At 39.3% G+C, this 576,716-nt stretch overlaps 1 protein-coding gene across 15 annotated transcripts; it reads right to left on the reverse strand.

The window, feature by feature from the left end:
* Window positions 1–34,300: 34,300 nt before the first annotated feature.
* Window positions 34,301–385,729, reverse strand: Tcf4 (transcription factor 4). 15 transcript variants are annotated; one of them, XM_042675259.1, is made up of 20 exons: window positions 385,712–385,729; window positions 383,141–383,232; window positions 381,436–381,508; window positions 262,363–262,424; window positions 258,094–258,190; window positions 206,425–206,489; window positions 161,215–161,344; window positions 160,660–160,709; window positions 88,341–88,446; window positions 84,455–84,588; window positions 78,675–78,807; window positions 70,905–70,972; window positions 69,827–69,905; window positions 67,071–67,147; window positions 64,421–64,624; window positions 44,950–45,085; window positions 43,187–43,349; window positions 40,127–40,356; window positions 39,339–39,479; window positions 34,301–39,076 (listed from the first exon to the last, which is right to left on the reverse strand). In XM_042675259.1, exons 2-19 carry the CDS (start codon window positions 383,210–383,212, stop codon window positions 39,343–39,345), a joined length of 2,016 nt encoding a protein of 671 aa, XP_042531193.1. In that variant the 5' UTR covers window positions 383,213–383,232; window positions 385,712–385,729; the 3' UTR covers window positions 34,301–39,076; window positions 39,339–39,342. The 15 variants fall into 15 exon arrangements, with proteins under 15 accessions (XP_042531193.1, XP_042531206.1, XP_042531197.1 ...); XM_042675272.1 differs by lacking the exon at window positions 385,712–385,729 and adding an exon at window positions 384,262–384,346 and having other exon boundaries at window positions 67,071–67,144; window positions 161,215–161,341; XM_042675263.1 differs by lacking the exon at window positions 385,712–385,729 and adding an exon at window positions 384,262–384,346 and having other exon boundaries at window positions 43,199–43,349; window positions 161,215–161,341.
* Window positions 385,730–576,716: the final 190,987 nt, after the last annotated feature.

The following is a 576,716-nucleotide window of genomic DNA, read 5'->3' on the forward strand; positions in this document are numbered from 1 at the left end:
AGGTGCAAATCGGTGATGGCGCAGGGAACAGGCAACGGAATGTAATAAGCAAGCTGCGTCTCTGCACGTTGGGGCTGCTTCTTGGAACTCCTCTTTTGACTTGAATTCATTTGCATTTCCTCAGCAGAAGATGTACATCATGGAAGACTCTTTATGTATTCTACCAGGCTCATCGGTCCACAACAGGAATTTTGTCTTCAGCTAAGTCTAAGTAACACTTTCATACATGGGTGTAGCTGTGTGCAAGAGCAGACAGATCGGGAACTAAGGGAAGAGATGTCACAGAGGGGCATCACTACTGTGATGTGGGTCTTCTCCCATAAGAACTGCTTGTTAGAAAACTCTGTCAACACTCAGAAGTCTGGATGTATTCCAGAACTCTAGGGCCACACACAGACCAAGATGCAGAGTCAAAAGGGTAGAGGGTGGGAATGGGAGCTTCAGATCTCAAATAGGCTGGATCCACATTCCTTGCTCAGGCTGGAGTTACATAGCAGGTTATCCTCATCAGCATTTCTTCTTTCTTTCTCCCACGAGAATTGTGTTTTTCTCCCTTTCTCCTTCTCCCAAGAATATTACAAGAAGTTTGCTTAGTTGGAGAGGTAGCCTAAATAGAACTAAATGGAATTGAGCCCAGGTATCATGCCCATAACCCAAGCTACTCAGGAGGCTGAGATCTGAGGATTGCAGTTCAAAGGCCAGCTCAGGCAAGAAAATCTGTGAGACTCTCATCTCCAGTTAACCACCAAAAAGCCATAAATGGAGCTATGCTTCAATTTCTGAATTTCTATTTTGTCTCCAACTCAAATCTGGACCAAGTGTAGTACTTTCTGTAATGTTGAACATCAAAACGTAGTCTATTTCAGCTCTACTTCCCCCCCTCCCCCAGTTCTGGGGCTTGAACTCAGGGCCTTGGCACTGTCCTTGAGTTTCACTTGCTATAGGCTAGCACTCTACCACTTGAGCTACGGAGCCAGTTCCAGCTTTTTCTGTGTATGTGGCACTGAGGAATCAAACCCAGGGCTTCATGCTTGAGGCAAGCACTCTACCACTAAGCCATATCCCCAGCCCTCAGCTCTGCTTCTATAGAGCATACCATGATACTGTGCCTAGGTAGTGTGCTGACTCTTCTGGAATGTAGCTGCTAGCTGCTGGGAAGGCCAGAACAAGCCTACAAACTTCCTCACCAGAATTAGAAAATGTATCTTATTTCACATTGTACTAGAAACACAAATCCAACTGAATTCCATGCAAACATAATAGAAAGAGTGTATGTTTCCTATTGCTGCTGTAACCCATTGTCTTATTCAGGTGACATTAAACGATTTAAATTGATTCTTTTTCCACAATAAATGTCAGAAGTTCAAAATGGCACCTGCAGGATTAAAGGGTATATCCCTCTGGAGAGTTTAGGGATGATTCAGTTTCCTTCCTTTGTCTGGCTTTCTGGAGGCTACCTGTATTCCTTGGCTCAAGGCTACTTCTTTTATTTCAAAACAAGCAAGAGGCCCTGCCTCTCCTTGTGCCTTCTTCTACTTTAGAGGATCGTTTGAGACTGTGTACTGCTCTCACTCTACTAAACACAGAACTCGCTCTATTTTAAATTCAATAGTTAGGCCACCTTAATACTATCTGCAAACTTAATTCTTCTTTACATGTACTGTATTCACAGGTCCTGAGGATCAGGAACTGGACATCTTTAGGGAGGGGTGCTTTATTCTGCCTGCTACAGAAGAAAAGATAACTCAGAATTATAAACCTGAAAATGGAAATATGCCAAAAAGTAAAAAAAAAAAAAAACTAAACAGAAAAACCACAAACTGATATCTCAAATCAAGCTAAGGAAATGAAGATCAAAAGCATGAAGTGAAATAATAAACGATGTTAGAGGTGTTTATGAAGGCGTGTAATCTCAGGCAAAAGAAAGGAGGATTTTCAAGTTCAAGGTCAGTCAACTTGGTGCAATCTAAAAAATAAAATAAGAACCAAAGGGCTGGGAGCAGAGCCTAGCAAAAGTTCAAGGTCCTGAGTTCAAAACTTAGTACCCAACCCCCTCCCAAAAGATGTACATTGGAATTAGGAAAGACTCAGAAGCAAGATGACTAAGCAACTGTGAGGCATGGGGGGAAAAGGGCTTTCAGAGCCCAAAAACAAATTAGAAAGAAAATGAAACCAGAAAGCAAGTTCCCTATGGAAAACAAAATGTCTTCCCAGAAGAGGAAGCTCACTCTGCCTGGTGTTGCTGACAGCTGAACTCACAGCTAAGCATAAGGGACTGCTTTATAGGGCACAGCTCCAGGCCTTCCTCTCGGCCATGGGTCCCATGCATCACACACAGGTCAGTGCAGGCTCATTATGTACTGAATGCAAGGGCATTATTAGCAGTATGCAGTTCTATGTTACTGCTTTGCTTCTTAGATAGCCTGAGGCCTGACCTCTGAGAGTGTCAATGACCTCTGTGACATTGAGACGCCTGACTATCTGAAGTTCAAGACACATGCTCTGGAAATCAGCGACCAGAAGAACGAGGGTGGAAACTACCTGTCCATCAAGGCTGTGTAGGGAGATAAATGGAGTCTCTAACTAGAGACGAGTTTCCCTCACTATGAAGTCTGCATTTTGGCTTTCCTATATCTGCAGCAGGCCAGGCTCTCTGCTGCCCAGCCCGCTTCTCAGCTGCCCTGCGGTAGGTGCCAGCCCATGGTTGGGTTGTGAGGAACCTAATAGACAGGGGGAGGGGAAGCTCCTCCCACACTGCTCAGAGCTCACCTGGGTGGTAGCTGCCTTCGTCCAATTAGGAAGCTTCAGACAAAGGCACTGAAATTGTGTGATGAAATTTTCAGTCATGAAAGCACTTCACGGAGCTCCAGCGGTGTGCAAATCTCAGTGATAAGCCAGAAGGACAAGCAGGTGGGGTAAAGAAGTAAGGTAGAGTAAGTAGACAGGCTTTCTTTTTTTTCTTTCTTTCTTTAATTTATTCATTGGTTTTATCAGATAGGGTGTCATTGTCCCAAGCTATCCTTGAACTCTTGATCTTCCTTAACTCTGCCTCCCAAGTGTTGGGATTACATGTGTGCACCACTATGTCTGGTCCTAAAGCAGACATTCTTTTCCCCCCTTTAGATTTTATCTTTTTAATTATCTTTAAAAGAGTTGCACAAAGGGGCTTCAATTTAACATGTCAGTTTTGCAGTTTTTTAGTTGTTTTAAAGTGATGTACAGAAGGGTTGTAGTTACATGAGTCAGTTAATGAGTATATTTCTTTTTTTCTTTTTTCTTTTTATTTTTGGGTCCGGTCATGAGGCCAAACTCTGGGCCTGGGCGCTGTCCCTCAGCTCTTCAGCTCAAGGCTAGCACTCTACCACTTGAGCCACAGTGCCACTTCCAGCTTTTTTCTTTTTTGCTTATGTGGTGCTGAGGAGTCGAACCCAGGGCCTCAGGCATGCAAGACAAGCGCTCTACCACTGAGCCACCTTCCCAGCCCGAGTATATTTCTTTTTAGACAATGTCACCCCTTTCCTAAGTTTCTCCCAGTTTTTCCCTCCTGTCCCCACCCACAACTTGTACAGTTCATTTTCCACATAGTGTCTACTGAGTTTTACTGCTGCATTTGTTCACCCTTCCAACTTTCTCCTCCATTTCTCCCAATCCCCACCCAGCCCTTCCAACTTTCTCCTCCATTTCTCCCAATCCCCACCCAGCCCTTCAATTTACCTTGTTCCATTTTTACATATATACATTGAATATGATTGTGCAGTCACATCTTTCCCCCTCTATGAAGGTAGCTCTTGGGCAGCATGGGGGAATTCAGGAGAGAAATTCTGAAGAGGAAGAAGAAAAATACCCACAGAAGAGAAAGCAACAAAAGTATGTAGAGAGCGAGAGGGGTCTAGATGGAAAAGCACACAGGAGTAAGATTGCTTTGGAGGAGTACTAGCGATAGTTCTTGAAAGATCTGATGGAATTCAACAGTGGGTCCAGATGGCCCTGGGCTTTTCTTTGTTGGAACATGATTACTGCTTCAATTGCATCACTTGGTCTAGGTCTGTTTAGGTCATTTATACTTTCGTGGTTCAATTTTGATAAGCCAACCTGCCTGAGCTGGCTTTGAACCGCAATCCTCAGATTCAGCCTCCTGAGTTGCTAGGATTACAGGCATTAGCTACCAGTGCCTGGCTTCATCAAGCTATTTGAGAGCCTTTTGTTTTTGTTTTGCCAGTCCTGGGGCTTGAGTTCAAGGCCTTGGCACTGTCCCTCAACTGTTGTACTCAAGGCTAACACTCCTACCACTTGCTGAAAATTCTGCTGGTATTCTAACATCACATATGATTAGTTTCTTCTCCTTTGCAGGGTCCAATAGTGTGCATATTTAGTAGTTTAAATATAATTTATACTGATTGTTTATTGTTTACAGTGTTTATATATCAATGTTTATATACATTAGTATATTAACAATATTTTATAGCAATTTTTATTGTGATTAAGTGATTACATAAATTTCACAGTATTGTGGGATAGTGATACTTAAAGTCATTCTACTTAAACACATTCTAACCTTCATGGGGCAAATTGTCTTTATTGTGGTCTATAAAGTTTATGAGTTCTATGAGCTTTGACAATGCAGTTATTTCTTCCACATTGGGTGATATGCACATTTCTTTCCTTTTTAAAGCAGACATTCTTACTTAGCATTGTTTAAATTTGGGGTAAAAATGTCTAGAAAAATAAGGTGACAGGGCTGGGAAGGTGACTCGGTGGTAGAATGTTGCCATGTATGCATGAACCACATAAGCAGAAAAAACTGGAAGTAGTACTGTGGCTCAAATGATAGAGCGCTAGCCTTGAGCTGAAGAGCTGAGGGACAGCGCCCAGGCCTAGAGTTCAGGCTCCATGACCAACAAAGAAAAAAGTGACAAGTGCATCAGTTCTAATTTTTTGAATGTAGTGATTCAATTTTAGAAATATACCCCACAGAAATAAGTTATCTAAAGACAATGAGCAATAAGTGAAGATCTTCATTTCTGCATCATGTAGAATATTGAAAACTTTATCTTGTAAGAGCTAACCTCAGCCAAATAGCACTAACCTTCTCTGATAGCACACTAATAACTGATCAAATTTCTGGGAATTCCATATGTGAAATTTTGTAGATTTAACTTGTATTTTTTAAGAATATTAATAATTTTGTAAGTGAATTGATTTTTTAAAAAATTCAGCTGGGTGCCGGTAACTCATGCCTGTAATCCTAGCTACACAGGAGGCTGAGATCTGATGATCACGATTCAAAGCCAGCCCGGGCAGGAAAGTACATGAGACTTTTATCTCCAATTAACCACCAGAAAACCAGAAGTGGTGCTGTGACTTAAGTAGTAGGTAGACTGCTCGCTTTGAGCTTAAAAGCTCAGGGACAACTCTCAGGCCCAGAGTTCAAGCCCCACGACCAACCAAAACAAAATATTCAAACCTTCAAATACATTATTCAGGCTTAGGGTGTTACTCAGTGGGAGATTTCATGCCTTGTCTGAAATCACCCCCTCCACACACACTAACCAAGCCTTGCTTTTATATATTTTATTTCTAGAATAAGCCATATTATATCAAAAGTATAAGACTTATAATCTCACAGTATTGGAATGCTGGATTCTCTTTTGGAACTTCTTATTTCATTTCGGTGTATTTTCTTGATTCCACAATTTTATACTTTCACAATTTTTTTTCTAAAGTGGCTAGGTGATGAAGGAAAAACTTCCATTATATTAAGATTATGTCTGAAAAGTCAAATATATATAGTCAAAAGAACAAAATGTTTTCAAAAACCTAAATTTTTACCAACTGTGATAATTAAAGGAAATCTCTCCCTAACATACCAAACTTCCAAAACCTGGTGGCCTAAGAAAGAACAGTATGTTTGCGAACAACAACAACAAAAATTGCAGAGTTTCCATCCTAAGTTGACCCTACTCTTCAGCACCTGATGTTGTAGTAATATGAAACATTTTGCTACTAGCCATCCTCCATGTTTAAAAAAGTAGCAATCATTGAGAATAGCACTAAGTTATGTTTTCTATATGTCTCCTATGTTTTCTCCATTTCTGTTGCTGAAGGAAAGAACTGAAGGACTAAAGAAAAAAGAAGAGAAGGGCTCTCGGCAGTGGGAAGTGAAATCCCTCAGGACTTGTTTTGAACTAGGAGATAAATGCAGACGTGAGAACGCTTACCTGTGTGAATGGGAGAGCTCACAGATAGAGATAAAATGAACCTTTGTATGATACTTCTGAAGACAACCTCAGAGTAAAGAACAAATCCAAGGGTTCTTTAAAAAAGAAAATATGCCTGCATCTATACTGGCATTTATTCAGGCTGCACCAAAGAGAGGAAAGTAAGACACATGCAAGCCTCAGCTTAGAGGGAAGAAACACCAGAGAGGTAGAGTTACGTCATTCACACAGTAGGAAAGCACATAGATGTTCAGTAAAGATGTGCCCATACATCCACAATATCAAGACCATTATCACTAGCACAAAAATCAAAACTAAGGCAGAAGGTAAAATATGTATGAAGTATACAACCTAGAAGATGAGGAAAACAAGAAATGGCTTGAGAGCAACTTTCTGGCAACATGAATTCAATGAAACAAGACCCAAGTAGAAAGAAATGAAAGGAGAGATTACAGAGCTAAGGAAATAAATTCCGGCTTTGAAGAATACCAAACGGAAACAAACAGCAAAATGAAGTGAATACCACTGAAAAATATACTGATAATATAAAATAAAATGCTTCAGATCATCACAGTGAATGCAGCCTATGACAAAAATGGAAAAGATTAGAGATATTGCAAACATTTAATGAACATACCTAAAAAATAATTAGTATCACTGGGTGCCAGCATGTCATGCCTGTAATCCTAGCTACTCAGGAAGCTGAGATCTGAAGATTGTGGCTGAAAACCAACCCAGGCAAGAAAGTCCTTGAGGCTCTTACCTCAAATTAACCACTAAAAATCTGGAAGTGGAGCTGTGGCTTATGTGATAGAGCACTAGTCTTGAGCAAAAAAGCTCAAGGACAATACTTGGCCCCTGAGTTCAAGCCCCGGGACCTGCAAAATAGTACTACTACTACTACTACTACTACTACAACTACTAATCTCTAAAGCATAAAATCCAACAATTTTAAAGAAGATGATGTGACTATGTCATTATCATACCAGGGGAAGATGATGTCACCATGATTTATTACTGATAAATTCAGCCCAAGTATTATGGTTATGGTATTATCTGGACCCAACTATACTTCCATATTTCCTTGGCAAATCCAAATGTAAAAATTAAAATTTTTCACACTTGGATAAACCAAGACAGGATGTGCACATGCACACACACACACACACACACACACACACACACACACACACACACACACAAACATAAAAAGAAAAGTTCATGAATTAGGTGATTTCATCAAATGTAAAAGCAGCACTTTCTAAAATTCACCATTTAGAAAATTAAAAAACAAGCCAAAGATTGAGAGAAAATAATTGCCATATGTATATGTAAGAAAGGACAGTGATACATACAATTTGGGAGTGGATAGGACTTTCACCAATCAATAATAAGATAAATAACCATTTTTAATAAGTTTTTATTGTGAAATACTGTACAGAGGGGTTACAATCACGTGAGCAAGGTAATGAGTACATTTCTAATCAAGTATTGCTGCCTCCTCCTTTGGTTTTCCCCTACCATCCCTTCCCACCCAACTCCACAACTACACTCCCCCCACCAAAATTGTGAAGTTTGTTTTTCAACATAACATCTTATATATCTCATTGTTGCAATGGGTCAACCTGTATCCCTATTTAAACAATTTTTTTTACCTTCTGCTCCCCAAATTATACCAACATGAAATACAGTGAAAACAGGGGTTATACCATGGGGGAGGGACATACAAAGCAATAAAAAAATCATGTGGTACCTTATAAATACAGATAAATAACAATTTTTAAAACAGAAAAAAAAGATTTCAACAATTTCTTCCAAAAAATATGCACACAAAGGCCATAAGTGTAGCACATACATACAACATCATGAAAATCCCACAATGAACTATTCCTACTGAGTGCATTTGACTAAAGACAGACATGTTACATGTTAGCATGGATGTAAATGAATGAGGCCACCCATGCATTCCTGATGGAAATGACAAACAGCTTGGCTGTTCCTTAGAAACGCATGCTTATTCTAGGAATGAATTCTCACCCAGTTACTTACCCAAGAGAAATAAAATCATACATTCCACAAAGACTTGTTCAAAAAATGCTTTCGCTGTTTTATTCATCATTTCACCAACCTAGAAATGGCACCCATTCACCAAAAGCTGGGTAGATTAAAAATGCAAAGATACATCTATATGAAGGAATCCTATTTCATAACAAATAGGAACAAACTCGAAACTATACTTAGTCAAAGATGCTAGACATAGAAAGCACATATCATACGCATCCACTGATATAAGTGGACTCTAATAAACATAGTGACAGAACGGAGTACACTGAACATCTGGGACCTGGATTAGACAGTGGAGAAACTACGTGGAGAATTAAAAGCATTGTATGGATGACAGACATGTGATGTTTCATGAGCATGTTAGAGGTAATATGGATTTACGCACTTGTCAAGGCGTATCATAGTCACACTTTGAGTGGTTGCAAATAGAGTGTAGAAAACCTATTTTGTTTCGTGACATATATTTTTAAAACAAAATCAGTCTTTTTTTTCAGCAAGACATCTCACCTATTACTACAAGGAAGCAGCCATGGAAGCAAAGTCCAGGCCTTGAATATCTAATGCAGATTTTAGTGTCCTGTCCAGGCCTTGAACTGTGATCCTCAGATCTCAGCTTCCTGGGAAGCGAGGATTACATGCATGAGCCTCCAGCACTGGTGATAATATTGTTTTTAATAAAGACATATTAAAGTAGGTTCAGATGAAGAATCAAGATTTGGGACAAAATTTCTTTGTGCAAGTGATTCTTGAACTTGTAAATGCAATGGAAGAAGCCATCTAGAATGAGGGTGTTCAATGAGCAATGTTAATATTATTCCATATAGTGTCTCCTTCTCTGGAGAGATACCAGAGAAATAAAAGTTTCTGCTCTCAATAAACTCATCAAAAGTGGGCTGACATGTTCAACTTATAGGGAGGATGCACAAACATCCATGGGCGTTCAGAATACTTCTTGTTCCCATTAGTGTGTTCAAAATTTTAAATATAAAGCACAAATAGTGACCATGAAGAGTTTAAAGTCCAGTTGGCAAGACATAACTTGTACACATGAAACAATTTAAAAGCAATGTAAGACACCATGTTCCCAAATGCCAAAATTTGTGGTCTGAACTAAAAATGTAATAGGAATTCTTAGGAGGAAGAGATCAATGTCGGATGATGGCGCTGGGAATTGGGGCTTGTGACACATTAAAACAAGCTCAGAACTTGATCATGGTGCAAGAACAACCACATGTGTGCGGAGGAAATTCACTAGTGGAAAGTATGTGGTTAGAGTCAGGTTTTATTAATCAGAAGAGCTTTCATGGGAGAATTTGGAGCCAAATTTGAATGAAGATGAAAATTATAGGAATCACTAAATATACATTAGAGAGGAAGTCGCCCCCAGAGAACATCTTTCAAGTTTCATATTTTTATGAGTGAAAACCATCAGGCTGGGAGATGACTATAAGAAAAAAGGAGATTTGAACAATTTCAAGAAGCTAGATAAGAATCTAGAGACCTATTGGATTTCAGCACATCCATCAGTATTTTAAAATCTTCAGTGTATGGCAGATGAGGTATCTTCCGTCAAGATAAAGCTTCTGTTCCGCTTTGAATTTGGGGTCCCCTAAGTAACTTGCTGGCCAAGAGCACCATGTAAATGATGTGGAAATTGTAGATCCCAGTCACTAAGACACATGTCCTTAAAAACCTAATCTTCCAAGTAAAACGTTCAGCTTTCCAGAGGACACCTCATGTGAGGAGCTCAAACCCCATGGAGAGACCTTAGAGAATAAGAGATGCCTGCCCAGAAGAAAGGCCAGGAAACACCGAGGCACCAGAGGCAGGAGTAAGGAAATCCTCTCAGAAGGGACTCTTCTAGCTCTCGCTGCCCCAACCATGTCCTTCCGGAATTCCTGAGCTTCATCGGCAAACAAAGCAAACTGGTGATTTTTAATTATCGAGTGTTAGGAGTGATTTGCAATGATGAAAAAAAAATATTGGTTTCAATATTCCTTACCACCCTACATTTTTTTGCTTTTATCACATTTCACAAGTAAGCCATTTGCTGATTTTTGCTTGTAACAGGGCAGCAACTAGCACATAACAAGTTGGTTTGAGTTGAGGGGTACTTTGCAGTAGGAATAATCGGAACCCTCTGTGGGAAATCAAAGGTGGCCAAAAACGATCATTTACGTCATCTTGTATTATATCTTATGGAATAAGAATCTGGAATCTTATTTCTGATCAGCAAAAATACATCCCACCCTGCCTCCTTTTTAGTCCTGCAATAGACACTTCTCTTTGAGCCCAAATGTCCTTTTCTATAAGATGTGAATGATAACACCGGTTCTTCTGACATTATAGTATCTGTGATAAACAATATGTCCACCTCATGATAGTTTCTAGTTCTCTACCTACCAGGTACAGGTGAGACTGCACTTCCTGTCCCTTTGTGGTTGAGTGGGCCACATCATTAATTATAACTTATGAATTATAAGTAGGGCCACTGGGAAACTAAAGGATTCAAGAGCCGGTGTAATCCTCCTTTCACACAGGCACAGCAGGCAGCGCTTGAGATAGTACCAGTTTTACCATCCTGAGTCCCTTAGTAAATCAGCTCATCGAAGACCCCTACCACCCGGAATGGACATGATGGGTTTCCATACTAAGAGGTTCAGTACTAAGTTGTTCCAATTTCCTTCCAATCATTGGGTCTCTACTGAGAAAGAAAAACATTGAATGCTATGGTAAAGAAAAGCGAGGGCCTTCTCTATTAAATTCATATAGGTTGCAGCAAATGTTCTGAACACATAAGATGCTTGCTTTCACTGGAGTTTTAAAGGGAAGCCAAAACCAGCTGAGAGAGCTCTGGGCCCCAGTCATCTGCAGCCCATGTGTAGAGATGTGCGTGCATCCTAGTGTCCTTCTAGGATGGCACAGACATTAATTGCTTAATATGGAAGAGGCAGGAGATGGGAATAATAATCCTCAATTCCAAAGTCAGCTTGATTTTACCTTCATGGGATCTGCCACCCTCCCCGCCCAGCATGGTAATATCCACAGGCCTCTGGGGGCTTAAAAGCACCAATAGGAGCTTCATCTCCACACAGGGCACATGAGGGATGGCATTGAGGCCACAGCACCAGTCTGATTGAGTACATGTGAGAAACTTGAAGGGTGAAGATGTTCAAAATATCCTTGGCCCCACCCCAAATTTTGGGTGGCCCCAAATGCCAAAGCCAGCCTGGAACTAGCACTTGCCTGCAGAGATCTTAAATTAGAGTACGTCAAATTCATTTCACAGTGTTGCCAGCGGCTCCAAGACAGTAAGACATTTGGAAGATGTTTGTGGAAGAGTACCAGAGAGGCTCATATTGATGCAATTCCTGATGGGTTGTCATGGAATTCTGCACAACGGAGTCTCTAACGCAAGCATTCTCTTCTCTTTGACGACAATTCTTGCTCCCACTTTGTCAAAGCTCTGCTTCCTCTTCAGATACTTCCTTCCCCTTCTATCTTTCTATCCCTTTCTATCTTTTTTCTTATGCTTCCGAGCTTTCTACTCTGTAATAGCTCAAGGAAATGAAATCTTCTGCTTCCTATTCCACGTCTGGGTCTACAGCTCCTCCATTTCTGTTTGTCCTGTTTCCCTCAGTTAGCTCCATAGAGTCAAGATCCCATCATTTGCCTTGACTTCCTGAATATCAACAGACCCTCTTCTCACCTATCCAGATAACTAATGCTGACAAGGGAATGTGCCAGGCACTGGGCAAAGCAAGAAATCATGGAGACATCATCCCTTGCCTTACTAACTCACATTCTAGCCATGCTCTAGGAGCCTCATCCTCTTATTCCTCTCTCTCTCATCTGCTTCTCCTTAATGAGAGATAAACCCCTTTTGGAAGAAACAGCTAAACCTCCATCCATTTCTGCTCTAAGAAAAGAATATTCTGCATGCATTGATATTAGATTTGGCTTTCTGACTTGTTTTAGCTAGTAGACTACAGCAAAGTGATCACTGAAATTAGATCGATGTGAACAGTCAAAGCTATACTCACATCCTCTCATCCCCTAGCAAGCTAGCTTTGGCTTTTACAAATCACATACCATCATTTCATAGAAGCAAGTGTGGGAAGAAACAACAGCATACTTTACACTATATATGTGACTCATTGACAATGCAGAGTAAAGAGATTTGACTCAGACAAAGTGAGCCCAGTCAAGTCCAGAACTACCATGTTGACCCAAAGACTCGTAAGTACAACAGTAAGATATACATACCTATCAGGTAAGTATTTCATTCACTTAAGAGCATAATTGTAAGAGGCCTTGCACATGATTGTAAATGATGCTAGATAATGAAGCTGCAACCAATCTGGCATATCTTTTGCTGTGTGTTCATGCCTTGTATCAGCTAGCTAGTGCTATGTAACAAATCATCCCAACAATCAATAGTGTACAAAAGCACAGTGACAATTTTTTTAAAAATAGCAGTTAGATTGGATAGGCCTCTGGAAGATTAGCTATTGTCTCCAATGAATGGAGATAATTTCGTTAGCATAGGCAGGGAAAGGCTTGTGGAAGAAATCTCAATTGAGTTCCGAGTTCTCTGACAAGAAGGAAACAATCATGTCTCTATGTGAAGGAATTTAATTCCAAACAAAAGAGACACTGAAATAAATGGATGGACGTTGGAGCAGAGATGTCATACTGAAGCAGCTCAGGGACATACCGATTCGGAGGCATAGAAAAAGCTGAGAGAGCCAGCTGGGCAAGTAATTGTTGGGGCCATTTTCTATGGCAAGTAGAGAAACGATTGTGGAAGGGAGGCAAGCTGATAGATGAGCTTATTTGTCAACTAGACAGTGGCAGACGTGCCGATGACAGTACATCATAGGGAAAGCAGATGAGCAAAATGCAGTAATGGAGACTAATTGCCCCAGCTGAGAGCCAGATAACCCCTGGTAGCTGACAGTGAGGAGAAGATTCTGATGACAAAGCCCCAGTATTCCAAAGGGAAATTAGGATGAGAAGAAGACGCTGTGAACTTTATTTGACTATGAGAGAAATCCATGAAATAAGGAGGTCCAGGTGGTCACTGGATCCTGGAGGGGAAGAAAAGAAAACACACTTCCGAAAGGAATCACCGGCAGCTCATGTCAGCTACCAATGGGAATTTAAGGACTATGAAGATGGAGGAGTTAGGTATTCAGCTTTAGAAGATGTAGGTAATGCGATAAGTGATATCAATTGTTGGGTGTTGGCCAGGGCATAGAGCTAAATTTATTTTAATTCGTTGGTAAAAGAAAGAGAGATGAGAAGGGAAGAAAAGTGAGGTAAGGAGACTTCTTTTTCTTTATAAAAATGATATTAAGACAAGTTTATATGGAAATAAATCAAGAGAGAGAAGGAAATTAATGATGTAACTTAGAAATGAAATAATTTTTAGAAAGGAGTCTTCGATAAGGAGATAGAATCTTGAGCTCTGATAATAGCATTGTCCTTGGAGAAGAAAATGACCTTTCTTTCACTACGACCTGTGCAAGTGAAAATACAGGTGGATAGAATTGGAATGGATGTAATAATTCTTGCTTGATCGTGTCTATTTTCTTTTCAAAGTCGAGGCAAAAATCATGAATTGAAAGGTGAAACCACAGAATGAATTTACCTGAGAAAATGAACAATGCATTTATTTAGGAAGTTTGATCAGTTTCCTGTCCAATACTGAGCACTCTGTTTAGATCTGTTAGTGTAAGTGAGAAGTGATTTTGTTCAGCAAGGTTTTTGACTGAGTGCAAGAATATACAATAGGCCAGTGGACTTGTAAATTAAGTGGATAGATGAGGTAAAGCAAAGGTGAGCTTTTACTAAGGAGACAAGGGTATGTGCACAGAGTTGGTATAGTGATCGTCTCAGAAGTTGCAGTTGCATCAGAAGAGGTGAAAGGGCTTATAAATAGAGACGGAACGTCTCAGGGTGAATGGATGAATACCTTGACAGAACCAAAACTTGTTATAGTTAGCATAGGGGAGTAATTGCACTGGAAAGATAGAAAAGTAGAGACAAAGAAGTGGGTTTGAAATTGCGATTTCTAAGGTTATGCAGTCAGTGATTATTTAGTCTCTGGTTTTATCACTTAGATGACAGTTTCATTATATGGAAGAAAAAAATGTCAGGAAACTTAGAAGCTGCAGACTAACGTACAAAACCTATTCTTGCTGGGCATGGCATAGAATCTGAGATTTTGCTCTATGTACCACTAGCATCAGAACAAGGGACAGTTTTGTAAATGCATACAGACAAAAAGAAAATAAAAAAGCAAAACAAAATAATGCTTCTGCCTTCACTTTGGATTTCACAGTCTCCAAAACTTTGAGAAATAACTCTGTTGTTTATTTAGCTACTTGGTAATGACATTTCTCATAGGAATAAACCACTGGGTTTTTAAGGTGAACATATTTCTCTTATATATTTTTTAGAGCAAAAGCCAAATAATTTCTGTAGGTTGATGTTTTTAAGCCACAACCTGGGGAGCTCTTATCCTTCCTTCCTTCCTTCCTTCCTTCCTTCCTTCCTTCCTTCCTTCCTTCCTTCCTTCCTTCCTTCCTTCCTTCCTTCCTTCCTTCCCTTTTCTTTTCTTTCCTTTGTGTGTGGGTAGTAGGTAGAGTCCCTCACCACACCATCAGAACTCACATCAGAGCAGAAGGAAGCCTCAGCCCTGCTCACGACTTCATGTCTCTGCTCTCACTGCTCTCTGGAGAAATGCACTCTGTGCTGAGCTCTAGCAATAAGTTTAGACTTACACATTACATTTTATTTATCATTATGACATGGTAAATGTGCTGAGATGAGCGGGTGTAACAAATCATGAACTTCAAGTGTTGCTTTGAATGGAAGTCAACAAGTACTTTTCAAGAATCAGGAAGAAAAGCGATTGGGGATAGCAGCAAATAGAGAAGGATGCAAGAGTAGATTTTGATTGTGTTTTGTTGTTCTATCAGGGGAAATGTTGGCAGCACACATATTAAAAAGGTAGAGACCCGGGAATGTGATTGGCTTAGGGTAACTTCTCAGACTTCGACATGTATGTGAATCACCTGGGATCTTATTAAACTGTCGACTCTGATTGAGAAGGCCTGGCTGAGGCCTGAGACGAGACATTTCTAACAAGCTCTCCAGTGATTCTGCTACTGCTGGTTCCTGGGCCCCACCTTGAGTCATAAGGGCTTACGGCAAAGATCAGGTAGGAAGAAAGGCTAGACACCTCCTGTACGGTTAGTAATGCAGAACCACTGCCGAGACACGTAAGTAGAATTTAATGGGGAAGAATTTACAACCTGCCAGAGGACCAGAACGCTCCCTGCCGGGAAGCGAACACAGAGGCAGTGGTTTCCTCCTGTCTGATGCAGCCTCCTGGCTGTTAGACTTCCAAGAACACAGCATCAACTAAAGCCTGAAGAAAGCGAAGTGACTCAGGCAGATTTTTGCCAAGAGAATAGAATGACATCTCAACCCCAAATGCATCTGCATCCTAGTGTTCTAAGGCAGCTGTTTTGGAGTATGTTCAAAAGTTTTACTGACCTTGACCTGGTAAGAACCAGGGAAAAGGGAGTCAGTATGTGCCAAAGGTAGGGATATCTTCCCTCTCAAGATGTCAGGAGTTCAGCAAGGTCAAGGTCAGTAGGATTTCACCCCCTAGGAGTTCAGAAGACTTTTCAAAGAGAGATTTCTATCTTGTTTATTTTTCATAGCAACTGGGAGGAATCCAGATTTACAAGGAGAGGCTAGGATATTTGTAGCCTGTTTTAAAATGTTTTGAGAGCCAATAAATTATATTGCTTTTTCTTTAAAATAGATTTCCCTTACTATTTGAAAGTGAGAAACAATCAGGAGTTGAAGAGCAAAAGCAAGCAAGCAAACAAACCTATTCCTCTTACCAGTATTTAAAATGAGAATGAAGAAATGAGAAATCAGGTTCGCACAAAATCCAATGCAGCCACATTCAGCTGATGGCAGTTTTACAGTGCCAAATTGGAAACAACTGATGTGCCCCTCAGGTGGCAAATGATTGAGGGACCGATCTACCCAAGGATACCATTCAGTGAGAACAAGGAGTGAACTGTTGACATGCACGGAGATTTGGATGGACTTCACCAGTTTCCCAAGGTTGCAGGCTGTACAATTCCATTACATGTGTTCTTGAAATGATGTGACTGTGGACGGAGAATGAATCAGTAGTTTCCAACATTGGTTGGTGGCTATGGCTAGAAGAGGTGGCTGGAGGAACCCTCAGGGCAAGGAGATGGTTCTGGATCTGGAATGCGTGGTAGTGGTCGGTCCTACCTTGTGGACCCATCACTGAGCTGTACATAAACACAGCATACGCATAACACTACTGAAGTCCAAGGACAGTGGCCATCATGCTAATAGTTCTAAAGGTCATTACCACTGAGAAGGCCAGGCAAGTGTGCAAAGGGCCTCCCCGTCCACACTGTTTGAGGGCTTCTCATGAATCTTTAATTTTTTTAGTATAAGATTTTAAGTTAAAAACTTAAGTAAAAGAACAACAACAAAAACAAAAAACTATAAACCAAGTTGGGTGCCTTCATGCCTATTTTCCTAGCTTCTCAGGAGGCTGATATCACAGTTTGAAGCCAGACCAGGCAGAAAAGTCCAATTAACCAGCAAAAAGCCAGAAGTAGAGCTGTGGTTCAAGTGGGAGAGCACCAGCCTTGAACCAAAAAGCTCAAGGGACAATGCCCAGCCCCTGCGTTCAAGTCCCAGGACTAGCACCAAAAAAAAAAAAAAAAAAAAAAAAAGAAGGAAGGAAATAAAAAGGAAAAACAAACAAAAGGGAAAAACAAGTAAAAACTATCAAATTCTTTCATTAAAAATATCAGACAGAAAACTCCAACACCAAAAGACATGTGAATTTAGCCAGGTGCCGGTGGTTCACACCCATCTTCCTGGCTACTCAGAGGCTGATACCTAAAGGAGAGCTGTTTAAAACCATCCTCAGCAGAACAGTCTGTGTGACTGTACCTACAATAAACCAGCAAAATGCTGGACTAGAAGCATAACTCAAGTAGTAGAGCACCAGCCATGAATGAAAAAGGCAAGTACGACTGTAAGCCCCTGAATTCAAGCTCCAGTATTTGCAGGAAAAAAAAGAAAGGAAAAAGAAGGAAAGAAAGGAAAGGAAAAGAAGGAAAGGAAAGGCAAGGAAAGGGTATGCTCAATATATGAGGAAGCAATTTCACAAAATTAAAAATTAAATGCTCTCGGGGTTGGGAAGGTGGCTCAGTGGTAGAGCGCTTGCCTTGCATGCATGAGGCCCTGGGTTCGATTCCTCAGCACCACATAAGCAGAAAAAAGCCAGAAGTGGTGCTGTGGTTCAAGTGGTAGAGCGCTAACCTTGAGCTGAAGAGCTGAGGGACAGCGCCCAGGCCCAGAGTTCAAGGCCCATGACTGGCAAAAAAAAAAAAAAAAATTAAATGCTCTACAGATGTTCTATTTATTTATTTATTTATTTTTGTCGGTCATGGGGCCTGAACTCTGGGCCTGGGCGCTGTCCCTCAGCTCTTCAGCTCCAGGCTAGTGCTCTACCACTTGAGCCACAGCGCCACTTCTGAGACATTCTAAATAATTTAACACTATGTTGAAAAACTAATTTTACAATTTAGGCGAGGGTGGAGAGCGGGGTAGAGGTGGTATAGCTAAGGAGGGAAGGGTTGGTAGGGGAAAAACAAAGGAGGAGGCAACAAGGCTGGATAAGAAATGTACTCATTACCTTGCTCATGTAACTGTAACCCCTCTGCACAGTATTTTCACAATAAAAAACTTAATTAAAAAAGAGCTATCAATAAAAAGAGTGAAGTATTATTTGCAACTTCTAAAATCAGATGATTTTATATTGATATTACATTAGAATGCAAGTGCCAACATGAATACCTGCATAAAAGCTTTTGACATTGTATCTGAGAGAGGCGAGAAAAGTTTTTGGAAAGAGAAAGAACTGAGAAGGGAAGGAAAAGGAGCTGGGGTCATGGTAATATCTGTACCTTTTAGTCTCTCCCCGAGAGTGGGGGACAGGGAGAGAGGAGAGGGAATAAGGAAGGGGGGGAGAGACAGGGAGAGGGAGAGAGGGTGGGGAGAGAGGGAAAGAGAGGGTGAGAGAGAGAGAGAGAGCACAAGCTTGAGAAGTAGAAAATAGAACTTCACAGAGAGATCTGAAATGGGCTCAGTGTCAGCAGAACTGCTTTGCGTGTCTGGTCTTTGGCAAGCGATCCCTGCCCAGATCATCCTTTTTGTGCTCTAAGCAATGGAAACTTTTTGAAGCACCTTGATCCAGAAACTAGAATGAGCCTCTTTTGAGGTTCTACTGAGGGAAGTGACTGGGAAGAATATTTTTCAAGTGAGTGGTAGGCAGCAGTGATGAACAATTCAGTGCTCAGGGAATTAGAAGCAGGCAAACCTTGAGAGTATAAAAAAAAAAAAAAACATACAGCAGACAGCAGTCCTTGCTGTACGTATCCACATGACCTTTGATGTCTAGTCTTTGACCACACACCTTCATTCTCCAGGAGTCTGCTGCCTCCTGTAGATCTTTAAAGCTTTCTAAAAGACCCTTCAACTTTTCAATGGAAAGTATGTTTACATCCTAAGATACTTTCAACCAACTCCTCAGAATTTTCACCTTTCTGTTCTCACCAAATCCTAGACCATTACATCTTGATCCTTATTCCATGCCAATTAAGCTCTCCATAGAAAGGCCCACCTGAACTTGAACTTCCCAGTTCTCATTACAATTCTGACCTTACCTTTTCCTTTCTGAGATATTCCAAAGCTTCAGAAGTGGCTATTTCTCTCACTTTGGTCAGCAACAAATTCTACTTTGTCTTATCAGAAGGCTATGTTGTTGATGCTTGGAAAACCAATACTGGAAAGAACAGATGAAGTATGTAGAGTAGATACCACTGCTACATAGTACCTACTACATAGGTACCTACCACTCAGTAACTCCTAGGAATGCTGAGAGTCCATTATTTTGGGATTAGGACTTTATTTGTACAACTACAAAGATGGAACTCTCAGAATATAATCGGTGATCTTTTTCCATGTGGCTCTACATTGCCTTGGCATTATAAATCCAAATGTTGAATTTAACTTACCTGACACTCTCTCAAAGTCTCATTTCCCAGAGAGTTGCTGGATTCTAGGGATCCCTACACAGTTGATGACCCTACTTTTCCCAGTGAATCCGTTTGCATATAATGTAACCACAGTCCTAAACCAAAAAGGAATTCCAGATTTTGACAGCCTGTGTGTATCACTGAACTCACCTGCTTCCTCATCTATAAAATGACACTGAAAATTTCCTAAGAAAATGAACAGAGAGACATTGCAGGGGTCATACTTTTAATGCCTATCATGAAGCAAATTCTTGGGAAATTGTGGTTATAAATTTTGGTTACAATTTCTAACACGTAGAATAATTCTTGTTTATAGCTTCAATCCTTGACTTTACAACAAGGCCTGGCACATAATAAACAGTAAAATATGTTTTAAATACACCAGTGTATTATTATAACTGTCGTTTTAACTTCACTTACACAAACACGTACTCTGTAAGTAAGTTCATATTTGCACATTTTGTGGGGGTCCCGTCATGGGGCCTGAACTCTGGGCCTGGGCACTGTCCCTCAGCTCTTCATCTCAAGGCTAGCGATCTACCACTTGAGCCACAGTGCCACTTCTGGCTTTTTTTTTCTCTTTGCTTATGTGGTGCTGAGGAATTGAACCCAGGGCCTCATGCATGCAAGGCAAGTGCTCTACCACTGAGCCACCTTCCTAGCCCCTATTTGCACATTTTGTAACTGAGTTTCCTTTGAGCAAGACATTCTCTATCATCCAATGCCTGACCTTCTGTCTCTGGGTTTGATCTCTGGCTCTTCTACACAACTAATGCTTACTGTATTTCCGTGTTTCCAATTAACCACAACTTTTAGGAAACCTTCTGTGAGAACCAGCAGACTGGCTGGTTCAGGCTGACAGAGGTGCTGTCATGGCCACCTGCCACTTCTGCACTCATTCAGTACTTCATAGAGTATTTAATATCAGGTCATTTCCATGGGTGTTAAACTCTAAGACTGTAGTAACTGGGCCCCTTCAAAATGTTATTTACAGAGCCTCGCATATTCAGGCACTCAAATCCACATACGGCCTTTCATCACATCACAGCATAAATGTATCTTGGGATTGTGCTTGGAGAGGATTTCCTGCTAGTACTTACACAATCCAAGGTGGCTACAGCATCTCTAGGTGATCTAATCTCATGTATGTGCTCTGTCTCTGATCTAAATGCCACTGTACAGCACGTGACTATATTTTAAAGAGCAGAAAGACATACTTTCAATTAGTTATTGTTCATTAAACTCCTCCAGCTTTGTTGGATATGTGTGTGTGTGTGTGTGTGTGTGTGTGTGTGTGTGTGTGTGTGTGTGTGTGTGTGTGTGTGTGTGTGCATGTGTGTGCCAGTCCTGGATCTTAAATTCAGTGTCTGTGTGCTGTCCCTGAGCTTTTATGCTCAAGGCTAGTGCTCTACCACTTGAGCCACAGCTCTTTCTGATTAATTAGATTGATTACAGGTGTGAGTTAACTTGTGTCCAGCCTCTGTTGGATGTTTTAACCAACTCCCACTTTACCTGCATCTTGCTTTAGCACAGGGACCAGCTCTTCTCATATCAAAAATTCTAGAAACAAGTCAGGTGCTGGTTGCTCACACCTGTAATCCTAACTACTCAGGAGGCTGAGATCTGAAGATCGTGGTTCAAAGCCAGCCAGGGCAGGAAACTCTGTGAGACTCTTATCTCCAAACAACCGCTAGAAAACCAGAATGGCATTGTGGCTCAAGCGGTAGAGGGCTTGTCTTGAGCTGAAGAGCGTAGGGACAGTGTCCAAGCCCAGAGTTCAAGCCCCATGAAATTCTAGAAACAATATATTTTCTCCAAGCTAAGTTTTTTTTTAAGACATATAATTTGAAAAATGATTTTTATCTTTGGCATTTGTTCCTAATCCCTTCTTGTCTAGCATGATCCTTACCAATTTGTCCTGGCGACATTACACTGAAATCTGATTAGCACCAGATTACAGTATGGCAGCTTTTTTTTTTTAAGTCTTATAAACCCAATCCTAGGCAGTAGTTCAACTGATCTCCTAAGGGGGCTTCTTAGGAAAGCCAGTGCATTGGGATGCTGAGGTGGCAGGCAGAGGAGTTAACTTGTGCAAAGACTTGCCCAAGCCTGGCAAGCCGAGCATCTGCTTCTTGGCCTCACAAGTGAAACAATCCAATAATTACAGTCCTTGGTGCTTTTTTTTCTACCTCAGGAAACATTTTGCAACTAACTAGCAATTTCCAAAAATATGGCTCAAGCAACACATTTCCTTATCTCTTCGTGTAGGAGAGGGTGTGAACTGCTAGGAGACAGGGGCTCCTTATTTATCGCATGGGGTTCTGGCAAGGTCCTCCTGAGGACAGCTTTTAATTGGCTAAGTTTGTGATATGTAGGGCTGGGGCTTTGAAACTAACCTTCAGAAGAAGCTGAGGCCCTGTTTCCAAGTCCTCTCATTAAGAACAAATCAAAATAGATCTGATGTGGGCAGGGAGAGGGATCCGCAGGGAAGGAGGGCAAATAAATAATTTCACATTTCCATCTCCCTCCCTCCCCCCCCCTCCCCGTACCTCCCACCCCCTCTGGAGGCTGAGGAGTATGCTTTCCATTTTTCAGCGATCCCAGGTTTTTGGAACTTAATCAGCAAGAAAGATGAGGATTCCAGGTGATCAACCCACTCATCCCTATAAAAAGTAGCAGGTGGCCAGGTGTGGGAACTATAAATGCGATCATCAGTATCAGCCCCCAGTGTTTGTATAATGATGGTACCTACCCAACAAGATTGCTGAAACCACCACTTTGCTTACACCAAAGAGAAAAATAATATTAAAATAAAATCAGACTAAACTCTATTGAGGGGTCAGTCACCCCCCTCCCCAAACATGAGTTGGGGCCCAAGTTTGAGCCATATGGAAGCTGGATGCTTCCCTAGCATCAGCCAGCCCTATCTTCTCAATTCCAAGGCTTCCTAGCCATAGAAATTGTTGTCAAGTGTCAGTGAGTATGAAAAGCACCTTTGAGCTTGTTCGGAGGATAGCTTATCGGTTTTAAGTTGACAGCTGCCTATTCCAAGCAGTCTTCCCTGGTTTCCATGTCCTGTCCCATGATTCCCTTGATGACTGAAAGCAAGTAGCCTCATCTGTCTTCTCACTTCTCTTGAGATCACTATCCCCAACCGATAAAATTCATCCTAAGACAAATTTGGCAGAATTACTCTGTAAACGGCAAAAGTGCATGGAAACTGCTGGAGTATTTTTCAAATCACTGTTTCACCTGGGATGGCTCTGTTTCCCCAGCTCTTGAAGGAACATTGAACTGCAGATCCATGCTAAGTCTCCTCTGGGTCAATAGTCCCAGAAACCCAAAACGCAGGAAAATAAGGTAGAATCAAGAGTAGGACACTGAAATGTAGTGGTTTATGAGGGTAAGCCAAGGGAGTGTTAGAATTAAACCTTGACAGTTCATAGCAACTCATCTTTCTTTTAAGAAACAAAAATTAAGAGATGGTTACCATTGGGGATTATGGTGATTGAAAAAAAATAGTGAGGAGAGTTTTTTCCCATTGTTTTTTTTTAATTAAAGTAAGTTCAATTTGGCTGCTGAGATCTTTTATTTTTCTTTATGAAGATGTAGACTTTGTCATTTCAAAGTTACATTCAAAGCATTGGAGAAACAAAATACTTAAATCACATAAAAATATGAGTATGTTTTAATCAACAAGGTTGTATTGGTTAAGGCATATGGAAATGAGCAGCATTTCCATTCTTGACTCATGTAGTTGAATAAATAAGGTGCTTTAAGTGCCACAGTAACAGGTGTAATTACTGAGGGTTGTTTGATAAGACTTGGTAAAGCCTTTTTTGATATACTTCCCAGAAGCTAGAAAAATGAATGACTCTAATGACTGGGTAGAAAAGCCTTTGACTAGTCAGGTGGTTTCTAATTCTGTGCTTTTTATCAGCACTGAAGAGGACGTAATCGAATTGTCAGCTGAGAGATCATTACACGTAATTTTTGATGATAGATCCCACATAACCTCAAAGGGACTTAGAGAATCGAGGGTTACTGTGATAACAGAATTCTTTCTGTTCCCACCTACATATTTATGTGAATGAGGTTTCTCAGTGCATCTGATAGTAAAAAGACAGCCAGAACTGAACTTACGCTGAAAATTTTGTACTAAATCAATGAGCAGTTTCTATCTATGAGCACCAAAAATATTGAACAGCTCGATTCTTTTACAGGTTCAATCCGGTTCCATCTGGCTCAAACTGGCTCGATCCTGTTGAAACTGGTTGGATCCAGTTCAAACCAGTCAAGACTAGGTTCAATCCTCTTAGATCCCGCTCGAGCTAGTTCATAGCAGTTCAATCCTGTTCAAATGGGATCCACCGGATCGAGCTGGTTCAAATCAGGTCCAGCTCGATCCGGTTCAAACCTGTTCCGTCCAACCCCATATCACTTTGACCCGGGTCAAACCGGTTCGATCTGGTTCACTTCTATTTGGCACAAGATGCTTTTCTCCATAGATTTTGCTTTTGGCTAAGGATTCTGATCAATCCTTATACTGTATTTGCTACTTAGGTTATTTTGCTTAGTTCTGTATTAGTAGAAACTACAATAATTCAATTGGGAATAGTTTTATTAAAGTGTTAGAGCATCCCAGTGACATACAATAAAAAAATAAGCCTATTTCATACGTGTTTTTGATACACATGTGTTTGTTAGTGTGATAAAGGCATTTAATATAGGAATATACTACATTAGAACAAGTGATTCACTAGAAGTTGAATGGAAATACAACTTTTGGGAGAAGTCTGATATAGAATTACCTTCCATTTAATTCAAGTTTCTTGGGTATATTTTATAAAGGGATTATGATGGATATCAAATTGTAATTTATTAAATTGCAATAAATGTAAAGGAATTAAGAAGTTGCTTCACTTCAAAATATCTGCACTTCCAAAATGTCAGAAATTGTATATGCTTGAACTTCAAACGAGCTTTAAACTTCCAGTGTAAAATTACAGATGTGACATTAGAAATATGCAGTGTGCAAGAGGGTACCTAGTTGTTGCACACATGCATGTGCACTGGATATAGGGCTTGAAATCAGGGCCTAACCGGAACTTCTTTTGCTAAGGCTAGCACTCGTGAGCCACAAGTCCACCTCTGGCTTTTTTTGTGTGGTGGTTAACTGGAGATAAGGAACTTTCTTGCCTGGGCTGGCTTTGAACACAGTTATCAGATCTTAGCCTCCCGAGAAGCTAGAATTATAAGCATGAATCACCAGTGCCTGAAAGTTACTAATTCTTATATAATAATGCTCTTCTCGAAACTTTGTGATTTAACACGATTCTTTAACTTGCTTCTGACTCTGGTTAGCTGGAAGTTTCTTCTATATGCTTTGTACTTCCTAAAGCAAGAAGTACAAATGTCTAGAAGTGATGCAGTCCAAGATGGCTCCATTGCTATGTCTAGAAGTTGATGCTGACCATGGGCTGTTCAACATGGCCTGTCATGGTCCAGCAGATTAGACCTCACTTCTTTCGCATGTACTTAGAGAAAGCCTAGAGATCAATTGAAGTTTAGTCTCTATGTTTCACATCTTTGCTTCCATTCTATTATTTTAAAAGATAATGCTGCTGAAAATTGAACTCAGGGCTCTATACATGTTGGACACTGGTCTGCCACTAAGTTAAAAACCCAGCTGTCTTTATTCTAATATTTTATTTACTTTATTCTAATATTTGTGTGGGGGGGGGCTATGAAATAGACCTCAGATCATGATTGGAGGCAATGGTGTCATGTGGTTGAGGAGCGAGAATACAGCAATGGGGCCTTCCTTTGGCATTTCAACTTCACTTGCAGTGGACAAACTTTGGGTTCATATACAAGCAAATTTGGAATCTCTGCCTGGTCAGCGAGCCCTACGTGATCAGACAAACTGCAGCGGCCACTCTCCCATGTACTCCCAAGTTTTCCATCAGTGGAACTTAGAAAAAATTAATCATGTTTTGGTGTGTGGTCTCATCTTGAGATGAGGGGCCTGTGCAACTTGAGTCTGGATGGATATGCAGAAGCAAGAAATGAAGGGTAGGGTTGGATACAGGATCTGTGGACCAACAGTGCCTTGCACGTTAACTTCCTTAAGGTGCCTAAGGAAGTTCTTCAAGAAGGAAAAAATACCACTCCCACTGCCAAGTTTGGCAGGCTTGGGAGTTCTATATATCTAGCTCTACTAGAATGTTGTCATCTGAATATTCAGGGTCCTTTTCCTTCCTGATTATATTTTCCTTCTTTTTTTTTCAGCACTATTCAAAATAGCCGAGACATGGAATCAGGCCAGATGCTCCTCAATGGGCGAATGGATCAAGAAAAAGAAAATGTGGTATATATATCTATGACATGGAATTTCATGCATTCATCAGAAAGAATGATATTATACCATTCATAAGGAAATGAAAGAATTCTATTAGGTGACATAAGATAGACCTAGAGAAACAAATCTTGCATGGTTTCCCTCATTTGTGGTAGCTAGAATGCACCTAGAAATCTGTAAACATGTTGGATGGTATGCAAGTGATTTCAAATGAATTAACTGAAGTATAATAGACTCTATGGGGAGCTCTAATAGTGCAATTTTAGAAAGTCAAAGTCCAGAAAAAATAAGCACCAAGAAGTAGGTACTTGAAACAGGGGGCCAAAGGGTATACAAATGAAGGGGAAAGGGACAGGGGTAGAATACAGTCAAGAATTCATTGTATATATCACAAAATTAATAAAAGTAGGGAAGGGGTGGGCTGAGGAGGTGAACATGTTGAAGGAGCGACACTGATCAATATACGTTATATTCCAATGGTACTTCCTTTGTACAAGTACTTAAAGATAATAAAATGTTTACAAAATATCTTTAAGTTGTGACATGAACAGTTTCCAATTCAACATGTCAGTGTATGAGTACAATGCTTCGTGATCAGTGTCACCTCTTTCATCAGTCTCTCCCATCGCACCCAATCCCATACCATACTCATATTGAATATCATCACTGTATACTTTAACAAAGGAGACCCCTGCCTTAGAGTTGGAGATTCAGTTTGCCTTATAATTCAGCCATCTGTTGGATAAGGCATTTTCTCCCTCCCTCCCTCCCTCCCTGCCTTCCTTCTTTCCTTCTTTCAAAGGAAATTGCTGCTGCAGGATTAAAACAAGTATTTTTCTTGGTGACAGCTTTCAGATCTTTTAAGGGGATTTTGAACTGGGAATTTAAAACCCCATGTTTATTGCATTCTTTCCCCACATTCTCTAGCACAATTAGCAATAACCCATCATCCCCATTGTATTTCTCATTTGGAATCAGCTGTTCTATATGAATATCTCCTTGCCTTCCATTAGAGCCTGGTTATAGTCATCTACAAGAAAATATTGAATAAATGTTCTCCTGGGGTGTGCCACGCAGCTAGTAAGACATGTTTATTAATATCTTTAAGCCTAAGCACATCAGAAATGGTACCCCTTCCAGAAAAGCTAGAACCAATTCAGAAAACTCATCCAGTTTAGAGAACAACATCCTATTGTACAAATGCATTCTCAAGGCAGCTGGTTAAGCCATTTTCAACAAATCTACTGTCCTTGATACCCAGGCTGTAGCCAGCAGAAGAACCATGGGATCTTTTCCTGACTTAGAGATCTGGAGAGATGGATCCTGGATGGTGTGGACATTCTGCTCTGAGTCCTGCTCATAGAGCTCGTATGTGGAAAGGAGCACAGGGAAGGGAGCATCAGCATGCAGATACAGCCATGCCTGGGCCATGAGTCCTCAGTAGTTCTCCACTGTCCATGTGACAGTCCAGACTGACTGGTACCCAAATGGTTGTCCTCCATTTGTTGCCCCTTCGTTTTACGCACCTGCTGCTGGTGGTTAGGCCACCTGGAACTGCTGCTTTGGTGTTCTACTGCACCTGTGATTGTCTGCCTGCCTTTTCCTCTGCAGGAATTTTTATTTTACTTTTTATTTTTGTTGGTCATGGGGTTTGAACTCTGGGCCTGGGCGCTGTCCCTCAGCTCTTCAGCTCAAGGCGAGTGCTCTACTACTTGAGCCACAGCACCACTTCCAGTTTTCTGAGTGGTTTATTGGAGATACGGAGTTTCTTCCCCAGGCTGGATTTGAACTGTGATCCTCAGATCTAGGCTTCCTGAGTAGGTAGGATTATAGGCTTGAGCCACTGGTGTCTGGCTGTCTGCAGGAATTTTATTCTCCCTCCTCAAGGTTCACTTCAATGTCAATCACTGATCTCATTGTGAAGTCTCTTCTAACTCTGCTCTTTCCCCAGTGCTTACCCATTGATGGTACAGCTTTCCCTTCTCAGAGCACCCTGGCCACATCTTCATTGGAACACAGTCCCCTTTTCCTCCACCATCAACTTCCCCCTCTCCCCCGCCCCCCAGGACTGTGTTCCTCCTACTCCACCCTAACCTGGGTGCCAAGACTGTGCCCCTCCCTCTTCCTTTCCTGAAGACAGAATCCTTCCCACCCCACCCCTCCCAAGACTGTCAGCTTCTAAGGGAGGGAGCTTCTAATGTTCGGATCATTGTTCTATTGGCCATACCACTGGACAGGTTTTCAACAGAAGCCTGAAGGATGAGTAACAATTTGATCAGTCCAGTAGGCCTTGTAAAGTGGGTCAGTAAAGGAGCACCAAATCCAATTCTTTTCTAGGAAAAGAATTCTAGAAAAAGGACAAGCTGAGAAGAGACCAACTTTTCCTCCAGGCTGGGTCATTAAGCTGTGTGGCCTGAGAAATTCACAAAGAGGAACTTCCAAAGTGTTTTAAGTGTTGAGTTGGGGGGTTATTAGCTGGCTTTTGTGTGTTGGCTGTATCAGAGAATTAATGTCTCAAGATCTTTTCTCAAAGGTGATATCCTTCTTGGGCCAACACTTGAGATACATGTGCTGTTGCATTAACTTTGGTTTCAACCATCCCTCTGAAAGATAGTGTGTTAGGTAGACAATTCCTTGTCAGCCTTTTCTGTATTTAAATCTTATCTTGATCACTTACTGGACACATTCTCTTGAAAACCTGGGCTAAGATCCCTGGGTTTTATGTTTCTCTGTAAATGTCATCATATTCTTGTGAAATAAAAGCTGCTTATTAATTTCAGCTTTCACATTATGCAGCAAAATTTTAGCTCCCTCCTTTTTAATTGCTTTTATTAATTTCAGAATCAAGGGTGCAATGTCCTAGATTCTAGCTTTTCCTCTGCTGTTGGTCTAACAATTTCTCTAAATCTTATTGTTTCCATCTATGATGTAGACATAGGCTCCAGATTACAGAATTATGTGGATTAAATAAAAATAATGTGCAGGGGCTGGGGGTTTAGCCCAGCGGAAGGGCACCCGCCCAGCGTGCACAAGGCCCTGGGTTCGGTCCTCAGCCCTGGAAAAAAAAAAGAATGTGCAATCCAAGTGTGGAAGAGGAAAAAAATACTATGTTTTAAATAATGATTTGGTACCATGAGATATATATTTTGATGTATGTCTAAAATAAGTGCTCAAAAAGTCCCAGTGTGTCTTTCACTTTTACTTGTTTGTATTTATTTCTGCAGATTTTAGGCTTCTTTTGATCATAAATTTGCCTTCTTCCTTATAACACAGTGGCCTTTTGTGTCTAGGATCACCAGATCTGAGGGTCCTGGTTTTTGTTCTTCATTGGATGGTATGATCTTGCAGAAGCCAGACGGTGGAAAAGATATTTCTGAATTAAAGAGAAGGCAGCCTGACGTTGTGAAGGCTTAGAAGCAGGCTTTGGGGCATTGGATTGTCTGGTTGGAAGGAAGCCTGCAGAAGCTGGTAGAGCAGGGGAGGAACTCATTAGCAAGGGTGGTGGCAAGCCTACAATCCCAAAACTGGAGCCATATTTTGAATAAGAAGGACATGTTTTAACTCAAGCCAGTGACGTCATCCTCTGAATTTCAGACACCACCAACAGTGTCAGCATCATGCTGACACATCCATTGGGCGAAGGTTGGCCTGATTGGCTTTGTTTCTGGCTACTTGCACGGCTCTAGCCCTTAGGGTTTTGCTTGGTGTCTAAGGTAGGAAGGGTCACATTGAGTTCTTAGATTTAACAGGATAATCCATGGAAACTGAACCTGAAAGAGATTAAGCCTCTGTCTGAACTCCTTACACCATGGATGTTTGTTTCTAGATTTTTTTCCCCTGACATTGGGCAAGTGGGAGTTTTGTTACATGCAAGAGCAAAACATGAAATGTCAGCAACTTCTGGAGGATGCACAGATTAGTCTGGGTGATTTTTACTGCATGAGGGAAGAATGGGAGAGGTGGCCAAGATTTATGAATAGAGGCCAAGTTTACAATCCTATCATTGGGGCTTGTAAGTTAGACAGGTCACCCAAGTGCTACTGAATCACCGGCATTTCGTGAGCCAACTGGAAATGACCAGCACCACCTCATCCAGTTTACTCCCTGGTGTTCGGACTATGAATCCCACTTCACAGATGAGGACAATGGTGGGTCAGGAATCTTGCTCAGAAGTGTGTATCTTAATGACCTATGTGGTGGCAATAACCCTGTATAATCTTATGCTTGTGACATGGTTAGGAAAGAAAGCTTCACTCCCCTTTCTGCTGGTAATGGCTGTCAGTGTGAACTTGAATACCTTTTGAAACAGTGATTGGTAAAAGCATATACAATCATGAGGGAAATGGATTTTTTTTCATCCAGGTGTCCTGTGTTCATGATGCTTTGTAGATTTCAGAGGCTTATCCCTCCCATCATCCAGAATGTTCTCTATGTCCTATTGACTCATAACCTTTTCCTACTGCTGTTCACCTCCTGCATGGCTTCCCACATGAATCCTTCTGCGGTCACAGTGGCTACCACAGGCCATGTTGCCTCCAGCATGTTTGTTACAACTGGTGTGCTGCCCAGGGTTCCGGGCGAGCAGAATGTCAAGAGCTCAGTCATGAGTTGGGTTCTCTGGACCTCATGGGTCTTTTGCTATAGAATGTGCCTGTTGGCTTAGATTCTCCTTCAGATCCAAGTGGGAGCACAAAGATACTTCTGTTCCAGGAAACAGAAAGCCACCATTAGTGCTAAAGAGGCCAGGCAAGGCTTTCTGATATTGTTGCTTGGGGAAATAATGAAAATGTGAAAAATGTATCATGGTGAAAATTATGCTACCATTGCCTTCCCATAAACTTATGTCTTAATTTTGCAGAAATATATGAGTGTTTTTTTTTAATCAATCATCTGTCCTGCCTGCTGAGTATGCCTTACACTGGAGTCAGCTTTGCTAATGTATTGTCTTCCCTGGAATCTACCTCACAGCTGTGCTCCAGTATTGTTTGCTCCTGTCTCATGGCCATCATTGCTGGTCATCTAGACATGTCTGTCCTTCCCACACCAGCCATCCTACAGGCAAGGGTCTCTTAATGCCCACAGTGCCTTTGACCTAATCAGAATCCAGGAATAAAATTGTGGCTGATTCATTTACTCAGCAGAGCTTCTTCCCCTTTCTTTTCCTGCTTATTATCTCTTTACTCTAAAAAATATCCTTCATTAAAGAGGGATAGACATTTGAGAAATACAATGAAAGGGAGGACTTGTAAGCATCTAGTCTATTTTTGGAACATTTGGTCTGGCAGTGCGTGGATATGGCTTGCAAAGACACAGACCAAACCTGCTAACCAGACTGTACTTGAACTACCTAGTTGCAGTGTGGCCCTACAACAGGAAAACAGGAGGAAATAAAAGTACCAGTGTTGATGTTCTAACTGGCAAATATACCATGGCTATGTGACTTGTTGCCTTTGGTGGAAGCTGGGTGAGGCATTCCTAGAAATTTTATGCATTACCTTTACAATGCTCTGTAATAAAAAAAAAATCCCAAAGAGTGATTTTTTTCTTCTAAAAGGTGGGCCAGAATGAAAATCTGACTTTGCTAAGCACTCTAGTAGTTCTATCAGCCATCTGTAGAATAAGGTAGAAAACCAGAAGTGCAGGGATTCAAAGAAACTCTGCTGAAAAAGACACCCATGACAATGGAGCCGCAAGGGCAGAAAGTGAACAGGAGATTGCATCTGCACGCAGCTAGTGGGAGGAGCATGTTTAAATGGGGAGCCCAACTGGCCCTTTGGAAGGCAGAGGAGTGGCCATGGAGCCCAATGTCCAGTCTCCCACTCCTGGTACCAGAACCACAGACCTGAGCTTGCCACATCGCCTTCACGTTCTCACGTTTATGATGGCTTCATCCACACTCACAAAGACAGGCAAAAGAAAACATGTATGTGTGTGTATCTCCTAATATTTCCTATTGTTCTGTCTTTTCTTCAAAGTTGCTCCCTTCCCCGCCACCCCCCCCCCCCCCAAGAACAAGTGTTTTTCACCCAGGGGCTGCTTATGGTCGGAAACCTCAAGCCTCCTGGCTTGATTCTGCTGAGCACTTTGCCTCTGCACTTGGCACGTTTCTGTTTCCTCCTAGAATGTTCCTGCCAACACCAAAGCTATTTGACTTCTAAATATAGTGTAACAGATGTGAATGGAGACTGTATTATTTTCTGTGTTACACAAAGGGTCTTTCTTTTACCCAGAAAAGCCAGACATCAGACCAGTTCTGCTGAGGCTCAGCCACCTCAATGGCATTGGCTCAACCCCTTTTTTAAGCATTGGTTACTTTACATTCTTAACAGAGGGCCCTGAACAAGGGTGTAGACCCTAGAAACACAAATCCATTTTAAAAAGCTGAATGTGCTAACATGTATACATGTGGGTTTTTTCCCCTCTAGTGTGACTTTATTGACAAAGCATCCACAATTCAAACATAAGTTTGACAGAGATGTTTTTTCCACAGTACAATGCCTAATTTATGGATACTTGTTCTATTTGGGTATAGATTCAGTAGTACTTCAAATATCTGTACAGAGGCAGGTAATCTGAATTAACCTGTCCCCTCTATGGTACCTGGCAGTTCCCTACAGCTGTACCAGTGCATACAAGCCACTGGGTAGTGACATGTAATCTGCTTTTTTTGAACACTTAATTGTGTTGTTCTTCAATACTCATTTTAAATGGTCTCTCAGAAATACGTAGGTGACTGGCTCCACTTACTCTCCTAGGCCTCTCAAAACTGGCCATGCTTCTTTCTATCTGTGAGAATGTGGATCTAAAGCTGGCCAGAAGGAGAAGCATGCTTAACAGAATGAGCTCTTCTGGCCAGAAAAGCCAACACATCCCTTACATGCAATGTAAGGGAGGGACCTTGGGCTGGTTCCAACCTAAGCACCCTGCTTACATCTTGCTTTCAAGCTCTCCCTTCAAGAGAATTATACAGGAGGTTTCCTAGGTTGGCAGTCAAGTGAAAAGTAACCTACAATCAAGTGCTAGAGCATAAATTTCACTTGGTTTTAAGAGAATGGATCAGATCATGAGATTACATGAGTCTCTAACTTCAACTTCTGTGGTTACTCTCTTCCTTCTTCATATCTAAGATTTGGACCTTGTAAACTTTTGGCTAATATTTTAATTTCTCCAGAAAGTCAAATTTATCCCTGAGAATGAAATAAAGCCAGAATTCATGTACTTTAACTTGTCACGTGGTCCTTTAAAATAAAACACATTAATAGATTATATGAAACATTAAAAGTTACCCAAGCTCATTTCCCCTTTCAGTAGTAGGTGTAGGATCAAATATAATAACTAAAAGACTAAGTGCTTGTGGCTCTTCTGTATATATTTAAAACACACAATAAGAACATAAGAACATGTCAAATCATTTAGAAGGTAAAAGGGGTTTTCAATCAAAATCTTTGGAAAATTCATAAAATTTAAGTATCTGCAAAACAATCCAAACCAAAAAATAAAAAAAAAACCCAAACTCCCCAAATTTGACTATGGTGATGAACCAAATGACATTATAACACTTTTTTTCTTCAGGTCACTAACTCCTTTTAGAAAGAATACGAGAACAATACCGGAGACATCCCAAAATACCACACACCCCATTAAGAACATTCTTTTCTCATCTACCATAGGCTTTCTTTTACATTGCAGACATCATTTTATATTTTACAGTGCAATGTTGAAACAGCCTCCAAGTTTTAGGAAGTAGATCAGTGTCCATTCTATAAAAATAGTAACTTACAGTACATAACACTGAGTAATTTTAATTTGTACATTATTCCCCCTCCTGGAGGTGACATATGCTTGTACAAGACAAAAAGAAAAGCAAAATCAAACCCAAGCCACTGGTTGTTTACATCTGGATCTAAGAGCTAACAGTCAACCAGAAGTTGGGGGAGGGAGTGAGGAATTAAGGGTAGTTTTTAGGAAATATAAATACAGTGTAATATTATTGTAGTTAACAGTATTCAGCTTTTAACAGTGATACAAAATAAATGATTTTAGGGTTTTTATTGAAAAGATCTAGCTGAGAATGTTCTGTCCAACCGCCAACCAACTGATCCAAGAGATCATGGCTGACGACAGGCCTCTGTAACCTGTAGCACAACCAACACACTGGCACAGCTCACAGCTCTTCAAATGTCATGGCTCAGGTTGCGCACACATGAACTGTATTCCTTTGATTTGTTAATCCTCTATGGACAGTTTTCTTTTTGTTTTGCATGCATACCATTCCACTTTCATTAAGAGCATTTCTTCCTTGATTAACCATGAGCTTTGCCCTCCAATTTGTTTTGTGATTTTCTTTTTTTTGTGATAATGTTTTGTTTGTTGTCAATAATTCCAACACTTGGAAAATGAACTAGTGATGCAGTCTTTTAGAAGAAAACCCAGCTCTATGTAGACCATGTAAAATGAAATGAAACAAGTGTCAGAAACAGTTTATAAAAATGGCACATTTATTGCTACAGAACGGTCATGTACATGACTTCATCGAATAACTACAGATGAGAAACAGGTAATGGCCTAGACCAAGCTGGGTTTGTTTTTGTCTCGAAGGAACTCCAGCACATAACCTGTTTGGACACTTCTACAAATCAGAAATACACCAAAAACATGGAAAAAATCGAGGCACTCAGCCACACATTGAAAACAAGGTGTAACTGTTTATCTTTTTTTTTTGAAATGTTTTCCCTTTTTTTTTCTTTTTTAACTTTTTTTTTTTTTAGTTTTTAATGCTGCAGCTATGTGTACAGTCGGAAGAAATTTCCCGCTGCGACCTACAACTAAAAAAACAAAAACAAAAACAAAAAACAAAAAAAAGCTACCATACAGTTTCATCTTGGTAACACATGGTAAAATAACATCTTTTAAATAGTAAAATAAAGTAACAAACTTTACTCATAATGATTCCAAAAATCTACAAAGAAGAAATATTCAGAATCTGACAATTTTTTTGTAATATTCATGGTATAAAAGGATTGCTCCTGCGAAAAATAAGCCAAATATATTTTTTATTTTTAAATTTAGTTTTTTTTTCCTACTAGGGTGTACTACAGTCTATTTTTATAGCAAAAAGAGCACTAGACAAACAAAGCTTTATAACAAAAAGCCAGGCACTGATACATGGTAAATCTCTGCTTTTTTTTTTTTCTTATCTTCACTTAATTGCATCACAAGTAACAAGAATGAAAAAGGCCACAGTTCATATATTTTCACCATTACATATGTCTATAATACTTGAAATGAGTATGGCAAAACCAGCACTGCACATAGATGAATCCACTTCTAGTCCCATTAGAAAGAGCATGTCTCTAAATGAAAACCAACAAAACCAAAGCAAAATAAAGAAGATAGGCCTTGTGGCCTTGGTGCCCCATTGTGTTGGAATTCATCATATTCCATCTTGATTTTTTTTCTTCCAGTCAGCCAGCAGACTAAATTTTTGTGCTTGTTTATGCTGAAATGGTTTCATTCCTGACTCAAGTTTAGTTTTGGACACAGATCATATTCTGCCTGTTGGATGCAAAGACGAACATTCTCTTCATTCCCCAAGTCCCTGTTCTATTCCCTCCCCACTCCCCCCAACCCCTCAACAAAATAAAAATTAAGAACGACAAAAAAATTCTTTTGTAAGTCAAGAGATAGGAAGAAGTGTAAAACAAACAAAAAGCAATCGGAAGACTGAATCGGCATTAGCTGCACCGCTGGGTGCACTGACAGATATATAAACATTAGTGTTTCTTGCAGCTACACAGAAGACAAATGGTTAAAAAAAATGCCTAGATGAATAGATCCCTATTCTGCATATTCATAAATTATTTGAATGTGGAGGTGGATCAATTGTTCTGAGTTGCTTTCAAAGTCCAAGTTTCTAAAATCGATCCCCAGCCTAAGTATCACTGTGTATAAATATCTACATTGTGTAGCATGGACCTTTATGAAATGTGTTGTATAATACTTCAATCCTGTCTTCTGCTAAATTTGACTTCAAAGTCCAGTGCAGGGTACCAATATCTTACCTGGGTCTGATAATTACAAACAACAAAAAAGAAAAGAAAAACACAAGAAGGCTACAATCCCTTTCTTTCTTTCTCTCTCTCTCTTTATAAACTGGGGATACATCCCACTTAATATGAATAGGTGCAGATCATGTTTCTCCACCAAACAAACAAACAAACAAACAAAAAGCAAGCAACAACTTTGGGTGACTGTTAGGAAGTTTTCCCGCTTCTTTCCAAAGGGAATTCCACAATCGAGGTGCTGCATTACTGAGTAATGAATACATCAAAGCTGGTGAAGGAGAAAGTTCATCTTTTACTGTTTGAGTGAGAACAAAATAGAAAGCACCAATTTAAAAAGAAAAAAAATCAAATGACTACAATTGGCTTTTTTTGCGTTGTTTTGTTTACAGTTTGAAAATCTTTAATTCAGCTCTAGCAAGCACCTTTCTGATAATAAGTTATCAAAAGTGCCATTCTTAACATTACATCAATACAAGGAGTATTTCCAGTTCCCTAGAGAGTAAACACCATTTCTTCTTCTGTACACACTCATCCTGAATGTCATCAGAGGAGACCTGCTTCCTATATAACATTGTTCCTAGGGATACCCGCCTTGGTAGACTATACAAAAAAGAATGTAGAATATGCTACTACAAGGAAATCTTTAACATACCAAGGGAACAAGTACACATGGTTTCCATTATTCAGGGAGGAGGGGAGAGACACATTATTGTCTTCTACGTTCTTCTTTGAGACTCTTTTGTTTATATACTTCACAGGAAAGCCTCATATCACTTTTCGTGAAGTTTGAATTTCTGCTATTCCCCTACAGTTTCAATCCACCTCCACATTTTAGGAACTTATCAACAAATCAAAGCATTTAATTTTATCACTACTGAACATATTTACAGTTTTCAACATGTGCGCACGCACACACGGGCACACGCACACGCACACACACACACAGACACACAATGTTTCTGGGTTTGTAAAAGATGACCACGTGGTAACTATCTTATTTGTTCTTACATTGTTTTTTTTTTCAGAAATGAACATAAAATTCAGATTCTTGTAGCTCACTATTTCATTTAAATGAGACTTCATTTGTTTTTTTTTAAAAACCACACAGTTTAGAAAAACAAAAACTGATACAATGTATTAAAACACATAATAACAAGAGTCTACATGTAAAAATATAACTTTTACATACACGATTTCAAAATAATGATACGTTCGCCGTTTTGTTGCATAAAATTTACAAATGTATTTCATTACTATATAACTGGTAAAACAGGAGAACAGATGGACCGCTTAGACCATTTCGATGTTATGGCATTTACTCAGTGCTGATAGGTGGAAAAACTACTTGAACAGGGATTTTTTTTCCTTAATACATGCCAAGATTGTGTGGCTGTAAAAATAGAAACAAGTTATAGACAAAAGGATGCTGACAAATACTTAACTAGGAGCACTATCTGCTTACTGCATTATACACCAAAGTCAATCATTATAAAGATTTACGGTGGAAATTGTGCCCAGACATCAAAGCTAGCTATCTGATGAGTCGCTGTGCCATAGCTTGATCTATGTTCCTATCAGATATGATAAGTATAAACTTCATTCATACTGGCCAGAGAAATACTACACTACCTCTCCTCAAAAAAAAAAAAAAGGTGCAACTTAATGCTTTAGGACTTAATAAGGCTGGTCATATGCTGCATGAGGGTTGAATATTGTCATTTTTCAGACCAAGGAGGAGGCAGGTAAGTCACCTACATTATAGTAATAACTCATTTTGAAAAAAAAAGTCAAGAAAGCAACAAAATCAATCAGCTCTGTCATACTACTTGCAATTTTCTCATTGACGGGTTGGGAATTTTATTTTTTTTAATATTTTTGTTTGTTTTTTATTTTTTGTTTTTTTGTTTTTTTTTTTCCAAAAATCTGACCATGTATTCAGAAACGCCTCACTGCACACTACTTCAGCTACACAGGTAGGTAACACTTTAATCTTTTTTTTTTTTGTTAAATCACAGCCACTTTGATTATGTTATGTTTCCGATGATATAAACATTGGAAGGCACAGTGGTAACATTGTAGCATTCTAACCTTGTACCTTGGAAAAATCCCAGAATAGGGTCACAAGAGCAGCAGCCCAAGCCAGACAAACTCTCTCTCTCTCTCTTTTTTTTTCGCCAGGTCTTGGTGATGCTGCTTGCATTATCTACACATGATGTGACTTTTAAGTCCTGTGTTCCCAAAAAGACTGGAGAAACAACTTTCTACTTATTTATGAATGAGAATCAACATCAGCGTCTGCAAGTCTTCCTGCATTACCGCTCCGGAAGCAGAATTGGCACTGCAGGTTACGATAACAAACCAGGAAATAGGGACAGAAATAAGACCCCCTCCCCCACCAAAAAAGAAAGAGAAAAGAAAAAAAATTCCATATTTACAGTAAAATTCTTTCTTTTAAAAAAGTTAATCAGTACTATTTTTTTACAGGAGGAAAAAAGTCTGAAACAAATGAACAAAAGCTTACCATAGTCACTAAATTTTTAATATATATTTATATATATATTTATATATATATTTGTCATAGGTCTATAAGATCCATCTGTTCCTCCTACCCTAAGGAATGGCTAAGGTCATCATTTTGTTCTCAGGACGTTTGCTGGTTTTGTAGCTAGGGTAGCTGAGTTCCCCTTTTATTTCAGTATCCAGGAATTATAAACACTAGCTGACTTGAATACCAACAAAAACGTTCATGGAGTTTTCTTCAGAAGTACACTTTTTTTCATTATTGCAAGTTTACAATTTTTTTAAATTAAATATTTTTTTTCAGACTTACAAATTAATTATATTTTTTTTTTCTCCAAAAGAAGTTTAGGCACAAATGCATTGTTCCACAGTGTGGAAAGATTGCCACTCAGTCTCTGGGCTGCGTCTCAGCCTGTACATCCTGCTTTGCACATTCTGAGTGATATGTTAAAGAAAGTCGTCCCTCCAGTTGCACTTTTTCTTTCTTTTTTTTTCTGTTTTTTGATAATTGGGAATGCTGAAACCTCTTGCGTCTGCGATTCGTAACTACTCAGACTTGTCTTATATTACAAAAAAAAGGGGGTTAAGGAGAAGTGTTTATGTGGGTTTAAGATAATACACCTGTTAAGGAAGTGGTCTCTTGATTTAATGAAGCAATGTTGCAACTTGGACCTGAGAAAGGGGGGGAAAAGAGGAAAATTAATTAATACATTTAGTGAAGAGAAAGTGTTCTCTCTTTTTTTTTTAAACTTCTAAGAAAGCGAGAAAACTATTGTGAATTTGGGTATAGCTGGCTTGATGGCTTACAGGCAGGTGAGGGTTATGATTGGAGAGGAATGGCAGCAGACGTGCATGTGGGAGTTATGAATGCAGATGAACGATGGAAAACTTGTGCATGAGATTATTAAGTGGAGAAGAATGGCATGAAACTTGCCCTTTCACATCTGCCCCATGTGATTCGATGCATCTCCCATTCCAGGGTGCGGGCCAGCTAAGGAAAGAGGGGGAGGCTCCGAGGACACCTTCTCTTCCTCCCTTCTTTTCAGACATGCAGCTTTCGGGTTCAGATTCCTTTCTGTGGAGAACGGGAATATAGGCCGTTTAGTCAATACCGAGGCTCTTCAGAGGGCAAGGATACATTCCTGGACATGGATCCTACCTTCAGGTTCAGTTTTCATGTGACATGGTAAAAGGAACACTTGGGAAAGTGCTCAGTGTTCATACATGTGGTTAATCACTCACAAAGGTGAAGGTGCATGGAATTTGTGCCACCTCATTCCAGCATGGAGAAGCTCTGACTGACAGTACAGTGGGAATGGTAGGTGACACTTAGTTGTAAGAGGATCTTGTAACTTCTAAAACTCTTGTTAGCATCACTTAATTGTACAAAGGGTTGTTACTGTGATATTTACAGCATGCACAAAATCCACTCCATCAATAGTACTGTTTCTTACCCCTTTCCTCTCCTCTTTTCTCCTTTTTACAAGTTTCTTAAAGGTTTCATTGTGCTAATTATGTTATGTATTTCTATATAATTATGGGAGACAAGAATACCACTTTCTGGAATTAGACATAGTCTATATTTGAATAGTTATTCTGAGGGAGTTTTAAGAGTTTGTACAATTACTATATGTTGATTTTAAAATAAAAAAACCTAAATAGATTTGTAAACGAAATGAATCTCATTAAAAAGCGTCTGTGCTGCTATTTCAGCCCACTGACCTCGGACTTGCTGCTCCAGGCTGAGGATGACCGCCACAGCCTGGTGGAGGATTAGAAGCTTGGTCTGAGGCTTGTCACTCTTGAGGTGCAGCTGTACCATGCGGCCAAGCTCCTTGAAAGCCTCGTTGATGTCCCGGACCCGCAGGCGCTCACGAGCATTGTTGGCCATCCTCCGCTCCTTCTCTCGTTCTGCCTTCTGTTCCGGGGTCAGGTCCTCGTCATCGTTATTGCTGCAGGATAACAAGGGATGGGACATTTTCTAACAGTGTGGGGAAAAGTAAGTCATCAAAATTACTTTGTTTTTCTTCTGGAATTGCCGAGGAGCATTATGTGTTCCATCTCGATCCTAGGTGGAATAAGTGTGTGTGTGTGTGTGTGTGTGTGTGTGTGTGTGTGTGTGTGTGTGTGAGAGAGAGAGAGAGAGAGACAGACAGACAGACAGACAGAGACAGAGATACAGTGTGTGTGTATGTATATGTGTGTGTCTGTATGTCCCAATTTTTCCATGTAATATACATACATACACACACATATGAATGAATGAAAATTGGGGAAAACAGGCCTTTCTTATTGCATCTAATTTTATGAATGTTTATAGTCTCCAAAATAAGTTGGGGAAACCCAAACTGACATCAGCAATATAGAACAATACAAAATCTAAACACCTGTCCTTATAAATGACCATGACTTCACTGTGAGTCAAAAATGAAGCCAAACAGGATTCTCTGTAAAACCAAAATATCCGATGATTCATCTGAAAGGCAGGTTTCCTCCCCCCTCCCCCGCATAGATAAGATCAGTTCTGACCACATCTGGGTGTCACAATGTCCAATTACTCCTTTTATGGAAGGGAGCTAGGACGATGAACACTTTGAAAGCCTATCACACTAGGACCCTCTTATGGCAGTAGGTTTCAAATATTTCAGGGGCTATCATGTAGAAAAGAGGGAAGGGGATGTTTTGTCTCAAGAACACAGAACAAAACTAAGAACTCCAGATGACCTATGTGAACTCTCATGAGTAAATGAACTCTCATGAGAGGCAGAAAAACTAGAGGCAGGAAAACTAAAGTCAACATCACCAAAAAGCAGAGACTCTTGTGGCAAGAACGAACATGTCAGTGACTATTTATAAGGCTGTCAGCTTAGGGATGGCTGCAACGGGCTCAGGAACCATGAAGGTTAGATACTGCTTTAAAATGACAGAAGTCTCAGTTTTTAATTGTGATCATTCGTTACAACATTTCCGAATGGGAAGATGATGGTGTTAATCTAGCAAATTCAATGTACACTTAATGTAAACCAGCTTGACAAGTCATAGCTCTACTTTGAAAAATTCTCAATAAGACTCCAACCTGCAGAAGGCAGCAGTATGGTGGGGAAGATCTAATCAACCCATAAAAGAATTGGTATTCTTCTGTTGTAAATACACGTAGCACATGGCAAGATATGGATGTCAACCAAATATATCATACATCAAGGGAGGAGGGAAAGCTAAAGGGGAGGAGGAAGATGCTGAAAGTGATACTTCTCTCCCATAAACTAGACTCCTTTCAAAATCACACAGTCTGTGCAGGAGTAAGAGGATGAACACATAGCTTGGGACCCCATTGAGCAACCCTCTTTTCTGTACTTCTTAATCTTCCTTCCTTGTCCTTCCTCTCCCTTCACCTATGACCTCTCATGGTACCAACAAAATCCAGGCTGCTCTGGCCTCACTCCTGTATCTCACTCTGAAGTCAGCTATAATAAGCAAGAGTGAACAGGAGTGATTCCCATACTGGAGCTAAAAATTCAGGCAATATTTTTATTCAGTAGACGTGTGCCGTACCTCAACATGGGAACTTGTCTTCCAGTGGCTTTCAGGCTAACAGCTACTTAGAATTACTTACTCACTTACAAATAAATTGGTCATGCAAATACATTAGATTGAAAAAAAATGCTGAACAATACAGTCTTGGAAAGATGTATGAGTTAATGTCACAAGAATGGTGTTAAGGTTGTCAGCAGCAAGTTAAAATGGCCAATTTCAAAGATCCTATTCTATGTGTAAATATGACCACTGATTAAATTACCAAGAATTGACAGGGCTAAAAAGAAGCTGTTAATGAGGAGAAATCCCTAACCCAGGATTTCTTGCCAATATGGCCTAGAAGGAAGGAAGGAACTGCTGGTAAAGAAGGTAAAGAAGGGGGAAGCTAGAAGCATTTACCATTTCTGGAACTTGTGGCAAGACACATAAGAGAATAGTTATAAAGACAGTATGAGAAGGCAGCGTGAACTTAATTCACCAATAACATTAGTGGTGACCTTGACAACCACAGCCTTTAAAAGAAGAAGCTGTCATCTAGTACAACTGGTTTAACTTGCAAAGGGACTTGCCAACAAACCAAAGACATTACAAAGTACATGGATGTCCCGGTATTCAAAAGCCATCTGATTTACCAGGCTCAAGTACAAAGACGCAGATCTAATTTGAAGACATCAGATACTTAAAAACATCAACCAGAAACTATTCTCCTGCAGCTATATTTTCTGTAGAAACGAATATTAGTGAGGAGGAAAAAAAATCAGCAAGTTAGGTGTTACTCGTATAGACATCAACACATTTAGAATAAAATTGGGGAAAAAAACCCATGATTTTCTTATTTTAGAGGTAAGAAAAAATTGCAATTGCATATATATGATGTCAACTGACATTTTAACATGGCTAAATCTTTTTTTGGAAAGAATTTAGAGAACTTTTCTGACCAAATTTATACAATTAAGGATCATTTTTTAAAATAAACCACTGTACTTGCGATCAGTTACAAATCAATTTCAGTGTGTGTGATTTGCACTGGGTCCAAATTGATCAATGCCAAGACATGGTAGGCCTAACTAGAGTACAGGTATCGTAAATGATACTTTTGAGTACTTCTAAAATAGGCCTTGAGATGTCTTTTCATCTGTGGATTTATTTACCTGCCAGGAAAAAACTGAGTAGTTTCTTCCTGTTCTGTTCACTTCATCAAAGTCCAATAAAGGAATTAAATGAAGCGACAGTATTATATACTGTTACCTAGATCTTGACCTAGTAATTGATTTGATATCCTTCTTGTCGTCATCTAATTTCTTGTCCTCGGAAGATTTGGCGTCCTGCAGGTTCTCGTCGCCCTCATCGTCAGACTTGATCTCGGAGCTGCCTGAGGAGACACTCTGCCCCTGCAGTCCTGGTGGCATGCCTACAGAAAAACAAACCAGGTGACGCTACCAACTCGCTGCCCCAACACAACACAGACTGTAAGGCTGCCTGCCAGACAATCCACACGGCTGAACTCTGATCCTTCTGTCACTTTTCCTGCTAGCTGGTGAAGTTTCCAAAACGCACCTGCGGAAACAAGATTTTCCCTGCATTGGCTCTGAGGTTAAATTCTATTTTGCAATCTTTTGGAGTAGATGGTAATTTCACTGTCTACAAAACATCAACTTAATTGCAATGAAAATCATAATCATGAAAATCACACACCTCAATGTTCTGATTAAGAACCCAAGTAAATATCAGCTATTATATTGAGTTTCTTCCATATGCAATGATTTAATAGAAAAATGTCCTTAAAATATAATTCCCAGAGAGTACGCTAAATATGTGTAGTCAAGACTTCAATAGATACCCTAATGATATTCTGAAATTAGGCTTCTCTTATCCTCAAAGAGTAATCAGCATTTAAAAATGGTATATATAGAAGGCAGCTTGCTGCTCGCAGAAGAAATTTCTAGCTTTATCATTGCTAAACTTCTTAGGATCACACTACATTTTGAAACATGACCTTAACATAATTTGTTTCTCAGGTGGATACATGCCTATCAAGCATTCCCTTCTTACTTTCATCTGTGTATTCTGGAACATTATCTCTAAAACTTTGGATCATGGGCCAAGGAGCAACCCTACCACCTGGGAGCCACGAGAGGTGATGAATCGCACTGCTGCTACAGCAGAGTCTGAGTCACATGTGTAAATGCTACAATGTGGGAAGTACATGTAGTAAGACAGAGCAAAAGCAATGGTGCTTTAAAAGTATACATGCTGATGAACTGCTCAGATAAACAGGAACCACCCTACTCAGATGTATATTGAATACTCTCAAGTATAAAATGGTAGGCAAGGGAAAAGAAGGGTCATGTGTATTCCTAAGCTAGTGATATCTGTTCATGTTAAATATGAGGGGAGCCAGAAGATGGTATTCAAGTGAGTGCCATCCAGCTGGCCAATGAGTAGCACAGGAGGCCTAGATTCAGGATCCAGGTCCCCTACTTGTAGCACAACTCTCTGGGGACAAGAAAAGACCTTGAAGTCAGGAGGGGGAAGGAGGAAGGCATTATACAGGGCTAGATGGCTCCAGAACAAAAGCCACCCAACCAAGTTCCATTTTTAAAATGTACCTACATTTCCTTCCATCTTAAACAACAAAACCAATTTCCTTCCTTCCTATTCATTTGGAAAGATCATTTCAGGGCCCAACTAACCATATTAGAGGGACCTGAATGAGCAACATGTGGAAATAGCTAAAATAAAATTTCCTCTCATCAATCTGTTGTCTCATTGCCCACTGAGATGGGAGTGAGATTTCAGAGGATGTCTGAGGAAAACAGCCACTGAGGAAACCTGATTAGCAGGCTAGTTCTAGCCCTTGCCCAAGCTGCTGCACCATTTTTGGACCACATTTACTTCTTGGTTTGTAACAAGTGCTTCCTGAATTCAGGCTGGCCTCCAAGTATGTTCAGCATCAACACTAAGTCTACTGATTACTGGAGGTCAGAAGTGCCCTTCGGATGCAGACTTACCTCTGTAGGGATCCTGGGGTGGGTTCAAGTCAGGGGAAGTTGCAGACTGGACAGGAAGCTGTGGAACCGGAACCTGGTTTGGCAGAAGAGAATGGCTGCCTCTCAGGGCTACGCCATCTTCGCGATGGGCCCCAACCTGAAAGGGTAAGAGGAACCAGTGCTGAGTGGGAACTGGCAGAGGCCACAGCTTCATTTCCAGGGACAGCTCAGATGCAGGAAGGCTGGCCTGAAAAGCCATCCTCCCTGGATGCATCTCACTAGAGGGCGCTGGAGGACCGCACATGTACCTATAGTTCTCCGGAAAAAAAAAAGAAAACACTTCACACTCAGTAAGATGCCGTGCTGTACATCCAGTGACAAATATGGCAGAGTAGCTCAGGCAGGTAAAACGTCAAATTGTCTCCCAGGGTGCTGCAGTGGAGCGCACTGATTCGTACCCATCTGTCTTCCATCATGTCCGCCAACAGATCTGACAATTATCTTAATGCCCATATGCTTAATTGTGGGCTTCTCAATTCCCCCATTGCTATCGGAAATCCTACAGGAATTTCAATTTGGCATTCGACTTTCATTTCAGGGGATAAGATTCTCAGGCCTGCCATTTTTTTTTTTCCATAATGCCAGCTAAGCCTCTGACAGCGGAAGCTACAGCAGTATGGGACATAGCCCCTGCTCGGTACAAATATAATAAAATGTCACCTGGCTTTCCAAAACTGGCAGCCCATTCCAAATTAATGTTTACTGTATTTCATCAGCTGCTGAGTTCTAAATCCAAAGGGGGACCATTTCTGCCAATGCCACCACACCGGAAAATGTACCAATAAAGGTTTTATTAAACACACCAGTAATGCCATCATTGCCATGCAAGGATGCTTGGACATTTTTCCATCTCCTCCCCCCCCCCCCCCACTACTCTAATCCTAGAAAGGCACCATATTGTAAACACTCTTTATGCGTCCAAGAATAAAATTATAGAGTACAGCATGATTACTTGATTTGAAAAAAAAATACTGCTGAGCTTTTTATTAACTACCACCACCTACTCTGGGGTGCAGAGACATTGAATTTGTGGCACTGAGACACCAGTTGCTGACTTTATAGCATATGCCTTCAAGCAAAACCATTAAGCATTTGTAAACTAAGATGAGCACAAGGAGCTCATCTAGGTCTTATTTTTCCAAGGAGTTACTTTCTTAGCCTATTGCTAATGTATTTATTTATACAAGTCAGTGGATCTAAAAGTAAAAAAAAAATTACTCATGAATTTATACTGTTATACTATTATGAATCATGGCTTGCTTTTGTAATCCAAAAATACAGATCCACAAAGCAGAGTCTCTACTCTTTTGCTATTACGATATTTCAAATGAGTATGTCCAAAAACTTCAACAACAGTAAGATACCGAACCAACAACAATCGAATTCCCAGGACTAAAGAATGCTACCTGAAGAAGGAAATAAGCATCACCTTTAAAAACTAATGGCTTCCAAACAATAGGAGAGGAAATGATTGTCAGAGCGGTGAGAAAGAGCAAAACACGAAATGATTGTCAGAGCGGTGAGAAAGAGCAAAACACAACGATGTTCAGATTCAACACAAAGCAAGAACAGGAAAGAATCTCAAGGTTTGTAAGCACTGGAAGTATAAAGGAATGTTTTAACTGGCAGATTTTGTGGAGTCCAGTTCTGTCTGTAACTGGCTATTTTTGTCACAATATGAACTTGGTGGTTGCTACTTATGCTTCCTGTGTGCCTACTCCAAATGTAGAGGCTCTGGGTAGATCCCACTGGCTGATCCTGAATTCCACTGTGGGCCTCCATGGAGTTCAAGCCTCTTCCATGTGTTTAACTTTGTTTCCATGACCCTTTTCTTTCCTCTGTAACTCAGGCTTGTTCTCTTACGGCTATACCATGCCCACTCTGTTCCTTCAGCCATGTCTAACCCACTCTATCCACTTGATATTTTTATTTATTTTTTCTGACATTTTTATTTTTCTTTGGAACAACAGAGTGTAGACACTTTCCATCCAGTTTATGATCTGTCATGCTTAGATCTGTGCATTTAGAAAGACAGAGTCAATCAACAATTTCCCTTTCAAGTCTAAGATCTCAGCATTTATCCAATGATAGTTCTTTACGTTTGCCAGGCAATGTGAACTTAAAATAACTACCCTAGTACTGGTTTGTACTTTCTAGTATTCCTAATGGATTTGACTTCTTGAATATCCATAAAGGAAGATTTTAAGTCAGAACCACTTTCGGTGACTATAGTTTGGGGCTTAATGGAGACTTAAGCTCCTTCCATTTCAGAATCATTCTATGAAGGCTCTTAAGCCTTCTTTGTAGGCATTTGTAGTTGTTTTTCATCTAAGCATTCAGTTACTGATCTTGAATTTCCCGCTCTCCTCAATGTCACATCTAGATGAGTTTTCACAGGAGGAAACAAAGGAACCCATATGACTGCCTTTCAATTCTGTTTGCCTTAGCTGATAATGAAAGTCAAGGCTCTGGGTGTGGGAGTACAGTAGAGAGACAGCAATGTGCAGCTCTGGTAGTAAAGGTTTATTTGCTAGCTATGCTATGTAGTCATAAGGAGCTTAGAGGCAAATAAAGAAAATAATATCAAAAGTTATAGGGAGTAAGTCTCAAGTTTAACCACTTAGAGTACCACTAATATATGCGAAACTAGTGCCTCACTAGTTAGATAGTTAACTAACTATCCTTGCATAATACATAAAACAAATAGTTTTATGTGAACATTAAGAGCTCTCAAAACTCAAGCTACTTTCACTTTTGTCATCTTTGTGCTCAATATGCCTCTTTTGTTCACATCCATTTTATCGTAAAACGTTTCCTATGTAATGACAGCAAAATCTTAAGCTTTATAAAAATATTTGAGAATAAAGTTGTTCTAAGTACATTTTTCTTTAGATTTTTAAGCTTATGCTACCTAAAGTTGTCTATTTTCTATAGATCACCTAGAAAAATATCAGTCAGCTCTTTTCATACAGGAAGGTAGAGGTAAAGTAGTCCTTCGTTTTTTAGTCTTCCTTATAGCTATGTATTTTGGGTCACATGAAATGAGCATGTCTATATGACGAGATGGTTCTATAGATCTTGCTTCTCTAGGACCCATGCATTTCCTTGCTTGTCTCCTGTCCTATAGATAACATGTTATAACCCTATACACCTTTCTTTTGCAAACATTACCTCTGTTCACATAGAAAATAAGACAGAATGGCCACTGATGGTCAGCACAAATCCACCATAAAGATAATTCAGAAATAGGAGCTAGTACTTTCATATAGATATGTATATTCACACATGTATACATACACATATATGTATATGTACATTCTCTATATATGGAAGTATTGACTACTTATATATAGGTTATATAGGCTATATATCTATGTATCACATACACACAGGGCATAATAAATATATACTAATTCAACTAGGAATAAGCTCCATCTTTCAACATATATACCAATTCTGTACACGGGATATATGTCCTTAGAAAAATTAATCTCTTAGTAAAGCCCTGTTCTGATAAACTTTAACAGTAGATCATCATAAAGATGAAAGCCAGCTATGAAAAACTAATTCCATTAATATTGAGTGTAATTTTTTTGAATCTAAGAATCCTCTTATAGTCATCTATGATGTACTCTCAGATATCAATGTGCTGAAAGCAAAACTTTATACATTTTGGTGGTAACTACTGAGTCATCAGAAAGAGCATTTTTAACCCAGTGGACATTTGCTAGGCTGGTCCAGGCCCATGGCAGCAAGCGAGGAGGGCAGAATGAGGAATACATCTGACACGACCCAGTTCAGTTATAACCATCCTTTGTATTATTTCTGACCACTTCAGCATGCTGGTTTTAACAGAAAGAGAGAAAGGTAGACTTGTGTGGAAGAAGACCCTCCATCACAACAGCCTCTGTAAATAGATTTTGGACCCAGAGGTCTCTGAGGACCTATGGTGACTCATGCCTCGGGGACACTCCTGCTTCTCTTGGGCAGAAGGGAAGCAGAATTCGTGAGTCCATGGAGTCTCCATCCAAGAGCTTCCCTTTTAAACCATGTCTATGTGTGCTATATGTACATATACATTCACCTATATATGAATATGGTCCGTGCATATATAGACCAATAATTATATGGAGCTAGAGACTGCTTTAGTTTTCTACCTCTCCACCTACAGCTGAGATTCTTCCTTCATACAGGTCATCTGGTACATTCTGTTCCTGCTGTGAAGTAGTCCCTCTTGGTCATGGTATTTCTAAGTCCTGACTGAAAGATCATCTCACTGTCCAGACCCTCACTACGGAGACTCAGGTTGTTCTGTGATTAGGCCACCCAAGGCCCTGCTCTGAGTTCATCGTGGTCTGACGAACTACACAAGAACAAGGCAAGAACATGGGCCAGGCAGCCTGCGCCTTCTTCATATCTGGTAAATCATAGCCAGTGCACAGAAATGGGAATATGTAACTTACATTTGATCTTAGGTCAAGTTATGTTCAAATTCTAGTTCTCCTTGTGAATCTGTCATGGGGAATAATGGTTACATTTTATATGCAGATCATCTCCTTCCCCACTCTCTTCTACTTTTTTTTGGCAGTACAGGGGATTTTTAACTTGAGGTCATGTGCCTAGCACTTGAGCCCTATCCTCAGCCCCTCCCTTTTTGCTTTTAGCTATCTTTTCAGATAGCGTCTCACACTTTTTTGCCCAGGCTGACCTTGGACTGGAATCCTCCTACCTACAGCTACTGAGCAGCTGGGATCACAGGAGTGTGCTACTGCATTATAAATATATACATAAAGGAGGGAAGCAGAATTCATAAGTGAATGGGATTTACTTCTACGAGCTTTTGTTTTAAAACTATGTATGCATACGCATGATATACATACATATACCTCCACCAACATATGAACATGCTACATGCGTATGTACACAAATAATTATATAAATCTATAGATTACTTCAGTTTTCTTGATTATAGGGGAAAAAACCTTCATGGTTTATCGACTCAGGCCAAGGCCAAGATATCTAACTAAATTATACAATTTAATATTTGCCACAACTCCTCCAACAGAAACAGATTTAAAAGACATGCAGTTTCAAATCAGGTGGCTGATGCCAGGCTGCTCGTACACAGGGATGCGCACAGCATCTTGGTAAATATCCTTGTCCTTATCCTCCAGCTAGCAAATACCACAAACAAAAAAGACATTCAATGCCTTTGCTCTCTTTGTTTCCAGGGAGTATTGTGAAAGTAATTATTCTGTTGTATTTAAGAGGCCTATTTCATGGATGGGAAAATGTATTAAATTTCATTTGGCAGTTATTCAATCCTAGTTAATGTTATCTCCAGAGATAACTGCTTCAAAACAGGCTTTCAGACCCCAGTTACTTCCATTCTACCATAATCCTTCTAAAAGAGCGTAGGACAGAAACTTGATGTAATATGTCATCAATTTTGAGACCCAGGTAATAATAAATGACACAAAATCAAATATGCTATTTGAACATCCTGATATAGCAAACACTGAAGTTAGTTATCAATGGCATATGGATTCAAAATTTTCCTATTGACCTAGGTGCTATCTATCTATCCATCTCTGTGTGTGTGTGTGTGTTTGTGTGCTGGTGCTTGAACTTAGGGCCTTTGTGTATTCTCACTTATTTATTTATTTTTGCTGAAGGCCGGCACCCTACCACTTGAGCCACACCTTCGTTTCTGGCTTTTCAGTGGTTAATTCATGATACAAGTCTCATGGACTTTTCTGCCTAGGCCGGCTTCCGTTCACAATCCTCAGATCTCAGGCTCCTGAGTAGCGAAGGGTGACAGATGTGAGCCACTAGTATACAGGAGAAGTGCTTTTTAGAAAGAAGAAAACTAGAGGGAAAACTGAACCCCCCCAAAAAAAAGTTTTGATACATTTTACTCTCATTTTTCCAAAAACAAGAAAGAAGAGTTGATGGGCTTTCACCGTAATTAGAACCTATTGACACCGCCAACAGTTCTGGTGTGGAACAGCAATCTCCCTGTGAAGTGTCAGCTACGCACTGACAGTTGTAGAGGATGTGATTTCAGTTTCAATTACCTTGCCAGATCTCTGTCATGTTAAGAAAAAAAAAATAAAGCAAACTTACTTTCCCACATGTGCAAAAAAAACAACAACCCACTGTTTAGCTGAAGAATGCATCTTTTTTAAAGGTGGGAAATGCGCATGAGCAGATAGTACTCAAAGTTCGTGACAGCAGCCCATGGACATGGCGAAGAGTGAGGCCAGGATCACCAAAACGTGCAGAAAACAAGATGTAACTCTAAAAAGACAACCCTTGGGGGAGAAAGGCCTAACATCTGGGATGCTCTTCAACCACAGATACAATTTCCGTATCCCTTAGTTAAAAAAATGAACATTTTTTTTTATTATTATCTGAGTAACTAAACATTTAAAGGACTTTTCGCTGAAGGTGGATCTGGATCCAATTCTTTCATTTCGATTCTCATTCAATTTTTCAAATGTTTATTGGGAGAAGATTTCATAAATGTCAGGAGAACACCTAATTTTTTTTCCCTGAAAAATCTCACAGCTTCGTGTATTGCTTTGTCTGAAGTTTTATGCACTCTTTAAAGTGCAATTCGTTGAGATTTATCCAATGCTTGTTCTCCAGAAAATAAAATTAAATTTTCAGGAGGATTTAAATATGACCTGAATGGTTCCAACCTTGGCTGTGTTTATTTGTCATAATCAGCTCAGGTTGAAATTCCCCTTGATTCCCCACCCAAAATAGTTATAATCATGAATGACTCTATGGCAGCATAGTTAAAGAGATGCAAATGGGCACAAGCTGAGTTCAGTTCACCTTTCCTTTTCTAACTCATTGGTTCCATTTATTAAAACTTTCATTTCTGTCTTCTGCCTCCTCACCTCTCACACAGCCCCCGCCATTTTCCAGCCATAGCTCGATGCAACAGACCAGGTCGGGATGGCAGCAGAAGCTGACAGTGTCTCTCCTATCTCTTCCTTGTTCCAGGTGGGAGGCTAGCATTAAGTAGGTTATTTGCAAACAAAGATAGGCCATCACTGAACCAAGCCCACCTAGCATAGTGACCACGGTGAAACTTGGCAGTTACTTGTAGGCAGCTTGTTTTGTTTGGAGCAAAGGAAAAGTCCACTGAACATATACCATATGCGTGGATTTTGAATTCCTGAAGTGTAGCATACTTGGGTGAGTGTGTAATCTTCCTGCTGACTTCTATACAAAGCACTGGTCACCAGCACTGGCAAGACCCTCATTAGGCATTTATCACTTTGCTTCACCTTTATCTTGAAAAGGCTTTTCTTATTAGCTATGTCTTCCATGCTTACTGTGAAGTATTTGGAAATGGAACAGAAAGCATTCTATTCTCTCTCTAGCTCTTGGTCCCTTGCCTACTGAAGTTAGCCTGGATTTCCACTGCTCTGTGGACTGAGTACAAAACCGCTATTGCTTGTGGCTGTATCCTTTTACCTGAATCCTCTGGCTTTCTCCTATTTTTGTAAATTGTGTAGCCTCAATCTTCAGATATCTGTTCATGGCCGCCAACTAAACTGCATTCACTCCCATATCCGCATAGACTGTGCTGCGCTGTGCTGGCTTCTTATGATTCGCAGTACTCCTTGTCTTTCACCAGATCCACAGATGTCCTGCCTCTGGCCCCTAGAAGGCTGTGCTGAGTGTAAGAAGACTGTACTTTCCCATTGCCTTCCTTGTCCTGAGCAGGAGAGGGCTTTTCCCTGGTGAGTCCTAACAGCCATCACCCTCCAAACACATTCAAGGTACACTGTCCCAACAGCACAGGATGTACACTTTAATGAGTTGTTCTTGCAACCACTAATCACAAAGCCAACAGGTGCCTTTGGATTCTGAGTGTCCCTCAGGTGTAGGCCACCAAAGAGCACTGTAGTATAACAATGTATATACATGTCATACATATGGCATGGATTTGTGTTTGTATATCTGACATCGAGACCTTTGATATTGTCAGATATACATTTAATGTGCTTCTAGTAAACAAACATTCCATTTACGCCAACAAATGCCTTTTGGGTGTGTCCATATGCAAGGCACTCTTCAGGTATCTGCAGGGAAAGAAATGATAAAAGACAGACATATCTATTATTCTACAGGCATTTAGGCCTTAATGGTGGGGTAATATTGTTACCATAAAAGGCAAAATAAAATGAATGCCATGAGAGAGTATGAGGTCATACAGGGTATTAAATGTGATGAAGTCCTCTCTGTTAGGGAAAGCAGGTTGCTTAAACAACAGTAGAGCAGTTTAGGCAGGTTTTGAAGGATAATGCAGACTTTCTAAATATACTTTTACAGCACTAATATTTGACATACACGCCAACTGTAAATACAATGCTTATTTTTATCTGAATGAATATTATTCAGACATGTATGTGTGTGTGTGTGTGTGTGTGTGTGTGTGTGTATCAGTAGAGACAGCTAAGGATTGTGTGTTAACATGTGTTTTCATACCCTCGGATTGCATATTTCAGACAAAAAGCAGATTTTTGTAAAGATTGTTACAAAACTCAACAGCTATGCTACAAAGTGAACTCACACAAGGCATTTTGGCCACAAATGGTACCTCACTGTATGTGTGTATTATTGGCCCCAATGATTCACTCTTATTTAACTGCAATGAAGTCTTTCATCTCTGAGCTATACAGTAATAGTTTCCATATGACCAGTGGCTGTGCTATAAATAAGATCAAAAGCAAAAGAAAGGATTTAATAAAAGAAAAGGACATTAAGAGTAGCATTAAATCAGGAGAAAAATATCAATATCCAATTCTTTGTTTTGGGAGAATAAAGCATCACAAATCACTAAGCTCCCTCAATATCTTACAAAAAGTCATCTATAAACAGCAGACATATGCAAAATCCATTTGAGAATACCTTAGCGTGGCAAGAGATTAAGCTGGAGGGCTTAATGTGATGGCTGGGGGCCGGATGTCCATTTAGATCTGGCCAGAGAACAGGTAACAGAGCTTTAGCTACACTCACATTATTCAGACAGAATGTGTCAATCGCAACCATCTACCCGTTCCCTTTGCCCTTTTTCTGTCCTATTTCATGGAGATGGGCCTTTTGGTAATCAGAGCTTCTCAGAGAATCATAACATTGCTCAACTCTGGTGCATGTGTTCTGAGAAAGGAAGTTTTTTTTGGCACAGAGTGACTTGATATGAAGAGCCAACTTCCCAAACAAATTTTCTTCTAGTTCTTAAAAAAAAAATTTTTTTTTTACAATGTTAATCTCTATTCCCGACTGGATAAACAGCTGCTAATAACCACCCATTCCCAGGGGAGGAGGCGTATTTCCTTTTATCTTCAGACTCGGGGATACCTGATGTGCACTGGGCTTTAGTGTTTCCTCATGTTTCTTATTTTCGTTTGTTCAAAACTGTTTTAGTATAGGTCTTGCCAGGTCAGGTTTCTTTTCTTCCTTTCCCTTCAACTACCTCCCAAACTTTGGAAGACCCACAGCAGTCACGGTATTACTTATTTAAAATAGTAGTTCGTTTACTGTTGGGCTTTCAGAGGAAATCCAAGCCCTTCAAATCTCTAACGGAGAGTGCAGCCTGGGACCCTTGCATAAGAAACTCTGTGAGGGAAATGGGCCATTTTGCCATTTTCTCCCTTTAAGTGCATACTGAGCTAATTATTCATTCAAGCACTGGCTGTGCTCACAGTTACTCAATTTCTAATAGCATTGTTAATGTGATTACTTAGCAATACTCAGTATTTGTGCCTCAAATAAAGGAGCAAGCTTCAACACATTTTTCCCCCTTTTGCAGAAAGTGCTCTGCAGAAGTTTGCCGCACCAACCAGTCCCTTGTGTCTTTCTCACTTGTTCCCGAGCACCTGCTTTAATGGTGACCTCAGTTCTATATCTCAAGATTCAGACATTTTGCAAAACAGCTTTTTTAAACAAAACCCAGCTGTTTCCCATCTAGACTACAGGGGGAAAATTTTGGGCAGCTTGCAGAAACATTACCCAGAGACTACCATTCTCTGACAACTTCCACGCACGTTTGAGAGCTGCCAGCATGCAGAAGCTGGGGGGAAGGCAGGATTAAAAGGTGGAAACCCCATTCTGTGAGTTTTGAAATGGCCAATCAACTGCTTTAAAGTGAATGTGGCTATTGGATCAGGACAATGCTTTCCCCAAAGATGTCCTTTTGACTCAGACAGATCTTTTGGTTTAACTCAGCTTTATAGTTCCTAGATGATTTATGGATAGAGAGGAAGCCATAATTATGCCCAACTGTGAATGTCAACCAATTAGGTAGGACTCTCAGATTACAGAAAATGCAGGCCCATGCATTTCAGATTTCCCGCTTTGTCTGAACCCACTCATCTTTTGCACCTATTTTACACTTCTGTTCTTTAAGCAACTAGGATACTTCTGATTTGAAAAAATTTACAGCCACAATAAAAGTTAACATAACACAACGGCCACGGAATTTGAGAAAACAGAAAATGGCCAAGGCCTCGGTCTTGGCTTTTAAACAGTACCAAGTTGCGCCAGTATTTTCTGGGTTGGGATGAATGACATAACTGAATTACTTCATGAACTGCTACTTTAATTCCCAAGGGTGGAAAATTCCATGAGTTAATTTAATTTGGATGTAAAAAAATATACATGAAAACTCACTCTTCCTGTGGACTCTCATGTGAAATGTTTGAGCCAATTGCTGGAGGGCCCAGCAGAGGAGGAGGGCTTTCTTCAGTCCTCCTGCCAGCCGCAAGGGTGGGCCATTAGGCAATTTCCTCACTGCAGCTTGAGCATCTAAGTCTTTATATCCCACCCACCCCCCCCCCCCTTGCCAGTCCTGAAGCTTGAACTCAGGGACTGGGCACTGTCCCTGTGCTTTTTTTGCTCAAGGCTAGCACTCTACCACTTGAGCCACAGTGCCACTTCTGGCTTTTTCTGTTTATGTGGTACCAAGGAACGGAACTTAGGGCTTGATGCATGTTGGGAACCACTACGTCACATTCCCAGCTCCAATTTTAAGTTTTTATCAGCAAGTTTATTCTATAGCTTAGCAAAGACTGTTCTGTCTTGTCTCTAACTGCTGAAATTCTACATTGATCTTAGCTTAAGGACATCCATTCAGGAAGCTTTTGCTAGGTAGCTGATCACTTCCTGGGTCACAGAGTAATTCTACCTTAAATTGATATGAGATGTATACCTGTATTATTGCCCTGCCAAGCTGAAAAGCTTATGAGATTGGTGACAGCCTCTTACCCTGATCAACATCCCTATTGCATCTGAGCCAAACATACAGAATAAACATGTGAACATTTTAAAACACATACAATGTATTTATCTTCCTCCAGAAAATATGCTTCCTGGAGAAAACAAGGGTATTACTACATTCTTTGCAATGCCAAGGTCCTTCCTTTTCCAAATTATGAATGGTTTTGTATAGTGTGCCCCTGCACTTAATAAAGTTTCTGCCTGCTTTTTTTTCCTCCATCACTCAAAAGAGACTCACATAAGAATATGATGCTGTTAGTGTCTGTTTTAAATGTCTCCATCTTTTTTTTAATATTCCAAAGTGAAAAAGGAAGGTTTTTAAGATTTATTTTATTTAAAGTTCATGACTACAAGATGCTAAACACAAATATTATAGAAAAACATTAGAGACACCAAGCACTTGTTGCCTGAGGAATTCAGACAATGTCTTCCATTTTGATCTAAACGTCCAGTGTAGTCCAATGGGCTGTTTGCTTCTACGTTATTGGGCCCAAATTTACTAACCATGTTAAATGGGTGTGGAGGAAAGCAGTGAATGCACTTCCCAAGACCACTGCAGGGAGATCTGGGGAGGTCTAGCATCTGCACCCTCTTTGTCAAGGGGTAGCTGCGTTCAGGTGAAACGGCCTTGCAACTTCAACTTTTCTTTAACTTGATGAAGAACACCGTGTGTGCTTAAGGATTCTGAAACTATTATTGGATTAATCTTTATGGTTAGAATTTCTGTAAACCTCATTCTTGTTTTGTTGTCCTTAAAATAAAGTACAATATTGATACAGATAATAAAAGCTTTCAGTTGAGGCTGCTAATTTGCCCTCAGATATAGTCAATAATTGAGGAGATGAGGAGAGCTAGTAGAATACTAGCGACAGTCAAATACCTAATTTTAAGCCATCTGTTAATGGAGTAGCTATTGGAGGCTGATGTTGGTGATTAAGATCCTGTGTGAAGTTCTATCATGGATGCTTAAAGGACAGTCTTGCAATTCTCTGAAAAAAGAGTAGTAGCCGCTCAAACTCAGCTTTGGTTTCACTAAGAACAAGTCTTACTGGACAAACTCCATTTCCTCACTCACAGGAGCCATGCACATCTGGTTGCTCATGACAGTGCTGGGGCCCAAGGGATGAAGAGTAAAATCAGTGGACAGAACTGACGCAGACAGTAAATTCCAAGAAGCGGGGCCCTGTGAGTGCAGGGAGAAGACTGTGGTCCCCAGCCTCAGAGCTTTTTGGTCCATGTCCTCCCTTGGCCAACATTTTTATTAGTCACTTTGATGTGGGCTTTAATGACACCCCATCACATCTGCCAACAATAGAGCTGGCAAAGTACGTGACCAAATACGGACCTAAAAGTAGACCTATAGACTGGAAACAGATGGAAGGCTGCTATATGAAATTGAAATTGGGTTATAGGAAGTTTTGCCCAGGTAAAATGAAAAGTGCACAAGGATAGTTGGAAAATGTGGCTTGTGGATCTCAAGTGATCGATGACAAGTTCAATACATGTCAGCAGGATGATGGAAGTATCAATAATAGTGCAAACAGAATTTTGTTAGGCGGCACTCGTGAAGATGGAAGAGAGGAGTGATGTATCTATACCAGTCTATTGAGTAATAACTTGAGCACCGTGTTCAGTTTGAGATTTTTACATACTAAAGGTCCTTGGACAGGGAGGACACGTAGTAAGCTAGGGAGGAGAATCCACCCGAAAGTTCTCGGAGTTGTGTAGAGAAAGCCAACCATTTTGTTTTTAGCCTATATATTTAAAAATACAGATGTCTAATTTAAAATAATAAAAAAATTAAAATAGACGACTTTCTTCAAATGATTGAGTTTCTCAAGCACTTGTAACGGATTTGGGGTCAGGAGCCAGTGTGGACTGGACATAGGAAGCTCTCTCACACATTTGACAGAAATGGGCTTTGTGGAACTAGTTGACCTTGGAGGAAAGAGATGATCCTCCATGCTCTGAGGCTCTATCGCCCTGACTGCTTAGATCTGAAGTATGCACTCACATGTACGTGCAGCTTGAGAGAACCAAACCTATGGAAACCCAAAGATTAGAAGTGGCAGTTTTCTGAATATAATTCTCTGTTATTCATTAGACATTCATACTCATTGATGAGGCTGAAAGTTTTTTGAATGATCTTAACTGAACAAAAACAAAACCTACATCAAAGATGTCTTCTTGTGATCCTGTAAGTGTCTTCCTTATATGTACAAGACAATGTCTTGTTGATCATAACCCTTGTAGAACAGCAAGAGAATTTCTTCCTGGACTGCTATGATGACCTAGGAAATACTAGATACCCAAGACAGCAACACAATGCCCCAAGAGCACTCTTGGCTCTAAGCTAAAATGACTAGCAGAGCTGCACAGCTACTTGCTGTAAGGAGCCAGGAGGCAATGAAGGACTTTTCTTAAGCTCATTAATTAAAGTCGGAGGAACTCAATGATTTTTAATAACAGCTACAGTTTTGAAATTGTTATGCTATTAGGTCAAGAGCAGAAGTCTACTGTGAGATTGTGAGATACATTACAGTGAGTGCTGGCCTAGTTAGTGGCTTGTCTGATTTTGAATCCTAGTTCAGCTCCATATAACTAGCAAGCACTGTGGTTGGATCACTTCCCCTTTCTAGGCCTTAGTCTTCAGCAGCAAAGCAAGGACAATGGGTTGACTTCAGAGGTGCTTTTAGAACCCACAATTTTAAACAGGTCTTAGCACAACTATGGGAGCAGAAACTAATCGGTCTAAGTTGTCACATGTTGAGTGCCAGTTAAATTGCAAGGTATTTGTTACGCTAACACATGAACTTTGGGTAACTTCTATATAATCTGAAAAAGAAAATCTACAAATGCTCTTGAAAAGAGGAAAACAGAGTCAAAATTGGATTGTACCAGAGGTTTTAGAACTGCATTCTATACCCCTCCCCTGGCAAGTCTGGGGGAAGTCTTGGGAAATGCCTCGGAGAACTGAGGTAGAGGATGACCTTCTGGGCTCCTCCATCCCTAAGGCAAGTAGAATTATTTCTCTTAAGAGGTCACTACAACTAGAGCAAGTAACTGTGCATCGTTCCCTCCAGCGTAAGACAGCCCTGTTCTCTTGTGGGAGCTGGTGAACTGTTACATAGCCAGTCAGTCGCAACCTGTTGAGGGCAGATACCACGCCTTGTAGAAGGCCTGCCACTTATAACCACCCCAAACTTGTTTTTGAGATGAACAGGCAGAATTCAAACAAAGAAAGGGGATCACACTAAAAACAGATGTTTCATCTCAGTGGTCTCATCGTGGCTGACTCTACCCACACAGGACCAAGAATTACACACAGAGCCCCATGAGAACACAGTTGATGTGGGTTTTCTTTTTAGTCTCTTACAAGAAGAGGTCAGGTCACCTGAAAGGCTTTTTTCAGGCCTCATCTGTAGGTGTGAATGCCAAGATGAATAATGGAGAGAATTGTATTTGGGAAATTGCCATTTTAATAATTTATAAGAAATCTAGCGATTTAATATCCAGGTTAATCACGGAGATAGCAGAGGTACAGAGAAACTATAGCCCGTAAGAGTTCCCAACTAGATTGGTAAGTATCAAGCTTACGAGCTGCTTATTCCCTCATGCAGCGATCCTATTAGGAAGTTGGTGGTTATGGTAAGAAAACAACTTCATAACTTAAAATTTACAACTTCAAAGATCCTAGTAGGACGAGCTCTGGCCATCCAGAAGGAAAATACTGATTTAACAGAGACTAGACATGGCCATGAAACGCCCAGAACTTTCTTCTGCAACCAATATCCATTAAGATCTGTAAAAATCACAAGTTCTGAAAAGCATGAAACTAGTTCTGAAAAAGGTAGGGGCTGGGAAGGTGGCTCAGAGGTAGAGTGCTTGCCTTGTATGCATAAGACCCTGGGTTCGATTCCTCAGCACCACATAAGCAGAAAAAAGCTAGAAGGGCGCTGTAGCTCAAGTGGTAGAGCCCTAGCCTTGAGCTGGAATGCTGAGGAACAGCACCCAGGCCCAGGGTTCAGGCCCCATGACTGACAAAGAAAAAAATAAAAGAAGAAGAAGAAAAAGGTACTATAGTGTCTGGGTCTCCCCAGGAACAAAGAACGGGGATTTCTGGAGTCATTGCCTCTGAGCTTAAACCTATCACCTCCCACCTTCTGAGGCTCAGTCCACCAAGGTCTCCTGGCTATCAGGAGCACCCTGGCTGCGGTGTCTACACGAAGGTACAGAACAGAAGGGCTGGTAACGCCTCAGGCACTCAGCACGTTCGTTTCTCTTCTGCCCTTTTGAGTGCTGATTCCACTGGAAGGGGGACAACATGTAAAAAGTGGTACTTAAGTAATTTACAAGTCAGTAAGGCAAAAGACGTATTTATAAAAAGCCATAACTACAAAAGATGCCTCGTTGTGTATAGTTGGGTAAGATAAGTATATAGAAATGGTATGACTCATAACACTATGAGACTGGAGCAGAAAATAACTATCATGGCAGGGGTAAGCAAGGGAAAACCCTTGTGGAAGAGGAATTGGAGTCAAACTATTGAGAATGGGTGGGAATTAGAGGGAGAGGGGAGAAACACAGAGTGGAGCCATGTTAGACAGGTCGAAAAGAAACACTTGCCAAAAAGTACTATGGACACAGACTTGCCTTCCTGAGAAGCATTTTGCATATTGCAATAGCTAATGGCTTTGGGTAAAATGGTCATGGGTCCTGCGTATTGGCCCACAGAAGTGGTTCTTATGTTGCAGACAATGAAAAGCCAGTAAGGAGGAAGAGAGCATGGCCAAATAATACCATCCAGAGAGCGTCCTACACCCCGCTCACTCCACCAAGTTATGAGCCACTGTGGAAAGAAAAATCCTTTTCATTATACTAATACTTAGTAAATCACTGAGGACCTACTTCAGAACTCCAAGGAAAACATTTTGTGAATCAAAAGCGAAGGACAATATGTTAGCAATTAAATGAGATAACAGAAGAGCCGAGGCAGAACCACAGTTTTCCCCCCACCATGAGAATTCAAGCTGCACACAGAAAGAACTGCTTACATCATCTTCCAAGTTATCAAGCCATTCTGTTTTGATTTTCAGGAGGCGAGGAGGGAGGAAACTAGAAGAGCTCAGGAGGTCAAGAGGATTCAAAGCTGTCCATTCTTTAATCAGGAGGCATTATTAAGGAGAGTTAGGAAGGAGATTTGCTCCAAACAAAACCAGCCCTGGGATGAGTCTCAAGTTTCTGCACCTTGCTCCCAGTGCAGAACAACAAAAGAAGGTGTGTGTGTAGCTGGGGGCTAGCCTCTCACCAGCCCTCTCTGCCCCATTTCCGGTGCATACCTCCCACGGCTACTTTATTTACTGCAGCTGGCCAACGTTTTATAGCCTGTTTCATGTATTAAAATTCGAATGTGGAAAACATTACCGGTATCCTCCTTGAGGTTTTTTTTTGGGGGGGGGAAGGGGGGAGGAGGGCATTTTTTTTTTTTTGCATCCTCTTCAACTTCCTTTTCATTGTGGAATGTATCCAATGGTCAGAGGCTAACTTCAGGCTGACTAAATTCAAAAGCTATTTCCTTTGTTCTTATGTTTTTGGTTTAAAATTCATACTAGTTTGCGCAAGGAAAGATATGCCCCCCCGCTTTCGTGCACCCTTCAGATGGAAGAGCTCAGCTTTTGCAGACACGCTGGTATTCAAAGAAGGAGAAGGCAACAAGGCCCTCATTCAGTTCAAAGGGCAGCAGGTGAACAGGCTAATTTTGGAATTCTGCCATCATGTGGCTGGCTCCATGGTTGTCTGTGATTATTAAATATCTTCACAAGAGTGAAAAGAGGCTTCTCCTGAGCAAAACTGGCAACTTCACTGCTTCTCTCTCTCTTTCTCTTTTTTTTTTTCCCTGCCAAAATCAAATCAAAGGAGGTGTCTAAACAATTTTAGAGAATTGTTTAATTATTTCCTTTTCTTTCATTACTCTGTTTTATCTCCTCGGTTCTCCTTCACTGGTGATAGTACAGTTTTCCATCTCCAAAAATAATTCTAGGCTTTTCCTCCTAAACCATCTCTGAATCAGAGTCAAAAAGGAGGCAATTCAAAGGTCAAACTGTTTCAAAGAGCATCTATGTATAGCTTAATATGTTAAAGAACCACTTAACCTACATCTGGTATTTAAGAACAAACTACATATTTATGGAAAAGACATTCTCTGAAGCCATGCCCTGAGTACATGTAGCATCCGGTTAACATATGCAAAACGAACACAGCTACAGAAATTAAACTATTTTTCTCTTGATTGAGAGCAGATATACAGAAATGGTTATAAGTCACAGATCTGGCTTTTAATAAAGCCAGATTTCTTAATTAAAAGCAGTATTGTTTAAATACTGTCATTGGAAAAAAAAAGCTGTACAAATGAAAATCTCGTATTATATGAATCCCAAGTGTATTTAATACGTTACCTGAGGCCAAGCTAAATTAAAATCCAGACTTTCCTTTTGTGAACTCTCAGCAATTGTCATGAACAGACAAGCACGTTTTATTCAATGATAAATTTTAGGGCAGAGGTCAAGGAAAAGAGAAGAGAAAAAGAAAAGAGGAAAAAAAAAGATTTAGCTTTGGCATTCAAAAGTATCTTTCCACGTTTTAGAAGTGAGTTCATTGCTGCTATTTATAAAACAGTATTTTGGGTTACAAATTGGTTGCAGGTTTCAAAATTACGCTGCTCAGGATGGTATTCTTAATTTTAGTTTTTATTAAGAGAAATTGAAAGAGACAGAATATCAGTAAGAACTTGAAGAACCTGTACACAAGAATTTGTACTTAAATATTATAGCACAAACGGAAAACAGACTTTCATCCAAGCAATTTTTCAAAACCTACAAGGGACAAAATAGGATACAATAAACCTTACTGACCAGGCAGGAGTCTATAAGAACTAGAATTGTACAGAATCACTACTAATCTCCACTCATTAACTCTTACCACTTCATAGTGTGTTTAAAAGATTCTTTAAGAAAGTTGCTTTTCAAGTCATTTCAAAAGCAATGACTCCCTATCTAAGAAAGTCTAACAAATTTGCTTGAAGAATATTAAAAGAAAAACATATTCACAAATTAGTGGCAAAACTATTCTATACATTACACAGGCCCACACAATGTATTCACAGAAACAAATATTCATCTATTTCTAATTCCCTTACTGGACACCATTTTGGCTTCTTAATTCTTTTGAAGTTATTTTTTGAAATATAAGCAATGTAACAAAAATTTAAGTTGCTCCCTTTGATTAAAGTCACCAAGAAGGTATTTTAAAATACCAGCAATGCCCTAGCAATTCACTGGTAAATACTTACGTGAAATGGAAGTGTGACACAAGCTTATAAGAGCATTTGACGCAAACCAACTATATCCCTCGCTTGGTAAGCAGACAAATACAATGCGGTCTACCCTCACGATGGATTATTTGATAATTAAAAAAGAAAACAAATGAAGCTCTCATGTATGGTTAACATAGAGATAAACCTTGAAAAAAATCTATTTTTAAAATGCTAGTCAGAAAAGACCAATAAATATCTTGTATCATTTCATTTATGTGCCACATTTAGAATAGGTAAATGGTAGAAAGAGAAAGCAGACAGATGAGGATGGAGTGAGAGAGGATGGCAGTGGGTTGGGGGGAGGGAAGGGTTGGAGTATGACTGTGTGATGGATATGTGCTTTTCTATTTCTTTTTACAAGGGGCAAATATGTTCTAAAACTGAGATGCTATGGCTGTGCAGTATTGTGAATATTCTAAGGCACCCTGAAGTGCATACCACTGTTAGGGAAACTGTTAAGTGAACAATTATTTCAATAAAGCTGTTTAAAAGAGATAGCTGGTAGCTGGTGGCTCATGACTGTAATACTAACTGCTCAGGATGCTGAGATCTGAGCATCACAGTTCAAGCCAGCTCAGGCAGGAAACTCTGTGAGACTCTTATATCCAATTAACCAACAGAAAACCAGACGTGGAGCTGAACCTTAAGCAAAAGAGCTCAGGAAAGGCCAGAGTTCAAGCTCCATGACATATAAAAAAAAAGTAGTAGTATTTACACCTGAAATAGGTAGCAACTACAGAGCCTACAAATTATATCACTTACCATGAGTGAATGTCTGTTGGCTGAAAGCAGGCCAGTTCCATACCCTGAGCCCAGACCACCCATTGCTCCGTTATGAGAAGGTCCGATGATTCCATGCATGTCTCCGTGACCTCCAGGCACTGCCGTGGACGGGCCCACTGCGTGATTCCGGAGAACATGAATTGCATCATCCAGTCTTTCTAAACGATCTTCAATTCGGCTTTGCTGTTGGGGAATAAATGATGTGAAATTTAATTTGGTTTGAAATGCATGCATAGGTTATATAAGTAAAGGAGTTGACAGAGGGCACACTTTGGGTTTCTGAATATGTTTCCAATAAAGTTTATTTCCGTAGAACAATAATAAAAATAAATAATGTCCTTCCTAGAAAACTGATGGAAAATGTTAATGTTAAAATTATAGTGTTTTTTTATGAACAAAATAAATTCAGTAAGACTTCGAGGACATTATTATGTACATATGCTGTACTCAACTGCATTAGCTTGAAAGAGAATTCAGATTTACTTTAGAAAAACATCCAGCGAATTAAGGAACACTCTGGCAGGAATTAGTTACAAGAGTTCAAAATATTACCAGTGGATTGATGACCTATTTATGGTTTTCCAATTAATTTCTTCAAGTCAAGCACAGGAAGAAACACACATATTTTGATTTTTTCTTCAGTTTTTATGATTTATAACCAGTTTGTATGTGTATATATGTAAGAACATCAAAAATGTTACAAAAATATTCCATCACCTAACATGATACAAATCTTTAAGACAGAAGAATCATGTGAAATTCATTTCAAAATCTCTTAATTTCCTACTTCATGCAATTAAAAGCCAACCATTTTTCATCCTGGCCATTAGGATCCTCAACAAGTTATTCACAGTGCTAGCTACAGTTTTCCATGAAAAGAAGAACATGTAGCTGTACTTTTTTTTTTTTCTGTGATAATAGTATCAAGCTTACTCTCCTGCTACACTTTAGGGCATACCATCTCACCCACCCTCAACCCACCCAAGTTCTTCAGTCAAGGAAGATATTAATATCCCTTCCATATAGACATGAAAATGAGGCAAAAGAGAAGTTGAGTGTGTCACTATGCTAGGAAATGGTAGTTAGGGTTGGAATCTAGATTTTTTTTAAACTTAAAACTAGTGCTGCTTTGTAGAGGATCATGCACTGGTGGACTTTGATTTTTAATGTGCTGTGCAAACAGATGTACCAGCTGTACGGAGGAGAAAAACGATTTCTAATTATTCTATACCAACAGGAAGAATGTGTGTCTAATTGAGTTAGTCTATGGTACAGAGCATTTTGATTTGGTGGCTTTAGGAGTTATATGACCTCCCCTAGACTGCCAGCTCTGCTACTTATGTGACCTAGGAAAAGCTACTAAACTTCTCTGAGTCTATGAGTTTTAACTCACAAAGAATGATACTATTTACTTCTAACTGTCCATGTGTAAAAAATAAATCGTACATGTATCTATCTTCCTTCCTTTGCTCACAGTGTACTGGTAAACAGGAGTTTCTTTTTATGAGTCTTCTTTACAAATGCTCAGAATCCATTAAAAAAAAAAAAAAAGCAGAACTGTGGACCACAGCAATCAACCGCCCTCTACAGTTCTGTAAGACAAAGTCTGGTTTTGATGGATAGGCACTGGAGAACAGCTCATGGGGATAAACACTTAAAACAACTGCATCGTTTAGATGCAGTCCACAGGTTGGAGGCTGGCTGGGTAGTGCATGTTTTCTCTCTGTGTAGTTGACTTTATTGGCTACAATGTACAGCTGAGTGATTCACTAACTACAGTGCAAGAAAGCACGAGGAGGAAGAGAAATCATTCTGTATTTTCATTAAGATTTTCCTGAAAAAGGAATGCTACAGAAATCAAAGGCTCCTTCCAGATTTCTTCTTCAAAATACATAGGAAGAAAGAAGAACTCAAGCTTCTGCCCACCCTTTCCCCCTTGCTACCAATCCTTACACTGTCACTCAGGTGCAGATTTAAGTACTGCATGGTCCCTGGTTGCTTCCCAGATGTTTTATCAGGCCTAACCATCAGGAGTGGAGGCAGAGAAAAGTGTCAGACACTGAATTATCATGTGAATATTTAAAATATGAATTAGGCTCATGTAAATATTCTGCCATTCCTTGTTGAAAGAGGAGGCATTCCTTTACTAGCAGAGGTATTCCTCAATTCCTTGATAACTGCAGTGAGTGAGGACACAAAAAAATAGGCCTCCTGTAGCAAAGTGAAGAGGAAAGTACCCATAAACCCATTAATCTGGGAGTGAAACAGAGCCAGACTGCATAGTTGTAGCTATGTAGCTGGGCAGGAGTTCCTGTGGTGTCAGGGAAGTTATTTAATCACTGGCAGAGATTTTTTTTTTCTCAAAGAGGGGTGAATTTTTCCTTCTGGGATTTCCAATCTTGTATCTGGTCCTAGATATTTAGAAGCCTGGGCCTTCCATTCCAGTAGCATCCCAGTCACTATCTACAAATACAAATGGACACAGTCCAATTAACTCTCGTTCCAACAAGCTGCTTCATGTTGATTTTAAGTTATGATTAGCAAAAATACGGGTTTGGAGAGTGACTGTTGGACGAACAAGGAAAAAACGAGATCTGAAAATAGCCACAGATGAGCAGATGAGACATACCAAAGAATGTAAGGGTCCTTCATAACTGGGAGATGATGAAGCCTGTCCTCCATTTCTAGACCAAACAGCTGTGCCTGCTGATATTAAAATGAGAATTACAGTTAGATCTACATAAAGTTAAACTCACCAATACTTAACAGCAACTACAACAACAAAACATTCTTTAAGAAACAGTAGTGATGGTTTTCATTTAAACAATAAGGCAACTAACATGTTAACTTCCTAGACCAGGATTTTGAGGCAAGGAAAGCACTTGAAATATCAAATCTGTAGAATTTTCATGGCCTTGTGTTTATTCAGATTTCTTCCTAAAAGGAAAGCATTTAGCTGAGTCTGGATTTCCACTTGTAGAACTCTTGGTGGAAGAAATCTGAAGTCAAGGTATTTATAAGGGACAGAAAAAGAGGGATGGTTATCTAGTTCATGTTCAACCCAAATTCCCTCAACAATGGACAACAGATTTGCTACTTTTGTTTTAAAAATAATCTACAGAACGAGATAAATCTTTAGAAGCATTTATTTTTCCCAGGTGCTACTATTAACCCCAAGGCCTTTGTCCCTACCATTGACCCCTTTAGAAACTTTCTTTTTTTTTTTTTTTTTTAAATTTTATTTTATTTTATTTGAGAACATACTGTACAGAGGGGTTACAATTACATGGGCAGGATAATGCATACATTTCTTACCAAGCATTGCAGCCTCCTTTAGAAACTTTCTAAGGGAATAATATTAGTTAGCACCAACCCCCTACACCAAGAACTTTAAAACTTGATATAACAATAACAACTCTGAAGTTTCTTCCAAAGAAATTAACTCTTTTTAATGATGTACTAAACCTGATACTAAAAGAAAGATTCCTTTTGAGAATATGTATCTTATGTCTAACCGACAATACGAAAACCAACTTTAAATTGAAACCAATTTTAAAATTTCACATTTAGTGCAGAAAACTTAGAAAATCCATAATTCAAACAAAGGGGAAAAAATAATGGCCCGATTATCACCAACTCTCATTCCACGATGCTGTTAGCACTTTCAAAATCCATTCTTCCTGTCTTTTCTGGGTATGCCTGTGTATTTTTATGCCGAATAAAAATAGAATATTTTTGTTCAATTACTTTTCTTGACAGAATTTGGACAGAGTCGTCGGTGTGAAAATAGCAATCTGTCCCCTTATTTATGTCTTCATCAAAGTTCTTTCTTCCTAACACGTGGTATTCCAGAATACATTACACCGAGACCCAAAAAGTGGCATCTCTAAGCCTCATTTCTGAGCTGTTCCCTGGTGCAGGTTGCCGATGGTGATGTAGGTTTTTTACACTGTTTTCCTGAACTGTCCTTTCCTGTCCTACCAGTGGAACAATGGAGTGTGGAGAGCTAGATTCACATCCAAGCTGTGATATGGCCACTGCAGCCATCTCTGCAAGCAGCTGCCTACTCTTTTTTAGGCCTCAGTACATGTATCTGTGAATTCAGGCCATCAGATTCCATTAGTTGTTTTCACACTTTAAGACCACAGAAGGAGCTGCTGTTTGAAATGGGGAGTGTGGAACGCCACCTGCTCAGATGCTCTCTACTCCTGCGGTCTCAAGCCTTTAACCCAGTTCTTCTCTTGTTGTGGTCACTGGCACTTGAGACCATTTTGTCAGAGTCTAAGAATCTGGTGGTGAACCAGGGGAGCACACAAGAACGGAACTTCACTTTCTGTGTGGGATCATGTTTCATGATCTTTAAAAAATAAAACAAATCAAAAAAAACCCCAGCTCTATTTCTTCCCAGTTTCAACTAGGTATCTCTGGACACCTGGACTTGAGGAGTCAGCCCCCTTTCCCTTTTGCTGTTCTGCGACCCTCCCACAGTGTGGGGGCTTCGGAAAGGCTGGTGCAAAATCCCTGTGAACTCATGGCCATGGCGTCTGACATTCTGCAGTAATCTGAAACCTCCCATTTTCCACCAGGCAACCTAGTTGGTAATGAGCCTTGGTGAGGACTAGATGCGGGGAGTAACACAGAATTCAAGGACACAATGTTTAGTTAAGTTTCTCCACTATAAATTATAATAAGATTAGTTCCCAGTCAGATACACATGTGATATTATAATTTTATTTGTAAGCCAGCTGCTTTTCATTCCCAAAAGCAGGCTTTCTGGAAGCTTTTATAGAAAAGGACAATACACTTCTGTAAAGTGAAATGATCTACTGATCAAATTCTACAACTTAAAATTCTTCAAATTTTCCAATGGTGAGGGACTTGTAAAGACAGTATTTACAGCGGCTGAAATGTCTGCAGGAAATGGCCTACATCGCATATATTCCATAAGTAGGTCTTGTCACTGTTCTTGAGACAGGGTTTTGCTATGTACCTCAGTTGGCTTCGACCTTGAGATCCTCCCACCTCCAGTCTCCTGAGTCCTGGGATTACAAGGTGTACATCAACATTTCTAGTAATTGAGATATTTTACCAGAATATATTATTTTATTTTTGGCTGTCTTTTGCAGAGCTAGGAATAGTTTCCGAAATAAAGATTTTCATGTGCCTGTGCAGTCTAAAAAGATCATCTGAGTTTTTTGAGAAAAATTTGGGCTGTAAATGAATGTACAGTCATGTTGTAGTCTGTTTCTTTCTCTCACTATCTTAGTCTTTATGTAAGAATCCTGTTTTGGGATTCTGAGACAGAGTGGGATGAGCTGGGAGCATAAAAGGGGACTCACTCTTACAAACTGTTACTATAACAAATTGGGATTGAGGATACAGTACCTGAGAGAGAAGGAGGAGAGCCAACAGGAGTTGAAGGGTTTGATGAGAAGCTGTTGTTAGTGTGATCTGGAGAATAGATCTTAACACAGTAAGGAGAAAAAAAAAATCCCTCATTTAGTAAGAATAAACAGGTAACAATTTTTAAACTAGAAAGTTACTGATGCAATTCATTTACAACTTACAGGTTATAAGATGATACAGCTGGTTCAACCTGAGTACCAACATTTTAAAATGAAAAACTTAAAACTCGGTGAGCAGGCTTCGGGTTTCATTCGTTTCCCGCCAATAAGGAAGGGACTGTGTGGCCAAGAGTGCCCAACTTCCTTTGCCTTCTCTACAAAATGAGAAGCCACGCGGTATCATTTCTAAGGTTCTTCCCCAAGTCCCCACTCCTATGCCCTTATTGGGGCATTAGATTCACGGTAGAAGATGAAATAAGTACTTTTCTTTAGAACAGAAGCAAACTGAATTTATTATATGTTCCCAATGCTAAGTGAAAGTAATTGAAGATACACATCTTAGAGACGTATCTCAACTAGATCACAAGTTTAGCTTTTGAAAAATAATACCAGGTATTTTCAAACATAGATGGTATGTCGTTTGGTGGCCAGGGAGCATATAGGAAATATTTAAGCCCAGCTGCATGGCAGGAGTGGGAAGAACAGAAAAGTTTTGGCCCTCCAGGTGACAGTGACACGACATTTCCTCAAGGGCCTGGATTATTATCATCTCCCACCACCCCAAATGTTTGCAATGAATTCTTGCAAAAGTCAGTCCTATCTGATTCATCAGCATCCACATTACTCCAAAACACACAAAGCCAAAGGCAAGGACACTACCCCTAGATAGATGGGTTAGTATCACTGTAGCAACACATGGAACAGGGCAGCCATACACTTGTAAGAAATGAGCATCCTCTGAACTTCCCAGTGACTACTATGCCAGAAAAGCTAGTCTTTTAAAAAGAAAATTCAAAGCGATTTGTCATTCACTTTCTAAAATTCCACATGTCCGTGTCTGATTAAAGTTCACCCAGCTACAAGGAAGCCCGTGGTGCCCAAAGTCAATATTTCCTCACCGAGGCAAGTGCTTTCCCCAGAGCGTCTCCAGTCTGGGAGCTGCCTGCTGCCCCGCTTCCTCTATTTGCTGCAAAAACAAAAGGCAAAATATGAAAACCAGGCAGTGAAATGTCTAACAAATTTCTATTCCTGGTCCATTTACTCACAATTTAATTGCATTTTTAATGCTAATTACAACACATTAATCTTTAATTAGCATTAATTTGTTTGCTGAGGTAGATGTCAACTATATTCATGTTACTTTTTTTACAGATAGAACATAAACCTGACACCTTGCTTTAAAGACAAAGTGTTTTACTTGCTATTACTTTCTCCCTAGTTGCTTTTGAGTCCTTATTGGTAGCTAACAAGCCAGCCCGTGGTGGTCACATCCCTAAGAAGTCCGTAGGCTTGCAGGGCTTAGACACCCCTCCAAGGCTAGCTTTTCTCTAGACTCTTGTATCAGACTGACTTATCATCGTGAATAATTTAAATTAGTTTTCAAGAAAAACAAATGACAGAAAAGTGGGACATTCCAGAAAAATCTGTAACTGGCCTAATACCAAGGGAAAATACTTTTAATATTTGAAGTAACATATTTTCCACACATTTAGGCCTGTATCCACACTCAAATAATATGAATTTATGTCACTAAACATCAGTATGGTCTCAAATTGTAGAAATCAAACAAATCTATATGGCAAGAAATCAACTGGTATTTAATCTCACTGGTACTTTTATCAATAAAAAGGACAAAGGTAAGTATTAGTAAAAGGTATATATTCTAGGGTACAACGAAGTCAACTCTTATTTACCAAAGATCTTTTGAAGGTAACTTGCCTTTAGAACCATAAATTGGTATACATGGTAAAATAGTATACAGAGAACCAGTGTTCTTCTGAGCCCTTTAGTATTAAAACGATGCCTAGAACCTGGAGGAACGATGCATTTATTAAGGTTTCATTGCTAGCCAATAGACACAGTGCTCAAATTAGACTTACTGCAGTTCTCAGGGAAAATTTCTTTACCATTTTGTCAAATAAGAAAAGAAAATCTTAAATCCACTGATGGAACTAGACCGAACTTCACTGCACACTTCCACAACCAAAATAAAAGTTCCCTATCCTATTCTTGAGAAGGGTCTGTTCCTTGGACACCTGTACAACACCTTGTCAGGTCTGTCACCTCTAAGGTGGCCAAAGCCTTTGCTTTCCTAAGACCCAATGTCACCTACCTGACTTCTATTTAGCATACTTGAACTATGAGTGCTATTTTTGTAAATTTAGGTGCTAGACACATCAATTAGACATCATTGGCTATCTACTTTACTTGCTTAGCAACACCCATATACATCTTCACATGTTAATTACTAAAATACTGCAAGAACACTGGTAGATGATAAAACACGATATAATTACTTTTTGAGAACATACATAAAGTTGTGAAACTTTAAATTATAACTTTAAATTACGAGAGATTTTACAACTGAAGATTCGAGGAATTATAAACTCTTTAAAATTGGGGTATAATACCATAGAAATGGGTTAGAAGAAACAACTTGGAAAGATATCAAACATATTAACCACCTGAGATTGTACTGTGAAAACAAGGAGAGATTCTGTGCTAAAGAGTTTAAAAACTTAAGAGGATATAATGAGAATTTGAAGATAAGGACAGCATACACACTTTTTTTCAACATGCATTATCATGGTATCTAGGGGATAATTTATCTTTGTATTTCTAGAAGCAATGCTATCATTTCATTATTGTACACTTAAAAATTAGAGTTGGCAGTCAAAATAACTTGTGACCTCTGACTGATCTGAATATAGATCTCTATTAAATGAAAATTCTGAGTCCCTGGGGAGAAAGGGGGGGGGGCACCTTATCTACCAAAATAAAAAAAAATAGAAAGAAAAAAGAGAACAAGATGATGTTCCAATTATAGATAAAAATTTACTACAGTAGCAAGTTTCAGAAGATTAATTCTCCCTTTGAACAATTTTAAAATGAAGATTATGAATTTTAAAATACATATTTTTTCATGAAACCAAACAGAAAGAATTGAAAATCAATCAAGATATTTTAAGAACATTCGCAAATTATGTGTCACATAATTTCCATGTACATGTTTATTATCTTTTGGGTTTTTTCCCTCTTTTAACAGTACACATTCCTAACAAGGATTTCTATTAGTATCTTTTTCATACAGGAGTTATTAAAAACTCAGGAAACAGCATCAAAAAGAGAATCAATTCCTTAACTCATCTTGCTATGAAAATGTTTCAGGTAACTACAAAGGATACTCATGGAAGACAATGATAAGAACAGACTTTTTTTTTTTTTTTTTTTAACATGAAGCCATTTTACCTTACAACAGCTGGCCAGCCAAACCCAAAGGCTTAAATTTCAAAGCAGTTCAGTGGCTCGGTGTACCCTTTCACTCGGAATGTCTTTTGTTCTGTTCCAGGAAACACTGGAGGGGACACATTTTCAAGATTCCCTGAACAAGTTAAGTGAGATGGTCTCCTATCTTGAAGATGTCTCTTTTTATTTGTGGGACTGATATATCAAAGGGCATACAGAAATAGAGATATATTTTTAATTCCCAAATGGCAAATGCATATATATATAATTATTTTACATTGAAAAATGGGTCATGTTTTGCAAAACACACATCATATCCACCCTTTCAGATTAATATATCAGGGCTTGATTGCTATTCTTGGCTCAAGTTTGGGTCAACTTGTATTATTAGAACTAACCCAGATGCCCATGTAACAGAAATAAAGATGCAAACGTTGCCTTCATCTGGCAAAGAACTGGATCAACTTCTTGGGTTATTTTGGTTCAAATCAATTTCTCTCAAGGGGGAAAAAGTAATCAGCCTCTAAGTAGAGCTGTAACATAAATATGAATGGAAGATGAGCAGTTAGTAAGAGGAACTGTAATTTCGTAGGAGGATTTGACACTGCCACCACCAAGTATTGTTCTGAGGGCCTCAACACAGGTGCTGTTGCTGGCTGGGAGATGAAGCAGAAGGAAGGGTTTCATATCCAGGCATAAACGCTGGACCACCCTGAGTTAGTCTTCCCTTTGGGGATGGAGTGATTCCCATCAGGCCACACCCATAATAAAACGCCAGGATGAGTGGTACCTGGGGATCAGCCTTGAAAATCAGATTTGGAAAAATGTTTCTCCTTCACTGCACACCCGTAACCTGGGTCAGAATATCAAAGGAATAGAAGTACAGTGCCTATTGCTTGAGAAGGGAGGGCTGCTGTAAGAGGTTTCTCTGAGTTGAGTACGAGTAATCCTCACATTGCTAAACTATAGGAAGAAGCTTAACAGTGCCATATAATAAAGACAATAAAGGAGAAAAAAAAGACAAGCTGTCTAGCACTTCATTATAATGCTGTTAGACTAAAATGTAACTCAAATATAGGCTGCAACCCACTAGTGCTTAGCAGGAAGGATTCCAAGACACTGGGACACCAGTTGGATCTCCTGAATATATGCAAGGAATAGTGGCAGAAACACTATACTCGTTTACTGCTGTCTGTTGCTGGTCTTTACAACTAAGATGCCCTGACTCTGAAATCATACTCTTAGGCTTTGTGACTGGTCATCATACCCAAATGTATCTGAAGGCTTAAGATCACTGTAAAAGACCAAGCAACGAGTTTGTGATTATCTCTAATGATAAAATTATCAGGAAAGCAAGTTCTCAAGGGAAAAGGAACAAAGTTTTCTTATTGAGAAAGGCACATCTTTCCATGTACCATGAATACAAGTATGCCATCAGAATTCAGGATTTTAAGCCAGATTATTTCAGGAATCACATAGATATACTGGACTAATCTTTAGCACATGGTATATTCATCAATCTTGGTAGGCTGTTCCTTCAACACTACTTGGTTTGAGGTTTAGAAACATGAGAAATATAATGCCTTAGAAAGCTGGCCAGTTAAACTCTAATAAAACAATAGTAGTTATTATAACCACTATGTCAGTTATATGCCTAGTTCCCTCTGAAGGGAGGGTGTGTAGCCACAAACCACAAGTATATGCTCTGTGAACATATACATATGGCAAGTCCCAGTGGTGGCTGGAGAGAAAGCTAGGATGCTTCTCAGCCTTGAGTAGACTCCCGGGTCTTTGCTATGGTAGAGGATCTTTTTAACTCTTTATGATCAGTAAGGGCTATTGGCCTTTATTACTGAAGTAGAAAGGAAATATACACACAGTAAAACATAATAGTTGTTGTCCTTTGGATATCTTTATTTTCTCTAGCTTGTTTCTAATGACTTACTACTCTTCCTCCTCTGTATGCATGCTTAGATGCAAAGGGAATGAATTGTCCTGCTTTTGAGTCCCACTAGCTCCATGACTTAGAACGGTTTTTGGAATCAAGCTAGCGGGTTCTGATTCTGATAAACCTTCAGATTTCTGACAGCTTCTCTCCCTAACTAGGTGCTGTTAATTGGAAAGACTGTCAATCCATGCTGTGTCTAAATTTATTGACTTCATATAAACTTATACACTGCTTAAGATGCCTTGACAATTCAGAAATGGCTAACATTATCTGCAGAGATTTGAATCACATTCGAGATAAAAGTAGTGGATCATATGTCATAAATAAAGTATTTTAGCAAGAGTCATTTAAAGGAATCCTTTCAGAATTTAATCTAAGTTGCACCCTTTCTAAAGGTATCTTGAAAAGAAAAAAGGTTAAAAAAAAAGACATTGGTCATTAAAGGACAAAAGAAGCCCAAACAAGAAACAATGGTCACTTCTCTAGGCATTTAGTAAACCACCTCAAGCCTTAGGTAGCACATTCCATCTTTCAAACCCAGAAGGCAGGAAACAGCCAAGTGAAACTCCAGAGAGGTTACTCTGGATGGCTGCAGAACTTACATCTCCCTCCACAGGCACTGGGTTGTTCTGTCATCGGTTCAGGACAATGGCTAACCAGTAAGAAGACATATTATCACACAAAATTGAGACACGGCACAGTGGTCTTCTAAATAGGAAAACAGCTTTCTCAGCCATCAATGCCATATATGAGCAGAATGCACTGCCTTGACACTCTCCACCAAGCAAAAACTTGAAAAATGTGATGTCCATGTGTTAGTGCTTGAACGCCATTCTTACGGCATTAGTACTGCTTACAGTTATTTTCTACAAAAATCATGTGTATAATCTCGACCATGTGTTAGGCTATGTGTTCCCTATTTACCAATTATTTAATTAGCTCTGTTTGTTCTTTGAGATACAGGCAACGTAATATTTCTTTATTCCCTGCATTTCAGAATGAGTGAGTATATGCCAAGTATTTTCAAAAGTCTACATATGTATTCTATTACTCCATACTGTGTGTGAGGAAAGTATCACTAACATCAGAAGAGAAAGCTTCTCTTCTTGTTATATAGACATGCTGCCATTACTGCCTTCTTCCACAATCCAAAGACCAAACCAAAGCCTAAGAGGATTTATGTGTGAAGACACATGAGCCACTGGGACACCACGTATAACTGAGATGGCTTATGAATTTTCCTCTGAATTTGTATTTAAGGAATTGGAGAAGCTCTTGCAGGTAAAGGAGAACATTCTCAGTTGTTCTAGAATGTTCTCCCTTAAAGTAATGCCTGCACTTATGCAAATGAACAAATGTCTGTTGCTCTAAAAGGCAAAAATGACCATGTGAACTTACTTCTTGAAGAGTCATGAAGCCCTTTCATATTCTGTTAATGGGTCATGACAAGTATACTTGACTAATATGAAATAATTTGCATAGCAAATGCCCTCTTCTGGGTTCCAAAAATATCTTTTTAAATTAAAAATTAAAAATATCTTTTTAAATTGTGGTCTTTGGTTATTGTCTAGAACTTCAAGCAGCAACTGGAGACCTAGAGAAAATTAAATCCACCCTTTGCGGGAAGCTGAGCATTTACCTTTCAGAAGTAATCCATTGCCCAACTCTATCCAGACTCACTGAGTGGATGGTCTTGTTCACCCACAAACTAATGATGACAGGGTCAGCTTAAAGTAAGCAAATCTTAGTCCCACTGAGACTCGTGGCAAAGATGTGTAGAGCTCATGGAGGATAATTTTTACCATAGCATTCTTTTATTCCATGGCCCACTGCTTTTCTCCTAGGAAGATTTCAAATCAATGTTTTTCAAAGAATGTCTAAATATATTTTCCCCAGCTCCATGGTCTGCTCTACCTTCATACCTTCCTTGAGAAGAAAATTACTCAAACCAAAAGTAGACAGGAAATGTGCCATGTAAGAGGATGACGGACTGGTCATCTTCTTTATAACCCAACCACATGACTGAGAAAAAGGGGCTTTCCATTTGTCAAACCACACTGAAGTGAAATATGCTTTTCTCACTCTTTCAGTTCTGCACTTTTCTTTCTTTCTTCTTGTTTCTGCCCAAACTGTATTGACAGCTCTCAAAAGTTCCCCCCACGTGACCTCTGTCCTTAGCTCTCCAAGGTCAAACTGGTGCAAACACTTGCAGCGGCCTTATTATGCAAAGTTACAGAAATGGAAAATGTTTCCTAAATTTGCTTCTCAGTGAAACATGCTAGGGCAGGCTGCTAGGTGGCTCATCTCAAGTGTGAAATACATTGTTGAATAAGCAGTGAAGGTATTATTTAGGCAGAAAGTGTATATTCGCAACATTTCTAAACACATCTCCCCCCATCAAGAGCTCTTCCCACAGAAGTGATTCATAGCACTTTGAAAGTTCAAAAAGGAAAAAAATGACAAAAAGCTAAGAGGGAATCAACAGGAGTATTGTTCTCTTACATGATAGTCTCTCAAAAACAACACTAAGTCAGGGATCCTCCAAGAATGATGGATGGCTAAGCCACGTGTGGACTTGAACACAGCAAGTTACAACCAGAAGTTCTTGAGGTTTTATGAAGACACTTGAGTATCAAGATGTGCTACTCACTCCAATGGGAAGGTGTCAGGGCAAATTCACAAGAGGACAGTTGCTTCCTCACCAACCTTCATCCCAGAGGTAGCTGGACATTCTGCCTAGCTTTCCTCTCAGGAAGAGAGCACTACAAGGAACCATCTGCCTTAGGAGAAGACCACAGTCAGCATCTTGGAAGGTGAGTGGAGGAGGGCCCAGTTCATTTAGCAACAACACATTTTTCCAGCCTTCATTCATTAGAAATCTGCTTATGAGACAGCAGCTAGTAATTTCTGGCCCATTAATGTTCAGAGATCTATTCTCTGTAAGTGAGCAAAGTCTTGCTACTCAAGGGTTCCATAATGCCACATATTCTTAGTTGGTCATAGTTATCTAGCTATTAATCGTCACTTGAGGATTTCACATCACTAGTCTATAAAAGGCAGTGACATATCAGGTAAAGACCTCAGCAGAGCAGCTGACATTTGAGAAATAGTTAATAACTATTAAGAGCTATGCTGCCTGCATCTCACCAGTCTTCTATAAGAAGCCTTGTCTTATGAAAAGTTCACTTTGTTCACTGAAAATGTGAGAAATACAAGAGAGTTTTGGTCTTTGAAAACTCTTGTTTTGTTAAGGATTCATGGACAAAGTAGTCACATTTCAGTTTCTTGGGACTTAAAAGTGATGATGATCAAGCTAGCAGCTAGTCTGTTATCCATTGTTTGGTTGATCCGTTTGTTCGGTCACTCAATTATATGACAAATAGTGCTTGCCTAGTTGCTATTTAGTTATGAGGCTCTTCATAAGCAATCCCTGCCACGGATTGCTGGTGTGAGAGCTGGTATGTGTGTAACTCACCCATTATACTGTCTGTCCCGTTGGCAGGAGGCGTGCAGGAAGAGGTGCTGTAATGGTTTGTGCCACTGCGATGGAAAGTGGACATCGGCGGAAGACTGGAATTGATGTCTGCTGAGGAGTGTGATGGATAGCTCTATAGCAAGAGGCAGAAAAAGGAGGCCGTATTCAATCACAACATAGTTAGTGAATTCATTTCCTAATACTGCTTTCAGAACTCTATATTCTGCAAGGGAGACAGCTTTTAGAATTTCAAAAGAGCCCAAGAATACATCTTGTTTAGATCTGACAACTTTCATTTTCCAAATAATAAAATACATAGTTGGTCTGGGTTTGCATCAAATATCAAAGAATATAATGGCAATGTAGGACACTGAGAAATGATCACAGTCCCCAGATCTACACATTACTGCTTAAAAATCATCTCTAAGATTTCAGGAACATAGAAAACAGCCACAACTATTATTTCTGTACGGCTCAGTATTAGGTGAAAAAGATTCTAATACACAAGGACTACAATAATACAAAGAACCCTTCGGGACACAAGATATTTCACTGCGACCTCTTGGATATTAAATAACAAAGTGTAGCCCATTCACATCTTCTTCCTTCCAAACTCTGTCATCTTTCTGAACCTCTGAGGTATGAATGAAATGGTAAATGGAAAAAAAAAATTTAAATCACTAATGATTAATTTTTTTCTAAAGCATCAACATACAAAGGCTAAAAATCAGTAGCTATAGTAAATTAAATGTGAACCAAAAAACCCGACAGTTTATTTTTACATTTTTTTCCTTACATGTCTTTTCTATAGAGTGGACTGTGATAAAGACTATTTTTAGATCATTTGGCTTTGAGTTTATTCATAATCAGTTGCCCAAATCAGCTACATCCTTGAGGACATACCACAAATTATAAGGTAGAAAATCAGTTGCTATCTATCCATCCCATTCAGAAATGAGTAGTTCACTAAGGGGACGTGGTAATTTATAAGGATATCCTAAGCTATTTTCCTTTTCAAGAAAGAAGTAGCTAGGCATTGGTAGCTCATGCCTGTAATCCTAACAACTCAGAGGACAGAGATCCAAGGATTGTGGTTCAAAGCTAGCCTGGGCAAGAAAGCCCATGACACTCCTATCTCCAATAAACTACTCAGAAAAGGCTGGAAAGTGGTGCTGTGGCTCAAGTGGTAAGAGCACTAGCCTTGAGCACAGAAAAGGCTCAGGGTCAGCGCCTGGGCTCTGAGTTCAAGCTGCAGGACAGCCAAAAAGAAGGGGAAGAAGTAGCCTGAAAAGTTGTGCATGTAGGTATTAAACATGGTGCAGATACATAAAAGCATAACATTTAAAATGAAACTTTCTTCATTGGTGATATCAATAATGACGTAATAAATCCAATATTGGAGATAGTCTTCATATTGATGAATTTCAAATTACAGATGCAATGTGATGATTATATGAAGGGGCATTGAACAACCAAATATTTATTCACAGGAGCAAAAGTGGTTTCTTGCTGCTTTCTTATTGGTTTAGCGATAACCACATCGAGTTCTGTGTCTTCCTGGAAGACACCCTTCCATGATCTCTTCTCCAAGTGCCTAGTGCATGTTCATCCGCATTACGCTATTTTTAATACTCCGTTATGTTTTTGCCTATCACTGCTGGGTCTTTCGAGACCATTTCCATCTGGACTTATGATTTCTTCCCTGGGACGGAATGAAGCTGACTTCTGTATGTCACAACCTGTGGTGAGTAGTGACACAATGATGCTATATGCTCAACGAATAGCTCGTAATCAGAGCTTAATAGGCATTGGACTGAAATATGAATCATCTGACAGACAATTGAATGGTTTAGAGAATGAATTTACATGTCAGAGTTGGGTCAGCCCAGGACATATGCCTGCCTTTAAAATGCCTCTAAAGCCCTACAGCAGTCCAATTAAAACCCTTCATTGAAAAAGCAACAATCTCACACTTTAACCTTTTAAAGTTCATGAAAATGCCTTCCATACTTTTAAAGTATTAATATTTTTGTAGAATGTACAAATTACACATCAATTAGCAGTACATAAAAATCACAAAGAGGAACAGAATTATGCAAAAATATTAAATAAGTATACTAACCAGAAGATGAGACAGGAAAAAGATAATCAACCATAAGGCATTTTGGACCCTTTCAACTTTATGTAAAATGAGCAATAATTTAGGAGATAGCATATGAAAGATTAACTGTGTAGGAAATACAAGAAAAATTAATCCATACAGATTTTAATGAGGACCTGCTGCAATCTACATTAAATCAGATTTTAGAGATTCATAGAAAATTAGATGCTGAAGGAAATTAGTAAGATTATAACTAGATTACTTTCCAGAGAAAAGTATCTTGAAAACTATGGCCACACAGACATAACAAATACACCTCAGAGAACATTTGTGATATGCAAATGATGCATCTTTTGGAGGATTTAGGGATCAGCACTAAGAGGTCGTATTAGTCTCTTCCTCCAATGGTCACAGTCTGCCCTGCTTGCTACACAAAGTCCCAAAGAGAACATTATCAAATAAGTGTCCTGGCTTTCCATGCCCACTTTTCGTTTATTTTTATGGGTGAGACTCAATAGTGTCTTCAGTCTATAGACGGGGCAAGTAAGTGTTGCACATGTTTGCATGGGTGACTTGTTTTGACCTATGATTTGAACATTTAATGATTAATATTCGGAAGCTCAAACTAAGAATAAAATCCTTTATACAAGCAAGATTTTACAATCTTGACATGACTGCGTGTTGTGTGAGACACTTCTTTGCACAGGGACTCTTACTGTAGTAGAGAATGTCTGCCCGTATCTCTCTGGCCTTCCCACCAGATCCAGTAGCATCTACCTGTTTATCATTACAAAAATGCCTCCAGACACTGCCAGTAAGTATCAGTTGAGAAGTACGGTGGTAACAAAAGAAAAGATCACAGGACTTCCTTTATATTAAATTTTCAGCTACTTAGGAATATTTTACTCTGTAGTGAAAAGACCATGCCTAATCATGCCAGACAGTGAGGACTCTATCCTACTTTTCAAAGGAACTCTGCCAAGTCATTCCAAACCTAAATCTTCCACAACAACCCATTCCAAAGCTTAACCACAAACTCTGAGTGATTTTGTGTGTGTATCTCCAATAAGCAGTGATTAGCAGACGGATTCTGCTGTAGAGGCTGAAATGCAAAGGGGATTTAAAGATTTAAACTTGTGGCTTGACCATGCTATTGAAATATGTGGATTTTAAGCTTTATAATTATGTGCCCTATTATTAACAATAACATACACTGATAAGGTGATGATGTTTCCAAAATACTTTTACCTTTAGAGATAATACCAACATGGTCAAATTATACCCAAAATAATCCATGGAAAGATCTTTGCTTTCTCTTAAACCACTTCTTCATTAAGTAAAGGCCAATCCAAATACTATGGATTAACTTATAAGGAACTTCCATAATTTCAAGTAAAAGATCCTACCGCTACTGTAATGTTGACATTATTCTCAATCAGTGCCATATTCTTCAAAGTCACTTCAGTGAGATATTTTCAAATGGCTAAATTACAATAACTAGATGTACTAATTCAACAGCTTGGCTCTCAGTAGGAAAACTTATTAGGATACTTATTTATTTACCCTTTAAAACAGAACCCTAGTCTCTGAAATTTGCCTCTTTATCATGTTAGAATAGGCGAAGATGGATATACAGCTCCTCATGTAGCTTACTGTGGTAATTTCCTCAAAAATGATCTTTTTCACTAGTTGGTAATGGGGTTTATTCAAACTTTTTCTAGAAGGAATGTAGTTAGGTTCCTTTGAAACTATACTTTTTGTGCATTTGACACATTTTACAGATTTCCTTACCCATGGGATGGATTTGTGATACAAATCAAATCACGTAATGTGAAATTCTAGAGCATGTAGGAAAAAAACTGTAAATATAGGACAGAAGAAAAACAAACATGTCTTGGAATAGTGAGCTGCACTTCAAAGTACTTAAATTCCAACATATTAATTAGTATATCTCCTCAATTTTCATTTGTAATTGATCCCCAAGTTATGATCATGAGTTACTAGACAAGTGGAAAACAATGGCATAGAAGCAAAATGTTGCCCAGAAGATAATTCAGTATACTGAAAGCTGATATTCTTCCAAGCTTAGAGGGGGTAGGAGAAAGGTACACTTAAAAACCAGGCATTTGCTATTGCCGGCAAATGTGCTAAATTTAGAGGAAGTTTATGACTGATTCACATACTTCACTTTGGAAGATCATACAAAAAGGTCAATTCATCTCCACCAGCTGCCTCTCAGGAATGGAGGTGAACTGACCAAATATGGTCTTTATCAGCAGGACCAGTCAAGTAGGTATTATCAAGGATACCAAAAATCTCAGTATATGGAATCTTTTTGGTTTTCACAGTTATGACATAGACCCTCTTCCTACGTCTGATACATTTGAGCAAAAGAGAAGAAAGGACATAGAAAGCCGGGAAACATTATTTCTTTCATCAGAACAGACAAAGAATCAAATATGGATATGAGAAGAAACAGACGACTCTAAGATTTCATGATCTAGACTTTTCCCTCCAGTCAACGACACACCTAAATTCACGAGTGGATTCTGGATTGTATCGATTTTTAAATCAAAACTGAGTTGCTTTTATCACAACAAAGAAATAGAGTAGGATGAATGAAAACTGGGAAAACCTTTACCAATGAAAGGCAACATTTTTAGAGCCCATCAGTTTTTACAGTATAAGTAGCAGATTGGGATAAGTGGAGTTAAAGTTAAACTACAAAAAGAAAGAAAAAGAAAGGAAGAAAGGAAGAAAGAAAGAAAGGAAGAAAGAAAGGAAGAAAAGAAAGGAAGAAAGGAAGAAAGAAAGAAAGAAAGAAAGAAAGAAAGAAAGAAAGAAAGAAAGAAAGAGAAAGAAAGAAAGAAAGAAAGAAAGAAAGAAAGAAAGAAAGAAAGAAAGAAAGAAAGAAAGAGGAAAACCAGAGGAACACAGGGTAAATGAGCACAGCAATGGTATTCACTGGAAACTGTGTTGAAAATGAACTATACAACTTGTGGGTGGAATGGAAGGGAAAAACTGGGAGAGAATGAGAGAAGGGGTGACACTGTCCAAAAGGAAATGTACTCTTTGTCTGACTTAGGTAACTGTAACCTCTCTGTTTTGAACATTTTCAAATAAAAACAGTAATAAAAAATAGGATCAATGGGGAAACCTCAGGATGGACAGCTGTTACTACTAAGAGTGTATAGAAAGCATGAACGCTTTTCAAGTGTGTTCCAGCAGATCCCACTGTCATAGAAATACTCATGTGTGATGCATATAACCGTCTCTCCAAGCCTCCTATCACGGCTCTCTGAAGTGTATCCTTTAATAATTCAGATAAAAAAGGGGGGTGGAGAAACCTCACAGAACAAAGAACTGCCATACCTAAAATCCTGCAACTCAAACACTGTGTGTTTATCCACGAAAGGAAGCTGACATCATGAGAAAGAAAAGAACAGACCCAAACACAATAAACACAAAAGAACAATCACCAAAAAGTTCTAGAAGGTTTACAAGGATGATCTGACTCATCTGTGTCTTTGATCACAGAAATAACACAACTCCAAGAGTAACGGGCGAGTCCTATTTTTATACTCGTTACACAGTCCTTGTGTCTGGGCAATGGAGGACAGATAAGAGATTTCCTAAGTTAGGCATGCTCATATCCATTCTCATGTTAGGTCTGACTTACCAAACGTTCATGTGGATGCAGGCTACAGTAGCTGCTAGACTGTGGAATGTGAGAAGAATTGCCCAACATTCCCCCGTAGCCAGGCTGATTCATCCCACTGGAGGAGCTCCAAGGGTCACTGCTGTGATGGCCATCTGCAAAGGACAAAGACAACCACGACTGCTCTGAGCTTATAAAATAGTGGGCTTTTCATATACATAAAAGTAACTGCTTGTTGTAAATCCATCTTTGTGTTGGCTAGCTCATTACATCAGAAGACAGTCATCATTACTTTTTTCCCAAGTGACCTCTTGTATTGTTAAACAAATGGAAATATTTCATAAGGTCAGTGTTCTTAGTAAAAACGCAACAGATCGTGCTGCTTTGTGCAATGATACCCTATGGCACCAAGGTAATTCCTAGGAAATGAAACCTTTCTTACAAGTCCTGGACCCCTCCCTACTTTTATGAAAACCAACTAAAAATGTAAGTGGTTCTCAAGATTTGGGGTAAAAACAAAACATGCTCAGACATTACAGAGTTGGCAAGTTTGCAGGATGGAAAAGCATATAGCAAAATAAATAATGGGAAAAAACCAACTCAGATTTCATAGGTTTCATTTTTATCACATGCACAATAGATGGAATTAATGTTGGAATTACGGTATGCAGGCAAGAGGGATTGCAAAAAAAAAATCAAGAAAGCAAAGTCATGTCTGCGAGTCTGACAGCATCAGAGTTCTATGTAAGACATGGAAAATAAAGTTAAAAAGAGGAAATCATAGTTTAAAATATGCTCCAGTCAGTTTCCAAATCCCTCCTGTAACTGAATATTCTTTCAAGAATCAAATTCCCTGGGCATGAGGCATGCCCTACCGAAGGACACTGTGACAGAGGGATGTCGCTGTACCTGTGTTTATCATGTGGAACTCAGGATTATTACATTTTCTTTTTTGTAGCACTGAGGTATAGCCTCAGAGCCTCCTGTGTGCTAGACAGATGCTCTCCCAAGTGAAGAAAGGAACAGACCCAGGCCCTGGTCCTTTAGTGCTTTATTTATTTTTTGGATAGGTCTCATTTTTGCCCCAGTTACTTTGGGACTATAATCCCTACCCACAAGTCTTGTGTAGCTGGGAACACAGATATGTGGCACTACACCTAACTTGTTTGGTAAGATAGGATCTTGCTAACTTTTTGTTTATTCTGATCTTACACTGCAACCCTCCTTATCTTCAGGTCCTGAGTAGCTGGGATTACAAGCATGAATGAGCACATCCAGCACACAGAATCTTTAAAGGGTTATTACGTTTCATACTGAAGATTTAGAATTCAAGTTAAAGAAGTATCACCTTAAATTCAAATATGACGTTCAAGAATACTAACTTTAAATACACAGCACATCTGACAAGGTAAGAAAATATATCATCACATAGAGACTCCTGAAGCATGTAGACTACATGATACACAGAGGGCCAAAATATTTAGGATTGTTAATGCAGCACATGCCGCTTTGATGCAGACTCATAAAAATATGTATTTTACATAAATTATGCTTTTCACAATAAATTAGTATTTACCACATCCCATGATCTAAACACAATGTTGTTTTGAAAGAATAGAATTAGGTGTGTGCAAATTAATTGTGCTCATCATAAATGTCAACTCAAATTTTCCCTTTTTGTGTATTCATCTGCAGCAATATTCTCTTTATTCTGATCTGCTACTGTTTTCGTCTACATGGCCTCCCATATACCCTGGACAGTTCAAGTCAGCCACCTTTTCTTAAGAAGATAGAATAAACAAAACAAAACTGCCGGGCACTGGTGGCTCACGCCTGTAATCCTAGCTACTCAGGAGGCTGTTTGAGGATTGTGGTTCAAAGCTAGCTCAGGCAAAAATGTCTGCGAGACTCTTACCTCTAATAAACCACTAGAAAACCGGAGGTGGCACTGTGGCTCGAGTGGTAGAGTGCTAGCCTTGAGCTTAAGAGCTCAGGGACAGCGCCCAGGCCCATAGTTCAAGCCCCATAACCAACAGAAAACAAAACAAAACAAAAAAAAGCCCCCAAAATAAAAAACACTACCATCCAGTTCTTGATAAAAACCTGGTTTGAGTGATGAAATCTTGAGTTGACAGCATTTCTAAGTTTCATCCACTACTCAAGAAAGAGGGTAGCTAACACCAAGAAAACTACTATTCCTCTTTAAACATTCTATTGTTTTATTGTGTGTTAAGTAGTTGTGCGAAGGGGTTTCAATTCAACTCGTCAACTTATCCTCATACACTGACAATACATCTTGGTCAATGTCCCTCCTTCTATCTACTGGTCATAGCTGAAGATGGTAAGTCTGTTCATGGCATAGACTCAGTCAAGTGACTAGCCACTGTGTCCCTGGACAGTTCCACCTAAGACAGCTGCAATGACACAGGATCAATACGAACGTGGACTCCATTATGTGTGGAACAAAAGCTCTCTATTCCTGTGGCACCCATTGACTTGATTTTATAGATTTTTTTTTCCTGTGGAATTTTACATGTCAACTAGCAACCTGAGAGAGAGCTAACATTTGAAAGGGAAAGAAGATAAATTCATTTGTATCAGAATAATTTTGAGTACATCTACTGGACTCTGAGATACCAGGTTGCTCCTTGGTGTTTCTGCACCAGATACGCCCTTCTTTCTTAAGAGTTACATGAGGCAGGAGGTCCCGTGACACTCAAATAAGGTTTGCGCACTCAAGCACAAAGAGCTACGGGCTCTGCAGAGAGGAGTAAACTCTTGGTAAACTGCACATCTACATTCCTGGTAGCTTGTCAACAAGATCATCATATTTTGAAAATTAGGGTCATAGACATAGCAGTCAGGGAACTCTCAGCTGTATGCTGGCAACAGTCCATTTTTTCAAGTAGCTGCTGTGATTGTGAACACTGGATTTTCTCCAGGCAGTGGAAAGGAGCTAGCTGTCACTAGTGGCTATTATCTATCAATTCTTAGGACACCTATCTGCTTTTAATGGACAATTACAGGAATATATATAATGTATATGTATATATACATACATATACATTATCCAACATAAAGATGAAAATTTTCAGTATTTCCCTCACTTTCAAAAGAGAACAAAAGCAAAAACAGAACTAAACTAAACAACAACAACAACAAAACATTTGGGCCTTTGATCTATCAGTTACAATGCTGGGAGTAAGTTTTCGCTGTGAAATATTCTAATGTCATATGAAAAAGTGCCCATGTTCTTACTGATTAGTAAGTGGCTGGAAATTTTACATAAAGCTAGGCCTAAGGATCACACATTCCCTCATAGGTAAATCAGGCATATTCAACACATACTGAAGGATGAGGAACAAATGCCAATCTTGGAAGTCCGACAGCAATGTCAGGTGCACATGAAACAGATGGAGTTAATCATGTTTGTTGTTGTTGCTGTTGTTTGTGTTTTGCCTTTTTGGTACTGGAGCTTGAACTTATGAGTCTTGTGCTCGTTGGGCTTATTTGTTCATAACTGGTGGTGTATCACTTGAGTCATACTTCTAAGCTTTGCTTTTTTGTTGGTTATTTTAGAGATGGAGTCTGGTGAACTTTTCTGCCCAGGCTGCCTTTCAAACCATGATCCTGTTGGTCTCAGCCTCCTAAGTGGCTAGGATTACAAGTGTAAGTTATTGGCGCCTGACAATTTAATTTTTAACTCATCACTGCACAATGGGCTTGGATTTCAAAGAAAGAAGTCTTAGTAAAGTTTAAGTAAATTAACTAATTTCTAAAGAATTTAATTCCTAAGAATCGCAAACCCTTCATGATCTGCATACCTGTCTACTAGTCCATTCCTTTTGTCCCATGTATGACCTGAGAAGATGCCACAGACTTCCCTGTAAGCAATGCAATGCCTTACCTTGCATGAAGAAGGAGCTAGGGAAAGTGCTGGCTGCTGGTTTGGAGGAAGGGTAGCCTGGCGAGTCCCTATTGTAGTCGGCAGTGCTTGCTGAAGGAGCATAAACCTGAAGAAAAAGAACTGCATGAGTTTTGCTTTCTGTATTGACCAAAGCCCCTCAACATCCATTAAAGAGCACAACCTTTTCTCCCCTATCCAGTTTAAATCCAACCAAACCACAGAAACACTGCCCCTTTGGAATGTAGCAAAATGAAAAACTTCAGTATTTGTGTGAACAGAAAATAACCAGGTATGAGATTTTCCAGTCACAGGCAAGAAATACTGCAAATCATGTCTAGGTGTAAATATGCGATGTAATACCCACAGGGTAATCCTGAGTCTAAGCACTCCTTTTATTTTTTAAACACAGATGGCCCACAAGCATGGACAAGGTAAAAGCAGAAAGACACACACTAAGCTTTTCCCAAAAGGCAGTCAAAACTCAAGCTTCCAATTAAAATTTTCACTTTCAGGGAGAAAGGGGGAGAGAGAATGAGAGTGGAAGAGAGAGAAGGAAGAAGAGAGGAAAAGTATGAAAAACAGAAACACAAATGAACCACCCAGACCACAGAAAAGTGATAAATATATCTCAATTATTAAATTCCCAGAGTGTTGGCAGAGAGGTCTGAAAAAGGCCATTAAAAGCCCGCATCCACAAGACCACCAACAGCCATTGTATACACAGGAACAGGGGAGGGGGGTCTCTCTTTTTTATTTTTTAGTGCTTATTATATTTGTGTGTACAATAAACTTAAAAAGTGTGCCAAAAATCTAATTTACTTACATTTGTTTACTAATACTCCTAAGACTTAGGGAATCATGTCCTTGTAAAAATAGCCTGTATGTGTATTTTTTTGTTTATGTTGCCTTGGAATAGGACAGCCTACTAGAAAAGCATAAATTCATAAGGTATAGTTTAACTTTAATTGGTTTTCCCCCTTGCTTCTTCTGCTAAATACAATCTTTTTTTTTTTAATCCCCATTTTCTTTTGCTCTAAAAGTTCCTCTCTCCAGATGGTTGGAAAGACTGAAACCCTCATCCTCCTGATGAAAATGGATACCTTCCTGCCTCCATTTTGCAGCCGGCAGCAGCTCCCAAAATTGGCAGCAAGCCTACAGTGATATTCACAGGTCACAGCAAAAGAAAAAGAAAACTCGCCAATAAAAAGGCAAAGGCAAGGTTTCCAGAAAAATAACTCCCATTAATTTTTGTATAGCACATCGAAAATATACCTTAAGAAAAATTATATCATCACCCTCCGAACCCCATGAATCACAAACTAAACATTACTATAAGGTTTAGGATTTCACAAAGGATAGGTCCATGGAGACAGATGTGGGAAAATAGGCACACACATCCATACATCAAGTAAACGCTGCATATGCCCTTGAAAATGGGGGATCCTGAAGATGAAGCAGATGAAAACGAATCTGAAAGGCCCCTTCAACACTTTGGAAAACAAGCCCCTCCCTGTTCTTGCAGAGATTTCTTTTTTAAGTCTTATATTTCATAGAATTTTATTTTGTAATTCTCTTTACATCTTGAATATATAAACAGCCATTTTGCTTCTATTTCTAAGGGTTTACAACTAGCAAGTGAGGGGAGGGGGGACTTTTTTTTTTTTTTTGGTCAGTCCTGGGGCCTGAACTCTGGGCCTGGGCGCTGTCCCTCAGCTCTTCAGCTCAAGACTAGTGCTCTACCACTTCAGCCACAATGCCACTTCTGGCTTCTTTTTTTCTGCTTTTGTGGTGCTAAGGAATCGAACCTAGGGTTTTATGCATGCAAGGCATTACTGAGCCACCTTCCCAGCCTGGGACATTTTTTATTTATCATCCAAAAACAAAAGAATAAAATGTTAGGGCAGGAATCAAAAACCAAATAAACAATTAACTTCATGTCAAGAAAAATTTCAGTATTTTCTTGAGAACTGTACAATGAAAAAAAATGGTTGGAAATGACTACTAAATATTTAGGGAGTCTTGAGAGAAGGCTACAAAGATGAATATAACATCACCTTCTAGGAAAAGGAGAGACAGAAAAGCAGACTACTACCTCAATCTAATGACAGAATGAGCATAATATGGCGATAACACAGGCACATGCAATTTGCTGGGGGATGCATCTGGCCAGCTCGTTTAACACAAGCCAAGTGTACTAGATGTATATTTTCTCCACATTCCAGGAATTTCCTTATGCTACTAAGTTACCTTATGTTTTAAAATAAATGAAATCAATTTCTTTAAGAGACTGGTTAATTTTAATTAAGTATCCACCTTAAATATTATATTGAACATTCTACTCAAATATATTCAAATATGCATAGTACTATGCTAACATCATTAAGTGATATATAATAACGTTCATTCTTTTTCTATTTTTTGGTAGAATTACTTGACAGTTTTGGGGTGAGACAAGAAAAATTTTTGGACTCTTTGAGAATTATGAATTATGATTCAAGAATTATGAACTGAAATGTCTAGGGATAAAATCATTTCTCCCAAATCTACAATTATTAACTACATGGAAAGAAATATTTACAGGGTTAAAAGTTTTTAGGATATCCTACACTAAGCAATTTGCTTCCAGGTGTTGTAGCCAATCAAAGATCCATTATGTAAAGATAAAAAGTATTGCCAATGGGAAGCTGACCACCATTCATAGTTCTTTTAAAAGGAAATTACAGTATCGCTTATGCATTTGTTTAGATAGCAATTCACATATCATAGACAATATTACCCATTTTCCCTTTGTATGCTTCATTTTTCTCACCTCAAAGATTGTTTTCAAGGCAATCTCTTTATAGTTTTGTTGTTATAAATAAATATTGCACAGAACTACACTTTATAAAAGTAGAAGGAAGCAATGAAATGATTTAGGTCTCTCCTACCTGCTCACTAGTTGACTGGTTGTGTAGTAAAGGGTGTTGATATGCAGGGCCTCACATAAGCCACACTACCCACTACCACTGAGCTGTAACCCTGCTTACCCCTCAACATTTTAATGAAGATTTAAAAATCATGAAAGCTCAGGGCACACAACCTGCTTAAAATATATAACTATCCCTTGTTCTTTAATTTCCTTTATTTGGTATTTTCTTTCAATCTGTCAGTGGAAGGATCATTAAGACAACAGTGATTGCAATGTTCTTAATTCTTCAGTCTACCTTTAGTGCTTTAATTTTTTTTTTTGGAGGGGGGGTCCGGTTGTGGGGCCTGAACTCTGGGCCTGGGCACTGTCCCTCAGCATTTCAGCTCAAGGCTACTGCTCTACCACTTGAGCCACAGCACCACCACCAGCTTTTTTTCTTTTTGCTTATGTGGTGCTGAGGAATCGAACCCAGGGCCTCAGACATGCAAGGTGAGCACTCTACCACTGAGCCACCTTCCCAGCCCCTTTTTAATAACCAGGATGACCAGGAAGCTACTTTATGATTTCTACTTCAATTATTTTGACAATTTCTCAGTCAAAAGGCTTCGAAGTACAGGTTTCAATACATTTTTAATAATGACATTAAATCTAATAAGAAAATCTTGCATCAATTCAATTTCCATCATTATTATCCTAGGTATATAGAAAAATTACAAATACAATTGGAATTGTTTTTAATTAACTAACACCAGAAAATCGGTCTCATCTGAAATGAAATAAAAATCCCAAACTACAGGACAAGTATTGAAGAGACCACCGCCCCCCCCCCCCCAGAACAAAACATGAGGAAAATGTAATGGCAAACAAAAAATCCACCCTTAAATTCTTTTCTAGTAAGGCGGCTTAGATCAAGGTGACTACTGGCTTTCCCATTTTTCCCCCAAGAGTAACTAAAGAAGTATGAAATTTTGTTGCCAAATTGGCAATGAGGAATGTTGGCTGAGGTTCCCAGGTCAGAGTTCTTTTATCAAATTGCTTGTTGAGCAAAGTTAGCACTACTGTATGATACATAAATTACAGTTTAACAAAGCTCTCTAGATAACACTAAGATTTTGAGCTAATAAAAGTTAAAAAAAAGTTTTCATTTCACAGATTTATCATGTAATTTGAAATGATTACTATGGTCCAGTAGCTGTTTCATATGACCTTCTCAAAAATCCTGTCTATGGTCTTTAAGGAAGCGACATTACTGTAAGTTCTTATGTGCCCCCCCAACCCTGAACATTCTTTAGTTTTCGTGATCTTGGCCTCTCAGTTTCACTTACAGATGTTGAAATAATGTCATGTCAGGATCTCCTATAGAACCGTTTTTGTGCTTGAAATTGCCCATACACGATTTCTAATCTTCATAATGATCATACAAGATGGTATTATTAAGTAGTACCATCCTTTATTCATAAGGGAGAAGTATGATAGAAAAGTGAAACTCATTGGCTCAAACCAGCTTGGGTCTGTGAGTTCCATCATGACTTGCATCTATTACTTTTATCTTCCCTGGTCTTCAGATTCCTAACCGAGAAATGGGAATGACAAGGCGTGCTATGCAAAGTACATTTATAAAGCAACAAGAATGGAACTCTGGTACAGATTAAGCATTACAAAACCACCACACATTAACATGTCCTGCTTGCTACTGCTGTTTCTATTAACTGGGTAAATATAACTCTGAAAGGTGAAGCCATCTTTCTATGTTAAAAATATTTTGAGTAATAATGCAAAGACATCCAAACTGGTCATCAAAGTCTAGACTCTTTCTACTCAAAAATAATTATGTGCAAAGGCAAACAAAAAGAGAGAGAGTAAAGATAATATATTCTTTTTTTGGGGGGGGTCCGGTGTTGGGGCCTGAACTCTGGGCCTGGGCACTGTCCCTCAGCTCTTCAGCTCAAGGCTAGCACTCTACCACTTGAGCCACAGCGCCACTTCCGGCTTTTTTTATGCTTACGTGGTGCTGAGGAATTGAACCCAGGGCTTCAAACATGCAAGGCAAGCGCTCTACCACTGAGCCACCTTCCCAGCCCAGATAATATATTCTTAACTATCATCAATAAGAGGCAATAGTTAAGGGAAAGTTTATGAAAATCATCTTGCAAGATTGATGATTACTTTTGAAGAGAGCAGTATTTCCTAAGGTATGCTACGAGTGGACAAAGTACATGTAAAAGTAATGCATTTTGTGATGGGAAAAGGGACCAAGAGGGACAGCAAGGAGTAACTGCATTAGAGGTGTCCTCCATATGGTGAATGTGGACCAGCCACTGGATTGTATAGTAGATCTTTTCTATTCCTTCATGCTACTAGCCCGACATACTGCCAGTCCCATCTGAATATGTAATTCGCAAAGAGAGTCAAGAGTAAGTAAAGCAATGTAACTGGGGCTTAGGGCCCTAACAGTCACGGTGTGCTCCACAATGAATAGAATATGGCAAACTGGAATTGTGCCACAGAAGCCCCAAGTTCGGGGTGAAGCTTATCCAGTGAGTCAGATCTTGGGAGAGTCAGAAGCTATACCACTGAGCCATACTCCGGGCCTTTCATCATTTATTTTATTTTTTGTCGGTCATGGGACTTGAACTCTGGGTCTGGGCGCTGTCCCTCAGCACTTCAGCTCAAGGCGAGTGCCACAGCGCCCCTTCCGGTTTTCTGGTGATTTATTGGAGATAAGAGTCTCATGGACTTAGCTGCCCAGACAGGCTTTGAACCATGATCCTCAGATCTCAGCCTCCTGAGTTGCTAGGATTACAGGTGTGCGCCACCAGCATTTTTTGAAGGCCGTGAGTCTGTTTTGAAGGCTGTTTTGAATGGAGAGACCACTGCTCAAGGAAAGTGATAACTCTACACTGAGAATTGCTGAGATGTACTTTGTCACTGTGGTACATAATCAAGTTAAAGTTAAAATGCTGGCTGACCCACAAAGCAAGCAGCAAGTTGTTCATGAAGGATCAGTGTCTGGACTGAACTTAAGTAGATTTGGCAGAAGAAACCCAGCACTATAGCCAGATCCAAACCAACTCTCACAATTCATTATGGGACCTAAAAAGTACAGTATCTCAGAATCTCAGTTTCTTTATCTGTCGCATGGAATTCCTTTCCAGTCCCTCAGATACGATACCCTTGTTTCATAGGAAGGATCATCACAGCTAATGAGACAATACTTACCACGTGGACTCTTCTGCTTGGCAGTCCTAATATGGAGTCACACTTGCCTACGAGGAATCTTACCAGCTATGCTAACTGCCCATTGTTACAACATCTGTCATAGTAATGCTAGCTCATTTAAGTCCTACTTTCAGGAAAGCAGGAATTCCTTTGGTGGGTTACTAGGAGAGGAAAACTCCACATATCCTAGCACTTGGCATGTGCAAAATTTTTGCTCTTTAGACATGGCAGAATATTGTGTCTGGTTTTATTCATTAATTTTAAATTCCTATGTGCTATTACCTATTTCTTAAATTCCCTTTTTGTTAAATAACTATCTGTGACACTGTTTCTATGCTATGCTGAGTGATACTTTTTTTTTTTTTTTTAATAATGCATCACTGTGATCCAGCTTCTGGGCTATGCAGGAAGGTAAGAAATTCTTCCATCGCAACATTGTTCTTAGCCTCTATCCATTCTCACATACAATTTACAGCTAAACATGGCATAATCAGTTTTCTTAGATAATGAAAGCTGCACAGGCTAACATGAAAAGACATTAGCAAGTATTAAAATCAGTAAGAATCATTACAGAAGATTCTGTACTTCTTTTATTTTTATTATTTTTCTCCCCTCTTTGTTTTTGATTCTTTTATGAAAGTCTCATTTATTCTTTTTGTTTTTTTGGCTGGTTTTGGGGGCTTGAACAATATCCCTGAGCTTTTACACTTAAGGCCACAGCCACTTCTGGTTTTCTGGTAGTTCATTGGAGATAGAGTCTCACTTTCCTGCCTACGCTGGCTTTGAACAGCAATCCTCAGATCTCAGCCTCCTGAGTAGCTAAGACTACGGGTGTGAGTCACAAGCATCCGGCTAGCTATAAAAGTCTTTTTATGCCACAGTTACTGTGGATGCTTCTTTCTCTTTTCATGTCACTGCTACTCTACAGGCCACACTCTGCTCTGTCTCCCTTTGAAGTTCAAATGAGTCCAAACTCGTCTTACCAATGAGTAAAAGAATTTTCAAAGAGTGCAACTCCTGACTTCTCAACCAGTCCTCTCCAAATTCTCCCTTCTAGCATCTTCTCTGATGTCCTAACTTAAGGATTCTAATGAGCAGCAGAATGGCAAGGAAGGTTAATGCATAGATTCAAGTAACACAGCTGAGTAGTATAGAACAATTCAGTTACCCTCAGACTGGGAGTGCAAAATTCCCCAAATAAAAAAAGAAAGGCACGGAAGTGGCGCTGTGGCTCAAGTGGTAGAGCGCTCGCCTTGAGCTGAAGAGCTGAAGGACAGCGCCCAGGCCCAGAGTTCAAGCCCCACGACCGACAAAAAAAAAAAGAAAAAGAAAGGCAGCTCCAAGAATAAAGATCATTGTCAGTACATATGATTAAGTCGAGGTATATTTCTTAATGAAGCAAGACTCTTCCTTCACTCCCAAGAGACAGACAAAGGCCAATCTGCTATCTGCCACATACACAGGAATTATGATTGTGTTATGCAAATGCCTACAGTATATTGACATATCAGGGGATATGTATTATATAAATAGATACTTTCAAATGCATAAGCTGATGAAACTGTGAAGCTTTTATTTCACATAAACCACTTGAAAAAATTTAAAGGAATTAATCAAATAGTTCTCAGTGCCCTAAAACTTTATAATACGAAGAATCATTGTCCCTAAACTATTATTAACATTCTGAAAACAAAGATTACATCACAACTATCCAAAATTTGTGTAAAATGTACCATTTTAATATTCATATACATGATATTTTTGCTGTATTTTTATTAACCAAACAATATTCTGTTTGTAATCTACTATTCTGAATCACAAAAATATACAAAAACGAATATGTACACATTTCCCCCACCCCAAAAGGAACTCCTTGAATACGTTTGCAAATTGCTGCCAGCAGAAATCCCCACACTCTGTTATAAACACCACACAACATCATTTTTCTCCCTCCTAAATAACAGGTGAGTCTTGATTATCTATTCATGAGTGTAAAAAATAAAAAACAAAAAAACCAGCTACATCCTGTAACTGAATTTCAGCCAGAAAATTTTTCTTCTTACTAACCAATTTCCGTTCCTGTGCTAAGAAGTAGTAAAATTATAAGATTTCAATCTCCCTCTTTATTTGTGTCTTTATTGATGAAATGGCTGAATTGGAAAATATCAAGAGAACCTAAAAGAAGGAAGCGGCAGGAGAAACAGGCTGGGAAGTGAGCAGGGGAGAAAGGGGGTGGGTGGGGAGACAGTAGCCTATATTTCTTTCTTAGAGCATTCAGTCAGCTGCAGCCCTGACAACCACATAGAAAACACTGAGCCATGTCAGTTGTATCAGGTCTGGTGTGTAACTTTCCATGGTGGGTAAGGCACACCATGAACTAGGAAAAAAAAACCCAAAAAACAAAAATCAACAACCAAACCCCTAAATCCCCAACGAATAAAACACAAACTAACCTAAGACAGAACTGCTACTATGACTAACTTAGCAGGACTATTGCAACTTAGCTCTGTATGAGGCCCACAGATTTAAAAGCTTTTCCCAAGTGTTGTCACTCCAACCCTGAGGTACAGAATTGCCAGGAGAGATGTGATTGTGGCTCACTCTGCTATGAGAGCATACACATTTGGCATCACAGATAGAAAGCACCTGGGATTTTAAGCTGTGTTCTGATAGCCATCTTGGGGAGGAAGACAATTATCAATGAGACATTTTTTTAAAAAAGCAATTTATTATAGCAGTGCAGCTTAACACACTCTATAATCACAACACACACACACAAAAGAAACAACAACAACCACCTGTTCCAAGTGCTTACTATGCCCCAAGTCCTTGTCATAGTTGACAGGACAAAATGACAGCAATGAAGAGAATAGCTAACATCTTAGTTTTGTAATGCCACACACTCAGCCAAACTATCCAGTACTCATTCTGTCTTTCCATGAACGTTATAGTTTCATTGTCACTCAGTTTTACAACGAACGTCTCTGAGTACACAGGCAGTAAGGAGCATAACTGCTCAGTCACGTAGCTAATGAAATGGCAAAACAGAGATTCAAAATCCTGCAGCAGTCTTGTTTGAGTTGAGAACTCCCAGCCTTTACAACCATCTTTTGGTAGCTGTGAATTCTCCAGGTTCTTGCTATCAAAGCTTATCAAAGCCTGCCTTGCAGAGTCCTGGGTCCTATCTGGCCATTTAGGAACCAGGGGCCTGAAAATGAAGGAGGTGTTCTACCCAAAGAGAAGAGCACGTGAGGATCCCACTGAGAAGACATTAGAAAGGGTCCGTGTGGGCTTCCACAAGAAGCAGAATCAGGCCTCTGCTTGCAGATACAAAGCAGTGGCAGAAATTCATGCATTTGATTAGGACTGCCAGAAACAGAGAGAGGCAAAACAGCCTGCTGAGGGTTACACTGGGACTCCATGGTGGAATCGGTCCCATGGCTGAACACCAGGGCACAAAACCCATCGAAACCAACCACCTTACCGCCTAGAGCATCAAAGTGGAGTGTGTGTCGGCTCGCCCGGGCATCCTAGCCTCTGGCTTCAAATTCTTCTTTATATGTTGACACCTGCAGTTTTCTTGTTCTTGGCATGAACTTGAGTACAAATGGTATGTCTGCGATTACATTCAACTCCACATGGGTATCACAGGAATGCCCACTGACAACATCATGAGTACCTTGACCCTAGCTGAAAGTGCCATAAACTGATCAGGTTACACCTGGCTAACGACCTCTTGAAACATTATTTGTGCAAAATGTGGTCCAGGCGAAACCTGCCTGCTTCCTGTTCCATCCCTTTTGTTGCTCATTCCCATGGGAGTTGGCTTCCTGAACAGACTGAGGACTGGCACGGATAAGAGACTGTGGATGCTAAGAATATCACAACTCTTTAATATGTTCAAAACACCTACGTTGTTGCCCAACTTTTATTTACTGAATTCTCATTACAAAGTAAAAGGCAATGCTAAGAAGAACCTATATTCATTCTACCAATTATCAGCACTCTGATCATCTTAAATCTTAAATACATTGCTTCCATCTTACTTTACACTTATATCACACTCATGATCTTCACGCATGCATGTCATATCTAACACCCTTTCTAACTGTCAGCCAATAATGTTTTGCTTTTGGAGATGGTAACTATTGTTTCACTTGGATGGACTGGAGCATCAAAACAGGTTGGTTCTATAAGGCAATAAAAATACCTTTGTGGCCTCCAAGGATGCTGTCTTGTCAATTAAGGACGGTATACCTTCCTGATCAAAACAATTTCCCTGACAATAACACTAAAGACTAATTTTAGGCTGATTCCAATGTTGATTATTGCTTCTTCAATTCTTCAGCAAACAACAAGAAGGTTTGGCTATGGCTATCCAATCATAAAAAAAAAAAACGTCAAAAAAGGCTTATGAAAAAATGTGCACGGGGCTGGAAAGGCGGCTCAGTGGTAGAGCGCTTGCCTTGCATGCATGAAGCCCTGGGTTCGATTCCTCAGCACCACATAAGCAGAAAAAAAAAAGCTGGAAGTGGCACTGTGGCTCAAGTGGTAGAGTGCTAGCCTTGAGCTGAAGAGCTGAGGGACAGCACCCAGGCCCAGAGTTCATGCCCTTGACTGGAAACCACCCCCCAAAAATGTGCACAAGTGAATTTTGGTATGTGTGTGTATGTTTGTATGAGTGTCTATATATATATATATATATATATATACATATACATATATATATGCATACATATATTCTGCCTAGTACAAAGGCCAAAACAGATTACAATGCATTTCACTTCACAATGTGCAAAGGGCTGGGCTTTCTTTAGAAGGCGGAGGCATTTACCTCTAATGGTCCACATTCCAGGATTCTAAGTGTACCATCCCCACACTTTCCCTTTGAACCCCAGTGTATATAAGATTGAAGCCTGAATAGGAGGGACATTTAAATGGCTTGTAAGCTCAGAGAAGTTTGGGCACCACTGGATAAACACATTCACTGAATTGTTGCAGACATTAGTCAGGGTACCTGGCTAGGAAGGGCAAAAGGCTGCAGTGTAAGAAAAATTGCCATGCCACAAAGCCACACCAACTCATCTCTCACCACCCTCATCATTGGGAAGTGCTGTTATAGTCTGGTGGCAGTTATTATCCCAGTGTGATAAGGTCTCAGATCAGGTCCCCAAAATCAATTTATAGAAAGGATGAAAGTGAAGGAGGAAGGTATGAGGGTTCGAACAGGATGTTCTAAGAAAAGAAAGCAGTGAAAAAGAAAAATGTCAACTGCTTTATATAGTCTGACCTTAGGAGCCTCCGAAATGAGCTACTCCTACCTTCCCAATCCCAATCTAGTCAGTGCTGTTTGTACACAGAAAGGACCGGTAGCCAGGGAGTCACCATTCTTACAAACTCAGTCTTTTCCAGGGAGCATGAGGGATGGTAAAGAAAGCTGTATCACAGATACAAGCAGAAAGCTACATTTTCAAAAGCAGAGGCTGAAGTAAGAAAGAAAATAACTTGAGAGTAAGGGCCTAAGAGAAATTGCAAAGAGAACACTGATGCAGCAGTCACAAAAGGGAGGGGGTGTGGATTTCTTTAGACACAGTCCTAGGAACTTGAACTTAGTTGTATAAAAGGACATGAGATTAAAAAAAACTCTGTCATGATTAGTATAAAAGCTTGAACTAATGAAGGCATAGCTTTTTAAACAAAAATCATTTTGAGCCAAGAGGTGGTGACTCATACCTGTAATCCTACCTACTCAGCAGGCTGAGGATTAGAGTTCAAAGCAAGACAAAACAAGACAATCCATGAGACTCTTATCTCCAATTAAGCACCAAAAAAGCTGGAAGTGGTGCTGGAGTTAAAGTGGTAGAGTGCTAGCCTTGAGCAAAAGGGCTCCAAGACAGTGCCTAAGCCCTCAGTTCAAGACCTACAACACAAACACACAGCTTATTTTGAAGGAGATTATCTCAGTGGTAGATTATCAACCATATCTTTTAACTTGTTGTAGCTGGAGAATTTCCCCTGGTTCTAGTCAGAAGACTGACTGCAGGAGACCAGAAGTGGTGGGTTCTATCACAGGTGCTTTCACTCCAAACCCCAGATCGGAGATGTTAGCCCTTGTAGCCCTGAATGTCTTCTCAAATCGTCCATGGCTTATGGAATCTAGGGGTCAGTTTTTCATAATGGTGTTATTTATTATCAGAGTTCTAAATGAGTGAAGTTGAGCTTTAGAGCATCCAACTTCACTTGGTGCTTCAAACAGATGCCTTCATCTTCTGCTTACCAAAAGACTTGTTATGAACACTGAGTTTCCAATCTGGTAGAGTTCTGAATAGGAATTACTGCCATGGTACACTGCAGAATTATTACCCCATTTTCCCTTTCACAAAGCTGAAAAAAAGTACGAATTATCTTTTTTTTTTCTGTCAAAACATATGGCTCTAACTACTTTCAACTGAAAACAAAGGCATGAAATAATTACCAAATGTATGATTCTGTGGCACAGATTGAAATGAAAAGAAAAAGTATGTAAATTGACAACATCTATGTCCAATCAGCTACCTGCCTTTCGGCTGCTTATTCTAATGGCCATCCCTCCTTCACTTCCAGGGTGTATTTTTAAGTACAATCAGCCAGTCATATTACCCTGATTTAACTTAGAGAAGAGCTTTTAACTAACATAATGACTGGTGCGTTAGTATATTAACTACAAAAAAAAAGTCAAAACGTGAGAATTTTTACTTAAGTTGAGAAATTTAAGACATATAATAAGCAAAGAGAAATATGCTTTCAAGTGAATAGTATTTTGTGAAAGTAAGAAATGTAAAGAGAATTATCCCACAGAAAGACATTTTCAGGGCTGGGAAGGTGGCTCAGTGGTAGAGCGCTTGCCTTGCATGCCTGAGGCCCTGGGTTCGATTTCTCAGCACCACATAAGCAAAAAGAAAAAAGCTGGAAGTGGTGCTGTGGCTCAAGTGGTAGAGCACTAGCCTTGAGCTGAAGAGCTGAGGGACAGCGCCCAGGCCCAGAGTTAGGCCCCACGACCGGACCAAAAAAAAAAAAAAAAAAAAGACATTTTCAGAGGAGGTAAAAGATCAATTAAGGACTATAATATTCTAGAAATGAGACTATATAGTTAAAAAAAAAAAGGTGATTGATCATTTTAAGTTCATATCATTAGGCACACTTAAAATATAGTTTATGGGGTTGGGAATGTGGCTTAGTGGTAGAGTGCTTGCCTTGTATGCATGAAGCCCTGAGTTTGATTACTCAGTATCACATAAACAGAAAAAGCCAGAAGTGGAGCTGTGGCTCAAGTGGTAGAGTACAGAGTACAGCTAGCCTTGAGTACAGAGAGGCTCAGGGACAGTGCCCAGGCTCTGAGTTCAAGCCCCAAGACTAGCAATATATATATATACACACACACATACATATATACATATATATATATATACATAATTTACTTGGCTTCCTTTAATATTTAAATGTCTGGCATTTTTTTCATTAGATCTAGTCTTTTCCTACTTTTAGAGATACATAGTTAAAATCTACAACAAGTGATTTTTCTGGAACCAGGAAGATATAAATCAGTGTAAACAATAGTAATTTCATTACGGCTTCTTTGATCTCTCTCCAAGAAAAGTAACTTTTTAATATCCAAATTACAAAAATGTAAAATCCAGATGGTTATTTCATAGTAAGATAAGAGGAACATCAAAATTCTCAATGCTCTTGAAATGAATGAGAAATATTTTCACCAACACAGGAACACAGGCTCAGAAATGGTCTTGTCTTTTTTTTAAAAAAGTAAATTGGTATCCTGTGAGAGTGCAGGACAAATACACACAAGACAAGGAAGGGTTGCTTCCTTCTGTCTCTCCCGGTGGAGAAACATCCATAAAAACAGATCGTTCTTTGCTTACATAATTAGAAAATACCAAGTCCCATGTCTGGAATTTCCTAATCAATAAATAGATAATACTAGTAACACAGAGAACATGTCTACATGTGCGTGTAGTGTGTGTATCTATGTGTCTGAGTTAATAGTAAAGGTTTATGAAACATGTGGTTGGAGCATAGAGAAAAGAACTGCTTCATGGGTAGGAAGTTTCCTTTTGGAGTCTTGAAAACGTTTTGGAATTCGACAGATGTGTTTGATAGGTGCTCATCATTGTGTGACTGCACCCAAACAAAACAAAACAAAACTCTGACTTTGTTCATTTCATGATTGTTAAATTTTAGTCTACTTAAGTTTCAACACAACTAGAAACCCAAAACAGTACTTATTAGGAGACCTAGAATGTTAAATGTTGTCCACAGAAAAAATATGAAGTGAGGACCATCTACAGAGTTTGTATTCTAGCAGACTGCAGGGAGGACAGATGATAGGCCATAGGCTTGGTCTGCGGCTGCTAAAGGGACAATTTACAATGGAAAATTTATGTAAGTAATGTAGCTATGGACCAGCAATGGATGCTGGCCACTCATGTATACTACAAAGTAAGAGACTTTGTTTCTACATTTGGTTCTATCAAAAAGAACTGGCCATGGTTTAATGACCCCCCCCACCCCCATGTCTTACAAGATTTACTGGGAAAATATAGATTGCTAATACATACCAGTGGCAGAAGATAAATGGCTAAGAAAACATCTCAAGAAAGTATACGCATTAGGGAATCTTCTTTGAACAGACTGTCTAGAACCACAATAAGGTTGAAAATAATTCTTGATAGTGATGAATTTCAGTTTTTGTAAATGATACAAAGAAACCACTGATATGTTCATAATCTTCTTGGCTCTTTCCTTTGAAAAGTCCGAACAGGAATGTAGACTAGTAGTATACTATTAAGAGGAATGTGGACAGTAACGCTCAAGACAGGTTAAGTTAAATAAAGTTTATATTTCATCTTCTAAACATTCCCAGCACTTTTCTTGTATGAATTTATGGTTCTTATCTTCCATAGTGTACCATGGGCTATTTAGAGGCAGGGAGGGTGAATTTAAGCATATCCAATGCAATAGTTTGCACATGGTAGGTATCCAATAAAAATCTATTAAATAAAGGAAACCACCAAAGTAAAACAGAACCAATTTTCTTCATTCACTTACAGAGTTTATGCGCAGATTCCTAGCTTTGGAACCAAGGCTTTCTTTGCAAAAGCTTTTCTCTGAATCAGGAATGACCTCCTTCGAGAAGTGCATATGGGGATGAAATGCTGGCCTTACACCAGGAAGACAATGTCACGTACAGATAACACAGATGTGAAAGAGATTAGGCATCAATTCCATAGCTGCTCACCAGTGGATGGGATGTGTACAACATTTCTCAGGGAGCTCATCCATGTAGGACTTGTGAATATCTATATTTGCAATAACTGTCACTTAGATGCTCTGGACAGATTTTTATGATAAAACTTTGCAGGGAAAGAACAACAAACAACAAGCTTCTCTATGGTGTTCCTGCCAGTTCCACCTCTATATTCAGCAATTTAAAACAGAAGCCACAAACAAATTAAGGCCACATATCACCTTTGGTTGGGCCGCCAATGATTTCTGTTTGCTTGGGACTCAGCACCTCAAGCTTCGCTCACCACTTTAAGGATATGCTGCCTTCCCTCTGCCTAGTTCCTCTTTTTATGCTTTCATAGATCTGTCCCGGTCCCTTTGCATCTCATTGACTTGTGCACCTCATCTTGCACTTTACATGTGTTCTACTTGCCCTGGTATTCGTGCCTGGTCTTCTTGCCAAATATAAGACAATCCTGTGAGGGTGGGGAGGGGCTCTTTCTTTTTTTTTCTTTTTTTGCTTATGTGGTGCTGAGGAATCGAACCCAGGGCCTCAGGCATGCAAGGCAAGCGCTCTACCACTGAGCCACCTTCCCAGCCCGGGAGGGGCTCTTTCTATCACTCCCCATACCTGGTATTTGAAATACCTGATATTCTTGTTTCAGTGGTGACTTTACAATCATCTTGCGGTGCCTGCTCTCCATTCCTTTACCTTTCTTCCACAAACGCTATTTTAGTAAGACTGCCCAAGAGTTCCTAGACCTGCAGCTGAAAGCCACTTTCATCTCTCAGTATCTGACACTGTGGACTATTTCCTCCTAGTCAGCTCTGCTTTCCTTGGCTTAGGTGTCTCTAAGTTGTCCTGGTCCTCCTATTCCTCAGGACTTGGAAATTTCATTCTCTTTGGGACAGCTACATTTTGGGCTCCTCATTATATTCATGACAAAATCTGCACTCATTAAGGGCACATACGGCGCGTTTTTGATGTGGTCATTGTTTACCTTTCAGTCTCATCATTATATCACTATTTCAATGCCCTAGGCTCTAGCCATCCCAAACTACACTGGGGTTATCCTACCAATGGGAGGACCATGTTTTCCCTGTCCTCCAATTACTGTCCTTGCATTTACCAGCTTAATTTCCATTCATCCTTAGACCTTGTCCCCTCCAAGGAGAACTTGTCTACAGCCAGGAGCCTGAACTCCTGAATCAATCCATTATACACCTACATTATAATTAGGTGTTTATTTGACTATCTCACCTCTGTCCTTAGCACTTGGCTCATAGTAGGCATTCAATAAGTACGAGCTAAAACTTTTAACTATCCTGATAGGCGCTGTTGACTCAAGACTATAATCCTAGCTGAGGTCTGAGGATAGCAGTTCAAAGCCAGCCCATGTTAGGAATGTCCATGAGATGAGACTCTTATGTCCAATTAAACACACAACACACAGTCTCACACACAGTCTCTCTCTCTCTCTCTCTCTCTCTCTCACACACACACACACACACACACAGAGCTCCAAGTAAAACTGTGGTTCAAATGGCACAGCATCAGTGTTGAGTGAAAGAGATGAGGGACAGTGTCCAGGTCCTGAGTTCAAGCTCCAGCACGAGCACCAAAAAAGAAAGAAAGAAAAACAGAAAGGAAGGAAGGAAGGAAGGAAGGAAGGAAGGAAGGAAGGAAGGAAGGAAGGAAGGAAGGAAGGAAGGAAGGAAGGAGGGAAACAAAACAGCAACAACAACAAAACCCAGTCCTATCCTGTCAAGCCTTTAGTCACCATCAGAGTAGAAGACTTGAGAAAGATATATTAAAAAGCATATTTTTTCAAAACAACGTAAATAACTCCTCCGTGAAGAAGAAAGATGTAGTCTATCTCCACTCTCTAACTTCAAACCAGTAATCTCAGGTGACAGTAGAGTCCAAAGAGCAGAAGCAGGATTTCATCCAAAAGCATTGTCAGTGACTTAGCATTAGGGGAAGAAGCCTGTGTCTCTGGCTTTTTTTTTTTAATCCCTAACTTCCCTGTGTTCTGCTTCTGTTCTTAAAGACAGATGCTGAGGAATATGTATCAAGAAGAGGACGTGGGGGCTCTAAGCACTGTGCCACTGTCCCAGGATTTAGAAACCCAAATGTCAGGGATTCTACATGGAAAGTCATGTGGGAGAAAGAGCATGAGCTTTGGCTGTATGTCTATACTCAGGGCTCAGGACTCACAGACAGCAGAGGCTCTCAAGCCACGATCTGCGCTTGATAGTGTATGACTATCTTCATCCTGTTTTCACCTGCAGTGGTTTTTGGCTTTAGTAACCATACTGGATTTGGGGCTAATTTCTCAATAATGATGCTTTTCTTCTGTTACAAGCCAACTAACACCAAAAGGGGTCACATCAGTATGACTGTTCTTTCTTAAAGAGAAATGATCAGGGGTAGTTTCTAAAACAGTACGATGCGAACACCCCCAACTGGGTAAGAAGATGCTAAGATTTTCATTTCCCTGAAATGTGATGCTATTTTTGAGCTTCTAATTGAGACAAATTTAAACTGCTAGTAATTAAGTGTGGGGGAGCACACAGAAGGTGGCTCCTATTTAGGCACATGGTAAACTGATTTGCCATGGAACTGGGAGGCTAATATCAGGAATGGATGAGCCACAACCATGCTTTGTGTTTGTTCAATGTCTCATACTATTTTTCAAATGTCATGGGCTCAGCAAAACCCAAAACACATTTTCTCAGCACTTCTCTCTTTTTCAACCCATATGTATTTCGAGAGAAGTTTAATTCATATGTTTCTGATTTATTTACATGCAAGTCATCAGAATGTTGTTTTCTATGAGCTATTTGATGTCCTGGAAGCCTGTTGAGCCTTTTCTTTGAGGTTTTTTTTTTTTTTTCTTCCTTAGGATCAGGAAGCCATGATTTGCAAATAGTGAAGGGAAAAAAAGCAGGGGGAAGCTCATCAGAACCCTCAATACTTTTTTTCCTTAAGAGTTCATATTTTGTTCAAAAGTTTGGCTGCATAAAGTCAGGAGTGTAATTCTAACAATAGTTGTTTTTATATTTTCTTGGTCCTTAATTGACTCTGCCCGTTCGGAAGCTAGTAATCTCTTCCTTGTGGACTTCAAAGTGTGTATTTGCAATATATATGGATAATAAGGATTCCAAGGAGCGGTGATGAGCACTTCGAAGATGAAGTGAATGTGTTCTGTAACATGGTGGGGAAGGTCTCTGGGCCTCCACAAAGAGTGAAGAAAGAAGTTAGCGTGTCTCCCAAAGCGTCATATGAAAATAGCACTCTCCCTCCCTGGCTTCCTTCTTTCCCTCCTCCCGTCCTTCCTTTTTTCCCTCCCTCCCTTCCTCCTCTGGCAGTATTTGAACTTCAACTCAGGGACGATTCTTGGTAGGCAGATACTCTAACACTTAAGTCATAACTTTAGCTCTTCCTCAGTTTACAAAAGAAATGTTCTGACTCAAGCATGGTCTTATGGTTGCTTATGCACAACCAAAAAAAAATCTGTAGCATAACTTTATAAATAGTTTTCAACGGTTAACAACTATAAACTGAAAGCAACAGCACAACCACAAATACAAGTAATTTTCACTTCAGAACTTGCCATGGCAGTTTAGGGTCCCTCTATTTAGCTATTTTCTTGTATGAAGGTACTATGCACGAAGCCCAAACAGGAAACTTTTATCTTTTAGCTACACCAATGTCTCCATAAATGTCATCATTCTAAAGAAACAATGAAGTTATAGTTTTAAAGATAGAATCAGACTTTAAGAGTAGTGGGCAGATAGTGTTTTTTTAAAGACTGTTATGTCAAGCCCATCAGTAAATTTTCCTAAATTGCAGTTGGAAAACAAAATTAATATTGGGGAAAAAACACATAGGTAGTATCCATAGGTGGTATCCAGTGCTATCTGTGTCTCTGTAGTATGTTGGTACAAATACAGGTTCACATTTTCCATCAGACTTTGTGCCATGTGGTGGGGAAGGAGCAGGAGAATGCTGGTTCATCTAAACCAGAAATGAAAAGATTTCTACCCTATAACACTTTCAAGGCTGGGCTATCTCTCATCCTTAAAACTCTTTTCCATTTTTTCTCATTTCAGAACTAGAATGATGTTAGGAGATTTACCAAGTTTTCTCCGATAAAAACATCCCTCCAGAATACCTGCTAAGTGACTTGACATGTTCCAACACAGGCTAATAGCCCATATGAGGTCTTTTCGCAGCAATGAGCCACTGAAACAATACTACACATTTCAGGAAAGCACTATGTTTTAAAAAAAAATCACCGAATTAGTTTTTCTCAACCCAACACTCCCCCAAAGCAGCTCATAGTGGTATGTGAAACAAAGAAGAAAGATTAAGTATTTATATATGTGTGTGCATTAAATATCAGTCAGATGACCTAAGTAGCAACTACTAAGAATCTATTAAAATGGCTAATTATTCCAAGTTCAAACATATCCTAAAGGAATCTTGCAGCAAGATTATGAAATGCCAAAACAATTTTATCATTATTTTATCATATTTTTTAAAAATCCTATAATCATTTAGCAAACCAAAACTCAGACTTGGCCAAGAAGTAACTTTAAATCATTATCTGTAAACAGTAACTACTGGGTTTCTCTACAGTCTAACATACTGTATATAAATAGATCTCCTTACAAGTTAAGTTTTTTATTCTTATTGCATTTCGATAAAGATCAGTTCTAATATGGAAATGAATACGAAAAAGAAATGTGTCTTTTATTTTTATTATGTTTCAATATCTGTCCTGAAGAATTCATTACATCTCATTTTAAAAAAAGTGTGTGTGGATTCTTTTTTTTGGGGGGGAGGGGCCCAGTCGTGGGCCTGAATTCTGGTTTTTTTTTTTTTGGGGGGGGGGGCCCGGTTGTGGGCCGGAATTCTGGGCCTGGGTGCTGTCCCTCAGTTCTTCAGCTCAAGGCTAGTGCTCTACCACTGGAGCCACAGTGCCACTTCCGGCTTTTTTTTTTTTTTCCGCTTATGTGGTGCTGAGGAATTGAACCCAGGGCCTCATGCATGCAAGGCAAGTGCTTTACCACTGAGCCACCTTCCCAGCCCTGTGTGTGGATTCTTTAAGAGCATTCTGGTTTGCTGGTTTAAAAAAGAAGGTATTAATAGCAATTATGTACTCACAAGATAATCACTTTACCTTCTTAAATGATATAACTTTTAATTTTATTATTATTATTGTGCTGGTATTGGGGTTTAAACTCAGGTTCTGAGCACTATAACTTCTTAGCTTTTTCACTCAAGGCTAGCACATTACCACTTGAGCCACAGTTCCACTTCTGGCTTTTTGGTGGTTAAATGGAGAGGAACCTCACCAACTTGCCTGCTGGACTGGCTCTGAAGTATGATCCTTGGATCTCAGCATCCTGAGTAGCTAAGATTACTATATATATATATATATATATATATATATATATATATATATATATATATATGTATATATGTATATATGTATATATACATATGTATATATGTATATATACATATGTATCTTTGTATATATACACATACATTGCAATATATGACTAAATAATAATATAATTAGGCACATAGCTAAGTTATATTATTTTGAAAATAATATCTGAAGTGATGAACATTACAACTTAGTGGACAGGACATAGGACAAGAGATAAGAATTTGAAAGAACTACTGGCAAATGTTAATTGGCAGCCAAAAAATAATATATCACAGACAACATGAAATGTATCTGTAATGCTCTTCTCTCCTCAATGTCTGCTTTTTGCTCCCCTAATCCTAGACCCTCCCCTGGTATACCACAGATGCAGTCCCCGCTGAGCAGCAGTGATGAGGAGCCTCTTCCTGGGTACCCCCTATGGTGGCAAATTGAGTACAAGAGAAGCCACTGGGTATGGGAGATGGGTCTCTACTATCTCTCTTCTGCAGGAAAATGTTCACAGAGACATACTTGGCATTTGCTTTTCCCCGCTTATGCCTGAGATGTATAAAAAGACAATGCCCCCAGTGAATTCCTATACAGCATCCACCTGGCCCCCATGCAGCACATGTGCAAAACACCTCCAGGAGGTGTATTTTTACATGACACACACTCACACTCACACCTATTACTTCCCTGCCTCCCTTGCAACTCACTCACTCACTTGTTAATCTCGATTGCTACTATTTTTCAGCATCATTTCCATGTTTAGCAACCTGAACTAATAGCCACTTAAAAGAATGTCTTGAGCTTCTGAGGGGGGAGAGGGAGGAGGTAAGACAACCCTCCCCCCCAAGCCCCATTTGATTTTAACTTTAGTATGTATCAAGATGAACTGACCTGCCCTGGGATTCTCAAAGGCAAGTGGATTTTTTTTTTAATTGAAGGTCCTTAATCTGGGCCACATGTCTGTGGTGGTGACTGGGACACAAGGAGGAGGAGGCCGGGACAAGGAATGCGAAATGGTCTGGAGGTGAGGAGGGGTGGTGGGAGGGAAGGGGAGAGGAGGGGCAGGATGATGATGAAAAGACCAGTTCCACAAGTGAAGCACATTAGCAACCCAGAGTGGAAAGGGCCGGAAGGAAAACCCACCCACTTCACCCTTGTGCTCGTTCTATCAACCTGCAATTGCTGCGATCAAAACCATATGTCGGTTCTTCCAGATCTTTCTCACAGGACAAACATGCAAAAAGGCCTCAGGCCTGGCGTTGCCATCAAATGGTAATTGATACCATATGAGCCACAAAATAGAAAAGCACATGCAAACAGCAACCTCTTGCGCTGTAACCCCCCCTTCCTACCCCCCCTTCCCCTCCCGGCCCCTTGAGAGGGATGAAATTGCAGGTCTTGCTGGGCTGCTAAGTGCATGGTACATCGTGAAAAACAAGTGTACATGGCTCGAGCAACCACCTGTAAATCAGAGAAAGCAGGGTCCACTAGCCAAGAGACTGGCCATACGAAGGTGAAAGGTCTCTCTGGGTTAATACCAGGTCATTGATCACGAGGGAAAATGAACACAGGTGTGAAGCAGATCAGGAGCAGGGAATGGCACCCCCCTCCCCCCCTCCCCACCCCGTACATCCGCCTTGGCAAAAGCTCATTCCTGCTCAGCCACATCTGTCTTTCTCTACCCCTGCCAGTGAGATAGTGGGAAAGTGGAAACCACTCCCCAATTACAAGGCAATTAGAAGAAAAGTGACCCTGATCCCATATCTGTTGCTCAGTCTGAGGCTCTTTTTGCATCCCATTGTTCTCACGGAGGAAGAAGGAAAAGAAAAAAAAAAATCAAGCAAACCAGGGAGCTGGAGGTCCTGGCAGTAGGCTGGCTGCATGTAATACAGTAGGTAAAATCCATCTCTTATTTCCACCCGCACTGACAGAACTGCAAGTAGCAACGCTCTCGCCTCTGCATGTATATATTTTCCTATTAACTCGATCAGGCAGAAATTTGCAGAGATTTGTTTGGATTTGGAAGTCACAACAGAATGTCAGTTTTACAAACCAAGGCTCATTCTGTGGTGAAATGTACAGCTCTGGACCAAACCATTCACCACACACAGCTATTTGTTCCAATTCCTCTCGAAGCCACTTCTGAATAAACAACTGACTGACTCTAGACACATGCAATGGGTCTAAGCTTTCTTCCTTCTGCCTATCCTATTATATGTGATATTTTTGTCTTATAGATCTTATGAAGTTTAAATATTTTCCAGATGGGACGAGGCAGTACAGAACCCTATAAACACTCGAACATATAAAAGGGCCAACTCAATACTGAAAACAGAAGGGGATGACGATCACATTGTTCTTCTGCCAGCGGGAACCTAGGAAGTTAACCACACTGGCAACTCTAGGAAGAGGGACACAGACCCTCTCTTTTTCTTACCCCAATTCTAAAGGGCTGGCTGATTCCTTTTCATTTAGGTCAGATCTATTTATATCATCTCTAAGTAAGCCAGATTCCACCCCCCCCCCCAAAGATGATTTAAGCTCAATTTACAATTCAGTGCATCTCAGTGGTAAGAAAGAATCCATGGATGCAACTTACAGATTAATCACATTGTCCCACAGAGAGAAAATTCGTAAGGCCTTTTAATTCCATACGTATTCCCTGATTCCCAGCAACCCTGCCTTCTACAATGTATGGTCACCGAAGGCCTGAGAAAGGACACCACAGCCTCGAGGCAATGCGGGAACACTGGTAATGACAGCCCCATGCCAGGAAATAAGGAAGTGAATGCATGAACAGAGAGGAGTGACAAGAGCAGCAGATGAAAGCAACAGTTCTGGTGAGTGAGTGGCAGGGGAGCAGAAATATGGCAAAGCAGATGACCACATACAAGTCAAAGCAGGACAGCGAAGCTCAGGAGGCGTCAAGCCAGGCAGACTGGGAATAGACCATGTTGGGGAGACTCTGACCTTACCTCTGCTCTCCCTTCGTGGTCCAGGCAACATAACCCTGTATCTGAGCATCTGCATTGTTTAAATTTCATCCTGTAGTGTTGTTTGCTGATTGGTCAGACATGGCTGACAGCATCAGAATTGCAATCTGACAGACAAGAAGCACGTAGGACCACAGCCCAGAATTCATAATGGGAGGCAGAAAGGCAACCTCATGCTGGATATATGCAACTCAGACCCACAGATGTTTGCTGCTAGGCCTGGGGCCGGCCTGGTGGTGGGAGGGCCTAAGGAGGCTGGGAGGAGAACATGAGGAACAGGAGGTGGGACAAGCCCAGACATCCAAATGTCCAAGCGCCAGGCTGTTCTCTGGCCTGAGCTGCATCTGGACTATGTTTACTAGCCACTCCCTGTCCGGTTACCTCCTGGGATGAGATGATCTCCCCAAACTCCTTTTTTTACAGAGTCAAAGTGTTGGAGTTTCTAGTTTGGGACACTGCACAGTTGTCCGTTCAGGTATTTATGGCTCAAACATAGTTACATTTTCCTAAGGATACAGAAACTACTGAAGAGATTCTACTTGGCAAAAGCTTTCCTTTTCCATTTTTACCATGGAAAGCAGTATTCTCACCTCCAATTAAGGATCAATTTTGGTCTATCTGAATGCTTGCTTTCATGTTCTTATTACCACCAGGTCCATGACTGTACAACTCTGGGGAAAAATAATTAGTAGGATTTAAAGCAAACCTCCCTCATGTTCAGCAAAGGACATTACTTGCCAATTTTTTTTCTCCCCCAACATTTCTTGTTTGTAGAATTTGGGGGGAAGGTATCCGGGATTTAATAATTATAGAAGAAAAGATACAAGGTGAAATGAGGATAATAGAGCAATTTTAAAAAAGAGAGATGGAGAAAAGTAGCAGGAAATTGAGGATAAAATAAAAGCCTGAGAGACCAGGTTATTAAAACCAACATGTTAAATGGGAAGATAAAAACGAATAAGATGCTTTGGCTGAAGAGAAGGTTAACACAACATGAAAATCGAGATTTAATAAAAATTAATCCTTGTAAAACATCACCAGTGATCTAACTGCAATTTGGATAACTGAAATGGCAGGAGAGGATAAAATTAAACCATCTGTTTTTAAAAAAAATACACAACTCTACCATGATCTTCATCCTCTACACCCCTCTCCCAAAAGGAATGAAAACCTCATTTTTCTTTCACTGCATAAACACAGGTTACATAGGCTATTTTTATTTTTAAAGACAGATATGTTGCTGAAGCTTGAGACTCAAGGTAGAGTGCTGGCATAAAGGAAATGGATATGAAGAAGCAAAAAGGTAGCCAGATAATTAGTTATCAAACTAGAAGGTTTGCGCGAACAGAGGAAGTGGTGGGCAGGAAGAGAATCTCAGGGAAGAAGGAGTGGCCAAGGTCTGTATTCATTCAAAGAAAAAGATATTGTGAAAGAAACATACAAGGCCAGCATACAGAGAAATGACTGAGCGACAGAAAACAGAAGAGTACAGGGATGGGATGTAAAGCAGGAGGCATACACACAATGTTAAGAGAGAGCGAGGAGAATTTGGACAAAGTAGAAGACAATGCATCAGAAGCATGAAGATAGCTCCTTACAACTTATAGATCTCTAAAGTTTGCTAAAAAGTATGCTTTAAAAACCATTATAAACTCAGAACATGTAGGAAAATAATCTCATGCATCTTTTAAACTCATTTTCTAACTTAAAAAATTCCATTATCTTCCAGGGTGGCTCACTTTACCACTTCAGGAGACAATAATACATATAAGGGCCTAAAGTGCCACACAGAATTCCTTACAGAAATGAGCTTAGGTATTGCAATTGGTGTTTCTGTGGTACCCTTCATTACCCACAACACTCAACATACAACATTTCTCTTAAAGGAATAATCATGTAATAAGTATATTGGTCAAGACCAAGAGAAATCTTAGAGTCTTCATTCAAAAAATACTGAAACTACCCTAGAATCTATGAGAACTTGGAAGAATCAGTCAAGGAAATGTCATTTGAGAAGAGAGTATTCTCAGTGTTAGTCCTGAGGGCCTGGACAGATTTTCAAGCTCCTGGCCTGGTTTTTAACTCAGGAGTGGATCAAGTTGGTTTCAGTGATAAACCAATAATTGCATATTTGGTGGAAAAGTCTACAGCTCTGTCAACAGCAGAGGAAGCGGGGTGACAGCAATTTCAGGTGCTGGGACACAATAAAAACAATGAGGAAAGAAAATGTTTGCTTTTTCTGTCAACTGAGATGTCACTACCCATTAATAAATCTATCTGCTAAATCTACTCTTATTCATGTGGGACATCACCAATTTAAAGTAAAATAAATTATCTTTAATTAAATGGAATTGTCGTCTTCCTCCCGCTATCATCCCCAATTATTCTCCGTAATCAGCCCTTTAGGGAGAACGCAAGATAGAATGCTGAAAGGCACATTGACTATAAACAATTTCTCTTTCTGTCAAGAGATGAAAATTTTAATTTGTATCATAGTTTACAAGAGTAATTTTTGGAAATAAGGCAAAGTAAAAAAAGTCTTGTTATTTACAGGGGAGGAAAGTGGTACATGGCTACTTCTAAAATTTCCTGTTCTTTGAAAATTTCTTCACAGTTCCTAAAAAGGTATTTAGGGACCCAGCAAATTGTCTATTTCAGTCTAATCTATTACTTTTATTTCCAATATAAAAGTGCGGGTTTTAATAAATAACCACTTAAAATACATGGCACTAACTTAATGCCATCTATGGTACTTTTAGACTGTTAACAGCCTTTAAAACCTGGAATTACTGAATTGTATCAATTCATGTTTAGACAGGAACATCATCTATACCTTAAATATTAAGACAGGACACTGGATAAAAGGAAGAGATTGATCTAAGTATACTTAGTGACTTCCTCTTTTCCATTTCCTTGCCTGCCCAGCTCCCTATTTGTTTTGTGACTGCACCCAAATTCTTGAAAAAGCACTGTTCTTTAACCAAGTGGATGTGCGTACAGAATATACCATTTTCAGCCCTTATGTCTATGCAGCAATGCCTTGAAAATAAATTATAAAATCAACAAGTAAATTAAGTTGGGTCTCACTCCCCTCCCAAAGACAGTGGGGATGAAATATTGTTCCCAGGAGCAACAAAGCGTTGGCTTAGGGGTAATTGGGGACCATTTCTGTTAGTGGTGGCCCGCCCCTCCATTCCCAACACACAGGTTGGTTTCTGTTTGTTTCACTTTTTGTTGTAAATGCAGACTCCTTTTAACCATAAGGTAACAGAAACCAGGAGATTGATGATTAATTATGTATAGATAAATTTATCTTCTGTCTAACATACACGGAAAGGGGTACTGACTATTTTCTGAACACTTAGTGTTACTTTTTTAAAAATGTATTTTTTTAGGGTGTAGTACTGTTTTCACTTAGCATGCCTTTGAATTGCCGCCTGCAGAAGTAAAAAAAGAAACCACAGCTATACAAGCCTGCTGACTTTCTTATAAAAGAACCAGTTTTAAACTTGTTTATACTACTGATTCCAAATGAATTCAAGATGGTGGCTAGTTAAAGAAAGAGAACCCATGCCAGGGAGTTTGATCAAAGAACTTCAATTCAGCAATGTTCAGTTTTAATTGACCACTAATTAAGCTACATTAGTCCAAGAAAGGTCTGTATCACTTTGAGTAATAAAGAAAAGAATTAATTTAACCCTGTGTCAGTCAGCTTTAGTAAATTCATCTGAAAGCAACTTCTCAAACGACAGGCATGAAAGAGGTGTCTAGTGTTAAATGCCAAAAGTGGTCTACAGAATTCAGAGAAGACCAGGGATTCAGCTTTCAAGTTCATTTGTCACTTCGCTAGTGATGTCACCTTGCAGGTATAATTATCTTCATTACAGATACAAAGATGTCAGCTTTACTCCCTGGGTTGCAAAGGGTTGCTTTAAAATTGGATTCAAAACATGGCATCATACCAGCCAGTTTTAACTTTCCTGTATTCTCGACAAAAATAGAGTGGATTTGCAAAATCATGAGAATTTTCAAAGGCTTGGAACTCTCTTTCTGGGAAAAGTGAGCTAAAGGGGGGGAGGGGGAGGGAGACAACGGCAGTAACAACACCAAAAAAGCTCATTATAATTAGGAACAACAGCTATGACAACCATGGCGGCAGAATTCAAGGTCTAGGTGTTAACGTAGTGCATTTCTGATAATCCAGTTGCAAATTTTTAATTTTCTCATACATTGCCTCAGCCAATTTTTTTTTTTAAATTTTTTTTTCACAATTCTCATGAAAAATTTCAGGGAGGAAAAAAATCACAGAGCAGAAAAAAAACCTCACTTCAAAATATAATATCAAAATACAAGTTTTAACAAGACATTTCTTTATATTTCAGTGTTCATCATTGTTGAAGTCCTTCAGTGTTAATTCAGTTAACATCCTATGATTTTATGATGCTCATGCCCCCAAAGTAAAATACATTTTAAGTTCTCAAAGAGTGTCAATTGTATGCTGGCTTCCATTTTTATATTAATTAACGCCATTCTCCATGCCTGCATGAATAGCGTTGATTCTTGTGGTTCCAAATACGACAAGGGTCACACAGTCCTTGTGGCCTCGATACACATTTTATTTTGTTTTAATGACTTTTGGCAATCAACGACTCTATTTTCTACAATAGTATTTAATGAATAACCTTTTTTCTTAAAAAAATCATTCTGCCAGTACTCATTAAAACGCACTTGTTTGTGAAATGCAATAGCTAGCTATATGAAACCAAAATATTAATGCAAATTGGCATTTCTAAGTTTAAAGTGGTATTTGCATAACAGGAACTAAACATGGTACAAGCTGCAAGAGTGCACAAAACATAAATGCCTTTTAACACCATAATTATTAGGTAGAGAAACCATGGCTTTTGTATACCATTAGAAGCCCAAAGAGAAAGCACCTGCCACTATGTACAACTGATGAGTCCTAGAGATTGTAAGACCTGGTGTGCACCACCAGGAGGAGGATGCTAAAAAAGTTCCACAATCATTTCATCTATTCGATGAGAGTAGTACAAGGCACAAACAACACCAGGATTCCCAGTGCTCACCCACATCCTATGGCCAGACCATCTACAGCCACTTACAGTTATCAATGAATAGTTAGTATAATTTTTAGTGCCCAGGTAAGAATGGAAATGCTATCTGGTGCCACAATAATTAACCAGGCAATACACCAATAAACTCAGGGTTGTAAGGACTGACAGGATACTACATCTGCACATTTGTAGTTAAGTAATCTCTTATTCTAAGGAGTAAAAGATGTGAGGAAGAGATCCTTTGAGGAAGAGAACCCTTGAGAAACATAGTACTAAAAGTAGTCATATTCATTGCTTCATTAACAAATACTTCTGGGCATCTCTACATGTATAATGTTGTACTACTCCTTTGATGAGAAATGGTTAATGGCCTTCTCTAAATGTTTGCCAGCTTTGTTGGGAAGATGTGACATAATTCTTTAACAATGCAATGCCTGGTGGTTAGGGACTAAATTGATGTTAGTAGAAAGATGGACAGATCTTTTCACGTACTATGAAAAAAATGCCTCGGTTGTGTGAGGAAAGATATTCTATTTAACTATTAATAAATCACTACTTTTTTGGTAGAACAGCCAGAATGGATATGGAAGCCTTCTATGCAAGGCCCTTGTCTGACTGTGTATAGATACATGAGTGCATAGGATAGACCATGTATCATTCACTGGTGGTGAAGACCTTCCTTAGTTGTCTGTAAGAAGCTCACTGGTGCACAAAAATGCTTTAAGGCATAGAGAATTTCCTCTTAGAGAATTTTACTGGCTGATGCAGACGAAGGAGATTCAGGGTCTCAATTCTCCAAAGACAGGCAAGGAGCTGTTTTCATGGAAAATTCTGACCAAATTATGCTGCTCTAAATTTAAATTAAAAAAAAGAGAGAAATGTAATTGGGATAAATGCACTGAATTGGGATAGGTAGCACTGACATTGTCAAGTCTGACCTCAGAGATGGCAGACAACAAAGGTAAGAAAAAATCATATTGAAATAAATGGCAAAAGGGACTCCAGTTCTGTCCTGAGTGGTTTGTTCTTGAACCAGGTATTTAATCCCTAATTCTTTCTATTTCCCAAACCAGCATATCCCTATGGAACTTTCTACACCAATGCAAGTGTTCTCTAGCTGTGTAGTTCAACAGTGTCCACCAACCATGTGACTGCCAAGCACGTGAAATGTGACCAGTGTAAGTAGGAAGTAAGGGCTGGGGTTTTTATTGTTTTTTTAATTATCTAATTTTAATTAATTTATACGATACTAGCAATAGCCCCATGTGGCCACTTCATTGGACATGGTATCCTGGAGCACCAATCTTACTGGATTAAAGATTAAGTACCTATTTTACTGGATTAAGCACTTATCTTACCTATCTTAAGGGTTAAGTATGAATAAACACCTGAAGGAACTGAGGCTTCTAAATGTATTTCATTGACTAATTAATTAAAATTGCAATAAAAGATTGACTATGCGTTCCATTCTGGCTTTAAACCACTTTGCTAATCATTAAAGAAAAGGCACCGTAAGATGAATTTTATACCATATCAATATCTGATGTAAATATACCTCAGATTACTCAAGGGGTAAATATGTTACTGTTTTAGAATTATTCACAGGGTTATACTGGAACTAATGGGATATAAGAGAAATACTGAGAGTCTAGTACATGTAATCAATCAATGATTGATCAAAATTGAAAACAAGGCTAAGGTTTGCTCAAAAACTTTCCCTCAGGATAACCAAATAAATGAAATTGCCATAAAAATGATCATCTTTATTACTTGCTGGGAATGCACAGAAAATGTCCATTTTTTTGCTCATTATGAGTTCAAATAACCTTATATAAACAAAATTATAAACAAAACAAAATGCTAAAATGAGAGAGGGTGCATAAATGAAAGAGCCAGGCATCCAAGTAACTTCTGGGCAGTACCAAGATGGACAGGGAATGAGAAACAATGACACACAAGAGTCTGAGTTGTAGAATAGAGCCAAAGTTATGAGCCAAGCAAGAAGTACCCTGAACCAAAGGCATACTGCAAATAAGAGCTTCTGTCCCTTTCCTGTACAAGGCTGCCGTCTCTGCTTGGATCAAACCTTGGAGAACCTCATATAGCCTGGGGAAGAAACTGAAGAGTGGTACAAGCTACTGTCAGACTTGGCAACTCTCTCCAAAACTTGACATCCAAGAAGTGAGGTGTGCGCTTCTGGGTTCTAAAAGTTGGCAGGTGTGAGACTCTGCCACCAGATCCTGCAACCTTCCTCCACAGGGTGCTAGGAAGGCAACTGGGGTCTCAACTTTGCTTTCCAAAACACTGCCAGGAATTATTCAGAGTTGATAGAAATCACAGCAGTGGCAGGAAGAGAGGTCCCCGGTTGTCAGTAGGAAAGAAGCTGAATTACTGCAACCTAAAAAGAGAGTTTTCAATGTTTGCTATAACCTTTACTTGAAAGGAGACTACATATTTATACAATGTCCTTAATGATCCCCAATACTTACATGCAATTATTAATTCATTTCTTTATGCTAATTTCTCTTTTCCTTTCAACGTCCTCCAGGAAATCAAAACACAACACACTTCTTTTAGAATGATTCAGAGAAACCTGCAGCTATACTGATGTACTTCACAGTATTTTAAAAGATAAGATGCAAATATGTATTTAAGATAGGGAGAAGTATACCTTTATTGATTCAACATCTCTAACAGCTGCCTTGAAGCCTTTCCAATTGGTCTACAAATGATGTACTATTTTTACAACACTGCAAATAAAATATCACATTTTCATGGTAAACACTGGAGATACCTGGACAGTACTATAAGGGAAGGAAGGAAAGGGAGGGGAGAAGAGGAGGAAGGGAAGGGAAAAGAAGGAGAAAGAGGAAGAGGAGGGAAAAAGAGGGGAGGGAGAGGAAAGAGAAGAGAAAGGGAAGAGCAGGGTAGGGGGAGGGAGGGGAAGGAAGGAAAGAAAGGGAAAAGAAGGAAAGGAATGGGAAGGAACTGTCCAAGTGGCTGACAATGACAAGAATCAGTCATGTAAGGCCGGATATGATTTCTCTCATCCCCAACACTTCTGACAGGCTGTTCTATTCAGAATAAGAGGTTTAGCAGCATCCCTGGCCTCTAGAACCACATGCCAGTAGCAAGCTCCCTTTCCATTCTCATCCCCACAGTTGTGACTATCAAAATTGTTCCCAGATATCGCCATATGTCCCCTGGAGGCAGGAACCACTGTTCTATAGATATATGTTTGTAATCAACATCTGTCAGCAACAAATATCTTCACTGATTTTCTTAAGTTTTCACATAAATATTGTTTATCTCTGGTACTAGTTTCCTTTAGGTCAAGGAAAATGTTATTTAAACCCACAATCACTTAGTGAGTGATATTTGACATGGTGATCTATAGAGTGTAACAGTTCTATCATGTATCTTTGAAATGGGTAATCCATGTTCACTGTCAAACTTTTATAATTATCTCTGTAATATTTATCATTATGTGATGGAAAATGTTTGTTATTTCCAACCAATATGTTCTGACCTGTAAGCAAAATGACACATTTTGTATAACTGTGTATAAACTGTGTACAAACTTCAATGAATAAACAAGTTTGAGTACTAAATAATTGGCATTATCTATTACTGTCTAGTTGTGCCATCCATCCATCTATCCATCTACCAATCCATGCTTTCTCTCATCCTGTCTGTCACACATTCATCATCCTCAAACCTGTCATGCTTTCAATTCTGATTGAGTTACACAGGTAAAAAGCATAGAACCAGCCAAAGAGTTTAATCTACATAGCTCCCTATTGGCAATACATCTGTGATGGCACTATTATCCATAAATAATTCCACAGCAGGCCAGCTGTATGTTTTATACACCACACCATCGACTTCAAAATGCAACACTATTTCCGTATCCAAATGTACCTAGTTTTGAGAAAGTTGCTGAACTCTTCAGCAGGAAATCTTTTCAGGATTCTAATACAAAAATCCAAGCAGACTAAGCAAACCCAAGAATCATTATCTAATTATGAAAAGGGTTAAATGCATTTGTGAACCTTAAAAATGTATTAAAGATTCCAACAAACAATTTGTTGGAATTTGTTGCTAATTTGTTGCTCCATTGTCATCTGTTTTTCTTTCTTTTTTTTCCCATCACCTAAGGAAAAGTCTTAAAACGTAAACTTCCTCCATAAGGAATGATTTTTGCAGTTCGCAGTGTCATATCTGAAAGGTATCAGTGGTTCTAGAGTTTAGAAGGTAAGCTTTCATGATCATTCATCTAAGTCAATTGTCCCTCCTCAGGGTTAAGTGAACTGAATCCTAAAAGGTTTTATTAGCAAAATTGACATTGCAAAGTTGGGCCAAGTACATCTGTTACTACATCAATCCTTTGAAAGGTACATGCATTTAATGGATGGGTACCTATTTCCATGGTTTTCCCTCATCCCCGGGAAGCATCCAAGAAGTTTGCCTCATCCTGCAACCTTTGGGAAACAGGATTGCCAGATTCCCATCAACCTATCTAACTGTACAGTTACTTTATTTAAGTTCTTAATATGACACAGGTCTTTTTTCTCAGGTGCTAATAGAAAAAATCAATTTTAAGTCACAACAGCTGTGATCATTTTAAATATCACAGCTGTCATGAGTTGAAAATAACCAATTTGAACATACACGTTCCTGCTGCCAATGTAACAAAAATGAAAATACCATGGAATTTTTATCTTTTACTACCTCTGAAGCTGAATGTCTAATACATGGTAGAGTAATAATTTATTTGCTTTAAAATAAAATCAAGCTCCCATTTCTTTGCTGATTAAGCCAAGTGATGGCTTAAAGAACAGAGAGGATTGTCCCTTTAAAGACATACTCCTATGGCAAACTCATGTTTAATTATGGAAACAGTATTAACTCTGGAAAGAATAAGCTAAATCGTTGATAGCAACATTGAGAGCTGAATTATGTAAACATTTTGCTGTGAAGACAGAAGAGATTAAGTAGTATCCCTGCTAAACATTAGAAGTTATTGAAGTTTGAGAATTTCAGTGGTTCCCCAGATCAAGTCTAAACTCACATGAATAATGGTCATTTGCATCTTTCAGGAAATAGTGGTATTTTACTGACATCTCTGGAAACTCACACTAGCTACTGGATAGGAAAATAAAGAGATGGTTTTTCCCTCATCCCAAATCTAATGTCATCAGATTTCAAAGAATAAAACATCTCTTAAGGAACCTTAAAAAAATCACAAAACAGGGCATTATCTATCCCACTGAGGGTACAAAAGTTTGGGTGAATTTCATTGTGAACAATGAAAACCCAGGGATTCTAACTAAGCTACAGGGAGGAACAGGGCTCAAATGTTTGAAAAATGATATTCCATGATTAAGAGGAGGAGGAGGAGGAGGAGGAGGAGGAGGGCACAATTTTCAACCAAAGCTTGGCCAATGTTACATAACTCATCTTAAAAAAAAATTCTCTCAAGGTCTTCTAACCTCCTAGTCTCAAAAGATAACCAGAAAATAAATATCGAAAGAGTTCTCATCCCATAGCTTCAATCCTACCACTCTCTCCCTTCCTCCATGGGATAAAGATGAAAAGTTGGTGATATCTGTAACCAAGTAACTAGGAAAAAGCTGACACCCTCCATTCTGCTCAGAGAGGTTTCATTCATCAGGTACAGGGAAGCCTTTCCATCCCCTTTTATTTGCATATTAATTTCAAAGCTACATGAAAAACATTGTAGTCTTTTAATCACATCAACACACAAGAAGGCACTACAAAGTGAAACCACACTTGTTAAACATTTATCCCAACCCCCACATCACACAAAGGAAGCCAAAGAAAAACCAAATCCACGCTAGCGCCCAAACTGCTCAGACTCCTCTTCTGAATTGTCATAGCAGGTGCAGAAATAATCATGTGTGCTGGCCAATCAACTCCCCCCCCCCCTTCTGATTTGTCAGTTTAGCTTAATAATGCCATCAGGAATGTAAACATTTCTGCAATTTATATTTAAAAGTCAATAAAATAATGGGGTGCGGAATTTATCCTTTTTAATTTTTTAAGTAATACATTTGATTATTTTAATCATGTCAGTACTTAATGGGATGGGGCTTAAATATGCATGTAACATCAATTTAATTTGTTTTATTCCTGAGAAAAGCTGTTAAGTAGTATAGAATTATTCTTCCTAAAATAATAATAATAATATCTCACTACTACTACTACTACTACTACTAATAGTAGTAAGTACTAGTAGTAAAAGAGCACAGTTCTAGGGGAAAGGGAGTCTAGAAAATTTTATATTTTGTCTCCTTCTGAGATGGGATGCCACTGTCATTAAATGTCTTGCTGTGAGCATAAAAATGGTAACCCAAAAGGTAGCAATGGAAGTCAACTCTCTATACAGAGGACAATAAAAATAAAGGCATGTGTTCAGACTGTGGCTACACTTTATTGGGCTATACTATGAGGACTGTGGTTGGTAAATGCATAAACTATTTTTAAAATGGTGTGGTGTTATTTGTATGTGTGTATTTTTTTTTAAATTTCCCCAACATAGCAATTCCCACTTGAACAGGATCATTACTGGTGTAGTCATTCAGTACTCTAATTCTCACCCTTACGTTTGTAGAGGTAAAAAGGACAAGTCAAATGTCCTATTCAGTTTCAGGTCAGCTACAATGGAAGCAGCTGGAATCCAACTCTCCTCTACTTGGTCCCAACAATTACCTAAACGTGCCCCTTCTCTCTAGATAAGTGTAATTTGGTTTCTAGGAAAGCACAAGCAAGGTCTAGGGAGGACGCCAGCCAAATACTGCATGCTTTTTTTTTTTCTTCCAGCAGAGCCTGAAATTAGACCATCATCTACATGGTCTCCCATCTCTAGCCTCTCAGGTGTTTTAACCTTCTCATTACCCCAACTGGGAGGTGAGGGGTCTGAGGTTAAAGTAGTAGTCATTCCCAATCAAAATAGTACAGCTGTAGAGTCTCTTTTAAATAACATGCATAATTTCCTTAAGAAATGTAGAGGACAACTTTGAACAAGAAATCAAGGCAAGAAGGAATTCCAAGCCAAAAAAATATCAGAAATGAGACCTGAAAGACTAACCAGATGATGCTATTGTGACATAAATATACCTGCAAATAAAAAGTTGCAATTTGGAAATTATAAATCAAGGGTCTTCGACATTTCAAAAAAGAAAATCTACCTTCAATTTAAGCGGAGTAATGCATAATTCTCAAACTATTCTCAATCTCCAAATGGTAAATACAACCTTAAGAACTAAGAACTGTTCTACACACACACACACACACACACACACACTCACACACACACACACACACACACACAGCAAACACTTGCTTTGCTTTAAAAAAAAAACTGTAGGTGTATCTCTGTAGTCTACCTAAGAGGTAAAGACAATGTACCAAATAGATTTCAAGATGTTAAAAAGCATGAAAGGAAATCTTATGAAAATTTCACATGTATATTTTACCAAATCATTTTTCTCTTAAAAATACTATTTTGTAAAAAGTATCTCATTGAATTTTATTCTTATTCAATTGTTTTCTATAGTATACAGATAATTATTTTTCTTCTTTTTTTTAAGAACCTGTGCTTTTATTTCCTAAACAGATGATAAATATTAAGAATACTAAGTTCCATTTTTCAATAATTTCAATCACATCTAATTTCACTCTGTTACCTTAAAGTTATGTTTTAAGTATTAAGGGGTAATTGATCTTTAAAATTCTAATCAGATATATAAGAACTTGGAAAGATTTAAGCTAAAATGACTTTTAAATTATACTATGAACAAATGAGCTTTTCTGTAAGTCTTACAATATCAGAATGGAAAAAAATCAATAATCTTTTGCATGTAAATTCCCATAGGCATAAGACATGCATTTAACTTTTGTTATGCAAAGCAAATACATATTTGCATTGCACTTTCTTCCTAGAGTTAAAAACGAGTTAATCTAAATTTGAACAACTTTTAAAATTGCTACAGCCATATTAAAAACTGACACATCTTCACTGGATCAGAAATTAGGTTTTTGGTTGTATTCTTCCTGGAACTCCTGATGGCAGGTGGCTGACCAGTACATAACCTGACATAAAGAAATGTCTAGCCCTCACCCTCAAGTGATAAAGCAGTGATAGAAGTTGCAAGCAGGCTTGGAAACAGAAACAACACACACACACACACACACACACACACACACACACACACACACACACACACACACACACACACACACACACACACACACACCAATGATATATGGCAGTGTCTATAATCAAACAATGATAAAGCTATTTAAGTCAAAAGAAGAAATCAGTTATCCTCAGACCGCAAGAAACCAAAGAAGCAATATAAAAAAAAGGCAAACAATGTAATGCAAACCACATTTATAGTGGAACAGGAAACAAATGATTCTTCAACACAGTTTCCTGTAGATCAGTTGGGAAGGTATTTAAAGAGTGCACCAGTTATTATTCATTTCTTTTCCTGACCATTTCTCTCTCTGTTCCGCTGTCTTTCCTCCTAATTCTTGAAACAATGCCATCTGTTAGTACAATGAGAAGAAGGCTTACCAATTATCAACACTATATTCAAGATACCCAAACCTACTAGAAATCAGGGATTCAATAAAAATCAGCCATATATGTGCGTATATATATATATATATTTTCTTCCTAAGAAATTAGCCTCACAAAAAATGTTTAGACTGACATGTGGGAATCTCACGCAGGGATTTTAGAAATTTAATCAGAGGCAAGAGAGCAAAATGAAGCTACACTATGGAGATTAAGTGCCTGATGAATTCTTACTAGCTTAAACGTAAAGAAGGAAATCAGAATAATTTTGTTTTAAACAATTAAATAGAGGATAAAAACATAAAAACTTTCATTGTTTTAAAATTTGCAAAATAACATGTTTATATACGCCAAGTAGTAAAGCTCATTTTTAAAAAAAGCATGTTTCTTTTTGGATATGTATAATTTTTTTAAATCTGGAAGGAGTAAAAAAGTGTATTGAAATTATATTGTGATTTAAACAAAATTTTGCTCTGTAACAGCAATTCAATAATCATTTTCAATTGTAATGTGTTATATTGGCTACTTTCGGGTATAGTTATGGTTCTAAAAAATACCGTATATATGAAAATCCTTTTAAACTACTAAATGTAATTGGTATGGTTAATACATTTCTAAAATCCTGGCTTACTTATATGTGGCTGTCCTAATTAAGTATAAGTTTTGCAAAAAAAAGAGCCATATGTAGAATGTCCTGAATATTATTACTGATTATTATGTACATATTAATTTTTATGTTGCCCTTCCTGTGGACAATGAGAAAGAAGCTGAATACTACACATCCAAAATTTTTGCTTTAAAATTTTAATTTGCTATGACTGTCACTTAGATATAAGCAAACTTTCTTCTAAGAATGTACTCTGAGAGATTGATAGTCAAATGTTTCTATATTTTTGACTGTGAGCATGAAACACAAAGTTGGTCTTGTTTTCTTCTTTTATCTCAGTATCAGAAAGAATTAATAGCCATTTTCATTTCTGAACTTTATGGGGTTGAGAAGCTGTATAATATGGCCAACATTCAGAATATAAACATAGGAAGCTCATTACCATTTACTTTCGGAGATTTGATGACTTGACAAATAACTATTTCAAAACAACTAGTTTGAGACATGGTTTGAAGCTTGTTAGTATAAAGCAAAAAGAGCAATTACAGTAATTATAGGTTTCTCTATACGGTTTAACACATGCACACGCAGGGAGAGTTGGTGATGTGATCTTACATTACCATTAGGCGGAAATTTTCCCACTTTTGTTTCCATTTCATTTGCCATAGTTTCATCTCTGTAGAATCGCCACACTTTTTTCAGTAGGCAAAATCTGACCAAATAATTACTTATTAAAATTCTTATTCAATGAACATATATGCAGCTCTCCAAATCAAAAGGTATGTCTAGAAGTGCCCTTGTTGTAGGCCAAGCAATACCTGGTACTTTCTGTGGCCCAAATGAGGACAGAGAATGGCACAATTGGACACAGCTTGTATTCACTACAAAGAAAGAAAGAAAGAAAGAAAGAAAGAAAGAAAGAAAGAAAGAAAGAAAGAAAGAAAGAAAGAAAGAAAGAAAGAAAGAAAGAAAGAAAGAAAGAAAGAAAGAAAGGAAGGAAGGAAGGAAGGAAGGAAAGAAGGAAAGAAAGGAAAGAAGGAAGGAAGGAAGGAGAGAGAAAGAGAGAGAAAGAGAAAGAGACAGAGAGAAGGAAGGAAGGAAGGAAGGAAGGAAGGAAGGAAGGAAGGAAGGAAGGAAGGAAGGAAGGAAGGAAGGAAGGAAGGAAGGAAGGGAAGGAGGGAGGGAGGGAGGGAGGGAGGGAGGGAAGGAGGGAGGGAGGGAGGGAAAAAGAAAAATAGAAAAAAAAACTGCACTGATTTTCTCTATATCACACTGCTATATATTTCTCCTATGGTTCTCAAGTAATACCTTCCAATTTTTATTTAACTGAAATTGGGATTTGCTTGTATTTATACTGGTCATGCATGAAGAACAACAACAACAAAAATCACAAAAATTATTTAGTCAAGTTGATCAAACTCTCTCCCTGAGGAAAACTGAGTTTTTTTAATACCTCTGGTTTACATTCAAGATTTATTGTACTTTAAAAATACCTTCTGGTTTACACTCAAGATTTATTCTGTGGTGGTTCTCAGGGTTATGATTACTCTTGCTTCATGGAGCCCACACTTCAGGACAAGCCAGGCAAAAATTTGGGGGGATGTAGTCACGGGAACACTTTATATTTTAAGATAACAGAAAATTCACATTTTTTTCTTTTGTCATAAAATGTCATTGATTATCATGTTTCTCCTGTGAGTAAGCTGGAGGAGAACCGATTTTACATGCCCTACATTAGCCAGTTCAAAAAGAAGAAATCGTAATTGCTGTAATGCTTAATTGTATTCTTCCCGCAAGCGAAAATCACAGTGTTTTGGAATGATTTTCCATTTTTCTTCTTTTGTTTATTCACAGGGAAAACCTGCTTCCTCTGGCCTCTCTCAGTTCAGAGAGTTCAAACTGAATTTAAACAAGTAATTGACTTGTCACTGGAGGGAAAAAAGAAGGAATTCAAGGCTGTGTTGTCTTCAGAGGAAAACTTGTGCAACACATAGCTGACCACACTTAACTCCAACAATGCAGGTTAGAGCACACATTGAACATACATGTACATAGACACCAAAATGCAACCCAAACAAGCAGCGAAGCGAACTCAAGAAATGTTAAAGTCTCCTCCATAGGCATTCTAAACAATTAATGCATAGCATACACAATCTCCACAAGATGTCTGGCACCAAATCAAAAGCGGCTGAATGCAGAATTAGAGTCAGTACAATACACACTGTCGAATAAACAAAAATCGGATTCCCCAGTGTATCCACCAAGGCATTTTAAAACATGATTCTGCACTGGCTCCAATAGAACACACAGAACTGGACTCTGCTGTCTACTCCACAAAGCTAAAACGAAACACTGCAAACCAACCATCCGTGGTTTTAAACGCTTTCTGTTGGGGCTCCAAATGGCTACTTTTTTTTTCTAAAAATAATGTATGTATAATTTGCCTCTTTCTAGTGTTTGATTCAATAGAGATACACATCACCAGATTTGTTTTTAATAAGCGCCTTAAAACAGTTCCTATAAATACATTTCCTGTGACAGAGTGATCTTGATTTTATGAGTACCATCCTCTCAAAAAAAAAAATCTAACAACCAAAATATTTGGCAACTGCGAGGGCATATTAGTGATATGATGTCATATTCAGCATTTTCTTATGGTAGAGAAAACTGGCAAGCTGTAGGAATGGAATACATATTTTTAAAATTTCCTTTTGGCTAAAAGGGAGTTAAAATGCCCAAGCCCTAAACTAAAAATTTGGCAGTTCGGCCACTTAAGATCAAAACTAATAATTAACATATAAAAATCACATCACTGGGAATCCCCAAAGATAAAAACTGCAGGAACTTACATGGATGGTAATGCTCTTAGGGCATGACAGCTAGAGAATCCGTGGGTCCGTTTTACAGATTTCAGAGACATTTTAGTTTATTTGGTCTAAGATAGCATGATTCATGGAATTGACACTAAAAATGCCTTAAAATTAAAGGTGCTTATGTATGAGAATGTCCTAAAGATGTGGAGCACAACTCATAATGTGCATATATATCCAGATCCATCTATCTAACAAACTGAAAATCAGGCACTTCACTTTTTTTAAGATGTTACATAATTTCAATATTTCTGACTGCAGATTAAAATACTTGATCAATACACCACATTTATCTATTCTAAAAATTACACACTATGCTTTAAAAACATTAGTAAGAAAATGGGCTGGTATTATGAACTTTTGATGATTTACTCATCCTTTTAAAAACAAAAGTAACAGTATTTCAAAGTAGACGCAATAGTATTTCAAAAGTTGCCCATTCATAAAATTGCTAATCTTCCAAAACTGCACCCTCAAATGCATATGGGTACATATTCCTAGAATCTGTTCACTATATGCGCTATCTGTACATCTGTATGTATATACCATCACATGTAGACACCACCGCGTACACATGTTTAATTCGTTTGTGCCAATCGCTATAGCTGAACAGGGCCTGCGTGAGAGCTCTGATGGGTCCCTTTTGGCCCAACTATCACACTCCGATTAAGATCGATCCAAATGGAAGTTCAAAGTACCCAAAGAGAACAGTTTCTAAATGGCTGCTTTTCACTCTTCCCTCATTCTTCTTCTCAATTTTAAAATAATTTTTTTTGCTCCTCTATTGCCCAACTCTTTCTGAGAGCCCCACAAACCGATTTGAAAATATTGAACTCTTTTTCCTTCAGAGCGCCCAGACGAAGGGGAAGGAAAAAAAATAAACCTCCAGATGGTAAGTTTAAACCTTCTGCTGGGGTTATACACAAAATACCAGACACATTTTTTTTTTCCCTTAAAGCCTTTCTGTTGGAAGAGGGGAAAACGAGGAAAAGAAACTACAGAGCACAAATAACTTAAGACAAGACTGTTGATATGCATGAATGGGACCCTGCTTTTTTTTCTTCCTTCCCTTTTTGGGGCTTTCAAAAAAAAATGAGCTTATATAATCGACTGCTTAATTCGTTTTATACCTTTGCTCTAGTTTAACCTTTTAGCTTCTGCAGCTTCTAACTTGGGCTTTTGACTTTAGAGATTTAAAAAAAAAAAAACAACCAACCCTCAGTTAGGGAGAAACTTACCCAAAGGTCCTCTCAGGCTACCCTGGGCTTTCTCATTTCTCTCCTCCTCCTATCTGCTTTTCCTTTTCAGTCGTTTTGTCAGGAAGGAGACTTTTCCCCCCAAAGTCTTCCACTGCACCCCCTCCCCCTGGGAAACCTGAGGTTACCTGCGTCCCAAACTTTGGCTCTGGGTTCCACTTTCTACCACTTGGAACAGAGCTGCACGTCTACCCTGGAGAGGCGAGGTGGGGGGGAAGGAGACAGAAGGAAGAAGAAGGGAAAGAGAAGAAGAGGAAGAGGAAGAAGAGGGGGGTGGAGGAGGAGAAGATGAAGGAGGAAGAAGGTGAGGAGGAGGAGGAGGACAGGAGGAGGAGGCAACCAGGCACCCTAGATGGTCGGAGGCTACAAATTTCCCGGCACCCAGGTAGATGCGGCAGTTACACACACACACAACTTTTCAGACCAAGATCTCCACCGAGGATGCTCAGCCCGGCCACAATTAAAAACAAAAACAAAAACAAAACAACAACAACAACTTGTCCCCCCCCCCCCCCCCCCCCCGCGCGGCCCGGCCGCGGGTTCGCTTACCGCTTTCCCATTATAGTAGTACATCAAAGAGTTGCCGCCCATGCCCGGGATCGTGTATGCGCAGTACATGGTCTCGGGCGGTTGGGTTTGGGGCGGCGGCGGCGGTGTTTTTCCGTCCTCGGGACCACCACGCGTAACAACTTTTTATTGCTAACTCGCTGTCCCCTTTTTTCACAACAATTCCTTCAGTTGCATTTTCCCATATGGCCGGGCCAAGCGTGGTGAATATGCAAAGCAGGAAGAGACCATTCCTGGCGGGCGGGGGGGGGGGGGGGGCGCTGCTGTCAGACGCTCAGCTCAGCGCAGCGCAGCGCAGCTCCGCGCAGCTCCGCTCTGCGCGGTGCAGCAGCGGCGGCGGCGGCGGCGCTGCTGGAAACCAGCCCGGCCCCGGCCCGGCCCGGCCCCCGACGCAGCTCCAGACCCCGGCGGCTGCGCGCGCGGACGCCCGAGCGCCTCGACTTTTCCGAGGGTTTATGATTATTATTATTAATTATTATTATTCGTTTCCCCGAATAATGCCGATCCTGATCGATGTCTGCAGTCTTCACTTTCCCTCCTCCCTCCCTCCCTCCCTCCTCGCTCTCTCTCTCCCGATGGCTCGCTCGCTCTCTTTTTGTTCCACACACCCTTTTCTTCTCTAAAATTTCCACTCAACTGCCTTAGGGTAAAAGTGGAACGGGGTCCATTATTGAGCAGAATACAAATGCAGTTAATTGACTCCCCTTCTCCCTCTCTCTCTCTCTCGGAGTGTCTCTGTCTCTCTCTCTCCTCTCTCTCTTTTTCTTTTTTGTTTTAATTTGATTAAAAAGCGAGTGGCAGGAAGGGAATCGTATGATGCACATCTAATAACGCTGCCATCTGTCTCTGCTGCTGGCTAGCTCCCAGCATTGTACGCAGCTGCCTGAGAACTCCGCTCCGAGGGGGAGGGGAGGGGAGGGCGGGGAGGGCGGGGGAGGGGGAGCGCCCCGCCACGTCCGTGACCTCGCGCCCAGGGAGCCAGGGGGCAGTGTTTTCTGGCTGCCTGGTCAACAACCTACAAAACGGGGTTGCGGGATGAAACATGGGCCCCGCGCCGCCCGCCCGCTCGGGGCCCGGGCGCCCCCAGCCTGCCCGGACCCCAGGGAACCCCTGAACTTCACCTGCCCCCCCCACCCCGCAGCGGCTGCCTCGCGTTCAAAACCAGCCGGGCTGAGGGCGGGGAGGGAGGGATGGTGCCTCCCACCCCACCCCCCACTCCTCCTCCCCCAAATTCACACAGCCTTCGGTCTGGAGGGCTGGGGCTCTGGATCATGCATGAACCACGCACCGCGATTTCCAAAGCCAAGGCGGTGGGTACCTCTGGGCCCACCGAGTCCTTAAGATTACAAATGAAAGGAGGACACCTTGAGACCCGTTTCTATCTAAACACCCTGTTCAGGAAACTTCATTCGCACTCAACTTTCAGCAAGCGAAAAGCCTCCCCTCAACTTTATTGATCACCACCGAACAGCAGCTTCCTTCCAGACCAAAAGGCCTCTGACCAGCAAAAGGGCATATTTATTTACTGTCTTTAAAATCTACATCAACCACAAAAAGGAAGAGGGGAGGAGGAACAAAAAATAAAAGGAAAGGGGGGGGGGGGGGGGAGATGGGCAGAAGTGAGCTTGCCAAATTCAGAGCATCACAGGAAAGGAGGGCCTCTGGGAATTGATCCCAAATGAAACGAAATCATTTGCATATGCCCAAGCAAATGCCACCCGAGCATACAGCTACTCTCAAGAATCAACTTTAATAATTCAAAGCACCTATTTCCTTACAACTCAACGTGGTAACAAAACGCATACAGTATTAATAAACAACGAGGGATTGTGGTGTTGGATCTGAAGAGCAAAGCCTTGGCTAAAGCTGGAAAGTTTCCCCACTAAAATAAACACACACGCATGCATGCACGCACGCGTGCGCGCACACAGACACACACACACACACCGAAGGCCCAGAGGTTTGTCTAACTCACTTGCTCTGCATTTATTCGGAAGGTCCCCAGAGGTTTGTGTAAACAGTACTTGAATTATAATCACACATTTCATTCAAATTTCATGCTTTGAGGATTTTTTCCTCATTAGAACAGTTAGTTGTCAATCTGACAGAATCCCATTTGTAACCTTTAAACCACCCTCAGTGTTTAATACCCAAGGCCAGAGTACTTACTTCTAGAGGACAGGATGCAAAAACCTCAACTTAAGACACTAGAATTTAAAGGGAGAGGAGTTGAGGCTGGTTATTGTTGCCCTCTTGTTTAGAGAGACATCTCTTAATCTTGCCTAACTTTTCATGGACAGGATGCTAGGAAGATTTCTCAACTATTTTGATAAACAGTCATCCTGCTTCATTACATTAAATACATTCCCTGACACATTTTGCAAGCATATATGTATATATATATATATGCCTATTAATAATATACATTTAAACAAACCATCATACTCCATTGTGCTCCAATTCTTATTTAATTCAAAGCTTTTATTCCTTTTAATTTATTAGCCTGCGTGAAATAAATACTTTTAATCTGATAATGGGAAATAGATTTTTAAGCCCTGATAATTCAGCACAAGGGGCTGGAAAACAAATTAGAAGTAGGACTAAAATATTAAGCCTCTGGGATTTATCAACTGATGAAAAAGAATCTAAAATTGTAAAAGTACAAATTTACAATGGATAATAAAGATCTACTTACTCTGAAAGGTGATTTATGAATAACCAGTGAGACTGTGAATGCATGTTCATCCAGGGATGTTTGGGTTTTGGTTTGCTGACCTTGGAGTATATTTCAATCACAGAACTCCAGTCAGTAGCTTGTCAAACCCATATTTCAGCAACCTCAGACTTTGAAGTCATTTGTGACAGAAATACCATCCGTGATAAATTTTTAGTGTGATGCGTGGGGAGTTAGCACAGTAGAACTATTGAAGCTGGATACATAAATCCATGTGAGTTATACTAATTTTTAAAATCTTAATCTTTTAGGCAGCCAACTTTTAAGGAACCTTGTAGCCTATTCTATTTTGAAGTACAATTAAGCAAGTCACCTAACTAGCAGTAGCTAAGCAGAGAGCCTCTGCCCATCAATGAAGCGAAAGCACATTCAACAGTGGGCTGCCACTCTTCCTTGGTGCTTAGCTACCAAAAATCACTAGGGACTCTGAGAATAGGTAGTGGAAACAGCTGTGTGCTCTGCCACATTGAAGGGAAAAAGTCTTCTAAGTAAATTGATTTTGAATAGATACAGATATTACTGACTTTTTATTTTTGTCCAGTTCTTTTGTGATTTTTCCCCCAGAAAACTCCTTGGCAAGATATAACACCCATCTCTAACTGTCACAAGAAGTTTGAAGATCACCGGACAAGAAAACACAAGGCATAGCTACAGTATCTCCAGAGAGTGAAAGAGTCAATAAGATCTGGCTGGATGAATGATTGCACCAAGTGACAAATAATCCAAAGGAAGAAACACTCAAATTCCACAACATACCAGTGAAGAGACTTGAGCTTATGCATTCACTTAGTCACTTTAAAGTAAGTTTTGTAATCATTCACAACTTTGGGGTAAGTTCCATCCTGGGACATGCAGAGGACATAGAGACATGTTAACATTCTTCCTATACTCAGGGCTCTGACCAGGTAGACAAGAAATTAAACTACATGCCAGTGGGTCACATGAGCGCGATTCTAGCTATTCTGGAGGTTTTATGCCTGGAGGATCCAGTTTGAAGCCAAGAAGGGCATCCCATCTCCAATTAACCAGCGAAGAGATAGGCTGGAGACATGGCTTAAGTGGTCAAGCATCAGCTGAGCAAGCAAATGCCCTGAGATCAAGCTCTGGTATCAGCAAATAAAAAAAGTTTTAAATGTGAAGTAGGGCAATCACACATATTTTAAACAATTAAGAAACTTATACAGGGAAAGGAACTGTGAATTCTCAATCACAGATCTGCTTAAAGTAGATTCTACTTTTTCCCCTCTGAATAATGATCGTAACATCACATTATGACCTCAAAATCAGAATGTGCCAACCACACCTCTCAACTCTGCACAAAGCTCATCAGGTGCTTCAGTATATGAGTTGAATGATGAATGAACAAATGTCACATGGCAACATAATATATGCTCAGCATCATATAACACTGAATGACTCCATGCCTCTGTTTAAGTCACTGAATTATTCTGGTTTATGTTTGTGGTTCCCCCACATCATCCCCCTATACTCCCGCTTATTATAATTGCTTTCTACAGCTGATCCTTTTTGTCCAGGATAGCTAAATTCAGCAACTCTCATACTGTAAGGAGAAGAATGGTTTGCATTACTATCCAGAATTAATGACAATGCAAATATACAAGTCTAGAAATAAAAACCTATGGTAAAAACCTAACCCCTCCATTTTTTTTTGTTAAGGCAAATACTTAACTATCGATAAAGATATATATATATAGTTTAAAGAATTCCACTTGTTTCATTTGCATAACAAGTATTATGATATGCGTTACCATTTTTACTTTGAAGACACAGAATTAAGGCTCAAAAGCCTAAGATGACCTTTCATAGACAACTAAGAGACTAGGCCAGTAGAACCAGTGTGTGAGCCAAGTAATGGAATCCAGATTGCTTCAACTTGAGGGTCAGACTATCTGTATCAGACTAACAACCTTGTTACTTGTGCTTCAAATTGAGGGTCAGACTATCTGTATCAGACTAACAACCTTGTTACTTGTGACTGGCTAAACAGATAACCCAGGTTTGAGTGTTAGTTCCTTCGTCCACTTACACATGTATGTCTTTAGAGGCTCTGAGAAGAGAAGACACCTCATACAGCACATTAGTGGCATATTATAAATGACAGTGCATTTCCTGTTTCTCCCCTCTTTCTGTGCTCAAGAGGGCCCTGGAGAACAACAGAAAAGGAACCACCTCAAATAGACTCAGATACCAGAAATCTACTAACAAGGAAAAAATACACAAAATTGTACCCCATGCTGAACTTTTCACTACCAGACAGGAGTCCATCACAAATCTGTTTTATGATACTCGGCACTACTGGCTGGGGAAGTAGGTATGCACAATTTATTATACAAGCATATTTATATCCTCATATTTAAATATATGTTCTCATATTTAATGTTACATGAAATTTAGAGTGACAGCAAGCTTTTCAAGACAGGAAAGGAGGTTGTCTAAGCTACCTTGAACCAATTTACAAGAGGTATTGTGGAATGTAGTTGATTCAGAAGTTAAACTAGTTGATATTTTTTGTTCTCCAGTAGGAGTCACTATAAACAAGAGTTTTAGTTCATAAGCAAAATTAATGTTGATTTTTACTTGGTAAATGTATATGCAAGGACTGTAGCATTACAAAAGTGTTTCATAAATTGTGATAACTTACAGTAACAAAGAGATTAAGGTTTTAACACTCAGCTTAAACTGCAAATGAAAAAAATCCTTTTAGGTATGAGTTCAACTTCAAAAAAGTCTATTCTTAAAAGGAGGCCTCGGCAAGGAAACACACACACACACACACACACACACACACACACACACACACACACACATACAAAAAAAGGACAGGAATTCTTTTTTTTTTTTTTTTTTGGCTTTTACTAACATTTTTATTCTAATAGCTATTCATTATTAGAAATGTGTATTTATGAAATGTTGCAATTGATATATTGGATCTTGTGGCAATTACTAGTTTTGTACTCACAAAGATTGGTTTAAAGTGGGACAACACCAAGGGGAAAGGACAGGAATTCTAAGAAGGCTTTGTAAGCATCACAATTTGACAGACAAAATGCCTGTGTGTATCTTTCATTTTGTCTTTGCATTGGGATCTTTAGAATATAAAATAACTATGTTCCCTTACAAATCAATAAAAGATTTTTACTTTACTAAAATCGATATTTTTTTTCACCTGTGGAATTCTAAGTAAACTTTCTTAAATGAATACACACACCGATTTTGGAGAATATATTTACCTCAAAGGAGTCCACATGAAGCCCAAATCATCATAACATTTTCAGTAGCATGAGCAAGCTCTCCTGGCATTATTTAGTTAATATCAGATACAAGAGTATTAAGGATATGTATATTTAAATAAAAAGCCATATGAAATGTTTTCGTTATGTAAAACTACGGAACTATCATCACAAATTCATATCATCATAGTCTCGGTTCTATTTGTGGGCCTATCAGTGATTTTCTATGTAATCCTGAATTATCTGCGCTTATATTGCCTATGTTCTTTAGCAGACATTCACATGATTAAATATTATTTTCTTAATGACTGGTCAGATAACTTAGCCATATTGATTATAAAAGAATTCACATTGACTATGAAAGTAAGCAACAAGGATTTCTTTATTTTACAAACAAGAATTTTGTTCCATAATATTTTGACTTCTCCATTTTATATGACTTTTCAGAAGAATAAAAAAAGTGTCTTCACCTTTCATTATGTTGAATTATAAAAACTCTACTAACAAGTAGTATTTAGAGACATCAACAGCATGCAGGATAAATGTGGAAACCAGATTCACAAATCTTGTATGCAGCAGATCTGATCAGACTCATTTTCCCACTTCCCCATCTATGTCCACCTTTCTGCACTAAACAATACCACGTGTGTGCCTACCCCCCACGAATAGATAGCTACGAAATTCAACAAGCCAGAGATGTAGGTGGCATTCTCCTGTGGACAAGGCCTCCATGTAGCTAATGGCATTGTAAGCTATAAGAAACTGAACTATCAAATTGCAAGACCAGAGCACACTAAGCTTTCTGTTTCATTCCCCTGGAAAATGTAGGTTTGACTCAAACTGAAATTTATTCCCCTTTGCTCTAATTTATGTAAGTATATATAAACAGTCACCTAATCGCTACCTAATCTCCCAAGTACTAAATGAAATTAGGCGAAGAGAGTACAACTAAGTTTTCTGAAGACTGAAAGAGACACATCTTATTTGAGGAGAAATGATTCCATTGCACCTTGTCTTTCCTTCTGGACTGTATCAGTCTTTCCCCTGGAATGACTGGTTGTTTGTTGTGGTGGTTGTTTTAAATCTTTTATCTGAACTCAGTGTAATCCATAGATATCTTCAACTTTGCTACATAAACAAACCATTTCTAATTTGGTACAATTAGGAAGCATCATCCTTAGACAATATAAAAACAGAAGTAAGGGAAGTTGGCACAGATGGCTGTTTCTTAAATGGAGAGAGCAAGCAAGCTTGCCACAATCACCTGAACCAAGTAAAATACAGGACAATTGTTTTCTTCTTTCAAGTTCCTACACGTGAAAAGAATCCTAGAAAAATTAAGGAGGAAATCCTGGGTATGTTTGTTTGTCTGGATGAAGGATTACATTTGAAAAAACTTTTTTTTTAATTTTACAAAGATGGAGTTATGAACCTGATTGGAATTGAGCACAGGATATAAACGCTTTCAAAAAATTGTGAATAACAGTTTCCCAAAGTGTTGCTCAATCACTGGGGAAATGGTAGTATCATAATAAAAAATAGTTTTAAATCTAAGAAGACTAATTGTCAAGGGCTTGTTAACCCCCTTTAGGGCGGGAATTTTAGCAATTTCCTGAGGTTCCTGTTGATTACATTTAATAGTTTGACATCATTGAGCAAGTAGAACAACAAATTGCGAGCAGAGAACAAACAACTTACAAATCCTTTACTGATGATCTCTGGTAACAACGGGGATAAAAACAGTAGGTAAAAAAATAACTAATAAAAAAAACCCCACAGGAACAAAAGCAAGTTTTCAAATGAACTGAAGATCATACAAGTGCCTTATTTCACGTCCTTTTATATATAGACTCTGCCAAAATATTCTTTTGTGTAAGAAAATCAGCCTCTTTGGATGGCATTGATGGTTTCTTGTTTGGGTTTTTTTTAACTGTATTTTTTTTGTCTTTTCTTTTTTGGTACTGGGGATCGAACCCAGGACGTTGCACTTGCTAGGCAAGCGCTTTGCCACTGAGCTACATCCCAGCCCTGATGGTTTCTTTAAGAGTGAAGGAGAGATAGATAGGGTAGACTGGTCATTGTCCATTGCTGATCAAAATACTGGGTTCTTCAGCTCAAAATGAGCTTGAACATTAACTATTCAATTTTAAGAATGTTATCTTTTTTTTTTTTCTCTTATAAGAAGTATCCACTTCACATATTAGTAACAGACATGATCCTAAAAGGACAGGTAAGACAAGTCTCCAATCACCCTCCATAAGAAACAGCTTTAAGCAAATCCCAGGGGTAACTCAGAGAAAAATGTTTTTAAAAAGGTAGTAATTCACAACAACAACAAAAAAATTCTGGGCTTCTAGTAAATGAACTAAAATACATGCATATGATTTTATTCAATATAAAGAGAATTCAAATGGAAGTTGTTGGGTTAGAAATTTTCAAGCGGATCATTTTCACTTTAAGCATCAGGCCACCTGAAAAGAGGATTGAGGGAAGATGTGAGTGGCCCGAAGTTTTAGAACAATAATGGTCTTCTTTAACCTCATGTATGGCTGGGCAGAAAAAGTAATTCAAAAAGGTACCTTCAACTGGGAGCCATGGCTCATACCTATAATCCTACCTACTCAGGAGGCTAAAATCTGAGGATAGCGATTTGAAGCCAGCCTGGACAGGAAAGTCCATGAGACTTTTATCTCCAACTAATCACAGAAAAAGCCAGAATTGGTACTGTAGCTCAGGTGGTAGAGTGCCAGTCTTAAGCAAAAGGAGCTCAGACACAGCACCTAGATCTAGAGCTCTAGTCCCAAGTCCAGCCAAAAGAAGGAATCTTCATAGTCATCAACTGGCTTTATTGTCAATAGTATCAAACTGCCAAAATATGTTTACTAACCAGAGGAATCAAAGTAGATTCTCTCTATTTCACAGGACATTTGTTTTCCAAATACCTTTTTCAATGATAAGTATCAAATGCCTATGTTGTAGAGAAGCTCACAATCTGCCTAGTATAAGTCGTACTTGCTTAATATCACCTGAAAACAGGTCAACTCTCTTTCTCTCCATCATTCCTCCCCGGTCCCCCACGGACACCCCCCCCCCCGCCCCCTCCTACCTCCAATCAGAGATTTTCTTCACATAGACTGTGATTCCTTCTTTGAGATCTATTCAGATGGTTAAAAGTCACGCTCTTTATGCAGTTTGGTCACTTTCTCCACACAGAAAATGTGTTGTACACAATAAGATGGTACAGAAAATGATTTGTATACCATGCCCATTTTTAATAAGAGCTGTGTGCTTCAACTTTTCTAACAATCATTAACTCTCCAATTCCATTCCTACACATGCACATGTGTGCACCTGCTTGTATACCCTCCTATCCCCCCACAAGAATATTGAAAATTTTAGATTTCATCTGTAAAGATTAAGACGTTGGTATTTCTGTATAGAGAATTAATTAGTAGCACAACTAATCAAAAATGCTTATACAATTCATAGTAAAATTATTCAACATGAGACAGTAAAAAAAAATGTTATATTGCCTTTTTTCTTAGAGACTTAAAAAAAAGCTAAAGTTTCTGGTTCTTTAACTTAACACCTGGGAATCCAGTTTTCACTTTCTTACTAGTGCTAGAGTCCCACCATATAAACAGTAAAAGGTTGGTTTTAAGTTCTGGCTTAATTTCTAACTAGTTCTCTAAATGTGAGCAAACTCTAGCTTGGTATGAATCTTTATTTGCTTACAAACCAATATTTTTCACATAGAGAAGCATTAAGATGTGCATCTCAAACTTGATTTTTTTTTCACCTCAAAATTCTGTGGCTTCTGCTTTTACCATAATGAAATACTTCTGGATAAACAATTCTGAAATCAAAACTTGTTTCTGCATTCGACCACGCAAAAAGCTTAACTACAGTCCCTGTGATTTTCCAGGAACAGACATACAGAAGCTGCCAGACAAAACCTCAATTGAGTCTCTGTGGCCACTGTCTAAATCATGCCAGATCTCCAACTCTCTATGTGATTTAGAATCATGTTTAGTAGATATGTCCAGAAAAGGACTATTCTCGCATGCAAGATTTTCTACACATGTTCAGTGTCATGAATCATCATTAATAAATTATGCATCTACCTTACTTTCCCAACATAAATTTATGAAAAGCTAAGATTATAACATTTCCCTATCTCAACAATGTCATTTATGTAATAGGAACACCACCATGTTTTGCTTGAGTAAAGGAGGAACAAGAGTTTATTTCCTTCCTTTTGATAATAATAGAAATCAGCAAGTCTCAAGAAAGAAGGATTTGTCAGAAAAACATACTATGATCAGTTATAACTTCAGTTTGAGAATAAATCTTCATGAAATGAAAAAGTGTACATACTATTATTAGTGGGGGAAAAAAGGCTGAAAGCATGGCTCAAGTTGTAGAACATCTGCTAGCAAGTGCCAAAACCTGAAGTCAAAACTCAGTACCATTAACCAAAAATAAAGAGAAAATCAAGGGTGATATCTGTAGTTTAGCACATTTATGCACACACACATAAGCACTTTTGGTGAATTATTCCCTTTACTTTCAATTGTTCTAATTATTATCAACTTCATAAGCTGCTGAAATTTAGGGATGGGCTAAGCTTTATTTGCTGGACTAGAAGAGAACATAACAATTCACACATATACTTTAAGGGATCTAACTCACCTTCTTTTCTCTCAATGGGATAATTAATAATGCCGACAAAATGCCAAAGACATAAAAATGGATGCAGGCATTGTCACTTTGGAGAGTGATACTGTTAAGTCACGTAGCATGTGTGATACAGACTCCTGTTTGTTTCATGAAATCTTTACTTTTTCTTGGCAGGCCATCCCTACTTATTTAAACCATGATTCTACTTTAAACATTATATTTTATAAACATTTTTCTTAGACAGACATCATACTGTCCCATGGCTAGACATTTCCTGAGAACATTAAGGAAAACAAAGAAATGGTATTTCCATGCCATTCTCACATACTTGATGTTTATGTTGTCTTTTCCAAAACATTCTATTTGACTACATTTTGAGCACTACAGGAAAAAAAAAAAAAAAGAAAATGGAATGTCATTTTGCTTCATTATTAGCATAAATATGCCTGGTAACAAAGAAACTCACCAACAATTGCAGAAAATGATATGGCTGATGTACCTCTATATCACATTATGTTATCATGGGACATGTGATTATATGATTCAGAATGTAATTACAATCACCAGACACTTTTAGAGTCACATAATTCTTGTATTTATTAGGCTACAAATAGGGTCAGTGATATTAGGCCCCTATAAAGCTTATATGACTACTTGTGGCCATCTTTGCACAATTCCTTACATTATGGTTCTCTACCCACGAGGAAGCCTGGTATTCTGTGAGTGTGTAATGAATATTTACTGAATTTCTTTTGTGTTTTTTTGGTTTGTTTGTTTGTTTTACATACTACTCGATCTTTTAGTTGATTCAACGCTAAGTGAGTAGATGATGGTGTAGCAATAGTGTTATCCATGTCTGGAGGATTATCAGTTTCTTAACTTTGGGAAAATATAGACCAGTGAGATAATAGGATTAAAAATTAAATACTATTTCCAGTTACCTCTTGGATGCACATATCTTACTAAGAAATAGTCTAAGAAAGATTCACAAGAATTATAACGTCAGGTTTAAGTTATGCTTATTAGTATTCATAAGACACATCTTTTATTAAACAAGCTTAATAATAGGTTAAATCTACCTAAAATTCACTGAAGATCTAAAACCAATAACATACTTTCAACATTTTAAATATAGTTTTGTCTGAAACCCAATACTAAACATCAATCTTTTTTTAAAAGAAGTTTTCTATCTTACTGACATCATCATGGAATTAACAATATGCCAGTTGAGGGTATGTCTGGATTTCTTTTACAATATTAAGATATTTTAAAGAAAATTGACAGAATCTTAAATTTACTAAGTACAGTTTTCTGTAAAGCTGTAAATTTCATTTTCTTTTCTTTATATTCTTTTCTTTCAAACTGCTAAGCCACTTTGAACTGAAATATAGAGCATGAAAACAGTACTTGAAAGCATTTACTTTTATTATAATCTTGCTCAATAAAAAAAAATAAAACCTACAAAAACAACATCTCTGGGTATATCTTAATTTCTCTGAATACAATTCCAGTGTTTTGTTCCAAACATGGTCCAATGAATGACATTTCAAACCTCTTTAACATGTTGGCATTCCTGGTGCTTTTGCAATGTATATAAACTCATCTCTGGCTTACCTCTTGTGGAACACATATAATATGGACTCTGGAATCTCCACTGTGATTACTCTTTTGGCTGTTTGCAAGGCTGAAAGTTCTCAGTAAAGTCAAAAGGCAGATGAGCTTTATTTTCCACTGAACATTACTTTGCTCTCTGTTGCTGAGATTGAAACACAGCTGGGCAAAGTAGATTCAATGAACCAAGGGACAGGCACAGAATAACTTCATCCTGACTTCAGCGACTATAGGCTGCATCCACTTGTATGAACTCCTTGGTACCAGGACCACTCCCATGAATTTTAAGCTAGACTGGTGTTATGTTAATAAAGAGGTTTCAATTTTTCCCTCTGATTTTTCCCAGTGCATAAAACAATGGACAAGGACTGAGCCTAATTCCATTTTTCATTTGGGGACTAGCATGTTATCTCTTTTTCTACAAATCAAACAATAACAGTAGATACAGAGGGCAAACTGCTAATTCCAGTAAAAGTTTAATACTAAGAACATCACTCTTTTGAAAATCATCTAGTTAAAGCATTTTCTTTATTACTCCAAATACTCCAAAATACTCCAAACCATACTCTCCATTTCTTAAAATACAAGGAATAACTTTTATAGGTAATAGAGAAATCTTGACGTTATAAGTGTGCCTTCCTAGTGAATGTACTCTTTATGTATAGTCTAATATATTATCAGTTGGCAAAAAGGGTCTGTCATGGTTTCTAATCAGAATCTCCAATTATCGTTCAATGATGAATCAAAATGGATAATTTAAAGGATTAGTATCTATGGATTAGAATCCCAGATAAGAAAAGAAATTTATTCCAGAAAACAACAAATAAACAAAAAAGAAGGAAATAAACAGCATCCCCCCTTGCACCTTAAAATGAATTTTAAATGAAAGAAGGGTTCAGAGCTGTTTCCTCTCTGGGAATGAAAACATACTCTTTAAAAAGAATCTGAAAATAAAGTGAGTGACAGCAGTCATTTGAGTTATCAATTTGGAATTCATAAATGATACCCAAGCACCATGGAGGTAAAAATGATTAATTGTTCGTTCTAATTTGTTTTTGTTATATGCAATACCTTAATCCTAACCTAGAGAAAAAGTCACACTTTTTCTTTCTTCAGAGGTTAAGGAGTACTCAATTTCCATTGTCAACAAGATCTATTTAGAAATGGCTTAATATTCAAATATATACTACTAGATTACTCAGCTCTACCTTGCAAATGTGAGAGCAAGAAAAGATCTGGAAAATTGTTATTATATTTTAAATTTCCTCATACAACCAATTCTGAGGAATTACAAATAATATCTTTGAAGCCGGCTGCGGACCAAATTTGGCCACTAAGTGCTATGTGATGCTCTTGCTGTAACACAAGAACACAGCACACACAATCGAGCAGAGTACGCCGGCCACAATCATGAGATTTTACACCCAGGGAAACCTGTCCTTAATTTATCCCATCGTGTGTAGATTTGGCAAGGATCTCCAAACATCATTTACATACCATATGCCCTGAATTACCTAGGCACAATGGCTGTGGATAAATATGTTTCGGTTCTATTCTTTGCTTTTTTTAAAAAAATAAGTTTTCAGGTTTTGTTTAATTTTTTTCCACATTGCTAAATAATTTAATGCAATGTTTGATGCTGAAAAGAATGTGCTGCTAAATCGACAAATATGTTTGTGCCTTGTGATGAGAGGAAAAATGCTCCTGAGATAAGCAACCAGGAGGTATTACTATGTAAGAGTCAAATAAAGGAAGTCAACTGTTTAGTCCTTTGATTAATTTTAACTTATTTAAAAAGTAGGCATATATATGTAAGATATTCAACAATAAGATAAGGAGAAGTAAGATATCTGGACTTTTGTGTAACTTACAGAATTGTCCAGTAAGACTTCATGTTTAAAAGAGATCTTTGAAAAAAAAACTATTCTTTGGTCATTCCTGTATTTATTCCTCTTATGGTTAAAGCACCGTAAATGGTCAGTGCTTTAGTTTCCCTCTCCTTATAACAATGGTAGTCAGAGGAACTGAGTAATATTTGTACAGCTACTCAAAATTAAATTTGAAATTAGGTTAATAAAAGTATATACTTACACCAAAATGATCAATAGCCTAAAAAAGACCTGGAGCAGAACCATATACATGTTTTTTGTTGTGTACTAGAAATCTGACTGTATAAATTTGCAACTAAAAATGACATTCACACCATCATTTTTGATAAAAATTTGCACAGTAGGAATACTCATTAATGCAGGGTAATACAGTGTGATAAACAGTTTAGTCATCAAAATAGGGGGAAAAACTAGTTGGCCTAATTTTTACATGACTAAAATAAAACTTATAAAACTAAATACTTGAGGAATTAATTTCAAAGGACATTTAATGGTATTTTTTAATTATATCAAATTAAGAACATCTAGTGATCTGTATTGCAGGAATCTGATATAAAAATACCTATTCTATATTTGGTAATACATTAAATGCCTCAAAACAGAATAAAATATGACTTAAATAATTTTTCTTATCCTAAAATTTCCTTCCTACATAAGAATATATGCATATATCAATGCATATTTCTCACCACTTAATATAAGGGATCTGACATATCTGAATTCTTTTCAGCTTTGGTAAAAGAGAGGTAAAGCCCAGCAGTTACAAAGGGTGTGCACATGGGTCATTCTTGATCTTTAAGAAATAAAACGTGGAGCGATAATTCCTGGGTATATGCTAAAAGGCAAAAGAAAGAAGTGTGTCTCTACAGTAGTAGTGATATAAATAAAGGGCAATGTTGTTTCCAGAATCCTGTCAAAAATTTGCTTTCTTTAGGGGGCAAGAAAAAAGAAAGAAGCTACCATTTGAAGACCAGCAAGGAAAGGGTTAACAGACATATGCTGTATAATTAGGAGATGCATTAATGATTATGAATAGTAAATGATTTGGTGCAAAGAAAAAAAATTTAGTCAAAGGGACATGTACCTTTCTTACATGTTTATTAGTAACTGTATATAACTAGAGAATTCTGCTATTAAGAATCTTGCATTATTGGTGTAAATACTTCCAAGGGTACATCAAATTGTAATCTTTCATACGACATCCATCAAACCAGGCTGGAGATTTTGACAAACATTAAACACAGTAAGGAGGCAATTATGTATGCATGATTTAATCTGCAACTAATTAATATGCAAATTTATTCATATGTTAGTTACTAAATTAAAAATGCAAAGAAGCCCTTATGGTGATTCTGGAAATTTTGCACAAACAGAACATTTAAAATGTAAGAAAAATGAAGTTTTTCAGAAACCTATAGCACACTTTTAGTGTCTCTAGAACCTGTTGCATTAAGGAGACTCAAAAATATGTGTTTAAATACTAGATAATAATTTAAAAGGTGTGCTAATTTCATGTGAGAATGTGGGAACAGAAAGGTTAATCAGAATTCTCGCGAACTCTTAAGAGATGCACTCTAATTACCAGACAAATGGTATTCAATTTCTAAGCCTCCTTTCTTGCTTTTGGGTTGTCAGAAGTTGGTCATCTTCCTGATATCTTGCACAAATGTTTAGAAGTTTTTAGGGAAATAAACACTACTTGAAAGCCATCAGATATATTGAAAATTCCAGAGTATCTCTGAGACCATTTGGTGTTCACTAAACATGCAATTCACTCCTCAAGATGGCAACTCGCTCTTTTCGCCTTTGGGGAACAGCTCCCTGCAAACAGAGAAATACTAGGGAAATCTTGGAAAGGCTACACATTCTCCCAAACTCTTGTCCAAATGATTCTTTAAACCAAATAGTGTGGCTCACCAAAGAGCAACAACCTCCCTAAAAAGCAGACGGTCATTTTTAGCTGAATTCAAGCTGGCTATCTGCACCCTGCGTGTTCCAGACAGTCCAAAATTGATTTGAATCCTTTATGTGGGATGAGGGGAGTGGAGTGGTGATAATTTAAAAATATCTTTGGGTGTCTGTGTGTTCCTAGGGGTCTCCGTTCAAGAGCAGGGCATTATGCTTCGGCATGCTGTCGCTTCCCCACGTCTGACGAGAGATCAGTGAGGTTTTGTGTGAAGCCTTTATCCCCCCCCACCCTGATTACCTTTCCCTCTCCAGTTTGACAACCATGGGTTCAGCTCCTAGAACTGGATGGACCTTAACCAGCTGCAGTGGCTTCAAGAAATCAACACAAGTCAACTATCTGAGGAAGCAGTCACCGCGTCCATGGTTCGGCACTGAACTTTCACCCGCGTTTACAAAAAAAAAAAAAAAATCGCCATCAGTCTCATCACTGCCAAGTGACACACAAAAAGGAAGTTAACCATTGGCTGTGACTTGCATTCATTTCCCAGCTCCCTTAGCCCATTCTGATGCCAAGCAGACTCCAGCTTGCCCATTTCATTCCGACCACGGCAGCCAAAAAAAGCACTGCCCCACAGTGCGACGACAAGCAGGCTGTTTTGATATTAGTACCTCAGGATGCACTGTAAGAGAGTCAGATGTCCCCAAACTACATGCCCTCCCCTGAGGAACTCCGTCCTCGCTCTCCTTGGCTAGAGAGCTGGTAAGCATGCCACAAACCCTTAGCTGTGAAAGCACAAGGGACAGAAAGGCACCATCGGCCAGGCTCAGACAGAAATGGCCACAAGGGCCTCTTCTGCTGGGGACAGAATTCACACCCTCCAATTCAATGCTCCTGTCTCACTGGAAAGATGAACTCAGATTCTATTCACTCCCTGCCAGCCAGCATCCTCCAGCACAAACTGAATTACATAAGAAAAGGAGTCCTTTTTTTTTTTTCTCCTATAATGAAATTGTACTCAGGTCTAAGGAAACATCTTTTTTTTTTTTTTCTTTCACGAAAGGCAGAGGGATACTTGGAATTCAGAACAATGGAGATGCTTATTGATTCTTAGAGAGGGGAAAAAGACAAACAGAAAAATTCTCCCCCCTCCCAGTGCACTCCCATCTCTGGACACGATACACAGATCAGACCCTAACCCCGTGTAACCTCTGCCTGTGCCATGGACAGGCTCGTTCGCGCTGGCATTCTCCTCCGACATTTTTCACAAGCTCAAGGAGGCGCCAGCAGGTGAAGAGTCTGCCGGTATCCCAAGCATCATTTATTTTTCCAGGTGACTCACTTTTTGTTGTGACCAAAACTGAACATAAAGCTTTTAAGAGCTTAAATGTACACATTTATACATTCATTACACAGTGTTAAATCTAATTTGTTCTTTTTACTGTCACAGGAAGCACATGTTTAAGGCAATCTGTTTCCTCATGTGAATGCTTTCCTGTCTGTTTAAAAAAAATTGCGACACACTTTACCCTGAGTAACCAAGAGGTGATCATAAATATCCCTAAATAGCATTAAACAGATATGAAAGACATTAACACTTTCAGAATGCCAAAGTAGTATTAAAAAAAATTCTAACAGATGCTCCTAGGTCAAAAAGTGAAATGTGTGTTTCCTGAAAAAACACTCTCATCAGAATCATAAATGAACTGTGAGAGGAGAAGTGAGGTGTTACTGAACAAACCGGGATCCTTTTGGTGAGGAACCCCAGCCCTCCACTGCCAGTGTGCTCTTGCCATGAGAAGCCAAACTGAAATGGAAGTTTGATGGAAACCAATATCCTTTGTAATCCACAAGGTGGCAATGACTACAAATGAGGGGTGGCTGGATCTGAACTATTGGGCCTCTCAGCAAAGGACAGCATCTCTGAGAACCACATCCTGCTTCGAGTCAGCAGGGTGAGTGAGGTGAGGCTCAGGGCTCGGGACCTTTCTGAAGAATCCGATTTTGTGTCTGGTGTGTCCGCATATTAAAACTGGCTGAGCAAAGGACATTGTAGAATTTTAAGATCATGTTCCTGCCCATCCTTCCTCCACTGTTTGGGAAGATGTGTTGTTTTGTTTCTTTAAATGTAAGAAGAGTTATCTAAGCAGCTCTTATTTTTTTTTTTTAAAAAAAGAGTTAACTGTCTCATAGCTGACAAGCAAAATTATATTTACAAATTCAAGAGTTGGAACGGAGAAAAGACACATTATAATAGAGCAAAGGCTTGCATCCAGTGACTCCTTAGCTTTCCTCTAAAAACAAAAAATCTTTCAATTATTCTGATTTAATGTTAGAAATGTACTAAAGAAATTCAACACTGCTTTGAAAGAGAAGCAAACTGACTGCCACCCAGGCCCACAGAGTCCACATACTTCATGCTGTCAGAAGATGTTAAACCCCATGCTCAAGTCTCCACTTGGTTGGAGCTAGCCCTACCAAAAGAAAGCCCCTTCCATCCCCTTCCCTGCAATGCACTGAGACAGGAAGGGCCACCCTCAGACCTGTTTATTTTACCACATTATTGATACAGTATGCAAGAAAGAGCATGTATAGCCTGCTCACCTAAAAGCAGGGCTGATATAGGTAGAAACAAATGGCTGCTCAGGGAATCACATTAGTAGTTCTGGGCCTGATATCCCAAGTCAAGAACTAACAACTTTGTAAAATTGTCAGTTTCGGTATTGAGTAGGCTGACCAGGTGCTTTGTCTGACATAGGGTGGTCATATAAGGATAAAATGACACAAAAGGAGCTTGACATATTTCCTAATTTCAGATGAAGCGAGTGACCTGTGTTAACTAACTTCTGCATACATTGACGGTCTGAGACTCTATTGTGCTGTTAATGGTCTCAAGGCAGCTGCCATGTCTCCCTTTTTCCTTAAGCGCCAGAAGAATGGGTGCCACCATTGCCAGTGCTCATCACTTCATCACTATGATAATGAAATATAATAATATAATGAAATATAATATGAATAATAATGAAATATAATATGAATATTATATAATGAAATAATGAAATATAATATGCATGTGCGTATGTGTGTGTGCACAGCACAGGCAACTAAAAGCAAGCTTGTCAGAGTCCATGTTTATCCAGAATATACAGTCTCTTCCGGAAATGCTCTGCCTGTCTCTTCCGGAACTGAGCTATCAGGGAGAGGTTGTGCACAGCCATACCATGAAGGTATTGAGGGTCTCTGGGGAAATGCAAACTTTTTAATTTTTAATTTATTCCAGATAGTCAAATGCTTTCTACGCAAACAATAACCATGGTGTAGAGAGCCTTTTGCTCTGCAGAGGGGTTGAACAGCTGTAGGCAGCACAGATTGCGTCACGGCTCAGAACACAGGAACCTTCCAGACAGACTACCCAAGTCTTAGCTCTGCCACTTACAAGGGGTGTGAGCTTGAGCAGGTTTCCTCCCCATCATGGGCCTCAGTTTCTTTATCCAGAGGGGGAAAAAAACCACAATACTATCTATTTCACAGAATTTTTATAGGCTTAAATGACTTAACGCTTGCAAAGTACTTAGAACCATGCTCAGCCCAGAATAAGTATCAGGGGAAAGGCTTAGTACCAGTATACTGTTATCATGTTATTACACAGCTTCTATATATACCACATTTTACAGAAAACTGTCCAGGTTTGTGACCTAACAAGGCCTCCAGATGAGCACAGGATATCAAGACATGCAATGAAAGGCTTTTTATTTACAGTACAGTGTCATTTCTACTCTATCACATCACTGTTCTGCCTACATCCACTCACTGGACATGTATTTCTAAATATTAATACTATTCATAAGGCAATAAAGTTGGCTTAAATGGGATTAAAAAATGTACCTAAAATACATCCCTCGCTGTTTTCATGGGGGTGATAACTGAAGAAACAGACTAAGCATTTCCATAATAAGCCAGGGGACAAAAACTACTTTCTTTGTGAATGCATGAATTGGCTAACCGGCCAGACATTACACTCTTTAAAATGTTCAAACTATTCTCACAAATGGGGATGTCAGAGACACCACCACATGAATTTCATTAGGGATGAAGAACCTTGTCAGTGTTAAGGCTTCACAGCCACACCAAGCGTCTTAGTGGTTCTATCAAGTGCCTGGTCTTCAATTTAGTTAAAACACGTTTGGAATAAACTGAAATGAAGAACAGAATGAGTGAATGCATGTACACATCTGAAAATGCCTTTCCCCCTCCCACCTGGGTAACTCCCCATCTGTCGTCAGGAGTTTCTCGGAACAGCGAAGTTGTTGGTACAACTTACTAAAGAGAAAACACAACAGCATTTGTTCGAAAAATAATTGCCACCAGGGTTTGAATTTTATAATCCCAACTATATCTGTCCCTACTAAATTTGCACAATTCCATTCTGGTTTTTTATTCCCCAGCCATATCAATTAAGCTCCAGATTATATGTGTCTGCATCCCATAGACTTCTAAAAATAAACTTCCTCTCAATGCACTGCCTGAGGAGCCCCCACTGTGTCATAAATAAAATTTCACTCAAGGAGTGGGTATGCCGTAGAAGTTGATGGCAGAATTTGTTGCTTTTTATTATATAGCAAATCTTTCCATTAGTACAACAGTCGCAGAAACAGGCTTGCTTTCTACTCAGATTAAAGGTTACACACACACACACACACACACACACACACACACACACACACACACACACACTCAACAAGTCTCAGTTTCTGGACCACAAATATTCTTTAATTAAAAAAAACAAACAAACCTCCGCTGCAGTGTAATGACAACCAAGTACTATGTGCACAGACTTAGACATTTTATTTAGATCTCATCTCTTAACATCTCAAGTTAATAAAGTTTGTTAAGATCCAGCCCCAGTTTTTATACCCTGCCTATTATTGAATTATCTTGTGCTTCAAATTCATTTCCTAATGAGCAAGCCAGAAAATATTATTGTACCCTGTGCTAATACACCTGAGCACCTGTGAAACAGCCCAATTCCCCAAACAGGGTTACTTGAAAACATTAACACTAAGAATCAGCCACCTACTTGAAACTGCTTTCTCCCAGCAGCTAATGATATAATGATATACTGTGCCAATCGGTAGAATGAAAGCCATTACAATATTATTATAAGTATAATCCAGGAGGCATATTTAGAATGATACGAGTTGGGGAGGGAGGCGGTTGCTGTAGGCAGTTAGGTACTCTTTCTCAGATGGTATCAAAATAATTGTTCCAAAACAGTATTTTCCTAAAATCCCTAAGTGCTAATGGCAAGTGGTTACAGTGACAGTTTTTCTATGTTCGTGTGATAAATGACACTGATTTTCCTGACTAAATGTACTACAAAGGTCTTTTTTTCTCACAAAACACAACTCTTTCTAATATCAGCTCATGTCGCACAAAAGAAGTTCCCTTTCATTGCTACTGGTAGGTCAATTCACCAAGGAATTTGCTTTAGAGTCGGCTATGAAAGAGCTTTGCAAAGGAAGGCTCCCATTCTCTGTTCTACTGAATAGTCAAAAACACGTTCAGTGAAATTTAACACACGTAGAAACCTCTTCTGATTACTCCAGAAGTAAATGCTTACAGATAACTTCCCACCCTAGCAGCAAATTTATGACTGATTCCTCTGATGGCAAAATCACAAGAGAGACAGCAATGGTGCCACTAAGCCACTTAAATATCATTCTTAAAATGCCCTTTGCAAAGCAGAGCTCTCACATGCTTTTGGAATGGAAAGGTATGCATCTCACCAGAACTGAAATCATCTCTGCTTTGCAGCCCTGAACTATTACCAACTGCAGAAAGCTCTGCACTACCATAACTTCTCTGAAGAGGGAGTATATGCTCAAGTGAAGGACAGAACTTCTCAGATCGCTACACCTAGGCAGCAGCTGCAACGGGGGAAAATCAGAATCATTCACATGCTGCCCTGCTCAGATCAAATAATCCAAATAAAGCCACACATTTTGTGCAGCATTTTGTAAATGCTCACTCCTTCATAATGGCACTGTGCTACACCAACATGACCAGACACAGGAAGGTCAAAGCTGACAACCTAGCAGATTAAAAATGTAGTGCAATTTCCTTTTAAAAAGAAACAAAGGCAGGAGCCAGTAGCTCATGCTGAGATCTGAGGCTCATAGTTCAAAGCCAGCCCAAGCAGGAAAGTCTGGGAGACTCTTATCCCTAATTACCCACCAAAAAGTTGGACATGTACTTGTGGCTCAAGTGGTAGTGTACTAGCTTTCACACAAAAGCTCAGGATCAGTGTGCCCAGGCCCTGAGTTCATTCCTCAGAACTGACACAAAAATAATAAAATAAAAGCAAAGAGAAAAAAATAACCCAGGCACTAGTGGATTATGCCTGTAATCCTAACTACTCAAGAGGATGAAATCTGAGAATCACCGTTCTAAGCCAGCCCTGGCAAGAAAGTTTGTGAGACTTTTAACTTCAATTAAGTACCCCAAAAAAATCGAGAAGCAGAGCTGTGGCTGAAGTAGTAGAGCATTAGCCTTAAGCAAAACAGTTCAAGGGACAGTACCTGGCCAGACCGAGTTCAAGCCCTACCTAGGACCAGCACAAAAACAGAACAGAACAGAACAGAACAAAACAAAAAGAAAACAGCCTAGTTAGTTTGCTATAAGATAACTTCGCTCTTCTTCTGTAACTCTCTACCGGACTCTACTTACTACTTTAAACAAAAACTTTCGAATTGCTTGAAATCTGGAAATCACACCTTGAAAATACAGAAACCATCAGTGATTGGAAAAGCAAAAGAAAAGGCTTGGAAAAAATTATATTAAGTGAAGTAAGCCAGGCCCAAAGAAACATAGGTCCCATGGTTTCCCTTATATGCAATATCTAGTATATGTATGAGTCAAGCGGAAAAGGTCAGATAATGTGATGTTAGGAAAACAATCCCTTAAATATGTATTTTAATGTTTTTTTCTTTCATGCATGTGTTTCTAACGCATTTATAAGATTATTTCTTTGTTGCTTTGTATGTCCCTCCCCCACAGTGTAACCCCCGCTTTCACCATATTTGATGTCAGTATAACTTGTGGAGGAGATGGGGACAAACAAGTCGTTTAAGGATTCAGGTGGACCTGTTGCAACAATGAGAAGTACAAAATGTCATGTCAAAAACGAGCTTTACAATGTCGGTGTGGGGGGGGAGGGGGGAGGCTGGGAAGGGAGGTGAAGGGTAAACAAAGGAGGAGGCTGCAATGCTTGGTAAGAAATGTATGCATTATCCTGCCCATGTAATTGTAACCCCTCTGTACAGTATGTTCTCAAATAAAATAAAATAAAATTTAAAAAAAAAAGAAAGAAAAAAAAATTTTAGAATGTTAAAGACTATTTGAATGAATGAACTTTTAAAACTTAAAAAGATGAATATCAAACCAAACAACAAGCCATGATTAGATATTATCCCATAAACATATGGTAAATTCACTTAACTCAGATGTTAGGAGAACAGGTTTTGAAATTCCAAGTTACATATAAGCCTTGTGACAATCTCTTTCTAAGGTAAAAGCAGTCTTGCTGCAATTTCTTAGATTTCTATAATTAAGCAACCAAGAAAGAGTGGTTCACACTAAAAGATTTCACACCAAAATATACTTTTTGGTGTCAGTGACAAAATAAAGTTCAAATTCACAGTTTCCTAAAACGTATTTTTATTTTCTGAACAAATAAGTGCAGATTTTCACTCAAGTCTATTGTTCCAGTTGCTAGAGTTTAAACCAAAGTGCTGACAAATCTTAACAGATGATACAGTACTCTGAAAACTTGATTAGAAATAAAAGCACACTCTAGGCACACTCAGGGGTGGGGCAAGTTTTGAGGTGGAACTTATATCTTGCACACTTTAAGAGATAGTAGGGGGGAAAAATCAGCCACTGGCAGCTAGGAAAACACCTCTGCTGAGAGCAAGGACATGATGATGTGGCTGTAAGGCTCACATCCTTTTCATTTGTAAAGATAACCCAGGAATAGCTCACAAATACACAAACCTTTCATCTGTGGTTAATGTTTATTTTTGTCTACAGCCTTGCATTTCTTTTTAGATTCAAAATAGGAAGAACAGAAAGAATACATACATATGTATGTACATACATATATATAAGTGTATGTATGTATATATATGTGTGTATATACATACATATATATGATCTTTTTTTAAAGGATGAGGGTTGAGGCTCCTCAGGTAGGGAGGAGGATGGTTAAAGAAGGAAGAGATACGGAAATCTTTTGCATAAGCTCTGGCACATCTATCTATTAGACATTTGACATGTGTTTTCTATGTGCTTCTTGAAGTATTTTTCAGGGAATAAGAACGCCGAATGAAAATAAACACTAAAAAAAAAATCCTCCTGCATTTGTTTTACTTTTTTACCTCCAAGTGCAATGGAGAGAAGATTGGTTTCTAGAGAAACAATAAATGGGGTGAGCTTGAAGTCGTTGAATTCAGCCTTAACTGACTATTTTCTCCAATTTAAAAGTGTTCCCCAGTGTCACGTATAAATACTGCGTCAACTGTGTGAATACTTCAGTGCTGTTTCGGATGATTTAATTGCTTTTTCCTGATCTCTGTCATATCTATACATTTTCATAATTAATGAGCAATATTTTAATATTCAAATCTCATAGCATAATATCTTTTAAAACAATGGGCCCACTGTATTTCAAGTTAGATGTTGAGAATTAACATTTTGATGTAAACACCTAGTTATACTTTGCAAAACATATCTCTCTTTAAGAAAGGACCTTGAAAAGATCCTACCTTTAAACATCTTACTTCACACTTAGATACTTCTAAAAGTTACCACAGAGGGCCGAGCCCAGGCGGCTGATTCTCGATTTACTTGTAATAGAATGTTTTCATAGAAAATTTTGTCATTTCGAGTTGAAATCTTTTGACAAGAAAAAACAAATGACCCACTGAACTGCGGTATTCTATCAATGTCAAAAGTAATGGAGGAAATTTATGTATTTTAGGTATCACGTTTTTCTTTCTTTTCTTTTTTTGGTCAGTCGTGTGGCTTGAACCCTGAGTGTAGGCACAGTCCCTGAGCTCTTCAGCTCAAGTGAGTGCTCTACCACTTGAGCCACAGCGTCACTTCCCGTTTTTCTGGTTGGTTAACTGGAGATAAGAGTCTCATATAGACTTTCCTGCCTGGGCTGGCTTTGAACTGTGATCCTCAGATCTCAGCCTCCTGAATAGCTAGGATTACAGGCATGGGCCACAGGTGTCCGGTGGTATCATGTTTTTCAATCATCAAGAATTTCTGAATCCCTAATAAAGAAACAATATACCAATTCTTCTTTTAAATAGTCTTGTGATTTCTTCAAGTATCTTAGGCCAAAATTACCAAACACAAAAAAAACCAAAAGGTGTTTTTCTTTCTCCAAAAAAGCTTAAGGTATAAATTCTATCGCATATTTGAAATCTTCAATTCAAATCCAAATCTAATGATTATATTTTTACCTAAGATACTTTTCTTAAGAAAACTGATAAATACTAAATGCATGCTGAGTTTCTGTCATCCCAAATTCACCTAATGATACAGCCCTCAAATTGTCTCATTCAAAACTAACTTGAAACTCTTTATGCTAGTAGAGATTGCTATCCTTGGCATGTAGTTTCTCTAAACATCTTTCGCCATAACTAAAAAATAAAAAAATAAAGCCTCCTAGGTCCTCCTGAATTTCTAACAAATCAATATGCAATGTAACAGAAAACAGACTATGGAAAAATGAAAAATAGAGAAACGATCAGAGTACAGAGAGAAGCAGCTGTAAATCATTGCTCAGAAATTAAAATTTCACTTTCTAAGGCACTGTTAAGTTCTAGAAGAACATTGGTACAAAGTTTCAAACTAGAGCTACTGACTAGACTACCAAGTTGTGGTTGTTGGTACATTCTGATTTTTTAAAAAAGTATATAATTTTGATTAGGTCAAGGCTTTCTATCTTTACATGTTGGTCTGAAAGGTTTTCATTTTGTTCTGTGGGTCTGATAAAAGAACACATTTTAAACTTGTTACTTTCTAGGTTTAGAAAGTATTTGTACATTTCTAGTAAGAACTATGGATCATTTTTCCAAAGCTGAAATTTAATGTTGTACAATTTTCTCTGCATGAATACATGAGTCAATGTGCATGATTATTAGATTACACAAAAAGAATTTACCAAAAGAGAAGTAAAGTTGAAAAATATGAAATTTACAATAAAATGCAGCTTCCAATAGAAAAACAAATGTAGAGACATAACAAGACAAGAAGTACACATGTAGATTCAAAACATTAGAAATGCAAAACAAACTGTCACGAATATGAACCAAGATAAAGCTACAGTACTAAAGTCTCAACAGAAAGTGAAGGCAATAAGACGTTGGGATATGACAGAAAAGGGCACAGGATTAAAATACGAGCAGAGAACACGAAAAGGTTTGCAGCAGTAAGCAGGGCTTTTGTGGGCATGTGAGTAATTGTCATTTCCCATAGCCTTTCCTTAAACAAGCAAACACTCAAAACCCCAAACCCTAAGTCAGGTCTCTGTTCTACATAGGAAAGGCTTCCCTCTGTCCTCAAGCCTTTGCCTGGGAACCCTGTGATTGGTTTCTGTGTCACCTTGCTACTACCTACCACTGTCATGCTCCCACCATGACCGTGATCTCTGGATGGGGCTCAGAGCACAAATACACATTCATGGATCCTTCCTCATCAAGGGTATGGTGTCAGGCAAGGCTATCTTTCTCTCTGTCTCTCTGTCTATCTCTGTAGACTCAGTTTTCAAAACTGAGCCACACAATCTGTGATGTCACAACATCTGACTATGGAATGTCAACAGTGTTTTCTTATGGAAGAGTAGGACTCCCATTTTGAAGAAGAAAAGGACTAAAAGGAAGCTGATACAACAGACTGGGACAGATTTATTACTATCATCATGGTAAACGTGGATCAAGGAAAACATAGAAATGCCTTCATTTGGTTATCATCACTCCAATCTTTCACTGTTAAATAACTACTCATAACATGATAAAACACATTTCAGAAGTATTTTTTCTTAGATCAATGCCTATTAAGTTCATTTGAACTTAAAAAAAAAAAAACAAGGCAGAGATCTAAAAACTCACAAATCTTAATGCAATGAAGCTAAAGTGTTACATGTCCATAACAAAAGCTTCTAGGAATCCAGTGAAAATACCCATTTTGAGTGATATAGACATAGATGTGATATATACCAACAAGCTGATAGGTACTAAGTTAAGTCATTATTCAAACAAAATTGAGATATTCCTAAGGTGTCAAACAAATAGTTGAAAAATTACCCAAAGTATTTCATTCTTCCTGTTCAAAAAAGATAAGACTTTAGTTTTAATTATAATTTCCTTCTCCTTGTTAATTTCCAAAAAAGGCTATTTACCAAAATATTACCTAAGAAGCATTAAAATATTTAGCCATGTAAATTCTCCAAGAAGAATTCATTCTAATCTGTTTCTCAAAAGCCAAAAAGCAAATCATGCCAACTAAATTTTTAACTATTAAATGTTAATTTTTTGGCAGAAAAAAAACCTTTATGTTTTCCCAAGTATATAACAATATACCACCAATATATAAGCTGTCTTAGTAGTAATGGAAAAAACTACTGGTAACGTTGTCCACAGAGGCCAGTTAGCTTTAAGAAACCTGAAAAATTTACAATGAATTAAGAAATTGTTGACCACGTTCAACATCTAACACCACACCAAAAGCATTCTTAGAAACTGTGAGGTTTCTGCTAACTTTTCACTTTGGAAAAAATTAAATGTTCAAATGTTAAAAATTAAAAGTTAAATGCTAATGCAAGGAATAAACAGCATTATGATTGCTGGTTTTCGTAGCTCTTATAACCAAAATAATAGTGTCATTTCAGAACTCTCAAAATGGACTTCAATGTACTTAATACTGTCAGTATTAGGTTTAGGTATGTTTAAAATGTCAACAGCTGTGAGAACTACATCATGTAAAGTTGGCAAAAAAACCTAGAACTTCATCTACATCAACTCTGCCATGAACTTCAAGCTTAAGATAAGCTTCTACAATCCTTGAGGAATATTAACCAATTCTGATGCAATATAAACATGAAAAAAATAACATGGTACAATTTAATATGACATATTTGTTGTCACGAATAACCATTTCTTGTCTTTGTCTTTTATATATACAAGATTTTTTCAGTATTTACAAGTAATTTTGTGATGTGTCTTCAACATTATCAAGTCTGTGACAATCAGCATATAAAAATTCAGAGTTTTCTGGTAAAACTTATTTTGATATATTCATTTAAAAATACTTTTTGGATGAACTGAACTGAAAGAAAGCAAGTCAAATCACAGGTGTTTGTATTAATCTAATCTTAGCACATTTTGCAAAGTCCAGTAATCTTCTAATTTAGTACAAATGAAATAACATCAATATGCAAGTACATTGATAGGACGTTTTCAGAAATCTAAGTATAATTTTATTTTAAAGTATAAGAACTTATAAGGCCTATTACCTATACTTCTCAAAACTCTACCTATTTATCTTGGGAAGGAAGAATAAAGTAAAAGGAGGAAAAGAAGGAAAACAAGAAAGGAGAAAAAAAAGAACTTTCAGTTTACCTAAAGAGAGAATTACTACAGATGTATCAGTAATAGACAAAACCAAATAAAATAGATTTTAAAATTTGAAAATGCATACAAAACTTCACACTAATATGTATTTAGTGTAATCACAATCAATTTTTACTGTGTTAGAGCTTCGAAGTCCCCCCCCCCCCCACACACACACAGTTTTTAAAGAAATCCAGAATGCCTGGGTTACAGCTGGATTCTTCTAAGTCAATTGTCTGTCATCTGGTATCCCAGACTCAAACAGCTACAGAAGCAGCTACCTTTGCAGCCTTCATTCTTCAATCTCTCCAGAAAACAGAGACATTATCTCTCCACTGTGGGCTGAAACTCAAGTAAATTTTTCCTAAATCCATTCCACAAATCTCCTTCCACATGCAAATCCACAAAGCATCATAATACTGACAAAGAAGTGAACCAACACAGGAGACTAATACTAATGCTCTCTCAAAGCCCAGGACAGGTAAAACTTAGAGCTTCAGGCACCTTTGCCAGGCAATCTACCAGGCAAGAATACCAACAAAACCACCCAGCCTTGGTGAATATGCTATTAATCACTCCAGTGTGGGTCAGAAGGTTGGACGTACAGGTCACTCTCTCTCTGCTGCATTCTAGATGCACACTCTGAGCTATGTGTCCAGTACCTCATTTGTTCTTTTCCCACCAATGGCCAACATTACATGATGAACAAAATAACAAAGCAGAAACAAGCAGTACTTACTGAAGATGGCAAACCTGGAGGAACTTTTCGAACTTTCTTTGTCTGTACCTCTGAAAGAAAATGAAGATACCGTGAGCTCCCACGTGCCCATTCTCCAAATTAAAATATCATCAAACCAAGAAGCTACTGAAATTAGACCAGATTCCCTTAAATCATTACCATAACACATTACAGTTACTGCTATCACCTTTTATTCTAGCAAAAAAAAAAAAAAGAAAGAAAGAAATGCTGCTCTATTCATACAAACAAAGATAGAGTATTGTAATTTGTCACTACTTTGGCTGTTCTTTTTTTACTTTTTTTTTTTTAAGTTTCTTGGTCTGTGCAGCAAAGGGAACCTCAGAAATAAGCAGAAAAAGGAAAAGAAAAGAAAAGAAAAGTTTCCTTGCTGCTGTAAGTTTTTAACAGATCTACCCAATGAACTACTCAGGTGGTGGGGTGAACTTAATGGGGCCAAATTTTATGGAGTTTTCTGGGGAAACAGAATGGAAGGAGAGGTGAGGAAACAAATCTGCTAATAAATGTTCAAGGTATTTAAACAGAGGAAGACCTTACCCATGGCACTACTGTGAAGAGGCCTTCGTCGGGGGTTATTGCTAGAATACTGATAATACTGGGAGCCGGGTTTGGTGGGCGAAAGGGTTCCTGGATTGCCCATGTCCATGTCCCCTCCAAGGAGACTCTGCTAAAAAGTTAAAAAGAAAAACAAAACAAAACAAATAATGTTAATTCTTTACATTCACCAACTTTCTTCCAGCCTGTGTGTCAATACTGTCGAACCAATGCAATTGATAGATCAGTATCGGCCAAGTCAAAGAACACAAACCAAAAAGGAAAAACTGTCCAGGGAGCTGGCCCCAAAGTCTGTGAATTCTTAAACCTTTACTTGAGAGGAGAGTAGAAGACGATTCCCATTACACGATGTATGTTTTAGTCATTTCAGATGGTAACATTTCAGTTTCCTAAGAAAATGGCATTTCTGGAAGAAGGATGTTTGCATTAGGCTCCTATATGGGAACTGTCGGTGCCTGGCCTTCTCAAGCATCCACAAGAAGCTCACTTTCCCAACACACACAGGGGGTAAGTGTGGACGCAAACCTGTGCCGAGAATGCAGTCTCCCTGCCCAGAACCTCCTGATCCTTCATAACTTAACACAGCGCCCACAAAGAGACACAGTGCCCACAAAGAGACAAGGACAGCTGAACAGAGGGTAAATTCAAATGCTCACACTTGCAAGAGATAGAAAAAGTAGGCATTCTAAACTACCAGGAAAAAAAAAACAAAACAGAGGGCTTTGGAATAAACCGTCTCTCAAGGAACAGCAGAAGCCAAAACACAGTCCCACAGATTAAACAGTAACCTGAACACTAGAAAACTTCTACAAATATTGTTAACTTATCACAGGATGACAAATTACTCAACTTTCAAAACTTGATGACATAAGACAGCTTCTATAATACTATTACATTTTCTAAAAGCCACATAGAAACTTACCCATAATATATAAATCGCCTGATTATACTCTGCATTGAACACATTGTTCTTTTAATTATTCTGGTATGCAATAAAACAAGTGTAGATAGTACCATTTATATTAAGAACAAATTTACTGTTTAATAAAGAAATTTTAAAATTAAGTACTAAAAAATCTAACTTTATCGTTACTTGTAATCAACTTTTACTGACTGAACTAATTACTGTCCTTGATAAAGTACAGAATGTGTTTTCCCTAATCTAAATTCTAATCACCATGTCACTCACAACAGACTTCGGGATGCTTCTCTAACGCACTATTCACATGCAAAATACTCTAAATAGGCCAATTATGACTCTGCCCCTGTTCCCTGGTTAACCCACTGAGAACTGAAAAATTTCACAAGGCAGTCACCAACTAAAACAAAGGGTCCTTGTTTTAAATTAAGACAGTCTTTTTGATTCCTAAATAGCTCAACAAAGTGGCATGTCTTCTTGTGAAAGCAGTTGGTCAAATATGACCCATAAGCTGGAAAATCAGAAATTCAAAGCCTCCCGTACCACCATTATATAGCTAAATATCATAAAGAGACCTCTCTGTTGCCAGTGTTGGCATAGGTACTATATAAAGGACTAATCAGTGACTGACAAGCTTACTCTCTAGCCGGGACTTTTTTTTTAAAGAGATACCCAATAAACATTACATTAGAATAAAATTTCAACACTCAGATTTAAGGTTGAAAGCATACACTGAGTAATAAATTCACTGTGAGCATCTTCATGTTTGTCATGTAAAGACCTGATAGGATGCAGATTGCTGCAGCTAAAATTCTGACAGCTGCATGCTCAACTATTACCTCTCCCAAACTTGGAAGAGATGTTACAATACTATTCAGTGACAAACTAAAAAACAAACACAAAAACTCATCATGAGAAAGTTTTTCCTAAATTAAGAATTTACTAATACAACATCAATTTTTATCATTAAAAAAATCACACTAAAAATCTAGAATCTCAACATAAAATTACACTTTTGGAAATTGTGATTTTTATTTGTTTGTCTAAAGTTTTATTAAAGTCTTAATCCAATGGGTTCTTCATGGATAAAGCAACCATATGATTTAAAGTCACACTCTCCTATGGACTGATAAATCTACAAATACATCTTCATTTCACTGGGAAAGAGTTTGTTAATGACAGCATTTATTATTATTATTATTATTACTCCATAACTGTTATAATTTTACAGTGCTGGGAATCAAACCCAAGGCCTCATCATTCTACCACTGAGCTACACCAACAGCTCCATGGAAATAACATTATCAGCAACTTATGTTTACCAGTAATACAGGCATTGTTCTCAGAGGCATTAGCCTTATTTCTCCAATTCTCTTTTACCTGAAAAAAAATATAAAGATTTGCAAAAAAAAGGCTGAATAAATATGCAGAAATATTTCCCAACTGAGTGAGCCTAACCACTGATAAATTTCTACAGGCCCTGGTGGCAAAACTTTCATTCTCAGAAAAGCAGATGTATAATAGGCCAAACTAAAAACATACATGCAGGTTTCAGCAGTATTCACAATAGAGAGCTGTGCAAAATATAAGATGGTAACAGGAAAACAGCTGACTGGCTAAAGATGACCTTACTGTTGTTCGTATAAAAAAAAAATCAGTTCATGGATCATGCATCCAATTCTTGCAAAAGAGCCACATGAACTCTGAGCAGGAGCTATACAAAGATCAAGTAGAACTTCCAAACACCTAGCACTTGTTCCTACTACTGCCCCAACCACCTCCTTTCATACAAAGCATATTCCTGTCTCTGTCTTTTTAGACTTGTTTGTTCCTTTTCTTTTTCACTTGGGACAATAGAATCATTCTTGTAAAGCAACAAAAATAAACACTTCCTCATACTTAAGGGGGCTCTAATCACCCCCTTAGGGAAAATGAAGATAAAAATATATGTGTTCTTATTGTAGAGTGTACTTGTAAAGTGAACAATGACTACTTACTATTGTTTGGCATTTACGTCACACACTGAATTCTCTGTAGCCATGAGAAAGATTTTAAAAATTTCACTGGCTAAAAAAACCTGACTTTATGAATTTAAAAAAATAAAAGTTACTTGAATTTGATTTAAGGCAAATTAAGTAAATAGCGCAAAAAAATGGAAAAGGCATTTATGTGCTTAGGAATTTTCTTAGGTGTATTCATGGGTCTGAAAGTAAATTTATACTTAATGAAAGTTAAGTTTAAAACTAAGTCTACTTTCAAAACTGGCGGATTCATCCTTGCCTTAAATAGGATTACAAAGGTTTTAGGTTGTTCCCCTGTGCAACCTCATGCTCTGTGGTTTTTGCTGGGACCCAGTCCTCAGCTGCCAGAGTCTGCCAGGAAACACTGGAAGCCAAGATGCAGCATCTCATAGAGCTAACCTGTAAATCTTAACTCATGGTGGACTGTTTTGCTTAACTGTCTACAGTTGATGAGACAAGTTCTTTCCTTTTATTCACAACCAAAGCAAACAGTGTCAAGACTTAAGATACCCTACCCAAAGAATAAAATACACTGACTCTGTCCACCAGGTTAAAATGATTGGGAGTTTACCCCCCAGACTTTATTCTCTAGCAAACCATCAGTAGTAGTGGCACAGCCATTCATATGCCAGAAGCAGCCTCAGGGGGTTTGTTTTAACTATTTTTTGTTTATTTTACTTAAGATCTGGGCCTCAGCCTATCCTTCTACGAGTCTCAACCCAGTCTGTATTTCGTGGCTCCAGAAGTATGTGTGGGGTTTGGGGGGGGGGGCAGGGGTGTATCTTCTTAACATCTTTGGTCAACCACTAAACTTTGCTTATGCAACCAAGGAGGCAAACCATGAATTAAACTTGAGAAACAGAAAGCCAGCATATACCTCAAATTAGATTTATAACTGAATGGTAATCAAAAATAGAACTAACTGCTTGAAGCTTAAATTATCAACTTTTTTTTCTTGTTAAACTAAAATCATCTTGCTCTGAACTATTATTTCATTTCAGTCAGCACTTTAAATGTAATGGGTGGGTGGTTCATTTCTAAAAAGGAAGATTATATTTACCCTTAATTATAGATACCAGTGAGATCAGAATATGGTGCATGTTGCTTTGGGGGGCTTGTAATTAATTCATCTAATAGGTGAATGACCTTGAATTTTAGAGTTGGGCCCTGAGAGGGGGGTAAAAAAAAAGTGAAAAAGAAAATCAAAATCTCTGGGGGGAAAATGTGCCCATGGATTTTAGGGCTTTCTCTGATTTTGAGTCATTCGTCTTACGTTGTGATCTGATATCAGACACAACATGTTGGGGGATGTTGCAGAACAGAGAAAAGCAGCCTCAGATGAAACCAGATTAAGCTCCTTTTCTGAACTATTGCCAAATGCTCGTGAGTCTAATTCATGTTTGGGTAGTCTCGTACGCACACAGCTGCAATTCTATTCTTTCATCACAAACCTAAGTGATGTATAGTGGCTTTGTATGTCGAGCTGACTCTATACAGCCAAGGATTTCTCTTTTAATTTAAATCTTAAAATGGAATTAAAATTCGGAACCACGACCAAACATGAATGTTGGATATTTGTGAAAATACATGATAGACTTGGTAGGGTTAAGTGCAAAACATATATGGAGGAAAGTTACAGATTAAAGGTCCTTTTTATTACAACCGAGGTCATTTCTACACAGCTAATTTTTCACCAAATTGGGTTTTCAAAGACACTGCTGAATAAGACTCCTCACCGCTATGGGGAAGTTTTTGCAAATCCCTGTCGAATAGCTGCTGCTGAATTTGCCATTCTGACCACAGAAGGGCCATTGCTGACTTACTACAGTAGCAGGAGGGGGCGATAATTTTGCTGCTGTTGGCACTTACTCTGCAACCTAGAATATATCTCACACCAAAGGGCAATGAAGAGCACAATATTTCCACCTGTCCACTTTTGAACTTCAAAGCTCTGAACTGAAGGTCAGTCTTTGGACTATCTTTATTCCTGACTCCCAAAGGTCCAGTGAGGCACCTTTATAGAGATGTCTACCCTATGGTTGGTTTCAGCAAAAGGGGAACTTGGGGGGAAAAGAGAAAGATAAGCTAGCAGAGATAATGTTAACCATCAGGGACTTGGTGAATTGTTGCTGTGCTGCACAGAACTGCAAATGATTGAAATGATCATTTAGCAAATAGTTTCTTTTAAGGGCTCTGGTTAATGTGTTTTATTTCCACGGTGAATGTGTAGCACATATTGTGTTTGGTAGCCAATATGAAGTAAAATTCAAGCGTATTAAGGGGTTGGGGGAGAGTTTGCGGTCTAGCTCAGAGGCATGCTGGCAATGACAGGAGCGGTTAGTTATATAAATGCTGGAAACCGTATTCCCAGCCTCAGTGGAAAGGAACTCAGAAAAGCTTTATCACAGACAATCAGGAGAAGAAACAACATATGCACAATGTCTCGCAGAGCTGGTGCTCAGTACATAGCTCGCCCTCCCTTCCTCTCTCTCACACTGTGCCATGTTATAATCCAAAAGGATCACCAAAAGTTGAGAATGCCATTCCACTCTTCTCCACTTTCAGATCAAAGTACACTCTGACATAATAGTTTTTCAAGGTCTTTCTCTCTCACACACACACAATCTGGAAAATAATTAAATATGGGAGTCTACATAAACAATGATGATAGCCTCATGGCCTACAGTTGCAATGCCAAAAAGAAATGACTAGGATTTTTCCATATTTAATAAAGAATTGGCCAACAGTCTCAATAATTTGAGCTTAAGTAGCCATTTTCCTGGAACTGCCACAAGGATTTCTTCAGTGGCTCATTTAATTTTGCTTTTGCAGGCAGGAACAAACTGCTACTGCTAATTCAACTAGATTCAGGATCAGAATTAGTTACAGTTAGCTAACCAGGTGTTTACAAAAATAAGAAACATCTTACAGGTAGTAGAATTTTACATCATATGGTATTAGATAAATACATATTCTTATTACCAGATTAGCCCTTGATAAATGACAAGTATGGCCCAATTTTGTGTTTCTCCACTTGCAAGACCAATTATAGCCACTTAATGAATGTTTATATTATACTCAAAGAAATTCTTTTACTTCTTCCTTATGACAAAAATATAAGTGAATGTTCTTGATAATTTTGGTTCAGAATTTGCATAACTCCCAATGAATTTAACTGACCTTGAACAAACATTTCAAACATTCAAACACATTGTCTTTACTTATAAAGAAACACAACATTTTATATTTAAATGATATAGTGTGATGCAAAGGTTGCTATGGTAACTATTACTTAATGTATAACACAGTAATAGTCAAGTAAAAACTCATACATTTTGGTATGGAAATTATAACTGCCCAAGGGTTGGCAAGATTCATGCATACACCTATATGACTACGTCTGAAATTTAAAAAAAAATACATTATTTATTGTATACACTAAAGAGGTTTTTCTGTGGTCTCTGAAAATCCATTCTGGAATTCCAGGTCATTTATGACATTTTAAAAAGGGAGACTACATTTGCTGGTGGAAATGTAGAAATTTATCAAAAAGAAAATGTAATAATCTATAATAAAGTTGGACTTGAAGAAATGTTAAGTAAACAATGTAGAACTTAAGGTAACTGTCTTGTCACTCGAAGCTTCTACTCGGGTCAAGACGCTCATTTAATATATAATTTACTATGTAATGATTTGATATTGTACAACTACGACTTGCCTCAATGATGTTTCTCTTTAGCAATTTTGTGCCAAAATAGAAATAGAACAATCTGAATGCGACCTGTTAATGTACTAAGGAATTAGCACCTCTTCTTCTATAAATACAAACATGTGGTTATAATAAATGAGCTGAGAAGTTTATTTGGCCATGTTGCTATTTAAGTAAAATAAAAGAATTATCAAGCTGTCACCTGTCAATCTTCATCATGATGAGTAGGGAAAGTTCCACTTCAAGGTTATTGTTAATGTCTGTCCCTGAACAAGGATCTATAAAATCCATTTTTATGACACAGACCTCCCTGGAGACAGGAATGAGATCCTTCATGCTGCTTATCCATCCCCCTCACAAGAAAGCTCAACTCTAGTCTAATGGCCAACTCTGCAAGACATCAGTAAAATAAAGTGTCCCAATAATATCTGCACCTGTAAATAAAGTGACAAGCCCACTACGTGACATGAGAAAATCAAGATTATCTGGTGTAGTTGTAAATGCATAATGGAACCATCAAATCATCCTAAAATTATGTAAGTCCTTAGCATCTTTCCAGAGCTAAGTAGAGCCTCCTGCTTTATGGGCCTTAACTCTTTACTGGCCAGCATTCCCCTTCTTTATTGAATGTTTGGCTGACCAGGTGTGGCATGAAGGCATGACGTTTATACGCTTGTTAAATCATTCATGTTCCAATTCCCAGCAGTGCCTAGCACAGATATCTGCTGTGGCAGACACTCACTACATACTGACATGAATGCAGAACTATTGGTATTGAGCAACTCAAGGACTCAGACAATGTGATCATACATTCCTTTTAACCATGTGCCTTCATATTCCTTTAGTCATTCCTCCTGCTGCTATTTGACAGTAACCAGAACCAGGTACAAGTATCGAGGCCTCACTTGTAATAACAAGTCCTGCATCAAAGTGCAGATGTGGACAGAGTGGCTGGCAAAGCAGTGGAAGCAATCAGATCTGCCTTGGATGTCTGTACCTGCCCTGCCCTCTCACCCCTCCCTCTTTCTCTGTGCACTTTGTAGTTGTTGCTGTTTTCCCTCCATAATACCCTCTAACCATTAAACTATTACTTAGAAATGTCTGTGGTCACTGGTAACATGGGAAACTCTTATCTATGGGCCAACCTAACTCAGAAAAAGGTAGGCCTGTGTGCTCATGGTACGTGTTTCTGGGTAACGTGCACAGTCCCTCCAAGCGGACTTCAGGTTCTTTGTCTAGGAAGTATGGTATAAGGATTAGATACCCAAGGTGAGAATTAAATTAGGTAATACTTTGCTTAGCAAAGTTCTCAGCATTTACTGAACCTTTATGCATCGATTAATTGCATATACTACAAAATGTCTTACTACATATAAGCACAGTTCATATTATATAGATTGTGTTTGAATAAAATATGACATATGTAAGTAATTCACATATACTTTATACATGTAACATATACGCATATATTACATATATACATGTATGTGTGTGTGTATACAGGCTAAAGAAGTGCTAGGTTTTGGAACCACAAACTCTCTAGAACAAATAAACTCTCATTTCTGTGCCTGAATTTGCACTGATCCTTGGTCCTCTCTCTTCCTTCCTTTTTCCAGTCCTGGAGCTTTGCCTCAAGCCTGGGCACTATCTGTAAGCTTTTTAGCTCAAGGCTAGCACTCATCAGGAGCCTTAGCTCCACTTCCGGCTTTTTGCTGGTTAACTGGAGATAAGAATCTCACAACTTTCCTTCCCAGGCTGGCTTCAGTATTACAGCCACCAGCATCTAGCTGCCCCTGATTCTTTGCCTGTCAGTCACCCAATCCTGTAGTTAACAACCTCTCACCTCTCTAATGAGGGTAAGTGTCACTCCTACTCTCCTTCATCTCTTACTCTGGTTGTCACCTCTAGACTTTTCCTTTCACTTTATCTGACAATTCATCTGTTACATTATTACACTGTATGGCCAAGTAACTGTTTACAAATCTGAGTTCTCCCTCTGATGTGTAGGTTTCTCAAGGGCAGAGGGAACTCCTTTTCCCTCATCTATGTATTCCTGGCAGCTGGCACAATGGGCCCCAGGACATGGTATGCCCTCAGTAAATGCCAACTGCTGTAGTTAGTCAACTAACTCCAGAGTCTGCTTACACAATGTCAATCATTATTGTCATGAAGGTAACTTCTCCACCTCAAGCCAAGTGAGCACACAAATATTTCCCTTCTACTTATAGTCCTGTCCTTGCTTTTCTCTCTATTCATCTCATTTCCTAAAAGTTAATCCTTAGCATGCGAAGGCTACAGGCATCTTACTTTTCTGCACAATGCTTCAATCCTTTGAAGTGTTTTGAAGAGTCAGAATTTGTAAAGTCTGTGAAGAAACCAGAGTTGTACTAATCATACATAGCATGGTTTAGCTTTGTTGTTGTTGTTGTTTTAATCTATGATTGGTTTAGCTGAAATATATATATGTGTATGTGTGTGTGTATATATAGAGAGAGAGATAGATAGATATATAAAGGGCCAGATTCCAGATAAAATGTGGAGGGCAGGGAGATACAGACATACAAGGGAAGAACACCCAGGCAGAAAACACAGCAGGGGAAAAGAACAAAAGCACAACAGGAAAAAGACATTCTTGTACAGTTTGGAAAAGGAGTTTACGCTGAGGAACTGAGCATACAGAATAGATTAGGCGAATTTAAAATGCTAGGCTGGGAAATAAACTCCTCAGTAAGTAGGAAGGAAGTCTATGCACATGTAACCCTTGGATTCTACTTTCCTAACTATTCATTAGAACCAAAGTGACACAAATGTCCATGGTAGAATGAATGCCAAGAACAAGATCATTGAGGCACCAACTTAAGAACTGAGCTGAAACATAATGCAAAACTCACAAACATTTCTGAATATGAATGACATGACCCAATCATTAGGCTTAAGCATGCACCAATTCATCTGACTCTTCCTAACCTTTCCAGAATGGTACTAAAAACAGTGTTTCAAGATCAAGATCACCAAAACTTTTCTTAAAAAGTCAGAGAGAACATGTCAGTCTCTGTGGCCACATGTCCTATGCTGCTACCACGCAACATCGGCCAGCCACAGTTCATAAATGAACGGGCAAGGCTGTCTAACAAAGTTTTATTTATATAAACAGGCTGTGGGGCAGATCTGGCCCCAAATCATAAATTTAATGAAATTATAGTGTGTTTAATAGGCTCACGCCTCCAATGTTCAATTATTTCCCCAGGGTCATAAGACCTCACATATGCTAACTTTACTCTGTACTCCTCTCCCTCCCCCAACCATTACCTAAGACCATCTAGAATGTTCCCATACTGTCACCAGAGTTGGCTTTCTCTTCTCTCGGGCAGAACCCTTTATAAAGCACGCACGTGTGTACACACACACACACACACACACACACACACACACACACACACACACAGTCATTTCCAAAGACGCTATAACTCCAATGCACCTTTTAAGCCTTTCTTTCCTCTTCTACAAGGAACACTAAGAAGCATTAAGCACACACTACAAACAATCACTGTGCAGGCTTTGAGGGCCTGGGACTTCCTCAGCTGACCCTTCTCCTGAAAGGTCCTTTCTTCCCCTTCTACATTAAATAAGCCATGCAAAGAAAAACAAAACAACAACAACAACAAAATCAACAATCCTATAGACTACAATCAAATATCATCTGTTTGGGATCCCTTCCCTAGTGTACTCAAGGAAGTCAAATTCCCTGTCATTGTTATCATCTCTGGCAGAGAGATGCCACTCTGTAAATGACAACACTCATAAAAAGAGCAGCAAATAATCTTTACAGAACTCAGTGCAGTGCAAGCTACGATGGCTTCAAAACTCATTTCATCTTCACAATGTTGGAGGAAGAAAGCTTGCAAACGCCACTCTACAAAGGAGGTGGCCTGAGCGGAGGAAGTTAGCTCCTCACCCAGGATTCTGTGAACACTATTTGAAGATGAGGCAATTCTGCTGACATTTCCCATGTCTTTTGGACTCATGCAGGGCCTAGTAATCCACACATCTGCAATTCCCAGCAGTTATGTCACGCCCGTGTTTGGACGACGTGCTCCAGCCTCCCTGGAGTCTTCGTTGCTTCCTTAACTTCCAACCCTTGCCTGCTTCAGAACCTCAGCTCTGTTCACAGCAATGAGTCTACACATGGGCCTCTGAGTTCCACAGCCCCTTCCAGAAGAAACAGTTAACAGTTCCTCTCTGGAAACTCCTGAAGAACTCACTGATTCCATGAGATCTTTGCTCAGTGGGTCTCTAGTGGGTCTGTATATTCAACATTTACACCTACAACTTTGGAAGCAGCTTTAATCTTTGAGAAAGATGAAAGGCAAATAAAAAAATTCAACTAGATAACTTTATGAAGTTAGGACTACGATTTTTAATTTCTTTAGCATAATTATGGAGTGTGTGTGTGTGTGTGTGTGTGTGTGTGTGTGTGTGTGAGTGTGTGTGTGTGTGTGTGTGTGTGTATGTGTGTGTGTGTGTGTGTAGAGTGCTCTCTCCCCACCGCCCTCCATAAAGATATAGGACAGGTATATTTTTATTATGGGTTCACATAATACCTCATTATAAATATATTTAGATATTGAGCATGTGGCACTGGCTTGCTGAACTAGTTCACAAGCCAGCCTCACAAAAGCCATGGAGGACTCAGCAGAACAAACACTTCCAGAGGAAAACCAAAATAATCTTGCGTATACATTTTTAAAAGAACCAAACACTTTGATCTTTTCACAATAATTATTTGAAAGTAATGTGATGGCAGGAAGTTAAACATTAGGCTCAATGAAAAGCCAAACAAATTTTCAGTTGATAAAAATGAGTGGGAAGAGGGTAAAACAAAAAAACAAAAAATAAATTTAAAAAAAACAACAAGGGCTTGAAAATGGTTCAAAAAATGAACTGAAAAATTAGAGATAGTAGTTATAAAAAACTTTACAAAAGAATAAGTAGGGAACAAATGCATACATAACACACACACATATACTCACTCTCTCACACACATGGAATAAGTTAAAATAATGTGGTTACTGACCCCTGAAAAAGAAGTATCACAGATTTATGATAGAGACACAAAAAGAAATGACAAATTACAAAGAACTGAAGATAAAAAAATTAGGTTTTATGTTTTACACGTAATGCTCAACAGTGTATGTGCAAATGTTAAAATATGAAAGCATCAATACCTGGAATGTGGCTCAGTACAGAACACTCATCTAGAATATGTAAAGATGGTCCTGGGTTTTATTCTCACTACTGGGGGAAAAAAAAGGAAAAAAGGGAAAAGGAGAAAAGGGAGGAAAAGGAAGAGGAAAAGGAGGAGAAGAATGAGGAGGAGGAAAAAGAGGAGGCGAAAAAATGCAAAAGAGCAAGAAAATAAAACAATAAGCAGATTTAAAAAAAAAAACTGTAAAGCAGAAAACCAGGTGCTGGTGGCTCATACCTATAATCCTAGCTACTCAATGACACACAGGTTAACTTCCTACTAGAATGGTTGCTAGTTCTAAAATCATTTCAGAGAAGGTACTTTTGCCATATAAACACGACTTCTTTACCTTTCCTCTGTCTTTGCTCAAAGACATAACTCATCTACATAATGGCCTTAAAAACAGAAATGGTATTTGATTTTCTGTTAAATCAGTTATTTTAAAAAGGTAAATATTTATTTGCTCATTTGAAAGTCAACAATTTTTTTCACTCAATTCTGATACTCTATAAGCTCTAAAAACATTTTATAATTGTGAAAAACCTGGCTTGAACCAATATAAGGATATCTAGAACTTGCATTTTTCCTTTATATTATATTGCATATAACCAGTTAAACATTGGCAATAGACACAATTTGACAGTTTATTAAACTGATGTACTTTTGTGATGGTACTAGGGCTTGAACTTGGGGCCTTGAGTTCTCATTTGTTTTTGTTTTTGTTTTTTTGCTCATGGCTAGCGCTCTACCTCTTGAGGTCTTCAGTTCCTATCTATTTACTAATTTCATGTAGTTTCAAAGTCTAAGAGATGGGGGGAGGCAGCTACACAGTGTATGTTAGATGTACCATGCTAACTTTGGAAAATACAACTAATTCCTCAATTCTGAGGTACCTACACAACCAAACTGTTCTGCATAAGAGACTATCCTCTGAAAATCCTATTCCTACAATATACTTAAGGCAAGATTTTTTAAAGAAATGTACTACAGTCATCGTTCCATTACTTTTGCTTCAAAAATTTCCTTTTAATATTTGTTGGAGAGTATCTACACACTCAGAATTACTAAGATCTATTAACATTTTAGTTTCACCGATTTGAAAACTTCTTAATGGGGCATTTAATATTTGCTATTTGAAGAAAACTTCATGTAATCAAAACACAAAACTATTCACCCATCCACAATTCACTGACTTGCATCCACAATTCACTGACTTGGTATATGCAGTGGTCTATTTTTATTAGGATCCACCTTAAGTTATGCTTTGACATAGGTATTTCATATTTGAAGCCAAGTTTCTCTAAAAGTTATTATGAGGCAACTTTAAAACTGCCAAGGAAACCTGATATAGATCAAGTACATGTATATGTGTGTGTAAGTGCATGCACACTCACACCTAAGTAAGTATGCTATATACAATATTTGTAGTAACCTGTTTATTTGTGCAGTGCCACCACCACACACAGCTTCCTTTTGTGACATACATAACAATTCTTGAAACTTTCCCCTCATTGTCTGAATGGCCAATTCTGGAAAGAGGGGATGAGAAACTACAATGGTTCATGAACATGTTCACAGTTCAACCAGGTTTCAGACTCTTATTGTTTCGTGGTACCTCTGCCAATACACATAGGAAACAACAGATATCTTATATAACAGTAGTCAAATAGTAATTTCTTTAATAAACATATGGTCACATTGTAGGAAGTGTACTGATGATCAATCACAGCCTGACTGATGCACATTTCATCGATGGATGTGCAAGAAAACAGGAACAAATACAGTTTCTGGAGTTTAAACACTTGTCTCTTCTATTGAGATGGATTTGGTTTACAAGATGACATATATTCAGACAGAACGGTAAAATACGTAGAAAAGCTGTAAATATATTCAAAAGGAATGGTTTACAGATGATCAAAGCTTAGGTAAGATTTAATAAGGAGAAGAGACTTCATTAAATTCATCTGTGACTATTTTGCAACCTTCTGTGAAATAATCAAATGTTTCGAAACCCAAATTAAGTGACAGATGAAATACATCTTCGAAATGGTGTGATCCAGTGGGCTGCAAATACAGTCACTATGCAATCAATGTAAAGTAAGGAGGTAAGAACTAAATACTCTCTGTCTCTGGATACATCTCTAAGTATATACAACTACTACTACCACCACCACCACCACCACCAAAAAAGGAGGAAATAAACCACAAAACTTAGAAAGGTCTAGGTCCAACTATCTATGTGTGGGGACAGTAGAGAACAGAATAGCATCCTGAAAGACACATTGGAAAACCACCACCAGATAAATCCATAAAGCAGGATTGTCAAGGAAAATCAGCCCAGTTTTGATGTTAGAGACAGAGACAGAGACAGGGAGACAGAGACAGGGAGACAGAGAGGGAGACAGAGGGAGACAGAGAGAGACAGAGAGAGGAGAAAGTTTTCGATTTTAAAACAAGCTGAAAAGATATGATAATCAAATGCAATGTCTGATGTAAACATGCTAACTGTCAAAAGACATTTGTAAGAACTGGATAAAGTTCCAGCATGCTATCAAAGAATGACTGACAGTCTCCCTAGCTGTGGTAATGGCACTGTGCTGTGTTAAGGGAAAGAAGGCTTATTTGTTAAAGATGCTCTTGAGATATTTATAGGTGAAATGATATGCTGTCTAGGCTCTACTTAAAGTATTGGAAAAACTTAAAAGTGGAGAGCCAGGCATGGTGGCTCATGCCTGTAATTTTATCTATTCCCAGAGAATGGGAGGATGGCCAGAAGGGGTAAACGTTAAGAAGGCCTTATTCTCAACAACACCAAGAAAAAGCTGGTAGCGATGAAACATACCTGTCATTCGAGCTACCTAGAACACATAAGTAGAAGGTCAGTGGTCTAGGATGGCTTGAGCAAAAAATTATGTTATCTGTTTTAAAATTTAGAAGCAAAAGGGCCAAAGACATGGCCTGAGCTTAGCAAGCAGGAGGCTCTCAGTTCAAACTCTGACACTGATAAAAACAAAACAATAACAATAAATAAGTGGAGAAGATAGTATACACGCTGGCAAAAATGCTGTAATCTATTAGGAGGAGATGATAGAGCGTGTTTCAACATGCTGAAGCTTTACTGTATTTGGATTTTTCCATAACATAAAAAAATAAATAAATAAAGTTCAAGGCTGAGCACCAGTGGTTTATACCTGTACTACTCCTAGGTACTCAGGAGGCTAAGATCTGAGGATTGTGGTTCAAAGCCAACCAGGGCAGGAAAGTCCCCAGGAGACTCTTATCTCCAATTAACCACTCAAAAAACTAAAAGTGAAACTGTGGCTCAAAGTGTTAGAGCACTAGCCTTGAGTAAAAGAGCTCAGGGACAGCTCAGGCCCTGAGCTAAAGCCCCATGACAGACAAAAACTTAGAAATAAAGTGCAAAGAGATTTATGTGTCAAGAAAAAATATTCTCCTCCTTTTAACTAAAGTTAAGGAAACTGAGGCTCAGAGTGCCTGCTCAACCAACAGTGCTGTTACAGACTTCAGAGTCTGTTTCTAAGATTTACATCTGTCCCTTTCTCGGAGGAACAGAAAGAGAAAAGTGCTCAGACACAACACACTAAAGGCCAAGCAGAAGCAGATGATGAATGAGAGAACCAGGAGTCCCAGCAGAACTGAGGACCATGTCCCAAATCAGCACTTTAACTCCGGCACCACAACACGCATTTCCTGTCCAAGTCAGAGGCGGGAGTTGCTAAGGTCCAGGGAAAGCAACAGGAGAGCACTGCAAGTCTATCTAAGTCAAGTCACACCCCCGACCCCCAAGACGACCACCCTCACAAGCTCTCCCAGTGAGTCTACACTGCCTTCACACCTGCACAGGTGTTCACCAGGAAATGTAGAAATATTTAAATACTCTAATTTTGGCATTAAGGTGTGGGGGAGAGATGGGAGTGGGGTAGGGAATGGGGGAGCAAATAAGCAGCAGCTGGATTTCTTTTTACATCGACATAAATAAAAATGTATTCATTAAATGTTTATGAAAGTCAAAATTCACCCTCTCACTAAGCTGGGTTATTTGGCTACTGCTCAAACGTCAGCTTGTCAGTGAGCAGGAAAAGGGAGCTGTGTGTTTTTAGCTTAATCAGAAAGTGAGCATTACAGGTCTTGAATGCCTCCTGCAATGGATCTTACACTGAGCCCACGCGGCAACCTGGCCACCCCAGCACGGAGAATAGGCCCTCAGAGGAGAGGGCGCCAGGACTCAGGGAGTAGCTCCACCCATGGCAAGAACATGTTGAATCCCCCAATCGCAGTATTAGGTTCTAAAGAAGGAATACTCGATCAAGTGCACAGATATGAAAAAGACTACATAGAGAAGCACTGTGGGTAAGTCCTCTGAATTCACAAGGGCCATTTCCCATGAGAGCAATGCCGATGACAACTGTCTTACAGACCATGAGAGCCCAGGGACAAGAATGTCCCCATAGAGAGGAATAACGTCCACCAACTTGCAGTCCACGGAGACAGGCTCAGAAGTGAGGGAACCAGACAGACAATGGTAATTGAGGGCTAGGTCCCAGATAGGGAAATGATGCACCCAGAAGGAGGGAGATTATGCAAGTTATAGCTCTCTACAAATAATATGGGAATGTTTTACAATGCGCTATATACACTAATTTGGGGAACATATTTCTTTAAAACAAACAACTTTTGCATTGATTGAAACCCTACAGGCAATATAACCAGCCCTAGTTCAAACCTTCATGCCTGATGATGCCAAATGAAATGAGCCCTGTGGGAAGACAGTATCCAGGCTTATTGTACAGTGGGTGAACAACAGATTTGGTATCAGTGAGGTCTCCAGACTGTTCCATGCTGGCCACTTTATGCTTCTTAATACCTCTTTTCGGAGGCAGTTAATCATATCTTCCTTAGTTTTCGACACCTGGTCTCAGTAGCTAAAGGATGCTTTCAGGACAAGAAAAGAGCTTTATATCATCTGGATGAGGCTATGAAAAGATCCTTAGATGGTGTTATTAAAGAGAATCAGAAGAGCCAGGGACTCAGGCCTTCTTGGACCAGTCCCTAAACTCTCCTTAGCCTTGGCCTCCACCTGCGTACATATGGGGGGGGGGGAGGGTACGGGGGGACTGTGTCTGCAATTGTAGGTGCTCAGGGAAATAAAGATGCCGAGTCTACTGAGACATGCCACATCATACCAAGCACAGCAAGTTACAGCAAAAGGAATGCCCTGGTGGGAGTTAGGGAAAACGTCTTTGTTCATCCATTTCCCCATTTTTCAATGGTGAGCAGGAGCCAGGCCAAAGGTCAAGAGTGCAGCCACTGCCCGATACCCACTGTAGCAGCAGAGATAGTGATGAGCAATAGGAACTGTGCCACTTTCCTCAACTGTGGTCCATGTCTCCCTGGTCACAGACATTTCTCCCTGTGACCAGGCACCCACCTAGCATACACCACGCATGTAAAATGCTGGAAACACCCAGGTTCACACACTAGAGTGAAGTCATTTGTTCAAGTCTGCATTGTGACATTACTGTCATCATTCTTAACCTGGACAATCTAGAGGTTCAGAGATTTTTGAGGCCATGACTGGGAGAGCTGTTAATACATATTAGACTATCAGTATAATTGGAGCCAATGGATTAATGGATAAATGAATGGACTAAATGCTTTTTTTCTTTTTTTTGTCCAGTCCTTGGGCTTGAAATCAGGGCCTGGGAACTGTCCCTGAGCTTCTCTGTGCTCAAGGCTAGTGTTCTACTATTTGAGCCACAGCACCACTTCTGGCCTTTTCTGCTTATGTGGTATTGAGGAATCGAACCCAGAGCTTCATACATGCTAGGCAGGCACTCTGCCACTAAGCCACATTCCCAGCCCCTAAATGCCTTTTAACTGTATTTACTCAGTGTTTTTCTATTTATAACAGTAAAAGTAGTTGTTTTTTTTTTCAGTTATAAAATGAAAATAATAATATACCATCACCTAACGGTGTATGCTATTGAAATACATATAGAATATACAAAGTGCTATGTACAAGATGCTGGCTTTGAGTGGCAGATAAGAATGTATGATTCTACTCTCCTTCTAACCTCATACTTCATAAATGCATGGGTTTAGAAAAGCCATGCATACCAATCAAATACTGCTTTAAAAAAATAGGAAAGATGATTTTCATGGCCCAGAAAATTTGAACTGCTCTGAACAGATAAAAGTGGGTAGATTAGCCATATGTAGGGGGAAACTGAGTCAGGATTCAAGTCAAAAGAAGACCAAAGGGAAAGGGGACTAATCCAGGATGCTCCAATCCCAGGGTAAACAGACACATGGAACTGAATGGAGGAGGCATTCTGATAAATTAATCAAGGCAATTAATTGGGTGAACTAAAGAACTAGTAGGAGGCAAGACAGAGGAAAAATGAGATGAAAAAAGTATGTGACTTTAAACCCATATGTTATGCTTAGCCACGTGAACAAAGGTAATTTAGACAATACTAGAACGCTAGAAATGTCTAACTTACAGGCTCAAACTTCTGAAAGAAACACATAAAGATGTATAACTGTATACTGACAAACTCCCAAAAGAACCTCATGGTCTCTCTCCAAAAGAGCTCACCGGGACCTGGAAAACCTAACAGAATCCAGATAATTATACACATAACTTTTTAAAATACAATCTAGAAGGAAACACAGTAATCTCAGTATCGAAGATAAAAGGGATAAATAGAAGAAACTAATTAAAAATGTGCTAAGAGTCTTTGTCATCTTGTTCAGTAAAGTCATAGAAGCTACTGATTCTAGACCTTAAAGACATCAATTATGGAGAATGAAATGATAGAAAATACATGTGAGTTATAATATGTAAAAGATATTCAACAATTGAAATTAAAAGCCAAGAAAAAGATTATTTCATATTGGTAATACTTATAGTCTATTAAAACTACAAAATGCTCATGAACTTTTTAACCATCTGTAACGTGAGAATCTTAAAAAATACTTGTAAAATATAAATACAAGAAAAAAAGGATCAATCTAAACCAAAGTACAGGACTAGAACAAATCTCAGCAAAATTTAAATCAAGTACACTGAAAATCAGTGAAAAACTGTTGAACAGATTGAAATAGAGAATATAGAGTATTCACTCTTCAATATGCATATGGAGTGTCGTTTTAAAAAGGAAAAAAGTCATGGAATTGGAGTTGTGGCTCAAATGGTAGACCACCAGCCTTGAGTTTAAAAAAAATTTTTAAATATAGGGCCCTGTGTTCAAACTTCAATAGTGGCACAAATAAAATAAATCATGTAAGAAAAACACCACTAATTCAGGCACTGGTAGGTTATCTACTTGGAAGGCAGAAGACTAGAAGACCATAGTTTGAGAACTGCCTAGACACAAAGACTCCCATCTCAATAGAGATGGTGGAATATGCCTGTCATCCTTGCTACGGTGTAAAATATAAACAGCAGCATTGTAGTTGAGTCTTGCTTAGGCAAAAATATGGACCATAACACAAAACTAATTGTAGCAAAAATGGGTAAGCACATGACTCAAGTGGTAGAGTGCCTGCCTACCAAGCAAAAGGCCAAAACATACAATAAAAACGAGTGAAAAAATCTAGCTAAATCAAACAATAAAACTGAGGGAAAAGTTACTTAAATCTCCCTCCAATGAAGAATAGCTGTGCTATTTCCCCACTAAAAAATGCAAAAAAAAAAGAAACAAAAAAAGAATGACATTGCCCCATTTGTTAGGAAATGGGAAGACTTAGAAAAAATTAAGTGAAGTAAGCCAGGCCCAAAGAAACATAGGTCCCATGGTTTCCCTTATTTGCAATAACTAGTATAAGTCTGAGTCAAGCAGAAAAGGTCAGATAAGTTGATGTTAGGGAAATGAACCCTAAGATATGTATTCAAATGTTTTTTCTTTCATGCAATTGTTTCTAACATATTTATAAGATGATTTCTATGATGCTTTGTATGTCCCTCCTTCACGGAATAACCCCTGCTTTCATTGTATTTGAAGTTGGTATAATTTGTGGAGGGGAAGGGGAAAAACAAATCATTTAAATAGGGATACAGGTGGACTCATTGCAACAATGAGATGTACAAGTCGTTATGTAGAAAACAAACTTTACAACTTTGGTGGGGGGGAGGGTTGGGTGGGAGTGGGGGGAAGGATGGGATGGGAAGGGGAAACAAAGGAGGAGGCTATAATGCTTGATAAGAAATGTACTCATTATCTTGCCCATGTAATTGTAACCCCTCTGTACAGTATTTTCACAATTTAAAAAAAAAGAAACAAAAAAGATTATTATCACCATGAAAATAATTTTTAACACAGAAATTGCTTAGCATTTCTAGACTAAAGAGGAATTTTTGTTATATTAAAAAAATACAGAAATCAGTGACAAAGATAACTGAATATAAGAAAATTTCATAGATGTAGCCAAGCCAGCAACCAAATGAAAAAATATGCTCTCTAACTTATATATACATACACATATATGTGTGTGTGTGTGTGTGTGTGTGTGTGTATATATATATATATATATGACTATGTAAAACTACAACTTAAATTAACCTGATTATGCATTATAAAAACCTAAGGGAAAGGTACAAAATTTGAAAGGATACATATAAAAGATTCATAAACTTTAAAAAGAATTTGATGATGTAAAAAAAAAAACTCAAAATGTAAGTTACCAATAAAATTAAAACAAAGATTTTTGTTTTAGAAGACCAAAGAAAATTAATCTCTGGAAAATCTGAGAAAAGGAAAGCAATGTAACTACAAATATATTTGGATAAAAATCTAAGATGTAGATTATGAGTCTATCACTAAGAGACTACTAGATGAATAATTTTGTGCTACTAACTATCCAAGTGGAAAACTGATGGTTCCTAGGACAATATATATTTGAGGACACACACACACACACACATACACCATTTTAAGAAGTGATAGCAATAAGAAAACTTTCTTAAATGTACTAGAAGCATACAGAAAACTGATTTAATGATGAAACACTGGAAGATGTCTTTCTTGAGTCAGTAAAGCGTAAAGCAGCCTCTGTTCCCATTTTTTAAAACTATTGACTGGAAGATACTGCCAGCCTAGTAGCTCAAGTGCAATAATGGGAAGATACTAGTATCAGCACCAGCAATACTGCCAGCAATTTGTTCCTAGAAAATCTATTATTATTTTTTTTTTGGCAGTACTGGGCTTTGAACCTAAAGCCTCATGTTTTGTTGGCTGGCTGGCTTGGCTGACTTTCTACCATGGAAGCAATGCTTCCAGCCTTGCTTTATTCCTGGTTATCTTGAAGACAAAATCTCATGGACATTTCTGTCTGGGATGGGTTCAAATTGTGACCCTCTGAATCTCAACTAAGATCACAGGTGTGAGCCATGGGCGGCCAGCTTCCTAGAAAATCTTCATGAATATGAGAGTCTGGAAGAAAGTTGCACACAATTATGATGATAAGAAGAACCTGTGATAAAAAGGCCAATTTTCTGCACATCAGTTAAACCAAATAACAGTGGCAACAGAGGGGGAAAATATCCTAATTTTTAAAAAGTAAAAAGAATAAAATTAATAACATTGCAAAGTATGAACCTTTGCTGAAGACCCCCACAACATACACACACACACACACACACACACACACACACACACACACACACACACACACACACCATATATAAAGAGTAGAAGGGAAGATTTTCTAAATAGGTTTCTTTTTTTTTTTTAAATAAGTTTCTTAATAACAAAGGGAGTTCTGTAAAAAAGGAAATCAATTTATCACTGCAATATGTGCAATATGTATATCCCATTTACTCAATACATCATTACAACTAGACATTTTTCAGGAAGTTCCAAGCTTTATTTATTTTTTTCTTTTTTTGGCATAGCTACTAGGACTTAAACTGAGAGCCTCTTGCTTTTGTGTAGCGTTTGAACTCAAGGCTGGCCCTCTGATACTGAAGTCATAGCTCCACTTCTACTTATTTTTGCTGGTGGATTTGCAGATAAACAATGTCATAGACTTTCCTGCTCAGACTGGCTTTGATCAGTGATCCTCAGATCTCAGCCTCCTGAGTACCTAGGATTATAGTTACAAGCTACTGGTGCCTAGTTCTACTATTTTTAAAGACATGAAAAAAAGAGGAAATGCTATGTATTCTGGTATGGTTGATGGGCTGCAGAGGTTGGCTATAACCAGAGGGAATGAACAAAGGCATCACTACAAAACCCAACTACAAAAACTCAGTGCCAGACACTCCTTTATTTCCTAGTCCGAATGTATTCACAGGTACGCTTATCATTCCTCTGTCACCATGCACAGATGACTGCGGCTTTCCAGTGCACATGTCATATTCCCCTGCAGATTATCCGTGTCATTCACTCTTACTGTGCAGGCAGTCCCGTTAATCTGTTCACATTCTTGGGACAAACCACCCTCCCTAATTTTAATGGGTTCCTGCTACTTAACCCAAAACACGGCAGGTGAACGTCACCATCAAAATTTGTAATCAAAGTCCTCTGTCTAGGCAATAGTCAAAGTATTCCTGCAAACGGTCACAGCACAGTTTGGCTTTCCTGTGAGGCTTGGGGCAGGGACTTGTTTTGTTTTTATTTTTTTTTGTTTTATTGTCAAGGTGATATACAGAGGGGAGACTTGTTTGTTCCTAACCCATGACTATGGGTTGGTAAGAAGACTTAGTAGCTGGAGTGGTATTGTGTGAGCATCAGGACCTGTAAAATGGGAAGTCCGATGCGTTCAGGGCAATTATCTACTTGCCAGTTCTTCCTGGGTCTCATGTTCTCCTAGGTCACCGTTCAGTAATTCTCGACAGTCACATGATTGATTCAAAACCTCTGACCCATGTAATAAGTCTGACAAGGTAAAAGTATAGAAAGATGTGCCCAGAGGGAGACAAAACCAGTAAGCATCTTTTCTCTTTGGGGTTATGTGGTAAAAATGGGTAGGATGATAAATAGCTCAATTTAAAAACAGTATTATTACCTGCACTCTTTCCAAAGTCACCTCACAATGGGACAGCTATAAAAGAAGGTGTTCCGCTGGGTGCTGGTGGTTCACATCTATCATTGTAGCTACTCAGGAGGCTACTCAGGACTGCATGCAAAGGTAGCCTGGGCAGAAAAGTCCCTGGGACTCTTACCTGCAATAAACCAGCACAAAGCCACAGGCGTGGCTAAAGTGGTAGAGTCAAGTGAAGAGTTTAAGGCTCTGAGTTCAAGGACTAGTATTGGCAAAACACTAACAAATGAAAAAAACAAAAACAAAAACAAAGGGATTTAGTTCCAAACTCTCCTCCTCTATATAGTGAATGTTTTCCTTCGAATATGAAACTAACTAACTCAATTTATCCTATTATTTTCAGAAAAAATATGAACCAACTTAAGTATTAGAAAGAATAAAAGATACATGAAATAGTTATACCTACAGCTATTTGTAACTAGCACAAATAGTTTCTTGGATGTGTGCTATAAAGTCTATCCACTAAGAGTCTATCTGTGCTCACCTGGCCACTTCATGAAGGACTTAAAACAAAAACAAAACAATAAAACAAACCTGCTTGTTACCACACTCTAAACAGGAACCCCCTCATGCCCTCTACCTCAACTTGATTTTTTTTTTTTTTGGTCAGTCGTGGGGCTTGAACTCTGGGCCTGGGCACTGTCCCTCAGCTCTTCAGCTCAAGCCTAGTGCTCTACCACTTGAGCCACAGCACCCACTTCCGGCTTTTTCTATTTATGTGGTGCAGTGGAATCGAACCCAGGGCCTCATGCATGCAAGACAAGCACTCTACCACCAAGCCACCTTGCCAGGCCCTACCTCAACTGATTTTAAAGAAGAAAGCTTCATTTTTACATGTGGCACTGAAGATAGACAATGTAATTCCATGAATGCTGCAGCTTTCTGAGGGTAATTCAACACTGTGTCAAACAAGGAAATAATTTTTGCAGCAAGACACATCATGACTAGGTGCCAGAGAGTCATACTTCTTTCTTTTATTCTATAGGGAAAAAAAGGAAAAAGAAACTAAGTTTTCATTAGAGTTACTGTGTTATTTTAATATAGTAAAAGATATATGTGCTTTTAATATGTTTTCTTTTAATATGCTGTATTCTTTTAATGTTTTCTTTTAATATGAAAGCAGTCTTTGAAACCCTAAACTTTTCAGCAAGAAAGTGCAAAGACTAATTAATGTCACCAAAGTTATACACTGGACCAAAATGAAATATTTTGCTAACAGTATTTGACCCAGAGGTTTAATAACAATGACCTTATTCAAAGATGTGAACATACTTTGATGTGAAGCTGAGGATTTGTTACAGCTTACCTAATCATTGTCAATATTAGAAGGGCCAACATTTGTTGAACACACTCAATAATTGAGCAAATTCTTTTAAGTATCTTATAGGCATTTGATTTAATCTTCACAAAATCTTATGAAGAAGGGTCTAAAGGACACTCAATTTTGTGCTTTCTATGTATTAGATTATTTGCCCTTCACAGAACTCTAAACAGAAGGTGCTAGAACAGTACTAGTCCTTGGACAAAAGGAGTTATACTAAGTATAAGTAATGTGTTTAGGCTATATGCCTAACTAGTGGAATGAAGACAGCTGCTTGAAGAGTTCCATCTGCACCCCTACCCAATACATCCATTTAACATGAATACCCTGAAAGTAGCGGAATAAGACAATGGAAGTGTGGGTTACCTACTGCATGGCAACTCGTCTGTCCTTACACGTGAATCACGAAAACTCTGAACTACTAGGAAGAAGATTTAAAATGAGTCTATGGGGCTTTGACTGTAGCACTGAAAGGATGCTATTTTATCTAGTAGTTCTATTTTGAGTTGTTATAGACTACAGTTCTCCACTTCCACTGCCATCGATTACATACAAAAACTGACTTCAAGCTACCAGTGGTTTAACAGCCAGCTCCCCAAATTCTAGAATATTTAAACAACGAGCTTCTGCCCTTCCCACACTACAGCTTCGGAGTGACTTTTAGGTCTACCTAAAAAGTTCGCGCGCACACTTACACACACACACACACAAATATAGCATCAGGCTACTTCAGATTCTAACTAGTTCCCAAGCAGTTCCCTGGGCATGTGACTTAATGTATTTCATGTGTGAAATAAAGAGTTGAGTTAGATGATCTCCAAAGTCAAACTCTAAAAGTAAGTGGAAACTTTTAAATTCGTGACTTACTGACAACAATGACTAATATTGGATAAGGTGGAGTTCTAGATCAGGAAAAAAAATTTGGTAGAGACTCTTGTTCTTCCTTTAAAAGTAACAACTAGCATTTCTGGTTCAACAGAAATAATCCCACAAAGAAAATGTGAAAAATATCCAGAAGTAAAAATTGCTAAATTAGTTTTGGAATTTCTCTTACATAATGATGAACAGCGAGTTCACTTTGCTCACAGACTTTTTGTACGTGGTTTTGACCAAATGTGGTTTTAAAAAGGTAAATAAGTAAATAAGAAATAAATGGTAAAACAGAACATTTTAAAAACCCATATTCCTGTATGTATATGCATTACATAGCAAAGTTCAAGTATTGAAGCTCCGTCAGTCCTATGTTATTTACTGCAGTTGTATTTAAATCAACATATGATCTGCTCAGTGTTTCTCTATTCTTGGTTTTATGAAAATATGTCTCCCTAAAGCAAATGATGTCTCAAAAGCAAAGTAAATGTTAATGTGCTTTAAGTAATAAAGTAAAGCAAATTTAGATTTACTGACAGGTGGCGTATCTTCGGTGGAAGTTGGGGGATATTCTGGGAAAGATGAATCAAACATCTCTAGTAGTGTACCGACACTATGCCTCTTGAGCGTTCGTGGTTTTCCTCAACAGTAGTGTCTTCAAAGCTATGTACTCAGAGATAACGAGGGTATAGAATGCACGCGTGAACATCTCCCTTTCTCAAGTGGACATCACTGCGCAGATTTCTGGGAACAATGAGCTTTGCCTTCCTAATGTAACTTGAACCTTTTAAAGTGATTGAAAAGGGCAGTCACAGCTTTAGTTAACACCAAAGTAATCAGCCTTTTTTCAATTAATAAATAAATAAACCGTTTGCGCCCGGTAGGATTGTACTCTTGTCAAATCTAAGGTGCCACTGGATGGAAGATCTATTTATTCCTAAGAAAGACTGCCAATTAAATTGGCATATCATAAATGTCTGAGGTGTTGAAACAAAAAATAGCATGTTAGAATTACTTGAAAGTGGTAGTGGAGGACTTTACAATCTAGATTTCCCAGCAGTTGGACAAACTTTCCTAGAAGGATCATAACTCCACACGTAAGTCATCTTCCCCAGGTGCTCCCACCCTCTTTCTCTACCCTGACCATTGTGATTTAACCCTCAAAAAATCACCCAATTTTCCTATAAAACATATTTAAGAAAAATAGTTAGATGGAACCTATCATTACTCAAATACTGTTTGTATTTATGGTTCCTTTTAAGAGTAAAGGGTTTCTACCTTACATGTGTAATTACGGTGCTATATTCTATATTTGTGATACGGCAAAAGGCTATTGGTATGGTTCTCCTCATTCTTTATTACCTATTCTGACAGTCACAGATACATGGAGCTAGAAAAGTCCTCACATACCATTCAGGCCAAACCTTCATTTTGCAGGAGCAGAAATAAGCCTTAAAAAACTGCTAATTGGGGTAGAAGCCACTACATGAACCCAATTATCTGATCCCATTCTAAGGGCTGTTGATTCCAAATACTCTGTTCAATCACTGGATCTCAGTCTGGAAGCAATGATTTGGGAATCTTATCCTTCCTGTCTCCTCGCCTGAATTTTCTCCCACTGGTTTAATAATGGCATCTTAATCTCCAAGATTCACTCTAAGTCAGAACACATCTGAATAACACTGGGGCAGAGAGAGTTCAAATTACTGAAAGATTTCTCAGATCTTCTTCTCTTGCTTGGGTTTACTGACAACAGCTTATTGGGAAGTAAACAATAAATGAGAAGAACTAAAGAAAGAATAAAAGCAATGTGCCCATCATTCCCACATACTGTTCCTTTCTAAGTAATGTTTTTAGTGAATGCAATGAAATGCTTTACTCCTGTGAAACTTCAGAGAGCTATATCATGTCTCATACGGATGGCTTCTTCAACCTAGGTGTGTTCAAGTGACTCCATCCAGGCCCAGATTAACCCCAAAAGATGCTAAAGTAAATGAGCAGCACTTAAAGAAACTATGCAGTGGCAAAGAATATTCATATTCCCAAGGTGATATAAATAATAATTTTAATTCTTTCTCCCCCCAAAACATAGTATGGTATCTCTGATTCTACAGTATCCAGTGCAATATAGAAGATCCAACTCAGTAGAGAAGTTCTGGAATCTTTCCCTAAAAGGGCAGTGTCAGGTCTGGGAAAGAAAGAGAGCAACTCAGATTCAAAAGCATACTGATGGCATTTTTTATTTAATCAACATGCATTAACGATGTGATCCCAGGATTCAGATTATGACAGCTTCTCTCTGACCCTACCACAAAACACTGGTTACATATTGCAAATGAATTTCCTGTACTAGGCCATATTTTCAGCTTAATGGAAACCCCCTATCCAATGATGGCAGAGGAGTTTTTGAACTCTACTGGACTGATCATCCTGACATAAGATAGAGTCTTCTGCTACCAAAATAGGCTTAATTAAAATGAGATCTTTTTTATTTTCCCAAGTATATCCTAATTCAAGGTGGTCAACGGGTTAATAATCTTTGTAGAGCTCTTCAATTATGCTGCCTTTTGGAGTCTGTGGGTTGGCAGGCAGGGCAACCCTGTCAGAGTTACAGAGAGCTCTGCAGATGTCTCTGATGTGTTCAGTCAAACTGAAAAGGAGAAAAGATGGCCTCTGACAACAGACAGCTGTCAGTTCGATGGCGTACTCACACTCAGCAGGCCAATGAGCAGCACTGGAGGTGACAAGTGCTTGGCTGATTAGTGTGCCTACAAAAATCAGAGCCCTTCCCAGAGGGGCTCACACCAGCACAAGAGATGACAGTATATGCAGTCTGCAGCCACTGGTGTTCCCAGGCATGTGCCCCGCCTCACACCCACAAAGTCAGTACTGTTCGAAAGCTAAGGTCAATCGATGCATTAGGCTGCAAACAAAAATTACAACAAAGGGGAAGTGAAAAATAATAAGGAAAGCTATCTCTGCAGGACATGGCCAAAGAGAGACCATGGTGACAAAATGAACTTATTCAGAGCTGATTCACTTTAATACTGAAAGAAAGATATTGACAACAGCAATATATTAGAAGAGATACACAGGTAGCTACTGCTTCACCCTTCCCATTTTGTCTTTTCTCCTTCTTGCCACCAGGGGGCTGTGGGGAGATGGAGCCTTCTTGAGGAGGCTGAAGACTACGAAATTTCTTAAGTATACTAGGTGAGGATGAAGTAAATCAAAAGTAGAGCTAAAGGAAGGAACTCCAGATTTGCAGAACAAATCTGCAAAAAGCCTGTTCCCCCAATCTTTCATCTAGCTTCATTATGAGCAAACTCAAAGATATGCCCTTTCAACAAATTGCTAAATGGTGAATTCATTGAAGATTGAGAAACCTTACATTGACTCCTCTTTCTGGTTTCTCTTTCTTTCCCTCCCTCCTTCCTTCCTCTCATTTCTTCCTCCCTCATTCCATCCCTGACCATTTGGTTTCTAAAACAGCAGATGACTGGAAGTGGAGGAATCCAGAAGAAACACAAGGTAAGGCTAACTAAGGAGATACAGGGTCATTGTGGCTGTCCATCTGCAGAATGGAAAGTGAAACAGTACTTAGCTGTTTTAGGGGGAAAAATGAATTTGAACAAAATACAACTTTGTTTAAATATGACCCTGATTCAGCCCACCTCTCACATAGAGATTGACACACAAGTCCAATCTGCCTGCCATGCCTGAAACGTGACCCACAAAGTTTTTGATAAAATAGCATTTTAATGACAGTAATGACTAAAAAGGACACGAGAAAAAAGTAGATATTGGCATGCGTATCAATGAAAAGTGAGAATTCAAGGCAAAACTCCTGGCCCTACAAAGTACCCAATTTCAAGGCCCTGGATCCAACTATCGTTGGAGCACAAAGTGCATGGGGCCACCGTCATCCAGTGTGCTACTGGAAGACAAGGCTGCTTTTCTTTGAGGAAAATTCAAGAAATTACTCAATTACCCAGCAGCGCGGGTCAAGCCAGGGAAGAGCATGCGCCTGGCCACCACTTCTCTCAACACAAACCCTATCAGTCTAGCAGGCTCTGCCTCCAACCTTCAGGGTCCCTATAAGAATCCCTATGGCCAGGCCGAATGACTTATTATACCAATGCCAGTCAGCCCAAAAGTTCCTCAGGGCTTGTGACAGTTCCTTTTCCTAAGTTACAGTATCATCCACTTAGAGATCCCATTTTTAGACACTGAAAGCCACCAACGTCTTATACCTTTGGCCATTTAGACCATTAGCACCATTCTGGCTAATACTAAAATGAGCATCTTCCAATGGGATAGCTTTTCTCCTTCCATAAATTCCTTCCTGAACACAAATATCCAAGAAGTTCTACTGCCATTATTTCTTGATCAAATGCCAAATGCATAGTGCATAATTTTGTATTTTTCCCAACTATCATCAGGACAATTTCTAATATTGAACATAGCTTTTATTTTTAGTCAAGAAAGCAGAATTCCCTGTAATAGGAAAATCAAACAATACAATAAAATAATCAAAGGAAGTATAACTCCATGCAGCCCCAGAGCCTCAGGCAGAGATGAGGGCAGCTCGCTAGGGCTTTAGGCTGCTCTGCCAGTGCTCTCATTGGCTGGACAGCTCTGTCTTGCCACATTATTCAGGTTCTACTGTTCCCTGAGTATTAGGGAGGAGGGAGGGGAAATGAGCAGTAAGAACAGCCACATCACAGAAACTAAGGAGGTACAGGCTTATCAACTTAATACCCATGAACCATTTAAATGCTAGGCTGCAAAAGGGAAGGAAACAACCATTTTTCACAGAAAAGTAAGTCATCATTAAGAAAAAGTCTGAAGACTGGACCATGTATCTATTCTTTGGAAAGTCAACGTTGAGTTCAGGTTCTCACTGGATCCTGCCATCTGTGGTTCCAAAGTACTGCACCTCAGTCCACTCCCCCACGTTTTCTGCCTGACAAGAGTGTGTGTGGCAAGGGGACTTTCTAGGAACCCCGGGTTAAAGCAGTCCAGCGACTGCTGGCTCAGCCTGCTTTACAGTGTGGATCTAACCAGAATAACGAAGGCCTTATCAGTCCTCTAGGGTAGTACCGAAGATAGCCAAGGCTCTCCCAGCTCCATTAGGGCTGGCTGACACTCTATTCTTGAACATTTGCTTCTTAGTTATTGTAAAGCTTTTACATATTTAGGGAGCTTTTCCATCAAAATATTCTAGAATGTCTGGAGGCTCAGACACATTAATGATATCTGCACACATGTGCTTTTCATCCAAGTTCACAGCTCCTGGTCACTGAGGGTAAACAGTGTTATCAGTGATTATTATGGATTTAGTCAAGTATATTTGATTCCTGTCATTTATGAGCACTTGTGTTGGCTGGTATTTACAATGTCAGGATCTGTCACTTTGGCAACCTTCTGAGACAACATTTTTCCAGTGTTACAGTGACATTTCAAAAACTCAGTATTTACAAGCAAACGACACCCTCTGGCTCTGTGACAGTGCAATTCAGTGGGAGATGAACAAAGGGACACTCATCTCGAAATTTCTTCAGGAGGTGCTTCCAGCTGCTACTGACTATGACTTCATAGTCTAGATAGCCCTTTGCTCTTTGGGGGGGAAAAGAGTGTAGATATCAAGGAAAACCTTCCCTTCAGTGTGGTGTCACTGGAATTTTCCTTATCTTGTGTGTAATCTATGAGTGAGGCCTACACTGTACTGCTAGCCTAATTTCTGGAGCTTTGTAGTATCTCGTTACTACAAAGGAATACTGCACACCAGATGACATTTAGATCGGGTATTCTGTCTTTAAGGATTGCAGTGTTACCACAAAAAGCTAATGAGCCCATTATGATCATTAATTTTTTTTTCCTGTCCCATGTCAAAGGTATAAGGAAAAGAATCACAGGGAGGAAAAAATAAAGAAGCAAATCCTAGTTTACACCATTTGTTCACTTCTCCCCTGTGCTGCCCATTCTCTGCCCAGCAGAATATACCACGGAGAGTAAAAGAACATGAATCCTGGGGGACAAGACGGAGCTGGCTTTGCACTGAGCTTCACAGCCTTTTCCACTTTCCACAGAATGATGGGCCTTTTCACTACTGTGGCAGCGAGTGTACACGTCCTACCCTTCATGGGTAAACATCTGGAAAATATGTTCCAGGTTGTTAAAAATCTACTTGCTAATGGAAAAAAATCCAGATAGCTTTGGCTCTGTAGAGACCAGGTTGTTGCTCACTGGATGTTTCAGACCCTCCATAGAATGTTCTACCTTTCTTACTGATAAAGAGGCTCCAGAATGGCAGGATGGTAAATGCTTCCAAGGATCCAACCTGAAGTTAGCAATGAGAAGAAAGCTGGCGCCACCTATGAGAAGACATTTCACCAACTTTACCCAGTGACACAAGTAATACAAGAAGTGAGAAATCGAGAACCAAAGCCTTTGTCTCTTGGTCCCATCTCAGCCAATTATTACAAATATTTATTTATTATTTATTAATGGCCATGTCTCAACTCTCTTATCAATGAAAAGATTAAAAATAGTTCTTGTTATTAGTTTGATTAACTTCTGCCAAGAAGCTTGTACAAAAGTATTTAAATATAAATCAAGTGCTTACACAGACATACCTGATGATTCAGGTACTCATTTACTCATCCCTTCAGACTCTTGAGCAAATACTATGTGTTCCCCTGTTAGGCGATGGAGGTGGCATGCTTAGGCCTGGCCCATCTCTGACCCCCGGGAAGAGTTAGGAAAGAGAAGGGGCCAGAGGATGATGATGACAGAAGAGCAGAACCTCATTCTGCCCTGGCTACAGCACTAAGGGTCTCTGAGGAGACAGTGCATGAAGACATTGAACACAGGGTACGAATTGTCTGGTAAGAGACGTAAGATGAATATATAGAGTGGCAGGCAGGGCAGGACCAACCATGGTCCCTGATAAAGACAGAAAGCTGAGTAAGAGCTTTTAAGGGAAATGACAAGCAGCTTTGTGTGGCTGGAGTGGTGAGTACAGGCAAAACTGGAGGGTGAGACAGAGGCCAGACTAAACGAGTGTGAGAGCACATGGCTCTCTGCAGCCCCCAAAGGAGAGGGCAGAGCGCACGGGTGCAACAACCACGGGATTCTGTGGAGACAGTAACTCCAGGGCAGTGGAGAAAGGTATGTCCGGAAGCAATGGCAGAGACCGAGAGGGTATGGCAAATACAGAGGCATGTGAACCTAAAGTTGAATTAATTATTGGGATCAGAAAACTGAGAGCCTCTGGAGGAGGGAGGGAGGGGGGAAAGAAAGAAGGGAAAGAGGGAGGGAGGGAGGGAGAGTGCAAGTAGTCAGCAACCATGTCAATGAGTGGACAGATGGAAGGATTAGTCCTGAGGGGAAATTCATCCCATGGAATTCAAATTCAAAAGCCCAATACTCATGGTGAATTATTTATTTTTTTCCCTCCACTCACAAATGCCTAGAAATCCCCAAATTTTACCCAAATCTTTTGAAAATAGGTTCTAAATAGATGCCCCATTATGGATTGAAAAGTTGTTTAGTACTCAAGATACAACTTAGGTGACTAAACGTTTAACTCAAATTTTCTACTTATACACTAACAACAGGATCTCCAGGGAGGCACAGGGTGCTATTTATAATACTCACTAAAATTTTAAAAAATGCTGGGAGGTCTGAAGGTTCTAGAAGACTCTCAATTCTAGCTATGACTCTACCAAGCTGATTTAGGAAGTGTGCATTTTATCTTTGGACCTACACAAATAATTACCTGGAGCAACAATAAAATGACATATTAAGAAACTGAGAAGAAAAGATACTGGCTTGGACTCCACAGGAAGCCCAGAGCTGGGCATCTGGGCTTCTGTGACACACTGTAAGATTGAACAGGGCAGTACAAATACTAGGGGCATCGTGACTTAAAAAACTGCTGTGTAAACCTGCAAGAAGAGAGTCGGGTTCAAAAACTGACAGGGTGTAGGTGTTTTCTACAAAAGCCAGAAATCAAGGTCCCTAGAAGTAAGTCAGAAAACAGTCCTCCCTCAATGTATACAAGCAATGGAAATGCTCTTCTCACTGACAAAATGGAAAGCATTCATCCTGCAAACAAACTGAAGCAAGTCTTAAGTCGTTAACAGGGCAGGATGGAAGCGAACAGGTCTCTATTAGCAACTCCTTAGCTGAGAGAGTGAAATAGCGGTGGTGCTGAAAGACTCCTTGAGGGACCATGTTCTAGCCGTGGCAGCTGCTGACATTTCTCTTTGCCACATGTCACTGTCCACAGCAAGTCTTTTGCCACCAGTGATGTCATGCTGTACCACTCACTCTGCACATGACAGTTCTGAGCTGCAGAACCCAGCGTGACAGACTTTGCAGTTCAAAGTGTTGAGAACAGACATTTCCATAGGAGTGAATCACATCCAAGTGCATGGGACATCCGGGAAAGCCAATGAACTAAGCAGAGTTGAGGGGCGTTCCCTGCCTTGTACAAGAAGTTCCTTTAGAATATGTGTGTGTGTGTGTGTATCACATATACACATACACATATATATATTCTAATGGGAAAATAATGTATCTGACAACACTAAAATCCTTCTGAAGATCTTGAATTCTGTTTCTTTTGAAGTTCTGGATGGCAGTTACAATGACCCTGTCTAGGCCTGAGCCTGATATACAGCATGAAACCAAGAATGGAGCATAAACTACCCTAAAGAAAACACTGAGTGCACATTATCTGTGGGCTCAGGGAACCCCAACTGGAACTAAATAATTTCTGGCTGTAAGTTATTTACACATGTAGGTCTTTTTAATTCTGACTGATTGCCAACACTTGATCTCTACTGTGGCAGTCAGTACCTAGCATTTATCCAGGATGCTGACCTATGAAAATGGTTTGTGATACATCATGTAGTGTGTGACTATCATAAAAGAATTTTTTTTTTCCTAGGCCTGTCCTCTTGTTCGGAAAAGCACACACTTCTCACCTCCACAGTCCACTCATATACTGTCTATTGATTTTTGTGTTACTTTTGTGTAACATACAACATTCTTTGTTTTTCAGATGCTATGGGGTGTGTGTGTGTGTGTGTGTGTGTGTGTGTGTGTGTGTGTGTGTGTGTGTGTGTGTGTGTGTGTGTGTGTGTGTGTGTGTGTAATTCCTCTCATATAATAGGTATTTTGTTCTTGGATTTTTTTTCTGTGACAGTACAAAGTAAATTTATGACCTTTTCTTTTTGGACAACTCACTGTAATATCAAAAATGATTAACTCACATGAAGACCTACAAAGACATACCATGCAACTGATGAAAACATGAAAAAAAATAGATTCTGCTAAAATTGATTTTTATATCACTAAATATTTTACTACTATTCCTTCTTAAAATTCTTTGCATATTTCTATTACTGATCCAATCTTTATTCAACTAAGAGCATTAAGGAAAGGTATTTAATCCACAAAAATCTATCTGCATATGCTTTGTATGATCAATTCTTTAGACTATGTACTGTTCTGCCAATATGGTGATCACAGAAATTAAAAAAAATAAATAAACAACTTGGACAAACATCTCAACCAATGGACAAGTTCATGGTTTAATCCTGATGTTTAATCCTATAAGGTTATTTTCTTGTTGCTATTATAAAAGGGTTACAGTTACATAAGTCAGGTAAAGAGGTTATTATTTTTTTAATCACATGAGTTAAAGCCACATGCTAATGCTAGCCTTTCCTTTTGATTTTATTTATCCTGTGTTTACTGAGGCTAAATTGCCAATGTCTGCTTCAAACAGTTTGCATAGTATTGGTTTATATGTAGCGATAAGAGGAGACAGAAACTGAAGTGAGAGGGGTTGAAAGTAACTTATCATCAAAACATGGGAAAGCTAGCTACTCAGCCAAATAAAAATAACATATTCCATGATTTGTAATATAAGAATAAAATGAATACCCTGGGTCTCAGGAGGTCTGCAATATGATCTTTGCAAAAGGTAGCTTGCCAATTTAATTGAGGTAGGAGTTATTTAATTTTTTTACAGGTATAGTTTTCAATAAAACTACATATGCCTATAATACTGCGATGGCAGATGTGTCTCGATTATTAGAGGTGGGCTCAAGGGAATATATACAATGGATCTTGAAATCCATAAGCAGCTGTTGGTGGGGGGGAGAGGTCTGAAATGATAGGGGAGGGCATTGTACCACGCACACATGTTCTTTAAGTGCAGCAATGTTTTGTTATTTTACTGCAGGTGTATTACAAAGATGAAATTTAATAACTCACTGTATACAATACCCATAACTGAAGAAATTCAGTACCCTGCTGTTCATTACAGCGGTACAAATGAGCTCAGATTATTCTGCGTGCATGCACAGTCAAACCCCAACAAGAGAGACCCCCACATCTAGTGTTCTGGAGGATGGCCATTGAGCGCCTCCACGGTGCTGCTTCTCCTTAACTGTTTCCTATTCCTAAATCACTGTGGTCCCCGATACATATAAACCTGCCTGAGAAGTGGGTTGAAAATAAGGTAAACGAATATTAATATATATGTATTTATGTATATGTGTGTATATATGTATATATATAGTTACATAAATCGTTTAGTAGTCTTCTGAATGGTGAGAGGCAAATAAAGTTGAGGCTATGTAAGTTTCCTTAAGTACTATAAGAATATGACAGTGATAATATATTCTAATCAATGACATCTGATGATATGCTAGGCTAAAGCTGTAATCCCATGAAAACATGACTTCCTTACATAAGTAAAAGGAAAGTCTGATGCAAATAAAGGCAATTCTCGGGGGGGGGGGGGGGGGGGACAATATTTGCATGTCAGAGATGCAAAAGCAAATGTAAATAAACAATCCTGCCTATTTTGGTTTTATTCCTCCATGATCTATTTCTCTTAGATAATCCTTAACACCAAACACTAAAGGGACATGTTTTTAAAAGTTCAGTACTGCGGAGCGCTGGTGGCTCATGCCTGTAATCCTAGCTACTCAGGAGGCTGAGATCTGAGGATGGCAGTTCAAAGCCAGCCCAGGCAGGAAAGCCCATGAGATTCTAATAAACCATCAGAAATCCAGAAATGACACTGTGGCTCAAGTGGTAGAGCGTTAGTCTTGAGCTGAAGAGCTGAGGGACAGCGCCAGAGATCAAGCCCCACAACCAAAAAAAAAAAAAAAAAAAAAAAAAAAAGGTTCAGTTCAGTGCATCTGTGAGTGAGTAGAAAAGCCCATGCAAAAAAGTCCACCTGACTAGTCAAATCAAATATATAATAATGGATGCATCAATTCTAACCATATCAGGAACATGAGCAGACTCATGATACAAGTTCCTTTCTTATCCATAGCCTTAGAAAAACCCACATTTAAAAAATCCTACTCATTTCCAAGAATGGGCACAAGTGTTATCTCTCACAGTGTTGGTGAAGTATTCATTTGAGGTTTCAGTTTTGGAGTTTCAACAAACATTTCCTCAGTGATGGAATGATAGCAAAGTTGACTTCAGACAAAAGAATAAGTATCACTGCCAGTTATCCTGATGGTGAACTGTGAATACTTGGCCTTTCTCACAGGATGAAGCAACAGGACAATCCCGAGTTCTACCTGATACACAGGAATATGTCAGCGTAAAACTTTACCAGGTGCACCTCAAAATTAAATCAATAATTTATGCAGTCATCAACTGATTCTCTTCTTTTCACATCACAGAAATACAACAATGAAGAACTATAGGCCTAGTTGCTAGTGATTATGAAAACCTCCTCAATATCAATGCTTTTTCCTAAATAAACTATATGCTGCTGGTTCTGTGGCTACATATATATATATATATATATATATATATATATATATATATATATATATATCTCAAGGCCAAAAGAAAACCTATACATTTTATAGAAAGTCTCATGCTGTTGCTAAAATGTGAATTGGCGTGTTCCACCCCAGCCTTTTCACAGGAAATCCTCATTGGTTTTGAGGAAATTGCACATGCTAAGTCTGAGGATGTCACTGAATAGATTATTCATAAAATCTGTTTCCTTTTTTAGGCAGGGCAGTCATGACTGAAATGGCCTGCCTTCATCTACAAGACTGAGCTATGTTCAGCATCCTACCAGTCACAAACAGATCTGAGTGCTGCTACTCAGTGGTAAGTATAGTGCTTGATCCAGATTGTCCTGAGAACCTGACGGCCGGCCACTGCTAGCAGTGTTCTGGATGGGAGCTAGTGTAGACGCTGGAATCTAGAAAGCCCATCACGTGCTGGGAATGTGGCTTAGTGGTAGAGTGCTACCCAGCATGCACAAAGCCCTGGGTTCAATTCCTCAGTACCCCATAAACAGAAAAAGCCGGAAATGGTGCTGTGGCTCAAGTGGTAGAGTGCTAGCTTTGAGCAAAAGAAGCTCAAGGGCTATATACCCAGGCCCTGAGTTCAAGCCCCAGGACTGGCAAAATAAATAAATAAATAAAAATAGCCCATCACAGGCTGGAACAGCCATTAACCCAATTTGGAAGAGTACTTGCTTTGAAACTAAACATTTTAGAGTTCAAAGGCTGGCTCTGAAACTTACTCAGGGTATAGTTTTAGGTCTATTTATTTTCCTTTTGAGCATATCTTTTCTTTACAAGTTATTAAATGAAAATGGTTAATAACTACATGAGAGGCTTATACTGATACCTAATATTCGTTCCCCAGCTTTATGGAGAAAATTCATTCATTTTTGACATTAACTCATCAAGTATGTTTGGTCTGGGGTAGGAGTTATTCCTAGTGTCTTAGTGATCCTGATAGGGTAGCTTCCTGGAACATCGTAGCAATGCACCTGCGTGAGTGGTCAGGCTCTTACATCAACCTTGTGAGGTGTTTAATGGCAAGAACACAGAATAGCAGCATTGGAATTTGGGAAAACTATGAGGCTTACTGCAAGATTAATCTAACAGCTAGGAACAAAACTCCAAATGTCAGAAGAAAACTGAAGTTTGCTTTGGGAAAGAAAAAGAAGAAACAAAAAAACATACCTATGATAACCTCCTGCCTCCTGCAGTTAAAAGCTTTTCTGACCATCAGCCTACACCTGGGCTATTTCTTTATCAATACACCTGATGAGATTTGCCAGAAGCTCCCAGGTACAGATAACTGATGTTACGCTGGTATGTGGTCGAGCACTAAAACTGGCAGTTCTAAAATGAATAGTGAAGGAAAGTTCTTTGCAAAAGCTATTCATATAGAAGACATGACAGTATTTTTTTTCTCCAAAAACTGTCAGGTTGAAATCTACTAACTGATACGAGGGTCATCAACCTGGGCTAAGACCAGCCAAATGCTCTTGGGGAAGAACAACACCCAACCAATACTAAAGTGTTAACATGAAGATCATTTGCCCCGGGTAAAGCGGGAATGGCTTGTTTATGACGGAGTGGTTTGGGAATGCCACTGTTGCCAAAGGATGCAGTAAACATCATTGCTAGGCCATTACACTCTGAAGGAATACAGTAAGAGACATTAAACTCCATGAACTCCTTCAGCCCACAATGTTCAACCGGAACCTGAAGTAATCCTCTAGACCTAATTGTCAATCGACACACAAAACAAACGAGGAAGAAATTAAAAAACATCATGATAAGAACAAAAATCCAGTAGTTCTACAAAGCAGACTGCTGTATGCAGCAATAGTCCTGATACCATTAAAGAGCCATCATTTAAATGACAACCAAAACAAAACAAACAAACTTAAGAGGAACTCTGTTCTAGTTTAAAAGACGTTATAAGGAAATATAGAAACCCAATGTGATGAATACATACAGAGGTTTTTATTTAGAAAGTGAATGAAAACATTTCTAGGCAGACAACTGAAGCAATGTGAATATAAACTAGGACTAGGAAATCATCGCTAATTTTTGTTAAGTGTAATAATACAGAGCTTTAGTTAAACAGGTAAGTACCTTGTACTTAAAAGATGCCTACTGAAAATTTTAGGTTTGAAACTTTAGATCTTCCAATTAAAAACAGTTTGCTAAATAAATATATGCATATATTACACATAGTACATCTACACACCAAATAAATACAACAAATATTAACATCTGTCGAATCAATACTGTGTATTTAGCTTTATTAGCTTTTCAGCATTTCTGGACATTGGGAAATTTTCTCTAAGAGTAAAAAGAATTTTGTTTTAATAAGTACATGTAGTCCCACCGATTCAGTATATAGAGAGAGGAGGCCCAATAAAGTCCCGGAGTTTGCGGCTGGCTTGGGCCAGATATGCAGATCTTGTCTAAATATGTAAGTAAGTAAGAAAGCCCCTTGCCTAACAGCAAATGGAGCCCAACCTCCTCTCCACACACATGCACTTTTACACACAGGAAACTGTTGGTGAGAAGTGGAGGACACGTATGGAAGAGCATCCTTTTGCTTTCCCCTTTAGTACCTAAGACATCACTAGTGGGCCAATAAATATTTATCAATTAATGCAATGAAAGAATAGGCCTTTTCTCCCCTGCAGGTTGAGCAGCAAGGGGATACCCACAGCAAGCACCCAAAAGAATGAACTGCTGCTAGAATACAACGCTCAGTACAGGACAGCATACACACAGCAAATTCAGACCCTGTGATGGCTAAAACCATCATGGTTCTAAACACCATGCTCCACTCTTCACAGCTGTATACTCAAAGACTGGACCAGGATTCTGAGCTTTGGTTGCCATAACACGGCCACCAGCACAGAACACCTATCATTCCTTTATTCACACGTTTATGCACACACAGGACTAGGACCATGATGTCCCAAATTGGAATACATATCTCTCTCTGGATATGACCTCATTCCTTCCAGGGCCTTTTCAGTAAAGGCTTTCAGAGGGTTTTGAGTAGGTTTTTTTTTTTTATTTTTGTAGGTATTAAATACATACATGGGAGCCGGGCGCTGGTGGCTCACACCTATAATGCTAGTTACTCAGAAGGCTGAGATCTGAGGATCGCGGGTCAAAACAAGTCCGGGCAGGAAAGTCCATGAGACTCATAACTCCAATATACAACCAGAAAACCAAAAGTGGTGCTGTGGCTCAAGTAGTAGAATGCTTGCCTTGAGCTGAAGAGCTAAGAGACAGGGTCCAGGCCCAGAATTCAAGCCCCACGACTGACCAAAAAATTAATTAAATAAATAAATAAATGTGTGTGTGTGTGTGTGTGTGTGTGTGTGTGTGTGTGTGTGTGTGTGTGTGCGTGCGTGCGCACATGCAGGTGCACTTTTATATGGTTGATACAACCTTTCTATTCAAACTCCCAACAATGCATTCCCCAAGAGATGCTGGGGAAATAAATATTAGATCATCACAGTTCTTATCCTGGTAGACACATGGTACATGGCACAAGACAAAGCAGACATGCCCCCTGCCCTCCAGGATTTTACAGAATCCTGTTAAAAATAAGCATTCAGTAAACACACAAATAATGGCAAAATGTACAAAGGGACTATAAAGGGAAAGAGAGTACCTCCTAAGGTGATATTTAACAGGGACCTTGTCTGGGGGAGGTACCCAGTAAGGATGCATGCATGGGACCTGGACTGAACACTAACTCAACACTAACAACAAACATTTAGGCCCAATATCAAACTAAAGAGTGGTACATGAACATAACCTGCATTTCTGCTTACACAATGCTGAGACAACCATTTTTGCTTATATCTTCTCTATTTTGACCTTACATAAGAAAAACTTAAAATAGGATAAACTCTGAAAGGTTTTAGAGTTAAGTCAGTAATAATACCTGTGTTATTAAAATGACTAAAAGAAAATATTTTAAATGTAATAATTGATTTAAGAATCATCCATGCTTAATTTCAATAAATCAAAAATGAATAATGGATATATCTAAGTGACATATGGAAAAGACTCTGTTCCTTGATAGTTTTAAAGTTCTGAAATTTAACAGTTATCTTGCATTAGGCCACATTCTTAACTCTCTCATCTGTTACTTTTAAGATATGAACATTAAATAACTTAACCAGCATAGTCCTATTTGATCACCTTCTGAGAAGGAAAAAGAATTTGAAAGCCTGGCCTCACTAGGGAAAACAAGGTAACGTTGGAACGTTCAGTTATGGAATCCCATAGCAAGATCTCAAGATGTTTTGCTGATTTTTCAATATACAACTAATTTTCACTGCCTTTTAAATAAAGGTCATGTGAAATATATTTACAGGCTTGAACAATCTAATTAAGGCAAAGAAGTCTACAAGCCTTATCAAGGTCAATAGTAATGTGAAAATTTGAACACAAATCATTAACATAGAGTATATTTCGGCAGAATATTCTAGAAAGATGATCAAACCTAGTTGCGCATTACAATTCCCTGGGGAGCTGTTGGAAAGGCGCAGGCCAAACTTCTAAGCTACTAATATGACTGGCCTCAGTTTTCTGGGTGTCTATGCCGCTCCCAGGTCCCCCCAATTTTCTCAGGGAAACATCACAGAGATTCCACGGCTTTATAACTTTGGATCCCAGAAAGAAAACTCCAACAACCCCTGATAATGCTAAACTTATACTCAAGGTAGGAATTCTGCCCTAATCATAATCATTTTTGTCAGTTTTATCATACTTTTAACAACAAATTTCAGCAACAATAACCAAAAAAAAGTTTGCAAATCCTATTCAAACCAGGAAAAGGGGCCGAAAGCAAAGTTGTTGCTTTTTTTTTTTGCTTTTGTCCTTAGCATTGATACCGATTAACATGAGGAATTAGGAACTGGTTATCATGCCATTAAAATTGGGCTATGGTTAAAAAAAAAAAGTTTATTCCCACTCATTTTCATGTCTGTCACACTTTCCATTATACATTTTATTTTCTCTGCCAATAAAAGTAGTATGAGGTTGCAATTTGGCAAGAAAAGTCTTAAGCCTGGGTGTGATTTCCGTATACCAATTTGATATAAATTCATTTTCCCACATCTAGCTAGAATTTTTTAAGTCCATTTGACTGCTTTTGTCTGTCTATTGGTTCATTTTATAAATAATATCTTAAATCTCACCACATACATGGTAATTTTTATATGGCCATGTAATGATAAATATATGTGTTAATAAAGAACCTGTCAGCTTTTTCCCCTGATAAAATATCCATTTTTTTAAGATGTCATGTATCTATCACTATTACAGTAATACTAAATCCCTACATAAAACACAATGGTGGGAATATATATTTTAACCTCATATGCTTTTGAAAGAGTATCTATCTCATATAATAAACTCTAGGACAGTGTTTTTACTACCTGTTGCTTATCATCACTAATTTTCTACACCAGACCAAAAAACCAATGGGACTAGAATAAGTATATTCCTATAAAACATCGCTCATCCATTGAAGTCCATAGGACACATCATTATCATTTTAAAAAAGCAGATTTGGAGCTCCTGAGGGCTCACATCTAAAGGTTTTTGTCCAGCATCTTAATAATGTAGCAAAGAGGAGAAAACAAATTACCCGCCTCCCCAAGTGTTACTCACCTTGTCACAAAGTAGGATACCATTTCAGCTGTGATCTGCTATTTAGACTTGAAGCCCAAGACACCAGGATTTTGCCTTTCTTTTTCCTTTTTTTTTTTTTTTTTTTCGGTTTGTATAGCTGTTCTAGCAGACAGGGATTCAAAGAAACAATGCAGCTCCAGAGAAACTGATTCTCTGAAAGACTCTAGTCTGTTCTATTCTCAAATTTCACAGAAAGCACAAGTTCACACTATGGCCACCTCTCATTCTCAAGCCCTACCCTTTCCTAAGCGGGGAATTTCAAACATTTATCTATTATTATCCTTAAGTAATCGTCCTAAATGTTTACGGATTCTGCCGAGACCATGCTAGGCAGAGAAAGAGTCGTTCTTGCAACCATAAAAGCAGAAATAATAATGAGGGGGCTCCACACTCCCCAACTACAGTCTGAAAGCTTTTTTTTTTTTTTAAAGAAAAGCAGATGTAGCCATCTCCCCATCTACAAAAGCATTTTTCTGTATAGGAACGACTCAAAAACGAACCTCCCAAGGCCCAGAAAAATCAACCATCACATGCCAATCAGCCACCTTGCAATCCCCCCTCTGCCCTCTCCGCTTCTCACCTTGTGTTTGGGGGGGGAGGGAAATTAACTCGAGTTTCACCCGAGGGAAGGATTGCCCACAGACGGAGGGAGGAGGGTCTGCGTTCTGCTCACACAGACAAGACTCACACGGTCTGGATGATGCTTTCACAAGTTAAGGGGCCTCACGCTTACTCAGCAGAGGAAATCTTTGTGTCTGTGAGGAATCACGCCAATTCCTATTAGTAAGAAAGGATCCAGGGGAGAGGAAGCCTGTTCCCTCAATGACCAGCCAAAGGGGCCCAGCACAAACAGAGACCTCTGCCATGACCATCTGCAAAAAAGGAAGGATGTTGTCAACTTTCTTCTCCCCCCAAACTCCAGTGACCTCCGCCTTGACCCTCAGAAACCAGAGCCACAGGAACCGGCTCTTCTGTAGGAATTCAGAGCTTTACACCAGAGACCCAGCATTGAGAGGCTCGGCGGCCAGGCTATCTGCCCCGAACATGTGCACTCACATTCCAAAGATGTTTCCGCTGCACTGGAATGGCTGTAAATTTCTTTCCTGCACAATTCTTTCCAAACAAACTGCCATGAACTGCTCTCCGGCAGGAGTTCTCACCAAGCACGGCTCATCTCATCCCAACAACATCTTTCAGATGTGGAATATGACTGCATTGGTAACTGGGCCAAAGGAGTCAACTTTAAAAATGCAAATGTATACAGAGGGAAAAAAAATTAAGAAGCCAACCCACCAGAATTCCACCTTTCATGATAGATGACAGATCCGTAAAAAACTCCTCCTTCACAGGCTCAGTTTCATTGCTAAAGCGCATGTGTGCTTCTATTTTCCAGGGATGTATTAAATAGGCTATTTTAATAATACCCAATTGATTTTTTCCCCATACCATTAAAGAAACTTAGAAGGCCAGAGAGATAAAAAGAGAGAGCATACATTTTCCAGCATACACACAAAAAAAGAACATGCATACACTACTGTAGAACAAGAAAACTTTGAATATTAAAGGGTACTATTCAATAGTATCCATTTTTCCAAAGTAAGACATTCATGTTCTTGCAACCAACACAGGTTCTTTAAGAGACAGAGACAGAGAAGAGACATTTTAAATATATGATCAATACTGAGGTTGGAATAAAAGGAAAACATCTATAAAAATTCCGCTTGTCTTGAAATAAAGTTTCCACCTTTGCCTATAAATAGCAGCATTTTTACATCCGTTCTCTCCAGGGAATTAAAAAGATAGAAGAAATGCAGAGAGTACCAAGGTACAAACACACATTTGGACATCCCACACCTCTGTATTACTCTGGCATTTTATTATTTAATTAAAGTACTCTTATTTTTCTAGCTCACGCATGATTCCCCCGAGACGGCTTTGCTGTTAGCCTGCTGGCCTTGACTTCCAGCCAAAAACAATTCAGAAACAAAAAAGGGACAACAAATCATATTTCCACAGACATTTTTATCCCTTACTACCACCATGTTTTCACACAACATCATACACCCCTATGAAAACTATAATTTAGGGCCACAGCCACCCGAACCCGGAGTCTGACACACAGCTTCACAAAGCATTTTCTGTGTACAAAATTCCTAAGTTCTTAATTGCAAATAAACTCTTTTTGATAGCCACTTCAACCGACATTGCTGGCTTACAAACAGTATCGCTGGTACAAGCTGATAAATTTTTAAAAATACATGAAATAAAAACAAACGAGCCAGGGATATAGCTCTGACCCAACAGAAAACTACAGAGGAGGTGTTTATTAGTTCTTAGTTTAGGATTATTGCATGGTTTTGAAACAGTTATCAGCAGACTCTCTGTGCACTTCAGAAAAACAGTTGAAAACACCTAACTTAATCAAATCAGCAAAATTCGTTGGTCCATCAAGTCCACTCTCTCACCTCCTCCCCCTTACTGGAGCCGCACTTACCTGGTGGCAACCTTGTAAGTTTGATTCTCTCCCATAAGATGAGTAGGAACCCCTTTCTGTTTTACCTGCCAAGAGAAACAACAAAACAACATAAATCAGGCTTTTCCTGTTCAAAAACCTCTACTGCAGGTAACAGGCATCTTTACTTCTCTTCCGATGTTTACATACGTAAAGTAGGCACGGCTGACAATGTATGCAAGCAAGAGAGAGGAAAGCACTTCCTCACTCTGGCGATGATAAACTGGAAAAAAAATATCCTTCATTCCTATTCTTAGCCAAACTGCTCCACACTTCCAAAAACTGTCATTCCAATGGTCTCCACTCTCTTAACAAACAAATTGTCACTCCTTATTTTCACTTTCTTTCTCTCTCCCAAAATTTAAACAATTTCAATTTTATTTACACAGCCGGCAAATTATCTATGTAATGACCCTAGCCTAGTAATTCCCATTGATTATATTGACACTTAATGCGGAGGCCAAAGCTAATCAATCACAAGCTCTCCAGATGGTGAATTTAGAAAAGAAACTATTCAAAATTCTGAGTCTCTTTCTCTCTTTCTTTAAAAACTCCCTTTCCCAGGAGAAAATATCTCATCATGATCATGATGACGATAGCGTTTATGTTTAGGAGGAAGGGGCTTTTTGAAAAATCGCCCCACACTGAACCCGAGTTCAGATTCCACCAGTAGACCGAGCAAGCCCAGGGAACTGGGAAATGGGAACACCATATTCCAATTCTGACACATAGGTTATTAGTAGACAGAGCTCTATACATTGTATAGGACCTCCGATGCTTTTTAACCACGTTCATGGATAAAACCAAGGTAGCTCATTTGTTTCTAGAGTTTGTTTTGCCTTAATAATCAGCAGAGCAGATAATGAAACCACATTACAAGAGATCTAAGCAGTCGAGGCCAGCTGGTGGTGTATGGAGTGTTGGCCATAGCAGGAATGGCAGAGGTTTATGGAGGCAGCAAAGTAGTCAGGACCTAACCCCCGGGTGAAGGATGGGTTTAAGAGTGTCGAGGTGCACTAAACTTCCCACACAGGATCATACCTTGCTTTCTCCCAGTGTGCAAATTCAAAACTTACATTTTAAAGGGCTGAGCTGATATCCTTTTCAAGTTTACAACCCCTAAATTTTCCTTCCCAACCCTCAATAACACAGATGCTAGATGTAATATTATTCTCTTGATATTCCAGTTCAATGGCAATGCTATTAAGAATATGTTTCATTGATAGCAGACAATAATATAAGGTATCTTTCAGAGATCTTTCTATCTAGCCCAAAGCATACTCTGTATCTAAGACACTACACACACACACACACACACACACACACAAACAGAAGGGGATGTTTTAAAGAGAGCTACACAACTGAGCCTTAATATCTCCTCTCTCCTTCCCCATTATTAACTTTTCTACTGATATGATTGGATCTCAAACTTGGAGAATACCACCTTCATTTCTGACACCCTGTTCTGTGTAAAGTATAAAATCAATGCTTATATCACTTTCAATTCCAGTGAAACAAGACCTGATCACACACACTGTCCATCACGGGAGATCTGAGGTAGCTCCCGCTGCATGTGATTGTACATGGAAAATGAGGAGTGTTTACCTGTCCGCAATGGCCATAGACCCACTCTTACTCATCTGTGGAAGACAAGATAAAGCTACTCCTATCCTTTATCTGTACTTTATAAATACTGCTAACAGAAAAGGCTCAACCTTGATGAGCCCTATCAAGTGATGCATGTCTATCCCTTTAAGCTCTGACTTCTAAAATCTCCTCAGTGCCACCACAGCATACTCCATTGACATAATATTCACTGTGCAACCACAGACAAGCAGGCCGTGAGAAAGAAGAATGAAACAGAATTGCTTCGATTTTTTTTTTTTTTTTACAATAGGAAACTGAATGCCTTATGTTGTGTTTGAGTGAGTTCTAAATAGTGAATTGTAAACTATAGTTTTGAGGAAGAAAGGTCATGATGGGTTTTCTTTTACTACAGAAGAAATTACTGGAGAGATGATTGCTATAAGACATTTTCCCAACTCTTTCCCAATTCTCTTTCCCAATGCAGAGAATTGGAGAGATGAGTTTTCCTAGTGGGATTTGGCTTACTTCGTACACATACAAGGGGCTGATTTCTTCTATTATTTTGTAAAGCCAGAAAAGAAGGTCAATGCAAATAGGAAAGGGGGGGGAGTGGAAGACAAGAGGAAGAATGGAATAGAAAGAGCAAGACGGTGGAAAGGGAGAGGCAGTGGGAGAGAGAAGAAGAATATGAATGCACATCGCCGAGTTCGCCGAGTCCTCTTGGCTACAGGCATGGGCCCAGCGTTCTTTACTATCATATCAGATACAGACTGCTTAATCTCAATTTTGCTTGTTAAAAAATATTTATCCAGATACAAAAATAAACCCACTGCAAATTACAAGTTGTCAGGGTTAAAAATCTCCTCGTGTTTGTGTGGGGGAGGATGAGAGACCAGCATAGACATGAATCATTCTCAGTAATTTGAGTGTTTCCATGACATCAGTGGGCACTGGTCCAGGACTCTGTCGAAGTCTGTGAGGTACCGAAGAGGCAGCACACAGCCAGCAGGAGTCTGGGAGGTGGACTTTTTTTTTTTCCCCTCCTTCCCCCCCTACCTCACCCCCCCCCACCCCCCGCCAAGGATTATGCTCCTTGTGAAGATTTCATCGAGAACATCCACTTTTACCATCAAATAGATTGCTCTAGAGATTGTGAGTGAACACATTTCATCCTGATAGTGTAAGCCTTTAACTTTATTACAGCTTTTTGTTCCCAAATTCAACTATAAATCTACCCTCAAGAGCCCTAGCCCCTGTTCTGGGAGCAAAATAATCCGGGATTGTGGATAAAACACACAAGTGTCTCCTTACGTGTCAGATTTTTTTTTGTCATTTTTCCTTTTAGGCCTCATCATTTATTTGAAATGCTTAAAAAAAAAAAAAAAGCAGCCATTTTAAAATGACACCTCAAGATCCAGAAAATAAAATGTTTTAAAACCTTTTTGTTTTGTTTTGTTTTAGAAAAATAACTATTATAAAATATATTACGGTCTCCTTGTTCAGTTTTTCTGATTATAATTCACTGGTGCATTTTGTTTCAGAGAACATTCCCCCACCCCCACCCCACCACCTCCCCCGCCACCTCGGAGAGTGCTAAGACTCTGGTGTGATCAGGACCCTTCAGGAACGATCTTGTGTGCAGGGACAAAAGCTAATACCTGCCTGTCCTCTATGGTGGGCCTGGATTTGTCACTTACACCAACTAGCTGGCTCAGTCAGCTTCTTTTCCTCCAGTCTCCATTCCTGGCAGTTTACCTCCTCCTCCCCCTCCTCCAACCACCTCTACCACGACCACCACCACCACTACCACCACCACAGACGCTTTGATACAGGGAAAGATTCTATTTTCCCAATATTTCAAAGACATGATCGCAGCGGTGAAGAAACCCGGAGAGCTCGCTGCAGAATCTTCGAGACACCCCTCTAGTACTACAACGCGACAGCCGCTGCGGATATTTCTTTGGCACAAAGACAATGGTGGCAGTGCCAAGCCCCATGGCTAAAGCTACTCAAAAGAGGCATAAGGGTAGCATTAATCCCCCAAGTCTTTTACTGCATGGAGTACTGTGGTCTATATTTTAAAAAAAAAAAACTCCCAAGTACCCCTTTGTCACCTTAGTTGTTGTATGGCCTAGGAGCCAGGGGGGAAGGGAAGGGGATGCTGACATACACACTCCAGAAACAAATCCTGCCAGGCATTTGATTCATTCGTATACCTCAAAGGACCAAATGTTAAATTTTGCTGCTTGGTGACGAATTCCGGGCATGAGACGCATGATGTGAACTAATCCCGTACACAGAGGGCTGAATGAAAGCAAAAGAGGGGGCAAAAGAAAGTGAAGTCGACATATTGGCTAAACAACTTTCTCCTGCAGAAATGATGCATACAGGGAACATGTAATTCCATGTCACAATTTTTTTTTTCATTAAACAAGAAAAATCGCTGGAAATGAGCAGACACAGCACCCGTCAATCAATCCTTCAGGAGACAAAGGAGACCAACAGGAACAAGTTGGCATCTACAGTGAGCAAACAACCCAGAAAGTCAACATAGGTTTTGTCCAATTTGAACCCATCGTATGGCTAGAGTCTATATTTAAATCCGATTATTTCAAACGGCACCAAATGACAAGCAATAAAAAATTCACCTGAGTCTTCTGCCTCTTTAAGACAAAAAAACAAAAAACAAAAACCCCAAGCAGAAAAATACCAGAAGCTTATATTTTAAGGCCCATCATTTTTGCTCATCTATTTGACATTCTTTCATCATTCTGTCCCAAGAAGTAGAAGGAAAATTTGGGTTTGGGTTTTTTTATTATTATTATTCATGGAGGAGTCTGCTTAACAAATGTCTTGAGAAGCCAAATTCGTTATTTTCATATTCTTTTGTTATTTGCTCTTTGACTTCCAATTTTTCTTGCCAATTTTCCCATTTTTCTTCAGGTTACCCCTGTGGTTGTGATGGCAATGAAAATATTACACAATGGAAAAAATGATTTCATAAACTCATTCTATTTGGTGAGATGTTTCCAGAAAGAATCAGCCTGGGAATATTACTGTGCCTGCACCTAGAGACAGCTCAAAGCCACATGAAAGAGCAAAGACAGACAAGAGCAACTTGTCTAAAGACTCAACTCCTGAGAGTAATGGAATACAGGCCATCCCTCTGGTGGTGGGCCAGGAGAATAATAACTGGGTCCAGTGAGGGTTTCCACTGGGAAAAGGCCATGTTAACGATGATAAAGCAATAGTACACTTTTGCCCACCATTGGAACAGACACACCTGGATGGTAAAGCAGAGCATCCTGTGAACAGCCTTGATGAAAAATTATCTGATGCTGTAGTACAATACACCCAGCTAGGCTGCTTCACTGCTAATCCTCATTCTGGGAATTGAAGAATGAGCCTTTTGTTCCCTGGCATCAGACTAGGAACTCTTCATAAACACGTTTGTTTCAGAACACATTTCTGTCCCCAGCTCCAGCCCCAACCAACCCACCTCTGCAACCTTATTAGTTCCTTTTTTTTGGGGGGGGGGGAACTCTGCATTGAAAGGACTCCTTCATTAAACAGTAACTGGAAGTTGTAGGGCTGTGGAGAATATCCCCAGGGGATTACTTCAGGTCCTTTCATCTTTGGCTGTCTCTTCATCCTCTGCCCAGATAGGTAGAGCTGGTCCTTATCAAGTAGGACTCACTTCAACCAGGGATGCTGAGCACTGATTTTCTCACTCCATACCACATACCTACAAGCAGGTACCATGGACACCATTTGCCAGATGAGGAAACTGAGGTGTGGAAAACTGCCCTTAGGCTGCACAGGTTTCAGTGACAGGCCAGAGCTCAAACTGTAATAGGCGGGCGCTTATCAAGACCGTTCTGTCTGTTCGACTATTGCTCTTTAAACTCTGGGAGGAGAACTGTACAAGTACACTAAAGGCTAATACTGAAGACTTCTCGAATCCCAGAGCTCAAAACACTCATGAATTTGATATGAAATTAATGAAAGTGTCTTATAGGCGGTGATAATTTACATTTACATGGTGTTTTATTCTTAAAAGGTCTCTAGGTACTCTATAGCTGTACAAATGATGTACACAGAACCTGTGACGTCTCACAATTAACTGCCACCTTCCCCACGTTAACGCAGAGCAAGTAATTAACAAAAACATGGCAGATAACAGCAATTCTGCACGTTCCCTATGTGAAGGCTATAACTGTGCATTAAGATGCACACAAAAAAATAATGCAAGTAGAAATGTAGTTATAATATAGGCAACCCAGCGTGGTGGCTCACCAGTGTATTCCACGGGAATGAAATCTCACAGCAGATTTCTGAAATCAAATGGGACACTAATTAAAGGATCTCAGAAATATTACAAGTTATCTGTAACCTTCACCCCAAAAAGTACCTCAAATCTGAGCATGTTAAAGGCTCTAAGTCCTATAACAAATTTTATATTTAGCAGTTTCCTAAACTTATTTGAATACACATACTTCCTTCTTTCCTTTTGTCTATTACTACTCAAACTGACAAATGATAGTAACAGCTATCACAAAAAAAAAAAAAATTCTCACTATATACATAGAATTAACACATGAGCTAACTACGTGCTTGAACTAACTCAAAATTTTTGTTTTATCTTATTTGAGATGGCCTAAAAACATGTTGACTATGTGATGACATTGGTGTATCTTTCTTTTAGAAATCCGTGAGCAGCCTGGTAATCTTTACCGTTCTCACTAACTGAATACCCTGGATCCCAGTACAGAGATGACAATCTGGGTTTCAGCAGAAGTTGAGGCAATTCTTCTCATGTCCAAAATTTCAGAGAAGAGAGCTGGCTGTCTCCTACACAATCTTTCTACACCTGAACAAGTCAGTCTCCATCTACAGGCAATTAGAACTCCAAATTTAAAATAAACTCTATACTAGAGGAATTACAATAAACTAGCTATCCAACAATCCTCTTCTTCTTGGGACATCATCTTCTACCTCTTCTTTCCAAACTGAGGAACAGTAAAAAAAAATAGGGGAGGGGGGAGGTGACAAGGCAAGTGGCTTGCATGTAGCAGGGGATAACAGAGCACTGGAGGGCCTCCATTTTCCCAGAAGAGACTAGCATTAACCCACTCAGACACAAAACAGGACATTTGACAGCCATCTGTAAGTATGGCCTCCTTGGAAATGAGGGCTTCTGCAGTATCTTATGACTGACTCACCTCACCATATCTAGGCACCTTGGCATTGTTTATATTATAATTCCACATGCACTGAAAATTTGCAGCACCATTCTTTCCTAAGGAGACCACCCCCAGCTCAGGATCTACATTCAATTCTCCTAAAGCCCTGAACATGTGCACAACATTCTACCGTGTGAAAAGTAATTTGACTTCAATTGCTGCAGACCAGCCTTCCAGGAAACTCTTTGGGGTTTTGGTCCCTCTTAGCTGATGCCACGTGAGTGAAGAGAGGGGTGCTGGCTGGTTTAAGCGAGGTCAAAGAGGTTCCAGAAAAGGAAGGCACAACAGAAGCGTCCAATTACAGTCCATAAGCCATTCTCTACAAGCACCATCACTGTCAGTATATTCCGCATGTGTGATCATCCACATGTGTGATCATGCAATCACTCTACATGCATGATCGCAGACATGTGTCACTGTACAATCCTTCTATGTGTATGACCACAAGTATGCATGATCATAAATCACTCTACACATATAAACGTAAATGTGTGATTGTATGATTGCTCTACGTGTATGACTGAAAACATGTGTGACCATACACTCTCCCTACATGTGTGATGGCAAAACATGATCTCACTCATCATCATACCCCTGCTGCCCTCCCTACAAGTAATCTTTGCTCAATTCATAAAGTCAAAAGAGTTCTCCTGTCCTTGGACAAATGAAATGCCTAAATGGATAAACCCTGCTACATCATAAAACTACCTTCTCGGTGCATAATGAAAATATTGCCTCAGGAATCCCCTGGCCCACACCAATAACAACCCAAAGAACCCTCTCATTCAGCGTCTTGCTTAAGAAGCGCACACATTATCAAATTAAAGCCCATGACTTTTATGCTTTATTTTCCAAATGCAGGAAAAAAATCTTTCACTGAAAATAACATTAATTCCACAGAGTGTGCAATTAATCAACATAATCATAGGGATAACTTAGCTGTTTGGGGAGGTGTGTCACATAACTCCTTAAGGCCACTAAAGTACCACTTGAAGCACCAACGTAATGATTTTCTGAATCAGCAATTTATACAAGAGTCCCCTAGAGACCCAAAGGACTAAGGGACTCACTTCTAATGAGGAACCTGCCACTGGCTTTGTGTGAGCAATGCATCTACTGTGCCCCGTCCTCTGACTTAGGTTTCTAGTACGTCCCAGTTGGTGATGACAGCAAAGCACGAAGGAATTGGGGACATGTGGGGTCTTGGAAGAAACAGTGTGCATATTTGAAAGGATTTTTAAATTAAAATACAGTAACTTTTCATATACAAGTAAGAAATGTGTTATCTTGCAATACAGGTCTAAAGATCAAGCAAAAATAAGTATTTTTGTTATGCTCTTAAACAGAAGGGAAGACTCAAATGTGTGTAAAAGGAAAACCCACAGATTCAATCTTTAGCTTAGAAATCTTGCATTTCAGGAGAGTCATTAGTAAGACTTGTCTTGGAAACTTTGGGCTCCATGGTACTGAAATGCAGTGGACCAGGGTCCAACATTTCCTTTTTATTTTGTATTCATAACTAAAACCCCAATGTTTCTTCTCACACACCTCAATTGAAGTGATAGGCCCAGTTCTGTAAGGTTTTCATAGATAAAGTTCCAAGAGATCTAGCAACCTGCTAGATAACAAAAGGAAATCTCTACTTGATCCAAGCTATACAAGTAGATCTAATAAAGACAAGCAAGTTTGGACATCTAAGGCCCTTTCTGACACCTACATTTCATGCGCTAGAGAAACCTCTCTCTCATAGGAAGGCCTTCACATTTGCCTGTCTCCATTAAGGAAAACTCCTTGTTTTGAATTCCTCTGATAAATAACAATGTCCTCATCCCTAGAGTGTTGTGACCATTTATTCCCTGTTATGATACCCGTGAGGACACTCACTCTCCACTGTACCTAAAAAGTAGAGTCACTTTCAGGAATCAAGGTAAAGTCCAGGAACCTTCCTTGGCTATGAACTTAAAGGGCCTATATCTATCCAGTATCCATCCATCCATTAACCATCCATCCATCCATCCATCCATCCAGTATCCATCCATCCATCCATCCATCCATTACCCATCCATCCATCCATCCATCTATCCATCTATCCATCCATCCTTCCCTGCCTACACTCTGCAGAGGCATATCAAGTCCACAGTGAGTCTGAAAGTTTAGTCTTCTCTCATGGTAGGAAACATCTATGATATTTCTGGACAAATGCAGTTGAGAAGCATCATCCGATGAGTACGAAACTTATGAGAAACGAAGGGTACATTTGCAGAATTTATTGGCAAGTTGTAAGAAACTAAACAATTATATTTCACTATAAATTATTGCCTGTAACTATAAACCATTTGCTGTTCTTTGAACGATAGGTTCAATTGGAGTCCTAGTAATAGGAAAAAATAAAAATGTTGGAACTCTGCATAAGGCCAAGTGGAACTGAAAACAGAAGAAAAGGTCTCACATCATTAGCACTGCACAGATTCCATGTTAGTGTTCTGCACAAAGCACAAGTGCAAGCACCATGCACATGGGAAAGAGCCTGGATTTTTCTAACTGGTATTACAACTGGTGAGAATATCATGATTACCATCTTTTCAAGGAGACCTACAATTTAATCCTATTCAAGGCTACAGAAAAGTGAAGAGAGTGGGTAATGAGAACTTCAAGTGTGCTATGTATATATGCACAGTGCAGGTTAAATGTTATATGTGCATGCTCACACACCCATATGTAAGGTATTTGGGAGGGAGGGGTGTCATGCTGGGATTTTAAACTCAGGGCCATTTGCTAGGCTTGCTTGCTCAGCTAGTACTTGAGCCCCACTTCCATCCTTGCTTTTCCTCTGATTATTCTGGATAGGAATCTCACACACTTTTCTGCCCCACCTGGCTTTGAACCACAATCCTGCACATTTCAGTCTCCTCATGAGCAACCAACACCTGGCTTCTGAGTAACATTCTGAAACCAGACAGAAGACAACCTAAGTGTCAATTACATACGTACTGGCAATACATTAGGCCATCATTCCTCTAGATTTAATACTGGTTTAAGATTGGCTTATATTTCCAAAACATGCTCTGCCCTAAAATTGAGAGGAAATACTCCAGAATTCAAAACACACACCTCAGAACTTCACCAGAGCAAAGAACAGGAAGACTTAGGTTAACCATGAGACATCAAGAAAAGTAACATGTGGGTGACAGTGCATAATCTTCAAGATCAACCTCAACAGAATGAGCCTTTTTTTGGGGGGCGGGGGGGACTGGTCATGGGGCCTGAACTCTGTGCCTGGGCGCTGTCCCTCAGCTCTTCAGATCAAGGCTAGTGTTCTACCACTTGTGCCATAGCGCCACTTCCAACTTTCAGAATGAACCTTTTAACAACTAAATTGCCAGGTAAACAGGACCGAAGTCCTTAGAGTCCAAAGACTAGTGATTCTAGCTACTGTTAAAGGAAGGTGGAGGTTCCAGGTCACATGACACAAATCAGAGTGCCCTGGTGTAATATGCTGAATGGGTCAAGAGGGAATGGTAAGAAGCACAGTGAGATGCAGAGCAAAGGGAGAAGAAGGGGATGGAAGAAGACAGGCAGAGAATGGCCCGATCTAATTCAAAGTATGCAAGAAAACAAAATATGCCATAGAAAATATATACATTTAAACACTAATCACGAAACTTCAAAGATTACTATCTGAATAAATGTGGGGTGGGGGGAAGGCTAAAAAAAAAACATGGTAAGGGCCAGTGGCTCACACACCTCTCAGGAGGCTGAGATCTGAGAATTGTGGTTCAAAGCCAACCCAGACAGGAAAATTTATGAGACACTTACCGCCAATGAAGCAGTAAAAAGCCAAAAGTAGAGCTGTGACTGGCTCAAGTGGAAGAATGCTAGCCTAAAGCAAAAAAAGACCAAACTGGGCACCAGTGGCTCACGCCTGTAATCCTAGCTACTCAGGAGGCTGAGATCTGAGGATCGGGGTTCAAAGACAGCCCAGGCAAAAAAGTGTGTGAGACTCTTATCTCCAATTAACCACCAGAAAACCAGCAGTGATGCTGTGGTTCAAGTGGTAGAGCACTCGCCTTGAGCTAAAGAGCTGAAGGACAGTGCCCAGGCCCAGAATTCAAGCACCACAACTGAAAAAAAAAAAGACACACACACACACACACACACACACACACACACACACACACACAGCACAGCACAGCACAGCACAGCACAGCACAGGGAAATAAGTATTCCTTGGATGCTCTGTTCTAGAGAATGGAGAGTCAAAAGTGAACATTATACTCAGGGAGTTCAGAATTCAGACAACTAAAATGCTGAGAAACAAGGCACGGAGAAGGAACATACCTGAGACTTCATGCGGGACAATGTTTAACAGATTGCAAAGGGGGGTTAATCATTTATGAGAATGTGATTCATAGTTATTTCACACAGATACATCCATCAAAATAAATTAAAACTGCTACTTGCATGATCCAAAACAATGTTAAAGTAACTGAAACCTAGAGTTGGAAGGATGGAAAATTGGGGAGAAAAATTCCTATGAAATTTTACTCCTTATTCTGCTTCTAAACATTTTCATAATTTCATGTTTTGAGTAGCTGGTTTTGAACTTCTAACGAAGTTGGCTTTCACGCTTATGAGAAATCTGCACTCTAAGAGGAGAGAATCTTAAAGTTCTGAGCAGTCTTATCCCTACAAAGTCTGAATGAATCCATTCAAGTCATCTCAGAGATGCACAGAAATCACTTATGCAAATTTAATTATTATGGTGAATTAAATGGAAGTATGACAAAAGAGATCTGTTTTTTAGAATGTATTCCTTCTCCAAAGTCCTGTTCTACATGACAAGGATTCCAGGATAATGTTCACCAAGCCCTAACAGGAAAGCTGGCTCTTCTCCCCCAGAACTGCCCCCTAATAATTGGGTCCTATGACCTGGGAACAAAGAGACCATGAGTGATCTGCTTTGTTAACATCTCACACTCTGTTAAAAAAAAAAAAAAAAAAAAAAAAGGAAAGGCAAATCAAAACCAAAAGGATTCCACTCAAACCTGTATTCTCAATGTCTGCAGAGAGCCACTGCTTAATTTAATCTACAAACAACTCAAAGAATGCATTTCAAAGGCACGATGATGTAAAGATGCACTTTTTTCTCAGAGAAGATAACGAAAATGATCAACTCTGGCCAGGAGGTCTCTGCTCAGGTTGCCTTCCTCTCCGCAACATATACCCAGTCACATTTCAGTATTTCCATGGTTTTGTCAACTTTAAAGTTCCACTCTCAACCTAATAATTCTTCAAGTATAATTAGGCCAAGAGGAATTGTGAAAACTAGAAAAATATGATCAATACCAGTACAAAATCAACCATATCAGAACCACGACAGCATATGTACTTTACATGTTATTTGAACTATCAGGACGATCATTTAGCAAAGTAACACACCAAAAGTGGAACCTGAAATTCATTTTCACATAAACTTCCATACTCAAAATATTAAGTGACAACTTTATAATCACTGTGTATGCTTGACTGTGTAAAACTGGCAACAAAACAAACAAAAAAACAGCCCAACCTTGAAAAGTAAAAGAAATTAAGAACCAGCATACTAGTCAGTTCCAATATGAGTGGCCAGCAGAGGGCGCACATGCCCCAACAGAGCTGCCTAGGGCAAACAAATACAATCTTAAATCTGACCAAATTGGAAAGAGGGGTGGGGTAACACATTTTGTCCACGGTGGCCATAATAAAACTGATACTCAATTTACGATTTCTAAGAAGCTTACACAAGTCCATCATTACTAAACAACAACTTTAACAGAGATGCCCAGGTTGCTTCTTGCAAAGCAGTTTGGTTTGGTTTTGTTTTTAATTATCTGTGTACAAAAGGGAGGTTTTTAAGGCTAATATAGTTGATACACTGATATGGCCTACAATAGAAGTTCTCCATAAGACCTGAATTTTTAGAGGATAAATATTAAATTTCTAAAGCTCCATGCATATTTTGTAAAGTACATTATTCTTTGAAGTAAGATCTCTTTGTGTATGTATCTCCACATGCCACATACAATTCTATTATTTCACTTTTGCAACACTGCTGCCTCTGAATATGTACAATTTTATGGTTATCTTGAGATGCACAAGTTGTTTTCCCACTGGGCTAGGATTGATGGGTTAGTGGTAGGCTGGGTACTTGGGTTTACAGTAGGTTGGTTATATGACAAAAGGACCTCCAGCTATGTGTGTACGCACACTTGTACAGAGGACACTGCTTACTTATTTAAGGAAGTTTTCCTATAAACGCAAAAGTCACAAATCCCTCCTGGTACTTTCCAAGCTTATGATTTCAGAAACAATGGTACAAAATGAGTGTGTGTTGGGGGTGGGGGGAGGACCATCTCACAAAAGTGCCAAATTAAAACAAACATCATCAAATACTACGTTATTCACTTTCCCAAGATTAAAATTTAAATATCCATGGGAAGTTTAATTTTAAACTTCCAACTGGTTAGACGAAAAGGAGAAATTGCACTTCAATTTCAGGCTGGAAAGCTTGGTTAATTAACCACCACTTGCCTATCCATCGAAATGACGTTTTCAACCTCACCTCTACTTCCCCAAACAAAAACAAGGGAGCCAGGTAATTTTTGTTAAGACCTTCTCTGCAGACTTTGCAAGATCAACTTAATTTGCAGATACCTCTGCAAACCAGGTGGCGTAGGTTACGTGTAGGTCACAACAAATAATACACATCCTTTGACCGATGTGGCTACAACCATCTCTGCATAAGTTAAAATGATGATGTTTTATTATTCCTAAGCACTCAATTCTGAACTGTTTGCACAATCTGTTAGGTCCAGGCAAATTTAAATGATTCTGACATGTAGCCTGCTAAGGCCAGTGACGAGGATAATGCCTCTTTACGTGGGTAAAATTCTGTGGCATATAGGTCACTCTCTTAAGGGGAATCAACTGTGTGTCTCTTCTTTGCATTTCCACGACAATCCTTCATCCTGCAGCCTGGAGCTGAGAGTGAAATGCAAGAAAGGAGCTGAGTGCTCAAAGCAAAAATCTGCTTCCAGGCCAATCCATTATATCTGACAAGTTAAATGTTCCATGGTAGGCCATATGGTATCAGAGCAGGCCCGGCGATGGAGAGGAGAACTCAGCAAATGCATCACAATTAAGGAGTTTGGCTACAGACTTTACTTTGAATTACTTTATTTTTTTTAACAAATTTTAAATGCTATGCCCCAAATTTTCAATTCAGTCCCTTTGATGAGAATCTCTCTTCTTCTTCTTCTTCTTTCTCTTCCTCCTCTTCCTCTTCCTCCTCCCTCCTCTTCCTCTTCCTCTTCTTCTTCTTCTTTTTTCTTTTCTTTTCTTCCTAAAAATATCCCACAATTATCTTTGCTCTTTCCTGGCTGAATGGAAAGGTAAAAGTTGTCTTAGCCCTTCTTACCAAATGGTGCTACGAAAAAGAGGACCTGTAGCCTCATTTTTTTTTGAACTTTCAGAATCAATAGTGTAGACATTCTACCTGCTCCCTGAAGTATCTAAATGACACTGGTCATCAGTTCAGAGCATGTAAATAGAACGCATGATAAGGCCCTACATGAATTCAGTTTCCATTCTGAAGTCTAAAAAGATCTTAAACCATCATCTAAAAAGTCATAAAGGTGTATTCCCATTTCTTCTGTGGACTACTTAGCATCGACAAAATGAATAAATGAACTCAAAACTCCCTCCACCGAACTTAGTGCTTACAGCTGTGCCCCAAATGGCCACCACCTGAGCTCTATGTGAATCAAGAGTTGTTGTTAGGAGTAATGTTTTATAAAGAACATTAATGGTCTGATCAAGGTATATATTATATTTTGGCAGAAGATGAAATAAGATGAACAAAATAGTTACCATTCTGTTGTATACTATTTTACCATTCCTTCATATAAAGAAAACAACTGTTCTTATTTCTCCCAAAGAATTCTTGAGGAACAATAAGAACTATATTGAAAGTTAAAAAAGTGGTCTCTGCCAAGGGCCCAAACAGCTCTGGTCCAAATCACATTTTGGAAATGACATACTCTCTAGAGAATTAAAGAGTGTGTATGTGCCTGTGTGAGTACAAACACACAATAATGGGTAGGTCCTAAACAATAATGATTACCATTTAGATACTCACACTGGTTTGCAAACATGAAATTCACAATGACTAAGAAAAACATGCAGAGATCTTTCCAAAAGAGAAGGCTCTCAGACTCATTTCCCTAAACTATTTCCACTCTCCATTTCTCTAGAGGGTCACTATTTCCCTCAAATGCACCAGCTTCTGCCTTAATTAAGAATAACATTAATTTGTGGGGCAGAGTGGCTCATGCCTGCAATCCCAGCTACTTGGAAAGCAGAGATAGATCAGAGGAATAACTAAGCTAGCCTGTCAAAATAAGTTCACACAACCCCATCTCAACCACTAGCCGAGTATGATGATAGACACTTGTCTGCCCAGCTATGTGGGAAGAACAAAATAGGAGGATCCGAGTTCAAGATAGTGCATGCATAAACACAAGACCCTATTTAAAAAGTAACTAAATAAAAGAAGCTGTGGGTATGGCTCAAGGGGTACTGCTTATTAAGCATGAGATATTGCACTCAAACCCTAGTACTTACCCTCCCCCTAAAAGAGGAACATTATCTTAAAGAGCATACATACCTCTAAAATGGGTTATTTTGCTTCATGGTGAAAATGATGAACACATCTTTCTGATGGTCTTAACATCACCATGTATTAATAAATTAAGGCAATCATATATTTGGATCTTGCTTGTTAATTTAAGATAAAAGTCTTGAATTTGGAAGGTGGTAAATGGATTATACTTTGATCATTTGCATTTTGTAAAAAATGGCTACAGCTCTTTATATAGTATTAAATGCTTTCATAGACGCATTTCTTTTGGTGTTCACTGTAACTTTGGTAGGCAGTAACCATTACTTTCATTAAACATATTAGTAACATAGAAGCCTTAGGTTGGATAAATTATTTACTTCAGCACACACAGTAAGGAAACAGAGGAGCCACAGTTTCTGTCCAAGCCTACTTCTAAGCCAACACTATATTTTCTAGGCCATTCCATCATATATCATTTGGCCATTTTTTAAGTCACTAGTAGTACTACTTTAAGAACACAAGTCCATGTATACGTCATAGTTTTAAGAAAAATTGCAAGATGTTTTGGTAACATATTAGTGCACAATTGAAAAATAGAGCCAGCCTCCTATGTTTGGGTTGGCCAGGAGAAATGAACACATATCTAACACACACACACCCACACACAGATATTTATACAATGTAGCCTCACACACCTCAGTACCAACAGAGCCACTGTGTGTTATAGATTCTATTCCTGTATATATAGACCCACATTTTTATTACTAATTAAAATGTCCAGATGGTAAAACAACACCTGATCTGACAGGCTTTTCAGTATACTGACTATCTATGTGCAACTCCTATACTGTTAAGAAACTGAAAAAGACTGGCCTGCACTGACATTTGCAGACTGTTTATAAGCCATAAGTGGACAGCAGGGAAAACATTAATAGTCGGCACTCAAAAAATGTCTGTACTGAACTCTAAAGAAGACAGAAGCTCTGATATTCAAATCATTACCATTAAAAGAAAGCCTATGGACTCCAAAAGAAAGAAAAGCAACATGGTTGTCTTTTCTGGAGTAAAGATACAAACCAGAGGAAAAGGAGATTAAAGCTACTACTATCATTTTCTAGAACCCTTTCCCTGTATGTTTTGTTTTACAGGTCACTCACAACAGTCATTTTTTAAAATGCATCTGTGTCTTTTAAGTGATTTTCTTCATTGTTACATTATATATAGGTTTAGGCTTTAGATCTTCATCAAATAGCAAATATCTTTACTACCACATAACAGTTTTAAAAATATGGATTCCTGTTTGATCCCTGAAATTCGAAGCTTGGCAGTGTGACTCATGAATAATAGACTTCAGGAAATCACAAATGCTTTTAAAATGTTTAAGCAGTGACTTCCTAATGCTAAGTGGATTCTTTTTGCTCAAGCAAACATTTTTGCAAATATTTAGGCTGCTTTGATTCACAAATGTTCTCCCAAACATTTCCACCAGCCAGCCACTGAAATGTCTCCACAGGCCCCAACCAATGGGAGAGTTTGCAAGGGAAATAGGAGAAGCAACTGGATGGATGTACTGGCGGCCACATTGGCTTCACTGCCCACAAACAAATGTTGATTTTGTTGCAATACCTGAAACAAAACCTTCAGAGGTCTCTGTGAAACGAGTGCTTTCACATTCTCGGTCATGGGGCTGTAATTCTCATTGACTGAGGAGATGGCTTCTAAGCAGGGTAAAACTGGTCACCCACAGGTTTCCTATTTCAGAGTTCAATAACTCCAGTAAATGTGGCCTGCTGCTGGACAGTGGAAATCTCATCACTTGAAAAAGAAAAAGCCCACAGGAATTAACGTGTACAAAACAGGAAGCAGAAAAGACAAGAAATATGTCATGTCTTCACGGGGATTATGACAGAACAGTGTTTCCTTCTAAACTGTTTCCCCAAAAGAATATGTCAAGGGAGAAGACATGTCTACAGCCTTCTTTACTCTGACAATAACTCAAGACAACGAAGGTTTCTAGAAAGAACAAGAAGATGGCACATTCAAAACCAACTTAGAAATACAGCCTTCTTATACTTGTTACAAGTAAATGCCTCATCTCCAGCTCTTCTGTCCTCTCTACTCTCTACTCCAAAAACTTAACTTTGATAATGACAGGGTTGCTTTAACACAGGTGAGGTAAACATTTCCCAGTCTGCCTCTACCTTCTTTAACTACGCAATCCACCAGACCATGGGCTAGCCATCCTGAGAACAAAAGCAAATGTCAGGGTTCAGGCCAGTTGCTAATTCAGGTTCCTTCAGAAGGCTTGAGTTGGGATATATTTGCAAATTTGATGGGAGGAGAAAACTACCAGTGAATTTATCAAAGCCATAGAAAGGTTCTGCTTATAAAATGACAAGGCATGCTTCTCCACCTCTAACCTACTGGCTCCCACTTGCTCTCTGCCTTCTGCCATCACTTCCTCCTTTACACATATTAGAAGTGGTCAAAGATTTCATCAGATGTGGTTTTGACAATAACAGCAAAGTGCTTCAAGCCACAGATTTTAATTGCACCCTAAATATACTTTTTTTCAGGTATTGGGGCTGGAGGGGGGGAGAGAACCAATCACAGCAGGAAGTGCTTAAACAGAAAAAAAGGAACATTATCTTGAGCTAACAGTTACTCTGCACTTAGTTGTACTGTATGAAAAAAAATTTTTTTAAAGCTCTATAAAATGTCAGAATTAACCTATCGTCTCAGATTGCTTACAGGTGAAATTCTACCATCTGGATGGGCAGTTTGCCCATAGGAGAGGGAAAAAAATAAAGAAACGAAAAATGGGGGTAAAATAAGCAAAACCTCCTCCTAGCTCCTATTTTAGCACAACAGATTTTAAAGGAAAAGAGAAGGAAGCCACCTAATCTTCCAACATAGAGACACACTCACCTGACACACACGCTCTTGTATAAAGGATCACAAAAACTAAACTTGATACAAAGCAAGACACTGAAATGAAATTATCATCCTTGGAACGGAAAGGTTAATAGAGAATTAAAACCTAGTAGGTCTTAATTGTGTAACAAGGACAAAAGATCCTCTGGCAAGTCCTTGTTGAATAGCAGATGACACTTTCTATTTTACTGAGCACTGTGAAGGCTCACATCCAGCCCATTAAAGTTTCCTCTTTTTTACCCCCCCCCCACCTTGTTTTTATATTATTATTAAGTAGTTGTACAAAGAGGTCTCAATTCCCTAAGTCAGGTTATGAGGACAATGCATCTTGATCACTGTCACCAGTCAATCATTTTCCCCTTTCCCACCCCCCATCCCTTCCCAGTTATAAGACAGAAGTTTCTATCTATCTTCTAACAAGGCATATTTATCTTCTTTATTTTTGCTGGGAAAGCAACTTTGGAAGTCACAGTCTCCCTTCAAACAAACAGGAAACTGCATCTTAGCAACTCCCAAAAGTTGTGGTATATCATTTGAGATTGAAAATGCTGACAAATTTTACAGTTTGTACAGAGATATGTTTTCATTCTCTTTTTCTTAATCTTTACACAGGCTTTTTCTTTTTTCAACATCTGCCTCAGTAAGAAGATCTGCTTTATTAATAATCATGTTTTAAAGCTAAGGAACAAATAGGAAATCAGACTGGAACTGAAGAGTGAGACAGAACTTTGTCTTTAACTTTAGGCTACAATGACAGTCATGGACGGCTACATGTACTGACTATTTGCCAGTCTAAGTGTGGACATTTTGCAAACAACACATAGGGGTTTATAAATTGAGAAATGTCTAATCTATGTGGTCAGTGTCTCTGTTCAAGGATTTCTGGGTATCCAGTTTGATTGTATAGTATGTCCTAAAATTACATTTTTAAGCACAACACTAAAGTGTTGAGTGAGAGAATTATGGGTACATTTTGAAACTCTTACACTAAACCAGAGAGAAGAGATTTAAATGAGGAAAAAAAAAAAAAAAACCCACCCACCCTGAATAGAGAAATCAAATACTTGCTTTTCTTCGGACCTTCTGGGCAGCACGCAGACAGAGGTACCGGGAGACCTAGGCCCAAATACGTGACGAAGAGTGACCAAAAGGCATGTGGATGGATCACTGTTGTAGCGTGAATTTGCCAGCCAGCGGACAGAATACAACACGCTGGTGCTGGGCTGTCCTAACATGTTTTACTATGTAAATTTAAATAGTCTTGAAAGGGAAAAAGGAAGAAGGGGAAAGAGTGGGTTTTGTTTTTTTTAATACTCTAAAAAAAAAAAGTTTGCCAGAAATTTTCATACTTGGGTCACGAATAAAAGCACTTTCATACAGGAAAAAAAAAAAAAGAACCTAGTTGTTAGGCTAACACTCATCACATGTTCCTATGATGGAAATGTAGGGGGGTGGTTTAAAGAGTTAAAGACTCCCTACCATTAATTTGCATCTGGTGCTTTTAGTGTGTGTGTGTGTGTTTTTTTCCTCCCTGAAAAGTTGGCAGAGCCGCCGATTTTCCATAATGCAAGCATTTGGGAATTGTGAGCGGAATGAAACCGATCCAATCTCCTGACTGCGACATGAATTTTCATTAATTACAACCTTGTCAGCAAAAGCATTATCAAAGCTGAATATGAAAATGCTAATGAGTCCTCATTTGCATATTTTTCTTTGTTGGAATGTCATTAATTATTACATTTTATGATGATGAATGCAGCTGTCGAAGCTCTCCGATGCATAATTAGCCATCAGAATGCCAGGAGCCGATCAGCATTTTTGGGTGAAAAAAACAAATTTCACTTCCACTCTCCCCCATCCCAACACCACCAAACACATACACACACACACACACACACACACACACACGCGCGCACACACATACACACATACATACATACACACACACTGATGACGCCAGTCCTGAAGACAGACTTTGAGGAAGTAGGTTAAAAGGAATTAATTTTTAGTTTAAAATAATTTTGTTTCTTGCCAATAATGGTCTTATACAATAGGAGCAGTTCTTAATAAAAAAAAATCGTTATTCCAGCTTAATTAATGCCATGCTTAATTATAACACCATGATGTCAGCGGTTTTAATTAAGTATTGGCTCGGTTACAAAAAAAAAAAACTCCTTGCTAGAGTCACAATACACCGATTTGTGCAAATCATTAATGTGAATTTTCAGTCTTCAGTGGTTCGTGAACTACACCAATAGTAACAGGCAGGATTAAAACTCCACGTACACAGGCGTGCGGCAAGTACACACACACACACACACACACACACACACACACACACACACACACTGAGACACAGCGAAGGGTAACAGTGCTTTCCTACATTTCTTGGATAGACTTTAGAGCTTACCTACTTGACCACTTTTTTGAGCTAAAGTGTAAGTGAAGATGACAAAACATAGCTCATCCTCTCTCAGCCGCTGGGAACGGTGTTTATAAGTAAAAAAAGAAAAACAACACAGAGCAGATGGGACCATTACACATGACCAAACCAATCAATCACAGATGAAGGGCCCAGGTGCAGCGCAGCCGTGCAACAACGCACCATTTCACAGTCTGTCAGACACACACACACGGTCGTCCATGAGTGACCCTCCTCAGCTCCCCCCAGACCTCATCTGGGGCGCTGCGCCCCTCTCGCCTGCCTACGCTCCAACTGACGTCTTCATAATCGCCCTGTCTTCTATCTGTGGTGGCTCCCAGGAAGACAGGGTGGAAGGGGTGCTGACAGGGGGGATGGGCAAGGGAGATGCGGACAGGGGCTCACATCATTGTCACTTAGGAGGAGTCCAGTCTTCTCCCTTCTGCCATCCTCAAAGCCCCTCCTCCAAAACCACTGTCAGAATTGCTTCCCTAACCATCATTAAGCTCATTAATTTTTCAGGGTGACTGCTTGTTTGTGGCACCCCAACTGTCTACCATCAGAAATGGAAAGTCTGTGAGGTTCTTGCTTGTGAGGAAGGAAGATGTGCCGTTCCATAAAGTCACAATTGCAAATGTTAAAAATTAATTAATTGGAAGATAGATGAATACTGCCCAGGGCCCCTCAAAACGTTAAAATGAAGCCCTGGTGACCTCAAAGCTTCAGAAGTATGAATTCTGTCCCAAGATTTTGTGTCATATAATTTCTAAGGCCTCTGGCATCTTATCACCAATGTATCCAGGAATCGCTGAGCCCAGATGAAATTGTACATTTTCAGGCATCATAAGCTTAGACTGTCAGCTTAAACACTCATCTAACAGGAACAAGTTCAGGACAGGCTCCACACCTTGAATTCATTCACAGCCTAACTTGCTGTGGCTGTTTACTTTCCTCATTCTGAAACACACACACACACACACACACACACACACACACACCAATAAAATTGCCTATCTACTACACAGAGGGGGAAATCTTATACCACATAGAAAAACAAAATTTGGCTTCACTGATTCAATGGACTCTTTAAGCATCTATTTCTTCTTAAACTAGAAATTTTACAACATTGTTTTTTAGCTCTTTTGACACTGCACAGAACTTACAAGGAATTGTCTTTATTTCAACCAAAGTATTGAACAGGGATGGAGACTTTCCTCTAGCTTGTAGAGATAATTGCTCATCCAAAGAATGATCAGATGCTCTCAGCAATTTGGAGATGGGAAGGAGTTTAGGAAGGTACTCAGACCCCACAAAGAACATTATATGGCGGCAAAACAGCTTAATGGATGGATGTCCAAAAACGCTCACAACATTTTAGGCTATGCTGGAGGAAAAGATAATCAAAATAAACCCTACCATCCTGCCACTTTGAGGATTAAACAAGTTATCATTTCTATGAAGTTCCCTAAATTGATAGAAAAATAAAATGAAGAAGATAGGTCCAGTTGGTGAGAAAAGGTCCTACCTAAAATTCTGCATGCCATTCCACTCAAAGGCAAAGGCAATTTTACAGAACACTAGGCAGATTGGATTTGTTGAAATGAAAGCTTTGCCTCTTAGCATGGGTCCTACCATCAATTCAAACATGTTCTCAGAATGGTTTGATGACACACTTGTTTTGAGCTTATTATTTTTCTCTTTCAAGAATTCAGTAAGCTGAATTTTTTACCAGTGAGTATATTTGAAAACTGCCAAACATTGAAGTAATCATGAGTCTTTCTATACAATAATGTACCTGAGAATTTGTATGTTTAATACTCGATAACAAGATTCACAATTTAAAAAAATTTAAAAAATAAAAATAATAAAAATTAAAAAATACTTGATAACAAGAGCCTCAACTATGAACTCTATAGGAAAAACAAAAACATAAAAACAAAAAACAAAGAACAAACATAGCAGAGTCTTCCACAGCCATGTAGAAAGGCTCACCTTGTGTTTTGAATGTCTATTTTTCCCTTCCAGGAACAGTCTCTACACATTTGCATTAATAAATTTCTATTTTCAAGCTCAATAGAAATTGCAGTACAAAAAGCAGATGTGTACATTGGATTCTTTCAAATTAAATTTCCAAAAGCAGAGACTATTCTAGCTCAAGATCAAAGGAACTAAAACATGATCTCCTCCCCCTTCCCATATAATTACAGAGAGTTCATTTCTTTTGTTACGATGAGCACAACAGGTAAATCTTAAACCTGAAAGATAATGACCAGGTGCTACTGCTCAGCTTTGCCAGGTTGCTACATCTCTCTGCTCAGAGCCCCTGCTGTTTAAACTACTACTCTATAGAAAGATGGGAAGTACCTCCATGCTCATCTCCACCTTACTCTTGGAGATTTGTTTCCTTTCCCACATCAAGACTGCAGAACAGGTCTGCGATGGACACGAGCCACCTAACAAGCCAGATGTTCTAAAGGATGAACATATCCATCCTGAAATTTACATCAAGAAGAATAACCACATTGGGTGCATCCTATATATTAGTAGGCCACCTAAAAAACCCCTTGTGGAAGTAGATGGGGTATAAATAATGAATAAGTGAGCAGTGACACTGTTATGAAATGTCATATCCTGGCAGTCCTGTGAAAGGACAAGACCCTGGGGAGGGAGAAGAAAGAGATGCAACTGCAGAGTCATCCAAAACTGAGGTTCGAGAGGAAATCTGTTCCACTTGGCACGATTCGCATGATCTATTTCTGTGGGGAATATAGGTAGAGAGAGAATAATCATTTCAGTCTAACCCCACACAAACAGAGAACTTGGTAGAGAACACCCTCTAGGCTGAGACAGCCTTGAAATCAACTGCATCCTACATATGTATTTCCATCTTCCTTTTAAAATTCCTGGTACCTCATTTCATCCTGTGCTGCCCATAGGCATCTGTTCCCCTCTAATTATTTGCCATTTAGAAGGAAAAAAAAAAACAACTCTGCTTAAATTCCTTGTGCATCTGGCCCGTGCTCACTGTATATTTGTGATGCTTAAATATTGTGCTCGATATTAGCACAGCCTTGTATACAGATACCCAAACTTTCCCTTCCCAGAAAACGCTTCAATATTCTCTGTACTCCCTGAAGTAAACTCAACATTACCAATATTTTATACAATAAATACATTTATATATATATTATATAGATTCTACACACAAATACATACACACATGCAAATACACACACACACACACATACACACACACACACACACACACACACACCTCAAATGACTTAGTTTCTGGCAAAGAAAGCTACTAAGTGTCCCAATCAATGTCTTCATAATAGAAATACTTGTATCTATGTTCTCCCCCCACCCCAGCCCAAAAAAAAAAGTCTTTGATTCCTCAGTAATTAGGTCCTTCTAGCTACTGAATTATTTTCTCCTGATTAAAAAAAAAAAGAGACTATTATTGCTTTGCATGAAAATATCATCAGAGAAGTAGGAAGACTTGAAAACTAAACTACACAGGGTTGATCCATCCCATGTACTTCCACACACCTTTCCTTCTTTAGTTCATTTCTTCATCTTTGCATCATTCTCTCCCTTTGTTCCCCCTTGCTCCCTCCCATAAAGAACAGGTCCTGTATGACAGAAAAGTGCTAGAATGGAGGCATGGATATTTGCCTTCTTAACTTAGCTTTGCCAATAAATTAAGTAAGTGAATATGTGTTTTCTCACCTAAGTTAAAGAGATCCTTTCTTTATGGAATAGTTAACATTTAATAATATTAGCAGTGATGATAATGATTTACCCCCATGCCAACTACTTTGCAGTTCAGTGGGGTGACTAAAAGCATGAGTTTGGGAGTCCAACTGCCTGTGTGTGAACACTAAATTAATAACCCAATCCTGACGAGTTACTGACATTTTTAGTGTCTCCCTTTTTTTGCCAGTAACATAAGACTAGTAACAATACCTACAACATGTGTTGTTCTGTCAAATAAGATCTTAAAGGCACTCAGAATATAGACTTATTTATTATTAGTAACTATCTCCATCACAATGTATCTTTCATACAGAAATATATTCTGTTCACTACTATATTCATATAGCCTAAAACAGTCCTTGGCACATGTTATGGAGATGTTAAATCAACTTCTTTTTAGTGAACCAATGAGCAAGTGAATGAACAATTGTGGCAATAAGTGAACTAGAATTATATGCATACAATAAATGAACTAGAATTATATACACACTTAACACATCCAACATGTATAGTGTTGCATATGACCTAAGTCTTCAGGAAACTGATTACAGAGAAGTCAAACAACTATAATTATAAACAGTAAGAGAAATCACATTAGAAACACATAAAAGTGAATTCTTGGCCAGGTCAGAGGAAAGATAACTCAGTTCTGGGGGATAAGTAACAGCATCTTCCATGATTTTACATTTAAAAAAAAAAGACCTCTCTGGATATATATATATATATATATTTTTTTTTTTTTTTGGTCGGTTATAGGGCTTGAACTCTGGGCCTGGGTACTGTCCCTGCACTCTTCAGTACAAGGCAAGCACTCTACTGCTTGAGCCACAGCACCACTTCCGGTTTTATAGTGATTTATTTTGGAGATAAGAGTCTCGTGGACTTTCCTGCCCAGGCTGGCTTTGAACTGCGATCCTCAGATCTCAGCCTCCTGAGTAGCTAGGATTACAGGCATGAGCCATCGGTGCCTAAAATCTCTGGATATTTTTACAGTAACCATGACATGGCTAAAGTCAATCAATGATGTAAATATAATAAAAAATATATACTTCAATACCTTAATGCATGTGTATACATACATAAATATGCAGGTGTGTATACATACATATGCAGAGGTGTGTGTGTGTGTGTGTGTGTGTGTGTGTGTGTGTGTGTGTGTGTGTGTGTGTACAGGTTGCACAAGGTTTCTTTCCCACAGATTCCATAAGTATTCTCTGCTATTCTCAATTTACTGCACTTATTAAATATTGAGAATCATCTGAATACTAGAGTCTGCGTCTACCTGTTTACTCAAGCAATCCCATTCCTTCCACTGACGGCCTTCCACTCCTTAAGCCCAACTGCCTATTTCTCATCTTCACCTGAATGGTTTCAAACTACTTCAAACCATTTCATGATCATTTTCTTTAAATTTAGACATTTGCCAAATGTGGTTTTACAGAAATTGAAGAAATGATGTGACATTGATAAAGAATCTGCTATCTCTTGCTCCTGTGCTAAATGCACACAGCTCGTTCAATCTTAATTACAATGCTCAGAAGGAAATACCACTGTTTTCACTTTTTAAATGCTCGGAAAAGTTTTATTAATGAGTTAACTTCTTACAGTTGTTAGGATTGGAACTCAGGGATTCATGCCTATGGGGTGAGTGATCTGCCACCAAGCTTCACCTCCAGCCCTATTCTTTATTTTGAAGAATAGAAAGGCTCAGAGAAATTGCTTCCTTTTTATCACAGACCATGAATTCCTGGATACATGGCTCAAAATTTAGGGATGAATAATGTTAGGTGTCAAGAAAAAATCTTGTTCCCTTAATTTATATGTGTATATATATATATATTATCATTGAAATGCTAGGATAATGAAACTTTTTTAAAGTAAATATTTCTACAGTATAACTAGGGAACCACAGGATGAATTCTTGGCAAAGCTGGTCAACATGGATGGGACCTCACATATATGCTGACCAGAGCCCTGACTCCAGGGAGGGGCAAAACTGGTGCTTTCTTTGCATAGAATGGAACATCGGAGATTCTCAGATTGCCCTTGTTCCAGAAGAGACATCTACATTTTTTACAATGATTCTTTCTTTAAAAAATTCCCATTATTTCCCAGGCTCCATCAGTAAGACCTCTTTGAAGCTAGGTGATTTGCCACCCACCTCTGAAGCCTGAAGATTCCCGTTTGGATCCTGACCTGATCTACCAGAGACTTCATTAAAGCTCGATTTGCTTGGCTATTACCACACAGTAATGGCTGCCTGTCTCCTTGGAGTGAAGATGTGTGGTTGGAATTCCACTCGCTGCACATGGTTGGCTGGGTATTCTCAGACAAGACCTCAAGTGGGAAGTAAGAGATGCTGTATAATATTAGAACTTTGCCTCCTTGTATCTACATTTTAGACCTTTCCTGGTTCTCCCCAACAGAAAGACGTGTAATGCAAAAGCTCTTTCTTCTATCATTCATATATAGGTCACAGACAAGCTCTGCCTTCTAGCACCTCGATTTGGTGTACAAGATGATGACTCTGGTACGAGGCAGAAAGAATAAAAGGTTTGGCTCTCACCCAGGGCCTATCATGGGCAAAGGTTATAATGTCCAAGTTTTCTCATCAGGAGAGGCAGATTCATAGAGCCCAAACAACTATGTATGGACCCCCAATTCAAAAGGCCATAGGCCATTTGTGAAGCAGGTGAACCTCAGAGCAGAGGACTCCTTTAAGATCAGGAGTCAGTCACCCTGGTTCAATGACAGACTTGGAATTGTGAAGTTCAAGGTCTTCCGCGTTCCTACTTATAAACATAAAGGAGGAGGGCAGCTCATGAAGTGTAGGGTTGCTTGTTGGTTTGTTTGTTGTTGACTGTGGATACTGACATAGGCCAGGTCTTCAGAAACAACAACAAAAAAAAAATGACAAAAATCTTCATCAAATTTCAAGGCTTGCTACCTTTCCAATCCAAGTAGTTTGGGGAAAGCCACTGGACTGTACCATCCAGAGCTTTTGCTCCACAGTGCTGAGGTAGGTCCCAACTTCCATGATGTCCACAGAGATTTGAAGTGATCTATGAACTATGCTTTCACAATCACTGGCAGAGAGAAAAGCCAGTGGTTTTTAAACAAACAGAATAAAAGTCTGCGGGGAGAAAAATAAAAAGGATGAAAGAAAAAGAGAAAATGTCCCAGGACATACAAGTTAAAAACAGCTCGTAGAATACAAATGAAGAGGGTTATCTTAAGAAGAACAGATTTTCTTCTAAGACATGGGCAGAGATACTTGTGGGCGTTTAACTGCAACTACTGAAGATCAACTAGGCCAATTCAAATACATTTAGGAAGGCTGGCAACTCCTAAAATTCTGGAAGCCATACTTCACTTAGTTGCCACTGTCTTTCTTTTTCTTTGAGAAAAAGGACGCACAATTCTCAGTGAACAGTGAGGACCCAGACTGAATAAACAGTGTGGTGAGTGATGATCAGCTAAGCCTCTGCCACCTACAGCCTAAGTAAATTAACACTAGGTTCAAGTTTACAGTGGGAAGGTGGGGGTGGAAAGGTGTTCTTTTAAGATCCAGCATTTTGGGTTTTAGGGTCCCAAACAAGGACTACAAACATCACTCATGGATAGTAGGACAATACAAATCAGGTAACCATCGAAAGATAATAGCAACTAGAGAAACAGGGAGATATAGTTATAGGAAAGCGGGATCAGGGTATCCCTGAAATTCTATACTGGGAAAGTCAACAGGAAAATTCTGGAAACTTAAGCTTTCAGCATTTCCAAATGATAATCTTTCTTTGTAGTGCTGAAGCAAAACCTATCTGTATTCAACCTGCTCATTAAATAGGTTCATAGCAAGAAGGGAAGAAGAGAGCTAAAAACCAATAATTACCCACTGTGAGTTCCACCATGGAGGGGGTACCATGTACTACACACAACCTTGTGAGCTCGGCCTCTCTCCACCTTCCATGCACGGACCATGCAATGTAAGTAGCTGAACCAAAGATCCACACTTCTGTCTGAGTGAGTATGGAAGCAAGGTCTCCCAGAAAGAAAAACACACTAGATTCACAATCTGTTTGAGAGATCCATTCTGCCGCTCACCTGTCTCCACTGTGAATATGCACCACAACTATTGTGCTTCATTTTGTCAAAGTCTGTAAATTACTCGGATACAAACACTAACCTGAATTCCACAGAGGCAACGACTTCCAAGCCAGCAGTGCGCTTGGCAAATACAAGTCCTAGCAGATGCATCCATTTCTTTTAATACAGCAACAGGTCTTACTGCTCCTCGGCCTCACTTACCCTTATTAAACACTAATGAGGACAATATTTGCCCCTCATTTGTGAGACCTTTAATCATCCTTCCTGTGAGGTCTCTTCAAAAATTATTATTACAGGAGTTCTACAGTGTGCTGAAACATGGAAAAATGCAAGGGGCGGGGAGAGGGGAGTTGTACAGAAACATAGAAGAAAAAAGCCATAGTCATTAGTGTAGTTCCTTAAAGATTGCTTTACTGCTTGCACATAATCTTCATTACTTACATTTGGGATCTAGGACTTTTATTTCCTGGTGAGATTCACCCAGGTCAGTAGTCTGATAGTTAAAAGGCCATCAGGGCTGGAGATGTGGCTTATGGTACAGCACTAGCCTAGTCTATACAAGGTCCCAGGTTCCATCTCCAGCCCCACAAAAACAAAACAATAAAAAGCATATAACTAGTATCCAGTTATTGCAAATAATTCACGAGTAATATGTATGTGTAATCCTAGCACTTGAGAAGCTGAGACAGACGGACTGAATTTGAGGCCAGCCTAGACTGTATGTATCAAGACTCTATTTCAAATAATAATAATAATAATAGTAATGATTAAAAAATAATTCTTTAAAAAAACACCTTACTTCTGTATGCAAATTCCACTCACATCACTAAATTACTAACCAAGAGCTGTCTGTCAGCCTTACTTTAACCTTTCTGTCCATCATTTTCCTTATAGATAAACGAGTGTAATAACTGCTTCTAGCAAAGGACTGTCATTAAGATAAAATATGCAATTAACAGCACAGTCTTTGGCACACAGCAAGAACAAGAAAACTGCCGGATATTACCAGATCAGGATAATAACAATGAACAGGTACGGACATGAGCAAGACACATTATGAACACAAATGGAAGGTCACTGTAATAGTATTTGGTGCTGACAGAGCTTAAGTTTACTTTGTTCATACACCTATGAATAAGTTGTATGCATTTGATATAAAGACTGGGCCTTCATCAGGGTGGCTTTGAAATGCATGCCTTTGGAGATACAGACTAAGAAGACACTGGACAGCCATGAGCTGAAGTGTCTTTCCAAATATATCCAACGGTGGCTGCAACAAGTATGTGTGGAGCAGCACCTATTTCACCTGTAGGCATATGTAGCATGTTCAAAGGAAAAACACATCAGCTCAGGAGTCCTGAGGCTTTTCCCTCTTGTTGGTATGTTTAGTTCCTAGCAGACCCCCTGGATTAATGACCTCGCCCTCTGCATCTCTCTCTGCTGGTGTCACTTATGTACCCAATCATCCATGCCAGGACGCTGACAGACTCATTTCCTCTTCAGCTGTCACTCTCGAGTGTTATCCAGTCCTTTACAGGATAACACTTAAAGGCATAATTCCTACCCACTTGCGACTTTTATTCTAAAAGAAACAAAACAAATCAGGCGAAGGCTGATGGTGTCCTAATACTGCTCACACAGGCAATAGTTTCAGTCATTGCATTTATAATTTCAGGGTAAATTCAAACAAATCTTATTCCCTTCACTAGGCTCAACTATATTTCTTCTCCTTTTATTCCTCTACACTCACTTCTTGTATTCTGTTTGTTCTTTCGGGGAAATAGTCACTGAATGATTTCTTTATTGATGACTGAGTGACAAGTTTCAAGCACCATGTACAATATGTATTTGTTGTATGTTTGTTTACACGGTAAGTATCTGCGATTTTTTTCTCTATTTGGTGGTAAGTGTTAAACTGTTCCAAGGGAGAATTCTTTTACTGGCACATGTTCTAAAGCCAAGAAGATAGAACAACCCCTCTTTACTAATCACTTCTCAAGTATACAGACAAGCCCTTTACTCTTCAGGGTAGTTACCTGGCAAACTTGAACTTACCCTCAAATGTGAAATGGTTCCTGCTTATCCCAACTCCTGGTTGAGAAGGAGTCGTCAACAAATACAAATTACAAGGTGACTTCCAATTTTCCCAGGAAATAGATTAAATTATCAGTAAGTCCATCTGTAGTCAGCTCAAGACTAGAAATTATTACCAAGTTATTTTTATTAACTACTCTTTGGCATAGACCAATGACATTAGCAAATAATTGAGCCCATAACCATTTGTGCTGAACATGGTTCTGGCGCAGTTTCAAAACCACTAGCAACATGTTTACCATTTGTCTTTCTCCACTTAAATAAAAGCACCACAAGGGCAAGCAGTACTCTCTGCTTTGATTCCCGATGTACCCCCAAGTGCCTGGCACATAGTCAGTGCTGAGTTATTTATCTGCCGAGCGAATGCAAATGATGAAGTTGGCCTGTGCGGTCACTCAGGGGCTGGCTCTCCTGTATACTCAGAGCCCCATCCATAAACTTTCCTCCTGCAGTGCATGGAAGGAGATGGGTGGTTCTTCCTCTTCTTAGGGAGATGTGGCTCTCTATGCCTGGTATACGCCTCCAGCCTGCCTAGTGTCAGCTGTTTTACTAGAGTGCTTCACTGGTATCATTCAGATAGGAACTTCAATGTCAAGTTGCCCAACTTCCTCTGTGCTATGTTCCTCCTTGCCAGCAGCTCCTACAGGGCCCTGTATTTTTCCTGGCATGTCTCCTCTACCCCGTGTCTTCTACCACATGGAATAACTCCAAGCGTGTGGGAATATAGGCTGCATTCTGAGCACCAAGCTGTGCCAGTACCTGAAACAAAGCTATTGCTCAATAAAACATTTGAGGAATTGACTCAATGAATGACTTAAAGATTGAACAGTACTATGTGAAAGAACCACAGAAAGTATTTATCGATGCCTAGAGAAATGACACTAATCAGTGAATGATCCAAGCCAAATAAGCTTACAAACAATAATTTAAAATCCAATCAAGCAGTGTATTGTTGAACCTTTCCATAAGTTATATGTATTATTAGGCTAATGAAAGTCTTGGCCAATCAAGACTCTGTGATTAGAAAATAAATTCACTGGTTAAGAAATGGTTTTAAATGTCTTGAGAAATAATTTTACATGACTAATGATTCAACTAATCATTCATTAAAATGAAAGAGCTTCAAATTTTCTCTAAAGGTCAGCCTCCCAACTTCCCAAAATTTCTTTTTTGGATGTTGGTGGTGGTAGTCATGGGGCTTGAACTCAGGGCCTGTGCTTTGTCCCTGATGCTTTTATTCAAGGTTAGTGCTTTTATCCCTTTGAGCCATAGCCCTACTCCCAGTTTTCTAGTGGTTAACTGGAGGTAAGAATCTCACATACTTTCCTGCCCAGGCTGGCTTGGAACCTTGATCCTCAGATCTCAGCTTCCTGAGTAGCTAGAATTACAGTGGATAGAATTACACAAGCTGAGTAGCTAGAATTACAGTAGATAGAATTACGCAAGTGCCCAGTCTTCCCTAAATTCTAAAGGCAGACTCTAATGATTTCAATGTCAATTGGAACATCCAATGAAATGTGAGAATAAGAAGTACATTATGACATTTAGGTCCTATAACTAAGTTCCATTCTCTTTGTTCCACTTCTTTCAAAATGTTCACGAGTCATCTTATTTTCTACATGTTTTAATTGTATTAATTAATTAAATGCAAGGGATTTAACAGAAGAACAAAAAGAGGCAAAACATCAATGTGAAAGCTTAAAGGTGAAAGTCTATCTAGAGGTGCATCTATGAACTGGGAGCAACACACAAGCCAGCTATGAAACTGTGTCTCGGTGTCAGGATGTGATTGAAGCCATATATGTGTGAAACACCACAGACAGAACCATCTCTATCCTTCCAAAGGTGACAGAACAATCTACCACACCTTTTCAGAAACTGAACCACTAATACCAATACCCCCTCAAAAAAAAAAAAAATCAAACAACCAAACTATAACAATCTGGGGTCTGTACTCCTTTTCTAGAAAGGTAGGTTTTAAGAATCCTTTATTACATAAAATAAATCAACATACAGCAGGAATAATATTAAAAATAGTCAAAATCTAAGCATGCTTGCCTACAAACCAATTTCATAGCATGTCTGGTTAACTATTTCCTTAACAATTCTATATAAGGCACAGCTTCCCACAGTAGTGTCATTTAAGCTCAGCTGTATATTACAGAAAACAAGAAATAGATGTTCTTTTTGAAACACGGTGCTATTTACTCTAACTGGGCTTGCATTTCCTCTTAGTAAAATTTTGTTAACATTTTTCCTTCAATACAGAAGAAACTATTCCTACCACATACATACAATATTCAAATGTGAAAGAATCTACAATAACTGAAGCTGTCATTCACACCACTATTACAGAATCAAGCCTGTAAGGTCACTAGTTAGAACCTATTGATACGATGAAGAATTAACATAAAAATCAGGGATCATTTCAGCCTCCTCTTTCTCTCAGTGGAAATATGTGCAATTTTAATATATTAAAGTATAATGTATTTTTACCTTAAATAGTAAGTCATGGCATAAAAATACCTTGAGGGTAAATAATTAGCTGCTACATAAGTGAAGATTCACTTTTATGAGTAGGAAAAAAAAGGAATTGAAAGTATTTCACTCAAGGAAAAATAACCATTTTGAAAACTAAGATGACCATTCTTTGAAATATGTAGGTGACAGATTCAAGAGGCAATTCAAGAGGTGCAGAGACCCCAGCCAATAAATCTAAACACAATCTCTGGGTGGACCCTGGGCATCTGTACCTGTATAGCCCATTTTTATCTCAGATGGACAGCAAGGCTGTCCTGTTCCCTATGGAATTCTGGGTAAGAATGTCAGGAGACATTTGTGATATTTTGTTACCAGGTATATGAAGGAATTCGTATATTCAACATGAATGTAGACCAAGATCTAGCAAAGCTTTCTAGCATTCCTATTTGAACTCTTGCTCCTATTTTTCATCCTACTTACACTGCATTGAGATGGGGTAACTTGTAAGACCCCTGGGTCCATCTTCTGCAGGCCAGTATGCTAAGATCCAGCATATAGCCTACCACTGAGGGATCTCTACCTAAAATAAATACTACTCAATCAATAGGCTGGTCAATTAGGATGATTTTTGAAACATACTACCTTATTTCCTTTAAAGACAAGTTTCAAAAGAGATGGAAGAATGAATTAGCTAGATTATGTCCAACCATTTTAAAATGAACAGATTCTTGTTCCTCTCCTTCTTCGCCTCTCCTCCATTGGTTTAACTTCTTGAAGATTTTTTGGTAAGCAGTGCTAAGCACTAACAGTTTTTCTTCTTGATTCTTGATCACCTATTTCAGCATGGTCCTGATTCCTTTTGTATTTCTTCTTTCTCCCCTGGGAAATTTATGTCTGTTTCTGGCATCTGTCCCCCTCCTCCTTTTGAACACTGAAGTGAAAAATTCATATTTTTTAAAGCAGAGTCTCCATCACCTGTCAATAAATTATCCCTCATGTATCTTCTCAGCCTGGCAAATGACTTTTTGGGGCCTCCTGTTGACTGGATGATTTCAGAGAAGGCTTATTTATCATGGTCTCATACAGGATCTTTCTTTCTATAACTCTGAATTCTGGGATCTTATTTTATATTAATATTCTATCTTCCTGTTAAATACGCTGGTCTCTTCTATAACATTTGGTGTCAACTTTGCCTCTTTCTTAATAAATAATTGTTCTTTGTTGTTTGGTTTCCAATCCTGCTAGTCTGACTACTGGAATTTTCTTATGGTACGTTTATTCTTACACAGCCTAATTTTTGAGTATCTGCTTGCTGAATTTCTCTCTGGTTAAGTACATATTTAATAAATAATTGTTCTTTGTTGTTTGGTTTCCAATCCTGCTAGTCTGACTACTGGAATTTTCTTATGGTACGTTTATTCTTACACAGCCTAATTTTTGAGTATCTGCTTGCTGAATTTCTCTCTGGTTAAGTACAAGCCTTCTCATTCCAGATACTTTTCCCTTGATTTCCTGCTCCCCCTCTACTTCCCCTCCCCCCCCCCCCGTTCTGAGTTGTGGTCTCAAACTGTCAAGGCTAGCTGTTACATTTTGTTTCAGAGGGTAGAAAGGGTGCAGTTTTTGCCTACACATACTGCATTTTTCAGTGTTCCAATCAATGGCACCAGTAATATTTGTTAGAAAAAGCATCGTTTCATGACCAAATCTAGTGTAACAATCCACAGGTCCCAATTCTTGCTTGTGTCCAAATTAGCATAAGCAAATCAATCTTCCTACCTCTTTCTCTTCCGACAATGTCTAGTTTGACCGCACACTTGCTAAACCCTCTAGGCTGGATTATCATCCTGCTCTTAAAATACTCGCCCATTCTACACTTCCAATCACATCCATTGTTTCAGATAAAACTTAATCAAGAAGGGTTTATGTAAGTTTCCACTTGTACATAATGATAAATAGCTTAAGCTACATTCAGTACATTCACAATCATTTTTTTCTTTCTTTGCCATCTACAGATAAATCACATTTTATCTACTCCCATTATTTCCTGGATTATGTCCATATTTTAGTGGCCCTCATTCGCTAATGGGCAGAATTTAACTCCCTTCCCACTTCAGTTTTGGTAATCTTTTATTATTAGGCAGTATTTTGAAGTATTTTGCATGTACCTACAATGTCAAATGATGTCCCTATCTACTACAATAATGAATGAAAATCAAGTTACTTGTCAAATATGAGGAAGTGCCTCTATTTTCCCACCTGCGCTTACCACACTCACCAAAATTCAGTAAACTGCATGAGGCACGTGCATGAAAAAATGATTTCTCCATTAATTGGCACAAAATAGAATGGTTTGAGCTAACGAGCAGATCCCATCTAATAAGTACAAGTACAAATAGAAGAACTTAGGACCTGTGATGTGGAACAGATTAAAAAGAGCCAGATAACAATACTGAGTAATAACTGCAAACTCTTTACAAGGCCACAGAATTGAGTACATTGACGTGCTGCCCTTTTAACCAAAAGAACACTTATCATGAGCATTTTAAATAAGTTGAGTTTTGCACAAACTGAAGGTGACTTTTCAAGGATCACTAAGAAGTCATAGTGATCCAGGTCCATGCACTAATTGGTAATGCTCTTAAGCACCACATTTAGTGCGATTTTCTTACAGCACTAATGTTCCTCCACTGACACAAGTTAGCAGGCAATGTATTTACAAAACTATAATACCCTGAAAAGAGTTAACAATGAACGATGTACAAAATAGTCAATTACTGGCTTAAACTTTAAACAAGCACTTACAATGAAGATTGGGGGGGGGGGGAAACTGTCTTGGCTATTGGGTCATTTTCCAGCCTGCTAACTGCTAAACCGTGTGCAGAACGTGCTTCCAATTTAACCATCCAGATTTTCTACAAAGGCGGATAGCTTTGCTCTGCAGGCAGAATCAAGTTGATCTTCAATTTGATTTTAAAAACAAGGCATTTTTATAGAAAACCAGTACAATTTTACTACAGATTATCAAGGGGGTAAGAGAGGTTTTATTTTAAAGATCCTAAATTGTGCATGAAAGTGAAAAAAAACTGTAACTTTTCTTGACTCTAGAAAAAGGTAGGAGCTGAATAAATTCTACAGCCCTGTCAGTCTCTGAGGATTATTGGCCACACGTCTCAGTTCCTCTGAGACATAGCATTGGCAATGGGTGCCAATGCAAAAAATAACACATAAGAAGTCAGGATGGTTTTTAAAAAGCTACACAGAAAATGTGAAATGCTTCCTAACTAATGAAGCACCTCTCAGGTCTTACAAAGAAGTAGAAAAAGTCAAAAAAAAAACAAAAACCTACAATCCTAGGATCATTAGTTTTCTTCTTTTCATGGTGCTAGATCAAAACCCATAAGCAAGGAGCTGATCAGAACAAAAGCCAGGTGCATGGGAGGACTTCTGCATTTGCAGAAATGTGTAAAGATCTTTATCCCAGTTCAGTATGAATATATGAAGGTCTGGATCCTTTTAGAATTCCAGCCTGTAGGTGAGCCAGAACCTACAGAAGTCCCACATGCCATAATGCTGAAGAGGAGCGGCTTTCCATGCATACCATTCATGCCATGAGTGGGTTTCAAGGCCGAGGCAGCTTCATACAGTGGGACATCCCTAACTGTAGACATCCCTAACTGCTCATAATGACTGCTCATCACTGTGACAATTTATTATGGAATAATAAGTCACCTGATTTAAAGTGACCAACAGTAGTTAATGTTAACTCAGACCTTGTGTTGGGGTCTCAACGCTGACTTAAAGAAGACTATAGGACCTTGATCCTTTTCCTCCCTCTGCCTATGCCTAGTTGGCTGGTTATGCCATACAGTAGAACCCTGTTCTTGAAATTCTTCAGGGGCTCATACACTGCTCTCCAAAGATAATGTTTGACACTAAACCTATGTGGCTAAAAATCTGTCACAGTAGATTCTATAATTACTTTCAGTAGACTGATGAGGAAACTGTGGCTATAGGAAAAGTGAGATGGAAGGTATACCAGGTAGGAAAATCAACCTAAGAATGCACCCCAAGCATGCCTCTTGCTTGCTAGGGAAGCACAATGAAAGGATGAAATAAGGCACACAAATGGAATCCCTACTTGTAATTTATTTTTAAATAAATCTTCTACAGAACCAAACCTGAAATTTTCAGTGAATGCTATAAGACAGGTTTTTCCAAGTAAATTTTAGTCTGTGTTAATGCTCATCAAATCTGGAAAGTAAAGAAAGTCCTAGATTCACTCCTTCATGAAGGAAAGAGACTAACCAGAATATATCTAGAGGGCAGAAATCAAGAAAAAGTAGAAAGTAGGCCCAGATCATGATCTGTGATGAGTGAATGCCTTCCAAGGGTACTTTGGAAGACTTTCATCTTCAAAAATGTGTGGAATGAGAGAGTGACAGTTACAGAACTGAGAAATTTCTGAAAATAAAAATCAGTGTGAAGGGTTGAATTACCTTGTCAGGAATGGCCTCTTCAATGCAGGAAACAACCACATGCCTGTCAGGGCTTCCTTCATTCGTTCATTCATTCATGCATTAGTCACACTGTTATATATGGGCCAACAAGTTGGCCGTAGGTTCATCTAAGGATTTCTACATTGGGAGGGAAACTGGCACAAATAGATCACAAAGAACACCAAAAAAAGAGCTCTTAATTATTTTCTGTTTTTAAGAATGTATGATATTCGCCTAAAATGATTGATGAAATCTATGCCTTGGAAAAAGAGTTTCCACCTAACAGCTCAAAGAAAGAGAGAGGAAAAACATAAATAGTAAAGAAAGAAGGAATCAAAAAGACCATGTTAGCAATGAATGAGTAAATACAAGATTGAAAATGATGATTGGTCAAACAAGAATTAATTAGTTGTTTTCAAAAAAAAGATACCACATTTGTGACGGAAAACAGACAAGACAGAAGCCTTTTCTCCTATGTAAAATCTGTAGAGAACAAAATGATTAAATTAGAAAAGTAAGGCTCAACTTTCTTCTCTCCGGGTAATTTATCCATTCCCATGATTTCACTACTAAATATGGGATATGGCATGCCAAATCTGCAATCTCAGCCCACAACCACAAATCTGTCTACTCACAAAAAATTCACTGCATCCAAAACTTAACTTACCATCTTAATCCCCCATAACCTACTTCTTCTATAGTCTACATCGTAATGGATGGCACTACCATCCAGCAGGTGGCCAGTCAGACCACCCAGAAGTGAAGAATGGCTCCCTCTTAGCCATCAGTTACCAAGAACAATCATTCCTAGCAATTTAACAGTGTTCAAAACCATGTCCTCTTCCTCATCCCTATTGTTCCCGGTTTGTGTCAATCTCTCACCATCTCCTCTTGGAAATGCTTTAGTCACCTCTTGACTAATCTTCTGACTCTCAAGTTACCTCCTATGCACAGCTGTTTGAGTAACTGCCCTAAACCATAAATCAGATCATGTTATCCCACTATTTAAAAATAATCCTTCTAGCTCACCACATGTTTCATAGAAATTCCAACTTCTTCTACCTACCCTCGCCGAGAGACCCTTCCTTTATTAGGGCCACAATTCTATTCTAGTACGACTGGGTATCCCTTCCTCTGTAGCCCCATTTCCTGACTTCTATTGTGGCCTCCAGCTACACACCTACATAGGAGTATTTCTATCAACCTGCAATCTTCCTTTCACCTGACAGTTGCCAGTCACTCTTTTATGAGACAGGTCAAGAGTGACCATTTATCCATTTTAAAATTCAGGCGCTGTGTGTGTGTGTGTGTGTGTGTGTGTGTGTGTGTGTGTGTGTGTGTGTGTGTGTGTGTGTGTGTGTGTGTGTCTGTGTGTGTGTGTGTGTCTGTGTGTCTGTGTGTCTGTGTATGTGTGTGTGTCTGTGTGTGTGTGTCTGTGTGTCTGTGTGTCTGTGTTTTCTCTCTTCCCCAAGTCACACATTCAACTAAAGCTATATGTGTATACTCTCCTAGCATCCTTCCTGCAATGGGTAAATATTTATTAAGGATTTGACTAATAAGTTGTGAGCAGAAGTACTGCTGGTTTGCTGGGAATGCTTAATTTTTCCTTGATAGAATGGGACATCTGTAGGCCTGAGCGCTACACTAATGTCTGCCTCCCTGCCCTTGCTTCCTGTCATGTGCTCATGTGCTATCCAGAGACTTCACAGTCTCCTTGCAAGAAATGCAAGATGGAAACCAAAAGGAAGGAAAAACAGTAACTCTGATTTGCCGAAACCACGCAGGCAACCTCCTACCTCCAGACATCTCCTTAAGTGAGGAAGGGAGGTAAAAAAAAATTTTTTTTTCTGCTATTATCAGGCTTTCGGTTAGTGGCAGCTGAACACACGTTTAACTGCTATTGCGCTTCAGGGAATTCTTTCCACATCTGACTGCATTGAGGGTGCAGAGGAAATGAGATACAAAATTCAGTGCACCTAGCCTGAATCTGAACTCTATTACTTACTGGCTGCACAGCACTGTACAAGTAATCTGATCTCTCAGATGCTGGAAAATGGGAACGACAATGCCCAGCCAAGTTTAAGGTAAAATGACATTAATAAAGAACTAAGTAAAGTTCTAGTACACAGTGTATACTCTCAAATTGTAACCATAATTATGAGATGTTAATGGCGAGGTTGGTAGGTAGTCCAACAACACTCCAAGCATACACTGATTACTTCCTAATGCCCTATACTGTAACTATCTCATATCCACTTGATCCTTAGAATGTAGCCAACGAAAGTGACAGGCCACTATGATTTCCCTAACTGTTTCTGTCACAAACTTTCCATGTGTGGTTGGATGAATGAATGTATAAACCGAAAATTGAGTATAAAAGTCTACCATTTTAGTGAGTTTCTAGTACAAATACATCATAGAGATGCTTTTTTAAAAAAATACAAATACTGAGGACCATCTGACTACAGCTAGCCTGACAACACACTGACTTCACTCCCCAAGCAGCCAGTGCAGCTGGTAAGGCAGTACACTGCTCTGCTTTGCCTTCACAAATATATAATTTGCCCTTTCTGTGGCTGCCATCAGGGCGCACTTCCTCTCTGCCTGAAAACCAAGACAGAGAAGCTGTGAGGTGTAAAACCGGCTCACACTACAGCCAAACTACAGCCAAGCCCCAAACTGAACTTGGGATCTATGTTTTATCATTTCTACTCCTTCCCACTTAGCCACTAAGACACAAAAAAAAAAAAAAAAAAAAAAAAAACACGTCCAGGCTCTGACCACCTACTGGTGATGAAGTTACCAAATGAACAACACTTATTGTTTTGCCTGGTGGGGAGAGGGAGGGAGGAGTCCAGTGGAATTCACTATGTTGATATATCAAGGATCTCCAAACACCACAATATATTTTAAGCAGTATTTTATCATGGATAGTCCAAATAGTATTATGTGAATGTTCTTTAAATATTTGGTTGCTAAAAGTATGTCCTGATCACAATGATCATGAAAAACAGTGTTGATATTTAAAAAGAAAAATAGTCTTGCTCTAGCCATAAAGATTTCTCGTGTATATAGGAATAGTATCCTCCTTGCAGGAAGAATGTACTCTCAAACAAAGTAAAGAAAGGTGATCTGCCCTGATAAAACTTAACAGATGCTGAAATCCTTAGACTCTGTTACAAGCCTCCACTAATTATTAATTATCTGCCTAAGCATATACTCATTTATACATCCTGCTCCTTAACTACAGTGCTCCAGAAAGGCACCGTAAACTGCCTGACGGACCATGTCTCCTGTAACTAAATAGCCCAGCACATGCAACGATTTCCCCACAGGCATACTACAGTGTTCTTGTGGACACATGGCCTATGCAAACCAGCTGCATTTCCATAACCACATCCCAATGGTAGAGCACGGAGAAGGGACAGAGGGTAGCTATCTGGCAATGGACCTTCAGCAAAGAGAGCCAATCCACACAGCAGTTTCTCGGAGCAGTTACAACTGGAGAGAGTGCTCTCTTCACTCTGTTCTGAGAATGCTTTGCGGAAGTCACAAAGAAGATTCTCTCTGTGCTACAGCAGGTGTGAACTTAATTCCACTCTTAAACTAGTATCAGCTCAGCTGAGAGAACAGCCATAAATTTTTATTTCAGAACAAAATGAAACTCAGTGAAGGTAATGGGCAAAATCTCATTAACTATTTAGATACCTTTAAGAGAGACTGAGCAAGGGGCTTTCTTCGGTTTTGATTTTCATAGAATTTTGTAATGAATGGAAAATGCGGTCACATGAAACATTCGGATGTTTAAAAGTGTTTTGTTTCTAAGGAAAGCAAAAAGGAGGCAAAGATCTTTCAGAGTATGTATGTCTCCATGCATAAGGTCCTAACACAAATAAGGAAAGTAAAATTACAACGAAACATACCTTATTTAAGATCACAAAAGATTATTTAGTAAACCGCTGTTTGACTTTAGTTTTCCCCAGGTTAGTTTCTCCACCGCTATTGTTAAAGTATTTGTCATCATCTCCTGATTGTTTTCTAAATATTTCTGACATACGATCAGTATGAAAATGAATGAAAATAAAGAACACAAACACAGGTAAAGTGTGAATTTAACTCATTCACAAAGCCAGTTGTTAATATATTGATACTTAACTCATTTCCAAAGATTCTGAAAGTTCTGAAGAACACAGGGTCACTAATAAATTTTCCTCTGTAACTAGTATTGCCCAATTAAGGACAATCAGTTACACATAAAGACTTTAGGCTTTTACCCAAAGCATTTTGGTTTGGCTAGTGAACTGTTAAGAACACAGTTTAGTCTGAATAGCAAAGGTGAGGAAAAGGCATGAACAATTAGTGGTAACCCAGTAATTTCAAAGACTCAGGCAGCTAAGCCAGTGCTGATAATATAAGGCTAGACAATAGTATTTTGTGATCAGAACATTCTAAAATTAGCTTTTATATGTCTCTTTCTCTTATCCTTCACTTCTTTGTCTCTCCCTTCTTCACCAAATGTTATCATATATTACATAGCTTCTATTTTCATTCAGCTTTAAAATGGCCCAAGAGGGGTTGACATTTAATTTATCGCTTCCATATTTCTGCATGATACTTAACTACATGATACTCTTAGTTTACAGGTAAGTACCTTTGCCAAGGGGTCACCCCAAATAAAGAGAAAACAGCTTAGATACAAGAAGAGTAGGTGTAGTAATAACTTCTGTTAACTAAATTTAACTGCCATGTGGTCTTCATGCTATTTCATTTAAGCATAGAACAACTACTCACAGTAGAAATTCTATCATAAGCAATACAGAACCTTAACCCCAAGTCTCACAAACCAAAGTAGCCCAAGTTCAGTCAGTGACAAAAGACAAAATCCCTGGCTTGGTCCACCATCTACCACCTACCTCATATTCTTTCATGTGCATGGTATTTGCAGCCAACACAAATACTATGACCTACTCTATTTTACATCACTTTGGTTTCCTTGTAATTTTTCCTGTTTATAAGCATGTGTCAAAAAATTTAGGAGAGATTAATAAGCAGCCATCAAGAGATGAGAAAGGTTGACTCTATTAGGCACTTTCAAATAAAGTGAACTTAACATATAAATTCTGCAGTATTTGATTCTGGATGCTCTGCAAAAGGAAATTAATTAAGATCCAGTAAATAATCGTCTTTCCACTCTGAAACAACAGTGAGTTGTTTCCAAACAACCCTGAGTTGTCCCCACAGAGGTAACCTCCAATGCCAAGTTTCTCCAGAGGTAGAAAGGAAAGCAGGGGGGGAGGGGGTCAGAAATCTTTCCAGAACATTCTCAAGTACACAAGAAGGCATTTGGTAAAGTATCCCCTTGATAAATCCTTTTCTTTCTAATACTTCCATTATTAGACAACCTATCCCCCAAAAAAGTCTCCATTTGTGAGTCCTGTGAAAGCCATGAGTAAAAAATGAAACTGGAGAGCATTTATATATGGAAAGGGAAATGGGGGGAAAATCGCAATGGGGGCATATCTGATCTCACCACAGCTGTCCCTCCCAAAAGGTAATTATTTTGTAGGCTGACTGCTTTTGTGGACTCATTAAGGAAGAAATCTTTCCACAGTGGTGTTGATATTTAGAGAACTTTCTGTCTGACTTCCACCTACGCTTGCTCTCTGTTCTAATCTCAGAAGGTAAAGATATTTTTTAAATGCTATCACTCAAAACCCAAAGTCTCTAGATTTTTTCTCATTGCCCAGATATTAAGAAAAATAAAAAAAAACACTGACAAGCCAATATGAAAATCTGCAATGCCTTAAGTTACTGTACTATTCAACAAGGTTGGGGAACTGCTGGCTAAAAGCTGGAGCCAGCTCTCACAATTTCCTCCAGTCTTGGCAAGTCGTCCACAATTAAATGTCTTTTGGCTGCACATAATCCTCCACATTAAAAATCCACAAATACAGTTGTGTACATACTAAATGGAAATAGAGGGTTCCACCCCAGGCAGTGGGCATTTTCATCAACACACGTGTCTGTGCCATAGCATCTTGCTAGAGGTGAGTTCTCTGGAGGCTGTTTTGGCTGTGGTCCAGAGGAAAGAGTATCTCTACCTGCCCCTTGTAATGGCATGTCCCAAGACTCTGCTGGCCTTGGGTGCTGGGCATGCTCTGAGTGGGTACAATAGGAGACTGGGAATGGGACTGGCCTCTGGCTCTGCCAAGGACCATCAAAGGGACTGGGCTAAAGGCTGGTGGATGACAAATATAACTCTGGACAGCTTGGGATTTCTGGGCACTAAAACCAGAGATGTAAAAGGAAAGTATTCAGGGAAAACAGACCTACAGTGGGCAAACCTGGACTGCCTGTACCATGTTCAACCCTTGAGGATAGGGAGGCTCCACCCTTAAAGATGAGTGTGAACATAAGGGCCATAGACTTGGTTTTTCCCACCAAGTTCCATCATGAGTTCTCCATTCCTTTCTATCTCTTGCCTACTTGCCTTTCAGAAGCTATCCTGAGCACATGAACATGACCATCTCCACTCCCTTTCCTCATGGCGGGAGATAGCAAGGATATGACAAAGCTGTGGGTAAATGGGACAGACATTGCTAAACTCACCCTGCTCAAACTTGACTCCTAAATCGGTGATATTCATTTTAAGACAATGGAGAAAAAGACAAAATTCACAGAGCCAGCAGCCTGCACAGCACTGAGCTGAAAATAAATTCTATCAGAAGCCCTACCACCAGAATTTCAAGTAAGAAAAAATGTGTTGAAGCCACTAATTGTTAGCAAGAGCATTGCTACTTGATAGGGGACTGCTTGTCACCTTTATGTGAATCTTAAATTATTTTTTCATTATCTTAAAGTCTGTAACTTTCGATGTAAAAACACCTTTTTGTTGGTATTTTAAAAGACATCCATGTCTCTGGTGGCCATAGTTTTCAAATAATGTATTTCTGATGATCAGTTCATACAAATTTTCTAAAACCAGGTTTAATAAACATGTTTGACCATAAAAATATTTAACAATCACCATATGACTTATGCTACATCACAGGTTAGGGATAGACCGGAAATGAAGTAAGACCAACCAAAAAATGACAACAGTCACTGACTCGACAGAAATACATTACCTAACTATTGAGAGTAATCACTGTTTTTCAATTCCCTTTCAAAATACTAATTTTATTTATTTCCTCTTGCACACCAAACTATCTAAAGTGTTTACTTAAAAAAATTGAAAACTACCACACTATAATGTTAAAGCATAGTCTCACACTGAGAAAATGCTCCATACAGTTAAAAGATCTAGAACTATAAAAATACAAATCTGAATTTGCGTGTAACTGGCTTTTAGTTTTTCTTTCCCAATTCAGTGGGATCTAGGCCAGACTTTATAGGTATTTTATTCCTTGTTTTATAACCTGTGTATCTGATTCCCTGGGGTTCATTTACTAAACAACCATTTATCGAGGTTGTAACAAACACTGGCCTACAGTCTACCATCATTCTGCTGGATTCAACTTACCAAGTTATTACTACACCCTCAGTCTAACCCTAATCTCACCATCATGAATCTGGAGGTGTTGAGTTATAAGAGTATCCTCCAGTTAAAATCAGGATTTGGAAAGACACATTACTACCAAAGTCACTTGATGGTATTCATAAACACAGACAAACGTACTAGAAGCAACAATAAAGCATCTCTAAAGGCAAATACGACATACAGACAAAATGACATCTCTGAAAGATCAATGGATCATTAGGCAAGAAAACTGCCTTAGAGACCATCCAAAGGGCTATTCCTCCTTCAATTTACAGAAGTGGAAACAGCCTTCACTGAAGACTTACAGGCAGGTATAGCAAAACAGAGTTGAAAAGTCAAGATTACTAGACCAAACTCAAAAGTCAAGATTGCTAAAAATCACCTATCACGACACCCAAAATATCAAGCACTTTTACATTTCACATATTTATTAAAGAACTCAATATTTTTTTAAAAAGGATGAAGAACTAAATTTGACCACTATTTAAGATTTCATCTCAGGAGAACAGGTGGTACAACATTATCCAACATATTGGAGACAATACTCAGATAACCCCAAACGAAAGGCATGCCATAAAGAGGGAGTTCAGGGGTGTCACGCACTTGCAGAGCATTTGCCTACCATGGACAAGGCCCTGGGTTCAATGCCCAGCGCTGAATCTTAAAAAGTTCAAGACAGTATCCCTCATTAATGAACCTGCAAGCTATCTAACTCAACTACCTCTCTTCAGAATACTGTAAAAGCAAACTAAAATGCCCAGAGCTGACGTTTATATCCACAATTCCATTTGCATGAAGTTATTCAACTATTACTTGACCTCTGGAACGCTGAAACATCAAATGATTGCTGTTATTGTGCAGGTTTTGCTACTTTCTAATATTTACATTCCTGCATGGAAAAACCTACGAGACCAGGAGGGGAAAGGAAAATCCTACTCATGCTTTGAGAAGATCATTTTGCTCTGCCGTCATGTTTTTCCTTTGTGCATTAAGGTTTCCAAAAATAGTTTTCCTCATAAGACCTGATTTATTGGCATTTTCATTTTTTTCACTGCAAAGAAAAACTCCATGCATTAGCATCTAAGTCATAATTGCCATCTAACAGAAAAATTCTGTGTCTCCCACCTCCACCACTGAGATTTGAAAACACTCACAACACTTCACCTTTAGACCAGGCTAAACTCGGGATGGTCACAAACACTCTGAAGTAATACAAACCTAAATATTCCTGCTAGGCGAACGGAGCTGTGGAACCGAATTGTAATGAGCCAGCAGCTGTCACAATATGACCACAGTAACCAAATCAAAATATCAACCGCTAACCCAGATGATATTCAAAGGTCATCCTATAAGCCAGCAGCTTTCTCCAGTTCTGCCTGAAACCTCAATTTAATCCTGCAGTAAAATGTTCCACTGAGCTAGTTGAGCATCCAGTAACTGAGTGGTGGTGGAGTTATTCAGGACGTGGGTACGGTACCATTAGAGATTCAGACAGAATACCACAGTAAGGAAACTAGCACTCCCAAGACAACACGTGAAAACAGGGCAGCTGACGCTGAGCTAAGCTGCACCCAACTGTACAAAAGTATCACCTTCCACATCTCTGGGTCACAAAAGGCATGCATGTGTATCTTGCTGGCAACTTGTGCCCTTATCCTCAAACAGGTTTGGCTTTCAAGTAAGTAAGACCCTGGGACAACAGAAGGAAAATACATGCTTAGATCCTTCTCCCAGATCAGGGGTTTAGCCAGAAAATATATTGTGTAGCACTGTAAAAAATACTTGGACAGCAACTTGCAAACATTTTAGAAGGAAAAAATTTTCTTAAAAAAAATGAAACAGGAATGTCAGAAAATCTATTCTACTCCAGGAGCTAATGGCTCATGTAACCATTCAGGAGGCTGAGATCTGAGGACTGCAGTTCAAAGTCAGCCCAGGCAGGAAAGTCCATGAGACTCTTTCATATCTCCAATAAACTACTCAGAAAAAGCTGGAAATGGTGTTATGGCTCAAGTGATAGAGCACTAGCCTTGAGCACAGAGACGCAGACCCTGAGTTCAAGCTCCAAGACCAGCAAAAAAGAAAGAAAGAAAGAAAGAAAGAAAGAAAGAAAGAAAGAAAGAAAGAAAGAAAGAAAGAAAGAAAGAAAGAAAGAAAGAAAGAAAGAAAGAAAAGAAGGAAAGAAGGAAGGAAGGAAGGAAGGAAGGAAGGAAGGAAGGAAGGAAGGAAGGAAGGAAGGAAGGAAGGAAGGAAGGAAGGAAGGAGGAAGGAAAGAAAGAAGGAAGGAAGAAGGAAAGAAAGAAAGGGAAAAAAGTCCGTATTCTTTGTACAGCCAGGATATTCAAATAGTTTTGTAGAAGATAAATAATCCTCTTAAAGACACAAAACCTCAGACTCATAACCCCTGTATTCAGAAAGCTACCCAACTAACCACCTGTGAATATAATCCAACTGTTAAAAAAAAGTCACTGAACAAGTTTCTAACATCAAGTGTGTATGATATGTGATATGATTAATAATCATAGAATAAGTAATTTGTTTCCTTCAGATACAAAACAATATATGGGACTCCATTTAAAGCAAACTGCAAACTGGAGCTTGTATTGCCCCTAGGAAGGCAAGGAGCAAAGACCTGGTTGGGGAACTGGTCGGGCATGAATTTATCAGCACAGGGATTCAGCACTGGTCTTTCCAGCCCTCCACAGCCCCTCTGACCTCAAAGCAAAAACAAAAACCCACACCTTTAAAAAAAATAAGACTTTCTCTCTTTTTATATTTTTTTCTTTAAGTAATACACACAACACCAGCTATTAAACCTTTGACAATGATAATTAGACAAAAATGTAGGTAAGAAATAAGAACCATCTTAAAAACAAGAAATATCAAAAGTTCTTCTGGCATCAAAGGCAAGTTTGGGTGACTGTGTGTAAACGTGTGCTCTGCATATATAACCAATGAATGAACCAAGAGTTCATTCATTTTTACCTTAGGGATTCACAAGCTATGAAATGGAGTATTATTTTCAAATACACCAATCTATTTCTAATTTAATAAACTAACAAAGCTACTTCATGATTCTTATCAGATACATCCCGTTTTGCATAATGTTGAGATAGATACTCAAATAAATTGAGTTGTAGTATTTTGGTTCAAACAGAAAAACTATAAGGTTTATGGAAAATCACTCATATGAGATCAGAAAGTTCAGGGCTGTAAAAGTGAGACAGGGTTGTTTTGTTGTTTTTTTTTTTTGGGGGGGGGGGGTTGCCATAGAAATGTGTATAAGCAAGTAGCCTAGCAATGCCTATATCATTTCCCAAGAACATTGTATGCCCATGAGAAACAAAATGTATAATCTTTCACTTGCAAACAGAGGGAATGATGCAGTATGGGTTGTTTTGTTTGTTTGTTTTTGTCTTTCCTTGAAATAAGGCCTTATAAGTAAACAGTTTACCATGAAAAAAAAAATCAGGTCATCTGCAGTTAATAACTCTTTCTCGTAAAATTAGTGTCACTTATTTCTGTAGCAGACGCCTAATTCAGTCACAGGCTTGATTGATTTGACAATAAAGAATCTGCTCCAATAATGTGGCTGATTTATTTCTGATGATATAGCTTTTACCCTAAAGTGACATCACTGAAGAATTACGTCTTTAAAATATAAAGAAATTCATTGTCGTTTTCATTGAAATAAAAAACAAAAACAGCTAAAGATGCTGGGCATGGACTGTTGTCCAAAACTTTCAGTCAAGTTTAACACCTTGTTTTGGTACAAGGGAAATAAACACAAAGGTCGTAACACAGAATACGAGTTTGAACACAAAGAACAGTTTAGAACAGCATGTATTCTACCAGCTGACAGTGTTCTTTCTCCTGAAAGGTCTTATATTTTATCTATATTATTGCAAATTGCCTGTTTCTAATTTCTTGCAAACTATGTATCTGATAAAGACACAACTTAACATCAAACACAGCTCTTCGTAAAAACGATTTCATTTTAAATAAACAGCAGCCTGGGCAAAATCAATGAGAATCTTTGTTCCCAGCATCTGGCCCTGAGATATCCAAGTCAAGCAAGAAGTGTTTACAGTGTGAGAAACTAGACAGTGGTAGAAAGGGTTTTCCATGTGGGAACCCCATCCACTTCCGAGAGACATTTTCTTAAATTCTTTAAGCTAAAAATGTAAAGTATTTTATACTTGTTTTGATGTCTTTTTCTCCTTTTTTTTTCTTTTCTGCAGACTCCATAGTGGCCTGTCGCTCTGAAGGCAACTTCCCTGACCCCAGCCTGACACCGCCCCGTTAATGTCAGATAAACCATTTAGCCCAAGCACAATTCTTTTCTGTGCAAAAATCTGCTTGAGGTGGAAAATGTAGCAGTTTGTAAACAATAAGGAGCCATGTTTCAGACCAGACAGCTTATCTAACAGAGAGCTCCTTTCATTGGAAACAGTGGGTGGGAGCCTCGTGGACATAGTAGCTTTGCCTGTCACAATGCAAAAGACTGTCTTGGCCTCCATATTTAAGAGTTTAATGGGAAGGAGGGCAGTCTGGATGAAAGAACGAGGCGGACATGGATTTTCAGCTTACACAACAACTAAGTGAAAAGAATCAGCTCTCTTAGCTCGAGACTGTCAGTCTACTCCCCGCTGCCCGCCCCCGCCCACAACCAGTCCCAGTCCTGGGGCTTGAACTCAGGGTCTGGGCATTGTCACTGAGCTTTTTTGCTCAAGGCTAGTGCTCTACCACTTCAAACACAGCTCCACCTCTAGCTTTTTGGTGATTTATTGGAGATCTGAGTCTCATGGATTTTCCTACCCAAGCTGGCTAGGAACAGAGATCCTCCGATTTCAGCCTCCTGGGTAGCTAGGATTACAGGAGTAGACCACCAGAGTCCTGAAAGTATATTTACAGTTTAAAAGTATACTTACAGTTTAAGTACTATTTGGATTGACAAACTCATTTGGTTTGTAAAACAGCGAGTTTCCTATGAGGGATCATGAACAAGAACAATTGTCTAATATATTTACTCCTATTGCTTAGTGGATTTGGTAGTATTAATTTATTTTTTAAGCCCTTCAAACTTTTTTTCACATATGCAGTAGGCAAATGTCTCTAAACCTGAGTGATTATCCCCTTTTACTTAATTCATCAGGAGATAATTTTAGAGTTTGACATACGTTGTTAATGCTACTTCTCAATACTGATTTCCCAAATGAAGAAAAAAATAGAACATGATATTAAGAAAAAGTTATGAACAAAACCAACTTTGTACTACACAGAGTCACAAACATACAATGATACCCATTTAAAACAACTCTGGGCTAAATACCTGATTGGCTGATGATAACTGGAGAAATGACTGAGATTAAAGAACTACCTGTTTCTGAAGTAACCGACATGGATCCAAAGCTTGCAACTCAGGACACTCCAGAAGCATTTGCAATTATAAGTTCAGAATGGTAATAATTATTGCTGAGTGTTGTCCTTGGAGAATGGTCCAACAGCTTGTGCCATGAAACTGAACTTCATTTATTGACAGATTTGCAATAGAATTTCACCAGGCTGACTAACTAATATGTGTAAGAAATGGTATTTACTAGAACAAAGATCACAAAACTGAAGTGGCCAGCTCTTGGGACCTGTTAAGCCATTAACAATTATCTTTTTATCAGGTTAGTGCTGTTAAACAAATGCCCCTACAGTCAAATACAGAAAAATACACTAAGGATACCAATATGGAATACAAGACAGAAACACATAGAAACTACAGATAGTCACGTAGTTTGCTTCCAGTGACTCAACATGGGGTCTATCTAGACAATCAGCACTAAGTTCACACTCTGATAAATATGCAACCAGATTTTAGCACTCAGCTTAAATGAACTACTCTGAGTTAACCGCACACACTATTCCATTGACAATATTTGTGTCTAATACACCAAAAGTCAAAATTCACACCTAACACTGTATACTACCTTGCAAATCAAGGAGAAGAAAAGAATGGTTTTCTTATAAATATTCACTACTTTGACTTCCACAACCTTTTACTAAGAAAACTACTGTTAAAAACCGGAAACTGGGGTGAGTATTTTATGTTTCTCGAAGACAAAATAGCCACACAGAGTCAGTACCACTGAAATTATTTAATTCCCTGTGGTTGTAAAACTTAAGTCTGTGATGTGCTATTAACAAGCATCAACTGGCAATCTTTTTCTGTAATTCAAGCTTACTACAGCAAACTGAGCATCTGTCTTGGACAAGGGTTTCCCTTCCATGGTTAAAAAAAATAAGCATTCAGAAAGGACATGTTAATATAAAACTTGTCTTACTTTGTATTCTGGAATTGACAAAAGGTGGAGAGAGATTGTCGTGTGAACCAAGGTCCCTGCTGGTCATGTGGTCGTAGGGAGTCCCATCTCCATAGTTCTGCAAATTAAAATAAGGTGGTAAGAGTTCAAACTTTAGCTTAATTAAATCAGCACCTAAACTTATGCCCTTCCAAGACTGAAAACCCTGAGGTCCACAGTGCCCTCTGTGGAACTTCCATAAAGAACCAGCACCTTCAAGGACAGTGAGGAAGAGAAATCTCTAGAAGCCAGGAGTGAAGAATATATGGCCCCCAAACTCACTTGATCCATGATGGGACGACATGTATTGCTTCTCACTGGCTGCTCACGACCCATCTAACTGTACTGACAATTTCACATTGCGTGTAATGATGTTATAAACATCTAAATGGCTTTCTGCAGAAAAAAAATTTATCCACCCTGTTAAGCGTATATAGGGGGGCTAGGAATGTGGCTTAGTGATAGAGTGCTTGCCTAGCATGCACAAAGCTATGGCTTTGATTCCTCAGCACCACATAAACAGAAAAAGTGGAAGTGTTGCTGTGGCTCAACTGGTAGAGTGCTAGCCGTGAGCAAAAAGAAGGTCAGGGACAGTACTCAGGCCTTGAGTTCAAACCCTAGGACTGGCCAAAAAAAAAAAAGTAAGTTTCACATTTTTCATATAATGATTGTGAAATCTTGGGAACAATAATAATGGCACCAAAAGCATGGAGTTATTAGGATAATTAAATTAAATAATGCTTATAAAACACCAGGCGCATATGAAGTATACTGTACATATCAGAAGTTATACATGGGCCAGGCAAAATAATAGCACACATCTGTAATCCCAGCTACAGAAAGCCCCAGTAAGAAGTCAAAGGCCAGCCAGGGAAAAGAACAAGAACCAGTCTGAAAAACAAACTAAAGCAAAAACAACTGATGGTATAGCTCAACTCAGGTGAGCACTTGAGTTCAGTCCCCCCCCCCCATACCATCAAAAAAATCAAAAACGAAAACCAACAAAGTTATTCTTCTGATAAGCATATTAAAGCAAAAGAAATCTCTAAGTGCCGGGCGCCGGTAGCTCATGCCTGTAATCCTAGCTACTCAGGACACAGAGATCTGAGGATTGCAGTTCAAAGCCAGCCTGGGCAGAAAAGTTCTTGAGACTTTTATCTCCACTAAACCACCAAAAAACCAGAAGTGGCGCTGTGGCTCATGTGGTACAGCACTAGCCTTGAGCTGAAGAGCTGAGGGCTAGCACCCAGACCCAGAGTTTAAGCCCCACAACAAGGGATGGACGGACGGACGGAAGGAAGGGAGGAAGGAAGGAAGGAAGGAAGGAAGGAAGGAAGGAAGGAAGGAAGGAAGGAAGGAAGGAAGGAAGGAAGGAAGGAAGGAAGGAAGGAAGGAAGGAAGGAAGGAAGGAAGGAAGGAAGGAAGGAATCCTTAAGTGGCCTGGCATCATTTGCTTTGTGAAGACAAAGATATAACTATTTACATACAATATTAGGTTATGTGATGTTGAAGTCTTGACACTCTATTACAGTTACTATTGCAATTGTAAGAGAACTGGCTCATTGCATTAGTAATTAACACAATTAATTAAAACTATGAAGAACATTAGATGTAGCTATGAATGCACGTCAAAGCTTCAGCATACATTAGTATTTCTAAAGCAGGACAAATATGCTACCTTTCCTCCTCTTTAAAAAATGGCTTTAAAGTGGACAGATTTTAGAGAAACATTTTGCTATTATTCTAATTATCTCTTGGTTTTCATGGAAACTTAAAATTCAAACAATGTTATTGTTTTTCTCACTAGTCACTTAATTTCCATGGAGAAATTTGATAACCTATAATAAAGGGTTAAAATTGTTGGTATGACATGATTCAAATCTCGCTTTGCTGAAGTGCGTAAGGAGACCAGAAAGGAGAAGGTGAGGGGGGAAGGATTGCTCAGCTGGCTGAACCGCCCATAAAGTCTATGCCAGATCCATTCAGAGGTATCAGTTGCCATGTTAGCCAAAGGGCAGGATCGGCCCACACCACCGAAGATGGGTACTGTGTGAAGAATGTAAAGACGCCATCACCTTGCTGCAGAAGGACTGGCACCCTCAGCACAAACAACCCTGTTTTCACTCCCCTCATTCACAAAAATGAACCTAGCTGATGCTATAATCTAGTTCTGCTGGATGCTGCCATGTAAAAAGATGCCCCATTTTAAATCCATATGGTGGGTTTTCCCTCACTCACTCCACACTGGGTACTGCACAATACAAATTACTATTGGGTGTGCATCCTTATCCCAGTGCTTTAGCAACTTACTATATATTACCTAATTTAAGCCTCAGTACAGTGCTACAAGTAGGAAACAAAACCATCACTTAACGATAGGACGGGGAGTTGGCAGGGGTCTAGGGACTAGTCCACCAGTGCCCATCTCGTGTCAACTCCCTGGGTTTGGAAAATAAAAACGATAATTCCCTGATTCGAAACTATTCACCAGCATATTTATTAGGAAGAAGGGTTGTCTGCTAATGAAAGCTAAAGTTTGTTCCCATCTTTATAATTTTTTTTTATTTTATGTGAAAAATCTTTAATGTTCTTCATTAGTGTACAACAGAGTTGCACTGTGTTAATTTCATACATACATATATGCTGGTCAAATTCCACTCCTCTACTATTCTTTTGGATCTCCTCCATTCTCCCCTCTCCTTTTAACAATGTTTTTAAAGTTTCATTGTTCTATTTCATACAGGAAGTAATTCATCAGTGAAGTACTTCAATCATATTCGCCCACTTCACTTTCTCCCTTCACCTCCGCCCTCCTGATGCTTCCATTCACAAACTGTTCCCACGTGCAAACTAAAGTTAAAACTAAATCAAGAAGACTCTAAATGGCTCTACTTGCAAAAGCCCAATTGTAAGTATAATAATTATTTGAAATTTACCTATTTTTCATTTCTTCTTTCGATTTGTATTTGATTCAATGGAGATGGTGGTAGGCTCAATTACGTACAGTACGTGAGAAAAAGAAACAAAGTAAGTCTGAATGAACTAGACAATAGAGCGCAGCTCCGTCACCTCCACTCGCTGTCAAGGGGAATGGATTTATTTCTGCAAGTGCAGACTGTAACGTGAGGAGGAGGAAAGATTTCCTCAGCCCATCCATATAATGCATTAGAATGTCAAGCTCGACAGCTGGTATAAGGCTCAACAAAGTTCCCAGTAAGCTTAGAGATCCTGCTAGACTCTGTGAGGCTCACAATGCCAAAGACAGGTGGAAACAGATAACTGTGGCCTGCTAAAATGTCCTCATTTTGACAGCTTGATGACCTCCCCTGCCTCTACTGCCAAAATTGAGACCTCCTCCAACTCTAATCCAATACAACCCATTGCAGTAAAGCTTCGTCCTCCCCACCAGAGAGCCAGATGGAGGAGGCGAGATGTTTGCCTTACCACATGTACCAAGTTTACTTTCAATATGGGGCATGCTATGTGCATCATCTGTGGTTTTAGAAGGCCTAGGAAATCAGTGAAACAGATGTTTCACTTCTGTTATTTCACTGTACAAACTGGGAAAATGAGAAACAAAGAGGTGAAAATGACATACCCAAGATCACAAGCACACAAAATCCCACAAAGTCCAGTCTCAAGCCCATGAACTCATTCTAAAATCTCTCCCATTTGTTCAAGGGAACAAATAAAGGCGGTGAGTGGTGAAAAAGAATAGCAAAACTTGAAACCAAATACAAATAAATCCAACTAGTTACCAACAACCCTACTGGTGGAAAAACAGCATCAATACAAAGTGAAATCAACCTAAATTATGACTGATAGGCTAGAATCCCAAATAGGATTTTCAGGATGAATCCACAGTCTAATCACACCAAGAGATGACAAAAAAATGATGGTATTCCTTTTTTTTAAGTTGTTCTATATACAAAGAATAACTTTCTGTCAGTAAGGGGGGCAAAAGTAAAAGCCAAATTTTAATAAAGGACTTTTCATCAAGTTAGCACAAATGGAACAGGTGTAAATTCAGTAAATATCTCCAACAAGAGAAGAAAAGAGAACTCCAGAGAATTTTCCTTCAATTTAGTATGCATATGTGTATGTGTATGTTCAAGTTGTGTGTGCACACACACGTGTGCATGTATGTGTATGTGCATGTCTATGCAGGTGTAGGTGAGAAACCTGCTCTTACTTTGTCAATTTACATATGTAGAATGTCTGGTTTCAGGGGACCAGATTAGATATACTTACCCTGGATGGGCTTGGGTGTCCTCCGTTCCCCCAGGACCCTGAGCTACTTCTGTCTTCTACATCTAGGGAAAAGAGAAAAATTCTTTAGGCTCTCTTGCAATCATTCTTTCTTTTTGTATTTGCAGTTTTAAATTAATGTTTCAAATTAATCTCCTGTTGCCTTTAATTAAGAACCAGGCACGAGGCTACCATGATGATAGTGGCTTCTGACCCATCTACTTAAATTAACTCATTTAAATTCACAGCAGAAATGAACTGGACCCTCAGGAACCAGAGGTATGCACATAAAAATTACTTCCATCCTTCACACGGCCTGATAGACTCTAGTTTCGTTGACATAAAACCGCACTTAAAGTTTTATTAAAATCTTCTGGACAAAACAAACTTCAAAATGCACTAACAATCATAATTCAAAAGACAAGTTGAACTGAGGTGACTATGCAACCTAATTCATTCAACCTCTTTGTCATCAGGCTCTTGGGAAGTTCTCTCCCTAGACAAGATAGACCACACTGGACCAGACCTAGGCAATAGAAAATATAAAACAAAACAAAACACAAAAATACTGAGTAATCTACTTCTACTACCACACTTCAGGAGTACTGGAATTATTGTTTGCTTGCTTGGTTTTTTTTTTTTGTTGTTATTGTTTATTTATTTAAGGTTTCTAGATTGAAACTTTCTTTTAAATTTTGTTTTATACTACACATAGCACTGGACCTAAATCCAAAGTCTTGACTTTGGGATATAAATAAGACTTGAGATAGCAATGAGATGCTATTAAATTACAAAGCAGTATTTTGTTTGGATCAGCAGCACAAGAGAAACTTGAAATTCACTAAACTCTTCTCCAGACAGTTCTAATGCTGACCATGTGAAGAAATGTCCCAACACAACTGCACACAGAAACAGCCAGGAGAGGGACAGAACAGGGAAGTTAGTACACTTCCTGCCTAAAACATCACAGTGTTTTCGAGATCAGTCCCCCTAGATTTAGGAATGGCTGTGAGGTTTCAAATGAAATGTTCATTGTAAGCAGGAAAAAGTTTCCCTGTTTCATTATTTCAATCACGGTTGATAACAGACGGCCATCACAAGGATTCCGACAGAGTTGGAGGAGGGTGTGAAACTCCCATCCAGGAGACAGAATCCCATTTATTGTTTCCGAACATTTCGGTGATATTGTTTATTCTCTTAATGGTCTACTGTCATTCCTTCTATTACTGTGATTTTATTATCAGCAGAAGTAATTATAGTATAATTAATTGATTTATTTCGGGGTGCAGTGGAGTACATGATGTTATAGAATATATTAAGAAATGAAATGGCAACAGTGATTAACTGCCATTAACTTTGTGTGTATGCTGGTTTCCTCACCCTCTTTTCTCCTCCCCTCTTCCATCATTTCCCTTCTCTCCCCTGACTCCTTTCCCCTCCTCTGCTCTTTCCTTCCTCTTTCCTCTTACATCCTATCCTCACTCCCTTTCTTCTCCTTCCTGCCCCCACCTCTATCTCCCCCTTCCTCTCGCTTAACTCTCAGTTCCTTGTGGTTGGTGCTTTAGTAGAGAACATTACTGTAGACAGCTGTCCCCTGTGGACACTTAGGATCAGCGCACTGTGAGCTTTAAGGCACATAAAGAAAAAGCTCTGGGGACTATGTCAACCCTGGGGAAAAAAGTGTTAAACTTTCCCCAGATCTGCTGTTTAACAACCCAACATGCTAGCCTGTCCTGTATATGCTCAACTGAAAAATATACAGAATTCTCATTCTCCTGAGTTTTGTAAAACAAGTGCATGGTCAAATCCTTCTATCACTGAATGTTTTCCAACTTTTGGAACAAGGTATCTTCCTTTTCATCTATTACAGCCAGCTTGAATTAATTTGAGATTAAGTTAAGCCAAAACATTATTAATAAAGCACAAGATTTAACTCTAAAGACTTCATATTGTTTGTATTCATTTTACCTCTCCAAATTCAAAAGATCTTTAAACACATAAGGTAGATAAAGACCTAGAGATACAGGAACTTATTTTACCAGACCAGTGGAAGTCTACTTGGGGGAATCTTGCCCCCCAAGTGTCCCCAGTTGGGAGGGGGGACTGGTAGCTAGGGAAAATGGATCAGACATGCTGTAACATACCCTACACAAAGGCAAAGAAAAACCGCCATAACCAAAAATGGTCCTGCCCAACTCTGCTGTCAACGTTACTAACAATGCCCCCACAAAAAGACAATCTATTAGTTACATAAAACAAAAAAGAATGCTATTAAAGGAAACTATGTACTAGAATTCAATTTATAATTTAGTAAGAACTCTTTGTAAATACAGTGCCTTGTACATTTGAACTCAGACTTAGCTGCAATGTTTCAAGAGACCTTTCTATACATCTTCTGTCCACTGAATAAAGGAAAAATGATGGTCAACCAGGCAGCCTGCTAATTAGCAGGGAGATAAAACACATCAAAACTTGAGTATTCCCAACTGGGCAATTTCAAAAGCGAGCAATCCACTAATTAAAAATGCTGGAAGTCGAGCCTTTTTCAAAACAGGTTAAATACTGGCTGGGTTCCTTCACAAATAGATTCCCAACCAATCAGATCTGACTGCTCTTTTCCCATTTCCAACGTCCTCATTTCCTGACCTCATGTGGTTGTGCCTTCCTTTCTGCTTCCTCCCATTTACTGCTCTCTTTTGAAAAGACTCTTTCCCCTCCCCCCTTGGCTTCCTGCTAGATCTAGAGAATAAGGAAAAATCACCACCTCTACTAGACCCAATAAATAGAACTGCTGCATAAATTCTCAGCATATTTCTTCTTGGATTAAAAAAAAAACAACTATGTGCCTGCTGTTCATTTGTCAATAGCAAGAAGAGACAAAGCCATAGGCTGGATAATGGTAATCCATAATGAAAGGTAAACATGTTAATTTTCAGTCAATTGTTTCCATCTTCCCTCCCTTAAGCTTTGTCAGACTAGCCTGCATATCATATCAAAGTGCACATGCTTATATCTAATCATAAAGTGTGCTCATTTCAAAATCAACTTCTTAAAAATAAATGTATTATCTTTAAGTTGTTGTAGGAAGGAGGTACCATATAACAAAGTAGTTTATGAATACAGTCAATGTCGCCCACTTCAATATTCCCACCCTTCAATCCACCTTTCTTCCCTTACTTATCATTAATTCTGTGGTATATACAATAAATTCTTGACTGCCCCATCTCAGATCTACTAAGTTTGAAACTTCAGGGTTGAGGGCAAGAAAACTGTGTTTTTCACAAGATCTCCAGGTAGTTCTCATTCACACAGGAGTTTCAAAGCCACAAGACTACACAGGTAGACACACAGAACAAGTCATGCCGATATCCAATGGCACATCTCATGACTTGTATGAAAATCCTACTTTGGACTGCCCATTTTAACAGCATTCAGTATACACATCAATCTTCTCTTACTTGACCTGCCCTTGGCCATCCTTTACTCCCTTCTCAACACTGAGTACTACTCTTAAATACTACCATACTTTTGTTACTACCATTCTCTCTGCATTAATTATTCTCCTCCTGAAAAACAATGGTGGCTCACATTTAGTGAGCCTAGATACATACCAGATACCTTGTTAAGAAGCTTAGATGCCATAATAGAACCACAGTTTTACATACGTAAAGAAAAAGGAACAAAGGAGGAGCAACAATGCTTGATAAGCAATGTACTCATTACCTCGCCCATGTAATAGTAACCTCTCTGTATGGTATTTTCACAATAATAAAAAAAAGAAAAGAAAACAAATCTAATAAAGAAGATTTGTATATATAGTCAAAAAAAAAAAAAGAAAGAAAGAAAGAAAAGAAAACTGAGATGGAGTGAGAACTTGCCCAATGTGTCAATTAACGGCAGACATGAAACAAAACTCAGATGCTGGTGGATCCTGGATCCAGAGAGTGCTGTCCACCCCCATCCCCTACATACAACTCTCTGACAAAAATGTCCTATCTCTCTACAGTGAACTAAAATGGCCACCACTCTTGTCGATTCTGGAGGTATTCATTTTAGACTTTGGATCCAGTCATTCCTAAAAGAGATTAAAGAATCATACAAATGAAATGCATAAACTAAAAATTGAAGGGAAAGGGTTACAAAAATGCATGACTAAAACAACTCAGTCAGAGGTAAGGTGAATTTATCAAATTGCACACTATGGTGAACTGGATATTTGCTAAAGGGCATTCACACTTTGAAGCTATTATGTAAGCTTACCAAAGAGTAAAAGAAGATTGACAATGACTATCAGATAAACACACACAAATTATTCAGGAGAAACATAACTAATCCTGGTATTAAACTAAATGGAAAAAAAATGTCTATGGAGTCCAACACCAGACCAAATATGATGAAACTTTTCACAATATCAATCAAAGACACACTGATAAAGTCTGTGGGGCTGGGTCAATATTATAGTTCATTGTATACAGAGGATTCCCTCTACAAATAATATATGGGCACCTATGCATGCAGCTATGTAACCACATATTTATTCCATGCCATGTGATACACACACTTCAGAAGAAAGAAACATGCTTGATTCGTAAGTACTTCTCACTACCCTGAATGGTACAGAACCAGGGAGAGAAGCTCATTGGTTCCTTATTGAATTAAAACAGCACAACGTAGGAAGTATTTACATCTGAATGATGAGTCTGAAAAATAAACAGGCAGTATAATACAGCAACAAATGAAAATCTGCCTGGGAAAAGGCTGTCTGGATATCCAATTCTCCCTCTCCAACTCTGGTGTTGACAATACCCAAGGCAAAAGGAAAGAGGCAACTAGTGGACCCAAATTATGGACTCAATTGTTCAGAAGAGTTTTTTTCTTAATTTCTTATTTTATCCCAACTAGGCCAGGCTTAACTTTCAAAGGATTGACAGGTGCTCTGAAAGGCAACATGACAGTCCACAATTCTTGTTTTAGTTGATTAGTTCTGCATGACGGCTCTCTTCTCCTGAAATGCCTAGCATCTCAGTGCCAAAATATAAAAGTTAATTTGGGCAAAACTAGGACCAAAGACTCTATTTAGAGCAAGGATATAAAGATATAATTCTTAATTTCTATGGATTTTTTCATCCACATTCATTACTCAAATCTCCAGAATAAAGTAGAAAGGCTCAGACAGGGTGGCCAACACTGAGAAAACCCGGATTGGGAGATGAGGTAGAGCGCTAGAACTGGACAGGATTTTGTCTTCCCCAGTTCCTTGGCCTCTCTGAACTTCTTTTTGTGAACTATGAAATAAGCGAGTTTGATTTCCATTCTTGGAAATAGGACAGGCTAGTATATTTGGACAACTCTCCCACAGAAAACTAAAAATGATGGATAACATTTTTTTTTTTTACTTCTTTAAAATACTAATGAGCTGACAAGATAGGAAAGGAATCATCAAGCCAAAATCAAAGTGAAGGCTGGAATCCAGGGAGGAGGAAAGGAGATTTTTGCCCAGAGGACATCTGCCAACCTAGAAACATCATGGGGCCCCTGGGGTCAAAGGGAACAGAAGTTAAGGCTGGAGAGCCACCCAAGAGGGTACTGAAGAGAAGATAAAGGGAGAGTGGTATTGGCATCCTTAAAAGAGTTGTTACAGTAAATGGCCTAGAATAACTGGTCGCATCCCAAAGTAAACAAACCATGCCTTAACTACCTAAATCTGTCAATAGTCTCACCTATTGAGCTATTTAAACCCCTGACATATCTAAAAAGAATGATTTATTTTAGGAAAACTTACTTTTTTAGGATTCCTAGTTCTGCTAAACAGATTAGTGATGATCTTAGAAACACAAAAAGTTTATACACAAGTGGAATTTCTCTATGAAATCACAGAATTTCAGTAAGCAGTAGATTTGTTCAGTGACTTAGCTCAGCATTAGAATATTCCTTCTTTTTAAACCATTGTGCTGTGGAGGCAAGGTGGTGGGAATCTATACTGGCCAACCAATATCAGATTAAGACTGAATATGAATATTATATAGACTGTGCTGGTGAGAGGCAGAGATGTGATTCAGTCCTTCCCATACTTTGAGCCTAAAATACGCCTGATAACCAACATCCTGAAGTCACAGAAACAACCCAGTGGCATTCTGTATCACCCTACCCGTCTACAAATTCCTGCTACTGTGAAGATAGGCTGATTTCCTAAAGAAAAACATCTACATATATAGTAAGCATTCTGGACTGAGGATAGTAAGTTCTTCCAGGAAAAGATAATTATTCTGAGACATGTTGGAGTCTACACCGTCTCGGATCTTCCTCCCTGCCACAACAGACACTATTAAATATCCTCCACACCATTACGGAGCCTCCCAGACTGGGTACATCTGTGGTTCCTACAAATTTCCTAGTCCAGGAAGAACCCTTGGCTGGGCCCTCTACACAAACTGAGATGGCATATGCTCTCCATCAGTGCCAGATGAATTTAGAGTTCAAAATATTTCATCAGCAAAGCATGTGTTAAGGATGTGCACATTTTCATTAGCACCAAGTAGAAGAAGAGCTCTAAGTAGAGTAATCTGAAGTCAAATTTGAGTACTAGTACAGGCATGGGAAGAGAGTTGAGAAGCTCAAGTCTCTATTGATAGATCATGCCTACACAACCATGATCTTGTTCAGTTATGTTTTTACTAGAAACAAGAGATGATGCTTCATGGTGAGTGATCTGAGCACTGACAAGAAACTCCAGCACATCCCAAATCAGACTAAGCAAAAGGCAAAAGTAAGGTGATCATCCTTTCCATACTCATTTGAAGATGTGGCAAACACAAAGGATGGAGACCTGACCTTTACACATTCAGATCACTGATGTTGGTTCTGGCTTACTCAGAGCTAATGGATTTCTACCTCAAATAAATCTGACTCTGAAAATGAGAGAAAGATAAAGTGGGAGAGAAGAAAGAGAGAGAAAGGGATAGGATAAAAGGAGAGACAGAAGTGTGTGTGTGTGTGCACGCACACACCCAAAGGTAAACTGGATATCTCAGGGGACCAGACAGCAGAGAAAAATTGTTTCAAGGGTAATAACGGTAATGTGTTAGCTTTTATTAACATACATTAATGTATCTTTAAACAAAAATAAAAGTATTATTTTCCTGAAGTTCAAACTAAACTGCTTTTCCAAATAAGTATTAATTTTAAATATTTTAAAACAGCATTAATTCTATTGTGCAGTATTAAAAAATAAACAGAGAAAACGTTTTTATGTAGCATGAAATTCAGTTAATACTCAAGTAACAAAAAGAAGTACACAGCTGTTATGCTATAGATATGTCAGCAATGATCCTTATTTGGAAACACAGATCATTTTGAAAACTCAACAGGAACAGGTCAATTCAGAAATTCAAACAAATGTAACATTGAAGTTGTTACTGAATATCAATCCCTATAATTTGGAGTTGTCAATGATAGGCACTATGTTATTTGTAAACATTTTCAAAGGTTTGAGGCTAGAGCTAGAGATGAAGGGAGCTCAGTGGTAGAGCACTTGCCTCCAATGTTCGAGGCCTTTGTTGGATTCCAACACTGCAAGAAAACAAACCAACAACAAGAACAATAAGAACAACAAAACAGCTGGGACAACCTAGTTCCACAACCTTCTTCCTTATTGTAGCAGCCAAGCATTCTAAGAGCAAGAAGTATTACTTTCTAAGAGCAGAAGTATTACTCTGAGTCAAATGGGTCCGCTTTGACTTCCTGAAACTTGACAAGTCAAAAGGTCATTCGTAAGAATCATTCTTAGTAAGATAATATTCTTGAAGACTAAATATTCCAAATCAGTTAACACTATCAACTTGAAGTAAGTCACCACAGATAAAGATGTAACCTTAACTACTCAGGAGGCTGAGATTTACATCATAGTTCAAAGTCAGCCTAGGCAAGAAAGTCCATGAGAATTAATCACAACAAGCTGGAGGCAGAGCTGTGGCTCAAAGTGGTAGAGTGCTAGCCTTGAGCACAAATCTCAGGGACAGAACCCAGACCTTGAGTTCAAGCCCCAGTTTTTTGTTTCGTCCTTTAAAAAAAAAAAAAAAAAAAAAAAGGTAAGAGTGGGGGAAGGCAGATGGTCCATCTAACTTCAACATCACACAGATAAGCTTCAACGAACACAAATTAAAGGCACTGTTAAACTGGACAAGTTTTCATCTCAGTGCTTAGGATATATTAAAGATATGATTACAAATACACACAACTGAGTGTGAGGAATAAGAGGCAAACACTTTAGGAAACAAAACCCTTTTAAACAGAAATGAAGTTAGCATTGTTTTCATTTCTATAGGAACAGGACACCTAACTCTGAAGATTTGTAGACTGAATTAGTGTATTTTTCAAATCACATGTAATTTTGATGTTGTGAAATCATTAAGAAATAGAAATATTGAAAATGCATATTTGGTTAATAATGTACTAAATACATTGCAGTAGGAAAGGTCAAGATGAAGCATACGACTGTTTTTGTCTTTTCCTCATTTCCCCAGTAGACCTCTCTATTGCCAGGGTGACATGAGTGAAGATCTAGGTTGTAGGTTCTCCCCAATGGCATTCTGTTTCAGTTTTTCTTCTATTCTTTCCCTGTTATACTTTTAACCAATGTCTTCCAATCTCCTCTCTCTTTACTCCCTATTTCATAGGATGCCTCACTGACAGTGGAGAAGCCAACAGTATGAGATATTCTGAACTCCAGTTTTCTACACAGTCACCTTGGCTTAGCATAGCTTCTCCCAGAAGACTTCTATTTCATCCTTTTCATCCTTCCACCTGTTGACCACTGGCCACATCCTATGACCTGGCAATGACAGCCAATCAATCACCCATGTTCTCTTTGGGGGTCGTGTCTTAGTTTTAGGCCAATTTTCTCTGTATTTAGGCTCAAATGTGCAAACCACACTATATTACTCTGCAAAACATCAATGAGAAGGCTTAATTAAGTAACAGTGACAGATAAATCCATTTCTTTCCCAGTAATCAAATCAAAGCAGGTTGACATAACACAGGAACTTAATACAGTTATTCCCTTGTAATTGGAAAAAGGCCCTTTACTTCTCATTAAAGCAATCTTCTGGGTATTGGCATAATAAGAAGGCTCAGTGCTTTAATACTGCCCTATAAAAGTCTCAAGACACACAACCCTTAAGCAAACAACCCAGATTATCTAATTCCTTGATCACAGCAGATCAGGCAGTTCCTACTGTTTTAAACTACTAATTCTTTATCTTGGTTACAATTAAAAAGAGGCAAATAGGTATCAAACACAGACAAGGGAGAACTGTAAAAATGTATAAACTGTTTACAGTTCGATGAATCTACTTCCATACATATCTAAAGGGAAGCAGTTGGTGAAAAATAAATTTGAAATACTTTAAAAATATGAAATCATAATGGCTTGGATGGGGGGGTTGGGGAGCTGTTTTTATTTTACTCCTTGCACTCAATAATACATAGTTTCCCTCCATTTACAGTCTGACAGTTAATCATAGTACATCTTTGTTCACCAGAATTATGAGGAGTAAAACATTCAATGTTTGTGGCATATTCAGAGCAGTCTCGTTGATATGCTTTGACCAGGCCAAAACTGGACAAGAGTTGGACAACCTTCTACCTTGTTCAAAGTTCCCAAACTAAACAAGAACAATTTTTTACTCATTCATTCACATTTTGAAGGAGTTCCTCTTATTCCATTTGCGGCATCTGACTAATCTCAAAATGATTCTATCTACTCTGTGGGAAAGAGTAATTTATAAAGTAGTGATTCCCAACTGCTGGCTGACCATCAGAATGCCCTAATGAATCCCACTAAATACCACATACTTTGGCCCTACCTGAAAACTAATCAAGAAAAGATAAACTATAAATACCATAATATCCTATGTTTCTCTATTTTTTTTATTTTAAAAGGTTTTAACTACCATGTAGTTTACCTAATGTGTTCTATTGAACTATCTGCAAGTACATGGAATCAGTTACATTTACTATGTGAAATTCCAAAGAACGAAAGCAGTGCAGTCATCAGCATCAGGAAATTAATCTCTGATGCACCTATCTAATCCTTAATTTGAGACATTTTGGTAAAAGATCCCGCCCAGATCATAGTAGTGTATTTGTCCTGTCACTGTGACTTATTTTATTCAATAATAGTTCCTCAGTCCTTCTATTTGTGATAAGGACATTCTGGAGGAATACAGACAAGTTCTTCCATGGAATGTTCCTCATTTTACGCTTTGTCATCATTCCTGTTCCAGTGGGCGTGAATTGCTTCCTTCCAGGATATCACACCAAAGCCTCATGGCAGGAGGTAGGTCCGTCTCTTTCTCTCTCTCATATTTGTTGCCTAGTCAGAATGCCATGCAAATTCTCCTGGGTATAGTTTAACTCATCAACAATCCATGGAGAAGTTCTTTGAGAGCACTGAAACTAATCTTTAATTATGTGCTCACTGAAAACAATGAAAATACAAAATACAAAAGTGAAAATGCCCTCCACCCGCTCACTGTCTTCATCCTGATTCCTGACCACCACCAGTTTACCAGCTAGCTTCACTATCCTTCTGTGATCCAAAGTCTCACATCCATGGAAGTACAGACACTGCTGGCCTACTGGAATTGATAAGAAATACTCAATTGTTTATTTATACTCTAGAAACATTTTAAGGGACAGTCATTAGTGGTAGCCTTGCAACCTAGGTCAGGGTGGGGAACACAGAAAACAGAGTATGTTAAACAAAGTATCTTATTAACCTGGCATTCAGCCAAGACTGAGCAGTCTACTTGTGAATTCAATGCAATGTGCAAATCACACAGAAGAGTGATCCACTTGGAGCCACGCTATCCTAACTGGCTGTGTTGTCTCCTCTCCCCACATTCTACACACCAATACGGAGAGACGCCTTTCAGCCAACAGGCCCAGTGACATCCACAGAGGACAGCAGAAAACTGTAGTGCTGCCTTCAAAAACTGAGAAAATTGAAAATGAGAAACAGCTACCATGTTACTAGAAGTGGGGTTGACAGCTGTAATAAATATATCCACACATTCAATCAAATAGCTAAGGAGATGAGGAGCAATGCTGGACCATAGAAAAGATTAGGAGGAAGTCTGCCATGCAGTAAAGCCTTTCCATAATAGGTGGTATGGAGCAAGTTAACTTGTAAGCAATGCAACGGAGAAATGGTCCCTGTAATACTCTGAATAAAGCCTTATCGTTTTATAAACTGAACAGTACTAAGGGATTTCAACTTTGACTTATGAAGGCTTAGGAAATTTTCCTCATAATTCCTATTACCCAAATCCTGGGCAAACATAAGCAGAGATTTGCCATGCATGTGTGTAGTATGTGTATATGTGAGAAATCAGCATACATGTACAATAAACACACTTGAATTTCCTAATGTTCCTTTTTTTTTTTTTGTCAGTTGTGGAGCTTGAACTCCAGGCCTGGGTGCTGTCCCTGAACACTTTTGCTCAAGATTAGCATTCTACCACTTTGAGCCGCAGCTCCACTTCCAGTGTTGAGTGGTTAACTAAAGAGTCTCATAGAGTTTTTTCTGCCTGGGTTGGCTTTGAACTGTGATCCTCAGATCTTAGCCTCCTGAGTAGCTACGATTACAAGTATGAGCCACTGCCGCACAGTTCCTAATGGTGTCTTAATACTAAGGAACAATTGTGTCTAAAAGAGATGGACCCATTCGTTGTGTTAATTGGTACATCCAATCCAAGAGTCTGATGATTTAAGGATTTCACATTTTACCTCACAATAATGTAATCATTTTTTTATTATGTTGCCTTCTTTCTACATTTTATTTTTACTCTCTAAATGCATTTTAATTAAAATGATACATCTGGAATCATTTAAAGTATGAAACTGAGATCAAGGGAAGTTAGAGGTTAAATATGAGCTCTCTAAAATCATTTTCTAAAGGAATACAAAAAAAGAGAGAGAGAAGGGAGGAAGGGAGGCGGGGAGGGAGGGCACAGGCGGGCCAATGGAAGATATCCTTAGATCATTTGCCCTGAGACTTACATTATTCCTTTCCTGCACAATCCATAACGTCTTCCAACAAGCAACCAAAGACTGGATAGAGTTCACTGGAACACTTGTTAAAAAGGGAGAGTCAGACAATGGAATAATGATAGTATTTCCATGTCTGGTGACATGAATTTAAATGATTGTCAGCAGTGAGAACAGTGCTCATCCCCTTTTGGGGACCCCAAACACCTTACACCTCACCACGGCACAAATGTGGCATCCATGTCACAGAGAGCCCCGGGACTATGATGACAAAAATGGCTCAGGGCTTCCTCCAAACCAAGCCGCTGCCTGTACTTTCCCTGTCAAGGGTTTTAAAACATACACTCAACTCAAGTAGGGAGCACACACTGGGCACTGTGTCTATACCAGGTTGGCTTTGGGGTAGGAACTAAAACCAACTGGAGAGCATCGAGTGACATTCTTCAGAGCTGAATACACGAACTTCATGAGAAGGGGTAAAATACATTTCATTCCATCTTCCTTACACTCAGACACCTCCTGCCTTTTGCCCGTCTGGTCAGTAATGTCTCACAGTCAGAGCGAGCTGAGAGGCTATGTTGCATGTCTCACATGGCAGGAATGGCAGACATGTCATTGGTTTGAAGGAGATGGACACAGGGACCTGAAGACTGACAATAACCAGGCATCATGAAAGAAATCAAGAAGCAAGGAAAGAAGCCAGGGAAACCTGAGCTGTCAAGGAGAGAAGAATGATTCATCTGATGAGATTAGCAAAAGTTTGATTAGAAAAGATGCCTTCCTAACAGAGCAAAGATTGCAACGTGACTATAAGATTTTATTTTATTTTTTTGGTGGGGAAAAGCAATGCCTGCCAAATGTGGTGTGTAACAGCACAGACTAGCCGTGAGTGATACAGTGGGAAAATAGCCACTAAGCCAGATTTTATTTGATTTGTACTGATGATTTTTATTAGAATACATGGATCATTGCTTCAACCTTTCCATGTAAAACCAAATCAAATTCAAAAACTCACACATCAGTCACCTAACCTTATGTCATTCCTTCTGCTTTACTAAAGTAGAGCCACATTTCAGTTGATCTGTCCTCGATAAATCGTTCAGCTACGCAAAACTGTCAGGCCAAATTTGGGAAGGCAAGTGGTACACAAAAGAAACTGAGAAATCTGCAATTACAAATAAGAAAGCCAAAGAAAAGAAATACTGCAAGCTTTGTAAATACAGGGAAGGGAAAAAGATCAAAACAATATATAAGCAAATCACAAAAAGATTCAATGAATCTTCTGCATTGTATGGGATGAACTGCAATTTGTTATAAGAAGTCCCACATTCCCCCCAACCTCCTGTCCTCCTGTTCAGTCAAGGTATGCTACAGGACTTTCAGCCTTGCTCTGAAACCAAAGACAGACCACAATTAGGTGACAGAAGGAGACCTAAACTGTAATCATCAGTTTTGCAAGTGAAAAATGTTACAACACTTAAGGTGAAAATTATGCAAGCTAAATATTATATACATAGAAGAAATCTGTGTTATTCACTGGAGTGGTTGCATTAAAATTGGTTTCATTAAAATAAAGTTTAATTAAATAAGCCGTAACAAAGGGTTTCCAAAAGAGACTGGCCATAATCTCCTTCCTATCCACTGCTCCAGTACCTTTTCCTTCTTGCATTATTTTTTTTCCTTTTTATTCTTAGAAACACTGTAAATTTCCCACCGAAATCCATAATCCAAAAGAACTTTTTTATCCACTTCCAGTTAGTAAGTCTGTTTCATCTCCATGACCAATGTCCTTCATTCAGTGTCTCAAAACAATACCAGCTCTGCCTCACCGAAGGCAAAAAAACAGCCCCTCCAGCCAGCAGTAAGCCCAAAACCTAATGTCCCCAGGGGCTGAGCAAGGGCCACATCTAAAGTTTCTCTGAAAAAACCCAATCCCTCTGAAAACTAGTGGCTCCCAAACTTTCAGGCTGCTGGTGTAACACTATGCAGTAAAGTATGGACTATGTTTTCAACCATCCACCATTCTCCTGACCAACAAAAGTCTACCTCCCTCCTTTACAGCAGGTGGAAGTGTATGGCTAAGATTTGGCCAAAAGAACCAAAGTCTAAGTAATGCTTGTCTTTTCCAGCCCTGCCCCCCCCCCCCAAGCATCCTCTATAATCTTTGTTCTCTCCCTTCATTGATCAACCTGTTATTAAAAATCTAGCAAATCAATAAGGTCCTAGGGACCAGCAGAGCTAAGGACTAGGAAAACCAAGGCCAGAAAGACCACAGGTAGGAAAGAGTCATCAGCATTGCTCTGCAACACCAGAGGGAGAGAGTTAAGCTACTGAAGTTTGGGGGTTGTTTATTCCAATAATTCACATACCCTGACTAATGCATCCTCCAAAACAGACTTGCCTGAATTCTGGCGCGATGATTCTATCTTGCAAGTAAAGCAAACATACGCAGTTAGAGCTGGCACCAGTGAGAATTGTGAAGCAGGGGAAACTGGTCTTTGAACTATCCTTCTTTCCCTTTCAGACTTGTTTTCCCCTCTTAGCACTTCCTCCCTCTGAGCACCAAATGTTCTCAGGCTGCTCAGTCTGTCTCAAGAAAATAAACCCGATGCATTCACTACCCATCTTTAAACCATTACCTTGTGAATGCTACTCAAAGTGGTGTGCTGTACCGACTGCTACCTGGAGAATTTGGGAGAAATTATTTGGTGTCTCAGATTGTATGTATTTTCATTCATTAAATGAGAACGGCTATTTCCACTCTCCAGAACAATCATGAAAATTATATGTAAGTTAAAAATAATGTCACTATGGAACCTGAAAGGCAGAAAGTGGGGGAGGGTAGGAGATACCATCTATTTTGTGCCATCAGTGCTTTTATTTTTGGCATTTGTTACTTAGAATTGACATAAAGTAGGGTCTTTTCTCGGTAAAATAGAAGAAAAAGATCATATTAAAAAAAGACAGAATGTGATCGCTTGAAAAGAAAAAGGTTGCAGAATTTTAGAGAAAAAATTAAGAATTATATATGCTGCAATTCACATTTACTGGGGCAAGGGGACCAGTAATGATCATCAAACGCAGGCCTTTAACCTCCACTAAGCTATCGTCCACTCCCTAGAACTGACTTTTGTGAGGTACTGCAATTGAGAATGGAGTGATGTTAATTTCAAAGGAATCCAATAGAAAAAAAAGGGCTGTTTCTTGGCCTCCCTCAAGCATCTCTCAGAGAACACTTGTCTTTCTATTGATTCAGTAATAAAACTGTACAAACTATGACAGAGATATCACTGCCATCCAACAAACCTTAACAAATTAGTGGTAGAAGAAACAGAATAAGGATTGATTTTGCATAAGAGTAAAGTATCTTTAAAAATACAGTAATCACAAAGTGTCCTCAACTTTTCCAGTATGTATCTGATGTAAAAGGAAGAAGGGAAATTAGAACCTGGCAAACTATACTGGCATTACATGTATCTTCCCAACTATAGGTTTGATGCCACAACACACGGACAACTCAAAACCAACACTGGTGGGAACTATAGAAGTTGACAATCCCCCTCCCCACCTTGAAGAGCAGGTTATTTAGATATTTACCACCATTATAAGCATTGTTAGTAAATTGCTTTTTTAACGCTCACAGCCACTATCAAGATAGGTTGTATCATCCTCAATTGAGAGGAGGGGGAAAAAAAATCAAGCTTCATAATTGGAAGACTGTCCAAAAAAATGAAATAAATAAAATAAAAAATCCTAATGCTTGTGTTTCCTGCACAAACAACCAAGCTGCTTATTGACAGGTACATGGATGAGTTTTCTCAACGTATCAAATCCACTTTAATGGGACCACAGACATGTCCTTTTTAAATCTATCTTGAAATAGTCTTCCATCCAATACTATATACCGCTCATTGTTCTTCACTCCCCCCCATACGCACACTTATCTGTCTCTTCTTAATCAATATACATTCCATCTTTACCACCCTTACCTCTACATACTCAATTCAACATTTTATATGTATCTCAGCTCAAGAATGATCCATTAAAGCATCCAGGAAATAGACTGTACCTGTCAACTGGGATAAGCTGTGTACTCTCCTTGAGTCAGTGATTCCTCAGATATTCATGCTCCCCACAGTAGTCTGTTCTGCCCTGGCCTTAACTAAAGACTGTCTAGGAGTTGAGTCCAACTACAAGAAGAGCTGGGACACATCTTAGATTCCGAAGAGGTTTTGCCACTAGTTCAGTAATGACTGCTGGCAATGCCTTGTTTTAGGCTTGTGCACATGCCTGGCCTTGGGAAGAGCCAGGGAACTTCAACAGCATTCCTGTGTAGCCTGAGATCCAGGAGGACACTTAACCTAGGCTGAGAGGTCGGGAGAGAACAAAACTGGGAGAAAATGAAGAAAGGGCTGACACGGTTCAAAAGACCCAATAGCTGACTTACATAACTGTAACCCCTCTGTACATCACCTTTACAATTTAAAAAAAAAAAGGCAATGGGTGAGGGGTACCAGTGCTACCATTTGTAATCCTAGCTACTCAGGAAGCTGAGATCTAAGGATCATGGTTCAAATCCAACCCAAGCAGGAAAGTCCATGAGACCCTTATCTCCAATTAACTTCCAAAAAAGCTCAGGACAGTGTCAAAGCCCTGAGTTCAAGCCAGCCCCACATAAATAACAAAAAAAAAAAAAAAAAAAAAAGAAGAAGTCAGGGACCAATGCCTAAGCTTTGAGTTCAAGCTACTGCAATGACACCCAACAATAACAAGGAAGGTAACAGGAACAAGGTAGCTTTCCAAGGAAACAGGTCCAATAGAGCCACTATATTAGCAGCATCAAAGATTCTCCATGTGTATCTTATCCTAAAACTGGTTTCTTTCATGGTCATAGGATTCCTGGACCTACTTGCTTCTCCATCACTTCCAATGGCAGATGTCAGTCTACAAAAAAGCCTGCTAAGATTTGTCATGATTGGGACCATCAGAGGACCAATCAATCCCTAAAGCCAGGGACTACCACATATGGATTTGCCTAGGCCTGGATCACCCATATTAACTGTGGAAAGGCAGACAGGATTACCCTGATGGCAAGAAGAGCTTTCTTGATTGTGGCCTTCAAATCCATCTCGGTAATATCACACGCCACCCCCTTCATTTTCTTTCCTCTACTTGTGGTCACCTCCCTGACCAATGCTCAAGCACACCACTGGCATTCCCGATGTACAATCTAAACAGGAGATTTCTTCCATAGAACACTTTCCCATGTATTCACACCTCTCCACTTCCCTATTTGCCCTGTCTTCTCTCACTTCAACCTTCAAAGACACTAGCTTTCCTTATCCCCCTGATGAGTAATCCCATGTTCTCCTTGCCCATGTGTCTGGTCTTATTCCATAATGGGGCTTTCAGAGATGTTAACTTTGCATTTTCAGGATTATCAAGCAAGTCCTCTCTGTCCCACTGAACAAGATGCTTTCTGAGGGCAAAGACTGCTCTCCCTCTGCCCAAGGCACCCAGCACAAGGTATAAGTCCCAGAGGAAGCATCCCAGGAGTTATTATTGTTGTTATGTGAGTTATTAGATGGTTGTTTCTTCAGCTCCTCCAATGGGCTGTGCACACAATGAAAATGCTAGTAGAACCTTAAAGTTACCTGACATTCCACACTCCCGCAACTTTGAAAAGAACAATTTAGACCTAGCTTGACAGAAATCCATAATGAGTTTATGTCCTGTCTGTCCACTATTAACTAAAGAGATTAAACCACAAGCAGGCCATAAATATTAGCTTGACATAAGACATATGTCTCCATAACTTAAATAATTACTCGTTTCAAAATAAGGCAAGTATAGACTGAGATTCACTGGGAATTATGCAGAAGAATATTCTAAATACAGTACAAGGTTTGCAAGCTATGTAACCAAATGAACTTAATGTACAAATCTCAAGCTCAATAGTTTCTGGTTTGAAAAAAAAAAGAGAGAGAGACAGATGCTGGTGGTTCATGCCTATAATCCCAGCTACTTAAGAGGCTGAGATCTAAGGATCAAGGTTTGAAATGAGCAGGAATAGATGATCAAGAGACTCAACTCTAATTAACTACCAAAAAGCCAGAAATGAAACTGTGGCTCAAGTTAGTAGAGCTCCAGCCTTGAGCAAAAAAGCTAAGGGACAGTGCCAGGCTCCGAGTTCAATCCTCAGTACTAGCAATAAAATAAACAGAAAATAAATAAAAAGTGTCACAAAACAGATTTTATATGTGAGTTATCCCTAGATAGATATGACCTCTTATATGGTGATGGTAAAGGGAAATATTTGCCTCTTTGAATATAGACCCTACTCCATATTCTCAGGCCAGAGAATAAAGCAACTATTATCATTCCCTTTTCCCCAGCATAACTGCATTCTTCAATCAGATGACAGCAACTCAGAACCTGGGTTAGGCGGTCCATGTCACTTGGATCGCAGTTACAACTTAACATTCTTTAATCCTTTTCATTGACTTCCCACTGATTAGCAACAGTCTTGTTATACTTAAAGTTTGCTTCAAAAATAATCAGAACTACCAGGTGTCAATGGCTCACGTCTGCAGCCCTAGCTACCTAGGAGGCAAAAATCTGAGAAGCATGCTTCAAAGCCAGCTCAGACAAGAATGTCCATGCGACTCTCATCTTCAATAACCTACTCAGAAAAAGCTGGAAGTGGTACTGTGGCTCAACTGGTAGAGTGCTAGCCTTGAGCACCAAGAGGCGCAGGGACAGCACACAGGCCCTGAGTTCAAGCCCCAAGACCAGCAAATACTACTAGTGATAATAATCAGAACCACCACAGTGACAATCATAAATATCCTATATCCATTTAGTTCCATTTTTCCAAACACACACTATTTCATCTTCTCTTACTATTTTATACATTAGAGGAATTCAGGAGTTGGTCCACGTGCTCAAGGCAAGCTACTGGGGAAGCTAGGAAGAGAACTCATAATGCCTACTTTCAGCCTCTTCTGAAACCACCTCCTACTCATTTGCTTATGCCATGAAAGAGAAGTGGCATCTTCAGATGGTAGCATCTCAAATTCAATGCAGGGCTTTCTCTGTGGAAAAGGCTCTCTTCTTACAAATCAATCATTCATGATCTTGGAGTTAAATAAGCCCAGCAAGAAAATGCTACGGCTTTAATTAATAGTAACTCTGAGAAGCACTTTTTCATCCAGTCTCATCTCATGGTGTGTGTGTGTGTGTGTGTGTGTGTGTGTGTGTGTGTGTGTGTGTGTGTGTGTGTGTGTGTGTGTGTGTGTGTGTGTGTGTGTGTGTGTGTGTGTGTGTGTGTGTGTGTGTGTGTGTGTGTGTGTGTGTGTGTGTGTGTGTGTGTGCGCGCTTTGCTTAATGTACATAGAACCATAGAGAACATTTATTTAAGTTGAAGATGTAGATGAGAAGCAATGATATATATGACTTTTTAAGTTATGTCTGAAAATCCAAGATAAAAATACATAACCATATCTATTAATAACTAACCTACACATCAAGAAAACTGGTTTTGGCCAGCAATTGAGAATACATGCAAAGCCTACAATTATATCCAATCTTCAAAACTCTCATCTTTCTCTGAACTCTGGAGGATATTAGAGAAATGTGGGTACCAGCCCCAATGTGGACAGAATATCTACTCAAACACTTCTCTTGCTCAGACTTAAAGACCATGCACGGTCCAGCTTGTTGCAGAGAAAATAGAAATGAGTGATAGAAATATTTACTTCATCATTTCATCTTAGCTCAGAACATTAGCTTGCTTTGGTTTGTTTTCTCATAGCTAGGCGGCATGAATCTCCTAGTGGATAACAAGCAGATAACTCCATTCCAATTCTTGAAATAAATCCCAAATACTGTGGCCAATCACAGTCTTCCATCCCCGCATTGGAGACTTGTGGGTACTTGGCTATAAAAACATGGCTGAACTGGGTCTCTGAGAAAGGTCCCCTACTTTGGAAGGAGCAGATGTATTTTGATCCTGTCTCAATAATTTCCTGTTTGGATGTGATACCCAAAACCAAGGCAAGAATCTCCTGAGTATTTCCAGGATGACAAAGAGGAAGGAGAAGCTGAGCGATTTGGGAACAGGTTACCTAGGCTTTTTTTTCCCCCATGTAAAAAGAATTTGCTCTCTTTTGTAGCCTACTGAAAGCATCCACCTCTTTGCACTACCCCAGAGGCAGACTTATGAAATCCATACTCACAAAGGGTCTTACGATACATATCCTGTCTGGGTCAGTCTGGACCTCATCAATGCAAAGGCCATCATCCCCTGGCCACTCATATTTATCAAAGCATCAGAGAGACACTGTCTTCTGAAGGTTGACAAGTTACATGCCACCTAATTCTCCATTTAATTCTCTCACATGTTAACTCATCTTTCCTGGTCCCTATGGTCCTCTCACAAATCTCAAGTGGCCAACACATATGTAACAAGCATGTAGTACAGGTAAACGCTAATGGCTGCAGAAGACACATACAAATTATTTTTTCTCTGACCATCCTAAGTCCTATACACAGGTAACATGTGTGGCGTTGGTACACTTTTACAGACGTATTTAGCTATACGCATCTTTCTGGCAAGAGAGTAAACAGTTTGCCTTGGTTTTGCAGAGCCATCCCTGAGTCAGTGAAGGTTAAGCAGCTCATTCTACATTACCCAATGCTTAGCAAACCTCCCTGTCTGGCTATCACTGCAACTGTCCTGACCAGATTTTCCTTTTCTTTTCTGCTCAAGGCAAGCCATCCTCAAACAATAATACTGAAGTTTTGCAATATCTTGGACAACATAAAACATGACAAGACTCCCTTAGGACCTCAATTGCCATTTATATCCCATTTCACAAAGAAGGGGGAAAAATAAGTTCCAGTGCTGAAAAATATGAAGCACAGTCTATTTTCTTTCTATGCCTTTCCAAATAATTATGGACCCTAAACTCAAGATTTAGTCAAAAAGACAAAACATCCACTAGAAAACAAAAAAAAATGTTGAGGAAAACAATTATATTCATCTACTAGCAGAGAAGAAACATCAAGACATTGTTTATGTCCAAAACAGTACCTGAAGGGGGATGTGGGGGGGAGTAGAGGTTAGAAGAGAAAAAACTAGGAGAAAATGAGGGAGGAGATAACATTTTCAAAAAGAAAGGTACTCACCACCTAATTTATGTAACTGTATGTAACCCCTCTGTACATCACCTTTACAATAAAACTTATTAAAATGTTTTAAAAGAAATAGTTCATTGAACTATTTTTTGAAAAGAGGATGGAAGTTTCCTTCCAGTGGGAAAAATCCAAGGTAAGAACTTTTAAGGTTTGAGAGCACAAAGAAGGAAAAGTAGGCTTCACCTCCAGAGTCCCTGAACAGTCAAGCCCAGTGTCATTTCCCAGAAGAGGGAGTCTAAGGAAGTACTCAAGAGATAAGAGATCTGGGTCTTCGCACCTCTTTCCCTCCTTTACTATCTATAAGGCCTTGAAACCCAGGTTCCCTTTACTTCATTCAGATTTGCTCCTCTCCAACCTACTATGAGACTGTGATTGCTGAAACCCTTTAATAAACACCCTACTGCTTTCGGGCTATAGGCTTAGGGTGCTTCTTACCCTATTTACCTTGCTGTCTCCACTCACCCTGCACTGCCAATCCCTCCTGTGCTCAATCACACCAGACTTTTCACTTTACAAGATGTGAGTCTGGATGCCATGTCTTCTGTCTCCTTTCCACCTGGAAAACAATTCTTCCCACTCAATAAATTAGAGAGAAAGGAGTAAATGAATGTGTGATTCCACCGAAAGAACTATACCTGTGAGTATAATTGGTCAATTTTATACATTTGTGTTTTGTTAAAAATCAACTATTGATTCTATGCATGTAGAATCTGCATGTTGTGTACAAACAGAGCTGAGGAACTTAAATGCCAAGTTGTCACCAGGGTGAAATGTAAGATTTCCAAAGAGTATTCACAGAGAATTCAGCATATGAACACTTTAGTTTGAAGGCTTTAATTACGTAGGTGGTACACATGACAATTACAATCTGTATATCACTTAATAAAGCGTGATGAACTATCTTCTCACAGCAAATATGAACTTCAATTTGGCCCTTAATGGGACAAGATTTATGCTTTTCCATTATCATGCTTTCTCATCACAGAATAAAAAGTTAAAATAGATGAGGCGAGTAATGTGTATTTTAGGTATATATTCAACTCCTGCCATGTACCCAAGTTGATTCATTTGCAAATTTTGATTCCTGTCTACAGCCTAAGAGAGTTGAGGGGATGCTCCTATGTGAGGATCTTAATGACCTATCTTCAAGCTGAGCGCTGGTGGCACATACCCATAATCATAGCTACTCAGGGGGCTGAGATCTGAGAATTGCAGTTTGATACCAGCTGGAGCAGGAAAGTCCATGAGACTCATCTCCAATAACCTACTCAGAAAAGGCTGGAAGTGGCCCTTTGGCTCAAGTGGTAGATCTTGCTTTGAACATGAAAAGGCTCAGGGATAGAGCCAGACCCTGCGTTCAAGCCCAAGACCAGCCAAAACAACAACAACAAAAACAAAAAACCACTGCAAATGCAATATTAACCATCCCCACAGGGAAATGTTTAATATCATTCAGAGTCTCAACTTAGGCATCATCTTTTTAGAGGCCCTGTTTGACCAGCCCATAAAAGACCATGTATCTCAGCTTGCTCACAAGTCCACTGTACTGTTCCATTTTTGCAGATTTATTATTATTTTGAAATATAAGTACATTTATATATATTACCTATATCTATGTATGTGCATGCATATCATCCATATTTCTAGTTATCCATATACCTCTGTCTACATATCTGTGGTTGGTATTCTTGTTTACTAGTTCACAGCTAAAGGAACTTCAGAAGGAAAAGGCCTATGACTTCAACAACTGGGTCTAGAATCTAGGACCACTGTCTAAAAGCTCTGCTGAGTGAACAAATTGGTTAACAACATATACAATAACAATCTTGCCAGGCACCAAGTGCTCACATCTGTAATCCTAGCTACTCAAGAGGCTGAGATCTAAGATCTGAGATCCCAGCTCCAAGCATGAAAAGCCCTGAGTTCAAGCCCCAGAACTAACAAAAAAAAAAAAAAGAAGAAAAAAAAAATTAGAGCAATCCCAATTTTGTCACAAAAACAAAGGGGAAGTAACATTACAGATTTTGACAAAATTAATTGTCAATATGTTAAAATATATTTTAAATGATAATAAAAATGGACTGTTACAAGACACAATATTAAAAAAAAGAAGAAAGCACATTTTTCCCAGGAAGGGTAGCATATATTTTTAATTAGGTCATTATATGTTTTATTTCTCTAAAACACTGAGTGGGGCTATCTATAAAAAATAATCCACTACACAAGGATGGGATAAAAAACTTGGTTTGAAACATAAAAATATGTGAGATGAAATTCACAAATTATGACCCATTTAAATTAAAAAAAAAAAAACATAGCACAACTTAGCTACCTGATACAGTTTACTGCTTGTTTTCCCTAGGGATGTGTACAAAGCTCTCCATTTTGTCATATTAAAAAAAAGGGAGGAAAACCAGCTGGTAGATATATACAATGCCCTTCAAAAGCCCCCACTAAAGCCACAAATAATTGCAAAACTTGCTCAAATCAAATGGACAATTTATTTTATGTATGATTCTGCAAAGCCTTTACAAATACCCAGGGAAGGTTTTGCACCCCATTTGAAAGGCTTTTTCTGTAAAACTCCCTGGCATAAACAAACAAAACTATTCTCAATATTTATACTCAAAACAAAAATGGTGAAGTTCTACACCCCATTGTGGTTACAAAAATCCTTATTCTCTGATTTTCATTGGCTAGAATCTAATATACAAAACAAATGGGGCTTTCCATTTAAATGCAACACATACATAAGTTTCTCTTTTCATGTCCACAGATTGAGTATTTTTTTCCCCAAAATGCAGTCACACAGGAGAAAGTAATGTGCAGAAATGATAAAAACATACCATGGCCCTTGGTGATACAGGATACTCAGAGCAATGCAAGGGAAACAGATTTTAAAGATCTTTCAAATGTTTATGGACTCGAATTAGGTTAAGAACTAGGGATGGTAAGAAGGCTGAGGGACTGTGGCCAAGAAAATATGGAGGTGGGCATTTAGGCTAAACTAAAGTTGCTGGCCATGTTCTCACCCAACTTAAGACTGCAAGTACACTGTTACAGGGCCGGCAAGAAACAGGAAGCCCCTCCCACAGATCCCAGTCTTTGTATCCTCCTATTGGAGGACTGACTAGACAGACAACCAGAAGCCGGTCAAACAGGCATCACAAAGTAAAACAAAGGAAACCACCTTGACTCCCCACTGCTTGGTTTGCTTTGAAAAGCTTTTGTTGTTGTTGTTGTTCTCTTTTTATTCTATTTCTTCTTCCTAATTCAGAAATGTAGCTTCTGTGTAAACAAGAGAAGTCAAAGGGAGAAAAGACTCTCTTGACAAAACAAGCTTTTGCAAACACACCTGTCCCTGCTTTTGAGCATTCTGTGTATCTGCACATATTAGAACTTCTGATACTCCACTTTGGCCCACTCCACAATTTTGGGTCACCTAAGAATCTCTGCAGCAGAGGTTCTCAAAATGAGATCCAAATATAAATCCCAATGGGGTGGGGAATTGGGGGAGAGGGGAAGCATCTCATAGATGCTGGTCCCAGGACACCACTCCCACTGGAGCCCAGGAATCTTTAATTGGAAGACGATAATCCAGCCTGTCAAGTCTTAGGGACCCACTTTGAGAAAGAGTGGAGTGTCCACAGTTTACCTAATTAGAGTAGACCCTCACATCTGTTGTCCTGTCTTAAAAATGTGTACACTTGGATGCCTCCCAAAGGTTCTAGGTCAGGATTGCCTGGATGAGGCCACTTGTTAACTGTTACAGATACTCGCACCTAGATCTCTTCCTAAATGCAATCTATGCTGTGAGTCCTTTTGGGAAACACCATGGCCGCAATCAAAAGGGCCACAAACAAAGGGCAGTTAACAAAGATCAGAAGCTACAGTTCCAGCCTGGCAGAGGGCACAGGTCCATCTACCAAGAACTCAGAAGTCATGTACTGATATCAAAAAAAGGACTACCCAAAAGAAGAATGAGTGCAGAAACCAAACAAACCAAATCCCAAAAGAATCATTTGTCAGAGAAAAACGATTTACCATGTTATGCACCACAAATCTACATCCTAAACACAAAATGAAAACACCACTCAAAAGGTCAGAATTTTTAAACCGATGTACAAAAGCTCGTAAGTTGCTTTCCAATCTCCGCCACACAAGTCACTAACCCTCCCATCTAGATGAGCGCCTGTTATATAACCTGAAGCCACCAACAGCACACAATGTCCCTCCCCGTGTCCCAAATCTGACTCCAGCATGAAAAGCAGCCGTCATGTGATTCAATCAGACCCCATTCAAAGCAGGTGGCTCTGAATATGGCTGAGCAACATTCTACATGCTCCAATACCTGTGTGCATTTTTAATGCTATGTGAAGAACTAGGAAGAATAATTTCAAATCTTCTGTGGGTGAAATTTAATCCCTCCATCTTAAGTCAAAAAGCATAAAGAACATGAGAAAAATGAGTCTTATAAAAGCAGTGAACACAAAGAAGTAGCAAGAAATTAAAACATTTATATTGAGAAGCCTTGATTGTGAGAATCATGTGGATTCTTCATATTCATGCCAGTCCAAACAGGATTTGTGCAGTAATACACAGTTCCTTTAGGACAGACTCAAGATTCTGTGAGACTATTATCTGTTTAGGCATTTGCAGATTTTTACAAAGTTGATGCCAATAAATCTAAAAACAATGGACCAGAGAGGCACACATCATAAACTCTGTAATATCTTTGCCCTTTATTAACTCTATGGTAGAGGTAAGATAGTAAAACATGTTCCACCAAGTGCCAGTAGTTCACACCTGTAATCCTAGCTACTTAGGAGACTGATATCTGAGAATCAAGGTTCAAAGCCAGCCTGGGAAGGAAAAGTCTATGAGATTCTTATCTCCAGTTAACTACAGGAAAAAAAAAAAAAAAACTGGAAGTGGAGTGTGGTTCAAGTGGTAACACACTAGTCTTGAGCAAAAAAAGCCCAGGGACAGCAACTAGGCCCTGAGTTCAAATCCCACAAACAAAATGAATGTCAGTTTATTAATCCACACAAGGGGATAATAATGTATATTGCTTGAAAACTCAATTACTGACATAAACTTCATTGTTCAAATCTATACATAAACAAAAATGGTGTACGCATGTTTTGGTTGGGTTTTTCTTTTTTTGGGGGGGAGGAGGGGGAGAGTTGGTCTTAGGGCTTGAACTCTAGGCCTGGGCACTGTCTCTGCACTCTTCAGCTCAAGGCAAGTGCTCTACCATTTGAGCCACAGTGCCACTTCGGGTTTTTTATTCTATTGGAGATAAGAGTCTCATGAACTTTCCTGCCCGGGCTGGCTTTGAACCGTAATCCTCAGACCTCAGCCTCCTGAGTAGCTAGGATTACAGGCATGAGCCACCAATGCCCAGCTTGTACACAAATTTTATGTCACAAATATTGATAGCTATCTAAATGATATTTTCTTTAAGAAACAATTTGAACACAGTTTGACTTAAAATAGAGGAAAATTTAAAAAAAAAAAAAAACAGCTATACAGGCATATAAAATCAGACTGAGTTTTCTTTTCTTTTCTGTTTATTTTTGTCTGTCATGGGACCTGAATTCAGGGCCTGGGTAACTGTCACTAAGCAATTTTGCTCAAGGCTAAGTACTATTCTACCACTTTGTGCCACAGCTCCACTTCCAGTTTTCTGGTATTTACTTTGAGATAAGAGTATCCCAGACTTTCCTACTTGGGCTGGCTTTGAACCATGATCCTCAGATCTCAGCCATCTGAGTAGCTAGGATTGCAGATGTGAGCTACCAGCACCTGGCAGAGTTTTCTATAGGCAGTTCCTGCACACCAGCTAACTCATTAAAGGAAGACAAGTCTCCCACCCATCTTCCCTGCATGGCCAGGAAAAGACACACAAAGGTGACAGCCACTTCTCATCCTTGCATGCTGACCAATTTATTAAGAAAAACACTCCTACTTGGTTGGGCTACACCAGTACTTTGTGAACATTTTCAGTGTGGTATAGGAATGTTGAAGAAAAAGGAAGTGACTAAGAATGCTGTTTAGTTGACAAAGGAGAGAAGATAGCTCAACAGCATTAATGGAAAGGTTTAAAAACGCAGAGAAAAAGGGAGAGAGAGAGAGAGAAGGGTCTTTCAAATGATGATTTTCCATTAAACTTCAGTTGATTATGGGGGGGAGGGGGATTCCAGGCTATTAGTCTGTAGTGTTGGTTAATAGTTTTCCTTATTTTCAGAAAACAATGAAAACTAATGAGTTACATCCAGCAGCTTTAAGACAAGAATTACTGTGCATAATTCGGAAGCCCTTATACCACATGCCTCAATGCAGTCCTTCTTTTAGTTAAGGTTTCAAATTAAGGTTATTATTTATGAGAAAAAGTTGGAGAGACATTAGGAGCTATGACAATTCTTCCAGTCCATGCGTGGGGGAGAGCGCTACCACTCAGGAGTGAATGGAAGATAAGACTCCAGGCCAAATATTTAAACAGGGGTGCAAAGGATACACATACAGCAATCGGCATGCACCTGTCACTGCAAAATTCAACACTTTCACAATCGAAAGGGCATTTGTGTTCACAAATCAAGTAATTATATCCCTAACTATCCATCTGCATATGCAATTACCCAGTCTGTTGCACAGTAAAGCAGATTTTTGCAGGTGTTTCCCAACCATCTTTCCTTCAAAATCCAGTTGCCCTTTATGTCCCCAAATCTGGGCACACACCAGTCCTCTAATTGAATCTTCGTGGCACTGCGGTGAAGATCAAGTGTTATGTTTTCACATACCACATTCCCATACAGAAGATGCTGTAATCTAATCAGGCTCTTGCTCCATATTACCACTTAACTAATGGTTTAATGGGCCCGGCTGACACCTTGATGTTAAAAGATGTGTGATGCGCTTCACAGCTCCTTTGATGAATCTGTTCCAGGGCTTCTCTGACACAGTTTTGCATCCATACTTTAAGTCTCAGAGTTACCAAGGGTACCAAGAGGTACCAAGGAAAGTTAAATAAACAGAACAGCAAAGCAGGAGACAGAGCAAACATAAATGTGTGGAGTTGAGCACAGTTTATTTAATCAGGAAGAAGATGCTCCCAAATTTGGAATCACCTGACATTCAAATGGCGATAAGATTTTCAGTACTGAGAACCTGTTCAACACTGGTTCTATATGGTACAGACTGACCGGCTATGCGGTGTTATTGTATTTGAGAAATCAATAACATCTCAGAAGGACATAGAGGGACCAGCTCCTTTTCATGTCAATTTCAGACCCAAGTTAATATCAGATCAAGCTTCAAGAAATTTGAGGGCTTGAACAAGACATTAGATGGCATCAAATCTAATAATCATCAAAGAAATATAAAACAAAGTCCAAGTAAGTAGAAAGTTACTCAACGAGTCAGACTGTGCTTAAAGGACTAAAACCTTCATCTAGTTGACAGTATTTCTAAAGAATTTCCTCACTGTTTGGAAGACAATATTCATGCACTGCTACTCAATCACTTGATGCATGGTCCTTTAAATTTGTAGATTTCCCTGGATGTATATACAATGAAGACCCCTTCAGTAAAAAGAAGACCACTAAACTCAACAGTTCTAGAAAACAGAGAAGTTGTGGGATTAAAGTTGTTTTTTTTTCTTCCTTGCAGAAAGTAAATTCTAATACACTAAGATTCTCATAACCTTTGGAACTAAAGAAGATCCAACTTATTTTCGGCTAGCTTAAATACGTCATTTAAAAAAAAAAAAAGCAAAAAAAATAGGTCAGGAAAGAAAACAGATAATTAGCCAAGAGATCATGACTTTTGATGGATCTTCTTATCAAGGAAGAGCCATTTCTGGCCACCGAAAATATTTTACATGTCCTTCATGAAACTCTTAATTGGAGAAAAAGATATATGTGTATGTGTGTGTGTGTATACATATATACATATATAAATATATATGTATGTATATATCCCAGCTGCCCTGTTCTCAATTCTCCCTCTTGTCTGCTTCCTTCATTTATATGACCTTTCTATAGCTGAAAGTGAGGAGCACTGGCAAAACCCTGCCATGTATATGGTGGGCACAAAATTAAACAAGATGAATTTAATTTAAAAACATATATATACCTCTCTTAAGGGGGAAGAGGGGGGAACGTGAACAAAAACCAAGTTACCTCTCCCTTGACAGCTATGATTTAGCTATCTTTAGGGAGCTAACCCCACTCTCTGTCCCTGTATAAAAGTGGTATTCTAGGGAGTTATTGATGTATAGATACATGGATTATCTGAAATTTATTTTGACTTATCCTATCTAAAGAATTATACTATTTAAGCTCTCCATATAGTCTTCTTGTAGGTACTGGAGGGGGGCTGAGGGGGACAGGGGGGCGGGACCACGCCAAGGGGAGTGAGGTAGAACAAAGCGGTGAAGGTGGGAGAATGCAGGCCAAAATACATTTTATATACCTCAGAACTGAGAAAAATGAGAGAAGCAGTGGTTCAAAGCAGGGGTGAAGATGGAGAAGAGTGACACAGATCACGATGCACTGTATAAAGCCTACTGGTGGCTCTTGCCTATAAATACTAGCTACTCAGAGGGCTAGATCTAAGGATGGAGGTTGAGGCCAATCTGAACACGAAAGTCCATGAGAGTCCAAGCCCTAGGACCAGCACACACACATTTTAAAAAGATGCATTGTACAGATATACTGCTTTGTTAAATGTGAAAAAAAAAGTCAATACATATACTAACCATTAAGAAAAGTGAGGAGAGGGGCAGGCTAGAATAGGGGGCGATGAGAATATTGAAAGAGATAACACTGATCAAGATGTACTGTAGTCATAAACTGCTTTTGGAATGGCAACTCCTATGTACAACTACGTAAAGATAATAAAAATATTTTTAAAGTATTGTCTGAAACTAAATGAGGATTTCTGACCAGCATTTGAAAAACAAGGAATCACACAATCAAAAATTGAAAGATCTTTTAAAACCAGTGTTGGGCTAAGTTAGTTTATCACAAGAATGCTTTCTTTTCTTTTTTGTCAGTCATGGGGCTTAAACTCTGGGCTCAGGTGTTGTCCTTGCCCTCTTCAGCTCAAGGCAAGTGCTCTACCGCTTGAGCCACAGCGCCACTTCTGGTTTTCTGAGTGGTTTATTGGAGATAAGAGTCTCATGGACTTTCTTGCCGGGGCTGGCTTTGAACAGTGATCCTCAGATCTCAGCCTCCTGAGTAGCTAGGATTACAGGCGTGAGCCACTGGCGCCCGGCTTATCACAAGAATGTTTTCTGCAGAATATCCCACATGGATATATTTTATGGGGGGGGGGGGGGGGGGGGGGAAACGAAGTTCTTTAGTGAACGCAATTTGGGAATCTTTAAAAGTCTATCACTCTCTTAGTATGCTTTACAATATTTAATCAATGGTGTACTCAAAATAAATATTTCTGTTAACATATCTTGAAGCAAGGTGTTTTAAAAAACATTTGTCTACATTATTCTCTCAGAAAGCTTACCAGGAAAAGGGAAACAACTGAAATTGTAAATCAGTATTTTGTTTATTATAAGAAATGTATAAAAATGGAATGTCCCATATCAGTTCAGTATTTAAGCATCACTTCCTTGGCAATATGTAAAAACAGAAAAATGTAGAAAAGTTAATTTATAAGTAACTTGTAAATTTATAAATATTTATAAATATATAATTTAACAGGGGCTGGGAAGGTGGCTCAGTGGTAGAGCGCTTGCCTTGCATGCATGAGGCCCTGGGTTCGATTCCTCAGCACCACAAAAGAAAAAAGAAAAAAGCCGGAAGTGGTGCTGTGGTTCAAGTGGTAGAGCGCTAGCCTTGAGCTGAAGAGCTGAGGGACAGCACCCAGGCCAGAGTTCAGGCCCCACGACAGACCCAAAATAATAATAATAATAATAATTTAACAAAATTACTACAAGCCAATATGCAACAACAAGAAGCTACGGCCTAACTAAATCTACTTTGTCTCTGCGGAGAAAGTGGCTGTGAGTTCCCGGCTTCAGTTGCTGTGTGCTTTTAGAGCTAGTCCGTAACCCAATTTTATTTCTGCAAGTCAATTACAGCACTTTTCCCATCAACCCAAACAGGAAAACATATTTCATGTACACTAAAATGTTATAAGGTGGTGAAACCACTGAACTTAGAAGATTGCAATGTATTATTGGATGTGATGTCAGATTTCATTTTAAAATGTTTTCCTCATATTTTCTGTTTGTTTTCATGTTTTGATTCTTTTTTGTTTGTTGTTGTGCAGATCCTGGGGTTAGAACACAGGGCCTAGGCTCTGCCCCTGAGCTTTTTTGCTCAAGGCTAGCATTCTATCACTTGAACCACAGCTCTACTCCTGCCTTTTTGGAGGTTAATTGGAAATTAAGTGTCGCAGGGGACTTTTGTGCCTGGGCTGGTTTTGAACTTTGATCCTCAGGTCTCAGCCTCCTGAGCTGCTAGGATTACAGGTTTGAACCACCTGTGCCTGGTTTGTTTTCCTCATTTTTATATGACTTTTAATTTTTTATTCATGCACTCTCCACTTAAGTATTATATTTTTTTCTTTTGTTGTTGTCCTTGTTTTGTTAGGACTCAATCAATCCAAGGCTTTGTTCATGAAAGCCAATCTAGTGTTCTATTACAGAACCCCAGACCTAAATATTACATTCTTAAATAACTTTTTTATTTTTAATATATAATTTTTATCGTAAAGATACTATAGAGATGAGTTACAGTTACATAAGTAAGGTAATGAGTACACATTTCCTAGTATCTATGGCAGGATTTGTAATTATCTGGCCAAAACATGAGTTTATTTGAAATATCTATGGTAATATATAGATTCACACACTGATGCACAAATACTCAAAAAGATTGCTCAGGAATAGTGAAACCATCTGCAACAACACAAGCACTTCTCTAATAACAAAATCATGACAAATTTTACCTATATCTATTTAGGAAGGAGAAAAGATGTCCTGAATGAAAACTATGGTATCAGATAAAAGGTGGTATGAATGCACAGAGAGAAAAAAAATGGCTATTGAGAATAAAAGGACTTCTCAGCTAAATAGTCTTTTGAGATTAGTAGTATGATTTAAGTCTACTTCAAAATGGTTTCAGCCTTATTAAAATTACATTAAAACTAGCCCTGATGCATTTGCATTTAAAGGGTTGCCTCTAACTAGTTAGCAGGCACTGAATGCAGTCCCCATTGATTTGTAGTATTAGGATACTACAATCACAGACATTTTTCAGGATAAAGGACAATAATACTCTGAACAAAAGGGTTTAAAGATGCAAGTCATCAGGAATGTGAATAGAGAACCACATTTATTTGCACAGAAGAACATATCCACCTACAGCAATAAGGCATCCCAGGGCATGCTATTGGACTCCACCTGGACCAAGTTAACTCATAGGACCAAGTTCAATCAGAAACATTGTTCCCTACCAAGAACATACATAGTAAAAAGGAAAGAGATAATAAACTTTCTTTTAATTTCAAAGCATCTCAGTTAAGCCTATTAACTTTGATCCTTTCTATCTTTATAACAAACTTTATTTTATTTTAAAGTATCTTAGTTAATGTTACTACCTTTGATCCTTTCACTCTTTGTTAAGGGAAAGGAATATTTTACAGCAACATCTACAAAGATCGGAAATAGATAATAAAGACCAAGAAAGAAAGGGGGGGGGGGGGGAGGGAGGAAGGAAGGAAGGAAGGAAGGAAGGAAGGAAGGAAGGAAGGAAGGAAGGAAGGAAGGAAGGAAGGAAGGAAGGAAGGAAGGAAGATCTACACAAAGCACCATAACTCAAAGCAAGTGGAAATCTTGCCTTTCTTTATAAAAGAAAATAAGTGCATCCATAGGTATGTTTCTTTAATCATCCAGAGCTCCACTGTATAACTACTGACTTTATTACTGTAACCAATTCAACCCTGTTTGATTAAAGACTTTTGACTACAAGGCAAATGAAGAACTGTTTCAGTACCTTACATCAAAAACCTCAACTAACACAATCATGTTGGAGAACATAAAATTTGAGGTACAAGAGTCAATGATCTCTAATCTCTAACCAGGAAATAATCTGTTTACTATTTTAATGTTGTCCTATATGAACACAAGTGAAAAACTGTTTGGTAAATTCCAAAGTATTCCAACTACCATGATCATTTAATACAAGAGATGCTGAGCAAGTACCACATTTTCTGAGACTTAATTCTGTTCTATGGTTTCATTAGTAAAAGGAAAATGTGAATGTCAAAATTCCTAAACTGCATAGAAACAGGTATTTTTAAGGACAAATCAAGCAAAGTCAATTGCTTGAGATGCAATGTAATGTCATTATTTCCAATGTCAACACAACAGATAAACATAACCAAAACACCCAAGAAAAAAATAAAACAAAGGGTCAGTCCTGTAGAAAACAGCAACATTATAATAGGCAGCAATTTCTATAACAGAAATAAAATCCAGACTTAAGAAAAGTCACTATTTTCCTCAGTACTTTATGAGAACTGATTCTTTAAAAGATATATTGAACCACCACATTGCAACTCATTAATGTGTACAATTTTAATGTGTGTGTGTGTGTGTGTGTGTGTGTGTGTGTGTGTGTGTGTGTGTGTGTGTAAGAAAGATTTAGGAAAGTTTAAATTTTCAAATAAAAAGTGAATGAATAAATGACTTAATGAATAAATGAACAAACTGAATGAATGAAGAGTTTCTAGAGATTGAATTAGTCAAGCTGTGTCCTTAAAATGGAAGTGAGCAATGAGTTCTCTTTCTTCTCTGTCTTCCCTGTTCTTGGTTTGAGCACTGACAAGATATCATGTCCTCTTTTCACCTGCTTCCTAGTTTACAACCACATGCCCATGATATAATACTACACATTTTTCAAAGAAAAAAGAAAGAAGCATCCAGGGATGTAGAAAGGGGATGGAAAAACAAAACAAAAAGGAGCATAAACCTTCAGTACAATTCGAAGGCAAGCAAGTGAATGTTCAAACTTTTCACTCAGCTAACTCGTTTATAGCTGCCAAGGAAAGAACCTAAATTCAAGTGCTTTATAATTGTTACAAATTATGCCAAAGTACACTGTGTAACAATAAATTATGAAGCTTATCTAAATTATAAAAGTAATTAAACTTTCCTCAGATACTCATAATTCTGCCCTCCATAAATTTTCTGTTCATTGAATATTCAATAGCTATGTGTTCCAGTTAAAATAAAAACCAAAAAAAGGAAAACTAAAAAAAAAAAAACTCCTTCCAAGAACAACGATGCACATACAGAAATACAACAAACATGAAATCCAGAATGCATCAACAATGACTTTTAAGACCTTCAAGCCATAGCAAATGTTAATAAAAATATTTACACTAGAAACAATGATCTTAGAGCTTTTGGGTCGTTATTTTTTTCCTCCTATTATTACAGACATTTGTTTTAACATGAGTTTTCTCCTCCATACCAACATTTCCTCCTGATGCATAAAGCCATAAATCTTGGTTAGCACATTACCGTACAGTCTGTTGCAATAATAACAAAAATAATGAAAGCAAGACCAACTCAGTTATATGGTCCTTGCTGTTTGCAGCCAAGTCCAACTTCCTTATATACTCTAAAGAGCAAAATATATACAAGATCCACCAACTGCTAAAACACAGTAGCCTTGAATGGAATACAGCTGCTGTTCAGAATTAAACTGAACAGGGGCTATGAAATTAGTTTTTAGAAAAAAAAGAAAAAGAAAGAAAACTTTACAGCCAGGAGAGAGTATGTAGAGGATGTACCATTTCCAAATTTAAATTGAAGGAAAAACCCCAAATGACATTTTGATACTTGTAAGGAAAAAATCTCTTTTCAGAAAGTTCAACCACATCCTTAAAGGGAGCAAATCAGCCACGCAGGCAAGTTAGTGATGAATAAAATCCTTGTTCTTTTTTAAATATCTTCAATAATTAGATAGCATGATGAGCAAATTAAGACAACGTGTACAGGCTGAAGCCCAAGTTTGTCAGAAGCTGCCCAGGATTTCATTTGATTTTTGTTTGGGTACCTGGTTTCTCAATCCTAAATGAGGCACTTCTATTTCAGTATCTATTTCAATGTAACGAAAACATTTATTTTACACACAGAAAAGGAAATGAGTTTGAGTAAGATATATTTATGCAATTACCATATCTAATGGCCAATTACATGTCCTTACATGAACAGATAAATAATATATGCACATACATTTATCAATCTTGTCTGTGAGGGAAAGAAGAGAGAAGAAATTTAAAAAGAGCAAACTATTACAGACTACATTCAGTTTTCATTATTTCGTGTTTGCATAAAGAACTACAATGTGTGTCTCCAATAAGGCTACAAATCACAATCATTCAATTGAAACCTTTTAAAGGCAAACTAAAATATGTAAGTTGGGTATTAACTCTATCATGGTCTCTGGAAGTTATGCAATGTAACTATTGACATTACCCCCCTTATTCTGTAAAATAAACTCGGAGAATGTTCAAGCTCATAGAAAGCTACAGAAACACTAATTATTTTAACATCAAGTTATCAGTTTTTAGAAAATAATATCCAGAGGGGGGAATTATGAGGAGTTTGTGTGCGAACAGGATCAGATGGGGGATGCGTGCTCACCATCCATTAACTAAGGCAACATGAAACAAGAGGGGGAAAAAAACTCTGACATCCACATGAATACCAAATGAATTCATTATGATCAGTGCTACTACAATGAACACAAAATTAATTCATCACAGTGGAATACACAAAGCACTACCCACTTGTTATACCTACTGACAAAAAATAATAGGACGATTATCCTCCACCAGGGTGACCCATGTGGCCACGGATGCTGCCTGCCTGTCAGTCACACAAGTATTTCCTTCCCTGGGAGTCTATACCAACTTATTTTTGCAATGAGGCTCTTTACTAGAAAATTAAATACCACAAAGGTGTAAAGGTCCACATTACCTAGGCTTCTCCCTACTGTTTCTACTCTTTCTAGGGTAAGAACAGAGAGAAGCTGGTAGAGCACTTGCTAAGGTGCAATGCTAAAGGAACTGGTCATACTCAAGTCTCGTCCAGGTGTAGATCTGTGACCTTGCATAATCTTCCTTGCTCATCCTTCAGCTACTGGACCCTAAAACAAGACCATCTCCATTCATGGGCAACCAAGTGCTCTTGACATACAACCATAGACCAGACAATCCTGATATCCACTAGTATAATGGCCAAGGCACTCTCTGTAGAGGGAGCCTCTCTAGACCTCATCTCTTCTAAAGTCCATATATAAGTCAGGGGCTAGTGGTTCATGCCTGTAATCCTAGCTACTCAGGAGACGAGATCTGAAGATCGCTGGTTAAAAGCCAGTTGTAGAAGAAAAGTCTATGAGACAGACACATCTCCAATTAACCACCAGAAAACTGGAAGTGCTGCTGTGGCTCAAAGTGGTAGAGCGCTAGCCTTGAGCAAAAAAGCTCAGGGACAGCACCTGGGCTCAGGCCCAGAGTTCAAGCCTCAGGACTGACCAAAAAAAAAAAAAAAAAAGCACGCGCGCGCACACACACACACACACACACACATTTGGGCAAAAGCCATAGGAATTGGGGTTTATCATAGACTCTCACACAAAACATTTTTTAAAAATTTAAGTGGGCTGGGAAGGTAGCTCAGTGGTAGACTGCTTGCCTTGCATGCATGAGGTCCTGGATTGATTCCTCAGCACCACATAAACAGAAAAGGCTGGAAGTGGCTCTGTAGCTCAAGTAGTAGAGCGCCAGCCTTGAGCTGAAGAGCTGAGGGACAGCGCCCAGGCCCAGAGTTCAGGCCCCAGGACTGACCAAAAAAAAAAAAAAAAAATTAAGTCCGTGAAATCTGTCTCTTCTTTTGGCATCCCCCTTGAGGAAGAGAACTGGCAAACTGACTTTTCTTTTACCAGTTGGAAGTAAGTTTGACACCTAAACCTCAGTGGCTCAGCCTACTGCCCACTTTCACCATCAGCTTAATCACCTCCTTGGTGCCTGAAAAGAGCTCTCTCTCTCTCTCTCAGAAACTTCAAGAGCATCTAGAGGTGACAGAGGAAGAGGAAGAGAACTCCTCCAGAGGCAAGATGTTTTTTTCCTGTGAATGAGCAGCATGAAGAGATGTAGTTCTTTTCTATTTGTTAAAATTCTTCCAAGCTAGGGAGAGCTCAAAGACATTTAGGCGGCTGGAAATACAGTTCAGATGCCTACCTACAAGATTACGCTTGTGAAAATTTCTCCTCTGTCCCTTGAAGTGGGGAAGGTGTGTTTGTTTGCTTTTAGGATCTTCAAAGGAGGGGCTGATGTCATCCTGTTTTATACAGTACATGCCCAAGAAATACAAATATTAGTCAGTATAATGAAAGTCTCCAAACTTAATGTCACAACTTGCTAAAGCATCAACTTGTTTGTTTAGACGTTTTCCTGGAGTATACGGGGACTCAAAAGATTGTTCTTCATCCTTATTACTCAGCCTTTGTGGGTGCTAACGCTACATCAACACATCTGCACATCACAGCTGTGGTACTCAGGTAGCAAGAAATGGGAATCTGCCATATCATGAGAACAGAGCCTGGCATTCCCACCTGAGAAGGGGGTACTAGAGGATGCTGCAAACCATGATGGAGGCAGCAGGCTCAAACGGAATGTTCGTGTTTAGAGAGAGAAACAGTGACAGAGCAGGGTGTTTCAGTACAGGATACAGCACCTTGTAAAAGAAAACTAGAAAAGACTTTCCCAGAAAAGTCTAACAACATCTGCTCACACAAGATAGCAGGACTCACACCTGACTACTTCAGAACCAACGACCAAGGAAGGCTTTCAAACTCCCCAGTGGGATTGAGGATGGAGGTCACACCTCCATATTTGCCACCTAGCTCCCCAGATGATTGTAAAGTATAGCCAACACCACTAACCACTGTGAGACGGAGGCCAGATGGCCATCCATCATATACCTGGTGAGAGAGTTTTACCAGGAGGTGACACAAATCAGTTATTCTTGATAGCCTGGCTGGCTGTCCAAGTCCCACCAGGACCTTTCATGAAAATACAGATTCCCAGGCTACAACCCAGACTTAGTGAATTAGAATCCCCGGAAATGATGGTTAGGGTTGTCTGATGTATTTAACACACACACACACACACACACACACACACACACTCTCTTGAAGTACATTTGGATTGTCAGCTGTGGGGTTAACAACCATTGGTCCAGACACAACTGGGGAGTTCTAACCCCTAACTTGGTAGGTTTCCAGCAACATGCTTCATGTTTAGACGAGTAATATGAGCATGCCAGAGAATTAGGAATGGCAAGGGAAAGGAGTGGAGGAAGGGAAAAGTATTTAAGAAAAAAATAAAGAGAAAAGAAATTTAAGTGTCCTCTAAGCACCCACAAGTCTGCTTCTTAAATGCTGATAATGAGCACTGGTGTGCTGAAAAGACCAATGAAACTAAATTTTGTACCAGTTCATTTCAGCACATCCTGTTTATACGACTATTTAATGAGTCATTCAGCCAGGATGATTTTCTGTCTGAATATGTTAATTGCCATTTTTTTTCATCGCTCTCTATTAAGCACTACAGATAAATAGGCAATGCTCGTGTTTTTCAGTGTGATCAGCCCCTCACCCCCAAGGGAGTGGCCAACAGGAGTTGGGTTTAAGGGGGGAAGTTTTTGAAAAAGTGTTTAATTCTTCTAATAGTGTATTGGCATTTGGGACCCCCACTTCAATTCAAAAGCATATGTTAGAGTTAGCTTTAAAGTGGAAACGAAATGAGGTGCTTCTCCCCCATATGCCACCGGCTTAATTATTTCACAAAGAATTAGTTCCAATAACAGGCAAGGATGGGGATGGAACCCCTGACTGGCAGGTCTTCCATACACACCCTCACACAGGAGGTAAAAAAGGACATTTGTGAAAGGAGACAATGACAGGAAAAGTTTCATTCACACTGCTGTCCACTGACTGAAAGCGTGGCTCACTCAAATACAAGTTGATGTGTCATGATGAGAAGCATTAACCTCGACGAAACCTAGAAGACCCAAGAAATGGGTGAATCTAGTTAATAATTTTAGATTATGTTTAATGAGGGATTGAGGATTCGTTTTTATATTGCATTTATTCCCCTAAAAGAAGCAGCATTTATAAAACAAGAAGCAACAACCACACTAAAAGTGAAGTCATTAACTATCACTTTTTAAAAAAGACCGACTTCATCCACCTTGCTTTTTCATAAGTCAAACTTCTCTTAATATTCATTTTAGCATTTCTGCAGTTTCCAGTGCTTTCATTTTAATTTTTAGCATTAACATTAAACAAATTAAGTATCATTATACTAAATTCAGGAGGAAAAAACAACAACAAACCTTAAGGCCCTAACAACGTATTTTTACTTTTAACTGTTGTGTATACAAATTAATAGAGTTTCCAATGTCTTTCTGACATCTAAAATTTTTCATAAATGAAAATAAAGCCATCAAAAATAAATAAATAAATAAAACTCCAGTGGTACAAGGTTTGTTGGTCTTTGTAGTCCTTAAAGGGACTTCATAAATCACGTTTGCTCTTTTGAGTAGCAACTAACAACACTGAAAAGGACAGGTTGGGTTTTAAAAGAGACAGATATGACCTAAAGGGAACACATTTTACTGCAGTGAAATAAACTGAGGAAACAGTTTGCAGATTAAAAACCCCTTGAAAGGAAGCATCATCTTTGGAAGGGAAAAAAAAATCTTTGCTGAGGAAAACAGCTGGAAACAGGAAGCTTTCGAGCTTTCATCCGGCTGGCTTTGATTCCACCGCATCCCCCTATCATAAAAGCAAAGGCTGACTTCAGCTGCGTCTCCTTCCAACAGAGGGGGGAAAGAGGCTCTGGGGATTGTGAGCCACCCCATCCAGAAGACCCCCACCCCAGCCACACAATGTAGTGGGAAGAAAAAAAATGGCCACACATAAATAAGAACTCAAAAATTGTGTTTAACAAGACTTCAACAGTCAGAACCCTGTAAGTAATTTCCCTGCATGATTTGCAGATGAACTGACAAACTCCCTGTGTCCAAAAAAAAAAAAAAAAAAAACAGGCAAAAGGGATGTATAAAATTGTAAAGGTTACCCTCACAAATGAGTTAGATGTTAACAATCCTTGATGTCACTAAATCTATGTCACTGAATTCTAATTATCCCCGTATTTGATATCTAAAGTTATAGACTACCTTGAGCATGATCTTACTAAGACTGACATTGAAAAGACAGCATTAGTAAGAAGTCAGGATTAGAAGTTTGGAACGTCCTTGATAAGCAGAAAAAGCAGCAGTCAATAAATGATCACACACACATTGAAAACACCCAAGTCACAATTTATCCTTTTGCTACTAGTCTTAGGATGCCTTTCAAGGTGCTAATTACAAAGCCAGATTATAACTTTGAAAACCAATGGCTTTATAAATGGCATACAGGAAACATGTTATAGTCTTCATAAAGAAGAAATGACTTATATACAAAGAAAGGAATTTACATGCAAGTTACACACAAGTTGTGGATTTTTTTTCCTAAAACGCTATTCTTAATAGACAGGAAAAGTTCACAACATAAGAGCTTTCAAGCAGGATATGTAAAATGAATATTAACTTCATCTTAACAGGCGGCTTGTAAGTAGGCATCTTCAGATGTTCAACCGTACAGTGGAATGTTTTGATTCCATGGAAACATTTCAAATTCTAAACAAATGTCTACTGTTGCCTCTTGGTGTGTGCCACCTCATTACCAATGGATATTAATTACTTTTCATTTACCTTTATCCATTCAGAAGGTCTATTTTTTATTTGAACTACCTGAGATATTAGTGAGGCACAGAATAATTTCAAGGATCCTCATGTGAGGTGATTTCTTTTTTTTGGGGGGGGGGGGTGGGGAGGTCCGGTCGTGAGGCCTGAACTCTGGGCCTGGGCGCTGTCCCTCAGCTCTTCAGCTCAAGGCTAGCACTCTACCACTTGAGCCACAGCGCCACTTCCGGCTTTTTTCTTTTTGCTTATGTGGTGCTGAGGAATCGAACCCAGGGCATCAGGCATGCAAGGCAAGCGCTCTACCACTGAGCCACCTTCCCAGCCCGTGAGGTGATTTCTTAACAACATATTTCTAAAGTAAGAGTGAGCTTTAGAAGCTAAATAGTTTAGTTTTAGACTTTGAAGATTTATTTACTAGCCCAATATAATTCAATGGATATAATCTTTTTTAATGATTGCTACATATTCCCTGACATCCCAGATGAAAAAGTCATAAAGTCAGTCTGACTTCTCCTTATTTGGGGTATCATCATCATCACCACTACCACCGCCTCTACTGCTAGCATTACCACCACCACCTGTCTTTATACTATGAACAGAATTTCTTATATAATTTCATTCATTTGCCAAAACAACTTAAGAGGAGACAGCACAGGAACTCTCTCCCCCAGATGTGAATAAATAAACTGACCCTCAGGACAGTAATTTTGTCGAGGCCAAAGTCACAGATAGTAGCAACAGCATACAGATCAAAAAGAGGTCTCAGTAGCCCTCCAAGAAAGAGATCACTAGCTCTGGTTCGTAAGCTCTACCAACATCTAGAGAATAACTAGCTCAAATACCACATGCTTCATGCCAACTTATACAAGTGCTAAGAAATGCAGTTTCATTAGACAATGACAGTAGATCACATAGGCTTAAACTACAGCACAAAGTACGGGATAGCAGAATAGATTTCACCTTTCGCTTTAAAGTCTATTCTAATACACTTATTCATGCAGTCTTCTCTCTATATGTATTCATTCCATAACACACTGATCATCTGTTGAGGTAGCAAGAGTCAAGAATAAGTGCCTGAATTTATCAATGTTGTTCTTATGAAGTCTAATTTCTAAAAAGTCAAGAAATGTCACATGGGAGAAAAAGAGAACTCACATCTGCTGAGGATCTATGATTAAACCATTTCCAAGCTTGTCTACATCCTGAACCCTCATAACAATTACAGGAAGATACTGAGTGGGCTTTTGGAAGAACTCATGAGTGAGTTTCTCCCAAGATTTCACAAACCAGTAAGCCCAAGACTCATGGTAAGGGTGAACTAAAAATACCATTCCTCGTTTTCTGGTGGTTAACTGAAGACAAGAGACTCACAGACTTTCCTGTCAGGGCTGGATTCAAAATGTGATCCTCAGATCTCAGCCTCCTGAGTAGCTAGGATTAGAGACATGAGCCACCAGCATCAAGCAATAAGACAGAATTCTTTCCCTTTCTTTCTTCCTTCCTTCCCCTCCCTCCCTCCCTCCCTCCCTCCCTTCCTTCCTTTCTTCCTTCCTTCCTTCCTTATTTCCTTCCTTCCCTCTTTACTCCCTCCCACCATCTTTTCCTTCTTTCCTTTCTATTTGTTTTTTGGCCTTGAACTCAAAAGACTCATGTTGGCACTGCTTCCTTTTCTCTCTTGGTGTCTACCGCTCAAGCCAACTCTCTAGCACTGCTTTTTGCTTATTTTGAAAGGAATCTCACAGACTTTTTTCACTGGGATGGCCTCAAAGTGTAATCCTCTGGATCTCAGTCTCCTGGGTAACTACAGCGAGGACCACACAGGCATAAGCTACCAGGCCCACAGCCTAACTGAATTTCACAGTCACAATCAGAAAGAATATTCTGCAGCACCAGGATTTCTTCAAATGCTACAAAAATCAGAATACAAGTAGCAATACATCATCATCATCACTGGTAAGTGCTAACAACATGCTTATTTAATATAGTCATTATCATTAAACAATTTCACTCTTTCTATACAATTTTAAACTATCAAGGATTGATTTTTAAAACAATGAACAGAAGTCAGGTGTGGGTGGTTTGTGCCTATAATCCAAACTATGCCAAAAGCTGAGTGAGACCTGAGGATCACAGTCCAAAGCTAGTCTAGACAGACAAATAGGAGATTCTTATCACTTGAAAGGAGGCCAGAATGGAGTTATGGTTCAAGTGGCAGAACATCAGACTTCAGAGAAAAAGCTAAGGGAGAATGTGAGTCCCTGAGTTCAAGCGTCAGTACTGGTAGAAAAAGAAAAAAAAAGTAGCATTAAAAATATCTATTAAGAGGCACTCCTAGATAACCAAACATGGGTATGGATATAAAAAATAAGGAAAGCACACCAACAACCCAACTGACAAAGAGCTCTAGCGTCCATGCCACCCATTCACCACCGGGACCCGCATCTGCCCTCACATGCCATGCCCGCTCTGCCTCGAACTTATTTAGTCTATTGGCAACATGGACCGCAGAACCAACTTTAAAAACCAATCAAAGTATTAAAATAAAAGAGACATCCTCTCTCAATTTGGCAGGAAACCTGTAATTCAAATGTTCCAAGCCTCCCTCAAGAACAAGCAATTATAAGGTGCAGAAAGGCAATGGCTTTTAAACAACATGCTAATCCTAATATTAGTACCTTGAAAAAGGAAAACTGCCAAGAGGCTGGAATCATGCCCAGTTATCCGTCTTACCTACAGCAATAAAACTGTCCTATAAATGTGAACCCGACAGTCAGGATACATTTTGGAGTTGGGTTATTGGCATTTTTTTTCCACCTCACCACTCCCTAGGAGAACGAACCTGACCTATGGAGGCAGAACACAGCAGATGGTAACCCAGCCCGGCACCAAGAGCACTTAGTCAATCCAAATAATTCACACAAAAATGAAGCAAGATGTTCAATGATTTATGGCCCCAATTTCCGTCGATAATTAAGGAATCCTACTCCACCACAGAGACACCATTTTACTGTCATCTGCTGGATAGCAAGCTAAAATGTGTCAAAATAATATAGATTATTTTATCACTATTAACAATAAAATAATAGCTACAATATAACTGTTAATAACAATTATTATAGCTCACATATGCCAGGTACTCGTAGGCAAATTATAAGGAAAAAAAGACACACTTAATGGCTAATTAATGTCTATGAAATTTCTTTACCCACTGTGTGGATCAGCAAACTGAGAAATAGCAAGAAGTACCGGTAAGTAAATGTGGTGAATGGACTTTCAAATCCCCAAATTCAGATCTGGTCCATGCTCTGAGACACAGCCTCAAGTGTCAAGAGCACGTTTGATCTTATGTTTACTGCAAAAGTGCCCAGTGGCTCACGCTTGTAATCCTAGCTAAGGATCACTGTTCGAAGCCAGCCTAGGCAGGAAAGGTTCATGAGACTCTTATCTCCAATAAACCACTCAAAAGTGGGAATGGGGGGGGCCCAAAAAGTGAAGTTCAAGTGGTAGAATGCTAGCCTTGAGAAAGAAAAAAAAAATAGCTCAAGGACAAACACTCAGGAGTCACAGAATTCAAGACCAAGACTGGAACCAAAATACAACAACAAAAAGTACCAACTAGTACAAACTGCATGTCTCTCCTTGGTAAGAACAACCGGACCTAAGTCAGTTGTACTGAGTTCCAAAGCCGCTCCCTGTTTAACCTCTCTTTAAGCAGCTGAGAGTAAGGTAGACACTGGAAAGCTTGCTCTGGGTTCAAAGAATTTAGATTCTGATGGGAAAAAAATCTTGAATCTAAGATTTACTTAAAGACCAGATAGGTTTTTAATCATTGCTGGGGGGTTAGAAATATTGTTCCCAGACAGCATAATGTACTCCCAAGTCTTCTCCTACAGCCCCCACCAAAATGCCTCTAGACCCTCTTAACACCTGGTACACCCAACTGCAAACTCATTCAGTGAAACTGGGAGCATCTTTAGAAAATGTTGGGCTTCTACCAGGCACTGGTGGCTTGCACCTGCAATCGTAGTTACTCAGGGTGCTGGGACCTAGAAGACTGCAGTTCAAAGCCAACCAGGTTGAAAATTTCTTGAGAAGTCATCTCCAGTAATGAAAAAACAAAAACAACAACAACAATAAAAAGCCCACAGGCTAGTAACAGAATGCGACCTAAGCAAGAAAGCCAAGCTAGTGCCAGACCTTGAGTTCAAGACAAGGGGAGGGAGGGAGGGAGGGAAGGAGGGGAGGGAGGGAGGGAGGGAGGGAAAAAGGAGGAAGTGGGGGAAGGGAGGTAAGAGGAAGGGAGGGAAATCCCTTGGGGACTGATCTACAATATGGTGAAAAGACTACTTTTCTTTTCACTACCATTCCTGATCTTCCTAACATAGCCATTATGCCACCACATCTGAGAATGATGTTGGAACATCAGTATTTTGTTGAATTTCAAATGCAATCATTATTTCTAAAGATAACCAAGAATGCCCCATTGGGTATTTTTTCTTCTCTCTTTTAATCCTACTGAACACTCTCATGAGCAGTTACTGCCATGAGCCAAGCACTGTTCTCAGTGCTTTTCCATGCAGTAACTCATTTAATTCCCTCAGCCAGATGAAGTAGGCATTTCCAGCATTCTCATCTCACAAAGAAATGGCAGCTACTATGTTGCCCCAGATTCCAGGGAACAGTGATGGGGCTGAGATTTGAAGCAGCCCTTCCCAGTTCACACCTGTTCTCTAATTAGAAAATACCAGAAATCTGTACAGTGAACACTAATGCTACATATCGCTTTTATTCCTGGGAATTCTTAATAACAGACTGCAAATAACAAACCACAGGACATGATATGCAAGGAGCGCCACTTTTCCATTTAAGAAAAATGCTTACCTTCAGACATCATGTGTGACGTGGGTAAATCACAGCGAAATTTAAACTGATTTTGGCTAACTGTTGAGCAGATTACCTGAAGTAATCACGAGAGTAAATCTCTCTAAAAATCATAGGACAAGTTCATTACTTTTTATTCAAGTTTAATATATTTACAACAGGAAAATTACTCCATTGCACTGGAGTCCAATGAGTTACTTGAACTGAGTTCAGGTTACTGATTCTTGCATGCCTAAACATCAGATTAAATAGAAATAAAACATATCTTTCTGGATATACAAATATTACTTGACAACTTACTGTCTCCACATCTAGATTTTCCTAATAAAACGTTAGAGCACCTATTTTTTATATGATATTGGTAGCCAAATATATCCCCAAAATGTGGGCATTCTCTACATAAAAAACTACAAGCTGGGTGTCAGTGGCTTACACCTGTAATCTTAGCTACTCAGGAAGCTAAGATCTGAGGATCGAGGTACAAAGCCAGCCCAGGCACAAAAGTCCCAATGAGACTAATCTCCAATTAATCACTCAAAAAGAAAAAAAAACACAACAACAAAAAAGAACACAAAAACAAAGTGGTAGAGCATTAGCCTTGAGCAAAACAGCGCTCAGGGACAATGCCCAGGCCCTGAGTTCAAGCCTCACAACCAAAAACAAACAAACAAACAAAAAAACCAACAAAAAAACCTAGAGTTAACTTTAAAACAAGCAAAAGTAAAACCTACACATGTACACATATGCACATGCACACAAGTGTGCGCATACACACACACACACAAGCAGTCTTCACAACCACTATCTCCAGATGTCTGTGTCATGATGTGTTGACAATTCACTGGGTAGAAAACTTCAGTCAAGGTGGGAGGCAAGGGATGGTGGGGGAAAACAAAGGAGGAGACAACAATGCTCATTACCTTGTTCACGTAACTGTAACCCCTGTACAGCATTTTTACAATTAAAAAACGTACCAAAAAAAAAGAAAAAGAAAGAAAACTTCAGTCAAAATATCTAATGTCAGGGCTGGGAAGGTGGCTCAGAGGTAGAGCGCTTGCCTTGCATGCCTGAGGCCCTAGGTTTGATTCCTCAGCACCACATAAGAAAAAAGAAAAAAGCCAGAAGTGGCGCTGTAGCTCAAGTGGTAGAGCGCTAGCCTTGAGCTGAAGAGCTGAGGGACAGTGCCCAGGCCCAGAGTTCAGGCCCCACGACCAGACCCCCCCCCCAAAAAAAATCTAAGTCACCTCTGACAACATAGTATACAGAAAACATCCCCCAAATCACCTGTCATTTGGTTCTTTTTCAAAGCAGGGTAGCACTGTACACATCATTCAAAAGCAGCTCTGTACATCAGGGGTGAAACCAGCTTAATGCAACATGGGGAGTTAGTTCCCCGTGTCTCAGCTTTTTTTGTCTTACAGAAAAGGAGGGGGAGAGGACTTCTCTATTTGAAGCATTCCTCAAAACCTTGCCTCACAAATACCTTCAGAGCCTTACATGGTCTCCAAACTTTATCTCCCTTAGGAATTCTATAAAGCTAGATACTACGGGGAAAGGGGGTTCAAGGGGGGGGGGGGGGTGGTAACTGGGCCAAAAATAAAAGAAGTGGTAGAGGAACTTCAACAGTTAGGACTCCAGCCAGGAAAATTCCTTTGATAATCAGCCACTAGCTTTACCCTGAAGCAAGTTGGAAGAGTTGAAAGAATAACTTTTTATTTTAATTTTTCATACAGAAAAATGGCTGAAAGAAATTATCTAATGTAATAATCCTTAAGAAAAACTGCAAGAAATGAAAGCGAGAACAAAGATTTTTAGCCAACGTTTGCCTTCTACTTTCGCACACAGTATTTCCCTTTCATGTTGGTCCCCTTTAAATTTCTACTAAGCCCCAGCCAACTCTTCCACCCATGGTCCATCCACAGCATTACTCAGTGAATAATGCTGACAGCAACCACATCACTTCTTCTGACTCAAGGTCAAGGGTACATATTTATAACCTAAAACTCCCAACCCGCTCCTCAGTCTGACTCAGTCATGCCACTGTCTGGCACTCAGTCGTTTTGATAGAAACAACAAAAAGTTAAGAGCTTAAAGAGCAGAAATGTTCACTGTATTCCTTATTCCCTTTTCCATGAATAAGTGTACAACCTAATTGGGGGAAAGGGGGAGGGAGCTGATCAAACCCAGAGCTTCATACATGCAAAACAAATGTTTTACCATCCTGAGCTCCAGCCCCAGTGTAGAAACACTTCCGATATATCAAAGAAACTTCTGAATCCCAACCTTAAAACATTTGAATCTAGACGCCATTGTAATAAGGAGCCTTAGTCAACCATGTCCTGTGATTCAACTTCTGAGGACCCAAAACTCAGAAGCTGACAGATCAAGCTTTTTAGTAGATGAGCCTTTTAAAATACAAACTACATAAATATTTACCTCTGCTTTTTGCTTCCATAGGAACAGGAAGTGATAGATTGCTCAACGAATGTGATGATTAAAACTTTTTAGAAATGCAACTTCATGAACTTTCAAAGTTTATGAGCTGACATTTCTTTTCAAAGGGCTTTTCTTCCACGGAGCCTTCTTGATTACACATCAAGGTTTCATGGAAATTTGAGCACCAGAGCCGGTGGCGATGGGAGATTTTCATTTATTTGTATGTATCAGTCATGTAGAAGGGGAAGTGATATTAGCCTTGTGTTTATGAGCTGCATTAGAAATCTGAACAATAGCAGACCTTTAACGAAACAAAAATAAAATATGAGTCAACAAGATCTTTGCCAAACAGAGGCCCCAGGACAGCCTGGGTTAGCCTTCTGGGAATCCCACTCCAATAAGCACAATAAAAGCAGGACGTGCCTCATTTCCTCCAACCGCTCAACATGCCTCTCTTGGAGATGTTTGTAAATTTCCTTCCTCTACGCATCAGTTTGGCAAACTGTCGTCATTTCTTTGGGGTAATAATATCCTGTTGATGTCTGGGTAGGTCTGTTTTTGAGTATGACTTCCATATAATGCATACAGTTTTAATATTATTTTTTACCACGAAGAAGTAAATTATTTTTCAACATCTGAATACCTTTCATATACGATTGGAAGCAATGAAGGGCAGGAAATTTTAATAGAATGCTAGTTTTATTTTTGGATTTACAACCTAGGTTTAGGTAATAAAGCAATTTTAATAGCCAAAAAAAAAGCCTTCTTTGCTCTTTCAGAGGCTAAAAATATTTACCTATGTTACTTTAATAAGGTAAATGTTTTCATTCAATTCCTCATGCTGGAGTTTGGAAATTTCATATACTGAAAGCTTCATCTGATTAAAATACAGATGTGAAAATAGAGACTGGCGTTGCTGGATATACGAACAGTACCCAATGTTTTCAGCACAAAGTTCTAAACTCATTCCAGAAGTTCTCAAATAAAGCATCAATTCAGTCAAATACACTGAAGGATTAAAAACTTCAAATAGTTAACATTTTATCAAAACTTTTTTTAATTTTGTCAGTCTTGGGGCTTGCACTCTGGGCTTGGACTCTGTCCCTGAGCTCTTCAGCTCAAGGTAAGCACTATACCACTTGAGCCACAGAGCCACTCTGGATTTCTGGTGGTTATTTGGAGATAAGTCTCAGGGACTTTGCTGCCAGGGCTGGCTTTGAACCACTATCCTCAGATCTTAGCCTCCTGAGTAGCTAGGAAGAGGCATGAGCCACCAGCACCCGGCTTACCAAGATTTTTTACAAGTATTTAGACCTCAGAATGTACTTCTTGGCCTTTTATGATTACCAACTTAAAGAAAAGTAGTTCAGATTAACACAGTCTTTCTGGATAAGAATCTAATAAGAGCCTAGATCATCTGCCTCACAAGCACAAAGACCTAAGTTCAAATCTAAGCAGGCCAAATGAAGTAAATTATATATATAAAATAAATGACAAATACATATGATACATAAGTAAATGATATATAATGATATTAGATCCACAATAAGGCTTTTATAGCTTAATCAGAAGAGATAAAATAAAGGTATGAACATATACATATATTCCTCTGTAGTGATATATATATATGGGTGTGTGTATATATTTATATATACACACACCCATATATATATATGGGTGTGTGTATACATGTGTGCGTGTATAGGTTAGACAGAGATAGATATGTGTACCTGTTTTAAGAATGACAGAACAGGAAGGACATTTTCAAGACTGCTTGACTTCTGCTTTCAGGACTGAAATCAATGAGTCCCAAATCAGTGTTATTTTCTTTTGATCATGGTTTGGAAATAGCAGAACGCTAGTAGTTTTTGAAGGTGAACATGAGGCTTGATTCTACTCTTCTTTTTATTTTGTTATGTGCTGGAAAATGTTTTCAAAACAGGAGTTGAAGGAATAATGAACCGCCAATGAAAGCCAGGTGGTCAAGGGGCTCAGGTGTCTAATCCGGAAACTGAGACCTCCAGGATTCCAATTCAAAGCCGAATCCCAGGCAGAAACGTCCGTGAGACTTCATCACCAAAATAACCAGCAAAAGTCAGGCTATGCGTATGCCTAAAGTAGTAAAGAAATAGTCAAGAAGGCTAAGTAAGCATGCTGGGCGCTGGTGGCTCACCCCTGGAATCCTAGCTACTCAGGATGCTGAGATCTGAGGACAGTGGCTCAAAGCGAGCAGGGACAGGAAAGTCCCTGAGATTCTTATCTCCAACTAACCACCAGAAAACCAGAATTGGCACTGTGGCTCAAGTGGTAGAGGGCTCACCTTAAGCTGAAGAGCTAAGGGACAGCACCCAGGCCGGAGTCCAAGCCCCATGACTGATCAAAGAAAAAAAGGTAAGCTACCCTAAGTTCAATCACTAGTACTGTCAAAAAAGAAAAAGAAAAAAAAAAAGGTATTGAAAAATATAGTGCCATAAGAATCATACTAAAGAATATTCTAAAAATTCAAAAATAAGATAGATGAGAAGAAGTTCTGAATAACTAGTGAGAGTTCCACCGGCAAATCAATTACTGAGCAGAAGGGACAGAGAGGGAGTGATGACCACTGCTGAAAGGCATACTGGGAAAGGCAACTGCCTTTGATCATCATCAAGTCACTGACTAATGTAACAAACTCTGGGAAGCTAACTGCTGCATCTATCATCAGGTAAGTCCCCTGGTGAAGCAACCAGGGCACCACTTTATGGATTTCAATTGGGCAGTGGTTCCCTTAATGCGTAAGCATTTGGCCTATGCAAATGTTCACAAATCTTCACCTGACACGGAGAGACTCAAACAGCCATACCAACTGTTGGAGACTTCAGATCTCTCCCTAGTTCAGTAAAAGAAAACTTCCTTTCCTTGCCTGGCAATTCCCCAGGGCTCTAGGACCATGCCTCTCTGAAATCTAGGCTTGATAAAGAGTAGAAGACAAAGAGCTCATTTTTTAACACTGTGCTGATCTTGAACCTTTCCAGGCCTCAGCTTTCTGCCATTTATAAAAGATCAACAGCACAACTCCATAGAAATGTCTAATTCCACAACACTTTAGGTACCAACACAGTCTGTGTGAATGATTCAGACTATGCTTTATCAAATGGTAAAACAGTCTAGTTTTCCTAGCCAATATCTATTTTTGAAAAACTTTTCAAAAAGTGCATTGCTTCTCATCATTTTTCCGTAAATATCTAACTACTCTAAAAGCTACCATTTATACTATAAATTCATCCTTCAGTTCATTAAAGTAAATTTCCATGACTTCCAACTATAAATTTGGAAAATGCAATTACCTTTAATAGCTTTAAAATGATTTTACTTTCTCCTATTAAAAAAAGAACTACTTGCTCCAGAAATAACATTACAGAACAAATAACGGTTCATCTCAAAATTTTAAGACAGATCCACAAGCAGAGTTCTTCTTTCTCTACATAACAACAAGTCCTAAGTTTTTTTCTATTTTTTTTAATTTTTATTGTCAAAGTGACATACAGAAGGGTTATAGTTACATAAGTAAAGTAGGGAGTGCGTTTCTTGTCCAACTTGTTACCCCCTCCTCATTTTTCTTCCCCTTTCCATTCCCCTCTTCTCCCGCCAAAACCTGTACTGATCATTTCCAATATACTGTCTTGTGGGTATCGCTGTTCCATTAGTTCCCCCTTTATCCTTTGTCTCCCCATTTTGTTGTTCCTCTTCCCTTCCCTAATTCAGATAAACATATATACAAAACCCAGTGTACCTAAATCAAATACAGTGACAACAGGGGATAAAACATGGGGGGGGGGGGGGGGGGGAGGGAACACAAAAGAAAAAAGAAATCACATAGTACATGAAAAACAACAAAGAAAAACCTCTTATGTCCATGTCTTGGAGTTCATTTAACTTAGCATCATCTTTTATGGTCACAAATACATAGCTATTGAGATATTCTGCTCATCTGCTAGGATTATCCTAGACATATACTATTTATTACAAAGAGGGGAAACCATGGGACCCATGTTTCCTTTGGGTCAGGCTTACTTCACTTAATATTATTTTTTCCAAGTCTTTCCATTTCCTTGCAAATGGGGTGGTATCATTCTTTCTGATGGAAGCATAGAATTCATATATATAGATAGATATAGATATCTAGATATATATATCACATTTTCTTGATCCATTCATCTACTGGGAAGCATCTGGGTTGGTTCCATATCTTAGCCATGGTAAACAATACTGCCATAAAGCCATAGTAATAAAAACAGCTTGGTACTGGCACAAGAACAGACTTGAGGACCAATGGAATAGAACTGAAGACCCAGAAATGAACCCACAGACCAATACCAATCTAATCTTCGATAAGGGAGCCAAAAAAAAAAAAATAGGATGGAAGAAAAACAGCCTCTTCAGTAAATGGTGCTGGCAAAATTGGTTAAACACAGAAAACTTAGATCCTTATATATCACCCTGCACCAGAATCAATTCCAAATGGATCAAAGACCAGATACCCTGAAAACATTACAGGAAGAAATAGGAGAAACTCCAAAATCTTTTCATTCTCTTTGAAACCATATATGCAAGAAGGGTTTCAGGCCAGTGTTAAGGGTAGCCTGTTAACACTAATTGAGTTAGCATAAACATATAAATCCCCTGGGTAGAAGCCTGGTTTTTCCTTCCTATTCAAGACCAAACTATAATCTACAAAGATAAGTAAAGACTATGTTTCACATAGATAAGTTCTTGATATGTATTCCTCTTCTGAAAGATCAAAGATCATTCTTCAAAGACTGGGTCTCTCATCTATCTTCCATCTCTCCTCACATTTCTCCTGTATCTTTTCCCCTAGGTTAATGTTCTCTGAATATTACCAACTTAATGAATGCTTACATTCGCCAAACTATTGTGATGGCATCCTGTGGTGACAAGAAACCACAGAGATATGATGGTACCAAGGGACATAGTCAGCAGGCTCCATTACTGAGCATGTGTGAGGAAATCTGTGGTGTGCATATACACATATGCACATGAGCATGCACACAACTACCACCACACACACACACACACACACACACACACACACCAATCACAGTGCTGATCAGTATCCACAACCAAGTAGAAGACCTGAAAATCAAACTGGTAAAATGAGTGAGAAAATGATGATAAATACACGAAATAAATCATTACATATAAAACTTTCAGAAATACATAATTGCCCATACTTCCACTCAGAACTGGTTCTGAAAGGCTCACTGGGATTAAATATCTTCGAATACGAATGTTGTGCCAAGGAACCTTAGTCCTGAATTTTTGGAGAAGGAATTTTGGGTTTTATTGTCTGTTAGGAATATTATTTGTTTTGGGCTCTACTGGGGTTGGGAACTCATGACTTTGCACTTGCTGGGCAGGCTCCCTAGCTAGTGAACCATGCAGCCAGCCCTTTATGCTTGTTAGTTTTTAACAAGGTCTCACTTTCTAACAAAAAAAAAAAAGAAATAGAAACTAGCCTGAACAGCAAATTTCTTATTTATTCTTGTCTATCATGTATTGCTTAGCAGGGTCTCAACAACTTTTTGTCAAAACCGGCATTCAATTGTGAGTTTCCTGGTCTCAGACTTCCAGGATTACAGTTAGCAATGTGTTTTTCTTTTCATTCTTTTTTTCTTCTGATATGAGGTATAAGAGGCTTTGAACATAGGCCTGTCTCCCTCGACTCCCCACCCCACTCCCACAACTGATAACTCTACCATTTGAGCCAAACCTCCATTTCCATCTTTTTGCTCATGAATTGAAGATGAGTCTCTTGGATTTGTATGTCTGATTTCACCTGGAACCAAGATCCATTGATCTCAGCCTTCTGACTAGTTAGGATTATAGGTGTGAGCCACAGGTACCTTACTTTGTAAATGCCTTTTCCAAGTAGAAAGGAACAAATTCAAAGAGAAGAAAAATGTAATTTTGTAAAAGGGCACTTGCGAAGTTATAGCAAGGCACAAAACAACTAATGTGGCTTTCTATCTTTTATGGTTGCTGCAATTTTATATAGTTCACGTTTTAACATATAAAGCTTACAAACTCAATTTATGGTTTATTACAGTATTATTAACAAAGCAGTTGGATATTAATTACATGCTACAACACACATCAATTCATAAGCATATTTAATCTTTGCAATAGGACATTAATTTATTACTTTTGAGGGGGGGGAGTCCAGTCGTGGGGCCTGAACTCTGGGCCTGGGCGCTGTCCCTCAGCTCTTCAGCTCAAGGCTAGCTCTCTACCACTTGAGCCACAGCGCCACTTCCAGCTTTTTTCTTTTTGCTTATGTGGTGCTGAGGAATCAAACCCAGGGCCTCATGATTGCAAGGCAAGCGCTCTACCACTGAGCCACCTTCCCAGCCCAACATATTACTTTTTTTAAGGATGAAAACCTTAGCAAGATTTTTTTTCAATACCTAAATTCAAAGACAAACTCATGAGGAGTTTTGATGATAGAGGACACTTCGACCTGATGTCACCAACATTTAATATAAAGAATGTTCCTCCTACCAAAAACATAAAGTACCAAGGAAAGGCAGGAAAGTTTGTGAGAAGGGGGCAAATAGAGTCCATTGAAGGAAAAGAGCACAGAGCTCACGAAAAGAAGTGAGCTCCCCGAGCTGAGTATAATTAAGGTTCATCCTCTGAAGACAGGATTCAGAACTCTCAAAACTACCACAGTTCAATCTGGCCAACCAAGCAACTCTGGGGTGTATATCTACCCCAGGAGACAGGATAAATTGGTGAGCAATTAAATTAGTCTCCAGAGCTAAGAAGGAAACTCCTCAAACAGGGAGTATGCCTTAACTGAATTTTGGAAGATAGAAAGAATTTTGGAAGAATGATGTGGCCAAAGTCTGATGCTTGAAGAGGTCAAGAAGTAGCGAGGCTACCAGATATGTCACTAGGAACTTGAATGTCTTTGGAGAGATTTGAGGAAACAACACAGAAACTGTGCTGTGAGCAAGCTGCATTATATGTCCTTTGCTACAGGTTCTTTCCCTTGGCATAAGATGAAGAAATACAGGTCAACCTCTTGAGGATGAAATCATGTGATACATCAGTGAGCCAATCAGTGCATGGCTCCCTAGACAACCCATCCCTCTAACCTCCTGCCTGAGTGAGTGACTTCGGTGAATTCAGCCAAGAAACCACTGAACTGGGCTCAGCAAAAATATCTGAGCTACATTCAGATGTGTGAGCAAATGAAATGGTATTGTTTGAAGACACTATGTTTTAGGAATATTCATAATGCAGCAATAGATACCTAACAAAACTGATGTTGAATTTTGGATGCATGTATGACACAAGGGGCACAGAAGTCCTGGATACATTCTCAAGGGTTTAAGAAGTCAGAAAGATAAAGCCAAGTGCCGGTGGCTGGTGCCTATAATTCTAACTACTCAGGAAGCTGAGATCTGAGAATTATAGTTCAAAGTCAGCCGGTGAAGGAGAGTCCATGAGATTCATCTCTAATTAACCATCAAATAAAGCTTGAAGTGAACTGTGGCTCAAGGGGTAGAGTGCTAGCCTTTAGCAAAAAACATTAAGGGATATTCATTAAGTTTCAGTACCAGGGCATGCACACGTGCACACACATACACACAGAAAAAAAGTCAGAAAGGAGTATGTCTCTATATGCAATGAAAAGGCTAACAAGATTGTCAAATTAGGAGTAAAATACAGAGGATTTTGTGAGCACCTCACAAAATACAAGTGTACATACGCTTCAGATTAGGTGTGGGCAATAAATCAACAAGAGTTCCTCCTCAGACAGCGTAATGAATCTAACCAACGAAGTGTGAGAATCTAAGGTCCTAACAGCTAGACATTTCTCAATCTCTTCTGTTTATATTTCAAGGTTTACTATAACCAGTAAATCAAAGCCGAAAGCCTACAGTAAGTAATCTTTTACACAGGTATTCAAACATCCATTATTCTCCAAATAATACTGTTTGGTTGATCCATCACTTATCAGAGGTGATTCCATCAGCAAATGGGGCTTGGGGAAGTACTTGGTGAAATAGTTCGAATGCCTGCTTCCAGATTGAGATCTTGAAACTCACCACACTTACTCTTCAGATGCAAAAATGTCAAATGACTTCTAGAATGAACTGTGTCTTACCTACTTTCCCAGTAATACAAAGATCTTTTCTATGAAACAGAAAGTGATTGATTAAATGTAACTAAGTACAGAAAACTTAATGTCTATGGAACTTTCTCAAATTTCAAAGAAAACCATTTCGAAGACTGTAGCAAGCAGTTGGCCAACTCTATTAAAACTCCACACTGGAGAATAGAAACAAAAAAAAGGAAAACAAAGTAGTCACTCACACATTCAGAATGTGAAATGATGGGGGGCGGGGGGGGGGGGGCGGCAGGGAGGTTGGGAATCTGACAAGATCGGCAAAGAGACTGAAAATAAATGTAGATAAATAATGTAGTCAATCTCCAGTACCAATTTTTTTTAAGCCAATTGATTTTTTTTTTGGGGGGGGGGGGGTAGTCATGGGGCTTGAATGCTGGGCCTGGGCGTTGTCCCTCAGCTCTTCAGCTCAAGGTTAGTGCCCTACCACTTGAGCCTCAGCACCACTTCCAGTTTTCTGGTGGTTTATTAGAGAAAGGAGTCTCACAATCTTTCCTGTCCGGACTGGCTTTGAACCACCATCCTCAGATCTCAGGCTCCTGAGTAGCTAGGATTACAGGCGTGAGCCACCGGTGCTCGGCATGTATATATCTTTGCTGCACATAAATACATACAAAATTTTGAAAAGACTAAAACAGTGTGCATAGGCTTTAACCTGTATGTTTGTTTTGTGACTTCTCACATCATTTTAACCCAGAGAGGTATCACCATGTGATTTTGTTCCCTCTCTTACTGCAAACTTACAGCCATTCTAGCATGGGAAGTAAAAGACAATGGTAAAACCTAAACTCACCACATTCTTAGCTGAAAGCTACTAGTCCGATATCTTTAATAATGTGCAGAATGAAAAGGGATAGGGTGGTACAGGCAGAACTGGATATCATGAAAGTGAATCTCATCAGCAAAACAGCAACAACCTGAACCTCCCAACACGATCGTGGATCTCAGAAAAACTTAGGATGTACTCTCCTGCTGAGAGGCCAGCACACCACCTCCTTATCTCAGCTTTCAAACAAATAGGACTTCAATTATCTCTGGAATACTTTGGAAATTTTGAGAAATAGCTATCTGGACAAATTCCTAACTTTACAAATTTCAACTTCGTAACAGGGAGCACTGACAAGCCACAGTGCGGTAACAGCATTTCTGCGTATGTGTCTCACTTAGTGCTGAACTGAAATGTTCAGGAGCCTTCTACCCTTCTCAAATGTTCCTGCTTAATATATCTGTAACCTCATCATCTCCTCAGCAGTTAATTAGCAACCATCTCCATTGATGCCAGAAAGAACCTGAGAAAATCCAGGTGTCATTTCCCAACTACAAAGGCAAGCTGTTCAAAATATTCTTTAGAAAATATCAAGTATGAACTGCAATTCCTGGACGATTCAGAAAAAAAAAAAAGAGAAGAAGAAATTAGAGGATTTAATTTCTTCCTCTACATTCTATCAGGGAATTGAAAATTCAGTTTAGTGCTCTAAGAATCTTCTTTGATCCCTCTACCTTCCCATCCCCTGAAGACATCTCTCCAACCTTCACACACACACACACACACACACACACACACAATGCGTGCATGCACACAATTGAGAGCAATATTGTGAATGAATAATTCAAACCTATGAATCTACCTAAAGCGAGTTAATTCCATTGAAGAGCAATAAATTTGCTCCTCTAACCAATATAAGGACAGTGATATCACAGAAATGTCTCCTGGGATCAATTTATCCTGTCAAACTTTGACCTTCTGAAGACAACATCATTCGTGGCAGCTTATCATCCCAGCACGGATAAAGCACTGTAACATAAAGCTTGTCTGTGAACACACTGAGTCACTTAAATAAAAAGCAATATGTTTCACTTCTTCAGCTATATAAATATAGATATGTATATATAAAAACAAGCATCATCCCACATCCACATATATATGGCATGTGCACTCGGGGAGGATCGATGATGTTTATAGATGTCTATATGTATTTATATAGAGATATACATAGGCTCCCAAGCAAAATGTTCGTTGTTTTTAAATTCTCTGATTTTTGTTGGTAACAGTTATTTCTTGTTAACCACATAGTAAATATGAGACTATCACGTTATGTAAGCCATGCAAAGCTGATCAAGTTGCATCTCTTTCCCTGAACAACATAGTCTGTGGGTTTGTAAATGAAGATGCAACTTTTGAACAGAAATGCACACGCAGCTTTAGTGATGAGCGAAGAGTTGGTTGAGGAAAATGGGATCACACCTGGAGTGATGGCAGGTGAAGGGGCTCCAGAGGAGGGCCTGCCACATGAAGCACACATCAGAACATGATTTCCAGTACTGCTCCAGAGTTGTATTCCTATCACCAGTTAGCCATAACATTTATGTTAAAAATGTATATGTTACTATGTAATTGCTGTTCTCCATCAGCTCCACAAACCTGAGACATCTCTTCACTCAGCCTCTTCACAATCCAGAGTCTAATTGTCCAGGTGGTGAACTACCTGGGTATTTTTTTTCCTTCTCTCATACTTCTTATTTAATGTCTGTGCTATGTCTTAGTGACAAGGCAGAGAGGGTCAGAAAGATTGTGACAGCCCTACCAATCAGCAGGGCTCCTGACTAGGAATTCTGGAAGCACATTGCTTTGGAGAGATTGCAACAGCTGGTTAACCATTTTCCCCATGAAACAAAAATAAATGGAATTATCATTTCCTAACAATAGATTATAACGTCATGCAAAAATTATGACAAATCAGATTCAAGTAGGAGAGGGAGTATTTTTAGCATGGAAATAACCTTCTTGAAACAGTTACAGTAATGAAAAAAATAATGAACTTAATTTATTACCTTAAAAGCACGTTATGTAAATGTTATCTTTCTAGCTTCTAGTAAAGTATAACACTTTGATTTATATTTCGTATTGTACAATAATCTTAAACAGAGCTGCCAATAAGCCTCTTTACTGCTTTGCAACACCAAAAGCAAACTGTCCACATGAAGTCAAATTTCATAATGTAAAAACCACTTATTTCCCACAGATCTCCTCCCTACCTTATCCTCCCATCAAACCCCAAAACTGCTGGCATACTCTCGACTCTATGTCTCTAGCTTCCCCACAGCGAGCTGATGGATGAAGGCCATCAAAAGATGGCCTTCTGCTAAAAGATGTAGACTATTTTAATAACTCCTCTACCCTTGATTAAGTATGACATACGCTGCACTCATGAGACATAAGTAGGTTAAAAAGAAACATCTACCTCAAAATTTTGCTGAACGCCTCCACCATTAGGATATTGTCATTTTCTTTTAAAATTATTATTTTTTAAAGTCTAAAAGACTATTAAGAGGTTGCTACCAACCTAAAGCAGTCTATCACATCTGTGACGTCTAAACATGTCTACAAGTTTTCTGGCTTTAGACTTCAGAACTCTCAGCCATCAAATGGAAATAGCTGGCTTCCTCAAACCTGGAGAAACAAAAGGAAGTGCTTGGGGTTTTAGCCTCTAAGACTGGATGAGAATGAAAACCAACAAGCTGGCAGTTGGGTCTTTCATAAGGCTGGTTTTAGGAACCCAGAGGAAACCTGGAGAAAACTGAGAGGACCAGAGCAGTGATGGCAGAGGTGACAAGACCGGAGACTTCCTCACTTCCTCTAGCGCCTCCTACTGGCAAAAGCTCACACGGAGGATAGGTAGGCAAGAATAAAGGCAGCTTCCCCAGCATCATAGAACATAAAGAGCAGGTTTGGCACTTGCTGAAGTTCAACTTGTTAAAAAACTATTATATGGGGAAGATGTCTACAGGAGGTCTGTACTCATGATTCAGCGAAAAAATGACTTTGGAAACTACTTTCACCCTACAGAAGACAAGTAAGACTCTAGCATCACATTTGACAGGCATGTAAAAATAAACTATTTCTGAACTTGAATGTCGAGACAGAGACTGGAGAAGAGATCGAACTGTATATTTAATGCAATAGGAACTACAACAATATTGAAAATTCATTAACAAAGCTAAAATCTGTATAAATTGGAGAAAACATATTAATGACAGAAGTTATTTTAGAATACAAGGAAAAATAATAGAAGGAATACTAAATACCAAATGAAAATACATTCTACTATAAGTAGTAATCATGAAACATCTAGGTGTGAGAAAATGACATGAATTATATTGTGGAAATTTTCAGCAGATCTTTCTAGTTTCAAAACGATAGATAAGTAAAAATAAAAGAAAGTTAATAGCAAATTAAAATGGACATTAGAGAGAGTAAGTCTTACTTCCAAGTATTGCAAGTATGAGAAAAAAAAATCTCACTTCAAAGACCATCAAAAATTCCCTAATATCATTTACTCAGAGGCCAAAAGAGTAAATAGTTTTTTTAATTTAATTTTATGTAAAGATGCTATATAGGGGGGTTACAGTTACATGAGAAAGGTAATGAGTACATTTCTTGTCCAACATTGTTACCCCCTCCTTTGTTTTTTCTCCTACTATCCCTTCCCTCCCTCACCTCCCCTGCTTCTGCCCCCACCCCCCTCCGAAGTTGTAAAGTACATTTCCAACATAGTGTCCTGTGGTTATCATTGTTGCAATGGGTCATCCTGTATCCTCATTTCAGTGTTTTGTTAACACCCTTTCCCTCCCCAAATTAGATAAATGTATATATAAGATGCAGGGTACGAAAATCAAGTACAGTAACAACAGGGTATACAGTAACAACAGGGGATATACCATAGGGGGAAGAACATACAAAAGAAACACACACACACACACAAATCACATAGTACATTAAAAACAAAGAAAAACCTCTTGGAGTTCATTTCATTTAGCATCATCTTATATGGTCATATTACATAGCTTTTGAGCATTTCTGCTCATCTGATAAGATTATCCTAGATGTATACTAATTACTGCAAATAAGGGAAACTGTGGAACTGATATTTCTTTGGATCTGGCTTACCAGAAGAATAAATAGTATTAAGACACAGAAACTATACTATTTCTTTAAGTCCCACACAGAAAGAAAAGCAGAAATAGCTAAAAGGGAAATAAAGGTGACATCGATCAAGATATATTGTATTTATAAACTGCTTTTTTAAATGGTAACTCCTTTGATAATTACATTAAGATAATTTTAAAAATCAAACAGTTAAGTAAAGTAACTTTCCAGAAAAAAAGGGAAGAAATATAAAAGGGAATTCAATCTCTTGCCAATTTAAATAGCAGTTCTTGTTATCTACTGTATACAGAAGAAAAAGTAGCAAAGTAACCATTCCAAGATAATATCACATATAATAAAACAAAAGATACAATCAAATTTTCAGTCCGATAGAAATAAAAACATAATATAAATATAATATAAACATAATAAAGAAAAGCAACTTCAAAATGCACACATATTTTGACAGGTCTTACCAATTTTTCAATCGTAAATACAAAAAGATAAAAATAAAACTATCATGAATACAAGTTTAAGTAATCTAAAAGTACATGAGTTTTTTAAATTACGTAGGTATGTGCATACATCTGTGTGTGTGTGTTTGTGTTTGTGTGTGTGTGTGTGTGTGTGTGTGTGTGTGTGTCTACATGCAAGCTACGTGGCATTACAATTTATTCACTTGTAAACCATTCAGAGAGTTGGATGTTCTGGTTTAGGGTCACCACTGAGTTTTGTATTCAGAGCCTTACATGAGCAGACACTGCACTACTGCAGATACCACCTCAGTCCTTTTGGCTTTAGTTATTGTAGGGTCTTGACCATTTTTTCGGTTTGGCTGACCTGAACCACAATCCTATTTATGCCTCCATATAGCTGAGCTGAGAAAACACAGGCCACCAAGCCCAGCTGATGTGCTGAAAAGACTTCTCCCAAATTTTTGCCTAGATCAGCTTCTCAAGGAGCTAAGATGATAGGCCTGCACCACTGTACCTAGACTTAAGACAGAATTGTTGTTTTTTATCTTCTTATTTTTACTTTTCAGTATTTCTAAAACAGTTCATTCAGCATACACATATTTCTTTTTTTTAAAAATCTCATTTTTGAAAAACAGCCCAAGGGAAAACATTCTTTTATGATATGCATGCCAGACAAATAAGAAAAGTTTACTTTGCATAAAATTAGACTGATGAATACTGTCAATATTTCAGTTGTTGGAGTGCATGTAATGGTCAGTTGTTTACATACAGCTATCTGAAAATTTATACTTAAACCTCCATTGAAATTCTGAGAAAAAATGCTGAAATCAATCTCTCTAACATCCACATTTAATACGTTTCAGTTTTTTACATAGAAAAGTTCAGGCATGTTGTTTTCTGCCTCTACAGTGCAGAGACAGACATGGTATGCAATTGAGTACACAGAAGAATGATTAGGTCTCCTTGTAAAATACGCAGAATAAAGATTGGTTCTGCGGCACGTCATGTTGGCCGAAATGGTTTTCTGTAATATTTACAGACAGATTACTACTACATGGTATTAATAACTAACCTACTGATAAAAAAAAATCTCATGTTTGTATTGTCCTTGAGAACTTTTCATGTACTTTTCCAATTCAAAAAAATTTAATACAAGTATGTACTACTAAGAAGAGTAAAAGTAGATGAATACCATATTCTTCAAACATGCCTGCATTTTGTTTCATGAGAAAGGAGATGTTTTGCTAATAATCTGCAGATATATTTGAATCAACCTTTTCTTCAAATGAGCTAGCTGTTCTTGGTCAAGAAGATTTGTTATTGATTAGCACAGATCTGATCAACATTAGCTTTGTACCTTCACCACTACAAAATAAAAATCCATGGATGCAGGAGTCTCACCAGAGGTAAGGTAACCATCCCTTAGGCTAGGTCTGGCTCTCAGCTGGGTTTCATAGACTAAAGCACTACTGTGGTGGTCATTTGGCAACTATAGGCCGGAGAATAATTTCCCATCTGGTGTGCAGCTCTGAGTATCCCATTCAAGGACTAGCCTCTAAAAGTTTAAGAATAAAAAGTAGCCAAAGGACTGTGAACAATGGTCAATTATCTAATTAGCATTTCAAAAGGCCGTGATAAAAAGGAATAATACTCTGAGGCCCACAACTCAAATGAACAGCTGTGTGTGACAAGATCAGTTAATTAAGCTGCAGAACTTCCCAAGCCCACCGCCTTTCACCTCTCTCACTCTTCCTTTCTCTAGGTCTTCCTCCATCTCTCCCTTCCTCTTTTGAAGCGTGTGTGTGCACGCGCGCGCGCATGTGTGTGTGCGCGTGTGTGCATGTGCGTGTACGTGTGTGTGAGAGAGAGTTTGCCCTTTTTTCTAGAGATTGGCTATATTCTGTTTTCTTGTCTTTCCTATTTCATTGTTTTTAATCTTCCTTTAAATTGCTATGATGTTAGCTTTCCTTAACTATTAAGTATGACTTAGAAAGTAGTGTCTTTTGTTTTATAAAGATGTTACGTGTTCTAATAAACTCTAAACCAAGTGAGCTGACACTTTAAATCTCAATTTATTGACTTTACTTAGATGTAACCTTTATCTAAAGGTCAGTGACCTTCCATAATCTATCTATCTATCTATCTATTGATTAATCGATCGATCTACACACACACACACATATATTCTTCTAATGGAAAAATACCATATTCTGATACACACACATACGCACGCACTTGTGCGCACACACACACACACACACACACATTCTTCGCATAATGGAAAAATACTGTATTCTGAAACGAAAGGCCAAGTAGAGATTCACAGTTCCTCAATTTTACTTTGCTGCTTGGCAGAAGAGAAAAGCAAATTTGGGGGCTTTAGTCATGGAAGAAATCTGAAATACCTTATCTGAATTTCCTCATCAATTCTAAAAAACATGTGTAAAATCAACCCCATTGAAAACGAGACACAGTGAAGTAATTCCGGAAGAACTGAGTTTCAAACCAACACTTTTGACACCTGAGGCCAAAGAAGTCCCTTCCAGTACAACCTTCCAAAAGTAATTACACTAAGGACCCAAGATGCAGACCACTGACTCAAAGCTTATACTTGTAGTAAGTGACTTAGAGGTTGAACAGCTCCATTCATTTCTTTTTTTTCTCTCCTTAAGTTTAAGCCACAGCCTAGATGCTAGAATTCTGTGATCTGTCTACATCAAGGCTCATCCCAGTTTCTTGCAGGAAGAAAATGAGGGCAGGAGGGGGAAGTATCAGTCCTGAATGCTGATAACTGTAAACACACCTTGAAGGTACAATGACACCACTATCAATATTTGACTCACAGGTCTCTATCTTAGGATGTTTATAACTCACAAATAAACTTTGACACTTATTGTCCATAATTACATTACAGTCACTTCATCAAGTGACACAATATCTTCATGCACAGAGGACACGAATGTCACTTCAGGAAGCATACATAAAAAGTTCACTTCTTTGCACACGTAACAGGACTAACTACTAAGGAATGCAGCTGTTTGGGTAACTGTTATTTTGTCTCCTCAGGTGTGGAGCTCATCTGGCCTCCCACACCATGTGGGATGAGGTTGGTCTTGGTTAATTCCTTGTCTATGAAGAGCCATGAACTAATCGATTTCAGGAAATGTTCTTCTGCATTGAGGGCCTAGGAATTGTCCATCCAAAACCTGCAGAGATCCAGGAGCAGGAGGTCCTTTCATTGTTTGCTTTGCATTGCTTTGGGATAGGCAGAAAGTAACAGAACACCAGGACATGCCAGGAATCAGATCCTACCGTGTGTGTGCGTGCGTGCGTGCGTGTGTGTGTGTGTGTGTGTATGTGTCAGTCGTGGGGCTTGAACTCTGTGCCTGGGTACTACTGTCTCTCAGCTCTTCAGCTCAAGGCTAGCACTCTACCACTTGAGCCACAGCACCACTTCTGGCTTTTTCTGTTTATGTGGTGCTGAGGAATTGAACCCAGGGCCTCACCCATGCCAGGCAAGCACTCCACCACTGAACCACCTTCCCAGCCCCAGATCGTACTTTATTCTAGGATCATGACCCATTCTTCCACAGCAGTGTACCTTAACCTTGGCTTAACCCTACAGAATCCTCTGGAGACTCAAATAAACCTCAGGTTCTTTCTTCCAAGCATACAGATATACAAAGTATATACATTTTGAGAACTTTTTGGCTATAGAATCCAAATCAAGACCTCTGCTCTAGGCTCCCTCCATCAAAATGCTACAAAAAAACTATCTCAGTCTGAAATAAATTTCACTCTAGAAGCCAAGGCAAAGCAAAATGGCAACCTCCTCTGTTCTTATATAGAAAGGAGAGTAAGAAAACAGTTGACCTTAGGCATGTATCCCTCCCTCTGGCAATGGGGCCACACAGTCAACCACAGAGGCCCTGTCATTCTTCTGTGGACCCTTACAGCAGTACTGACTCACAAGGAACACTACACCTTGACTAGGTTATCCATCACCATGTCCGTGGATCAACAAGGGTTCACTGAAGACAGGCAACTAAGAGCTTGCAGCAGTGAGAGGCCCTGGAAGGACTTTGTCTTAAGGAAAAACAATAAGAAATTGTTGATATGATACAAATGAATCCTCAAAGAATAAGAATTACTGTGGCAACAGGACAGCAAATTCATCTCCTCTGGTACTTCTGAACCCTATAAATACCATGGATCACTGGAATTCATCAGAATTCATCACTGCAAAAAGCTCCATACAAATTCAAAAAGGTAGTATTCCAAACCGAATGACATTGAATGAATGAGGTATTTTTGTTCTCTAGATATTCTGAGTACTAGCACTCAAAAGTATATCTCCATGCACACAATAAACACTCAATAAATATAGGCTAAATGAATGAAAGATATAAATTATTGAAGACAAGTTCCTTTTAGGAAGCAGATGTGCATTCAACTTGAAAAAGGAAAAATCTAAGAATATGTTTGAGATTAGCCTCTCCCAAGATTTCCAATTGCTTAGATAAAATTAAACCTGGAAAACCAAAAGAAAAAGCTATGAAAGCACACAAAATCTCATATATATATATATATATATATATATATATATATATATATATATAAAACACTAATTTCAGAAGAACAAAAGGTTCAAATCTGACTACTCCAAGAATAGCAACACAGGACTGAGTAACCAGTTAGAACAAAATGATCTGCCAGTTTATATATATATATATATATATATATGTATATAATAATTATATATATATATAATGACACACCATCAGTATAAACTTACTGAAAGGAGTTAGAACTGACTTGAGCTCCAGTAGACTCCTTAGCCAATGCGGAGAAGAACTAAGTTATCTGTACCTATTTAAAGATAACATTGAAACTATTTGGCTAAATTTTTAGATTTTTACAAAAATTTTACTATTTTACCACAAATATGATCCCATGATAAGTAGCAAAGAGCAAGAGGGTTACAGTTGAATCTGTCACCCAGGAGTGTCATTTCTCTTATGGGCAACTCCAAAATGCTTTCTCTCTAGTCATATATATGTAAGTTGTATGTTATTTTTTGCACAGATGTGTCTGGTAAGTGATTTGGTTTTGGTAGAGAAAGTCTATTTGCCAAAAATGAGTTTTATGAGTTCACGTTTCTCTATGAATTTAGCACAAAACTTCAGCACACCTTGTCACAGTCTAATCCTCTCAGGAACCATCAACAGCATATTACACATCTGTACAGTCAATAAAATCTGGAAAAACTCAGCAATTGAAACTTCCTTCAGAATTATCCACTATTATTAAATTATTAAGTATTTTCTTTTTAAAAAAATCTTTCATAGTCTAAGATGTTTTGAGGGAATATTTTTTAAAAGATGTAAAAAATCACATTTAGGACACAAGACTGGATCTACGCATGTTTATTGGTTGAAACAGAAATTCAGCAGCATAAAAAAATACATAGAACTGGCTTTATTTAGCATCAGTGTCAATAAAGGAAAACTTGTGACACTAAGCTAAATTTCTCCAAGAAATGTGTATCCCAAAATTACTGCGGCACTTCATAATTTAAAAATAATTTAAATCAGTAATATAAGGTGATCACTGTTGTTTCCAGAATCTTATTTCACATTTCACTGTTTTTATATAAATCTGATGTCCTTATGGCAATAAAATCTCACTCTTCAACAAGAGAAAAATAAAAACACTTAAACCCTCCTTTTAGAAAGTAAGTCATTTAAAACTAAAGACCTTATTCTTTAGACTGCTAATTTTCACAATGTTAAAATACTTAGCTTCCTGAGGACTTTAGAACTACAGAGTTTAGATTTTCTCAGCCTCTCAGGAGTAGTAATTCCATCTTTCACTTTACTATGACATTTCACCCTCAATATAGTATGGATCATTTTAATCTTATGTATCATTTTTTTCTCTAGTCAGAGAGAGATAATGAGAGAGAGTAAAACAGAATGAGTGAGAGACAGATAAGAAACAGAGAAAGGAGACAGAAAAGAGAGGGAGAGACAAGGATAAAACTTACTTTACTATTTCTCATTCATTATACCACATAATCAATTTATTCATCACATTTTTTTGTTGCAAACAACAACGAAGTTAACATGTATTGTTTTAGATCAACTTTCAAGGCAATCTTACCTAGATTTACTTCCCGCTGAGTTAAATCTCTGCAGGGACTCTGAGTAAAATTATCACTGATGTTAGGAAAGAAAAACATTAACAATTTCATGATGGCTACAGCAACACGTTTCTAAAGGGAAGTACACTGCCAATGTTTACTCTCTTGTACAGACAGAAGGGAGACTGTCAATAACATACAGAACTAGGAGGACATGCAATATTTTAAGTATCTAGAACATCCTACAGCTCTCAACATTCTCATTTCTGCGTATTATGCTGTGACCTACCCTCAGTAGCACATATACTAGAACTCAGACTTACAAAAGAACCCTTCCACAGAGCTCTGGGTTGCCAGGCACCCAGGCAAAGAGACTGCTGTTTCCCAGATATTACATTAATTTCGGAAGAACAAAAGGTTCAAATCTGACTACTCCGAGAATAGCAACACAGGATTGAGTAACCAGTTAGAGCAAAATGGTCTGCCAGTAAGAGGCAGACACTCTGTCACGATGATATTAAATATCTGTTCATCCAGTGCAAAACAAAAATTGTGTAGAAATTGTCAAGATCTGTACAAAGACAGTACACACACGGAAAACTGGGGAAATAAAGCAGGTGATGGGAGAGAGAAAGTCTATTCGAAATCAGAACTCTGCTGTGCATATCTTGGCTCCATGCTCTTTAGGTTTATTTGCACACTCTTTATAGAACGGGTGGGGGTTGGGATCCTCAGCGGATGAAAGAGTTATTTATGAACAGACGGGACACCAGGATGGGGTGGTAAGAAAGCTATGGAGGAGTGTCTGGACTTGTGGATAAAGGAGGAAGCAGACATATGGGGAAATCTATATAGAAGAAACAGAGAGAGTGAAGGAGAGGCTAAAACAGGCAGATGGCTGGACTGTAAAGGAATAGCATTAAGCGGGGGCTCTAAAGAAGGGGAGGCGGCCCTGGGAGGGGGAATAACTAAGGGGGGAAAAAGAAGTTCAGGAGGTGACTGCTTGCAAAGTTTTTTAGAAGTTGCAAAAACTAGATATAGATAAAAATATTTTTTTAATATATTTCAAAGCCAGGAGGAAAGTAAAGCAATAAAAAAAAAGACCCACTCTGAAAAAAAAAATACTCACATGAAAAGCAGTGTTCCAAATTAACAGCAACATTTTTTGACTGAGGTGTGAAGAAATTAGACCTAATAAAAATTAAAGGTGTAGGGAGAGGTCTTCTTGAAACAGTCTATGAAACGTCCACTAGACTGCAGTGCTACTCCCTGGTATATTCTGGGCTAGGGGAGGGGGACATCTGTAGCTCTCTCTTCTAACTCTCCCAGAACTGGGTAATTAGTACTTACTTCCAGCCCTGAGGGTAGTGATGTGCCTTGCCTTGGTGACCTCTGTATCCTATTTACTACATTTGACATAGACAAAGGAGTCAATCAATCAGTAGAAAATGGAGGGAGGAAAACAAAGAAACTTACTTCATGAGTCCCAACAAAGGTAGCAAAATGGAAGGAAGCATCCACAGTGACCATTTTGATATGTACAGATGGAAATGCAGGCATCTATGTGTATAAACAAGTCCTTCAGAAGCACAGCAGGATACACCAGGGTGATTACTAATATGGCCAGGATTATGCCACAGAGTATGACTACATCACTGATATAGCTCAGTGAATGGCGATCAACAATCAATAAATTGCTAAATGGTATCTGTGATCTCCAATCTATCATTTCAAGGACCCATGACTCTAACCCTCATTGGATGGCTCAGGATATCAATAAAGCCTAGAAAAATTACAAGTTGTACTTGTGCATTCTTCATTTGCAAAGATGTATTATAGAATTCACTGGTAGTTAAGAATAAAAGAACAAAAAAAATATTGTCTTAAGTGTCTTAAGACAACTAATACAGACACTCTTTGCTTAGTCTCATAGAAATCAACTATGACCAATCAATGATATACTCAAATACAGTGATTAATAAGGCATATATGTTTAAGAAAAAAAAATTTTTTTTTGGTCCGTCATGGGGCTTGAACTCTGGACCTAATCCCTTCAGCTCAAGGCTAGTGCTCTACCACTTGAGCCACAGCGTCACTTCCAGTTTTCTGGTGGTTTATTGGAGGTAAGAATCTTATAGACTTCCCTGCCCAGGCTGGCTTTGAACCGTGATCCTCAGATCTCAGTCTCTTGAGTCGCCAGAATTACAAACTTGCTTCAGAAACAAATATATCAAATTTGTATTTCATTGTCTAGTTAGGGTTTGCCCCAATGAATGACAATAAATTTGGAGTAGCATCCATCAATAAATTCATGGTAATTCAGAGTGAGCACAAGGAAAGGGATGACTTTAGCCACAGAAGGTGTTGACACTTCAACCAAGTGAATGACTGAAGACTCAAGATTTACAATGTGAGTCTTCAGGGAATACAGTCAATCCTAATAATGTAATCAAAGACAGATTAAAGAATTAATACCACAGCCATCACATCATCATGGTCAACATCAACACATCTCAATCTTGGATCCTAAAACCCAGTTGCCACCTTCAAAGTCATACCAGCATCCATAAGACTACCTTCAGGAAGCTCCTAAATGGCTCTTCCAAATCAAGCCCTTCCAAATCAAACCAAATCAAACTGATGATACAGAAACTATTTTCTTACCAGGGAATGCAAACAAAAATACATCAAAAGATGACAGAAGATCGAAGATCACTAAGTACAACATGTCACGTAACCACATGCGCTAAATTCTGCTGGACCTAGACATAGGAAGGACATCACGTGACCACCTGTGCTAAATTCTGCTGGACCTAGACATAGGAAGGATGTCATGTGACCACCCGTGCTAAGTTCTGCTGGACCTAGACATAGGAAAGATCTGGCTAATTCCCTCATTTGTCTGACATAGTTAGAATTCAAAAAAATGAAAAGGTCAAGCACAGCCAGATCATGTGTCATACATGATCAGAAGCAACCATTCCAGCTTAGAGGATAGTCCAGTAATAAAGTGGTATAATGCTCTTTATGTGCAGTTTTCCACTCTTGAAAAGCCAACCCCTCCTTCCCTCACCCTTAGGAAGAGTCCATAAATATCATGACTGCTTTGTGATTTTCATACTTTGTAGAAAGAGCTTTACTAGGTTTGAACTTAGGGTATCATGCTTGCCAGGCTGGAGTTCTACCATTTGCATCATGCCCCCAGCCCTGGATTTGGGGAGAGGGGTTATATTCAGTTTTGTTTGCTGGTTTCAACTTAGGTCTCTCAAACTGTTTTGGATGGCCTCACCCAGCTCTCCTTCCACTCAGCCTACAGAGTAGTTGGGATCTCAGGAGTAAACCACCAGTGTCCAGCAAGAGCTCTGAATTCTAATCTAGATCCATCCACACTCATCAACAAGCAAGTCTTCAAAATCCTCAACATCCCCATCTGTAAAATGCAGACACAACAGCTGTCTTCCTCTGGAGATGTAGACAAATGCCAGGTACTTGCTTAAGTTTGACAATGTGTACACACGGTGCCCTCTCTACATCCCCACCCTACCCTCCTTTCTATTAAACACACAATGGAGCACAACATGCAAATGTACAATGAAACCAAAGAACTAGATGTATAACAATCCTTAATACACTACGTGTTCAAAAATAAAACAAGAAATACCCCCTGGTTAAAGCCTGCCAATCAACAACCCCAATAAAAGCTGCACACAAAACTCACCTCCCAGGGAGTGTATTGCTTCAGGCCACGCGACCCCCCATCATTATTAAACGCAGCCACAGGTAAAGCACTCTGACTTGTATCAAAGAGTACATCAAAGAGCAAATGTGTACCCTCACTTGTTTAGAATTGCTATAAAACCTAAAAATGCAAGATCAATGCAACAGACCATGAAGACCCATAAAGCCCACAGGAAAGCAGGCAGGGCAAGGTCTACCTGGTTAATGTTAATCTGTGAGGGTAAGGTTTTCTGGGCATACAGCTGGACCCCATTAGAGCCTGGCCAGCTGCTCCCAAGACCACCTAGCAGTAGCCAGCAAGAGCTACAAGTCTGAGCTGGAAATTTAGGAGAAAGTATCTCGAAAGAGAAGTTTCCCAGACCTTCTCCCACTCTTTTCAGGAGAAAATATTTAGCCAAAACAACAACAACAACAACAACAAAGTAACTACTCAGGAGGCTGAGATCTGAGGATCATGGTTCAAAGCCAGCCCGGGCAGGAATATCCATGAGACTCTTACCTCCAATAAACCACCAGAAGACAAGAAATGATGCTGTGACTCAAGTGGTAGAGCACTCACCTAGAGCTGAAGAGCTCAGGGACAACGCCCAGGCCCAGAGTTCAAGCCCCATGACCAACACACACACACACACACACACACACACACACACACACACACACACACACACACACACACAAAAATTACTATGAATTTCCATGTAACCATATTTAGATACCTTCCAATACACATACACACACACACACACACACACACACACACATATAAATGATCATCAGTAAAATCCCTTGGGTAATAACATTTTCTGATAGTTCCAAGGAAGTATAAATGTTCTCTTCCTAACCAGGACTCTCTGTGTTCTTCCTCCACTTTTTCCTACACTTCTCAATGTCTCATCTCTCTTTCCTTTGGTTTATCTTTTATCAAACACATGCCAAGCCATCCCTGGGGATGCAGGCATGCTTCACAATGGTCTCTCCTCGAACTTCCACAGGAGGTATAAGAGAAAGGTAGATAGAACACACCCTGAGCAAATTCAGAGAAAGAATTTAGTGCTATAAAGACAATTAGAGCAAGTAAAGGCACTGAGTGATTTGCTGCAAGAGGACACATGCTAAGAATACATGTATGTGTGGGAGAATACATGCATGTATGGAAGAGACAGGGGTATTGTAAGGCCCTCTCTGGCCCTCCACACCCTGCTCAATTGCTCCCTGCTGCCTCTCTACTCAAGAAAAGAAAAAGCAGCGATTTTTGAACACTCCATTTTTCAAGTAGACTTCCCTGTCCAACAGATAGTCAGCAAAGACTGAGACTTTAAAAAAAAAAAAAAAAGAGGCGTTACCTTATTTCCTTCCCAGAAATTGCATGTACCAACTCAATTAAGACTCTTCTCAAATGAAAATCAAATTTCAGTTTTAAAAGCCCCCTTTTCAATACTGCGAAATCTATACTATCTCCATAACTTTTTAAACATCATGTTATTTTATATTTCAGTTTTGGGGAGCATAAACATAATAATAACACAGTAGTGAATGAATGCAAAACAAAAAGCAAGAACACATAGTAAGCCCTATAGCATAATCTAATGTATCTCAATCTTGCTTTTGCACAAGAAATGGGCACAAGGAATTCTTATCTTTGTCACAGAGATGAAAAACTGAGGTTCTGGCTCTTAATACTTGTGCCCTTTCACAGCTCTTCACACGAAGGGCCTTCTGCCATAACTAGCATGCATTCTAGTTAAGCAACAGGGTTACAATCTGCACTTGGGCTCCAAAGGACACTACATGTGTGTTCCTAGTAACCAGCTAAGAATAGACTCAACCTAAGTCATTTCTGGGTTGCTGTTTCTCACCACAATCTTTACTGATGACATGTAAGTTACATTTTGGCTAACTCTTTCTGGTGGCCTCCACATTTGATGATACAAGATCCTGCCACCAACTGTCAGGTGGGAAAAGCTTAGCAGGCTACCACAAACTCAAATTCAGCACTAATATGGGAAAAAAAAAATAGAGAGAGATGCCATTCTTACTTTAGCTCAGTAAAACCAGCCAAAAAGGAAGAAAAATTAAAACCCATGTAAATACAAATTTTTCACAACTACCATATTAAAAACCAGAGCAGTAAAATCCATTATGTACTTATCAAAAGGGAAAAATTACAACATTTGTCAGACTTAAAACATTGGCTCTTATTATCTATGAACTCTGCTAGATCAATTGAGAAAGAGGGCAATAAAAGATTTTTTTTCTTGAAGGCAAATCTTAAAACAGAGATAAAAACCATTTCTTTTTTGCCAAAAGCACACACTAATTGAGTCAGAAATAAAATGCAGAAGAGAAAAGAGATAAAAATAAAGTTATGCCTTGGTCCAATTAGTAGGTAGAGAGTCAAACAAATTATCAATTCAAGGCATTTGACGAGTTTCAGCATTAAAAACTACAAGTGAAATGGCCACTAAGCAATGTGCACCTCATCTTGATAGTAGAACCTATAGCAATTTCAAGAAAGTAGTATTTTTACATCTGGATATGGTCCAGTGACAAATGAGAACAAACCAGTAAATCCATAAAGGGATCTTCATAAAGCTTTTATTTTATAAATAAAATGTGTTTCTACTTTCACAATCTAAGGCCTATTTTACATAAACTCTAGCTCACACTTTAAGCAGACCCAATATAAAATAATTAAAGTTGAATTATTTTTCATTGTTCATACTTCAAGTAGCCCCTAAACTTCAAGGTTAGTAGCGCCTTCACTAGCAAATAAATAGAAGTATAATCTATAGTAATACTTAGGTAAGCATTTCATACCATGATCTTGAGGGACCTCAAAATACATCTAAACTATTAATAAGTCAATTTTTTCCTATTGTGAAGCACAAGGGCAAAAAAAAATCACCTTGAAAGTTCTAGAAGCTCTATTCTCTAGTATTCTTTATGTGCTCACATTAAACAACAGGGGAGGAAAACTGAACTCTCAAAATTCATTCAGCTTTTAGCTATTAAGCCATGGCTCCATAGGAATAAGTCTATGAAAGACCAGAGATATGGTTGATATAATTATTATAACTAAGTGTCACCCTAAACACACAAACTACCAAAACCTGGTGACTTTGGGAAAAGCACAATTGGAATCAACATAACGAATTATTCAGTAATACAGATCAAAAAATACAAAACTGATTCTTATGAGATTGAGGCCCCAAAATATAGGACACCATAACAATGACGTACTCAACTCATGATAGTAGAGCCACCATTCAAAGGATTTCCCAAGACTGGGAATATAAATGATAATCAAATACAACTGAATACATCTGGGAAAATATATTCTTTGTTTCTCCTACCTCCATTGAAGTACTTCCAGTTTGTGAATAAAAAGGCTTTTTAAAAATGTCAAGTAACGTAGTACAAATATTTGCAAAAACTGAGAACAAGCATTCTAGCATTCTGGCCATACCACCTTCCTCTCTCAACAGTTTCCTTCCCCTTCTGCCTAGCTTTCTGAATTACACACTGTCAATAATAGATTTTTCACTCCCACAAAACAGACCAGTGTGTACATATGCGTGTTTATATGTGTTGAGGAAGAGGGATCGAGTATCTTAAGATTTATTTTTTCATCATTCAGAAGCTGTGAAAGGCAACTGGGCATTCTGTCACTCACAGGGAGGGTCACTGAGGTCTCAGCCTCTCTCATACAGACCTGTCTTCGCCTTCCAGGCTTCTTGGAAGACAGACAGCCAGGAAAGAACAATGGATTTTTGTTGTTGTTGTTTAATGCAAAGGTTCTACTAACCTATAGTATATGGCAAGCTGCCCACGTAAGAAGTTTATCCTGGTAGCTGGCCCTCATTTGCAAGTCTAGATTTGAGTACATACATATGTCTGTAGTTCAAATCAGGAGAAAAAAAGGGCAAAGGTGTTAGAGTGATTTTGTTGCCACTAGCTTGTTTGATTTGCATTACTGGTAAATGAGTAAGCTCTCATTTGCCTTTGCTTTGCCTCACAGATGTTGACAATGAAATCTATGTGAAATGCATTCTGGAAGGATTTTGAGCTCTACCACAGTCATACTGAATGTAGCTCTAATAGTGTATTATACCCCACCAGTCCTCCTAAAAGACAAACTGAATAAAATAAATCTTTAGCACATTCCTAGACTTCCCTACTTTCCAGTAATTGAGGATATTTTTCCTATCCAATGGGACTATAATCCTTCTAAAGCTTTCCTTTAAATAGATCACTATTTATCTTTACTATCAGAATGTATTTAAAACAAATTCTAACAAAGAAGTCATCGTGGTTGGTGCCTGAGCCAGCAAGCTAAAATGGTTAAAAGGTTTGGAAGAATTTCTCTCAAACCTCAGACTGAGAAGTTTCTGGAAATGCAGAACTTTTAATTCCGTTTGTCCAATTGATATGCCAAGGCCTGACCTCCCATACCACACTCAGAGAGAAGCAGCAAAAACAATTATAGTATGAGACATATCTTATGCTTATAAGTGAGCCTTCAGCAAAAAGCAGCTACAAAGGTGAGCCACAAATCAGTTTTCTCTACCTTCTCAAGATGGTTTGATCCCTATCTAAGAAGATTAGAGAAGGATTTCACAGATTAAAATGAAAGGATGAAGACAGCGTATTTCTGATGGAAACCCTGCAGTTCAGGAACCCACTTCACATTACATTTGGAAAAAGAAAGAAAATATCCACATAATAACTGAGCTTAGTGATGAAAAAGGATTTCTAGTTAGTACTGATCAGAAATACTACACTCCTTTAAAGACACACACACACACACACACACACACACATCTTGATAAAATAAATTGAGGAAAAAAAAGTGCAAATCCAAACTCAAAAATTCAATTCCTACAGGGAATTCACAGTCTGAGCAGAAAGCACAGAGTTTGTAACTATTAGGAAGCCTATGGGTCATGAGGGGTAGGATCTGAAGTTCTAAGGCTCACCAAAGGACAGGTCCTATGACAACAAGACAAAGCCAGAGATTTTTAAAAGGCTGTTATGCCACTGGTTCGGGGAAGCGGGTAAGAAACACACATTCTACACAGGCATCTGGTGGTGGTGCCTATGAGTAACCAAACCTCTGAAGCTTTTCCACACACACTTGCATAGTTTGCGAACCCCAAGCCAGAAAATTAATGTAAAAACTAATGCCAGACCAATGAAATTCCTGGGAAACTGACTGAAGCTAACATAAAACCACTTTGTAAGATCTGTCCCAGAACCCAGAGCACATGGGATTACATAGGAAACAAATAATCCAGCTGAAGATGAGCTCACAATAAAAAATTAGGAACACATGCAAAGATATCCACGGTAGACAAGTCAGCAGAAATACATGGACGGATTAGCACCCCAAGATCCCAACACGGAGAGTAACTTGAAGACAACTAAAAAGATGACTGAATTTCAATGTTAGTAGTAACAAAAGAAAGAATGGAGATCTTAACAACTCCATTTGAAATAGATCACTGACTAAAAGTATAGCCACTAAAATCAGAAACGTAGTTTGGTTTAAGCAATGGATTCAATATAATAAAATAATTTAAAATGAAAAACAGTATCAGAAGAAATTATGGCAATCACTCACTCATTCATTCAAAAAGCACTTCCATCATGAATTTGTTAGAAGTCACTCTTACAAACACTTGGTATACACAACATTGAACAAATATGTAAAATTGTGATCTAAAAAAGTATAATCCTCACAGAGCTTATATGAGTCTGAATGACATAGGGAAGTAAAAATGACAGGCAATATAATAAAAGGTCACAACAGAAGAGAAAACCCTTTTAATGAATGTTTAATTTTAAAAAGAGAGAAAAAGAAACCAGACACGTGTCAGCTCACACTTAAAATCCTCCTCAGGAGGCTAAGATCCAAGGATTGAAGTTTAAAGCCAGCCTGAGCAGAAAAATTCCAGGGACTCTTATCCCCAATTAACTAGCAAGAAGTAGAAGTGGGTCACCAGTGGCAAAGCATCATCCTTAAGTGAAAAACCTAAGCAAGAGCACAAGGCCCTGAGTTCAAGCCCCACTACTGTCAAAAAGAAGAGAGATAGATGACAGACAAAGGAGATGGCAATATAGAAGACATAAGTCAGCAAATTTTAAAAAAGAAAAACTAAATTTTAAATAGATGAGCCCACTACCATAAATCTGTAGAATTCTCCCCAAGCCAAGGAACCATATAGAAAACACAGGAATTTTTCCCTTATATATGTTCTGTCCAATAATTTTATCTTGAATAAATAGATATTTGATGTCTGCCTAATACAATTATGCTGAAACACATGAATTTAATGACATCTATACTGATGGTTGAGAAACATCTTTACTTCCTACAGAAATATAATTTACTGCAGAAGGGAATTTTGTATAATATGATAACACTACTCAAGTTAGCATAATTAAAAGTTAGAGCAGACTGGACACTGGTGGCTCACACCTGTAATCCTAGCTACTTAGGAGGTTGAGATCTAAGAATCGCAGTTCAAAGCCAGCCAGGATGGATGTCTGTGATACTCTTTTCTCCAATTACACACACACACACACACACACACACACACACACACACAGTTAAAGTCAAATTCCTAAAGAATTATAAAAACTATTGCCTACTATCATTTATTTGAAACAAGTGGAAGAAATTTCATACATACAAATTTACCAATCTTCATACACACAAAGGGAGGTATACTTAATCAATAGATTTTATGACCCTATTCCATAAGCATTATGACTGAGACATATTAATAACTCTAAATGGAGAAACCAAACTACACCTCTCTTTTGCAAATGTCTACTTAACCAATAGATGGATGTTTTGATCTTTTTAGATTCCTTACTTGTCCACAGACTTCATCTTTTCCATGTCAAAATTTGATGACTTTGAAAAACTAAGTGTGTCTTTCAATGATTTTGTTCAATCATTCTATTTAAGAGAAAATTACAATACAAAAAAATAATAATGTAGCAGAATAAAACCTCTACAATTGCAGGCGTAGCTGTGGTTTTTTGCCCATACTGTTAAAAAAAAAAGCATCATTTTATTATAGGATTCCATGATACACTGAAAACTACTGAGTTAGAAAATAATTACCACTACCATGTGAATAATGATAATGCAAAAATCTCCCTCTGCCTTCTATAACCATAAGGAAATTCATATTAACTACTCTTTTTTTTCAATTTCATTACACACATTATTATCTTTAACATCATTTAACCTTTATATGGCATTTCACATTGCAAATTGCATTTTTAATGTAGTAATCACAATTTTAGAAGGTTTCTTTTTTTATATGATTCATATGGTATCTTAGGTTCAGCTAATTTGATCAAAATAACTATAAATTAGGAAACCACCATGTCAAAACCAGCTTTACAATGTCGGTGTGGGGGGGGAGGGGGGGTATGATTGGGTGGGGGGGAGGGGGGAGGCTGGGAAGGGTGGTGAAGGGTAAACAAAGGAGGAGGCTGCAATGCTTGGTAGGAAATGTATGCATTATCCTGCCCATGTAATTGTAACCCCCCTGTACAGTATGTTCTCAAATAAAATAAAATAAAATTTAAAAAAAAAATTAGGAAACCACAATCATTTTGATGTGGCAGTTACAAAGAATTTTAAAACACAGATACATGTGAGTATAATGTATAAGACAGGAATCCCTTACTCGGTTTCTGAACTAAAGTTGTACAACACTATAGTGTTTTCTAATAAAAATAATTTTAAGGAATCCGGATTCGATTTTGGCCCATTATCTATACCTGTCATTTAAACTATTACTCACACATAGTTTAAGCATATTTCTGAGATACAAACCAATCATTAAAGTGTATTTTTTTGTCAAGTGCTCACAACTGAAATCCTAGCAATTCAGGCAGTTGAGATCTGAATATTACAGTTTGAAGCCAGCAGGGGCAGGAAAGTGAGTGAGACTTTTATCTCCAATTACCACCAAAAAGCTAGAAATGGAACCATGGATCAAATTTTTATAACAAAAATAAAATTTGGTTACAAATGATCATGCAAGACAAGCTTATATACTAGCATTTTATCAAAGAAGAAAGTTTCCTCACTTACAAATTAATGCAACTGTGAAACACATCTGTTTACGGATTGAGATAGATATAATATGTACCCCTCTGACTATGGAGCTATACTAATTTATCACTTCATCTGAGTAAATATATCAATGGAAGAGAAAGTATAACATTACGTAACATAGGAAAAGCAAAGAGGCAAGGCTGTGAGTGTGGATCAAGTGGCAGAGTGGTTTGCCTAGCAGGAACAAGTCCAGTCCCTGAGTGCAACTTATAGTACTGCCAAACCAATGAGGAAAAAGGAGGAGCAGGAAGAAGAGGAAAAAAGGAGGAGGAAGGGGAAGAGGAGGTACAGAAAGGAGAAACAGGAGGAGAGTAAGGAAGGAAGAAGGGAGGAAGAAGAGGGAAGGAAGGAAGAAGGGAGGGGGAAAGGGAGGAAGAAGGAGGAGGAACAGAAGAAGGAAGAGGAGGAGGAGGGAGGAGGAGGAGGAGGAGGAGGAGGAGGAGAAGATGACGACGATGACATTATCATTATGCGTATACAGACCCATAAACATTTCTGCCTGGGCTTAAGTAAGACCAAGACTATTTATTTAGATTTATATTTAACAACAGCACCAACTTTTTAAAAAGCACTGAACATAACTGAATAAATGTGTTGGTAGTTAATGAAAAATTCTGTAAGACTTCATGTTTGGATGTGAGGAAAGAGTTAGGAGCCCAGTGACTGTGGATATATGTGGATGTGTGAAGATTAGGTTTAACAAGGTGAACAAGGAATATGTGATTACAAGACTCCTTACTTTAAAAGATTTAGGAGAAAAATACTCATGGCCTGTGAATATGGAAGCGAAGAAGAGACTCTTAGTTTTTATGAGTTTTCACAAGTACAGTTTCCATAAATATCAACTGAACGCTGCATGTTGAATAGTCATATATTCATATAGTCTTGAATGTTAACTTATTTGACTTTTATTAAGAACCTATCTTTGGAATCTAGACCTAATTTTAGAAATTGACATGAATGAAACAGAGTATCTACTAGGAGAGGACCAGCCAGAAAGAGGAAGGGCAAAACAAAAGGATGGGGTAGAGGCGAGTTGAATATGATCAAATATTTTATATGTATTTATAAAAACAGAATAATGAAGCCCATTAAAATTATATTTAAAAAAAGGTGGGGATAAGAAAGGGTAGTAGAAGGAGTGAATTTGATCAAAGAACATTAAATGTATGATGAGCATAGCACAATGAAATCCCTTTCTGCAATTAAGTTGTGCAAATAAAATATCCTCTCCATAGTGACCAGTGGTGCACTAAGGGAATGTCCGCATTTTATACACTTAAAATGCACTTTTCATATACTTTGCAGACTAAGCTAGCATGTAGACTATACTGTAAAAGAGATGTGTGGTGGTAAACCAGGATTTATTTCATGTTTACACATGGATTAAAATTTTGCAAAATAATAACTAGTAATAACACTTCTGGACAATGTGACCCAAAATAAGATTTGATTCCAGTTTAATTTCCCCACTATTTCCATTTTCCCTCCTTCCCAACATAGCAATGACCAATACACACACATATGCACACACAAACTCCAGAAGAGCCCTGCTGTCATGTCCGCACTAATTATGCAATTGTTTTACATTTATGAGAGAAAATCCAACAGTACCTTCACAGTACCTTCTAGCAACTAGTCATGGAACTATTCATGAAACTCATCAGCAATTCTGGCGCTATTTTAATCTGTTAAAATACATTTAAGGAAACTCAATAGACATAATTTGAATGTTCAGGCACAATTTAAGACTTCTTAATGAAATATAACCTGAAAGTCTTAAATTATGGTCAGTAAAAATAGCGTATGTCTGTGGGTTTTCTTTTAAAAAAAAAATTCTCTAGGTACCCCTGGTTCACACCTGTAATCCTAGCTACTCAAGATATTGAGATCTGAGGATCATTATGCAAAGCCAGCCTAGGCAGAAAAGTCCATGAGATTCTCATCTAAAATTAACCAGCAAAAAGCCAGAAATAGAGACATGGCTCAAGTGGTACAGTGCCAGCCCTGAGTGAAAAAGCTAGGCAACAGTTCAAGGCCCTGAGTTCAAACCTCAGCACTGGCAGGAGAGAAAAAAAAACTGTCACTTTCCACATGCAGATTTTCTTGTTTGGGGGGAACTTGACATCCTATTTTACAGAGACTCAAACCATCTGACGTGCTCATTTGGAATAAAAGGGATGAAGTTAGGATGAACTTAGTATCTCTATGGCCTTGGGAACAATTAGGGTCATGTTAAAATAAAAGGAAAGGACATAGGCTCTTTTTCAGACCTACTGTACGGAACTCTGGATTCTACTTTTTATGTTAAGTACCTAGAAGCAAGGTGTTTTGTTTTTTTTTTTAATTCTCTGAGCCTCATTAGTCTTAGATGTAAAACGGGACCAGTGTTATCTAGAAAGTTAGAGGGGACTGAATGAGGCTACTCCTAAATAGAGCAAATATTCAGAAAGGGTAAGGTTTCTCCTTATCTTCCCTAACAAAAATTTTCTTTGATAATATAACTTGGAAGGAAAATGTTCTACTTTCCCATTAGAAAAAGCAACAGAAATCAACTGTCGCCCGCATTCATCAAACCTGTCAAGCTGTTCAACGTCCATTATTCTTTTTTTATTATATTTAAAGCACTTAAAATAAATCTCACAGTGATTTATTCTCCTTTTAACTAGATGCAGTAATTAGAATATCTTTTATGATAAGGCAGAGTTTTCATTTCAGTCAAGGTGTGAGTGTTTTAGAAAGCCACCATTCACTGAAGATATTACAACCCAGAAACTAACTGCTTTTATTCTCATGCTGAATAGAAGCACAAACACAGAATGAGGAGGATACACCGTGGATTTCTATAGCTGAAAGATGAAAACGCTGGAGCATGCACAAGCCAGTAATTCCCAAAATACCTTTCATGAACTGAAAAACAGATACGTATGTTACCATGGCATTCGGCAAAATTAATACATTTGAAATTTGGATTATGCACGGAAGAAATGTCTGGTAAAGTTTTTCATTTCCTTCGTGTAATCATTTTCTTTAGAATTACCATATATATATTTCCAAGAAGGAAAAATGAGGGGTGCCAAAAAGTTCAGTTATCTCCCTGGGATCCCAAATAAATGCAGAGATGAGGAGTTAGTATTGCTTTGCCAAGCAGAGATTGTTGAATAAGCTAAGTGCAGACCACACGTGTATCAAGACCTGGCTCTGTCATTACCTAGCTGGTTCAACTTTGAGTTACTTGATTTCTCCTGGATGGTGAAGTGAACTCAAGGAGAATTGCTGTTATGCACTTCCGGTGTATGACAACTTTTGAGTACCCCACATGCATTGATTTCTTCTCTCCCTAGATCCTCCTAACAAACCACATTGAGAAGCTGAGTGCTTATCACTATCACCCTATATTCATGGAAAGTTGAGGTCATGGGAAGGTCAAATAGTCCACTCTATAGAGCCTTTTTCCCCTAAACACATGGATTTTGTGGGCCTATCCTCTTCCCAATGCTTGAACAAGATCATTGCTGACATTGCTTGTAGGAGTAAGACTCTGATCTCTCTTTCTTTGAGGGACCTTTCTTTATTCTTCTATCAATTATTGGTTTCTCTCTCTCTGGCCTGGTTAAATTTCTTAGACTTGGACACTAGTTACTGTACATTTTTATGCATACCTACTATAAATATGGACAGAGCTCTGTAAGAATAAAATAAGTAGACTAGATGATTGTTAAGGAAATTCCTGAAGGTAGTGGTTGAATATTTATGAAGCAAAAGTTGTTGACTGATTGTTGTAGGGACCATAATGTAAAACTACAGAATCCTGCATGCATACCTCTCAGTCAGCTCTAAAGACTGGAAAAATGAAGCAGAAACGAACCAGGTTAGGGTAGCTGCTACATAGGGGCTCCAGAAGGAAATTGCTCGCGTTCAAATTCGGGCTCAGCCAAAACGTTGACAAAATAACTGAAGCCGAACCTATGCCTCACATTGCTCATCTGCTACACAAGCATCTGCTACTTGATGAAACAGACAAGAAGACTAGGACTCAACCTATGGAAGGAGCTTGGAACTGACCCTGGCATCCACAGGTGTCCAGCAGGAACAATATAATTGTCCACATCTGGGCATATACATATTTTTGTGCATTATGACAAAATACTTTTTATCTTCCAGTCAAGCAACAGGTACGAAGGAAATCAACCTTTACTCCTAAGTTCAATACTACTGTCACACTCACTCTTTTATTTACACTCAGTGATTAATAATTTGATAATTTCTTTATACCAGACAAGCTGGCAGGAGAAAGGCTCACAACAAAGACTAAAGGAAACATGGTTCCTGTTCCTACAGAACCTTTGTGAGAAAGACTTTAAAAAATAATGTGACTAAATTATTTGTTTTGCCCATAACTTATACCTCGAGTTCCTTGTCAGAGTTGCACATGGCTTACTATAGGTTTTCTGTTGACTTTTACCATACAATGTGATTCGTACAGACACTGTACGAATGTTCAGACACTGAACATTTGAAAATACAGATACACAAATGAGAATCACTACAAGTTAAAAGTTAAAAAAAAAAAAGAATCATACTGAACAATTCCAAGGGACAATATTATCTTTATTTGAAAAATCTATGATAACTCAGCATTTTCCAAAATATCTTCATTATCAGCACTAATAACAGCAAACACTGAAAGCTGAAACATTAAGGTGGAGGCTAGGTAAACCTGTGGTACATTGTTGTTTCTGTTTATTTTCCAGTAACAGTACTGCACTGAAGAAGACATAGAGAAGGATAAAGTTTAACTTCTGAGAATCTACAAATAAGTCTCCCAAAATTAACCAGATGCACAGCATGTTCTTATGATCAAGTATCAGCAACCAAAAGTAGGTGAGAAAAATAATAAATTTTCAGCTTTCAAGGCTGTAATAATATCACCATTATAATTCATCCCAATATATCAACACAGGCTTTACATTAACAGCCTTACTTTCAAAAATAGACATAGCACCACCATAACATTTCATACTTTCAGTGTTTGGAAAGGATGTCAGGGAAAGCTCCCAGCACGTGTTTCCATCAATCAGAGTTAAATGAAGGGAAGGAAAATGGAGAAAAAGAAACAAGAAAAGAAAACCACAGATCCAGCATCATGTGGGCTAAGGGAGGGCTGAGTCCCAGACCTTGAGGTGGAATGTTCTCCAAACTTCCCTGCAGATTCCAGACATATTCCAACAGCTGTCGCACCACCAGTGTTTAGGACAGAGAAGACTTAATTACAAACCTAATTCAACAGTTTTTAAACTTCAAATATCTGATTTGATGAAATAAGGGAGGTATCCCTTCCCCTCAAACTGCACCTCAAATTACCATCCAATGTGATCACTGTCTCTGAAATATGATGGCATAAACCCATGTTCTACAACAGGATTCCTAAAAGGCTTGGCTACATGTGATATGTTTTAAATTGTCCTGTGAATATTAATGTCCATTAAAAATCTATGCTTATATTTATAATAAGACATTCTGATAGGTTAGACTGAGCTGGTCATTTGCTTGGAAGGATTTATTAAATTGAACATCCTATAAATATACCATATACATCTAGACATCTAGTCATCAATAACCATCTGGATACATCTACAAACAACTAGGAAGGAGAAAAGCTCCCTCTAAACAAATAAGTGGAAACTTCCCTAAATAAAGTTTTGTCTATACTTCACTTCCCTAAAGTATTTGCCATTGTCTAGGACATCTTTTTTATTCAGTTTTGAAGAAATAATGAGAAAAGTTTGATCCAAGGAAAGTCAGCTCATCCCAAAGAGGCAGACAAACAGTGCTATACAATCCTTGCTCTGGGCCTGCCACTCACATCCCAGATCTCCAGAAAACAAACTATCATTTGTGCAATGACTCTTGATATCTAAAAGCAAAAGGAACTATATACCACATTTTCTTGATCCATTCATCCATTGAGGGGCATCTGGGCTGATTCTATATCTTGGTTATTGTGAATAGTACTGCAACCAACATGGTTGTACTGGTGGCTTTACTATATTCTCATTTGGAAATCTTTTTGATAAATGACCAGGAATGGAATTACTGGGTGTGGTATATATACACAATGGGATTCTCATCCTTTAGAAGGATTGAGACTAACTCATTTGTAAACAAATGGAAAGTGTGTGTGTGTGTGTGTGTGTGTGTGTGTGTGTGTGTGTGTGTGTGTGTGTGTGTGTGTGTGTTCGGTGAAGTAAGTCAGGCCCAGAGAAACAAGGAATCCATGTTTTTCCCTTACATGTAGAAACTAGATTGAGCTTAAAACTTCTAAGTAAACATGTTGGGTGATATGCAAGTGTATACAAAATAGTGTTGATTTAAGGGAGATCTCAAATAGTATAATTCCTTTAAAAAAAATCAAAGCTTAGCAAAATAAAACACCAGGAATCAACTGCTGAAAAGGGATGAGGTGAAGTTAAGGGGAAATGGGTAAACAAATGAAGAGAAGAGGGGAAAAATGCAACCAATAACAATGTATATCTCACAAAATTAAGAGTGAGAGAAGAAGTGGGTAGGGGAGGGATGAGTGAGAAAGTGAAAAGGGTGACCTTGATCAAGATATATTGTGTCCATAAACTAATTACTTATACGGCATCCATTTTGTACAACTACTTAAAGATAACCAAAAAATTAAAAAAACAAAGAGGAAGACATAAAATAACAACATTCCTTTATTAATTTAGACTAGAATTACCTCTCCATTAAATGTCATGGTATTCACAATCTTTATCCACCCCCAGGTACCTGAAAGAAGTTTTGTGGCTTCACTTTCCCCACTCCAAGAAGCCATCAAGCTCCTGAGCAATCAGTGAACATTCTAGGCTGCTCAGTAATCTGAGCAACTCTGAGAGATGACTTAAAATGTGAATATGTAAAATTTAGGTTAAGATCTGAATCCCAGTTTCTCAAAATAGAAAATGTGTTAAGTGATTTGCTGGGCATATTGCACTTAGTTTATTTTAATGATTAACATGTGGACTTATGGCTTTGTTTTCTTACAATTTTGAAAGGGAATCCCGTGGAGAAATCACACTCTATCTAGGTGGTAATCTTCATTTAGGGGATAATCTCTTAGCTGTGGTCAGCAACTGAAATGATTTGCAAAGTAATTAGATTCTGGTGCCACAGAGATCTTGCCAAGAATGGAGTCAAAATAATTTGTCCTTTCTGGTTCCTGATGACACATGAGCATATGCTGGACAAATTCTGACCCCCAAATGCTCATATTGCCCCTTGACTCTCATTTCTTCTGCCACTCTCAGAGATATCTTTTTCACTCCATCCAAAAACACTGAACTAATTGGGAGAAGACCTCTGCCCCTTAGAATAAATTATTAACTTATTCCTCATAACTCCATGAATCCTTTGAAAACCAAGAACTGTAGTTAAGACAATAAACAAGTCCCATAAATCATATATTTTTCTAGCATGTTCAATGTAACAACTGTGGACCCATTTCTTGGATTCTGTAAGGATTACTGGGGTGACACTAACTTTGGAACTTTTAAACTGGAGGCACCTATAGGGATTTATAAATTCTTCAAGTGAGATCTAACCTAGATTTCTAGCATTCTTTATTCCTACAATTTTCAAGAAATCTTCTAGAAGCTAGAGAACACACCTTATTCCATCCTTATACATGTAGAAGGAATCAGTTTGTTGTTAAAAAAGTAGGGGGGGAAAATCAAGTAAGTGTAATCGCACCAAGAAAAAAACTAAATAAACATTCTAAGGAACTAGTAGTAACCAAATAGATTGCTATCATATCTAAATTCAATACTTTACACTCTTCTTCTCTGTACTCCTAAAAACCACTGACATTTTGTATAGCAGAGGACGCTGTGTTCCCAGTATCCTTCTTCTAGCTTTTGGCCCCTCATTTCACCTTCCAGCAATATTTGCACCCATGAGGCTTAGGTGACCCATTGCTAGTACATTACTTACCAAGCTGGACTTAATTTAGTAGGTACAAATATATAGATTTTCCGTTGGTAAAATTATACAGACCAGAAATTTGGTCTTGTGTGTGTGTAGTAAAGCACCACGTATACTGACTGTGTTATATAAATAATGAAAATTAAATTACAGGATTTTAGGGACACATTCCAAACAATCCATTTTACTGCCAACTATGCTGGGCGTATGACCAGCTGTGGAGAAAAGAATGTCCCCCTCCTCTTAAATCTTTATGTATCCCTTTTCATTGATTCAGATAAAAATGGATTGAATTGGGTAAGTGTGATGCCCAGCCTCCTAAAATAGCAGCATCATAATCATCGCACTTATTCCAAACAACCTCTTTGTTTAATGTTTACTGCCTCATAGTTCACAATAAAATGTCCATTCTCCCCCACTAGACTGAACAAAATACCAATGCCAATATTACCTTATCTGTAAGTGACTCAAATACCTTGAAGAGTGTTTCTCTGACTCCACAAAACAGTGCACAGAATCAGAGATAGCTCATAATTTTAGTGCTTTGTACACGTGACCCTAACATAATACTTTACGTGGCTTATTTTATATACTCCTCACAAATCCCAGTAGTAGTTAGTATTTCTCTTGCCATGTAGGAGATGAGGAAACTGAGATTCAGAGATGAAGATGGAGTTTATCGAAGTGTTACACCAGGTGAATGACTGAGGCAGACTTTCTCAAATTTACAGGTTGTACCAATTTACAGGTTGTACCCCAAGTACAGCCACGCTTTCCATTTTTCTCTTTCCACAAGAGAACTTTCAAAGTTCCTTCAGAATCCTTGCTGTCTCTCCCACACACAGATTAACCCACAGTTGTCAAGTTACTTTCCTCAATTTACTTAACAGACTTCCAAATAATGTCATGGTACTTAAAAGTCTAAAGAAAAATAAGAGAAGAGGAAATCAAGTGTGAATGAGAAAGAAAATTCAAAAATTCCTGGCTTCTTTTCCTGTTCACACATACAAACAACTGTGTATTTTCTACACCACAATTAACATCTAGAACATTAGAATAGTGTCAAATGGCAATCTTCATTTCCCATCAGCACTTACCAGTTCCTGGTTCCATAGAAGTAAAGGGAATTCAGGAGTTAAGTATTTTTGTTTTGACAATCATTTACTGCACACTCTCCTAATGTAGAACAAACCTCCGCTTTCGCTTTCTGAATAGCCCATTCCATTTTGTATCTCTACTTCCTTACATTTGTCTCTAACCATACCAAATCAAGCAGAATTCTCTCATGTTTTCTTTTTCATTCCTTAGAAGCTCACAGGGTGCTATGCACCCAAGTTTACTCTCTGAGATGATGGTGAAAAATTGACCTAAATGAAATTTGTTAGATTTTTCATAGTTTACGATTAAAATAAGATCACGAATATATTACAAACAATTTAACTTACTCTGAATGCCTGTATTAGAAAATTACTACACTTCTTCGTCAGTCCCAAGACATACTTAGTTTAAAATAAATTTATTATTGGCTTAAAGAAACATTTCTTGGATAATTTCATTCATGCTACCAATACCACTTTAAAAGAGAGGGTGTGGTGGTGTTGGGATTGTATGAGTGTGTATGTGTATATGTGTGGTGTATACGTATGTGTGTGTGTATGTGTGTGTGTTAATCTCCAAAATGCCAGGCCACAAAACACATCAGTTAAACCTGAAAATGATGCAGAAATGAAATATACTACATCTGTAATACTGTTTTTGTACATTGCTTAATGGGCAAAATGCCAATGCATGGATGGATGCAGTTCAACTGACGTGTTCTAGCACTGCCACAAACAGCTGCAGAACCCTGAGACTAAACTGCAGCCTCCCCATTAAAGCTCGTTTCATCCATTGTTACTCCTAACGTGATCTAAGGGATCATTTACAGGATCTCATAGAAAGTTTAAATGTTGTTTGATGAGAGTCATTAGATATTTAAATCAGAAATGAATGGCATAGGAAGAGAAGCAATCACTGTACACCTACAGTAGACAAAGCACAAAACTTCCAGGGCAGTCTCTACCCACTGGCTGGCTGCACATTTGTACTTGTGTATAACGTACTACAAACACAAATCATGGGGAGAAAAATCACAGGTATCAAATCCAGAGGATCCTGTTTGAAAAAGGCATAGCTTATTTTCGTGAGAATGACTCGGAGACAACGACAAAATTCTATATTTGCCATCAACTAAAGCATTTATTTTGAAGATCATAACATCACACATGGCTGTCACTTAACATCCTCATTTGGTGGCTTTGATTGCTGGACTTCATTCAGGTGACAATGCTGGCTTCCAATAAATCCTCAACATCAAGACTCAGCGGACATTTAGGTGAAAAGACAAAGCAACCTGAAGTGAGTGATCAGGCAGACTTCTGCAGCTATGCCCTGTTGTTATCCCAGAAAGAACATGGCTAAGAAGAAGTCTTGTTTTCCCTCCAGCTATACTAAAGGGGTACCTTGGAACACACCATGACACAGGACACATATCAAACACACATCTTCCTGACCTTCAAACTTCACAAGTTTTTTTTTCAACCAGCATGCAAACAAATTTTAAGCTCTGGATGGCAACTTTCATCAGCCAAGTCCCTAAGCTCCTGTGTTTATGTATTTACTTTCTGTCTGTAGTTTGGGTAGAAAAGCTTATGGAAGCTCTGCCGTCTATGGTCTATTGTGTACACAGTAAATCAGTAAATATTAGCAATGAGTATGATGGTATATCAGAATATTCAGGATATGGTGATGCCAATAGCTGTTCTAAGCTATACTTAGGCTACCAAGGACTTAATAACTATATTAAATATGCAAGTCTTGAAGTAAGCTGCACAGAAACTTAGACTGGTATAACCCTAGATAATAACAAGTCAAATCCAGTAGAATCCAACTTTCCTATTTACTTTGAGAAACATGATAAGAGAGACAGAGACAGAGAGCGAGAGAGAGAGAGAGAGAGAGAGAGAGAGAGAGAGATAATGGGCTACAGAAAAAGAAACATTCATTTTGATCATATTGTATATTGAAATCATACTCATTATTAAACACATTTTGGAAACACATACAAAAATTATAATTAGCTATGAAATACTTATACAATTATCTAAATACAAAACAAATAAATGAAGTGGCTAAGCGGATCTGTTTTCAAGATTTACAGAAGAGCTTCAATGAATAGAAGAAAACCAAAATTAGCATAGTATATTGAAAAAAATAGAACACCCTAGTTTTACTTTAAAAGATTATAAATGTTGTATATAAGACTCGTATGGGTAATGCCAATCCATACATCACTGTCTCAGTAATGTTTAAAAATATATCTCTCCTTCAATGTTCATGTAAAGTAAGATTGAGGGAAGGGGCAAAGTACCTCTTTGGAGAAGCAGGAAAATTGTTAAGTGGAAGAACAACTAGTTTTATTAATAGAGAATACACACAGAAGTCTAACTTCCCTCTAGCTTTTCCCTCGTTACAGTCCATGGAAGTAGCAGTTTCTTTCTCTGTAATCCTATAAATACTTGAAATTGTTGCGATTTTTAATGCTCTGCTCTAGATTCATGAGGACATACTCTTCCTTCAATTAGACAAATCACTTACAAAGCTATGATTTCAATTAAAATCAAATAATCAAACTACTTCCAAAAATTTAACATCATTAAAGATATATTTGCAAGATGACTCTGCATGTTCAACCAGAATGTCTACTACCATCTTTGAAGGAAGCTAGCAGGCTAGCCTGTGCAATGTGCATGCTCAACTCCAGGGGGTGCTATCCAATACCCTAACACTAAGGAGAATATTAATGTTTGCCTCAGACACACAGAACTCTAGTACAGTGCTACACACAAATTTCTTTCTCTATTAGGTTTTATAAGAACCAGAAAGAGTTATGTAATTTCACAGGTAAAAAAAGTGAAACAAATGTTAATTCAAAATAGTTAAGCCAGCAAATATCTGAGCCTACCTATTAATACAAAAATCTGATGAGTGACAGGGATCAACAGCAGGGTGTTTTCCTTCCTTTCTTCATCTAATTCAAGAATACTTTGGCTTGATATCTTAGCTGCAGGTAATTTTTTTCCTCATGCATACTCATATTTCCATTATGTTTAAATAATCACAATGACAAAGAGGTTTTAAAGAGCTTAGCTCCCTTTTACTTTCCTTTCCAATTATTTTTTTGTCCTTTCACTGAACTTTAGAGGCAAACGATTGACTAAATCAATCAACATAGGTTCTTGAGTTAATAATAATTAGTGAATCCTAGAAATTCAACTTACAACACAAAACGTGTAAAAACATGAAAATCTCATCCTCCAACTCAGACAATGCAAATACTGAGAAGAAAACTGCCTACTCAGTCAGGGAAAGCCATCAATTTAACTGCTTGATAGAACTCTCCAACAGACTGAGAAGTTTTTAAATTAATTTGGTCACTAGTGTATACGTATATGGTGGGTACAAAACACAGCAATTCAGCCCATGTAGGGTACAAATCTTAAGCTGGCAATAAATTTTCAGAAATTTGACTTTATCTACGTGAAAATATTTAGAGCAGAGTTGAAGTAGTTGTAGAGAGCGGATACTGATATTGCAGATTTGCAAAAATTATGAACATAAATACACCATGCATTATAATGCATTCCCCTCAACAATCCTTCCACTGAATATTTTATATACTGTATATGTGCTCTCATAAAAATTGTTGTTATCCAATACCTACTATTGCCAGAATTAAAGCTATAAAGCTCTCAGTTAAAATTGAGGTAGAGAAAAGTCCCTAATCCTTCCTACTCAATATGTTCTATCAAATATCTTTTAGTAACTGCATTAGAAAGCAATTATAGCTTAATAGCTGTCCAAATCCATTATCAGTGTACATTTAACCTTTCAATATTTAAAGATAATATTTAATTTGAGCAAATTAATGGACTGCCTGTGAGACCAAATACACCTATTTAGTCTTTCTGGTTTTCCATCAATGATATTTCTCTTTAGAGACTGGATCTTGTGGCAAGAAGCCGGGTAAAAATGGAGTTCTTTCTATTTGTACTTTAAACAGACACTAATAAAGGAGAGGCCAGCCTAAACCCAAATGAGAAGTAATATCCTTATTAACTGCAAGTGTCTTTTGCCATTAACAAAGCTGCTTTTAATTCTTTGCAGATTAATTTGTATCATTAATAGTTAAGTGAATTTATATACCCTTATCTTCCAATGCGATTTTTTTAAGTTTCAAATTGTTTAATCTCTCTGACTTCAAAAGGATTGAGTATATTTCCAGAACAGCATTTTCTCCACAATGCTGCTTTTCAAATCCTCTGTTGAAGAGTAATAACATTTAAGAACTCTGATAATGGCTTTACCAGCTCAGTTATATTTGAGGCGACCAGATCTATGAGATGCCACTATAAAAGGCATATAACATAATTTCCCAACAGAATTACATTAATACATGCAAAAAAATCAGATATCAAATGAACAATAGTTTTCGGCTATCAACAAGCAAATGCAAATTCTCCACCTGAGCAGTTTCATGATTCAAGGCCAACTGCACTAAGAATTTCAAAGGGAACTTGTCTCACTGAATAATAAATTCATATGTCTATTACTTTTCTTAAATAAAGGGTAGTTAATCACATTGCTCAGAAAATAAATTTACTGATTCATCTCAATTTCATTACTTTTGCTCAGTTCACTCCTAGTAGCATTACAGTCTACAAATCTGAAAAACTTGGGAGAATTTTGTTGACATCTGAATCACAGTGACAAGTTAATATAATTCTAGTATGAGCAAAGTACTTTGAGACTAAATTAAATTTTAGCTTATCCCTGTCATTTATTTTTCCCATCCTCAATTCTATGAAAGTCTCTGGGTCCCACCAGTCCCATTCATCACCCCTCACCCAGCACCCACAGACACCTCGGCCTTCCTAAGGCTCCAGGATCTCACATGCGTTTTTCATCCCAAGAAATGAGATGCAGAAATTCTGTTCAATCTACCAGTTTTCTTCCCTAGAAGTTATCGTCATCCTCATTTTCAGTCTTAGCTCCTATTAAAATTCAAGCTTAAAGAATCCAGTGCATTGTCATTGCTTCAAAATGAATGTTTTTTAAAAGTGACCCCATATAAGAACCCATTATGAAGCCGGATACATAGCTACGCCTGTAATCCTAACTACTTAAGAGGCTGAGAGCTGAGGATCATGGTTTAAAGCTAGCCTGGGCAGGAAAGTCCACTCTTATCTCCAATAAACCATCTGAAAACGGGAAGTAGCACTGTAGCTCAAGTGATAGAGTACTCACTTTGAGCTCAAAGAGCTCAGGGACAGCACCCAGGCCCAGAGTTCAAGACCCACAACCGAGAAAAAAGAAAAAAAAATGCAACATGAGTATCACATTTCTAGATGCATATCTTATCATCTATGATTAAAATTCTGAACAAACAAACCAAACTCTGTTTCAATGGTTGCAAATGCCACCAATTTTTTTGTTTGATTGCTCAAAAAATATAACTGAAGGATATATATTCAAATAGTTCAAGAATCAACTAATACAAAAAGTTAAACATTTGGAACTCTCATTCAAATCATACCATTCTTTACCTCCTCCCCACTCCTAACTCCAGTAACTTGATTTGGCTCTTATGCATTTTTAAGATGCAGATAAGCCAGTAATTGTAGCCACTCAAAAAGCTGCAACCTGAAAGTTACAGTTCGAAGCATGCTGGAGACTTGTCTCCAATTAACACCAAAAAGCAAAAGTGGGAGTTCAAGTGGTAGAGTACTAGCCTTAAGCACAAAACTTCAGGATAGCACCAAGTCCCTGAGTTCCAAGCCGCAGAAATGGCGCACACGCACACACACACACACGCACGCACGCACGCACACAATCATACACACCCCAGATACAACAAAATGTAAATTTTATTTCCATTTTCCTCTTTTTCATTAAGATAAATGGCTCAGCCTGATATATCTACTATATATATATATATGTATCACTTTAAGTAGGAATACTAAAGAACTAAATAAATTCTTGTATGAACATAAAAAAATTAGTGGAAACTTGTATTTCCAACCACAATATAGAAACTCCATATCAACTAGTTTGTATTATTTCCCAATATATTTCCAAATCTGAATATTAGGAAAACCCTCATTGATACAGCAAAAAGTAGTCCAACATACTAAGAAGTTCAAATTGAAATATTATAAATGCATTTTATATGAATCTAACATTAATCTAAGTTTATGATCTTGAAAGATAAATGACAATCAAAAATAAAATCTTAAGAGCTGGTATAGATAGATAGATAGACAGATAGATACATAGATACATAGATAGACAGACAGATACCATATATAAATATATATATGTATATTAATTCAACAAAACATTATAGAACTACTTATCCCCACACCAGAGTTAAATATTTCACAGAGAGAAAATTAATATTTCAGAATCATACATCTCTTTCTTTAACCTAATATCTGATTTTTAAGTCAATAAAACCAAAACCTAAAGGTTGGATTCTGTTCATTATTATGACTTCGTGGTCAAGTTTCCAGAGGGATAATGAAGTTATTCAGGGCACAACTAAATGGCACAACAGGCTTCATTCCAATTACTTTTTAATTTTTTTAATTACTTGATATGCATTTCTAGCAGAGAGAGAAACACTTAGGGAACAGACTTTTTCATCTCTTCCTCTGTCCCTCCATTTCTGTGTTCCCCTGGCCCTCTCCAAAACAGAGAAACTTACATACAAGAAAACAAGGTACAGGAATCAAAAACAGTGAAGAGGGCACACTGTTCAAAAAGAAATCTACACACTACCTGACTTATGTAACTGCAACCCTTCTGTATGTCACCTTTATAATAATAATTTTTAAAAAAAACTGATTTTTTTAGAAAAAAATGATGATAAAAATCATTGAGTAGAGATTGTGAATAAATAAAGCAGGTATATCATATATGTCACCCTCTCAAAAAAAACAAAAATACTAGCATGATCAAAGCAATCACCAACACATGCCAACCACCAGGCTCTCAACTAGGAGAGACTGTCAACATCAAAGCCAAGTGGAATGAGTTCCCCAAAGCACAAGGAAAAAAAGTAATTGTTCATTAGACTCCCGCTCATGGCCATCAGCAATGTTACCTTAATTTGGCCTTAATGACCTATAATCACTTTTAACATATGGCTTTTAAGACTGCTATTATTCAGCATGATCTATGGATATAATGGAGCAAAGCAGAACTGTGGGCATCATTAAAGTATATTCCTACAAAAGTGGAATATGTAGTATTGCTAATATGTAAATGACTAAATAAGTTTATTAGGTGAAATGAAGTGCACTCACAAACACAGTCACTTAACCTGAATCATAATAGTGTGATGTACATTAATATATTCTTTAAAAAATGTTTATTAACTAAATGGTAGGGTAAGGAAATACAAAAGGACTAGGACCAATGAAGTTAACACTGACTTCTGAAAACATACTGATAAAACACAACCCAAATATTTCCCATTGCCAAAAATATCAAAACCTACCACAGGATTTCTTTTTTTAAAAAAAGATTATTTTGGGTAGGAATTAAATATAAGAACGACCTACTTCCTTGATTTGGATTCCAATGTTTTATTTTTGATATACATTCCTTTTATAATTATAATTTAGGGATTTGGGCTAGGAAAAGCAAGATGGATGAAAGCTAAAATCTCCATACAGTCTAAATTAAAAAGCATACCAAGGGATGGTTTTGCAAAAAAGAAAAAAGAAAAGAGATTTCCAAGTTTGCCATAACAGACATGTAGATAAATATGACATACAATGGCAGAAAAGCATCTTTCTGGCTATACCAGGAAAAACATGGGTGTTCATTCACCCCAAAAGGTTGCTCCCTGAAGCAAGAGAAAGCAACAGACAAGCCCAGCAGGGAAAGGGTGCGGAGCACACATGTGGGGCCTTGATTCAAAACACAGCTGCCGGATCTAATTTTAGGCCAACTGGCCTTGTCAGTGTCTCTTAACAGGGAAAATTTCCCCACTGAATATTAGAAGCTGTTAAAAAAAAAAAAATAAGCCAGGACATAATAATATTCATTAGTTAACTTATCTACACCATTGCTATTTTATACAGAAAATACATCATGCAACTCATCAAAGAGAAAAGGTTACCAGTGTGGGAAAGGGCACTATAGTTATGTTTTATTCTAAATGAATGATCCATGAAAATCCTCAAATACCTGTACCCACCTAGACATTGATACAGTGAACAGAGCGAGATCATCCATGAGTTTGATAAAAGAAAGTAATGTTCATTGGCATTCTGTAGACAAACATCCATGAAAGAAATAAAAGATATACCCTAATAATAATAGTCCTTACTGACTAGCATGTATCACACTATTAGTCTGGGCTAAAGCCAGGACTTATTGATACAGATGGACGAGAATGTAACACTAACTCTGCTAGGAGACAGGAAGTTGGAGGTGCCCTACCCTTTCATCCATGAGGACATTTTACCACAAGCTATACCATCTTTCCAATGTTGAGATGACTGAGGTACATCAGATTCTGCAAGTCAGGAGTCAGGGAGCTTTTTCTAACCTGGACTAACCATCTTGGCAAGGAAATTATAAACGTTCACAGTTTGCACACAAGCTCATATATTCCTAGGCCCCTGAGTAAATGAAGTAATGAACTTTATTTAAGCTTATCAAGAGCATGTGCTGCCACCATCAAGCAGGGCAGTGAAGCATTTGTCCACACATGTATCTGTTAACTCTCCTCTTCCCCTTGAAGGAAAGCGCATAGGAAATTTGTAATGTTCATAAAGTAATCACTACAGTCTGGTGTAGCAGTGCACACCTGGAATCTCTACACTTGGGAAGTAACATGTAAAATGATCTCAAGGTCAAAACTAGCCTGAGCTATATAGTAAGATTCTTTCTCAGAAAAACTAAACAGACGCAAAGTCAAAGTGATCACTAGGCTCTGATTCCCAAAGTTGCATGCAAAACAGAGTCCTCATGCCATGTGAATTTTCATATGGAAATCTGGAATTGCTTTCAGCAGAATTCAGAATCATTCTGTGGATCCTAAAATGTTCAAACTCACAAATCCCTTGACCTTCATTCCTTGAATAGGAAAAATGTGAATATTACATCCCCTACTTTCTCTGATTACTCCATTTCTAGACCCAGAAAACAACCTGAAATCTTCAATCTTCCCAACTGCACATACTTTTTCATTCTTCAAAATGCCCTCAACCAACTGCCTATGTCTTCCAGTCCTTTGCATAAACCCTGACCACACTAGTTTAGATTTCCTAATGATGCATGCAGCACACACACAAGCTCCTAAGAAAGAGCTTATGAAACAGAACCAGATCATTGTATGTGGTTATTCATCTCCCTCAACCGCCCTGAAAACAAGATTTTTGGTGGTGGTGGTGGTGGTTGTGGGGCTTGAACTCCTGGCCTGGGAGCTGTCCCTCAGTTCTTCAACTCAAAGCTAGTGCTCTACCTCTTGAGCCACAGTACCACTTCCTGTTTTCCGGTGGTTCACTGGAGATAAGAGTCTATCTGTACTGGCTTTGAACTGCAACTCTCAGATCTCAGCCTCCTGAGTAGCTAGGATTACAGGCATGAACTACCAGCAATACCTGGCAATAACTATCATTTATATCATCTTTTTTTTTTTTCATCTCAAGCATTCAATGTAGTAGTCCACATATACTGCAGACAGAAGCCTGAAGATAAATGAGTGTATAAACAAATGCTAGAAAAGGCAATGAGCTAATAAGCTGTGAATGATACTACATTCCTAAGAAAGAAACAATAGCCTAATGATCTTCCTACCTCTATTTAGCATCATTCCACCAAGAATCCACCTTTTCTTTATGCAACTCTTTCACATGTGTGGCATCTTTCTCTATTTTATTTCAGCTGAGGGGTTTGGGGGGGGGGCCACAGGGGAGCGGGCTGGTTGCTGTTTCTTTGTTCTGGGGTTTGAACTAAGGGCCTCATGCTTGCTACATAGGCATTATACCATTTGAATCATGCCCCCAGTCCATTTTGTATTTCAAATGGTTAAAAAGTAGCATATACTCATTTTGGTGTATTAAGTATGTAAAAAAGTAATGTTTTTTTTCTTTCATGCGATTGTTTATAACACATTTATAAGATGATTTCTTTGTTGCTTTGTATGTCCCTCCCCCACAGTATAACCCCTGCTTTCACTGTATTTGATGTCGGTATAATTTGTGGAGGGGAAGGGGAAAAACAAATCGTTTAAATAGGGATACAGGTGGACCCATTGCAACAATGAGATGTACAAGTCGTTATGTCGAAATCGAACTTTACAACTTTGGTGGGGGGGGGAGCAGGGAGGATTGGGTGGGGGGCGAGGGGAGGATGAGAAGGGATGGGAAAGGGAAACAAAGAGGAGGCAACAATGCTTGATAAGAAATGTACTCATTACCTTGCCCATGTAATTGTAACCCCTCTGTACAGTATTTTCACAATAAAAAAAAAGTAGCATATACTCATTTTGGTGTATTAAGTATGTAAAAAAGGTAATAAATATATGTGTGTATATATACACATGTATGTGTGTATATGTATAAATGTGATATACATAAAATAGACAGAGAAAAGAAAAGTTGCCCACACAAGAATATGCTACACTTTTCAATTGTATAAATTAGCTTTGAGTTTCAAAATAAGCTATGCAAGATCACATGGAGAAAAATGGGAATTGAAGACCATGTCTAAGACGTATTTCTTGAGTCTGGGGAGCTACAAACTCCCCAAACTCTGGGAGCCCCTTAGTCATATCCCAGCTACTGCCTGATTCTGTAAATAGTTTTATTGGAATACAATAATGCTCATTGCTTACTTATTGTCTATAACTGCTTTCAAGCTTGAAGGGCAGAAGTTGGGTGTTGGAGCAGAGAACCTTTGGCCTGCAGAGCCAAAAGCAATTATTATCTGCTCCTTTCAAAGAAAGTTTCCAGTCCTTCTGCTCCAGTCCATAAAACACTCAGTTCAGAAAATTGTGCTTATTCTTCTCAGATTCTTTTGTTTTTCTTTTTTGTCAGTCACAGGGCTTGTTACTAAGCTTTGTCTCTCAAGGCTAGTACTTTACCACTCTGAACCACAACGCCACTTTTGGTTTTCTGGTGGTTAATTGGGGATAAGAGTCTCATAGACTTTCCTGCCCAGGTTGGCTTTGAACCACAATCCTCAGATCTCAGCCTCCTGAATAGCTAGGATTACAGGCATAAGCCAGTGGTACCCAGCTTATTCTCAGATTCTTTAATGTTGCAGAATGGTTTTCTTTTAGGACAAATTTCCTTTAGAAATTGGGGACTAAATATTGATGTGTACTCAAAAAACATCAGCTTTTAAGAATCAAAACACTGCCAGGTGCCAGTGGTTCACACCTGTAATCCTCTTTACTCAATAGGCTAAGATCTAAGAACTGCAGTTCAAAGCCAGCCTGGGCAAGAAAGTCCATGAGACTCTTATCTCCAATTCACGCCACCCCACAAAAAAAAAGAGCCCAAAGTAGAGCTATGGATCAAGTGGTATAGTGCTAGCCTAAAACACTAACTCTATGGGAGAGCACCCAAGCCTTAAGGTCAAGCCCTAGGACTGGCACACACATGCAAAAAGTAAAATCAAAGGATCAAGCTGTATATCTGAACCAGAGCACTCTTCCAATAACCAAAATGCAGTCTTCAGTAAAAGAGGTTAAGAATCCCAGCAGCCCCAGGGAAACTCCAAAGACATGATTAGCTCCATGGTATTTATACAGCATTTCCTCCATGGTCCTGACAATGTGCTCTCCTGCCTGTGCTCACCTTCAGGCCTTCATTGGTGTGGCCAAAACAGAGCGGCAAGCAATAGTATACAAAAACCAACTCATTCAACCACACTTTCCGCATTTGCTTCACTGTCTTCGTTTTTGTCCCCCAAAACTAAGTATTAATACATTTGTATCCAGCTAATCTTCTTTATAAAGAATTAATTTTACAAACAATAGATCAGCCTTCTTCTAAAAATCTGTAAAAACCAGAACACGTTGTAATGGTTATATTTCTTCAAAAATATATTCAATCATAAATAGACTTGGATTGATAAAAGACAAATACAACTACTAAATTTTTTTTAAAAAATAGTTTCTGCGTTTTCACCTCCAGCTAATAAAAAGTACCCATCAACAAGTCAATATTCCACTGTGACACTTCCTAGAGAGCTCACTTGTTTAATTTTGCTTATCTGTTAACTCAAGACCTCAAAGGGATACTCTAAGCAATAAAGAGTTTGTGAATTAAAAGGCAGATCAGTAATAAAATGTGGAATATGCTCTGCCCTCCTTGGTGCACATCCTCTGTAAGGTGCCTTGTGTAAAAGAACTCTGTGAACTGTAGTCTCCATCACATTATCATAGGAGTTTGCCAAGAGAAAAAAGTAAAGCAGATGGTATTCGGAGTTCACACTTCGGCTAGGCCCTGCCTAGCTGTCTGGCTCCGGTCAGGTTGGCAGCCTCAACGTCTTGGTTCCTTGCTGGGGAATTAGGAAGAAGTACGTATTGGACTTACAGAGGAAGTGACCTGGGGAATTGGATAGCGGTCCTCAAGGAGTCAATCTCTGACTTCATGATTTTGGTTGCTATTTCATCAGGTAATACACAAAATATATGGGACAATGGCAAAAATATAATATAATCATCACAACGTTTTATGACTTTGAAGTCCATTACACGGACATAAAAAGTCATTTAATGGCTTCCAATAACAACAGTGTCATTCTCAACTTAAAATGAGCACAGTCTTACAAGAATACTCATTCTTATTAACCCACATATTCCATTTCAAAAGTGTATCTATGTTAATGAGTCATTTATTAAATGACTTCATCATTATTAGATTTACAACTTGAATTTAGATTAGGAGATCAAAGGATGTTTTCATCTCAATGTAAAGATTAATTGAGTCAGACAAGGAACACAAGGAGGGGTGCTCTACAGCATATGCAAAGGTCCTGAATCAATGAAATGTCCAAAAACTAAAAGAAGGCCCATAATAGCAAAAGGGAATCAAATGAGGTTGTAGGTACCTCCAAGGCCAATTACTCCAAGAGCTTTATTATATACTGTAGGAAAACACTGAAATTAGAGGGCAGCACACTTAGTTACATTTCACTTAAACGTTCTGGTTGCTTTGCAATATAGATTCCACAGGGAAAGAAAGGAAGCACAAGAAGTATCTGAGAGTATACAGTCAATTGATCAGGCAAGGAATGATGGAGATTTGATACCAACTGGGAAAAGCAGAGGTGAGCCCCACAATTATGAGGTGACAGGAGATAAAAGAAGGAAAGGGAACAAGATAAATAAGACAAGCAGATCACGGTTTAATCAAGTAGAGACATGGTGGTATCCTTCTTTGTAGGCAGAATCCTATAGGAAGAAGGAAGGAAAGGAAGAAGAGGAAACCTTAAAAATACATGTACAGAGAGAGAGCTTGCCAGAGGTAGGGAATACTGGAGCAATTTATATGTGAAAAATCTTCTCAAAACAAAGGGACAAATTAGGGAAAAAAATGTATATGAGGGTAAAGCAGATTCTATAGTGCTTACCAGGTGTTGGTAATGAGCTAAATGCATGGTTTAAGTGTGATCATACTGAATTCTCCCAACAACCCTGTTCCTACACTTTTCACTAAAGACACTCTTTTAAGAACCAGATGATTCAAACGTCCATCTGAACCCAAACCAAAGTACAGCACCACACTGACTGGCTCTCATTTAAAGAATCAGAGAAAGCTCAGGATAATTCCCGAGGTACACAAATTATTTTTTTCCCAAAGCACCATTATATTTACTTACATATTGACGCTCTTAAGATTTTTTTTTTTAATTTTCTTTAGGTAGTTGTGAAAGGAGTTGCCATTTTCAGAGCAGCGTATGAATAATACAGTGCATGCCTCTTGATCAACGTCACCCCTTTTACCATTCCCACCCACCCATTCCCTCACTTATCTTAATTTTTAGGTTCTCTATTGAAATACTGCCATTTAACAAAGCAGTTTCGGTGCACAATGCATTGTGATCTGTGTCACCCCTTGAACATCTTCACCAATCTCCCTTCCTCCCAAACCCTTTCCCTTATTTTTCTCAGTTCTGCGGCATATACAATGCAACCTTGCCAGCATTCCATTCATTTCCCCATTTCACTCTTCTACCCCCAATCCACTTGACCACCCCTTTTGCAAGTACCTATGTCCTAGTACTCATTTTGTTAGCATTTGACATGATTCTTTAGAAAGACTAAGTCAAAGCCTATCAAAATACTTCCAATTCAGGAAGAATGACGGCTGAAAGGATAGGAAAAACATCAAAAGAGTATGATGTGAAAAAGTCATACTCATAAAATTTGTTTCAAAAAAAAAAAAGTCAACCATGATGGATGACTCACACTTAGAATCCCAGGAACTTGAGAGGGGCAGACTGAGAGACAAATTGCACTTGTAGGTCAGCCCTGGCCAAAACCAAACAACCAACCACAATCTGAAAAATACCTAAAGCAAGAAGGGACAGAGCAGTGGTTCAAGTGATACAAGCACTTGCCTAGCAAGCACAAGGCCCTTAGGATAATCCCCGGCCCCCAGTATATTTTTCTATAGTGCTAAGAGAGAGGCAAGATTTTGGTAATCCAACGAAGAGTTTCCAGCAGGAAAAGGTAGGCACTAAAGGAAGATTGTGCAGAGACAAATGTCCCTATCACTTTTTTGAAGCAAAAGAAAATCTTCTCTAGAGGAAAGCATTCTCACCTTAGGTTCCCCCATTTTCACAGATTCAATGTCCACCAACCATGCATCCATGAGTATCACTCATAAGGAAAAGAAAGAAATGCAAATGTAAGTCACAAAAAGAATGAGACTCTAATACATGGAATTTAATATTTTCTATGTTTAGAAAATACCTATGAAATTATAACAAGGAAAGATATCACAAAAATGAAAAAGAAGACATATTAAAAATTTAGCAGGCATAAAGTAAAAAGAAAATGTAATATTTACAACTGAAAGGAAATAGGCACTGGAATTTTTTTAAGTGATACATTAAACCACGCATTTGACAAAGATGAAAAGAGAATTAGTGAACTGGAAAACACATCTAAAAAAAAAAATCATCAGGAATGCAGCAGACCCAGAGAAATGGAAAACAAGATAGTTGAGAGCAACAAAGAACAGAAGAGAAAGTAAAAATACACTTAACCAGAGAACTCAAGGAAGACAATACAACAAATGGAGTCTGAATATTTGGAGAGATAAAAATTGGTAATTTTGATAAATTAGAGGAAGACATAAAACCAGTTGCATGAACATCAAAGTATACTTATAAAGTATACTAAGCAGAATTAGGAAAAGCACTCATAGATGCATCATAATAAGACTGCTAAATACTATTTTTTTTTAAAGTAGAGGAAAGGCACAGCTCCTAAATACAGTGGCATTATATGGATGCCAGAACTCCCATAAGCCACAGGGGAAATCAGGAGGCTGTAGAATATAAATCATTACAATAATGAGAGAAAATAAGTGACAATCTGAAATTATGTGTCCTGCAAACTTACCTTCCAACAACATTTGAGGTAAACAAAAATACAACATACAAAATACGTCTTACCTAGAATAACAAAGTTTTTAACAATCAGATATACTTTAGGAAATAGGAAAATAGGAAAATGATCGCATGAGGTGTTCCAGACAAGAATTAAGTGCCAAACAAAGAAAACACAAAACCTGTAAATCTAAACACTATCTACAAACTACTCAGCTCTCTAATTTGTAAAAATAATTTACAAGATCAAACCAAAACTTTTCCCAGTAGCATGGGGAACGTGATAAGAGGCATCTGGTCCTAAAGTTGTTTGGAAAGAGAACTAAGATTAGATAAAGGTAAGACTTTGTAAGATGATAATTCTGCACAGTAACAGCTGAAAGATAGTTACCAAAAGAACAGAAATTAATTCCAAAGAATGGGCAAGAGGAGTGAAATAAGAAATAACAAAGCCTTACTGATTTCCTTAAAGAGAAAAAAAGTAACAAAAAAGCAAGACAGACAGAAACCAAGACATAATTTGACATTATCTAATTCAATTAAAATTAAAGAAGATACAGCTATCACTGATATATCGGAAACATAGTAACAGGTAATGACTGAAAATAAAGGCTAGAAAATAGATGCATCAAATAAATACCAGATAAATGAAAGCAAGGTAACTATACCAACATGAGACAAAATAAACTTTTAAGACTGAAAGGAGGTAGCCACATTAAAAACTGAACAAAGCATTTAATTAAGCAGAAAGACAAAGAAATCTAAACACAAATGCATCCACTAATGCATCTCCAGTAAGTATAAAACCAAAACAGAAACACAGGGAAAGATTCATAAATCTACTCTCATAGACTATTTTCACCCACTCTTACTGATAATATGTAAGGCAGACAAAAACATAACAAAGATATAGATGATTATAAGGCACAATCAGCAAGCTTGAATTTCTAGACACATACTGATCCCTCAATTCAGTAAGAAGAGAATACACATTCTCCCCAAGCAAACAATGCAACACTTGTGAAAACTGATTAACAAAACTGACATTAAAGCAAACCTTGACAAGTGTCAAAGAACTGTTAGCACAGAAGAGTTCTCAGGCAACAATTAAATTACAACAGAAGTCAATGGTAAAAAAGATAAATAACACATTCATATGCAACATCTCCAAGGCAGCAGTAAACATTGCAAGGGTCAAAGAAGAAATCATAATGGAAATTTGACAACAGTTGTAAATCTAAGATGAAAATGTTACAAATTATAAATACAGTGACCACAGAACTTAAATAGCTTTCAATAGCCTTGCAGTCTTGCATTATAAAAACAAATGATGATAACTTAACAAACAGGTGGACAAGTTAAAAAAATACCAAAGTAAACCAAAGTAAAGACAAGAAAATAAGGGAGGAAGGGAAGAAGGAAAAGAAGAAGGGAAGAAGAAAATAAAGAAGGAAGGTAGGAAGGAGTGGGTTCACTCATTATCAGTGAAATGTAATTAAGATCAGAGTGATATGCCTTTTACATTTTATACCTACTAGAGTAACATGAATTAAGAAATGTGATTAACACCAAAGTAGGCAAAGACAGGCACCAATACTAATCTTATGCTACAAACAAAGACAAAAGTTATTAGAGCACTTTGCAAAACAATCTCACATGTTGAATTTCACATAATTTTACAACCCAACAAACTTTTGTTTTCTTTTTGTTGTCAGTCATAGGGCTTGAACTCAGGGCCTGGATGCTGTCCTTGAGATTCTTTTGTTCAAGGCTAGTACCCTATCACTTGGGCCAGAACTCCATTTTGGCTATTAGGTAATTTAACGGAGATAAGAGCCTCATGAACTTTCCTGCCCAGGCTAGCTTCAAACCACAATCCTCAGATCTCAGCCTCCTGAGTAGCTAGGATTACAGGCATGAGCCACAGACACTTTTAACAGGTATCTTCCCATAGAGAACATCTTATACATGCGCTTCACTAGAGAAGTTCATAGAAGCCTGTCAACCCAAAAAAGCATCTCCATCCAGAGGACCCCCATCTAGACATAAATATATTGTAATATGTGCAGACGTAAAATACACTGAATTCCATCAATATGGACAAATCTTAAAACACACACAAAGTGAATAAGAAGTATACAGGACAACAGGGAATCATTTTCACAGTCGCTTAGAACAAGCAGAAACATTAATATTTTGCTTAAAAGTAAACATTCACATCATAGAACCACTTTAAAAAATAAAATGAGAATGTTTAGCAATAACAGAAAAGATGAAGAACGGAGCATGAATGGCACCCATATAAAACAAGCCAACAACAGGTCCTGAAACAGCTCTGATTACCTTACCAGACGAAGTAGTGGATTCAGAAACGGCCATCACATGCCCGGGCTTCATAAATTACATTTTCTCCATACGTTATTCTGTAGTTGCCAAATATTACATGATAAAATATACTATAATGTAGATTGAGGCCCCCTCATAAAAAATGATTGAAACCAGAAAGCATTTCAAATTTCTAATTTCTTCACATTCTGGAATATTTTCGCATACATAAGGAGACATCCTGAAGATAGGACCCACATTAAGCAAGAAATGCACTTATGTTTTCAAATGCCCCTTAAAAGGCTGTTTGTACAGTATTTTTTAGTGCATCTGCTTTATGTACTGCCCCCAGCCGGAGAAGTAGAATGTGGAATTCAAAGTTTTGTATTTTGGAGCACTTCTGATTTCTGATTTTCAGATTAAGTGTGCCCAACCTGCATCAGATTAGAGCAAAACTGTAAATAAAAAACATCTAAGAAGAAGGCACACCGTGTAACTTAGGTAGGAAACACAACAATGGTGTTGCTATAAAGGAAGCCAAGACTAGCTGTGGCCAGAGCAGCTGGGAACAAGAGGATGAGTTTCTGTATTGACAAGTTTTCATTTTTTCTTGTTTTTAATTAGGAAGCATATTTAACATTAAAGAAAGAAATCTCATTATTTACAAAAAAACCATTTCTCCCATTTAACCTAACCTTCTCTTCTACTTTAAGAATAAAATAAAATAAAAAAAGTATGGTGGTACACCTTTGCTGTCCTACCACTTGGAAGGCTGTAGCAGCAAGGTCTTGAGTTCAAATCCTTCCTGGACAACATAGGAGGACTCTATCTCAAAAAAATAAATAAATTAAAAATACTACTGAAGTTCTCTGTCTTCCCCTAAAGAATGGTAATTCCTTACATTTTAGTTTGTTGTTAACAGACTTTTAAAGCATGCCTAGATAACTGACAGGAATTTCTAGGAAGAGGCACAGCCCTCTTAGAATATTGTTAGTACTGCCCTCTTCCTCCATTTCAGGGCTACTTGCTCATCAACAGTGAGTAAGCACTGAGGGTTTTTTTGTTGTTATTTAGCCTCTATCCTTCCATCTCCCTTGTGATGAAGAACACAGAGAGTTCTGGAGTCACAGGGCCAACAATCACTAACTGCCCTGAAACCAGGATCCAGAGGAGGATCACCCCAAGTGCTGACTAGCTAGTGAACTTAAGATGGGAAAGGAGACATAAGCACTGTGTTGTTTCTTTTCTTTACCCTGGAACAGTACATAAATATCTGCCGCAACAGTGGAATTCTCACTAATCAAAACAGACTGAACAACATACTGGTTTTTAAGAAGTAACTCCCTACCATGAACTGTGAGAAAATGGAATGGAAACGGGGCAGGAGGGGGAGGGCAATCACAGAAAAGGAAGGAAGTGTTCATTAGGAAAGAGGAAGGAGGGATATTTGCTAGAATTTGAAGGGAAAAAAATATACTGCTTTTATCAAGAGTTAAGAGATAACTTTATCCCTTGGGCTACCTGAAGAAAAAAATATAATCAAATAATAATGTTGCAATCTCTATAAGTATCACATAAATCAAAACCACCCTCTTCAAGTTCACCAACAAGCACTAATAGTGTCCTGTGGCTGTTCTATCTGCAGCCTGACCGGGGGAGAGAATGAACTCAATTCAGCTGGCGTGAATGAAGCACTACCCGTGTTTACTGCAATAAGAACATAAGCCATCACAAGCCTAAATGCTCCCTAATTACTGAAGACCATTAAGTAAGGCCCTCTTCCACCTCTACACCTTCACAGAACAAAACTACAAAATCAATTTAACATTATTCTCAGACAAGAAAATGTACTTCTCTCTTCTCTGCTTTGATTCTAAAAAGGCAGGGAACCACATGCTGGCGGTGTCACTCATTGAAAAGACACAGGTCCGGGGAAGGATGCCCTGGTGCAAACCTGCAATCATAGCTACTTGGGAGACAGACATCAGGGAATGATGGATGCCTGCCCGCAAACTTCAGGACACTCCTCCTCACTCAATGGCTTGGTGAAGTGTTATCCCAGCTATGGGAGGGGGGATGGGGAAAGACACAATGGTTATGCCTGTGCACACCTGTCACGCCCAGAGACACAAGAAAGCACAATTAAGAGGATCCCATCCCAAACTGGCCCTGGTATAAGACAAGACCCTCCCTGAAAATAAGGTGAAAAGGAATTAGGGGCATGGGTCAAGTGGAAGAGCACCTACCTAGCAAGCACAAGTCCGTGAGTTCAATCCTCAGTACAGACAGACAGAAAGAGAGAGAGAGAGAGAGAGAGAGAAGGTTACAGGTAGTTTCACAAAAGAAAGCAAAGCAGATTCACTGGATGAATGCTCACCAAGAAGCTGAAGGCACAGATTTCAAATAAAAGTCTCGAAGTCAATACAATTTCAGTCACACCCACCCTGTAGTACTGTCTAGACATCTGCAGAACCTCACCACGGGTGTCAGCCATCAAGCCTAGTGCCCTGGGGAACTGTGCTCCAGGCTGAAGCTGAGGTCCCAGGTACACATCTGATCACATCCTATTGCAAGCAAAGCTCCCAAGCACCGCTCCCTGCTAGCCCCTCAGCCTCACTCCATCCCTGCTTCTTCCCCTTCCACCATAGATTGCTCTCTGCAGAGAGCCACAACCCCCACCCCAGACCTGCCTCCTAGCAGCCTTTCCTGAGGATTGCTCAGCTATGGCTACTGTGAGCTCTTTCATGCAGTATACCTCTCACCTGCAGGCTTTGCCATCACCCAATCAGGTCAATTATTCCACCGACATCTGCCTCCCTTGCTGAGATAACTCAGCAATCTACTATGTGGAACATCATTTCATTTTATGCACTTAACATATGGCCTAACACGTAGTAGATGCTCAATAAATAACTGGTCAATTTTGAAAGGAAAAGAAAATGGAGACCATTTCCTCATTTGGGAGGCTGAGGCAGGAAGATCATGAGTTCAAGGCCAGCCGGGCAAGAGAACAAGAGCTAATCTCAAAAACATCTAGCTAGCTAGCTCAGAGAGGAGGGAAGAAGGGAGAGAGAGAGATGTATTTTTTTTACAGCCTTGAAAACTGTCTTTTGGTGGTGGTGGTGGTGGTGGTTGTGGGGCTTGAACTCAGGGCACAGGTGCTAGCGCTGAGCCTCTTTGTGCTCAAGGCTAGCACTTTTGGTTTTTGAATAGTTAACTGGAGATAATATTCTCATGGAGACTTTTCTGCCTCAGCTGGCTTTGAACTGCAATCCTCAGACCTCAGCTTCCTCAGTAGCTAGGATTACAGGCGTGAGCCACCAGCACCTGGCTGAAAACTGTCCTTTAATGAAGCCTTACATAGCCCAACATCATTTATTGTTAAAACTCTTTCTTATTGGATCATGGCAGAGCTTTTATTGAACAAAAGTAGCATCATAATCCCAAAGCAATAGAGCTCACAGCTGTTATTCTGGGAGGGAGGAGCTTGAACTCTCCTCAGCAAGCACTGTACCATTTGAACCATACCTCCATCCCTTTTTGTTTTACTTTCTGGTAGGGTCTCAATTTTTTGCATCCTTGGAACATAATCCTTTCATTGCTATGCCCAGCAAAGCTGGGATTACAGGCATGCCCTATCTTGGCCTCAAAAACCTAATCCTCCCATCTCTGCCTCCTGTGTATAATGCCTCCCATCCACAGGGTTCTTGATGTATGTTCAAACTCAGTACACATATATAAAAATAAACCCTTCTTTCAAGAAAGGATCAAAGCCAATTTGTCCATGAACCTTTCATTCCCAATTTACCCTGGCATGAAATGTTTCTTTTTATCTAAACATGATTATGTCTTACATTAACTACTACTTTTCCATTCTTCCTTCTTAGACTATATGCCTCTAAGAGCACATCTCCATGCCAAAAGCCCTTTACGTCCTGTAACAGCTAACACAGGGTTTTGATCCTAGCATGTTCCAATAAACTTATTAGATGTGCCATCAGTCAGAATTACAATAGCCAGCTACTTCGAAGCCCACATCTTGCCTTTCAAACATACGAAACCCAAGAGGCAAAACTGAGGCTATGTTATAATCTCCTTTTAGTGACAGAAATAAATATACCTTTCTAACCACTCATTATCAATTTTTACTCATCTTAAGTGAATATCAAAGTAATTACTGACAAAGTATGCCGAGTTGCATGTTTTCCTTATCTTGCTCTCCTGTATTTTACAGAATATGAAAACTAGATTGTCCAGAGCTATCATTTCAATATCCTCTGTAGATGCTCTGTCTTTCCCTTAATTTAACAGTCCTTTAAATCCTTTGTAGTTAAGTCTTGGTTTGGGAAATTTGAGATTAAAAACCATCCATTTGGATGCCTTGCAATTCAGTTAAGTACCCCAAAAGGGGAATGTTTAAATTAATGGAAGATTAAAGCAAGGAAGAGCATTCTGAAAGGTATTCCATAATGGTGCTTTGTCACCACCTTCTCAGTTTTATTGAGAAAGGAGTCTGTTCCCAAAGGGCTGAAAGTTTATATGCCAACCATCAGCCTAGTTTTACTATTTGACGTTAAAAATGTCAGAAAAAAAAAGCAGAGTTGGTAATGGAAATGCTGACATGCCACGAAGTGAGAAGCACAGGCAGGTGCCTGTAACCAGGGTCATAATTCAATCAAGCTGTATTTTGACGTCATCTGTTACAGAAAAAGCCAAATGGTTTATGAACAGCACCAGAACCCCCGAGATTAAATTACAGCCCTGATATTTAATCATGGGTCTTACTTTGTTATTTTTAATAACACAATACATTTTAACAGTTATTCGTCAACGACCTCAGCCAAATTAGAACTTGTGATGACAACCTAGCCAGATTATGATGGCCATCTCACACAATCTCAACTTCTACTATTTTTTTCAGAAATGGTAGATTACTACCCAAGTTTTCTTCTTAAAACGTAGAATTGATACCAGAGGATATCAAATCTTAATTAAAAGCATCATGGTCTCTGTAACCAGAAAATTAGGACATGTTTGTGTCTTGATACAGGCATGACTAACTGTGAGATCTGGGGGGAAAACATTTAGCCCTCCCAAACCTTGGCTCCTTATCTTTAAAATAACACATCTAAATTTCTATGACGAAAACAAATATGGCATAATTTCTCTAGGATTTCCTTAGGATCTGAATGTCAAACTTTTATGGCAGAAAAGTTAATGCATTTTGTAATTCAACTAGAATGACTGATTAAAGAGGCACCCTAATGCATAAAAAATTTATAAGCCCAAGTTTGTAGGAGCGATGCCAGCATCAGTAAGTGAAACAGATTCTTTGCTGCCTAATGTACAAATAGGACTGCACATGTCAAGGGTTGTTTGCAAAACAGATCAATACAGGCCCATCCAACAATGGACTGCAGTTAATAAACTACATATAGTAATTACTACCAAAGGCAGTCTAGAAAGTCATTCATTAAATGTTAATTGTCACACAAAAGTACAAAAGCACCCACTTGAACAATTGTGTGGCTGCCCCTTTAAACAAAATACTTTCTTACAGCCCTGAAATTTAGCCACATAAACTGATTTTAAACACACCTGGGTATTTGATATGCTGATTAACTGGGCCTTTATTTGTTTTTGAATGAAAGTAAACATGACAACCTTTTCAATACTTTTGCTATTCCTGAATATCTAATACAAATAAATATATATATGTGTATGCTACTTATAACAAAGTGCTAACCAATCTTCGCCAAAGACTAAATTGCTAATTGTTTTATTATTCTCTCATAAGCATCAAGAGTTACATTAGAGTTATATTCAAATATATCCAGCTAAAACCCATATCTATGAGAGTCAGAATGAATTTGATACATTTAGAAAATGGATAAATCACACAAAAGCTTATAAATTGGATGGCCAATTTTGAAATTTTCAATCTGTGCTAGGAAACTGGTAACAAAAATAAACTTTAACTACTTAAAATTCTAATACTTATCACTATCTAATTAGCTTAGAGGAACACCTAGTTATTTTATTAAAAAAAGAAAAAGAAAAAGGTCATAAAATAACACAACAATATGGGGGGGTGGGGGGGAGGCGTTTTCTCTGCTCCTACCTAGTCTCCGTTTGCTTCTCTGTCTATACAAGATGTGAGTTAAGCAACACACATATAGATTATAAAGGTTTGGCCAAGAACATTTGGGTTCAAGACTTGTAAACTAAAGAGCATTTCAAAACACCCATGTTCCTTATTAGGCAACTTAAGATCTGTTATCTTGGCTTATGGGAATAGATCTAAACAGCACCATAACACTAAACACGGAAAATCACAGGCCTGAGGCCACCAGGATGCGCAACTCCAGGCCTTGGACAAGGTTGCAAACTCCCAATATAAAATGTAGTTTACCATTAAGGAGTAAATGTTTGATCTGTAAAGCTTACCAAATTACTTTGTTTATCATAGCAGATGAAAGCAAAAAAAAAAAAAAAAAGGAATAATTTTAAGCTCAAAACAAAACTGTTTATATGACAGTCTTTACTGCTCCATGATTCTAAGCATTTAAGACAGATTCGAGCAATTAACAGCATAAACTTTCATTACATAGTTCTATTATATATGTTTATGTGACTTCACTGTTCATCTGTTATTTAAGTGATTTCCTCATTACAATAGTAGGGTAAAGATAATTTGCTGATGCTGTCAAAAATGCTAAGTATTTCAGTCTCAGTAGTTCTTGGAACCCTACGTTGTTTAATGCATTTTATTTACTTAAGTCCATGTCAGATAGAGAACTGTTCTTCCTTCTGAATTTTGAAAACTAACATTTAAGCACATGTCTGGTAATAGACATATCAAAACTTCCAAACTGCTTCTTTTAGAGATACAGATAGAACTGAGGATTTTCTTTGAAATGGAATATTGTTTCAATGGTTTACCTATAAACTGCATACTTTTTTTTAAATAATTAAAGGTAAGAAATCCTTATTTGTTTTTTAAGATGTTAATAGGTCTCGCTTGAGCAACTCAACTTCTGGATATAAGAAAATAATTGGGGTTCTGGGGACATGGCTTAAGTTAAGAGTACCTTCCAGGCACACACAAGGCCCTGAGTTCAAACTTCACTACCACTGAAAAAAAAAAATCTGAAAATAAAATATCTTCACTAGCACCCATGTAGATCATCCATTTTCAACAGAATGAAATGGCAATGAGTTTTAAAATACAAACTCTATTTTCTTTGTAAAACTAATGCTAGTATACAATAAAATATACTAAGGCCATATTGAAATCCACTACAATTTAGAAAAGCAGCATATTTGGAAACTGAGGTGGGAAAAATAACGTACATGGCTTCTGACTCTTGGGAGGGAGGGACTTTGGGCAAAACTTAGTTGAAACCTGTTTTTATTACTATGTGCAAGTTACAAATCTGTCAGTTTCCTCATCTGTGAATTGGGTTTGGTAACCTTTGCCTCTTAACTGGATTCCTTAGGGGGCTGAAACATAACAAATCCACAGAGTAGAGGAGACCACCTGGCACAGTCAGAAGCTCTTCATTTCCATTCCGTCAGTGCCATGTTCACCTACACAACACCTTACAAACAGGTATAAGAGAGAAGCCAAAAGAGAATAACCAATAATCCCAAATTCAGCTCCAAACCAGAGAAAAGCATTCAGAGGGTGCGTCTACACCCAGTGGCACTAACAGGCACAACTATCAGCCCATAAAATCTAACACTTTATTAAACACCACAAGTGACAGGAATGCAACTGGTGAGACCAACAGTTATTCCAAGAAAAGGTTTGCATGGCCACAGAGAATTAGCAAATCAAAACTGCTTTCCAGAACAAACAACACAGGCACAGTTTAGAAGCTCCTTAGCCTGTTCTTTAGCCCTGGATGCTCAGGACAATGTGTTTCCAAAGGGTTTCTTTTCCCAAAATACAAGGATTCCAACATAGGAGTTTGATGTCCCTTTGCTTTAAAAAAAAAAAAAATCTATTAAGTTGCTCTACACTTTACAAGAGTTACACAACCATTATGAATTGTACTACAATAGGAACTGTTTTAAAATATACACATTGAGAGAAGGGGAGAGAAAGAAGGGGTGTCGTAAGTAGCAGTAAACACACAGAGCAAGAATGAGAGACAGGCAGACAGACAGACAGGCAAAAAGGTGGGGGGGGGGGGGAGATAGTAAGTACCCTCCCCTTCAAGTCAATTCCATGTTTTAACACCATCACCATAACTGAAACAAATGCAAATTAATGTGGGACCTTGATCCTTGAACTTTTCTCTTCACACAAAACTATCCATTAGATTCACATTTGTCTAGCAATGTACTGACTCCAATAACCTGTCATTTTTGTGTCAAGTGCAGATAAAGTAGCTAACTTACAGGAAAGCTAAGAAACATTTGCCCTCTTCCAAAACTGACCTAAGAGAGATGTGATGTGTTTTACAGCTGCTCTTAATTGGTCCAACACCCATGTGTTAGGCAATCATCTTTAACAACCACTGAACACCTAAGTAAAACTAAACAGCTACTGGGAAAAAAAGATCAACTTTAAAAGTAAGGAAGGGAGTCACAGCACCCATCCATCACACACTAGTTGAAAACAGGGGCAACAGATGTGCCCAGAGCTGATCTACACACACACACACACACACACACACACACACATATAATATGCGTATATATATATATTACATATATATGTACATGGAAGTTCAGTTGCCCAACTTTTAAACTACTTTTTAAAAATTCACCAACAGTAGTGGATTTATCTTCTGCTCACAAAACACTCAGACATAACCAAATAAACTATACACTTATTACATTAGAAAAGTAAACCTCTTCATTATAAAAATTAAAGAGGACTCAGGAACTTATTTTTGTCTTCTTCTGGTAACTCTGTCATCCTAATTTTTAATGAGAACCATTTGCCAATCATCCTGGCATGTGGATGGTTTGCGTTTAAGATCAATGATACAGCAGATATCAAATCCCTCTGTAGACATCGCCATGCAGGTTATAACTGTTTCTCAAAAATAATTCCAGAGCCCACCATTCTCCCTGTTATAGGTCATGGGAGCCCTGGACCATCATGGCTGAATTGTTTTACTGCTTTCCGCTGAACACCTGCAAACATCAAACAAAAACTGCTGGTCCTATCCTGGGTTGACAAAAGCCTTTCATGTGAAAAATGCTGCTGGGAATGTCAGGCTGGAGCTCAGGTTACATTCCATTCTCCCCAGCAGCCTTACTATTTCTTAAGGTGGTAGAGAAAGCCATGTTTGTGAAATGCAAGATTAAAGAGAATGTGGCCACACTTTATTATCATTCTCACATGGCAAATCATGATGAAGCATCATGTATTAATGAAATCAAAAGTGATTGGAAACTTTCAGCATGAAATAGTACCAGGCCTAGGTTGGAAACAATATAGAAATGTGTGTGTGTGTGTGTGTGTGTGTGTGTGTGTGTGTGTGTGTGTGTGTGTGTGTGTGTGTGTCTGTGTCTGTCTGTGTGTCTGTGTCTGCGTATGTGATTTTTTTTCAAATGCAATACTGTACTTCTAGTCAGATCTTTTTTCCCCTGGATCCAAGTTTCAAAGTGACCCATGAAAGTGACATCTGAGTCCACTCAGGACAGCAGGTATTAACTTGAAGTAACTTTAGAAAATAATTTCTCTAGCCCAAGTTTCCTTGTTCACCCTTCCAGTTTAAAAAGTGCAGTTTTCATAAGTTTAAAAAAAAAGTTGTGCTTGTGCTTTAAGAGATTTATGCCTTTTATTGAGTAGAAATAGAAACCATTCTTTTCACTAATAGCCCTGTGTTCCAATATGTCTTAATAGGTGGGGCAAATAACACCCTAATCTGCATTCTATACATTCTAGTCACAGTCCTACTGCACTGAATGAATGGCCCACATATACAATCAGGCAGGCAGAATAAAGGAGCCACCATACTACCCTTACAAGTAAACATCTGTCCAGAAAAACCACACTACAGGTACAATGAAACCTTAAGTTCCACACCCTGAAAACAATCAGTGCATATTCATTAGAAATATCATCACACACAACTCACTTAGAAAGAAGATTCTGTCTTCATGAATTCATAAACATATATATTCCATTGCCTTAAGAAATCTAAAAGTTTGGATATATGATCACCTACCAAAATGCATTAATATCTACTAAATTTATCCCACCCTATGCTCTCTACATACACTTAAACATTAGAGTAGGGGGTTTATCTGAATGTGAGCATAGAAACGGAGCCATACCTACAGCTGTCTTTTTAATGTATTTCATATTTCTAATTCACTTTAATTTATTAAATTGCATGTAAAGTAATACATGTAACTTATTCCAAACATGCCTATTTTTACAGTAGTGGAAACTAGTATCTCCCAGTGACTTAAATATTGCATTTATGTCAGCCTTTCACACATAATCCACACACACACACATTGCTTAAGTAAAACATGAAGGAATTTACTACCAGAGACAAAGTTAGTGTTTTGATACTAGCAGGAAAAACTAATTTCTCTACAAGAAACACTTATTTCTATCTTTACTTTAATTATTAATAATAAAGCTTTTGTCTGAACAATTGCAAGAAAAATACCCTCTAGAAATTTAGGGTACAGAATACTAATGCTCCCCCAAAAAAGAAAAATTAAGCCCCTACATGGAAACTGTAAGAGTCCAGAGCAATAGAGCAAACACATTGGCAACAATATTATTACTCAAACTTTACCATTAAGAAATGTTAGAACACAGGTGGTATCTCATAATTTCTATATCAAACTAAAGACACAAAAATTCTCAAAACTTATGGGATGAAGGGAGTAGAAGTAATTAATTCCGAAATGAGCACGTTTTCAAAGCTATCACTTTTATAAAAATATATCAATTGTATAAATCACACAGGTAAACAGATTTCTTCCATTGCAACAGCACCAGATAAAAACTAAAAGATGTAAAATTATATTCCTGGTTGACAAGACGATTCTACTGGCATCGCACAGCTAGAAGATGTCAACATTTACCAGTCTGACTTAAGAATGGTATTCTAGTTAATGCACAGTTCTATACCATTGCCAGACTCCTAAAATCCTGCAGCTGTTTAACAGGCATAAGTGGATTTCAAGCTTGGACTTCAAGGAGAGAAAGCAACAACGTATGACTCCTTATTTAAAATACATTGGACAAAAAAAATACATTATAAATGAATATCATTTTTTCAGTCTCCACTTTTAACAGATAAGCAGTCCTGTACTAAAAATTTTCCTTAGATGCCAGATAATCACTGTGCAGATTCCTTTGTGAATACCGCTGTCGGTTTGTTTTGTTGTTTTTTTTTAAGCATCACCCAGAGATCTTTCATTTAGAAACTGCTGAAGTCCTTCCAAATTTACAAGTTTAAATATAGCACAAAATTCACTACACAAAGAAATGATGAGGGGGAAAAAAGAAACAGCTAAGGAATGAAAAATGCTATTGAAAATATAAATGAATTCATATTTTGCCTCTCAGATTAGCATGAGGCTATTTCCAGCCATAGTTTACAATGGGGGATCATCTGCAAAATAAGTGCTCATTTCTTTAAAAAGGTTAATTGTACACAGTACATAGTAACTTACTTTATTTACAAGGGATTTCCCCTTTCTATGAAAGTTAGATTTTTTTCCCTTCTGTATTTTCAATAAGAAATATTAATTTATAATTCCCATGCTAGCAGTGGCCTTATATTCAGATGGTTGATTACAACTATTTCAGAAAATCACTTTTAAATTAAGTGATGGAATTTTGAGACAGTTTCCTTGATTTAGAAAAAGGTCTTAATTATAACTGCAAAAGGTAACATGTTGTATAACTTACACTACTGATAGATAATAAGAAACCATATCATTAGAGGCTAAAATTCAATGACTTTTTCCAACCACTTCAACAGAATTAAAAATATATAATGAATATACAGCTAAGAACATTGAGCTTCACAGGAAAAAAGAAAAGAGAATTTACATACTTGAGCCAGTAAAATGTCCACTCGCCAAAGAAGTTGGTCCATTTTTCCCACTGCTCACAGGAGGTGAGAACATCTAAAAGAAAGGAAGGAAGATCACAGTTGAAAAGACATTGATGACTTCAGAGTTCACCAAAGATCTTTCACACTCTTACCAAACACCTCTGAGCTCATGCTAAATACTATATGGTTAAAAAAAAAAAAAAAATACACTGCTATCCAACTGAAAACTAAACCAACCACTTTAAACCCTCTCCCCATGCCCACAGTTCCTTTTTTTCTTCTCGGGTAACTTAGAGAGAACCAAATAGTCCTACTACATACTCAGCAAACCCAGCCCCAATAACATTAGCAACATTTAGGGCAGCAGCCTTCCTAGAAAACACCAGTTTGACAAGAGAAGAAAAAGTTGTTTGTTTTGTACTAAAAACCTTGGCCATAAACGTGGCAATGTCCATTTCCTTCTCGTATAGGATCTGCCTGTCATGTGTGAACCCAAATAAAAATAAAAGTGCCACCTGCACTAAATTCTCATTTCGTCTCTCACATGAGAGCAATTTGAGGCAAGTCTCTCTCTCCCCCCTCTCTGTCCTCTCACTCTGTCTCTCTCACTCTCACTCTCTTTCACTCCCTCTCTCTCTCTCTCCAGCATTTATTTCAACCCTAATTGGTTTCCCTCTTTCCACGTATCTAATGGATAATGCACACCTTTCCTGAGACAGAGCCTGCAAAAAGCAAAGGAATGAATGGAGGAGAAAGCAAGCAGAAAGGGGACTGCAAAGCTGCCTACAGCTCTGCTTCCTGACAAAACTTCCCAGAGCCATTTCTCCACAAGGTTTAGAAGAGGAGCAGCGGTGGCAAGGAGCAGCGGCGGCGGCGGCAGCAGCAGCAGCAGCAGCAGCAGCAGCATGAAAGAGCCCCACTGAGAAGGCAGTTTGGATTTTATCGGTGTTTTGTGGATGTGGATTCTTTTTATTTTGCTTTCCAAACGCATTTTTGCTTTACACCAAAACTCATCTGACATTAAAAAAGAATTCAATGCCCTGACGTGTGGAACTTGGTTTAGGAACGGTAAGCAGGGAGGATGGAAAAGGATCAAGTACAGTCATAAAACTCCACAAGTGTGTAAGTTCCTCTCTGTGCTGACCTCAGGACTATGAAATATTACAAAAATAGTCCAAAGGGTTCTAAAGAACGTATGCTCAGCATATACAGAGGAGTTTTCAGAGTCCCAGAAAAACAAGAAAAGAGGTGGCTAGAGGTACAGGTCCTACTAATAAATAAACCACAGCATCATCATTTTTAAACTCTCAAGATATAACTGGGTCTCCTATTTTCCATGTCCAGAAAAACAAGTAAGAAAGACGGGAAGTGCCCATGAAATATCAGAAGACTCAGGGCTCAGATATGGCCAAGTCTGGGGGATGGTTTTACAGTTTTAGGGGGTGTCTCGTGAGATTCTATTATTTGGAGGAAATGGGTAGCTAAGGAAGGTCTTTAGACTGAAAAAAAAAAAAAAGTCTGCATCTTCAGTCACACTCCAAAATGACTGAAAAACTTGTCCAAAACACCTTCGTATTCAGCCAATTAAAAATTATTCCTGTCCATTAGGTTCCTATGGGTTTCTAGTGGAAGTGTCTGGGTTTTTGTTTTCTGGGCTTTTTTTTCCTTTCCACAGCTGTTGTTAGTTTCCACCGTTCTCTCTTACCGCACTGAAATCCAGTAAATCACTCAGCTCTTTGTCCGTCCCTAAGGCAGCCATTCGCTGTTGATGATGCATTTTAGAGAAATCACACAAACCTAGAAACATGGAAATAACCGCAATCAGAAAATCCAGTCCCAATCCTAGGAGAACACACAATCGGATTTTTGGAGACTGGGGGGGGGGGGAGGGTTGGGAGGGGGAGGGGTGGATGTGGGGGGGGGATTAAGGTAGAAAGGAGAGAGGGATGGGAGAGAGTTGTTGTTGGGTTCTGTTTTGTGTGGACGACAGAACAGGCAGCAAGAGCAAAAAAAAAAAGGGAAAGAAAAATAATATTAAGAAGATGCGATATTGTCTTTCTAGAGAGAGCGAGGCTGCCAGTGGCCAGGGCCCGGGCCACCGCGAACGGGGGGCGGGGGCGGGGCGGGGGAGGGGAGCCGCGGCTCGGCGCCTCGTTTTATGCAACAGGAGGTAGAGCGAGCAATGAATGGATCGCCGAGGAGAGAGGCAAACTACCGGGAACGCTCCGGTCGCAACTTTCTCCCCCAGCCCGCACCCCGGCCCAGACACGCTCCTCGCACACACACACGTGCACACTCGCTCACACTCACACACCCCACTCCCCTCGACCCCCCGAAGTAGCGCTCAAGACACGGAAGATGAGCGTCTCGGAGTGCGACCGCATCCACGGGGGGAGGGGTGGCCGGCCGCCGGCGGGGGGGCGGGGGGGCGGGGGTCGGGTCCCGGGGTCGTCCAGCACCCCGCAATTTGCGACGGGAAGGGCGGCACGACGCACACAACTCCAGGAAAGTCAGGCCCCCGGGCAAAGTCCCCGCGTCCCCCGGGCGGCGCGGGCCCGGCTGGGGAGGGGGCGGGGGGCCGCGCCGGGGGCGGGAGGAGGCGCGGGAGGGGCAGGGGTGTCTGTCTCCGCCGCTCGCTCGCTCGCTCGCGCTGGGGGAGCGCCCGAGCCCGGAGCCCGCGCGGCGGCGCGGCGCGGTGCGGAGGCGCGGGGAGGCGCGTGCGGGGAGCCGCCGGCAGCCCCCGGGAGCCCGACCCCCCCACGCCGGGCCCGCAGCCCCGCCAGAGCCTCTCCCCCCCACCACCCCCGCCGCCGGGCCGGTACCTACCGCCCGCGCTCGAGAAGGGGCTCCCGGTGCACCGCCGGCGCCCAGGCGGCGTTCATGTCTAACCCCGCTCTGCCTGGCCCGCCTGCCTTCCGCCGCCGCCACCGCCGCCGCCGCCGGCCCCGCGCCCGCTCCGGCTTCCCCGCCGCCGCCGCCGCCGCCGCCGCCACTACAGATCCGCAGACGCGCAGCCAAGATCCCTGACTCTTAACACCAACTCTCTTCTCCGGGGAGGGGAGGGGACGGGAGGGGGAGGGGGCGCCGCGCGCGCGGAATTGCAAGTTCAGCAAAGAAATGGGTGGGGGGGCGCGGCGGGGAGACGCGGGCGCTCCGGGGTCGGGCCGCGGGGGGGAGGGTCGGGGGGCTCGGCTCTCCTTTCCCGCCTCCCCCCCCCCCCCGCCGCACCCCGCATCCCCCTCCCAGCCTCTGCCAGCACACACGCACACACACGCACGCACACCCCCCCCCCCAAAGAAAATCAACACCTCCCCCGCCGCCGCGCCCCGGAATCGTTTGTGGTTTGTTTTTACACACGCCGAGGCACCGGGCACCTTCATCCTGCCCCAGGTCGGTCCCGGGGACGTTCTGGAAGCCCGGACGGCTCTGGGGTGGGGGTCGGGGGGGGGGGGGGAGTGGGGGGAGGTTGGTTGGAGTGGGGGGGTTCTCCCCTTTTTTAAAAAATTTTTTGCCCGTTTCATCCACTTTGAAACGGATTCGAGTTTCCACCCCTTCTGCACTTCTTCCACTCTCCGTCCCTCCCCAGCTCACACCCATCCACACGCGCGCACACACACACGGCCACGCAAGTTGATACCAGGCTGCAGTGTACACGTGAGGCAAAAACACTTTTGCCAAGAGGAAGACTGTTTGTCTTTACCGTACAGAAACCGAGCCACCTTTTGCTTGGGAGATCCCGAGCGTTTGGGGTTCGTCTGTGCGGGGGGGGGGGGGGGGGGGGGACGGAATTCTGCATCTGTCTCTCCCTCCACCTTGGAAAGTCAAAAGAGTCAGAACGCTGCAAACTTAGTTTACATAAGCGAGGGCGATGCAGGGGGGTGAGTGTTGTTTTGCTTTGTACACTTGAGTTCCTCCACGCTTCTGCAAGTCCGCGTCCGCCAGCCGCACAAGTGTCCGGTTCCAACACGGACCCTCGCAGGCCCCGGCTGCTCCCCGGCCACACACAGCTCCGGGATTCTCACGAATCACCGGAACACGCGCACCCCCCCCCCTCGCCAGCACACGCTGCCGGGACGGGTGTCTCAAATAAACAACCGCCGCAAGTCCACAGCCCCTGGATGTGCGAGCCACTCGCACGAAACGCATGCACACCCTCGTCTCCCCATGGACAACTAGTGAAGAGTGGCTCCTTTTGTCTGAGCAAAGCCTTAGGATCGACATCTGTAAAAATCCAGTTAACCAGCAGTTTACTCTTGACAGCAAACGGTAACGTTACCTTAAGTGGCCACAAATATGCTCACAATAGTCCAAGGAAAGAGACTTTGGAAACAAGACACCAATCTTCTGCGAGGACTTAGTATCGCACATGGGTGTCCCCGAAAAAGTACTGTGAGTGGTGCTCAGTGCTGCTCCTCGGGATCCTCAGATTCCAAGACCGTGCACCTGGCTCGGGGTGGGTGTTTTTGTTTGCATTTCCCACCCTCAAACTGTAACAAAATTCCCTCCACCGCCACCCCCCAAAAAGAAACCATCTGAGAAAAATCCAACAACTTTTTCTTATTGTTTATCAAGAAAGCATAGGAACGACAGCCTAGTTAGCACTGTTCCTCAAACAAATCGTGTTGGCTGGTTTGTGTTTTTTTTCCTCTTCTCCTCTTATAAAGTCTTAAACTTGTTCCAAGTTTAGAGGTGTCTCACCATCCTCCTCCTCCTCCTCCTCCTCCTCCTCACCACTGACTCCCCCGCGGAGTCACATTGATAATAATAGGTTCCCCTGAAAGATACATTGTAATCCATTCACATCCGGGCACTGCGGGTTTATAAAGAGAAGGCGCTGCGGCCGCGGCTGCTCCTCCAGACAATGACTGGGGAGGGGCGGGGCGGGAGCGAGGAGACCATAGAGTGGTAAACAAGGCGCCTAGAGAGGCAAGCAAGATGGCGGCCCGCATAGGCCACGCCCCGTCAGGGTCGGGCTGGCGGGTGAGCCTCCCAGCGAGGGTTCGCTAGGGTGGGACCGGTGGGGGGGGGGTGATGTTTGGACGGTAGGCCGCGTCCCCCCTCTCGCTTCCCTTTGTCCTGGCTGCCGGGACCTCACTAATCTCCGACCCAAAGTTTTCGGGCCGATTCCTGAATGGAGCCCCCGGCTGACCCCGACGGAGGCCGCGCGGGCCCCGCCGACGCCCCGACCCCGGGTTCCCCCCCGCGCCGCGGGGAGTGGGTGTCCTTGGAGGCCGCGGGCAGCGCGGGGCCAGGCCGCCCAGCAAGTTGTCGCCCTGGACGGGGAGAGGCACGGGAGTTCCCTGCCCTTCCCAGCCCCACTCGTCTTCTTCCAGGAGGAAGTGCAGAAACTTTGTCCGTCCCGGAAGTCTTCCCTGGGGGAGAGCCTGCCTGGCCTGCTGCTGTGCACCCGGCTGCTGTCTGTACCTTGACCCCATGAGTGACTCAACTTCCAGTTGTGGCCCAGCCATGACCTCCTTTCCCTGGCCTGTCTTCTGGTCAGTGAGACCAGCAGTGACTTTTGTCCAAGATACACGGAAGCCAAGCTGTCTCCCTCATTCCCCACCAAACTTCACCAAACTTACCTCTACATAGCAGACAGGATACCCAGCGTGATTGCTCCCATCCAGAAGGGTGGCTTTTAATCCTCCCGAGAGAGAAAGCCCATTAACAATAGTGACAGGTAGCATACCTTGTGTATTCTCTACGAGTTAGACATGGTTCTAAGAATTTCACAGGTTCTGAAGAATGAACGAACCCATAAGGTATCAATTACTACCTTCCAGTTTATCTAGAGGGAAACAGAAAGAAGAAAAGTAGAATGGCTTGACCCCGGGCAGTTTACATAAGCCACTCAACTATCTATGGGAAGCCAGTTTTGGATGGCAATCTGTGATTAGAGTCCACATTCCACCATGTTCTTACGCCATCTGGCAGTAGGAACGTCCTAATCACTTATATTCTGACACAAATGTGTGGCAGCAACAGAGTTCAGATTCGTTTTTTTAAGATCTTTGTCCTTATCTGTAAGTTATCTGTAAATTATAAAGAACAATTTGGACATTTATTGGTGATTTTCTTGTCCAGTCACACATTGCAAAAGATCCTGTCTTCTATCCCTGTCCCATATTTTCATCTTCAAACGTTTTACATTTAGATTCTACTTTTATGCCGCATTATCACAAGCATTACCTCCAGTTCTCAGATTAAGCTTCTACGGTCTCTACTACAATTATGTAATGAGAAGCTCACCACATTGGCTGTTCCTCTAATCAGCCCTGTGACCTAAGACCTAATGTCAATGGCTTTTGCTGTAAAATACAGAGGTTAGATTAGATAATCCTATAAAATCCCTTTTAGCTTTTGGGTTTTGAAGAGTCACCCTCCCCCTAAAGTTCAAAAGCAATAAATGATCTTTCTAGAAATCAGTGGTAGGATCAGGTTTGGGTTCTAAAAGCACCCAATTGCCAGTCTAGTACTTTTTTTGACCCTACAATCAGAAAACCATGCAACTACTCTTTCTGTTTTAAGTATAGGACATAGGTGGATAGGTCTGTCTTTTTCTGAACTGTCAACGATAGGTACTTTTTAACTAAGAAAGATTGAAAGTACCTTAGCAAAGGAGTTTCTGGCAGACTTGAATCCTCTTGGGCTTCCTACAAGCCCAAACTTAAAAGAGAAAGTGTTAGTAGATGTGCTTTGAACAGCTTGCTGTTTCTTCAAACTCCCTTAGTAAAGTCTAAAATTTTTTTTTTGGGGGGGGGGGGTCGTAGGGCCTGAACTCTGGGCCTGGACACTGTCCCTCAACTCTTCAACTGAAGGCTAGTGCTCTACCACTTGAGACACAGCAACCATTGCAGCGTTTTCTGCTTATGTGATGCTGAGGAATCGAACCCAGGGCCTCATGCATGCAAGGCAAGCACTCTACCACTGAGCCACCTTCCCAGCCCCAGGTGCATAAGTTTTGAAATGAAGGTAGGTCTTAGTTGACTGTAGCTTCTATAAATAAGTAATTTGACCAAAAAAAAAAGAACAAAAACAAAAGGTATTTCAAGGAATGTCAAAATGGCTAAATATAAGACATTTGTAAGAATATGGAAGAAGAGGCAAATAATGATAACCCAAGGATTCATAGAAAAGAGCAGACATTGAAAACCATTTGAGGATGTCGAGGATCAAGTGGGATAACTTGGCCAAAGTCATCTCATATTGACTAGCAAAGGCAAAACTAGTTTCTGTGTAATTGAATACCAAGCCACAATGCCATAGCAGTCTCCTTGTAATGCATCCACAATTATTTCAGCAAATAATTTTTGAGCATGACTTAGTGTCAGAGACTATTCTCTCAGGACCTGAGGCAAAAATATAGGCAAAACAATCACAATGTAAATGTCAAAGGCCCTCTTGATTAAATGGCTAAGTTACAGTGAGAAAGGTACAGCTTCTGTCAGCTGTGTGCAAAAAGGAAGACTGCCCTTTGTGTTTTCAGGCTGGTAGATCAGATGGGCATGAACATGCAGAACTCTAATCACAACAAAAAGTGGGTCTGAAACACATTTGGTAGAATAGGAAAGGAAAGGCTCCAGCTAGTTCACAGGGAAGAATTCTAGAGTTTTATGGTAGACACAGTCCATTGCAACCCAAGGCCTTTGCATTCACTGGCCCCATGATTCTTTTCCTGATTATTCACAAATCTAGTTTCCTGTTGTCCTTCTAGTCTCACCTTCTCCTAGAAGCCTTCCAAACCATTTTATCTCAAGTAATTTCTTTGTCTTTTTTTCTACTGCCGCATAAGGTTTATATCCTATATATTGGCACCTTTCCCACTTATAACCCTTTGTCAATGCATTTTCTTTTATATTACTTGTCATCATGATACAGGGAATATGCAAATCTTCTTTGCTCTTGTTTTACCACCAATCACTGTACCTGGTAGAGAGTGATTACTATTTGTTCAATGGATGAATGAATAAAGAACTTATGTTTATCCCCTGGATGCACACTGTACATAGAAGAGCACAGTTTTTATACCTTTCCAAATCAATTTCTCTTCAGATTTTATTTTAGTTTGATTTCCTTGTTTATAAATGAGGCTGTGAATATTCCATTTGATTTGCAACAGGCCACTGGCAATTCTGTTACCTGAATCCTACACCCACCCCAAAGAGAAACCAGGATAATTTCCTTAATTTTCCAAACACACAACCTTCTCATTATTATAAATGTGGTACAAGATGTTGTCATTATTGTGCTTCACTATTCTAACATTTTAACATTTATGGAGGAAGAGACAAGCTCAGAAGTACAGCAAACTGCCCAGGGTCATCTGCTGTTCCGTTAGTCCACGTTCTGTCCCTATGACAAAATATCTGAGACCAACATAAAGGAGGTAAGCTTTATGTCTCACTCTCTCATTGGTTTCTGTCCAGGGTCATTTGACTCCATTGTTTTGGAGCCTGTGGTGAGATAGAGCGTTGTGACAGGGAGTAAATGCTAGAATAAAGCTGTTCACGTCCTAGCAGCCAGGAAGCAAAGAGAGAACAAGAATTCTCTGCCCTAGAATTTTTATTTATTTTATTTTTTATTTTTGGCAGTACTGAGGTTTGAACTCAGGGGCCTGGGCTCTGTCCCTCAGCCTCTCTGTGCTCAAAGCTAGCGCTCTACCAGTTGAGCTGGCTTTGAACTGGGATCCTCCTGAGTCGCTAGGATTACAGGCATGAGCCACCGATGCCTGGCTGTCCTAGAATTATTTATTGTTCCAAAGCCTAATAGTGAGTTTTCCTTAGAGGTGAAGATTTTTGCCCATTTTCAACTAACCCCTAGCAATGACTTTCAAAAATTTAGTTGATGTTTTATTAACCAATCATTAGTCAGTAATATGGTCAGTTCTGGATACATAATAATCCCACTTCTAGATCCATATCCAGAATTGAAAACGGGCATTTTGAGGATATTTGTACACCTATATCCATGACACTATTCACAATGTCATAGTAGAAGGAATCTAAGTATTCACCAGTGAATGAATAGATCAAGAAAACAAGTCTTTGAGTGTGGTGGTACATGCCTATAAACTCAGGCATGCTCTAATCCCAGCTACATGGGAGGCAGAGATAAGAGGATCACAGTCTGAGGATATCTCAGATAAAAGTACAAGACCTTATATGAAAAATAAATGCCAAAGGGCTGGGTCATATGGCTCAAGTGCAAGGCCTTGAGTTCAAACCTTAGGACCAAGAAAGAAGGAAAGAAAAGAAAGGAGAAGGAAGAAAGGGAAGGAGGAGGGAGGAAGGAAGAGACAGAGAGGTCAGAATTATACAAAGAACATTACTCAGCCCTAAAAGGAAATCTCAAATGCTACCACATTGATGAACCTTGAAGATATGCTGAAATAAGCCAATAATCAAAAGACAAAGAAGAATTGTAGTTGCCAGGAGCGAGGGAAAGTGTGTGTGGGGGAACTTATTGTTTAATGAGTACAGAGTTTCAGTTTGAAGACAAACATGTCCTAGAGATCTGTTATGTTACTGTGCACAAAGGGTTAACACTGCTATACACTTAAAAATGGTTAAGGTAATACATTTATGCCATAGTTTAACCCCAATAAAAATGTTTTATTTTAGTTTCAGAAATTTAGAAGTGAGAAATAAGTACAATATAACCCACAGCTATGTTCACAACAAACAATACAGCTAGTACTTCTCACCTGTTAATTTTTCCTAGCAAACATTACAGGTCTGCATTTCACTGATTTGATAGTACAGTCTATTTTAGTTAATGACAAGTGTCATAGATGACACTATGCTATGTTAGCCATTTGCAACTTGACTTTAATTATAGTTATACTAATAGAAGTTAATAGAGACTAATTCTTTTAATGTATCATCTACTTCACAAGAAACTTATGAGCAGTTTCCCCTAATCTAGAATTGGCCTACTCCTTGGTATTTAAATTGTTTCTGTTGCTGCTGTCTTTTCATTCATATATATATATATATGTATATATATATATGAATATGTATATGTATATTCCTCATATTCTGCTGACAAATTTCCAGGCTGAAGCCCCCTAGACCACATTTCTTTTCTCTGAGATTATTTGGCTTCAATAAAAGTTGCTCATTCACAATTGTGGATGCTAGGGCCTAGAAAAAGGAGAAAAGGAGTTACTGTCAGTAAGTATGAAGTTTCAGCTGCCTCTCACTGTTGGCACTGTTCAGCTCTGTAGGAAACCTGGGATCCATAGACCCCCACAATTACTTACTTCTGAGATATAATTGCTTCACAAATTTTCCTGAGCATCTCAGTAATCTAAAGACTTTGTCAAAGCACTTTCTGGAGGGCTCCTGTCAATTGGGAAAGGCAGAGTCCCACGCCATGGTGTATTGGGCCAGTCACGCCAGCTAATGAGAGCTGATAGCACACTTTATTCCCAACTTCATGTTCAAAGATACTGAACAGCTGGCTTAAAATCGGCCAGATAGAGACATTTATAGCACTGACCACCAAACACTAAGAAACAAGACTTGTACCCAGAAAGCCCAAAGTCCAACATTTACCAGAGTACATCCTACACAGGTTTGCCAACACACAGGTGATCCTTTGTGATGCTGACATGTTAAGTTCTGGGAACACAGTTTGAGTTTTATGAACATGGACAAATACACACACACACACACACACACACACAGCTCTAGATTGTATAAGCCAGTATGTTTCTGTTCCATCTAGTCTGCATGTATTAGACTTTCAAATGGCGACTGAAGTTATACCATTTCTTAGGGATCAAATGTCTTATTCTATTTATACATCTTCCTGTTAATCAGTTCATCCATCTTGTATTGATATATTGGCACCTGACACCCACACCCACATCTCCCTCTATACTGATGAATCCAGAGCACTTCACTTCCTCAGATAACCTTTATATACTGAGTACTTACTTATCGCAAAGGATCCGTTTTGCGTCCAAAAATCAGGAAGCCTGGACTAGAGAGTCAAATCTATTCCCACTTGGATTTCTGTGACTTAGTGCCTGCACTGACAGCTGGTCTTGTGAAGTTTGATGGTTATCCACAGACTGCCGATGTTCTTACTAGTGGGACCCTTTCCATAAAGGCCATGACCCTGCCCATTCACAGAGTAACCTTTGGTTCAAGAATGCTGTCCCAAATACCATCCCCCCTCCCTCCTACCAACCTTAGTTATGCACCAAATATGGCGTTCCTCCTGTATACCAGTTCAGGGAACACAGACTTTGCCACTCAGCAGATGTTTCTTTACTCCTGGAGCATTCCTCTTTGGAGCTATTGGGGAAATATTCCTACTGACATGCCTCAGACATAATCATACTAACACAGCCTGCTCTCCATAAGGATTGCGGTTCAAAGCTAGCCCTGCAAGAAAGTCCGTGAGACTCTTATCTCCAATAAACCACCAGAAAGCTGGAAGTGGCCCTGTGGCACAAGTGGTAGAGCACTTGCCTTGAACTGAAGAGCTCAGGGACAGCATACAGACCCAGAGTTCAAGCCCCACAACTGACCAAAAAAAAAAAAAAAAGACTTTAAAGGTCATTTTTCCTGGGGTCACACCAGCCTCCCAATCTTACATTCCACTGCCAAGAAAAGTAAAAGTACGTGTACTTACAAAGTGACATTTTGTGTTCTCTATCTCCTGAAGTAGGAAGTGAATGTAAAGGTCTCACCCTGAAGAAAAAAAATCAAATTCAAAACCTTTCTCTTCTGGCAACTTGTAAGTTTCATATCTAGTCATTAGGAATGGAAAGATATAAATGGGTCAGTATGGTAATTGTGATAATTACTGGTCTGTGATTTTCTTTTCTTTTTTTACTTAATGAGATGCCATCCCATGTTTTCACATCACTTTATGTAAGTTTTCTGGAATTGTGTTAATGTCTGAAAAATATGGAAAATACATAACAGTATCATACTTACCATGTGCCAGGAACACTATTAAATGCATTTTAGTTCTCAGTACTACCCTATAGACATTTCCATTTCATATTTGAGGACACTGAGGTGAAGAGAAGTTAAGTCACTTGTATAAGGTCATAAAGTTAGTAAGTCTCTGGGCCCAGGATCAAAACTCAGGCTGTCTGGATCTATTATGCACGCCCTTCACTCTACTGCATGGTATTTTTATCCATTCCTTTGCTCATCCTGTTCCAATTTTTCATCTTTGTTGGCATCCCCCACTGACTAGTATATTCTTGGATGCCTTTCCTGCCTCACAGTGATATGTATTTAGGGAATTAAAAATAGCTGCTGTAGTAGCTTACCTCAAAATTAAGGTGATTATTAGATCAATGACTTTCTTTTTAAAATAATGTTTGTATTCCAACTCTCAATAAAAATGACTTTTGGGTTATCAGTAGCTTTGGCAATCCCACATTACATCCACGGGCCATTACCATCGATAATTGAGAGCGCACACGCGTGTTAATCAATCATTTATTCCTGCCTCCCCTCTCTCCTGCATGGTTCTACATGTTGTCTATCTCATTCTTAGAATTGGGAAACATAGCACAATTTTATCACCCTTTGTGGTCCAAAAAATTATAATTGCAGATATAACAGTGTTGGATGAGGTTTGAAAGAGAGGAGAATTATGCTGAAAATCTTTCCAGAATCACTAGCAATAATTTAATACCATACCAACATTTCATTGTCTATGGAAATCATAATTTCTCCCCTCTTCCCTGCAGCTCGGGAAAACGAGAAACAAAATGAACATAAAATAAAATGCAATAGATAGTACATCCCATTCAATTCATGATGGAAAAAAAAAAAAAAACCTCCATCTGGGGAATTTTAGAAAAATACTGGATTCAGAATAAGAAAGCCAGGACCACATCCTACCAGTATTCTTCAACCAGGTTTGACATAATCTCCACACTTCTGACATTTGGGCCTTGATAATCTTTGCTGTTAATGGTGGCTTCCCTGTCCATTGTAGAAAGTTTAGTTGTATCTCTGGCCTCTACCAAATGCCAGAGGCCTCCACAATCCTCCAAATTGTGACAGTCACAACTGTCCAGTAAGTTGCCCGCGCTGAAAACCAATGTTCTAGACAAATCTTTGAATGCAGAACCATAGTCTATACACTTATAAAGACAAGGATCAAGCCGGGCGCTGGTGGCTCATGCCTGTAATCCTAGCTACTCAGGAGGCTGAGATCTGAGTATCGCGGTTCAAAGCCAGCCCGGGCAGGAGAGACCATGAGACTCCTATCTCCAATAAACCAGAAAACCGGAAGTGGCGCTGTAGCTCAAGTGGTAGAGCGCTCGCCTTGAGCTGAAGAGCTGAGGGACAGCGCCCAGGCCCAGAGTTCAAGCCCCATGACTGACAAAAAAAAAAAAAAAAGAGACAAGGATCATTTTGTTTGCCTTATTACACCTGTTATAAACAGCTAATTTGAAAATTATGAATTTCTCCTTAAGCATTAAGCTAAATATTATTGTTTTTACTTTTCAATTAGCCCATGCTGTTTATGAGAGCCCTATGTATGATCTAAAATATGGAATTAGGAAACCTAGAATATCATTCTGAACCTATTTTTAATAAGGACTATTAGAATACTCTATTAGAATAGAGGAATTGCTGTAGTGACAGGAAGTCACTATTCACTCTTGTCAATAAGCTAATAGTTAACATTGCTGGGTTTCATAACCACAGGCTGTCTCCCTGCCTCTGGTTAACCTAAATAGGAAAGAGTGTCTATCAGCCTCAAGGTGTCTCAGCTATACAGAGTCTTTAGAATAGTCTATGGTCAGAAACACACATCAGGAAGAACATGTCACAGTGTCATCAAGCTGGAAAACCATCTCCATTTGAAAGCACAACACAGGAAGTAATTGCTCCTGAGGACAGAGCAGACTCCCTGAGTTATACAGCTGTGTGGTCTTCAGATAGTCCTATCACTCAGAACCTCGAATTGTGCTCACTGATACTGCTGCCATCCATGCTGGGTCCTGGAGCTCCCTATTAGCACCAAAGCTTCCAGAGAGTAAGGATGTCACCTGATCTACCATCCAATCATCAGTAGTGTAGCGCACAGAACACTCATTACACAGGACAGGCACTAGACACATTTTTATTGAATGACTATAATCGTCATTTTGATGTCTCTTAACAAAAATGTTTCCAAGAGCACCGAGTACGAAGAATTCCACCTTGAAATACTATGGGAAGATTTGAAGACGGCCATGTCTGCAATTTATTTCAAGTGAACTCTTCCCTTACTGTGTCACATACCTACCTGCAACCCCAGAATTCTTTTTTTTTTTTGGGGTCCGGCTGTGGGGCCTGAACTCTGGGCCTGGGCGCTGTCCCTCAGCTCTTCAGCTCAAGGCTAGTGCTCTACCACTTGAGCCACAGTGCCACTTCCGGCTTTTTTCTTTTTTCTTTATGTGGTGCTGAGGAATCGAACCCAGGGCCTCATGCATGCAAGGCAAGCGCTCTACCACTGAGCCACCTTCCCAGCCCAACCCCAGAATTCTTGGAGAAACAGTTTTACTACGTGTCATGGCCACACATTGGGAAGAGTTGGATGGGAGGGAGGGCAAGTTCTCTCTCTTTCTTCATTTCTGTTCTTTTGGTGTGGGTAAGATGGGCCTCTATGTGCCTTGTGTTGGGAAGTTGATGAAGGCCTGCTCTGATTCAGGTTTTGAGAACATTGCCCACCCAGTCTGATCAGAGCAAAAGAATTACGGATTTAGGAAGGTGAGCAGAATGGCAGGGGTCATGGTAGGATGTAATGTTATTCAGGACAGGAACAAAAGAAGCACCATGATCACAAGTAACAAACACACTTAAAAAATCAATTTCCCAAAGGACTAGCAATTAGTTCAAGTGTATGTAGCCCATTTTGTGGCCTTGGAAAGTAGATAACTAGATGATTGGCAGTCATGGTAATGCCTACCCATTAGAGACAGCCTGTTGTATGCTAGGATTCTTCCAGTAGGAACCAGGGGAATAGGAAAAAGTGGTAGTGGCTGGCAAATTATGAAAAGTAGTCCATTGAGATAGGTTCTTTGGCATAAGGGCTAAGGATCCATCGTGGAAGAAAATTGAGATTCCAGTCCCTTTTCTCTCTTAGATTATTACAAGTTAATAGATGAGCAAGCATGGTCCTCATGTGGGCTGATAAGATTGAATGAAAAGGCCCCTGATTCCCAAAGAAGCATCTGTCTTGACAAAACAGGGAGACAAGAATGGTGCCCACACACATAACGCCAGACTAGAGGTTTAGCCTGCCTGATGGATGTGGGTGCTAGTGTTTACTTGGCTGTGTGGCCTTGACTGAAAAACCCATTGATTGTTCTGCTCAGGGTCACATCATGGGGATGTGACTGAGCCCAGCATCGTGAACTAAAAGAGTTATCATCTTAGAGCCCCAGATTAGAGGTACCACTGTTGTTTGTAAAGGAACTTAGTCCATCAAGGATATTTATATACATTAAATTTTTTTTCATCTGATAGTGGGAGCTCCTGAGTTTTTCATAGTGACATTGTGTGAAATAAAGGCCACTGCCCTGATTAGACCCATTGTTTCTCTCATGTGGAGTTGGAAAATAGTTTGGCTCTTTAGCTCCCATCCAATTCATGGGTATATATATTCTGGGGAAGAGATCTCAAGAGACAGATGACTGATAGACACAGATTTATACCAGTCATATGGAGGTACGAGTGGCTAATTGGTAACATAAAAGATGGATTCAAATTAGTAGTCCAGGTAGATAAAGTAAACCACTGCAGTATGCCATGCATTTTTTCATACAGATACATATATACATATACATAGATACACAAACACACATAGCCGGGGCTGGGAAGGTGGCTCAGTGGTAAAGCGCTTGCCTTGCATGCCTGAGGCCCTGGGTTCGATTCCTCAGCACTATATAAGAAAAAAAGAAAAAAGCTGGAAGTGGCGCTGTGGCTCAAGCGGTAGAGTTCTAGCCTTGAGCTGAAGAGCTGAGGGTCAGCGCCCAGGCCCAGAGTTCAGGCCCCACGACCGGACCCAAAAAAAAAAAAAAAAAACAAACACACATAGCCACACACACCACAAAAAGCTCATGACACAGATAGGATCGCTCCTCATGTTCCACACAAGGAAATACAAGCCCAAAGGTTTCAGTCACTTACTGGAGACACAGGGCTCAGAACAGATGGAGCCAAAGTTGAAAGCAAGAGTTTGCAGCTATTTCAACATTAGTAATTCCTTCAAGGTCAGTGATTCTCAAACAGAGGTTCCCCAGCCAGTCAAATCAGCACCTCCTAGGAGTTTGTTAGAAACACACCTGCATCTCATCAGAAGTTCTGGAGGGATGCCCTCAATCTGTGTTCAGAATCCTTCTGGTGGTGCTGAAGAACATTCAAGTTTGAGAATCATGGCCGTAGGAAACAAATTATTATTATGTAGTTAGGGACATCTCAGATCCAGTTCTTCTAATCCTGGAGAGATCCAAACTCTAAATTCCCCTCTAAACGTGTTCAGCTGAATAAATAGGTGTTCTGTCAACACGTGTCCACACAGGAAATGAGGGAGGATGTGGGGTAACACATACCTTCTACCTTATGCTTGATCCAAAATTATAGGCAACAATTTCATCCCTCTACCCCACCTCTTTTTGGAGAAAGATGGCATGGTTTCTCTTTTTGCTTCAGTCAGTTCTTCTAAGGAAATGTGGTTAGAAATGATTTTTTTCCCCTCCACCCAGAACGATAGCTCATGCCTATAATTCTTGCTACCCAGGAGGGGGAGATTAGGAAGATTGTAGTTCTGGCTCAGCCCTGTTAAAGGTTAGCAAGACCTCAGCTTAACAACAACAACAACAACAAGCTGGGCATAGTTGTATGCACCTATAATCTCAGCTGCTCAGGAGGGCTTAGGTAGGAAGATCACAGTTCCAGGTCTGCCGCAAGCAAAAATGTGAGTCCTTGCCTAAAACAACTAAAGGTAAAAAGAGCTGAGGCAGGACTCAAGTGGTAGAACCCTTGCCTAGCAAGCACAAGACCAGTTCCAATTCCACTATTATCAGAAAGAGAGAGAGAGAGAGAGAGAGAGAGAGAGAGAGAGAGAGAGAGAGAGAGAGAGAGAGAGAGAGAGAGAATTTCTTTCCCCAAAGCTAAGCCTAATTCTCAGCTCAGAATCAGGACTCAAAAAAATCATTTTGAAGCTACCTTTATTCTTTCAATATTTTATCCCAGACACCAGCTAGAATTTTGTCCATGTGTGTATGTGTGTGTGTGGGGGGGGGGGGGGTGTCTGAAATTGATACTAGAGCTCTATAACTCAGCAATATTTCTATCTATAGGATTATTTTGTCAACTGAAGTTTGAAAAATGAAAGTAACACTTTCCTTCCAAATAACAGGTGATATTTATAACTTAAGCAGGGTAAATATTTTTCTAGGCGATAAAAAAAATTGTAGGCTAGAAATAAGGCAATAATCAGACTTGATCCTGATTAAAATCATATTTGTTCAATCATGCTCGCTCTTCTGGTGGATGGATGACAATTGAAATGCCGGCGAATATTTATCTACTGTAACAATTATGTTAAATTAATTCATAATGTTCACTCAATAATGTTGTTTGCATATACTCCTATTGCTGGGAAAGTGCTACCTGATTCATTTTTTGCACATCAAGATCCAGTAACTTGATATAATTATATTATCCTCTGTAGATATGCTGATGGGGGCTCCCCGGCACATCTCGGAGGAAGGGGAGATGAGAACAGTGGGTGACATCACTTACCATATGTTCAGCAATACCTCCAGCTCAGAGACACAATGGGCAGCGGTGAGTGTGTTTATGCCAGATCCCTTCAGTGTTAGAGATAGGCTGCACTGTCGATTCATGTTGTATTCATTTCTTACAAGTTATATTTTCTCTTCGGCTTTTCTACAAGGAAAATAAGAAATGCACAAGTGTACCAGACTTCGTTTCCCTCTTCCAGGGAAATGTGTAAACCAATGGAAGCATTTTGTATGTGAAGTGTAGTAGGGATTTCTCCCAAGTTCCAAGGCCAGCAGATTGGAAAAGCAACAGCCTCCATTGTTCAGTCTGCCAAGAGATCTGCCCAAGGATGAACAGGACAAAGCTGAGGGAATTCTGTTCCCAGGATTTGATCCCTAATTCTAGTCTGTCAAGGAACTTTCTTTTTGGTGGTACTGGGGTTTGAACCCAAAAGCTTATGCTTGTGAGACAAAAGCTCTACTGTTTAAATTACACCTGTAGCTCCTTTTGCTTTGGTTGCTTTTGAAGACAGGGTCTCACTTTGTTCTTTTCTTTCTAGGACCATGATCCTCCTACTTATATATCCTGCCATATCTGGATGACAGGTGCTTACCACCATGCCCAGCCTTTTCTTTTAAAATAGGGTCCTATGAACTTTATACTAGGGCTAGCCTCAAACTATGATCCTTTGTATCTCAGCCTTCTTCTGTCAAGGAAATTTTTATGCCACTGTTCACAAGTTCCACTTGCTAGCTGGAATAATTATGTCATTTCATGATGTAGGCCTCCAATTAATATTGAAAAGGCTGCTGCTCTCATTTTATCTAGTGTCATATTCATAAGAATTTAAAATTTGCTAATTTGATTTTTTTAGATTAATTCAATGAAAGAAAATGTTGCAGCAACAAAGAATGTGACATCATCTTCAGATATGTAGGTTGTGTATATATTTCAGTTCTGTTTTCTCTAGGTGAGTACTGTTTCTCTGCCCAGCTTTTCATTCAAGGGATGACTCCTAACACCTGTGAACATATGGGCTTAGCCCTGCAAACGCTGATAAAAACCACATTATCTGTCTGCTTCACTGTTAATCTATGAAGGAAGCCGTGCACCACTCTCTGCCCTACCGTACCCTTAATGGAAAATCAGCAGGGCTGTTCACAAAATTTCCTAGACCACAAAACGGTCATATTAATCCCAGCACTTTAAACAATTTCTCAAGATTCACTTTCTTCTCCTTGACAACGATGTTACAGATTCCTGATATACTGATATTCTGAGGGGTTAAAGCCTATGGCTTACCAGTGCTACAGTTTATTAAATAATCACATTGAAGCACCCACCACCTTTAACTCTCACCGCCAGTTGTCTTAAAATGGTACAATGCAAGGAGAAAATTAGACCCTTTTACTATCTTGCCACAATGTTTTTGAGGTGTATGTTATCACGTACCAAGATAACACCTTGCAAATAAATGGATCTTGAGTATGTTTTAGAGGAAGTCATTGACCTAAATAGTCTCTATCATGACCAGGCTGTTTGAAGAATTTTGCAATTAAAAAGATATGAATAACACATTTACTTTTGTTTCTACAAAATACTGTTTTGTGCTGGGCCCCTGTGGCTCACACCTGTAATCCTAGCTACTCAGGAAGCTGAGATCTGAGGATCATGGTTCAAAGCCAGTCCGGGCAGGAAACTCCATGAGACTCTTATTTCCAATAAACCACTAGAAAACTGAAGTGGTGCTGTGGCTCAAGCGGGCGGTAGAGTGCTCTCCTTGAGCTGAAGAGCCCAGGGACAGTGCCCAAGCCCAGAGTTCAAGCCTCACGACCGACCAAAAAAAAAAAAAATACTGTTTTGTAATTGACTCAAGGTATTTCTCACAAAATTGTGTGTGTGTGTGTGTGTGTGTGTGTGTGTGTGTGTGTGTGTGTGTGTGTGTGTGTGTGTTTAATTTATTTTTGTCAGGGCCTAGTGACTGTCTCTGAGCTTTTGCACTCAAAGCTAGCCCTCTACCAGTTGGAGCCACAGCTCAGCTTCTGGTTTTCTGGTGATTAGTTGGTGATAAGAGTATCACAGACTTTCCTGCCTGGGGCTGGTTTTGAACCATGATCCTTAGATCTCTGCCTCCTTAGTAGCAAAGATTACAGGCGTGTGCCACCAGCACCTAGTAAAATTGTGTATTTTTACAGACTGTTTAGGGAATGACATCTCTGTGCTACAGACAGTGGGCGTGGTGATGGCTGAGTCAGTGTCCTGCCTAGAACAAAGCAGTTGCCCTTTAGAGTATCAGCTCTGGACGACAGGCATCTGTCTCACTGACAGCCCGCAACTTGCTTTCAATGATTACTTGTAGTTGTCAAACCAGTAAAATAAAGGCTGAGGTAGAATCAGAGGAGCAGACATGAGTGTATGCAAATGCTAGCAGCTAGATGTGAAGAGGAAAGATGAGCCTTGTGTTTGTACCTCCATTCTATGTGGAGGCCTAACGTGATGTGACTGGAGGTAGTGCCTTGTGAGGTAGCTACATGTTAAAAGTGGAGGCCTCTCCATTGGATTTGGTGTCCTTGCAGCAGAGACCAGGCAACACTCTAGCTAGTTTCCCAACACAGTAGACAACAGAAAGAATATCTACAAACCTGGAAGAGGCTTTCATCTGAAACCAGACCAAAAGCAGGGCGTATAATAATACCTACTCAGAAGGCTGAGACTCAGTGGACCTTGATTCAGGGCCAGCTCAAGCAGACAAGTCCAACAGATTCTATCTCTAATATAAGCAGCAAAAAGCCATGCTGCTACTTTTATGAGATGGACTATCTTTTCATATGATTAGGAGACATTTTTAGGTCCTTTGTATGTGAATCATCTATTTGGGCTTATTTTTCAGGGGGATTTTTCCTTGAATTAAAAAAAAAAAGTTCATTGTAAGAAAAAAAGGCAAGCTGGACACATGGCTCAGGTGGTAGAGCACCAACCAAGTAAGAAAAACTGAGCAAGCATGTAGTAATGATTTCAAATTCCAGTACTGACACCCTTCTCCCCACCCCAAAAAAAAAATAAAATAAAAGCTAAAAGACTCTGCATCAGTCACTCTTGCTGTTGGACGTCCCAACTTGAAACCTCTAGAATTCTGCAGGGGGGATTTGTTGTGCAGCACCTTCTGCAATAATTTGCTACAATAGTCAGAACTAAGATGGTGGGAGAATGCTGTGCTAAGTATGGACAAGAGGAACAATGCCAGTATCAGCCTTACGGTCCAAATGAAGCCACGGTGGCTGGCTGGGAAAAACCGTACTCAGTATGGAAGGAAAGTCAGGAGGAAAGTCTAGAGGTTGGTTCCCATGGAAGTTCTTAAAGCAGCGGTCTGGGAATTTCTTCACCACACATACACTGAGAACTCATTTTCTGAGGGGTGTTTGCTGGATACTTGATAGATTCAGAGACATGTGATGAAAAGAGAGGCTCTGCTCTCCAGGAACTTTTCAGGCTTTGTGGGAAGCTGAGGCAGGTTCAGAATGGCTGAAACAAATGTGCACATGGCTTGTTGGCTGCTTATCAGTTAGACAGATGAAGGGCATTGCTGGAAGCCCCATACCTGTGAAGAGTCTGATGATTAAGCTGACGTTTAAGGAAGTCTGAGGCCCTGAGTTCAAACCCCCTGTTACATGTGAAAAAGAAGAAAAGGAAAAAGGAAAAAAAAAGAGTAAGAAGTTTAAAACACAAATGTAGCAAAAGGCTGCAGTAACATGCTCTGTAAAGAGCCTAAAGACATAGAATGCCTTACTAATTCTTTTCTAGCTCCACGATCCTCTTTGCTTTTCTCCTAGTATATCAGGCTTCCCTAGGGCCTTTGCTCTGGCTGTTTACTCTGTTTTACACATGTTTCCCAGGTATCTGCAGTGCTTAGTTCTTTCTTCTATCAGGTCATTTCTCTAAGATCATGTCCCCAGAAAATCTTCCTTAATCCTTTGTCTGTTTCTTCATCTAGTGTCACCTAGAACAGAGACTAGTGTACACATTTTTTAAATGGAAAAAAAAAAGGAAATTGTCTCAAGAATAGTACCTCTACGGGAGGTAACAAAATATTGACCAGTACATTCACAGAAACCTATTCCATCTTTGAAAACATGCAAGCAAATATATTCATATAAGAGCAAAGGTCAGAGATGGAGTTTTTCCCATTTCCTGGGCCTCATCTCTCCATGTAGATGGTATTCCGCTAGGGTCTTGCTCTCCATATTTCATTCCTGCAGGTTTCTTTGATTAAAATTTGAATGACATTACTGAGCATGCTCATTTGCTCTCAGAATCTTCTTTGCCTTGGCAGACGCCATAGGACACACCAGCATCTGGTCTACTTGTTCACACACTCAGCTGAAGTTAGACCCTCTCTGTCCAACTCTAGCCATAACAGAATGGATATCTCTGCTCATTCATGACTGAAGTACTGGGGAACTTTATGGACATCTCACCTAAAACCGTATTTTCTCACCATCTGTTTATTGCTTGGGTCTGCTTTTACATTGGGATTATATTGAATCTGTAGATCAATGTAGGCCAAATGAACACCATAATGAATCTTTGACAGACAGATTTTATTGGTAATGTTCTTCAATCTTCAGTATAGAGTTGTTGTGAAATTTTGTGATAAATTTATCCATCTATATCAGATTACTAATTTTAAATTTTGAATTGTTCCTGTTAGTGCTTGGAAATGTCACTGGTTTCTGCATAAATTATCTTCTGTATTGCAACCTGGAAAATTCCTTTACTACTTGCTTTTCCTTTTTTTTTTTGATAGATGCCATCATTTTTGCTATAGAGGTGATCATGTCTTCTGAGAAGAATTTTATTTCTTTACTTCCAGTCTTAATGATTTTTATTCCTTTCTTAGCTTTATTATAATGTTAGTGTCATTGGCTGTGATATTAAATGGAAAATTGAATAGAAATGGTGACATGGGGCATTTTTACTCTGTTACTGATTTGAGAGAAAAACATGCAGTTTTTCACCATTGAATATGATATGAATGGAAGCCTTTTTCATAAATTCCTCATGAGATTATGGAATTTTTTTGAATATTTCCAGTTTATCAAGAGTTTTCTTTGGAAAATAATGTTGATACTTGTCAACATTAAATGAGTTTTCTTTAAACTTTTGTCTGACTATGGTTAATACAATTGATTTTGTATTAAAAACAATGATAAAAACCAGCCTTGAATTCCAGGGATAAACCCCATGTGATCATGGTATATTGTCCATTTTTATGTATTGGCTAAAATTTGTTTAAAATGTCTATATCTGTGTTCACAAAGGATATTGGTTTTCTTTTCTTGTATTTTTTCATCTTTTATTGCAAAATTAACTTTCTCAACAAAAATGTAGGTGCATATTAAAGTATTATTAACTAAAACAACAATGTTGTACAATAGATCCCTCAAGCTTCTCTTCTCTACCTGAAACTTTGTACTTATTAAACATCAAATCCTTGCTTTCCTCTTCTCATAGACCAGGAAAGCATTCTGTTTCTGTAAATTTGATTATTTTAGATCCCTCATTTAAGTGAGATTATGAAGTATTTGTCCTCTATGGCTGGCTTGTTTCAATTTAGAAAGTTCACCAGGATGGTTCATGTCACTACATGTGGTGCATTTCCTTTTTATTTCTTTCTTCATAATACTCAAGTTTGAACTCAAGGCTTTGCTAAGTTTGAACTCAAGGCTAAGCCAGTACTCTGTTGTTCAAACCATGCCTCTTACACTTTCTGCTTTTCTCTTTTCTAAGATAGGCTCTTGCCTTTTCAAGGTTAACCTGGACTGATGATGTCTCTAAATCTCAGTTTTCCAAGTAGCTAATATTTCAGCTAATATGACAGACTCAATCCATTGTCACCTGAAGGACTTTTTTTTTTTACTGGTTAAATAATATATATTATAGCTCTATTCCAAAAATCTATTTGTCCATCGGTGACCATTTAGATTGTTTCTGTGTCTTGTGGACATGGAAATATAGATTTACCATGATCTTAATTTTAATTTTTTTGTACATATCCACAAGTAGGTTGCTAGATTATTTGGTGATTCTATTGTTTTACTATATTTTGAGGAAATTACATACTATTTTTCTTGGTAGCTACATCAATTTATAAACCAACCAAGAGTTTCTAAGAGTTCTAATTTCTCCATACTCTTGCCAGCACTTTAAAAATCAGTAATCATCACAACAGGTGTGAAATAATCTTCCTGTTTGCATTTCACTGGTGATTAGTCTTGCTGAGAATCTTTCCACATCTTTCTTGTGTTGTGCATCTTTTTTATAGGCATGTCCATTCAAGTCCCTTGGTCATTTTGTTTTGTTTTGGTTTTTTTGCTACTGTTGACAATATTTTTTGCATATTTTGGATGTGAACTCCTTATCAAATGTTTTCTCTTGTTCAGTGTTAGATTGCTCCTTTATTTTGTGGACTCTTTCCTTTTTTCATCAGAAGCTTTTGAATCTTTTTTTTTCTAACTCAACATGTCAGTATAAAACATTTTATTTTGATGTGGGTCTACTTGTCTAATTTTTCATTTGCTGCTTATGCTTGTATTTCACAACTCTTGGCCAGGACTCAATGTTTGAAGCATTTCCTCTATTTTCTTCCAGGAGAATTATAGCTTCCAGGTCTTACAAACAAATATCTAATCTACATAGACCTCAACTTTTTCTGAATGGTATAACGTAAAGGTCCAGTTTATTCTTTACATGTAGCTATTCAATTTTCCCAATACTACTTCTTGAAGAGAGCATTAATTCTTTACTGTGCTTTCTTGAAATACTTATTCAAGGTGAGATGACTCTATGTAACATGCATTTTTTTCTCATTCCATTGGTCTCTTTTTAAATTTTTAAATTTTTGTCAGTCATGGGGTTGGAACTCTGGGCCTGGGTGCTGTCCCTGAGCTCTTCAGCTCAAGGTAAGTGCTCTACCACTTGATCCACAGAGCCAACTTTTGGTTTTTCTGGTGGTTTCTTGGAGATAAAAGTCTCCTGGACTTTCCTGCCTGGGCTGGCTTTGAACTGCAATCCTCACATCTCAGCCTCCTTAGTAGTTAGGATTACAGGCCTGAGCCACCAGCACCCTGCTTGGTCTCCTTTCATAAATATGCATTCATACCAGTAGTATGTTGTTTCCACTACGATAGTTTGTAGTTTATATTGAAATGAGATAGTCAGATGATCTCAACTCATCTTTTCTCAAAATTTCTTTGACTATTGAAATAATTTTGTGGTTCCATAGGAATTCTAAAGTTTTTCTTTCAGTATCTGTTAAGAAAAAAAGTGCCATTGGAATTTTGAGTTGACTCAGTGGAACACTTTGAATAACTTGGACATGTTAATAATGTTGAGGTTTTTAATCCATGAACATAGGATTTTTCCCATATATTTGTAATCTTTTTTAACCCAATGTTTCACAGTATTCATTGTGTAAGTCCTTTGTCTCTGGTTAAATTTATTCTTAAGCATTTTATTCCTTTAAAGCTATTGTGATAGTTTTTTTAAAAAATTTCCCATATTGTAACCTATTTCTGAATGTTGATTTTATATCCTCCCCTTCCCTGGATTTGGAAACATCTAATAGAAGGTGAGTGTGAAGCTGAGATGGGGAAAAGAGGAAAATCTAGTTAGACACGTTGTGAAGCAAGTTGGCTGTTACAAAAGAAAGTCATGGATTTTCAGACATAGAAGTTCACAAAATCTTAGTTTGGCATCTGGGTAAGCTAAGTTTTAGTTCATAATACATTCCTTTTAACTGCCTGTCTTTGTGATAAATACACATTATTTTGTCAATTAAAAGAATGAAAACAGGGACTGGAAAGGTGGGTCAGTGGTAGAGTGCTTGCCTTGCATCATGAGGCCCGGGGTTCTATTCTTCAGCACCACATAAGCAGAAAAAGCTAGAAGTGGGGCTGAGGTTCAAGTGGTAGAGCGCTAGTCTACAGCTGAAGAGCTGAAGGACAGTGCTCAGACCCAGAGTTGTTAATTGAAGATAAGAATCTCACAGATTTCCTGCCCAGGATGGCTCTAAACTGTGATCCTCAGGTCTCAGCCTCTTGAGAAGCTAGGATTATAGGCATGAGCCACCAGTGCCTGGCTCCAAAGATATTCTTTTGGGAAGTTATAATCTCCCTGTACCTTTAGATATGACACTATTAGTAACTGACCTGGGTCTCTTCCCCTTTACACTAAATATATATTAGTGATAACTACAAAAATGAGTCCCTTAGCTTTGGCAGTTATGGCAATATTGTTCATAGAAATAATGTGTATAAAATATTAAGAATTCAATTTTGGCTGTGGGATATGTTCATAAAAAGAGATACATGTAAAAAGATAACTATACATGTCTTTATTGCATTCAAATTATCTTAGAGTTGAAGTATGCATTTTATAGCATCACAAATTTATATGAATGCAAAACTGCATGCTGTTAAATGTTAGACATTCTGATTTTTATGTTGATTATGTGATTGAAATTGCATGACTGATAATAATTTGGTTCTGGATCGATTATTTCTTTCAAAGTGAATTCATCATTTCCCTGACTGTGTCTGATCCTTGGATCCTTGGGGGTAAATTTCAGTCCAGCACGTGGGAATTTAGCTACGTGGGTCCCATTAGTGTGAATCGGAGTTTTGCAGTTAAATCCACGAGCTGAGCAGTTGCTCTTTAATGTTATTTTAATATTTAATGGTTATTGCAAGGCTGTCAAGCTGGGACTGTTTCAATGTGAGAGATTTCCAGAACTTATGAGGGAGATTTTAAACATCTATTCAAAGCATACTGCAATGTCCTTCGTTATTAGAGGAACATTCTTTAGGGGAGAATCAGCTGAATTCAAAAGAGTTTCTTTCATTGTGACAAAATTGAGTGTAAGATTATCTATTTCTTATTTTTATAGATGATTCATTAAATTGCTTTCGCAAAATAAATTAGATATTAATTTTGTGAGATTTTAGTGGGGTATTGGATGAAAGCAGAAATAATGTACATTTTGGTTCTGTGCTTTTTATTGTTGTTTATGCATAGACATCAGTGGGTTTTATGATTCATTGTTGAAAAGTTGATTCGCGTTCTTGACTTTCTTTAAAATTCTGTATGTAGAATGTATAGAGGAGCTTGTATGGGAAGAAACGTCTATGAGAATCAGCAGTCTATAGCATAGATCTCTTTATTTACTTATCCAAGGGGGGTCCGTCACATCATGCCCCACAATTTGCATGCCTTCTTCTAGGAATGCAGTCTTTGGAAGGTCAGGATAGGCTGTAGTCCTCTAGAGGAGAGGAAGCATCTGGCCTTCAGTCCTCCATATTCTAATGGTCATGAAAATCTTACAGTTGAGCTTGCCCCAAGAAGCAGTCAGTGTCATCAGACGTGAGCTTTGGAAAGACACAATTTACAATCTGAATATCCCCATGTACCTATTATCTCCTTCCTTCTTAAACTTTCCTCCTTTCTTTCATTCAACCTGTGAATCTGTGCAAGCTTAGCTTGAAAACAGTCTCTCACGCCATCTCTCCTTCCCCTGTAGCTATAGTCTTTCATTTACCACTCGACTCCTTAATACAGCCATCCCCAAACCACTTTGTTCATGTCGTGGTTATTGCAGGTGTCACATCAGATGGTCATTTATCGAAAGTGCCTCTCTGCACACTGGCATGAGAAGTCCCTGGTGTCAGGTGCCCTGCCCCGTGCATCTTGGCATCAGACTGCACAGAATGATGGATGCCTTAGGATGAATCGTATAGGAAAGCAAACACATACACACCACACACACACACACACACACACACACACACACACACACACACACACAGAGTACTACAGATTAGTTCTAGAAATTTTGACATAAAGATAAATGTTTCTCTTAAAATTACAGCTTTTTGTGTTTAAAGTCTGTCTTTTTGGAGATAAAATATGGCTTTCTAAAGGCTGAAGCTACTTTCATAATACTTCTAGGAGTGTTGCCTATTAAGGTTCTTATAAACTATTTTATAATCCATATAGAGCTATCATTACTACTATTCAAGCTCCAGCTGTTAAAAATATGACTGCTATAGGTATTTCTATAAAACTGGTTTTTGTATTTAAAAAAAAGAAAGAGAGTGCTTTATCCATATGAGGATTTTAATCCAGTAAGGTAAGTTTATCCTACCTTCCAAAGTAGGCATTTACTGACTTATTTTTGTAGACTTGTTGGTGATAGGAGCTCTTTTGCTTTGGTGATCATTTGATTTTTTTTTTTGCAGGAATTTTCAGTAGGTTTTCTTTGAACTCTTACATTTATATAATTTGTAAAAAGAAAAAAAATAGAAGCAAAGAGGCGCTTTCTCATTTCTTCCACTTCATTTAATATGTCCATCCAAACGTGATTTCTCATTCCACTCACAATGAGATGTGCTCTTTCTACCAACTGTAATCCTGGAGATAATCTTGGATTCAGGGGAGAGGACTGGCAGCCTTCCACCGTGGGCTACTTTAAGACAGAGAAAAGTATTTTTCTCTCTTTCCCCTATTAATTTCTATCAAAAGCCAGCTTTACTTTCTTCTTCCCCAGCGGAGTCATTTCTGTTTGATTTCAATTAAAAAGGAAATGTCAGCATTTCAGATGCGCTGTGCTGTTATATGGTACACACTATTCTGACTCATTAGGGAGAGGGCAGCGTGTTCAGACGAAACCCAGGTGGGATGGAAAAGTAGATTTCTGTTTCGCGTTTTCATTAGAAATATAAATCAAAATGTATTCTATCAAGACCTCTACTTAAAGGAGGAAGCTGCCGCAATACTTACGCCTGTTCCCATGTTACCACTCACTATCTTCAGTTTATCTGGACATTTCTTCTATTAGATCGTATTTTCCTGATCCTCCAGCTGAATTTATCTAGGAATAATCTTCCTTTCATTTCTTGTCTGTGAATACTATATGCTTTGGGGGAAAGGATAGTGCCTAAAGATGGATGAAGTACATTTGGTTGTTAAAAATTTTTGATGAAGGGACAAGGGGTAGAGCTCAGTGGCAGAGTATGTGCTTAGCACGTATGAGTTCCCTGGCTAAATCTCCGGCACCAAGGGTGGGTTACAGTAACAGTGGGATTTGAGAGGAGTTTGGTGTTCCATGAGCAAAGGCCTATGTTTAGAGTTTTAGGTTTTTGTTGTTGTTGTTGTGCTTGTACTGGGGCTTGAATTCAGGGCCTGTATGCTATCCCTTCACTTTTTCATTGAAGACTGGCACTCTACTATTTGAGCCACAGTTCTACTTCCAGCGTATTATTTGTGCGTCCATATGGTGCTGGGAATGAAAACTAGTGCTTTGCTCAGGCTTGGAAAGTGCTCCGCTACTTAGCTGCACCTACCACTAAATTATGCTTCTATTTTGGATGGTCTGAAACTTGACATATAAAAGCAGAAAGACACATCACTCTGCTTCTCTCCTTCCTGGAAATGGGCATGTGGAGGTCATTACAGGGATTCATTGGCAGGGATATCTTGACCAAGTTTAATAGGTCCAATAACATGGTCACTACTAAAAATTTCAACAAGAAATCCTTAATATTTCTTGAAGTGTCAGCACTGAGAAACAGGAATCCCTTTTCACTTAAAAGCAAATAATATATTTTTCCAATTTCCTTTTTGCCAGTACCAAGCTGTTTTGATTACTGTGGCTTTGTAATAGAATTTTAAGTCTGGTATTGTTATTCCTCCAGCATTGTTCTTTTTGCTAAGGAATATTTTTGCTATTCAGGGTCTTTTATTGTTCCACATGAATTTTTGGATTGCTTCTTCTATTTCATTGAAGAATGAGGTTGGGATATTGATGAGTCTTGCATTGAATTTGTAGATAAGCTTTTGGCAGTATTGCTATTTTCAAGATGTTAATCCTCCCTATCCAGGAACATGGGAGGTTTGTCCTTAGTTTAATTTCCTTTTCCAGGTTTTTGAAATTTTCATCATAGTGTTCCTTCACTTCTTTTGTTAAGTTTATTCCTAGGTATTTTATTTTTGTGGGGCTATTATGAATGAAGTTACTTTCCTGATTTCAGCTTCGCTCTTCTTGTTATTGGCATACAGGAAAGCCATTGATTTTTTGAGGGTTAATTTTATACCCTGCTACTTTGCCAAAGTTTTGAATCAGCTCAAGTAGCTTAGGAGTGGAGTCAGTCCATTGGGTGCTTTAAATACAAGATCAAGTCATCTGCAAAAAGAGAGAGTTTAACTTCATCTTTCCCTATTTGGATCTCTTTTACGTTTGCATCTTGTCTTATTCCTCTAGCTAGGCATTCTAATACTAAATTGAAGAGGAGTGGAGAGAGTGAACATCCTTGTCTTTTTCCTGAGTTTACAGGAAATGGCTTTAGCTTTTTACCATTAAGTATAATGCTGGCTGTGGGTTTGTCATACACAGCCATTATAGTATTAAAAATGTTCCCTGGATTCCTAGCCTGTCCATCTTGTCAACTGCTTTTTCTGCATCTATTGGGATAATCATGTGGTTCTTATCCTTGCTCTTGTTGATATGATGTATTACATTAATTGATTTGCATATATTGAACTACTTTGCATCCCTGGAATGAATCCTGTTTGATCATGGTGTATGATTTTTTTTTTGATGTCTTGTTGAAGTCGATTGGCCAAAATTTTATTGAGAAGTTTTGCATCGGTGTCCCTTTTTGCAAGAGAAAATCATAAAGTGGAGAAATGTATTGTAGAGCTGAATTTCATAACGAATTTCAATCGCCATACTGCAATCATGTAGCAACAACACCTGAAAACGAACCACCACAATGACATTGAACAAAGAGCAGCAACCATTTCTTTGGTACCAAAAATAGGCTAGTCCATGTGATTGCCTCACGCAGGCTGTAGGGGGAGAGAAATCTGTGGGTGGCCTCTCCAGCTGTTCAAATGTAGGTTGACAGTCCATTCCTCTCCCTGTGACGCATGCTGGGCGAGAGACTTCTGCTCACATGAAGGGCTTTCTGCTTTGTGAAATTGGGTGGCCTCAGTTACCCAGTGATTTTTCAGAGTATGCTGGTGCTAAAGACTGTGTCTTTGCTTGATGAACATGCCTGTCGAGCCACACTGACTTACCAGATATCCAACAAACGTTGACTGTGTGCTAGATATGCTATGATGTACTAGAAGGAAAAGCCACTTTGTCACCAGGGATCATGGGTTTTACAGAACAGTGCAGGGAGCAGACACATTGAAGCACAGGTCATAGATGCCCCAGTGGTGGCTTCCATAAGGTACAGTGGCAAGAAGTCACCAAGCTCAGCCAGGAGTCGGGAAGGTATCCTAGGAGCATGTGAGCCCTTCCCTCTCATTTGAAGCATGTGTGAATTCCACAAGGGAGTTTTATGATGATATTTCCATACATGCACATGAGGTTTCTATCAAATGTATCCTCTCTATTACTTTCTTACTCTCCTCCACCCTTTGTAAAACAATTTTACTGGGCTCTATTATTTTACTTTCATACATGTGTATAAAGTACTTTATTCCCCTTTGCCTTCTTCCACTCTGTCCCTCTCCTGGCTCCCACACCCAACTTGTTCCCGTTTATTTTCCTTTTTAATTCATTTTTATGAAAGTCTGGATTTCACATATAAAAAAGAGCATGATATTTGTCTTTCTGTTTTGCTTATTTTGCCCAACACAATGATCTCCAGCTCTACTCATTTTCTGGCAAATAATTCTACCCTTCTACGTGGCTGAATAAAATTCCTGATCATTAGAAGCTTGTTGAGGAGCAGGTTTCTGAGGACCTTCACTTCATGGTTGATACTTGCCTGAGATTTCACTAGGAGCTGGGTGACATCAAGAAGGAAGGTCACGCTTTCAAATATGTGGGAAAGGATTGGAAAAAAGTCTCACTCTGAGATACTTCACAATGTCTCTTTACATTGTACCTTCCAATGGAAACCTTGCTTTCTCTGTTTATGCATTCAAATGATAGTCTGAATTTGATTGAATCTAATTATTAAAAAAACATTTAAAAACATTTTGAATTGTAGTAACACAATTTTTAGTTACATTTTTTGGTTCAGAAATACAGTAAAATTATTTTTTAAATTATCTACTGAGACTCATCTCTTTTACCCCATATTGAAAAGCTCTAGAAAATTTTAAACACTAGCTATGAACATTAGCTAAATTCAAAGTATGAGCAGTCTTTGCAAAATGTGCTTTTTGGGCTTTGTTTTATATAAAATAAATGTGGTCATAAGTAGATTGAAATGGGAAATATTTACTAGGGTCACAGATAAGTTATAAAATTGGTATGTTTTCCAAGAAATTGGTTTTATGCCAGAGGGAGGTGCCTCACACCTATAATGCTAGCTACTAGGGAAGCTGAGATCTGAGAATTGAGGTTCAAAGCCATCCTGGGCAGAAAAATCTGTGAGACTCTTAGTTCAAATAACTACCAAAAAGCCTGAAATGGAGTTGTGACTCAAGTAACAGAGTGTTAGCCCAGAGCAAAAATGCTCAAGAACAGGCCCTGAGTTCGAGTCCCAGGACTGGCAACAACAACAAAAAAAGTTGATTAGGTCTATCATAGCAGTGATCATACACTCGCACAGGACAAGAGGAGGACATTCTTAGTTCTATGAGAAGGTAATGGACACATAGTGAAAATGCTGGACACAGCATAAAATCTATGACCTTATTGTATTTCATTTAATGATATTACAGAAAAACGATACTTTCTCCGAAATCTTTACTCATTTAAATTTGAAAAAAGAATTCATAATTCTACAAATACCTGGAAAATTCATGACAAGTCCCTGTCATGTATTTAGTAGGCTGAGCAGAAGGTCTGAGATCGAGACTCTGTGGCTGTTGGTGAAAATATAAAGTCATATTAATATTTAGCATTCTCTGGCAAAAGCATTGGTTATTAGGCATCTTAGAAAAACAAAGCCAAAATATCTAGATGGTGATAGTTCATGAAAGCTATAGGGAAGTCTAAAGAATAAATCACACTAGCAATTTTTATAGCCTAGTGGCAAAGAGTTTAAAATGTAGCATGATAGCTGGGTATCCATGGCTCATTCCTGCTGTAACCCTAGCTACTCAGAGAGCTGAGAGCTGAGGACTGTGCTTCAAAGCCAACCCAGGCAGGAAAGTCTGTGAGATTCTTAACCCCAATTAACCACCAGAAAGCAGGAAGTGGGGGCATTGCTCAAGTGGTAGAGCACTAGCCTTTGCAGAAAAGCTATGGGAAAGTGCCTAGGCCCCAAGTTCAAGCTCTAGTACTGTCCCCAATATAATATATACAAATATTATATTGTATATATATTTATATATAAACAATAAACTTTATTCAAGAGATTCTTCCTAAAAATAAAATGTAGGATACCTCAAAGCTTGAATGCTAAAATAAAATCAACTTTTTTTCTCATGCATATAAGATTACTGAAACCTAGAACCTGAGTTTATGAACATAGGTATGCAGATGCCATACAATTTGGAGATTCTAGCAGGAGTTTGAGGGATGCAGTTCCTTGCTTTGAAAGCACAAAGCTCTTATTCACAGAAGTCCTGAAAGGCATAGGAGTGAAATCTGTTACGAAAAAGAATTTCCTTACACTCAAGTGATAAACTATGCACAATTGAAATATGAGACAGAAGTCACTATTCTACTTGCCATAATCTTGGACCACATGGCTTTTGTGAAGCAAATGATTTCTAAGTGCTTAAGGTCAGAGTGGAAGTAAAGGTATTTTATCAAACTTGTTCAGAGGCAGAAAAATCCTCCAAGATGGATGTCATGTCCCCAGCTCATGTATCATTCTCAGAGAAGTCTTTCTAAAATCTCACTGTTGTTCACATCTGTGTAATTTAAACTATTGTGAACACCATTCAACGACATTTGTGTTTTCAGTCAAAGTGAGACACGTTAAAGACCTTAAACATTATTATAACATGCCATTAATTTCAAGTATAAGTAGCTGGAAAAAAAATGGACTAACATCCAGGAAACTGCACTGGTTAGTTAAATTCTACCATTTACTTACTTGAAAGGAGCATGCTTTAAGAGTTTTATCCTAGCCAAGGAAATAATTGAATTTGAAAATTTTACTGCATTAACTATAATGGCATCAATTACTTAATCATGATCATGAAGAACAAGTATATGAAGAATTTGTTGATTGTATACTACCTTCATGGCAATGTACTAGGCACTGGTAATTACAAAATAATACTTGTGGCTTTAATCAATTTTCAAAATCCCAGAATAGCACCCCAAAAGACTCATCGTAAAAATAAATGTTCCTAATGAATTATATGAGTGTATCAGAATCATTATAGGATGCTGAAATTCAATCAAAATTTAGGGTGGTTCACTCATTCAGTCTATAGATGGCTAACACCTGCTATATGCTAGAAGCTCTTACCAGGAGTTCAGGATGCTTATATCTCTTCTTCTCTGGAGTTTAGAGGAGATTGTATCAAGTAATATGTTATAAATTATAAAATGAAAGATTCAAGTTTGTGAGACCATATAGAGAGTTAAACTAGTGTGAAGAAGGAAAGGAAGGCTTCTTGAAGGAAATGTTCATTGGCTTGTGCTGAATGAGAGATGATTAAATAGGCCAAGATATGAAAAAAAGAGCAACCCAATGTGGTTCAGTGCACTGATGGGCATGAGCGCATTGAACGGCTTGGTCCCGTGTGAGAATAGTGAAGAGAGCTCGAATGGCCAGGAAGCACCAGAAGAAGGAACGAGAAGCAAGATGGTGCTAGGTCAGGACCCACAAGACCACATAGGACTTCAGAATGTTTTCTGTGTTTAAGTGTAATGGGAAGGAAATATGCAATGAGAGACAGTGACAAAACATGAACCATAGGGTAAAGAGAAATTGGTAGATAAGCTGGTATGTTAGACAGGCTAGCAAACAGATAAATTAGAAGATGGTACTAATAGTCTGAGCAAGACATGAGAATCATTAGGATTTGGGTGAGGATAGTGGAGATTGAGGAGTTTTATCATTGTTATTATTATTTATTTTTCAAATCATCCTTCAGTACAAATGGGTTTCAATTCAAATATTAGTTTGTAAACACAATGCATCTTGATCAATGTCAGAAGTTAACATTCTTGAAATTATTAAGCAGATGATGGTCCAAAAGCAAGTGTAGCTGAACTAAAAGGCAAAAGGAAGGGCATTCCAATGTCCCAAAGCCATGGAGAGAGGAAGCCTTTGTTCATTTGGTTCTGAAGCAGATGAGTGCCTTAAGGAATGCATGTTTGATGCTTGACCTGAAAGTGTAGTGGATTATAGCAGAAGTTAGTTCAGTTTGCAGTAGTTCTAAAACTTGCATAATTAGCCTCATTATGCTTCTTTGAACACTAATAATTACTATAACACCTCAACTGGTATGTTAGTAATTTTTTTTTGGGGGGGGGGGTCCGGTCCTGGAGCCTGAACTCTGGGCCTGGGCGCTGTCCCTCAGCTCTTCAGCTCAAGGCTAGCGCTTTACCACTTGTGCCACAGCGCCACTTCAGGCTTTTTTCTTTTTGCTTATGTGGTGCTGAGGAATCGAACCCATGGCCTCAGGCATGCAAGGCAAGCGCTCTACCACTGAGCCACCTTCCCAGCCCTATGTTGGTAAGTTTTGACCTCGCCTTTTTGTTCCCGTAAGCCTCATGGTTGGTGGTGGAAACTTTTTGACGCTACCACTTCTAAATCAATAGTATCTGATTTCAGTGACCAATTTTTGTCATTCTCACGCTTTAGCTTAATTTAAGATCACTGATGTGAGTTGTATTTCCCAATCAAAGCCTGACTTCTGGAGAGAGAATAGCAAGAAGAGTCAAAAGGCAATATTCAAAGAGACAAAGGCGGAGGATTTTGAGGTTGAAGAGCTATGTCAGTTTTCAGGATGCAACAATCACAGCACATTCTTGGGTGGGATCAATAAAAAATAAAACCACTTTTAGGCTCAAGGATGTATATTGTCAAAAGCTATCAGAAGGAAATATAGATTACTTCTAAGAAATGAAGTTCTTAGAGCAGACTTCTTATAGGAAAACAGACATGGGAGATGCTGAACAGTGTCCTCGAAGTGCTGCTGGAGAAGAGCAACCTTATTTCAAAGCTAGATGGCAATTGATTCAAACTAGTGTGAGTGATCGGTTAGATTTGGGGTCTGAAGGAAAAATAATGATCATAAATGCCTAGATCTGTAGTTTAGGATTAGGCTCGTTGTGCCATTTACTGAGAGAAGGATTCTTGGAGAAATCTCATATTTAAACAAGAATCAACAATTAGCACAGGTTGGATATTGGTGACTTTGACTTAAGAAAAGATTCAAATTCAGCAGTTGGTATCCATTTAAGGTCAGAGGAGAGGTCGAGGCTGTAGCTGACATTTTACTATTTGTTCTCTAGATGGTAACGAGGTTTTCTGGTATATTAGATATCTATTGCTATATAAAAATTAACTCAACCTTAAATAATTAAAACAGCACTCAGCATTTATTATTCTCAGAATTTCTGTAGTTAGGTATTTAGAATGGTTCAGACAAAATGATTCAGGGTTGGTGGACCTTATGAGTTTTGTAGTTCAGATGTTGATGGGCATTTCAGTCAGGAAGTTTTCCTGAAGATCAGCTTCCAATATGGCTCCATGGGGCAAGTTGGAGATGACTGTTGGGTTGGCACCTGGGACTCTCCTAGGTTACTTCAATGTCTCTTGATAGGGTAGGTTAATTTCTCCAGAACTGGTGATCCAAAAGAGCACAATGGACACCACAATGACTTTTATGACCTACTATAAAAAGTTAATATGTGATATCTTTGACCAATTCTATTTGCTAGGGAAACAAGGGATCAAGTCCAGACACTTAGTCCAGATTAAGTTTCACCTTTTGAGATAACATTTGTTGAGAACTTTATAGGCATAATTTTTTTATAGGCATAATTTTTTTATAATTACCATAATTTACAATTTAAAAAAATTTTTTTTTACAATTACCAGAAAATGTAACAAGTAGAGCCGGGCGCTGGTGGCTCACGGCTGTAATCCTAGCTACTCAGGAGGCTGAGATCTGAGGATCACAGTTCAAAGCCAGCCCGGGCAGGAGAGACCATGAGACTCCTATCTCCAATAAACCACCAGAAAACCGGAAGTGGCGCTGTAGCTCAAGTGGTAGAGCGCTCGCCTTGAGCTGAAGAGCTGAGGGACAGCGCCCAGGCCCAGAGTTCAAGCCCCATGACCGACCAAAAAAAAAAAAAAGATTATATTACAAAATAGTTCATTATAAAAAAAAAAAAAAAAGAAAATGTAACAAGTAGAGAAAAGGGCCTAGATAGTAGTAGCAGATTTGAATTTGAAATTAAATCTGTCAGATTCAAAGTTTATATTCTTTCTACTTAAAGTAAATATTTCCATCTAGTCTGCAGAAATATTTGCAAAAATGGCCCAAGAAATAGTTTGGACCACAAAGCACCGGATGATAGAACCTTACCTTTAATGATAGAGTTTTGAGCAATGGATTTTGAATAACATGCTTGGAATTGGACCTATATTAAGCTTCTAATAGTGGAGTATTGACAACTTTGTGGTAGGGAGTAACAAAGCAAAGAGGGCTAAACAAGAGACTGATTCAGTAGCCTAGACAGGAAATAAAATTTGAAAGCTAGTAATCAGAATGTAAACATAGTATTGTGCCAAAAAGTCCAACTGAACTTTAGACATAGACTGTAAAAAGAAGCAAAGATGATTCTAAAAAAATGGAATCTGCATTCACAGTAGTGAGCCTTATGGAGAGATATTTTATTCAGAAATGTGAGTCTCATTTTAGCTATATTGAAATTGAAATGCCCACATGACCTCCCAGTGAAGATGTATTACACAAATGAGCACAGGAAAATGGGTAAGATGCTGTTGTTTAAAATGTATTTGGTGCTGGTTTTTGGAGAAAGAACTGTGAACCATGAATAGTAAGAAGCAACCAACTCTAGTATTTTTTATTTTATTTTTTGTCAGTCATGGGGCTTGAACTCTGGGCCTGGGCACTGTCCCTCAGATCTCCAGCTCAAGACTACCACCTGAGCCTCAGCACCACTTCTGACTTTCTCTGTTTATATGGTGCTGAGGAACCAAACTCAGGGCCTCATGCACGAAAGGCAAGCACTCTGCCACTGAGCCACCTTCCCAGCCTGATTCTAGGGTTTTGATGAGAAAGGAGAAGGCAAGAGAGACATGACAAAGGCTGTGTCAGCAATGAAAGGAAGAGAGAATTTTAAGAGGACATATTAAGAGGCAGATGTATTAGGCTATGGTCATTTATGGTTTCAGTGGTTGTTGAATTACCTCAGTTTTGTTGCATCTACCTCCAAAATCAACCTGTAGAAATAGCATGGTAGTTCTTGACTCTAGCTGCTCATGGCTTGTCCTGAAAAGCTTTGAAGAGTTACTTTTTTTTTGTTGTTGGTTGTGGGGCTTGACTTAGGTCCTTGGGCTTTTTGTTTTAGGGTTAGCATTCTGCCACTTTCAGCCACAGCACCACTTCCAGTTTTCTGGTGGTTAATTGGAGATAAGAATCTCACAGACTTTCCTACCTGCACTGGCTTTGAAAGGCAATTCTCAGATCTCAGCCTCCTGAGTAGTTAGGATGAAAGGCATGAGCCATTGGCACCCGGCTTGATGAATTACTTTTATCTGCATTCTCCCTCTTCCAGTATTTCAACAAGATGGACACAAAGGTAAAGGAGAAAGATACCGACTAAAGTTTTTTTTTGGCCTTTTGGATTCCACAGGGTCATTTCTTTGGCCACATACAGGTGAATTTGTAGACACCAAGGTGATGGGACTGCTCATGAATGAATGGTACCCAACTGTTACCATAGCAAAGCTCATGTGTCTGTGATGCTGCCCAGCATGCTATTGATGTTGTTGTAAACAAACAAGCTCAGGGAGAGATGATTGCCAAAAGAATAACTGTAGGTAATGAGCACAGTAAGTACTCTTGAGAGCCAAGAGTCTGAAATATGTGAAGAAAAATGATCACACGAGAAGGAAGCCAAAGACACGGGTCTAGGTTCAACTGCAGCATCAGCCCGCTGCACCCACAGAACTACACTGTGCCAGAACCAGGGGAAGAAGCTGAGTTGCTGGAACCTGTTCGGTGTGTATTTGTGGCATGACAGGTGAATCTGTACGACTTTAAAAAGTACTGATGCCTTGGTCTCATTCCAAGACCTTCTAAATTGATTGGTCTGGGGTGCGGCCTGAGCACTGCAATTTAAAACAATTTACTGAGTTCTAATATGCAGCCAAAAACAGAAGCACTGACACAGGGCATAGGACAAGCATCACAAAATAAATAAAACAATGAGCCATTCTTGAAAGAAATGCTGTGTGTGTGTGTGTGTGTGTGTGTGTGTGTTTGTGGGAAGAGGAGGCAGTTTAGAACTTTCTGGAAAGATAAGGGAGCTTTTGACATTTGCCCTTATTTCTTCCAGCTTTGTCCTGGAACAAATAATGTCTGTCTTTGAACATTAGAGGCTCCAAATCTGGTCCAGATACCCTGAAAAATAAAACAAGGGCAGCTCTGAAGTCTTGAGCCTTTGAAGTATAGAGAAAACCAGGTATGGATTCTCTAATATTGTGTGCCTTTTTTCTCTACAATCATTTCCAGATATGAGCACTGAACAACTTTACAATACCTTTTAAAATAATGTGAATATTTATGTCAAATATTTGTGTAGGAGCAGGATGAGTGAAAATACTACTTGCAAAAATTATGATCGTAGCAAAGGTAAAAAATAATCTGCTCAAAAAATAAAAAAAAAATCTGCTCATTTTGTTTGATTTTGTTCCATAGATTAGAGTGTGGTGTTTAGTTGAGTTCCAGTGGAACCTCTGAAGAGATGAAGTACCTTGGAGGGCAAGGGAACTTGTTCTCCCTAAAGCAAATTCTCAAATAGTGTAGATCCCTCAACCACAGCCATTTCTCATGGAGACTGTCTCCATGAACAATCTGGGCTGGATATGCTATGTGTTACTGAACTATAAAGCAGGAAAACTTTATCTTAATATTTTCCTCCTGACAATCTGTCTTTATTGGTATTTGCTCTGAAGAATGAAAAACTTTCTCTTCAATGTATTTAAATTTACATTTAAGGAAGTTTCAATCATTCTCTCCACCCTTCATGGGTCTATGCATTTTAAGATACCTGTAACTGTGAAATGCAAAGCTTTCCTCCTACAAAATTTTGTAAGCAGACAGAGGCAACAGGCAGAAGACATTTGGCAGGAAGAGGGGCTAGAAAGAGGGACACAGAAACTGTATTGGATCCTTCCTGTAAAATGATGTGCCATGGACATCTGGACTCACAGTTGTTCATGCTCCCCACACCTACATCTGGGATAGAACTTTTATTTTTTTTGAAGGGAAGTGGGTAGCAAAAAGTGGTATATTTAGTTCTTTGTCAGCTTTCAGAATTAAAACTAATTAGCCAAAATAAGAATTCTATAAGCAGCTTAAATCCAAATGGGAAATCCACACACAGTAGAAAGCTAGATCAGATGAATGCACAAGATTAAAAAGAAATAGTTATGTCCTATGGGATAAAAATGGCAAAACCAGAAGATTTTACAGTTAAGCTGAAAGATGCAATAAGAATAAGAAAAGGATCAAGACAAATATCCTTTAAGCAGATTCATGTCAAGCAAAACACTCAATCAGAAGGTTGGCAAGGGAAGACACAAAGAGCAGTAGAATACTTCATATACTAGATGTATCTGAGTACACAAATTCTAATCATGTCAATGTGGAAAAGAACACATTAAGGATCTGTCTGGCTATCATTATCACTCTGAGCATTTGTTGCTTATACAGAACTTCTATTGCAAAGTTAACAAACAACCAAATAATAGTTATATGTTTAACAAGGTTCTTAATATACAAATAACATCTTACTTGAAAAATAAGAGCATCAACTCAAAACTGTTGCTGATAAATTTTTGTCCCCTAATGGTATTCAATGGAACAGAAATGGCAAATTATGTTACTAATATATTGATGTAGGGAATGAGTAGAAGTTGAGTATTTTATATGTATTCTTCCCTCTTCTCTCATATTTCTCTCTGTATGTGAGCATGTATATCTGTGAAAATATACCTGTACATCTTTCACTACTTCATGAATACATGTTTGGGAGGAGAGTGAAGATAGAGTTCATCACTAGCAAAAAAAAGAGTTGCCTCAAAAATTCAAAGACCCATGACACACTCTTCTAAAGAGGTGCTGAAAGTAAAATCAAGCTGTAGACTAGTTTGCTTTCACACCAAACAAATCTATAGTGATGGTATTGTACAGCGTGTATGAACTGCACTTAACAGCCTTCTCAGACCCTTTTTTTACCTGGAATTAGCAACTGCCACCTCAGGTGCATAGACACAAGCATTCTTTTTCTTTTGATCCCCTCTTCTCTCTCTCTCTCTCTCTTTCTCTCTCTCTCTCATGCATCCATATATCCATCCATCCATACTACTTTTCTTTTGTCTTCTGTAGCTTGTTGTCTGGCTCTTGAATATCCCCAAAGGTCCATGTGTTAAAGGCTTGGTCCCTCCTCCATTGGGAAGTGCTGAACTCATTAATAGGTGGGCCCGCTGGAAGAAAAATTAAGTCATTAGGCACTGCATGGAAGTGGATATCGGGTCCTGGAACCCTTTTTGTCTCATTATTCACTTGCCTGGGCCAACCAAGTAAGTAGTGTCCTCTACCAGGTGCTCCCCACCATGACATTCTGCCTTGCCGAGAAGCAATGGGACCAAGAAACCAGGGACAGAAACAGGAAAATGTGAGCCACCACAACCTGTTTCTCTTTTAGTTTGCTCACCTCAGGTATTTTGTCACAGGGCTGGGAGCCTACCACGTGGCCAGTTGTGACTCCTGAGATTCCCACTCATTCTCTTCCTGCCCTAACTCTGTCAGCTTTCTGGCATCTGTCCTAGCAGCCTACTTGTCCCTTTCCTATTCCCCCTATTCTTACCACCAGAGCTGCTCCCACAGGTGCCATTGCTGATTGCCTTAGCCTCGGTCTGACTTGCTGAGGATAAGCACTGATTTCGGCTGTTCTGAGATGTGGGAGGATCTCACCCAGTCCTTTGTTCCGTGTATATGTATATGTATAACCTTAAAATAAAATCTATCAGTGGCCTAAAATGAAAGGAGGAAGCTAGGAAAAGAGAATGACTTCATTATTATTTTCACTCTTTGCATTAGTCAGACTCAGTGCAGGGGACAGGGGCTAGCACATTGGGGAGCTATGACTTCTCAGGATACCAATGAAACTAGGCTGGTAGCAGGTTCCTTCTTGTTGTTCTCAGTGGCCTGTCTTCTTGAGGCCTGCAGAGCAATGAAGGAATAATGAAGAAGTATCATACTTCTCGTCTTCTTGCTCAAATTTAGTACGGCTGCCATTTCCCCAGAGCTGTATAATTTAAAGTATTTTCTTGTGGGATGAGTATCCTCCAAGCAAACCAGCATCAAGCTTGGCCACACGGTTTCTTTTAACCAATGCAATGTGAGGGTAATGGCAATATGGTGTACTGTTGCTTGATTTTAGCCCTCTGTCATTATCCTCTGTCATGACTGTACAAAGTCTCATCAGTGCAGATGCTGATCCATCACTCTATAGAAGAAGAATACAGCTCTGTAGCCACCCTACAACTGACATGTGATTTGAAAACAGCTGAAGCAAACAGAAGGTAAGATGGGAAGAAAATGAATCTTTAAGGTGAGGGCCAGGAGATGGAAATAATTTGCCCTTTCCTATAGATGGTTTGTCAGTGTTTCAAGAGCCATTACAGTTCCCTTACTTGTCCAAGGGAATTAATCCCCATTAAAGCACCTGTGAAGGAGCTGAATGGTAATGCTAGGCAATGAAGACCTTGCATATAGAAGGTATTATTTACATAGTTTTTGTGAGGTATTTCTTTCAAAGTGTGATTCTTGAGTACAATAAAAATTACATTCTATGGCATTCTGAATGACATAGCAAGAAAGTAATACAGAAGATAGAGATAATCAGATTGTTTTAAAGTTAGATATATTGGAATTTGTACATTAAACTGTACAATCAGAAAAGAAAAAGCACAATCTGTGTTTTTGTCTCTTGGGGAGGTTCTACAATTGTTTAGGTTATACTACTTTAACTTTACCCCAGATTAAATATACTTCCTTCTCAGAAATGTGTTCATATCCTACTGGTCACTGATGTGAATATTCTTACTGAGGGCCCATCCTTACTTTGTTATTTACTTATTGGTGGTACTGGTATTTGAATTTACACTTAAATTGCTTGCTCTTTTCATCCTCTACCACTTGAGACATTTCTCAGGCCTTTCTTTTTACCCATTATCTTGGAGATGGAGTTTCTCAGACTCTGCCCCCTCCCCCGCAAGGCCAGCTTTGAACCACAATCCTTTAGACTGCACACTCTTGGGTAGCTTGGATTACAGGCATGAGACATGAGTACCCATTTTAGGAGATTATTTTTAAGGGTAAATTTTATTTCTGAAAATAACTATCAGCTATTATAAGTCAAGTTTATTTTTTAATCAAGTTTTGAGATAACCTAAACTAAAAGTTTTCAGGCTAAGTTTCTTCATCTGTCCAAAATGTTGGTTTGGGTTCGTTTGTGGAATGAATCTTCCCTCACACTCAGGAAGGTAAACTTCATATATTAAAATGTTTGATAAAATGAAATTAGCCATAATTTGTAGTCAGACTCTGTATCTGAATCAAAGGAGATCAATTATTATTTATTCATCCTTTCTCTTTTGAGACTTTAATTTTCTTCCTTTGAGTGCCATACATTACACCTGTGCCCATATTATCTCTAAGAAAGAAGCTAGTGATCAGAATAGAAATGAGATAAACCTAAATTTGTTATATTTTAGTTGGTAGAGAAGGGGAAGAAATTGGTACCATGTGGCCTCAGGGCTGAGATAACTGATCTAGGAGTAGCTTTGGCCCAGAATAATCTAGAACATAATCCAGGGCTTATTTTCGAAGAGGAAACAGCCCATGAAAGTTTGCCTTTAGCAAAAATCAGGATCCAATAACAGTCTCAATATGTTGGGTGGGGTCAGGGAGTAGGGGAAAGGCCAGAACAGAAGATACACAGAGGAAGAGGAGCACTGTGGAAAGTGGCATCTCTTACCTCACAAGTAGGCCCCAGAGCAGGGCCAAAATATAGAGAACTGCCACATTGGCTGGGGGAAGCTAAAATCAAAGAACCATGGAGATTGGAAGGAGGAGATGAAGGTTTGTCTTAAGGCTAGAGGTTCATTTAATTCCATTGAATCCTGGATCTTTGGCTGATGAGTACTTTAAGATCCATCCATTAGACATTTTGTTTGAGCCTTCATTATATACAAACACTGCTGTGGTCACCGAGGATACAGCAACCAGTAAGGCATAGTCTCAAAGTCCATTTCAAGGCTGGAGAGTTGAGTAACTAAGGAATTACAAATCAATGTAATCTACAAATCAAATAGGAATGGTTCAGTGTAAGTAGGAGGTGGAATGAAGTGGGAATGATGCTGCTGATGGACATGGTAATCAGGAATGTATGCTACTCCAATGTATGCTACTCGGGGAAGTTCCCCGAGTCAAATCCCAGCAGCCATTGAGTCATGATTTATTTCTTTAAGGTAGGTCCAGAATAAGGTAACTGAACTTCTCAGTGTAAAGTGTTAGTGACTTCAACTGGTAGGAGCTGAGTAACTCTAGGGATGACCTTTAGTTTTCATTTTTTTATACTGAGAATATGAAAGAACTGAGTTCTGGGGCTGGGAAGGTGGCTCAGTGGTAGACTGCTTGCCTTGCACGCATGAGACCCTGGGTTTGATTCCTCAGCACCACATATGCAGAAAAGGCTGGAAGTGGCTCTGTGGCTCAAGTGGTAGAGCACTAGCCTCGAGCTGAAGAACTGAGGGACAGTGCCCAGGCCCAGAGTTCAGGCCCATGATTAACAACAACAACAACAACAAAAGAACTGAGTTCTATCCCCAAAGATTTCTGTTTAAGCAAAAGAAGTGAGTTGTCTTGATTTAGTGATTTGCTTATCTACTATTTCAGCATGCTAGTTTTAACTGAATGCCTGCCAAGTTTATGTGTAATGGCTACATTTACTTGTTGAGAGGTTTGTAAAATTAAGAGTGTATCTGAAATGTGGATGCTATTTGATGGTATTTCAAATTCTCTATGAAGGTTTGCTACACGTTCCATTCTTTTTCAATGTTAGGTATATTTAATATGATTTAAGTTAAAAATGTGCCATATGGAGTTTATTTCAGCTGTTTCAATGTAGAGACAATTGGACCAGTGTTAATAAAATATTCCAAGTACGTTTTTGTGATTGGTTTGCTTCTCTATGGAGTACTAGCACTCTAATCTGGAGAAGTCAGTTTCTATGGAGTTCTAGCACTGTAATCTGGAGGAGTCAGTTTCATTGGAAGACTCACCAAGGCCTTATCCAAGTTTCTGTGCTCTGGGGTTGGGGATTGAGACGATGTTTTACTGAGGAAATACCTTTTCTCTAAGACAGCACAGCTTTTGTTCTGTGTATCCAGAAGGCTTATGTGTTCTGATATCATTTTTTTGCTTTTTCTGCTTTCAGTATTGTGTCATTAAAGAAATAAATGCAGACATCAGAATCAAATCACAGCAACATAAACCCCTTTGGGACACCACATTCCACAAACCGAATGGGGAATAAAATAGAACGAGACATAACTGGAGAAAGCATAGCAAATAGTCAGTATCATGAATATATTGAAGCTAACGTGGGAGATTAAAGAGCAATTCCAAATGCAAGTAGTTTTGTTTGAAGATTTTTCTGAATAGAAAAAAACAAAGCAGCTACCACAGCAGTAAAAGCACTCACAGCTAACATCACGTACAAACCATTGAATGAATTTTTAAAACTTGTGATACTCCATCAAAGAGATGTGGTGTTCTGATTGGATGGGCTAGTGTGGCTGCTATCGGACTATTACTACTGCTCAAATGTTTCGGAGTTTATCTCTTTCCATTATCTTATTTATTTATTTAATTTATTTATTTGTCAGTGGTGGAGCTTGAACTCAGGGCCTGGGCGCTGCCCTTCAGCTCTTTTGCTCAAGGCTAGCACTGAACCACTTTGAACTACAGCTCTACTTCCTGTTTCCTGGTGATTAATTGGAGATAAAGAGTCTCACGGGCTTTCCTGCCTGGGCTGACTTTAAACAGTGTTCTTCAGATCCCAGCCTCCTGAGTAGCTAGGATTATAGGCGTGAGCCACCAGTGCCCTGCTCCTTATTTATCTATTTGTTTTTGTGTGGGGACTCAGACTTGAACTTAAGGCCTTCTGTTCTCTCTTTGGTCTTTTGCTCAGGGCTGGTGCAAAGCAAAATGGTGCCACACCTTCACTTCTGGCTTTGCACTGATTAATTGGAGGTAAGAGGTTTAAGGACTTTCCTGCCTCAGGTAATAGAATTTTCTGAGTGGCAACTCTGTTTTTTGCTTACCCCTCTGTCATTGGCTCCTCTAATGCAAGAGAAAGTAGGGCTTCAGGGAACAGTCTTGTAGACAAGCTGATAAGTGAAAGAAGCTTGCATTATAACCAAAGTAATTACTTGGAGAAAGAAATGCCTCACCAAATCTACTGGAGATATCTCTAATTTTGTATCAGACAATGCTAATTCTAATAGAACTTGTCATCAATAATTTTCTTTGGGCTAGCAATAGGATATCACTCTGACCAGTAGAACGTATCCCTGTCAGAGAGGAGGAACAATCAGTTTTTATTTTTTATTTTTTATTTTTTGAGCAATCAGTTTTTAATAATCAGGTATCTTTTCATCTGATCCCTTGATTTACACAAGAATTCTTTTCTTTTTATGTTTGGTCGGTTGTGGGGCTTGAACTCTGGGCCTGGGCGCTGTCCCTGTGCTCTTCAGCTCAAGGCGAGTGCTCTACTACTTGAGCCACAGCGCCACTTCCGGTTTTCTAGTGGTTTTATTGGAGATAAGAGTCTCATGGACTTGCCTGCCCAGGCTGGCTTTGAACCACGATCCTCAGATCTCAGCCTCCTGAGTAGCTAAGATTACAGGCGTGAGCCACCGGTGCCCGGCAAGAATTCTTTAGGCAGGCTTTTGGATCTATCATATATTCTTAGGTTCAGAGATCTTAGTTTAATTGTGGGATGTGGGTTTTGGAAGAGGAGTGGTGATGGGGAAATACAGAGGACCCACAAAAGTTGAAGTGTTCCTTGGAGCAGCCTAAAATTTCCTGCATTTTCAGCATCTCTAATTTTGGGGACATTCTGTTGGGCTAATTTTTGGCTTATTTCTTGCTGATTTTCTTTTGCACTTTCTCCTCTTTGCCAAATCAGTTGATACTCCTATTTACAAACTTCCAACCTACGAGTGACATTTGGGGGGGAGGGTGGTTAACTGTTCATTCATTTTTGTTTACGCTGGTGATAATCTTATGTCTATGTGCTCAATCCTCATCGTCTTTTCAGTGGAGTTTTAGAGGGAGCAGGAAGCAATGACTTAATCAATTTCAACTAGAAATCTCTAAAGCACATAAAAATGTCAGTGCAATATGATGGTCATTTTCTCTCTCTTTACGTATTAGAAAGTCTTTAGGGAGTAAGGCTGTTCCGGAATGTCTTTTTCATTGATGTACACTGCAAAAGCTTGGTTATATCCCAAGGAAAGTTAGGGAAAACACCCGCCCCCATGCCTATCTGTGTGATGTTATGAAGAGCATCTCGGGAGAGATGTCATCCAAAGAGAGTAGCAGATACAGTTGGTCCTGTTACACCGACATGTTGGAGGAAAATGGGCTTCTTTGTACAAGAATCTATCTCTTGATTTTTTTTCTGGCCCAGCTTTCATAGGCTATTGTGTAATTTTTTATTGGGAGAAGAAAACTATCAACTTAAATAGAAATAGCTAAACCTTGCAAAAAGTGTGGACAATGGAAATACTCCTTTGGGAGCCCCACTAGCCCAACTGTAGCCCACATAGACACTTGACTTGGCCAGTAGGTTGGTAACATGAGTATAGTAGTTTAGAACTTAGACTATAAACGAAGGGTGCTCAGATCATGTTCCCCTAGCACAATGTCAGAGAATTAGTATGTATTAGTACATGTTGATTAAATGATTAGCTGTATGGTGCAACTGGCAGCCTTGCAATCATTAGAAAGAGTATCAGTAGCAGAGCAGAAGAAATGACTGGAAATTGGACTAAGAAAGTATTCAGCTGGGGCTCTGGAGTAGGAGGGACATGCTTTCTTACAGCATCATAACAAAGATCTTTGCAGGAAATCTTATGGACAAAGAGGAAAGAGCTAGAAAAATGCTGATGTTAGTGGACAGATTTTGTTCATGAAAGTCCTTATGGGATGTCTTAGAAATTGTCAAGAAGTATTTGTTAGGAAGTTTCAATTCCTACAAGAGTAGTGTCACATAACATTCATGTTAAAATAGCATATTTCAATGGAAACTATTAAACCTGAATGGGAGCCATTGGGACATGAAAGTAACATCAACACTGCTGATGTAGCCAGGGAAGATATAACTGAAGTAATTTGAATTATATTCATAGTACAGCTTGTAGTAGTCAAACTTGAAGTTGATCCTAATAATCTCTATCATATGACATTCATGTCCTTGGGTAGCCACTTCCAAGTTAAATTGGGCTGACTTAAGTCACCAGGGTATTGTAAGATAATAGGCTATGACTTCAAAAGGAAGTCATAAAAACTATCATGGCTTCCCTTTGCTCCTTCATGGGAACCAATCACTATGAAGAAGTGAGCTGCCATGTTATGAGCACCCTGAAGCACCCATGTGGAGCCGCTCACTTAGCAAGGAGCGGATACCACATGTCAACAACCAAAGTGGCACCAAGGACAATGACCGGCTAGCCCTGCTCCTTCATCATCTGTGCGCACCTGCTGCAGCGGGCATAGGAGGACAATCTTGGCTTGCCTAGGGATCCATGTACCAGGCAGGGAATGGTGCAGCAGGAGGACCTTCTTTTTCAGAACTATACTGTAGATCTCTGCAAGTACTTATGGCCAGATGTATTCCTGGTTGAATACATCTTGGGGAACCATCAGCAGAATTCGGTAGAGGGGTACAATTAGGGCTTTATCCGGGATTTTAGTATACACCCTGCCAGGATCAGAAAGCTACTTCCTTCTCTTGCAGAGGAACAAAACTCTGGAGGCATCTATTCCTCCACCATGGTCCATGTACTCTTCTCCTAGACTCTTGGGGAACATTACAGACCTGCATATCATATCTATTACTTCATCAGTCCTGCAAGGAAGGTCTTTTGTCCAGGCATCTCGATGACTTGATGGAGAAACTGAAGCTCAGAGATTTTAACTGATTTTCCCGAGACACAGAGAAAGTAAGTGGTAGAGCTGGAATCCCAGCCCAGCCCTGCATAATTTCCAGGCTTCATCTTTATCACACCATTGTGTATTTTATTAATAAATGCTATGCACAGTGCTGGATGCTGTGCTGGGTGCTCTGTCAGTTGTGAGTTCTATACCTTTCAATAACCCTGAAAAGCACGGTCATTTTATTTTGTACATGGGGAAAACTGAGGATAGAGTAGTTTGAAAGTTGGCCCATTTAAACCTCAGCCTATGGATTTGTCACATATTAGCATTTTGATCACCCTTCATTATCATATTTAAATATGCTTGATAGATTATTATGTATTTGTATATCTACACATCTATATCCAGCTATATATAGATTAATCTGTGCATCTACAGATGCTTTTTGATTTATGGCACGGTTATGTGTTTATAGATGCAATGGTATGTTGAAAATATAGCAAGTCAAAAATGCATTTGATCTCCTAATCTACTGAAGATGATAGCTTATAACACAGTCCACTGCAGCATTGGGAACAGCTTACTGCCACTGCCTAGTATTGTAAGATGGCGTCATACTGCATAGCACTAGTCCCAGAAAATACCAAAATCCAAAATATACAGTATTGTTCTACAAAATGCATATCACTTTCCCTCCAGCATAGATTCAAGGATTTGTAAGTTAAACCATCATAACTTAGACCCAATGATTTCTAATGTCACTCAATGCCAACAAATTTAGACTTCTAATTATGAACCCCTGAGTAGGGGATGATATAGGAAAAAAAATTAGTAGATAGCTAGGGGCCAGTGGCTTGGGAGGCTGAGAATAGGAGACCTACAGTTTGAGGGAAGCCTGGACAGCAAAGTTCAGATGTTTGAATGATGTTAACTCTCTCTCTCTCTCTCTCTCTCTCTCTCTCTGTGTGTGTGTGTGTGTGTGACTGAAGGACTTGTTCTCACAGGAAAACATGCTGCTATGTTCAGATACCACAAGACTCTATTTTTCAGATAAGGTCTTTTTGACTGGGTTGGCCTGAGACTGAAATCCGCTCACTTATGCGTTTTGTGTAGCTGTTATGACAGAGGTGATTCCAGCATGCCAGGCTTATTTCTTGAGATGAGGTTTTGCTAACTTTTTGTCTGGGTTGGCCTTGAACCACAATCTCTGACTTATGAGAATCTGGGATTACAGGCATGAGCTACCATGTACATGTTTAAAATGGAAAAACGTGAACTTTTATTACATAACTTCTAGTGATGATTTGAGAAAAGTATAGTCATTATTATATTGTACCAACTGTTTAGAAAAGATGACAGCTATTCTGTTCTATAGGCTGTATTGTTAGAGAAGCCTAGATAGATAGGAGCTTTGGATTGAAAATTGGTATATTCTCACTCCCCAAATAAAATGTATACAACCCAGTACACAGACCTCCCATTCCTCAGCACATGCAGTTAAAGCTGGAGCAAAGTGAGCTTTTGTTAATAAATTACATCCTCTTAGTTGAGAGCAAGAGCCATTTTAAAAAGCCCAGAGTTTCAGGAAAATGACACAAAAGCTACATCTATAGACCCACAATGGTCTTCACAAGTAAGTAAACCCTCTGGACACACCTGGCACTCAGTTTGGATGATTCATTGGATCAGTTCATTGATTGTCCTGATTACGAAGTTCTGACGATGGGCTGCTTGTAGACAAGCTCTCTCAGAGTTTCCTTTCACTCCTTTTCCTTTGTGCTTCATACTTTTCCGCACAGCCATGTTCTACTAATGATAAATTTTTGGTTCTCAAGACATTTCCTTTGAGCAAGTGGGACTTATCATTTACTGAAGTTGAAGTTGACTGAAAATTTAATTAACTTTGTATGAGGTAAAGGAACTTGAACAAGATAGAGTATAATTGGCATTAGAGGTCAAAGGTTTCTCAACACAGAGGGAGAGAAATTTAGACATGTCTAACTAGAGAGAGGTGGAGATGAAAAAATGATTTCAAGAAGTACCAGCTGATAGGCTGAAGAAGTAACCCAAGTGGAAGAATGTCTAGTAAGGATGACCCCCTTAGCATCTAAACCCACTGCCCAAAGAAGGAGGAGGAGGAGAAGGGAAGGAAAAGGAGAAGTAGGAGGAACAGGAAGTAAATATCTCCAGATTTGATGAGAACTGTAAGTTCTCAGATCCAATGACTCTCAAGTATAAAAATGATAAAGAAATGATCCCATGACACACAATCAAACCTTATAAAATCAATGATAATAAGAAATACTTAAAAATAATCTGAGGGGAGAAATCTGAGCTATGTGCTGCAAAACTAAGATAAATATGATATTAAATTTTCATCAGAAACAATGCATACTGGAAGATGGTGGAGTACATTTTTAATATAACAAAGGAAGGGGGGAACCAACTAGACAGCCCACAACTAGACAGCCCAGAATTCTATAGTCACCAAAATTAGTTTTCCAATAATGAAGACAAATGACTTTTTTTTCATGCATGCATACACACAGCAAACATACATTATCAGGGGCCTCCAACACCCATCACTCAGAGCTGTAACAAGAGCTCCAGAGAGCTGCCAGGGACAGAAACTGCAAGAGGCTAAGATTTTGGCAGAATCAGGAGAACTGAGAACTGGAGAGATAGTGGGGAAGCCAGGAAGGACTGAAGGCAGGAGGCAAGGCAAGTGGTGTGGCGGTTGGGCTGCAAGCCAGGTTCCCTAGAAGAGTTTGGGAGAGCCTCCAGCTACAGAGCTAACACTCAAAGCCATAACTCCAGCTAAGGGTGCTCTAAGCCCAGAGGAATAAGCCTCCACATTGAACATGTAGGGCAATAAGGTATTGAATTGGAAAGGTTGGAGCCATGAGCTTCTAGTAGTCAAGTCTTAGAGCTATAAGCCTTCTGGGTTGAAATGTCCAGGCTGTGACCTTCTGGAGTTCAGGGCCACCAACACTAAGCTAACAGTGCCTTGCCTGTCTGTGACTTCTATGTGAATAGAGCATTGGACCCCAGCAATCTCTGTGCAGCATTGTGGAAGGGATAAAATGGTAAAGCCATTCTTGTTAACAGTTTGGAAGTCTTTTTAATAGTTCAAAGTGGGTGCCTGTGGCTCATGACTGTAATTCTAGCTACTCAAGATGCTGAGATCTGAAGATCACCGTTCAATGCCAGCTCAGGCAGGAAAGTCCACAAGACTCTTATCTCCAATTAACCAGAGAAAGGTTAGAAGTGGAGGTGTGGCTCAAGGGATATAGTACACAATCTTGAGCAAAAAAGGCTAAGGGACAGTTTCCAGGGCCCGAGTTCAAGCCTTAGTGACTAAACAAAGAAACACAAAGAAAATTAAACACACACACACACCACATGCAAATATTTATACAAGCTTTATTTAATAATCCCCAAGTTAGAGCCAACTTAAGTATCCAATAACTGACCAGTAAAAAAAATGCAGTACTTCAATTGCAACTTCTCAGTTATAATGCAATATGCACAACTGATATGTGTTACAACATAGACAAGTTTCAAACTAATGAGACCATTATTCCACTCCGTCTCTTTTACAGTGACTGGTGACTCTGTGGCCAGTCAACAAACGAGTAAAATTATGGGTATAGAGAGACAAATATTGAACCATCTTACTACTGTGTGAATAGACTAGCAGCTAGCCTCATAGAGAGAGCAGCAGTAATAGGTTGTTATGAGAGGCTACACAGTGAGTGCTGGTGGGGGAGGGGAGATAGAAAATTGATGCAGAAAACGTCTTGATTTACATTCCACAGTATGGATATATACAAAGTACCATTTAAATACAGTTATTAGTTGCGATTAAAAATAGCATTTAAATGGAGCTGGGAAGGTGGCTCAATGGTAGAGTGCTTGTCTTGCATGCATGAGGCCCTGGGTTCGATTCCTCAGCACCACATAAGCAGAAAAAGCTGGAAGTGGCGCTGTGGCTCCAGTGGTAGAGTGCTAGCCTTGTGATGAAGAGCTGAGGGACAATGCCCAGGCCCAGAGTTCAGGCCCCACCACTGACAAAAAAAAAATACAGCATTTAAAGATGAGTTTTTTTGGTAGTATAGAGGTTTAAACTCAGGAACTCTCCCTTACAAAGTGGGTGCTCTACAATTTGGGCCATGCCCCAGCCCTGTTTTCTTTACTTAGTTTTAGAATAGCATTTTGTATTTCTGCCTAGATTGGCCGGTGCCAATGACAGGTGCATACCACCTTGTACAGCTTTTTATTGGAGATGAGGTCTTGTGAATTCTTGGCCCTGGCCTATCTTGAACCATGATTTGCTGCTCCTGAGTAGCTGGGATAGGTGTGAGCCACTGTGCTAGAAAGATTTCTTTTCTTTTTTTCTTTTTCTTTCTTTTTTGGCGAGTCCTGAGGGCTTGAACTCAGGGTCTGGGCACTGTCCCTGAGCTTCTTGAGCTCAAAGCTAGCACTCCACCACTTGAGCTACAGTACCACTTCTGGCTTTTTCTGTTTATGTGGTACTGAAAAACAGAACCTAGGATTTCATGCATGCTAGGCAAGTACTCTACCACTAAGCCACATTCCCAGCCCGAAAAGATTTCTTGATAGGATGTCCAGGGCACATGTGTAGAGTTACATGATACATGCTCTAAGCATACTATACTAATCATGCATTTCACAAATGGGGTTTACCTACTACACATTAAAGCTACCAAAATAAGAAATGAGAGCCTTTACCTTTCAGTGTCGCAGGGCTGCATAAGGAATGAGGATTCTTTATTATCATTAATAATAATAATAATCCAAAGGTGATGTTAAAGAACATGATTTTTAATTCCTTCCTGGTGTAAGACATGAGCCTGAATACATTTGATCATTGTTAGATTGGGCAGCCGCCTGGTACCCGGAATGGCGGGAAGCACTTGGCTAATAACATCCAAACTCCCTTAATGTTGCTGTTTACTCCAGCCTAGCGTGACCAGCAGCAGGGTAATTGTGTTAAGTTTGGGTAAAATTGCTCTCATCACACAGACCCCCAGCAGGGCCCAGGAAGTTAGCGCCGCTAGACTGTATCTATTTCTGAACAGATATACACAGGCGAAAATGAAAAGGGAGACAATCCCTTTTACATTTGGGACATTAAAAAGCCAAAGGGACTTGCCTGGTGGTGTATGTCACCACTTACAACTCATTATTCAGGAAAATTGCAAGTTATTTTTGTGTGTAGATGATACATATATATATATATATATATATAATCATAGATAATATGCATGTAGTATCTATATGCATAATAGATATGATATACAGCATGTAATATACAACACATGCAACATATATAATGTATGATGTTACATGCTATATGTAACACACATTTTGATATGTAATATGACACATGTATGATAATATAGGATAAATATATGATATGGTGTATATAATATGTTTTATATATATCATATATATATATCATTCTTGTAGTACTTTTGGAAGTGTTTATTGTGTCTCAATCAGGAAAGTATTTGTCTAATTTGGAAGAGTTATATTCTTACATACTTGAGAACAATGTCAGAAACCATTATTGAATCAGGAGTCAAAGTAAAACTAACAGCGGATACCTCTGCCTTTTCCCACCTTCCTGATAATTTCAGCTCCTGTTCTAAAAATAGAGTGCACAAAGATGACTTCCAGGTGTCATCTCCCACATATATCCCAATTATCTCTATCTTTGAATTAAACATATACACATGTATTATATATATATATATATTCAAATGAATCATACATTCCAGAAGGAACCTGTGTCTGTTTTTCCAGGACAGGTAGCCTTCTGTATGGCAAGGATCAGAAACGTCACTTTGTATTTTGGGCTTGGCCTGTTCTGACTCCAAACCTCCTTGCTCATCAACACAAGCAGCAGCACTTTGGGTGGTTTGTTCCCATGTCCTTTTCCTTTTTCTCGTGGGGTGCGTGGATTTGACTCTGCGCGGCGCGGGGCACAGTGAAGCCAGGAGCGCACGACGTCTAGCGAACCGCGCGTCTCCTTCCAGGACGGCCCCGGCGCTCCGGCCTGCCCTCCTCGCCCCGGCGGGGCCCCGTACGCCAGGGGGCCCGGCCCGGGCGCCAGCTTTTCCAGGCAGCCGGGCTCTGGCGAGGCGTCAGTCACCAGGCTGGGGGCGGCTCATTAGGAGTACAGCGGGAACATCTTTATTAGCCACGGAGCGTGCGCCGATGTGCGCCTTCGCGATAATGAACGGAAGGGTTTGAACGAGGGAAGATAAGAGAAGCGAGGCTTTAACTGGAAGCATTCCACCTGGCTTCGGCTGCATTCTATTTAATTGGATGAGGAACATTTTCTGCTTGTGAAAACAGCCAAATGTCCCAGATTGGGAGTCGGAAAGCCAGGATTTGAGGACATCATCTCGAGTAATGCATGTACCTCCCTGTGTCTCCTCTACTACGGACAGCTCTGCAAACCGAACTGCGAAGAAAAATAAATCTTGTGGGCTCGAGTAGATTCAGAAATGCAAGAAGGATCATTTCAGACAGACAAGGGCGAAGTGGAGAACTAGATAAGTTCTTTTGCAAGCATTTGAAGTTACCTTTCTGGTATTCTCTTCTACTTTCAAACCTATGTCTTATGTCTGTCTGTGTGTTTATAACTACCTCCTTCATTCACCAAAATCCATTCAGATGTGTGTAACATAATGTGAACAACCAGTAGGGCTGTCAGACTGAACAAACACAAGTAACTAACTAGTCCCCCACTTAAATTTCAAAATCACATGCACAGCCAGTCAAATTTTGGTTTCAGTGCGTCCCTTGGAACGTTATAGTGTTACCTATGACTCAGATTTAACTGGAGGATACCTGGTGTTCTGACAAGCCTATAAAGTAGTAGTTTGGAGGGTTTATTTTTCAAGCGTCTCTAGAATTTTGCAAATGGGTCAGGGAAGGGCCCAGGATGGGGAGGAAAGAGAACTAGATGTTTTAGAAGGAAGAGGGAGGTGGAGCAGAGGAGGTGCTGGGCTTCCTCCAAGTTCAGGTGAAGCTCCGACATTGTCTGATAGGAATCTTGGCACTTAGTATTTGGTTTCATTTGTCGCAAGATCTTAGTTGCTAAGAACTGAAAACCACTGACTAGCTCTTCTTTCCTGTGGGCCTCTCCAACTTCACTTCACCCAGCTCTGGGCCTCTGGGGAATGACTATCTGTGGTGGGCTCTCTTGCCCTCTGGTTTATTGAAAAGCAAGAGGTGGCGAGGAGAGTGAAGGCAGTTAGAAAGATGAGATCCTGGTACTTACTTATTCCCTTGGCTCTTTCCAATGGAGAATTCGGGTATTTGAAAATTTTAGGACAAAAAGAGCACAGGTAAAAATAAAAAGTCCAATTCTATCCCCCTGTGGCTTGTAAAAATAGAAATGCATTTTTTCCTCACACACTAAACTTTTGGAGGTGAGAAGCTACTGATCCTATTTTACTTGCTCAAGGTCCTGCCTGTGTCTCTGAGATCTCTTGATATCTTCCTCATCGTTACTAGATAGCTGCTAAAGTCCCCAGGCATCATGTACCTACTCAAGGCAGAAAGGAATGAGGCAAGGAAGACAGTTCCAATGTGTAGCCCTTTATTAGGAAAGCAAACATTTTCTCACCATCTTCTAGTAGACTTTTACTTATATTTGATCCACAGGACTTGGTCCTGTCACTCCTGTGGGCCTATTGCAGGATATGAGCATCTGTATTTAGGTTTTCTTTTTTCTTTTTTTAGTTTCTAAAGAATCCAAGAAAGAATTGGGAATGGCATTGGTCGAATCAAGTAGCAATGGCCAGGAGTAAATTACTTTGGTAAGGGACATCTAAGTCATGCCTTAGGATAAGGACAATCTTTAAAATTCAGTAGTTATTATTCTCTAAACTTGTAAGCAAGTTCATAAGGTCAAGGTACCTTAGTTTTTAATATAAAAGTACCTATGTCTATTCTTTAACTTTAGTGAGAACTTAAAAGGCAGAGTCATCTCAGTGGCTTACTTCCCTTGTTAAATTATATTGCAAATCTTTCCATACTTCCTTTAGACTTCTATTTCCCCTTCCCCTGTTGACATATTTCCTGAGGATAGAGGTCAAATCATATAAAAAAAAACTAACATATAACCATGGAAAATAATTGGTCTAGAAATCAACCCCATGATTTTTCCCCCACACTGTTGTAAAGTCGCTATACTTGCTGATTTGCCTGTATGAAACTCTCTTATTTGTAAAAGAGTTATTCTGAATCTAGGTGGTCATTTCAACATAGATGATAGATAAGAAACATCCCCTGTTCTGGGCGCCAGGGATTGATTGGCAGGCGAAGATGACACCAGCAAAGTTTCTGTCCTCCTGAAGTCTTTCCTCTATTGAGTGAAGACTGGCAGGAAGAAAACAGACAAGCAAACAAACAAACAAAAAAACCTCCATCAGTGATTGCTGCTCTACAGAGAAACCAAATAAAGTGAGGCTAGAATCAGTGCCCAGTGCCTAATTCAGGTAATGTGGTCCCAAAAGACTGCCAGAGAAGTAAGCATTTCTGTTGAGATCTGAAAGCTGAGAAGCCAGTCCCTGAGGGCAGGCTCTAATAGCTCTAGGAAGAAGGAGCAATATACAATGCAAAGGCCCTGAGGATGATCAAGTTGGCATGCTCAAGCAACAGAAGGAAAGCAGGCGAGATACTGAATGTAACAACCACTCTGGTTTTTTTCCATGACTACTTCCCCCCATATTTTGGAAAAGCCTGCTCTTGTCAACTCATTGCATGTTATTGACAAATTGAAACACCAAAAGTCACAGTCCTGTGATGTCTAAATACCTCTCCTTTTTCGCTACAGGCGTAGTGTCTGAGCAGGAGATGGAGTTTGAGAAGGTTGTTTTGATTGCACAGTGCAGATGAGTATCAGGCCACGGAAGGGACTGCACAGGTGAGATCGCATGGTGCAATTCCATCTCTCCCAGAGGTATCGTCCCCTGGCTCGGTTAAAAAGAGCTGATCTTTAACACTCTAAAGCAAGTGCATTCCATGTGTTTTATGTCTTTGTGGTATGCATCAACTTGCTCTTCATCACATAGTATTGTTTGGTCTGCCCTTATGCTCAGTCCCCATCCCACCCAGCATCCTGGATGTGAGGCTGGAGGGTACCAATTCCCAAATACCATTTGTAAGTTAGGCATCTATCTGTGGACTGGTAAAAGGGCTCTGCTGATGTTACACCCATCCTCAGTAAAAAGGAAACTGAGGCTAGTGAAGTGATTTTTAAAATAAAATTATGCAACTTAAAAACCTAACCTTGCCAGGCACTGTGACTCACACCTGTAATCTTAGCTACTGAGGAGCTGACCTGTGAGGATCACGGTTCAAAACTAGCCCTGGCAGGAACGTCCGTGAGACTCTTATCGTCAATTAACCACCAGAAAACCAGAAGTGGTGCTGTGGCTCACGTGGTAGAGTGCTAGCCTTGAGCTGAAGCGCTCAGGGACAGCCCTCAGGCCCAGAGTTCAAGCCCCACAACTGCCTCCTGCCCCCCCCCCCAAAGTAACCTCTTTGGACAACTAGTAAATAATAAAATTAAAAGTAAATAAAAACTTTAAAAACTCAGTCAACTATCACCCATCAAATTGTCTAAATTAGCCTGATTTGATGGCTCACTCCTGTAATTGTAGCTACTCAGGAGAAAAAAAAAAACGTAGCTTAAAAAAAAAAGATGAAGTTATAAGTTCTCACATTAAAATGAATTTAACAAACAACTTGTGATACTTTGCTCTTGAGTTTCTTGTTTGTATTATACTTGTTTGGTAATGGCTGCATGATGTCTTACCTATGCTTGCTTGATAAATAAACCAAAAGGTACCTCTCTTTTCTTCCTTCTGCTTCCTTGTTCGTCCATTTACTGAGCACCTGTGGGAGGCTAGGTCCCAACATCAGGACAGGGAGGGTCTTTGTGTGGGATCCACATGCATAGTAAATGATCCAACGGAGACTGAGGTAGCAGCCAGACCCATTGCTTCTGCAGAGGGAAAGTCTCTTGAAGATAAAATAGGAACTCTGATCACTTCTGTCCCCTAGGCAGTGACTGCAGGTGGGTGGCTAGAATTCTGCATTCACTCAAATGTTTATAGCAGCAAAATTTGTGAACTGTGTGTCTGAGGACTTGGGATGAGAGTTGCATTTGATGCTATCCAGTTGTCAGACCACCAAGATCAGGCCATTTGAGCCTTCTAAGTGCACTTGTAAATCAAAGATGACATATCTGTTATCCCTTCCTTCCTTCCTTCCTTCCTTCCTCTTTCTCTTTCCCTCCCTCTTCCTTCCTTCCTTCCTTTCTTCCTTTCTTCTTTCCTTCCTCCTCTTCCTCCCTACCACCTTCCCTCCCTCCCTCTCTCCTTCCCTCCCTCCCTCCCTCCCTTCCTTCCTTCCTTCCTTCCTTCCTTCCTTCCTTCCTTCCTTCCTTCCTTCCTTCCTTTCCTTCTTTCTTTCTTTCTTTCTTTCTTCCTTTCTTCTTTCCCTCCCTCTCTCCCTCCCTCCCACCTTTCCTCCCTCCCTCGTTCCCTCCCTCCCTCCCTCCCTTCCTTCCTTCCTTCCTTCCTTCCTTCCTTCCTTCCTTCCTTCCTTCCTTCCTTCCTTCCTTCCTTCCTTCCTTCTCTTTCCCTTTCTTTCTTTCTTCCTTTCTTCTTTCCCTTCCTCTCTCCCTCCCTCCCCCCTTCCCTCCCTCCCTCACTTCCTTCCTTCCTTCCTTCCTTCCTTCCTTCCTTCCTTCCTTCCTTCCTTCCTTCCTTCATTCTTTCCTTCCTTCCTTCCTCCAAGTGCCTTAATAAACAAGCAAACAAACTTGGTGTCATACAGTTTCAAGCATCAGAGGCACAAAGATGAATGAGAACAAGCTTACCACATTGGCAGGAAGCGATGAGTTTAATAGATAAATAACACTACTACCTCTGAGTCCTCTTGAGAGTAATGCTGGTCTCTGCGCTCTTGGAAGGAAGCAAAGAAACGTTGGGATGTGTTTTTAGATGGCATCCAACAAGGGCCTAGCTAGTGGTGGTAATAAAGAAGAAAGATGGATGCTGAGTGGAGTAGCCTGCCTGAAGACCAGGAAACAAAGGCTTTGGAATTATATGGACAGCCCACTAGAGCTATGGGAGGGGGAAAAAATCCATTCTCTAGGAAAGTCATTTCAACATTTTCAATAAAAGAAATAATTTCATTATCATGATCTCATAGCGGGTTTGTGAAATTTTCAATTTGGGGGCTTAAGTTTAAACTGGCATACAGGAGTATGAACTTTTGGTACTTACAAAGATGTATATATTAGGGTCCAACCCGAAAAAACACAATAGGGACAAAATTCATCATCGAAGGCATTTTTCACATTGTCCCCTCTCTCCCAAAATAGCTCTTCATGTAATTTACAAGATGTACACAGCTCCACTTCTCTCTGATTATTTCCTCTACGCTGACCTTAGCTTGAGCACCTCTTCCAATGAAAATTGATGGGTGCCATAGAATTGTCTCCAGCAGTGATAACCATTTACAATGAGAGACCATTCAAAATTAAAGATAGCACATCTGCTTTGAGTTCTCTTCATATCTTCACACACAATGGGGTCCAATCACAGGAGTTAGAAAGTTCTAGGCCTGTAAATCCTCAAGAGGAGCTGGCTTCCTGTTACTACCACCCTGGGAAGAAGAGCTTGAAAGTCCTGAGGGCCCAGTGCAGCTTCCCCTGGGTGCTTCCTTTAGGATTTCCCGACTCTTCCATTCTTGACACCCCTGGGAACCTGCTGGATATGCCTCCAGGATACTTTTCTCATAGATCTCACCTTGTGAGGGTTCCACCGATGATCATACCCATCACCTGGCTCTGCAGACTCTGAGTTCTCTTGTGGAATCAGACAGGAAGGGAGTCAAGGTGCCTACGTAGAGGTGCCGCTTTCTGTTTTGAGCCAGGCAAAGCTTTGAACTCCAGGAGCATCGCTGTCTTTAGTCATCAGAATTTAGGCACAGAATTATATGTCTGTGAACTCCAAGGTGGGTTGTGAAGATCAAGATGAGATCACTTGTGCAGCAACATTTTTGAAAAAAGATATAAAGCATGCTACAAACCCTTGCATATAAATAGAGCATTCAGTCACACAACTTCATGGTTATAGCCATAATACAGATGACACACGAACATGCAGATGCTTGTCGTACCTGCCCATCTCAATGTAAAGTGCGACTATACGAGGAGCACACAAGGATCATCATGCATCAGGCTGGAAACGGGGCTCTGTACTGAGTGCCTCATGTTCCCTGCAGGAATGGATATGTGGGAAATGTCCAAGGTCATCCTCTAGGGAATGCCAGACTTCCTGGTCCACTCTAGTTAAGTAAGACAGAAATGTCAGCTCAGAGTTGTTAACCTCTGCCTCCTGAACTTCTCATTGTTTTATGGGACTCCCATCATGCTTTGCCTTGATGGACCCCAGGAAACACTCTTTAAAAATCCAGGCCTTGGGTACTAAAAGTTGACCTTTGTCTTCCCTTTCTTTTCTAGCTGTGTCTTCTTTTTCTAAAAGAAAAAAAAATCAAAATTTTATTATGGTTAAAAAGTTATACAAAGACACTTCAATTCAACATGTCAGTGTACAATGCATCTGGCTCAAGGTCCCTCATCTCTCCCAACCCCACTCTTTCCCTCAAGTTAGCTGGTTCCGTTTTCACATATGTACATTGAACATTATGACTTCATTCACCTACCCTTCCTCTCTCCATTCATCTATCCGCACCCTCGCCTTGACATATTACCCTATGTTCCAAATCACACACCTTCACTTGGTGGTATTTGTAAATTTCCACTTGTTGAATGAATGTGCACACTGAGTGATCAGGTCTGACTTGTAGATGCTTCTCCCGATTTCCTTTCTTTTCCCCTTCCAATAGCCAAGTGGTCCTTGCAGGCCTCTGTAAGCATTTGCTTTACAAAAGTGGTGCATTTGGTAACAATGAATAGCGTTATCCCTCGAGCCTACTTCCGCCTTTGGTGCTGCTGGGACTCAGTTTCCTTCATTGTCAGCTGTCTCTCGCTGCACTTCTGAAGTAGCTGTGACGTGAGGATTTGGCCTCATTTTTAGCTAAGACATTGTTGTGTCGTGTCCCTAAACTGTTGCTACCCTATCCGTTAAATGAGGTCAGAGACTATTCTCTTCCTCTTTCTTAAAGATATTATGAAAATCAATGAGGTAATGTCTGCAACACCCTCTGGAAGACAGGTACTAATTACTGGATGTTATGGTAACATTGCTCTCACCTGTGTAATACATCCATTCTGTGTCCAGCTATGAAGGATGAGAAGGTAGGAGAACTGCAGGAGCAATTGCCCTTGAGACTCCATTTGGAGTCCTTAATCCGGGCACTGCTGACTATCAAATCCACGCTGTGGGTCTTGGCTCTGCTCCCATCTCTTCTGTCTGCAGAAGGTTATAATAGCATAACACTTTTCCGCACACATCAAAAGAGTGTGATCAAAGTTAATGAATTTGTTTATGTGAAGTGGATGGATCCTTAGATACAAAGCTTTGTAAAGCCCCCAAATATTATTTCAACCCCAGGTTTCTGTTTCTTTTTCTTTTCTTTCAAAAGGATATTCACTGTGTTTATCACCGTCTCAGGATTTAAAAAAATTTTTTTACTCAATTTTTATGTACAGCTGGATAATTCAGTTGAATTGTATTGTTTCCTTCTAGAGAGGTTACTGTTGAACATTTTCTGTCATTTATCTGCTTGCATATAAAGCAATAATCCAACAAACAGTCTTGGGACAATAGTCAGTTTTGATTTTTATTTTCTTTAAAGGGAGGTATTATTTTGATAAGTCACAGTCCTTTTGAAATGTGTTTATTTATTAACTCATAAGTGTTTCCCATCACCCCAGCACACACCACACCTGTGTGACTTAAATTAATTGGAAGAATAATATGAGGAGAAGTGAATAGCCTGTTTGTACTTGGATTTCAGCAAGGTTCCAATACTAGTGCATGATATTTGGGATTTGAACTGTCTAGTACAGTTTTAAAAGGATATAGAGGAATGACAAAAGTCCATCTGCTATCCAGAATGATTTAGAGTTTTACTGGATAGAGTTTATATTCTGAACTTTTGAAAGATTATTCCTGAGTTTGCTACTACCTAGCTGTGTGTCCTTGAGTAAATGACTTATTCTTGTGCTTTCTTTTCCTCGCATCTGTTATAGTTACTACAACAGACCATTGTCGAGAAAAATAAGGGATATAATCACGTAAACCATTCAGCACTGTACTGCCCAATAGGAAAGCCATTTGCGGCATGTGACTGTTGAGTATTTGAAATATGACTAGTTGATTGCATAAAAAAACCACAATATTTTGGATAGTCCATGTTAAATAAAATAGAATATGGTATTAGAATGAATTCCACTTTTTAAAATAAAGGGTTTCCAGCCTGGCATTGGTGGCTCATGCCTGTAATTCTAGTTACACAGGTGGCTGAGATCTGAGGATCTCAGTTCAGTGCCAGCACAGACAGACAAATCTGAGAGATTCTAATCTTCAATTAAACAGAGAAATGCCAACAAGTGGAGGGAGGTATGACTGAAGTGGTAAATCACCAGCTTTGAGCCAAAATGCTAAGGGAAAGTGTAAGGCTTTGAGTTCTGGCCCAACTACTGGCACAAACAACCCCTCAAACAAACAAAAAAAACAAACAAAAATGTGTTCATTAGTAAATTAGATATCATTTTGGTGGTTTGCATTTGTGCCTTGTGTTATATTTCTTTTGAGCAGTCCGCTCCAATCTGGTGCATTAAAAATGCTTACAAATGCACTCTTTACTTACATCTAAACAAGAAAGACTTGTTTTAAATATCTCTCTATGGTCCAGTGTTTACTCTGACCACATTTAAAACACATCATGAAACCATCAGCCATGGTAGAGGTGAGCACTGTATTCAGATTTGGAGAAAGTGTCCTACATTTGGATTGGCCATAGGCATGCACTAGATGTGATCAAATCAAGGGTTTTCTTCAACAGTGGACTGAGTAATGATTGCAAACTAATTACAGCATGCATATTGCACTTTGCTTTGCATGAACAGCTTTCTACCAGCTGTTTCCTCTAGCAGTTGTTCATTTCAAGTAGGTACCAATGCTGTTGGAAGTGTGGGATATGAGAAAACAATTTCAATCCTTTGCTTAAAATTGAAATCTATATTTTATTTAATTATTTTTTTTTACATTTTTTTTCTTCAGGGCCCTACAGAATCTACATAGCTCTGAGACTCATTTCTTAACACTCTTTCTGGTTCCTTTATCAGAAAAAATGTCTTTTGAAGATTATATAAAGAATGGTACAAAAAAAATCTCAAGTTTAATTAAGCTTCAGCAAAAATATCCTTTAACCACTACATTTGTTTCTTGCTTTATTCTCTCATAGCCTGCAACTCTTCTGAAGTATACTTTCAAGTAGAGATTCAATCGAGCCATTTAGAGTAGTCGTTACTGTAGATTAAATAACTATTCCCATCTGGCTCATGAAATATATAATCTGTATTCCTCTCTGGATAATAAATACAGTAAGTAACTACTTACCATCCCTGAGGCTATCACTTTTGTCTATTCTGGTGGAGTTTTCTTTATTATCTATCCGTGAGGCCTTTGTGTTAACTCTTTGCTATCTTCTGAGCTTATTGCTATAGAGAAAGACATTGTCTGGTTCCTCTGATCCCAGCGGGTTTTGGATCTGTCAATGGTGACTTGGAACACTCCTATGGGTTTGTTATATCTATCCTATATTTTTAAGTATAAAGGCACCAGGGACACTTAGATCATCATCTCATGAATAGTCTGGAGGGCATTATTGTAATCTTAAGAGTCTGAGAATGAGACTCTTACAACCCATAGGTGGAAAACCTGAGATTCTAATGGAGATTTGTTTGACTCTTGAGTTTCAACAACTTTAATACTAAGAAAGGGCTCCAGACAGGTGTGAATATAGGAAACATAAGGTAGAATGCTTATTTATGTAGGCTCTTACATCCTTGACATTTCTGATTGAATGCATTTTGGTGTATGTAAGACCAACCAGCAGAATAACGTGTGTACCCAATAGCTTCCAAAGTTTACAGATACTGGGGATGCATGCTCAAATGTATGTGTGTGTGTGTGTGTGTGTGTGTGTGTGTGTGTGTGTGTGTGTGTGTGTGTGTGTATGTGAGAGAGAGAGAGAGAGAGAGAGAGGCAGACAGACAGACAGACAGACAGAGACAGAGAGAGACAGAGACAGAGACAGAGATGAGTTTTTCATCACTGAAACAATTTTCACATTTTATCACAGCTTTGAAAGAACTAGAGCTTTTCTAAATATTCATACAAAATGAGTAGCATGAATAGTCTGATGTCAAAAATATGATCCAACATTCAAAAATTATAATAGCTGGTAAAAGACTTTTAATAAAGCATTTCTTGCCTTTATCTTCACTACATCTTGAGAGAAACTCCACATTCAGAAGATGTTTTTTACTTGGGGTTGGCAGATTGATTTTTCCACTTCTGTTCCTCTGTGAATTGACAACATAGGTACTTGACTACTGATGCCTGTTCCTACCATGTAGTTTCACATCATCTTGGACATCTGCTTACTTTACTGCTGGTTATCCACCCTAGAACTCTGGGTCTATTTTCTGGAACTCTGGGATAAACATTGGTCCATGATAGTTATGTTGACTCCAACTAGGTTAAGAAGGCTAAGACTTTTAATGCTTTTCATGCAACTAACATGATGTTGTTTTCTGTACAGCTACCTATACTGAAAGTTAGTGGCAAAGGGGACAAGTAACTATAAGGAATAATAATGCTGGGGGGAAAAACCAGGATTTTAGTTATTATTAGAAACCAAAAGAAGAAGAAATGCCTTGTCTTCTTTCTCTGCCTTTTATTGGTCCTCCTCCCCTTCCTCTTCCTCCACCTCCTCCTTTTCCACATTCTTCTTTGAGACAAGTCTCTCTCCAGTCCCTCAGCTGCAACTTTCCACTGCCCTTTAGGAATATCTTATTTCCAGCCCACTTGCTTGGTCTCATAGCTTCCCCCAGCACAATAATGTATATAAATATAATCCACATTTGCAAAATCCATAAATGTGAGTCACTTGGTCTAGAACAAGGACTTGAACGGAGCAGTTCAGAATGAGAGATTTATGTTCTAATTGATGTTCCTAAAATATCTTTCCATGAACAGGAGGCCAAGATATGTTCTTGCTCTTCTTTAGTGTTATTTCGGATTTCGGTTCCCCACCCCCTTCCAGCCATGGAGAATGCTTGGATGGAGCACACACTCTTCCAAGGGGCAGACATTCTCTAAGTAATAACCTAAATGACAACATGAATATTCTACTAGACAAACTCCCCCCACCCATTTTTATTTATTTATCTTTTTTTTCCTGTACTGGGGTCTGAATTCAGGCCCTGAGCTTGTTAGACAAATGCTCTACCATTTGATTCATACCCTTAGCCCTTCACACTTTCATTATTATTTTTTTAACAGATTTTGCTTTTTGCCTAAGGCTGGCTTGCACTATGATTCTCCTGTTTATGCTTTCTGAGTCGTCGAGATGACAGGTGCTTGTTACCACACTCATTCTTTCATGAGTTGTGAGGGAGGGTCTTATAATTTTTTTTTTGACAAGGCTGGCTTCAAACTGCAGTCTTCCCGATCTCCTAAGTAGCCTACAGTTACAAGTATGAGCCACTGTGCCTAGCTACAGAAAGACAATTTGGACTCCGGGTAGTATCCTTGGTTATAGTATGAGAATACTGTAATGCTTAGTAGCTTCTATCTCCACTTTTTTTTTTTAATGTATCTTTGCGATACATACAGCTACCCATCACCAATGCTCATCGCAATTATTGGTGGAGAAAAAGCTTAAAGCCATTTGCCAATGTAGAGGGGTCATGTAATGTGTTCAACTGAGAACAAAATCACTACCAATTTTGGCAGTGGGGAGGTTATTTGCCGCTTAGCACTTACTCTACAATAACTGTGCTGTAAACCAAGAAATAAATATGGTTTAGTGATGTAGAGAGCAGTAAATAGCACATAAGGAGTGAGAATTGCTTTAATTTCCTCAGTACTTATCCAAAAGTCAGCAAATGTTCTTGAGCCCCTTTAAAGGGGGCAATGGATTTGGGAAACGGGCTTTGACTGCTGGTGTTTTTCAATTTGATTTTCCTTTTCACGTTCCAAAAGGCCCCCAGTGCGAGGCATTCATGTGAAAGCAACATGGAAAAATGAATAGAACTTCAGGAATAGAACTAATTTTCTTCAGGCCTTGTGTTGCGCTCACTATTAACTGATCAGTAGAGGGCTTAGTGCCCTCTACTCTGTCACCTTCTCTTTTCGCCATCTCCACTCTCCTCCCTCTGTTCCCTAATGCTTTAGGCAGTCCCATTCCTCTTGTTAATAGGTTGCATTCCCTTAAAGTCTGGCTGGGGAAGTGGAAGATAAGCATGCTGGTAGAGGATCCTTGCTGGGTTCCAGGAGGCGAGCAGAAAGGCATGAGGATACGGCATCGCTCTACGATCATCTGGTCATCTTCTTAAACCTTTGAGAGGTGCTGCTCCCATGGCAGATGGAGAAAGGCGTCCCCCGATACATGAGATTGTTGTACTGTGAGAAAACTGAGAAGCCACACTTGGAGAGGTCAACCTGGGAGTCTTCATTAGAAGCCGGCGACTGCTGGCAGACTCTTGTTGCCAAGACCTGCCACCCCTCATCAGATACACTTAACACTGTCAGAAAACAGCCATGAGAGCAGGAGAGAAAAGAAAGAGCAGAAAAACAATACCAACAAACCAGATCGGCTCCAATGGAGAGCTGAAGGGGTACACATGTTGACAGGAGGAGAGCCAGGCGGCAGGACAGGAGCAGACAGGAGACTCGGGGCATGGCATATCTCTGCCTGAGCTGGTTTGGGCCTAAATAAGGTCAGGTCAGGGGACAGGGAAGTGGGGAGTTGAGAGTTCACACTCAAGCTTGGCAGGTCCAGTAACCTATCGCCCAAGTCCCCGCCCTGCCTCTAGGAATTCAGACATGTCCATCATTTGGGAGGTGGGACTTCCTGCCTCCACCATGAAGACAAGATGGCCCACTTAAACCCCATACTCTATCATCCAACACATGGCCAAGATGGTGCTGGTTAGATTCCCTACTTCAAGATAACGAATGCTTTCTATTGAATAGGGGCTCCTACCTTAAGGTTCTACCCAACCTTAGAAAAGATGCAAAGAAAATTGAACATAGTATATCACCACACCACATTGCAATTCCTTATAGAACCCGTTCTTGAATTTAAAAATAACTTCCTGCCCTACATTTTACTTTTATTTTTCTTTCCATTTAACTTACTCTTAGCAATTATCTTGACAGATTTAAGGTAAAGTACTTCATTCATGTAGTAAAATTTGATTGACAGTTTTAATGTGGAAAGAGGTTGAGATGTGACTTTGGCATTTATAAACTTCTAAGCTTTACATAGCACAAGCCAAAACCAAGTTCAAAAAAATAGATAAAGAAACCTTAAGTGTTGCCGAGAGGAAAAGTCTCTAAAATTAGACTTAGGTACTAAATGCCTACTTAAGTTTTTTGTGTATTTTAATGCACATTTGAGGTATTATTAGAGGTGTACATTTTGATAAGCTTTGACTAATGTAACCACTAACCCAATCACTCCAGAAAATTCCCTTTTGCTCTTTGGGATTCTGTCCTATCTGCCGACCTCCATAAGCAACCTCATAGGAAGCAGCTAGCACAATCTTTCACTGTAGATTAATTAGAAGAGTTCTGTAACTTCATGTATTCAGATAGATACTATCCTTTTGTGTCTGCCTTATTTCTCCCAGCATAATATTATTGAAAGTCTTCTATACTGCCTAGCCTATTGTTTGCTCCTTGTAATTTAGCATTAAGATACTTGATTGTATCCATCCACAGATTGATAACATGTGTGTTGTTTCTAGTATTGGCTATTATGAACAAAATTGTTGTACATTCATGTACAAGCTTTGTTGGGGGGCACGTAACATTCTTACATTCTCTTATGCTTCTTCTAAGTGAATCTTTCTTACTCATATCTTGAAAAATAAGCTCTTCTCTTTTTGTTTTTCAAGTATGCCTTAGTTTACCCTGTTTTAGACCTTGGTACAATCATGTAATATGTAGTCAAAGTTTCTTTCAATTAATATAATTTTGAATTGCAGTGTGGGGTTGGCCTGGGCAAAACCACGAATAGAGTACCTGCATAGCGTGTAGGAGGCCCTGAGTCAAAATTCCAGTACTGCAAAAAAGAAGAGATGATAGGTAAGCCAAACCCTGAGAGAAAAGTTTTGCAAAATGTTTCTTTTAAAAAACTACTGGTTTTTTAGGAAATTGAAATCATCATATTCAATAGCAAAAAAATGATAGCCAGATAAATTGACAACACTTCGATACTTCACAAAGAAGAGAAGTCCAGGAGAAAGAGCTGAACATAGTTGACACTAGAGACATGTAACAAAATCATGGTGAGAGACTATTCCACACCCGCTACAGTGGCTAAAATTAAAGACTGACAGCAACAAATGTTGGCAAGGGCACAATGCCACCTCAAATTCCATACATTGTGGTGTGGGTGGAGAGCGCTAGAACTACTTGGAGAAAGGGGCCCAGCTGTTTCTCATACAACCAGGCAGGGATCAATCCGTGCAGTTGGACTGTAGGTATCTACCCAGGAGTTGGGAGAGCCTATTCCATGAAAACTCGTGGGAGAATGCTCAGAGTATAACTCACAGCACCCAAATCATCCAAGTGCTCATTAATAGGCAGATGGAGAAACAAACTAAGGCTTGTTCATAAATGAAATTGCGTCAGTGATTAATTAATTTTTGGCAGTATTGGAGTTTTGAATCAGGGTTACTTGAGCCCCTCTGCCAGCTGTTTTGCTTTTGTTATTTTTGGGGTAGGGTCTTGCGTTTTTTGCCTGGGTTTACAATCCTCCTCCTTACACTTCTGTGTGGCTGGGTCCACAGGTATATAAGTGCCATGCTTGGTTTGTTAATTGAGCTGCACTCCCACTAAATTTTTAGCCAGACGGGCCTCAAACCATGATGCCTGAGTAGCTAGTATTACAGAGGTGAGCCACTGTGCTTGGTTTACCAGTGGTAGTTATATATTTATTATTATTATTAAATATTTTTGTTGTTACTCTAAAGATGATGTACAGAATGGTGGCCATTTCGTAAGACAGATAATTAGTGGTATTTTGGATGAGCAGAGTTTGCAGGTTTTAAAAGTGAAACCTAACAATTTTTACATTTATTGTTATTGTGTGAACCTGAAAAGAAGAAAAAAAACCCCACAGTTTACAAGCTTCCAAGTCGTAAGGATATTCTCTTAGGTTTTATTGTGTAGGTATTTAACTTTATATTTAGGCCTCTGACTTATTTCTGATGTTTTATAGACATCCCGCTTTTTTTTTTTTTTTAACATTTATTGCAGCATCAATTCCTGAAAATCTTCCATTTCCCTCACTCAATTGCTTTGGCATTTTGATGGAAGTTAACTGATGGCATAAATGTGGCATTCTATATTCTATCCTATTCACCTATTTGTCTCTTGACCACTGCCAATATACGATGATCCGATGATCCGTAAGTGAAGTAGTCTTAATTCCTGCATCTTTCTCTATTGGGTTGCTGGGGTGGAACTCAGAGCCCACCCATGCTAGGAATGTGTGCTTCCACTGAGCTTCTGCATTCCAAGCCCTTAGTTTTGTGTGACAGGTCTCAGTTCAAAGGCTGGCTTTGAACTGTCTATGTAGTCCAGGCTAGACTTGTACTTACTATCTTCTTGTTTCTGCATCTGGAGTTCTGAGATTACAGGTGCGTATAATCACTCCCACCACAGCTACTTTGTTTTGTTCACTTTTGCAAAAAATTTGTTTAATATCCAAGTCCTTAGGATGTCTGAATGAAGTTTGGAATCAGCTTGGCAGTTTCTAAAATAGATACTGATGAGAATAAATTAGGTTAAGTTCATGGTGTGGATCAGTGCACAAATTGCTGTGTCTTCCATCCATCCAGAGGGCTTTCTTTCCATTCATTCAGGTTTCTGTGCATATTTGTTCAGTGGGGAGATCTTTTCATGTTTTGAACCTATTTCAAGTTGATGACACCTATATCATAAAGATTAATTTTTAACTACTAGTCTTGTGTCCTCAAATTTGTTATATCAATTTAGTAGTAAGGGTTTTTTTGAGGGGTTGTTAAAATTTTGTACATAGATATGTCATTTCTAAAGGAAGGCTTGCTTGCAGTTTTCTAACTTGTTTGCTTTCTATTTTTAATCTTGCCTTATCTCACTGGTTAAAACACAAGTACAATGTTGAATACCAGTGCTGATAGTCACCAGATTGTTCTTCCTCCCTACTAGGGAATTTGCCATTCAGCCTCTCATCAATAATCATTACCTCAGGTTTCTCTGTTTTGTCAGGACACGTTTGTTAGTTCCATTTTATTCCTTGTGTTTGTGAGTGTTTTTTTTTAATCATGAAAGAATGTTCTATTGTTTCATGTACTTTTCCTGCAAATATCAAGAAAACCATAGGTATTTCTTTTCTATTTTGCTAAGATGGTAATTTATATTGATGAATTTTTGCCAATGCTGCATTTCTGGGTTGAACCCCAATCTTGCTATGAATTAATACTTTTTTTGATGTTGCTCTATCCTACTTTTCAGGCCTTTTCCATTTTTTACTGGGAAGTAAGGTGAAGATTCTTTTTTTCTTTTAATTTTTAGTGGTGTTATGGTTTTCTCAGCTTCTGAAGTCCTAGAAAATGAGTAATAATTGTCCTTTATTTTTCATTAAGATTGCCACTAACTTTTCTTTAAGTGTGTGATAAACTCATTAGGAAAATACATTGGCCTAGCCTTGATTTTTGGTATAGGCATCAATTTTGGAATGAATTTAAATTTTTAGATATAGAGCTATTCTAATTCTTTGTTCTTCTTGTAAGAATGTACTCTGCTAGTTGAACTATGTTCCAATACTTTTGTTTTAGTTTTTTTTCTTTTTTTTAATTTATTTTTGTCGGTTGTGGGGCTTGAACTCTGGGCCTGGGTGCTGTCCCTCAGCTCTTCAGCTCAAGGCCAGCACTCTACCTCTTGCGCCACTGTGCCACTTCCATTTTTCTGAGTGGTTTTTTTTTTTTTAATTTTATTTTATTTGAGAACATACTGTACAGAGGGGTTACAATTACATGGGCAGGAAAATGCATACATTTCTTACCAAGCATTGCAGCCTCCTCCTTTGTTTACCCTTCACCTCCCTTCCCAGCCTCCCCCCTCCCCCCCACCCAATAATACTCCCCCTCCCCCCCCCCACCGACATTGTAAAGCTGGTTTTGACATGACATTTTGTAATTCTCACTGTTGCAACAGGTCCACCTGAATCCTTAAACGACTTGTTTGTCCCCGTCTCCTCCACATGTTATACTGACATCAAATATAGTGAAAGCGGGGGTTACACTGTGGGGGAGGGACATACAAAGCAAGAAAGAAATAATATTATAAATGCGTTAGAAACACATGCATGAAAGAAACAAGAACATTAAAATACATATTTGAGGGTTCGTTTTCCTAACATCACATTCTCTGACTTTTTCTGCTTGACTCATACCTATACTAGATATTGCAAATAAGGGAAACCATGGGACCTATGTTTCTTTGGGCCTGGCTTACTTCACTTAATATAATTTTTTCCAAGCCTTTCCATTTCCTAACAAATGGGGCAATGTCATTCTTTCTGATGGAGGCATAGAATTCCATTGTGCATATATACCACATTTTTTTGATCCATTCATCTACTGAGGGGCATCTGGGTTGGTTCCATATCTTAGCTATGGTAAATAATGCTGCAATAAACATAGTTGTGCTGGTAGCTTTAGTGTGGCCTTGCTTGTGATCATTTGGGTAAATGCCCAAAAGTGGGATTGCTGGGTCATTGGGGAGCTCTATGTGGAGTCTTTTGAGGAACCTCCATACTGCTTTCCAAAGTGGTTGAACAAGTTTACATTCCCACCAACAATGAAGTAAGGTTCCTTTCTGTCCACATCCCCTCCAGCATCTGTTGTTGTTAGAGTTCTTGATTTTTGCTGTTCTAACTGGAGTGAGGTGATATCTCAATGTTGTTTTGATTTGCATTTCTTTTATGGCTAGGGATGTTGAACATTTCTTCATGTGTCTATTGGCCATCCTTCTTTCTTCTTCAGAGAAGCTTCTCTTTAAGTCTTTCGCCCACTTACTTATTGGGCAGTTGTTTCTTTGAGGATTTGTTGTTGGGTGGTTTAATTTTTTGAGTTCCAAGTATATTTTAGATATGAGACCCTTGTCCGTTGTATGGCTAGTAAAGATCTTCTCCCAATCCGTGGGCTTTCTATTGATCTTGCTAGCTATGTCATTTGCCCTGCAGAAGCTCTGCAACCTTATGCAATCCCATTTGTCCAACCTTTCTTTGATTTGTTGTGTTTCCGGGTCTCAATTCAGAAAATTTCGGCCTGAGCCAAGGAGACCCAGGGTTTCTCCTATTCCATCCTGTAATGTTTTCAGAGTGTCTGCTTTGAGTTCAAGGTCTTTGATCCATTTGGAGTTGATTCTGGTGCAGGGTGATATATAAGGATCTAGCTTTAGTTTTCTACATGTAGTTAACCAGTTTTGCCAGCACCATTTACTGAAGAGGCTGTCTGTCTTCCATTCTATTGTTTTAGCATCCTTATCGAAGATTAGATGGCTATAGGTCTGTAGGTTCATTTCTGGGTTTTCAATTCTATTCCATTGGTCCTGAGGTCTGTTCTTATGCCAATACCAAGCTGTTTTGATTACTATGGCTTTATAGTAGAGTTTGAAATTTGGTACTGATATTCCTCCAGCAGTGTTCTTTCCGTTGAGGAGCGTTTTTGCTATTCGGGGTCTTTTATTGTTCCATATGAATTTTTGGATTGCCTCTTCTATTTCCTTGAAGAATGAGGGTGGAATTTTGATAGGTATTGCGTTGAATTTGTAGATAGCCTTGGGAAGTATTGCCATTTTCATGATGTTAATCTTTCCAATCCAGGAGCATGGGAGGTTTTGCCATTTTTTAAGTTCTGTGTTGATTTCCTTTTTCAAGATTTTAAAGTTTTCATCATAGAGGTCCTTCACTTCTTTAGTTAATTCCTAGGTATTTTATTTTTTGTGGGGCTATTACAAATGGAGTTGCTTTCCTAATTTCAGCCACACTTTTCTCATTGTTGGCATACAGAAAAGCCATGGATTTTTGGGGGTTAATTTTATAACCTGCTACTTTGCCAAAGTTTTGAATCAGCTTGAGTAATTTGGGAGTGGAGTCTATGGGATTCTTTAAATACAAGATCATGTCATCTGCAAAGAGGGAGAGTTTTATTTCTTCTTTCCCTATTTGGATCCCCTTTATGTCTGCATCTTGTCTTATTGCTGTAGCTAGGCATTCTAATACTAGATTGAAGAGAAGTGGAGAGAGTGGGCATCCTTGTCTTGTTCCTGAGTTAAGAGGAAATGGCTTTAGTTTTTCACCATTGAGTATAATGCTGGCTGTAGGTTTGTCATATACAGCCTTTATTGTATTGAGGAATGTTCCATGGATTCCTAATTTTTCTAAAACCTTCATCAGGAAGGGGTGTTGGATCTTGTCGAATGCTTTTTCTGCGTCTATTGAGATAACCATGTGGTTCTTATTCTTGCTCCTGTTGATGTGATGAATAATATTAATTGATTTGCGTATATTGAACCAGCTTTGCATCCCTGAAATGAATCCTGTTTGATCGTGGTGTTTTATTGGAGATAAGAGTCGCACGGACTTTCCTGCCCAGACTGGCTTTGAACCTTGAGCCTCAGAGCTCAACCTCCTGAGTAGCTAGAATTACAGGCGTGAGCCATGGCACCTGGCTTGTTTTAGTTGTTTTTCAAGTACAGTATCACATTTATGTCCAGGTCAGCCTGGACCATGACCCCATTTATTTTCCCTTATACCTGAGATGGCAGGCACATATCATAATGCCTAGTTTTTATTGGTTAATTGGATCTTGTAAACAGTTTGCCTAGGCTAGCTTCAAACTCTGATCCTTCCGATCACTGCCTCCTACGTAGCTGGGATTGCAAGCCAATTCTTTCTTTTTGGGGGGGGGGTCCAGTCGTGGGGCCTGAACTCTGGACCTGGGCGCTGTCCCTCAGCTCTTCAGCTCAAGGCTAGCGCTCTACTACTTGAGCCACAGCGCCACTTCTGGCTTTTTTCTTATGTGGTGCTGAGGAATCGAACTCAGGGCCTCAGGCATGCAAGGCAAGCGCTCTACCACTGAGCCACCTTCCCAGCCCTGCAAGCCAATTCTTTTGAGCAAGAAATGTATCTTGAAATAATGTGAATGTGAATCCACTTTGAAGAAATGATACAGAGAAAAACTAAGTACTCTTTATCTGACTTCTTCAAATGGTAATATGTCTGGCAAAATGGTAGTCCAATGTTAGGTTTAAGATAAGGATATTTGGCAGTGAAGATACAGACCAACTCATCACCACAATGCCCCAGATTCCACTTTTTCAATGGAATCTACTCTCCTCCTTTCTGCTTAGGCTTGACCTTATCTGTCATTTTATCACTTCAAGAATATTACATATATTGAATCAGTCAGTGCATTACATTTTATGGTTGACTTTTTCACTCAGCAATGGTTTCTTGAGATTGTGGCTGCCTGCATTAATAACTGATTCCTTTTGTAATGCTGAGTACTCTGCCATATGTTTTATTCCCAAGAAACAAGGAAACAGATTTTTCCAAAGTAGTTGTACCATCTTACATTTTTCACTATTGATTTTTGTTTTGTTTTGTTTTTAAGAGATTCCTGATTTGTTCATTCATTAAGAACATGTTTTTGGGGTTAGGGATGTGGCTTAATGGTAGAGTGCTTGCCTCGAATCATGAAGCCCTAGGTTCGATTCCTCAGTACCACATACATAGAAAAGGCTAGAACTGGAGCCTTGGCTCAAGTGGTACCACTTGAGCCAAGGCTCCAGTTCTAGCATGCAAGCTTTGAGCAAAAGAAGCTCAGGGACAGTGCCCAGGCTCAGAGTTCAAGCCCCAGGACTGGCAAAAAAAAAAAAAGAACATGTTTTTGTTTAATCATTTGAACACATTTTTAAAAAAAATTTTTATAAGGTTTTTATTGTGAAAATACTGAGCAAGGTAATGAATGCATTTCTTATCAAGCATTGTTGCCTCCTCCTTTGTTTTTCCCCTACCATCCCTTCCTTCCCACCTCCACAATCATTTGAACACATTTTCTTTTCGTCCTTTGAACATATTCACAGTGGCTTCAGTAGTACATTCACCAGCCAAGTATCTGGTTCATTGACAATTTGGTCTATTGATTACTTTTACTTTCTAAATATTGGATCACATTTACCTATTTATCTTTCATCTCTAGTAAGTTTCATTAAGTTCTAGACACTGTATAGGACACTATATTCTGCTGTCTTCTTTTGAAACATGATGATTTGATATACTAGCAACTTCAATAATTGATCATCCTATGCTATGTCTACTGAATATTTCATTAGACTTGATTTTTCTGCAAAATTCAAGGGCTTCTGGGTATTTTTTTTCTAGTGGGGTACTTTCCTCATGAGAATTTTTCATTGGGATGATTTCACCACAGATATTTTCAAGTCTTGATGTTTATTCTGTTGTGAAGTGATTGAAACAAAGGCCTACAGTAAGACATGGTCTCTGTTCTTATCATATAAACTTTGTGTTATTTTCACTGAATGCAATGTGACATTAAATGCTGTATGATTTTAACACGATTTCCACACTCTGACTAGTAGATAATTCAATTCTTCAGGCAATACTTAATTTCTAGGGTGTTTGTTCCTGTCTTAGAAGCCACCCATAGTGTCAAGCAGGATCTAGGCCAAGAACCTGTAGGAAAACCGTGTCCAAGTAAGTAGTGTTCTCACTGGCCTCACTTCCATCTGCACCGGTGCTCTTTCCTTAACATTCCAATACTCTATCTGCTTTCAAACACTCCTTTGCCTCTCTCCTTTCTTGGGCCCACCATACTTGTTTGATAATCTAGTCTTTTAATTTACAGATGGGAAGTCACCATCTAGCAGAGAGCACAGAGAGCTCATCTTGTGAGTCATCCAATTGTCAAGTACCATAATCTTAACATATGGTTGCCTAGTTTCCAATGGATGCAAAAATTTGTCCTATTTCATGATGGTTTAATGTAGGAGGGCTTGCTTGATACTAGCTTCTCTACTCAATCACAACTGGAGGTTACAGACAAGAGCTCTTACTTTATCTTCTTTCATATTTCAAGTAAATTTGCTTTATATGATCTTACCTACTTTATGGAGGCCACAGTGCAAATTGCCAGATAAAGGATGACACAGCATACAATTCAACTGATAAACTTTTAGAACTTTAGCGTTTAAAGGAATGTTGGTCTTTTTTTCTTTGGTGTTTTTTTTTTGTTTTGTTTTGTTTTTTTAACTATCCTTGATTCTAACATTTTCCTGTGATACACGAGGAAACAGGTCTAGAGAGACAATATGATTTATCCAAGGTTGCACAGGTTGTTAGTGATTTAAAGTACCCACACTCAGAGGCAATAAATACCATGAAACTGTACCATGCTAATGAGTGGAAGTTGCTTTATCTGTGCACTATATATGAAAAATAAAAGAATTCCAATGCTAAGCATTTTAAGAGTGTAAAGATTGCAAAAGGAATGCTTAGCCTGGGTAAACTGCTTTCAAGTTTTGAAAATCCCTTTAGTCACATGCTTTTACATGAAACATCAACTGTGCTAATTATAGAAGTCAGATCTACTAACCAAATACTTTCTATATACAAAATTGCAAGTAATAAAAAGAAGTCATGATATAAATGAGCTTTTGCCTTTCACTAAAATAGTAAATACTGTTATTTTACCACCTTCATCTAAATTGAACCAAAAATAAAAATTTACCATCACATTAATTGGCACTTTAGTTTTATCCATGGTATTTAAATAAATGTATTCTGCATATTTTAAAAATTGTAAACTCCTATATATGTCTCATTATTTTATTATTGTCTCATTATTTTATTATTTATTTTGGTAAACTTTTCTTTGTAGAATATTTTTGCTTAATGTATCAGAAGATCCTTTCTTTAAATATATCTGAGTGATGTACTTTAGAAAGGAAAGAAAGTGATTTGAACATTTTTCTTAAAAGATACCAGTAGGGCTGGGGTTCAACTCAGTGTTAGAGCACTTGCCTAGTAGGTATAAAGCTCTGGGTTCAATTCCTACCAGCAGGAAAAAAAGTCAGTCATAGAAACCGATAACAAAATGAAAGGTATAGAACTTACTGAAATTAAAAACAATTCCAAGTCAATAATATTAAATAATACTGTGAGCAGAAAACAAGATGTTTTTATGAAATATAAAATCTGTTAACATAGAGAAAACCCAACAAAATACAGTTTGGAAATACAATGAAAAATCATCCCTATCTGGTCATAATAAAACTTGGTAAAACTAAGAATTAGGAGTTGTGTGGGCCCTTTATAGAGAAAATAACTCCACTGAAAGACATTAAGAAGGAATTAGAAAAGAAACTAACATTCAGAGATGGGGAGCTCAACATTGTACCAATGCCAGCTCTCCAAAACTAATTTTTAGATTTAATACAATTCAAAAATAAAATTGTGGTGCAATTATTTTTTGAATTCTGACATAACCCAGAATTAAAAGGCAAATAATATTGTGAAGAATGAAAAGAAATGACAAACTTTGAAAAACAAAATGTAAATTACATTTGAGAAAGAAAAATTTAAAAATGTTTAGTTTTGTAGAGCTTTCCATAGAAAGGATGAATAGAAAAAACTTAAGCCATGCACAAGCAATTTACAAAACAACTAGCCAAAGTATTTAAAAATCTTTTATTTCACAATCCAAAGTAGACAAATTAAATTACAATGCGTTTAAACCTTTAATTTGTCAATATACAATAAACCCACTCACTCCTTTTAGCTCAATAACTTTACTTTGGAAAGTTATATTAAGGAAATACAAAACTCTGGAAGAAACTCCTGAAGATTTCAGTACAGTAGTGTTTACAACAGACTTGTTTGTAATGAAACTTTACAATTAAAAAATGCAATGATATATTTATATACAAGATATATTTTGTCTTCCTCTTCTTGCTCTTTTCCTCTTTTTCTTCTTCCTTCTCCTCACCCCTCTTCCTCTCCTTCCTCCTTTTTTTTTTTTTTGTAGTGATACTGGGGCTTGAAACTAGGGCCTTAAAATCATATTTGTTTTTTACTTTTATTACTGCTATTCTACACTTAAGTCATGCCTTTGGCCCAGCTTTTTTGCTGGTTAGTTTGGGGCGGAATCTCCTGGGCTTTTCTGCTTGGACTAGCTTTAAGCTGAGATCCTCAAATCTCAACCTTGTGAGTTGTTAGGATTATAGCCATGAGCCAGTGGTTCTGGGCATAAAATATTCTATGGTATATAAAATCTTTCTTATAAAGTTGTTTTATTCAATATTATTAATTAGATTTAGAAATATAAAAAGTAATGAACTCAAAAAAATCAAAACCTTTAGCTAAGCTGTTACTGGGGGCATATTTATAGATATTCTTTGGTAAATTTTCTTCAAATGCATATATGAATTTTGTCTTTATTTTTACATAGAAATGGAGATTAATGGACAAATAAATAATAAATATCTTGAACCCAAATAATGAAACCATGGAAATATATACATGTATAACTACCATTGTAGAAATACACATTCCTAGAGAATGTCAATGCAGATAAAATCATGAAGCTAAAGTTTCTTAAGAGGATATATAAAGTTTCCCAGAGGATATCTGTCAGTATTGGAGGACATTTTGGGTGGTCATGACTGTGGGATGGAGGAGGTTGGCATCTACTAGGTAGACACCAGAGAAGTAGCTAACCATTCTACAATGCACAAGTCAAAGACTTATCTAGCCAAGTGTCAATAATGTGGAAAGACCATGAATTTTTGTGAGAACTGCATCTCTTTCTCCAATCTATCAGCTATTTTGTGACCTTGGGAATAAACACAATCCTGTGCCTATGTTTTCTTATCCTCCAAGTGGAGCTAATGTAATGCTTAAATGGGCTAGGTGATGGCAAAAAGACATTGTGTGACAAGTGGAGAGAACACGTGTAGTAAGGTGTTTTGGAAGTAAATCCTATTTGAGAGTAAGGAGTAATTATATAAATAATGCTAGTAATTACTGGCATTATTTATTTGTTTTTGCTTTGAAGCAGGCTTACAGGATTTAAATGTTGCACAAAGGTTTTAAGAACTGTGTAAGTCTCACACTGATTTAAATATATCTCCTGTTTTATGCATTAAACCCAGAGAAGAGACTTACTAGCAATCTATAACAATGGTTATTAGAAGGTGAATATATATTTCAAGCACAAGTTACCCTACCCCTCATTGATTTGGAATATTTGGATGTCATAGAAACAGAATTTATTTTCTGCTTGGTTATATAGATGTCAGTTGTATCTTAAAACTCATAAAACTACCAACATGTATTCTTTTTAATAAAATATTCTAGGTTTTACATTTTTTTCAGTATTTGATCTCAGGACCTCCTCATTTCATTCTGTCTTTTCACTCAAGGCTGATGCCCTATCACTTAAACCATGTTATCACTTCTGGATTTTTGCTGCTTAACTGGAGATGAACATCTTGTAGGTTTAACTGCCCAGGCAAGTTTCAAACCTCAGTCCTTAGATTTCAGCCTCCTGAGGAACTAGGATTATAGACACGAGCCACTAATACCCAATGAAAGCTGCTAGATTTTTTTTTTTTAATTGTGAAAATACTGTACAGAGGGGTTACAATGACATGAGCAAGGTAAAGAGTACATTTCTTATCAAGCATTGTTGCCTCCTTTGTTTCCCCTTCCCATCTCTTCCCATCACCTTCCCGCCACCGCCCGCCCTGCGCAAAAGTTGTGCAGTTCGTTGTTTTTTGACATAATGCCTTGTACATCTCTAAAAAGCATTTTGTGATTAAATTATTCAGAAATACAGTCAAAAATTTATTATAGGATTCTCCACTCATCCATTTGTTCCATTAATAAAATAAATCATACTGAGGACACATGGATATTATGTCCAGTAACCCAACAGGACACAACGCAGTGTCTGACACTGAGTTAACCACCATCATTTCCCCAATCATTAGGGTCAAAGCTCTGTCTTCAACAAGGCCTCATTAATCTGATTCTTTTTGCCTTCTTTTCTTCCAAGGGTCACTCTTTTCTTCCTGCCAGGTAAATTCCTATTCATTCTTCAGATGTCACCTGGAGGTCAATAGAAGTTTAGCTAGGTTTCTTCCATCTGTCCATACAGCATGCTGTACTTCCTTGCTACACACATCACCTTTATCATTGATTTTTTGTTGGGATATGCCTTTTCCTTTTCTGAGCATAAGCTAAGGTAGAAAAAGGGGAGAGTGGAACCTTATATGCCTAATTCAGCATGATGTACTTTGTCCTTGGATCCATGCTCAGGGCATGACTGGATAAAACAATGCATGATATGACTCCAACCCTCTTAAAGGGATGATGAAAGCTGCTTAGTGTCAGGCCTCATCAGAATGGAGACAAAGAACTACACTGCTGCTTTGGCCATCACTGCTGTCTACCTCATGGAGTCAAGGAATCCCACACTACAGGCTCACCCCACCTAGTTCAGCTGTTATGTTAGCATGCACATTTTGAGAGCTGACTACCTCTTAAAATTTTTTTACATTACTTTTTTTTTAATTTTAAAAACATGGTGATAGAGCTGGGAAGGTGGCTCAGTGGTAGAGTGCTTGCCTTGCATGCATGAGGCCCTGGGTTCGATTCCTCAGCACCACATAAGCTGGAAGTGGTGCTGAGGCTCAAGTGGTAGAGCGCTAGCCTTGAGCTGAAGAGCTTAGGGACAGTGCCCAGGCCCAGAATTCAGGCCCCACAACCAAGAACAACAAAACAAAACAAAACAAACAAACAAAAAAAACCCAAACATGGTGATATTGCTTTTCCTCTTAAAAATTTTGCATCGTTTTTATTTTAAAAACATGAGGATACTGTCCTAAACATATGTAATAATGTCTGAAAATAAATCTTGACTTCTTTCTAATATCTAGAATAGAATACTGGTTTTCCTTATTTGTGAAATCAAGAGTTTCCATATAGAAGTATTCAATTAAAACAGGTGAGTAGACAGATACAAATTAAAATTGGTACATAAAATTTTAGATATTGTGAACACTCCAAATATATGATTGATTATAGGAAATAGTGTTACAAGTTTTTTTAAGTAATACTTAAAATTTTATTTCCACCTATATATACAAAATTTGTTTAAATTGCTCATATAAACCTGTTTGGTCCAAAAAAGAGATGTGAAGTATTTCTACCAATGAAAGAACAGTTGGCATTGACTATCCAAAAGTCCTCCACTAAGTCTAGAAAATCTAAATGTAGTTCAACCACAAGCTGGATGATTTTATCCTTCAGACCATAAGAGATTTTCAGAATCACTTTGAATTTTGAAACCCATTGAATATAGGAGAGAAGAACACTGAACCTACTTCTAGTATCTCAGCTACATTATTGTTTATAGCACAAAAATCCTTCCTGTGGCTTGTATAAAGTGGATATGAGCATTTTCTACCTCAAGAGCACTTGGTAACATTTAAGTAAGCTAGAGGTTTACATGATCATTTATTGTAGGTTGTCCAAGAGGCATACTTATGTTGTGAACAAGATGGGAGACGCCGGTGCATGGGGACGTAGGGCAGCCCCCCTTCCACACTAAAACCAGACACCGAAAACGGTAGTCTTCCATGTTCCTACTTGATATGCTAGCCACGCAGCAGTTTCACTGGCTACAGTCATAGTGTTATAGACCTTCTCGGCTTCAGGAAGCACTGATAGAAACTAAATTCTCTTCCTTTGTCAACTATTATAGTAGAGTTGGTTTCCAAAGTCTTTATTCAACTTTTGGCCTTCTTTATGAATTCTGTGACTTAGGGCAAAGGACTTCATTTTTTCCCCCTGGTCCTGGGGCTTGAATTTAGGGCCTACGTGCCCTAAATTTTCTTCACTGAGCCTTTTCTTCACTAAAGGATAGCACACCATCACTTAAGCCTGAGCTCTACTTCTGGCTTCCTGTTTTTTTTATTTTTTGTTTTTTCCCATTTTCAGATCTCAGCCTCCTGAGTAGCTAGGATTATAGGACCTCGACTCTTAAGTTAGAAAAATTTTCTCAGTTTTATTTTTAGCATGAGGGATGATAATGCTTACTGTGAAATGAAGTGAGATGGTATACCAGGGCATATAGGCCATATATGGTCTTGGTGAGGTCACTCTTGGGTGGGGGTAGGCTCTTAATCCAATCTGATGGCATTCTTACAATAAGGAAGAAGTTAAAATGAAAGACAGTTCAGAGAAAGACTAGCTTGTGATGGAAGCAGTGTAGCCATAAGCAGAGATCCAAGCATTTCTGGCTACCGGGAAAAGCTGGGAGAGTCCAGGAAGGCTTATCTCAGGGCTTCGGAAAGAGTAAAGTCCTTTCCAACCCTTGAGGGCAGACCCCCATTCTCCAGAACTTGGAGAGAATCATTTCTGTTTCAAGTCAGTCAGTTTGTAGTTAGTTCTGTTATGATACCCTGGGAAATTAACAAAGTAATGATAAAACCATAGATTTTTGTACAATAGAAATTAATATACATCCATGCTCTTTCTTATCTTTTCTAGGTTCAACCCCAACTTCTCTAACAGCCTTCTTAATTCTCATGATTTTTTTGGTAGTAATTTTATTGGTCTTTTCTTTATTTTCTTTGTTTAGGATCTGATGTACTAAATCATCGGTTTATCCTCTGGCGTGCAAAAAAATATTGGATTATAAATATGTTTAAAATGATTATCCGAACAAAAGGTCCAAGAAAACAACAAGCAGAACAAAAACAAGAGGCAAACTTCTGAGAGGTAACAGAGGACAAATTCTCCTTCTGAAGTATGAATAGAAGAGTAAATAACATGAAGACAAATAGAAGTTGGATGTGAAAACCATTATTTAGAAGAGGACATAAGTAAAGCCTTTCCTTGCCCAATTCTAGCAAACCTATGTTTAGGAAGGGAATTTTTATATCATAATTTCCACATGCTCAGTATAGGAGACGAATTAAATCTCACTTTTTTATGATAAGTTCCTAAATGTTGTTCACTTGCACATTTTTAGAAAGACTAAGGTTAGTTATTACAAGATAGGTGTAACATTTTGTGGAGTGGATCTCTGAGACAAGACTCGTATTTTTGCCTATTCCCAGGGAAAAGTTTAATCTGAAGAAGACACAAAGTTGTTGTTTGTCAGTCCTGGGGCTTGAACTCAGGACCTGAGCGCTGTCTCTAACTCTCTTGCTCAAGGCTAGCGCTCTACTTTGAGCCACAGCATCACTTCCAGTTTTCTGGTAGTTAATTGGAGATAAGAGTTTCACAGACTTTCCTGCCTGGGCTGGCTTCAAACTGTGGTCCTCAGATCTCAGCCTCTAGAGTAGCTAGGATTCCAGGAGTGAGCCACTGGCGTCCTGTTGGCACAAAGTTTTATGAGGAGAAAAAAATGATCTGACCGTGTCAAACACATGAGTCACACAGAACTCTCCTGGCCTCCTTCAGGTCCTAGTGGAGCCTGATTCTCCCCATGTCTCAGGTTTATCCTGGCAAGCTGGATTCCTTTGGTATTTCTGTAGAACAATGGAAGAATTTCTTAAAGAAATATGAGCTATAGAGACACATAGTCTAAATGTAAAATGTGTGTGTCTATGTGTGTTTGTGTGAATTTCCAGTTTATCACTCTGGTCATATTGATATTTAATTCATTTTTAGTAACAATTTATTAAAAAGCACTGATGTGATTTCTTTTATGTTTCTTGCTTTCTCCTGCCTCTTCCCTCCTTTACTTCATACAATAATGAGAAGAAGAGGCAAGGCAGGGCCTACAAACAAAATAAACAATTCTATCCTTCTGTTATAATGAAAGCAAGCTCCACGATGCTCTGGGTCACAGGAAAACATTCTGTAGCCCTTGAACACAAATATCTGTCAAGACATTGCCTATCATTGTTTATGACTATACTAAAAATCACCTGATGGTAAAGTGATAAAATATTTGTTTGTTGCAGTCCTGGGAATGAAACCCAGAGCCTTGTCCAACTAAACACTCTAACACTGAACTAGACATCCAGACCCTGATATATTCTTAAGACTGCTACTGTTCTTAAGATATTTTATGAAACATCAAATATGCGGATAGATTTAGGAGTTAAAAAAATAGAATAGGCTACTGTAACGATACCATAACACACAGATGATGAATCAGATGTAATGCTTGTTTACCTTAACCTCAAGAAGAGCTGTGTTCTTGAAAATTTTATTATTTTACTTAGCAAATACTTATTAAGTTCTTCCTATTTGTTAGGCATTGTCTTAAGGGCTTTTCAAATATTTACTTATTTAATCCTTTTAACATCTCTATGACTTAAGCATTATTATAACTAGCCCTAATTTAAGACAAAAAGAAAAAAAAACACAACTGAGGAGTGGAGAGAAACTCATGAACTTTCCCAGGGTTATACAGCCAGTTTGGCTCAACGGTCAACGTTCTTAACCACTGGGCTATGCTATACTCACAAATCGCATCTTTGTTTGTAAAACTTTTTATGTGTGCCTTTTCAGTCAATGAAATCTGATGATGAATTTGAAACACAAAAACCTGTTTGCTTAAGTGAAATTTTGCCCATCAAATTTATCTTGTACGAAAACTTCTTTTTCAGAAACAATTTCCCTGAAAATAAGCTCTATGTAAAATTTCCACTCTCTTTGTAATAGCTACTAAACATAAACATACAGATTTTTTTGTCTTTGAGGAAAAAATGATTTTGTTACTCAAATACCTAATTTTCTTTCTACCATAAAAAATCATAGTCTTGTATCTGAAATTTTATTTGAATATGCTAAATTTCTTTTTCATCTATGCTTTTTTTGAATCAAGCAATATGGAATATTAAAAAGTACTGGCTCTTCTATCTCCAGCAATACACACACACACACACACACACACACACACACACACACACACACACGCCTACCTTGTTGAGCGTTAGACTGGGTCTTCCCTTAAGAAAGTTAAGCTTAGATGGAGTTGGTAGGTTGAGTAGCACCTGTAATTCTAGATACTGAGTAGGTGGAGATATGGTTTGAAGCCAGCCTAGATTAGTGAGATTCTCCACTCCCATATCAACAAATAGGTACCTATTATCTCAGCTATTTGAGAGGTTATAAATAGGAGGATTGAAGTCCAGGTCAGTTGGATAAAAGAGACAAGACCATATTCTAAAAGTAACAAAAGCAGAAAGAGCTTGGGCATGTGGCTCAAGTGGTCCAATGCCTGTCTTACAATCCAGGAGGCTCTAAGTTCAAATCTCTGGATGCCAAAAATAAAAGAAAGAAAACCTTATACATATTTCTTGTTTTCCTTTCCCTTGCCAAGTTGCTTTCCAGTGGAGGAAGGGAGTCATCATGGGAAACGGTTTATGTCACACCCACCTTTGCTTTCAGTGTCTGTCAGGGTCACTATGACTAGCTGACTCTATGACTTGGGGACAAATAGCAGATATGGGTACAGACAGTGCATACCACACATAAAATGCAGTGCTTAATTTTGACTCAAGGGCACTTTTGTCTGGTTGGTGTTGCAAAATTTGGGCAGTTATTCTTACAGCCAGGTGACAGAAAATGCACATTCAGTGACATCAATCTATCTATATATGAAAACTGTTGGAGAATTATAGAAAATATGTCATTTCCAGGTATTCCCTTTTCTATACTGTGTATAGAAGCTTTTCCAGTGTTCTTTGAGAAAGTGAGTGCCATGACAATGATTGTGCTTTTCCAGTCACTATTCTAACCATTAGAAATTTAGCCAGAATTGCTGAAGATGTGTTTGCTGGTAGAAAATAAAAAATATATAAATTCAGTAATAAAGGGGAAGGTGTCACCCCTAGAGCTGGAAGAGTTGGTTTCGAACTCCAGACTCAAATGAAACCAGAGAAACAAAGGAAGAAAGAAACAAACAGTAACACCTGCCCTGGGTGCCCAGCCCCCACCTTGAAGGAGCTCCATCCAGCAATCACAAACCTTGTCTTCCCTCCCTTGGGACTGTGGGAGTCAGATGACTCAATAGGACATCTCTGGGAACAAGCTCTTTCTTTTAGTTGGAACAACAACAGCAGTAGCAAACAACAATACATAATAATGGCCGAGGGTGGTGCCATGATTAGATGACCTCATCCCCACTGTGATTTTCCTTTAGGGCTTTTTGGGAAGCTCCCGAGAGCTAATTTACCTGACCAGTTCTGGAACATTCTCCAGGAAGGACAGTATCTTGGTCTTCTTTTTCTAAGTGGGTAGTCATCAGAAGGGGAGCAAACGCAAGAGAGATCATCGGCAACATTCACATTTCCACTACGAATGTCAAAGGAAGACATTCCAACCATAGTCCATCTCTATGTGTGAGCAGCTGAGGAAGAGCCACTGGGTTTTTCAAAGGCATCTTGTTCCGTAAAGAGCAGCGATATAACTAGCTTATAGAACAGGCTGGTTCTGCATGATTTTAGGCAATGGCAATTTTCTCACGTTAGGAGTTACCTTCCAGTAAACCCACTGATGGCCAATAGACACATGAAGAAATGTTCAACCTCCCTAACCATAAAAGAAATGCAAATCAAAACAACACTGAGATTCCACCTCATCCCAGTTAGAATGGCTATAATCAAGAACTCTAATAACAACAGATGCTGGAGGGGATGTGGACAGAATGGATTCAGGCTTGGTTGGTTAAATTGATTGAGGTCTGAGAGACAACAATTCCAGCTGTTGAAAAGATACCACTGTGGTCAAATATCAGATAATCTCCCTCCTTTTCTTGAGGAGCCCTAGGGGGCAGGGGGAGGGAGGAATTAGTAACATCCAGGCTTATTGGGCAGCCTAGGCCTTCTGGTTTCAGGACTTCTGGTTTTAGGACTTCCGGTTTCAGGGCTTCGAATCCCACCTTCGTGGTGTAGTTGCCCAGGTTGCAGACTAGATTCTCCAGGAAGAGGCATGGAGAGGAGGTCAGCAGGTGGAGGTCTATCAGAGATTGCTCCGGGAACCCACACATACAGAGAATGGTAAGAAGGCAAGATTGTAAATGGAGTTGTGGGTTTGTGATGCCATTTCTTTTTTTTTTTTTTAACACAAGAATTTATTTTTTTTATTGTGAGAATACCGTACAGAGGAGTTACAATTACATGGACAAGATAACGAGTACATTTCTTATCAAGCATTGTTGCCTCCTCTTTGTTTCCCCTTTACATCCCTTCCCATCCTCCACCACCTCCCCCCACCCGATTTTCCCCTCCCCCCCATTTCAATCTAAGAGGAGGTTGGAGAGTGGAGGATTTTTTTCAGAGTTTCCTACATTGGAGGAGGACCAGGCAGAGCTTGAGACATCTATTCATTAATTAACCCAGTTGATTAGTTAATTAATGGGTTCTATGGGGACAGAGACCATCACAAAAGGGATAGGAGTTGAAGGTGAAGTTGGTAAGCTTATGAAGAGCATAGTAATGTTTCCAAAATGAGTCAGATGGTCCGTAGATAAATCTGTACTTGGGATGCTGGGTATTTACTGAGCTCATGACTGCCTAGGCAGTTATAAGCCTAAAACCCATGTTAACTCCTTTAATGCTCACAACTTAGCGATGTAGACATCCTGGCTTCCATGTTTTTACAGATAGGGGTATTGAGGCAAAGCAGACAGGAGGGAGAACCAGCATACTTACTGGAAGGCTGGGCTCAGGGCCTGTTCTCTTGATCACTATCATATGTTGCCCTTCTTGGAATGTGTGTATGTGTAGTCACTGGGGTTTGAATTCAAGGTCTCAGCTTTGTCGATCAGGGCCGGTGTTCTACCACTTGAGCTATACCTTTAGTCCAGCACTTTTTGGCAGTTAATTGAAGATAGAAGTTTGAGGATTTTTATGCCCAGACTGTTTTCAAACTGTGATCTTCATATCTAGCCTCCTGAGTAGCTAGGATTACAGGTATGAGCCACTGGCATCTGGCTTGCCCTTGGCTTTTATGCATGCTTTGCCAAGTTAGTATGAGTGGATTCCATCAGGAATGGAGAGGGGCAGTGCTACCTGTGAAGAAATAAAATATTTGGATGGGCGAATTGGCTCGCTATTGGAAGCAATCGGTATAGAAATGAATACATTCTAGGATACAGATGAAAGCATTACCTGTTGCAAGGAGAAAGCATGGGATGCCCATTGATCAGGAATGAAGATGTATCATCTTGTCTCTAAAGATCCTCCCTCAAGATACTAATTTCTTTCTCTTTTTCTTTCTTTCTTTCTTTCTTTCTTTCTTTCTTTCTTTCTTTCTTTCTTTCTTTCTTTCTTCCTTCCTTCCTTCCTTCCTTCCTTTCTTCCTTCCTTTCTTTCTTTCTTTCTCTCTTTCTTTCTCTCTCTTTCTCTTCTTTCCTTTTCTTTTTGTCAATCATGGATCTAGGACACAAGGCCTAGGCACTGTCCCTGAACTGCTCAAGGATAGTGCTCTTCCACTCAGTGCTATTTATGGTGCTTAACTGGAGATAAGAGTCTCACAGACTTTCTTACCTGGGTTGGCTTCAAGCTGTGATCCTCAGATCTCAGCCTCCTGAATAGTCAGGATTACAAGTGTGAGCTACCAGTGTCTGGCGCTAATTTCTTTTAGTTACATACCCATCACTTCCATCCATGAAGTGGTTCTTGGTCAATTCTAGATTCAGCCATCCTAAACTGGACTTTTTTAAAAAAAATCATAACCTTCTGAGTTTGCATTTCTTTGTTTATAAAATGGGATGAAAATTGAAAAAACAATTTATTGGAAGTATCTAGCCTTGTGACTAGTGTCCCCAAGATCTAGATACTTGTGCCTTTTGTTTTTGTGGTCTCTTCTTCTTTCTTCCTCCCATCCACATAAAAGAGATATACAATAAATATTTAATGAGTATGTAAGTTAAAGCCAGTTCAGTATAAATGTGCAGAGTCCTCTAGGTTTTTTTAATCAAGGAAACGAAGCAAATTAATGTATTCCCAAGTGTCTCCTCATTCCATTCCATTCTGGAGCAAATGCTGAGTGGCGCATTGAGGCTCAGTCCGACCCTGCGCTGACAGACACACCTTCAGCGGTGTCAGCACTAGACACCCACGATGACAATTAGGACAGACAACAAACAAGTGTAAGGAAAGAAGGCCTTAGAAGCGTGAGCGGCAGAGTAAACAAGCAAATGGGTACAAAGAAATCAATCACAGGATCTCCATCAATAGTCAGTGTCATCCAGGGGCCATTATCTGTGGGATGCAGCCAGGCCAAGGCTGCTGTGGCTTTCCTGGACTGTCTAATTCTTTCTGAGTCTTAAGGAAAATAATTTCACCTCCTTTCTCCTTTCAGTTCCACTAATAACAGCTCCCTGGTATTGAGTATATACTGTGCCATTTATGTCACTTGATTTTAATGGTAAACCCAGAAAGTAAACCCTATTATTGGTTCAATAGATCCAGTGGGGAAACTGAGTCACAAAGGGGTTGGCCTAAATCTGGAATTCAGCTCAGAGCAGATTGGTCCTGGGGTTCATGTGAATAAAATGCCAAGTTTTAGCATATCCTATGCTCTAGAAAGATGAGTGAAATTCCCCAGAATGATTGAAGCAAAATTGTTAACGGAAGTTTGGACTGAGGTTTGCAGTCTTTGTTTATAAAATCTGAACGGTGCTGTAATTGTTATGTGTGAGACTAAGGCAGCCCTCCTCAAATGCATCTCACTGGAAGCATAGTCTTGATGCTTCTCAATCTGTTAGATGAAGTGACCTAATCTATCCTTAATACAATCGCAAAAATTGTGAATCAGGGATTCATTACAACCATACATGGCTCATGTCAAGCTGGCAAGCTACCAGAACAGTTTTATAGATTCTCACAAGCCTGGGAGCTAATGGAGCCAGCTCTGGAACCACCCAGGAGGACAAGGAAAGCTTCAAGACTAGGTATAACTCCTTCTCCCCGCCCCTGCACACCTGCACATCATCAGTGAAGACATTAAGGGAGCAGCCTGCCATCATGTCTGCTTATTGTCAGCGCTGAAGATGTATTGACAGTGTTGAGACAGGCTGTCACAGAAGGAAGGGAGGCCAGATTCAACAACAAGAACATCTTCCCCATTGGAACTCAGTCCTTAAGGCACTATAGCAAAGCAAGATGCAAGGCAGGCCCATGGATGTGGGCAATTCTCCACCCTGCCTACCTAGACACGGAGGAAGTCCTCAGTGGTGATGTTTAGTAAAGAGATGATTCCTTCAGTGAGTGAAAACGCAGAATGTAAGTGGGTGTGGGAATCCTCCAAAGCCATACAGAGGCCCCATTGGCAGAGCAGCTCATCTCTGGATGGGGAGAACATGAAGAATTCATAGGGCATTATTTTTGGAGGAGTCCAAGTTATATGCTCAGGAAGATGGCATTGACTACATGGACTTTTTCTTTTTTCCTTCTGATCCTGGGGCTTGAACTCTGGGCCTGGGCATTGTCCTTGGACTTCTTTTGCTCTACCACTTGAACCACAGCACCACTCCAACTTTTGTGAGTAGTTTATTGGCGATAAAAGCTCATGGAGTTTCCTGCCCAACTTGACTTTGAACCATGATCCTCACATCTCAGCCTCCTGAGTAGCAGGATTAGAGGTGTGAGCCATTGGGGTCCGGCCCCATGGACATACTTTTAAGGAACCATCCTAAATAGATCAACAATATTTTAGAATGCACATTCTTCCTGATATAAGTGTCTTGGTAGATTATGGACTGGCCAAAATAAATGTGATTTTAGAATAGTTGATAATTCAGGTGATAGGAAACAAATAAGGCAAATATATACAAGTTCAGTAACTAGGTAAAGTGAGAGAGGAAATCGAATACGTATGTGTATGTGTGAGTATGTGTGTGTGCACACACACATGTGTGATCCATCTGTACCTTGAATGTGATCCATATTAGCTGGGAGTGTTCCAGGTCATAAGCAGAATAGGTGCATATACACCATTGGTAGGATTTACACTGTGCTAGCAGTGGAAGAAACTTACTTATTTTATATTTGGTTTTTAGAGTTTGGGAATACTGGGAATTGAACTCAGGGCTTTGGGTGTGCCAGACAAGCACTTTGATCCCTCGAGCCACACCCCCAGACCTTTCACTTCCATGCTGTTTTCTTTCAGCTATGGTTTCACTACTTTACTCAGGCTGGCAGTCCTCTTGGGATCCTCAGAACTGCCCACAACTCTGAGATAGCTGGGATTATAGAGGAGCACCACCGTGCACAGCCTAATAGAAGGAAACTAGCAAACACAGTTGTACAATCAAGATATACACTGAATGGATAGAGGGTGTGGGCCTGCGTGGCCTGAGATGACAGAAGGAGAGATAGGCTGCCTTCAGCTGGGTTAAAGGGTGAGATACCAAGCAGAATGAGTTGGAGGCCCCAGATGTGACAATAACCCTGCATAGGTGATGAATGAGCCAAGCTGGGAACAGAACAGGTGGGAATATTATAAGGAATATTAACAAGAGCATGATGAAAGAGCTTTAGCAATTAACTCCCTGGGAAGGAATGGATTCAAATCGTAAAAGACATTGTGGACAGGAGATATTTTTCCATCTGACCAATTAAAATAGGCCGGACACACTTGTACTGGTAATCCCATGTCTTCCCAGTAAGTTTACGAGGTGTTGCATTTGAGCTTTGTGTTCATCCAAGTAACTGGGAGAGGAGGTGATGCTTCTTTGGCTTTTAGTCAATTGCTGGCTGTTCTCACTTAGCTACGGGCCTCGACCTTTCATGAAGCTATTATATTATAGAGGAGCATCACCATTCCCAGACTAATAATCTTTTAGAGAGGGATGGGTCAGTTGTGTTGTTATGATCTGTTTGGTTTCCAGGGAAGGGTTAGTCCTAAGGCAAAGGGCACTTAAGATCACTGTAGACTGTGTCCTGTAATTCTGTCCTGGTTCTTCTCTGTCACCATTTCCCGTCCTTCCCCCTCTCCTCTTTTCTCCCCTCTTTCCCTTCTTTACTCCCTTTTCTTCTATTTTCTGTCCTCTTCTACTCTCCTTTCACTTTTATTTAGTCTACCTTCTTTTCTCTCTGACTTCTGGTTATCTGTTATTGTCTATTGACATCATCTTACGTCTTTGATATCACCCTGAGATAATGTAATGGCTGAGTTCTAAGGGTTCTGATTGTCCTCATAGGAAGATGTGTCTGCCTCTGGGGTCAGGTGCCCACCCTATCTGTGGTGTTGATCATCTGAGATGGGGTGAAGGGAGGAAAGAAATCATAGCCCCAGTGAACGGTTGGGCTGCTGAAGGGAAGAAGAATGCTTAGTAGACATGTGCAGGATATACTCTAGGGTTGTATTTGTTTTCAGAAAGGAGGAATCCATTTCTTCCTGGAATTCGGCTACTTTCTTGCTAACAAATGAAAACAAAACGAGATAGGGGCAGAACACAGACCAGAATGGTAATGCCAGTGAAGGGACTGGCACAGAAGACCTTTAGTGCCATTGATATAGATTCTACTTGGGTCCACATTGGACCCCATTTCTGGAATGTGCAGAAACTTCAGTACAAGGCTGTAAAAATGATAAGGAAATGGACTTGTGGGAATGACATCCCAACATGCACCAGTGCATGGCGGAAAAGGAAATAGAACACATAAAAAAATTCCTCGGAGAGCTGGGCACAGCGGCCCCAACCTGTAATACTAGCTACTTGGGAGGCTACCACTGGGAGATTGAGAGTCAGGGCCAGACTGGGCAAATAAGGTTTGAGAGACTCCATCTGAAACGGTGCTGAGTGTGGTGATCGGCACCTGTTATTTCAGCTATGGGGGAAGAAAAAGGGAAGAATGTGGGAGTATTGGCTCCAGTGATAAGGGTAGGCACAGTAGGAGGACTGAAGCCCAGACCTATCTGGGCATAAAGTGAGACCCTACCTTAAAAATAACCAGTGCCAAAAGGAGCTGGAGGCATGGCTCAAGTAGTTGAGCATCTATCTAGCTGAGCTCAATCCCCGCTACTACAGATGAATTAATGAATAACTATACAAGAAGCTACAGAAGAGAAATTTAAGCCTTGATCCAAGCAATAATGATTCTGTAGTTAGTAGGTTAGTTACCAATTATTCTTTCATGATAAGGAGTTGGAACTTGACTTTCAAACTCCAATCTTGGTCAGTTGTAATTTTGTGTAGGTAATTAGGGTGAAGATTATTCTAGAGCAGCTCTTCTTGAACTTGACTACACTTTGGAAATGCCCAGGAAGCTCTGTAATGACCAGCTCCTGGCTCAGAACAGTGATATCATACAGACTACCTGGGAATAAGGCCTTGCCTTCATTGTTTTTAATAAAATATTTACAAGGGACTCAGTCAAGATTGGGAGCTACTGTTCCAAAGAGTATTTTGTTTTTATTCCATAGTGTGGCTGTAGATCTTTTCTATGAAGTTTGTGTCGTTTTCATAAAGGACTGAATTGAACAACTTTTTCAAAGCAGGTTTGAGAGGATGCCAGACATTTAGATGCTGGAGAAAACCAAGAAATGCTTTGCCCTGAAAGTCTGAGAAGGTGCTGTACTCTGCTTTATAATACTTAATAGCAGATTACAGGCTCTGAGAAGTCCTGCAGTACAGAATTCTACCTAAACAAGTACTACCTACCCCAACCCTCCTTTAGGTTATTTTTGTTCTGTTTTGTATTTTTGGTTTTTGTGCTGGTACTGAGGCTTGAACTCAGCTCCTGGACATTGTCTCTTAGCTTTTTTGCTCAAGGTTTGTGCTCTACCTCATGAGCCAGAGCTCTACTTCTGACTTTTTTATACTATGCAAAACATTTTATTGTCATCTTTAATAAATTGCACAAAGGAATTGCCAATTAACAAAAATTAGTTTATGAATACAAAATATCTTGATCAATGTTGCATCTCTTCCCTACCCACCTTCCCTCACTCTTCATTTTGTAGGATATACATTGGATTCTTGTCTGAATTTTCCCCTCTTCTCTTAATTCATCTTCCTCTTTCTCCTTGACACTATCCAGTTACTTTTGAGTACCTGCTTTCTGGTGTTTTATTCTGCTGAACTTTGATTCGGACTTTCTAAGGAATTACACTATTTGAAATATACATATGTGAAATATATAAGAAATATGTATACGTGTATATATATATATATGTTTATATATATATGATTTTTCATTGGTTAATTGGAGATAAGAGTTTTCAGGATTAGCCATCCTAGGTTGGCTTCAACCTAGTCTCAGTCTCCCAAGTAGCTAGGACTGCAGGCGTAAGCCACTGACACCCAGCTCTTTCTTTAGCTTTGAGTGATGTTTGAGGCTCACAACAGAACTGAGAGGTAGAAGAAGATCCCACATACCCCTGACATCCATGTTACCAACATCCACCACCAGTGACACCTGTGTTACAACTGGCACCTGCTTATCCCAGAAAGTGAATCATTTACACAGGACCCAGTCCTAGTAATTCACAATGAACATGGCTGGGCCAATGTATAATGAGCAGGGTACACTGTTTGTATTACACTGAAGGGTTCCTGTACCTCTTTGAACAATATATGTCAAGCCATGCAGAACTGTTTTTCTACACTTGGAAATCAGTGGTAAGAAGTTTATTGTTAAATATGGTTTCACACAATGAGTAGGTATTGCTGACAGATGCAAAGAAGATTCTAGGCAGAAAACAAGACATTGTATTTGAATGGGACTAAGACTAAAAGAAATGATGACTGGAACAAGAAACAGCTTATTTCTCTCTCACATAAAGATATCCAAAGGCTGTACTACACAGATGGTTAACAGAAATCTTTGTCATCTTAAAAGGAAGGCTTTATCCTCATACTGAGAAGATGGCTGCCATAACTCTAGCTGTCATGTTTTTGGGTCCAGATAAAAGAAGGAAAGAAAAGAAACAAGGTAAATGGAGTCACCCTCTGAGTCTACCCACTTTAAAGAATATTCTGAGGAGCCTGAAGTCCCAGAATGAATCTTGGGCCCAACTTTATAGTGCATGCTCTGCCCTGCCCTTCCTCTAGCTGGGCCTTAACTCTGAGAATTCTTTAATCCTCTAAGTGAAAGTAAAACGCTCACCAGGAGCCCACTTTGCCAATGCTGTGGGCACAGTGGACTACCAGCCCAAGTGGCCTTGAGACCACTCGTGGGTTTACATGAGTCTATTCCATGTTTATCATGCTGTGAGCAGGATGTTTCACTGTTCACTCATGGGCCTGACAGTGGACAGGGTAAGGAGATGATTCTGGGATGTGGATGGACATGGGTGTGGATGGCAGTTGGTTTTGAGGACTGGAGGTGCACACCCACATGTGCCCTAGAAGAGTTGGGGGATAGAGGCAAGAAGACAAAGGTCAGAGGTCATTAACTGCCTCACCTGATGGGTTGGAACTTGAGCGAGGCTAGGTATTCCAAGCTTTCCAGATGTTATGAAGGTACATTTATCCAAGTGGGGGTAAGTTACTCCCATCAACATGGGAAGTGATGTTACCCAAAAGCTAAGAACTCAATTACCACGTAAAAATGTTTAGACTGGCAATGTGTGCATCTCTAATTCTTCCATTCCTCCAAAAGTTAGAGGCAGGCTTTCACCATTCCTTGATCACCTTATCTGCAAGAGGGATTGGGAACTGCTTGTTGCTTGATTGTGTGTGTGTGTGTGTGTGTGTGTGTGTGTGTATCTGTCTCTCTCTTTCTGATAGAAGATAAACATAATGGGTATTGAAGCTGGGCAGACAGCCAGTGGTCTAAGGTACTTGAGTACCTGTATTGATGAGGGATGTTGAAAGGAAGATTCTCTTTGCTTTACCACCCCCCAAAGACTGACATTTGCAATCCTACCATAATCTATTGCAAATGCAGATATAGAGAATTCATAAGTCAAACTGTGTGGGAACATATATAGCAGTTTTGCAACAGGCTTTTCACTCAGGGAAAGGTAAATAACCATTGAAACAATAGATGGAGAAAGGTATACTCCTTGAAGGTATGTGTATAGGAACCCAGTGCTAATACATGTAGTGGATAGGAACTGTGGCAGCTTCTAGAAGGTTCTCTCAGTGATCAAAGCCAAGAGATTTGGTCAGGAGCTCAAGCCAGAACAAAGGAATTTAGGATGGTGAAAAGGAACTGAAGATCAAGAGTGAGACACTCCATCACTAGTCAAACCTGGGGTATTAGATTGAGTCTTTGCATGTTAAGTATTCTCATTTCATTAGTAGATGTTAGTCCATAGCAAAGTTTTGGGTTTTTTGTTTTTTTTTGGTTGTGGGGCTTGAACTCTGGGCCTGGGCGCTGTCCCTGAGCTCTTAAACTCAAGGAACTCTACCACTTGAACCACAGCACCACTTCCAGTTTTCTGGTGGTTAATTGGAGATAAGAGTCTCATGGACTTTCCTGCCTGGGCTGGCTTTGAACCACAGTCCTCAGATCTCAGCCTCCTGAGTAGCTAGGATTATAGGCCTGAGCCACCAGCACCTGGCTATAAGCAAAGTGTTTTTAAATAAAGTTAGAATAGATCTGAAAAGGAGCATTTAATGTGATGTTGGATAATTAGCATAGAATAATTTTCTTCCTGTCTGTTGATCCCTTGGGTAATGGATGTTAACAAAACAAGTCAAAAAGATATACAATCTGCAAACATCAGTAATTAATGTCTATGATCTGTGCATAGCGTTAAGATCGACTGAAAAGCACACATTTCTTTAAAAAAATGCTTGCAATTCTATTGTTAAGGAAGAAAGACAATCTCTCTCTGTACTTCTCTAATGAGGAACACAAAAATACAACATATAAATAAAGGCATAGCTATTGGATGGTGGGAAAGCTGTATGTCTACAGTAAAGATGTGTTTCTTGCATGAATAACTTCCTAAGAATCTGCTGAAGAGGTGGTTTTATATCAGGCTGAAACCCCAAACCAGCATCATTTTAATTTGCTGAGCACCTGTGAAGCAGTACAGCTGCAAGGCCATGGGAAAACAATAGGAACTATGACAGTTCATTAATACAAACCAGCAACTGGATTTCTTTGGAAAAGTCATTGATATAGAATTACCCTAGAGGATGCGAATGGCATTCCTGAAGCCGGCTAGCAAACAGCCACCCAAGTCATAGATGCGTGAGCATCACTTGAAACCCAATAATAATTTGATAATAATTACAATTTATTGTATATGTCAACAGAATAACAAATGTGTAAATTGCTGCATTTGCTTCAGGAAAGTGATGGGTTGTTGTTTTTTTTTTTTGGTTTTGCATGTAAGGTTGTCTTGTTCTGGAAAAAAGAATCAAGATGATGCTGTTATCTCTAAAGTGATTATTTGTATATTCATAGAAGGAAAATGTGGAAGCATGCATTCCTGTCTAACAACTCATAGCCTTAAAAGAACACTGATAAATAATCAAAGAAGTCGTTGATGTCAATCAAGTCATCACCATCAAGGGTAAGGGGTGACCACAAATATTAGGGACACAGTAACTCGTCAACAAGCTGGCTTGTGTAAAATGAAAGGTATTGACAGATGTGGAGGCTGAGAAATGGATCTACTAACCACTCACTTTTATTGCAAACAGTAAAATGTAACCCTAAAAAATGGGAGGAAAGCAGGATTCTTCTCTTATATATTTATAGCATCTGGAAAAATCTCAGTATTTGGCCCAAACACAGTAAGTTGGTTCATGGAACTTGTCCCCAACCCTGAAACAGGCAATATTACTTAATAACATAGGAACTAATGAAAAGAATACTCCCACCATGCTGTGGGGCCTTCTCTAAATGGAGAAAACGCAAACAATCCTTCTGCTGATATTTTAAGTTTGATTTTATGATTTCTTTTAGCACCAGCAGGTAGAATCCCTGGGACTGTTATAATCTATAGAAACAGATGGCCTGAATAGCTGGTGGTCCAGAGTTAATCGTGTGTGTGTGTGTGTGTGTGTGTGTGTGTGTGTGTGTGTGTGTTGAACTCAGCACCTCTCACTCTTGCTCAGCGTTTTTGATCATGGCTGGTGTTCTAGAATTTGAGCCATGCCTCCAGTTCATCTTGTTACTGGTTAATTCCAAGCTATGAGGTGAGGCATCAATGATCTATGATCTTTGTCTTCCTTCATCTCTTGGTTTTTGTCTGCCTGGCTGGCTCTGAATTGGCATTCTCAGAGCTCACCCTTCTGAGTAGCTAGGATTACCAGAGTTAAATTGGCCACCAAGGACATGCTGAGTGGGTACTGGTGAGCAATGTTACTTCCTGAACAAGCAGCACAGGAGAGGGTTAGAATTTGTTTATTCGGAATGGCTTATAGAAAAGAAATGACCAGAAATACAGTCAGAATATCCAGCATAGAGATGTGAAAGTGGAAGTCAAAAATTGAGGGAATGGGTGGGGTTTGAAAGATGGGGAATATTATAAAAGAGATGCCATTGATCACGATGCATTGTACTCATAAACTGGCACATTGAATTGAAAGCCCTTTGTACAACCACTAAAAGTTGATGACAATAATAGAAAGATGACATAATACCTACACAAGCCAGATACATAATTATATAACACTTAGCACCTACTGCAAATCAATAGTTTCAAGATGGCAGCAGCAGAGTGATGAACCAAATGGGGACCTATTATAATTGAGAGTTTCATAAAGCCAGTCCTGAATGTAAGGGTTCTTTGCATCTACTCTAGCAACTCCTTTGTACAACTACTTAAAGACATTATTGTCATCATCATCAATCATCATCATCCTCTCATCATCCTCATCAAAAAGATTGTATTATTAGCTGGTTTTCCTGAAGGAGAAACAATTCTAAGAGAAAGTAGATTCTGGAAGGACTAGTAGTCCAGTAAAGACTGCAATAAATAAACATCCTTACAGCATTCAAGGGAAAAAAGCGGGCTGGGAAGGTGGCTCAGTGGTAGAGCGCTTGTCTTGCATGCATGAGGCTCTGGGTTCGATTCCTCAGCACCACATAAGCAAAAAGAAAAAAGCCGGAAGTGGTGCTGTGGCTCAAGTGGTAGAGTGCTAGCCTTGAGCTGAAGAGCTGAGGGACAGCACTCAGGCCCAGAGTTCAGGCCCACAACTGGACCAAAAAAAAAAAAAAAGGGGAAAAAAAGCTTTTATTTGTAGAAAGTTTTAACTATTGTTTTACTAAGAAGATAAATTTATTTTTAATTTAGCAAATATATAGACATATGGTAAAAAAAATTTAGAACAGGCAAAACAAACACTTTAATCCTTCCATTTCTCTCAGAACTTTGCTCATTTATTACAACCATCATTGCTGTCTCACACATATCCTTGTTTCGGATCACTTCTTACCTGCCCTTCTTAAAAAAAAAAAAGATTTTTACCTGCATTCATTGTTAAATGGATGGGGCCATACTGTGTCTTTTTATTTGAATTTATTATTGTTATTGTTGTTTTTTTTTTACAAATTTGTACAGGAAGGTTATAACTCACCATGTCTGTCTAAAGGTCCTAGGGCTCTTGATAAGTCACCCTTCCCATCCTTCTTCCCTGTCTGGTCTTTCCCCAGACACATCTCTCATTTCCTCCTCCTTGATCACATATGTACATTGATTGTTCTTGTGTTGATCCTCTACTCCTCTTTTCCATTCATCTACCCCTCCCCCCTCCCACTGTCTCCTCTCTTTACTATTTCACCTCAGCTCCCTGATATCTCTTTTGCTAAACTGTTGTTCAGAAGGTTTACTCCGTGAAGTTTCACTCAGGCATACACTGTCCAGACTTCAGTCAACTAAATCACATAGAGATACATATGCCTCTATGTGGGATTATATAGGAATGTGTATTTTGTCTGACATCCACCTGTGAAAGAAAACATGCACCCTTTGGCTTTATTTTGCTCAGTGTGCTATTTTCCAGATCGGTCATATGTTTAGAACACCAGAATTTTTTCAAAAGACAATTGTTATATTAGAGAACATGCTACTACCAGAGCATGAGGATTACCCATATTCTCTTAAAGTCTTAGAATCACTTCTGCTATTTCACCCCACCAGAATTGACTGTCCTTCTTTAGAGAGCCCACAGAACATGGATGGTGACTGTCTCTCGTCTGATTTCGCCAGTTGAAGGCCCTGGCTGACCCTTTCTTAGGCCTGGTTGGACTTTTGTGTGGGAAGAACGTCCTGTCTCTCACCCTTCCTGTTTGCGTTTGCCTTTACAGTATGATAAGACATCGTATTTTCAAGACCAAAGAGAACTTTGTCCTGTCAGAGTCTAAGAACTCCCTGAGCACTCACTTCACTCTCCTGTCATGCTTTCCTGAGGACCGGGCTTTCCCAGCCTCCCAATAGCTTCTGTTGAGATAAGCTAGAGCAAATACAGTAGCAGGTTTGCCCCAGTATCACAGGCCCTCCAACCTCATAGGGAGGAAGGAGTCATTTTAAGCCCACCTAGGGATTTTGTAGTAATACTTTATCTGTGTCACCCATATCTCCTCTGAGTAGGGGCAAACCAAACTACAGTGCTTTATCAGGAGTAGTAATTCCTTACATCTGTCTTATCGCCATGATGACCCAGTCCTGCCAGAGCTCTGAGGGATCTGTGTCAGGAGCTAGTGGTCTTATCACCCCGGAAGCTCTGATGGTTGGGGAAGGTTTTAATTTCCAACCTGATGTTTTTTTCTGATAAGCTTTTAACTTTTCTAAGAGGCCTGGCTTTATTGGACATGGTTTCACTGTCTAGGAAAGATCTTAGATTTCCGTAGCATTGATGGCTGAAGCATGTACAAAGTCATAGGTGTGACTGAGGGTTCCTTGTGTTCCAGAATCCAGAATTATTTCACTCTGCCTTCACTACTAACCTGAGAAAAAGATTCTAGTGCCATATTATAAGTGAGGAAACTGAGGCTGTACCCAGGGAAATGGCATCAGTCAGATGTACTATGGACTTTGAAGCCTAAAAATCAGGTAAAATTGAGGGGGGTGAAATGGGGGGAGGACCTTAGATACTGGACCTGGCTGCCTGAGCGGCTCTACCACTACACGTTGTGTGAACTTGGTCAGTTTACTGAACTGGGTGCCTTAGATCCTCATCTGAGAAACGGATTGGTAATAGTACTTATTTCTTGGTATGCAGAAAAAATATACTGTGTGAATGTGCACATATGCATGTACAGACACACACACACACTCTTGGATCAATGTCCACACTGTTAATGTTAGCTATTGGTGATTTTCATTTCCATGAATGACTGCTGCCTCTTGGAAACAAGGGGTAGGGTTGATGCAACTGTCTTGATGAGTCAAACAAGTAAACATAGAAGATAGGAGAAACTCCAGACAAGGTGTCATTGTTCCTTGGTGTGGTTGTATGAGCTCTTGTTTGCTCTCACTTCTTTTATTTTTCTGCAAGAATGTCCATATCCTGTCCTTCCTTTGACTTTGTACCCTTGAATAAAAAACCTTAAACAAAAAACATAGCCACAGAACTGTAAATTTTTAGTTACCTATGGAATTTTGCCTTGGTACAGCCCTTCTTCACAAACACATATACAGACTTGTATAGAAATACACACACACACACACACACACACACACACACACACACACACACACACACACACTGTTCCTATCAATGTTGTATTTTTTGTGTGACTTTTAAATTAATTGAACAAAATAATGGGCTTCATTATGATATTTTACATAAGATACTTTCATACATTCAATAGTCTATTCTTAAAATGGATTTCTGGACTATAGATTTCTGCTTTTGTAATTGGATTCCTTAAACGATTGAATTACACATATATTTTATTCTCATTTTGCTTTTTCGCTCCAGCTACACATTTTTTTATCTTGTTCAATAATTATACTTGTCATCATTACATGCATTGTTAATGTTTTTGTTTTATCTTAGTTTTAACACTTTATTTATAAGAACCAAACAAAACTATAATTTCACTAACCTATTCTGCTCTTTTGTGTGGCACATATTTTATTTTTTCCTTTGTTCAAGTTATATATGATATGCTGGTACTTTAATTGATATCAATAAAACCAGGTCCAGAGGCTGAGAACATTAAAAAAAAAAAGAAGAAGCAGCAGCAGCAGCACACCCCCACACATGTGCACACACACATTCTCTTTCTCTCTCTCTCTCTTACATACACATGCCTGAGCTTAGGCTTACCCACTTCCACAGGGTTTTTCCTTTTCCTTCTTGCTTTCTTTCCTTTTATCTCCAGTTTTCTTTTTCATTTTCTCTACACCCCTCCCTATACTCTCTGTCTTTATCTCTGTTTCTTTCTCTCTCTCTCCTTCCTAAGACTCAGTTCCTCTCTTTGTTATCACAGGTGTAGTGGCTTGCTTTCACGAAGCCAAATATTTGTCTCCCTCACAAACTCCTACACTCTCAAGGCCCAGCCATGGTCATAAAATTCACCTGGTTCAACTGCTCTTGCACTGTGTGAATCTCCTACGCTCTCCTACAGAACCCATTTCCAGTGCACTAAGACCCTTATATCCCAGGAAGTCCCTCCGCATCTCCCCATCTACTGAAGATGTTGCTGCGGCCAGCTGCTCTTGGCTGACAGGGAGCGTACATTCTCATAGCTTTCAAGCTATTTATGGTGAAGAGCCATTTTCAGTATGTGTGCAAAAAGGTTCATGTCTGCATTCCCTAGAAAGATTTTCCCTACAGATTATAAGAAAAAAGCAGACGTGGAATCTATCTAGATTTTTCTTCCCTTGATAGGAGTTCTCTTGTATATGTGTCCATGCATATGTGTACATACATGTACAAAATTGAGTTCTGATTGTAATACGCCATTTAAAATGGTGTAAATGGTTAAATAACTCTAGTAGATCACTAACTGAAGTATGCTTGAGAGCTATTTAAAAGATGATGGTAATATGAATTCATCAACAAGGAAAAATACCCAAGACATACTTTTGACTGAAATGACATGTTGCAAAACAGCGTGAATACTATGGTCTCATTAACATAGACTTCATATATGTAAATATATCTTCATCCTTAATTCAATTATGAAATAATCAGTTATGTCAATGTATACATATATATTCATATATATCAACTGATAAGATGCTTTTATATAATTTTTTACATAACTCATATATGAGAAAACTTAGTCTTTAGAGTGTCCAATCACTGGCTTCTGGAATATTCACAGAGATGAAGTAAGCAGCAGCATTATCAAATTTTGGAACCCTTGGTAAAAAACTGGATACAAAGAAGTAAGCTGGGCACTGATGGCTCATACATGTAATCCTAGCTATTCAGGAGGCTGAGATCTGAGGATCACAGTTCAAAGTAGGAAAGTCTGTGAGACTTAGCTCCAGTTCATCACCAAAAATAAAAGTTGGGAGAACTGTGGTCAAGCAGTAGAACACAAGCTGTGAGCAAAAACAATATATCTCAGAGACAGTGCCCAAGCCCTAAGTTCAAGCCTCAGGACCTGCACAGAAAGGAAGGAAGAGAGGCAGGAGGGAAGGAGGGAGGGAGGGACAAAGGGAAAAAGAAAGGAAGGAAAGGAGGAAAAAAGGGAGGGAGAGAGGGACAAAGAACAGAAAGAAGCCCTGTGCCCACTGGAAGTTAGTCTTCTCACCCTGGTCATTAGCAACCAATAACTTGTTTTCATTCTCTTTGGATGGGCCTTTCTGGATACTCTTTAGAACTGGAATAATATATGTGACTGTTCTCAGTTTTATTTAAAATTCCTTTTTGGAACCATCCCACAGTTGGTGCACATCAAATCTGAAGTGTTAATCATATGAATCACTATAGTAAACCTGCTAAGGGGAGCTTCAGCTCCTGTGAACAATGTTGTCCTTTCAATACACAGCTTTTTATTAGTACTTACTAAGTAAACAGCATGTACCGGTTGCTCCTTATTAGAAATCTTTTTATTGTGTTTAATCAGATACAATTGTTTGTCTTCTGGTATCAGAGTTTGAACTCAGGGCCTTGAGTTTAGCTTGATTTCTTGGCTGGTGCTCTACCACTTGAGCCATTCCCTCAATCCAGCTTTTTACTGGAGTCTCTTGGACTTTTGTGACTGAGCTGACTTTAAACTGAGATCCTCTAGATCTCAGCCTCTTGAGTAACTAAGATTACAGTTAGCTTTATAGTAGATTTTTCAGACCAGCTTAGCTAGATGTGCATTTTTATGTGGGATAAAAATTCCAGACACTGAGCATTTCTCAAATGCTTCGAATATATGCAAATCATTCATTAGCAGGATTACTAACTGCAAAGATTTTTAACAATTATGAAGGGCAACATAGCATGTATTACTTTATAAAATAACATCCTTGCATTGTTCAGAGTTCATGTTTGGGTGTCCACGATATGAACCAATTTCATTGAGTAAATATTTTTTTGAGAAAAATGCAGTTGTACCTATAGCCATACATTCTTCCTTTCGATATATTTTGTCTGAGAATCCTGACTGAGCTGTGACCTGTTATTCTGCTGTGATCGGAGTAAAAAGCCCGTTATTCTGAAATACGGTAGCTTCCTCTGTGGAAGTAAGCCTCAGTTAGTGACTAATCCAAGAGAGTGTTAAGTCTGAAAATCAATAAAATTGTAAACAAAAATGAACCCTTTTAATTTAAGATCAAAGGATTTCCTTCAGAGCTAGCTTCTAACACATAACTTCCGATACATAGAAGCGAGGCTCTGACTAGAGATAATGCTTAACATTAAGCTGGAATACTCATCAATGAGACTTTCTATCAACAGTCATTTTACTCTGGGGCATAATGAGTCTGTCACACAATTGGGAAATGACAGCAGGCTCCTTACCTAGCATCAGACATGAAACAGAGCATGACTGCTGACTGGAGAAATATAAAGAGGGCATGACGGGCTGTAATCCTGGGAAATATTGTAAGAGCAGGTAAATATTGATGCAAATAGAGAGATGAATCTGTTCACTTCAGAGACCTTTGTTTGGGTAGATTATGTCCTCTTTACCCCAGATTCCTCTCTCCAGTCCCCCTGAATGTGACGGTATTTAGACAGACCCTTGAAGAGATGAAGGGAGAACTCGGTGGCTGTCATGGTGGCAGTCCCCTTTCTTTAACACATTTCCTTCAGACCTATTTACTCTAATTTTTAAAACATTCTACTGACTTTTCACCTCTGAGTTTTTCCTCCATCATTTTCTTTCTTCTGCATTTCTAACTCATACATCTTTCCTTCCGTAAACTCTAGCTCCAGAATCTGACTTGAGTCTGCAAAATGTCCTTTCCTGTCTACCCAGAACCTGTTAGAACCAGTAAAATCCTCCATACTTCTAATTGGAGGAAGGTGACCCCAATGGAGAGAAAGCACAATTCCATTTACATCTCATTGTATCCCAGCCATACTCTCTGTCTCAAGAGAAAAGCCAGCCACTGACAAGATTTGAAATATAGAGGATTTGTGCAGGGTGCACCCTATACAACTCCCACCCCTGTACACATTACCACCTCTAACTGCGGTTCACTGTGACTGGAACAACCCATAACAGCAGGTAGAAGCTTATGGGGTCTAGAGAAAGCGTGGGAGAGAAGGAAAACATGTTTCTAAGAACCTGGAGGCTTGGCATGATGAAGTTTACAGGTAATTGGCTGGGCATTCTGTTGGTTCATTATGCATTTTGAGATTGTAGGGGAAAAAAGCCAAAATGAATAAGGAACAGAATGAAATCAGAAATATGAGCAAGAGCAGGTGGCAGGAACATTAAATGTAAAGGGATAAAGTCTGTTGGGAAATAGTTTTTTTTATTTAAAAAGACTTGTTTTTTTTTCCAAGGTCAGAAAGAAAAATTGATTGCTAGTTGGATTAGCATGGCTCATACTTGTCATTGTAGCTACTCAAGAGACTGAGATCTGAGGATCACGAGTTGAACCTAGCCCAGGCAGAAAAGCCTCAGGACTCTATCTTCAGTTGACCTGCAAAAAACCTGGACTAGTGTGTGGCTCAAGTGGCAGAGCTTCAGCTGTGCAAGCAGTCTGAGTGATGGCATGAGACTCTGGGTTCAAACTTCAGTACAAAAAAACGTCAGCCTTTTACACATGTTCATCCTACGGCCTCAGTGCATGGAATGAGAATTCATGCTGGAGACAGGCAGCCATTCCCAGACCTGCTTGCTCCTGTGCTGCTATTTCTTCTTCTCTTAACTATAACATCAGCCATTGTGATGTCACGGAATTCAGCCTCTGAGAGCAACCTGTTTGAGCCATGACTAGCTTATTTGCTCCTGAAAACACAGTCTTTATCTTGAACCCTTTTTTTTTTTATCATGCTGATCCATAACCTTCTCTGTTTGCCACTGATAATGATGGATATGCTTATAATGCTTTGATAATTTCTTGAAAATCTACGAATTATATTTCAATTCAACACTGGAGTTTGATCATTTGGTTTAGCTTTTTTCTTTTTTTTCCTGCAAAAGTCACATATAGACACATGTCTTTAACTATGACCTGTTTCTTCTATTTCACATAAACTCCCCAAATATCTGGAAAATTCTTAGCCAAACAGTTCAAGTGAAAGTTTAGGATCACACTTTCTCCCTCTCCCTCTCTCTCTCCCTCTCCCTCTCCCTCCCTCCCCATCTCTCTCTTTTCCCTGGCGAGTCTGAATGAATCTCTGATGGATCCTTAGTTCTTAGGAAGGTTTACTAAGTACAGCTATACAACTTAGGCTCAAAGAAAGACATGGCATCAGATAAAGTGAAAAGAAAAAAAGCATAAAGCAAAATAGGAGGCCTGGGTTGACATTCTGAGCTTGTTGCATCCTTGTGTTTGTGGAAGTACACTGGTCCTTGTTGTGGGACACGTGTTAGTATATGTTCCAGAAGTTTCCTGAGTCCCTCACAAATACAATCCTGGGGAAGTTCCTGGAGCTACATTGGAAGCAGTTGATGCACCCTGCAGGGATGGGTAATTGAGCTATTTTGACACTTTACACAAACATGTTTCCGTGAAGAGAAATACTCCCAATGCAAACAAATGATGGAAGGACATTTCATTGTCACTGAACTCAGTGTGGAAGTAGGTGTTTAAACAGCTCGTTCCCCACTGGCTATTTAAATACCTATATAGCGAATTAGTTATTCACCAGGGGGAGATGTTGGAGAGAAGTAAAAATGATACAATTAAGTTACAAATATAGGAGATCCAGTCCAAAATCTCCCAACTGTCCTCTTTTTCTTCTTTAACGAGTGTCATTATATTTTGATGTGTTTAATAATACAGCAGAGGTTAAATGAAACATGAAAAAGGGATGTACATTAAAATTGAGATAACTCCTCCTTCAGTGGAGTGGAACCCAGCAGATGTAGCCGCGCACTGTAATTGCTGCCTGTTTCCTGTCAGTCTGATTAAGTTGCATTGTCCCAGCTCCAAGTGCAGGAATCAGAGGCTTCCCATCGGGCACAGCATGGGATGACGGGCTGAGGTGGGGGCCTAACTACAGGCACCTCCTGCTTCTCCCGGTAATAGTGTCGACATACAATATACATTGATGACATATAAAACCAATAGGCTGTGGAGTGACTTAGGAGCGCACTGCACTCCATCTCCTCAAAGTTACATCCCAGGAAAAGCAAATCAACAGTCAGGTCCTCTCGTCAGCTCTGTCCTGAGAATAGCGACTCGCACATTTATTGCTATTCATTTTTTAAACAATTATCTTCAGGGAGTTGTCCAGAGGAGTTTCCATTCAACAGACGAGTTTATAGATACAACACATTTTCATCCATCTCCCCCATCTCTCCCTCATCCACCCACCCTCTCAAGTGACCTGGTCCTGTATTCTCACCTGTACATCAAATATGACAACTGTATTCACCCACCATTTCTCTCTCATCTTCTCTCCCCTTCACCCCTAACTCCTGACAGATCATTTCAGTTTCCAAGTATTCATTTTGTTATGGACTACATCAGTTGTTCAGAGGAGCTGCGCCATGAAAACCCTCCCCTACGTATACCATTCTTTGAGTTTGTCAAACATTTGACATATACTTCCGTTGAATCAAAATTCTACCAGATCTGTAATCCCTCCACTGTTTGGAACTCCTGCTTCATCTCAACTATGTACTGTGCTTTCTGAATCTACTCGAGCTGGCACACAAGGAAGTCTACCACTGTACTCGGATTTGGAGGGGAGAGACACCAGACAGTTTATGATCCACTTGGGGAGACAACAGCAGCAGAACACAAAACAATTAGACCACTATAAAGAGATCCACTGGGTGAGCAAGAGTTCAGGGAAGGGACACCGGGGTGTTGCCTGCAGTCGTGGGAGCGAGGGTTCATGGAGAAGGGACTTGAAATCTGTCTTCACGGATGGGTGCGGAGGAAATGAGGGGAGGCGTGGAGGCAAGGCATGCCACACTGTGCAGCCATGGTGATCTGAAGTGCCCGCCACACAGAGAGCGAGGGAGAGCTTGTGGAACTGTGTCTATGGGCAGCTTAGAAATGAAGAAAATTGTTGCTGCTGTTGTTGTTTTTGGGGGGGAGGAGTTTGACAACAAACGCAGAATGATGCAGTGACGTTTTACCCTCTACGTGGATAAATGCAGTGATACTTGTCAATGGAAGCTCTCCCATGGATTGATTCTCCCTTGAGGAGCCTCTGATGTGCATGTTCATATTTAATTTAACAAAAATCATTGGTGGCAAAGGACATGGTTGAAAAGAGGAGAGGAAAGCCATCCTTTCCTTTGGATATTTGCTCTGGGTGAAGTGCTTTGATTGTTGTTGCTGTTGTTGTTATTGTTGTTGACCATGTGAGAGAGATCTGTGAATATAGCCAACACGGCATATGGTGAGTGAATCAAAATCGGCTCGGTCATGTTGGCAGCACGGAGTCACCTAGAGGAGGACATTAGGCAAAGATCTAAAGGATATTTTATTCAGGAATCTCCTCAATGTGCTTTCTGAATGGGGCTGAGAGGGAAGAGATTCTCACAGAAGTAAGTAATTCAGATCCCATTTGGATGGGCCTGGGAAGGCCTTGTGTAGGGAAGTTAAGAGGAGAGAGGAGGGAAGGGAAGGGAAGAGAAATGAAGGAAAGGGCAGAAAAAGGGAAGAGAAAGGACAGGACCAAGAGGGAAAAAGGAAGTGAAAGGGAAAGAAAGGGAAGGGAGGAAAGGCAGAAGGGAAGAGGAGGGGGAAAAGAGGAGAAGCGAAGGAATGGGGTGGGAGAGGAGACAGTTGTCAGGCCTCAACATACTATTTCTTGCATATAAGGTTTGACTCAAGTGTCACTTCAACTTCATGTCCTTATGTGGTGTTTTTCAACTGGGGAACCTTGCAGTCAACTCTTGTATGTCAACAATAATTCAACTTGAAATCTAACGAACAAACTTTAGACTTTGCCAGAAGACGAAGAATAATCCACCATCCAGTCAGGACTTGCACTTGATAAGGCTTTGAAATAAGTGGGTAATATAGGTGTCCATGCTCTCTTCCTTGGACTCCTTGTAGCACAAGTCAATTGGCTGAGATTGAGTGCTGAAGCTCAGGTGGAGAAAAGCCCAGTTGATTTAGATGCTCTCCTGATGAGAGCCTGTCACTACTGATTTCCTAGCATTTCTCATCCTGTATGCCTAGAGGCTTCTAGGGGTCCTCAATAATTTCCAACTCTACACTCTCAGGAGAGCTCATCTATGCTTACAGTAAGGTGCTACAGGATTTCCCCAGTAGCAGCTGCTTCTTATTCTGTCCTGGCTATGGGAGCTGGCTTTGTGCTTCTTCATATTCATCATGTTGCCTAGAAGAGGACTGAGCTGAAGCTCATGGTCAGCTGACATGACAGATGGGTCTTCTACCCTAAGTCTCAGCCCTGTAAATGCTTTCTGCTTCTGCCAGTGTCAGCTGTAGCCTGCCACTGTGGACCAACCATCACCTTGCCTCAAACACCAGTTTTTGGAAAGTCAATTTATATCTTTGGCTACTGTTTTGATTCTTTATAATTTTGACATCAGTCATTGGTGGGAATGGAAATGATGGAACCAAAGGATAATACCAACTTCTTCTTTTTTTTTTTTTTTGGTCTGCTTGTTGGTAGTAGGGTTTGAACTTGAGCCCTTGAATTTGCTAGACAGGAGCTCTGCTACTTAAATCATGCCTCCAGCCTAGACTTTTGTCAGTTAATCGGAGAGGGAATCTCATACACTTTTCTGCCCTGAGTGGCATCAATATGTAACCCTCCAGGTCTCAGCTTCCTGTGCAGCTAGGATTGATTATAGTGTAAGCCAACAGCACCCATCCACACTGCTAATCTTAAGATACTATTAGGAGAGTCTCCCTATATGGAAATCATTTTTTTTTCAAACACAAAAACAAACGAAAAGGGAAATAATGTCTCCATGTACAATTGTGTTCATGCATTACTTATAAGACAGGTTACACATTATTTTATTGTTTTTACGGAATTTAATATCAGGGATGGGACCGTCTTAATGTATGATTACAGTTACAGGCCAAAAGGACACAAGTAGAACCAAGTCTAAGAGGGAAGCCAGAGCCTCGGTGTCCTGTGCCAGGTCGGGAGGGACTGTCCCTCTCTGGGCACATAGCAATGTGTTCACTGATCAGGAAACTCCACAGAGCTTGGTTTTTCTTGGGGTTTCATTCAATAGGCATGGGTGATTAAGTCACAGGCCGGATGACTGAACTCAATCTTCAGTCTCCTTCTCCTCTCTGGAGGGAACTTCCAAGCATCTGAAAGTTCCAACCCTATAATCATGAGCCCAGGCTTTCTGGTGACCAGCCCTCAAGCAAAACCCATGGGGGGGGGGGGGGGGGGGAGGAATGAGACTCACCATGACTCTCTTCATTAGCATAAAAGAGATACTGCTATCATTCAGGAAATTCCAAAGCTTTTGAAGCAACCTGTCAAGAACTTGCTACAAAGACCAGACAAAATTCCTTATTTTATCACAGGTAGATTTGTGAGACTTTAAAACCGTAGGGCATTTTTACTTTAATTAAAAGAGAAGTTGCTAGTCTTTCTATGTTGGTGGTAAATATATGGAATGTTGACTAGATAAGAATATGGTCAGTAGAATTGTAGTTTGTTGAAGAATTCTATCTTCAGTTTTTTGATGAATGGATTAGCTTGAAGAATGAAAATTAAATTGGGCCAAAGTAGGTATGTCTATCCAATTTTCAGATGGCATAAAACTATGAAGGGACATCAAATTGTTTGCAAGCCAAATGAAGATTCAAGCACATTTGACACTGCCTCAAAATGCCAAAGTTTGTGTCTTTATAGCCACTAAGATTCAGGTATCTCTGCCTTTCTTCTCTTCCCATTCTCAGCATTGTTATATCATGTAAGATAATTGTGGGAGAATCTGCCACCACATTCACCTCAGGCAAGAAGAGAAAAAACACAGGAGTACAGTATTTTCTATTGCTTTCTTCTAAAAGCCTTCACAAAATTCTCACAAACTTCTAACTCATGGGCTTGATCTTAATTATGCAACTGCAAGGGAGAATGGGAAATCTACATTCTGTTTTTTTCCTTTTGGCTGATCATAGGTATGTCCTCCTAAAAAAGAAACTCAACAAAGGAAGCCAAAATGAGATTACAAATCAACAAAGGAAAAGCTAGTAGGATGCATAAATCATCATGATTTTATATTAAGACAAGTTCAAAACGTTTTTAAAATGGTCAGATGTAGTGGTCAGGGTTGTAGTCTTAGTTACTCAGGTAGCAGAGATTGGGAGGATCATAGTTGGAGGCCAATTTGAGCAAAAAGTTAGTGAGACCCCATCCCAATCAATAAGCCATGTATAGAGGTTTGTTTGAGCCATACATAGGAGAATCATTGTCTGAGACTAGCCCCAGGTAAAAAAAAAGTTAGACACTATCTGAAAAATGACTAAAATGCAAAAACGGGTTGGGTACCTGGTTCAACTCGTAGCAAGCATAAGACCTGGAGTTCAAGCCCTATACTGCCATTAAAAAAAGTTTTATCCATTTTATTTTTACATTTGTGAATGTTACAGGTGAATGAATGTATGGTTTTCTTGCCACTAATGTTTAAGTATTTTATGAACAATTACTAAAATGTTATCTTTACAATACATTAAATATAACCTGTGCCTAAATTTTATCATAAACATTTGAACTTATCTGAAGGAAATTCTAAAACTTAATTAAAGATCAATTAGTAAAACTTGGATAGATGGAGGATTGTAGCACATTTCTAAATTGGAAGGATCAGTCTTGAATAGGTCTCAATTTTTCTCAAATTCGTTTGTAGATTTAATGCCATGCCAAAGGGAAAAGAAATCGTAGAATGTTTTTGGGAATGTGATACAATGATTTGAAATTTCCTCTAAAGAGGGAGCCAGACCAAGGAGAAAAGAGGAAAGAAGGAGGCATTGTGCTGGCCATTGACCTACTGGACACAACAATTCTTTCTAATGATAGAATAAATAAAATACAGCAGAGTGTCTGTGACAGAGCTGACAGATACACAGCAGAATGAAAGCCTAGGCTGTGGTCGTTGCCAGAGTCTGGGGTTGGGGGAAGGGATGGGGAATATTAGTTACTTTTAAATCAAATGTAAAAACAAGGGTTAGGGTTCCTGGCTCAAGTGATGGTGCAACTGGCCTAGCAAGTACACGGTCTTGAGTTCAAAAGAAAAGAAAAAAGAAAGGAAGAAAAGAAGGCAGGCAGGCAGGCAGGCAAGCAGGAAGGAAGGAAGGAAGGAAGGAAGGAAGGAAGGAAGGAAGGAAGGGAAATCTAAGAAATACAGTCTATGAGGTAACTGATATAAGACATTTCAGACTTGTGAGAATATATATATATATATATATATATATTTTTTTTTTTTTTTTTTTTTTAAGAGTTGATGTTGTGGCTGATGCCTATAATTCCAGCCATGGGAAGGCTAAGATAGGAAGATCTTATGTTGGAAGCCAGCCTGGATTGCATAGTAAAAGTCTATCTCAAAAGAAGAAGCAACAAAAACCGCCATAACCACCACCACCAACAAAAAAAGGTGGGGGTTGAATTTTTGTTAATGTAGTTAGTTCTTTACTATATATGCATAGATAGCTTAGAGAGTTAATTATAAAACAACACCAAACAAAACCATAGACGAGTGTGTATTTAGTATTGGAGATGACAGGACTTTTCTAGATATTCAGGAAAAGGAAAAAAAATCACAGAAGAACATTTTCATATATTACATTTCATGCAATGTAAAATTCTGCATATCAGAACATCACCTAGTTCCAGGCTGGGCTTCCTGGTGAGCTACACGGAGCAGTTACATGAGTTTCTGTCCCCAAACACTAGAAAACAAAACAAAACAGACAAACGGTAACAAGTACAAAAAATACATGGCAGAATCGTAGCAGTGAAACACATTCTTTAATAAAAGTCCATAATAAAAAGATGTTTGATCAGAAGAAAACAAGTACAATCCAATGTGTGTTTAGAATATGTATGAATTCCTCACAGTAGTCTTACTTTTAAAATGTATTATGTATTTAACATTGATTATAACAAAGTATTTGAAATACACTAGAAGAATGAGAATGAGTGCAATAAACATTATGTCCCTTGTATTTGCTTGTAATTCAAAACCCTGCAGCCTCTTCAACACTAGGATTACAGGCAGCAGCCACCATATTTGGCTCTTTTTAAAAATAATGCATATATTTTTTCATGCTGAAAAACTATTATTAGTTATTTTATAGAATCTGACTTCTTGACTTTCCTTATTCTTTGTTTGTTGGTTTTGCTGTTTTGTTCCTGTTTTTACCTAATTTGGGTCTTGAATTTGCTAGACCGGTACCTAATCATTAAATCATTATTGACAGAATAGACAACCTTTATCCATCTTTTTTCTGAGGCCCTTACTTCTTCATTTTTAGAGCTAGATGTCCTATTTTCTAATTACAAAATGCTATTCTTTAATTCTAAACTTCCTATATGTCCCCACATGAGGAAATCTGTTAATTATGATATCCTAAAATAATCAAACACTATTAAGTTACTAAATTGCCTTTTTTTTTTTTTGGTTACACATTTAATGATTGGCCATTTGGAAAAGTAAAGTCTCAAAACAACACCAAACTTCTAACCCACCCAGGATAGATTCAACCAGAGAGAACAATGTTCTGTTTCCTTGCCATGTCTGTCATGTTACGTAATCTGCTTTTATTCTGCATTTTAATCTTTTACAATCCAAATCACTATGTCAAGAAAGAAATGGCAATTTCAAGGTCAGTCACCCCTGGCACTGGACTGGAAAAGAAAACAATCTTGAGAAATGGGCCATTCTGAATTTCGGGGGGATGACCAGACACTGGGGGGGAGGGAGGGGAGGCTCTGCAGGGGGATTCAGAGCAGCGCTGGCAGAGGACAGAATACTGGGTCACCAGTGGGTCAAGTTTTCAGGACTCCTAAACTCCCAAACTCACACACATGATGGAACCCAGCAAGATTTCCACCCAGGACCCAAACAGTACCATTCTTATAGCTAAGCTGAAGCAGAATTGGCAACGATCTCTATTTTTCTACTAAACTAAATTTTATCTTGAGTTACCATCCTGCATAGTACAGAATCTGGTGAACATCTTGACCACATGTATGTGGACATGTAGATGTATATGTAATGCATGTATACACATGTATATACTTGTCTCATGTTGGGCTTCAGGTGCTCTGGGAACACTTCTGTCATGCACCATGGGCAGGGTATATGGCTTGGGACAGTCTTTCTCCCTAGAATGACGCCTTGCACTGCTAGAGGCCTCTTGGCTACTGATCCATGGCTAAGCTCTAGTATTATGACAGTCCCTGGAATTCCTCATCATTTCCTCTGCCTGGTGATGGTTACACCCTTCTTGTTTCCCATCCAAAGCTGGTTCTTGGCTAAATACCCCAATACAACCTCATCCCAAATGTCCTAGACACCCCACCTGTCAGATCCCAGAGGGATCCTGATTCCCTTGTCCCCTGTCTGCTGGGCGTGGCCACTGGACAGTCAGTGGCACCTCCTGTCTAGCAGTTATGAGCTGACTTCTGTCCTCATGTAATAGGACACCATTGATGCTCTGTATTATCTGGAGGGAAAATAACTTCCATAAAATCTAATTTGCTCCTTTGATTTCAAAATTTCTGTCACCTAATTGCATGAAGAATTTTGTGAAGCAAATGAGTAAACCAGGAATGCATTCTACAGAAGAGTGATAATTATTCAAGTGAAGAAAGAAGATGTAAAAAACCCAGGAAATCAGCACTACTGCTTAATAGAAGATCACTGAGTTAGTAGCGTTGGTTGATAGTGTTAGAATGACACTATATACACAGAAAAAGAGGGAGATAGATATTTATCTGGATCTTAAAATAGTTTGTGCCCACAGGGCAGGTTCATAGTTGCTGAATGAACAGAGTTTGGCTAATGAAACTCCAAATGGAACTTATGGGACAGTCTTTTTTTTTTTTTTTTTTTTTTTTTAGTCATGGGGCTTGAACTCAGGGCCTGGGCACTGTCCCTGAGGTCTTTCTACTCAAAACTAGTGTTCTACCACTTTGAACCACAGTGACACTTTGCATTTTTTTTTTTTTTGTCAGTCGTGGGGGCTGAACTCTGGGCCTGGGCACTGTCCCTCAGGTCCTCAGCTCAAGGCTAGTGCCCTACAACTTGAGCCACAGTGCCACTCCTGGCTTTTTTTCTGCTTGTGTAGTGCTGAGGAATCAAACCCAGGGCCTCATGGATGTGAGGTAAGCGCTCTAGTACTGAGCTAACTTCCCTGCCTTCACTTCGAATTTTTGAGTGTTACTTGGACATAAGAGTCTCATGGGGACTTTTCTGCCTGGGCTGGCTTTGATCTGCCATCTTCAGATCTCAGCCTCCTGAGTAGCTAGGATTACAGTGGTGAGCCTGCAGTGCCTAGATGGGACAGTCCTTTTTCACTCAGGTCAAGTTCATTTGCACAGATTTTTCTTCAAAAGAAAATAGGAGAGCTGGGAATGTAGCTTAGAGTGTTTGTTTAGCATGCATGAAACCCTAGGTTCAATTCCTCAGTACCACATAAAGAGAAAAAGCCAGAAGTGGCACTGTGGCTCAAGTAGTAGAGCTCTAGCCTTGAACACAGAGTGACTTAGAGAGCCCAGGCTCTGAGTTCAAGCCCCATGACTGACCAAAAAAAGAAAGAAAGGAAGAAAGAAAAGAAAAGAGAAGAAAGGAAGGAAGGAAGGAAGGAAAGGAAGGAAGGAAGGAAGGAAGGAAGGAAGGAAGGAAGGAAGGAAGGAAGGAAGGAAGGAAGGAAGGAAAGAAGCCAGGCCCCAGTTGCTCACTCTTATAAATCCCAGCTACTCAAGAGGCTGAGATCTAGAGGATCATGATGAGAAATCATCCAGGGCAGAAAAGTCTCCAAAATAACCAGTAAAAAGCCAAGCTGAAGATATGGCTCAAGCAGTAGAGCACCAGCTCTGAGCAAGCAATCTGAGGGAAAGAAAATAGATGTTCAAGTTCATGTCAAGCTCAATTACAGTAAGTTTTTCTCTTTTTGATTGTAGGAGGACAGGTTGTACTTACAATACTGGTCTTCAGCTGGGAGTCATAAAGACTTCTACATCCAGATTTTCATTTTAACATAGTTTATAATAGCAAAACAAGAATCCACAAACATCTAACAATAGAGAGTTGTGTTATATGGGTATGATGTAAAATTAGACAGTCACTGAAAATAACCTGAAACATTATTTTTAGTTCCACAGGGAAAATCAATACAAAGAACAAAATGCAAATTTTTGTACAAATAAGTTCATACCAAGGCTTTAAGGAGAGTCACAAAGATGGAAGGAAATCACTAAAAAAAAGTGATTAACTCTTGTGGGTAAGAATAGGGTGAATGTGTTCTCTCTCGGTTATAGCATATTGTCTTAGTCTATACTTATACTGTTATCTATGATTCAGCCTGTATTACTTGTACAATCAGGAAAAAAAATCATTATTTTCAAAGCAAATCTTTAGAATAAATCTTGCTTTTGATAAATCGTAGTGTGTTTAGAAGTAGAATTTTAGTTCTAGGCCAACTCAAGCACCCAAGAAATAATTAATTTAGGGCAGGGCCAAAACATAAGCAACAAATAGTAAACTGGGCAAAAACCTACTTGCACTTAGTTTAAGAATGATTAGAAATCTCTGTTCAAAAACACTGAAGAAATAGCATTCCTTTATTAAAGCCAGTCAAGGGTTAAGCGAGGACATAGACATTTGTCTTTTCTTGAAGCCATTTGTGTTCACCTGTGCAAAAGTTACCCAGGAGGCATTTCACACCAGCCTTTGCTTCCTACAGTTTCTCAAAGTATTCTTGTTTGCTCTCAAGGTCAAGAAGATTCTTGATGTGGCAAAAGTTCCCATTACTGTTCTCTTCCACCTCCCCAGACTTCATTACTTGTTCTTCTAAGTATCTGCCTGTGCTTTCTAGGGAGTCACAGTAAATCCCCACAGGTGTGACAATCTGTGTCTTTCCTCCAGACCCAGCCCTAGGCAAAACTGTCAAAGAGCTTGAGGCTCCTTACCTCCACCTTCTTCCCCTATTGTCTGGTATCCTGCTACTTTCTCCAAATCAGTTCTCGTATGTTTTAACCACATTGAATGTGGTTAATACGGAAGCATCTTCTACAAATCCAGCTTTCAGTGAAGGGCTTTTACCCCCCAGTGCTTTATTCCATTGTCACAGCAACCTTGCAAAGGTGTTTTGCTTCATTTTACGGAAGAGGATCCTGAAGCCCAGAGAGGTTAAGGAAGTTACCAAACCTGACACAGCAGATCAGAGACACTTTTGATATTCACCCATAAAGTCTGCCTCATTTGAGAGCTGTGTTCAACCTGCTTGGTTGGGAGAGTCAACATGTAGGAGTATCTTCTCCATTCTTTTATTTATTTTTCCTGAAAAAATATTTGTACAAAGGGCTCGCATTCGCCACGCTTGCGAGTGCAGTGCATCTTGATTTCATCATGCTCCTCCACTGCCCCAGCTCTACTGGAGTTACCTGACTTCTTACTTTTAAATGCAAGCCTACAGGTTGTTTTCCTGCCTTACAATTAAAATCCAAATTGTTCTTAAGTGTGAAATAGTCTAAACTCTTTAACAGTCTTTAAAGAATAGACATTTCCAGAAAAAATATGGACATCTGCTTAATTGTATCTAGTAGTTTTACCAGTTCAGATAGAAATTGACAGAATGAATTGATGCACTATTTAGTTTGCTTAAATTGTCACACCTTCCCTCAAAACAAAACACATAATAGATAACAAGAATATCCACCGGCTAGGCTTTCTATGGGCTTAACATTGCTTCCTCACTCATCCAAAGTTTTCTCCCAGAAGGCAATTAATTTCCCAGCTTCCTTCTGTAACTCAGCGAGATTTAAAAACACTAATTCTCCAGGAATTCTTCCTGGCCCCTGAATCAATTCCAATTCTGCTCCTAAGTAGCTGTACGTTCTTGGGTGACTTACTCTGAACCTCTTGAGATACAAGCTTCTCATCTGTAAAAACCCAAATTAAAAATATTACCCTAACTCTGGAGTTGTGAGGGAATTAAATGAGATAATGTAAGTTAAGTACTTGGTATCTGGGGGCAGCAGTAGGGGGACTCAGGAAGGAATTCTTTATTGTTAACCAATCTCTTGTGTATTCCTAAATTCTCTATTTAATGCTAACTGTGTATTACCCGGTTTCTTTTGCTTCTACCCTACTCTCTCCCTCCCCTCACAGATACTTTATATGTATCTATATGCACGCTATTCCTAAACACTCTTCCAAGTCACCTTGCTTTTCAATTATGGGTTCTTTCTTCTTCTTTTTTAATCCTACAACAAAGGAAGGACCCAGACATGAGCAGGTATTGGATCAAGCCATCAATGCATCCCCAAACAAACAAGATACAAACATTACATGGACTAACACTGCCCCTCTAAAAGCTTTCATTTTATGGTCCAAAGAATGGTGTGGAGATAAGTCCAGTGAAAGAAGGGGGAGAGAGAGACAAAGAGAAAGACAGACCAAGAGGTGGAGAGAAAGTGAGGGGAGGAGAGCGAGAGGGGAGAGAGGAGGTTTGGCCTTTCTAACTTTCTGATCTTCCAGACTTTTCTAGCTTTCACAGTGCGGGCCCTGTGAGGACCGGCAAGGTTTGAAGAGTCAGCGTTATCAGGATCAGGCTTCTGGAAAAGCCTGGTCAGTAGGAAACATCTCCAGCGAGAGACATGCTCTAGGCAGAAATGCTACCATGAGCTGGGGGAATGGAATCTCTCCAATCCAGTCCAGAGTTCATGGGATTGCTTTTACTGCCGATAATGAAGACTGATTCTCTCCGTGGTAAAAAACAAAAAACAAAAAAACAACCAACCAACCAACCTCCCAAACTAGAAGATGAAAACCTTCCTTCTGGAGGACAGCTGAAGATCCAGCTTCACAACTAGCACCTGGCCCGCGAACGCAGAGGCCGCAGGTTAGGGCAGTGTCAGGCGCCCCGAGCTCTGACTTTCCGAGGAGGAGGGGAGGTGGGTGGGTGGTGACCCCCAGGCCCTAGCCGTGGGTCTACCAGCACCTGGGGCGTCAACTTCGCTTTATCTTCCTGGGGCTCTCCAGAAAAACACAATCTCCCTAAATCATCTCCGCAGAAGAAGGCGGATCCTGTGTTGGGGGATTGATCCGGGAAGGACCACGTCTGCCCGCCCCCGGCTCAGATTCCCGAGCTCGGATTTCCCATCCCTTGGATCTGCAGGCGCTGTGTCCCCGGGGCGCTGGGGGGGGGGCACCCCGTCTCCCGCCACCGGGGAGGGACATTCTGCGGCGCTGCTGTGTGCGTCCCGGGTGTTTGCATCTCCATGTTTGAACCCTGTAGGTTGGAAAGGAAAAAAGCACCCCCTCCCCCGCCCCCTGCACAGGCCCTTTTCCTCCGCCTGCCTGCGCGCGCCCCGGCTGCGCCCCCGGCTGCGCCCCCCGCCGGCTCTTCCCGAGCATCCCCACGTGCGCTCAAGTGGCTGTGCGGGGCCGTGGACCGGTGACCGTGAACCCCGCTTCTGCGGAGCTCCCTTCCAGTCCCTCCTACAACTTCAGATCGGTGCCCCCCACCCAAGCTCCCCTGAGCAGCTCCAAGCACCCCCCACACAGCTGCGCCTCGGTTCCTGGGGAAGCCCGGCCGGCTGCCTGCGCACCCCGCGGCGGCGGGGCCCGGGGTCCGCCTCTGCCGGCCCCGCCTGGCACGCACGGCGCTCGGGCGGCCCCGGCTACTGGGGTACAGCCGTCTCCCTCCTACCCAGACCCCGGGAGAAACCCGAGATGTGGAGACAGTCTCCCCCAGGTGTTCGGTCCCTTCACCTGCCCTGGAGTGTGCGGTCCCTCGCGAGGCATCCCTGACCTCTCCAAGGTGTGGGCTGCGGTTCAGAGTTTAGGCACTGAACACGTGCAGGGGACGCCGAAGAGGATGGGGAAGCGGACACTGAATGGGGGTTTCAGGACCAGGGCGTGTGTGCGTGTGTGTGTGTGTGTGTAATTCACTGAGCAGTGTGACCCAGGCTCTGAATTTTCCTCTCGGAACCCTAACGAATGTATGCATAAAACAGCATTCCACTAGCTTCTCTTTCGCCTGCTTGAAAGTATGCAGTAGGTTAGAAAGCCTCATCAAGGGTCTTCCAGGACACTTTTGATTTTGCCATGGGGAGTTTTGAGGTTCAGGATTAGGATGGATTAGGATGTGTCTTTCAAGCCCAAGGTGGAGTGGGGTGGAGGGTGGGGAGCTGGGGGTGAAGGAGGGGGTCTGTTTTCTCTAGCTTTCACAGATTGGGGCAATCACACCCAAAATGTCACTGAAACACAGAATCAGAAGGGCCAAGTGTTTGGTTTATTTACTCTTGGAGAACTCTGTGCCATGATTCTATCCACTAATCTTGCGGTCGGGAGCATGGGGGTGGTGGGGGACGGGGAGGAGGAAGAAGAGGGAAAGAGAAAGTAATCCTCTCTTTCCATCTCCTTGATCAATGTGGAGAGCAAAGGCCCATCCCTTCCCTGTGCTAAATCCCTCCCATTTTCCTCCATTGTGCTTACAAGTGGAGTATTGGGTAAAATGCAGGTTCAAATTGCAGGGCTGAAGAGAGCCTCTGTTTTTCTCTCTCTCTCCCTCCTTTGCTCTTTCTCTCTCCCTCCCTCCCTCCTTCTCTTCTCTTAATAGTGGCACTCAGAGAGACATCATTGCCTTGTATTTGACACAGGAGTCTGAATAGACCACATATTAAAGCCGGTTTGTTGGAGGCTGACTTTAGGTGTGTCCGATAGGAGAAATGTGGTGCATTCTTCCAAAGGAATCTGAAGTATTTTGGTGGAGTGTATTACCTTTGTTTACCTCAGTGAATCAGTGTGTGTGTGTGTGTGTGTGTGTGTGTGTGTGTGTGCGCGCGTGTGCGTGCTGTTCCCCACCCTTGAGCTGGGATACCAGAGCCAACCTTGTGTGAGAGGGGGAGAAAATGAAGGAAGATGTGTTAGCTCCCCCTGGTGCCTTGCTGTGTTCAGTCTATCTGAACGCAGGGAACATGTCTACACAGCCTAAGGAAAAAAATAAGTTATCCCGATTATTTTCCTTTAAGAGGGCCGCGTCTGGGATGCTTAGTCCACCAAGAAGTGGAGGCTTTGGGCCTGCTTTTGGAGGGGTTGTGGGATTTGTTGGAGCAGTTAGAAGGAGGAGTTTGGCAGCACCCGCTTGGGGATGGGATTACTCTTAGGATCAAACTGGATTACCTCTTTTCCAGAATTGTTCTCTTGATTACAGTCATTCATGTGGGTAGTTTTCACACATTTCCGTTTGCTTGAATAGACACACAAAGGTATCATGGGGAATCTAGTATCTACCAATTTGATGGACAGGGCTTTAATTCTAAACGATTAAGTCCTAACTCAGTTGTGTCCTGTACCTATTATAATAGAGTTCTCAACCCCACTATGTCATTAAAATCAATGGGACAGCATTATCCTATTTCTGTTGCCTCATGTACATGTAGGGCTTTGGTGAGATTTCTTTTTGAATTTGTAATTTGTGTGTGTGTGTGTTGGTACTGGGGATTAAACTCAGGGCCTGAGTGCTGTCCCTTAGCTTTTTTGATCAAAGCTAATTAATACAATTAATACTCGTTTGAGTCACACCTCCACTTCTGGCCTTTTGGTGGTTAATTGGAGATAAGAGTCTCTTGGACTTTCCTACCCTGGCTGGCTTTGAACCTCAATTTTCAAATCTTAGCTTCCCGAATATCTAGGATTATAGGCGTGAGCCACCAGCACCTGGCTGAGTGTGTAATTTTGATGGATTGGGAATATTGCAGCCCAAAGTGACAGGAGGCTCAGGGATGAAGCCACAGTAAACTTCACTTAATCTAGTTTATAAACACAAAAGAATTCTAATCTTTTATTTCCCCTAACCTATCCTCTTTATCTCTTCACTCCAATCCTTGCTTCCTCAGCCCTGTGACGCTCCCTTTCTACCCTTCCACCCAGCATCTACAACCCACTCGGTGTAGGTAAGGTTTACCTCTCTTCATCTCTTTTTTCCTAGCCTTTCTAACCTATTGTTTGTATCTCCCAGTGGGTCCTTTACTGTAATTGATAAAATCCACACAGGCTTGTATGCTACCTCTGGCCCCAATCTGAGCTTCAAAGGAAATGGTAATGGCTTTTGTTTGCTCTGTATCTTTACACTGCCAATGCATGTGGATATCTTTAATAGTTTTCTGCTCAATGAGTAAACTGAAATAATCACAAGAGATTTTGTAAATCTAAAAAAAATTTCTTTTAGGACTCCTGTTGTTTAAGTGAGAAAAAAAAAAAGATCAAATCAAGGACCCATTTCTAGGATTTATGTTGATTTTTTTTTTTTTGTTTTCCCCCACCCCAAAAGGTTTTAAGGTAGGATTTCACTGTGATGAAAACCAGACAAGACTGTTAATTTTGTTTCTTCAGTCTCTAAAATTGTACAGTTCTAGGTCTCAAGTTAAACAACAGAGAATATTTTTTAAAAAGATAAAAAAAAATGCTTTCCTCGTTATCATCTTAAAGATTAAAAAATCAGGGATAAAAAATTTCAGAAATATTCTTCTGTCTTCTTTCCATATCATACACACACACTCACACACACACACACACACACACACACACACACACACACACTCACACACACACACATATACTTACACTGCAACCGCACTGGCAAGAAACATAGGTTGTTTAAAGTATAGCTATTCAACTGTCATATAAAGTGAAATCTATATTTTCTCTCCCTATATGACTATATATTTAACATCTCTATGCATATGTGTGTGCATACATATGTATATGTTATATACACACACTCCACATTATTATTTCAAAGGGGATTTTGCTCCTTCTGGCTAGCAGCAATAACTAGTCAATATTTACACTCTTGAATATCGATGACATGGTGCACACACAGGAAAGCTGTGCAAAATGTCTCCATTTTCAAACAGAGTTTTAATTATTTGTAAAGACTTCAATTGTTCGCTACTGAATGTCATGGATTGGTCCTCACAGTGTGAAATGTGACTGTCCGGGACCCCCACAGTATTATAAATAGGCTTCTAAAGCCGGGTTGATTGATGTTTGGCATAAAACGCTATTCCTCTGAGCACATATATTCCTTCTGTTCACTGTTTTCATAGAAAAATACCAGGGCTGATTTTTTATTCAAATCTCCAATTTATGCAGGGCTTAAACTACTAAATACTTAAAGCCTTGTTCAGATCTCTTTTTTCCCTCCCTTTTTCTGTTAGGTAAGTAGCTAAATCTTCCGCTTCAACACAAATAAGAATTGGAGATTTAGCAGATTCCTGTGAGGAAGAGAAAAGAGTTTATTAATTATACTGAGAATCAAATAATATGCTTCTTTGACATTAATGTTCTATCTTTCTCCACCTCATGTATCCTATGGGACAACTCTAAAGCCTTTATCGGGGTCTAGATGACTGCATTTATCGTCCCTTAGAAGAAGAACTTAATGAATGGCATTCCCGGTCAAAAAGTGAATTTCAGATGTTTTAAGGTTTGAGTAGTTACTATGAAATGATTTTTTTTTCTAAGTATGTCTCAGGGATTGCAATATAAAACATCAGGGGAAAAAAAGCACAATAAAGTACCTTTTCATGAGTTTTAATAAACTTTTAATACTGATGAAATGTAAATTTTTTCTTCATGACTCTTATCTGCATTTGACAGAATCCTTGAGAAAACTTTAAGTATCCATTTAACGCCATTTACAAGATATGGTAGAGATTCCCTGCAATAAAGAATGATAAGTGATCTTCTTAAAATTTTTATATTGACAATACTAAAACCAAGTGCTTTGTCCAGATTCAGCTGGTTCTGGCCGGAGCCTGTTTTGGTCTATTTACTAAAGGTGCTTATGTACTGCAAAGATGCTACATTAGAAACATATTCTACTTGAATGCAATTTTGAAACTGCTGTTATCTGATTGATGACAATAATGTTAATAATTGGTATTACAGTATTTATTATATGCCAGACATTGTGCTTCACACATTCTATATATTATTGCATTGGGATTTTAGAACTACCCCATGAAGGGAATTACATTGTTACCATCATTTTAAGGGTTAGAAATTGGAAACATAAAGAGTTAAAGTGATTTGTCTAAAGTCAGCTGGTTAGTAAATACTATAGTAGCAAATAAACTACAGCAGTCTCACTCTACTATGCAATATTCTGGGAGTCAGCCAACTTTCTCTACCAGGAACCAGATAGTTAAACTCTTTAGGTCCCACAGCTTTTGTCACTATTCAGCTCTCTGACTGCATTGCAAAAGCAGACCTAGATAATATGTAAATGAATTACATAGTTTTGTTCCAATAAAGCTTTATTTAAAAAAACACAAAACAACACAAGGTGGGCCAGATCTGCACTGTTCTACTCTGTCTGCATCTTCAGTCAGAAAAAGCCAAGTCAATGGGCCTCATTTTGAAACAGGTCTCTGTGCTGGATCTGTCTTCTGAACAAAGGCAGTGCGAACTGAGATCCCCAAATACTGCTTCCACCTTGGTCTTTGCCCCTGACACAATTGTTGGGGACATTTACAATAAACCTACAAGAGTGGGGGCTTGGGTTATTTCTTGAGTCCTCCTCATTATTGCATTGCGATTTGCAAGTAGTTTAGCTAAGCCCGAGTCCAAGGTTGCCTGGATTTCTGGAGCCCTCATGTCACTTACCCTTATAGGTTAGATGACTTTGCTTTATTTTCCCAGAATTATTGGAATCCTGACTTTCTCTTATTGCAATCTCTGTATTGTTTGGTTGGATTTTTTTTATTTTTTTTACCTGTTCCTAGATGTGTGGTGATTCATTGGTTTTCTAGTACAGGTAGGCCTGAATATGTGTTGTATACTCTCAAGTCCCTCAGCCATGCATCCAAGAAGTGTGTCCCATGCTCCTATTGGCTGACATCTCCTGTGCAGGCTTGCCTCTCCAGGCTCTATTTTCACTTGCACCTGGGTCCTCCATGCCTTCTATTCATACATGAGCATGTATTAGGAAGTAGAAAAGCTATCTCCCCCTTGATAATATCAGCTACATTGTCCCCCTACTCCCTTCAGGTACTGTATTCTTCAGGAGAATTCAACTTCTTAGATAATGAAACCTATCAGTGGAGGCCAGACCACCTCAGAGGACAGAAAAGTCTCCTTGCATCCTCTCAGCTGTCCAAGAAAATCATGGGGGTCAAAACAGCTTTGTCTAAAGTAAGACGGTTCCTTTCATTTATACTATAAAATTAAGTAGTAGAGTTATTGTTATTCTAAGTTACACAAAGATTTAGTCACGTCTCTAAAATGGCCAGATATTGGGAACACTATTTTGGTCGGATTGGCAAAACTACTAATGCAATTAGATGAAAAAAAATCAATCTGATAGTTAATAATTAAAAAGAATCAAGACTAAATCTTAGCTGTCATAGGAGTAGCAATGCTTTCATTTAAACTTTTTTTTAAATTCAATTTTATTATAGATCTCAGTGATGATTTTTGTCTTAATAACTAAGTAGAGTTTTTAAACTTGAAGGAAAATCCTCTGGTCTTGGATTTAATCCTTGAAAATCAATCACGTCTTTTAAAGTCATTTAAATCATCATGAGATGAAAGGGCTCTTTGGTTTCAAAGCCAAATAAATAATTCCTTGTCTTGAGTGTAACCAAAAAGGAGTGATTGTAAGCAGTGACTCCTGCTTTTATGTAGATTATAGTGTCACCATGGAGATAAAATTAACACATGGGAGACAATTACAACAGCTCAACACTCTGGTAGCCAAGTCTATGGTAGAGTCTAGGGTAGAGAAGGATGAGTGAGCCCTGGAGAAAGTGCTATGTTGAAAGCAGTGGAGACTGTAGAGTCCCTGATGGTTTTACATGGGGAATGAGCTCCTTGGGGTTAAAAGTGGCTAAATCTTTTGGATAAGTCCAGTGCAGGCCAGCCAACTCAGCATACAGTAGGTGCTTAGCGGGGCTGGGAAGGTGGCTAGTGGTAGAGTGCTTGCCTTAAATGCATGAGGCCCTGGGCTCAATTCCTCAGCACCCCATAAGCAGAAAAAGCTGGAAGTGGTGCTGTGGCTCAAATGGTAGAGTGCTAGCCTTGAGCTGAAGAGCTGAGGGACAGCACCTAGGCCCAGAGTTTAGGCCCCATGACTGACCAAGTCTGCTTAGGATGTAAGTGGAATTTTAGGGAGATTAGCACGGGCAGATTTTATCCTGAAGATTGGAATAAGAAAAAAATGATGGTATCTCTGTGTGTGTGAGAGAGAGAGTGAGGGAGAGAAAGAGAGAGACAGAGACAGAGACAGAGAGACAGAGAGAGACAGAGACAGAGACAGAGAGACAGAGAGACAGAGACAGAGACAGAGACAGAGACAGCTAGTCCTAGGGCTTGAATTTAGGGTCTGGGTACTATCCATGAGTGTATTTGCTCAAGGCTAGCACTCTACCATTTGAGCCACCCCTCGACTTCCAGCTTTTTTGAAGGTGTAGATGTGGTTAACTGGAGATAAGAATTTCACAGAGTTTCCTGCCTGGGCTGGCTTCCAACTGTGATCCTCAGATCTCAGCCTTTTGAGTAGCTAGGATTATAGGCGTGAACCACCAGCACCTGGTTAGTGGTATATCTTTGATTTCAAGAAATAATCCTCTTTAAATGTATTCTGGAAATAGGACACATTTATAATGTGAGAAGGTTCACTGGGATAGTTTCATGCATGCTCACAGAATATATTCTTTGAATATATTCTCTCCCGCCATCGTGTCCTCATTCCATCCCTTTCTCTTGCCTCCTTTTGCAAACTGTTTGGTGGACTGTACCATGTTGCTGTGAGATATATGATTAATTTAGCTATATACTTCATAAATGACTGAGAACATGCAATATTTGACTTTTTGAACCAGGCTTACCTCACTCAAAAAGATGAGCTCCAGTTCCACCCATTTCCTACAAAATGATATAATTTGTTTTTTTTTCTGGAAGAGTAAACATTTCATTATATATATATATTATATAATATGTAATGTAATGTTCCAGTACCATGCTCTTTTTGTTACTATAGTTTTATGGTATAATTTGAAGTCTGATGTTGGGGCAACTCCACTATTGCTCTTTGTTGCTCAGGTGTACTTTTTGGTATTAATGGTCTTTTGTATTTCTAGATAAAATTTCAGGTTGATTTTCCTAAAGATTATTTTTGCCAGAACCTGTAACAATTACCAGTACTAGGTCAGTACTAGGTCAATTCTCAAGATATACCCGATAAACACAACAAATTTGTTCTGGATATCAATTAGAAGGCTTCACGATTCCTCTAATATTCCAAATAATGTAGAATTGCAATTTAATGCAAACAAATGCATCCTTTTGAGCTGAAGTGAAAGAATAATTGTAAGCTCTACTTTTAAGAGCTTTTCATACGGTGAGGAAACTGAGCATGAGAGTCAGCTCTCATTAAGCAGCTTGACCATACCAACTATCTGTATGATATTAGCCTTTGATAATGTCAGTATTGACCATACATTGTGAAGCCAGGCAACTTCACAATGGAGATTCCTCCCATTCAGTGGTCAGCAATAGACAGGGCTTGAGGGGATGGGTGGGGTTATGAAAGATGGGAGAGAATGACCAAGATGCATTGCATTTGTGCTGGACATGCATGACTCACGGAAGTTAGTGTGTGGAAAGAAGCTGAAGTAGAACTTCATACAGTCACACCTCTGTCACCTGGCAAACGACCAGAGTCTTTCTGCCCATAATCGTTCCATTTCTCTCAGTACATGAGATGTGTTTCTTAGCAATTTACATAAAAGATGGGAAGGTTGACTACATTTAAATTTTTGAATACCCATAGTACGATTAATGAGGCTTTTTCTGCCCCTCAGGTAATTGCATTATTTGTATCCTGGGGACCTTTCTTGCCTTTTCAGACTTTCTTTCTCTCCTTCAGTACTAAATAACTAGACAGTGAATCACCCAACACAAAAGCTAAAAATATTTGGAAATTCTCTGCTATTAATATGTCAGAAAGATTGGGCTGCATATTTGTTGAACAAGTTTTTCTGCTCTCAAAGACTACTCTAGACCCCAAGAGCAGAATACGAGAAGGACAGGAAGGTAATACACAAAAGGGGAGCTAGAGCGAACGCTAGGTCTCTACCAGGAAGGCACCCTGCTCCTTGCTGTGAAGCTCATAGAAGCACCCAGTAGTTCCCTCATTGCCAGCCCACCAAGGCCATCACTCAGTACTTCACACTGCAGTTTGTTTTGCATATTCCCTAATCTCCTCCCCACATGCCAGGATGGGACTCAAGATGGTGATGGGAACACCAAGAAGCCCCTAATCTTTCCAAGGTGGCTTTCCCTGGAGTAGGAAAGACATCTTTCATAGCACAGAGGAAATGGTGGAACCCATTGCATTGTTACTGTATGTTTTTATGAGTGGAATATCTTTGAGGAAAAAGACTATACCCTTTCTATCTTGCATACTCAAGAGCTCAGGAGTCATTGGCAGAGAGCTTAATCAGTGTTTGTAGAATGAATAAATAATTGACCGACATGTTTAGAGATAGAAGGTAAAGGAAGACAAAAGAGACGCTAAAGATGTCAGAAGGAGGAGGAATGGTTATATGAAGAGCTGAGGTGAGTGGGGAGAAGAAAAGACAGATCTCCAAGGCAGAGCATGGAGACAGGGATGAAGTGATAGACCACAAATCTCTAAGACATTGGGATGAAAAAGAAAACCCTGCCCCTTAATTCCCATAGTTAGCACCAAATTGATCTTATTTATCATTCCAAGTGTGAGCCTATCCCATTTAAGATCATATGACATGTCTAGGAACTAGTAAAAAAGAAAAGTCTGAGAAGTGGGGCTGGGAAGGTGGCTCAGTGGTAGAGCGCTTGCCTTGCATGCATGAGGCCCTGGGTTTGATTCCTCAGCACCACATAAGTAGAACAAGCTGGAAGTGGCGCTGTGGCTCAAATGGTAAAGCACTAGCCTTGAGCTGAAGATCTGAGGGATAGTGCCCAGGCCCAGAGTTCAGGCCCCATGACTGACAAAAAAAAAAAAAGCCTGAGAATTAATAAAAGATACAATACAGGGTGGTAATTTAATCTTTTAGCATTCATAGCCAAAGGGAAAAAAAAAGAATAAAAGAAAAAAGAAAAACCTTACAGTTGTGATCAGATAATTGGGTTATAATCCAAAGACAGAATTCTGCTGAAAGATTGTACCCAAAACACCAGCTAGAATGGTTATACCTTTGAGTGGTTTCATAAAAATTCATTCACTAATTTTCCTCTTCTGTTCATTCATTGACTCCTCTAGCAGCATGAGAGAATCTCCTCTATGTGGAGATGCTGGTGGAATGCTGAATGTCCCAGCTGAATAGGATGTGGTTCCTCTCAGAGCAGTTTGTGGGCCAACAGAGGGCACATACACTGAGATTGTTTATCGAGATCATCAGGGTGCCTATGGCTCATTCAGTGCACTGGGCCATCCTGAAGGCTGAATGCAGGAGACCTGAGTCACTGATCTCTCTCTACCTTGCTCAGGTGGATCTCTTACTGACTGCTTTCCTCAACACTCTGGCCACTCTCTGCCTGGGACTCCATGTAGAACCCAAACTCTGGCAAGGCCGGAAGCTCTGCTTGGTTCTTTCCCATAGGAGCTTAAATCTTGCTTCCCCACTCCTCCACTGAAAACACAGTTAGACCTTGTGTTCTGAATTGACCTATTCCCCAACCAGTATCACTTGGTTCTAATTGTTGCAGATCCAGTTTGACCTTGATATGACCTTTGGACCCTGATTTGGGATTCCCTGATTCAACTTATTTCAGGCCTTCCTTGGCATGGAGGTGAGACCTTCTTCTTCCTCCTCGTTGCAGCTTTCTCCGCCTGCTTGTAATGTCACACTCCAGGTCTCTCTGTAGCCCGCAAGCCAAAATCTGTCAAAGGCTGCCTTACTCCCTCTGTCTGCCAGCACCCCAGCGTCTCAGTTTTCTGGAATACCTCTGTTGCCAGAGAAGCTCCAGTGGATGGATGCCCTTCAGGTGGGAGGAATGAGTTCTTGCTCCTGTCAGGGCTAGCCTAGCAGTGAGGCCTCCAGGGCCTATGAGCAGTCAGAGGAAGATTGGCAAAATCAGATGTAATATGCTACCCATTCATTAGCATCATGATGTGGCTGTCAAATGCTTTGTGCCTGTTTCAAGGGAAAGTGTGCATTAAATAATTATTAGATGGTGTGTGTGTGTATATGTGTGTGTGTGTGTGTGTGAAAGGTAAGAATACAAATCAGTGTTTTTCCATTTCTTGTTTTGATCACCAGGTCATGTTAATAAATTGCAGCATTATGCATTTTGCGAACTGTGAATGGATCTTCATTTAGAATGTGACAAGTTTGAAATGAAAATGTTATAAACATTGCACACTTGTGTGTGTGTGTGTGTGTTTTAATGCTACGGTTTGAAATCAGGGCCTGGACATCGTCTCAGTTTTGTTGCTCAAGGCTGGTGCTCTACCACTTAAGCTGTAGATCCACTTCTGGCTTTTTGGTAGTCAATTGGAGATAGGTCTCCTGGACTGTCCTGCCTGGGCTGCTTGGAACTGCTATCCTCAGATCTAACCTCCTGAGTAGCTAAGATTACAGGTGTGAGCCACCAGTGCCCAGCTACATTCCACTCTTGATTGATCTAAGGATTAGGATTATTTTCATTGATATACTGGCTTGCCAGCACTTTTCTGTGTGTGAGCATCACTTTAGAACACAGAAACAGGAAGTGGCGCTGTAGCTCAAGTGGTAGAGCGCTAACCTTGAGATGAAGAGCTGAGGGACAGCATCCAGGCCCAGAATTCAAGCCCCACGACCGACAAAATAATAATAATAATAATAATAATAGAACACAGAAACAAGAAACCACAAAACTTCTGAAGGAAACATCTCTTCCAATTGTTGTATTTTGGAAACTAGGTAGCTATTTCAAAACCAGTGGTCTTTATCTCAAATCTTCAACTATGTTCAAAGAAACAATAAATAAATATCTTTATTGTTAGCAGGACATGACTGAAAATTCAAAATTTTTGACAGATGGAAGAAAAAAAAAACAATTGTGAATCATCAGTTTGTCAAACACCAGCAAATGTGGGCTGACATCTTAATAGGTTTCTGATAACCGAGGATGCAGAACTCATGAGATCTGAGCAGGAGCAGATAGATTTCCAGATTAGGAGAAATAGGCTCTGATTGCTAAAACCAGCTTCACACATTCAGCGGCAGTCATTAGGTTGCTGACTTTTCTGATACCCGGGAGATGCTTGTGCTAGGAATAAATTTCTATGTTGAAGCATTTGACAAGCCTTAGTTCCTGATGTCTCACACTCAAGCCTTACTTTATAGTCACATCTGTTAGTTTAAAGCATTTTTAGTTTATTGAAGAAGCCTTCACAAAGACAAAACAGATGATGAGAATCTCATCTGTCAAAACTGTTATTAAAACCAGTAACAGTGTGAAATTTTGTTTAAATTGAAAGCATCATTTATTTTTATCAAACATTTTATAAACAATCACATTTGAGAAAGATTTGGGGGACCTGGAGAGCCCTCAACAAATTCAGCTCATTATGTTGCTTTGTTTCATGTGCAGCTCAGAGATGAGGCTGACTCTGCTTCTCTTCCACTTCCTTGCCCCAGAGGGGCAAGGACACTGCCCAGGAGTTAGGACTTGGGCCCCCCTTGGTGCGGGAGTGAACAGGAAAGAAGCAAAGATTAGAGGTAGGGCCTGGAAGGCAACAGGGTCCCTCGTGGTAGATGAAGGTCATGCCTGATTGGCTCTTTTTCTGATGGATCAGGTGGTATGGTATGGCTTGAATTCTGCAGTCCTTGAGGGGGCTTAGGGAAAAGAGTAGAAAGGAACGGAAGATGGTCCCTTGCAAAGATTAAGCTGGATTTCCTTTCTTTTTGCTATATGCAGACAGCTGATTTCTTCTTCCCCCTCCTTCCTCTCCCCTCTGCACCCCCCCCCCCCACCGACCTGCTGCTGATATCAAAGGGTGTGTTTCACAGCCAGAAGGAGTAAAAGACCTTTACACCCAGAACAAGAGCAACAGCCAGTGCATTCGGGCAGTTCTTTACTCAATCCAGATGTTTGGCAATGTGGAGACAAAACATCCGACACTCTTGGCTATTGTGTAGACTCAACCTTAAAATATACAAAAGATCTAGTTTCACATTCTCCACTGGGCCTCATAGGTCTTTGGCTGTTTGGCATTAAGAGCTTGGAAACAGGAACCATGTCCAAAGGAAGTAGAACAATGTGAATCAGAGCGATTCTTTCAAGTAGTGACCTTTCTTTTCTCTCTCCAGGTGATATTGTACTTTATCTTCTGCAGGGGGAAGGGGGCGGTGTGTGAAGAATCCCTCCAGGATCCCCACAGGAGGAATGAGGGGGGCTCTCAGAATGGTGGCACACAGAAGGGGAAAGTCTCTAGGGATCCTCAGTTGCTACTACTTATCCTTTGCCGAAACGGACTGGCCCAAGAATGGGTGGAGATCCCTTCCCATCTCTTCCCTGTCAACATTCCAGCCATCTTCCACTGTGAAAGGAAAACCCTTTGCTCATCCCTGCTAGGGCAGGTAGCTCTCACATTGTCCTTTCTTCATATAAAAAGAACTGCTGGGATCTTTGTAGCCTACTGAAGCCAAAACCTCTGTCTGGGTCTCATGACCCATTTTACATAATTTCAAGCAGAGGAAGGTGACATTTCCAGATTCACTTTGAAAATAGCAACAGTATGTTTTCTAGAAAAGGAAAATACATTGGCATTATTTATATTTTCCTCCAATATTTCCTTAGGATCTCTAAAGGAAACATTTCATTAAGCTTTGCCAAGTCAGTATGCATTATGCACCTCTGTTTTATTTTTATTGTAAAGCCCAATATCTTGAACTCTAGTAACATCTGTTCTGCACTTTCATTGTTTCTTTTCTTTGGGCCATGTGCATGTTATAGAAATGTCTTGTAGTCTTTACTCCTAAAATCTTAATTTCACAATGCTAATTAACACCAATTTTGTGTGCTCTGAACTTCTTGTAGACAAATCTTCCTTTTTATTTATTTACTTTGTGTCTTCCTCATCATGAGTTATGTGCATCATTTGACCCATAAACTAATTTGGGGAAAAACCTTATTATTCTCATGATAAGATGTATATTTCCACTATAAATTTACTCACAACATTCAATAATTGTAGAATCAAAGTTTATGATAGATTGATACAATCTCATCAAGTATAGATTAATAATTTTATTTTTTTATTTTTTAGATTAATAATTGTAATACTGATTCAACCCATAAACATTTGATGACTTAATATAACATTTATAATATTTATTGTGTGTGTGTGTGTTTGTGTGTGTGCTGGTACTAGCGCTTAAACTCAGATCTCAGCCTCCTGAGTAGACATTAGCAGACATTAGCCACCAGCACCTACCTTGTATCTTTTATTTTTATTTTATGAAGTAACATGACATAAAAACAATTTGAACTCAATTTCTATAATATTGTTATTACAGAGAAGTGTTATCAAGTAGTCAAAGCCTTTTAAGCATCTAATTTTAGTAAGCTAAAATTCCCTAAGAAACTGGGTACCTATAATCCTAGTTACTCAGGAAGCTGAGATCTGAGGATCATGTTGCAAAGCCAACCCAGGTGGGAAATTCAGTGAGACTGTTATATCCAGTTAACCAAAAAGCCAGAAGTGGAACTATGGCTCAAGTGGTAAAGTGCTAGCTTTAAGGGACCAGGGTCCAGGCCCTGAGTTCATGCTCAGTACTGGCACAAAACACAAAACAACAAACAAACAAACAAAACCTTCATGAGAAAAGTGGAACAAAAAATTGAATGAAAGGGAAAATAATAGGAAGTTTCTAACTGTTGAAGAAGGCTTTGTGTGTTTTGTAAATGTGTAGGAACGGTGGGATCAGACTATGATGTGCCTCAGTGAGGGTCCTGATTGTAGTGAGATGGCATATTTCCCAGTTTATTGGAGTTGGAGTTTATTGGAGGTGGAGTCACTTTAAGGTGTGTTGGTGCACGCCTGTAATCCCTGAACTCAGGAGGCGAATGAAGGAGGATGGGACTTAGGTAGAAGACATGGAGGATCAATGTTCTGGAAAGGAAGGAATCTGGGTAACAGTTGGCCTGAGCAAACCTTCTGCTCGTTCTCTGGTCCACATGTCTGTTGCTTGGCACAATGCCTGTTATGTCTTAGGTCTCAACATGTAAAGATCAATTGGTTCACAACCTGAATTCTTTTTGCCTCTGCAGAAAGAGCACTGAAGCTCACTGTTGGGTGTCATGGTAGTGTGTGCCTTTGAGGTTTTCTGTGCTCTTACGAGGCTGATTACTGTCTCTCTCTGACACTGGGGGTACCCAGCGACAGGCAGAGCCAATGCTTCAATTGGGAACCATCTTCGCTGATGAGCTTCATTAGTTTCATCATTGATTACAATTATCTAGCATTTACAGATGTTGTCCAGTTCTCCAAGTATTCATAAAAACCTGGCAAAGATCTCACATATTTGGGAAATGTATTTATGTGCTCTTGGAGCTTGTCTCTCATCAGCCGCTTCTCGGGGATCTTTTGCCATCCATCATATGCCTTCTTTGCAATTTAAACAACTATCTTGGCCTTCAAAACTCTTAGTCTATGTTAATATCCATCTCTCCATTCTCATAGCCCTGTAGGTAGAGGGTTTTTCCAGTCTTGGTTTTCGCAAGCTCAGCTTACCTTTTACACTGCCATACGACTCGAACCAACTGTCAGGTATTTAAAAACAATTTCTTTTCCACACAAGCTACTGCAACCCTTGCAACTCAAATATGAATAAGCAGAAAATAGATATTGTTGTCCTTTTATGTCTTCCTCAATCTCTGACTACATTCTCTTATTGTATGTCCTTAATTACTTTGGTTTCCCTGTCATTTCAACTTGTCTTCCTTTCCCATGGCTTTCCTGGTGATTCCTGCTCTAGCCTCTCTTGTCCTTCTAGGAGATTTTGTTTCTCCTCAGAAGTTTGGCTGACGTCTCTCACATTCTTCTCTTCATACGACGACTCACATAATAATCTGAGGGTGTCAACTCCCATTTTTCTGCAGATGAAGCTCTGGTCCAGAACTCCAGTTCTCCAGGTCTTGCTTTGTGAGCATCTTTACCTGCAGCTCTGTTTGGGAGGGTTCCATGCACCACTGTTCGAGGTGTCCAGTCTTCCTATCTGTGGTTATTTGGCCTAAATGGATGTGTTACTTACATATAAGAAAATCTTGAGTGGGCTGGGAAGGTGGCTCAGTGGTAGAGCGCTTGCCTTGCAAGCCTGAGGCCCTGGGTTTGATTCCTCAGCACCATATAAGCAAAAAGAAAAAAAGCTGGAAGTGGCGCTGTGGCTCAAGTGGTAGAGTGCTCGCCTTGAGCTGAAGAGCTGAGGGACAGCGCCCAGGCCCAGAGTTCAGGCCCCACAACCGGACCCCAAAAAAAAAAAAAAGAAAATCTTGAGTTTCAATAAATACATAGCCCACCAACTTAGTACAAATCATTTCCATCATTCTTTTTAGTACAGACACACATTCTTTTTCCTTTCTTTGTTATTTGTTATTTTCTTTGTTTTTTTCTCTCTTTCTTTTGGTGCTGATTCTGGCAAGAGTCTGAATGGCTGTACTTTACCTTTTTATACTCAAAGCTGGTGTTCTACCACGTAAGCAATAGCTCTACTTCTGGCTTAGTGGTAAGAGTCTCATGGACTTTTCTGCCCAGACTGGACATAAACCTCAATCCTCACATCTCAGCTTCCTTAGTAGTTATTATTACAGGTGTGATTATTACTACCAGAACCTGGCTCTGCCATTCTTAAAGTTTCTTTTGTGCTCATAATCAGCTCATTCATAATCACTACCACCTGAGGTAACCATTCATTTGTTTTAATCAATTAGGTTGATCCTACCTAGAGTTTGTTTCATAAATGAACTCACATGATATCTATTTTTTTGTGTGCCTGGCTTTTTTTTTCTGTTGAGAATACTATAATTTGCAACTCATCTATGTCATTGACAAAGCTAATAATTTGTTCTTTCTGTGTTGTTCAGTTTTAGATTCTCAAATGTATTTCACGGGGGTTTGGTTCTCCAAGTCACCTGCTGGTGGACTCTGATTTTTATGATGCTTTTAAATTAAAAAATTAAAAGTTAGAAAACAATACAACTTTATTTACAAGCATCATAAATATCAAAGTTGAGCAGGGTGCCTATGGCCCACACCTGTAACCCTAGTGACTCAGGAGGCTGAGATCTGAGGATCATAGTTCAAAGCCAGCCCTGGCAGAAAAAGTCTCCATGAGACTCTTAGCTCAATTAACCACTCAAAACCCAGAAGTGGCTCTGTGGCTCAAATGGTGGAGCGCTACCCTTCAACAAAAGAGCTCAGGGATAGCATCCAGACCCTGAGTTCAAGCCCCACAACTGTCAAACAAAACAAAACAAAACCACATAAAAACCAAAAGAACACTGTTAAACTAAGGAATATGTTTGCAAGAGTGATTTGGAAAACAGTTGGAGTTTTTAGTAGGTACATATCTTCTGCATGATCTAAACATTCCATCTCTAGACAAGAAAAAATGAAGGCATTTGTCTACACAAACTGTTACATACCAACGTGTTTGCAGGAGCTTGATTGATAATAGATAGAAACTTGGAACAACCTAAATGTCCACCAGCAGGTGAATACCATCTTTCTTGTTGGAGAACTTTATTGAAATCAGAAAAGAGTTATGACAACTATGAATTTTTTTGGTGCTGATACTGGGGCTCAAACTCAAAATCTCACACTCTTCCTTAGCCTTTTCTGCCCAAGCCCCAGTGCTTTATCAGTTGAGCCACAGCTTTTTAATGGTAAACATTGGAGAAAAGAATCTCATGGACTTTCCTACTTGGTCTGGTTTCAAATCATGATCCTCAGATCTCAGCCTCCTGAGTAACTAGGAATACAGATAAGAGCCACCAGCAAACAATAGCTATGCTTTTACTGAGAAGAACAAATAGTCTTCCATAATATTAGCCAGCATTTGGAGCAAAATATATAGCAAAAGCAAGCTATTGCTCCATTGGAAGCCAAGCCAAAAGACGAAGGGGCAAAAGAGAGCATAAGTACAATGTTATTGTCACTCTTGTTCCAGAAATCCATTGTTATGAAAGAGTAAAATAAAAGCTTGGTTAAATTATTACAGACATGTGCCATCCTATCTTTAAATGGTGTCTCTTGGAATAGCCATCATTACTGAAGATGTTTCATAGACAGGTTATCTTTTCTGTTCAGAATGATAAGGAAGAGAACATGCAGCCAAATGAAATTATCTGAGTGGCAGAAACATTCGCATATAAAATAATTTATAGTGTGCCATAAATGTTGTTAAATCTGGGGCTTGTACAATGGTGAGTTATGAATTCAGCCCCGGTGAATGTTTCCTTTACAAGACATAGTGGGAAACAGCCATTAAAAATACTAGCGTCACTATTTATTCAAAGGTTCCACATCACCAGAATAAATTGCCTGAGAGGAAACATCTTGTTCATAATGATTTGGAATACAGAGCTTCAAATTTCATGTACTGAATGTTTGGCTTTGTAATAAGGAAGCATTCATAATATATGTGTGATATTTGTTAGTGCTAAACATATAGCTAAAGGTTTCACGAAAGGACTATTGTACACTTGATTTTACAATAAACAGTTAAAGCTCCTGCAGTAGATTGGATGCAACTGGAATGTTTGCTTAGATTTAGCAAAGAGAAATAGTGTAAATAATTCACAAGGCATAATTTGATTCAATATTTTTCCTGGCATATGAGGTACCATGGACCAACTTTTCTGTTTCCCATGTAGCTTTGCTCTTTCTTCAAGTTGGAGTTCTTTTTGTTTGTCATTCCCCTCTGGGGTCAACTTGAAAATGAGTTTAGAAGAGCAGCTGATGGAACTATGGGATGGAGAAAGGAATCTAAGAATTCTTCACTTTTTTTATTTTATATTTTTAATTTTGGTGCAGGTACTGGGCTTTGAATTCAAGACCTCAAGCTTTTGCTTAGCTTTTTTTCCACTCAAGGTTAGTACTCTACCATTTGAGTCATACCTCCAGTTCTAGCTTTTTTGAAAAACTAGTTACTTGGAGATAAGTATCTCTTGGATTTATCTGTCTGGGGTGGTTTTGAACCACGATTCTCAGATCTCAGCCTCTGAGTAGCTAGCATTACTGGTGTGAGCCACTGGCACTGGCTCTCCTTGCTTAGACTTTGAAGCGCTTGAGATACAACTCCTTTAAAGAGGAGGGTAAAAAAGAAGGCAGGTCAGGAGAGCTGTACTCAGATAGCACCATGTTTCTATGTCCTCCTAGACAAAGGGCTTTGCGTAAGATATCTCCTATCATGTGTAATTAGGCAAGAAGTTTCATGCAAGGGGAAAAAAAGTAACTGGTAACTTAGCATCACTACGTGTTGGTCTAGGATTACTTGTGCATTACTAATTTAAACCACGATCATCAGAGCTTTCCTTGGGAGTTATTCTGGGCTTTGCATCTCTTTCCCCTGCCCTGACACCCTGGGCAATCTATCTTAAGGCAATCAGATTCCAAAGATCACTATGAGAATGCCTATAAGGAAACCATGAAGGAAAAGTCTTACTCCCTCTCCATAGCCATATTTCATAGAACTGTAAGGGATGGGGAAAGGGATCTAAGAATTCTATATGGTGCTGCCAGAACCATCTTCCCTCACCTACCTACTAACTTTGAAAACATTTGTTTGTGTCTTCATCTTTATGTAAGTTACTGGAAATCTAAATTTCTGTTTACAGTTTTAATAATGGCCCAGATTTGAATGAAACTCCTGGGTAGCTCTTTTCTTTGATTTTTTAAAAAAAATCAGTCTTTCTTTAGAATTCAACACAAACAAGTGTTTGTAAATTGGCATGAGATAACAAAATAACAGATTTTTTTTCCCTTCAAGAGTGAGTTATGTTAAAAGAGGTGTCTGAGGTTCCTTTCAACACACACACACACACACACACACACAGACAAGGACAAAAATGGCCCTCAAGGTTACAGAAAAGTAATAAATAGTTCAGACTGGTTGATATAGATCCTTAAATCAGAAAAGAAAAACAATTGTTTGAAAAAAAGGTCTACATTGGGACCACTAATACTTTAAAAGAAATGCTTCCTCATCTGCTTTCATGTGTGGGAAGCAGAGAGAATGTAATAAACATGTAATAAACCTTGTTTCTTCCATGAATGCTGGATAAACGTGACACAGTTTCCAGAATCTCTGGGACCGGCAGACATGAATTCTAGTCTTGGCTTTGGTATCTGTCGCTGGTGGCTTTGGATTAGTTCCTCTGATCAGTTTCTTATGCGTAAGGAGATGGAATTGGTGAGGAATGGTTCTAAAATCCCTTCCAGCCCTCATCTCTTCTCTTCTTCAACCTGAGTATCTCCTGAGTTTCTGTCTGTCAGAAATAGGCAGAGTTGAGCTATCAGATTACTTGGAAGAAAGTTGTATGACTTGGAATAGGAACAAAATTCTTCCCACAGGGTAGAAGGGCTTGCTAACGAGTGGCACTGCTCTGCAGTCAATCAAAATGCTGCCAGTTCAGTCATCGGGACCTGCCCCTGCACTCTTATGCACGCTTACTTGTGAAATCTAGTTTTGGCAAAAACCCTCCACCACACCTATATATACTTTCCCATAGGTAAGCTAGCTGCGTTCCTTACCCTCCACTAGACCGCAGCCTTGTCTGACCACCTGGCTAGTCTTCAGCAAGAATCCCTTTCGATTGGTTTAGCCATTATCCCTTTTAACCTACGCGCCCTCTTTGTAGTTTTCTGTCCCCTGCTGCGCCCATTGCCCTGTGTCATCCCTTTGTGATGGTCTTGAATGAAGCTTTTCTTACTGCTATTCAACACACATCCGTCAGCTTACTTTCCCTTTAACAGGAGAAGGAAAATCCTGGGAAGGAAATAATCTGGAAGGGGACATGTTTTAATTACAGGTTCTCCATCATCAGCAACCAAGCCTGTGTGTGTGTGTGTGTGTGTGTGTGTGTGTGTGTGTGTATGTGTTGGCCCTGGGGCTTGAATTCAGGGCCTGGGTACTGTCCCTGAGCGTTTTTTTTTTGCTCAAGAGTAGCACTCAACCATTTGAATCACACCTACACTTCTGGCTTTTTGGTGGTTAATTGGAGATAAGTGGCTCAGGGACTTTATTGCCTGGGCTGTGTTTGAACTGTGGCCCTCAGATCTCAGCCTCCTGAGTAGCTAGGCTTATAGGCACCAGCCACTGGTACCCTTTGATAATAGTATTTGCTTAGTTCCCCCCCTCCACCAGACCAATGTCTCAGTTCTTGACAAAATGCCTGTTAAGATGTCATTCTATACATTATACAATTATGACAGTGATCCCATATATGTGCGCACGCGCGCGCGCGCGCGCGCGCGCACACACACACACACACACACACACACACACACACACAGCCACATTATATGGTAACCAGAAGCTTTCCTAGACCACAGGAAAGATCTTTGGTGGTTTTACCTTGTGAGGCTCATTGTGGAGAGAAATGGTCTTCACAGCTGGAGATCTATAGATCACCTTAGCATGGCCAAGCCATCCTGTGCCCTTCTTTCCCCTGAAACTCCCTCTTCCTACTCTGAGTTAACACAGGAAAACCAGCAACCAATCAGCAGCCAGTCAGTCCAAGACTAAGTTCATGTAGGTAAAGAATAAAACACTTAAATGAGATACCAAAAAAGAGGGCAGCAGGTAGACTATCACTTTATACCAGCAAGGAAAATGCAGGCGTTACACCAAGATTTCCAGAGTCCATGTCTTGAAGCCTTGTTGGAATACACTGAAAACTCTCTCTAGTGACTATGTGGAAACTGGAACACACTTGGTTTGAGAGGAGTGGGTATAATGGGAGGTAAGTGAATGAACGGTGGGGTAAAACAGGCACAGAATTCAATGTATATGTGTGAAATGGAGCTGTGTAACTTGAGGGGATGAGTGAGTAGGGTTGGGACAGATGGGGGAAGAACAATGGAAGCGGTGGCACTGATCAAGATGCATTGTACTCATAAATCAGCACGCTGCAATGAGATCCCTTTGGTAGGATTCCCTGCAGCCTTGCATTTTCCCCTTTCCCTCCCATTAACCATGAACTTGGGGCTTGAACTTGCTCAGCGGCTCACATATCCATGGGCTCTCTGACTCACTGCTTTCTAAGACAACAGTCTGATTTTCCTTGGAGTGTGTCCATTCAGGCATTGACCACTACTGAACCTATTTAGCTTATAAAACCTGACAGTTTCATAGCCAAAGGTGGGTTAAGAGGCAGTTCATCAAAGTTCAAATCATGATAAGAGATCCGGCCTGAAACGGGAGGTTGAAGTTGCCATAAAGAGGGGTATTTTTTTTGGGAAAGGTCGGCATGTTTATGGTTCTGGAGGTTATGTGAGCTCAGTCTTTCCCCTTCAACATCTGCCGCAGGTGCCGGGGAAACACTGCTTGTATTTTTGTATGAGCACGGGTGTAAATAATGTCCACTTTCAATAAACTTTTAAAACTGAAACAGCTGCCATGCATGGCTTAAAAACAACTTGTGACTTCCTGTAAGTCTGAGGTGACCTTATCACCATTCTCCAGTTCAAATGCAGCCCACCTCCTACCCCACCCCTTCCTAGTCTCCAGCCCCATAAAGCTCAGAACCCTTGACTGGCTGTTTTTTTTTTTTTTTTTTTCTTCTCACAAATATGGGAGAGACAGTGGCTTTAAGAAACAAATATGTGATTTGTCTTAGATTCCTGGAGGTGGTGTTGGAGCTAGAGCATTACCAGTCTTCTGATAAATACCCACCCTATTTTAGGATTTTTTTAAACACTTTTTTTTCTTAAAACATTTATTTTAAAAGCAAGCAGAGGGTCTTTTTCAAAATGCGGGTTAGCTGTCTCTTTTTTTTGTATGTTGTTTGTTAGGTGTTGTAAGCCACAACAGGGATGACTTTATCTTTAAAATTTTTGTAGGATTCTTGAAGATCTGACCTAGGGCAAGGAACAATCTAGAAAGCCAATGCATGTAATACATACTAAGAGTAGCATTTCTGCATGTTAAAACAATTTTTTTCCCTAGCCCCATGGGATTTTCTTTTTTTTTACAATCCCAATATATTTAAAGGCTGAGAAACGCTTTCCTTCCGTAGAGCTAACTGCAGGGGCTTGCGTCTCGCATTTTAGGAGCAGTTAGCCCGAAAGAGACAATGACTATTCTCAACTCTTGATCAAAACAAAGTAGCTTACCTTTCTAAGGATTTTATTTCTATAGATAGATATGAAATGATGGAACAAAATAACTCAAAACACTGTTGTATGTCTTGTGCCTTTAGTGGGTATTTATAGAGACTCTTCTTTTTTTAAGAGAGAAAAAAACTAATTTATAAACACTAGTTTATTCAACTTGCAGTACTAGAGGGTATGAGCCAGGTATCACATGAAGGCCTTGGCTCCATGGCATCCTATGACAGAAGGCAAAAAGGAGAGACAGTGAGCGCAAGATGGGATATATATATATATATATATATATACATATATACATATATATGCATGGGATATGTATACACACACACACACACACACACACACACACACACACACACACACACACACACACACACACATATATATGTATATACATATTCTGTCCATGGCAGCTATATGTCACTGTGAATGCATACACAACTCCATAATTTCAAGCACTGGTCATTTGGAAACCTGTTGAGGTCTTCAGATCTTTCAAATATTGGCATATTTCAATGTATGCCATTCTCCCAAGGTTGTGGGGTTTTTGTGTGTGTGTGTGTGTGTGTGTGTGTGTGTGTTTTGTCGGTTGTGTGGCTTGAACTCTGGGCTGGGCGCTGTCCCTCAGCTCTTCAGCTCAAGGTGAGCACTCTACCACATGAGCCATTTCTGCTTTTCTAGTGGTTTGTTGGAGAGAAGAGTCTCACTGACTTTTGTACCTGGGCTGGCTTTGAACCACGATCCTCAGCCTCCTAAGTAGCTAGGATTAGAGGCATGAGCCACTGGTGCCTAGCTTTTTTTTTTTTTTTTTTTTTTGTCGGTTGTAGGGCTTGAACTCTGGGCCTGAGTGCTGTCCCTCAGCTCTTCAGCTCAAGGCGAGCACTCTATCACTTGAGCAACAGTGCCAATTCTGGTTTTCTGGTGGTTACTTGGAGATAACAGTCTCATGGGCTTTCCTGCCAGGGCTGGCTTTGAACCACGATCCTCAGATCTCAGCCTCCTGAATAGCTAGGATGATAGGCCATTGGCTTCCAGCTAGGACAACATTTAAAAAAAATTATCTCTAGGGGCTGGGAAGGTGGCTCCGTGGTAGAGCGCTTGCCTTGCATGCATGAGGCCCTGGGTTTGATTCCTTAGCACCACATAAGCAAGAAGAAAAAAGCTGGAAGTGGCGCTATGGCTCAGGTGGTAGAGCGCTAGCCTTGAGCTGAAGAGCTGAGGGACAGCATCCAGGCCCAGAGTTTGGGGCCCATGACCAGACCCCCCCTAAAAAAATTATCTCTAAATAGTTATACAAAGGAGTTGACATTGAACAAGGCAGTTTATGAATATAATGTATTTTGGTCCATGTCATTCAACATTCTCACCCATACTTCCCTACTCACCCCATCTCTTATGCTTATCCTTAATTTTGTAGGATATACATTAAATTCTTGATTGCATTCTTCCCCCCTCTCCCCACCTTTTCCTCTGAGTTGCTGTCAGGTTAAGTACATTGAGTGAAAGTTAATTTATGTAAATCCTCAGTTTATGAGGCCTAGGACCTCTCTTTCTGGTGACTGAGCTCAGTGGTTCTCAGCTAGGACAATTTTGGGCCTCAGAGGACACTTCCTAGAGACATTGGTGGTTGTTACAATGGGGGAAAGGGTGACATTATGTATAAGTCACTGTTCAGTCATCTGTCAATTTGTATTTGGGTTGTTTCCATCTAAGGCTGTGGGGAACGGTACTGTTACCAACAGGAGTGTGAGAATTGTTATCCTTCAGAAACGGAATTGCTGGATTACATAGTAGTTCTGTGTGTTTTCTTTTCTTTCTTTCTTTCTTTCTTTTTTTGGAATCATCATAAACCTTCCGGTAGTAGTTTTACCCTTTACATCTTCAGCAGCAGTAGACAAGGGCTCGCTACCACTTTTTTCTCCTCCATCGTCTTCCCACTTCTTTTCCTCTACTTCCTCACCTCTTTTCCTCCATTTCTTCCTCCCTCATTCCTTTTCCATTTATCTTCCTCCCTTCCACTCTTCCTCTTTCTCCCTTTCCCTTCCTTTCCTTTTCCTTTTTCCTTTCCTTTCCCTTCCCTTTTTCCTTTCCTTTTCCTTTCCTATCCTTTATTTCCTTCATTTCCTTTCCTGGGATTTAGCCCAGGCCTCCTACCTGCTATGCAACTGCTCTAATCCCAGCTGCCATACTCCCAGCTGGTTTTATTTCTTTATAATTTTGTTGGTCTTCTCAATGAAGCTCCTCCAGCCACTTGTATTTGAAATGATAATAATAAAAGCAATCATAAACTATTGCTAGGTATTGAACCAAAGGCCTTCCACATGCTTGGCAAGTGCCTATACAAATATATTCACTCCCAACCTTACATTTCCCAGTTGGTGACTCTCAGGGTTAAAAGCAAATTACTTTTGAATTTTAGTGATTTTCTTAGTAATCTAATTGAATTTCCTCTTCTGGTTTAACATAGTTTCATTGCTTCTCATAAATCCTTTACATTTTTAGACTGTCATTTTGTCCACAAAGCATTAGTATTATTGTCTTTCAAATTTTAATATTTATGTCATTTATTGCAAATGCTTTATTGATTTAGCTACAGACTGAATAGTGTTCTTTAATAATGGCCATAGCAAGTATAATTGTCATTCTTCCTTTCTTTTTTACTGAGTGAGAATACATATTACAATCATCAAATATGATAATAGCTATAGATTTTTAATACATAGCCTTAACCCATTTTCTACACTTAGAAAAAAATAATAAATTTTATTACAACTACATATCATCATAGATTGAGCTAATAATTATATTTTATCTTTATTCAGGTGCCAAATTGAATTGTTTTATTAACTCTGAGCCATCTTCATGATTCTAGGATAAGTTTCCCTTGCCTTTTATTCTTTTATGTTGAATGTCACTGTGGAGCCCAGACTGGCTTTGAACTCTTGACCTTCCTACCTTAAGGATTACAGGTGTTAGTTGCTATACCAGGCTGCTCATTTTATGTTTTAATATTACTAGATTTAATGTAGTTATAGAACTTTCACATTTACATCTGTGAGTTACACTGATGCATACCTAAGTGTCTTTCCTTAGGAGTGTTTGATTTTGTTATTAGGAATTTTTGCTCACTTTGTGAAGAGTTGGGGGCATTTGTTGTTGTTGTCATTGTTGCTATTGTAAAATATTGTAATAGAAACTGATCTTGAAAGATAAAAGAAAAGATAGCAGGAAAGCGATTGATCTTTCACTACACTTTCATTGCTTTTGGTAGTAATTGCTCTAGTTAGGTGTGGGATTTTGGAAACCTTTCATGGTTAAATTTTGAGCATTTTTTCACAGATAATGAGTCATTTAATTTACATCTTCAAATATATTTGCATAAGCCTCGTACAGTGGGCTTTAAAATTTATTATCTTTATACCTAAGCCTCACTCTTCATTTATAATGTTATTTGTGGATTTTACTTTTTGCTTCATTTTATTGGCCAAAGATTGTGTTCTCTTCAACAAGTCTTTCATTTTAAAAACCAAGTGAGCAAATTATTTTCTTTTCTAATTTATATCTCTATTGCTATCTGAATTCATCTTATCAACACTTGTTTAGGAAACCTATTTGGCCTTCTCTAGCTTACTTATCTATTTCTAACCCTTTCTTGCTTTTGCATGAAATTTCAAATGCCCTCAAATTTAGATATGAAGTTTCCTTGGTATCATTATTTTATGAATACTTTGTAGAACCAATGATCAATTTCTCTTTCATCTGACAAACTTAGATTTTATAAAAAAGAAATTCTAGCAGGTAAATTGCAGTTTGACTGTTTTCTGTTGCTGACACTTAATTTTATTGTATCCTAGGTATAAAATATGATTTGTATGATTATTACTATGGAGAAAACCTCTGTAGAATATTTTTTCTGGTCTAGGATATCATCTGTTTCATAAATGCTCCTTGGTTATTTGAAAAAGTGATTTTTAAAAAGTGCTTTTCTTATACAGTTTTTTGTATATTTATTAAATGGAATATGTTAATTGTGAGATTGAAATCCTCAGTTTAGAGGGATTTAAAATTTGTATTATGATATTACATTTATCCATTGGTTTTGAATTGCAAACATATTTTGTTTTCCACAATGTAGTTTGCTAGTTGGGTGTTAAATGCACTGCGTTTGCATCTCCTGTATGGATTGCACAGTCTTTGTCTTATTTAATGCTTTTTGCCTCACGTGCTGTCATGTTATAATTCCTGCTTTCTATCATTAGCATTTGCCCATGGTATCTTTGTGCATGCCTTTTCCATTTGATCTTTCAGAATCATTTTGTTCTAGACGTATCTCTTGGAAACAGATATACCTGGATTTTGCTTAAAGAAAAACTTAATCTCAAATTCTCTATCTTTAAATTGAGAAATTTATCTGTTGCCATTTACTAGGAAAATGAAAACATTTGGTCTCATTCTGACATTGCTGTTTGCTTTCCTATTTTTATGTAAATGAGGTAGGTTTTTTTTACCCTTTCCTGGAGTGATCATATTTTCTTTGTTATTTTTTCTGCTTCTTTGAAGGGTATACATACTATTATTTACCTAGATCTTATTCTTATTTTGTTAGAAACATAGTTAGATGTGTTCCTTTTAGTCAAATTTCCAACATCAGTCAGTATCTCTATTTCCCTAAGGAAGACATGGTGGGAACTTTTCTTCTTCTTCTTTCTCTCCTCCTCCATTACTTCCTGACACGCTGACACAGTAGAAATTGTATCTTAACCTTGTGGATATTTTTATTTTTTACATCTTGCCTGTAATTTACAAAGAATTATTTCTCAGTAATTGGACTATACTGAAAACACCATTATGAATAATTATTTTGATTTAATTGTAAATTTTATGTATTTTTTAAACGAGGCTTTCCTGCCTTTCCTCCTCTTTGGATTCATTTTTTAACTTTTCTGGCATAACACGAATAACTTCTTGAATAACTTTTCAATAAGGCTTTGTGGGTGGCACATTTTCAGAGTCCTTGAATAAACCCAAATGTCTTTCTTGAATTATTGGGCATAGGAATAGAGTCCTTAAATCCTTTTACTCCTGAATGTTGAAGCGATTTCTCCCCTGTATTTGAGGAATACAAGTTTGATTATTGTTTGAATGAAAGAATCAAACAAACATGAAGTCAGTGCAATTCAGTCTGCAGGAATCCAGAGAAGGTAACATTGGGAGGAAGAAGAGAGAAAACTTGTTAGGGTAGTCTGTTTGAAGAGCACACAATTAAGCTGCATAAAGAAAAAGAGCAGAAATTTACTAGAAATTTGTAATATTTACCTACACTGCATTCTGTTCTTATGCAAATATATTTGACAGAACTACATTAAGTAACTTTAGAGTAGATTAGAATTTTGTAGAATTTGAAATAATTATATTTTTCTTCCAAATGTCAATCTTATTCATGTTCTAGTATTTTAGTATATACCAATTCCCTTATTAGATTTTTCAGCACAGAGATCGGTAAATTAAGGTCCACCACTTGCTTTTGTGAATAAAGTGTCTCTTGAACAGTTCATCGAATTCATGTACATATTGGACAACAGCCAGGTTTTGTAGTTATAATCGATTGCCCACAAAGTCTCAGTTCTACTCTTCGAGCAACATGAATATGTTTCAAATAGTGTAGCTAGGGTGGTCCCATCTGGGCTGGTTGCTTGTACACATCATGGATGCAGAGGGCTGGCAAAGTATGGCTACCCCAACAGTCTGAACCAGGAAGTTTGCTGTTTAGTGCTTGGGGCAGCCAAACCCGCCAAACCAATTCTACCAGGCTCAGAAAGTCTCTAATATTTATCATCTTGCTCTTTGTAGAAAATGTGTGCTTCCCACAGTTTTAGAACTTTCCTGACTGCATAAATACTCAGGACTCAGTTCAGTTTCCTGTAAGTCAATGAAGGTAGGGTACTCTAGCAAGAGTAGTGATTGCTATGTTGACCAAAGGTCAAAGATCCAGTTCACCAACACTGTGTATTGAAAGAAGTTGAAGCTTTCTCCCAATCATTAACTGTCCATAATAACGTATCTATCCAATGATTTGCTTCTTCCAATTTTGTTTCGTCCTTGTGTGAGAGGAGTTGTGCAATTCAGCATTGCGGTTTTCCTTTCTTTGACTGCACGATGGGAGAAAAGCTGGCGTGTTTTCTAATGTGCTGTTGTGTGGGCTCGGGCTGTTGATTGCTTTTGGCCTAGGTGCTGTGTGGAGTTCCAAGGTTTGGCTTTGTGAGCGCTGCCTGGCAAAACAGAAACATTTTGTGAAATTTTACAAATGTCACACACACTCGCACACACATACATTTTAAATTGCAAAATTCTCCCCCTTGGCACACAATTCCCCCCCCCCCCACATTTTTTGTTCTTCATAATAAATCGTTAACGATCTTCCGTTCCATGGGAGTGTCTCCACGGATCTGTTTGGTTTTGCATGGCAGAAACTTGCAACGAATAAGTCCTTGGATGCCAGGGTGTTCTGATGATTGAACCTTTCTGAGAAATTGAATATGATAGTTGACGCCAAAGAGAAAGCAGCTGTATTTCAAGTGCCACCGTTCTCTCAAAGATTTGATTCCCCCCAAAACCCAATTTTCAAAATGGTACCAGAGAACTTGACCTCTTACTAACGTATGCAGAACCCAGACAGACAATGAAGAGTAGAATTTAGGCAGAAACTGGGCAAATTAAATTTTTGTCATGCATGAGTTAAAGCCTCCAAGAAACTGAAGCAAGAATGCTTAACCTCAGCAATAACATTTATTGGCATATTTTAGTCCTCTTCCCATTATTCATAGCTAAGAACATTTTATAAACAAATCATTGATTTTAAACCAAGAAGTCTGTGGGCCACAGTTAAGTTTTTCCTTATGGTGATTCAAGGTGTTGTTGAGGATGAAGCAGCATTCGATTGAGTAATTAGGGTCTCCAAGTATTCTGTCACTTTTTTTTTTTAATGGTAGTACTGGGCTTGAACTAAGCCTAGTGACTTAAGCTCTATCTCTCAAGATTGGTGCTCTATCGCTTGAGCCATGCCCTACTTTTTTGGTCATCCATTGGAGATAAGAGTCTCACAGACTTTCCTCCCAGGTTGGCTTTGAACCTGCAATGATCAACTCTCAGCTTCCTGAATAGTTAGTGTTACAGGTGTGAGGCACTGGTACCTGGTACCAGGCTTGTCAGCCTCAAGCTTAAGGGAAAATTTGTGCATCTATGTCTCTGGTGTTGGGCTATATTTTAGAATTATCTGGTGCTCTAATCACCCAGGTATTACTTCCAACAATGATTGCTATCTTCACCCCTTCAGCTTGACCTTCGGGGCCCTTGCACCTGTGAGCCACCATCTCTGGCAGTGTTGATTAGGCAGTTCTGGCCACCCCATTGCATGGAGCCCTGGACTTTGTGCTTCAGATCTTTCTGGACAGCAATCATCGTACAGCCTTCTGGATCCAGAGAGTGCAGGAGCCACCAAGCCAAATGGGTCTGCTGTAGCTACACTATTTGCAACACATCGCATAGACTAGAAAGCAGACGGTGCAATTCAGAAACGAAAGAGAAACTGTAGTGCCTTTGTTTTGTCAGTAACAGATCTAGTTTTCCTGCTAATCCCCCAACTGTTGGGGTAAAAAGAACCTCAATGCTCCTGCTCCTACCTTCCAACAGCACTGTAGGTAAAGCTCCCAGTTCTGCCGTGATTGCTCATAATGTCTCGTGCAAAAGTTTGATTTCAAAGTGTGTCTTCTGGAGCCAGGGGATTAAACCATGACTTTGCCATGAGGAGCTCTGGGATTTGGCTAAGGTATGTTGCAGCTTGTGTCTCCGTGTGTTCTTCTGCCTAAACTGGAAAAAAAAAAAATCTTTCTCATCACCCTCTAATTTGGTGCCTCTGACAGCATATGGCTCTTAAAGTTAATCAAAATTAGGTAGGGGAAGTACTCAGTTTCTTAGTGGTGCTAGCCATGCTTGATGTGCTAGGTGTGCTGTTCAACCGCCATGTGCACTAGGTACTATGTTGGAGGGCACAGGACAACATGTCCACAATAGCGCTCCATTGGAGAGCTCTAGTCTACATCCCAGGCTAGCAAGTGTATTCATACGTGTGCAATGCCTACAACAATACCTGGAAAGCACAGAAGGTTCACTGTCATGATCACCATCACCATCTTTATCCTTCCCTCCTTTCCAAAGTCATTTTCAAAATGGCAGTGAGGTCCACTAGAGAATTATCAGATTACTCAACCTGCAGTGTTGGTACTCATGCTTTATTTCCTATGCTGAGATTTCTTACTTTCAATAGAAAGATCTCCATCAGAATGGCTGCAAAAGTGTCAGAGTAGACTGGGTCTTTTGAGTCTCTTATGAACATTTTTTTTTTTTTACTGTTTCTGTGTCTCATTTTCTTTATCAGTAAAATGAGGATAATAATAGATAACACAATTCCTCAAAGGTTATCGGGAGATGGATGACTGCAAGCAATCCATGAGTGTGACCTGGCGTTAGAAACTTTCACAAAGTATTTCCTCAAGATGCTTTGTGCTCATCCACTGACATGTTGAAAATGAAAACCTTTGTACAGATTTATTATTTAAAGATAATAAAAAATAAAGAAAGGTATCACCTCTCATGAATAGTTTTATTTGAAAAAGGTGCTAGAGTCTTCTAGGGGAAGTGTCTGACTCAGTCTTCTATGTGTGTGGGAGGATGAGGTGTCAAGTATCTCAGCCTTTGACTGGGTGAATGGGCCATTGGCTGACCAGTGGTTTAGCAGGTTACAGGGTGTCTGGGACTATGCAATGCTTTTGGGGTACGTGGTCTTTTCATGACTCTCGAGGGTCCTTTAGACCCAGTGCCTTTCGATCTTCCTCAAGTCTCCCTGCTAGGACTCTCTTTGTGTCATCATGGCTGAGCCTTTTCTTCTAATCTTTAAACTTCTGAGAATAAAGAAACTCCTGGGCTCCTTCTATGTTGGACTGACAGACTGATTTTGAAGTAACTGGAACAGGAAGCAAAACATAACCTCCATCTTTGGTGCTCTCTGACATGCTACAATTCTCTTCCTCTGATGATTTTAGCTGGGAATTCTGAGAGTCTTTCCTTGGCAAAAGGTCCAGCTCCATCTACAAGGATCCTCTTAAAGAGTGTAGGACAAGTCCCAGGAGAAATAAGATTCCTCACACAAACATTCCTTAAGACTGGCTTATTCCAGCAAGTCTCTAGGATCCTCTTGATCATCATTACCTCCCTAGGAATCTATGCCTCTATGACTCTACTACCCATCACTTAGCCATGGCTTGAAGTTAGAATGAGGTTTTGGCTATGACACACCAAATTACCTAGTCCATGGATGATTTTTGTCCTCAACAAGTAACTGGGACTGTGAACAAGTAGAAATATCAGTGAAAGAGGGGCTGGGAAGGTGGCTCAATGGTAGAGTGCTTGCCTTGCATGCTTGAGGCCCTGGATTCGATTCCTCAGCACCACATAAGCAAAAAGAAAAAGCTGGAAGTGGTGCTGTGGCTCTAGTGGTAGAGCGCTAGCCTTGAGCTGAAGAGCTGAGGGACAGCGCTCAGGCTCAGAGTTCAGGCCCCGCGACCAGCCCCCCCCCCCCCCCAAAAAAAAAAAGAAATATCAGTGAAAGAGAATAAGAGAAACCCATCAAATACTCTGGGATAAGAGTCAGTGTTTTTGACCACTGACTGTATGTAAGACACAAAAAAGGAAAGGTTGAAATGTAACTTCAATGAATTAAACCGATTTTCTGGGAATCCAGAAGCTAGCAAACTCTTTTCTCTGTTAGATCCTTTCCTGAAGCCTAGGACTCAGATATCAGCAATGTAACATCCTTACTGTTGAACTTTTGGAGTTGTTTTCATAGGTTCTAAGAAGGCAGATGGTGACATTTATGACATTTAAAATGATATACAAACAAAACTATGGGAAACATTCAGGTAGTAATTTGGACATCTTATCATATCAACAGTTGAGTTTTTTTTTTAAAGGTAAAGCCACAATAATTGAAATCAAAGCAATCCACCTTAAGAATAATTTATCCTTATTTTTCTTTTTACTTAATCATTTAAGGTGCCATATCATGGTCAGGGAGCCAGTGTATACCCTGGGAAGGTAAGTTGCCTTTCTCTTTCTCAAAGGTAGATTCACATGGCTTTTAAAATTTGAGGTTCAGCCTTGAAAGAGTGGTATGTTCCAAGTGATTATTATTTGATGGCGAGAAGACCTTGATGAATAATTTTCAGAGCTTTTTATTTTGTTAAAAAAATCATTGCTGAGACAATAGTAATTATAGATCCCAAAGTAAATGAATGAAATAAATGTAACTATCAGATTTAAGGATAAGAGGTTAAGCCTCATAGTCAAGTGATCACTTTTAGTAGTTGTGGGGAAAATGTTAAAATAACTAAAGGAGGAACATATGGGGAACTACCAGCAGACCAATTCATGTGTTGCAGCTATTTAACTGAATTACAAATGCAAAATGCATTCTTTTCCCAGTTTCATTTCATTTAAACCCAAATGGCTATGCGAAATGGTGTCATACACCTGGTAAAAAGCTTTGCTTTTGAAAAAAAAATCTTATCACTTCACCAAAGTGCCTGGTGTTGGACCAACAACAGCATTCTGGTTAAAAAATGAGTTTATCCACTTTTCAGTATATTTGCTTCCATTTCCACAGGAAAGCTTAGTGCACACACACACACACACACACACACACACACATACACTCAAGTAATTTAGTCCTCTTTCCCGTCAGAATCTGTTTACATCAATGAAGACGTTACTCATTTTTGGAAAGTACGTGAGGAGAGTGTTTTTCCTGCCCACTTAAAACCCGTAGGAACAAGGAGTAAAGAGACATTATTTGTTGTTAGATGCTGAAGACTTTGTGGTAAAACAGCAAGAGGCATCATTCCTAGCCGCTAAGATAATTTAACCACCGAGAAGAGGATCAAACTCCACAAATTGGAACCCCTGAGTTATATTTGAGAATGCAACAAGAATAAAAATACAAATGACTTTTTACTTGAGGCAGGACAAAAAAAAAGAGTTCTTTTATAATAAAAACACATGGCAAGTGATATTTGATGCACTGGAGGACATCAGCTTCATTTAGCTACAATGAATTATATAAATGGAACATTGGAAACCATTGACCCTTGAACCACATATGGTACCCACTTGTATTTTGTTTGTTCTACTCACGTTTTAATAAATTTTTTATTGGCTACCAACATTAAAAAAATTAGGACATTCACACAAAAGTTCATAGTTTTAGTTCTTTTTATTTTTCAGAAGGACTCAGCAACCTGTATTTCTACAAGGTGCTAGCTATGGATTTGAGACCAACTGCCTTTCCCCAAACCTCTGAGCTGCACTCGAGTAGCAGGGAGCTACTAGCAGTGAGAAGTCCTGATGCGAAGCTTGTGCCTGGGTGATGTTCCCCTTGGGTGCATAAGGCAGCTCTCAAAGTCAAGCTCGAGTTACTAAAACATTAAGATTTATGTGTGTGTGTGTGTGTGCGCGCGCGCGCACAGCTATGCAAACATATTCTTAATTTTCTTTAAGTAGATTTTCTCATTGTGAGTTACTCTCAACAACTCAGATTTTAAGTCCTTTTGGATAGAATTAAACAATCCGATAATGTCATTTGTTGGCTCTATTCACAATTTACTCCTGGACCCAGCCCCCAGGTGGCTTTTTAAGTGAAAGCACTTAATTACTTCCTACAACCTAAGGGAATGTGAAATTGCAAATACAGCTAGATTACTAAAGCACATGTTTGGTTCATAATTTGTATCTTCTGCTCATTTCCTTCATGCAATAGTTGAAAATAGGCAGGCTCAGAGAGCAAGGGGACATTTAACAATACATCATGTCAACTTAAAAAATAAGATTTATTAATTTATACTTAACACAGACAGTGGGGAAACAATGAAATACATCATATAATTTAATTTCCTTATGGAACCCCATATTTTTCAGGAGTTATTTTCTAGAATGGTGAGTTTCTGATTATATATATATATATATATACACACACACACACACACACACACACACACACACACACACACACACATCCCTATGGACTTGCCCATTATTTATGTGATCTGTAGCCTTAGTGGATAACACACATAACTAAGAGATGACCAATTAGCCTTATATATTAACTAGTATTATAAACTCCCAATAACCAGAGATTTTATTAAAGTATTTTATACTTTAAGTATTTTTTCAAGTACAGTTTAACAGCTATTTTGTTATGAAAATCTTGGACTATTAAAAAGTTACATTAAGTTTTTAAAAAGTGATTTTTGAATGAAAGGAATTCCAAAAGCCAAGAAACTGAAAAAAATATTGCTTGTACATGACCTTTTCCTCCATGAATTACTCAGAGATTTGATTCATACTTTCCAAAATAAATTTTTCTTTGGCTTGGAAATAAAGTGTAATAACTTTTTGGTTGGAAGCTGTTGGAGGATACTTAAATTTTTTTTTCTTTTGAGAACATGAGGAAGGAGAGAGATTAGGGCTCCCATAGAATACTACTTGTTATCTTAATTATGGAGTAGGGGTTGTGATGCCATAATTACTGAAATGATGTATCTATATCATTCTGTTCTTTAGGTGCTCCTTTTTTTTTTTTTTTTTTTTTTACTTTCTTTCCCCAGAAAGACAGAAATGTGTTCTCTGAGCTGAAAAATCCCTCCCCGTGTCAGTTATGATTTGTCTCTGGGGGAGAAGGTGACATGAATGAATGCAATGGAGTATATGATTTCAGTTAGGAGCTGCAGGTTCAGATAGGCCATTTGAAGGCGATGGAGATGTGAGGAGGTGGGAAAGGTAGAGGAGAAAGGGTGGGCTCTTGGGCAGTCATGGCCACTTCGTTGATTTTTCCCTGTAGACTCTCCTTCCAAAAGCAAAGCAGAACTCCCGAGCTTTCATAGATGGATGAGAATAGAGGGGGAAGAAACAAGGGGAGGGAGTTTTTTTGGATGCTATGTGAGGAAGGGGGTGGGGGAGAAAAAGATTGGAAAATGTTGCAAGCATTCTGTTCATGTTGTATTACTTAGTGCCGTCTTGTCTCCCCAGCCCACTAGTCTGGAACAAAAGTCAGTCTCAAACACAACAACAGACACTGGGGAACGCTCCAACAAAAGATCACCTCCCAAAGAACACAATGGCTCTGGTAACTGAATGCCAGCCCCAGGAAGCAGAAATCCTGCAGAGATGTGCCAGGGCCTCTCAGTGTCTCCCTCCTTGAGTCTCCAAAGGAACTGCTAAGGGGTCAACAACGGTGAGGTGACCTAAAGGAGGCGTGAGGCTGAGCTTTAGGTGGGGTGGGGTGGGGTGGGAGGGGCTGGACACTTCTCTTACCACCTGGGCTGGCGGAGGCATGGAAACACCCCCAGTCCTGTTGCATAAGAAGACAGAGGAGGACTGTGGCTCAGATCCGCAGCCGGAGGTGGGCCCGTGTTTTTTCTTTTTTTCTTTTTCTTTTTTCCTCTTGGCGCTAGAGCAAACAGAGGGCCCACTTGGGGGGACGGCAAGCAAAAAGTAGTTCATGATTGTCTCGCTTTATACCGTTTCTTCCCAATAAAATTCAATGACAGCTGGAAAGCTGGCCTCACCACCGGCCACCAGGCATCCAGGAATGCCATTATCCCCTGATATGGCTTCCTTACTGGGGCACATCCCTTCTGTCAACTCACTGCTGCTTACAGAATCAAGTGCCTGTCCATTTCCCTTGAGTCAGATATTGGTGGTAGAGGAATAGCACTTACTGCTTGACCTTGAGTAGCTATTGGGATTGTGTGTGTGTGTGTGTGTGTGTGTGTGTGTGTGTGTGTGAGACAAATGTTTGCACTATAACTAGAACAGAAGCCCATTGGACAGGCCCTGGGTTCAGGAAGGACTGTAAGGCTCAGCCAGGGTGGTAGAGAAACTGTCATTCATGAAATAGCTGGTGATGAGATCATGGTTATGCCATCCAGATGTTGCTGAGGAAAGTCTTCAAACTCTTCATTTCACCAGTGTCTAGAAACAGGTCTATTTTGACTCTATTTTTACATAGGTCAGTTTTGGTTCAATGATAGTCTTGGAGTCGGCATTGCCTGGAGGTGATCTGCTCCCATCAGAGAACTTACCACCATAAAAGCTGGAGGCTGCCCATACATCATCACCCATTAGTGAGGCTGTGACCTCTGAATCCTGGTTCTACCTGAAGGCCTCTCTGCGCAGCCTCAGTTACCTCTGCTCTATCCAAGCTCTCCTCACGTGCATCCACGCACTGGAGCAGCCTTCCCCTCTCCCACTCACTCCTGCTTCACTGATATGGGGACAAACTTTCTGGATCAGAGATCTCCCTTGGTTAATCCACTACTCAAATCTATCTGGGGATTCTCACAGCACCCAAAATAAAATTCTAACTCATTGGCATGGTTGAAAAATATTGAACAGATAACCCCACTAAATATATATATATAGATATAGATAGCAAACAATCTTATTAAAAGATGTTCAAGTATTAGTAGTCATTGTGAAATGCAAATTTAAAAGCCTGTGAGCTACTGCTGCACAACTACTAGACTGGCAAAAATGAAAAGATTCATCATAGAAAGTATTGAGGAAGCCAGGTGCTGGTGGCTCATGCCTATAATCCAAGCTACCCAAGAGGCTGAGATCTAAGGATTACGGTTTGATGCTAGCCTAGGCAGAAAAGTGCTTGAGACTCTTATCTCCAATGAACCACCAGAAAACTAGAAGGGACACCGCGGCTCAGTGGTAGAGTGCTAGGCTTGAGCATAAAAGCTCAGCCTAGGCTCTGAGTTCAAGCCCCAGGACAGACAAAAAGAAAGAAAGAAGAAAGTGTTGAGAATGTGCTGGCAATGATCATTACTAGGATGTAGAAAATGATATGATTACTTTGGAAATTGATTATTTACCACATGGCCTAGCTTTCTACTCTGCATTACCTAAAACAAATGAAATCATTACCAGGAAAAGATTTAGAGGAATTCATAGTACTTCATTCATAGTAACAGACTAGAAACGACCTCACTGCTCACTAATTGTGAACAGATAAACAAATTGTGATATGCTCATGTGGTGCAGTAGAATTAAAAAGGATAAACAATGCACAACACAGTGTAGGAGGAAACTAATTGAAAGAGAACATTAGTCTGTATAAGTCTGCTAAGACCAGGCTAGAGTAGACCCATGTATCATTAGTTTACAGGGTCCTACTTTACATAATATGATATAAGAACTCCCAAGAATTTCTCAGTAAAGAATTTTATTTTTTTCAGTCTTGGGGCTTGAACTCAGGGCCTGAGCTCTGTCTCTAAGCCTGTCTGTGCTCAAGCCTAGCACTCTACCACTTGAGCCACTACCACACAGCCCCACTTCTGTTTTTATCTGAGTAGTTTGTTGGAGAGAAGAGTCTCAGCAACTTTCCTGCCAGGGCTGGCTTTGAATCACCATCCTCAGAGCTCAGCCTCCTGAGTAGCTAGGATTATATGTGTGCACCATTGGTGCCCAGCTAAGAATTTTACTTTGTCATTGGTATTTAAAATGGTTAATACATGCTTGCAGACACTGATTGTAGGTATATGCTATATTAGTAGGAAGACTAAAACTTGGAAAATATGCAGAATTTGGATGCAATTTCATTTTTAGAAAATAGAACTCAATATTTTTAGTGATTAACTTTATTTTTATTTTTATATTTTGGGTCCGGTCGTGGGGTCTGAACTCTGGGCCTGAGTGCTGTCCCTCAGCTCTTCAGCTCAAGGCTAGCGCTCTACCACTTGAGCCACAGTGCCACTTCTGGCTTTTTTCTTTTTGCTTATGTGGTGCTGAGGAATCGAACCCAGGGCCTCAGGCATGCAAGGCAAGCACTCTACCACTGAGCCAATTTCCCAGCCCCTAGAGCTTAACTTTATACATCTAATGTTTATTTGTAAAATCCCACTGAAAGTGAGTGAAAGATTTCTTCATTGGATAACTATAAATCTTATTGCTTAGGAGCATTCATGTGCATTGTAATTTACTTGGTCAATTTTCCTAATACTCATCTGGCTAATGAGCTCCAAGGAACAATACCACTAATAATATTTAAGAGTCATCCCTTTGATTCTCTTTCTGTTATTCCCAATTAGCTCTCTGGAATAGCTTTGAAATCATAATTCTTTCAGATCGTCAAGTAGAACCCTGCCTTGAGTAGGATATTCAAGTAAACATTTGTATTTTCTTTTTTATTTTTGCTTATGTGGTGCTGAGGAATCGAAACCAGGGCCTCATGCATGCAAGGCAAGCGCTCTACCACTGAGCCACCTTCCCAGCCCCAACATTTGTGTTTTCAAGTCCAAGTTCCATCTTCTAGCTGAGAATCTTCATAAACCATAAGGGGAAAATGCTCTTTGTAAAGCACATGTAGGAGAAGGTCCTGTTGGTGAACTTGGAAAGTGGGCTGGCCTCTTGCTATCTCTAAGGCCGCTCTCTTTCCTGAGCTAATTTACCCCACTGGTCCTGGTGGCCTTGGCCCGGGAGTGCTCCCAAATAGTGACAGTAGTTCTCCCCTCTGCTAATGCAACAGCCACCGCACTGCAGAGATGCTGCTGCCAATGCATCAGATGTTCAGGTATGAGGTGAAGTTACCTTGACGTTTCTCCCACCCTCTTTGTATCAAAACCATTCACAAGTCCTGTAGCCTGGAGAGTCAGATTGTATGCTAAAACCATTCCTCCCATTTTCCAGGGCCATTTTGTTGGCTTCAGCTCCACGTCTTTGGCCTGATTACTGTACTACCTTCTGGCTTCCTGCTCTCCCCTGCCTGCCTGAGGTCCATCCTCTCTGAGTAGCCTCTAAAGTGTATATCAGGTTGTGTCATGTGACCTGCATAAAACCTTCCCACCTTTGTAACCATCAGCAAGTTTTCCCAGCCATTTGTCCAAATCCATGGTCTATGTCTACTTCTGAAAACAATACTGTTCAAGTTAAAGAGGGTTTACTGCTTCACTGAACCCCAGGCAGCCCATACATGGGATCTGTGCATTTCTTGGCCCTTCCCTCCATATATTTGGGTAACTACCTCTTTTTTCAGCATACAGCTCTCTGGAAAAAATGTCTCCCTTTAGATACCTTCCTCTGCCATCCTAGTAAAGATGTCTGTGTCTAGAGACTGCTTATGTTATTACTCTATTTTATCTTCCTTGTAAGACTTACCAGTTTCTGTGGTGATATACTTTGCTTATGTGTTTATCTTTGGCAGTACACAGAAGTTCCCCTTGGGCAGAGCACTTGTCTACATTTTTTCATTGCTGTATTCTAGACACTTAAAAAGAGTACCTGGAACATGGACTGTCATTGGATGTGGATTCGACTTTAGTCACAAGATCTTCCAATGAGCAACCAGGGAACCTCTAGACGATGAAGCTGATAGAGTATAAGAGGGCAGTGGTCATCTGACTTTATGCGAGACTCAGAAAAAGATTTTGGAGAACTGGGTAGGGCAACAACTCTGTTATACTGAAAAGATAACCACAAAAATCAAAAGGTAAGGAAAATCTTGCCAAGAAAAGAAACCAATGGAAAAGCCAGGACTCCTTAGAAGAAGATTCTCCACTAGCCTTTATCTCTAAACCTATTCTTACTGATCCTTGTATATTTGTGTGTGTGTGTGTGTGTGTGTGTGTGTGTGTGTGTGTGTGTGTGTGTGTGTGTTTATGCCAGCATGGGACTTGAACTCAGCATCTGGGCACTGTCCTTGAGCTTTTTGGCTCAAGTGTAGCACTTTACCATTTGAGCCACAGCTCCACTTCTGACTTTTTTTTGGTACTGAACTGGAGATAATGGTCTCACAGATCATTCCCCCTCAGGCTGACTCTGAACTGTGATCCTCAGATCTCAGCCTCCTGAAGAGCTAGGATTAGGGACCTGAGCCACCAGTATCTGGTTGATACTTGTATATTCTTAAAGTAACAGTAGAGCTGTAGTTGCTATTGTGTGAACTAATAGCAATGAGTGATTTTGACAGGTTACACCGTGGTATTGAAAGGTGTTCTGTGAAGAGGACCATTCAGTACAGATATCAGAGGACCCTGGGGCAGTGCCAGCGATCAGATTCTTGGAACTGCAAAGCTCAGGTGGTATGCATGCTCAATCCCCACCTTATTTTGCTGTTAATCGTTTCCTGGCATTCTTCCACCAATGGCTTTCTTTAGAAAATGAGAAATGAGTTGGATTCAGAAGCATAAATGACAGCCCAGATTGTCATTGCTTTTCACAGCCCACATAACATTCTATGATTCCATATATTTTGGTGGCAGAGAACAATCATCATGGTTGAATTCAGTGCCAAACCTAGGCATTTATTTCCTTCACCTGTTTTCCAAAAACCTGGGTTCATATTGGTTCATGGTTAAAGTGTTCATTTTGTTTAATTATGCTCTCACGTTAATATGAAAGTCACAGCTATAATGATAAAGGGAAATAATTGACAGGGAAATAAGCTTAGGTTTCTTGTCTTTATCGACAACTTCGCTCTCCATCTTAGCACACTAGGAAATACAAAATGTAAAAAGGAAAGAAGTAAAAAATTGCCATGAAAATTGTCTGTCTGCCTAATAAAAAGAACAGATACATTTTGATGTGTGGTGTATATAATATAGTTTTGTAGCCTTTGGAAAGTACACAGCTTATCAGAATAAATTGTTTCTGCTATGATTTATTTTTAAGGCCCTTGTATATCTTTCTCCCTTTGTCAGAGTGAGGCTTTTTGAAAGAAGGGTCAATTTCTTATGACAACTTACATTATATTTTACTTTCATTTACACAAGTGGTAGAGATTGTCAGTAAAAATTAATTGTCCATTCTCCCCTTCTTCAACAAGGGATACTGGGAAAAAAAGGATTGAAATTGGATTGCCACGAAACTAATTGAAAAAAAAAATAACCCATATTTTCTAACCTTCTTTATAGATGAAGATCCCTTAAAAAGTTACTAGGTAGAGCTTTTTTTTTCATTTCCTTTCTTCTGGCCTCTTGCTACATTTCAATGTGATGGCTAGATCTCAAACAGCTACTTAGAACCTTGAGAGAAAGGCCAAGAAAATAAGAGGGTCTTCGGTCCAGCCATATTGAAACAATTACTGAATTAACATCAACCAACAATCATTTCCTCAGACTTTTAGTTACAAGAAAAAAAAAATAAATCCTTACTTGTTGAATTCACAGGATGGCCATCTATAGCCAGGGTTGAATGCAATTCTCTACTCACACCATCAGACCACACTATTTCTAAAAGGATCTGAAAGGACTTGATGGTCCATTTTGGTTGTCAATTTGATCTGGTTCAGAAGTTCTCAGGAGATTAAACAAAGCTCAGGGTGTGTCTGTGAGGATTTTCCAGATAGGCTTAACTGGGGAGAGGAAGTAAGACCATCCCTGAATGGGAATGGCTCCATCTCCTAGGCTGGGAGGCCCTGAGGGAATAAAAAGAAGGGGAAGCCACCTAGCTCAGTCAGTCTCTTTCTCTCTCTCCTCTCTTTCTCCCTCTTCTCATTCTATTTTCCTTTCTTCTTTGGCTGGTATGAAGTCTCTCTCTCTTTTTCTCTCTGCTTCCTAGCTGCTATGAGGTAAACAGCTTCCCTCCACACTAACTTTGATCTTATGTATAGCTTTGCCACAGCCCAGAAAGTTGGAACCCGCTGACCATGGCCCAAACCCTCTGAAACTGTGACCAGGATACATCCTTCCTGTGACCAAACACTGCTAGTCATCCTTTTCATCCTTCTTATCTTTCTTCTCCTCCTTCTCCTCCTCCTCCTCCTCCTCCTCCTCCTCATTATAGAGACACAGTGATGACATCATATTGACAGCAAGGAACAATCTGAATAACCCAGGGGGCCACCCGCTCCTTCTTATGAATCAATTTTCAAACACTACTGATATGGTAGGCTTTCCCAATAGTATTCTATAAATGATTGGTGAACTCTAAGAAGATGAAATTCTGCCCTCTTTTTTTTTTTTTAATTTAATTTAATTTTATTTGTGAACATACTGTACAGAGGGGTTACAATTACATGGGTAGGATAATGCGTACATTTCTTTTTTTTTTTTTAATTTTGTTTTATTTTATTTGAGAACATACTGTACAGAGGGGTTACAATTACATGGGCAGGATAATGCTTACATTTCTTATCAAGCATTGCAGCCTCCTCCTTTGTTTACCCTTCACCTCCCTTCCCAGCCTCCCCCCTCCCCCCCACCCAATCATTCTCCCCCGCCCCCCCCCCCCACACCGACATTGTAAAGCTCGTTTTTGACATGACATTTTATACTTCTCATTGTTGCAACAGGTCCACCTGAATCCTTAAATGACTTGTTTGTCCCCATCTCCTCCACAAGTTGTACTGACATCAAATATAGTGAAAGCAGGGGAGGGACATACAAAGCAACAAAGAAATAATCTTATAAATGCGTTAAAAACACATGAATGAAAGAAAAAAAGAGAAGAAAAAAACATTAAAATACATATTTAAGGGTTCGTTTTCCTAACATCACATTATCTGACCTTTTCCGCTTGACTCATACATATACTAGATATTGCAAATAAGGGAAACCATGGGACCTATGTTTCTTTGGGCCTGGCTTACTTCACTTAATATAATTTTTTCCAAGCCTTTCCATTTCCTAACAAATGGGGAAATGTCATTCTTTCTGATGGAGGCATAGAATTCCATTGTGTATATATACCACATTTTCTTGATCCATTCATCTACTGAGGGGCATCTGAGTTGGTTCCATATCTTAGTTATGGTAAATAATGCTGCAATAAACATAGTTGTGCTGGTAGCTTTAGTGTGGTCTTTTTTGTAAACATTTGGATAAATGCCCAAAAGTGGGATTGCTGGGTCATAGGGAAGTTCTATGTGAAGTCTTTTGAGGAACCTCCATACTGCTTTCCAAAGTGGTTGAACAAATTTACATTCCCACCAACAATGAAGTAAGGTTCCTTTCTGTCCACATCCCCTCCAGCATCTATTGTTGTTAGAGTTCTTGATTTTTGCTGTTCTAACTGGAGTGAGGTGATATCTCAATGTTGTTTTGATTTGCATTTCTTTTATAGCTAGGGATGTTGAACATTTCTTCATGTGTCTATTGGCCATCCTTCTTTCTTCTTCAGAGAAGTTTCTCTTTAAGTCTTTCGCCCACTTATTTATTGGGCAGTTGTTTCTTTGAGGATTTGTTGTTGGGGGGTTTAATTTTTTGAGTTCCAAATATATTTTAGATTTGAGACCCTTGTCCATTGTATGGCTAGTAAAGATCCTCGCCCAATCCGTGGGCTTTCTATTGATCTTGCTAGCTATGTTATTTGCCCTGCAGAAGCTCTGCAACCTTATGCAATCCCATTTGTCCAACCTTTCTTTGATTTGTTGTGTTTCCGGGTCTCTATTCAGAAAATTTCGGCCTGAGCCAAGGAGACCTAGGGTTTCTCCTATTCCATCCTGTAATGTTTTCAGAGTGTCTGCTTTGAGTTCAAGGTCTTTGATCCATTTGGAGTTGATTCTGGTGCAGGGTGATATATAAGGATCTAGCTTTAGTTTTCTACATGTAGTTAACCAATTTTGCCAGCACCATTTACTGAAGAGGCTGTCTTTCTTCCATTGTATTGTTTTAGCTCCCTTATCGAAGATTAGATGGCTATAGGTCTGTAGGTTCATTTCTGGGTTTTCAATTCTATTCCATTGGTCCTGAGGTCTGTTCTTATGCCAATACCAAGCTGTTTTGATTACTATGGCTTTATAGTAGAGTTTGAAATTTGGTATTGATATTCCTCCAGCAGTGTTCTTTCCGTTGAGGAGCGTTTTTGCTATTCGGGGTCTTTTATTGTTCCATATGAATTTTTGGATTGCCTCTTCTATTTCCTTGAAGAATGAGGGTGGAATTTTGATAGGTATTGCGTTGAATTTGTAGATAGCCTTGGGAAGTATTGCTATTTTCACGATGTTAATCTTTCCAGTCCAGGAGCATGGGAGATTTTGCCATTTTTTAAGTTCTGTGTTGATTTCCTTTTTCAAGATTTTAAAGTTTTCATCATAGAGGTCCTTCACTTCTTTAGTTAAGTTAATTCCTAGGTATTTTATTTTTTGTGGGGCTATTACAAATGGAGTTGCTTTCCTAATTTCCGCCACACTTTTCTCATTGTTGGCATACAGAAAAGCCATTGATTTTTGGGGGTTAATTTTATAACCTGCTACTTTGCCAAAGTTTTGAATCAGCTTGAGTAATTTGGGAGTGGAGTCTATGGGATTCTTTAAATACAAGATCATGTCATCTGCAAAGAGGGAGAGTTTTATTTCTTCTTTCCCTATTTGGATCCCCTTTATGTCTGCATCTTGTCTTATTGCTGTAGCTAGGCATTCTAATACTAGATTGAAGAGAAGTGGAGAGAGTGGGCATCCTTGTCTTGTTCCTGAGTTAAGAGGAAATGGCTTTAGTTTTTCACCATTGAGTATAATGCTGGCTGTAGGTTTGTCATATACAGCCTTTATTGTATTGAGGAATGTTCCATGGATTCCTAATTTTTCCAAAACCTTCATCAGGAAGGGGTGTTGGATCTTGTCGAATGCTTTTTCTGCGTCTATTGAGATAACCATGTGGTTCTTATTCTTGCTCCTGTTGATGTGATGAATAATATTAATTGATTTGCGTATATTGAACCAGCTTTGCATCCCTGAAATGAATCCTGTTTGATCGTGGTGTATGATTTTTTGGATGAATTGTTGAAGTCGATTGGCCAAAATTTTGTTGGAAATTCTGCCCTCTTAATAACATCTATTTTCTTCAGTGCCTTGGACCCAGAAAATTCTTCTTTTCTCTTTTTCTCAAGTAAAAAAAAAAAGGTTTAAATCTACATAAGGAATTCACTGAGGAAAACAAAGCTGAGCTGTTTATTTTCTATATTTTTATGTTCATTATGTGCCTTCACCATACAAATAATACTTTCTAGTTGTCCAGCATATTTAACTTATAAGGAACTCATTAACTCGTTTGTTCTCATTTTACCCATACCCCAGACAAAGAATAAAAATAATAAGAATTAGCCCTACTTTATATAGAAAAAGCCGAAGACATAAATATTATAAATGACTTAATTTAAAAAAATAAGGCTGGCAGAGAATGGAAATCTCTTGCCTTCCAATGCTAACTAGTCTCCCTTTCCTTAAAAGATAGCAAGGGCCTGTGAGTCTGTGAATCAGTGTGGTTGTCTTGAGCCCTGGGTTAAACTGGGTTCTGAAGTTATGTTCAGATTCCACAGACAGAAAGGAAGCAGCCCGTGAAGCAATGTGTGAGAGTAAATAGAGATTGTCTGTGATAATTTATTTGCTTTACCTTTGCTATTTCATATCTATAACAAGATGGATTTATACACACACATGTGGACAAACACACACAGCTACAAGGCACCCTATCTTTTAGTAGGATTTGCTTGATCCCAGGTTTGTCTGCCAGTTCAGTTCATTCCATATATTTAAATAGTTAAATAGCACATCCTACAGGTATAGTGTGAATATCTTCATGTTACCATTTATGTGTCTGTCTCATAGATGAGGTTGCCTATGGTACATCCTGTATCTAATTAAAATTTGATTCCAAGATTTTTAGCTCTCTAAAAAGTGACTTTTCATATAGTTGTTAGAATCAATATCAACCAAGGTAAAATTGTTGAAGAATCAGATGAATAATGATCAGTGTGGTGTGACTTATATTTCATTCTGCCTTGGAGCAGGAGACATTGAGTGACACCTTAAGACCGCCTTCAATTATGCAAGAATGCAGGGCATAGGCCCAGGGTCAGCAGCCCAGTCTGTGAAGAGCCAGACGGTAAAACTTGTCAGTTTTGCAGGACAGTCTTGGGATTCTAGAGCTACAGACCCAATGTAAATGAGTGATATGGTTTGTTCAGTAACAGAAGGAGGTTGAGGGGGAGAGTATATTCAAACCTTGTCTACTGTGAGGACTCCTGGCTTAGGAAACTGTTCATGGTAGAAGGAATGAGAAGCCTGGGGTGGTTCCCTATGAGAAAATTGTGTAAATTTCAGTGAGGATGAGAAGAAGGAGAAGGAAAAGGAGGAGAAGGAGGAGCAAGAGAAGGAGAGGAAGAGGAGAAGGGGGAGAAGGAGGAGGAGGAGGAGAAGAAGAAGAGGAGGAGGAGGAGGAGGAGGAAGAGGAGGAAGAAGAGGAGGAGGGGGAGGAGGAAAAAGAAGAAGAACCTACTTTCAGGGTGAGTATATGCATCTAAATGGCTCCATCTTGTTGAGAAATGGACACCAGTTTATATTTCTTCCCCAACAGGGCAAACCTCATCGGCCTGCAGCAGCTGGTTTGAACAAAGAGTTAATGGGAGAGCAGTGTCCCATTGAGGGAGTAGAAGTCTGCTCAGCTCCAGGCCATTGCTGTCCTGTGGGACAGATTTTACAGAAAAGTAGAAATCCACACACTAATTAAAACTTCCTAGTTCCTAAATTTTGGCAAACTATTTAAATTAACAACAACAAAAATGATAGAGTCAAAAGACGATCCCGAGGCCTTGCTGTGTGCCTGTTCCCAGGGTCCGTCCAGGTATTTCAAAGGCAAATGGGGACATTCCAGGGGCATGCACTTGAGCAACTACCATGTCCAGCCAAGCCTCCTTGGCCAAAGCACAGGTTCCTCTAAGGCATCAGTTAATCACGTTCATTTCATTGACAACTTGAACTGATGAGCATGGATTCTGTCCTAGGCACTGTCCTTCAAACAGAGCATCAAAGGAGACAGAACACTCACTCCTTGTCCTCATGGAGCTTGGATTCTGTGAGACTGGAAAGTTTACAATCACACACAGGGATGACGCAGCATCAGGTGTGTGTGGAGGGTGGGCGATGTGTTCTAAACACAGAATTACTTATTCCTGAAGTTGAAGTGGCGGCCAAATTTTCAGGAAATGATAACAGGAAGGCCTCATTTTTCCACTGGCTGAGCGTTGGGTTCACTGAGGGTAAGCCGAAGAAAAACCTAAGACATTTTCAAGGGGAGGGACTGAAATAAGGAACCTCCCAGCATTAGGGTTGTTAAACAGAAACAGGCACGGCAGACTTCACTCAGGATCTCTTTCTCTGATGAACCTGAGGACTGGGTGAGGTGGTGTGAATGCAAATGTAGAGATATTTGGAAGCAGAAAGTTGGGCTAAAGTAGTTCATTGAAAGCATATTAGATTCCTAAATTTCTCTCTTTGGTTTCAAGAGCCATCTCATTCATATTGATCTATCTATCCCTACATATATATGTATATATATGAAAATTTGTGCTTAGCATGGTCTCTTCTTCCATAGATCAAGCAACATAGATGAGGAATTCATTTAGAGAATGCATTTTTTTTTTTTATTTTAGCAGCTTCTATAAATGGGTTTTCTAAACCCTAAGCTGAAGTTGTTACCACGACGGGGAGCATGGAGATAATTTTTCATTCTTTCATGCTATGCTGAATGTCAGCAGTAGAAGTTCCTAAAAATAATCATACCTTGTATTTATATCACACCTTTCCCGGAGGTTCTCAAACTGCTTCGTCGACATCATGTAATTAATCCCTATAAAGCATCCTGAAGACAGTAGTAGTGTACGAAGCTAATATTTGTCATGTATGGAAAGGCTATTCATTTTTATATTTATATATTGTTCTATTTTCTGGGAACTCTAGAGCAGCCACAGGGCTTGCTGCCAAAAATCATGTCCTGGTTATGACAAGCAGCCTGATAGGTGAACGTGAGCCACAGTGTTCGGAGAACTCAAGTTCGGGCTATCAGAAGTTTAGTTTCATGCAAGTTTGGTTCCTGTTTAAGGATCATGAGGAGAGAGTATGAGAGATGGACATGAGGGAGGATTCTGCTTTTGCAAAAGAATAGCATGACATATTTGACCGCCTGCAAGTAAATGAAGGACAACAGTATTGGAATGACATAGGCAATAATACTTGAAGGCATGAATGTTTATGTGCCTCTGTCTTTCCTTCCTCCCCATTATGGCATACTACTTCTCCTCAAGATGCTTCTGTATCTCTCTTGGACATTTATTTAAAAAAAATCAAAATAGCACCCAGTCTACCATCAGCCATGAGCACTTAGCATGAATCTCAGCTGGGACAATCTCTTCAACCATTTTGCTACTTGAAACATCATCTCTTAATATGGCAATGAAGTGACTAGGTGAACTCACGTATGTATAGCTCTTAGACTAGTGTGAAGCAGGCAGTAAATGTTTATTCAAGTTATTATTATTATTTATGAACCTGTTAGACATGCAATGAACGATAGCATCCTAGAGCTCTGTAAACATTCACACATGCTTGAGCTTAGGGGTCTCGTAGGTAGCTTTCAACACTATTTATGTATACTACCTGTGCTGGCAGGGAATACAGCAAGAACACTGTCACTATGACCCTAGCAGATGGCTGGAGAGTTGACAGAGAAAAGAGTGAGGGAGGTCAAATCTGAAGAGCTCAATAGGGGGTGACTGATGAGAGATGGGGTACAGAGAAGAAAGGGTAAACTAAACTCTGGCAAGACCCTCGGGCTCCAGCTTGGAAGGGTGGGCAGCTGGTTATTGTAGAGCATGATGTTCAGGTTTGGAAAGAAAAAAAATGTTTGCCTGGGCTCTAGCCTGTGCCCAGCCCCGCCCCCCGCCTCAGCTTTGCAGCTGAACATCACCAGCATCGCCTTTTCTTCTCTACAGTGGCCAACACCAGGGAACAGCCGGGGACATTCTCGCCAGCCCAGAGGTTCTGGGGCCGCCCTTGAGTGTTTCCAAATTGGCAAGAATGGTCTAGTGATTTTTTTCCACCAGCCAAGTCACTCTTCCGTGTTCCTGGGCCCGAAATTTAGCATCTGTCCCCGTTCCAGAATTCCTCTCATTGGCGCTGACAATCCCTTTCAAACAAGCTGAAGACTTAGCATCAAATCCACTTTCAAGTGTGATCCAGGCCTTGAGTTGCCCCAGAGCGAAGTCTCAAGTTCATTGTCTGTTTTCCGTTGATTCTACATGGGCACCTAACTTAGTCTTGGCTCAACCTGAAAAGACATTCTTGAGCAAAGGCCCAAGGCTGTGGATGTCTGCCTTTGGCACCAAGGAGGCATTGAGAACAACCTTAGATTCTCAAATCCTGCCATGTGGTCCTGTACCCATGATTCAAGGCCGCAGAAGAGCACGTGCTCTCTGGCATACTAAATACTGGTCTTTTCAAAATTTTAATCAATTCTGAAAACAATAGGAAAGCTGCTTTGAACATTTCATTGAATTTAAAAGGCATTTTGAAAATATTAAGAGGCACCTACCAAGGAAGAGATACAAACATTACCATCTATGATGACCAAAAGGAGTGAGAGTCTTTCCAAAACTCACCTGAAGGTGAACGCTTAGTTTTCCCATACATTGTTCCTTCTTTTTCTTTTTCTCCCCGCCCCCACCCATGGAAAAATATATGCAAGCCATTGTTATTTATGAGCATGTGGACCTCTGGGGAATTGATTAGAGACTAATAACTTGCAGTTTCTGCCTCCAGTAGAATGGAAATTTCTTGAAGGTGAGGCCCTTTCTGGGTACAAGTGAGAGAAATACAAATGCCACTCATTGAAATGAGAAGGGAAAGTTTTAGCTGGGCACCAGCGGCTCACTCTTGTAATTCCAGCTGTTTCAGAGGCAGAGATACAGACATATCTTAGTTTGAAGCTAGTCTAAGCAGAAAAGTCTGCTAGACTCCAACTCCAAACTAACCAGCAAAATGTTGAGCTGGAGGCATGGTTGAGGTGGTAGAGGACCAAGCAAGCAAGTTAGCTGAGCAAGTGTAAACCTACCTATTGGTAAGAAAAAAAAATGGGGTGGTAGTAGAATTTTTTGGTTCAACAGGGATATGTAAGGGATGAACTGTCCCTGAGCTCAGAATTTTGAATAGGGAAATAGAGTCATCACATGCCAGGCTCAAGATTTCTCCCTCCCGCTATGTAATCTGCTTTCTTCTCTGTTGGATTTGTCTTTGGTGTTTCCTTTCCACTTCCTAGGAGATATGGCACTACTGGCTGTAGCTTCCATTACTAGGAAGTAGTTGCTGCTTAGTGGAAAGGCCAGGGCTAGATTCATAGCTAAGGAAATGGGAAAGAATGAGCAAACTGGAGATGCCACTGTGGTAGGCATCCTAGATGGGCGTGTTAGGATGTTCCTCTTCAAAACCAGAAGACCCCGCCTGACAGGAAATGTACTCATTACCTGACCTATGTAATTGTAATTCCTTTGCCCATTACCTTTATAATAACAAAAGTAAATTAATTAAAAAATCCCCTACCTACACTCCTAACTCCCTAGACCCCAGCCCCTCTGATACCCTTTTGCACGACAACCTCACCCTGTGCTTCACCTCCTGTCCACTCTAGTGTGACAGGGGCAGACGTGTGTACTTGTGGTGCAAGAAGCCGTTCAGAGAAAGTGGCATGTCCTAAAGAAAGATCGTGTTTCCTAGGGTGAAGCAGGGCTTCTGGAATCCTAACAAAAGAGTTCCACTGCCAAGGCACAAGCAGCTCTGTGTATTGTGTGTGTGTGTGTGTGTGTGTGTGTGTGCGTGTTTGTGTGTGTGTGTGTGTGTGTGTGTGCCAATTGTAGAGCTTGAATTCAGATACTGGCCCCTATACCCGAGTGGTAGGCTATTGCTCTACCACTTGAGCTACAGCTCCACTGTCAGCTTTCCTTCCTTCCTTCTTCCATCTTTCCCTCCTTCCCTCCCTCCCTCCCTCCTTCTCCCTTCCTTCCTTCCTTCCTTCCTTCCTTCCTTCCTTCCTTCCTTCCTTCCTTCCTTCCTTCCTTCCTTCCTTCCTTCCTTCCTTCCTCCCTTTCCTGCTCCTGGGGTGTGAATTCAGGGCCTGGGCACTGTCCCTGAACCTCTTTGTACTCAAGGCTAGTGCTCTACCACTTGAGGCACAGCGACACTTTTTAGCTTTTTTTCTGAGTAGTTTATTGGAGATAAATAAGAGTCTCACGGACTTTCCTGCCTAGGCTGGCTTCCAACTATGATCCTCAGATCTCAGCTTCCTAAGTAACTGGGATGACAGTGTGAACCACTGATGTTGTGCTGCCCTGTGTATCCTTATATTCTTCCTTATGTCCTCCCATGGGGGCAGCAGCCTGATTGTTCATATTGGTCTAAGTCCTGGAGAGGCTTGCTTTCCTCATATACGGAGATGTTGCTAGTAAGCTGAGTCATCTGAGGTGGGAGAGGCTTTTCCTGAGTACTGCGCCAATGCCCTATCTTATTCCTATATACTTTTTTATATGAGTATTAAAAATAGGTGATTAGTCTATTCTTGCTTATTGCCTAGTAAGAGGGTACCCCTTCCCTCATGGACATATAGAATAAAGAATATATATTGAGACCGTCTTAGTAAGGAAATGTGGCTTTGCCAGGTCTTCCCCAAGGAAAGAAGTCCTGGCCCTCACTCCATGAAATATTGTCTTATCCCCCACCCCCATCTCCAGCAACTACTGGTCTGATAACTTCCTGAAGAAGAGTCTGTTATTAGGAGGAGAGAAAAGAAACAAATGCAAAAGACAAACTATCTTTTATCTTGCTCACAGTATCACGACTTGGGATTTCTGTCTCTCACTTTGGGCCTATTATAGCAGCAACAAGATGAATCTGAAAAGAAAGATCATTTTCCACAGACCTGTGGGTAGACCAAGTGCTGAAGGAGAAATAAGGCCAGGAACAGAAGGCGGGACTTATGAAGATTCAGGAAGGAGCCAGAGGAGGTTTCCTCTTTCTTACATCTCATCATGGAAGTGGCAAGAATAAAGTAAAGACAATCGTGAGTGTTTGGGTTCAGGAAAAGAGAAAGGCAAGATGACTTTGAGATTTGGGAGCCTAGAGATCATGGCAGTGCTACCAGTAGAAATAGGGAAATTCAAGGGTGATTTGCTGCACTCATTTTCTTGTACCAAAGGGTTCCCTAGAAGGTGGGATCTGTGCTAAAAACATGGAAGGCCCACTGAAACATCTTGGGATAAAGTAGTTTTTGTTTTAAAATTTTTTATGAGGTGAATTCATATGAGACACTTACAAAGTCAAGAGTAGGAGAAGAGACTCAAACGCATCTTTTAGATTAAGCATTCTATGAATCTGTGAATATTGCTATGAACGTGATGTTGGCTGGTTAAATTTATAAGAATGGTGAAGTCACGGGGTAAAGTCTCTGGCTTAGTTCTTTACCTCAAATCCAAGCATCTAACTCAATCTACCTCCAAAAAAGCAGGTCTTACATGTTATCCAGTCTGCTGTGCATCTCTCAATTAGAAATGTCTGTACTATCAGTATTTCTCTTGCTTAGGATTGCAAGGTTTGACAATGCTTTTCTTCCTTTATTGTCAGCAGAGCCTCCATCTGGAGTTGAGCGCATCAAATCCACCCACAGGGTATCTGCTAACAGTGCCCTCAGTTTTGGTGTGTGAAATGGTGTAAATCCTGCAATTTGTTCACTTGGGACTGAAAAGGTACATTGGAAGCTTGATTTCCCAGGCTCTTCCTGAATCTTATATTGGATAGTAAGAAGTAATTTTTCAGTGTGATGCACATGAAATTAAGCATGCAACTACTATTATTAACGGGGCTCGGGTATTTCATTTCTTACCCTAGACAATATAGCGGATGGCGGATACTATTCTAGGTTTTTCTACTAGAATTATAAAATCTGTCCCTTAGTCATAAATGTGTCATTCACTTTCTCATGGAAGAAAAACTGAGCCTACCTCTGACATGTCAAAGGGTTCGCTCAAAAGAATCTCCTTCTGGTGATGTTTTGCATCTTGCGTTTTATTTTTCAAAATATGCCTACATCATTCAATTAAGGCTAAAATAAATGCCCACAGTAGTTTCTTTCTCTCTCTCTCTCTGTAATTTTGTAAATTCAATGTTGATCAAATTCGGCATGTCACCTCAACACATGAGGAATTAATACCCTCTGTTTATTTATAAATTGCCATATTTTCATGACAAGAAAAGCTTTTCCATGTTGCTTTAGTTATGTGCCTAGAGAAGCTTGGGGAAGGCGTGTCTTCTCCTAGGCATATAATGGTTTGAGTCTTTGATGCTTGAATTTTGCCTAGAATTTAAAAAAGAAAAAGAAAAAGAAATCCTTCCTGCTCTTAAAAACCAGGACTGCAAACCATTAGTGCCCAGTAAATACTTCTGATGACCTTGTCTCTTCTCACCCAATGTCAGTCGGCCCAGCTTGGAGAAGTTGAGGAATTTAGTAGAGAAAATCTGGATCAGTTCTAATGGACAAAATGATACCAAATAAAGAAGAGTGGAGAGATGGTAGCTTTGGGATTGAGCAGCCAGTGAAATTATCTGCCATTCAAAGAAAAGAAAAGGAGAGGAAAGAAGAGAAAACAAGACATCAAAGACCAGTCATGATGTGGGCACTTGTCATTGAGAAAAGACCTTCCTTGCACAGAGCATTTTTTGTGTTTCTCTTGGCAAGGAGAAATTGATTGTGGCAGGAATCTACAGGTGAAAGCCATTACTTCAACTCTAAACTTTCATAATTCTTCAGCACAGGCCTAGCTACAAGATCTTTGCCCTGGGACCCTTTCACTGTCTAGAAGGCCAGTATTGCTATTAGCACTGCACACTGCAAAATTCTTTTGATTGGTTTTGTTTTCTCCATGTTCTAACCTGGCAATAAGTATGACAGACATGGGAGCTTAGTAAGTTAAAAAACAGATGTCAAATTGAAACAGACATTTCTTTCTGACAATTAAGGTGTTTAATTGTCACTATTTTCCCACATGAAAAGATTTGTTTAAAAAACTCTTCTCATATTTCTTTCTCCTCCTCCTAGTCCTCCTCTTCTCCCCCCCCAGCCCTCTGTGTGCTGGTACTGAAGCTTGAACTCAGTGCCTGGGCATTGTTCCATAGCTTCTTTTTTTCCTCAAGGTTGTTGCTCTACCACTTGAACCATGGCTCCACTTCTGGCTTAATAGTGGTTAATTGGAGGTAAGAGTCTCACAGACTTTCCTGACAGGCTGGCTTTGAACTTTGAATCCTTATATCTCAGCTTCCAAAGTGTCTAGGATTAAAGATGTGAGCCATCGGGGCCTGACTCCTGGTTTCCTTTTTAAGAATTTAAACTTTCAAATATACTCAAAATGAAGGAAAATCCAAGCAGTCTTGCTGCTACTATCTATGATCTTGAAGCCATTCCATTAAAGTCTCTTGCAGTCTTGAAAACCTGTCTAATTTGAGTTTCCATTCTGTTGTATCCATTCTGTTGTATATTTTCAATGGCACTTTGCAAAGGCATGAAGACCATGGCATAGACCTGTAAACTGGGTGTTGGACACGATGCCAGGACTCTAGATGCATGTCACAGCCTTACCTTTTGTGACATAAATTATGTCTGCACAGCTGCCAGTGATGGCCAGGGAAGAGCTAAGGCTAAGATGGGAGCTAGTTCCTGCCACACTCTTGTGAAGCTCTTGCAGATGCTTCTACACCCTGTCCTTTCACACTGAAAGCCTTAATACAGTCTTTCTTTCCTGCTTTCATTCCTCTTTTCTTTCTCTCGCTCTTTCTCTCTCTTTTTCTTTCTTTATTTCCCTTCCTTCCTTCCTTCCTTCCTTCCTTCCTTCCTTCCTTCCTTCCTTCCTTCCTTCCTTCCTTCCTTCCTTCCTTCCTTCCTCCCTCCCTCCTCCCTTCCTCTCCCGTCTCTTCCTCTCTCCTCTCCCTCATCCTTTTCTTTTCTTTCCCCTTCCTTCCTTCCCTCTCTTCTCCTCTCCTCACCCCTCATCTCCTCTCCTCTCCTCCTTTTCTTGTCTCTTCTTTCTCCAGTCATAGGGACTTGAACTCAGGGCCTGGGTGCTGTTTCTGAGTGCTTTTTCTCAAGACTAAGGCCCTACCATTTGAGCCATAGCTCTATTTCTGGATTTTTGGAGGTAATTGGAGATAACTCTCATGCCCAGGCTGGCTTCGAACCTTAATTGTCAGATCTCTTTCCTTCTGAGTAGCTAGGATTGTAAGTATGAGCCCCTGGCACCATTTGTTTCTTATGAAGTCATGCTTAGATGTGGAAGAAAACAGCATGTACCCTACACACACACACACACACACACACACACACACACACACACACACACACACACACACACACACACACACACACACATCACCTGGTAGAATATTCTGTGCTGTCCTAGCATGTAGGCACACAGCTGCAGAAAAACAGAATATTTAAACTAAGTTAGCAGATCAGCAGTGCTGACTTTGTGAAACAATGCACCTTAAAGGTGTGGTTTTCTATAGGTATAATGTTGTTTAATTCACAAGGACATTGTTCTCTGTGTTGAGAATGTATAAATGGGTGTATTTTTTTTTTCTTCAAGAACTTTTTTTTTTTAACGCAAGGTTTGTGCAGCAGTTCAGCAGAAAGCATGTGGCATCTTTCCTTAGAAAGAGCTGTATTAATGTGCCAATGCCCTTTCTTTAATGCACTTTAAAATCCTGACGCGCCTTTTAAAAAGTATGAGCTGTGTTGGGAAAGTCTAATCACTGTTCTGCATGAACAGAAATGTGCTATTTTTCTTTCTCTTTCTTTCTTTCTCTTTCTCTCTCTCTTTCTTTCTTTCTTCCTTCCTTTCTTTCTTTCTTTCTTTCTTTCTTTCTTTCTTTCTTTCTTTCTTTCTTTCTTTTCTTTCTTTTTTTTAAAGCAAGGGTAGTGCTGGATTCAGAGTTTTAGAATGAGGGTGTCCAAAGACACTGGTTTAATGTGATTCCCAAATCAGCCAGTTGGAAATGTTACCTCTGCCCAAATTAGTCAGAGGAACTCCAGCAAATTATCATTTCAGCAATTTGGGATTGAGAATTCCTAAAACAAGAGGGAATATTTAGAATTCATTCTGCAGAAAATCAGCTTGAAGGGAAGTGTGAAATTTCTTTGCATTTTGTAAGTGCGTCCACCCAATTCACCCTGTGTACCTCTAATGACTTCATTACAGATTTGCAAGAAGTTGCTTAGGATGTCATAATCTTGGTTCGCTGATCGAATCCATTTCTCTTTATTTTCGCTATCATCCCCCCCTTCCCCTGCCCCCAACCTCCTCCTTGGATGCATCTCTCTGGATGTTTTCCCACTCCAATCAGTGCGTCCTTTTAAAAAGTGTTTCATTAAGGTTGAAGTTCCAAGGACATCACTTTTCCTCTTTGAATAAAATGTGCTTCCTTATTTGAATTCAAACTGCCTGTGCCCTGACTGTACAATCAAAACAAACGGGAAATACACCCAGTGCACTCAGGCAAAATTGGTGTGTGAGTCTCTTGGAAATATCTAGTAACAGGTGCAGTCAGATAGGCTGGCAAAGCATTCTGGTTTCATAACAATTGCTAATAAGAAAATAAACGTTAGCTATGCATTATTAAATATTTTGTGATTTTTTCAAAACCTCAAGCCCATCTAAGTATCATGTCTATAGCATTCAAACCAATAATAATAATAATAACAAATATTATTGCTACTAATAAAAAATCTGAAAATCTTGCCCTGTTTTTTTTTTGGAAATGTATATACAGATGTTTGTTTTCTAGGAGGACAATATATACAAGTTTAACTCAAATCTTTGAAAAATCTGTGTCATTCATCGACGTTAATGGGAAATTCTCTCATCTTGTCTTTTGATGACTGTACAATACCTTTATCACATACACACTCTATGTCCTGAAGAAATTTCCATTGTAATAAACCGGTAGGCATGCATACATTTTCCTTATTTAATAAAGAAAAACACTTGTCAACTGTTTTTGAGGGTTTTTTACATTTATTTTTATTTTTTAGTTTCTATGAATCAGTGTTAGGACTAGCTTAACTGCATTTGGTAAGAAACTGCTTTGCGTTTCTTGGAGACTTCAAAGGCATCTATTAGGAGCATCTAATTTTTAATTTACATTCATGCAGTTTGAAATATACATACAGAATTGTGATCATTTAATGTTATTTGCATTTTTTTGTGCTGTTTTGAATAGCAACCGAAGAGGTTTTTCCTTTGTAAACAAGAGAATAGCATATTATTATATTATGATCTATTTGGGTTTTTTCTGCATACAAATTTAGTTTACCATTTTTGTGACATGGAAAGCCAAAATGTCATATTTTGTATAAAAGAGGGGATGTCTGAATTATAGAGTTTTTTTTTGAAAGTTGAAAGGAATAGATTTATTTTGGAGGGTGCAGAATGTAAGTAAGTACTTGAAATACTGCAGGAAAACCGTCTGGGGAGGAAGCGAGAAGAATAAGCAAGGAAGCAGAGAATGAGAAGAAAATCTATACACTTGACTGAAAATGTTTAAGAGGCTTGCATTCGAATGAATGCATTGAATTAACTGTACAAAAGATAAAGATGTATTTGCTGGAATGGAGTTCGCATTTGACATACTCCACAGTGTTTCAAGAGAAGAAGGTGGAGAAAACTTGAAAACAACATGAGACCAGATGCCATCGACACACTAAAATAGGAAAATGACCGCAGTGTGAGGAAACCATCAATTTTGATTCTACTTAGGTGGAGAGAGAGGGGGGAGGGAGCAAGGAGGGAGGAGGGGGATGGAGAGAGAGAGAGAACCCAGACAATTGTTGCTGCTTCCCCCTCCCCTTCCTCCTCCTCCTCCTCCTCTTCCTCCTCTCTTCTTCTTCTTCTTCTTCTTCTTCTTCTTCTTCTTCTTCTTCTTCTTCTTCTTCTTCTTCTTCTTCTTCTTCTCCTTTTTCTCCTCCTCCTCCTCCTCCTCCTCCTCCTCCTCCTCCTCCTCCTCCTCCTCCTCCTCTTCCTCCTCCTTCTCCTCCTCCTCCTCCTGACCTCCTCCTGCTCCTCCTCCTTTGCTCTTCTTCTTCTTTTTCTTTTCTGTTCATAACAGTCCTCATGGCATTCTACTCCCAAATGCTCATAGTTCATTCCAGGACTGAGATTTAGTTTGTGCTGTGGTGAGCACAAGCTAAATCACATTAAGCAGAGGTCAGGGGAACAAAGTCCCTTGAAGCCAGTCACCTGATAGATTTAGGATAAAACAAAAAAAAAATTAAATTACTTTCTACTTAGAAGATTTTAGTGAGTGTAGAGATTCAAGGACTGACTGTTGCAATGTGTATGTGTGTATAAGTGACATTTGTGTGTGAGAGAGGATTGAGACAGAGGATAGGAAGAAGAGAAAAAATAAGGTTGTCAATATGAACGGAAATGAAAAAAGATTTCCTTAAGAAATATATGTATATATATTCATATATTAAGGGACATATGCGAAACTATATAAATGAAACTTGAATCTTTCCAGACATACACATATTGTGTATATATGTGTATGTACTTAGATTTTCTTTTGGTTAATAGTGTTTTTGGACTGGAAGAGTGAAGGAAAGACATGCCATTTTAGCAGCTCTTTCCTCAGATTCACAACGGCTGCCCAGGTCTCCTGACTCTGCCAATTACCCTTATTTAGCTCTTTATTACCCATATTGCTTGACCCACTTCTGTGCGTAATAAGGTTAATCATTGTGAAATGAAATCATTTGATTTTATTAGTTTCTTATACAGTACGTCTTCAGAATTCTTACCAATACTAGGGCATCAGGAAATATGGTTTGTACTAAAGTTTGCTCCTCTGATGTGGGAATGGTAAAATTATTGGCTCATGTATAAGCAGGAACTATTACTGTTTTGGAGCTATTTATTACTGTTTTGGAGTGTGTGTGTGTGTTTGTGTGTGTGTGTGTGTGCGCGCACACACACACACACATACACACACCCCACATCACCACATCCTGAGTGCCTTGGGAGTTAGCTCTGCTCTTCTTGCAGTGCTATCAGTAGCACAGACAGCAGAACACTTCCTGCCCAGAATGACTTGGCTGTTGAAAGGAAAAACCAAAGGAGTTAGGGAATTGGGGAGGGGAGGTAGGAGACAGGACCTGCAGTATATCTCCACAGTATAGCTAAGCCTTAGCCTAGTATATTATCCTCACCTAATGAACTTATTTCACCTCCATTCCTTGATGATATCTAATAGCTCCCAAAAGGGAATGGGAAAACTGGATCCTGAGACTTTTTTCCCAGCATGAGAACAATTCAATACAAATAAATGGGTTGAAACATTGGTTTCATACAACTCACTGGCACCAGGTCTTTGGAATTAAAAAAGAAAAGAAAAGCATTCTCCCGGTTAGAACCCCTATATTTATGTAAATACAATATAACAAATAAAAAAGAGTTAAAATGAGTTAGAAAATTTGAAAAAAATGCTAAAAATGTACTTGTGGACCGTATATAAAATGTCATCTGAAAGATGTTATATTTAGAAACAAAGCTAGTTAACTAGATACATAATGTTTCTAGCACATTTAGTTTCATCTACAAATCTAGACATTACGAAAGAATCTTATAAGCATGATAAAAGTTCAAGCAAAGCAATAGATTAGACTAACCTGACATACAACGTGTTTTTTTTTCTTTTAAGGTTTAGAACAAATCTCTTTCTCTTCGAAGTTTACAAAACCATTTATTGCCCTTTGTGAAAAGATTAAGGAATCAAAATCTTAGCTTTAGATTTTATTAGGAAATGAAAAAAAAAAAGATCAGAAAAGGGAAGAAGGGTATATGGGCTGAAAGTCACAGAAGAAAAATATGCTAGGTGATATAGAAATCAATTAACGTTATTTTGTAAGGATTTAAAAGTATAGCTGATCATGTGACATGAAATTCTCTGAAAATCAAGGGTGCTTGGGGCCCAGGGGAAGGAGCCACAATCAGATAAGATACGGAGAACAGAAGAAATGAATCTATAAAAATCTGAGTTCATTGGGAATTTATTCTTTATTTACTGTCAATCTGCTGCAATTTCTGTTTGTTTTATGTACCTGCAGACATGAATGCCTGTCATTGGCATTTAATGACTTGTTTTGGTATCAAAATATACTCTCTCGCCTTTCAAATTCATGCAGACCTTACTTGTCCTTCAGGAAAAAAAAAAAGGAAAACATCCTGTTTTGGTTAATGGGCTTAAAAACACACACACACACACACAAAACAACAAAAGTAAATTGTGATAGCAATTAGGCTTCTCAGTGAGCATGCTCAGTGGGCCTCTCACTGTTGCTAGGCAACCAGCAGAAGGTGTAGGAGAGGGCCCCCAATGTAAAAACATAAGCACCTTTGGCATGGGTTTCACCTGGTCCAGAAACCCAATGTTCGTTTATTTAATTAATTGTGGGGTGTCCTTGGATGGTTTTCATGGATTCCCTTGGACATTCTGGGGAAAAGTTTAGGAGGTAAGGATGGGAGGCAGACTGGGGGAATTCAACAGCCTAGATTCAAGAACCATAGTGATTACTTCCAGAAACAGCCTTGCATCGGAATTGGGTTGCGGTTTTATAGTGTGTGCGTGTGACAATTTATTTTTCATTTCGGGAGTCGTAGTTAGCTCTTAACCACTCAATATGTCACGGCACAATTCTAATCCCACCCTGGATCAACGTTACAACGCACATCGGAAATTTAAGCCTTTCAAATAAATCCATTTTCACGTCCTCGAGTCATATAACAAGAAAATTTCCAGTTAAACCACATTGTTAAATTAAAGGTTGCAGCCCGTATTCAAAAGCCCATTCGCGCACTCGGGGGGTTCCGCAAACACTTCCAACGGGCTCAGAGAATGAGGTTGGTAAAGGAAAAAAGAAACAAAATTGAATCAACTTATTGAAGCCGCACAAAAATGCTTGGTCTGTGCAGAGTGTGAAGCCATCTCCATCACTACCTCTAAGTAGCAAGCCGACCAAACACCTGGATCGGTCCATTGTGACAGCTCACTGTCTCTCCAGTGGTACCAATTTAGAGGCAGGATGCTAAACAAGATATATACATGATGTCAAATATTGGCTGTGCACATCTAAGCCAATCACTTCTAAATAAATTAACCATGGCACTACCTAATACGCTCCACCTGCTTTCTTCCTTGCGTTGTTCCAGACCCTACCTGAACCCCCCTTTGATTAAATGTCAAAAGCTTGCCTCGTGCCTGTAGATTTCACTGAAGGCGGATAACAGAAAGGTTCCTCCTGTGACTCCATAAAACTGAAATAAATTCCACTGGCATCTTGTAAATTTTTATTTTCTACAATGACTGCAGGCCCCATCTGCGGCCCAGCTGTTATTAGAACGGAAAGCGTTGGCCCTTCTGCATTACAAAACAGCATAGAACAGTAATTGCCAGTGGAAGAGATTAAGTGTAGACACTAAAAATGTTTACTCGCAATGAATATGCATAACGATGGGTAGGAAACAGCACTAGAAGATTAAACAGAGAGAAGGGTTTGTTTACAAGGCTGGGAGAGAAAAAAAAAAAGAGTGGAATGTCAGTTGGCCCCGAGCCTGAAATAGGAACGAAAAACCTTTGGGCAAGGCATTAGGGAGAAAAACAGATGGTTTGTGAACCTTTTATTAGATAGAAAAATCATTAATCAAGCCCAGGCTGGAAATGGCAGGGTTTTTTGGTAGTTCATATTTTAGTTTATTTTTTCTTAAAGGGGCAGTATACTTTTTGTTGTTGTTGTTGTGTTGTTTTTGTGGGGTCGTCATCTACAGATCTTTTGTCAATAGACACTGCTTTGTGCATCGCACACAAAGCCAGCTTCTCTTTAGGGTAGCGTGAGCACCGATTTGCTCTACTGAGAAAATTCTTCCAAAGGGCTTCACATTGCAGCACCTGTTTTGCTTGTATAGCAATTAAAAAAAAAAAAAAAAAAAAAACAACTGCAGTGTGGAATTGTTTTTTCTTTCACTCACGTGCCATTCCTTTGCTTTTGGAACTTAAGGAAGAAAATGGAGGAGAAATTTGTGCATGGACGGCCTGGCTGACCAGATTGGTCAGATTGGTCCGTGGCACTTCAGACAAAATACATAGTAAGAGCAATTACAAATCTCTTCAGAGGGGTTCCACGATGCTTCGCTGGGAAGAGCCCGCCATTGAGTAGAAAGACAGGCTCCAGTTTGAAATTGTTCCTTTCATAAAACTAATCTGTACCTTTCGGGTTTGAAGAGTTCATTTTGTACATTTTTCTTGTTGTTGATGATGGTAGTAAAACTATCAGGAAAGGCATATATTAGGGATTAAAGAAAACCTTGGAATTAATGATATAAAGTCCATCAGTTGCTATTAGCCAATTTTAAAACCATAGGAAATGTTCTATGCCAGGGGCATTATTTTTTTTAACTCATGTAATATTAAGACATATATGCTCTATGTTAGCACATATACACCTATATATGCACAATACCAACACACACACACACACACACACACACACACACACACACACAGAGTGTGTTCAAGACTCAAAAAAAGACCATTGAGTAACACTGTATTGATTTTGGGAATGGAAAGTCAGTATGCAGGAATAGCAGAACAAGATTGTATGGGGTCAGCTGCAAGATTAAAGTAGTGTCCTAAGGTTTTGCCACAATGATCTGGAGCTTGAAGCTAAAAAGCCATGCCATCTCTGGGAAGCCACCCTCAGCACTACTAAAACGCTTCTCTTCGTTTTGAGTGCATTTAGGACTGGAATGGGAGACCGGCCCCTGGCTGTCGGGAAGACATAAGCATCCAGGATACAGGACTTCCATGAGTATGCAGTAGAGAAATACATTTTTAAATAGTAGGTAGTACTTGGGAAGTATTAATGGCCACATTAATATAGGCAGATGCTTTTCAAACTACAGATCTCTGTTCTGATGTTATTAGCATCTCTATGTGATACTCATTCTCCCGGAAAATCGGAGCTATATTCCTTACCTTTCCAGTTTCCCCTAGTTTCCTTTACAATCTTATTTATCTTCATGGCTTGGCCCAGAACTAATGCTACCACCAAATAAAGAATGCCAAAGATGAATGAGATCTCCTGCACAAAATCTAAAGCTACCCAACCTCCCTCTTTGTCCTAGTCTGACTCATGAAGAAACAAAAAGTCAAAGATGTGCCTGATCTTTGCTCCTTTAAAAACAGTTAACGTTTTCTGTTTTCTGACATTCTTCCTCTAAAGAGATGCTTAAAGAAAAAAAAAAGGAGGTTTCTTGCCACGAAAATGACATTAATATTTCGTAAATCAAGAACTAAGATAATGTTTTGGCTGCTGCTGAGACATTTACCTTATGTCGTTTATCTAAATGCTTTTCGATTAAAACATGACACAATTTTTGGACTGGCTTTCACCGGAAAAAAACAATTCCAAGAACTTTCTTCTTTCAGAGCCTAAAAATCTTTAATATATTCTTCATCAGAATTCACTGTGGAGTATACAGTCTTTCAGCTCATGGAAAAAGAATTCCCCATAATAAATTTTTCCCAAGAATCACTTGAGTTCACTAAATTAAATAATTTACTAAAAGTCAAGAGACTTTCAAATCAAAACCATAGAAACATGTTTGTAAACTTTCAAGTAACTACAACGTCACTGATCCTGTACCTAAACAAACAAAATACGTTTCCATATAGACCTATGAAATAACTTTGTTTACTTGGTGTATCAAAAAGAGCAAAAGACACTATCCATATTTTATAAAGTAATTAAGCTCCCTTGAATGAGCATCTGCTTCAGAAACTATTAAAATCACAAAAGTGATTACGAATTTCAAAGCTTTTTACCTATTTGAGAAATGACAGGAAGAATGAGGTGTTAGAGGCTAGGCTGTAGGGAAAGAATTCTGATTTTCTGGTGTTTTACACAGAAATACTATACTTGTAATTCTTACCAATATGGCTTATAACACGAATATTTTATCTTGTGTTCTTTATTATCTTGCGTTGACTGTGGCTAGCATTTTTTTTCTTGTAAAACCTTAAGGGTTTTGCTGACTTTGACAAGTTGGATTTTGGGAGGGAAGAAAACACTTGTGGAGTAGCTATTTCCAAACATGAAGGAAGAATAACAGTTACAAAATAACCCCAGTACTAGGATTCTGTCATAAACCATTCCACAATAAACGGAAGACTAATTTCAAGGCCAAGCTACGTCTCTGGGGAATAGTAAGGCACAACTTCTTTTCCATGAACCACTGAGAATTGCCCACATGGCCCCACAAATGCTGGCCTAGGAACTCTAAAATGAATTTCCATCAGCAGATGAGCCTTGAGCTTCCTAATGGGGGATTAGCAGTGAAATTTGTGACAAGGGCTGAAGGGACAGGAAGGGACAGGGTCTAAAGACTACCTATAATAATCTTGTGCAAAAAAGAGCATCTAGGACTGCTGGCCTTGTGTATGTTGCAGTACCTCATTAGTAATAATAATCAAATAGTAATAACAATCATAAAATAATAACAGCAATCAAAAGAAAAAGGGTGCGTCAAGATCTGCATTAAATGATTATGGTAACTGACATTTTACAATGGATTCAATAACAAAGTGACAATAGCGTAAGCGCAGACACATATAGGATAGGTCATGTCCAGAAGGCCAGAGAATAATTCTCAAAGGTAATAGTGGTGATGGGTAGAGACTTCCCTTGATTTATTTGTCCTTCCAGTTACAGAATCTTTAGGAAGAGATTCTTCATCATACCACCTGAATGAAGTAAGATTCTCTAACAAAATTGGGCTCCCTGAAAGACACAGGAAACATTCAATACAAAAGTAGGGAGAGTTGGATGGAAGACTACAGCACTTTCTGCTTCCAATTTAACTGTAATTAAATACCATCAAGCTTCAGTTTGAAATGCAAGTTTCTGTCATGGAAGCAATTTTTTTTTTTTAAAAGACAAAAATTTAAAAAGCACAAAATTTCCATTCTAGTCTTTAATGGAAATCAAGGGAAATTTTTTTGGAGTTATGTCCATTTGGAAGTTTGTAATTTCAAGATGCTTTCTCTGTATTCTTTCTTCTTTATAAAAAAATGGGGGTGGGCAAGTCATGATGAAGTGGCTTCTGAAGCCATAGAAATTTTGATGTTTTCTTAAATCGTCAGAACATTTGATGAGAAAATCTGATAACCGTTTGCAAATCAGATACCCATTGTTTAGCTGAAGGTTTTTCTGGCTGCATGAAACTTTGGGTCCCTGAGTTAGCTCTAACCTGGACTTCTCTATTCACTATGAGAGAGCTGGGTAAAGCCTCTTCCTCAAACATTAGGACTGGGGAGAAATATTTCTTAATGGGTTATTGGCACCAAGTTAAGATACAAATCCTCTATGAAGGAGAGCTGAGAGTTTTGCTCAGAGTTTATACCTCACACAAAAAGTGCACCCCTTAAAACTCTTGAAGTCAGAAAAGTACTTTAGGTTTTCTTTTGACCCTTGATACAGACTTAAAGTGGACATCTGTTGACCGAAGATAAGTTACATTTTCAATTTGGATGGCTAGGGATGGAGGGTTATTTGGAGAGAAGAAGCCATATTCGGTTCTATTTTGGCAATAGTTATAACTATTTTGGAGGTATTTACATTCTCTGACTTCCTTGAGGGCCATCTTCCAGTCAGTGATTGCTCGGGGTGTTTGCAATATGCTGTAGAACATTAAGAGGAAATACTTTCCAGGAAATGTGTGTCTGAGAACAGGCATCACGGCAGTTATGTTGACTGCTGATGATTACAGTATCATTTGTGGGACAGGGAAAGAGCCACCAGCACAAGTGGATATTAGAAGTCACCTCCTACATGGTCTGCTCTCTATAATGTTTCAGTTCCTGCACATCTTTAACATATAAGTCCACATGGCTGCCAGGAAATCACTCACCCTGCAGTTTCCCAAGTTTTCAAGTTTAATTTTCTAAGAAGTGTGTGTGTGTGTGTGTGTGTGTGTGTGTGTGATAAACTTAATTTTGATAAACACCTAGTTCTTCATTGGTCATGTTTTAGTCTTGGTAAAAATTATCTATAGATTTACATGTCAACAAATCGGCAGATGCATGAACCCAAAAGGCACCCACAGCCTTAAAATATGGGCGGGCTAAATTTTGTGCTACTGGTTCCCCAATCAAATATGGTATTCCATTATTCTGGAAGAATTAATACACTTCCAGGAGTGCTCTGTTTATTTTCCGAGAATAACTTAAAGACCCAATAATTTCAAGCTTCTGGAACAAGGGCGTAGTTGTCAGAGTATACATGAATATTTAACAGATACAGTGGGAATATCCAAAATGACTTTGCAATATGTCTAAACAGCTTTGCTCCATTTGCTGTGTTCTGGCCTTCATTTGCAGACTTAGCAGGTGCTTTCTGTACCTCACCTTTCTCATCTTCAGTGATACTTTAGTCCCCAAGGAATCGCTTGATGCCAGAGCCCTGTTGGGGCAGCAGAATGAACAGCCTCATGGCCCTTTAAAAAAATACCATGTGTCCCTTCTCCCTTCAGGTTAAAATGTCTTTCATTCACAGTCTTGCAAGAGGCTACATTTCCATTCCAAGAACAACTTATGCTTTTTCTTTTTCTTTTGGTTTTGTTTGTTTTTTAAAGTACATTTTCAGAATGGAAAAAAAAAAAAGAATGTGGAACGATAAGGTCTTCTGGGGGAGTCGATCATCACCGCGGATGACTTGGAATGAGTTTTCCTGATGAGTTATGGGACATGAGCACACATCCTGTTTTCCTCCTCAATTCGGGGAGATTTTCACATAGATGCCTGTTTGCTCCAACTCATTCATTCTGTTTGCACTGCCTTTCGCTAAGACATCTGAGAGGAAACATGAGCTCAAAGGTTCCATCCCAGGTGTGGTGGGGATTTCTGGGAGGACAGTCCTTGTTGAATGTGAGAATTGTCTGCAGCTCGTTTTTCCTTTCGAAGGAATTCTAGAATGAGGGATCTACTCTCCCCATCCCAGATGTTGCTGTAAACCAGAATTTTGGAACGTTTGAATGAAAACTCAGTCCCCTAAAGTTCAGCTGAGCAAACCAACTGCTCACAAAAATGTATTTGTGCAATGGTTCATGTAAATTCCTTCATACCATGTGTCCTGGGCTGCGTGACTCAGTTCCCAGTGAACCCACACACCAGATTATAAATTTTATAACAACCTATCCCCAGGATGCTAGAGATGAGGCTCTGGTTTGTGTTTTTGAGAGACAAAAATCCTGGAAACGTCCACCAATGTTAATTTTTATAAGACTCCCAAACTCTGTTGTTTTTCTTTTTTTTCCCCTTTAACTCCTAGTATGCTCACGTTTATTTGTTTGTTTGTTTTTTAAAAGTTACTCACCAATCACTGGCAATTGTTTTAATAAGCCTAGCGTTCTGAGGAACACATGTCCTGAGGTTGGGATTAGTCACTCTTATCTTGTCCAAATTGGAGCAGATTATTTTGGGAAGTGTAAATAGCCACCATGTAAAGGCAGTTGAAAGCCAGACCAATATATTTTTTAATAAGAACTGCTTTCAAAGGCTCATATGGATCTCAAATGTTAGATTTTAATGTGTACACATCTCAGTTTTCTGCCCACTCTTCACCTGTGTTTGGATAATGGAAACCAGTTCCTACAGCTCGGGTTGCACATCTGTTTCAGGCATGTGTGATTACAAGCCGTTTTAGCAACTAGTAAAACGACAGGTGTCTAGGTTTTAATGTAACCATTTAAAAAGAGCAGTTCATGGGCCTCTGATTATTATTATTTTTTAAAGCTGGCAGTGTCCTTACAATGGACGGCCAGCTCAAGGGTTAAACTTGGGTGCATCTCGCGGAATCTCTGAGAACCGTTGGAAAATGCAAAATTTAAACTTTGAATCCCCATTTCTGCATGGCATTAGCCTTGTTTTCTCCTTGGATAGCCTGTGCTGCTGTTCCCAAAGGTCTCTAGCAATAAGCAAGGGGATTTTCAGCACTGGCTGTTAAAAGTCATGAAGTTTGTGTATGTATTGGGCTTGCCTACTCCTTGTGGTCTCTATTATGATAATACAGACCATGATTCCCATTGCCACATTTTGGTAAATAATGTGGACACATGGTCTCCTAACAGCTGCAAAACATCCATCCTGTCCTGTCAGTCTGCAAAATGAAAAATTTGACTTGATGATTTCATGTGTGTGTGTGTGTGTGTGTGTGTGTGTGTGTGTGTGCCAGTGCTACGGCTTGGACTCAGGATCTGAGCACTGTCCCTTAGTTTTTTTCTGCTCATGGCTGAGCAGACTTGAGCAACACTTCCACTTCCAGCTTTTTGATGGTTAATTGGAGTTTCACAGACTTTCCTGAGCTGGCTTTGAACCATGTTCCTTAGATCTCAGTCTCCTGAGCAGCTAGGGGTACAGGTATGAGCCAACAATGCCCGGCTTGGGATTTCTTTATGTTATCCCTTATTAATTAAGGGTAGCTGGAAAATATAAGTTCTTAGAACTATTTTAACAACTACTGAAGTCCATGTTTACTAATAAAATACTCCAAGAACAAACTTAGCTGTTTTTCAAAGAGAAAGATAGATGTATAATATATATATACACATATACATACTCATATATATATGGTGACATTTGATTTATCTCTTAATCTAATTAGAGTAAAAAGGGATTAAAATGTTTAAAAAATGCTGTCTAGTGCCACCTTGCTCAACACATTTGGTAGGAGGTACAAGTCAAAATCAATTACCAATGTGACTTTGTAGTGTAGTAGCAGGGACAGGGCAAGCTGCTATATTTAAGGCTCTGGTGACATTTCTATTACAAATATAAGCATCCTCTTGCACAGATTTATTGCTCAGTCATAACAATTTTTAGACAGGATCATTTATGAAATTCTAGGACTTGGCACCTACACCAGATATTTTTATTTACTTCTTTTTAAATTAAGAAAGAGAGTTTAAATGTTCTGGATGAATGAAAACAAATTAAGAGGGAGAATTGGAAAAGTTTCCTTTGTTAAATGAAATTTGGCTATTTCACGGGAGCATTAGAGACTGTAGTTAATTTCCTGGTAATATATTTTCCTTTGCCCTTTACCCAGAGCTGCATGCTGAGGATTCTGTGGCAGAGATGGGAGCTAGGATTGATGATTTGTACTCCCCCTCCCCAAATGCGGTAATCCTCATATGCTAATTAGTTACTAAATTACAGAAGAAAGTTTCCTATATTTTACGATACCTTTAAAATAGTAAACAAAGAGAGCACACTTTCTCGGATAGGTGAGAGTTTGCTTTTAGTCTTGTTTTCTGATCATGTTTCAAGTATGTCAAGACCCTGATTAAAATTCTCAACAGTGAGCATGATCTTCTAAATAAAAGTTCTAATTGTCAAGATGCTCTGAAATTTGTGCTTTTCCTATCTCAGCTACTTCTTACTTCTTTGATAACCCACAAAAGAGACTTGTGTGGATGAAAGCTCAAATCCCTAAAGAAGCATTCCTTTTTTCTCAGTACAACTTTCCATTTCCTCTGTCCTCCAGTGCTCCATGGCTCACCGCCCTTCACCTTGAGGATGCCATTGCTCACCCTCCACATGGATTACAACCCCTGCCTCAAGATCTTATTGTTTTAGGTCCAGCTCCAGTTTTCTGTTCTCTGCCATGTCTTCTCTTATCCTACCAGTCAGGATATATTACATTTTGTATGTGTCTTTGTACATACTTATGTCTTACTGCACTAAGACCAGGGCTCTAGTTTTTATTCTCAACCCTGTCAGATCACATTTACTGAAAATCAGAGACCATGCTACCCATACTTGTTTATCTCTGCATTTATGGCGCCATCTTCCTTTCCATACTGGTTGTCTTGTGATGAATTCAAGAACGTCTTCTGGTGTATAATACATTTTAATGAGGAGTGTATTCCTAGGATAAATAAATGAATAAATAACTTGCAAAAACACTGATTAACAATCATCAGTTAATAATGTGCTTATATTTGAAGATGAATTGAATGTTAGGCCAATTTGAGTGAATTAGCTCTATGATATTGTTTTCATGCTCATAATAGTTTGTTCAAGGAGAAAAAAGGATTCGATTTTTTTTGAAAACTTTATTTTTAGTCTTTAGTTTTTTTTTTTAAATTTAGGACTGTTTGGAGTTGAATGGTCTCTATATTTGTAAGCATAATACTTTTAGTGTTGGTAGTCTTATTTGAGTTTGGAAAGTCAGGTGGAGCAAAATGCCTATGGAATAAATGAGTACCTCACTCTCCATGGTAATAATCTACCTCTCAGGAAAAGGTTTAACAAAAAAACCTCCTTTATTATTTTTTTTATTAACCTTTTCCCTTTCAAACAAGCTCCTTTTGTAAAGAACAAAAGTAGGCTTGAATTTAACTTTGCTGGTTGTCTGGACTATAAAAATAAAAGTATAAACCAAGCCACCAAATGAAAAGAAACAGGGGGTCTCTTTCATTTGGAAGAGAAATTGTAAAACACTGTTCACACCAGACATTTATTCATTTTTTTAAAAAAATTTACGCAATTTAAGACTTGCCATTTCAACTATAATATTTTAAATAATAATCTATAAATGCTTAGCTTTTTCCTAAGGCTAAGGATTTGAAGTTTGGGATAGATGGTTCCTTCTCAAGGACCATAGGCCCCCAAGGCTTGTACATAAAGAATCTCCTTTCCTTTCACAACTTCCTTCGCGTCTGCTGTCAGATCTCCACAAAGGCCAATGCACATGGGGCATTGGCCAGTCCATAGGGCGGAGCTCTCTGAGGACACCGAAGGTGATGGATTGTCATAGCTTGATAATCATGGAGATTCTGCATGATGATATGTAGCACTGTGGAACCATGCTCAATTTATCTTACAGATAGGAAACCCAGAGCCTGAAAATGATTTTGTTAGATAAAAGCCAATGGGACCATGAGTTGTAATTTTCTCAGTGCCTAGTGTTTTGGAATCGCCAGCCTCTTCTTCTCACTATTATAGATGGGGGTTTTCCTCCTTGGTAAACACTGTGATCTATCCCTTTAATTGATTTTGTTTCCTTCTGAGCTTGGCAGCAAGTTGGAGGTAAGCACAGCTGCAGGACTGCTGAGCGTGCTTCCAGATGCTTTTGGACGGACACAGAAGCTCTTTCATCCTGTGAGTTCCAGCTGAATTAGGAGGTCAGAGGTCAGGACTACCTGTATACATTTTCTTTCACATCACTAGACAGCTTTTGTTGGCTCCACACGTCCAAATTCAAGGGAGACGTATATTTAGCCAGGGATTCCTAGTGAAGTACAGCATGCTGAACGTATCCGAAAGCTCTAGAAATGAGTCGACTAGATTTAATTGAAAAGAGGGCATTTCTTTGCATAATCTGCATAACAATGCCTTCCGATAGAACTTTCTGAAGAGATGGAAGCCTTCCATATTGGTAGTCTCCAGTAAGGCATCCACTAGCAACCTGTGGCCGCCACTCAACACTTGAAATAGGGCTACTGTGACTGAAGAACTGAATTTTAATTTTTAGTTAAAGTAATGTTAAGTGGTTACTTGTGATTACTGATGCCATACTGGATAAAGCAGCTCTCTAAGTGGTTGACATATGCTAAAACACAAGTGTGGTAGTTACCTATTACTCATTTTTCTCATATTGATTAATTGTCTTGTCTCTCCTAGATAAAATTGATGTGGTGGACTGAATAATCTTTTTTTTTTTTTTTTTGGATTGTCTCGTGGGGCCTGAACTCTGGGCCTGGGCGCTGTCCCTGTGCTCTTCAGTTCAAGGCAAGCGCTCTACCGCTTGAGCCACAGCACCACTTCCAAGGTGCAGTGAATAATCATGATCTATGTGATAATATGGCTAAAATAATTACTCATTGAAATAATAGTGCGACATACAAATAGTGAAATTGCTAGTGACATTTCTATTATTACAGAAAACCAATGCTTTGAGAAAAGAACACCGGTCTTAGAGAAATGTATTTGATCTTAGAAAATTTGGAGGATCTGAGAAACAGAAGAACTAGATCTGAATTTGACACTACCATTTCCTGAGTTCCTTTGATATATATATATATATTTGGGTTGAGTTTTAATCCTTTTAAACTGTCAGTTCACTTTCTTTTTTTTTTTTTTTTTTTTTTTTTGGGTCCGGTCGTGGGGCCTGAACTCTGGTCCTGGGCGCTGTCCCTCAGCTCTTCAGCTCAAGGCTAGCGCTCTACCACTTGAGCCACAGCGCCACTTCCGGCTTTTTTTTTTCTTTTTGCTTATGTGGTGCTGTGGAATCGAACCCAGGGCCTCATGCGTGCAAGGCAAGCGCTCTACCACTGAGCCACCTTCCCAGCCCCTGTCAGTTCACTTTCTACATTCTCTTTCTATCATCTTAGTTAGCTATTCCCCAATAGTGCTGCATAACAAACCACCTCCATTTCCACTGGGGCTTAAAACACCAATCATTTCCTTTTATTCCAGAACCTGAGTTTGGTCAAATTCTTAGCATTTGAACATGGCTCCTTTGGTATTATTACCATATCACAAGTTAGTCTAAGTCTGCTCCATGTGATTTCTACATTTCTGCTTTCTGTGTGTCCCGTGGACATATTATTTTTGTCCATAGGCATGAAAATAGGTATTCCCATTTGTTAATTTCAAATCAAATTGCATAGGTAAAATTTAAGTCTCTGCTTATTTTTGCCTGCCAGTATCTATTTGATAAATTAGGGCCCGTGGCCAAGCCAGCATCAAAGGAGCAAAGTTTTATTCTCCAATGAGATATGAGCAGAAAGTAAATA

Source organism: Dipodomys spectabilis, unplaced genomic scaffold (genome assembly GCF_019054845.1).
Source record: "Dipodomys spectabilis isolate Male_0828 unplaced genomic scaffold, ASM1905484v1 ptg000024l, whole genome shotgun sequence".
Classification (NCBI taxonomy): domain Eukaryota; kingdom Metazoa; phylum Chordata; class Mammalia; order Rodentia; family Heteromyidae; genus Dipodomys; species Dipodomys spectabilis.

Excerpts from the sequence above, each read along its gene's own strand:
- Tcf4 (XM_042675259.1), bottom strand. The coding sequence starts at position 383,212 with ATGCATCATCAACAGCGAATGGCTGCCTTAGGGACGGACAAAGAGCTG. Across the intron at positions 160,710-161,214 it reads TCTTCACAGTAGTGCCATGG|AGGTACAGACAAAGAAAGTT; the intron begins GTAAGGTCTTCC and ends ATTTTCTTTCAG. Across the intron at positions 64,625-67,070 it reads AAGGACCCTTACATTCTTTG|CAAAGCCGAATTGAAGATCG; the intron begins GTATGTCTCATC and ends ATTCCCCAACAG.